At 48.1% G+C, this 562,540-nt stretch overlaps 1 protein-coding gene and 1 long non-coding RNA gene across 26 annotated transcripts; one reads left to right on the top strand and one right to left on the bottom strand.

Moving 5' to 3' along the window:
• Window positions 1-82,605: 82,605 nt before the first annotated feature.
• LOC140385182 (uncharacterized) lies at window positions 82,606-197,745 on the bottom strand. Of its 3 annotated transcripts, none has more exons than XR_011933305.1 (3): window positions 197,625-197,745; window positions 168,417-168,534; window positions 82,606-83,029 (listed from the first exon to the last, which is right to left on the bottom strand). It is a non-coding gene; the product is annotated as an uncharacterized lncRNA (long non-coding RNA). The 3 variants fall into 3 exon arrangements; XR_011933304.1 differs by having other exon boundaries at window positions 82,606-82,967; window positions 197,625-197,741; XR_011933306.1 differs by lacking the exons at window positions 168,417-168,534; window positions 197,625-197,745 and adding an exon at window positions 167,145-167,218.
• Window positions 134,919-410,666, top strand: fam49bb (family with sequence similarity 49 member Bb). Of its 23 annotated transcripts, none has more exons than XM_072467049.1 (15): window positions 134,919-135,079; window positions 135,214-135,267; window positions 330,720-330,755; window positions 334,745-334,957; window positions 361,346-361,458; window positions 365,308-365,390; window positions 375,781-375,902; window positions 376,842-376,947; window positions 389,513-389,649; window positions 392,524-392,601; window positions 399,353-399,469; window positions 399,671-399,750; window positions 403,310-403,436; window positions 403,724-403,794; window positions 409,908-410,666. In XM_072467049.1, exons 6-15 carry the CDS (start codon window positions 365,318-365,320, stop codon window positions 409,969-409,971), a joined length of 975 nt encoding a protein of 324 aa, XP_072323150.1. In that variant the 5' UTR covers window positions 134,919-135,079; window positions 135,214-135,267; window positions 330,720-330,755; window positions 334,745-334,957; window positions 361,346-361,458; window positions 365,308-365,317; the 3' UTR covers window positions 409,972-410,666. The 23 variants fall into 23 exon arrangements, with proteins under 23 accessions (XP_072323150.1, XP_072323162.1, XP_072323163.1 ...); XM_072467061.1 differs by lacking the exon at window positions 365,308-365,390 and adding an exon at window positions 364,676-364,758; XM_072467062.1 differs by lacking the exon at window positions 334,745-334,957 and having other exon boundaries at window positions 389,516-389,649.
• Window positions 410,667-562,540: the final 151,874 nt, after the last annotated feature.

The following is a 562,540-nucleotide window of genomic DNA, read 5'->3' as shown; positions in this document are numbered from 1 at the left end:
CACATCCCCTCCTCAATCTCCTCCCCTAGCTCTTCTTCCCATTTCCCTTTTAGTTCGTCCATCATAGTCTCCCCTTCGTCTCTCATTTCCCTATATATATCCGACACCTTACCGTCCCCCACCCATTTCTTTGAGATGACTCTGTCCTGCACCTCTTGTGTCGGGAGCTGCGGGAATTCCCTCACCTGCTGCCTCGCAAAAGCCCTCAATTGCATGTACCTGAATGCATTCCCTTGGGGCAACCCATATTTCTCGGTCAGCGCTCCCAGACTTGCAAACTTCCCATCCACAAATAGATCTTTCAATTGCGTTATACCTGCTCTTTGCCACATTCCATATCCCCCATTCATTCCCCCCGGGGCAAACCTATGGTTGTTTCTTATCGGGGACCCCCCCAGTGCTCCGGTCTTTCCCCTATGTCGTCTCCACTGTCCCCAAATCTTCAGTGTAGCTACCACCACCGGACTCGTGGTATAGTTCCTTGGTGAGAACGGCAATGGGGCTGTCACCATAGCCTGCAGGCTGGTCCCCCTACAGGACGCCCTCTCTAATCTCTTCCACGCCGCTCCTTCCTCCACTCCCATCCACTTACTCACCATTGAAATATTAGCGGCCCAATAATACTCACTTAGGCTCGGTAGTGCCAGCCCCCCCTATCCCTACTACGCTGTAAGAATCCCTTCCTCACTCTCGGAGTCTTCCCGGCCCAAACAAAACCCATAATACTCTTTTCTATCCTTTTGAAAAAAGCCTTCGTGATCACCACCGGGAGACACTGAAACACAAAAAGGTCCTTCCAGGATCCTTGGGGGAACTGGACATCCCTCTTGGCCTCTACTGCACCTAGCAACCTCCCCAGATCTGCATCTCCGAATTTTGGGGCCGGTCTCCTGGGCGCCATTGTTGCGGGCTGGCTGGTGTTGATTGAGCAAGTGCTGCTGAAGTGCTGCCTGACCTTGTTATTGCCGGGGGCTGGTGATCGCGGTGCCGGCGAATCGGCTGGCGAGCCTTGATTTGCGGCGAGAAGCCCGTGGGGCCTCATTAAGTGGACCAATTAACGTTGGAAAGCATTGCCGGCCTTGCCAGGCCCAGCTCTGGGAAGCTCGCGCAGTTCCCGCTCGCTACCACGCTTAGAATGTTTTCGGGAGTATCGCGCCCCATACTTTGGAGTGTCGTGTGCAATTCTGGTCTCCTTGCCTGAAGAAAGGCTGCGGAATTCTCTGTCGGCAGGATCCTCTGCATCGCTGGCAGCGCACCCACGCCCGTGGGTTTTCCGATGGCGTTGGGGTGGCCACAATGGGAAACCCCATTGGCCGGCTGTGGGAACGGAGAATCCCGCTGCTGGCCGGGGCTGGTGAGACGGAGAATCCCACCCAGGCTGTATTCACCAGTCTGATTCCTGGGATACTACTGTTGTATGGGGAGAGATTGGGTTGACTAGGCCTGTATTCATTGGAGTTTAGTAGAATGAAAGGGGATCTCATTGAAACGTATAAAATTCTGACAGACTGGATGCAGGGATGTTTCCTCTGACTGGGGGTTCTACAACAAGCATCACAGTTTGAGGATACGAGGCAGGTCATTTAGAACTGAGATCAGGACACTTCTGGTTGCGGTGATGCGTGCTAGCCGCACGTTTCGGCGGCTCCAGCTCCGACGGACCTTCGGGCTCTTTTAAGAGCCCCAACGGGGAATCTTTTGTCGACCCAGCCCGGTGTGGGGTGTGGGAGAAGGGAGTCCCCCCCAAACGAAGGAGGAAAAAACCGGCGGCGGCGGCTGCAGCCCAAGGAATCATCGACCAAAAGGTCAGAGGGAGAGAAGTTCAAGATGGCGGCGGAGAAAGCGCAGGCGACATGGGGGCCTGAGCAGGATGAAATCGTGAGACGGTGCGTGGAGCTGCTGAAGAAGGAGGTGCTGACCCCGATGCTAAAGGCAATTGAGGGGCTCAAGGAGACATTAAAGACCCAGGAGACAGAGCTCCGCGTGGTGGAGCAGAAGGTGTCAGGTATTGAGGACGAGGTCCTGGGCCTGGCGGTTAAGACTCAGACGCACGAGGCACTTCATAAAAAGTGCACTGAAAGGATCGAGGCCCTAGAAAATGGAGCGCGAAGGAAGAACCTTCGGATACTTGGTCTCCCTGAGGGTGTGGAAGGAGTGGACTGTGGAGCGTACGCAAGTACGATGCTGAGCTCACTGATGGGTGCTGAGGCCCCTACGGGCCCCATGGAGGTGGAGTGGGCAAATCGGATTCTGTCGAGAAGACCAAAAGCGGGAGAACCACCGAGGGCGATAATCGTGCGATTTTACCGCCTTAAGGACAGAGAAGAGGTCCTGAGATGGGCTAAAAAGGTGCGGAGTAGCAGATGGGAGAATGCAGTGGTACGGGTATACCAGGATTGGAGTGCGGTGGTGGCGAGAAGGAGGGCGAGCTTCAACCGAGCCAAAGAGGTGTTGCATAAAAGGAAGGTGAAGTTTGGGATGCTGCAGCCGGCAAGACTATGGGTCACGTATCAGGAGAGACACCATTATTTCGAGACAGCGGAGGAAGCATGGTCCTTCATCAAAGAAGAGAAATTGGATGGGAACTGAGGGACTGATGCTGCAGGAAATGTTATTGTTATTGATTTTGTTAATGTTATGGGTGAAGTTAATCGAGAAGCAAACTGGGAAGGGGGGAGACATTGGGGAAATGTGGGCGCCGGTGATGGGGGAAAGACAGGACACAGTCGGAGAATGGGGAAGGGGAGGGGGAGGGGAAAGGGAGCTGCGCCATAAGAGGCGGGTCAGGTAAACGGATGTTCCCGCGCCAGAAAGAATAAAGCGGGAAGACAGGCGCAAGGCGGATGGGAGTTCCCCCACACGGGGGGGTCGAGGAGTGAGCAGGAGTAGCCGGGGTCAGTTGAAGTCAGCTGACTTACGGAAGTGACATGGGGGGAGCAATCAAGCTAGATAGGGATCTAGCGGGGGGGGGGGGGGTGGGGGACAACTGGGTTGCTGCTGCGGAAATCCAAAAGGAAATGGCTAAAGAGTGGGTGGGCGGGGATGGTGTGCGACGCTGGGGGAGCGAGCGGGAGCGCGGAGGCGGGATATGGGACTGGCCTAGAGAAGGTAATGGCTAGTCGACACGGGAGGGGGGCAAGTAGCCCCCTAGTGAGGCTGATCACGTGGAACGTGAGAGGCCTGAACGGACCGATAAAAAGGGCCCGAGTGCTCGCCCATTTGAAAGGACTAAGGGCTGACGTGGTTTTGCTCCAAGAGACGCACCTAAAGGTGGCGGACCAAGTTAGGCTAAGGAAAGGATGGGTGGGACAGGTGTTCCACTCAGGACTGGACGCAAAGAACAGAGGGGTGGCCATTTTGGTGGGGAAACGGGTAGCATTTGAAGCAAAGAACATCGTAGCAGATAGCGGAGGTAGATATGTAATGGTGAGTGGTAGGCTGGAGGGAATGGAGGTCGTGTTGGTTAATGTGTATGCCCCAAATTGGGACGATGCGGGATTTATGAGATGGATGCTGGGGCGTATACCAGACCTGGAGGTAGGAAACTTGATTCTAGGAGGGGACTTTAATACGGTGCTAGACCCGGGGCTAGATAGATCCAGCTCAAGGACCGGAAGGAGGCCGGCAGCAGCCAAGGTACTTAAGGGGTTTATGGACCAAATGGGGGGAGTGGATCCATGGCGATTTCTTAGACCTAGGGCTAGGGAGTTTTCCTTCTTCTCCCATGTCCATAAAGTGTACTCCCGGATAGATTTTTTTGTTTTGGGAAGGTCGTTGATCTCTAGGGTGGAAGAAGCTGAGTACTCAGCCATAGCGGTTTCGGATCATGCCCCACATTGGGTGGACCTGGAATTAGGAGAGGGCAGGGAGCAGAGAACACTCTGGCGATTAGATGTGGGACTGATGGCAGATGAGGGAGTGTGTGCAAGAGTGCGGGGGTGTATTGAGAGATACCTGGAGGTCAATGACGACGGCGAGGTCCCTGTGGGAGTGGTTTGGGAAGCACTAAAAGTGGTGGTCAGAGGAGAGCTGATCTCTATTGGGACCCACAAAAGGAAAACAGAGGCCAAGGAAAGGGAAAGATTACTGGGGGAGATTTTAAGGGTGGACAGGGAATTTGCAGAGACCCCGGAGGAGGAACTGTACAGGGAGAGGAGACGACTCCAGACGGAGTTTGACCTTCTGACCACCAGAAAGGCGGAGGTACTGTGGAGGAAGGCACAGGGGAGGAGGTATGAATATGGGGAAAAGGCTAGTCGCCTGTTGGCTCATCAATTGCGAAAGAGGGCAGCAGCGAGGGAGATAGGAGGAGTTAGAGGCGAAAGGGGAGACATGGTGCGAAGGGCAGGAAAGATAAATGAGGTGTTCAAGACCTTTTATGAGGAACTGTATAGGTCTCAACGCCCAGAGGGAGAGGAGGGGATGCGGCAGTTCCTGGACCAATTGAGGTTCCCAAAAGTGGAGGAGCAGGAGGTGGTAGGCCTGGGGGCACCGATTGAGGTGGACGAGGTCATTAAGGGACTGGGAAGCATGCAAGCAGGGAAGGCCCCGGGGCCAGACGGGTTCCCGGTGGAATATTACAGAAAATATGTGGACTTGTTGGCCCCGTTAATGGCGAGGACGTTCAATGAGGCCAGGGAAGGGGGGACTCTACCCCCGACGATGTCGGAGGCGACGATATCGCTAATTTTGAAGAGGGACAAAGATCCGTTGCAGTGCGGGTCCTATAGACCTATTTCACTATTGAACGTGGACGCCAAATTGCTGGCAAAGGTACTGGCATCGAGGATAGAGGACTGTGTCCCGGGGGTGGTGCACGAAGACCAGACATGGTTCGTAAAAGGGAGACAACTGAATGTTAACGTGTGACGACTATTAGGGGTGATAATGATGCCCCCAGTGGAGGGGGAGGCAGAGATAGTGGCGGCAATGGACGCAGAGAAGGCATTTGATAGGGTGGAGTGGGAGTATTTATGGGAAGTGTTAAGGAGGTTTGGGTTTGGGAACGGGTTTATTAGCTGGGTTAGACTTCTTTATGGGGCTCCAACGGCAAGCGTAGTTACAGGTTGACATAGATCGGAGTATTTCCGACTATATAGGGGAACAAGACAGGGATGCCCGATGTCTCCATTGTTGTTCGCGTTGGCAATTGAACCTCTGGCCATGGCGTTGAGAGACTCCAGGAAATGGAGAGGGGTGATTAGAGGGGGAGAAGAACACCGAGTCTCGTTATACGCAGATGACCTATTGTTATACGTGTCGGACCCAGCGGGGAGGATGATAGAGGTTCCCGAATTTTGAGGGGGTTCGGGGAATTCTCGGGGTATAGGCTAACGGGATCAAGATTGAGCAGGTTCTTTGGAGTGGAGGACAAATGTGGGAGGTGTGGCGGAAGCCCGGCAAACCACGCACATATGTTTTGGGCGTGCCCGGCACTGGAAGGGTATTGGAAGGGAGTGATGGGAGTGATTTCGCAGGTGGTGAAGGCCCGGGTCAAACCAGGCTGGGGGTTAGCTCTATTTGGAGTTGCGGAAGAGCCGGGAGTGCAGGAGGCGAAAGAGGCCGACGTTGCGGCCTTTGCGTCCCTAGTAGCCCGGCGTAGGATCCTACTCATGTGGAAGGAGGCGAAACCCCCCGGACTGGAGGCCTGGGTAAACGATATGGCGGGGTTCATTAAACTGGAGCAGATAAAGTTTGCCCTGAGAGGATCGGCTCAAGGGTTCACCAGGCGGTGGCAGCCATTTCTCGACTACCTAGGGGAACGTTAGAGGGAAGACAGATGACCAGCAGCAGCAACCCAGGGGGAGGGGGGGGGGGGGGGGGGTTAGTTTAGTTTAGGTCAATAGATAAGGGGGTTTTGTTACTTGTGTATTGTTAAACATTTCTGTATTGTTACTGTTGCGTTTGTTTTGTAAGAGGAAAAATTGTTTGGGAAAAAAAATTTCAATAAAATATATTTAAAAAAAAAGAACTGAGATCAGGAGAAATGTCTTCACTCAGTGTGTGGTGCACCAATGGAACCCTCTACCACAGAAAGCTGTAGAGGCCAAGTGACTGAATATATTTAAGAAGGAAATAGATAGATTTCTGCGAGGCTGGCATTAAGATCGAGGATCAGCCATGATCATAATGAATGGCTGGGCAGGCTCGAACGGCTTAACAACATACTCCTGCTTCTATTCTCTGTGTCTATGTTTGTAGTGCTTGTGAGGTGCAAGTGTTTTGGATATTGTCCAGATATTGCAAAGGGCAAAAAGACCGACTGGTTGGAAGCGGGAAGTATATTCTATTGGTGCATGACTCTTGGTTTCACTTCCAAGTTTAAAAATGGCAACATCGTCCAGTAAATTAGCACCAACCAATTGACCTGCAATAATGTATTATTTCTATCCACACAAGTGGGCTTTGTTCATGGAAAAATACACTTTGCATTGAGTGAGACTCTGGGGCGGTGACTGCCAGACAAGTGGAGGAGCTGCTGCGCATCTCCAGGACACAGAGGAGATGGCAGGCAGCTCCTCCGCCATTGTTGTGAGGTGTGTCTGGACCTCTCTGCTCATCACTGATGGATGGATGATCTGGGAGACTGGGTGCTCCATCCTCTCCCGCACTAATAGTGACCTCATGAAGTCCATGCCTGTGGGAAGACTTGCAGATCCGAACACAACACCAGGAATCCCACATTCTGTCCCTGGAGGTTCCTCTCCATGAGGAGACCAGGACCATCCTGAGTCCGAGGCAGATAATGAGCCTCTGGAGTCGTCGATCAGGCAGAAAATGCTGGATGTCCATGGGATGCGCGGGGAGATTTGGTGGACATACCCAAGGGTTTGTGTGCCATGGTCTCTGTCATGGAGGAATCCTTATGGAGCATTGAGCTCCACGGCTCCCATCTCATGTTTGATGAGGGTTGCAAGATTCATCACCCCTTTAGGTAATTGCGCTTTTGAACAAATAACAGCATTGTGTGCCTCAATATTACTCTGTTTATAGTCTGTCATGAAGGAGTACTTACATAGCATGAGTTTTGGCACATAGCCTCATTCATTGTCATTGGCAGATCTCTCAGCGTTGCTATGGTTATGTATCTCCTGTAAGTAAGTGCAGAGATCATAACCATCCAGCACCATATCAATATATAAAAGCAAATTACTGCGTATGCTGGAATCTGAAACGAAAGAGAAAATGCTGGAAAATCTCAGCAGGTCAGGCAGCATCTGTAGGGAGAGAAAAGAGCTAACGTTTCGAGTCCGATGACTCTTTGTCAAAGCTAACAGACAGAGAAAGTGGGAAATATTTATACTGTGGAGTGAGAATGAAAGATGAGTCATAGCCACAGAAACCCAGGGAAACCGGGTGCTAATGGCCACAGAAACCAAGGGGAAAGAGTGGTAATGGCAGCCCCCAGAGAGGACAAAAGGCGTGAAGGGTCAAACAGCAGGGAAACTAACATCAGAGGATGAACTGTAGATGTGGGGGGAGGGCAAGGGGGAAGAGGAGAAAGATGAAGGAAAGGTGGATAAGATTGGGGAGGGAAAATTAAATATATATTAAAAAAGAAAGAAATGGTAAAAGACAGTTAAGATGAAATGGGATGAAAACAAATGGGTCGAGGTGGGGAGGAGCTGATCATCTGAAGTTGTTGAATTCGATGTTCAGGCCGGATACTCAACATCAACCACCCCCACCAACAACGTCTAATCGAGCACAAAAAGTCTTTCTATTTGGGAGTACAGCTTGTGACATGGGAATGAAAGTTCTTTCGCCCTCGGTCTCCCAAATCTCAATGGATCCAACCCCCCCCCCCCCCCCATGAGCTTCATGAACTCCCGAAGCTCCTTAGCTGTTGCCGACATCCTCCCCGACCTCTAACTCGACCAGTCCAGTCTCGGATTCAGGACTGTATTGAATTCTCCCCCCCCCGACCCCGTAATTGACCGATGGGAATCCAGGTCAGGGTTTCTCCCCAGCAGCCGCCTCATAAATTCGACATTGTCCCAGTTCAGGGCATAGGTGTTCACTAACACCACCGGCATCCGCTCCAGTTTCCTGCCACTATACTTCTCACTTCAAATGCCACCCGCTTATTGATCAAGATCGCCAGTAATGGTGTTGGACCAGGCCCCGCACTGGGTTGGCCTGTGAGTGAGCAAAGGGGGGACCCAGCTCCCAATGTGGAGGCTGGATGTGGGACTGTTGGTGGAGGAAGAGGTGTGCGAGTGAGTGAGGAAGGCCATCCGGGGATATGTGGAGATTAATGACACGGGGGAGGTTTCGGCAGGTACGGAATGGGAGGCACTGAAGGCAGTGGTCAGGGGGGAGTTTATTTCAATTTGGGCACATAGGGAGAAGGAGGAGGGGGCGGAGATAGCAAGGCTAATGGAGGAAATCCTGCAGGCGGGGCAGGAGATTATGCTGATGCCCCGGAGGCGGGGCTGCTAAAGGAGTGGCAGAAGCTGCAGATGGAGTTTGGGCTATTAGCTATGGGAAAAGTGGTGGGGCAGTTGAGAAGGATGAGAGGAGTGGTGTACGAGTATGGGGAGAAGGCGAGTAGGATGCTAGCGCACCAGCTGAGGAAGCAAGAGGCGGCAAGGGAGATTGGGAAAGTGAAGGTCACAGGTAGGAATACGGTCTTGGATCCGGTGGGGTGAATGGGGTGTTTAGGGGCTTTTATAGCAAGCTGTATGAGTCAGAACACTGAGCCGGGATGGAGGGGATGAGACGGTTTCCAGAGAGGTTGGAGTTCCCGAAGCTGGATGAGGAGTTGGTGGGTCTGCGGGCCCCAATTGGGCTGATAGAAGTAGTTGAGGGGCTGGAGGCAATGCAATCTGGCAAGGCCCTGGGTCCGGACGGTTGCCCGGTGGAATTTTACAAGAAGTTCTCCGGGGTATTGGGACTGCTGCTGTCAAGGGCTTTCAATGAGGCCCCCAACGTTGCTGCAGGCGTCGACCTCCCATATTCTAAAGCGGGATAAAGACCAGGAACACTGTGGGTTATACAGACCGATTTCCATATTAAATGTAGATGCCAAACTATTGGCTGAGATCTTGGCCTCGAGAATCAAGGATTATGTGTCAGGGAGAATAGGGGAGGACCTGATGGCGTTCGTGAAGGGGAGGCATCTGGCAGCCAACATCAGGAGGTTACTTAATGTGATCATGATGCCTCCAGAGGGACGAGAGGTTGAGGTGGTGGTTGCCATGGATGCAGAGAAGGCTTTGACCAAGTGGAGTGGGAATACCTATGGGAGGTCCTGGGGCAGTTTGGGTTTGGTTAGGGATTTGTGGACTGGACTTCCGGTGGCGACTGTGAGGGAGTAGGTCGCACATTTGGTGGCTCCCGCTCTGGCTAGACATTCGGATCTTTTCCCCCTGATTTTTTTGTGCTTTTAAGCATGGACTTAAGAAGCAGTGAACAAGTGTCTGTGGTACATATTGGTTTATGGAACAGAGAGCCCGAAGGGATCGAAAGGGAAGAAACAAAAAGACAGGCTCGAGCTGGGTGTTGGCTGCAGCAGTGGCAAGATGGCCGGTGACCAGACCCCTGGGGCTTCGGCCCAACCATCCATGGAGGAGCTGATGCAGGTCATCCGGGAAGGCTTCGCCAGACAGAAACGGGAATGTCTGGACCCGATTTAGTAAACGGTGGAGAGGATGGAGCGGAGGCTAGATGCCCAGGACCGGACGATCCAGAAACTGGAGAAGGTGATAGCAGAACAGGAGGAACATCACATGGCTGTGGGGATGCTGAGGGACCGGCAAAAAAGGCTGCTGGAGCAGGTAGAGGATTTGGAGAACAGGTCCCGTGGGCAGAACCTAAGGATTGTTGGCCTCTCGGAGGGGGCGGAGGGGGCTGATGCCTGGGAGTTTGTGGCGAGTTCCAGAAGCTGCTGGGAGATGGGGCTTTCCCCCGACCGCTGGAGGTGGATTGGGCGTACAGAGCGCTGGCGAGGAAGCCGCAGCAGGGAGACCCCCCTCGGGCAATGGTGGTCAGGTTCCACAGGTACCTGGATAAGGAGCGCGTTCTCCAGTGGGCCAAGCACACGCGGAGCTGTAAGTGGGACAACAGCATTCTGCGGGTGTACCAAGATTTAAACGTGGAGGTGGTCAAGAGGAGGGCAGGCTTTAATCAAGTCAAGTCGATCCTGTTCAAGAAGCTGGTTACGTTTGGGCTGTTGTGTCCGGCGCAACTTTGGGTTACGCATGAGGACCAACATCATTACTTTGAGTCGCCCAAGGACGCTAGGGAGTTCGCCAGGAGGAAAGGACTGGTACCTACTTGAGAACATTCTGCTACAAGTTTGAGAAACTGTTTTTCTTGTTCGTTTTAAATGCTGTTTGCACTGATTTATCCGTTCGTTCGTTTTCGTTCTTGGCTTTTTCTCTTCGATAACTGTGCTCTGTTTAAGAAGGGGAAAGTAGGGTTGTTTTTTTAAAGATTACTCTATTTCAGTGGGTTTTCTGTGTTGTGAGGGGGATGGTGGTGGGGATTTTTGACTTTGTGTTATTTGGAGTAGTATTACTTTGATCTGAATTGTGGAGAGAGTTTGGCTTTGTTTTTCTTTACACTGACTTTGGTTGGCGTCTGTTTCTTAAAGTGGGCGGTTGTCGGGGCTGGGTTGATGAGGGTGATGGTTTTGATGGGTGAGGGGAGGGCAGGTAGGCAACAATAGTTGGTAGACATGCTGGTGCCGGAGCTGTGGGCCACCAGGCTAGTTGGGTGAGCTAGTCTGCGGGAGCACAGTGGGGGGTGTGTGTACAATCAGATTAGGGATGGGGTTAGGTTACAGAGTGTTGTTGCTACGGAGGGGGAGGAGGAGTTGTTCGGCTGACGAGGGAGGGATTTGATTTTAGAAGAGGTCGGGAATGTGCGCTGCCAGGAGGCGGGGCCACAGAGGCGCAGGGCAGGGGCTGGAGGCAGCCCCAGGAAAGGGGATGGCTGACTGGCAAGGGGGTGCACGGTGCCCCCCAACTAGGCTGGTCACGTGGAACATTAGAGGGTTAAATGGGCTGGAGAAGAGGGCAAAGGTGTCCGCGCATCTTAGGGCTCTAAAGGCAGACGTGATAATGTTGCAGGAGACGCACCTGAAGGTAGTGGACCAGATTAGGTTGAGGAAGAGCTGGGTTAGTCAGGTATTCCACCCAGGGCTGGATACTAAGACCAGGGGGGTCGCGATTCTGGTGAACAAGCAGGTGCAGTTGAGGTGGGGAGTATTGTCTCGGATGGGAGAGGTCGCTACGTTATGGTTCGCGGTAAGCTAGAAGGGAGGAAGGTGGTCCTGGTCAACATATATGCACCAAACTGGGATGATGCGGATTTTATAAAGAGGGCACTGGGGAGATACCCGACCTGGATTCCCACGAGCTGGTTATGGGAGGGGATTTCAATACAGTTATTGATCCAGGCCTGGACCAGTCGTGCTCAAAAACAGGCAGAGTATCAGCAATGGGAAAAGAGCGGAGGGAGTTCATTGAGCAGATTGGGGGGGGGGGGGGGGGGATTTTATTATTCTGAGTAGGGATCTACTGACAGGGGTGGTGGACGCGCAGTATTCGGCAATCACCATCTCCAGCCATGCCCTGCGTTGGGTCGAGCTACAGGTGAGTGAAGAGAGCTTCCAGCGCCCGCAGTGGAGGCTGGATGTGGGACTGCTGGCGGACGAAGGGGTGTGCGAGAGGGTGAGGAAGTGTATACAAAACTACCTGCAGGTCAACGATACAGGGGAAGTCTCAGCAGTGGTGGTGTGGGAGGCAGTGGTGAGAGGGGAGCTGATTTCAATCCGGGCTCACAGAGACGAGACAGACAGAGCAGAAACGGACCGACTGTTAGTAGAGATCCTGCAGATTGAGGGGAGGTATGCGGGGACCCCGAGTGCAGAGCTCTTGAGGGAACGGAGCTGGCTGCAGGCGGAGTTTGGGGTGGTGTCCACGGGCAAGGCAGTGGAGCAGCTCAGAAAGGCGAGGGGTGTGGTATATGAACATGGAGAGAAAGCCAGCAGGATGCTGGCTCAGCAGCTCAGAAAGAGGGAGGCGGCTAGGACAATAGGTAAAGTGGTGGATGGAGGCGGTAACTTGGTAGGGGATGCGGCGGGTGTGAACAGGGCTTTCAAGAACTTTTATAGCAAACCCTATAGCTCGGCGCCCCCCGCGGGGCCGGAGGGGATGAGTCGCTTCTTAGACGGCCTGACATTCCCAAAAGTGGGTAGGGAGCTAGTAGAAGGGCTGGGCGCCCTGATCAGAGCTGAGGAGATATTAGAGGGCTTAAAGGTCATGCAGTCAGGTAAAGCCCCGGGGCCGGATGGGTACCCGGTAGAATTTTATAAAAAGCTCTCCGGGATATTGGGGCCGCTGCTGGTCAAGGTTTTTAATGAGGCAAGGGACAGAGGGGTGTTGCCCCAGACGATGTCGCAGGCTACCATCTCCTTGATTTTAAAACGGGACAAGAACCCGGAGTCGTGTGAATCTTATAGGCCAATCTCCTTTCTTAACGTGGATGCTAAACTGCTGGCAAAGCTTTTGGCCACTAGGATTGAGGATTGTGTGCCGAGTGTTATTAGGGAGGACCAAACAGGGTTCGTTAAAGGTAGGCAACTGGTGGCGAACATAAGAAGATTGCTCAATGTGATCATGATGCCCCCAGAGGGAAAGGAGGTGGAGGTAGTGGTGGCAATGGACGCAGAGAAGGCGTTTGACCGGGTAGAGTGGGAGTACATATGGGAGGTGCTGGGACGGTTTGGATTTCGGGTGGGTTTCATTGACTGGGTCAGGCTGCTGTATCAGGCCCCGGAGGCGAGTGTGAGGACAAACAGGACGACTTCCGACTATTTTAGACTGCACCGCGGGTCGAGACAGGGGTGCCCCCTCTCCCCACTGCTGTTTGCGCTAGCTATAGAGCCGCTGGCAATTGCTCTGAGGGCTTCAGAGGGTTGGAAGGGGCGTTGAGTTTCATTGTATGCAGATGACCTGCTCTTGTACGTTTTGGACCTGATGACGGGGATGGACGGAATCATGGCGACCCTGAGGGAATTCGGCTGGTTTTCGGGATACAAATTGAAGATGACAAAAAGTGAAATGTTTGTAGTTCAGGAGAGGGGCCACGGGGACCGGCTGAGGGAGCTGCCGTTCCGGTTAGTTGTGGACAGTTTCAGGTACCTGGGAATACAAGTGGCGCAGGATTATGTCGACTGCACAAGCTGAACCTGTCCCGGCTGGTAGATCAAATGTGAGAGGAGTTCCGGCAGGTGGGATGCGCTCCCGCTGTCGTTAGCTCGGAGAGTACAGACAGTTAAAATGACAGTCCTATTATTGGGCGGCTAACATAGCCATGATAAGGAAGTGGGGGGTGGGGAGGGGGGGGGGGGTTGACTTGGGAGCGGGTGGAGGCAGCCTCATGTACAGGGCTTTCAAGGACTTTTATAGCAGACTCTATAGCTATAGGGTACCAGTCTGGGGGTGTTGGTGACGGTCTGGTCCCCGATATGTGGCAACCATCGGTTTGCCCCGGGGAGGTTGGACGGGGGGTATCGGGTATGGCGGAGGGCGGGGATTGAGCGGATGGGAGATTTGTTTTTGGAAGGGAGCTTCCCTAGCTTGAGGGCGCTGGAGGCCAACTTTGGGTTGATGAGGGGGAATGAATTCTGGTATATTCGGGTGCGGGACTTTTTGCGCAGGCAGGTGCCGTCTTTTCCACTCTTGCCACTAAGGGGGATCCAAGATAGGGTAACGTCTAGAGGATGTGTAGGGGAGGGAAGCGTCTCGGATATTTTCAAGGAGCTCATGGGGGCGGAGGCGACTCAGACCGAGGAGCTGAAGCATAAATGGGAGGAGGAGTTGGGAGGGGAGATTGAGGAAGGCCTGTGGGTGGACGCACTGAGCAGGGTTAATGGGACTGCAACATGTGCCAGGCTTGGCCTGATTCAATTGAAGGTCGTCCACCGGACCCACATGACAGTGTCCCGGATGAGCAGATTCTTCGGCGTAGAGGACAGGTGTGTAAAGTGTCTGAGAGGACCGGCAGACCACATGTTTTTTGGCTTGTCCAGAACTTAGGAGATAGTGGCAGGGATTCGAGGACATCATGTCCAGAGTATTGAACACGAGGGTGGCAATGAGTCCAGAGGTGCCGATTGTTGGGGTTTCAGTGGCCCTGGAAGTCCAGGGGGAGAAAGAGGCCGACGTCTTGGCCTTTGCTTCCCTGGCAGCCCGGAGACGAATACTTCTAGCTTGGAGGGACTCAAAGCCCCTGAAGTCAGAAGCCTGGCTGTCAGACATGGCAAGTTTCCTGGGCTTAGAGAAAATCAAGTTCGCCTTGAGAGGGTCGTTGTTAGGGTTCGCCCGGAGGTGGCAACCATTCATTGACTTCTTTGCGGAGAATTAATCGTCAGCAGGGGGGTGGTGGGTTAGGGGAATATAGTATAGGGGGTCAATTAGGCAGACTGGGTGGGGCGGGCTACGGCAATTGCACTGTGTACTTTGTTTACTGTACAGTCCTTTTGTTTTCCCGTTCTGTAATTCTACTGTTTACAATGCCAAAAAATACCTCATTAAAATTGTTTATTAAGGGATTTGTGGACTGGGTCGGTTGTTATATCAGGCCCTGGTGGCAAGTATGCGAATGAAACGGTTGAGTTCAGATTATTTTAGGCTACACTGGGGGAAGAGGAAGGGGTGCCCACTTTCCCCACTTCTGTTTGCCCTGGCTATACAACATGTTGGCAATGGCACTGAGAACGTTGGGGGTATGGCAGGGGATCGTACAGGGGCGGGTGGAGCTTTACGCGGATGATTTACTTCTATACATTTCAGACCCGCTGGGGGGATTGGAGGGATTATGGGGATATTAGAAGAATTTGGTCATTTTTCGGGGTATAAATTAAATATGGGCAAGGATCAGGTCTTTGCAATTCAGTTGAGGGGGCAGGAGAAGAGATTGGGGGCGATGCTGTTCAAGGTGGTAGGGGGGAGCTTTCGGTATTTGGGTATCAAGGTGGCACAGGAATGGGAGCAGCTACACCAGCTGAATTTGGGCCGGCTGGTAGAACAGATGAGGGGGGATTTTCGGCGATGGGATGCACTCCCGCTGTCATTGGTGGGGCGGGTACAGACAGCGAAAATGACGGCCCTCCCAAAGTTTTTGTTCGTCTTTCAGACCCTTCCGATTTTTATCCCCAAGGCGTTCTTTAAAACAGTAAATGCGGTGATCTCGGGCTTTTTCTGGGTGGGTAAAACCCCGTGGGTGAGGAAGGTGTTGCTGGAGCGGGGGAGAAGCTGGGGGTGGGGCGCTGGCCTTTCCGCATTTTATAAATTATTATTGGGCGGCGAATATAGCGATGGCCAGGAAGTGGGTATTGGGGGAGGGGTCGGTTTGGGTGCGGGTGGAGGCGGCCCCATGTAAAGACACGAGTTTGGGGGCACTGTTAACGGCACCTCTGCCTTTCTCACCGGCCAGGTACTCTACAAGCCCGGTAGTAGTGGCAGCCCTGAGGGTGTGGAGACAGTGGCGGCAGCACATGGCACTGGAAGGGGCGTCGGTGTGGGCGCCGATATATGGTAATCACCGGTTCGCTCCGCAGGGGCTGGCTGGAGGGCTTCGGAGGTGGCAGCGGGCGGTAATTGAGAGATTTGGAGATCTTTTTATTGGTGAGGGCTTCCCGAGCTTGGAGGAGTTGGAGGAGGAGTTTGAGCTGCCAGGTGGGAATGGGTTCTGGTATCTGCAAGTGAAGGACTTTGTGCGGAGGCAGGTTTCGACCTTCCCGCACCAGGGGCTACAGGATAAGGTGGTGTCGAGAGTAGGAGAGGGGATGGTTTCAGAGATCTACAAGGAACTGATGGAGTGGGAGGGAGCCCTGATAGGGGAAGTGAAGAGAAAGTGGGAAGAAGAGCCAGGTGGGGAGTTGGAGGCTGGATTATGGGAGGAGGCCCTGATCTGGGCCAATGCATCCTCACCGTGTGCCAGGCTCAGCCTGGTACAATTTAAGGTGGTCTACAGGGCACATATGACGGTGGTCCGGATGAGCAGGTTATTTGAGAGGGTGCAGGATAGGTGCGTCCGCTGTGCGGGGGGTCCTGCGAACCATGTCCATGTGTTTTGGGCATGTCTGGGGCTGAGGGGTTTCTGGCAGGTGTTTGCTGATGTTGTGTCAGAGGTATTAAAGCGAGGGTGGTACTGAATCCAGAGGTGGCGATCTTTGGCATGTCAGAAGACCCGGGAGCCCAGGGGGTGAGAGAGGCCGATGTCCTGGTCTTTGCCTCCCGGGTGTTCCGGAGATGGATCCTGCTAGGATGGAGGGAATCGGAGCCCCCAAAGTCCGGGGTATGGGTTAGTGACATGGCAGGGTTTCTCAGACTCTAGAAAATTAAATTTGTCTTGAGGGGATTGCTGCAGGGGTTTGCCCGGAGGTAGTAGCCGTTCATCGACTCCTTCAAGAAAAATTAAGCTGTCAGTGGGGGGGAGGGGAGGCAGGGGCGGCTGAGTAAGGTCAGGAAAACCAGTGAAAAGGGAGCTGGGGAAGGAGGTCTTTTTGTGTAAGCCATGTTGTTTGGGATTTGTTACTGGGAGGTGGGTGTTGGTTATTTTGTTTTGTTCTTGATGAAACCTGTTTCAAATTGTTAAAATTATAAATGCCTTAATAAAATATTTTCTAAAAAAAATAGTAAGACATTAGGGCCATATGGAAAAACTGCAAAGCCGGAACTGCCGCATGATGTTGTAACACTTCAATGCACCTCTCCTGAGTGTAAAAAAAGAATAAAATCAATGGACACCCAACCATATACTTTGCAAAGCTCTTCCTGCTGTGTGACCACAGCAATGCTGAACAACTATGATGCAGACTATTGTGAAGTCTGTAATAGCAGTGTTAGCAGATATGCATGCCTGTTTACTGATGCTTACACAGGATAATCAACAGCCAGAAATTGCAGAATATATATCCATACCCAGATGAAGTTTTAGTGCAATACTTTTTGGTAATATAACATAATAGTACACCTTTGCAACTATGAATAGCAATTACAACCATTTAACACAAAAATAATGAGTCAATTTGAGTTAAATTAATTCAGTCCTGATTAACATATTCATTTGCAATACATTATGCTTTGGAAAAACAAATAAAAATCTCCTTCCATTTAAAAAAAAAAGAATTTTTATTAAGTTTTTCATAAAATATCAATAACAAAATGAAAAAAGAACCCAACAGGGTTAAGTACAAAACACAGCCTAGAAAAGCAACCCTCCATACCTCCCTCCCCCCCCCTGTACATAAATAATAAATTAACATTAACACCCCGACTAAACACACCAGGTATATACACCCCCTCAGACCCTTCAGTGTAAATAACAATAACAAAAATAATTATAAAGTAACCCCCCCCCCCGAGTTGCTGCTGCCATTGACCAATGTCTACCGTTCTGCCAGGAAGTCTAAGAACGGTTGCCACCGCCTAAAGAACCCTTGTACCGACCCCCTCAAGGCGAATTTCACCCTCTCCAATTTAATGAACCCCACCATATCGCTGATCCAGGATTCCACGCTTGGGGGGCCTCGCATCTTTCCACTGAAGAAGAATCCTTTGCCGGGCTACCTGGGACGCAAAGGCCAGAATACCGGCCTCTTTCGCTTCCTGAACTCCCGGCTCCTCTGCCATCCCAAATATTGCGAGCCCCCAGCCCGGTTTGACCCTGGATCCTATTACCACCCTTGACACCGTCCTCGTTACGCCCTTCCAAAATTCCTCCAGCGCTGGGCATGCCCAGAACATATGGGTGTGGTTTGCTGGGCTCCCTGAGCACCTAACACACCTGTCCTCACCCCCAAAACCTGGCTCATCCTTGTCCCGGTCATGTGTGCCCTGTGCAGCACCTTAAACTGTATGAGGCTGAGCCTCGCGCTCAATGAGGAAGAGTTCACCCTCACTAGGGTATCTGCCCACGTCCCTTCCTCAATCTCCTCTCCCAACTCCTCCTCCCACTTACCTTTCACCTCCACCACCGAGGCCTCCTCCTCCTCCTGCATCACCTGGTAGATTTCCGAGATCTTTCCCACTCCCACCCACCCCTTCCAAGAGCACCCTGTCCTGTACTGTGTGTGGCAGTAGCCGCGGGAATTCCACCACCTGCTGCCTGGCAAACGCTCTTACCTGTAGATACCTGAAGGTGTTCCCGGGGGGACCCCGTACTTCTCCTCCAGCTCACCCAGGCTCGCGAACTTCCTGCCCACAAACAGGTCCCCCAACTTTCGTATCCCTGCCCTGTGCCACCCCGAAAACCCTCCACCTGTTCTCCCTGGGGCGAACCGGTGGTTCCCCCATATTGGGGTCCACGCCAAGACCCCAACTTCCCCCCTATGCCACCTCCACTGTCCCCAAATTTGAGGGCAGCCGCCACCACCGGGCTCGTGGTATACCGCCTTGGAGGGAGCGGTGCCGTTGCCAGCGCCCCCAGACTCGTACCCACACAAGACGCCGTCTCCAGCCTCTTCCATGCAGCCCCCTCCATCACCCACTTGCGCACCATCGTCACATTGGCGGCCCAGTAGTACCCACAGAGGTTGGGCAGCGCCAGTCCCCCCCTCCCCCCATCTCTACTCCGCTCCAGGAACACCCTTCTCACCCTCGGGAGTCCCTCGCGCCCACACAAACCCCATTATACTCCTGTTAACCCACCTAAAAAAAGCCTTCGGGATAACCACGGGGAGGCATTGGAACAGGAACAAAAACCTTGGGAGCACCGTCATTTTGATTGACTGCACCCTGTAGCGCACAAAGACTCCCGAGAGACGAATAGAGGTGAAGTCGATGAGGCTTTATTAAGCGTGACTCGTTCCCCGCAGTTCAGCAACAGACTGGAGCTGCGGTGAGAATTCCTGGTTCTTATACTCCGCCTTCAGGGCGGAGCTAGAGATCAACAGCCAACCAGGACCCGGGATCTGTCAGCCAATGACATCACGGCTTCACAGTCCCACATGACCCCTAATGCATACTACCACATTCACCCCTTGTTAAAAATGAACCCGGCGGGGTGGTGCTTCGCATGGTGGTAGGGGTTTACATGGCTGGTCCTGGGAGGAAAAAAAACTTTTGCATGTCATTACCGTGCCCTACACTGGGCTATGTACAGGGTTTTTTGTTTTGAACTATTTACAGTATTCGTAAGAGGGAAAAGGAAAAAAAACATCCTCGTTAAAGTCCACAACATTCTAGTGTTACACCGATGCCACGAGTCGGGGGGGCGGTCTGGTCGTCCTTGTCGATCGCCTCAGCCCCGGTGGTGGTGGTGCTTGTTCCAGTGTTGTCGCCTCCGAGAGCTTTACGGTTTCTGCTTCAGCTTCACTTCTGGTCGGACCTGGGAGGAGGACCGATCCTCCTGGGAAGGGGGCTGTCGCGGGGTGCGCCGGTGGCAGGGAGGGGGTGATTGGTGTTGAGGGGGTGTGTGTGTTGCCGGCGGGCGCCAGATCTCGCAGGGAGATCGTGTCCTGTCGGCCGTCGGGGTACTCCACGTAGGCGTACTGCGGGTTCGCGTGGAGGAGGTGAACCCTCTCGACCAACGGGTCCGACTTGTGCGCCCGCACATGTTTCCGGAGCAAGATGGGTCCTGGGGCCGCCAGCCAGGTCGGCAGCGACGTTCCAGAGGAGGATTTCCTGGGGAAGACAAGGAGGCGCTCATGAGGCGTTTGGTTAGTGGTGGTACACAGTAGCGACCGGATGGAGTGGAGGGCGTCCGGGAGGACCTCCTGCCACCGTGAAACTGGGAGATCCCTGGACCGTAGGGCCAGTAGGACGGTCTTCCAGACCGTGCCGTTCTCCCTCTCTACTTGCCCGTTCCCCCGGGGGTTGTAGCTGGTCGTCCTGCTCGAGGCTATACCCTTGCTGAGCAGGAACTGGCGCAGCTCGTCACTCATGAAGGAGGACCCCCTGTCGCTATGGACGTATGCGGGGCAACCGAACAGTGTGAATATGGTGCTAAGGGCTTTAATAAACTTTATAAAATGGTAGAACCGAGTGACCTCTGGGTGGCAGAGGTCCTCGTGGAGGGTTTGGAGACGGTTAATTTGTGCGTTGGCACATGTGCCGCGGGATAGGGCATCGGACGGCTCGTTCAGCTTTCCGGGACGGTACAAGATCTCATAGTTGAAGGTGGAGAGCTCGATCCTCCACCTTAAGATCTTGTCATTTTTAATTTTGCCCCGCTGTGCATTATCGAACATGAAAGCTACCGACCGTTGGTCAGTGAGGAGAGTGAATCTCCTGCCGGCCAGATAATGCCTCCAATGTCGCACAGTTTCCACTATGGCTTGGGCTTCCTTTTCCACTGAGGAGTGGCGGATTTCTGAGGCGTGGAGGGTTCGGGAGAAAAAGGCCACGGGTCTGCCCGCTTGGTTAAGGGTGGCCGCTAGAGCTACATCGGAGGCGTCGCTCTCGACCTGGAAGGGGAGGGACTCGTCGATGGCGCACATCGTGGCCTTTGCGATATCCGCTTTGATGCGGTTGAAGGCCTGGCAAGCCTCTGTCGACAGAGGGAAGGTCGTGGTCTGTATTAGGGGGCGGGCCTTGTCTGCGTACTGGGGGACCCACTGGGCGTATATGAAAAGAACCCCAGGCAGCATTTTAGGGCTTTTGAGCAGTGAGGGAGGGGAAATTCCATGAGGGGGCGCATACGTTCGGGGTCGGGGCCTATTATCCCATTGCGCACTACATATCCCAAGATGGCTAGCCGGTTTGTGCTAAAAACGCACTTGTCCTCGTTGTATGTGAGGTTCAAGGCTTTAGCGGTCTGGAGGAATTTTTGGAGATTGGCGTCGTGGTCCTGCTGATCGTGGCCGCAGATGGTTACGTTGTCGAGATACGGGAACGTGGCCTGCAACCCGTGTTGATCAACCATTCGGTCCATCTCCCGTTGGAAGACCGAGACCCCGTTTGTGACGCCAAATGGGACCCTTAGGAAGTGGTATAGTCGCCCGTCTGCCTCGAAGGCTGTGTACTTGGGGTCACTTGGGCAGATGGGGAGCTGATGGTAGGCGGACTTGAGGTCCACGGTGGAGAAGACCTTATATTGGGCAATCCGATTGACCATGTCAGATATGCGGGGGAGAGGGTACGCATCTAGCTGTGTGTACCTGTTGATGGTCTGGCTATAGTCTATGACCATCCTTTGCTTCTCCCCTGTCTTTACTACTACCACCTGTGCTCTCCAGGGACTATTGCTGGCCTGGATTATGCCTTCCTTCAGTAGCCGCTGGACTTCGGACCGAATAAATGTCCGGTCCTGGGCGCTGTACCGTCTGCTCCTAGTGGCGACGGGTTTGCAATCCGGGGTGAGGTTTGCAAACAAGGATGGGGGCTCAACCTTGAGGGTTGCGAGGCCGCAGATAGTGAGTGGGGGTATTGGGCCGCCGAATTGGAAAGTTAGGCTCTGCAGATTGCACTGGAAGTCGAATCCCAGTAATGTGGGCGCGCAGAGTTGGGGAAGGACGTAGAGCCTGTAGTTTTTAAACTCCCTCCCTTGCACCGTTAGGGTCACTATGCAGAAGCCTTTGATCTGTACGGAGTGGGATCCTGCAGCTAGGGAAATCTTTTGCGCACTGGGACGGATGGTCAAAAAACAGCGTCTTACCGTGTCGGGGTGGATGAAGCTTTCTGTGCTCCCGGAGTCGACCAGGCATGGTGTCTCGTGTCCGTTGATCAGCACCGTTGTTGTCGTCGTCTGGAGCATCCGGGGCCGTGCTTGGTCCAGCGTCACTGAGGCCAGACGTGGTCGTAGTGCTTCAGCGTCTTCCTCGAACCCCGTGGATCCGTCGATGCTGGGGTCCATTGTTGCCGTCCAAGATGGCGGCGGGGGTGAACAAAATGGCCGCCCCATGCATCACACATGGCTGGGGGTCACAAGATGGTGGCGGGGTGGACAAAATGGCCACCCCCATGCGTCGCGCAGGGCTGGGGGGTCCCAAGATGGCGGCGCCCCTCCTCCCCTCGTGGTGGCCGGGACCCAAAATGGCGGCGCCTGCGGGTCGCACATGGGGCGCTGGGGGGGTTGGGGAGAGTTTGGAACGCGCAGGACTCCTTCTTCTCCGGGGACAGCGGCGACCCCCCGGGACCGGCACACAGCCGCGCAATGGCCCTTTTTCCCGCAGCTCTTGCAAATCGCTGCGCGGGCCGGGCAGCGCTGCCGGGGGTGTTTCGCCTGGCCGCAGAAATAGCAGCGGGCTCCCCCGGGACGACTTGGCGTCTGAACCGCGCAAGCCTCTGGGGGGGGGGGGGGTTGTTGCGACGGGGGTCCACGGAGCCCAAGGGGCTGCCGCGCGGTCGGGGCCATAGGCGCGGGCGTTTCGCGCGGCCACATCTAGTGAGGCTGCAAGGGCCCGTGCCTCTGAGAGTCCTAGCGACTCTTTTTCTAAAAGTCTTTGGCGGATTTGGGGAGAGTTCATACCAGCCACAAACGCATCGCGAATTAACATGTCCGTGTGTTCAATCGCGTTTACCGGCGGGCAGCTGCAGGCCCGTCCCAAAATTAGCAGCGCGGCGTAGAATTCGTCTAGCGATTCTCCGGGACTTTGCCGTCTCGTTGCGAGTTGGTAGCGTGCGTAGATCTGGTTCACTGGGCGAACATAGATGCTCTTTAGTGCTGCGAACGCCGTCTGGAAATCCTCTGCGTCTTCTATGAGAGGGTAAAGGGCTTACCCTCGAGTGCAGGACCTGTAGTTTCTGGTCTTCTGTGACCTGGCCGGGGGCCGTTCGGAGGTAGGCTTCGAAACAAGTCTGCCAGTGTTTAAAAACTGCTGCTGAGTTCACTGCGTGGGGGCTGATCCTCAGGCATTCTGGGACGATCCTGAGCTCCATAGTCCTTTAAGCACGCTTAATAAATTGTAGCGCACAAAGACTCCCGAGAGACGAATAGAGGTGAAGTCGATGAGGCTTTATTAAGCGTGACTCGTTCCCCACAGTTCAGCAACAGACTGGAGCTGCGGGGAGAATTCCTGGTTCTTATACTCCGCCTTCAGGGCAGAGCTGGAGATCAACAGCCAACCAGGACCCGGGATCTGTCAGCCAATGACATCACGGCTTCACAGTCCCACATGACCCCTAATGCATACTACCACACACCCTACCCGCCAAGGATAGTGGCAACACGTCCCACCTCTTGAACTCCTCCTCCATTTGCTCCACCAGCCTTGTAAAATTAAGCCTATACAGGCTCTTGGCCACCTGGACCCCCAGATACCTGAAGCTCCTCTCCGCCCTTTTTAGTGGGAGCTCACCAATCCTCCTCTCCTGGTCCCCTGGGTGAACCACGAACAGCTCACTCTTCCCCATGTTGAGCATGCACCCCAAAAAGTCCCCAAATTCCCTAAGAATTCTCATTACCTCCGGCATTCCCCCCACCGGGTCCGCCACATACAGCAGCAGATCGTCCGCATAGAGCGACACCCTATGCTCCTCCCCACCCCGCACCAACCTCCTCCAGTTCCTTGACTCCCTCAGTGCCATAGCCAGGGGTTCAATCGCCAGTGTGGAGAGCAGGGGGGACAGGGGACACCCCTGCCTCGTCCCTCGGTGTAACCGAAAGTATTCGGACCTCCTCCTGTCTGTGGCCACACTCACCATCGGGACCTCATACAACAGCCTAACCCACCTGACAAACCCCTCCCCAAACCCGAACCTCTTCAGCACCTCCCACAAGTACCCACACTCTACCCTATCGAAGGCCTTCTCAGCGCCCATCACCACCACTATCTCCGCCTCCCCCTCCCTCGCCGGCATCATGATAACGTTCAAAAGCCTCCACACATTCGCGTTCAACTGCCTCCCCTTCACAAACCCCGTCTGGTCTTCATGGATGATCTGCGGCACACAATCCTCAATCCTCATGGCTAAGACCTTCGCCAGCACCTTGGCATCTACATTCAGCAAGGAAATCGGTCTGTAAGACCCACACTGCTGGGGATCCTTGTCCCGCTTCAGGATCAAGGAGATCAGTGCCCGGGACATCGTCGGGGGCAAAGCCCCCCTCTCCTTTGCCTCATTGAAGGTCCTGACTAGCAAAGGGCCCAACAGGTCCATATATTTTTTATAGAATTCGACCGGGAAACCATCCGGCCCCGGTGCCTTCCCCGCCTGCATGCTTCCTGTCCCTTTGGTCAGCTCCTCCAGCCCAATTGGGGCCCCCAATCCCGCCACCAGTCCTTCTTCCACCTCTGGAAACCTCAATTTGTCCAGGAAGCGGCCCATCCCCCCCTCCTCCCGTGGGGGCTCGGATCGGTATAATTCCTCGTAAAAGTCCCTGAAGACCCCATTGATGCCAACCCCACTCCGCACCACACTCCCTCTCGTGTCCTTAACTCCCCTGATCTCCCTAGCTGCGTCCCGCTTCCGAAGCTGATGCGCCAGCATCCGGTTTGCCTTTTCCCCATACTTGTAAATCGCCCCCTGGGCCTTCCTCCACTGCACCTCCGCCTTCCTGGTGGTCACCAGGTTGAATTCGGCCTGGAGGCTGCGCCTCTTTCTCAACAATCCTTCCTCGGGCACCTCCGCATACCTCCTGTCTACCCTCATCATCTCCCCCACCAGCCTCTCCCGCTCCCTCCACTCCTTGTGGGCCCTAATGGAGATCAGCTCTCCCCTCACCACCGCCTTCAGCGCCTCCCATACCATCCCCACTCGGACCTCCCCGTTGTCGTTGGTCTCCAAGTACCTCTCTATACTTCCTCGGACACGCTCGCTCACCTCCTCGTCCGCCAACAGCCCCACCTCCAAGCGCCACAGCGGGCGCTGGTCCCTCTCCTCCCCCATCTCCAAGTCCACCCAATGCAGGGCGTGGTCCGAAATGGCTATTGCCGAATACTCAGTATCCTCTACTCTCGCTATCAGCGCCCTACTCAAAATGAAAAAGTTGATTCGGGAATAAGCCTTATGGACATGTGAGAAGAATGAAAATTCCCTAGCCCCCGGCCTTGCAAATCTCCAAGGGTCCACCCCTCCCATCTGGTCCATAAACCCCCTCAGCACTCTAACCGCCGCCGGCTTCCTACCTGTCCTAGACCTGGAGCGATCCAGTGCCGGATCCAGCACCGTGTTAAAGTCTCCCCCCATTATCAGGCCCCCCACTTCCAAGTCTGGGATCCGACCCAACATACGCCGCATAAAACCCGCATCGTCCCATTTTGGGACATACACATTGACCAGTACCACCCTCTCTCCCTGCAACTTACCACTTACCATTACGTACCTACCGCCATTATCTGCCACAATGCTCGACGCCTCGAATAACACCTTCTTTACCACCAAGATCGCCACCCCTCGATTTTTGGAACCCAGCCCCGAATGAAACACCTGATCTACCCACCCTTTCCTCAATCTTACCTGGTCTGCCACCTTCAGGTGTGTCTCCTGGAGCATAACCACATCCGCCTTGAGCCCCTTCAGGTGCGCAAACACCCGGGCCCGCTTAACCGGTCCATTCAGTCCCCTTACATTCCAGGTTATCAGCCGGATCAGGGGGCTACCCGCCCCCCTCCCCCGCCGACTAGCCATGACCCCTCCTCAGCTAGCCACGCGCCCGCACCCCACACCCGGCCCGTTCCCCACAGCGGCCTACCCCCGTCTCGACCCCCACTCGCTCCAGCTTCCCCTTGACCATAGCAGCAGCAACTCGATCCTACCCCCCCCCCCCCGCCCCCCCCCCCGCCCCGGGCTAGGACCCATCCTCGCTGATTTACTCCCCCCATTGCACTTCCGCAAGTCAGCTGACTCCTGCTGACCCCGGCCACTCCCGCCTCATCCTTCGACTCCTCCCATTATGTGACACACCCTCCTCTCCCGTTCCCATCCATAGGTTCTCCCCCTTCCATTCTAAGCGCAGGAAACAACCCTCGCTTCCCCGCCCCGGCCCCTCCAGTCTTCAGCGCGGGAAAAAGCCCGCGCTTTTCACCTACTCGGCCCCGCCACCTCTGACGCAGCTCATTTTACAGGCCCAGTCCCCTCACCCCCGACTCGGGCCTCCCCCTCCCCCGCGGGGCCCCATCTCACCGCCGTCCACCACCCCTGTTCTGTTTACCTACCCCCCTCCAAGATCCCCTCCTGACCAACCCAACTAAAACAGTGCCCAACCCACCCCAGCCACCCTCACCGACCCGAAAGAGAAAACACCGAGAAAAAGAAGAAACCCGGAGCAATACAAGGCCCCCCCCCCCCCCCTTCCGAAGAAAAATAAAAATAACATATCAACCGCAGTCCCCAATCGCCCATCCCGACCCTAAATCTGTGTCCAACTTCTCGGCCTGAACAAAGGCCCACACCTCCTCTGGAGACTCAAAATAATGGTGCCGGTCCTTGTAGGTGACCCACAGTCGCGCCGGCTGCAACATGCCAAACCCCACCCCCTTCCTGTGCAGCACCGCCTTCGCTCGATTGTACCCGGCCCTCCTCTTCGCCACCTCCGCACTCCAGTCCTGATATATCCGCATTCTCCCACCTGCTGCTCCTCTCCTTCTTGGGTCACCTGAGCACACACTCCCGATCAGCGAACCGATGGAACCTCGCCAGCACCGCCCGCGGAGGCTCGTTAGCCTTGGGCCTCTTCGCCAGCACTCTATGGGCCCCTTCCAGCTCCAGGGGCCCTTGGAAGGACCCCACGTCCGGCCCCTCCAGCTCCTCCGGGAGGCCCAGAATCCGCAGATTCTTCCGCCTCGACCGATTCTCCATCTCCTCAAACCGCTCCTGCCATTTCTTGTGGAGCGCCTCGTGCGCCTCCACCTTTATCGCCAGGCCTAAGATCTCGTCCTCATTGTCGGCGATCTTTTGTCGAGCCTCGCCTGGGCCGTCTGTGTCTCCAGCAGCTTATCAATAGAAGCCTTCATCGGCTCCAGCAGGTCCGCTTTAATCTCTCTGGAGCAGCGCTGGATACCCTCCTGCTGCTCCTCCGCCCACTACATCCACGCTGCCTGGTCTCCGCCCGCCGCCATTTTGTTCTTCTTCCCTCGCACCTTCTTTGGGTCCACCACCACCTTTTTAGTCGCCCCGCTCCTAGTAGAAGCCATATACTATCGGGGAGCTGTTATAATCTCCTTCCCACACCAGGAAACGTTGAAAAAGTGCCGTTGGGGGCCCTGAAAAGAGCCCAAAAGTCAGTTTTTGCGGGAGCCGCCAAATGTGCAACTTAGCTCCGCATAGCCGCAACCAGAAGTCAAAAATCTTCCATTAATGAATCCAGACGTCCAGCTCAAAAACGTAAATAGAACCAGCCTTTTCAAAAACAAGCAGTTACAAGAATTATCATTAATTCTTTATTTCTTTCTGTCTGGCAATTTTGTTTTGGAAACATTTTTGTATAACGCGCTGAGTCCTAATGTCATAATTGAGTGGAACAATTTTGGTGAAGTTACCAAGCCAGAGAGTATGAAGCTATTGTATTGTATTGCCTGCATGTTCTCCCCATGTCTGCATGGGTTACCTCCGGGTGCTCCGGTTTCCTCCCACAGTCCACGGTGTCCGGGTTAGGTGGATTGGCCATGCTAAAAAAAGGTTAAGTGGGGTTCCTGGGTTACGGGGATAGGGTGGAAGGATTGGGCTTGGGTAGGGTGCTCTTTCCAAGGACCGGTGCAGACTCGATGGGCCGAATGGCCTCCTTCTGCACTGTACATTCTATGATTCTATTCTAATACTATAGAGAAATTTACACAGGTTAAATTTGCCTTGCACCTGTTTTGTGCTATTCAGACTCTGTATCCAATAAACAGCATTTTACAGAATTTAGTTTGTGAATGGACAATGGTACACTTACAGTTGTTTTACGATGTTCACACAAACTGGACATATGAGTGAATTTTGCACATACCAATGAAATGAAAATTGCCAATGTCCCAGAGGACCATAGGCTGCTTTTGAAAGAGTGGGGGAGAGCTGACTGTTGGTGATTTAATCTGAGTGTCACCATTCCTCAGGCAAGTTTGAGAAGGCAGTGTCTCCATTAATAACCTCAGCCAGTACAGGAATTGAACCCGCGCAGTTGATGCTCTGCATCATGAGCCAGCCGTCCAACCAATTGGACCCCTCAAATCCTGTGACTGCTTGGGTTTCCTCCAGGTACTCCAGTTTCCTTCAACAGTCCAAAGATGTGCAGATTAGGTGGGTTGACCATGCTAAATTGCCCCTTAGTGTCCAAAATGGTTAGGTGGGTTACTAAGTTATAGGTGGAGGTGTGGACCTAGGTAGGGTGCTCTTTCCAAGGGCCGGTGCAGACTCGATGGGTCGAATGGCTTCCTTCTGCACTGTAGAATGCTATGATTCTATGAAATACCAATTCTGTCGCAGTAGCTTCACATGTAACCACTAAATATTGTCAAAAATATTCTATCATTTTTGATCAGTGGACAGAGCTTCTTTCTAATATCTACAAAATTCTAGGCAAATATGTCATACACTAAAACCATAAAGAATATTACCTGAAATATTCCAATCAGGCGAAATATATTTGTTAAACGCCTGATACTCTGTGCATTCATTTCAGAAATGAAGACCAACTGGATAAAATTTTAACTCATTTTCTGACTGGGGTGTATGGCACAAAGGACTTGAATCATTTACTGAGAGATCTTAGCAGCTCTTGCATTCTGTATGTCAGCCTATGTTGCTGACACATCACTTCCTGTGTACACGTCATCTCGAAGTACACGTAACCACTCAGTCTACATCTTCCCCGTTTCAGTTGGGGCAACTGGTACTACAGGCATATAACAACGTTAGATGATGGTAATGGATCATTCACTATTTACAATGTACAGAGCACAAACTTGGGCTACAGAACATTAATCATTTACAATATACAGAGCACAGACCTGGCCTGCTGCACCTGGTGCAATATCCATCACATCCCTTTTTTTTTAAAAGGCCTGTGCGTAGACTAAGTCCTTGAGTTTGGTCTGCTTAGGTATCCCAAGCATATAATTGTGCCAGTTGACTGTGTGTGAGGTACACTTGAATTATTATCCACGAGGCGGATGGCCTCGGGCATTTCTGGGGTGTGCACAGTGGGTGTTGTGTTGGTATATGAAGGAGCCTCCATTTCAGATTGCAGATTGGTGTGTTGAACTCTGTGGCAGTTAGTGGTGCTGGTTCTGGTACCTGCAATAAGTGACTCCAGTTGCTGATGTAGAGACCACCATCTGAGGCAACCACATAGCTTTTTGGTTGGGGGCATGTCTGTGGACCACTGCCAGTTTGCCATGGCCATGATCTGAATTCTGACTGTTTTGCTCGGTTCTAGGGTGCAGAGTCTGCGGGTGTTGTGGACATAGCAACAAAGAGGGAAAAGGTACTGTTTCATGAGATCTCCACCCACATTTGTTTTCACTTTGGGTTGCATAAGGGCCTTGGTGACAAGGATCATGGTTCTGGCATTGCTGGAGAACATTCTCTGCTGACGAGGGCAGGCATTATCTCGGCATATTTCGCAGATTTAAGTATTGCGGCATAGAAATTTGTGTTGTCACAAAAGCATTTTTTGAGGAGTTGCTTTGCTGAGTATACTGCCCACTCTGCCAAACCATTTGACTGTGGGTAGATGGGCTACTGTGAAACTTCAAAGTCCCAGGTGTGCACAAAGTTCTTAAACTCCCTGAAGACAAATTGCCAGGTGTTGTCCGCCATTATCTTCTGGAGAATGCCATGTGTAGCAAAGTGTCCGTCATTGTCCTCTGGGGAATGCCATGTGTAGCAAAGTGTCTCTATAGCTTTCCAATGGCTGTTGCTTTTCATGTCCAGCGGATAGTCGACTTCACACCAGCCTGAATATGAGACAACAAGGACCAGATGCTATCTATTCTATTAAAATATATCTGCCTCTGTGAGTTACCAGAGAAAGTCTAGGACCTCTCTGAGGTGCAGTGGTTATTAGATTTGAGGCTTGAGCGTGTTGCATGGCACACATCTGAACACTTCCCTCTATGTCCACGTACATTTGAAGGCCAGTGCATGATTTCCTTTGCCCTACACTTTGTTGCTTCCACACCTGGATGTCCTTGGTGGAGTTGCTCGGTGTAATACCTTTGCAGAGAAGTGGGGATGACTAATCTCTGGCCATGCAGTATCACTCTGTCTTGCACCGTTAACTCTTCTCTCATGGCATTGATGGTACCGAGCTCATGGGGGAAGCTCTTTTGACGATACTGGCCAGCCTTTCATGATGATGTCATGGAGCTGCCTGCATGTGTGACCCGCTTGTAGTGCAGCTTTGCGTTTGTTAACTCCAGGGACGATAAACTTTAATTATCATGATATCAGTGTCCTCTACATGACCTGCCTGTCGGTGGTGGGTAGATAAGCCCTGGAGAGGGCATCAGCGAGGTATAGCTCTTTATCGTATTTGTAGAGGATACTGAGGTTGCAGGGTTGTAGCTTGAGCATCATCTACTGCAGGCATGGCGATGCGGTATGAAGAAACTTGTTTAGAATAAATATGAGCAGCTGGTGATCAGTTTCATTGCTGGCAGGGAGTGAAATTTCTGACATGCAAAGACTAAGGCAAGGAGTTCCTTCTTGATCTGATCATTACCGGTTTTGATGTCAATGAGACCCCTTGACGCGGAGGCTACAGTCCTGCCATTCTGGATGCAGACTGCACCGAGTCCATGCTGAGAGGCATCTGCTGGTGAGGTGCTCAAATGTCAAAGTATTGTCGCATCTGTGGGGCTGAGAGCTGATGCTTTAGTTTGTTGGACGCAAAGGCACTAAACGTACTTTTCAGCTCCCTGTGGGTTTGCCTCGACGACTTCCCATTTTTTAAATACCTATTGCAGGAATTCATTACCTGGGGGGAACATATAGGAGGGAAGGCCTTTAAGTCCATGTTCATTTATTTGAATGCATTTCAATGAGGTCCATGCCTTTTCTGCGTCAGAACCTCATTACATCACCATCAAGAGGCAGGGAAAATCAGAAAATGAGATCTCACTGCCAAGATTCTCGTTCCTGTTGTCTCACAGGATTGTTCACTGGCATCATCATTTTAATCCGCCTCCCAAAATGTGATGCAAAGTGTGATATAAAGGATTAATGTTAAATATGTAAATATATAATCTACATCATCAGTGACATAAGATCACATGACAACATAGTACCCTGCAAGATAGTTCTATGTAGCGGCAGCATCACCAGCAATTTCCCCTCAAGTCACACACCTTCCTGACTTGGAACTATATCGGCAACCCTTTACTGTCATTGGATCAAAATCCTGGAACTCCCTTCTTAACAGCATTGTTGGGGGGGGGGGGGGGGGGATTTTCTCCCACTCTGCGGCATGTTCTGCAGTGGCGGAAGCGCGGCTCTCCAGTGACTGATGGTGGGATCTTTTGGCCATGCTGTTGTCAATGGGGTTTCCCGTTGAACATACTCCAGCGGTGGGGGTGTACCATTGGCTAGCCCATAAGATCACGCCAGCGTGAATGGGCCACAAAACCCTGCCCATTGACTGCAGTAGTTCAAGAAGGCAGTTCACCACCACCTTCTCAAGTGGAAATAGGGATGGGCAATGAATGCTGGCCTAGCCTGTGACACCCACAGCCCATGAATGCATTTTCTTAAAATGAGCAATTAGTAATGAGTAATAACCCTTCCCTTCACCCGTAGTTATTATTTCTGGTGCTTCAGCTTCAACAACAAATGTTATTTCAATTCCATCATATTTTCTGCATGAGTTACTGTGAAGACTATTTTCTCAATGATGTCTGTAACATTTTGTTTGAACCAACAATATTGAAATAAATCAGCCAAAGAATAATAATGAACTAATTCTTATAAGTGTATTTTAATGATTTAACAGAGTGGACTGATGATATCAGTTCAGTTCCATCATTCGCTTTCCGTGGATGTTAAATTTACAATAGAAAACTGGCACCTTATTTGTCACCTAAAGCAATACCACAGACCTGAATAGAATGGAAATAGTGAGTTATTGTGGGTGGGATGGCATTGACCGAACTGAATGTTATTTTAAGCAGAACTGTTAAATAAATGCATTTCAAACTGATACACGTTTATGGCTTGGTACTCTCTCACTTGGTGCGTATATTTAAAGTGCTTGCATACTGAAGAAATTCCATCTTGTAAATCCTGCTACTTTAGTCAAGATTTTCAGTTCAACTATTTTCCCTATTATTGTTAATACAATTAAATAATTAACAATTTTAATCAATGTCATGTTTTGTCTTCTGAAAAGAGAGATTTTGTCAGTATGAAGTATTAAAAACAATTAATAAACCCATTCTTTACACAAATTTCCTTCTTCCCGCTTAGGCTGTCAGTTGGTGTATCACTAAACTTGGTTTTAGTAATAACTTTGTATGAACTAGTGGATCCTTGGCCAACTTTGCCAATAAATGTCGATAATTGTTGGAACCATCAGATATCAATGGATTTTTGGTTCAAAATTCTTCCACATTTTTCTCTCAAAGTTGTTGAAATCCTGTAAAGTGCTGTGATTTTAAGACCGATATTGGATTCTCAGGGAGCAATCTCACTCTCCTCTATCTGTCTCTCCTATTTCTCTGACTTCACAGGCAGAATTTTAATGGAATACAACGGCACACATTCAGGGCCTGGCAGGGTGTCAGAAACTGAGCATTTCAGCAGTTAAGTGCAACCATGGCATTAGCACCCTGCCTCCAGGTTTCCCGACCAATCACACAGCACGACCGTAGAAAAATTAGAATTAATTGAATCCCTACAGTGCAGAAGGACGTCACTGGGCCCAAAGAGTCTGCACCAACCCTCTGAATCAGCACTTTTCCCAAGTCTTGCTCTGCCGCCCTATCCTTGTAACCCAGCACATGGCTATCCACCTAACCTGCACATCTTTTTCGACTATGGGAAGAAACCAGATCATCCGGAGGAAACCCACATAGATATGGGGAGAAGGTGCAGACAGTCCCAAGGCTGCAATCGAGCCTGGGTCCCTGGCGCTGTGAGGCAGCAGTGCTAATCTCTGTCATGGTAACGCCTTGCATCTTTTAATGGAAGGACTTCTATTATGGGATTGTGGCAGGGTCAGAATGTTCATCCTGCATTGGTTCTGTATGGTTCTGGAAGGGAAACAATGGAAGTGAGATGCAGCTCTCTGACTCTTCACTGGAGGTGATGATGGGGGCAGTCAGGGCCTGCCATTTCACAAAGATGGCAGGAAAGATTCAACCTCCTGAGGCAAACATGTGTGGCTGGAAGTTGTAGAAGCAGTTACAACAGAAATGTGCTTCCTAAAACTGGGATACAGTGCTGCAAGGGATTTGTTGTCTTCATAAGAGCAGGGAGATTGAGTGATTCGGGTGCCAAGCTCACAATCTGACTTGCCCAGCATTTCTCTGCATAGCAGTCCTCCAGCTAACATACCTGCAGCTATATTCATTCTTCTTTCTCTCTCTCTCTCTCTCTCTCTCTCTCTCGGCAGTTCCTCACATCCCAGTCTGAACAGCCAATATTCACACTCATTTTTAGACCCTGCCAAAGACAAAATTGTCTTCAACAGGGAAGAGGGTGGCCCCAAGGGAAAGGAGGGAAAAGCCTTGTGTGAAAAATAGCGAATCAGAAAATACGTGAAAAGTTACAATTTCTCCAACTCTTTAAAAATATCAAATCTCCCCTCCGCAAACTGGTCTCCAGACAGACCCTTCCCTTCCCATGACTTAAATGTCAAGTCCAAACACACTGGCAGAAAAAGGTGGTTGTTGTAAATGGGGGCCAGGGAAGACTGGGAACAGAGCTTGAAATGCTGCCTGAACTGCTTCCAAATTCTCAGGGGACCACCACTGGTTTCAGGGAAAATCTCACCAGAGAGAAGGGCAACAGTGCAGTAACTATTGCACAAAGGTTAGAAACCATGCAGGTGCTCGCTTCCATTTGTCCTCCTATGGAACCAGGATCACTGAACCACAACAATATCTTCTGAATATTGGCTGCCCAATAGAAAACCAATAAATGAACAATCTACTCTGATCAACCAGGGTAAGTGCTCCTTGTCATCTCTCTGGCCAGAATGTCACCTCGATCCCACATGCCGCCACCTCACAGGGTCCCAGGACCCGACCTCCCACTCCCATTCTCAACACCTGCCACTGTTTCCCCCCACCCCCCAGAACTACTCATCAGAACCCCTCTCTGCTTAAGCACAGTGCCCACATGTGCCAGGTGTCATCAACCTCTGACCCGCCAGGCATCCAGCTTACATTATCCCCAAGGTTCTTGCAGGAGAAACTAACCCACAACCGCTCGGATCGAGATAAAACGGGCGGTGGAATGCTCGAGCTGAGGATCCTGACTCCTTATGAGAAGAGTGCCATGGAGTTCGCCGGGGAGGAGCAGGAGCAGGTCTACACTGAGAGCGAGAGAGAAGTAAGGAGCCACTGCACCTTCATCCAAATGACCAGTCTCAAGTGAGTTCTGCACAGTCAAAACCTTTGGTCAGAACATGTACTAAAACCATGTCCCTTCCCCTGCAGGAACACAACCGAAGAGCCTGGCCTCATCTACTAGCAGTGTCCCACTTCCCACCCTCGGACACAATCTCGGAGTCCGACACGGATGAAGCGTCACAGCTATCACCCACACCGTCCACCATCACCCACCTCGGTAGGCACCCTTAGCAGGCAGGCTTCTGGGTCATTATCTGGTGAGCACCACACAGCTTCTGATGTGCATCAGGTGGAGGCAGGAGCCACCCAGGAATCAGATAGTCGGAGGTCTGCTGGATCCCAAGGCTCAGTTGTGCCCCAGCCAGGTACTATGCCTCTCGACATGTTCGTCCCTCAGCTGCTGGAGGTGCAAAGGCAGAGTGGGGTTATCAACCACACTCCTGTGACTACAAGGCCAACTGGAGGAGTCCCAAAGCCTTCTGTTGCAGCGATGTTTCCAGCGATTTGTGGCACCCAGGCCAACACGGCAAGGGTGCCATCCATAGTGGAAAGTAACAATAACAATGACATCAACATGGTAAAATAAATGTTTCCCCCCCAGCCCAATCTTCACACACCCCAACCATACAACAACAATCCACCCCCCCCCCCCCCCCCCCCCTGGAATTCTGCATCTGCTGACATTTTAATTTTCCCCAAGGAAGTCGACGAACAGCTGCCACCTCCGGGTGAACCCGACCATTGACCCTCTTAAGGCAAACTTTATTTTCTCGAGACTGATGTCTCAACCATGTCATTAACCCAGGTCTCTACACTCGGGGGCTTCGAATCCCTCCACATTAATAAGATCCGTCTCCGGGCTACCAGGGAGGCAAAGGCCAGAACGTCGGCCTCTTTCGCTCCCTGAACGCCCTGATCTTCCGACACTCCAAAGATCGCTACTTCCAAACTCGGCACCACCCGTGTTTTTAGCACCGTGGACATTGCCTTAGCAAAACCCTGCCAAAACCCTCTGAGCTTCAGGCATGCCCAAAACATGTGGACATGATTTGCTGGGCTTCCTGCGCACCTCACACATCTATCCTCTACCCCGAAAAACTTGCTCATCCTAGCCGCTGTCATGTGTGCCCGGTGGACTACCTTAAACTGTATCAGGCTAAGCCTGGCGCACGATGAGGAGGTATTAACCCTGCTTAGGGCATCCGCCCATAGACCCGCCTCTATCTCTCCTCCTAGCTCGTCCTCCCACTTGCCCTTAAGCTCCTTCACCGGAGTTTCCTGCGCCTCCGAAAGCTCCTGGTAAATATCTGATACCTTCCCCTCTCCCACCCAGGTACTGGAAACTACTCTATCCTGTATCCCCCGTGGCAGCAGCAGTGGAAAGGCCGCCACCTGTTTTCTCAGAAAGTCGCGCATGTGCAAATACCTAAAACCATTCCCTGCTGGCAATTTGAATTTATCCTCCAAAGCTTTCATGCTGGGAAAACTCCCATCTATAAATAGATCCCCCATCCTTCTAATTCCTGCCCTCCGCCAACTCCGAAACCCGCCATCTAGCCCACCCGGTACAAACCTGTGGTTGTTATAAATCAGGGTCCAAATCGATGCTCCATTCACTCTCTTATATCTCCTCCACTGCTCCCAGATCCTCAAAGCCGCCACTACCACTGGACTTGTGGAGTATCGGGCCGGCAAGAACAGCAGAGGTGCCGTTACCAATGCTCCCAGACTGGTATCTTTACGGACCAGTCTGCTGCCTCCATCTGCTCCCATGCCGACCCCTCCTCCACTACCCACTTCCTAATCATGGCTATATTAGCCGTCCAGTAGTAATTGAAGATGTTCGGCAGCGCCAACCTTCCCCGACTGCGCTCCAGCAACACTTTCTTCACTCGCGGGGTTTTACTCGCCCACACAAAGCCCAAGATAATCTTATTCACCTGCTTGAAAAAGGCCTTAGGGATGCAGATGGGGAGGCACTGAAATCTGGGGAAGACCGTCATTTTCACGGTCTGTACCCTCCCTGCTAGTGATAGCGGGAGCAGGTCCCATCTCTTAAAATCCCCTTCCATTTGTTCTACCAACCGGGATAGGTTTAACTTGTGCGGTATCTCCCATTTCCAGGCCACCTGGATTTCCCGATATCGAAAGCTCTTCCCTACCATTCTAAGCGGCAGCTCTCCCAGTCTCTTCTCCTGCCCTCTTGCCTGGATTGCAAACTTCTCGCTTTTCCCCATGTTCAATTGATACCCCGAAAAATTGCCAAATTCCCCCAAGATTCGCATTACTTCCCCCATCCCCTCTAATGGGTCAGAAATGTACAAGAGCAGGTCATCTGCGTAGAGCGGGACCCGGTGCCCCCCCCCCCCCGAACAAGCCCTTTGCAGTTCCTAGAGGCTCTTAACGCTATGGCTAATGGCTCTATAGCCAGAGCAAACAGTAACGGGGAGAGGGGGCACCCTTGCATCGTCCCTCGGTGTAGTTCAAAATACCCCGACCTCTGCCGGTTCGTATGCACACTCGCTACTGGTGCCTGATAGAGCAACCGCACCCAGTCAATAAAGCCCTCACCAAACCCAAACCTTCCCAGCGCCTCCCACAGGTAATTCCACTCCACCCGATCAAAAGCCTTCTCCGCATCCATCGCTACCACCACCACCGCCTTCTCTCCTTCTGAGGGCATCATAATAACATTTAGAAGCCTTTGAACATTGGTCTTGAGTTGCCTGCCCTTTACAAATCCCGTCTGGTCTTCCCCTATCACCCCCGGGACACAGTCCTCTATCCTTGTGGCCAGTATCTTAGCCAGCAGTTTGGTGTCCACATTCAGTAGAGAAATTCAGTAGAGAAATCGGCCTGTATGACCCGCATTGCTCCTTCTCCCGTTTCAAGATCAATGAAATCAACATTGTTGGGAGAAGGACTCCCTTCTCTCTTGCTTCGTTAAATGTCCTCACCAGCAGTGGGCTCAATATCTCTGAAAACTTCTTATAGGATTCCACCGGGTTTCCGTCAGGCCCGGAGCCTTGCCCGACTGCATGCCCTCCAGACCCTTGATTAATAATCTCAATTGGGGCTCCCAGCCCTTCCACCAGATCTTCATCTACCCTCGGGAACCTCAACTGATCCAGAAATTCCCTCATCCCCTCCACCCCAGCCGGGGGTTCCGACTCATATAATTTACTATAAAAGTCCTTAAACACCTCGTTTACCCCCGCTGGGCCCAGGACGGTATTACCGTCTCTACTCTTTACTTTACCTATCGCCATGGTCGCCTCTCTTTTCCTGAGCTGGTGCGCCAACATTATGCTTGCCTTTTCCCCAGACTCGTAGATCCCCCCCTTGCCTTCCTCAACTGTTCCACCGCTTTCCCTGTGGTCAACAGCCCAAACTCCACCTGTAACCTCCGCCGCTCCCAGTAGCCCCTCATCCGGGGCCTCCGAGTATCTCCTGTCCACCTGGAGTATCTCCTCCACGAATCTATCCCTCTCAGCCCATTCCTCCTTTTCTCTGTGGGCCCGTATCGAGATTAATTCCCCTCTGACTACTGCCTTCAAAGCTTCCCAGACCATCGCTGCAGGGACCTCCCCCGTATCATTTGTTTCCAGGTAGTTCTGCATGGACTTGTTAACCCGCCCGCAGACTGCCTCGTCCACTAGCAACCCCACATCCAGTCTCCACAGCGGGCGTTGCCCTCTCTCCACACTAACCCGTAGATCCACCCAGTGCAGGGCATGATCCAACACTGCGATTGCCGAGTACTCAGTATCCACCACCTTCGGTATTAGCGCCCTGCTCAGAACAAAAATGTCAATGCGAGGGTATACCTTGTGGACATGTGAAAAAAAAGGAAAACTCCTTCGTCCTCGGCCGTGCAAACCTCCATGGGTCTACTCCCCCCCTCTCACGTTCCATGTAATCAGCCTGGATGGGGGGGCTTCCAACCCCCCCCCCCCCCCCCCCCCCCCCCTGCCGACTAGCCATCACCCTTTTTAGGCCAGCCTCGAGCTCATGCCCTCCGCTTCCTCGCGTCCCCACACGGGCTGTCGCCGTTCCCGACCTCCCATTTGTCCCCTCATAACAGTTCCTCCCCTGTTAGCAAAGCAGCTCCCCCCCGCTCCCCCCTAGCAACAACACTAAAAACCCAATCCCCCAAGTCAAGCTCCAGCTTAACACCTGTCCACCCCCCACTGCGCTTCCGAGAGTCAGCTGCCCATGCTGACTCGATAGCTCCCGCCCCTGGCACCAAGCAGTCTGTCTCCCTATTGTACTCTCCTCTCTTTCCCCCCCTCCACATGAATAAACAGTTTAAAAGCATCACATTCCCCAGTAAAACAGAAAAAAAAACAATGAAGAAACAATCACTTTAGAAAAATAGTCTCCCAAAAAGCAGAACTAAATTCAAAGCCCATCCCCCCCTCTAACAAGGTCCCCACAAGACAGAGCAACCTTTAACCATCCACACAGCCCACTATTTCACATAAAGCTACTTAAATCTTTACAACCAGCACCACAAATCGCTGCCACAGTACTTCTCCAAGGCTGAAGTGTCTTTTTAATTCGCCTCCAGCTTCATTTCATTAATAAAGGTCCATACTTCGTCTGGTGTTTCAAAGTAGAAGTCCCGTTCCTCATGTGTGACCCATAGACGGGCTGGGTACAGCATCCCAAACTTCACCCCCTTCTTAAAGAGGGTCGTTTTTGCCCGATTGAACCCAGCTCGCCTCTTGACCAAATCCTCTCCCAGGCCCTGATAAATGCGCAACTCACAGTTCTCCCACTTGCTGCTCCGTTCTTTCTTGGCCCACCACAAAACGTGTTCCTTATCCATGAAATGGTGAAAACGTACCACTATGGCACTCGGCGGTTCGTTCACATCGGCTCTCGCATCCGATTCCTTACTGCCTTCAGGGTGCCAACAATTCCGAGATTCTGCTTCCTGGACCTATTCTCCAGGTCCTCCAGCTTCTCCTGCATTCTTTTCTCGTGGTCGTTCATCATCCCCACCTTGCTTTCCAGCACGGTTATATACTCCTCGTGCTCGGACAACTTTTGTTCGACCTCCTGGATCGCTCTCCCGTGGGTTTCCTGATTCTGAACCACTTGATCAATCGAAGCCTTAATCGGGTCCAGCGTGTCCTTCTTCAGCTTGGCGAAGCAATCCTCGAAAAACTTCACCAGCTGCTCGATCGACCACTGTGCCGTCTCCCCGCGGCCCTTGCCCTCCGCCATGCTGTCCCATGTTACCAGCTCTGCTTGTGTCTCCCTTATAGGACTTTGTCGTCTCACACGGCCACTTCTGGTCCAATTTTCCATCCACCGGAGGGGGATTTCTCCTTACTGTCTCACTCTTCACTGCTTTATCCCATAAAATCTGAAAGAAAAACGGGGGAAAAAGTTCCAAAAGTCCGTTACAGGTGGAAGCTGTCAAATGTGCGACCTACCCCTCCATGGCTGCCATCGGAAGTCTTGACTGAGGGGTTTAACTGCATGATGAAGACAATGGCGGGTCTCCAGGATTGGTAGCACCAGATGGCGTTGAGGCTTCTGGAGCTTACTCCAGCTGCCCCTCTGCCCCATGGAGTAATTCACGAGCACCTGGAGAAAAAAGGATCTGCTGGAGCACATCCTGGAGCCTTCCACTCAGGGGACACTCAGTGATCAGCCAACCTGAATCCCCCTGTGAGACTTAGTGGCCAATAGGGGATTTGCGACTGCGGCTGGTATGGCCGCTAAATCCCGCTTTACCTATTTTTCCCCTTGTAATATTAAAATACCTTATTTTAAATTAAATTTTCTAAATAACAGCGTGATATGTACAGTAATTCATTTCTTAGAGTTCAGTTGCCCATTTTCTCAAAGTAAAGTCGCAATAGTCTGAGATGATTGTAGTCTGGTTTCCCCTTTGAGGGGGCGAGCTGACTGGTGGTGATTTAACCTGAGGATCACCACACCTTAGGTGAGAGGCAAGGTTAGGAAGGTGGACCTTCATGAATAACCTTCAGCCAGAATGGGAATTGAACCTCACTCTGCATCATGAACCAACTGTCCAGCCAACTGAACTAAACCACCCCCCTGTCTCCAAGTACAGAAATAGTCTTTAAAGTATGAAGATCGCTGATGGTGACGCTAAGATCTATGGACCTGAGGTTATGGTTCTAAGTAATCAGCCTGATAAAGTAAATCGTAGGCATTCTTTTGGAAAAGAAGTGTATCCTCATAATTGCTGTCCTCAAAATATACTGATCTGCTCACCATTTAGCATCTTGCATTTCATTCTGTGTTGCCATCCAACAGATAAGCATTGGTATCAAACAACAGCTGGATCTGCTTTGCTCCTAATAGAGAAATTATGATTGCAAGTTTGTGGTCGCAATTTGGTCGTTTAATGCAAATCCAACCTCCAGCTTCAAATTGTGATTTTCTTACTTTTTGTTTGCTTGCCAAAGTATGTTTTTGCTTTACATTGTCACTTTGCGATTTCTTCTGCTTTCACTCTGACATTCTCGTTAGATAGCGGTGACGGCTTAGGAATGGTCAGCAGCATCGAAAAGTTATGGCCCACCTTAAGTTTGGCTGGTGTCTTTCTGGTCAGAGAGCACTGGACGGATTGACATACACAACGTAAGGTATTAAAGGATTGTTCAAACGTTTTCACCTCTGACATGCTAGCTCTCAGACTGTCTTTGATCATCCTGTTGAATTGTTCAATGCTGGCACATTCGATTACAGGTTGTATCAATGATGTCAGATGATGATGAATTCCATAGCTTGCTAGGAACTCTGAACTGACTGGCAAAAAACTGTAGTCCATTGTTTGCAGTCTTCAGCAAACTCCAGTTTGTAAACAACCTGTCCAGAATGTCAATGACTGAAGTGGTGGTTACGGAATGTGTTGTAGTGAGTTCTGGATACTTGCTATGTGGATGATGAACAAGAAGCAAAAAACATTGGGCTGCGTGCACTTCTCCAAAAATATCTACTTTGAGTTGTTGCCATGGTTTTGTTGGCCATGGGGTCCGTTGTAGAGATGTGAAACATGGTTTAGCAGATTTTTTATTGAGTATACAAGTTACACAGTCTCGAATGAACACTTCTATGCAGAGACCTATTGCTGGCCAACTGACTGCTTTGTGGGATTGTTGTTTCATCTTAGTATTGCCTGGATGTCCTTTATGGGTATGATGCAATACACGTTGCTAAAGCGTTATAACTGTTTGAGTTCCGCGTGTGATACAGTTGTCATCAAACATGCAATTCATTGCGTACTCTAATGCGGGACCAGTTCTTCCTCTATTTCACAAGGCCACTCGGTTTTTAGGTACTATCTTACCTCCTTCTGTCGCCGATTCTGCCTTCATAACACGATTTATGGCTGCGTGTGAAATCATTGTGATCACATAGTCTTCAATGTTGCAAGTCACTTCATTATCGCTATGCACTCTATGATCGCGGTGTGGCTAAGCATGTCTGCTATTCAGGTACATGAACTCACTCTCAAAATTGTGCTGATAAAAACAATCTGAGATTGTTTGTACAATTTGTAGATGCATAGAGGTCAATGACCAGATCCTGACATGGCTAAAAGTATAGTTAGAGCTTGGTGAATGGTATGGAGTGTAGGTGATTTTACCTCTTAAGATCAGAGACCAAGAATTGCAATGGGTTCAATCTCACACTAAATCCAACACCTTTATTGAGGATTATAACCAAAATGGTTTTAATTAAATTATAGAGATACCCCTCAGGTGGTCGATCTGAGATGACTGTAGGATGTTTAGAAGTAATCTTAGACCAAGACCTTCCTGTATAGTTCACTGGAACTCTTTTTTAAAAAAATATATATTTTTATTAAGAATTTTTCAATAACAATATTTTCCACCTTACAAACAAACCCACCCCCCCGTAACAAAGAAAAGAAAAAGAACTCGCGTGGCAAGACATGAACATGGCAAGTCAATAAAATACAGAACTTTGTACATTGGATTCTTCCCGTGCATGTCAGTTTCCGGATCATTCATGTGCTTTCTTGCTCACATGCCCCCCCCCCCCCACCCCCCAGGGTTGCTGCTGCTGCTGTCCGACCGTCATCTAACGCTCCGTGAGAGGTCTAGGAACGGTTGCCACCGCCTGTAGAACTCCTGCGCAGACCCTCTCAAGGCAAACTTTATCCTTTCCAACTTGATAAACCCGGCCATATCATTTATCCAGGCCTCCACGCTGGGGGGCTTCGCCTCCTTCCACATTAGCAAGATCCTTCGCCAGGCTTCTAGGGACGTAAAGGCCAGAATGCCGGCCTCTTTCGCCTCCTGCACTCCCGGCTCGTCCACTACTCCAAATAGTGCTAGCCCCCAGCTTGGCTTGACCCGGACTTTCACCACCTTAGATACTGTTCCCGCAACTCCCCTCCAGAACCCCTCCAGTGCCAGGCATGACCAAAACATATAGACATGGTTCGCCGGACTTCCTGAGCACCTCCCACATCTGTCCTCCACCCCAAAGAACCTACTCGGCCTTGCCCCCATCATATGCGCTCTATGAACCACCTTAAATTGTATCAGGCTAAGCCTGGCACACGAGGAAGATGAGTTAACCCTACTTAGGGCATCAGCCCATAGCCCTCCTCAATCCCCTTCCCAATTCCTCCTCCCATTTACCCTTCAGCTCCTCTACCAAAGCCTCCCCCTCTTCTTTCATCTCTTGGTATATCGCCGACACCTTGCCCGCCCCAACCCATACGCCCGAGATCACCCTACCTTGAATCCCCTGTGCCGGGGGTAGCGGGAATTCCCTCACCTGCCGCCTCACAAACGCCCTCACTTGCATGTACCTGAAAGCGTTTCCCGGGAGTAGCCCAAACTTCTCCTCCAGCGCCCCTAAGCTCGCAAACGTCCCGTCAATGAACAAGTCCCCCATTCTTCTAATCCCTACCCGATGCCAGCTCTGAAATCCCCCGTCCATCCTTCCTGGGACAAACCGATGGTTGTCTCTGATTGGGGACCACACCGAGGCTCCCGTTGCACCCCTGTGCCGTCTCCACTGCCCCCAGATCTTTAGCGTTGCTGCCACCACCGGGCTCATGGTATACCTTGTCGGCGAGAGCGGCAGCGGTGCCGTCACCAGCGCCCCCAGGCTCGTTCCTTTGCAGGACGCCATCTCCAACCTCTTCCACGCTGCCCCCTCTCCCTCCATCACCCACTTACGGATCATTGCCACGTTGGCTGCCCAATAATAACCACCCAGATTCGGCAATGCCAACCCTCCTCTATCTCTGCTACGCTCCAAGAACCCCCTCCTTACCTGCGGGGTCTTGCTCGCCCACACAAATCCCGTAATGCTCCTGCTTACCCTCTTAAAAAAGGCCTTAGTGATCACAATTGGGAGGCATTGGAATACAAAAAGAAATCTCGGGAGGACCACCATTTTAACCGACTGTACCCTACCCGCCAGCGAGAGTGGCAACATGTCCCACCTTTTAAAATCCTCCTCCATCTGTTCCACCAACCGCGTCAAATTAAGTTTGTGCAGTGCCCCCCAGCTCCTAGCTACCTGAATCCCCAAGTATCGAAAGCTCCTTTCCGCCCTCCTCAACGGTAGGTCGTCTATCCCTCTTCCCTGGTCCCCCGGATGGATCACAAAGAGCTCACTCTTTCCCACATTGAGCTTATAGCCCGAAAAGTCTCCAAACTCCCGTAGGATCTGCATTACCTCAACCATCCCCTCCACTGGATCCGTCACATACAGCAACAGGTCGTCTGCGTACAGCGACACTCGATGTTCCTCTCCCCCTCGAACCACCCCCTTCCATCTCCCCGACTCCCTTAACCCCATGGCCAAAGGTTCAATTGCTAATGCAAACAGCAGAGGGGACGGGGGCACCCCTACCTTGTCCCTCGGTGCTCCGACCTCCGACGGTTCGTGACCACACTCGCCACCGGGGCTTTATACAGGAGCTTAACCCAACTGATAAACCCTCCCCCGAACCCAAACCTCCTCATCATAGCAGTGGGTCCTTATCCCGCTTGAAGATCAAAGAGATCGTCGCCTCCAACATTGTCGGGGGCAGGATCCCCCTCTCCCTTGATTCATTGAAGGTCCTTACCAGCAACGGGGCTAACAGGTCTACATACTTCATGGAGAACTTCACCAGGAACCCATCCGGCCCCGGGGCCTTCCCTGCTGCATGCTCCCCAGTCTTTTAACCAGCTCCTCCACCCCAATTGGCGCCCCCAGACCAGCCACCTCCTGCACCTCCACCCTTGGGAACCTCAACTGATCCAAGAATCGCCGCATCCCCTCTTTTCCCCCTGGGGGCTGGGACCTATACAGTTCCTCGTAAAAGGCCTTAAAAGCCTCATTCACTTTCCCTGCACTCCGCACAGTAGTTCCCCTGCCATCTTTGACTCCACCTATTTCCCTCGCTGCCATCCTCTTACGGAGCTGGTGTTCCAGCATCCGGCTCGCCTTCTCCCCATATTCATATATCGCCCCCTGTGCCTTCCTCCACTGTGCCTCTGCCTTCCCTGTGGTCAACAGGTCGAACTCCGTCTGGAGACTTTGTCTCTCCCTGAGTAGTCCCTCAGCCGGAGCCTCTGCATAGCTCCTGTCCACCCTTAAAATCTCCCCCACTAACCTCTCCCTTTCCGTGCCCTCTCTCTTCACCCTGTGAGCCCTGATGGAGATTAACTCTCCCCTGACCAGCGCCTTCAGCGCCTCCCATACTACTCGCACCTGCACTTCCTCGTTGTCGTTAGCCTCCAGATACCTTTCAATACACCCCCGCACCCTCCCTCACACTTCCTCGTCTGCCAGCAGTCCCACATCCAACCTCCACAACGGACGTTGGTCCCTCTCCTCCCCCAGCTCCAGCTCCACCCAGTGCGGGGCATGGTCTGAAATGGCTATGGCCGAATACCCCATTCCCTCCACTTTCGGGATCAATGCCCTGCCCAAAACAAAAAAATCTATCTGGGAGTAGGCCTTATGTACGTGGGAGAAAAAAGAAAATTCTCTGGCCAAAGGCCTGGCAAATCTCCACGGATCTGCTCCCTCCCCATCTGATCCATAAACCCCCTAAGCACCTTGGCCGCAGCCGGCCTCCTCCCCGTCCTAGATCTGGAACGATCTAATGCTGGGTCCAGCACCGTGTTAAAATCCCCACCCATTATCAAACTCCCTACCTCCAGGTCCGGAATACGCCCCAACATCCGTTTCATGAATCCAGCATCGTCCCAGTTTGGGGCATATACATTCACCAGTACCACCTCCGTCCCCTGCAACCTACCACTCACCATCACGTATCGGCCTCTCTTGTCCGCTACTATGTTCTTGGCCTCAAACGACATCCGCTTTCCCACCAGTATTGCCACCCCTCTATTCTTCGCATCCAGCCCCGAATGGATCACCTGTCCCACCCATCCCTTCCTAGTTCACTGGAACTCTATGTAGCTTCTGTCTTCCTTCTTGTGGGCTCCCCATGTGAGACTTTTCAGGGTGTACATATAGAACATGCTGTGAAAGGGTTCTGAATGCGGATTGGTTAGCTGCATGCATGATTGGATGTTGGTTGATTAACGGGGTCCCAAATACAAGCAAATATTGCAGATGTTGGAATCTGAAACAAAAACAAAAAATGCTGGAAAAACTCAGCAGGGCCGCCAGCATCTGTGGAGAGAGAAAATAGGGTTAATGTTTCAAGTCCAAATGACTTCTTCAGAGCTGAAGACTCAAAACGTGATGGATTCCAAGTTGTCTTCCTTTGCCTTATCTAGCTTTGATCAGTTTGCTGTCATTAACTATTCTATTTCAATTCAAAATGTTCTATTCAATTCAGCAGTATCACGGCAATTAACGAATACCAATATAATTCACAGGTAATGCACTCATCAGTCTTCCACAAAACAAACATTGCTCTGAACTCATAGCCAGTCCGTTAACCCTTTTCTTACAGGGGGAGTGAACTTTCTCTCATAGATTAGCAGCAAAGGGAATGTATGTGTTCGGTCAGCATTTATAAAAGTACGATGCACCCATGGAGGGAGAAGTGAGAAGTTAATTTTTACCATGAATGTCATGATGTCTCAGCCATTCGTCCTGATGTCCACCTCCATGGAAAGAGTGACCTAACTCCATGGAGAACCAGATATGACAGCTCACCATGTCCAGGTTTACCCTGATCAATGGCTTGCATACACTGCCGCTTTTTAAATACAATGGCCTTCTGAAAATTGAGATAAATTACAGCTATTGCAGTACCGTTGTCTACCCTCTGTTACTGCTCAAAAAATTCAATAAGTCAGCCAAGATTTTCCCTTTTGAAATCCATGTTGACTATTCATTATTACATTTTATCCTTCCTATATGTTCTTCTATTCTCTCCTTGGTAGGTATTCCAAGCGCAGCATGGTGGCGCAGTGGTTAGCACTGCTGTCTCACGGCGCCGAGGTCCCAGGTTCGATCCCGGCTCTGCATCACTCTCCTTGTGGAGTTTACTCATTCTCCCTGTGTTTGGGTGGGTTTCACCCAAAAATGTGCAGGATAGGTGGATTGGCCACGCTAAATTGCTCCTTATTTGGAAAAAATTAATTGGGTACTCTAAATTAAAAAAAAAAAAGAAATAGTAGGTATTCCATATTTTTCCTATAATGGTAATTTCCATTGGCGTTAAGCTGACTGATCTATAATTTCCTGGACATGTTCTTTCATCCTTCTTAAATATAAGAATTACATTAGCTAACTGCCAGTCCTCTGACATTAATTCAGCCACTGTAGCAAAGGCAAGAACCCTGAATTTCCCACATTCATTCCTCAAAAAGATGGGCATAGCTAGAATTCACATGGGTTCACATTGGCAATATCATGGAATTGATTTTTTAAATTATGGACTGGAATTCACCGGCCATTGTGGTTCTCTTTTCCCGCTGGCAGCACATCCCGATAGCATGGGGTGGCTTCAATGGGAAATCCGATTGACAAGTGGTGGGAGGATGAATCCTGTCACCAGCGAACAACGTGGGGCCGAGAAACATGCGGACGGGGGAACCAGTGAACCCTGCCCATGATTGATTATTTAGAGGAAGTAAGTGGAGTCAAAGGAGAAGTTGTTCAAGGTGAGAATAGGTTCAAGTAGGCAGAGGAGGGTGCTGGCAAATTTGTAAGTTTTTTAAAAAAGCTGCCTCAGTAAAAGTGACCTTGAAACCATTGTCGATTGTCGTAAAAATACACTCCGGTTCACTAATGTCCTTTAGGGAAGGAAATCTGCAGTCCTGACCTGGTCTGACCTACTTGTTACTTCAGACCCACAGCAATGTGGTTGATTCTTGAATGCCCTCTGAAATGGCCGAGCAAACCATGCACTCAGGGAGAGCTGGCATGGATTTCTAAAGGGAAAATCGTGTTTAGTTAACTTCTTCGAGTTCTTTGAAGAGATAAAAGAGATGGTTGATGAGGGTAATGCTGTTGATGTGGTACAAATGGACTTCCAAAAAGCATTTGAGACCGCACAACTGATTTGTGGGAAAAGTTATAGCTCATGATGTAGCCATCTGGAATGGCCACTTCCTGATTACAAAATGGACACTTTGCAAAGATTGCAGGGAAAATGGACAATACTGAGAAAACAAGCAGGTTCAGGGTTTGTCTGTTGATTGGAGCCGTAGCTCCCAGACAAGACCAAAACTGTAGGCCCATTAGCATACTAATGGCCCATCTCCGGGAACAAAAGAGTAACATTTTAGTAACCGATACTAAGGCAGACACCCCGGCTCCAGAGGAGACCAGAAACAAGCAGGCCAACGGCCACCTAGGACACGCCCAGCCATCAGGGCACCCACCCCTTTATTGGATGAAATCGATAGGAACGATCGAGAAATGGCCCAATTGATTGGGGCCAAGTTCAAGGCCCGCCCAAAAGCGCGCGAAGCCCCTTTGGGTATAGGAAGGAACACCCAAGAGAGAATCGTTCTCTTGGCTCCGGCTCTCACCGAGGAGAGACCTGTCCAACAGCTGCACCAGAACAAGTAAGTCCAATGTCAACGCACGCTACCAGACAGACGACCTTAGCTGTTCCCCTTCACCACTTTGACCCCAGCAGCCTCAGACCCGAACAATGGCCATTGTTCCTCTGACTGAGTGGGTGCCCGAAGCTAACTATAGGCTTTAGCGGTAGTGATAGTTTAGTCTGTAGTATTTGTGCATGAGTATATTTAACTTTTGTGTGTAAATAAATGAGCATTTGACTTTGAACTAACTAACTGGTGTATCGAGTCTTTGATCAGTATTCGGTTTGAACCTTGTGGTGGTATCGAAAGATACCTGGCGACTCTAGAGCAAACGTAATTAGAATTAAGGAAGGCGACCACATTGACCGCCATATTCAGAGCCAAATAAAGAGAGAAACATTCAGCAACATTTACTGGTGACTCTGCCGGGACTCGACCAAGAAGTGGCCTAGTCACTCCGAGAGAACCCAAATTTGAATTGGAATCCAATTGGAAACAGAAAAATCACAATGGTGAGAACGATACCGATCAAACCTCCGAGATTCGGAAGTGTGTTAATGCATGCGTACTAACAGGGATATAAGGTAAACCTGAGAGATTTTGTTGTGTAAAACTGTTAGGAGCTTTGTAGGCCGGAAAATAGCGTAAGCCGTACCCATGTTTACATCACCACTTTATCACCCCCTGTTCCAAATTCAGTAGAGAACCCAGAGATAGAGAAAATGGCAATGAAGGCAATGGAACGCCTTATGAACCCCCATGAATTCGAGGTCGCAGCGACCAGTAGAGTGGGACAGTGTCCCGTATAGGAAGAAGAGATCAGAAAATATCTCAAAGAGAAAGGAAGGCCCCTTTGGAGTGAATTCTGTGCCAATGACGAAACAGGTCCCGGGAGTATAGGACATACTTGGTGGGAGAACCTGACAGAGATCCACAAGAAGAGCTTAGGGAAAACTCGCAAGCCGATGGCAATCGTGTCCTGCTTGGCACAATTGCGAGGCACAGAGGAGGTCGTTAGGACGCTCCGTAGAGAGATTGAGGAGAGAGACAGAAATAGTGAGGGAGATGTGAGCGAATTTGAGAAGGAGAATAAGGAGTTAAGAGAACAGTTAGCAGCGAGGGACAGAGAGGTGGATGATGCCAAGAGGGCACACCAGTCTTGTCTCGCTCATTTGAGTAGTTTTCAGACCCAGTACGATAAGGCCTACCAGGACACGCAATGCGCGGTCTTGGTAAGACAAGAAACTGAGCAACAGGTAGAGCAATTGCAGAAACAGTGCAATGATTTAAAAGCAGCCCTACGAGCGCTCCACACTTCCACGACGGAACAAAGGCAGAGCTCCGTAGATCACGCAAAATGCAATCTCTGCTTTCTGTCCAGAATGGGTTTCAAAGTACTTTTGGACCTCAGTTAGACCAGGAAAACGGTCCCGATTGGCAGGAGTTAAATGGAACTGCCCACAGATACATGCATGGTACATGCACGCAAGAAAAACCACAAAAAAGAAAAGCACTCCAACTCCCGACTGAACAGGCAGAGCACACCCCCATGAACCCTGTAACCACACACCGCAGGGCCGCAGCAGAAGGAAATACAGATTTCCTATATACAACCCGTTAACCGTGACCCAATTATGGGACGCAAATGGAAAAATTACACCGTTCCTTCCCACATCAGACCCCCACCAGATTTTCGCTAGAGTTAAACAGCAGGCTACTATGTACGGCCTGGACGAAAAGGAGCAAGTGAAGCTCACAGTTTTAAGCCTCGACCCTTCAGTCGTGGCAGCCCTTCCCGACCCACAGAATGTAGGAGGAGGCACACTCCAACAAATGCACACAGCGATCCTGGATGCGATCGGCTATAACAGAGGAGACCCTGTAGAAGGCCTAAACAAGTGTAGGCAAAAAAAAAACAGAGCACCCCACAGCGTTTGCTGGATGCTTGTGGATACATTTCACAGCAGTATTCGGAGAGTTAGTCCGCGCCCATTTGTCCTGACTCGAATCCTGGTCTCTCATGCGACAGAGGCAGGACAGAGAGCTTGCGCTAATTACGACAACTCAGACGAGGCCCACAACGAGAAATGGGTTTTGAAAAGATTGTCCCGTACTTGTGAACAATCCGTCCAAGGCAAGACCGCATTTGCAAAACCAGAGGAAGAGCAGGCAGACATGAATCCAGTTAGGACGCACCAGAACCCCGCATGGGTAAATGAGGGCAGGAACAGCCCACCGCAACCCAAAGTCCAGGAATGCTACAACTGTGGACAATTAGTCACTATGCACGAGAGTGCAACGCGCCCCAAAAGCAGCAGAAAAACCAAGAGACGGGCACCCTAAATAAGAATAGGGCAAAGCCAATCCATAGCGTTAGCGCCCGTTCAGAGAACGCAGACATTGACAGCACCAACTGATGGTGTTCGGGCTCCCTAACTTGAGTCTGTGACACCCTTTGGGACAAGTCCGGTAGACCAGTCGTAGCAGGCAAAGTCCGGGGACACCCCGTAGAATTTCTTTGGGACACAGGAGGGTCCCGCACCACGCTCAATACCTCCACGATGTTCCAATGAGACACTTGGCCCACAGCAGACACCATCACCCTCAGCGGCTTTACAGGTCATTTACAACAAGGACACATCACAGCCCCTGTAGCGATACAAATAGGGTACATTACGACTAAACACCCAGTAGTTTTGGTCGATCTACCCCAGACAGCTGAACACATCCTAGGAATCAATTTTATGAGCTCCCACAACCTCTCTTTTGATCCAGTTAATAAATGTGTATGGAGAATGGCAAAGGCAGCATGAGCCCCCGCCACGCTCACAGTTCGAGACTATGAAAACAGAATTAGCTCAGTAGGAGACTTCTGGTTTGACCCTCGAGCCATTAGTTAGGACAAACAGGTTAGGGAAGTCCTGCAGCAACACAAAGCAGCATTTGCACAGCACAAGCACGACTGTGGCGAAATAGCTGGCTTGGTGAACATTACAGGTCCCGACCCCAGACCCCAAAAGCAATACGGTTTTCCCCAAGAAGCAGAGGCAGAAATCTCGAAAGTAATAGAGTTTGCTTGATCAAGGCGTACTCAGATCAGTAGCCTCCACGAATAACGTATTGTTATGGGTGAGGCGTTTTCAGAACCCCAAAATGTATCATGGAGTTCAACCAACCTCTCCCTTTAATGGATTTGTTGCTTTTCCTAGCACACGGCTTTTTCCCCTCGGTGTGATATTACAATTATGGACACATGGGTTTTTAAACACAAAACACTGTTTATTCCATGAACTCAACTTAACATCTTAAATAAACATTGCCTTACTTCAAAGATAACTCAGAAAATATTGCAACAGTAAATAATTCCTTAAAATGTTCCTTCAAACTTCCAAGAGACTTAACACCTTTAAACAAAATCACATCAGGTTAAAGGCTTCACTATTATAAGTTTAAATCACCCAAATGATCCAGAGATAGTCTTTCATAGCAGATATCCAGTTCACTGCAAAACACAGACACACACCCAGCTCTTTTCAAAACTGAAACTAAAAACCTGCAAAACTAAACTGCAAAATGGCTGACCTGACCTCAGCCCCACCCATTCTCTGACATCACTGTTTTCTTAAAGGTACATTGCTTAAATATCCATGTCTTAAAAGTACTCTCACATGACACCTCCCCCCAAGAAAAAAAAATAAACCATCAACTGCAAGATAATTTAGTCCATTTTGCTTTGTTCTTCTTCTTCCAACCGAAATCCTTCTCGATTGACAGTCTCTTTGAACAAAGTCTCTGCACGATCTATCCATTCCTCTACTCCTCGACATTTCTCTTTAGAATCAGATACTTTAGTTCAATCTGACCACAGAGTCCCTTGCAATTCTCCAATACAGGAACATTGGTGATCACAGCTTTCAGGCAGTCAAATGCCTGTTGAAAGTCCGCTGTCCATTGAATTTTTCTACGTTTCTTCAGCAATTCCATCAGTGGAGTAAACACGCCACAAAACATTTGCACAACTGTCCGATCAAATCCACTCATGCTAAGAAATCGCATTATTTCCCTTCGTCTTGAGGATAACGGAAATTCCGCAAGGAAAGTGAGTCGGGAGTCTCGAAATTCACAACCCGCCTCCTGAAGTCAATCGAAGAACTCCATATGATGTTTTAGATGTTCTTTCCATGTCTGGAAGTTGGAAATAAAAGCAGATTGTCCCACTTTCTCAATGCAATCCTTCAATGGTAGGACAGGATAAGAGTCCGTTCTTGTAACTGCATTCACCTTTCTATAGTCCACACACAACCGTTGGGTACCGTCTGGTTTAGGTACCATCACTACGAGGAAATACTTGTTAGGAAGGAAGATGTGTTGGGCATTTTGAAAAACTTGAGGATAGACAAGTCCCCCGGGCCTGACGGGATATATCCAAGGATTCTATGGGAAGCAAGAGATGAAATTGCAGAGCCGTTGGCAATGATCTTTTCGTCCTCACTGTCAACAGGGGTGGTACCAGGGGATTGGAGAGTGGCGAATGTCGTGCCCCTGTTCAAAAAAGGGACTAGGGATAACCCTGGGAATTACAGGCCAGTTAGTCTTACTTCGGTGGTAGGCAAAGTAATGGAAAGGGTACTGAAGGATAGGATTTCTGAGCATCTGGAAAGACACTGCTTGATTAGGGATAGTCAGCACGGATTTGTGAGGGGTAGGTCTTGCCTTACAAATCTTATTGAATTCTTTGAGGAGGTAACCAAGCATGTGGATGAAGGTAAAGCAGTGGATGTAGTGTACATGGATTTTAGTAAGGCATTTGATAAAGTTCCCCATGGTAGGCTTATGCAGAAAGTAAGGAGGCATGGGATAGTGGGAAATTTGGCCAGTTGGATAACGAACTGGCTAACCGATAGAAGTCAGAGAGTGGTGGTGGATGGCAAATATTCAACCTGGATCCCAGTTACCAGTGGCGTACCGCAGGGATCAGTTCTGGGTCCTCTGCTGTTTGTGATTTTCATTAATGACTTGGATGAGGGAGTTGAAGGGTGGGTCAGTAAATTTGCAGACGATACGAAGATTGGTGGAGTTGTGGATAGTAAGGAGGGCTGTTGTCGGCTGCAAAGAGACATAGATAGGATGCAGAGCTGGGCTGAGAAGTGGCAGATGGAGTTTAACCCTGAAAAGTGTGAGGTTGTCCATTTTGGAAGGACAAATATGAATGCGGAATACAGGGTTAACGGTAGAGTTCTTGGCAATGTGGAGGAGCAGAGAGATCTTGGGGTCTATGTTCATACATCTTTGAAAGTTGCCACTCAAGTGGATAGAGCTGTGAAGAAGGCCTATGGTGTGCTCGCGTTCATTAACAGAGGGATTGAATTTAAGAGCCGTGAGGTGATGATGCAGCTGTACAAAACTTTGGTAAGGCCACATTTGGAGTACTGTGTACAGTTCTGGTCGCCTCATTTTAGGAAGGATGTGGAAGCTTTGGAAAAGGTGCAAAGAAGATTTACCAGGATGTTGCCTGGAATGGAGAGTAGGTCTTACGAGGAAAGGTTGAGGGTGCTAGGCCTTTTCTCATTAGAACGGAGAAGGATGAGGGGCGACTTGATAGAGGTTTATAAGATGATCAGGGGAATAGATAGAGTAGACAGTCAGAGACTTTTTCCCCGGGTGGAACAAACCATTACAAGGGGACATAAATTTAAGGTGAAAGGTGGAAGATATAGGAGGGATATCAGAGGTAGGTTCTTTACCCAGAGAGTAGTGGGGGCATGGAATGCACTGCCTGTGGAAGTAGTTGAGTCGGAAACATTAGGGACCTTCAAGCAGCTATTGGATAGGTACATGGATTACGGTTAAATGATATAGTGTAGATTTATTTGTTCTCAAGGGCAGCACGGTAGCATTGTGGATAGCACAATTGCTTCACAGCTCCAGGGTCCCAGGTTCGATTCCGGCTTGGGTCACTGACTGTGCGGAGTCTGCACGTCCTCCCCGTGTCTGCGTGGGTTTCCTCCGGGTGCTCCGGTTTCCTCCCACAATCCAAAGATGTGCAGGTTAGGTGAATTGGCCAATGATAAATTGCCCTTAATGTCCAAATTGCCCTTGGTGTTGGGTGAAGGTGTTGAGTTTGGGTAGGGTGCTCTTTCCAAGAGCCGGTGCAGACTCAAAGGGCCGAATGGCCTCTTTCTGCACTGTAAATTCAATGATAATCTATGATTAATCTAGGACAAAGGTTCGGCACAACATCGTGGGCCGAAGGGCCTGTTCTGTGCTGTATTTTCTATGTCTATGACTACGGGTGAGTGCCATTGGCTGCAACCCACTTCAATTATGCCATTCTTCAGCATACTCTCAATCTCTTTGTTAACCTGTGCCAATTTTAAAGGGTTAAGTCTATATGGATGTTGTTTGATCGGAACAGCATTTCCCACATCTACATCATGTGTAGCCATTTTAGTACTTCCCAATTTATCTCCACAAACTTGCCCATGTGATATCAATAACTCTTTCAGGTCAGTTTGTTTTTCCTTTGGAAGATAACTTAACAATTCATCCCAATTTTTAAGAACATCCTCATTTTCCAATTTAATTTGAGGTATGTCAAATTCACAGTCATCTGGATTTGGTTTGTCACTTTCAGTTAGAATCATTAAAACCTCTTTTTTCTCTCCTTCCCTTTCAAAGTACCTTTTAAGCATATTCACATGACACACTCGGTGAGTCTTCCTTCTATCTGGTGTTTTTACTACATAATTCACCTCACTTAATTTCCTTTCAATCTGATACGGTCCACAAAACCTAGCTTTTAAAGGCTCACCTACCACTGGTAACAACACTAAAACTTTATCCCCACTGGCAAAACTACGAACTTTGGATTTCTTGTCCGCTACCCGTTTCATCACATTTTGTGCAACTTTCAAATGTTGTCTCGCCAATTCACCTGCTCTATTTAATTGTTCCCTAAAATTTGACACGTAATCCAATAGTGTAATTTCCGATTTCTCACCCACAAATTTTTCCTTAATCAATTTAAGTGGTCCTTTTACCTCATAACCAAAAATTAGTTCAAAAGGACTACATTTGGGAGACTCATTAGGTGCATCCCTAATTGCAAACAATACGAATGGGATGCCTTTATCCCAATCCTCTGGATAATCTTGACAATACACCCTCAACATTGTCTTTAATGTCTGATGCCACCTTTCTAACGCTCCCTGCGATTCTGGATGGTACGCAGTTGATTTAAATTGTTTTATTTCTAAGCTATCCATGACTTCTTTGAATAACTTTGAAGTAAAATTAGTTCCTTTTTCTTTAACAAACAATTTTATTGAGGTATTTTTTGGCATTGTAAACAGTTACAGATAACAGAAATGTGCAAACATCAATATAAAACCAATACTTCACCTCTCCCCTGGACACTACCCGCCTATTTATCACTCCTACTCTACTCTAATCTCCCTCTTCCTCCTTCCCGCTCCCCCCCCCCCCCGCCCCCTGCTGACGTTCACTCTCCCGCGAAGAAGTTCATGAATGGTTGCCACCTTCGGGCGAATCCCAGTACAGATCCCCTCAAGGCGAACTTAATTTTTTCCATACCCAGAAAACTTGACATGTCCGAAAGCCATAGTTCGGCCTTCGGGGTTTTGAGTCCCTCCATGCCAGCAGTATCTGCCGCCGGGCTATTAGGGAAGCAAAGGCCAGAACATCTGCGTCTTTCTCCCCCTGGACTCCCAGGTCTTCCGAAACCCCGAAAATTGCCACCCCTGGACTTATCACCACCCTTGTTTTCAGCACCCGGGACATGACATCTGCAAATCCCTCCCAGTACCCCCTAAGCTTAGAACATGCCCAAAACATGTGAACATGGTTCGCTGGTCCTCCCGCGCATCTAGCGCACTTGTCCTCTACCCCAAAGAATTTGCTCATCCGAGCTACCGTCATGTGGGCCCGGTGAACGACCTTAAATTGAATCAGGCCGAGCCTGGTACATGTTGCGGTTGAATTTACCCTACTCAGAGCTTCCGCCCACAGCCCGTCCTCCACCTCCCCGCCGAGCTCCTCCTCCCATTTGAGTTTCAGTTCCTCCGTCTGGGACTCTTCCCCTTCATGAGCACCTTGTAGATAACCGAGACTCTACCCTCTCCTCCTTCTGCTCTAGTGACTATTCTGTCCTGGATCCCTATTGGCGGGAGGCGTGGGAAGGATGGGACCTGTCTGCGTACAAGGTCCCACATCTGTAAGTACCTAAAGTCATTTCCCCTTACCAGCCCAAATTTCTCCTCCAAGCCCCTCAAACTCGCAAAGCTCCCCTCCAGGAACATATCGCCCACCCCCGCCCACCGCCATGTTCGAAACCCTCCATCCATGTTCCCGGGACGAATCGATGGTTATCACGTATTGGAGCCCAGACAGACGCACCCCCCCCCACATGCCTCTTCCACTGGCCCCATATCCGCAGGGCCGCCCCCACTACCGGGCTGGTGGAGTACCTGGCTGGCGAAAGCGGTAGGAGAGCCATGACCAGGGCTGCCAAACTGGTGCCCCTGCACGAAGCCACCTCCACTCGCTCCCAGATAGACCCCGTACCCACCATCCACTTCCTTATCATGGCTATGTTAGCCGCCCAGTAGTAGTTGATCAGATTCGGCAATACCAGTCCCCCCTCGCTGTGGCTCCTTTCAAACATCGCCTTCTTCACCTGCGGGGATTTTCCCGCCCAGACAAAGCTCATGATGATTTTGCTGGACCTTTTGAAGAAGGACCGTGGGATAAAGATCGGGAGGCACTGGAAGATGAACAGAAATCTACGGAGGATTGTCATCTTTACAGTCTGCACCCTCCCCGCCAGTGACAGCGGGAGTGCATCCCATCTCCGAAACTCCCTCTTCATTTGTTCCACCACCCTAATCAAATTTAACTTATACAACCTGCCCCAGTCTCATGCCACCTGTATCCCCAAGTACTGGAAACTTTCCTCCACCAGCCTAAATGGCAGTTCCTTCAGTCTATTCTCCTGGCCCCTTGCCTGCACCACAAACATCTCACTCTTGGCCATATTTAATTTGTACCCTGAAAACCAGTCAAACTTCCTCAATGTTTCCAGTATATTTTCCATCCCGGCCAGTGGGTCCGACACATACAGGAGCAGGTCGTCCGCATAGAGAGAGACCCTATGTTCCACCCGCGCCCCCCCCCCCCTAGTCATTCCCTTCCACCCCTTCACAGCTCTCAACACCATTGCTAACGGCTCTGTGGCCAGCGCGAACAGCAACGGGGAGAGTGGGCACCCATGTCTGGTCCCACGGTGTAGTCTGAAATAATCTGACATTATCCTGTTCGTCCTAACGCTAGCTTTTGGGGCCTTGTACAATAGTCTGACCCAATTAACCAGTCCCTCCCCGAACCCAAACCGTCCAAGCACCTCCCACGTGGTTGGTGTATCAGATCGTTGTCTTCAGGCAGTGTGGAGCCGTCCACGCTGGGGTCCTTGCCTGTCAGCCAAGATGGTGGCGTCCATGGATCGCACACTGTCGGGGGTGGACAAAATGGCCGCTCCCATGAGTCGCACGCGGCCGGGGGTGGACAAAATGGCAGCTCCCATGGATCGCAAGCGGCCCATGGGTAGGAAGATGGCGGCGCCCGTCCCCCCCTCGTGGTGTCCCGTGTCCAAAATGGCGGCGCCTGTTGGCCGCCAGTGGGTCGCTGGGGGGGGTTGAGCCCGTGGTCCCATTTGTTCCCCGGAGATAGCGGCGACCCCACGGGACTGGCACACCGCTGCGTTGTGCCCTTTTACCGCAGCTATTGCAGGTGGCCGAGCGGGCCGGGCAGCGCTGGCCGGGGTGTTTTGGCTGCCCGCAAAAATAGCAGCGGGGCCCCCCCGGGTGGTCTGGGATTCTGGCTGCGCACGCTTGCGGAGGGGTGGGGGTGGCCGGTCGCGGCGGGGGTCCACGGAGCCCAAGGGGCTGCAGCGCGGTCGGGGGCTTGGGCGCGGGCGTTTTGGGAGGCCACGTCGAGGGAGGCTGCAAGGGCCCGTAAATCTGTGAGTCCGAGAGAGTCTTTCTCTAAAAGTCTCTGGCGAATTTGCGATGATGCCAAACCTGCTACGTAAGCGTCTCTGATCAGGAGGTCCGTATGTTTGTTCGCCGTAACCGCTGGGCAGTTGCAGTTTCGTCCCAGGATCGTTAGGGCATTGAAGAAATCGTCTAGCGATTCCCCGGGGATTTGTCGTCTCGTCGCGAGCTGGTAGCCTGCATAGACCTGGTTGACGGGCTTAATGTAGTTCTCCTTCAGCAAGTTGAGCGCCGCTGGGAATTCTTCCGCGTCCTCGATGAGTGAGTAGATTTCGGGACCCACCCTGGTATGCAGGACCTGCATCTTCTGGTCTTCTGTTGGTCTGCCGGGGGCCGTTCGGAGGTATCCCTCAAAGCACGCCAGCCAGTGCTTAAACGCCAATGTTGCATTAGCTGCTTGGGGGCCGAATCCTTCATGTTATCTCTTGCTCATCCACCCTCCCAGGCAGTCCCCCCCCCCCAGGACGTCACCCCCCCCCCCCCCCCCCCCCCCCCACCCCCCCCAAGGTTGCTGCTGCTGCTGACCGGCCTTCCTCTAACGCTCTGCGAGATAGTCTAGGAATGGTTGCCACCGCCTGTAGAACCCCTGCGCAGACCCTCTCAAGGCGAACTTAATCCTCTCCAACTTTATGAACCCAGCCATATCATTTATCCAGGCCTCCAGGCTGGGGGGCTTCGCCTCCTTCCACATTAGCAAGATCCTTCGCCGGGCTACTAGGGGCGCAAAGGCCAGAATGCCGACCTCTTTCGCCTCCTGCACTCCCGGTTCGTCCACTACTCCAAATATTGCTCGCCCCCAGCTTGGCTTGACCCGGACTTTCACCACCTGAGATATTGCTCCCGCCACTCCTCTCCAGAACCCCTCCAGTGCCGGGCATGACCAAAACATATGGACATGGTTCGCCGGGCTCCCTGAGCACCTTCCACATCTGTCCTCTACCCCAAAGAACCTACTCAACCTCACCCCCATCAAGTGCGCACTGTGGACCACCTTAAATTGTATCAGGCTGAGCCTGGCACACGAGGAGGAGGAATTAACCCTACCTAGGGCATCAGCCCACAGACCTTCCTCGATCTCCTCCCCCAGCTCCTCCTCCCATTTACCCTTCAACTCTTCTACCAGCGCTTCCCCCTCTTCTTTCAAATCCTGGTGTATTTCCGACACCTTGCCCTCCCCGACCCATACACCCGAGATCACCCTATCTTGAACTTCTTGTGCCGGGAGCAACGGGAATTCCCTCACCTGTTGCCTCACAAAAGCCCTCACCTGCATATATCTAAAGGCATTTCCCGGGGGTAACTCGAACTTCTCCTCCAGTGCCCCGAGGCTCGCAAACGTCCCGTCGATGAACAGGTCCCCCATTCTTCCAATCCCCGCCCGATGCCAGCTCTGGAACCCCCCGTCCATCTTCCCCGGGACAAACCGGTGGTTACCCCTGATCGGGGACCACACCGATGCTCCCATTGCACCCCGGTGCCGTCTCCACTGGCCCCAGATCCTTAGCGTTGCCGCCACCACCGGGCTCGTGGTATACTTTGTCGGCGAGAGCGGCAGCGGTGCCGTCACCAACGCCCCCAGGCTCGTTCCTTTACAGGACACCATCTCCATCCTCTTCCATGCCGCCCCCTCTCCCTCCACAACCCACTTGCGGATCATCGCCACATTTGCTGCCCAGTAGCAGCTCCCCAGGTTTGGCAGCGCCAACCCTCCTCGGTCCCTACTGCGTTCCAGGAACCCTCTCCTTACTCTCGGGGTCTTATTCGCCCACACAAACCCCATAATACTCCTGCCTACTCTCTTAAAAAAGGCCTTAGTGATCACGATGGGAAGGCACTGAAACACAAACAGAAACCTCGGAAGGACCACCATTTTGACCGACTGCACTCTACCTGCCAGCGAGAGCGGTAACATGTCCCATCTTTTGAAATCCTCCTCCATTTGCTCCACCAACTTCGTCAGATTCAGTTTATGTAGGGTCCCCCAACTCCTAGCTATCTGGATCCCCAGATACCGAAAGCTCCCCTCCGCCCTCCTCAGCGGTAGGTCCTCTATCCCTCTTTCTTGGTCCCCCTCCTGTAATACAAAGAGCTCACTCTTCCCTACATTGAGCTTATAGCCCGAAAACTCCCCAAACTCCCTTAGAGTCTGCATGACCTCCACCATCCCCTCCATTGGATCCGCCACGTACAGCAACAGGTCATCCGCATATAGCGACACCCGATGCTCTTCTCCCCCTCGGACCACCCCCCTCCATTTATTAGACTCCCTCAATGACATGGCCAATGGTTCGATCGCCAATGCGAACAACAGGGGGGGGGTTCCACATGAGTTCTCACCATCAGGAATTGAATTTTTAAACTCCTCCAAAAGTATAATTTCTCTGAGAACTTCATACTTTTGGTCTATTTTCAAAGCCCTTATCCACCTATCAAAATTACTCTGTTTGAGCCTTTAAAACTCCATTGGGCTGGCTTAGCACACAGGGCTAAATCGCTGGCTTTTAAAGCAGACCAAGGCAGGTTCAATTCCTGTACCAGCTTCCCTGAACAGGTGCTGGAATGTGGTGATTTGGGGCTTTTCACAGTAACTTCATTTGAAGCCTACTTGTGACAATAAGTGATTTTCATTTCATGTATGTTTGACCAAATTCTTTCCTTAAATTTCTAAACCTTTGTCTGTAAGCTTCAGGCACTAGCTCATGTGCACTTAAAATGGATTTCTTCACCTCCTCATACGTTCCAGATACCTCCTCCGGTAGTGATGCAAACACTTCACTAGCTCTACCTACCAGCTTTGTTTAAATCAGTAACACACACATGTCCTGTGGCCATTTCATTTGTTTAGCTACCTTCTCAAATGAAATGAAAAAGGCTTCCACTTCCTTCTCATCAAACCTTGGCAATGCTTGGACATATTAAAATAGATCCCCACCAAGCCTTCGACTATGATGCTCTTTCTCACTATCCTCATCACTATCATCCAACTGTACGTTTCCCTTTACGTCTGCCAATTTTAACTGATTGTCATGTTTGATGGCCATTTTCTGAAGTTCAGACACTCTCTCTTTATCTTTTTCCCTGATCTGTATCTCCCTTTCTTTTTCTTTTTGTTCTGCTAGTGCTATTCTTTCTTTTCTCCTTTCTTCCCTCTCCTTTTCTTTTTCCTCTCTCTCTCTTTCTCTTTTTCCTCTCTCTCCCTCTTTCTCTTTCTTTTTCCTCTCTCTCTCTTTCTCTTTCCTCTCTCTCACTCTCGTATGCAAGATGTAATGACCATCTCTAAGAGAGAATCCAACCGTCTCCCTTTCACATTCAATGGCATTACCGTTGCTGAATTCCCTACTATCAACATTCTGGGGTTTACCATTGACCAGAAACTGAACTGGACCAGCCATATAAAAACTATGGCTGCAACAGCAGGTCAGAAGCTGAGGAGAGTAACTCCCTTCCTGATTTCCCCAAAGCCTATCTATCTTCTACAAGGCAAAAGTCAGGAGTGTGATGGAATACCCTCCACTTGCCTAGATGAGTGCAGCTTCCACAACAGTCGAGAAGCTCGACACAATCCATGACAAAACAGCATGCTTGATTAATACCCCATCCACCACCTCCAACATCCAGTCCCTCCAATATGCAATGGCATCAATATGCAGTGGCAGCGTGGGTGGTGTCTGGCGGCAGTGCTAATCGAGGAACTTAAAGATCTATTCAGGCCTATTGTGGGAGGCTGACTTGGACTTTGCAGTCTCTACAGGTCACTACAGGCAGCAGGAGATAGACAAGAAGCACTCTTTACTCATTTGGGTTCAGTTGAAGCCAATGCTACATATATGTCCTTGTCATTGCAAAATAAAAACATTTGGAGAAAGGGTGCCTCTATCTCCCTCACTTACCAGCCATAGCATCCTACTGTTTCTGTCGAGCTGGAAAGTTTTTTATTGGCCCTCTAGTTTTGAGAACTTGTAAAGGATTGTGAACCCATCTCTGTTCAGTAATAAGCCAATTGGAGAATATCACGGTTGAGTGACTGTTCCCCAAACAGTGTGGGCTTCTGACAGCCATTTGAGTCTGATGGCAGGTCCTGAAGCCTATAGGGAAAATGTTGCCCTTACTTTTCATCTTGCATGTAAAAGAATATACAGAGCGGAGATCCAAAAAGAATTAATTTGACAGGCAATATTGACCAAAAAAATGTCAACATGTTTGCTACTTTCATCTTGTCTGTACCATTCTGTGGAGCTTTGGTTAAAGGCACCACAATGCCGAGAAGCTGTATGGGGCTCCTGTAAATAGGATATTTTAACAACAGTGGTATTTAAGCAACATTGAAATTTCTTTAAACTGGTCAGCTGCTACATTCTGGGAAGCATGAATGGTAACAACTGTGAGATGAAGGGAATGTCTGGAAATCTGAGAGTTCAGTGACCACGATACTCAGTGAGTAAACCTTCTGGAACATTTGTGCTCAAATGGTTGGCATATTTGTTGTCGGATATTACCCATCTGGATGAAGGCTGTCTGGATCGCATTCTGTGTTTCTTTTTGGAGTAACCCAATACAATATATTCTGTTGTCATGGCTTATCATAGACAGGTGTTTCGCTTTAGAAGGAAGTTGGTGGTCAGACTTGGAGACTAACCTGATCCACATCCTGATCCAAACCACACAATAGTCTCAAAACCTTCCTTGCAAATCATTTAAGCTGCCTTTTCTCTTTCAAACGGTCTTCAATTTTTATCTCAGACTTGCACCAATTTCATTTTTTTAAATTTTGGTTCCCCATTCTGGTTGTTCCTGTAAGTCTTTTTGTGGTCATGATACTCAAGAGATCAGTTACCATCTGTATGGATTTCAAAAGACAACTATGGAATGAGTTCATAAGCACAGCATATACCTGTTATATTTTGTTGTTGCCGCAAAGTGTGTGGTAAACACCACTGGTCATACACCACGTATCTTACGGTACTGCTATTGTACTACAGTCATTACAGTAAATCCCGGCATGCTGGCTCCACCCAGCAGGCTCTGTATAAAAGTATGCACTCTCCTGCGCTGCCTCCATTCTGGTTCCAGCTGCAGGAGGCTTAACATCTGGCACAATAAAGCCTCAATAGTTCACCATTTCGTCTCGTAGTCATTGATGGTACATCAATTTATTGTGCTAGAATTTAAAAGATGTACATCTTAATCAAGCCGGATCGCCTGGAGCTGAACCCTCATGCAGCCGACGCCACAGCCACTTTCGAGCACTGGCTAGCCTGCTTTGAAGGATATCTTGGAGCATCCACAGAAGCCCTCTCAGACCCACAGAAGCTCCAAATACTCTACGCACGGGTGAGCCCACAAGTTTTCCTCCTCATTCGGGACACACCCACTTACACGGAGGCGATGGCACTACTGAAAGGACAGTACATCAAGACTGTTAATCAGGTGTTCGCCAGGCACATCCTGGCCATGAGACGGTAACTCCCAAGGGAGTCCCAGGATGATTTCCTGCGTGCTTTGCGGGTACTTGGTAGAAACTCAAATTGCCATGCGGTGTCGGCAGTCCAACACATGGAACTGCTGATCAGAGACGCCTATGTCACGGGCATTAAGTCCAATTACGTCCGCCAGCGATTATTAGAAGGGGGTACACTCGACCCTACAGAGACTGTACAGCTCGCTAACTCCCTAGAAGTGGCCTCCCGCAATCTAGAGTCCTACACCTCCGACCGTGCCGCACCCCCGTGGATGTCATGGGCCCCACCATCATCCGACCTGGGTACACCGCAAGCCTGCGCCGCACGGCAGCCAGCTAACTCCAGAGGCCCCAAATGCTATTTTTGCGGCCAGAACAATGCTGCCCAGCACGGAGCGTGACCAGCAATGGGTGTGGCATGAAGGGCCACTTTGTCTCAGTTTGCCAGGCCCGATCGGTCACTGCCATTTCCAGGCCCAGCATCGCTACACCCCCCACGTGCGATCCAGGGGCGCCGCCATCTTCGCCGCCGCCCACCATGTGCGGCCCGTGGCGCCGCCATCTTGGATGTCATCCGCCATGTGCACTCCGTGGGCGCCGCCACCTTCGCCGCCATCTTGGACCGCACCCCAGGACTTCTGCTCGCCTGGCCGTTCATGGGCCACCGATGCCACCGCCGATCAGCCCTCCCACGAATTTCCGCAGCTCGCCTCCATCACCCTCGATCAGTCTCGGCCCCGCAACCTCGCGACCGCTACAACGACCATACGGATCAATGGGCACGAGACAACCTGTCTCTACGACTCCGGGAGCATGGAGAGTTTCATCCATCCTGCTACGGAAAGGCGCTGCTCCCTCCCGGTCCTCCCCGTCACCCAGAAAATCTCCCTGGCCTCCGGATCCCATTCCGTACAGATCCGGGAGTACTGCGTCGCGACCCTCTCCGTACACGGCGTAGAGAACAGTAACTTCAGACTCTACGTCCTCCCCCATCTCTGTGCTGCCCTGTTACTGGGTCTCGATTTTCAGTGTCACCTCCAGAGCCTTACTCTGAAGTTTGGCGGACCCCTGCTCCCCCTCACCGTCTGAGGCCTCAGGACCCTTAAGGTTGATCCGCCCTCACTCTTCATGAATCTCACCCCGGACTGTAAGCACGTCGCCACGAGGAGCAGGTGGTACAGTGCACAGGACAGGACCTTTATCAGGTCAGAAGTCCAACGGCTTCTGCGGGATGGGGTCATTGAGGCCAGTAACAGCCCCTGGAGAGCTCAAGTGGTGGTAGTTAAGACTAGGGAGAAACACCGGATGGTCATCGATTACAGTCAGGCGATTAATCGGTATACGCAGCTCGGCTCTTACCCCCTACCACGCATATCTGGCATGGTCAACCAGATTGCGCAGTATCGAGTCTTCTCCACAGTTGACTTGAAGTCCGCATACCACTAGCTCCCCATCCGCCCGGAGGACCGCCAATACGCTGCATTCGAAGCAGATGGCCGCCTCTACCATTTCCTTCGGGTTCCCTTCGGCGTCACCAATGGGGTCTCGGTCTTCCAGCGAGAGATGGACCGAATGGTTGACCAGTACGGATTGCGGGCCACGTTCCCGTATCTGGATAATGTCACCATCTGCGGCCACGGCCAGCAGGACCACGACGCGAATCTCCAGAAATTCCTCCACACCGCTAATCCCCTTAACCTAACCTATAATAAGGAGAAATGTGTTTTCTGCACTACCCGCTTACCCATCTTGGCTACGTTGTGGAAAATGGAGTCCTAGGGCCCGACCCCGACTGCATGCGCCCCTTCCTGGAACTCCCCCTCCCCCACTGCCCCAAGTCCTGAAACAATGCCTGGGATTCTTCTCATATTACGCCCAGTGGGTCCCTAATTATGCGGACAAGGCCCGCCCACTCATCAAGTCCACCATTTTCCCCCTGACGGGCCGAGGCCCGCCGGGCCTTCAACCACATCAAGGCGGACATCGCCAAAGCCACGATGCACGCGGTCGATGAGTCCCTCCCCTTTCAGGTGGAGAGTGACGCATTGGACATGGCTCTGGCCGCCACCCTCAACCAGGCGGGCAGACCCGTGGCTTTCTTCTCCCGCACCCTCCATGCCTCCGAATTCGGCACTCCTCTGTCGAAAAGGAGGCCCAATGTGGAAGCTGTGCGACATTGGCGGCATTACCTGGCCGGCAGGAGATTCACTCTCCTCACTGACCAACAGTCGGTTGCCTTCATGTTTAGTAATACACAGCGGGGCAAGATTAAGAACGACAAGATCTTGAGGTGGAGGATCAAACTCTCTACTTCTAACTACGAGATCTTGTATCGCCCTGGGAAGCTCAATGAGCCCCCAGATGCCCTATCCCGCGGTACATGTGTCAGCGCACAAATAGACCGACTTCGGGCTCTCCACAATGACCTCTGTCACCCGGGGGTCACCTGGTTCGTCCACTTTATCAAGGCCCGCAACCTGCCCTACTCTATCGAGGAGGTCAGGACTGTGACCAGGGACTGCCAAGTCTGCGTGGAGTGCAAACTGCACTTCTACCGGCCGGACAGGGTGCACTGGTGATGGCCTCCCGCCCCTTTGAGCGCCTCAGCATCGACTTCAAAGGGCCCCTCCCCTCCACTAACCGCAATGCGTACTTTCTCAATAACATTGATGACTACTCCCGTTTCCCTTTCGCCATCCCATGCCTGACATGACTTCTGCCACTGTCATCAAGGCCCTACACAGTATCTTCACCTTGTTTGGTTTTCCCACCTACATCCATAGCGATCGGGGATCCTCCTTCATGAACGATGAGCTGCGTCAGTTCCTGCTCAGCAAAGGCATTGCCTCGAGCAGGACGACCAGCTACAACCCCCGGGGGAACGGGCAGGTGGAGAGGGAGAACGCGACGGTCTGGAAGGCCGTCCTGCTGGCCCTTTGGTCTAGGAGTCTCCCGGTCTCCCGCTGGCAGGAGGTCCTCCCCGATGCACTCCACTCCATCCAGTCGCTCCTGTGCACTGCTACCAATGAGACCCCTCACAAACGTGTGTTTGCCTTCCCCAGGAAGTCAACCTCCGGGGTCTCGCTCCCAACCTGGCTGACAGATCCTGGGCCCGTCCTCCTCCAGAAGCATGCGAGGAGCCACAAATCAGATCCCCTCTTCGAAAAAGTCCTCCTCCTCCATGCGAACCCACAATACGCCTACGTGGCACACCATGACGGGCGACAGGACACAGTCTCCCTCCGGGACCTGGCACCCGCTGGTTCCCCATCCACACTCACCACCACCCCCGACCTGGTACCGTCCCCTCCCCCTCTGGTTGCCACCCCCGCCCCTGCGCCGTTCACTCCCCCACCAGAGACTATCACCGCAACCCCCACCCCAGCAGCACCCATCTCCCCACCGGATCCACTACTGGGTGAAGAAGGAGAGGACAACACGCTCCCGGAGTCGCAGGTACCCACATCGGCGCCCACACCACAACCGGCACTGAGGCGATCGCGGCGTAGGGTCAAAGCCTCCGACAGACTCGACCTGTAACGTTGCTTCACCCCCGCTAGACTCTTTTTTTAAACAGGGGGTGAATGTGGTAAACACCACTGGTCATACACTACGTGTATTACGGTACTGCCATTGTACTACAGTCATTACAGTAAATCCCGGCCTGCTGGCTCCACCCAGCAGGCTCTGTATAAAAGTGTATGCTCTCCTGCGCTGCCTCCATTCTGGTTCCAGCTGCAGGAGGCTTAACATCTAGCACCATAAAGCCTCAATAGTTCACCATTTCAACTCGTAGTCATTGATGGTATATCAAAGTGAAAAGGTATAGAGATACCTACACTCTGGATTCTTGTAAAACACAATGAGAGGTTTATTAAGAGATGTTGCTCATTGTCACAAAGCATGCTGATGTTATCTGCAAGGGTATCCTAACATGGAACACCAGTTTGTGGGGTGAATAGTTTTGTTTTGTTTTGTTGTGAGGAATCAACTGAAACCCCAGTGGGAACAAACAGTCCAGTCGTCATGAAACAATTATTAAAGACTATTTATTAAAGTAAACAAAAGACAAATACACATAAACAGGACTACTCTACTCTCAGACAATTATGGTATATGAATTACTCATCACACATACAGTTTAAGCAGAACGTACCCCTTGTTCCAAAATATATCTATGATACCTGAACTCTGTAAAACTTCCCCTATTCCCCAAACAACATCCAAATTAAATAACCAGCTATAGTCACCATACAATACAGGGATGATAGTCAAGTCTGGGCGATGTCTTTTCCTGGTCCAGTGAAGATATGTAAAACTGCCATTACAAAGGTTTTCTGCACTGCCTTGGCTCTGAGACTTAGAGGCTTGTTTGATGTAAACTAATTTCTAGGCTGTTAGCTGGAAAACTAACATGTCCACTTCCGGAGCCTTCTAGATGTTAACTGCCTGCCTGGCTTCTGATCGATTGGCTAATTATACCTTAGTTCCTCTTTGATTATGCCTTCTGTGTATTTGGCTGCCAGCCCCTATCAACTTCCTTGACTATACGTTAACATATACATACACCTCATTGATCTTCCCAAATGTCCATAAGTTGTTTCTTTTCATAAGCCATTCAAATTTGATTCTTATCTAAACTGCCTTCTAAACTCATTACGGGGGAGACACATCTCAATGAGGCCCTTTGAATACTGGCTGCTGCTGTCTGTAGGCTGATTTTTACCCGTTGCTGGACATCTTGCATCCTATTATGTTTTGTTAAATTGCCTAGTTGTTGATAGGCAGATACAGGACACCCATACAATCAAAGATGGAAAACTGCTAAAAGCCCGCGCAAACACCCTGCTGACGTCATTACTACACATCATGTGAGGCATAATCAACAGGAATGTATTTCTTGATACATAACACCCCTCCCCTTTACTTCATTAGTGCAATGACAATAAATAACATTTATACAACAGACCCACTTATGCATTATTCCATACATATATACAATTCAATAAGACAGCCTCTGTGGTGCACGTCTATTTCTTATTGGTACGATGTGACATTCTGGAACTTGACTATTTGAGACCTTGGAAATGTCCCGCTCCCTTCCTGTAGATGGTATTTATTGGGTAGTTACTCCAGTAGGTATTGGCAAGTCTTCAGAAACAGAGTCTGAACTTGTCACTGTGTCGGGTCTTCATCCCGAAGTATGTCTTTCTAGATTGTCCAAGGGAAGAACCTCTTGAGAAGTTTTTGAGAACTTACTTTGTGAAGCAAGTAGCTGATCAGCATGACATCACCAAACTCTTTCATCATCCGTCTGTACAATATATGATATTGGACCTCTCTTTGCTAGGATGACAGCAGGTACCCATTTCTCATTGGTGGTGTAGCTCCTAGCTAACATTCTCTCTCTCTGGTTAAATACTTGACTTTTAGTTTTTCTCCCTCCTAGAAATTTATGCTTGTTGTTGTTGTTTGACAATCTCTGAAGTAACAGGTGGAATTAACAAATCAAACTGTGTTTGTAGTTTCCTTTTGAACATCTGCATTGCCGGTGAACATTGCGTGGAAGCATATATAGTGTTTCGATAAGACATTGGCAAGAAGAGTAAATAAATTGCTAATGTCCCTGGTCCTTCATTTTGATGCTTTAATGATTGCACAAAACATTCAACCAATCCATTTGTTGCTGGATGATATGGAGCTGACTTGATATGGTGTATACCATTTCCCTTCAAGTTGGCCTCAAACTCCTTTGAAGTAAACTGCGCACCATGGTCACAATCTGCTCTGGTGTTTCAAGTCTTGTGAATATTTTGTCTGGTTTTTCAATGATCTCAGTAATTGTTGACTTCATTATCGTGACTTTTGGCCATTTTGAATGTGCATCCACAATCACTAAAAACATGTGCTCCTCCAATGGACCAGTACAATTGATGTGTAGTCTCTGTCATGGCTGTGTTGGCCATTCCCAAGGATGTAATGGTTGTAATGGTGGAGTGTTCCTTAGTTTTTCACAGGATTGACATTGCCCTACGTTCTCTTCAATTTGAGCATCTAAACCTGACCACCAAAAATAACTCTGTGCCAATTCCTTCATCCTAACCCCACCAGGATGTCTGCCATTGAGTTAGTCAAGGACTGTACTGCGCAAGCATGGAGGAATAATTACACGGATTCCCCATAATAGAACTCCGTTCTGCACTGTCAACTCAAGTCTTCGCATGATGTATGGCTTGCAGTCTGGATTTTTGCTATGAACGCCTGACCATATTCCTTTTGGACCAAGTCCATCACTTGCCCCATCACTGGATCGGTTTTTGTATATGTTTGAACTTGAGATGAAGTCACAAGTACATTATGCATGAGCAGGAAATACAGGATGTTGACTAAATGTTCTTCTGGTTCATGCTTGACTGAGAATGGCAATTGTGACAAAGCATTAGCATTTGCATGTTGCTCTGACTTACGATATTGGATATCGTAAGTGAGTACCGAGAATATCAATGACCACCTTGGCAATCTACTATCTGCCAGAGAAGGTATACCTTTGGACGGGCCAAAGATGGTGGTCAAGGGTCGATAATCCAGCAAAAAGTGAGATGACACCCATAAAGGTATTGGTGAAACCTTTTTACTGCAAAAATAATCTCAAAGCCTCTTTTTCAAGTTGAGCATAATTCGTTTCTGCGCTAGTAAGATTTTGTGAAGCAAATGCTATTGGTTGTTCCTCTCCTGAAGGCACAATGTGCGAGACAATTGCAACATCCCTGTAGGGTGAGGCATTGCAAACAAGTTGCAACTTCAGCTACGGGTTATAATGAACCAACAGCTCTGCTTTCTGCAAAGCTCCTTTCATTTAATTGTATGCGTTTTCACATTCTTCTGACCAAGGCCATGTCTGTTTGCCACATAGCAAAATGTGTAAAGGGTTAAATCATGTTGCTAAATTCAGCACAGATTTATCGTAATAATTGATCAATCCTGAAAACCATCTTAATTGTGTTACAATTTGAGGATATGGTGCTTCGAAGATCGTTTTAAATTGTCTTAACTCCTTGTTGCCAACTATGCTCTGCCAAATAGAACAGAAAAGTTTCCACGCACAACGCGAAGAAACAGCTTCGCTATCCACTTGCTTCCACTTTCACCATAGTACATATTTTTAACGGTATGATCTCATCAGTGAATGTCCTCAGGATCATATTTGACAGTTTTAAAGGCAGGTGTTTCAGCTTTTGATGATAAATTGTCTCGGATATTAACAATACTGCTGCACCTATTTCCACTACCATTTTAACTTCATGGCCGTTGAGTTTGGATATGTCCAAAAATGTTGTTGATTGCCCTCCCCCTGCTGCCCCCACCTCCCGTTGACAAAACACCTATCTTCATTTCCTGCAGTGGCTCATTGCATTGTCTTTGAGTGATCTTGAGCTTCATCCACTAATTGATAGATATGATTATTCTGTTTAGCTGTGTTTTTTTTCTTGCACAGTCTTGGTGCAGGAGACATTTTCTGAGCCTAACATGCCTTGCAATGTGACCCTTCTTGCCACAGTTCTTGCATGTATTCATTCTACTCCAGCATTTCCCTGCTGAGTGTCCAGCATTGAGTGTACAATGGTGAAATGGTTGTGCCTTTGCAGCCTTGTTCCTTGTGGTGTCCATTTTGTGGATCTTCATTCTAGCCCCTACCTGTGAAGCTTCCCTTGTTGCTAGTTCCATAGGTGTGGAAACCTCCACAGCAGTTTTTAGAGTTAAATCATTTACAGTAAGCAGCTTCCTCTGAATAAATTCACTTAGGCGTCCAGATCCAGCCCATCGCAAAGAGTATCAAGTGTTGCACCAAATTCGCAATATTTTGTTAACCTTAAAGTCACTACGAACTGTAAAATGCTTTCAATTTTTTCCTGACTCCGGTGGTAGAACCAAAATATTTCTGCAATCAATAATGGTTCAGGAGAAAAATATCCGGATTCTCATTAATTCAATGTAGGACTTATCCCCTAGTTTTGTTGGGTGAACAAAATTCTGTAGCAGCACACGTTTTATGCCCTACTGAGCTGAAAAATGTTGTGACTTTTAGGTCCTCTGGTGTCTGATTTGCTATGAGACATGGTTGGAATCTTTCCTCTTTATGAGCTCCAGGTCTCCCTGAACAGGCGCCGGAATGTGACGACTAGGGGCTTTTCACAGTAACTTCATTGAAGCCTACTTGTGACAATAAGCGACTATTATTATTAAGTCTCACAGTCTTCATCAAATGGTGCCTGTTTTTCGTGCCATTTTTGGTTCCTGGTTTCTAGGGCTCACACTTCAACCATTTTCTCCCTTTTGATTTTTATGGAAAGTATGGCACAAATGATCCCCTTTTTTATAATCAACTAGACCTTTTTTTCTGCTTTGCCTGATTGTAATTCCACTTTTCCCCGAGTACTGGACCAAGCAGAGTCAGCAGGCTTCAAAATCCTCATTCCCCGCAGCCCGTTGAAATTTGCCAGGTGCGTGGTTCCTGCAGCCCACTCATCTTCAATGCAAGCAAGATTTCCCCAACTGTTGGTCTTCTTATGTAAAGTTGCAGTCAAAATGTTTTTTAAATCTTCAACATCGGTGGCAATGCTTCATCTGACATCTGTATGTGTGTGAGTCCACTCCCGAGAATCTTCTGTTTCTCTTGATGCCATCGCCGCTGTTTAGTCAATGCTTTTTCTGCTTCCATCCTTGTTGCTAGTTTTCTCTTCTGTTATATTTATTTGTTGCCACAAAGGGAAAAGGTGTGGAGGTGCCCATGCTCTGGATTCTTGTAAAACACAATGAGAGGTTTAATAAGAGATGCTGCTCAAACAATCAAAGTTGGAGAACTGCCTGCGTAAACTCTCTGCTGACGACACTGCACATCACGTGACGTATATTCCATGATCCAGAAACGTAGGACTGGATTCTTCTGCCCCGCCCGCCAACTAATCGCCACTGGTGGGACGCAGACTGTCTAAAGGTCCGGTGACCTCGGGCGGGAATTTCCGGTTGCCGGCGGGCGCAGCAGGAGAAACCAGCCCTTAACCTATGCCTCTTACACTCTCACAATGAGTTTGCATGACCCAGGTCCAACAATTATCCTTGATTATGATCAGTTGTTTATTGAAAAACATGTGGTGCACTCACATCTCTTGTTTGTTCAGAATATGGCTCATATGAATGAGTTTGTAAATGAAATCTAGAAATAAAATGATTTATGAAAATAAATAAGATATGAATGGAACAACAAACAACATACAATTTATACGCATGGAAGAGGATGGAGATGGCGTCCTGTAAAGGAACGAGCCTGGGGGCGTTGGTGACGGCACCGCTGCCGCTCTCGCCGACAAAGTATACCACGAGCCCGGTGGTGGCTGCAACGCTAAGGATCTGGGGCCAGTGGAGACGGCACCGGGGTGCAATGGGAGCATCGGTGTGGTCCCCGATCAGGGGTAACCACCGGTTTGTCCCGGGGAAGATGGACGGGGGGTTCCAGAGCTGGCATCGGGCGGGGATTGGAAAAATGGGGGACCTGTTCATCGACGGGACGTTTGCGAGCCTAGGGGCACTGGAGGAGAAGTTCGAGTTACCCCCGGGAAATGCCTTTAGGTATATGCAGGTGAGGGCTTTTGTGAGGCGACAGGTGAGGGAATTCCCGTTGCTCCCGGCACAAGAAGTTCAAGATAGGGTGATCTCGGGTGTATGGGTCGGGGAGGGCAAGGTGTTGGAAATACACCAGGAGTTGAAAGAAGATGGGGAAGTGCTGGTAGAAGAGTTGAAGGGTAAATGGGAGGAGGAGCTGGGGGAGGAGATCGAGGAAGGTCTGTGGGCTGATGCCCTAGGTAGGGTTAATTCCTCCTCCTCGTGTGCTAGGCTCAACCTGATACAATTTAAGGTGGTCCACAGAGCGCACTTGACGGGGGCGAGGTTGAGTAGGTTCTTTGGGGTAGAGGACAGATGTGGAAGGTGCTCAGGGAGCCCGGCGAACCATGTCCATATGTTTTGGTCATGCCCGGCACTGGAGGGGTTCTGGAGAAGAGTGGCGGGAGCAATATCTCAGGTGGTGAAAGTCCAGGTCAAGCCAAGCTGGGGGCTAGCAATATTTGGAGTAATGGACGAACCAGGAGTGCAGGAGGCAAAAGAGGCCGGCATTCTGGCCTTTGCGTACCTAGTAGCCCGGCGAAGGATCTTGCTAATATGGAAGGAGGCGAAGCCCCCCAGCCTGGAAGCCTGGATAAATGATATGGCTGGGTTCATAAAGTTGGAGAGGATTAAGTTCGCCTTGAGAGGGTCTGCGCAGGGGTTTTACAGGCGGTGGCAACCGTTCCTAGACTATCTCGCGGAGCGTTAGAAGACGGTCGGTCAGCAGCAGCAGCAACCTTGGGGGGGTGGGGGGGGACGTCCTGGGAAGGGGGGGGGGGGAGAGGGGGGACTGCCTGGGAGGGTGGATGAGCAAGAGATAACATGAAGGGTTGGGGAAACTGGCACGTACGGGTGAGGGACAGTGTAGAAAGCTGTGTAAATATATCATTTTGCCATGTATATATCTTGCTCTGCGCAATTTCTCGTTTTTTTTTGTTCCGGGGTGGGGGGGGGTTATTGTTTGTAAGGGAGAAAAATTTTGTTAAAAAACTTTAATAAATATATATTTTTTTAAAAACATACAATTTATACAATAAGGATTATCCCCTTTTAGAAAGCTGCATTTTACAGTTTCTTGGAATGGAACAATTTCTTTGGATCATTTAACCGAGCCTTCTCATATTCCCTGTTACATTGTTCATGGGACGATGTTTTGGGCCCCATCATGATCAGAAATGAAGTTGGACAGGACCCAAAAATACTGATGCCAGCTGGTGTGCCTGGTTCCGGACCCCATTCCCAGCACCAGCCAATTTTGCTAAGGTGCATTTGGGGCCCAGTAGGACTACTCATCCCACAATAAGGCTCATTAAGAGCCTTGGTAAGGGATTTTCCAGTCATCCTCCAGTTTTCCAGTAGAATGGAGAAGAGTTTAATTGCCTGGAAGCAACCAAAGGCTGCCCCATAGCTAGATTCCCCCCGTCATTGCCAATGATGGCCTAGCTGTTTTTTTAAAATTTATTTGTCAAAAATGTTGGTGAGGGCTCATTCATGTATATGCTCTCTCTTGGTTACTTGGCTTTTGGTTAAATCACCAGCTTTGAGAGCTTACCTGTACCCTTAAATGGTCAGGGAACCTATATCCATGCCAATTAAAGGGAAGCCTCCATGAACATTCCAGGTCAGTAACTGTTTGCAAAAATTCAGCCCCATGTCTCAAGGTATGTCTTTCAGAATGAGATGTTACATGTAGAATATGTAAATTTTAAGCATTCACAGAACTTGGTGCTTGCTCAACTGAGATTAAAATTAATAACCTGATCCTGAATATTTATCTTGTCGGACAATCTTTTTAGAGGGTCAGTCAAACCAAGATGTTAACAGTCTTCACACCTTGCCAGACAACTGAGTAAAGGCCTGTAGCAGTTATGTTTTCTTTCAGCATTTCCCACCAGACTATTTTTACACACAGCCAAAACCAGAAATCGCTTAGCTGTCTGATAAAAGCTGCAATCATTAACATGTTCCTCCTGTTGTCAAAGTGAATCTTCTCACTAATTTGTGAACAGTAATCCTGCCTGATTCATGAAAATTAATTTTGTCTGATCCACAATTTTGAACTTGGCAAAATGAACAATCACACGTGTTTCGATAAAATAAAACCTAAATAACCTAGTCTATTTTTAATCTCACTAGCCAAAGCGTACAAATCCCACAGGCTTCATAGAATTTACAGTGCAGAAGGAGGCCATTCAGCCCATCGAGTCTGCACCGGCTCTTGGAAAGAGTACCCTACCCAAGGTCAACACCTCCACACAATCCCCATAACCCAGTAACCCCACACAACACTAAGGGAAATTTTGGACACTAAGGGCAATTTATCATGGCCAATCCACCTAACCTGCACATCTTTGGACTGTGGGAGGAAACCGGAGCACCCGGAGGAAACCCACGCACACACGGGGAGGATGTGCAGACTCCGCACAGACAGTGACCCAAGCCGGAATCGAACGTGGGACCCTGGAGCTGTGAAGCAATTGTGCTATCCACACTGCCACCGTGCTGCTCCATTACTGATTCGGAAAAATATTTGGCCAATTTATTTTTCGCACAGCAGATGGTTTTGTCCTAGGCATAATTTTTGAGCAATTGAAAAGTAAAGCTACATGGAACCAGATGTAATTTTGAATCTTGCATAACGTCCACTTATCAAAATATTTAAGTGCAATTTTTTCCAAGAGTGGTATTGAGTGTGACTATACTTCTTTCTGCAGATTAATCTGGACCATATGACAAGATTTCAAGTTTTAAGACTTTTAATGTTATAAGCAAACTAAAATCGACATTGGCTAAAAATACTCAGTAGAAAACAAATATACTAAACTATAAATAGATGGGGCAGGTTTCCTGACACTTGCACAAAATGAAAAATTGTACTCCATGTGGTTTTATGACCATTAATTTAAAGAGTTTGGAAAATCAAGTGCAGCATGTCCTAATAGGAGATTCCAATAGTAACTCTGACAGATAAATCTTCTCCAGAAGAGAAAATTGTCTAAATTGATTTTTCAATGGTACAAAATGCTTTTGAAGTACAGAAAATGTTGAAAATACTCAGCAGAGTAAGAAGATCTGTGGAGAGATAAACAAATCACTGATCTTTCATAAGAGTAGAAAGATGTTTTAGTGATGAACAGTTCTTGGACAAGTACAGAGCCAGGGAAAGGTGGCGGTGAAAGACCAGAGGGAAGACATCTGTGATGGGGTGGAGTGAAAAGTGATTAAATGACAAAAATGAGGATGGTGAATGGCAAACAAAGGTAATGATGACACAAGTATGGAAAGAAAAAAGGCATCCAGAGGAGGTGTAAATAGTTAAAGCAAACAGGGAGGGAAGCTTGGAAAATCTAGCAAAGAGGAAAATTCTCCCATGTCCAAGAAATGCAGAACGGTGGAAGAAAGGTAGATGGTCTCCAGGGATGTAGACCACCACTATCAATTGTGTACAAATAGAAGATCCCCATCAAAAGAATAAGCCCACACCACCTCCACTCCCAATGGCTCTAGTTCAGTTATCTGTCATTACCAGTGCTGCTGTCCAATAGAAAATGGAAGTAATGGTTACGGTTAAAGTTGTTAATCTCAATGATAGATATGCACAGTGTCAAGTAGAAAGACGAGGTGCTATTCCTTAAGCTCGCATTGAGCATCATGGAACCGTGCAGGAAGCCAAGGACATAAATGTCAGAGCGGGAGAAATAAAATAGAAAATAACCAGAAGCTAAGGGTCATGCTTGCAAACTCAATGAAGGTGTTCAGCAAAGCCATCACACAGTCTCCATTTGATCTCCCCAATGTAGAGGACACTGCATCATGAGCAGCAAATACAGCATACTAAATTGGAAGTTGGAGAGAATATGAGAGTTAACATAAAAGATAATCTAAACATCTTCTACAAGCATGTAACTAGTAAGTGGGTTGTGTAAGGGACCTTCCTGTTGATTCCCTTATTTCCCATTTCTTTTACTTTGTGATTATCATTTTGATCTATGGATATTTAATGGCCATATATCTTTTAAGTTGAGCAGAGGAAGTGAGGAACACAAAAGTTGCAAAATAGTATACTGTGCTATTAAAGATACAGCTTTTGAACAGCAGAACTCAGACTTTTGAGGGATCAGAGGGATCGGTTCGATTGGCCTGCTGGTGGCCAATGAATTGGCCAAAGGCCATATTCTGCCCGGTAACAGGCTGAGATTTAGTCCTACATGGGTGTCCAGGGTTTCCAGAGGACACAGGAAGTGACAGTAAGATCCTGGACACTCAGAGAAGAAGCTGTGAGTGTCTGTCCCTCTCTCGCTCACTCTTTCCTCAAAATGCTGCCTACTGCTGATTTCTGAACCTGCAAAGAGTCTATAGTGAAAACCATTACAGACTGAAAGCAAAAACCTCGAACCTTATGCCTAGACTGAAGAAATGTGTACTGGAAGACAATCATCTGAAACAAAGACTCGAATCCTTTTACTTTCATCATTATTTTTACACCCCTCTCTTCCCCTCTATCTTTGTTTGTCTGTCTTGTGTGCATGTATAGAAGGTGGGGGTGCATTAAAGAGGGGGGGGGGGTTAGGAATTAGATAATAGTTAACCAGTTGTATCTCCTGCATATTTAATTATATTTTTTGTTATTAATAAAAATTAATTGTATTTAAATTTACAAACCTGGTGACTGTAGTTATTGGGCAGCCATGAACCAAAGACTTGGATATTTTCTAAGAATTATTTGTTAATTTCAATTGTGTTGTAACTCCAGGTCAAGTGGGGCTGGAATTGACTGCACACTAGCCCAGGATGTCGTAACAGTTGTAAGAGGCAGTTGGGGTCTATTGGGGACAACAATGGTGATATATGCTTAGATGTATATAGCAAGGGGAGAATACTTAATCAATGCTTTATATTAGCGCTTACTGAGGAAGAATATGCTGACAAAATATTGGCAGAAGCAGAGATGTTAATGGTAATGAATGGGGTGAAAATCGATGCTTAGAGTGGATATGTTTCCTGGTCTGGATGGCTTGCATCCCAGGTTGCTAAGGGCAGTGGAGATAGTGGAAGCGTTTGCTATAACCTTTCATTGTTCCAGAGATAGGATGAGAGTGCCAGAGGATTGGCAAGTGGCAAATGTGGTACCCTTGTTCAAGAAATTGTCTAACAACATTCCTAGTAACTTCAGTAGGGGGTTGGTAAGGCTTTGGAAACAATAATCAGGGTGGGGGTTGGGGGGAAACATTAACAAACTATTGAAAAGGTCTGTGTTAATTAAGGAGAGCCAGCATGGATTTGTAAAAGGTAAACCATGTTTGAATAGTCAAATTGAACTTTTTGATGATGTAACAAAGCAGGCTGATAAAGGGAATGCAGTGGGATGTTGCCTTTTTGGATTTTAAGAAAACATTTGACTGGTTAACAAAATTGAGATTCATGGAGTATGAGGTTAGTCAGTTTGGTTGAAGAATGGGCTCAAGGATAGAAAACAATGCATTGTGGTAAAAGTTGTTTTACAAACAGGAGGATGGTATACAGCAGTGTTCCCCAAGGATCAGTGTTAGGATCACAACTTTATTTTATAGATATAAATTATGTGGATTTTGGACCACGGAGTAAAATTTTAAAATTTGCAAATGGTGATCAAACTTGAAGGTATGATGAACATTGAGAATGATACCAACTGCAACAGGACATAGATAGGCTCACAGAATAGGCAGAGACAAGTGGCAGATGGAAATTAATACAGAGGGGTGAAAGGTGATGGATTTTGTCAGAAGGAATGGGGAGAGGCAATGTATACTTAAGGGCACAGTTCTAAAGAATGTGCATGTGAGGGGGATCTGGGAGGTTTATGTGCATAAATCTTTGAATGTGGCAGGACATGTGGAGAGGCTATTTACAAAGAATTTGGAATCTTGAGCTTCATAAGAGGCATTGAGTAGAAAAGCAGGGATGTTATCCTGAACCTGTACAAGCTCTGTTTCGGCTAAAAGCGGAATATTACACCCAGTCCTGGTCAACACCCTTTGAGGAAGATGGTGAATGTCCTTGAGAGCCTGTGGAGGCGATTTACCAGAATAGTTGCAGATAAAATAAAGTAATGGTCCTAACACTGACCCTTGGGGGACACTGCTGTATAGTTCCAGGGGTGAGGAAATGCAACTACGAGGTTAGGTTGAGAAGCTGGGCTTCTCCTTGGAGCGAGGGAAATTGAGGGGAGATCTGCTGCAGGTGCACAAGATTATTACAGGGAGGTTTAGATAAAGGAAAAGTTGTTCCTATTAGCTGATGGTTCAAGGACTGAAGGACACTGTCAAAAACTTGCCTCTGAATCACAGTTTTCTGGGTTCCAGTCCCACTCCAGGCTTGAGCACAAAAATCAAGGTTGATGCTCTAGGGCAGTACTGAGGGAATGTTACGTTGTTTGAGATGCTGTCTTTCAGATGAAATATTTAAACTGAGGTCCCATCTGCCTGCTTGGTTGGATGTAAAGGATCCCATTGCATTATTTCAAAGAAAAGCAGGGGATTTATCCATTCTGCACAGGTCAATTGTTATCCTTCAATTAATATCACAAGGAAACAGATTATCTGGTCATTACACATTGCTGTTTGTTTGTGCTACCTTTCCTACATTACAGCAGTGATTGTGCCTCAAAAAGTACTTCATGGCCAGCAAAGCACTTTGTAATGTTGGGTGGTCATGAAAAGCACTATATAAATGCAAGCCTTTCTTTTACACGGATTTAAGGTTTTGGGTAACAGACACAGAGGGAATGTGAGGAAGATTTGTTTTGTGCAGCAAGTGGTAATGACCAAGAACAGAAGGTAGCAGGGAAGGAAAAAGGAATGCTGGCTTTTATTTCAAAGGGACTGGAGTATGAAAGTAAAGAGGTGTTGCTGCAACTATACAAGGTACTAGTACGCGCAGATCGAAAAGGAGGGCCTGGCAGTGGTCTTTGCGGTGAAACGTTTCCACCAGTACGTGTATGGCCGCCACTTCGTGACTGATCATAAGCCTCTGCTGGGACTTTTCAGAGAGGGTAAGCCAATACCGCCCATTGCTTCCGCACGGATCCAGCGCTGGGCTTTGTTGCTCGCTGCATACGAGTATTCTCTGGAGCACAAACCAGGAACGCAGATAGCGAATGCCGACACACTGAGCCGATTGCCTTTATCGCCCGGCCCCATGTCGACCCCCACGACCGGTGAGGTGGTTGCAACCCCAAATTTTATGGACACCTTGCCTGTCACGGCATCACAGATCCGTGAGTGGACCCAGACGGAGCCAGTCCTGTCAAGGGTTTGGCACATAGTCCTGTATGGTGGGCAGCATAGACAACTCCCAGGCGAGTTGCAGGCATTTTCCTCCAAGCTGTCAGAATTCAGCGTGGAAGACGACATCTTCTTGTGGGGGACGCGTGTGATTGTCCCGGAAAAAGGACAGGATCTGATATTACGAGACTTGCACAATGGGCATCCAGGTGTGACCAAAATGAAAATGTTGGCCCGGAGTTATGTCTGGTGGCCAGGCCTCGACACCGACATTGTGAAGGTGCCCATTGCTCCATTTGCTAGGAGCATCAGAAGCTTCCGCCGGCCATGCCCCTACATGACTGGGCGCGCTTGCATGCAGATTTCGGCGGCCCTTTTCAAGGATCCTTCTATTAATCGACGCCCAGTCTAAATGGCTAGAGGTGCATAAGATGCTCCGCACATTGTCAATTGAGAAGATGCGTTTGTCTTTCAGTATGCATAGCCTCCCCGAGGTGCTGGTCACGGATAACTGCACTCCATTCACAAGTGAGGAGTTTGCGAGGTTCATGAAGATGAACGGCATTCGCCATATCCACACTGCCCCTTACCACCGGGCTTCAAATAGGTTGGCGGAGCGCACAGTGCAGACATTCAAACGAGGCCTAAAGAAGCAGTCTTCCGGGTCAATAGACACGAGACTGGCTCGCTTTTTGTTTTCGTATAGGACCACCCCCTACGCGGTGACTGGGGTAGCTCCTGCAAAACTCCGAATGGGCCGGAGACTTCGCACCCGCCTTAGCATGGTTTTCCCGGACATTGGCACAAAAGTACGCAGCACACAAGAACGGCAGGGACATGGTTTTTCTCGGCATTGGCTGATTCGGCAGTTTCCGCCCGGTGACCCAGCGTTTGTTCGGAATTTTGCTGGTGGTGCCCAGTGGGTCCCTGGTGTAATCTTTCGCCAAACGGACCCTATATCTTACCAGGTGCAAACCCAGGGTCGTCTCTAGCGCAAACATGTAGGCCACGTTCAGTCCAGAAGACTATCTTTTCCAAAGATTCCCCGCCCCCGGAGCTAATTTCTACAGCCACAGAGACCAGAGACAATGGAAAGTAGTCCTCACAATCTTCCTCTGGTGCCTCACTCAAAGCCTGCGCAGGTCGTTACAGAACCGTGCAGAGATAGAGACGCCGAGATGACGGAGGCAGCAGACTCTGACTCTGAGGTGGAGGCACAGGACGCATCAGAGGGGGAATCCTCGGGCCCACGGGCCATGGATGTGCAACCGTTACGCCGTTCATCACGGAAGCACCGGTCTCCGTCTCGTTACACGCCGCCCGATCCAGCGCCTCGTGCAAATGGTGTCCAGCCTGCGGCAAAACGAGTCCGATGCCCTCCTTCGCCAGGGTCTTCGGTGGATTCCTTGGACTTTGGGGGGGGGGGGGGGGGGGGGGGGGGAGGGATGTTATAACCTGCCTGCTTACCATTGACTGGGGACTAATGACAATCCCACAATCCTGTGGGAGTATGAGCTTCCCCAATGAGGGGGGCAGAGAAATCATTAGCAGACTCCCTGTATAAATAAAGCTGGCCAGTTTGGAACCAGCCAGGAAGGAGTGTGCAGCAAGCGAAGTTGCTGCTGCTGTTGTATATATATGTTATTGTAAATAAATGTTATTTATTTGTATCCTTAAAACACGTGCTGGATTCTTCGTGGCCCTCACAAAACATTCAATATCCCTTATAATACCTTAACTGAAATTGTCTAATTTGTCCATTGCTGCATTGGCATATAACTAAGATTTTATTTCTATTACTTGCAGAATTGTCACAAAAACATTTTAAGGGGTTGGCTTGAGAATTTCCTCATTTTTACACTTACCCCTGTGAGGTAAGTGTTAATTCTATTGAGATCTCGATTTTTGTCCTGAAGAATCCACAGTCAAGAGTTAATTCAAACAGATCTAGTCCCAATTAGTTAAAAGCTATTTTACTGCTTCCTCACCATCCTCATCATTTGAAATGTGTTTCCTAAAAAGCTCATCTTCACTTGAAAATGTTTCTGAGTTGTCCACAAAATGGGTTTGTTCACAGCTTCTCCAATTGGTCATTTACGCCACATATCTTGCTGTTCCTCGTCGATGATCCTGTAATTACAGGTAAAACGTCATTAACCTTGCTCCAAGGTCAATCTAGCGGTGATATTTTCCTGTAAGAAAACAAATTGTATTATTAGAACCAATATGTATGATCATGATTGTTCTCTCACCCCTGCATTAAGATGTAAAACTGCTTGATGTACAGAACAAGACCTGTTTGTGGAGTTTTCATCTTTCCAGTTTGGTGCCAACCTTCTCTGTGGCACCACTGGGTTTTATTGGTTATTAAATCCATAAAAATGGACTGAAGCGTGTAATTTGCATATGTGAGAGAAGGTCTCTTAATTTGCTTTTAGCTACTGCCTAGAAAGCTAAACCTAACTTACAAAACACTGGTGTGCAAAAGTACCAAGGCCCTGGAATCATTTTATGCAACAGCGCATGAGTCAGCTCAAAATAAAAAGTGAACCAGCACAATGCTTAATTTGTGTGTAAATCTAATGCAATGTATAATTTCTACTTGTGCATTTAATAACCTGGAACACAAAGGAGCATGAACTATGCAATTTTTAAAAATTGCACAATATCTGAAATTAAAATGAATACACTACTAGGGTACAGTCGTGCAGTGATTATGTTACAGGTTTAATAGACCAGAGGCCTCAGATAATAATTCTGAGAACATGAGTTGAAATTCCATGATTTTATTGAAAATGTAATTTGTTTAAAATATCTGTAAATAACCTGATATCAGTAAAATTGACCAGGGAACTATTGGATTGTCATCAAATCCTAATTGGCTGACTAATGTCCTTTTCAGACAGCTATCCTTCCCCGGCCTTGCCTATATATGATCCCAATCTCACACCAATGTAATTGATTCATTATTGCCCTATGAAATTGCCTATAGCAGTCGCTTAGCCACCTTGTCAGGGCAACTAGGATCGGAAATAATTACCTATTTTGTCACACCCTGGGACTGAATTTAAAAAAAAATCTCCTGACAAAGCTACGGGCCAAGAGGTGGAAAATGGGATTATGTCAGGTTGTTCTTTTTAACCATAGAAATATGATAGCCCCCTTCTGTGCCATAATTTCCATGGCTTTCTGATTCTTTTGATGGCAATTTTCATGACCATTACCATTCTGAAAGTGAACAATGTGAAAAACCATGTAGGACAGATTAATTTGTTGTTTTCTTATTATGTCTGTGGTGAACCACTGTAATAGGAGATGTCAGGTAGGACCTGCACTACAGGTTCGCCGGTAGCTCCTGCCGGCTGGCTCCGCCCACGGAGAACTGTATAAATATGTATGACCTCCAGTGCTCTGCCATTTCGCCAGCTGCAGCAGGAGGCCACACATCTGACTGTAATAAAGCCACAGTTGTACCCAACTTTAGTCTTTGTGCAATTGATCGTGCATCAATATCTGAGCTTACATGGGGCGCGATTCTCTAGAAAGATTTCTAAGTGTTGTAGTGAGCGGGAAATGCCGCAAGCTTCCTGCAACTTGGCCCAGCAAGGCCGGCAACGCTATTAATCCTTAATTGCTCCACTTAACGAGGCCCCACCCGCGTCTCGCCGCAAATGAAGGCTCTCCAGCCGATTCATCGGCACCGGACTTGTTCAGCCAACCCCAGCCAGCTCGCAACAATGGCACCAAGAAGACCAGCCCCAAGGTTCGGGATCGCTGACCTAGGCAGGCTCCTAGATGCCGTGGAGGCCAGGAGGTATGTCCTGTTCCCTTGAGGGTCCTGGAGGGTTAGCCATAGGGCAGCCAGTGCTGCCTGGGATGTGGTGGCAGCAGCTGTGAGCGCTGGGAATGTGAACAGGAACACCGAATAAAGATCAATGACCTAAACCGGGCAGTATGAGTGAATAGACACCACAGCCCCCTGCCGATTTCCCCCCCCCCCCCACACCCAAGACCTGTGGACCCCCAAAGGAGCATCCACCCCAACTCTCCATGCGACCCCCAACCTTCCCTTCACACCTCTACCCACCACTATGAACCGCGCATGTGGCTAACGATGTCCCCTCTGTGTCTCCTCAGGAAAAGGTCTCCCATAATCGTCGAGAGAGGGCCCAGACAGAGGTGAGGAACCACCGGGCTCCACCCGGATGACCTGTCAAATGTGAGTTGTGATTGCCTTACTGACTGACCCATCCCTCCCACTGACCACATATCCATTCTCCCGCAGGTCCTCCAGCAGCGTCTCCTGCCTCCCAGGAGACCACCTCAGAGCACAGCTCCTAGGATCCCACCGTAATAGTCACGACACAGCTGTCAACCCCACCCTCCACCACCTCGGTGGGAAATGTTAGTAGTCAGGCTTCGGGGCACAATCTGATGAGCACCACACTGCTGCTGATGTACATCAAGCAGAGGCAGGAACCCCCAGACGAGACAGCAGTTGGAGAGCTTCTGGATCCCAGGACCCAGCTCGGTCCCAGCCTGATGCTGAGCCTCTGGAACAGGGTTACCTGGAGCTGATGAAAACATTAGGGAGTGGCCGGGACATTCAGAGTGAGGTGTCAACGCCACTCCAGCAGATCCGTAGCTGCTTGGAGGAGTCCCAGAGGCTACGAGCACAGGAGATGTCGCTGACCACGCGTGGCACCAAGGCCAACACTGCTATGTGACCGCAATGGAGAGCCTGGTGCACGACGTTGGCACTCTCAAATGGGATGGCTGAGGCGCTGCAGAGCTTGTTCCAGTCACAGGGGGGCATTGCTGAGGTGCTGCAGAGCATGTCCCAGTCACTGAGGAGCATCGCTGAGGGCTTGATACAATGGTGCAGACCATGGGGAACTGCCAGGGCTGGCAGAGCCAGATGATGCAGGGGCAGCCAGAGCTCGAACCATGGTGAACGCCAGAGCCCTCTGGGAAGTGACTGGGAAGGTCGAATTGGCTGGGTGCCAATCCGACCCGTCCCATGGAGTGAGGATGGTGGCCACAGCTCCCCGAGTTCCACCCCTCTGATGAGGCCACATCTCACAGTCAGCAGACAGGACAGGACGGGACGGCACGGCTGTGCATGTGCCGCCGAGAAGTGAACCGGGCCCATCAGCCTCAGAGCCCCCAGAGGACACCCACCAGAGGCATTGAAGGCCACAGGAAGAGGAAAGCAGCTGGCTGCCTCCACCTCTGATGTACATCCTAGGGAAACACCTAGACGTAGTGGTAGAGTTAGGATATCCAAGCACATTGAGGATCAATGAGGGCATCAGGGGAGGGGGAGTGGTTGGGAGGATGGGGGGTGGGCACCATTGGGAGAGTGGGGAATTGTATTACACATTAAACACCCTTGTGCACAACTATTATGATGCCTTTGTCACTTTCTTCCATAATGTCGAGCTAACCTTTGAACTCTTGGCTCATCTCTCCAGGCATCTCCTCCTCCCCGTGGCACCCACCCACCATCCGGCCATGGACATGTTCCTGGAGCTATGTCACATGCCTGGGCATTTGAATCTTGGCTTCTGCGTGTGCCACCGACAATTGAGCCGGGGCCCACCGGCCTCAGAGCCCCCAAAGGACGCCCGCCAGAGGCATTGAAGACACCCGGACGAGGTGGTGTTGCCTCCCACAGTGTTCAGGCACAGTGGCAAGGCATCAAGGTGTGATTGGGATGCTAGGCAATGACTCCACATGCTACATGGCCCGCCTTCCCACAGGAATCCACTTGGGCTGTATGAATTGCTCACTTAACCACGATTGCCAATTCCCTATTAGCAATAGCCTTCAGCCACACGGAACGAGGCCTCGGCTTTCGGCGAGGGTTATGGGAGGTCATTGAAGCAGATGAGCAGAGACGAGGGTTGCACCAGAATGGGTACACACGATTCAGGGGTTGGCATGATGATGCCACGAGCGGTTACCCCCGGCTGTCCCCCCAGGGCCTCCTTCCCACCCTCCCATGGCAGCCTACCCCTAAGGAGGGTCCCCCACCCCAGCCGGGGTCCCCTACCACCCGCCATGCACTGGGGCAGCAAGCCCAGCACCCCCAGTCTCTTCCCTTGTGAGCAAAGATGGCTACTCACCTCCTCGGCTCCCCCCAGAAGCCCTTCCGCCAGGTTCACACTTTTAAAAAGGAGTTCTAATCAGCGCCAGCATGACCATTTGCTGGGGAGGCCGATGAATGACAGAAGATCGTTGGGTATGGGTGGCTCTCGTTTATTGTGTGGAAATAGGGCTTAAGTGGTGATAATTGGTTTCTGCCATGCTACAGTGAGATCCCGATTTTGCCTATGGGAGCAGGCCAGTTGATCGCAAACTGTTAGGCACCTGGCGTGGTTCCCGTTTTTGGTCTCTCCTGCTATTCACCGGCCTTGTTTCGCTTGAGCGAGAGCATAACGAGGCTGGAGAATCGCACGCACAGTCTTTTTCAAACAGTAGCTCAGTAGTATATTGCTGAAAATAAATACTTTGTCGAAGATTTTCATCATGCACTCACCAGGACAAATGCAGGAATTCCAAATTTCAAATAGTCAGAAATATTTATAGGACCGGAGAAAAGGGGTGCTAGCTGATTGTCAAGATGACCCTGATTGACTGAGGCATTGCTATGGAGAAAGAAAAAATAAACTATAGGCTCCTACAGTTTCCAGCTAATTCAAAAAAAGGTGGAAAGCTTGAAAGTCTAGGAACACGAGATATATGACCGAAATAACCAGTTGGAGAAACTGTGAAGAAGCTCATTTTTGTGGACAAAAAAATTGTACAAATTTAATGCATGAATTTGCTTGCACAAAACGGGTCCCTGCATTGAATGCATGTCGCTTCTAGCAAGCATAAATGAGCCATGTCATGAGCTTGACTGATTATCTTAAATTAGTTGCTAGTGAGACTATTAGCGCACGAGTGCCAGTGCGATGCCAATTATGTTGGCTGTACAACTCAACAATTAGTTGGTCAAATTAAACACCATGTTCCTCTGGCTGTTCATAATAGGCACAGTACAGACTATACTCAGCCTGCTGCACTTGTAAAGCCCAAAACAAATATCTACTGTTTAAAATAATCAATCAAGCTCCACTAGCTCATTTAAGCTTGCAAGAAGCGACATACATTCATAAACAGGGACCCATTGTCTGCAAACAAAAGGAACATGTTCTGCCGGCGAGGGAGGGGGAGGCGGAGATAGTGGCGGCGATGGACGCTGAGAAGGCCTTTGATAGGGTAGAGTGGGGGTACTTGTGGGAGGTACTGAAGAGGTTCGGGTTTGGGGAGGGGTTCGTCAGGTGGGTTAGGCTGTTGTACGAGGTCCCGATGGCGAGTGTGGCCATGAACAAGAGGAGGTCTGATGCTTTCGGTTGTATCGAGGGACGAGGCAGGGGTGTCCCTTGTCCCCCCTGCTCTTCGCGCTGGCGATTGAACCCCTGGCTATGGCACTGAGGGAGTCTAGGAACTGGAGGGGGCTGGTGCAGGGTGGGGAGGAGCATAGGGTGTCGCTCTATGCGGACGACTTGCTGCTGTATGTGGCGGACCCGGTGGGGGGGAATGCCGGAGGTAATGAGGATCCTCAGGGAGTTCGGGGATTTCTCAGGGTACAAGCTCAACATGGGGAAGAGTGAGATGTTTGTGGGTCACCCAGAGGACCAGGAGAGGGGGATTGGTAAGCTCCCACTAAAAAGGGCGGAGAGGAGCTTCATGTATTTGGGGGTCCAGGTGGCCAGGAGCTGGGGGGCCCTGCATAGACTTAATTTCACGAGGCTGGTGGAACAAATGGAGGAGGAGTTTAAGAGGTGGGACGTGTTGCTGCTGTCCCTAGCTGATAGGGTGCAGTCAGTCAAGATGACAGTGCTCCCAAGGTTTTTGTTCCTGTTCCAGTGCCTCCCCATTCTTATCCCGAAGGCCTTCTTTAGGTGGGTCAACAGGAGCACAACGGGTTTGTGTGGGCGCGAGGGACTCCGAGGGTGAGAGAGGTGTTCCTGGAGCAGGGTAGGGATGGGGGGGGCTGGTGCTGCCCAACCTCTGTGGGTACTACAGGGCTGCCAATGTGGCGATGGTGCGCAAGTGGGTGATGCAGGGGGATGGGGCAGCATTGAAGAGGTTGGAGACGGCGTCTTGTGAGGGTACGAGTCCGGAGGCGCTGGCAACGGCGCTGCTGCCGCTCCCTCCAAGGAGGTATACCACGAGCCCGGTGGTGGCGGCTGCCCTCAAAATTTGGGGGCAATGGAAGCGGCACAGGGGGGAAGTGGGGGCCTCGGTGTGGACCCCGATACGGGGGAACCACCGGTTTGTCCCAGGGAGAATAGATGGAGGGTTTTCAGGGTGGCACAGGGCAGGGATAAGAAGGTTGGGGGACCTGTTTGTGGATGGGAAGTTCGCAAGCCTGGGTGAGCTGGAGGAGAAGTACGGGCTCCCCTCCCGGGAAACGCCTTTAGGTATCTACAGGTAAGGGAATTTGCCAGGTGGCAAGTGGGAGAATTCTCGCTGCTGCCGCCACGCACAGTACAGGACAGGGTGCTCTCGGGGGTGTGGGATGGAGAGGGGAAGATCTCGGCAACATACCAAGTGATGCAGGAGGAGGCCTCGGTGGAGGTGCTGAAAGGTAAGTGGGAGGAGGAGTTGTTGGGGGAGGAGATCGAGGAGGGGACGTGGGCAGATGCCCTAGAGAGGGTGTGTTAGATGTTTTAGTTGCTGTGATGTGAAGAGTCTAAAGTTCTGTTCCTTTTTCTTTTAGTATACCATGCCTCCTTGCTGAAAAACAACATCTGATGGCTGTACGTTATGTCTTAAAGCTCTGTGAATTCTTTCATAGACTTCTGCTTCCAAACAAGCTTTTCTACTGCTATGTAATGCACTTAAATGTTCAGCAAAACCAGAGGTCATTGTAGTCCCCTCCCAAGTTGGAGGCTGGTCATCCAAAATGGACGGAATTTTAGGATTTCTACCAAACACTAATTGATAAGGACTATAGCCCCCAACCATCTGCAATGAATTCTTTGCATGTACTGCCCATGCTAAAGCTGAATTTAGCATGCAATTTGGTTGATCTGCCAAAATTTTCCGAAGCATGTCATTGATGACAGCATGATTTCTTTCACAGACACCATTACTAAATGGGCTTTCTGCAGCCGTATTCATAACTCTGATATTCATGTTTTCACACATATCCCTAAACTCATCATTAGCAAATTCTCCCCCATTGTCCATCAGGAATTTTGCCGGTGGACCCATTCCTGTCCCTATCCATTTTTCCACGATTTGATCCAGAATTACTTTCCTTTCTTTACTTCGTACAATCGTTGATTGACTAAATCTGGTTGCTAAATCTACAAAATGCAAAATAAATATATTATTTGCTTTATCCCAGATCTTAAGGTCCATGGCCACAATGTCGTTAAAATCCCTGGCCAAAGGTAGGGTTACTATTGGTCGTGCTGGTGTCCTTCTGTACTTCCTACAAACTTCACAGCGGTCACTAACCTGTTCTATCAGTTTAGTATAGTCGTCATCCCTTACCCCTGCATCCTTTAATAAATTTTAAAGCCTCCGAGGAGACGGATGTGCAAATTGCCTATGCAGTTTTAATACCACAAGCTTTTTATCAGCTGAAGTCCCATTTTCAACTGCCATTAACACATCTTTAACGACTCTACTTGAAATATTATTTGTCAGTAATGGAATACAATAGAGTCCCGACTGTAAATTGTAAGTCCACCGTCTTTCCAAAAACTGTTGCCTTATCCTGTTCCATATCCAGTTTCATGTGTGCTTTCTTCATCGACGGTCTGCTCAGAAGCAAAGGTATCTCACTTGATACAACATCCGTGCTAATAAAATGATTCACTCCGGCAATATTGCAAGGGTTCACCACTCTTTTCAGCGACTTCAGAGTATTATCATCCCCAAACCGGAAACTTGTGGAACTTTCAAATTCCTTAACTTGTTACGATTTTCAGCATTCAAAGAGTCCAGGTAACATTTTAACCAGTCAATTCCACACACAGTAGATGTGCAGCCACTGTCCAATACTGCACAGTTAGGATTCTGCAACCAACACCCTCATTACCGGCGTAAAACTGCTTGTCAATTGGACAATACCTTCTTTCTGGTCACTATCTTTTTCCTCTTCTGACTCTTTCGTGTCATGTGTCGCTTCAAACACTCTATCATAACGAGTTGGACAGTTGAAAGCATAATGGTATTGAGAGTCACATCGAAAACATCGATTTATCATGCCCCATGCATTTCTGGGGTTCATCTTCCTATTGTAGGTTCTAACTGGGTTTCTGTCTTCATAATTTCCTTGTCTCGGTCTCCTTCTATCATTTTGAGCCCTGTTCGTAGCCATACGATTTCGCCATCCTGTTAGTAGTGTATCTTCCATATTCTGCCTTATTGCAGGCTGACCTATTTGGGTCATCAGAGCCATCGGAATCGAATGTTTCCCCAGAAACTTTTGTAAAGCTTTTGTCATCTGTTCGAATAAGGTATCCTCATCCGTAAACTGAACTCCTGTCAAAACCAGGAGCCTATCCATGTTGCTCACTCTAGCGCAGTCAAGTAATTTAAAGGCCTACACAGACTGTGGAAATTCCAGATTGTGATTCTGCAGCCTTTTATATAGTCTGCCAAATTCCATTATATGGTCTTCCATGGAGATATCCTCCATTTTCCAGAACTTATCAAAATCCGACCATGCTTCATACGCACTTAACAAGTCATCTTTCTTATAAATCTTATCCATATAATGTAATAAAGTCTCCAGACCTTCTTCTGAGTCTAACTCTTCTAATTCCAGCTCAGAAAGCACTTTGTTTCGGATTTTACTGCCATATGGCAGAGAAAGAGCCAATGCCATACCTTGTTTTCTGTTTCCCAAAAGCAGTTACCTTAGTTCACATAACTACTGCACTTCTCCAGTGGTCGTACGATTCCCTTTCAGAAAATAAGGGAGGATAGTCATATCCAGCCATCTTTACCCTCGGTTCAGCCATATATCCCTTTTTTTTTTCTTTTCTCACTCACTCCTTGGTTTGATCTGGAAAAGTTGTATCTTTCAACCCTTCACATTTACACAGCAACCATCCTCTGCTGCCAATTGTTAGACGTTTTAGCTGCTGTGATATGAAGAGTCTAAAGTTCTGTTCCTTTTTCACCAACACATTTATTTCCTTCCAACAGCCTTTGCACAAAACTCTCACTACACATCACCCGCCAGAGGCCACCTGAAGTCCCTTTACATATCAGTGTCAATTAATGGATTCATAGATTATCATAGAATTTACAGTGCAGAAGGAGGCCATTCGGCCCATCGAGTCTGCACCGGCTCTTGGAAAGAGCACCCAACCCAAGGTCAAGAACTCCACCCTATCCCCACAACCCAGCAACCCCACATAACACTAAGGGCAATTTTGGACACTAAGGGCAATTTATCACGACTAATCCACCTAACCTGCACATCTTTGGACTGTGGGAGGAAACCGGAGCACCCGGAGGAAACCCACGCACACACTGGGAGGACGTGCAGACTCCGCACAGACAGTGACCCAAGCCGGAATCGAACCTGGGACCCTGGAGCTGTGAAGCAATTGTGCTATCCACAATGCTACCGTGCTGCATAACATAAATGAGACAACTAATTGCAATGTCTCTTAACCCATTACTTAACAGGGTGAACTCTTCCTCTTCGTGCGCAAGGCTCAGCCTCATACAGTTTAAGGTGCTGCACAGGGCAAACATGACTTGGACAAGAATGAGCCGGTTTTTTGGGGGTGAGGACAGGTGTGTTAGGGGCTCAGGGAGCCCAGCAAACCACACCCATATGTTCTGGGCATGCCCAGCGCTGGAGGAATTTTGGAAGGGCGTAGCGAGGACGGTGTCAAGGGTGGTAGGATCCAGGGTCAAACCGGGCTGGGGACTCGCAATATTTGGGGTGGTAGAGGAGCCGTGAGTGCAGGAGGCGAAAGAGGCCGGTATTCTGGCCTTTGCGTCCCTGGTAGCCCGGCGAAGGATTCTTCTTCAGTGGAAGGATGCGAGGCCCCCAAGCGTGGAATCCTGGATCAACAATATGGCGGGGTTTATTAAATTGGAGAGGGTGAAATTTGCCTTAAGTGGATCGGTGCAAGGGTTCTTCAGGCGGTGGCCACCGTTCTTGGACTTCCTGGCAGAACGGTAGACGATGGTCAGCAGCAGCAGAAACCGGCGGGGGGGGGTTCTATTCTATTTTTGTTTGCCTATACTGGGGGATTGGAGGGGGTGTATATATTTGCTATGTGTTTCGGCGGATGTTAATTTATTATTTATGTATAGGGGGAAGGAGGCACTGGGTTGTTTTGTTTTGTATTTAATTCTATTGGGTTCCTTTTACATTTTGTTGTTGATATTTTGTGAAAATTTTAATAACATTTTTTTTAAAAAAGGAACATGTTCAAACTTTGCACCTTTTAAAATATTACCCAGAAGCAATGGCAGTGAAGGAACGGTGATATATTTCCAAGTCAGGGTGGTGTTTGACTTGGAGGGAAACCTCCAGGTGGTGGTGTTCCCAGGTATCTGCTGGATTGTATAAGCCATGGGTTTGGAAGGTGCTGCCTAAGGAGCCTCGGTGAGTTTCTGCAGTACATCTTGTAGATGGTACACATGGCTGCCACTGTTTGTCAGTGGTGGAGGGAATGAATGTGTTTGTGGAAGGGACACCAATCAAGCCAGCTGCTCTGTCCTGCATGGTGTCGCGTTTCTTGACTGTTGTTGAAGCTGTGCTCATCCAGGCAAGTGGACAGTGGGCAGGATTCTCTGATTTTGAGGCTATTTCTGGAGGAAGTCAGCGTCGCCCCCGCACTGTTGCTCCGCCCGGTGGGGGGCTAGCAGCTGGGCCATGTAAAGCACTCTACCTGCAGATACGGATGGAGAATTGACGGGTCCGTGGCCGCACATGCGCACAGTGGCGACATGCGGCGGCCGCGCCATACATGGTGGACCCAGCCTGCCAGATAGTGCCCCCACGTAACCCCCCCTCACCACCCCCAGACCACTCCCACCAGTCCCAGCTGAAGTCTCCCCGGCTAGCGGAACACCCCCCCCCCCCCCCCCCCCCACCGACTGTGGCAGCGCTGGACACAGTCTGCAGCCGCCACGCGAGGTCCCCATAAAACTGTGAGGACACGCGACTGATGCCGTTGGGAAGTCGGCCCACTGGGGCGGAGCATCAGGGGAGGGCCTCAGATGCTGTCCTGAGGCCGTTCCAACGGCGTGCGGCGTACTCAGCGATTACGCTGTTTTTGAGGGAGCTGAGCATCTGAAAAACAGCGCCGCCCCAATTTTGGCGTAAAAATGGATTCTCCGGCCAATGGCTGGATGCGATTTCGGCGTCGATAATCGGAGAATCCCACCCTATGTTCTCCCATCAGAGATGAATCGCACTCGATTTGTGCTCATATCAGGAAGTAAATCCCAATCTTTTGCCATGCAAATTTATGCATGGTGAGGATTATGAGGGATTCCCTAGGGAACCCCACTATTGGGCTGCCATTTTGAACGGGCAGCCCAATAGTGAGGTTCGGTGGCTGGACCACCACCCCGCAACATAATTTAGCCCCTCCCCCCGGGTTTTTTCTGGGTCCCCCCACAGTATGAGGGTGATACGACCCCCCCACCCCCCACCAGAGACCTTCCAATTAGGGAGAGCCCATCAGAGGTCCCCCATCAGAGAGACCCCCCATATGAGAGACCCCTGCCTGGAAGCTAGAGAGCAGTTCGGACAGAGGCAGTGAAAAATATCACTCCTTTAAAAACTCACCTGTGCAATACACCTGCTGGGTTAGGCAGAGTAAACAGCACCTGTCAAGAGAAAACAAGTCAGCTGGGTTTAAACCCCCTCAGATCTTTGGTCTCCAAGCCTTTTATTCATCCCCCTGTGAAATTACCTTCACTAGGCTGTGGATTGACAGCTTCCACACACACACACACACAGCTTTCTATATTGTTTCACTCATCTCTCTTCAGGCTTGAGTGGCTTTGAAGTACCCAGCTGTGAAACTAACAACTGTTTATAAATATTTAGCTCGGATTGACAACTCCTGGCTCACATCAAATATAGTTACATGATTTCTGTTAGTTTCACAGCTGGCCAGGTCTTGGGGGGAGGGGGGTGGTTACCCTCTAATAGCCTTTGGGGGCAACTCCCTTAAAGAGTTACTCCCTTGGCCCACCGTGATGTCCACCACATCAGGGCTACGTTTGACAACACCTGCACCAATTCTCACCCACGTGATTCCTGGCCCAGAGAATCATGTGGGCACGGAGAATATGGGCCACACACACAATAGCACAGATAGTAGTAAAAGGGGACATGCTTAAGGATATTTTACATATCATGATGAAGATAAAACAAAGGAGTATATGGTCAGCTGTCCTTTGGTTGGTCTCAATGCAGCGATTCCACATTACAGCCATTTTCGTTCAGTTGTCTTCCTGTGCGCCACCATGTGCACCAAATTATAGACCAGTAAGTCTTATGTCGGTAGTGGAGAAAATTCTACAATCCATTATCAAAGATTTTATAGCAGAGCACTTAGAAAATAGTGGCAGGATCGGACAAAGTCAGCATGGATTTATGAAGGAGAAATCATGCTTGACAAATCTATTGGAATTCTTTGAGGATGGAACTAGTAGAGTTGATGAGGGAGAGCCAGTGGATCTGATATATTTGGACTTTAGGAAGGCTTTTGACAAAGTCCTGCATAAGAAATTAGTGTGTAAAATCAAAGAGCATGGGATTAAGGGTAGTGTATTTGAGATGGATAGAAAACTGATTGGCAGACAATAAACAAAGAGTAGGAATTAACGGGTCTTTTTAAAATTGGCAGTCAGTGACTAGTGGGGTACCCCAGGAATCGGTGCCAGGACCCCAGCTATTCACAATATATATTAATGATTTAGATGAGGGAACAAAATCGAATATCTCCAAATTTGGAGATGACACCAAATTGGTTGGGTGGGTGAGCTGTGAGGAGGATGCAGAGATCATTCAGTGCGATTTGGACAAGTTGAGTCAGTAGGCAAATGAATGACAGATGCAGTATAATTTGGATAAATGCGAGGTAATCCACTTTGATCGCAAAGCCGAGAAGGCAGACTATTATCTGAACGGCCATAAATTAATACTCTCCTCAACCAATACCACCACCCCATCTATTTTCTTTCCTTTCCTTTATTTTCTGAACACCTTGTACCCAGGAATATGTAACACCCAGTCCTGCCCTTCCTCGAACCAGTCTTTGTTATCAGCACAGCATCATATTCCCACATCGCAATTTGCACCTTCCCAATTTTATTTGCTATACTCCATGCAATCACATACTTGCACAATAACCCTGATTTAGATGTCATTACTATCTCTCTTACTCTGACTTCCCCTATTAATTTACTATTCTTTATACTAGTGGTATCTATTTCTCCCAGTATTTTGTGCACCCTGGTATTCTTTTCTAATATTTGTTCTTGGTTCCCACGCCCCTGCCGAGTTAGTTTAAAGCACTATTAAAATGTTCTGCAAGGAACTCAGTCTCAGCTCTGCTCAGGTGCAACCCATCCAACTTCCCCAGAGTCAGTCCTAGTGTCCCAGGAATCTAAAGCCCTCCCTCCTACACCATCTTTCCAGCCACACATTCTTCTCCCTTCTCTTATCTCTATACTCACTTGCACACGTCATTGGAGTAATGTGGAGATTCCTACATTTGAGGTCCTGTTCGCTAATTTTCTACCCGTTTAATAAACGTTTTATTGAGGTATGTTTTGGTATTATAACAATAAACAATGTACATGAAACTATAAACATATTGCAAAAGCCGTCTCCCTCCCTTACAGGTCCCACTTTTATTACCCCTTACTCTAACCTAAACTAACCGCCCCCCCCTTCTGCTGACGATTAATTTTCCGTGAAGAAGTCGACAAATGGTTGCCACCTCCAGGCGAACCCTAACAGTGACTTTCTCAAGGCGAACTTGATTTTCTCCAAACAGAGAAAGCTAGCTATGTCCGATAGCCAGGTCACTGACTTCGGAGGCTTTGAATCCCTCCAAGCTAATAGTATCCGTCTCCGGGCTACCAGGGAAGCAAAGGCCAGAACGTCTGCCTCTTTCTCCTCCTGCATTCCAGGGTCTTCTGACACCCTGAAAATCGCCACCTCTGGACTCAGCACCACCCTTGTTTTTAACACCGTGGACATGACATCTGCAAACCCCTGCCAAAATCCCCTAAGCTTCGGACATGCCCAGAACATGTGGACATGGTTCGCTGGTCTTCCCGCACATTTTGCACACCTGTCTTCCACCCCAAAGAATCTGCTCATCTGGGCCACTATCATGTGAGCCCGGTGAACGACCTTAAATTGTATCAGGCTGAGCCTGGCACATGTTGCGGACGCGTTGACTCTACTCAACGCGTCCGCCCATAGACCATCCTCTATCTCTCCTCCCAGCTCCTCCTCCCACTTGCGCTTCAGCTCCTCGGTCTGCGTCTCCTCTGACCCCATAAGTTCCATGTAAATGTCAGAGACGCTCCCTTCTCCTACGGACCCTCTGGAGACTACTCGGTCTTGAATCCCCCTTAGCGGTAGGAGCGGGAAGGTTGACACCTGTTTACGCAGGAAGTCCCGCACCTGCAGATACCTGAATTTGTTTCCCCTTGCTAACCCAAACTTCTCCTCCAGCGTCCTCATACTCGGAAAGCTCCCCTCTATAAACATATCCCCATCCTCTCAATCCCTGCTCTCCGCCATATCCGGAACGCCCCATCCATACTTCCCGGGGCAAACCGGTGATTATTACAGATTGGGGACCAGACCGATGCTCCCTCTGATCCCACATGTCTCCTCCATTGCCGCCAGATTCTCAGGGCCGCCACCACCATGGGGCTGGTGGAGTACCGTGCCGGCGGGAACGGCAGAGGCGCAATTACCAACGCCCCCAAACTGGTGCCCTTACAAGAAGCCGCCTCCATACGCTCCCATGCTGACCCCTCTCCCACCACCCACTTCCTGATCATGGCTATATTCGCCGCCCAGTAATAGTTACTAAGATTTGGCAGCGCCAGCCCACCCTCTCCCCGACTCCGCTCAAGCATTACCTTCCTTACTCGCGGGTCTTGCCCGCCCAAACAAAGCCAGAGATCATTTTGTTGACCCGTTTAAAAAAGGACAGCGGAATAAAGATGGGGAGACATCGAAACACGAACAGGAATTTCGGGAGAACCATCATCTTCACTGTCTGCACCCTCCCAGCTAATGAAAACGGAGCGCATCCCATCTCCGAAAATCGTCCTTCATTTGGTCTACTAGCCGGGCATGATTTAATTTATGCAGCGGTCCCATTCCCGCGCCACTTGAATGCCTAGATACCTAAAGCTTCCCCCTACTAATCTAAACGGCAGCTCCCCCAATCGCCTCTCCTGTCCCCTCGCCTGGAGCGCAAACATCTCACTTTTCCCCATATTTAGCTTCTTCCCCGAAAACCGCCAAATTCTGCTAGAATCCGCATGATTTCTTCCATCCCCTCTAATGGGTCCGATACATAAAGAAGCAGGTCGTCTGCATAGAGTGAGACTCCGTGCTCCACACCCCCCCGGATCAGCCCCTTGAGGCTCTCACAGCAATTGCTAACGGCTCTATAGCAAGTGCGAACAGCAGTGGGGAGAGGGGGCATCCCTGTCTCATCCCCCGGTGCAGTCTAAAATAGTCCGATGTTGTCCGACTCGTCCGTACACTTGCCACAGGAGCCTGATACAGCAACCTGACCCAGTCAATAAAGCCTTGCCCAAATCCGAACCGTCCCAGTACCTCCCACAGATAATCCCATTCTACCCGATCAAAAGCCTTTTCTGCATCCATTGCGATCACTACCTCCACCTCCCTACCTTCCAGGGGTATCATGATCACATTTAACAACCTTCTTACATTGGCCACCAACTACCTACCCTTAACAAACCCCGTCTGGTCCTCCCCAATAATGTCCGGAACACAATCCTCAATCCTGGAGGACAGAATTTCGGCCAGCATTTTGGCGTCCACATTCGACAGGGATATCGGCCTGTAGGACCCACACAGCTCTGGGTTCTTTTCCCGCTTCAGAATCAGAAAATCGTGATCTGTGACATCGTCGGGGGCAGCACCCCTCTTTCCCTTGCCTCATTGAACATCCTCATCAACACCGGCCCCAATATCCCAGAGAACATTTTATAAAACTCCACTGGGTACCCGCCCGGACTCGGGGCTTTACCCGCCTGCATGGCCTTCAGACCCTCCACTATCTCTTCCAACCCGATCGGGCCCCCAGCGCTTCTACCAGCTCCCCGTCCACCTTTGGGAAATTCAGCCCCCCCAAGTAGTGTCTCATCCCCTCCGGCCCCGTAGGGGGTTCCGACCTATACAGCCTACTGTAGAAATCCCTAAACACCTTATTCACCCCTGCTGAATCTTCAACCCGGTTCCCATCTCTGTCATTTACTTTCCCTATCTCCCTGGCTGCCTCCCTCTTTCTAAGCTGCTGTGCAAGCATTCTGCTGGCCTTCTCTCCATACTCATAGATCGCCCTCCTCGCCTTTCTCAGCTGCTCCACCGCCCTCCCTGTGGAGCCGAACTCCGTCTGTAGCCTCCGCCGTTCCCTTAAAAGCCCTGCCTCTGGGGTCTCCGCATACCTCCTATCGATCTGTAGGATCTCCTTTACCAGTTGGTCCATCTCTGCCCTGTCCACCTTCTCCCAATGGGCCCGTATCGAGATCAGCTCCCCCCTGACCACCGCCTTCAGTGCTTCCCAGACCATCGCTGCTGAAATTTCCCCCGTGTCGTTGACCTGCAGGTAGTTCTGAATACATTTCCTCAGCCGCTCGCACACCCCTTCGTCAGCCAAAGGTCCCACATCTAACCTCCAGTGCGGGCGCTGGTTACTGTCTTTACTTAGCTGCAGGTCAACCCAGTGCGGAGCATGGTCTGAGATACTGATCGCCGAGTACCCCGTGTCCACCACCCCTGCCAGTAAGGCCCTGCTCAAAATGAAGAAATCGATCCGGGAGACTGCTCCATGAACCCTTTTAGTTCCTTTGCCATTGCTGGCACCCTGCCTGTTTTTGAGCTTGACCGGTCCAAGCCAGGGTGAATAATTGTGTTGAAGTCCCCTCCCATGACCAACCTGTGCGAGTCCAGGGCCGGTATCTTTCCCAGCATCCACTTTATAAACTCCACATCATCCCAATTTGGTGCATACACATTTATTAATACCACCTGCACACCCTCCAGTTTCCCACTGACCATAATGTACCGACCTCCCACATCCTAAACTATTCTACCCGCCTCAAACACCACCTCAAATGTCAGGATCGCGATCCCTCTTGACTTTGAATCCAGTCCTGAGTGAAAGACCTGACTGACCCAGCCTTTCCTCAATCTAATCTGGTCAGTTAATCTAAGGTGCGTCTCCTGCAACATTACCATGTTCGCCTTCAGTCCCCTAAGATGCGCGAACACACGTGCCCTCTTGACCGGCCCATTTAACCCTCGAACATTCCAGCTGATCAGCCTAGTTGGGGGCTCATTGCCTCCCCCCTTCGCCGATCAGCCATCCCCTTTTTTGGGCCCGCCTCCAGCCCATGCTCCGCGCCACCACCGGCCCGCCCAAGGCAGCCTCCGCCCCCAACCTCCTCTCTGTCCCTTGGCCCAAGTCTCTCCCTCGTCAGCAGAACATTTTATCCCCCCCCCCCCCAGTAACAACACTCTTTAACCCAACCCCATTTGATAAACCGAACATATGCACACCCTCCACTGCGCTTCAGTGAGCTAGCCCACCCAGCTAGCTTGGTGGCCCCCATCCCTGGCGCTGGATAATCTTCCACCTATTGTTCCTTCCCCACCCACCCCCCGGTTCGTACAAACATACTCCAACATAAAACAATCCCCATACAATTGCCCAACAGAAAAGCACAAAATCTAAACAAGCACACCTCCATCCCCCAATAGAGCAAATTAAAGCCTTAACTCACTCAGCTCTGTCACTGGCCCCAAATCAATACAGAAGGCATTACAAACAGCTTCCATGAAACGAAAAACGAGAAACTTTTTTTTAAAACAGAGAAACAAAAAGAAAGAAAAAAAACATGAACGTTGCAGCAAAGTTCAAAAGTTCTTAGTCCACCACCAGTCCTTTTCTTTTCACGAAGTCCAGCGCGTCCTCAGGCGACTCAAAATAAAAGTGCTGTTCCTCGTACTTGACCCAGAGACGGGCCGGATACAACAGTCCGAACTTTTTCTTAAAAAGGATAGACCTAATCTGGTTGAGGCCTGCTCTTCTCCTGGCCACCTCCACACTCAGGTCTTGGTAGACCCGCAGGATACATGTCCCACTTACAGCTCCGTGTCTGCTTGGCCCACTGTAGAATGCGCTCTTTATCCAAGTACCTGTGGAATCTCACCACCATTGCCCTCGGGGAGTCCCCCGTTCGTGGCTTCCTCGCGAGTGCTCTGTGAGCCCTGCCCACCTCCAAGGGTCGGGAGAATTCCCCATCCCCAGCAGCTTCTCAAACATATCTGCGATGTATGCCCCAGCGTCTGCTCCTTCAGACCTCTCCAGGAGCCCAACGATTCTCAAGTTCTGCCGGCGGGACCTATTCTCTAGGTCCTCCACCTTCTCCAGGAGCTTCTTCTGCTGGTCTCTCAGCATCCCCACCTCCAACTCCACCGCAGTTTGATGTTCCTCCTGCTCAGCCAGCGCCTTCTCCACCTCCATCTGGATCGCCCTGTCTTGGGCGTCCAATCTAAGTTCCAGCCGCTCAATCAACTCTTTTATCGGGTCCAAGCAGTCCCGTTTCTGCTTAGCTTCCTGAATAACTTGCATCAGCTGCTCCGTTGACCGCTGGGTCGACAAACCAGAGGTCCGGTCCTCCGCCATGCTGTCTCCTGCTGCAGCTTCAGCCCAAGCCGTCTCTGTCTTTCTGTTTCTGCCTTTACGAGCACTTCTAGTCCTTCTCTCCATGCACCGATGTGGGAGTTCAGTACACAATTGCCTTTGTCTTCAGTTCTACAGTTCAAGTCAGGTAGAAAATCGGGGGAAAAAGTCCAAAAGTCCGACCCGAGCGCGAGCCACCAAATGTGCGACACACTCCTTCATAGCTGCCACCGGAAGTCCCTACATTTTTATTACAGGACCACATCTCCCTTCCTACCCAAGTCATTGGTACAAATGTGGACCACAACCTCTGGCTGTTCATCCTCCCTTAGAAAAATGTCCTGCAGCCGACCTGATATCCTTGACCCTGGCAAACCATCCTGGAGGTATGTCTACAACCACGTAAACGTCTCTCTGTTCACCTAATATGACTCGAAGTTAGGGTTGGAGACTTTTGTGAGGGCCACGAAGAATCCAGCACGGGTTTTAAGGATACAAAGTAATAACATTTATTTACAATAACATATATATATATATATATATATATAACAGCAGCAGCAACTTCCCTTGCTGCACACTCCTTCCTGCTGGTTCCTAACCTGGCCAGCTTTATTTCTACAAGGTGAATGGTTTCTCCGCCCCCCCTCATTGGGGAAGCTCATACTCCCACAGGATTGTGGGATTGCTATTAGTCCCCAGCCAATGGTAAGTAGGCAGGTTATAACATCCCTCCCCCCCAAAGTCCAAGGAATCCACCGAAGACCCTGGCGAAGGAGGGCGTCGGACTCGTTTTGCTGCAGGCTGGACACCATTTGCACGCAGCGCTGGATCAGGCGGCGTGTAACGAGCTGGAGACCGGCGCTTCCGTGATGAACGGCGCGGTTGTACATCCACGACCCGTGGACCCGAGGATTCCCCCTCTGATGGATCCTGTGTCTCCATCTTGGAGTCAGAGTCTGCTGCCTCCGTCATGTCAGCGTCTCTATCTCCATTCGGTTCTGTAACGACCTGCGCAGGCTTCGAGTGAGGCACAAGTGGAAGATTGTGAGGACTACCTTCCCTTGTCTCTGGTCTCTGCGGCTGTAGAAATGAGCTCCGGGGGCGGGGAATCTTTTGAGGGGATAGTCTTCTGGACCGAATGTGGTCTACATGTTTGCGCTGGAGACGACCCTGGGCTTGCACCTGGTAAGATATAGGGCCCGTTTGGCGAAAGATTACACCAGGAACCCACTGGGCACCACCAGCAAAATTCCGAACGAACACTGGGTCACCGGGCGCAAACTGCCGAATTGGCCGATGCCGAGAAAATCCCTGTCCCTGCCGTTCTTGTGTGCGGTGTACTTTTGCGCCAATGTCCGGGAAAACCATACTAAGGCGGGTGCGAAGTCTCCGGCCCATTAGGAGTTCTGCGGGAGCTACCCCAGTCACCGCATGGGGGGTGGTCCTATACGTAAACAAAAAGCGAGCCAGTCTCGTGTTCATTGATCCGGAAGACTGCTTCTTTAGGCCTCTTTTGAATGTCTGCACTGCGCGCTCTGCCAACCCATTTGAAGCCGGGTGGTAAGGGGCAGTGCGGATATGGCGTATGCCGTTCATCTTCGTGAACCTCGCAAACTCCTCACTCGTGGAATGGAGTGCTGTTATCCGTGACCAGCACCTCGGGGAGGCCATGCGTACTAAACGACAAACGCATCTTTTCAATTGTTGCGCAGGACGTTGTCCCCTGCATCTTATGCACCTCTAGCCATTTAGACTGGGTGTCAATTAATAGAAGGAACATGGATCCTTGAAAAGGGCCTGCGAAATCTGCATGCAAGCGTGCCCAAGGCCACCCTGGCAATTCCCAGTGATGTAGGGGCGCGGCCGGCGGAAGCTTCTGATGCTCCTGGCAAATGGAGCAGTTTTGGGCCACCTTCTCAATGTCGGTGTCGAGGCCTGGCCATCAGACATAACTCCGGGCCAACATTTTCATTTTGGTCACACCTGAATGCCCATTGTGCAAGTCTGTTAGTATCAGCTCCTGGCCTTTTTCCGGGACAGTCACACGCGTCCCCCACAAGAGGATGCCGTCTTCCACGCTGAATTCTGACAGCTTGGAGGAAAATGCCCGCAACTCGCCTGGGAGCTGTCTATGCTGCCCACCATACAGGACGGTGTGCCGAACCTTTGACAGGACTGGCTCCGTCTGGGTCCACTCACAGATCTGTGATGCCGTGACAGGCAAGGTATCCATAAAATTTAGGGTTGCAACCACCTCACCGGTCGTGGGGGTCGACATGGGGCCGGTCGATAAAGGCAATCGGCTCAGTGCGTCGGTATTTGCTATCTGCGTACCTGGTTTGTGCTCCAGAGAATACTCGTATGCAGCAAGCAACAAAGCCCAGCGCTGGATCCGTGCGGAAGCAATGGGCGGTATTGGCTTATCCTCTCTGAAAAGTCCCAGCAGAGGCTTATGATCAGTCACGATAGTGAAATGGCGGCCATACACTTACTGGTGGAAGCGTTTCACCGCAAAAACCACTGCCAGGCCCTCCTTCTCGATCTGCGCGTACTTTCTCTCCGCTGCAGTCAATGTGCGGGAGGCGAAAGCTATCGGTCGCTCGGCCCCGTTCTCCATCTTGTGGGACAGGACGGCCCCAATACCATACGGAGATGTATCACATGTGACGAGCAAAGGCTTTCCAGGATCATAGTGGGTTAGTAACCCAGACAACGACAATTGTTGCTTTACCCGGTTTCTTGCGGCTGACCCCAAACTCAGGTGTGATTTTTTTTTTTAGCAGAAGGTGCAAAGGGGCCAGCGTAGTTGCCAGATTGGGGAGGAACTTCCCGTAATAGTTTACGAGACCGAGAAAAGAACGAAGATGCGAAGTGTCAGTCGGGGCGGGGGCCTGTTGAATTGCACGCACCTTCTCTGCGACGGGGTGCAAACCTTCGCGATCCACCCAATAACCTAGATAGACTACTTCCTTTGCCTGAAATACGCACTTTGTGCGACGTAAACGGACTCCAGCCTCCGAAAGGCGTCAAAGGAAAGCCTCCAGATTTTCCAAATGTTCCTGCTCCGACGTCCCTGTAATCAAAACGTCATCTAAGTAGACAGCAACACGTGGTAAACCTCTCAAAATGCCCTCCATAACACGTTGAAAAATTGTGCAGGCAAAGGATACTCCAAAGGGCAACCGTGTATATTCATACAGGCCCCGGTGTGTATTAATCATTACATATGGTCAGGAGGCAGGGTCCAGCTCCAACTGCAGGTAGGCGTGACTCATATCTAATTTTGTGAACGAGAGTCCACCTGCAAGCTTCGTGTAGAGATCCTCTGTGCGAGGCATTGGATAGCGGTCGAGTCGGGAAGCCGTATTCACTGTAAGTTTATAGTCGCCACACAAGCGAACTGTGGCATCTGGCTTCATTACAGGTACAATTGGTGCTGCCCAGTCAGCAAAACGGACGGGCCTGATAATACCCAAACTCTCCAAACGAGTGAGCTCCCCTTCTACCTTCTCGAGCAAGGCGTAAGGCACCGGGCACGCCCGGAAATAGCGCGGCGTGGCTCCTGGTTCGACTTGGATACGGGCTACGGCTCCTTTTATTTTCCCCAAACCAGGCTGGAATACATCTGGGTATCATCCTAGCACCTCAGTCAACCCTTCAGAAACTGTTTGGAGGATGTGCTGCCATTGCAACTGCAAATGGCGCAACCAGTCCCGACCCAACAGGCTGGGCCCATGGCCGCACACCACGATAAGTGGGAAACGCCCCTCCTGGCGTCCATAAACAACAGGGGTCATTGTAGTTCCTGCAATGTCCAGTGGTTCCCCCGTATCGGTGGCCAACCTGGCCTGTGAGTCGGTCAATGTAAGAGTCTGTATACCCTGCTTGATGCGGTCGAATGTCCTCTGGGCGATCACGGAGACCGCTATGCCAGTGTCCAACTCCATTTCAAGCGGGTGGCCATTGACCCGTACTGTCACCTTAATGGGGGCCACACGGGGAGCTGCCAAACAATGCAGCTGCAGGCAGTCGTCCTCCGTCTCCACGTCCTCAGGAGTAGTCGCCGCAGGTTCATCCACATGGAAGGTACGGCCCCTGGGCTGGTCCCAGTTACGGCCCCAGGGCTGGTCCCAGTTTCGGTCGGAACGGCGGCGCCTCTGGCGCCCCCAGGACCGCCGTCCGCGACGGGGTCGGCACCTACAAGTCTGACACAGACATGGCTCCTCGTCCATTGGTTCTGGAGAAGGCTCCCTTCGGGGAGGAATGTCCGACAGCCACTGGCGTCGGTCTGGACGTTGCCTTGCCCAAGGTACCGCAGGAGTGTGGGGGGACGTTTTCGGATGGAAGGGGTTGCGCCCCAAGGCATGCACTTCCATTCCCTGTAGCTCCTGCACTCCTCGTTCTGCGCTCTCCCAGGACAATACTATTTGAATGGCCTGTTGAAAAGTCAATGTTGGCTCAGCTAACAACTTTCTCTGGGTGGCCGCATTGTTAATACCGCAAACCAAACGGTCGCGTAACATTTCTGACAAGGTCTCACCATAGTCACAGTACTCCGCAATCCTGCGTAGCCTGGATAGAAAATCGGCAAGGGATTCTCTAGGGGTCCTCTCAGCGGTATTAAACCGGTAACGCTGGACTATCGTGGACGGGGTTGGGTTAAAATGTTGCCCCACTATATTCACGAGTTCATCAAACGTTTTGGTGTCCGGCGCAGCTGGGTACGTAAGGCTTCTAATCACCCCAAATGTATGCGGGCCGCAGGCGGTGAGCAATATGACCACCTGGCGCTCGTTTTCGGTGATATTGTTTGCCCGGAAATAGTAACACATCCGTTGTGTGTACTGGTTCCAGCTTTCCAGCGCAGCATCAAAAACATCCAAACGTCCGTGCAGAGGCATGGTATAATAGTGTATCCAACAAAAATCCAGGGAGGTGGCTTCAGCAGTGTAGACAGCTATTCACTTTAACCTTCGTCGCCAGTTTTGTGAGGGCCACGAAGAATCCAGCACGAGTTTTAGGGATACAAAGTAATAACATTTATTTACAATAACATATATATATAACAGCAGCAACTTCCCTTGCTCCACACTCCTTCCTGCTGGTTCCTAAACTGGCCAGCTTTATTTATACTAGGAGTTTACTAATGGTTTCTCGCCCCCCTCATTGGGGAAGCTCATGCTCCCACAGGATTGTGGGATTGTCATTAGTCCCCTGCCAATGTTAAGTAGGCAGGTTATAACAGAGACATTCACAGAACTTCCTGGGGAATTATCCATCTGAGGTTGAAATTTCCTGACCTTGTCCTATGTAGGTCCGCATATCAGGACTTCCACAGGGTCCTGACGCCCAACTTAAGTCCCACTGAAGCCACCACAGGCGGCCGAGAAACCTGTGGGCAGGGGGTGAGCTACCGGAAAGGACAGTGATTCGCAACGGCCGGAGAATTCTGACCAATATATAAATATTAAAAAAGACAACTGCAAGTCTCTGAATTCCCTGGCTAAATGAAGACCTAAAAGACACGTTAAAGTGAAAGGTGTATGGGGTCTACAGTTTAGATCAAAATAAGAGCGAATACCAGAAACTATGGAAATATTTTGAGGAGAGTGAAAATGAAAATCAGGAAAGAATATAAGGAATTTCAAAATTAATTTAAAGGAACAGTGAAGTGTTCCACAAATCGATCAATAAAAATAATATTGGTGAATATGAAGCGGGACCTCTGACAGAAGAGGATAGATCATTGAGGATAAGTGAAAATTGGCAGGGATACTTAAGTATTTAATTGCATTGTTACAAAAGAAATTTTGGGGAGCAGGTAAGTCTTGAATTGTTTAAATGTTATAATAAAATAAGTGGTGGAGAAGTTAGTAAAGTTAAAGGAGGACAAAATACCAGGATCTAATTGGAGACACCCAAGGACCGTAAGGGACATGGGGCAACAATTATCCAGAGCCCTAGAAATTACAGTCGAGCATTATGCTAGTGATAGGATGTAGCCATTTGTGACAGCCATTTTCAAAAGGGGAGACAGTGCTAATTTTGTAATTACAGGCCAGTTAGTTCAACACCAGCGGAAGGAAACATTTGAGGATATTTAATTAAAGATTAAGTTATTAAATGCCTAGATGAAGAAAAATAATTAGAAGCAGCCAACATGGATTGCAAAAGGCAAGAATTTGCTTGACAAATCTGATAAACTTTTAGAAGGCCACAGTTAACTTTATTTCAGTGGCGAGCTTGCAGAGACATCTCCCAAACTGACGGTGAAAATGATCCTACTACTATCATCTCTTCCCTTTGAAGCAGATAACATGAAAATGGTGTGTCATGGCACATCTTAAGTGCTCTTTTCTCAACGGGCAATAATATTGCTGGTCCTTAATGCCCACTTTAAATGGATTTGAATGTGAAACATGAAAAAAATTGAGCTGCATTACTGCACCCTTATTAACACGAAATATGAATGTCAAATGAGATTCACTCTCATTCTGTGCAACACTCAACACTGCTAGTTCAAAACCAGAAGTGGAACACTAAAATAAATGAGTATCCTGTCCTAATCGAGCAGCGATCAAGCCATCGACCTGAAAGGTTAACTCTGTTTCTTTCCACATATAATGACACATTATATGTGGAAATGATAGGAAGTGGGATAGCTTAATCTTGGTTTCGGACAATGCCCGGCACAACATCGAGGGCCGAAGGGCCTGTTCTGTGCTGTACTGTTCTATGTTCTATAATCCAGTACAATCTGGTTAGAGTCCAGTAAGTTCCCCTTTTACAGTGCCTGTGCGCATGAGTTACCACAGCATTTTAGCAAAATGGATTACCTCCAATTGTTGAAAGCACCGTATTTATTTTGTATTGAATCTCTTATACAGTTCTGTAACTTAGATAGTAGTACAAGCTAGAAGATGAAGTTAAATGGGCAAGCCTAGATCTGTACGTTGATTAGTGACTGTAGGAATCCACATCTTTGTTCATACTGCTTAAGAAACTGGGTACTGTTACAACTATTCCACTAATATACTAACCCTTTGAGACTTTTGCATTTCTCCTCTTGTGTACCCCTGATTTTAATTGATTTCCTACTGGTGATTGTGCCTTCAGATATCCAGCCCAAAGCTTTGGAATACCTTTCCCAAATTTTTCCACGCATGTCCCACTCCATCTTTAAAACATTCCTTAAAATCTACTTTTTTGACCAAGTTTTTGGTCATCTGACCTTATATGGCTTGGTTTTATAAAATAAGTGGGATTATATTCGTTGGAGTTTAGGAGGTTGAGGGGAGATGTAATAGAAACTTACAAGATAATGAATGGCTTAGATAGGGTGGACGTAGGGAAGTTGTTTCCATTAGCAGGGGAGACTAGGACCCGGGGGCACAGCCTTAGAATAAAAGGGAGTCACTTTAGAACAGAGATGAGGAGAAATTTCTTCAGCCAGAGTGGTGCGTCTGTGGAATTCATTGCCACAGAGGGCGGTGGAGGCCGGGACGTTGAGTGTCTTTAAGACAGAAGTTGATAAATTCTTGATTTCTCGAGGAATTAAGGGCTATGGAGAGAGCGTGGGTAAATGGAGTTGAAATCAGCCATGATTGAATGGTGGAGTGGACTTGATGGGCCGAATGGCCTTACTTCCGCTCCTATGTCTTATGGTTTTGTTGCTACTATTATGAAATTTGCTATTTATGCTTGTAGTAGGGGGCCCCTTGAAGGGGCAAGGTTTGGAAGGATCATGTGACCCTATCGGCCAGTTGGGCTGCAGCGTGTGAATTCGGGAGGCTGAGCGTGGGCTTTTCTGGCAGAATCGATCCTGGAGTGTAGAAGTCGGGAGCACATACTTGCACTCTGCATATAGTTATAGTTATTCTAATAAATAGTTTATTGTTGTTCAAACCTGCTGGTCGCCAATCACTCAGATATTATAACACCAAACTGTGTTCAAGTACCTAACATAAGGAACTTCCGGTGCCAGTGATGTGCTGAGCGGACGCTCATCCGGTGGCTCTCCTCCCAACCAGAACCAAAAAAGACACTCTTAGACAAATTTTTCCCGAAAGACCAATAACAAAACAACCCCAAAGGAGGAAAAGGAACAACAAAGAAAAAATGCCAGCGAACGGGATATCAAAAGGCCGGAGGGATGGCAGAAGTGGCGGAAAGGGCCACGAACAACGAGCAGATGAGCCGGCGGACCCACGAGGCGAGGAGGCCCTGGTCTCCCAAGAAAGGGGGAGACCGTCGACCCGAGCATCAGTCTCCCCCTCGCCACCAGGTGATGGATGGATGGAGGACAAGAAGGAGCTGGCCACCATGAAGGAGGCGATTAGAATCGAGATCCAGGTGGCAATGAAGTTGATAGTGACGGAGGCGATGGTCTCCCTACAAAGGACGATCGATGGACTGGAAAAGAAAGTGGAGAGGATGATCCAAGACCTTGAGAGAGCCTCGACTGACCAGAGTGACAGGATTGTCGCTCTGGAAGTGGTGGTGAAAAGGTTGGTGGCGGTCCAGGGGAGCTTGAAGGAGAAGGTCGAGGACCAGGAAAATAGGTCCCAATAGCAGAAGTTGGGGATCGTGGGCCTGCCGGAAGGCATCCAGGGCAGAGACCCGACAGGCTACATCGCCCAAAAGCTGGGCAACTTAGTCGGGAGGGACAGCTTCCCGAACCCCCCAGAACTCGACAGGCACACAGGTCACTCAGACCGAACCCAAGGCAGGAGAGCAGCCGAGAGCAATCATCGCGAAGCCGCATCGATACCAGGACCGTGAGAGGATCCTGCGGTGGGCTTGACAGACGAAGTGAGCACATGGCAAGGACATAGTATCCGGATCTATCAGGACATTAGGGCAGACCTGGCAAACAAAAGGGCCAGAGCAAGGACTACTATTTCAGGAAGACAGGCACTAACGGGGGGCCGCAGCGCACCTCTTGGCAGAGACGGAGCGTCTGCCGGGGGAGGGGGGGGGGGCACGGAAGGGGAGCATGGGGGGGGGGGGGGGAACAGCAAGCGGGAGATGCTGGGAGAAGGGCAGGAGGGGAACAAAGAATACGTACGAAATAGGACGGGAAAAAGAGTTGGCACTCGGATTGGCCTGGGCAGGCAGGGAGCAGGCCAAGGAAACAAGACAATGCTGCAAACAGCCACTTTGGAGGGTCCTTAAACAAAGGGAGAACCCGGATGGCAGGGGTGCACCCATGTGGCATACGCACAGTTGGCGGCCATGTTGGGTGTCCCTTGGACAAAAGGAAACCCCAGAGCGCAGGGGCCCAGCCTCATGGTGAGAACGGTGACCGTCGCCATTTTGGATGGCCTCCTAAGAAAGGGAAACCCCAGAGTGCAGGGGCGTGTCCATCAGGTAAGTATGGTTGCTCCCGCAGGAACGGGGAGACAGAAACCCCCCCATCAGGGTCATTACCTGGAATGTCAGGGGACTTAAAGGCCTGGTGAAAAGATCCGGAGTCTCCACCCAGTTAAGAAGTCTGAAAGACGACATAATCTTCCTGCAGGAGACATACCTGAGGGAGAAGGACCAACTGGGGGTAAGAAAGGGCTGGGTGGGACAGATGGCTAGGTGAGTAGCCAGACTGATTAGCAAGAGGACGAAGTTCACGGAGACAAGGATGGTTTCGGACCAAGGGGGACTGTACGTCATGGTCAGCGGTGTCCTGGACTGGGCACCGGTAGTTCTGGTAAATGTGCACGCGCCCAACTGGGACAACACAGACTTTATAAAGAAGACCATGGCGGAAATCCCCGACGTTGACACACACCAACTGATTATGGGGGGTGTCTTTAACTGCATACAGGACCGCTGACCGACCGCTCAAACCGCAGAACGGGGGAAAAAGACAGGCATGGCTAGGGAGCTGGGTTCATTCATGGAACAGACGGGGGCGGTGGACCCATGGCGGTTCCTATACCCCAGCGAGAGGGAATTCTCATTCTTATCACCGGTCCACAAGGTATACACCCGGATCGACTTCTTTGCACTGGGGAAATCGGTGCTTCCAAGAATAGTAAGAGCGGAATACTCCGCGATAGTCATCTCCGCCCACACTCCACACTACATGGATGTGAGGTTGGAGATGGGCATGCCCAACGGCCAAATGGAGGCTGGACATGGACCTCTTGGCCGATAATATGTTCTGCCAGAAAACATCACAGGCCATAGGCGAGTATGTTACTAATAACCAGAATGGAGAAGTCTCACCTTCCAAGTTTTGGGAGGCACTGAAGGCTGTGATCAGGGGAGAAATTATAGCCTTCAAGGCTCGCAGAGACAGAGAAGAGAAGTCAGCCATGCATCAATTGATCGACTCCATCCTGGAGGTCAACAGAAAGTACTCCTGGGCCCCGAACGTAGAGTTTCTGGCAGAGGGGTAAAAGCTACAAATGGACTTGAACCTACTATCCACCAGGAAAGCAGCACATCAACTCCGCCAGACACGGGGGATCTTCTACGAGCACAGAGACAAGGCTGGTGGCCTACTGGCTCAACAGCTGAGAAAGCAGACAGCCACGAGGGAGATAGCGCAGATAAAAAAATCAGCAGAAGCACACTGGTAACTGAGCCAATGGAAATCAGCCAAGCATTTGAGACCTTCTACTGAGGGCTGTACACCTCCGAACCCCCAAACAAGGGACTGGGGATGAAACTGTTCCTCGATGGTCTGGACTGCCAGTTGTGGTGGTTGGGGGGGGGGGGGGGGGGGGGACGTCAGGCAGGGGGAAACTGGAAGCACCAATAGATCTGGAAGAAATCATGGAGAGCATCAGCTCCATGCAGGCGGGGAATAAAAAATTTGTACCGGCCCTGGCCCCACACCTAAGATATGTCCGCAGACTCGCTAGCGAATGGCCCCTTGCCCTCTACGCTAACACAGGCCACGATATTACTGATACCCAAAAAAGACAAAGACCCGACGGAATGCGGATCGTGCAGACCCATTTTGCTGCTTGACATGGATGTGAAGATACGAAAGTCCTGGCCAAGAGACTGGATAACTGCGTGCCAGAGGTGGTCGCAGAGGACCAGACGGGCTTCGTCAAGAGTAGGCGGCTAACTGCAAGCATCAGGCGGCTACTGAATGTAACAATGACCAGAGGTGATCATCTCCCTGGATGGAGAAAAGGCCTTCGACGGAGTCGAATGGAAGTATCTCTTTGAAGTACTGGAGCGGTTTGGGCTAGGAGCAAGGTTCAACCCCTGGGTGAGAATCCTGTACAATGCCCCCAAGGTGAGCGTTCAGACCAACACCACCAGCGCTGAATACTTTCAGCTGTACAGAGGCACACGGCAGGGATGCCCACTGTCCCCACTCCAGCAATAGAACCCCTGCTGATCACACTGTAAGACGCAAAAAAGCTGGAATGGCACCCAAAGAGGAGGCAGAGAGCACAGCAGGATGACCTGCTGCTCTACGCCTCGGAACCACAGAAAGGCCTGAGAGCAATCATGCAACTTCTGAAAGAGTTCAGAACTTTCTTGGGCTACAAACTCAATTTGGGCAAGAGCTACAAACTCAACCTGGGCAAGAGCTACAAACTCAACCTGGACAAGAGCGAGGCATTCTCGGTGAACCCAGATGAGGGAGGGCCAGAGCTGGAGGGACTCCCATTCAAACTAGCCCAAAACAAATTCCGCTACCTGGGGATTCAGATAGCCCATGATTGGACCTGGTCCACAAGTTGAATCTGACCAGCCAGGCAGAGGAAGTTAAAAAGGACCTACAGAGATGGGACACGCTCCTGCTCTCCCTGGCGGGGAAGGTGCAGGTGATCAAAATGAACATACTGCCAAGGTTTCTCTTCCTGTTCAGATCTATACCGATCTTCATCCCCAAGGCCTTCTTCTACAGCATGGATAAAATGATCATGGTGTTTGTGTGGGGGTGGGTAAGAATCCAAGAATCCCCAAATCAACACTGCAAAGGAGGAAAGCTATGGGCAGTATGGCATTGCCGAATCTACAGTACTACCATTGGGCAGCTACAGCGGAGAGAGTGAGTTGATGCATACGTGAACCCACCACGGAATGGGTGAGAATGGAGGAGTCTTCCTGCAGGGGAACGACCATCCGGGCCCTTGCCATGACAGCACTTCTATCCCACCCGGCGAAATATACACCCTGCCCAGTGGTGATAGCCACACTAAAGACATAGAACCAGATGAGGCAACATTTTCGGTCTAACGGAGATATCCCCCATGGCCCCCATCTGTGGAAACCACAAATTCCCACCAGCCATGCTCGACACCACTTTCAAAAAATGGAGGGGATGCTAACAGTTCGCGACTTTTACATGGGAGACAAACAGCGACACTGAGCGAGCTGACTGAAGACCTGGAACTATCAACAGGACAGGAACTTAGGCACATTCAGGTAAAGCATTTTCTCTGTAAGGAGATGGTCGGATACCCCAGGACCCCAAGAACCACACTATTAGAGGACCTGATAAACACGGACCGTATTGAAGAGGGGAGCAAACTGAGAACGGAAGTGGGTTGAAGACTATGGAGCGAAGCACTGAGCAGGGCCAACTCCACCTCCTACTGCGCAAGGCTCAGCCTCATGCAGTTTAAAGTGGTGCACAGAACTTAACCTGAACCTGAATGAACAGGTTCTTCCCGGAGGTGGAAGATAAATGTGAATGGTGCCAGGGAGGACAGGCCAACCACGCCCACATATTCTGGGCTTGCCCCAGACTTGTAGGGATCTGGACAGCCTTCTTCAAGGCAATGTCCAAGGTTGTGGGGCTGAGCTGGAGTCGTGCCCGAGAGTGGCATTCTTTGAGGTTTCGGAACAGCCACAGCTACACATGGGGAAGGGACCGACACCTTTGCGTTCACTTCTGTAATCGCACGCTGGAGAATCCTGCTCGGCTGCCGGTCAGCAGCACCACCCACAGCTGCGAACCGACTGGCAGACCTGGTGGAATTTCTCCATCTGGAGAAGATCAAGTACACCACCCACGGATCGGAAGAAGGCTTCCACAAAGCGTGCGGGGAATTTGTCGACCAATTCCAAGAACTGTTCGAGGCCAACAGCAACTAGGAAAAGAGGGAGAGACGGGGGAGAGTAGACAAAAATACATAGGAGGTACAGAAGAGGAAGGGGAGGAAATTAGGAAGAAACTCAAGGGAACCTCAGGGAGGAGGAGGGGAGGGGAGAGGAGGCGGGAAACCGTGCTCCCCCCCCCCCCCCCCCCCCCAACCCACAAGACCAGCAACGAAAACCACAGAAGGAGAAAAAATAAAGGGGAGAACAGGAGCTTAGCGATAGAACACCCAGGGTAGAAGAGGGGGATACCAAGGAGGGGACAGGGAGGGGGACGGAAGATGGGGGGGGGGAGATATATCAAGAAAGACGTATGTACATAGGAAACTGTGTAAGTTGTAAATATTTGACACAAAATGTTTCACAATGTAAAATTGAAAATGCCAATAAAACCATTTTTTTTAAAGTACCTAACATAAGGTGGAACAAACGTTTTCAAGGACCAGGGATCAATTGAAAAATTGGACCAGGAATGGCAAATAGATATGACAAATGACTATGATTCAAGAAACAAAATATATACAATGGATGAGTTCCATTTTGTGATGGGCCCATTAATTAAATTAATCTGGAATTGCATGTCATGTGGTTCATTAATGTCCTTTAAGAATGGAATGTCACACCTCATTATGCCCAAGGAGCACCCAACAGATGCTTGGGACTGGTCAGACCAATTTCAAAGGGAGCTACGATGTGGAGATGCCGGCATTGGACTGGGGTGAGCACAGTAAGAAGTCTTACAACACCAGGTTAAAGTCCAACAGGTTTGTTTCGATGTCACTAGTTTTCAGAGTGCAGCTCCTTCATCAGGTGAGTCAACCCATTTGTTGTTCAGAGGATCCACAGCACACTGCAGTTATGGTCCAACACATGCCCACCCCCTTCGCCCAACCCCGCCCACCCCCCTGCCCCAACACATGCCACCAGGCATGGTGCCAGTCGGTGACACCCTGCTGGAGAGGTAGCATGTGGCCTACCCAAGGAGGGCACCCACAGTAGACCCCACAGGAGGGCATGGGCCAGGAGCTGCAGAGCGTAACTCTGGCAGAGACAGGTGGTGGGGCAAGAGGCTCCCTGGTGACGGAAGAGGGGGAGAAGGGGGGGGGGGGAGATATAGCAAGAAAGACGTATGTACATAGGAAACTGTGTAACTTGTAAATATTGGACACAAAATGTTTGATAATGTAAAATTGAAAATGCCAATAAAAACATTTTTTAAAAAAGTATCTAACATAAGGTGGAACAAATGTTTTCAAGGACCAGAGATAAATTGAAAAATTGGACCAGGAATTGCAAATAGATATGACAAATGACCAGCGGGGCTAGTTGCGTGGTGTAGAGGGAAACGTGTAGGGGGGAATGAGGGGGGGGGGCTATGACCGGGAGTGGGGAGGAGGACATGCGGGGGTAGAGGCTGCAGTGCAAGCCAGGGCCATCATGTAGCCCAGCGGACCTGGTTGGGCACAGGAGTATTGACCATGCTAACAAGTCTGCCCTTTACCCCTGCAGAAAATGGAGTTTGGAGTACAGTCAGGTGTGGTTGGCATCTGCCTGGCCGCAGCAGTCCTGGAGAACGCACTGAGGCTGCATGAGCAGGTGCTGCTCGGGGGAGACTCTGCAGAACAGAAGCCTGCCCCAGAGGAGCAGGAGCCAGCCGGTGACGATGGAGAGCCAGTCGCCCAACAGGCCCTGTGTGGTGGTATGTATTAAGGGTAATACGGTACACCATGAATGCCGAGGAGCCTTTGGAGGACAGATGCTGGATCCCGATTGGATCCGCCGCCTACTGGGCTCCACCCAGATAGGCGGGGTATAAGAACCTGGGTTAATCCCCGAAGCTGCATTCTGTGACTGAGCTGCTGGGGAACGAGTCTGAACAAGTCAGCTCAATAAAGCCTCGATTGAAGTTCTTTACGTCTCGCCTCGTGTATGATCGATGGTGCTACAATATATTGAGCAGACTTAAAAAGGAATATGGAGCTCCGGATCGCCCCGGAGTGCTGCGAATCGGCCCCAAGCAGCTAACGCAACATCGGCGTTTAAGCACTGGCTGGCGTGCTTTGAGGGATACCTCCGAACGGCCCCCGGCAGACCAACAGAAGATGCAGGTCCTGCATTCCAGGGTGAGTCCCGAAATCTACTTACTCATCGAGGACGCGGAAGAATTCCCAGCGGCGCTCAACTTGCTGAAGGAGATCTACATTAAGCCCGTCAACCAGGTCTACGCACGTTACCAGCTTGCGACGAGACGACAAATCCTCACGGAATCGCTATACGATTTCTTCAATGCTCTAACGATCCTGGGACAAAACTGCAACTGCTCAGCGGTTACGGCGAACGAACATACGGACCTCCTGATCAGAGACGCTTACGTAGCAGGTTTGGCATCATCGCAAATTCGCCAGAGACTTTTAGAGAAAGACTCTCTCGGACTCACAGAGGTACGGGCCCTTGCAGCCTCCCTCGACGTGGCCCCACAAAACGCCCGCGCCTATGCCCCCGACCGCGCTGCAGCCCCTTGGGCTCCGTGGACCCCCACCGCGACCGACCCCCCGGCAACCCCCACCCTCCGCAAGCGTGCGCAGCCAGAATCCCAGACCACCCGGGGGGGGCCCCGCTGCTATTTTTGCGGGCAGCCAAAACACCCCCGCCAGTGCTGCCTGGCCCGCTCGGCCACCTGCAAAAGCTGCGGTAAAAAGGGGCACTACGCAGCGGTGTGCCAGTCCCGTGGGGTCGCCGCTATCTCCGGGGAACAAATGGGACCACGGGCTCAACCCCCCCAGCGACCCACAGGCGGCCAACGGGCGCCGCCATTTTGGACCCCGGACACCACGAGGGGGGGACGGGTGCCGCCATATTCCTACCCACGGGCCGCGTGCGATCCATGGGAGCGGCCATTTTGTCCACCCCCGGCCGCATGCGACTCATGGGAGCGGCCATTTTGTCCACCCCCGACCGCGTGCGATCCATGGACGCCGCCATCTTGGCTGACAGGCAAGGACCCCAGCGTGGACGACTCCGATTGTTGAAGACAACGATCTGATACACCAACCACGTTTGGCATCGGTGACCCTCGACCAGTCGCGGCCCCGGACGCTCCAGACGACAACGACAAAGGTGCTGGTGAACGGGCACGAGACGCCGTGTTTGATCGACTCGGGGAGCACGGAGAGTTTTATTCACCCGGACACGGTAAGACGCTGTTCCCTTGTCATTCGGCCAAGCACCCAAAAAATTTTCCTGGCGGCGGGGTCCCACTCCGTTGAAATCAAAGGGTTCTGCATCGCAAACCTAAAGGTGCAGGGGAGAGAGTTCAAAAATTACCGGCTGTATGTCCTGCCCCACCTCTGCGCTCCCACCCTCCTGGGGTTGGACTTCCAATGCAAACTCCAGAGCTTAACATTCAAATTTGGTGGCCCTATACCCCCACTGACTATCTGCGGCCTCGCGACACTCAAGGTCGAACCGCCCTCCCTGTTTGCGAACCTCACCCTGGATTGCAAACCCGTCGCCACTAGGAGCAGACGGTACAGCACCCAGGACCGGACATTTATCAGGTCCGAAGTCCAGCGGCTGCTGAAGGAAGGCATAATCCAGGCCAGCAATAGTCCCTGGAGAGCCCAGGTGGTAGTAGTGAAGACAGGGGAGAAGCAAAGAATGGTCGTAGACTACAGTCAGACCATCAACAGGTACACGCAGCTAGATGCGTACCCTCTTCCCCGCATATCCGACATGGTCAATCGGATTGCACAGTACAAGGTCTTCTCCACCGTGGACCTTACGTCCGCCTACCACCAGCTCCCCATTCGCCCCGGTGACCGCAAGTACACTGCCTTCGAAGCAGACGGGCGGCTATACCACTTCTTAAGGGTTCCATTCGGCGTCACGAACGGAGTCTCGGTCTTCCAACGGGAGATGGTCCGAATGGTCGACCAGCACGGTTTACGGGCCACGTTCCTGTACCTCGACAACGTCACCATCTGCGGCCACGACCAGCAGGACCACGACGCCAACCTCCAAAAATTCCTCCAGACCGCTAACGCCCTCAACCTCACCTACAACGAGGAAAAATGCGTGTTTAGCACCGACCGTCTAGCCATCCTTGGCTACGTAGTGCGTCATGGAGTGATAGGCCCCGACCCCGAACGCATGCGCCCCCTCATGGAGTTCCCTCTTCCCCACTGTACCAAAGCCCTGAAACGCTGCCTGGGCTTCTTTTCTTATTACGCCCAGTGGGTCCCCCAGTACGCAGACAAGGCCCGCCCACTAATCCAGTCCACTGCTTTTCCCCTGTCGACAGAGGCCCACCAGGCCTTCAGCCGCATTAAAGCGGATATCGCAAAGGCCACGATGCGCGCCATCGACGAGTCCTTCCCCTTCCAAGTCGAGAGTGACGCGTCCGACGTAGCTCTGGCGGCCTCGCTCAACCAAGCGGGCAGACCCGTGGCCTTTTTCTCCCTGACCCTACACGCTTCAGAAATTCGCCACTCCTCAGTAGAAAAGGAGGCCCAAGCCATAGTGGAAGCTGTGCGACATTGGAGGCATTACCTGGCCGGTAGGAGATTCACTCTCCTCACTGACCAACGGTCGGTAGCCTTCATGTTCGATAGTGCACAGTGGGGCAAGATAAAAAACGACAAGATCCTGCGGTGGAGGATCGAACTCTCCACCTACAATTATGAGATCTTGTACCGTCCCGGAAAGCTGAACGAGCCGTCCGATGCCCTATCTCGCGGCACTTTTGCCAACGCACAAGTGGACCGTCTCCAAGCCCTCCACGAGGACCTCTGCCACCCGGGGGTCACTCATTTCTACCACTTCATAAAGGCCCGCAACCTCCCGTACTCCGTCGAGGACGTCCGAACAGTCACCAGGAACTGCCAAATCTGCGCCGAATGCAAACCGCATTTTTTCAGGTCAGATAGAGCGCACCTGATAAAGGCTTCCCGTCCCTTTGAACGCCTCAGTTTGGACTTCAAAGGCCTTCCCTCCACCGATCGCAACACGTACTTTCTTAACGTCGTTGACGAATACTCCCGCTTCCCCTTCGCCAGCCCCTGCCCCGACATGACCGCGGCCACGGTCATTAAAGCCCTCGGCACCATCTTTACCCTGTTCGGTTTCCCCGCCTACATCCATAGCGACAGGGGGTCCTCCTTCATGAGTGACGAGCTGCGGCAATTCCTGCTCAGTAAGGGCATAGCCTCGAGCAGGGCGACCAGCTACAACCCCCGGGGGAACGGGCAGGTAGAGGGGGAGAACGGAACGGTCTTGAAGACCGTCCTACTGGCCCTACGGTCTAGGAGTCTCCCAACTTCCCGCTGGCAGGAAGTCCTCCCGGATGCCCTTCATTCTATCCGGTCCCTGCTGTGTACCACCACTAACCAAACGCCTCACGAGCGCCTCCTTGTCTTCTCTAGGAGGTCCACTTCTGGAACGTCACTTCCGACCTGGCTGGCAGCCCCGGGACCCATCCTGCTCCAGAAACATGTGCGGGCGCACAAATCAGACCCACTGGTGGAGAAGGTACACCTACACCACGCAAACCCGCAGTACGCCTACGTGGCGTACCCAGACGGCCGACAGGACACGGTCTCTCTGCGGGACCTGGCGCCCGCCGGAGCTCCCCCCCACCCCCCCCAACACAAATCACCTCCGCCTCACTCCCGCCGGTGCACCCCACAACCACCCCCTTCCCGCGGGGATCAGTTCTCCTCCCACGCCCATCCAGGGGTGAGGAAACAGAGGGGGACAGCGCGATGCTCCCAGAGTCGACCGGACCCAAGCCAGCACCACCACCACCACCCGGGCTGAGACGATCGGAAAGGGCGGCCAGAGCACCATCTCGACTCATCAAATTGACTTAAGATGTATATAATTCAGTGGCCCAGTAAAGCGGCATTGTTGTTAATAGTTAACGCTGCAAATCGGGTAAAATGTGAATAATTCAGTGGCCCAGTAAAAGCGGCATGATTGTATATAGTTCAATGGTTAAGGCACCGACCCTGTAAACCCCTACCACCATACCACCCACCACCCCGCCGGGTTCTTTTTTAACAAGGGGAGAATGTGGTGGTATGTATTAAGGGTAATACGGTACACCATGAATGCCGAGGAGCCATTGGAGGACAGACGCTGGATCCCGATTGGATCCGCCGCCTACTGGGCTCCACCCAGATAGGCGGGGTATAAGGACTTGGGTTAATCCCCGCAGCTGCATTCTGTGACTGAACTGCTGGGGAACGAGTCTGAACAAGTCTGCTCAATAAAGCCTCGATTGAAGTTCTTTACGTCTCGCCTCGTGTGTGATCGATGGTGCTACACCCTGGAAGAGGTGGGAAGGAGGAGGTGGGAAGGAGGAGACCCCAGCTGTCAAATCAGAAGCTGAGGCGACCTGTTGCATACCCTGCCCTAAGACCTGTGTCTACTTTGGCGGCTCTTCTCTGGAGCAAAAGGGCCCAGATGGGCCCAGCAGTCGTCCGGGAGTCACAATTGTCATGGTGTCACCTCACTCTGCCCATCGGATGTGCCAGGGACAGGTGGGAGAGATTCAGAAGTGCTGCAGTGTTCCGACACCTCTCCTGCAGGTGTGACCGGCATGGGCCCCATCAACTCCTCTTCCCTCGGCCTACTCCTTGGGACAGGGGTCCGGCGGAGCGAGCTCCGGGGACTCCACCATCACCTGCTGTTGCCAGTCATGGAGGCCCACTCCCGTCTCGACTAGGGTCTCCATGGTCATGGCCATGGAACACAGGGACTGTGCCATGTCCGCCTGGGACTGAGCCATGTCACTCAGGGACTGGGTCACATCACTCAGGTACTGAACCAGTTCCCTCTGGGACTGGCTCAGATTAGCCAGCGCCAGATCAATGTTCTCAATTCCCGCATGTGGCCCTGGTACATGGCTGCCAGTGACATAGCTGGCCTGTCTTGTGCCTCAACCACTGCCCGCACACTCTGCCCCAGGCCTTAGACATCCTGGGCCATGGCCGAAACCTTCACACCCAAGGCCTCCTCCACGGATGCAACCCATGCGGTGTTGGTCTGGGACATGCATAGCTGGCACCGCCTCCTGCTCCTGAGGCAATTGGATTGCTCCAACTGAACCTGCAGGTGCTGGATGGTTGCTGACACCCCCTCATGTAGTCCCCGGCTCTGCGCCTGCATCTCCAATATCGATCGGACAGCCCTTTCCAGAAGCACAAGACCTGTCTGGTCCGCAGCTAGTCCCTGGGGTCGTGCCGACCTCCGACCATCCACCCGCTCGGGGGTTCTTACCTCCACATGATGCACCGCTGCATGTGTGTGGTGCACACCAGGTAGTGTCACAGGAGCCTCTTTGCTAACATGGCCAACCGAGGTGAGGTGAGTGTCTCTGGCATAACAGCAGTGATGAGAAGTCCGTATCGTCCCCAGACATGTAGTACGGGTTGTCGCAGGGCTGCGACTGGGGGCGGGGGACACCAGCCGGTTCCTCATTGTTTTGCGGTGACCCTGCAAGAAACAAGACAGGATACGTGGACAGATCGTGGGTGGGGGTGATTGGGGTGGGGGGGGGGAAATTATGTGCCATAGGGACATTGAAATGCATTGCGGGGTCACTTTTATGTCTCATGCCGACTTCTGCCTCTGCGACTGCCGGCTTTGTTCCCCCCCAACCCCACCGACCAGGTCTAACGCCCTCTGCTCTGCGACGGTGAGGGGTCTCCTGTTCCCTGCGGTTGTGGGCCAACTTCTCCTGGGAGGACAAATAACGCATAGTTTGAGACACTCGGACGCGGGCCGCACAGCAGGTCCGTGGCTCGTGGCCTGTGTGTGCGGGGCACAAGATCATGGTGGGCGTTATGGGTGTTGGCATGTGGTGCAGGGTGGGGTGTGACGAGGCTACCAGCAAGTGGGGTGCAGTTGCCCTCTTGAGTGGCCGGGGGGGGGGGGGGGCGGTACCAGAGGCACAGAGCTGGTGACTCACCGTGTCTGACCTGGTGGGTTGCCGACCCTAACGCAACATTGACCACCGTGCCACCTGGTGGAGGCCGCATGGTGGAGGGGAGAGAACGTTGTGGGGTGGGGAGGGTGACTCACCCTGGCCGCCTGAGGAGGTTATGCAGCTTATTTCTGCATTGCTGCCCGGTCCTTGTGGTGGTGCCACGGCCTCTGCCACCTGCAGCCAAGCTCGGTTGCCATCAGCGGGTAGCAGCCGCCTTCACATCCTGGGGAACAGGGTATCCCCCCTCTCCTCCACAGCATCTAGCAACATCTTGAGCTCTGCATCTGCGAATCTCAGGGCCTCTCTCCGGGGTGGCATGTTCTTGGCTGGAATGAGTGCGGGTAGTAGAGTGCTTATATGCAGCTCCAGCTTGTCAGGCTTTCCAGTACCAATCTCGACCGCAGCGATTCAGACGCTGGCATGAGTTGGAATTGCACTAGTTGGGATACTGAACCAGAAGCATCATGAAGGAACCAATCATTGACTGTTTTTAGGCAGAACACTGTCCCTTGTCATGTGAGAGTGCCTTTAAGAAATGGATATTTACGCAATGTACCTTTAAGAAAATGCAGTGATGTCAGAGTGTGGGTGGAGCTGGGCTTTAGATCAGACATTTTGAAGTTTCAGTTTGAAAAAACAGCTTGTGTGTGTCTGTGTGTTTCCAGAGAGCTGCAGTTTGGAGAAAAAGAGCTTGTGTGTGTCTGTGTGTTTCCAGAGAGCTGCAGTTTGAAAAGAGCTTGGGAGTGTCTGTGTTTTGCAGTGAGCTGGATCTCTGTCATGAAAGACTATCTCTGGATCATTTGGGTGATTTAAACTCATAATAGTAAAGCCTTTAACCTGATGTGATTCTGTTTAAAGGTGTTAAGTCTCTTGGGCGTTTGAAGGAACATTTTGAGGAATGATTCATTTTGAGGAATTATTTACTGTTGCAATATTTTCGTAGTTATCTTTGAAGTAAGGGGTGTTAAGAGATCCAATGTTTATATAAGATGTTAAGTTGAGTTCATGGAATAAACATTGTCTTGTGTTTAACAACTCACGTGTCCATAACTGTAATCCCACTCCTAGGGAACAAGCCGTGTGCTAGGAAAAGCAACAAATACATTAAAGGGGGAGCTTGGTTGAACTCCATGATACATTTTGGGGTTCTGAAAACGCCTCGCCCATAACACCCTGGCTTACTGGTTGTCAGTTAGTTAATCAAATCGCCTTCCTCCAAAACTTATTCCTGAGATTCACGCGGCATTGACAAGTCTGTTTTCTCCTCGCCAAAATACAAAACCTAGGAACACAATGTCTTGACAAGCAGGCTGCTTCAGCTTGCGTCTTCTCTTTAAAGGCACATCCTGATTATGGATCCAGGGACCAAAAATAATAAAATAAAAAAAATGGGAACAAAGAAAATAACAGGAAGTGTTCGTACAAGAAGCTGGATTGTTTTCCTGAGAGAAGGAAAAGACTGAGATGAGATTAAATAGTTGTTCAAAGCAATAAGAACAAAGAACAAAGAACAATACAGCACAGGAACAGGCCCTTCGGCTCTCTAAGCCTGCGCCGATCACGTGTCCTATCTAGACCAACCGCCTGTATCCTTCTATACCCCGTCTGTTCATGTGCCTAACCAGATAAGTCTTGAAGGTCGCCAACGTATACGCCGCAACCACCTCACTTGGCATTGCATTCCAGGCCACCACCACCCTCTGTGTAAAAAAACTTCCCCCGCACATCTCCACTGAACCTGTCCCCCCTCACCTTGAACTTGTGCCTCCTTGTAATTGCCATTTCCGCCCTGGGAAAAAGCCTCCAACTATTCATCCGATCTATACCCCTAATAATTTTATAAACTTGTATCAGGTCATCCCTCAGCCTCCGTCTCTCTAGAGAGAACAATCCCAGTTTATTCAGTCTCTCCTCATAGCTAATACCCTCCTTACCAGGTAACATCCTGGTCAACCTTTTCTGTACTCTCTCCGAAGCCTCCACGTCCTTGTTAGTGCGGTGACCAGAATTGGACACAGTATTCCAAATGTGGCCTAACCAACGCTCTATATAATTGTAACATATTTTCGAGCTTTTATACTCGATACCCTGTCCTATGAAGGCAAGAATGCCATATGCTTTATTTCCCACCATTTCCACCTGTGATGCCATCCTTTTAAGGATCTGTGGATCTGCACGCCAAGATCTTTCTGAGTCTCTATGCTCCTGATGGTTCTGCCATTTATTTTATAGCTTCCACCTGAATTGGATGTACCAAAATGCATCACCTCGCATTTGTCCGGGTTAAATTCCATCTGCCAATTCTCTGCCCAATTTTGCAGCCTATACCCTGTTGTGTTCTCTGACAACCTTCATTATTATCCTCAACTCCTGCAATCTTAGTATCATCCGCAAACTTGCTGATCAGACTGCTATGTTTTTCTTCCAAGTCATTTATATATATTACAAAGAGCAGAGGTCCCAGTATTGATCCCTGTGGAACACTACTAGTTACAGACATCCACTCAAAAAACACCCTTCCACTGCTACCCTCTGTCTTCTTTGGCCAAGCCAGTTCTGAATCCATTCAACTAGTTCACCCCTGACCCCATGTGATCTAATCTTTTGCACCAGCCTGCCACCTTATCAAATGCTTTACTAAATTCCATGTAGACAACGTCCACAGCCCTTCCCTCGCATTTTTGTCACCTCCTCAAAACATTCAATCAAATTAGTGAGACATGACCTCCCTCGTACAAAACCTTGCCGTCTGTCGCGAATAAGACCATTCACTTCCAAATGTGCATAGATCGTATCCCTAAGAATCTTTTCCAACAATTTCCCTATCATTGACGTCTAACTCACTAGCCTATAATTACCAGGATTATCCTTGCAACCCTTCTTAAATAACGGTACAACATTGGCTATCCTCCAATCCTCTGGGATCTCACCTTTTTAAAAAAAAAAAAATTTTTATTCAAGGGTTTTCATAAAATATCAATAACAAAATGAAAAAGAAACCCAACAGGGTTAAGTACAAAACACAGGCCAGAAAAACAGCCCTCCATACCCCCCTCCTCCCCGCCCCCCCCCGTACATAAATAATAAATTAACATTAACGCCCCGACTTAATACAAGTATATACAACCCCTCAGACCCTCCAGTATAAATAACAAAAAAGTACATTGACGCCCCCCCTCGAGTTGCTGCTGCCATTGACCAATGTCTATCGCTCTGCCAGGAAGTCTAAGAGCGGTTGCCACCGCCTAAAGAACCCTTGTACCGACCCTCTCAAGGCGAATTTCACCCTCTCCAAATTAATAAACCCCGCCATATCGTTGATCCAGGATTCCACGCTTGGGGGCCTCGCATCTTTCCACTGAAGAAGAATCCTTCGCCGGGCTACCAGGGACGCAAAGGCCAGGATTCCGGCCTCTTTTGCCTCCTGCACTCCCGGCTCCTCTGCCACCCCAAATATTGTGAGCCCCCAGCCCGGCTTGACCCTGAATCCTACCACCCTCGACACCGTCCTCGCTACGCCCTTCCAAAATTCCTCCAGCACTGGGCATGCCCAGAACATATGCGTGTGGTTTGCTGGGCTCCCTGAGCACCTAACACACCTGTCCTCACCCCCCAAAAAAATGACCCATCCTTGTCCCGGTCATGTGTGCCCTGTGCAGCACCTTAAACTGTATGAGGCTGAGCCTCGCGCACGATGAGGAAGAGTTCACCCTCCCCAGGGCGTCTGCCCACGTCCCTTCCTCAATTTCCTCACCCAACTCCTCCTCCCACTTACCTTTTACCTCCACCACCGAGGCCTCCTCCTCCTCCTGCATCACCTGGTAAGTTTCCGAGATCTTCCCCACTCCCACCCACCCGCCCCGAGAGAACCCTGTCCTGTGCTGTGTGTGGCCATAGCCACGGGAATTCCGCCACCTGCCGCCTGGCAAACGCCGTGACCTGTAAGTACCTGAAGGTGTTCCCTGGGAAGAACCCGTACTTCTCCTCCAGCTCAACCATGCTCGCGAACGTCCTGTCCACAAACAGGTCCCCCAACTTTCGTATCCCTGCCCTGTGCCACCCCGCAAACCCTCCACCTGTTCTTCCTGGGGCGAACCGGTGGTTCCCCCGTAGTGGGGTCCCCGCCGAGGCCCCCACTTCCCCCCTGTGCTGCCTCCACTGCCCCCAGAGTTTGTGGGCAGCCACCACCACCGGGCTCGTGGTATACCTCCTTGGAGGGAGCGGCAGCGGCGCCATTGCCAGCACCCCCAGACTCGTACCCACACAAGATGCCGTCTCCAGCCTCTTCCATGCGGACCCCTCCCCCTCCATCACCCACTTGCGCACCATCGTCGCATTGGCGGCCCAGTAGTACCCACGGAGGCTGGGCAGCGCCAGTCCCCCCCCTATCTCTACTCTGCTCCAGGAACACCCTTCTCACCCCATTATACTCCTGTTAACCCGCCTGAAAAAAGCCTTCGGGATAAACACGGGGAGGCACTGGAAAAGGAACAAAAACCTTGGGAGCACCGTCATTTTGATTGACTGCACCCTACCCGCCAAGGACAGCGGCAACGCATCCCACCTCTTGAACTCCTCCTCCATTTGCTCCACCAGCCTTGTAAAATTAAGCCTATGCAGGGCCCCCCAGCTCCTGGCCACCTGGACTCCCAGATACCTGAAGCTCCTCTCCGCCTTTTTTAGTGGGAGCTCGCCAATCCCCCTCTCCTGGTCCCCTGGATGAACTACGAACAGCTCGCTCTTCCCCATGTTGAGCTTGTACCCCGAAAAGTCCCCGAATTCCCTCAGAATCCTCATTACCTCCGGCATTCCTCCCACCGGGTCCGCCACATACAGGAGCAGGTCGTCCGCATAAAGTGACCACCCTATGCTCCTCCCCACCAAGCACCAACCCCCTCCAGTTCCTTGACTCCCTTAGTGCCATAGTCAGGGGTTCAATCGCCAGTGCGAAGAGCAGGGGGGATAAGGGACACCCCTGTCTCATCCCTTGGTGCAACCGAAAGTACTCGGACCTCCTCCTGTTTGTGGCCACACGCGCCATCGGGACCTCGTACAACAGCCTAATCCACCTGACAAACCCCTCCCCAAACCTCTTCAGCACCTCCCACAAGTACCCCCACTCTACCCTGTCGAAGGCTTACTCAGCGTCTATCGCCACCACTATTTCCGCCTCCCCCTCCCTCGCCGGCATCATGATAACGTTCAAAAGCCTCCGCACATTTGCGTTCAACTGCCTCCCCTTCACAAACCCCGTCTGGTCTTCATGGATGATCGGCGGCACACAATCCTCAATCCTCGTGGCTAAGACCTTCGCCAGCATCTTGGCATCTACATTTAGCAAGGAAATCGGTCTGTAAGACCCACACTGCATGGGATCCTTGTCCCGCTTCAAGATCAAGGAGATCAGTGCCCGGGACATCGTCGGGGGCAAGGCCCCCCCCCCCCCCCCCCTCCCATGCTTCATTGAAGGTCCTAACTAACAGCGGGCCCAACAGGTCCATATATTTTTTATAAAATTCGACCGGGAAACCGTCCGGCCCCAGTGCCTTCCCCGCCTGCATGCTTCCTATCCCTTTGATCAGCTCCTCCAGCCCAATCGGGGCCCCCAATCCCGCCACCAGTCCCTCTTCCATCTTTGGAAACCTCAATTGGTCCAGGAAGCGACCCATCCCTCCCTCCTCCAGTGGGGGCTCGGATCGGTACAATTCCACGTAGAAGTCCCTGAAGACCCCATTGATGCCAGCTCCACTCTGCACCACACTCCCTCCCCTGTCCTTAACTCCCCCGATCTCCCTAGCTGCGTCCCGCTTCCGAAGCTGATGCGCCAGCATCCGGCTTGCCTTTTCCCCATACTCGTAAATCGCCCCCTGGGCCTTCCTCCACTGCACCTCCGCCTTCCTGGTGGGCACCAGGTTGAATTCGGCCTGGAGGCTACGCCTCTTCCTCAACAATCCTTCCTCGGGCTCTTCCGCATACCTCCTGTCTACCCTCACCATCTCCCCCATCAGCCTCTCCCTCTCCCCCCGCTCCTTGTGGGCCCTAATGGAGATCAGTTCTCCCCTCACCACCGCCTTCAGTGCCTCCCATACCATCCCCACTCGGACCTCCCCGTTGTCGTTGGTCTCCAGGTACCTCTCTATACTTCCTCGGACCCGCTCGCTCACCTCCTCGTCCGCCAACAGCCCCACCTCCAAGCGCCACCGGGCGCTGGTCCCTCTCCTCCCCCATCTCCAAGTCCACCCAATGCGGGGCGTGGACCGAAATGGCTATTACCGAATACTCAGTATCCTCTACTCTCGCCATCAGCGCCCTACTCAAAATGAAAAAGTCGATTCGGGAATAAGCCTTATGGACATGTGAGAAGAATGACAATTCCCTAGCCCCCGGCCTTGCAAATCTCCAAGGGTCCACCCCTCCCATCTGGTCCATAAACCCCCTCAGCACTCTAGCCGCCGCCGGCTTCCTACCCGTCCTAGACCTGGAGCGATCCAGTGCCGGGTCCAGAACCGTGTTAAAGTCTCTTCCCATTATCAGGCCCCCACTTCCAAGTCTGGGATCCGACCCAACATACGCCGCATAAAACCCGCATCGTCCCAATTTACACATTGACCAGTACCACCCTCTCTCCCTGCAACTTACCACTTACCATTATGTACCTGCCGCCATTATCTGCCACAATGCTTGACGCCTCAAACGACACCTTCTTTCCCTCCAAGATCGCCACCCCTCGATTTTTTGCATCCAGCCCCGAGTGTAACACCTGACCTACCCACCCTTTCCTCAATTTTACCTGGTCTGCCACCTTCAGGTGTGCCTCCTGAACATAAGAACTAGGAGCAGGAGTAGGCCATCTAGCCCCTCGAGCCTGCTCCACCATTCAATGAGATCATGGCTGATCTTTTGTGGACTCAGCTCCACTTTCTGGCCTGAACACCAGAACCCTTAATCCCTTTATTCTTCAAAAACTATCTATCTTTATCTTAAAAACATTTAATGAAGGAGCCTCTACTGCTTCACTGGGCAAGGAATTCCATAGATTCCCAACCCTTTGGGTGAAGAAGTTCCTCCTAAACTCAGTCCTAAATCTACTTCCCCTTATTTTGAGGCTATGCCCACTAGTTCTGCTTTCACCTGCCAGTGGAAACAACCTGCCCGCATCTATCCTATCTATTCCCTTCATAATCTTATATGTTTCTATAAGATCCCCCCTCATCCTTCTAAATTCCAACGAGTACAGTCCCAGTCTACTCAACCTCTCCTCGTAATCCAACCCCTTCAGCTCTGGGATTAACCTAGTGAATCTCCTCTGCACACCCTCCAGTGCCAGTACGTCCTTTCTCAAGTAAGGAGACCAAAACTGAACACAATACTCCAGGTGTGGCCTCACTAACACCTTATACAATTGCAGCAGAACCTCCCTAGTCTTAAACTCCATCCCTCTAGCCAACTTTTTGCGACTCATGCACTAGCACACCCAGGTCTCTCTGCACAGCAGCATGTTTTAATATTTTATCATTTAAATAATAATCCCTTTTGCTGTTATTCCTACCAAAATGGATAACCTCACATTTGTCAACATTGTATTCCATCTGCCAGACCCTAGCCCATTCACTTAGCCTATCCAAATCCCTCTACAGACTTCCAGCATCCTCTGCACTTTTTGCTTTACCACTTATCTTAGCGTCGTCTGCAAACTTGGACACATTGCCCTTGGTCCCCAACTCCAAATCATCTATGCAAATTGGGAACAGTTGTGGGCCCAACACTGATCCCTGAGGGACACCACTAGGTACTGATTGCCAACCAGAGAAACACCCATTAATCCCCACTCTTTGCTTTCTATTAATTAACCAATCCTCTATCCGTGCTACTACTTTCCCCTTAATGCCATGCATCTTTATCTTATGCAACAACCTATTGTGTGGCACCTTGTCAAAGGCTTTCTGGAAATCCAGATATACCACATCCATTGGCTCCCCGTTATCTACCGCACTGTTAATGTCCTCAAAAAATTCCACTAAATTAGTTAGGCACGACCTGCCCTTTATGAACCCATGCTGCGTCTGCCCAATGGGACAATTTCCATCCAGATGCCTCGCTATTTCTTCCTTGATGATAGATTCCAGCATCTTCCCTACTACCGAAGTTAAGCTCTCTGGCCTATGATTACCCACTTTCTGCCTACCTCCTTTTTTAAACAGTGCTGTCACGTCATAACCACATCCGCCTTGAGTCCCTTCAGGTGTGCGAACACGCGGGCCCGCTTAACCGGCCCATTCATTCCCCTTACATTCCAGGTTATCAGCCGGATCAGGGGGCTACCCGCCCCCCTTCTCCGCCGACTAGCCATGACCCCTCCTCGGCCAGCCACGCGCCAGCACCCCACAGCGGCATACCCCCGTCTCAACCCCCCCCACTCGCTCCAGCTCCTCCTTGACCATAGCACCAGCAACTCGACCCCCCCCCCCCCCACCCAACACCCCCACCCAACACCCCCCCCGGCTAGCTCTGGGATCTCACCTGTGGCCAATGAGGACACAAAGGTTTCTGTCAGAGGCCCAGCGATTTCATCTCTTCCCTCTCTCAGTAATGCCATCTGGCCCTGGGGATTTGTCTACCTCAATGCTTTTTAATACACCCAACACTTTTTCCCTCATAATAACGACCTGTTCTAAAGTGCTTACACATCCTTCTGAGATACCACCAATCAGCGTGTCCCTCTCTTTTGTGAATACCAATGCAAAATACTCATTAAGGACCTCACCTACTTCCTCTGGTTCAACGCATATTTTCCTTCCTTTGTCTTTGAGTGGACTAACTCTTTCTCTAGCTACCCTCTTGTTCCTAATATACGTATAAAATGTCTTGGGATTCTCCTTGATACTGTCTGCCAAGGACATTTCATGACCCCTTTTTGCCTTCCTAACTCCCTGTTTGAGCTCTTTTCTACTTTCCTTGTATTCTTCAAGTGCTTTATATGTTTTTAAATGCCTGTAACTCACATATAAATCTTTTTTCTTTTTGACAAGATTCTCAATTTCCCTGATCATCCATGGTTCCCAAATTCTGCCTTTCCTGCCCTTCCTTTTTACTGGCACATGCCTGTCCTGCACTCAACTGCTCCTTAAAAGACTCCCACATGCCAAATGTGTATTTACCCACAAACAGCCTCTCACAAACAACAGCCTCCAAATCGTGTTTAATCTGGTTGTAGTTAGCCTTCCCCCAATTTAGCACCTTAACCCTAGGGATCGGGTCTCAGTAGATAGAGAGAAACTATCCCCATTGCAGAAAGGGTCAAGAATCAGAGGAAACTAATTTAAGGTGAATGGCAAAAGAACCAATGGTGCCATGAGGAGTATCTTTGTGAACTCAGATACATAGGATCTGGAATGTAATGCCTGAGAGTGTAGGTGGAGCCAGATTCAAGTGTGGCTTTCAAGAAAAATTATATAATTATTTGGAGAGAAAAAACCTGCAGGTCTACAAGGAAAAGACAGTGGGGTTAGGCGAGTTGCTCTTGCAGAGAGCTGGCATGGACATGATGAGCCAAATGGCCTCCTTCTATACTATCACCATTTTATGATTCTAGAACTGAAAATCTCATTCATCCAAATTCTGCAATATTGACAGGTCTGTACTAATATGCCTTCCAGTTCTGAACTCGCCATACCTAGTTGTATCCTAGGGAACGATTCAATGGCCTCACCAGGCTCGAGTGAGAGCATGATGAGGCCGATGAATAGTGGGAGATGCTAAAAATGAGAACTGCGCCGGGCGGCAAACCATTGCGATGCAACCGGCCTGCTCCAGAGGCGAAATTGGGATTCCACCGTAGCATGGCAAGAAATCAATAATCACCACTTAAGGCCTATTTCCATGCAATTAGTGGGAGCCACCCCATATCCAACTATGTCCCAGCAAGTGGTCATACTGGCACCGATTGGTACTCCTTTTAAAAAACGTGAACCTGGTGGAAGGGCTGCTGCAGGGACCTTTGACGTGGGATGGGGCCCTGGGGTTCACCTCAAATAGAAGAGCAGCTGGATTGAGCCCCAGCTGTCCCTGCGTCATCTGACTCTGCCAGTCTTGGCAGCTCCCCAATGTTTACACCATGGTGTTGACGCACTTGGCGATGCTCCTCTGTGACTGGGACACATTCTGCAGTGCCTCAGCAATGCCCACCTGCGACTGGGACAAGCTCTGCAGCACCTTGGCCATTCCCATCTGAGAGCAGGTTGTGTCCTGCAGCAGTACTCCATGAAGGTCACCTCCCCCAGCGAGTTGGACAGCCTACCGAGGCCTTCCGCTATGGCCGTCACCAACTGTGCCGTGCCTTGGGACACTTGCACTAATGCTGCTGACATTATGCACCAAGCTCTCCACTGCGATTGCCACCCTAGCAATGTTGGCCTCGGTGCCACGCAGTGCCGGTGCTATCTCTTGCTACCGTCGCCTCTGGGGCTCCTCCAATGGGCCGTGGACCTGCTGGGGTTCGCCGGCATCTCCCTCGGAATGTCATAGCTGCACCCTAACATCTGCATTAGCTCCGGGTAAACCAGCTGGGTCCTGGGATCCAGCAGACCTCCGACTGCTGTCTCATCTGGATGTTACTGCCTTCACCTGTTGTGCTTCAGCAACTTTGAGGTGCTCATCACAATGTCCTCAAAGACCTGACCACTAATGTTGCCCACCGAGGTGCGTGTCTCTGCGCTGCTGGAGGGTGGGGATGAAAGCTCTGACGCATCGATGGTTGCATCCTCGGAGCTCTCCTCAGAGGTGGTCTTCTGGGAAGTGGGGAGGGAACAACCCCGGATGGGCCAGTGCCGTCCGTTGGAGGTCCTGCAGGAGAATGAACATGTGATCAGTGGGAGGGATGTGTCAGTCTGTAGAGCATTAGCAATTCACGTTTCACAGGTCCTCCAGGTGGGGCCCAGTGGTTCCTCACCTCTGTGGCATGCGCCGACCTCTGTGTTGGTGACCGCTCTGTCCTTGGCCACCCTGGTAACCTCCAGGCCCGTTCCTCAAAGGTGGTGAGGATTCTGATACCAGCACCCCGCCACCAGTCTGGACCCTCTCCCGATGGTTGTGGGACAGCTTCTCCTGTGGAGACACAGAGAGGGCATCGTTATCCCACGTGTGGTTCACAGTGATGGGGTCAGTTTAAAGGAAGGGTTGGGGAGGTTGAAGGGCGGGTTGGGGAAGTGTGAGAGAAGGGTTGGAGGGTTCAAAGGAGGGCTGGAGGGTGATTTGTGTGGGGGTGGGAAGGTTTTGGGGGGTGCCAACTCACACGTGCGGCCTGGTATAGGTTGTTACCCTTCTTGCGGAACTATCTAGTCACGCTGTCTGAGCTGATGGCCGCTGCCACTTCATCCCAGGTGGCACTGGCTGCCCTGTGGCTCACCCTCCGGGACCCTCATGGGAACAGGACATCCCTCCTGGCCTTGACCTCATCTAAGATCCTCCCCAGGTTCGCATCTCCAAATCTTGGGATTGGTCATCTCGACACCATTGCGGCAAGCTGAGTGGGGTTGGTTGTGTAAGAGCTGTTTAAGTGCTGCTCGACCTTGTTAGCAGGGGGCTGGCAAGCACGGTCCCGGCAAATCGGCTGGTGAGTCTTCATTTGCAGCGTGGAGCCCATGGGGCCTCCTTAAGTGGACCAATTAATGTTGTATTGCGCTGCCACTCTCGCTGGGCAGAGAGCCGGGAAGCTCGCCGCAGATCCCGCTCGCTCCCATGCTTAGAAACCTTTCTGGAGAATTTGTATTCAGAGTAATAGCCAATGATGTGACACGATTCTGGAACTCTATCATGTCTGCTGGAGAGAAACATCGTTCATTAAAAGTGTAATTGCATGTTATAAAAACGAAGAGGAATAACATTACAAAATGCTGTGCTGCAGCAGAAATACCATTTGCCCAGTGTCTTCACACTTGTCATGGCGCAATTATTTTCTGAGCTTTCAGATGCTGTTACAGGGACTAAGACTGCTGCTCTCCCCCCCCCCCCCCCCCACACACACACAAAAAAAAAATTCCAATGCACTGACAACGCCCCTTGAAAAGATAGGTCTGCTGAAACTGCCCACTCTCGTCTTCGGGATAAACAGGGTCCCTATACATCAGTCTCCAGTCGTGCTCGGAACTTCCCTTTTTAAAAAAAAACATATACGTACATTGATTTTCGAATGAGTGGCAACCGATCTGATGTCTGGCAATGTAAGCTCGTTATTTCGCTAATTCATGCTTCCTTTTCTCACTCACAGGAAGAGCTGCGAGATTGTGAAAGCTTGTCTAGATTAGCTCTATGTTGGTTGGACAAGGTTTTTTAAAATCCACCTTTTCCTCCACAGAACAGTGAACACTTCGTTTATCGTGTATGCCATGATTTTATACATGTATGAACGGTAAGTATGAGAAGCAAAACCCTTCTGTAAACTGATTCCATTTTTAGTCATTTTGTGACCTAGATGGTGTTACAAACCTGAACCAAATGACGTACAATTGACCAACCCGGAAGTAACAGTTCTTGCACTTTCAGCTTGAAACTGCCTTTTATTGAAGATTACTTCCCGTTTTAACAAACTGTACGCTTTTTTCTCTCCTCCTCTCGGTAAGGTACAGTGCGATCGTTTTATCTTCCATTATTGAAACAGGAATATCGTACAAATGTATTTTTTTTGTGATTATGCTTTTTAGAAGGTGATGCTTAGCGTTAGTTGGATTCGATAAAATGAAAATCCTCGCACCTGGAGAATAAATTAAATTAGAATTGTGCAAAGGATCGTGAAGGAGACAGATTTTGCAACGTTTTATGTCGTTTTCTAAAGAATACAATAATTGACTTATTTTGAATTGTGGCAATCTTTGATGTAGATATATTTCTGTATCGTCCTGATTTTTCAAATATATTTCTTTCCGGAGGATACGAATTCGGATCTCAGTGAATGAGAAGCATTCATAGCCTAAAGGTTGGAGGAGGATAGTGCAGCTGTAGAGGGTGACATTTCCTCTGGGTCCAAAAGCCCGCTTTTTAAAGCAATTCCTCCTATTTTTGTCTGCATGTTACTGTTCCTGTAATGTGTGTAGGCCTGCTTTGCAAGATTTTGAAAAAAATATTCAATATACATGTACAAACTGGTAGTGCAATAACATTGTACAGTGGAAATAGGCTTTGGTGATAATTTCCAGTTTGTGTACATTAACCTTAATGTTTTTATAAATGCTATTCTGTATTTTAATTTTGGCAACTATAAAGGCAGCATTTTGAATCAAATTTCAGGGTCGGAGTATAGTTAAATTTGATACCATATAAGTATATAATACTCTTTATAGACTTTTTAAACATATATTCACTGATCACAAACAACATACGTGATCAGTGGCAAAACTACATGCAATTTTGAGTTTTTCCTATTGTCTGCTAGACAAAACATTACTAATTTGACTTAATTTATTCCTTTAAATCTGTCAGTGTCAAAACTGAGTGGTACAAATCAGAAATATGCTTTTAATTGGGTGCAACAGTGAACCATATAGTGATGACCTTGCCTGGTTTATCAAGGATGCAACAAAGTGGCATTTTCTTGCATAAAGGATGGAAGGAAAGTGGGACAAGTTAATTGATGAGCCTCCTTAAGAGGCGCTATTTGGACTTTGCACGGTCAGTTTTAAAGTAAATTTGGTGGAGACGCCAGAATACATTACGAGTCTGGTCTTGTGTATATTAGGATATCAATTAAAATATTATATACTAATAGATCTTCTGTGACATTGCTCACGGTAAGTCATGGGATGCAGTCAAACATGATGTCTGAAATGTGATGGCTAAAGTGTGGACATTACAGGAAATATACAATATTTTCAATATGTTACCAGCGGCATTCACATAGCAAGTTAGAGTATATGGTCACACTTTTAAGTTTTTGAGTTGCTGATACTCACGCTTGCCTACCGTAGTCTCTTTTCTCTTCTCTCTCTCAAACTTGTTACTTCTCTCTATCTCTCTATTTGTTTGACTGGGAGGTAGAGGTTGGTTTGCCATTTGGAGTGAGTTTTCAGGAAAATATGGCCCTCAACAATTCCCAGCCCCAAATCATATATACTTCACCTATTCGAGTCCATCGCATTGCTTAACTCTTCATCTTCCTGCTGCTCATTCACCTTGGCACCATTCCCTGACATCTTCCTCTTTAAATAAATGACCTAGCTGTTCAACTCTTATTTCCTCCTTTCTCTTCTCCACATGTATCTTACTCTTAAAGCTGCTTTAAGAGACAGAAACATTATATCTTTCAATGCACAAGGTCATACTGTTGAAAGGAAGTTGCATGTAAATTTACCTGCTGCTTTATGGGTTCGTAAATACGTGCTGCGATCAATTACAGGATCATTTTTCTATAGACATGTTAGTCTCCAGCTATTCACCAATACCAATAAAGTTAATTTCTCTGTGGCAACTTATTATCTTTTCAATATTTACAATTCAAAGCCCTTTCTCCAAGTCCCTGAGCTGTACATTTCACGTAAATAAATATTTATCTTCCTTTTAGATAATTTCAATTTGATTCCTTATCTAGCCTTTTGGGACAGGGGATCTTATGTTCCCATCCTTTTGAATAAAGATCATTTTCTGTGGATTAAATTTTAACTGGCTTCTCATACCGGAGAGTAATGTCTCTTCCTAACTGCCCCAGCAGTTTAGTTCATTATTTTTGAACACCTTAATCAGATAACCTCCTGATATAAACTAGGAAATATAATCCAAGCTTGTCTGATGTAACCAAATCCCTTCAGTGCAAATCTTATCCTGGTAAATCGTCAGAGGACTTTTTCCAAGACTAGCATATCGTCTCTAAAGTGAGCACCCAAAGTGAAATGTTTGTTCCAAGTGAGGTCTTAATAGTTCATTAGTACTTTCGTGCTTTTATGTTCTATATTTCTATAGTTCTAGTAGTGCATTTGCTTTTTATGTCTGTGAATCGCTTTCAAATGGTTTTGTTCACTGAACCCACAAAACTTCAAATTAGCTAGTATTCTAAACTGTTTATCTTGCATTACAAGTGTACTGCCTTTAATTTATTACCATAAATTTGTGCTTGCACAGTGCCTTTAAGATTAAAATCTCTTCCAAAGCATTCACAATTACATACCAAAAATACATGGATACTGAGCCACAGAAAGTCTTATTCAGAAAAATGACAAAAGTTTTGGTCATAGCAGGTTTTAAAGAGTGCCTCAAAGAAACAGAGATGGGAGGATTTGTTTGAAGGAAATTCATCTGGAGCCAAGTTGAGTGAAGGTATGGCCACAAATGAGGGTGTGAAGAGAGGTGGAGTTGCACAAGTCCTCTGAATCATCAGAGGTGTGGAGTCAGAAGCTCAGCTCAGGGCCAAATTAAATGCTTAATGGTTTTAAAGTCTGGTTCAGCCTGTGATAGTGGTGGGGGAGGAGGAGATGGAGTCAATGATGAGGGTTCAGAGTTTGTGGCATTGGTCTTTCCAATGTTTTGTTACATTAACCTGCATTGGATTATTGCCTAATGTATCTATTGATTTGTTTGTAATTTTCTGCTCTTTTTCAAAGTTGATTTTTGCCTCCTAACATGTATCATCTTCAAATTTATCATACGCGGTCTTTAGTGGACATCATTAATTAACTGCTTGTGAATTTGAAAATATCCCAGTTACCCAACTTTTTTCTTCCTACCTTCCAACTAATCTCCTATATGGTCATCAATCCCGTGTGTCTCAATTTTTAGCATGCAATCTATTGTACAAAACCTTATTGAATGCCTTCCAAAGGTTCACCTGACTGGCTGTCAGGAACTTTTAAGGTTAGAAACAGGAGTAGGCCATTCAGCACGTCGAGCCTGCTCCATTATTCAATATGATCATATCTGATTAGCCACTGCCTCCCTCCACACACACACACATACATATTGCATTGATATTTAGAAATCTGTCAATCTCTACTTTAAACATAATTGAGCTTCCGCAGCCCTCTGGGGTAAAGAATTCAAAAGATTCACCACTCTCTGAGTGAAAACATTTCTCCTCGTCTTGGTCCTAAGTGGATTCCTCCTTATTGTGAAATTGTGTTCCCTGGTTCTAGACTCCCCAATCATGGAAAACACCTAACCTGCATTTACTCTGTGCATCTACTCTGTGTAACCTTTAATTAATTTGTCAACTTCAGTGAGATCACTTCTCATTCTTTGAATCCCTTGAGAACACAGACCCCAGTTTCTCTTCAAAAGCCAGTCCCGCTGTACCAGTAACAAGTCTGGTGAACCTTCATTGTACTTGCTCTATGACAATAATATCCTTCCAAGGAAAGGGGATTAAAGCTGCAGATGCTACTCCAGGTGCAGTCTAACCGAGGTTTGCTACTCCTGTACTTAGATCCTCATGCAATAAAGGCTAACATACCATTTGCCTTTCTAACTGCTTGCTGCACTGTCATGTTAGCTTTAGTGACTTATTGACGAGGACACCCAGGTCCCTTTGTACATCTACATTTCTAATATCTTACCATTTAAGAAATACTCTGCATATCAGTTCCTCCTATCAAACTGGATAATCTGACATGTTTCCACATTATATTCTATCTGCTATGTTCTTGCTTACTCATTAAGTCTACAAATCCACTGAAGCCTCTTTGTATCTTCCTCACAACACATATTCTCACCTAGCTTTATGTCATCTGCTAACTTGGAAATATTAAATTGGGTCCCGCATCCAAATCATTGATACAGATTGTGTGGTGGCGTGAGGCAATACCAGGTAGACTGCAGTATGAAGGAAAGCAGGTTTTATTGGCAACTAACAAGGGTAACTTATATACAGGCACAGAATCTCTACAGGTCTTCACATTCTGACTCCAGGGTTAACTCTGACCAGGGCCAAGGCAGCACGGCGGAGCACTGGTGAGCACTGCTGCCTCACAGCGCAGAGGTACCAGGTCCAATCCCGGCTCTGGGTCATTGTCCGTGTGGAGTTAGCACATTCTTCCTGTTTGCGTGGGTTTCGCCCCCACAACCCAAAGATATGCAGGGTAGGTGGATTGGCCATGCTAAATTGCCCCTTAATTGGAAAAAATGAATTGGGTACTCTACCATTTATTTTTAAAAACTTTGACCAGGGCCTCGTTCCCCCCCCCCCTTATTGATCAGAGCTCACGTGCTCCCGCACGATAGGCCTGAATCTGTCACATGACCCCCTTAAAGGGGCCATGATATGAACAACATATTTATGAATAAGCTATGTACAGTTCCTATATACAATATAAGAGCTGAGGAACACAAAGGAAGAGACTCCATAACAGTCCATCACAATGTTAACCTGTCAGGGGATTTTCTGGGTCTCGTAGACCGCCTTAGTCTCCTAACTGGCTCCTCCAACTTGGAGGTATCAACATTAGCATCCTTGACAGAATGTCTCTGAAAGTCAACCAACTCCGCAGGGTTATTACCTTCTGTAGTTTCTTCCTCGGTCATCAAAGGGCCTCTTCAAGACTTGTGGATTCCCTCTGTTCTGGCTCCACCACAGGAGCACTGGTGCTGCCTGCCAGCTCCAACTGTTCCGAGTTTAGGGTTGTAGTTCCCCGGCTTCTCATGTGGTCAACGTGTTTCTGCACTGTCCTCCTTTTCAAATCCGCCACAATTCGATCTGGTAGCCATAATGGGCCTGAGGCAAAGTTTCTGACTAGGACCAGGTCGCCCACTTGGAATGATCTGCACCTTTTTTGTGAAGCGTTCTGTTTCCTCTGGGACGTCTGCCGTGCCTCCACCCACCCCGCAAAATTTGGGAAAACCCAAGTCCAAGTGGGTCTGGAGACGATGGCCTATTAGTACTTCTGCGGGTACAATGCACTTGTTGGTATGGGGCGGTTTGTATTTTAAGAGAAAAGAAAGTTGGCCAATCTAAGATGTAGTGCTCTGCTAGACTGCTTCTTCATACCAGCCTTGAATGTTTGCACAGCTCTCTCCGCTAACCCATTTGAGGCAGGGTGATAAGGGGCTGTACTGTTAAGGTGAATGTCATTTGTTTGGATGAAGTGCTGAAAGTCCTCTCCAGTGAAAGGATGTTTGTGAGGCATTATTACTTCGGGAAGGCCATGGGTAGCAAACGTTCGCCGTAGGGCCGCTACTGTGACCGCCGAGGTTGTTACTCCCGTCTCTTGAACCTCCAACCATTTTGGGCGTTGACCAAAACGAGGAACATTTTGCCCAAGAAAGGACCAACAAGGTTCACATGTACCTTTGTCCATGGGTGACTAGGCCACTCCCATGGTGGAGGTTGGCTGTAGGTGGCAGCATCCGCTCTGTCTGGCAGAGGCCCCACTGGCACCATGTTCAGAATCCTTATCTATGCCAAGCCACCAAATGTAGCTACGAGTGAGTATTTTCAGTTTTGCCAGGCTTGGCTGGGCACAATGCAATTCTTGCAACAACAGCTCCTGGGCTGGCGGTGGTACGACCACTCGAGAGCCCCAGAAGATGGCTCCATCCTTGCAACTGAGTTCACCCTTAAGATTAAGGTAAGGCCTTAATTGGTCCGGTTTATCATGGTGCCACCTGGTTAAGATCATGTGTTTCACTTCGGACAGGACTGGGTCACATTTTGTCTAATTCTTTGTGACCAGACAAAACTTGCAGTGTGTTCAAAAAGTACATGCCAGGATGATTTCTTGAGATACTGACAGGGTGCCAGGTTCTTTGGAAGTGGGAGCCGACTCAGTGCATCAGCGTTTGAAATTTTTGTGCCTGGCCTATACTGAATGGTATATTTGTAGGGCATCAACATTAAAGCCCACCGTTATACTCTGGGAAAGACAATTGGAGGTATTGGCTCATGAAGGAGGCCAACTTGTGGTCCATTATTGTTGTGAAATGTCGTCCATAAATATACTGATGAAATTTCTTGACACCATAGATTACGGTGAGGCTTTCTCAATCTGTGCGTATTTATGCTCGGCATTAGGCCTCTCTCAGCCATCCTCCATTTTACAGGATGGGACTGCCCTATCCCATATGGCGATGCAGGTCAGAATGATGGGTTTTCTCGGATGTCATGGGTCTGCCCAGCAACAGGTAGAAATCTGCCTATCGACAGCAATAACCAGCATTCAAAAGGCATTATTGTGGTGTTGGGTGTTCTGACACACAGATGAGCCAACACAGTTGCATATGGTACAACACTTCTTTATTTAAACTCACTATTTACAACTTGGTCTTTGCACTCTGCACGTGGGGGGCTCCCTGCTTGTGGTGTTTCATCAGCTCTTTCTGTTCCCTTCTCCCCAGACCTACTGACCTCCAGGTGTCGTGCTCGTGCTTTTTATATGGTTGGTGTTCTTGTCTGTGATTGGTTGTGGTGTTGTGTACTCTGATTTGCCTGTTAGTGTGTCCATCATGATGTGTGTGTTTGAATATCATGACATCCCCCCTTTTTACAAAGATATGTGCCTACGTGGTAATAAATATGATCGTGACGTGAGTGCATCTAAGAGTGTGTGTGTGTCGTGTGCAGCATGTGTCTATGACGGAACTATGTACATGGGGCGATGTCGAGTGCGTCACATGAATCCAGTTGTACCATAACATAACAGAAATGCGAACGAGAGAAGAAGAAAAAAAAAATTTGATCAGTTGTCCAGTCAGACGACATCTGGAACGATAAACAACAACAGGTTATCATGTAAAATTGTCCAACTTATTAAACATATGAACTGTATTATAAGTCCATTCTAATGGGTTTGCGACGAATTCGGGTTGACCGCCTTAAGGGTGGATCAAGAACCACCGGCTGCTGTGCAGGCATGGCCATGGGTGGCGATGGAAAGGGCGTGATGTGCGGCAGCTCCACAAAGTCATCCTCGGAAGCCTGTTGAGGATCTGGCGTGTTGTGTGGCTGTGAGCGTGGAAGTCGGCGAAGGGCGCGCCGATTGCGGCGACGCACGGAACCATCCGGCATGCGAACCAGGAACGAGTGGGGAGCCACTTGTCGGAGGACTTCGGCCGGTGCTGACCAGCCACCATACGGTTGATGGACGCGTACTTTGTCTCCGGAGGACAGGGGGGGCAGGTCCGTCGCTTGTGTGTCGTACCGACCTTTCTGGCGATCACGCTGCAGTTGCATGTTCCGAAGAACCGCCTCATGGTCTGTTGTCGGTGCCAGGACGGAAGGTACCGTCGTCCTGAGGGAGCGACCCATTAGTAGCTGCGCTGGCGAGAGGCCCGTGGATAACGGGGCCGATCGATAGGCCAGCAAGGCAAGGTTAAAGTCCGATCCGGCATCAGCCGCCTTGCACAGGAGCCGCTTTGCGATGTGGACACCCTTTTCAGCCTTCCCGTTCGATTGTGGATGCAGAGGGCTGGATGTCACATGAGTGAAACCATATGCTGCGGCAAAGGACGACCATTCACGGCTGGCAAAACAAGGTCCATTGTCTGACATGACAGTCCTTGGAATGCCATGGCGAGCAAACGTTTCCTTGCAAGCCCCAATGACTGCGGACGACGTCAGATCATGGAGAGGCATGACTTCCGGGTAGTTTGAGAAGTAGTCTATAATAACAATGTAATCTCTGCCGAGCGCGTGAAATAGGTCAACACCCACCTTCGCCCAGGGGGACGTCACCATCTCGTGTGGTAGAAGTGTTTCCGGAGGTTGCGCTGGCTGAAACCTCTGACAGGTTGTGCAGTTGAGCACCATGTTGGCTATGTCTTCATTAATACCCGGCCAATATACCGCCTCCCGGGCCCTTCGTCTGCATTTTTCGACGCCCAAGTGGCCTTCGTGTAGTTGACGAAGAATCATCTGGCGCACACTGTGTGGAATGACGATCCTATGCGATTTCATAAGGACCCCGTCTATATTGGTGAGATCATCTCGCACATTATAAAACTGGGGGCACTGCCCTTTTAGCCACCCTTCCGTCATGTGGCGCATCACTCGCTGCAGCAGAGGGTCAGTCGCCGTCTCTGCGCGTATGTGGGCCAGACTAGGATCATCAGCTGGCATATTTGCTGCTGTCAGAGTCACGTGTGCCTCAATTTGATGCACGAACCCCTCTGCATCTGGTGGTGTGCTCACTGCTCGGGAAAGAGTGTCCGCCACGATGAGTTCCTTCCCCGGAGTGTAGATCAGTTCAAAATCGTACCTCCTGAGTTTGAGTAAGATGCGCTGGAGGCGAGGAGTCATGTCGTTCAGGTCTTTGTTAATGATGTTGACCAGGGGGCGGTGGTCAGTTTCGACCGTGAATCGTGGCAGGCCATACACATAGTCGTGGAACTTGTCCAGTCCAGTTAACAAGCCCAGGCATTCTTTTTCGATTTGCGCGTAGCGCTGTTCGGTAGGGGTCATGGCTCGTGAGGCATACGCAACCGGGGCCCATGATGACGTGCTGTCTTTTTGGAGGAGTACCGCTCCAATACCAGATTGGCTGGCGTCTGTTGAGATCTTTGTAGGGCGAGTCGTGTCAAAGAAGGCCAGCACTGGTGCCGTGACCAGTTTGTGCTTGAGCTCCTCCCATTCCCGCTGATGCGACTGGTGCCAGTTGAATTCCGTCGATTTTTTTACGAGATGGCGCATGTTTGTTGTATGAGAAGCCAGGTTGGGAATGAACTTCCCAAGGAAGTTGACCATGCCGAGGAATCTTAAGACAGCCTTCTTGTCAGCCGGTCGTGGCATGGCTGTGATGGCGCTAACCTTGTCTGCATCGGGACGGACCCCGGACCTTGAGATGTGGTCCCCGAGGAATTTCAGCTCCGTCTGGCCGAAAGCACACTTCGCACGGTTGAGACGCAGGCCATTTTGCCGTATGCGGGTGAAGACACGTCGGAGACGATGCATGTGTTCCTGCGGAGTGGTGGACCAAATGATGATATCGTCCACATATACACGTACCCCTTCGATGCCTTCCATCATCTGCTCCATAATGCGGTGGAATACTTCAGATGCCGAAATGATGCCGAATGGCATCCGGTTGTAGCAGAATCTGCCAAAAGGGGTGTTGAATGTGCATAGTCTTCGGCTGGCCGGGTCCAGTTTGAGGATGACCGTGTCATATTTGGCCTGGTTTTCGCCTTCTTCGAACACCAGTGAATTAAAGACATCGTTTGGGTGGGGGCCTGCGTAGAAGAGGAGCATTGCAATCTTCGAATCATCCGAGGCATTCTGTTTTTCGGTGGCACGGATGTACAGGTCAAATCGCTGCCTGTAGAGCTTCCAGTTGGTGCCTAGGTTCCCCGTGACTTGCATCGGCTGCGGTTTGCCGGTGTGGTCCATGTCCAGAATGGCAGGTTAGTAGGCAGGTATCGATCCACTCCTGTACCATGTGGTGTTGGGTGTTCTGACACACAGATGAGCCAACACAGTTGCATATGGTACAACACTTCTTTATTTAAACTCACTATTTACAACTTGGTCTTTGCACTCTGCACGTGGGGGGCTCCCTGCTTGTGGTGTTTCATCAGCTCTTTCTGTTCCCTTCTCCCCAGACCTACTGACCTCCAGGTGTCGTGCTCGTGCTTTTTATATGGTTGGTGTTCTTGTCTGTGATTGGTTGTGGTGTTGTGTACTCTGATTTGCCTGTTAGTGTGTCCATCATGATGTGTGTGTTTGAATATCATGACAATTATGAGATGCAATTTTAAAAGTAACGAAATGCAGGTGTCTAGACAAATGATACATAGTTGTCAGAAGTGGAGAGCTAGTTTACATCTAACAGCCAGGAAGAGCAGTTTACATCTAACCGCCTGTGAGGCCGGTCTCCAATCTAACAGCCAGGAGCAAAGGCTAGAATCTAAGTCTTAGAGCCAAAGACGTGCCGATACGTTTATAAAGACGGTTTAAATATCTTTGCTAGACCAGGAAAAAATGTTTCCAAGTCTTGACTATCAATCCTATAATGTGTTGTAACTATAAGCTGAATTTGACTTCCAGATTTACTTAATTTGGACATTGTTTGGAGATGACTTAAGGGGTTCAGGCATCATAGATATAGTTTGGAACAAGGGGTGCATTCTACATAAACTGTGTGTGTTTAGTGATTCATATATTTAATTTCCTAAAGTATTGCAGTCCTGTTTGTGTATATTTGTCTTTTCTTTCATTAATAAATATGACTTGGCTGGTTATTCTTACTGGGGCTTCAATAACACCATTCTGAAAACAAAACTATGCACCCCCACGAAGCGGCATTCCAAGTTGGGATATCCTCGCAGATGACATCAGCGTGGTTTGTGTCACAGGTCAAAGTGAACCAATAGATTTGATAATTGTAGGACCTACTTAGCGTGTTGGAAGACTTGCTCCTATGGTTTCTTAGGAACAATGGAAATGTTGGTGTTTTCTTAACAGCAAGTATAACTGTCGCTGCTAGGTAGGGAGTAAAATGCCAATAATAGTTTACCATCCTTAAGAAGGACTTTAATTCTACCAATTTCGTAAGTGCCGGGACTTTTCTTATGGCTCTCACCTCATCTTCAAATGAGTGCAGGCCTTTTTAATCCACTCTGAACCATAGGTAAGTGACCTTACTAGTCTGAAAAGTGCACTTCTCGTATTTCAGTTGGATTCCCGCAGCGCTGAATCTTAGCACTTCTTCTGAGCTTGTCAGGTGCTCCTCATGTGATATCCCTGTTACCAGGACATCACCCATGTGGATGACCACCTTCGGGATGCCCTGAGTAGATTTTCCATTGTGCGCTGGAATATCGCACAGGCCGAAGAGATGCCGTAGGGTAATCTGGCATATTGAAGCAGGCCTTTATACGTGTTAATTGTTGCAAACTTTTGGGAATCTTTATCTAGTTCTAGCTACAAGTAGGCATGACTGAGGTAGAGTTTGGTGTACATGTGCCCCCCCCCCCCCCCCCCCCCCCCCCGGCCAACTTCGCATAAAGGTCTCAATTCGCATGGAACTGCGTATTTATCTACTCTGGCTGCCTGGTTGATTGTAAGCTAGTCATCCCTGCATACCCTAACTCAGCAGTCCGGTTTTAATTAGGGGTGATGGAGGCTGCCCATTCTGAAAACTGCACGGGTCTGATAATTCCCATTCTTCAAGGTGTTTTAAGTTTGACTTCCGCTTTTTGTTGCAAAGAGTACGGGACCGGGCTCGTTCTGTAACACCTTGGTGTTAAGTTTGGATTGAAATAAATCTTGGTCCTTACTCCCTTTATTCAACCCAACTCATTCTGCAACATGTCTTTATATTTGCATAAGGCTTCCTGGAAGACACTGTCCAGAATTTTGAAAATTTCCAACCAGTTCAACTTGATTTGGCGCAACTAATCTCACCTCATAAGACCTGGTCCATAACCCTTGACAATTATCATAGGTAGCTGGACATGACACTGGAGTCACAGTTGTTCCTAAGACCTTCAGGGTCTCCCCCGTATATGTCGCCAACTTGGCTGTTGTGTCACTCAAGTTCAAAGACTGCATGCCTTCTTGAAGGTATTTAAACAATTTTTCACCCACAACCGTGGCCAATAGTGTCAACCTGCATCTTTAGTTGTTGCATTTACTGTGAGGACTATTGCTGTTTGGCTTACTTTCACCAAGTTTAATTTGTACATTTTCAGTTCTTCATCTGAATTCCTCTCCACTTGATTTGCTAGAGCCATGACTTGCTGCTTTAAAAAAAAAAATTCCGCTCTCTGCCTGGGGTGGCAATGTGCCTGGATGTGGCTCTTCTTATTGCACCAAAAACAAATAAACTCTCTGCACTAGCACAATTCTCCCCACATCGATAGCAACTGTCTTGACTTCTGGGCTGACAGCTCTATTTCTTCGCTGACCACCGACTACAATCCTGTTCCTGGGATCGTGGTTGAACTTTCTCAATGCTTGTCTTGCCTTACAGCCATGCCACCCCACAACTGGTTCACCTCGCCCTCTTGCACGCTCTGACATGCCCCTCTCTCTGCACTCAGTTGCCTGTAAAATCTCAATTACCTGGTCTAGGGTAATCTTTGTTTCAGCCAGAAGCGTCTTTTGCACACTTGAGTTGTTATTATTGCATACTAAACTATCACGTCGTTGAGCCCGTGTGCTCCCCATAATCACAATCTATTCAAAGTTGTGGGTAAGGTGAACTCCATGATACACTTTGAGGTTCCCTAAACCCTGGCCCATAACACCTGAATTCAATGTCTGTGGGCCTGCGAAACATCCGGTGTATACTTGTTACCAATGTGGTGACTTGAGGCAATACCAGGTAGACTTCAGTATGAAGGAAAGAAGGTTTTATTGACAACTAACAAGGGTAACTTATATACAGGCACAGAGTCTCTATACAGGTCTTCACACTCTGGCTCCAGGGTTCACTTTGATCAGGACCCCACTCCCCGGGCCCCTCGCCTTTTCCCCTTGGTTGGGGTTCACAAACTCCTTCACGATGGGCTCAGAGCCAGTCACATGGACCCGCCCCTTATAGGGACCACACTACACACAAATTGTGAACAGTTGGGGCTCAAGGACTGATCTTTGTGGTACCCACTAGTCACAGCCTGCCAATGCAAGAATGACCCATTTATTCCTACTTTCTGTTTTATACTTGTTAGCTTTCCAGTATATTACATTCTACCCCATGTGCTTTTAATTTGATAACCAACCTCCTCTAGGAAACTTTGTCAAATTCCTTCTGAAAATCCAAGTATCCCACATCCACCAATTTCACCCTTTACCATTGTTATTAGTAACATCCTCAAAAAATTCAACAGGTTCGTCAAACATGATTCCCCATTCATAAATCTATGTTGACTATGCCTAACCAAATTATTATCCAAATGTCCATTTATCACATATATTCTAGCATTTTCCCTATTACTGATGTAAGACGAACAGGTCTGGAGTTCCCTGTTTTCTCTCTCCCTCCCTTCTGAAATAGTGAGGTGACATGTGCCACCTTCCAATTTGCAGGGACCGTTCAAGAATATGTGGAATTTTGGAGGATAATCACCAAAGCATCCACTATCTCCATAGCTACCTCTTTTAACACTGGGATGTGGAATATTGGGTCCAGGGGACGTATCAAACTTCAATCCCATTAATTTATCCAATACAATCTTCTTACTAACAGTAATTTCCGGATTTCCTTTTCTGGGAGAATTCTTGTATCTTACTCAGTGAAGATAAACACAAGGTAATCATTTAACTTCTCTTCCCTATTATAAGTTCTCCTGACTCTTGTCTGTAATGGACCCACATTTGTCTTGGCGAAACCTTGCCTTATTATGTACCTATAGAAGCTTATACAGACCGTATATCTTTGCTAGTTTACATTCATATTGTATTCTCCCTTTCTTTATCAGTTTCTTGGTCCTTCTTTGTTGTATTCTAAAATGCTCCCAATCCTCAGATTTACTACTATTTCAGGCAATTTCATAGGCCTTTTCTTTAAAATTTATATAATCCTTCCTTTGTTCGCCCTCGTTGACTGACTTTTCTTTTGTGATTTTGTGCTTTGAAGGAATGTATAGTTACTAAAAACTGTAATAACTGTTCAAAGACAATCTATCGCCTATGTACCGTCAAACATTCTCCGCGGGGAGAATGGGATCAAAGGCTATGGGGAGAAAGCAGGATTAGGCTATTGAGTTGGATGATCAGCCATGATCATGATGAATGGCGGAGCAGGCTCGAAGGGCCAAAAGGCCTCCTCCTGCTCCAATCTTCTATGTATCTATCTAAACCTTTTAATTTATTTTCCAATCCACATCATGCAATTTGCCCCTCATACCTTCATATTGTTTTTGTTCAAATTTAATACCCTGGCTTCAGATAGAACTACAGCTCTTTCAAACATAAAGTAAAATTTTATCATATTATGGTTACACATCGCGGAAGATTATTTTACAGCAAGATTATTAATTAGCCCTTTTGTGTTACATGATACTAGATATAAAATAGCCTGTTCTCTAGTCGTGCCTCAACATACTGCTCTAGAAAGCCATTCCTAACACACTCTAGAAAGTCATCCTCCACAGAATTAGTGCTCATTAGATTTTCCCAGTCTATATGCAGATTGAAATCACCCACGATTACTGTATTACCTATGCTACATGCTTCTTTAATCTTCTGATTAATACCATGCCTCAGTCGAACACTACTGTTTGAGTACTATGAATAATTCCTACCAATGTTTGCACCCTTTGCTATTTCTTTGCTCGAGACAAACAGAATCTGCATTTTGTTCTTCCGATCCAAGATCCTCCCTTCCTAATGCACTGATTCCATCTCTTATTATCAGTGCAGCACCATCTCTTTTTCCTGTCCTTCCTAAATGTCAAATATCCTTTATTATTCAGTTCCCGGTTTTGGTCACTCTGTAGCTACGTTTTTGTAATGGCAATTATATCATAATCCTTTACCTCTATTTGTGCCTTTAAATCATCTACCTTGGTACAAATGCTGTGTGCATTTAGGTAGAGTGCCCTTAATTTTGTCTTTTCAACATTATCCTGAATTCTAAGCTTAATTGATGTTCATCTTTGTTTTGCCTGCCATCCCATTCACTTACTACTTTTCTACATGAACAGCACTAAATTGAAGGGGTGTAGGTTAGGTTGATCTTGGATAAGGATAAATGGTTGGCACAACATTGTGGGCCGAAGGGCCTGTACTGTGCTGAAGTGTTCTATGTTCTATGATACCAGCTTTACTTTCTTCCAATCTGAGCCACCCTCAACTCCCATCCACCTTACAAGCTAGTTTGAATCTTCACCAACTGCACTAGCAAATCTCCCTATGAGGATATTAGTCCCGGTCCTGATAAGGTGTAACCCATCCAGTTTGTACAGCTCCCAGCCACCCCAGAGCTGGTCTCGATGTCTCAGAAATCTAATGCCCTCCCTCCAACACCAATTCTCCAGCCACGTGTTCAATCGTTCGATTCTTCCTATGCCCATGAGCATGTGATACTGAGAATAATCCTGAGTCCTGTCTGATCCCCTGACTATTGAATCCCCTATCACTATTTCTCTTCCTTTTTTTTCCTTCTCTCCTGCGCAACTGAGTCACCCATGGTGCCATGGACTCGGCTGCACTCCACTAAGGAACCATCATCCTCATCAGTATCCAGAATGGAAACCGCTGAACTAGCAAGATAGAATCGGGGACGCTTGCACCACCTGCCTGTACTATCCTCATAGTTCTCTTCCTCAAGGATGCACAACAGTGCTCTGAAACTCAAAGCTCAACCTTCTGCAGCCGGTGACACTTCTTGCAGATGTGCTGTTATAGGATAACGTGGTGCGTCCATGACTCACATACCGCAGGATGTACATTCCACCTAGCCGAACTGACCTGCTATACTGTAACTTTAAAAACTGTTCATGTTAGTTGAATACAGGAAGTCCCCACTCAACGCATCTCACAAAATGTAATTTGCATTAAGGTAGCTCTCCAATTATAAGCCAGCATTTGTCTTGCTGCTTTATTGGCACAATGTCGTCATACGTCTAGACATCCCTTTGTGACTTCCATGTTGAGCCTGCGAGAGATGGGTCTCGGGGCTTGGATAAGGTGATGAGGAAGAAATGTTGGGAGGGGGATTTGAGCTTCCGACACCATGTATGTATTGCGTCATGTTTTTTTTGCTTAACATCGTTTATCAGTTTCTGGAAAATGAAGTGACAACTTCCACGATGTTCCTCTTTTCACAAAAAAGTTCTGACTCTGACAATCAGCTTCAGGGCTTGACTTTTGCTACCAAGGAGAGTAGGTTGAATAGGGAAACTCCTAACTCAGCAGATCTGGCACAGTGGAAAGTTCCCTAGATCACCCTATTTTCGTGCTGGGGGTGGGAGGGCAGGGCTTGCAATGGAGTTGGGCCTGCAACCGCAGAGCAGATTGGAGATGGATAAGTGCTGCCTGTCTTGGTTCTGTGGTGCTTAGACCCAAGTATTTAGTTTAATTTTGGTCCTTTAGCCTTCACTCATCACATCCCACCCACTCGCCATGCCTCCATACCAACCTAATGCCAAGCCATGGCTCACACCCACCCTTATGGTCCCTGAAAACCCCGGTGCCAACTCATCTCTGTGTTGCCCCTCTTCTGAAATGCCTTCTAATGATCCACCACAATGGCTTGAATTTCCCTGAATTTATCATATTTCTCTCTTCTATTATAAGGACCAAAGCTAAATATTCAAGTGGCTGTGTCCTTATGTCATCCTCTATTACTGCAAGATCTAACTTTATCAACGACCTAGAGGAGGGCGCAGAAGGGTGGGTGAGTAAATTTGCAGACGACACTAAAGTCGGTGGTGTTGTCGACAGTGCGGAAGGATGTAGCAGGTTACAGAGGGACATAGATAAGCTGCAGAGCTGGGATGAGAGGTGGCAAATGGAGTTTAATGTAGAGAAGTGTGAGGTGATTCACTTTGGAAGGAATAACAGGAATGCTGAATATTTGGCTAATGGTAAAGTTCTTGGAAGTGTGGATGAGCAGAGGGATCTAGGTGTCCATGTACATAGATCCCTGAAAGTTGCCACCCAGGTTGATAGGGTTGTGAAGAAGGCCTATGGCGTGTTGGCCTTTATTGGTAGAGGGATTGAGTTCCGGAGTCATGAGGTCATGTTGCAGCTGTACAAAACTCTGGTACGGCCACATTTGGAGTATTGCGTACAGTTCTGGTCACCGCATTATAGGAAGGACGTGGAAGCTTTGGAGCGGGTGCAGAGGAGATTTACCAGGATGTTGCCTGGTATGGAGGGAAAATCTTATGAGGAAAGGCTGATGGACTTGAGGTTGTTTTCGTTAGAGAGAAGAAGGTTAAGAGGAGACTTAATAGAGGCATACAAAATGATCAGGGGGTTAGATAGGGTGGACAGTGAGAGCCTTCTCCCGCTGATGGAAATGGCTAGCACGAGGGGACATAGCTTTAAACTGAGGGGTAATAGATATAGGACAGAGGTCAGAGGTAGGTTCTTTACGCAAAGAGTGGTGAGGCCGTGGAATGCCCTACCGGCAACAGTAGTGAACTCGCCAACATTGAGGGCATTTAAAAGTTTATTGGATAAACATATGGATGATAATGGCATAGTGTAGGTTAGATGGCTTTTGTTTCGGTGCAACATCGTGGGCCGAAGGGCCTGTACTGCGCTGTATCATTCCATGTTATATGTTCTGCTTTACCATATTCTTTATTTTCAAGGACTAAAAATAAATATTTGCATCTTTATATTCTCCTTCTTTACTCTCCATATTATTTCCGTGAGCATTTTCTGTTGCTTTCTACAACTTTCCAACCTACTCTTTCAATGGGTATTCTACTTTTGTTTAAATTTTGTAAATTAATCTGCACTGTCTCTGAATTAGCTCTTCCCCTTTTCAGGATTTATAAACTCTGCATTATAAATTGTTTTATAATGCACTTAAAATAATTTGAAATTCATAAGTATTTTTAGAGCTTAATTATTTTTGGGTGATGTAAATACAGTCCATTAAATTGGTTAGAAGAGGTGTGAAACAAAAGAGAAATCGAATGCAAATGTCTTTTATTTTTCTCCTTTCTCATAATCTGGTGACATTTTAAAGCCTGCCATTTCAAATAAAAGAGACATTGTAGAAGCAAGATTAGTGAAACATTCACGGTAGTAGTCAAAAACACGAATAATTTCATTGTTAAATTTAAGTATGTTATTGTAAAATAAGTTTAAAAAATATATATATTTCTGACATGCCTGTGACCTTTTATTTGTAGTTAAAATAGAAAATGCTGAAAATACTCAGCAGGCCAGGTAGCATTAGTGACGAGTGAAAGAAAATTAATGCTTTAGGTCAGTGACCTTTCAGGACTTTTAAAAACCTATATTATCAAACTAAGAAAAAGTCAGATTAAAAAAATAAAATTTAAGTGTTTTGAATTATTTGATTAGTTCGCCTTCTCTTTCTCCTTTCATTGATTAACAGAAAAAGGACAGCCAATTAGATCGCTCCCACAGATATGAGTTATATTCTAATATAACAAATGGCCTAGTTCCAATTTCCAGCCTCTGGTTTTATAATCAAACTAAATAATTAAAATGTAACATAGAAAGGAAAGAGAGGAAGGTCATGTATTCTGAAACAAGGCTTCGAGCCGTGGCATCATCTCTTCAAGCCCTTTCCTTGCGTCACTCCATTGACCGTTCCAAAATCATTTGTGCTATGCTAACAGATAATTCTTGTATATTTCTGTTGTGTTGAACTTGCGGTACAGTGAGGTTCCTCCCAAAAATAAAGTTGGTTGGACATTTTAAATCAAAACTGACTCAGCTTAGAATTTATTTGACTTTTGAAAGCATTTTTGTGGTTAAAGAATATCCTTTGTTAGTAGGTTTTGGATTGAGTTATTATGGTGGTGAAATAATTTGTTTACATTGTGCATTTCAATCTCTCAATGTGCTTTGTTTTAACTAATCACATTTGCAACGTAACTTTTCAGCCAAATTGTGCACAGCAAGATCATACAAACCACAATTAGATAAATGGTTAGTCAACATCATGGCCACTGATGGGAGGCCAGAAATACCAGATGCACCCCCATGCATGTGCAGACATACAAAATGGCTATGGGGCAAGTTAGGGCCTGGCTAGCCTGCTGATATAATTAAAATGAGCACAGAGCTGCAATTGCATTAATTACTTTACTGATTAAGTTTTGATAATAATTACCAATATTAACTGTACTAACTAATATATATATAGTAGAATAGCTCCTAGGAAAATGACCAATAATAATGCCAACAAGAGTAGCAGATGCACGAAAATACCATCACATGCAAGTTGCCCTCCAAGCCACACGCTATCCTGACTTGGAACTACATCACCATTCCTTCACTGTTGCTGGGTCAAAATTCTGGAACACCCTTCCAAAAATCATTGTGGAAGTACCTACATTATGGACTGCAGTGACCACTACTTTCTCAAGGGCAATTAGGGATTGGTCATAAATGCTGGTCAACCAGCAATGCCCACACCCCATGAAAGAATTTAAAAAAAAGATCAGCCTCTATGGGGATCTTAACAATGGGAAAACATGTTTTGTGTGAGCATTACTGCACAATATGGGGAATATATAGAAGCTGATTCTTTTCATGTTTGTGAATTTTCTTTCCCTGAGCTTTGGTGAAAAGTTTCAGGTACTTTTCCTCACTAGTCTGGCAATGCTTCAACTCCGAGGAGGCTATAACACTTTCCACAATGCCAAATTCTTCGTACAGTGCATCTATGTCAGTCCTTTTAAGATTGCATTTGAACACCATCACAAGATTCTTCAAAGGACATAGCATTAGCAAGGGTTAATTTGGAAGTTCTGTTGTGAAAGCTAGTTTTCAGACAAGTCGTATCTGTCTCTCAAGTACCTCTTGACTCTTCTGTAGAAAGTAATAAAGTCTCTCTTATGTTTCCTGTAGAAAGTTATAAAGTCTCTCTCATGTTTTTCTGTCAGTCTGTCATTCACTGCAAAGCCAAAGATAGTTCCCAAATCCTTCTCTTATCAGCTTGTACACCGAGAGGACCCTGACTAAATTTTCAATATTTCAGAACTTTGCTGAGAAAGGGAAGGTAAAGCTCAGACAATTTATTTGCAACCATCGTTCACGATGCATCTTCAGAGTATTTTGGGGCAATCTTCCTCATCTAAATTCTGAAAGTAGATTGTCACAGGTTTCCAGTATTTCTGTAATCTGACAATAGTCAGCAGCAGAGGAAGCCACCTGGTCACATTGTGCTTCAATAGATTGCACTCCATTTAACAAAGTCACAGAACTCCCTCAATTGATGTGTTCTGCTTACTAAAATGGTCAAGTGAACATATACCTTGAGGATGATGTTTTCCACATTAAACATCAAAGTTTCCAACAGACTATTTTGCGCAATGCAGCAAGGTATTGAGCCAGTTAGCTGTAATTTAGCCTTTTGAGTACTTTCAGTTTTTGGTAAACACTTATGATTTCCGGAATTAATACTTGCTTTGTCAGCTAAATACATGGAAAGTCTTCCTAGACTGAGGTCGAAGGGACTGTGTTTGGATAATATTTCTGCTGCAATTTCTTCTGAGGTTTCTTGGTTATTACCATAGAAATCCAACAGTAAATACCCCTTCTCAAAATTGAAATATCTCAAATTTAAGAGGAAGCACTTTGCTGCACCCTTGTTTGAGACATCGGTTGCCAAAGAGAATAAAATATATTTGCTTTAATGAGGAAGTGCTTCTGTACCGAATGCGGCACTAGAATGTTCCTGGTGTTTTCAGCTTTGTTTTACCACATGTCAGGACTCTCGCCATGGAGGAGACACTCTAGATTTCTTTATCAAATTTTAGGCTGCAGTAAATAGCCTTGTAAGTTTGGCAGTGCCTCAGCAGCAGTCACTGTATCATTTTTTATTATTGCAGGCAATATAAAAAAGGATTTCGATGATTTAAAAAACATTTTTTTTATTGAGGCAGTTATAATTTTAAGCATTGAATTTCAACAAAAACAAAAACACAACAATATAACCAACAACCCCCCCCACACCGAGCACAAACCCCAGCCAACATGGCTTACACAAACAGTGCTACCTTCCCCAGCCACTCCTCCGTTGGTTCTCCTGCCCTTACTCGTCTCTCCCATGCCTCCCCATTCTCCCCCTCCCCCCTGCTGACAGCTGAAGTTGATGAACGGCTGCCACCTCCGAGCAAACCCCTGCAACAAACCCCTCAAGGCGAATTTAATTTTATCAAGTCTGAGAAACCCTGCCATGTCGCTAACCCACACCCCCGACTTCGGGGGTTCTGACTCCCTCCACCCTAGTAAGACCTGTCTCCGGGCCACCCGGGAGGCAAAGGCCAGCACGTTGGCCTCTCTCACACCCTGGGCTCCCGGGTCTTCCGACACACCAAAAATCTTCACCTCTAGACTCGGCGCCACCCTCACTTGTAAGACCTCTGGCATGACGTCAGCAAATCCCGGCTAGAAACCCCTCAGCCTCGGACATGCCCAAAACATATGTGCATGGTTCGCAGGAACCCCCGCACAATGCCCACACCTATCCTACACTTCCCCAAAGAACCTGCTAATCTGGGCCACAGTATGCCCTAAACTGTATTAGGCTGAGCCTGGTGCACGACGAGGACGTATTAACTCTCCTCAGGGCCTCTAAAGGATATCAATGATGATGTATCAGCACTTTGTGTGTTAAATTTGTGCTTTTCTGCCATAATATGCTGATTTACATCTTTCCTTGGTGGCTGACATTGAAATCACATCAGTACAAAGTACAGGTTGCTTTTTGCTATTCTTTTGACCTTTGACATTTTGAGTTGGTATATGGGGGTATGTGACAGGATATGTGTGTGATGAGAACAATGGTAGGATCTTTTTTCCCAGGCACTCGTTGACCTTGAAATGAATTTCAATGATTGATAAAGGTATTGGAATAACTTCATGAAATGGCTCCACCAGTTAATTTATAAGAAATGGCATTTTATTCCAACAATAAACAACTATTTACAGAGTGCTTTAAATGGTCTTTCTGCACTCTGCTCTAGGGTTCAACTGTTGGGACAAGTCTCAGTACGTCTCAGTGAATTCCCAGCTCCCTTCCCTGATTGTACTAGCTTGTCACATAACCCCTCCCTCAGAGAATGTCCCTTCTAGCTACTACATCGCTTCACCCTTTTTACACATGGGAACAGTTAAATTATACATGGGAATAGTTAAATTGTAATTGTATGTGGGGTGATCCTATATGATAGCAGAAACCTAGTAAACTTGTCTTTAAGGATGCAGGTGGTTGTTTTTCCAGCCAGCCTGCCCCGTGGCCAGTCCATTAGATGAAGGATGGTACAGTGCCATTCTGCTGTGTTTATTCAGTTAAAAGTCATAATCTTCTGAAATTCAAGCACCGTTAAAAGCCATTTTGTTGTCTGAAACAAGGACCTCTGCTATCCCATGGATTGCAAAACACTGGCACAGATTCTCAACTGTGGTGTAAGCAGTTGTGGATCTCCTCTTCAATGCCTCCATCCACTTTGAATTGACATCCATTAGTAACAAAAACATTGTGCCGATAAATGGCCTCACATAGTCAACGTGAACCCTAACTCATGGTCAGCCTGGCTATTCCCACGGCAGCAGGTAACATTTGCTGAAATTGGCATTGATTGCAGTGGTTTACCATTCTTTCAATTGTTGCGTCGATGCCAGGTCACCACACATAGCTTCTAGCTAGCATCTTCATTTTAGACAGGCCGGGATGGGCACAATGTAACTCTTCCAGCAGTAATTCTCTTCCTGGCCTGGGGACGACCACTCCCGATCCCCAGAGGATGATCACATCCTCACACCTGAGCTCGTCTTTACGGATCTGGTAAGGCTTAATTTCCTTTGAAGCTCACTTGTTCCGCCACCTATACAATTTCACCTGTTTTACCTTCGACAACACTGGGTCTCTGTTGGTCCAGTACTTGTTAAGCTGACTCTGGCAAAGTATCTAGAAAATTCATGGCTATTCTTGTCTCTTCTGCTGCTGCATCCATCTCTGGCAAAGGAATATGACTCGGGGCATCTGCATTGGATATTTGCGTCCCTAGACGATCTTTAATGGTGTACTCGTAAGCCGACAAGAACAACACCAACAGGGCAGCACGGTGGCGCAGTGGCTAGCACTGCTGCCTAACGGTTCGATCCCGGCCCTGGGTCACTGTCCGTGTGGAGTTTGCACATTCTCCCCGTGTTTGCGTGTGTTTCACCCCCACAACCCAAAGATGGGCAGGGTAGCTGGATTGGCAACGCTAAATTGACCCTTAATTGGAAAAGATTAACTCATACTCTAAATTTATTTAAAAAAAGAAGAAAAAGAACAACACCCAACGGTGTATCCAGACCAAAGCTATTGATGGAATCATCTTATCTTCTTTGAATGAAACAAACTGTGGCTTGTGGTCTGTCACCAAGTGAAATGTCTCCTGTACAGATATTGGTGGAACGTTTTGATGCCACAGATGACAACCAGACCCTTTCTCTCGTATTATGAATAGTTCTTCTCGGTGCATATCCCACATGTTTCTCTGACCCATCATTCATTCTGTGTGATAAAGCTGCTCGAGTGTCATATGGGGATGTTAGTATTATCACATGTTATTATAATCACATGTTAGTATTATCTTCTTGGTGGAGTCGAAGTGCATTAATAAACACAACGACTGCAAGAACTGCTTGACTTGGCTAAGTGCCTCTTTCTGCACTGCCTTCCAGACCCATCTCTGGCATTTCTTTAATAATGCATGTAGTAACGAAGGGGAGACTATGGTAGATGAACTAAAAGGGAAATGGGAAGAAGAGCTGGGGGAGGAGATCGAGGAGGGGCTGTGGGCAGATGCCCTAAGCAGGGTAAACTCGTCGTCCTCGTGTGCCAGGCTAAGCCTGATTCAGTTTAAGGTATTACACAGGGCACATATGACTGGAGCACGGCTCAGTAAATTTTTTGGGGTGGAGGATAGGTGTGCGAGGTGCTCGAGAAGCCCAGCGAATCATACCCATATGTTTTGGTCATGCCCGGCACTACAGGGGTTTTGGATGGGGGTGGCAAAGGTGCTTTCAAAAGTAGTAGGAGTCCGGGTCGAACCAAGCTGGGGGTTGGCTATATTTGGGGTTGCACAAGAGCCGGGAGTGCAGGAGGCGAGAGAGGCCGATGTTTTGGCCTTTGCGTCCCTAGTAGCCCGGCGCAGGATATTGCTAATGTGGAAAGAAGCCAAGCCCCCGGGGGTGGAGACCTGGATAAATGACATGGCGGGGTTTATAAAGCTAGAGCGGATTAAGTTCGTCCGAAGGGGGTCGGCTCAAGGGTGCACCAGGCGGTGGCAACCGTTCGTCGAATACCTCGCAGAAAGATAGACGGAATGGGAAAAAGAAGGCAGCAGCAGCAGCCCAGGATCGGGGGGGGGAGGGGGGGGGAGGAGGAACCAGAAGGACTCTCAGGGTTGTTAATATATACTGTATAGTATGTATAGGTCGTTGCTACAGATAATTATATATTGGACTGTTAAATTATATTTTTGGAGAGTGTTACTTGTGACAAGGCAGTTGCCAATTAGGGCTAGTTTTCATTTTTGTTATTTATTATTTATTCATTTTTTGTTTATAAAATAGGTCATTGTTATTTGTGTTGTTATAATATTGTGTAAAGGATGCACAATGTACTGTGTTGGTTGACCAAAAATTTTCAATAAAATATTTAATTAAAAAAAAAATAATGCATGTAGTAGAGCTAATATCGTTGACAGGCTTGGGAGGAACCATTATGAAGTGCTTCGAGAAGTTGGCCACGAGGCACATCAACTCCATACTCCCAGAATGCCTTTATCCACTGTATTCACATACTGCCACAACCAGTCCACAGCAGACACCATCGCCCAGGCCCTACACTCATTCCTGGAGCATCTCGACAATAAGAACTCCTAAGTCAGACCCTATTCATTGACTATAGCTCCGCCTTCAACACCATACTCCCAGCCAAGCTCATGTCAAAGCTCCAAAACCTAGGACTTGGCTCCTCCCTCTGCAACTGGATCCTCGACTTCCTGACTCATGGACCGCAATCAGCACGGATAAACAACAACATATCCTCCACAACAGTCCTTAATACCGTGGCCCCGCAAGGCTGTGTACTTAGCCCCCTACTATACTCCCTACACATAGAAGACTGTGGCAAAATTGGCGCCAACTTCTTCTGCAGCTTTGCTGATGACACAGCCGTAGTGGATTGGATCTCTAACAATGATCAGTCAGAATACAGGAGGGACATAGAGAGCCTAGTGGAGTGGTGTAATGACAATTACACCAGCATGGCAATGACAAAGGGCAACGCGGTAGCATTGCGGTTAGCACAATTGTTTCACAGCTCCAGGGTCCCAGGTTCGATTCCCGGCTTGGGTCACTGTCTGTGCGGAGTCTGCACGTTCTCTTCGTGTGTGCGTGGGTTTCCTCCAGGTGCTCCAGTTTCCTCCCACAGTCCAAAGATGTGCAGGTTAGGTGCATTGGCCATGCTAAATTGTCCTTAGTGTCCAAAATTGCCCTTGGTGTTTGGTGGGGTTACTGGGTTATGGGGATAGGGTGGAGGTGTGGGCTTGGGTAGGGTGCTCTTTCCAAGAGCCAGTGCAGACTCGATGGGCCGAATGGCCTCCTTCTGCACTGTAAATTCTATGATTCTATGAATCTCTCCCTCAATGTCAGCAAAACTAAAGAGCTGGTTATTTGCTTCAGGAAGCAAATGACCATACACACCCTTGTCTGCATCAATGGTGCCAAGGTGGAGATGGTTGACAGCTTCAAATTCCTAGGTGTGCACATCACCAACAATCTGTCCTGGTCCACCCATATCAATGTTACGACCAAGAAAGCACAACAGTGCCTATACTTCCTCAGGAAACTAAGGAAATTCGAAATGTCCCCATTGACTCTTACCAATTTTTACAGATGCACCATAGAAAGCATCCTATCTGGCTCCATCTCAGCCCGGTATGGCAACTGCTCGGCCAAAGACCGTAAGAAACTACAGAGAGTCGTGACCATAGCCCAGTCCATCACGCGAACCCGCCTCCCATCCATTGACTCTGTCCACACCTCCCGCTGCCTTGCGAAAGTGGGCAACATAATCAAAGACCCCACCCACACGGGTTATTCACTCTTTCAACTTCTTCCATCGGGCAGGAGATACAAAAGTCTGAAAACACTAACAGGTTCACAAACAGCTCCTTCCCCGCTGTTACCAGACTCCTGAGGACTCTCTCTTATGGACTGAACTGATCTCTTCACACATCTTCTCTACTGCGTGGGACTGCATTCCGCATGCTCACCTGTTGCCTGTGCTGATGTATTTACATTGTATAGGGCGGCATGGTGGCACAGTGATTAGAACTGCTGCCTCACGGCGCTGAGGACCTGGATTCGATCTCAGCCCCGGGTCACTGCCTGTGTGGAGTTTGCACATTCTCCCTGTGTCTGCGTGGGTTTCACCCCCACAACCCAAATATGTGCAGGTTAGGTGGATTGGCCATGCTAAATTGTCCCTGAATTGGAAAAAATATAATTGGGTACTCTAAATTCATTTTCAAAAAGTATTTACATTGTATATCTATGTATGTCCTATGTTGTTTTTTCATGTATGGAATAATCTGTCAGGACTGTACGCAGAACAATACTTTTCACTGAACCTCCGTATATGTGACAATAAACAAATCCAAATCCAACCATCCATAATAGTTGACCATCCCCAGAAAGGATTTGAGTTCTGAGGTATTCCTTGGGAGCTGGTACCTCCTTGATTGTTTCACCTTTTCCTCTGCAGCTCCTGTACATCCAACCCAGGTAAGCCACTTCATTAGCCTGGAAGGTGCACTTTTCTCTATCTCGAGACGGAAACCAGCTTCCTGGAACCTCCTTAATACTACTTCTAAATACGCCAAATGTTCTTCTTTTGTAGGCTCTGGTACTAATACGTCATCCAAGTACATAACGATACCGGAAAGCTTTGCAATAAACTCGTCATGTTTCATTGGGAATATACCACATGCTGATGAAACTCCAAATGGCAAGCGTGTGTACCCCCTTATGGGTGTTTATGGTCACATATTTCTTCGCGGCGTTGCCCAGCTCCAGCTGCTGGTAGTCATGACACGTGGCTGCAGGGATGGTGTAGGAGGGAGGGTTTCAGTTACGTGGATAATTGGAGCACATCCTGTGGAAGGTGGGACCTGTACAAACAGGACGGTTTGCACCTGAACCAGAGGGGCACCAATTTCCTGGGAGGAAAATTTGCTACGGCTCTTCGGGGGGGTTTAAACTAATTTGTCAGGGGGATGGGAAAATGAGCTGTAGTCCAGAAGCCAGTGTTGAGAGTAGTGAGGTACTGAGGAGGAAATCAAGGTCGCTGGAGTGTACTGGCAGGCAGGAAGGTGGGTTGAAGTGGGCAGCACAGTAGCATTGTGGATAGCACAATTGCTTCACAGCTCCAGGGTCCCAGGTTCGATTCCGGTTTGGGTCATTGTCTGTGCGGAGTCTGCACATCCTCCCCGTGTGTGCGTGGGTTTCCTCCGGGTGCTCCGGTTTCCTCCCACAGTCCAAAGATGTGCAGGTTAGGTGGATTGGCCATGATAAATTGCCCTTAGCGTCCAAAATTGCCCTTAGTGTTGGGTGGGGTTACTGGGTTATGGGGATAGGATGGACGTGTTGACCTTGGATAGGGTGCTCTTTCCAAGAGCCGGTGCAGACTCGATGGGCCGAATGGCCTCCTTCTGCACTGTAAATTCTATGAAATAAGTGTGTCTACTTTAATGCAAGGAGCTTCCGGAATAAGGTAGGTGAACTTGGAGCGTGGATTGGTACTTGGGACTACGATGTTGTGGCCATTATGGAGACATGGTTAGAACAGGGACAGGAATGGTTGTTGGAAGTTCCGGGGTATAGATGTTTCAGTAAGAGTAGGGAAGGTGGTGAAAGAGGTGGAGGAGTAGCATTGCTAATCAAGGATAGTTAACGGCTGCAGAAAGGCAGTTCGAGGGGGATCTGCCTACTGAGGTAAAATGGGCTGAAGTTAGAAATAGGAAAGGAGCGGTCATGTTGTTAGGAGTTTTCTATAGGCCCCCAAATAGTAATAGAGATGTGGAGGAAGAAATTGCAAAGCAGATTATGGATAGGTGTGGAGGTCTCAGAGTAGTTGTCATGGGTGACTTTAACTTTCCAAATATTGATTGGAACCTCTATAGGTCGAACAGTTCGGACAGGGCAGTTTTTGTACAGTGTGCAGGAGGGTTTCCTGACACAATATGTGGATAGGCCGACAAGAGATGGGGCCACATTGGATTTGGTACTGGGTAATGAACCGGGCCAAGTGTTAAATTTGTTAGTGGGAGAGCACTTTGGAGATAGTGACCACAATTCGGTGTCTTTCACTATTGCAATGGAGAGGGATAGGGCCATACGGCAGGGCAAGGTTTATAATTGGGGGAGGGGTAATTATGATGTGATTAGGCAAGAATTAGGGAGCATAAGATGGGAACAGAAACTGTCAGGGAAAGGCACAAATGAAAAGTGGAGCTTGTTCAGGGAACAAATACTGCGTGTCCTTGATAGGTATGTCACTGTCAGGCAGGGCGGAAATGGCCATGTGAGGGAACCATGGTTTACAAAAGAGGTTGAATGTCAAGAGGCAAAAGGAAGCGTATGTAAGGATGAGAAAACAAGGTTCAGTTGGATCGCTTGAGGGTTACAAGGTAGCAAGGAATGAGCTAAAAAAGGGCTTAGGAGAGCTAGGAGGGGGCATGAGAAGTCCTTGGTGGGTCGGATCAAGGAAAACCCCAAGGCTTTTTACTCTTATGTGAGAAATAAAAGAATGACCAGGGTGAGGTTAGGGCCAGTCAAGGACAGTAGTGAGAACTTGTGCATGGAGTCAGAAGAGATAGGAGAGGCATTGAATGAATACTTTTCTTCAGTGTTCACCGAGGAGAGGGGCTATATTTTTGAGGTTGAGAGTGTGATAGGGTAGGCTGGAGGAGGTAGATGTTCTGAGGGAAGATGTATTAGCAATTTTGAAAAACCTGAGGGTCGACAAGTCCCCTGGGCCAGATGGGATATATCCTAGGATTCTTTGGAACGCAAGGGATGAGATTGCAGAGCCTTTGGCTTTGATCTTTGGGTCCTCACTGTCCACGGGGATAGTGCCAGAGGACTGGAGAGTGGCGAATGTTGTTCCTCTGTTCAAGAAAGGGAATAGGAATGACCCTAGTAATTATAGGCCGGTTAGTCTTACTTCGGTGGTCGGCAAGTTAATGGAAAAGGTCCTGAGGGATAGGATTAATGACCATTTGGAAAGATGCAGCTTAATCCGGGATAGTCAACACGGATTTGTGAAGGGTAAATCTTGCCTCACAAATTTGATTGAATTCTTTGAGGAGGTAACTGAGTGTGTAGATGATGGTAGAGCAGTTGATGTCATATATATGGATTTCAGTAAGGCGTTTGATAAGGTTCCCCATGGTCGGCTCATGAAGAAAGTAAGGAGGTGTGGGATAGAGGGAAATTTGGCCAATTGGATAAGTAACTGGCTATCACATAGAAGACAGGATGGAAAATTTTCAGACTGGAGACCAGTTACCAGCGGTGTACCACGGGGATCAGTGCTGGGTCCTCTGCTATTTGTGATTTTTATAAATGACTTGGAGGAGGGGGCTGAAGGATGGGTCAGTAAATTTGCTGATGACACCAAGATTGGTGGAGTAGTAGATGAGGTGGAGGGCTGTTGTAGGCTGCAAAGAGATATTGATAGGATGCAGAGCTGGGCCGAAAAATGGCAGATGGAGTTTAACCCTGATAAGTGCGAGGTGATTCATTTTGGTCGGACAAATTTGAATGCGGATTACAGGGTCAACGGCAGGGTTCTGAGGAATGTGGAGGAACAGAGAGATCTTGGGGTTCATGTCCACAGATCTCTGAAGGTTGCCACTCAAGTGGATAGAGCCGTGAAGAAGGCCTATAGTCTGTTAGTGTCTATTAACAGGGGGCTTGAGTTTAAGAGCCGTGGGGTTATGCTGCAACTGTACAGGACCCTGGTGAGACCACATTTGGAGTATTGTTTGCAGTTTGGGTCACCTCATTATAGGAAGAATGTGGAAACATTGGAAAGGGTGCAAAGGAGATTTACCAGGATGCTGCCTGGATTGGAGGGTAGGTCTTATGAGGAAAGGTTGAGGGAGCTAGGGCTTTTCTCATTGGAGCGAAGGAGGATGAGAGGCGACTTAGTAGAGGTTTATAAGATGATGAGGGGGATAGAGTGGACGTTCAGAGACTATTTCCTTGGGTGGATGTAGCTGTTACAAGGGGGCATAATGATAAGGTTCGGGGTGGGAGATATAGGAGGGATGTCCGAGGTGGGTTCTTTACTCAGAGAGTGGTTAGGGTGTGGAATGGACTGCGTGCTGTGATAGTGGAGTCGGACACTTTAGGAACTTTCAAGCGGTTATTGGATTGGCACATGGAGCACACCAGAATGACAGGGAGTGGGATAGCTTGATCTTGGTTTTGGACAAAGCTCAGCACAACATCGAGGGCTGAAGGACCTGTTCTGTGCTGTACTGTTCTATGACACATGAACATTTGACCTCTAACCAGTTTCTCATATAGATCTTTAATTTTGGGCATGGGATACTTGTCCAGCTTTGTGACCTGGTTTACCGTCAGCTTGAAATCCACGCAGGTGTGAATGGTTTTATCTGTTTTCACGACTGGAAAAATGGGTGCTGCCCACTCTGCAAATTGTACCGATTGAATGACGCCTAGACCTTCCAGCTTTTTTAACTCTGTTTCAGTCTTCTCTAATAACACATAGGGCACAGGTCTAGCCCTGAAAAATCTTTTTCCGGGTTCACATGCATTCTCACCTTGACTCCTTTTATTTTCGAAAGAGAAAATGCTGGAAAATCTCAGCAAGTCTGGCAGCATCTGTAGGGAGAGAAAAGAGCTAACGTTTTGAGTCCAATGACTCTTTGTCAAAGCTTTGTCAAAAGCCTTTCATTTTCCCCTGTTCTTCCAGAATCTTGGTACTTGCTGATGATCTTGAGTGTGTCCGCTTCTTGGATTTCCTGGAGCCTATCACGCCCCATTAAGCTCAGTCTCTGACCAGCCACCACGGCTAAAGCTGGCAGATTGCTGTCGATAGCTCACTGGGGTCATCCTTGTGCCGATTTTTTTGATGGCCTCCCCGTATATCTCGTCAGACTGGTCCCAGTGTTCTTCAACCTCGAGGTGAATCCCTTCATTTAAAAAAAATAAATTTAGAGTACCCAATTAATTTTTTCCATTTAAGAGTCAATTTAGCACAGCCAATCCACCTAGCGTGCACATCTCTGGGTTGTGGGGGCGAAACCCACGGAAACATGGGGAGAATGTGCAAACTCCACACGCTCAGTAACCCAGAGCCGAGATCGAACCTATGACCTCGTCGCCGTGAGGCGGCAGTGCTAACCACTGCGCCACCGTGCTGCCCTCTCCATGTGAAGATGGCAAACAATGGTAAGGCAGCTCCTAGCCTAGCAAAGGGAAATAGTTGGAGGCAAGGCCACTGTACCTTTCAGATCCATTTTATAAGAGGCTAGATTTTGATCACTGCAACTTGCAATTAATCTTTCGGTCAGACAATAATGTGCACTGCAGAATACATAAAGCAGGAAAGCATAATGTAAGTTATATACTAATATAAAGATTGGAAATTTCAATCATAACATGCATAAACTGTGAAATACAACCTGGAAGTCCTCATGGCTAGAAGATTGCATGCAGTAAGCTGGGCAGCACAGACCATTAGATTGTAAAGGCTCCTCAAGTTCTTGATCCTGCCTAAACCATGAGAGCTGCATAAGGGCTAATGCACAGTAAGACTATTAGCACATTCCATCCCAACATAATCTGGATTATTGTTAGCAGTTGATGTTTGTTTACTTGCATTGCAAACCAATCAATGGTGTCACTGTCATAATGTGGTGCACGTGAAGATTATTCAGAACCGTGTTTTATGTGGATGGCAGGATTAGCTTTCTATTCACAGAGGTGAGAACTAGGACAGGTGTGTTTGAAATCCAGAGATGTTTGAAGAAGTGGAGACAATGTGAGTGCTGGGGCACATTGCAAGCTGAGTGCTGGTTAGCTACATGGTGGACTTGTCAATGTATTTTTTTTAATCTCCTGAAGATTTTTAATTTAGAATATTGAAATTCTAAATTTAAAACGGTCATGCGATCTGAAAATATGGAGTAAGGATTGGCACCCACTGCAGCTATCCTGCATTACATTGTTGACACTGCAGTTGGGTGTGGTTTTGGGGGCTGGGAGGGAGGAGTGCGGTCATGGAGAAATTAAGGTTATGGTTTGGCATCGGAGCTTTGGAGATATGGGAATTGTTGGTGCTGAGAATTTTTAGATCTGAGAAGTCACCTCTACTGTCTGCAGAAACTGCTTTTGACAACTATTGTTGTTACTAATTTCATCGTCAACCTCTTAAAATATAATCCTATGAACGCATTCAGCATTTGTGCATTGATATCGTCAATAGTAATTTGTAATTTATGGTGTTTGTACAATACTGTTTCCATGTTTTTCTTGTATATACTGGTATACTGAAGAATGATTGCAAAAAATAACCAGTTTAAAAAAGAGATACTGACATCTCCTGACATTTCAGATTTGAATATTGGTGGTGCGAGTGTTCCATAACAAATTTGCATTTCTGAAAAAATGAAACATAAAGCATTCATGTGATAACCATATTTGTTGCATAGCAACTTGCAGATGCTGAACCAACAATAAGGGATTCAAATATGGATGGTGAATTTATTTTTAATTTTGTGAGGCAATGGCAGCACTAACATTTTGAAGTTGAGCAGTATATGCCGAATATATGCCTATTTACCGCCATTCAGAATTTAGGAATTAGCTTGCATGGTTTTTGTAAACAGGTGCATTTCATGGTTTCAATTTTTAACACAATTAAATATTGATCTTATACACAGGCAGGGACTAACCTGGTTGTTATTTTATCCCTTTCCTTTGAAGCTTCCTTACAGCATGGGCCTTTCATGGCTTTTAGATGGCCTATAGAGCAGATGGAGGTCTGCTCTGATATCTTCATTTAAAAATTATCTGGTAAAAGAAAAAACTTGAATTTATATAGTGCCTTTCATGCCTCATAGCTTTACAGCCAATATGTTTGAAGTGTAATCATTGCTGTAACCTAGGGAAACATGCAGCCAAGCTCAGCAGATGATGCTGAATTCTGTTTTGGCTAGCCAAACTCTACAAGGCCACTGCTCAGGTTGTTCCTATGGAGAATTGTCTAAATTGATACATTCCTGGTTCAGTGGTAGCACTGTAGCCTCTAAATCAGACGGTTGTGGTTTCAAGTCGCTTTCCAGAATTAAGTACATAGGCAAAGTTTGAAGTACATATTCCAAGTACTTCAAGGTAGTACTGATGGAGTACTACGCTGTCGGAAGTGCTGTCTTTCAACCGGAGCATTAATCTGAGGCCTGTCTGTCCTTTGAGGTGAATGTAAAAGATTCCCTGGCACTATTCAGAGAAGGTCATGTTGGGTGTTCAGATGTACAAACGATCCAACACGGCTGGAGATGGTATAACTCAATTTTATTAACTAATCAACTGTAACAGCACACTGCTAACTTGGGTACGTGCATTACCAGCTAATCTGCGGACCCTGTCCTATCACTATCTGGGTGAGGCACTCAGCACATGGTGAATGCCTGAGTGGCAGGCTCTGAGCTCGGTGCTCTGAGCTGGCTGCTGCTGGAATGAGCGGGAACTGTAGTGTCCCCTGTTCTTATAATGCGTGTGCTCTCACTGGTGATTGGCTGTGATGTTGTGTGTGTGTTGGTTGGTCCTACTGCATGTCCATCAGTGTGTGTGTGTGATTGCACCATGATATGCTGATCTAAATATCATGACATCCCCCCTTTTCGCAAAGAATATGTGCCTACATGATAATCAATAAAGAAGTGTAGTGAGTGCATCTAATCATGGGTGTGCAATATTTACAACAATATGTACATGTGGCTATACTATTATACACAGGAAGGTGCCCAGTGCAGAAACTATGTTACACCAAGAACGAAACCAATGTTATTAACAAACAATAACAAAATCTTAAACAGTATGGCAAAAAGTCTGAAACAGTATGTCAGAACAAGTCAGTGAGCCCAATATGAAAAGGTTCATAAATTAAGTCTCTCAGGTGGGCGACGAATTCGGGTTGATCGCCTCAAGGGTGGGTCAGGATCCACCGGCTGAGGAACGGGCCAGGCCACGGTCGAGTGAGGAGGATGCAGGAAGGTCCGGAAGGTCAACAAAGTCCATTGCAGGGACAACAGGAGGGCATGGCACCGGTGCAGGATCACGTAGCGAGCGCGGAACCAGATGAAGGGCACGCCGATTGCGGCGGTGAATAGAGCCATCAGGCAGACGAACCAGGAACGAGCAGGGAGCTATCAGTCGGAGAACCTCAGCGGTTACCGACCAGCCGCCCTCCGGAAGGTGTATGCGGACATTATCTCCAGGCGCCAGGGCAGGAAGATCAGTCACCCGAGCATTATGTGTCGCCTTTTGTTGCTCACGCTGTTGCTGCATCCGCCGAAATACCGGAGCATGGTCGAGGTCTGGCACGTGGTCCTGAGGGTGTGATCCATAAGCAGCTGGGCCGGCGATAGGCCCGTGGACAGTGGGGCCGAGCAATAGGTCAGCAAATATTATGACAGATAGGACAGAACTTCTGGTGTCCTGGCCAATATTTATCCATAGAATCATAGAAACGATACAGCACAGAAGGCAGCCTTTTGCCCCATCATGTCTGTTGCTGGCTCTCCTCAGGAGAAATTCAAATAACTGCCACTCCCTAATTCTCTCCCCACACCCCTGCACATTCCTCCTTTTCAGATATTTAGAAAATGTGGAAATATTTACTACCCTTTCAGGCAACTAATGAAGGAAGATTATGTGCTCATTTTTGGATCAGGTGCTGGGTGTTTGCACTGCTGTGCTGGGGTTGGGTAGTTTGGGACACTGAAGTGAAGGGAGGGAATAGAGGTGGTGATAATTCTTTGGGGTGAAGTTAGTGGGAGGTGAGGATATGGGAGGTGAGCTGTGACAGAGGACTAGTTGCGGGCTTGTTCTATAAGCAGGAAATGGAAGCAGAGAGACTGTAAGACCTTGTAGGGAACCTCGCAAAGCGGAGTGGTTGTTGGGGCTGCAGGGAAGACTGGTTAGGTTGTGGAAGGAGAGCAAAGAGAATGGAGATTTTAGTGTTGAAGGTTAGAGAGAGGCTGAATTATATGGGGGTAGTCAATTTAAAATGAAATGAACTGAACCTTTGTAATGAATGGAGGATAGGTCAACTTCACCCCAAAAACCTCGGGCTGACATGCAGTGAACAAAGTCAAGATTTCAGAATAGAATTAAGAAGGCTAAAGTAGCAAGTCGATAAAAAATAATCTTCTATAAATAAACTTAAATAACATTTTTAAAGAAGAGATACATTGGCCTGGGAAATTGTAAGACTTGTTGCAACAGTTTAGGCAAACTGTATAAGAGAAAATATGCCCAAATTAAAAGTAAAGTTATCTGAAAGACATAAAATCGAATTAAGGTTTAGGGTGTTGTTCAGAACTGGAAGTGGTGTGTATGATTTGGATTTGGGCATAGAGAGAACAAATATATAATTAAGTTAGCTGTGAACGTAAAATTAGGGGGTTTGGCAAGCACCGAGATGGACTATAAAAATAACTTCAGGAAGACATGGATAGATCGGAGGCAGCTGCAATTTAATGCTCAGTGTGAGTTAATACATTCTGGCGGATAAACAAGGAACATACACCTAATAGACACTGAACGCTATGAGTGAACACAGACCTATGTTCATAAACATAATTCCTTGAAATTACAGATGGATAAAATCACAGAGACTAATGCCAATTTATGGCTTTATAAATACAGGCATAGAATACAAAAGGAAAGAGATAAGAACACGTGTACAAGGAAATGGTTAGGCCATAGAGTATTGGTACAGTTTGGGTTATTCCATTACAGAAGGACATTAAAACTATTCACTAAGATGAAACTGTGGTTATAAGGAGATTTCATATATTGGGATAATTTTCACTGGAACAGAGGAGATTTAATCAAGGTAGTTACAATTATAAAGGGCTGTGATAGAACGAATAAGGAAATATTATTTTCTTTGATTAGAGAGTAATTTATGAGAGGTTATCACTTTACAATTATTTCTGAGAGTGAGGATGTAGGAGGATTTCTGTATGGAGAGAATTATTGGAACATGGAATTCTTTGACACATGGTGGAGTTGAGGCAGACAATAATTCTTCTTTTTAAGGAGAAAGTGGGTAAATATTTAAAGCAGAGTAAAATATGGTTGAGATCAGGGCAGGAAATGGATATGGCAAAGATCTGGCACATTTGACAAGACATGCTTAATCAAATGGTCATCTATTCAGTAAATATCTATGTTTTTAATTGACTGGAAGCTGGGATGTGGAATTGGGTGCATAGCGCACTACTTCAGTGAAAAACCTACTTCAGTGAAAAACCTTTCAAAGAAATTAGCAAGACTTCACTAGTATTAATGAGCCAATTTTTAAAATTAGTTCTTTGGAAACTAAATAGTATTTCCTCTGTTATACTATAATAGATAATAAAAAAAACTGCTGCTTAATTAAATATTTCTGTAGAAAAGCTCATTTTAAATTCTTAGTATAAACAAAACACAGGTATTTTAATTGGCACTTGTGAATCTATCTCAAGAAAAAAAGCACAAATTTTATGTTCTTTGGGAAGATATTATTCAAAAAGGTTTTTAAAAATTAATCTTCTGGTCTGTTCTCAGGTCATTTGAAAAAACAAGCAAACATATATGCTGTTAGAAGGACACTTGTATTGAGGAAAGCTAACTAATTCTTTTGTAAAAAATTATGATATTCAACTTTTTGGTTTAAATAAAGATGCTACAATTACACAAAATATTCTTTCATCTGAGCAAGGATCTCTCAAGTGAAAATCAATTAATAGCATTAAATTCTGAAATCCTGTTTTGCATATGCAGGTTACAATATTGAAAATTGCAAGCCTGTGTCTACTTGTTAATGCCCTTCAGCTAGCAGATAATTCTGAAAAACATATCAATGCAAATTATGTTTTTAAAAAAATGTTTTTATTTTCAATTTTCACATTTTCCTTCAAAATTTACACCCCACCCACAAACAGTAAACGCTAACAAATACAAAATCAATCCCCTTAACAATACCAACGATCCCATCCTCCCACCACCCCAAACGGCCCACCTGTCAATATATGCATCCAATAAAACAAACCCTCCCATGGTGGAAACAAAAAACAAAAGAGAAAAAGAACAAGGAGTCCAGGACCACCCATGGTCACTATTGACCTAAAGAGTCCACTCCCCCCCCCCCCCCCCCCCCACATTCAACGCCATCCAACCTCTGAAAGAGTACCGTACATGATACCCAAGAGTTGTCCCCCCCCCCCAACTCCTCCCATCCACTGCCTCTTGAAAAACTCCTCCCTCCAACCTCGGTTCCTTCCCCCCCAACTTTCCACCCCAGCTAGACCACTCGGACCCTGTTCTGCCAGGCTCCGATGGCCGCAGCCCCTCCCCCCCACCTCACTCCCATTCACTGGCCGGCTTAAACTGGCCAGCGTGGAGGCCCCCGCCCGGGTCCCTTTCCCCCTTGCCCGGCCCTAGGAAAGCCCAGAAATCCCCTTTTAGCACACAAACCCCGCATATCCACCTACACACCAAAGCGCCCTCATTTCGAGTGAAAGTCACATCACTTCCCTTGTCCAAATATATACAACATTGGCTCCTTTAGCCCATACACCCGCACGCAGTGAAACAAAAAAAAAGAAGAAAATACAGTCAGTCATGAGGTCACATCGGCACATGGCCATTTCTCAATTTTTCAGTTCTGCCACAGTCCTTCTGCCTTCGCAAATTCCTCCGCTGCTTCCGCCGTTCCAAAATAAAAGTCCCTGAGCTTGTAAGTCACCCTCAGCTTCACTGGATATACAATGCCGCACTGCACCTTGCTAATGTACAGTGCCCTCTTCACCCGGTTGAAGGCAGCCTGCCTCCTCGCCAGCTCCACCGTAAAGTCCTGGTATACACGTATACCAGCTCCAGCCCACTGCACCACCCGCTTCTGCTTGGCCCAGCTCAGGACCTTCTCCTTCACACTGTACCTACAGAAGCACAGAGTCATTACCCTTGGCGGCTCACTCGCCATTGGTACAAGCCTCCACGACCGATGAGCCCGATCCAGTTCATATCGGGAGGGATCCTCCCCCTCCCCCAATAGTTTTGCCAGCATCGTGGCAAAATACTCAATCGGCCTTGGTACTTCAACTCCTTCGGGCAGCCCCACAATCCTCAAATTCTGTCGCCTGGATCTGTTTTCCAGGTCTTCCATTTTTCCTCGCAGATCCTTGTTAATGTCCATCACCTTCCGCATCTCCTTCCCATCGAGGCAAGTTGATCACCGTGCTGCAATAACGTCTCCTCCACTTACTTCAGCGCCTACCCTTGCTCTCGCACCTCCGCCACTGCGCTCGCCACCGCCGTCATCACCGGGGAAACCGCCTCCTCCACCAGCGCACTCAAAACCTCTCTCATCTCCTCCCTCATTGTCTCCGTGTATCTTGTAAACTGCCTTTTGAATTCCGCAGCCATCACCTTAGTTATTTCTTCAGCCGTAAGCAATGCGGCCTCACCTGGTGCTACAGCCTCCATTTTCCTTGGGTGACCCCGTGGTGACCTTTCCACTCCCCGATGGACCTTCAGCTGTTTTCTTTACGGACGATGTTTTGCTCACCCTTGACATTTTTCTTCACTGTGCCTTCACTGATTCTTCCTACTTTTGCCACCTCCGTGGACCCTGGGACCGGGCTGAAAGCCCTGAAAATGGCATTCCTGAACGGGAGCCATCCATTGTGCGGCCACATCCCGCCCGCCGTGACCGGAAGTTGCAAATTAGGTTTGATCCTCTTTGCTAAAGTATTATGGTACTCGGGGCGGCACAGTGGTTAGCACTGCTACCTCACAGCGCTGAGACTCGGGTTCGATCCCGGCCCTGGGTCACTGTCCATCTGGAATTTGCACATTCTCCCTATGTTTGCGTGCGTCTTACCCCCTCAACCCAAAAGATATGCAGGGTAGGTGAATTGGCCACGCTAAATTGCTCCTGAAAAAAAGAATTGGGTACTCTTAAATTTTATTATAAGAAGTAAAAATATATATATATCCTCGGATTCTTTGGGAGGAAAGGGATGAGATTGCAGAGCCTTTAGCTTTGATCTTTGGGTCCTCACTGTCCACGGGGATAGTGCCAGAGGACTGGAGAGTGGTGAATGTTGTTCCTCTGTTCAAGAAAGGGAATAGGAATGACCCTGGTAATTATAGGCCGGTTAGTCTTACTTCAGCGGTCGGTAAGTTAATGGAAAGGGTCCTGAGGGATAGGATTAATTTTTAACAAACCCCGCCCCCCCCCCCCCCCCCCCCCCAACAAAAAGAAAGAAACAAGAACACAACAATCAAAAAGTATACATTGGATTTCCCCCATATACAATAACCCCCCATATGGCATTTAAAACACCAATTGGGAACCCCCCCCCCCCCCGGCCCTGGGCTGCTGCTGCTGCTGACCTCCTCCTAACGCTCCGCGAGATAGTCTAGGAACGGTTGCCACCGCCTGAGGAACCCCTGCACAGACGCTCGCAAGGCAAACTTTATCCTCTCCAGCTTGATGAACCCTGCCATGTCATTGATCCAAGCTTCCACACTAGGGGGCTTTGCATCTTTCCATAGTAGCAAAATCCTCCGCCGGGCTACCAGGGACGCAAAGGCCAGAATACCGGCCTCTTTCGCCTCCTGCACTCCCGGCTCGTCCGTTACCCCAAATAATGCCAACCCCCAGCTCGGCTTGACCCGGGCTTTCACCACCTTGGACATAGTCCTCGCAAAACCCCTCCAAAACCCATCCAGTGCCGGGCACGACCAGAACATATGGACGTGATTTGCCGGGCTTCCCGAACACCTCCCACATCTGTCCTCCACCCCAAAGAACCTACACAACCTCGCCCCTGTCATATGCGCTCTGTGAGTAACTTTGAACTGTATTAGGCTGAGCTTGGCGCAAGAGGAGAAAGAATTAACCCTACTCAGGGCATCAGCCCACAGACCCTCATCTATCTCCTCCCCCAGCTCCTCCTCCCACTTGCCCTTTAACTCCTCCACCGAAGCCTCCTCCTCTTCCTTCAGCTCCTGGTAAATCGCCAAAACTTTGCCTTCTCCAACCCATACACCCAAAATCACCCTGTCCTGAATCCCCTGTGCTGGGAGCAGCGGGAATTCCCTCACCTGCCGCCTCACAAACGCCCTCACTTGCATGTACCTGAAAGTGTTTCTCGGGGGTAGCCCAAACTTCTCCTCCAGCGCCCCTAAGCTCGCAAACGTCCCATCGATGAACAGGTCCCCCATTCTTCTAATCCCTGCCCGATGCCAGCTCCGAAACCCCCCATCCATCCTTCCCGGGACGAACCGATGATTCTCCCGAATCGGTGACCAAACCGAGGCTCCCACCTCGCCCCTGTGTCGCCTCCACTGCCCCCAGATCTTCAGTGTCGCCGCCACCACCGGACTCGTGGTGTACCTTGTCGGCGAGAGCGACAGCGGTGCCGTCACCAGCGCCCTCAGGCTCGTGCCCACACAGGACACCATCTCTAACCTCTTCCACGCCCCCCCTCTCCCTCCATTACCCACTTACGGATCATCGTCACATTGGCTGCCCAATAATAGCCGCACAAATTCGGCAGCGCCAGCCCCAACACACTCTTCACCCTCGGGGTCTTATTCGCCCACACAAAACCCATGATGTTCCTACTTACCCGTTTGAAAAAGGCCTTGGGGATCATAATGGGAAGGCACTGGAACATAAAGAGAAACCTCGGGAGGACCGTCATTTTGACTGACTGCAACCTACCCGCTAGTGAGAGTGGCAGCATATCCCATCTTTTAAAATCCTCCTCCATCTGCTCCACCAACCGCGTCAAATTGAGCCTGTGCACAGCCCCCCAACTCCTAGCTACTTGGATCCCTAGATACCTAAAGCTCATTTCCGCTCTCTTCAGCGGTAGCTCGTCTATCCCCCTTCCCTGGTCTCCTGAATGCACCACAAAGAGCTCACTCTTCCCTACGTTGAGTTTATACCCCAAAAAGTCCCCAAACTCCCTTAGGATCCGCATGACCTCCGCCATCCCCTCCACTGGATCTGCCACATACAGCAACAGGTCGTCAGCATACAACGACACCCCGTGTTCCTCTTCCCCCCCCCCCCGGACCAGTCCCTTCCATTTCCTGGACTCCCTCAGTGCCATGGCCAGAGGCTCAATTGCCAGTGCAAACAACAAGGGGGATAGGGGGCACCCCTGCCTCGTCCCCCGGTCCAGCCGAAAGTACTCCGACCTCCGCCGATTCGTAGTCACACTCGCCACCGGGGCTCTATATAGCAGCCTGACCCAACTGATGAACCCTTCCCCGAACCCAAACCTCCGCAACACTTCCCAAAGATACTCCCACTCCATCCGGTCAAAGGCCTTCTCCGCGTCCATAGCTGCCACTACCTCTGCTTCCCCCTCCAACGGGGGCATCATAATCACATTGAGGAGCCTCCGCACATTTGTATTTAATTGCCTACCCTTCACAAATCCTGTCTGGTCCTCATGAATCACCCCCGGGACATAGTCCTCAATTCTCGTAGCCAGCAGCTTCGCCAGCAACTTAGCATCAACATTGAGGAGCGAGATCGGTCTATACAACCCACATTGCAGTGGATCCTTGTCCCGCTTCAGGATCAAAGAAATCAGCGCCCTAGACATTGTCGGGGTCAAGGTCCCCCCCTCCCTCGCCTTATTGAAAGTCCTCACTAGCAACGGGCCCAGCAGGTCCACGTATTTCCTGTAGAATTCAACCGGGAACCCATCCGGCCCCAGGGCCTTCCCCGCCTGCATGCTCCCCAATCCTTTAACCAGCTCCTCCAGCCCAATCGGCGCCCCCAAGCCAGCCACCTCCTCCTCCTCCACCCTCGGGAACCTCAGCTGATCCAGGAATCGTCGCATCCCCTCCTCCCCCGCTGGGGGCTCAGACCTGTACAGATCCCCATAGAAGTCCCTAAATATCTTGTTTATTCTCAACGCACTCCGCACCGTATTCCCCCTCTATCCTTAACTCCACCAATCTCCCTCGCTGCCTCCCTCTTACGAAGCTGATGTGCCAGCATCCGACTCGCCTTCTCCCCATACTCATACGTTGCCCCCTGCGCTTTCCTCCACTGTGCCTCTGCTTTCCCAGTGGTCAACAGGTCGAACTCCATCTGGAGGTTCCGTCGCTCCCTGAGTAGACCCTCCTCGAGGGCCTCTGCAAACCTCCTGTCCACCCTTAAAATCTCCCCCACCAACCTCTCCCTCTCCCTCCCCTCCCTCTTCTCCCTGTGGGCCCTAATGGAGATTAGCTCTCCCCTGACCACCGCCTTCAGCGCCTCCCAGACCACCCCCACCTGCACCTCCCCGTTGTCGTTGGCCTCCAAATATCTTTCAATGCACCCCCGCACCCCCCCTCATCTGCCAATAGTCCTACATCAAGGTGCCACAGCGGGCGCTGGTCCCTCGCCTCCCCCAACTCCAGCTCCACCCAATGCGGGGCATGGTCCGAAATGGCTATGGCCGAATATTCCGTTCCCTCCACTTTCGGGATTAGCGCCCTACTCAAAATGAAAAAATCTATCCGGGAGTAGGCTCTATGGTCGTGGGAAAAGAAGGAAAATTCCCTGGCCAGCAGCCTGATAAACCTCCATGGATCCACTACCCCCATCTGGTCCATAAACCCCCTGAGCACCTTGGCCGCAGCCGGCCTCTTACCCGTCCTGGACCTAGAACGGTCCAGTGCTGGATCCAGCACCGTGTTGAAGTCCCCCCCCCCCCCCCCCCCCCCCATTATCAAGCTTCCTACCTCCAGATCAGGAATCCGACCCAGCATGCGTTTCATAAATCCGGCATCATCCCAATTCGGGGCATATAAGTTCATCAGTACCACCCGCACCCCCTGCAACCTACCGCTCACCATCACATATCGACCTCCATTATCCACTACAATATTCAGTGCCTCAAACGACACCCGCTTCCCCACCAGTATTGCAACCCTTCTGTTCTTCGCATCCAGCCCTGAATGAAAGACATGCCCTACCCATCCCTTTCTCAGCCTAACCTGATCTGTCACCTTCAGATGTGTCTCCTGGAGCATAACCACGTCTGCCTTCAGTCCCTTTAAGTGCACGAACACCCAGGCCCTCTTGACCGGCCCGTTCAGGCCCCTCACATTCCAAGTTATCAGCCGGATTGGGGGGCTACTCGCCCCCCCCCCCCCACCCCCCCTGACGATTAGCCATCTCCTTTTCTAGGCCAGCCACGTGCCCGCGCCTCACGCACCCTCCAGTCCCCCAGGCGGCGGGCCCCCGCCCCGACTACCTCTCCTACTTCCAGCTCCCCTTTGGCCAATGCAGCAGCATCCCTGTTTCCCCCCCCCCCCCTCCCCCCGCTAGATCCACATCTAGCCATTTTGCTCCCCCCATGACACTCCCGTAAGTGACCCGGCCTCTCCCGCCATTCCATCGACTCCCCAGTGTGAGAATCCCCCCTCCCCTTGGCAGTCAGTGTGCGCTCCTCTCCAGCTCCGCCCTCTTCCCCCCCCCCCACCCCCATCCTTCCCTAACACGGGAAAAAGCCCACGCTTTCTTGAGCCGGCCCCGCCCCCTCTGGCGCAGCTCCTTTTTGTGACCTTACCCCAACTCCCCATCCCTGGGCCTCCATTCCCCTTCTTCCTCCGTGGGGGCCTGCCCCTCCAACACCGACGCCCACACTCTCCCACAGCCCCCACATCAAATCCATTCACCCATCCCCACCCAGCACTCAAACCAAGAGAATATTCCCCAAACGTAATAAACACAGTGAACACAGCAAACATCTATCCACTACAAACCCTCAATTTGAGTCCAACTTTTCAGTCTGTTTAAAGTTCCATGCCTTATCAGGCGTTTCAAAATAGTGGTGCCGATCTTGGAACGTGACCCACAATCGCGCTGGCTGCAGCATTCCGAACTTCACCCCCTTCCGATGGAGCATCGCCTTAGCCCGATTGAAACCAGCTCTCTTCTTAGCTACCTCCGCACTCCAGTCCTGGTAAATTCGGATCTCTGTGTTCTCCCACCTGCTGCTCCGCTCTTTTTTGGCCCAACTCAGGACACACTCTCTGTCCATAAAGCGGTGGAACCTCACCACTACAGCCCTTGGCAGCTCGTTGGCTTTGGGTCTCCTTGCCAGGACCCGATGAGCCCCATCCAGCTCCATGGGCTTCGGCAAAGCTCCCACGCCCATCAGCGAATTGAGCATCGTGCTCATGTATGCCCCGGCATCGGGCTCCTCCACTCCTTCAGGGAGACCCAGAATCCGAAGATTCTTCCTCCTCGACCTATTCTCCAGGTCCTCGAATTTTTCCGCCCACCTCTTGTGCAGCGCCTCGTGCACCTCCACCTTCACCGCCAGGCCCAAGATCTCATCCTTGTTCTCCGAGGTTTTTTCCGCACCTCCCGGATCGCCGCCCCTTGGGCCTTCTGGGTCTCCACAAGCTTCTCAATCGCCGCCTTCATTGGCGCCAGCATTTCTGTCTTCAGCTCCTCAAAGCAGCGTTTAAGAAACTCCTGCTGCTCCTGCGACCAGGCTGCTTGGTCTCCACCCGCCGCCATCTTGCTTTTCCTCCCTCGCACTTTTCGCTGCCCCAGGATCACTTTTTTTAACCGCTCCACTCTTGGTCCAATCCATATAATGTTGGGGGGACCTTGCTGTCACCTTCCAATGCTGGAAGCTGTCGAACAATTGCCGTTGGGGCCCCTCTGGAGAGCCCCAAAGTCCGTTCCCGGCGGGAGCTGCCGAACGTGCGACCTACCTAGGCATAGCCGCAACCGGAAGCCAGGGATAGGATTAATGACCATTTGGAAAGATGCAGCTTAATCCGGGATAGTCAACACGGATTTGTGAAGTCTTGCCTCACAAATTTGATTGAATTCTTTGAGGAGGTAACTAAGTGTGTAGATGAAGCTAGAGCAGTTGATGTCGTATACATGGATTTCAGTAAGGCGTTTGATAAGGTGCCCCATGGTCGGCTCATGAAGAAAGTAAGGAGTTGTGGGATAGAGGGAAATTTGGCCAATTGGATAAGTAACTGGCTATCACGTAGAAGACAGAGGGTGGTGGTGGATGGACAATTTTCAGACTGGAGACCAGTTACCAGCGGTGTACCACAGGGATCAGTGCTGGGTCCTCTGCTATTTGTGATTTTTATAAATGACTTGGAGGAGGGGGCTGAAGGGTGGGTCAGTAAATTTGCTGATGACACCAAGATTGGTGGAGTAGTGGATGAGGTGGAGGGTTGTTGTAGGCTGCAAAAAGACATTGATAGGATGCAGAGCTGGGCCGCAAAATGGCAGATGGAGTTTAACCCTGATAAGTGCAAGGTGATTCATTTTGATAGGACAAATTTGAATGCAGATTACAGGGTCAACGGCAGGGTTCTGAGGAATGTGAAGGAACAGAGAGATCTTGGGGTTCATGTCCACAGATCTCTGAAGGTTTCACTCAAGTGGATAGAGCCGTGAAGAAGGCCGATAGTGTGTTAGCGTTTATTAACAGGGGGCTTGAGTTTAAGAGCCGTGGGGTTATGCTGCAATTGTACAGGACCCTGGTGAGACCACATTTGGAATATTGTGTGCAGTTCTGGTCACCTCATTATGGGAAGGATGTGGAAGCATTGGAAAGGGTGCAAAGGAGATTTATCAGGATGCTGCCTGGTTTGGAGGGTAGGTCTTATGAGGAGAGGTTGAGGGAGCTCGGGCTTTTCTCATTGGAGCGAAGGAGGATGAGAGGCGACTTAATAGAGGTTTATAAGATGATGAGGGGGATAGATAGAGTGGATGTTCAGAGACTATTTCCTTGGGTGGATGTAGCTGTTATTTATACTTGTACATCTATAATGCATGATTCGAATATATTCTAGATATATCTTTTATGGTATTTCTAATGGACAATCTAAAGTATTGTTGTTCTGGTATTTTACATCCAATGTACAGCACAAAAACAGGTTATTTGGCCCAACTGGTCTCCACAAGCTTCCTCCCATCCTACTTCGACTCGCTATCAACGTTTTTCTATTCCTTTCTCCATCATGTACATATCTAGCTTTCCTTTAAATATATCTATGTTATTTGCCTAAACATCTCCATATGGCAGCAAATTCCATATCTAACCATTCTTTGGGTAAAGAAGATTCTCTTGAATTCTTGTTGGATTTATTAGTGACTTGCTCATATTTATGATCCTTAGTTTTAGACTCCTCCACTGGTAGAACCATCTTCTGTATGTCGACCCTATTAATATTTCCATGTTCCTAAACCTTCCAGAATTTTAAAGCACTCTATCTAGTTAGTCTTCTGACTTCTCTTTTCTGGGGTAGAGAGGTCCAGTACACACCAGATGGTTGTAACTTCTGTTACAATCCCAGCTGATGTTACTACTGGACAGGAAGGTCCCAGAATGGAGAATTGGCTCAATAGACCGTGGGCGGGATTCTTCGTCCTGCCAGCCCCATTTTCCGGTGCATCCCTGCCGGCAGCGGGATCCTCTGTTCTGGCAGCCGGCCAATGGGGTTTTCCATTGTGGCCAGCCCACGGCGTCGGGGAACCCGCGATATGGGTGTGCTGCCGGCGCAGCGGAGGATCCAGTCAACGGAGAATCCCACTGAGAAACTTTTACTTTTTTTTTCAGAAATGAGGATGAACAGTCACAGGACTGCCAGTTCATAGAATTTACAGTGCAGAAGGAGGCCATTTGGCTCATTGAGTCTGAACCAGTCCTTGCAAAGAACACCCTACTTAAGCCCACGCCTCCACCCTATCCCCGTAAATCCAGTTACCCAACCCGTTGGACACTAAGGGGCAATTTCGCATGGCCAATCCACCTAACCTGCACATCTTTGGACTGTGGGAAGAAACCGGAGCACCCGGAGTAAACCTACGCAGACACGGGGAGAATGTGCAGACTCCGCACAGACAGTCACCCGAGGCCAGAATTGAACCCGGGTCCCTGGAGTTGTGAGTCAGCAGTGCTAACCACTGTGTCACCATGCTGCCCCGTTCTGCCAGCTGCCAGTTAGCTTATTGCAAAATAATAAAATATTTATTAAACATGAAAAAATTGGAACTATAACACTATACTCTTTCACCCCACCTATGTCTTCACAAACGTACACAGGTTTTTTTTAATGATTAACACAAGTTACAAAATTTATTGCATACTACATTGTTCTCAGTCCCCGTAAACCAACAGGCGAACTGTGGTCAGGCACACTCCAGTCTCAAATCAAATGACATACGCCACCCAATACAACTTCTGTGGATTGTTCAACAAATCCCCCAGATGATTATCACTTCATGAGCCAACTGGTCTCCCAGGAACTCTGGCTTCCACACGAGTGATTCCAAATTACACTCTTGAAAAGACATATCTTAGAATCTTCTCCCAAACAATGCTTTCTCTCAGAGGTACTCTTCACCATAGCTCCACTACCAGACTTTCAGTCTTTCCTTTCAGTACTTCTCTGTTTTGAATTGCCATGTGCTTTTAAGCTTCCACACAATTTCTCGGGTACACAGCCACACCTACAGAACAGCACTGCTTCACAGGCTATTTTAAAGTATCACCAACCTTGGGATTGCTTCAAGTATTTGGCTTCTCATGAGGTAACTTCACCAGGTCTGCACCTTTCAGCTCTGTTTTTAACTGTGAGCCTCTCTCTGCCCCTTCCTTTAACTTTGGTGAAGAGTACCTTGTTCAATTTCCAGTTTGTTTTGTCCCTTTGGCTTCAGTCTCCAGTTTTCCATGAGAGATGCTTCCTCTCCAGCTACCTAGTTCCAACTGCCTTGGATCCAATTTAAAACTAAACTCAAAAGGTTAAATTTAAAGTGGCACCTGGTTGCTAAGCAACAACCAGGGTGCGATTTAACAGGACAGGAAAAGGGTCCTGTTTCAGTTGCGTTTAGCAGGATATTTCTTGGTACTTACGGCACCAAGAGCGACACGGTTATTTAATGGCCACTTTATCTTTTCTTTGGCCTCCGCGAGGAATGCTTCACCGAGGCTGCATTACATCATTTCCTACATTGACAAGCTCAGCTCGCCAGTGCAGGAAGAGTATTTGCAGAACGGGTGCCGTTTTTAAATGCTGCCCCCATCTTTCAAATCCCCAATCACGGACTCTGGACCTCCCTACTGGACCCAAATTACCACTTACGGAGTCCTTAAACATCCCCTCACCCCACCTCTGAATGACAAGTCACCCTGAGCCTGGCATGGGCTGCACTATCCCTTGTTTTTTTCATTGGCATAATGTCCATTTTTTTTTTTGAGTTTATCTTTGCTTATTCCATTCTCATCCCCTTAAAAATTAGCTATTATCCAATCATATTTTTGTTCTTTGAGAAAGACATACATAATACAATCACCATCTTAAAGTTCATTATGTTATGATTGCCAATACATGGGTTTTTCCCTCTTCTTATTTCTCTTAACTGTGTCACAAACTAAGCTGGTGGAATCTGCGAAGGTATCTCAACCTGGAACACTGGTTCGAGGGGTGTAATTTTTTTTTTTTGTAATGGTGTGAGAGAGGAGTTAAGTGAAGTCCTAGTGAGAATAACGAGCCCAATCGTCAAGTAACAATTATTAAGGACTATTTATTAAATCAAAGCCAAATGCACATGAAAAGGAAGGCAATGCTACAAGACCATTAAGTATATAAATCACTAAACACACACAGTTTAGGAAGAATGAACCCCTTGCTCCAAAATATATGTACTGCCCTGAACACCTCAAGACTTACGCTTTCCCAAACAACTTCCAAATTAAATAAATCTATGGGCGTGATTCAGCATACTTTAAAGTCCACTTTAGGGTGCATTTGACAGGTGATTCTCAGTGGCTGCAGTGCTGAGAATCACCCCACTATTAATTTCTTTGGCCTCGAGGAGTTTCTCCCCTCCAAGGCCGCATTTGGAGAGAGTTCCTGCTGGCAGGATCTGCTTGTCACAGCTGTTCGCAGATCGGCAGCCCCACCCATTTCACCTCCCGCCCCCCCCCCCCCCCCCCCCACCACCACCACCATCCCCCCCCCCCCCCCCCACACACACTTTCAGGCCACCCCCGAACCTGTCTGAGGCCCCTGGGAACTTCCCCCTCACATGGACAAGGCCACCCTGGGCCTGACCCCTGGCAATGCTGACCTGGCACCAGGGCACCCTGGCAGTGCCCAGGCTTTCAAGGGAAATGCCAGGGTACCACACAGCCCTGCCCCCAACCAATGGCCCGTCAGGACCCCCCCCCCCCCCCTCCCCGTGGCATTGTTACATGCCTGGTCCACGGTTGTGTGGGCTAGTACTAAACCGTGCCGTGGCGAGCTCTCACTGGTGCGGCCCATGAGTCCTGGGCGCTAGGTGAATCCATGTCCAGGTATTTAAATGAACCATCAGGCTTATTTAAATATGCAGATCTTGCTGGGCGGAGAAAGTCAGGTGACTCATGATCGGCCCGGCGCCAAGCCCGATTTTGTATTCTCGTGCCATTCACCCATTGCTCCCAGTTCCATGCTGGGCACAATGGGGTTGCTGAATCATACCCCATAAGTTACCAGACATTACAGTGACCGCGCAATACCGTGTGGATAGTCAAGATATTTAAACTGCCTTTAAGACCTAGATGCTAGCCTAGGCTCCTCCTGGCTGTTAGATTGGAAATGGGCCTCCCTGGCTGTTAGGTGTAAACTGCCTCTCTGCTTCTGAGGATACTGGCAGCTATATATCATTTGTCTAGACACTTGCATCTTATTACTTTTAAAATCACAGCTTTTGAATGCTGGCTACTACTATCACTGGACAGGTTTATATCTGTTGCTGGGCGGACCCATGACACTTGTTTCTGGGCAGATCATAGAATTTACAGTGCAGAAGGAGGCCATTTGGCCCTTGGAAAGTGCACCCCACCCAAGCCTACACTTCCACCCTCCACATCGGACCCCACCATGGTTGCTGCATTAATTTTACTGTTGTTACTAGGCACATTTCCACCTGTTGCTGGTGTGATTAATGTCGGAATTTCAGATATATTGGGCTGGATTCTCCGTACCCCGCGCTGAAATTGCGGCCGGCGCCGGGGTGGAGAATCTATTTTGATGCACAAAATCGTGACCGGCACTGGTTCCCCGATTCTCCGGGCCCCGAAAAGTGGTACACCGCACCGCAAAGCACCTACCTGACGCCATTGGGGGAGGCCCGCCCCGCCATTCTCGGCCCCCGATCGGCTGAAGTCCCGACGGTGTGGATGTCATGGTCCTGCCGGCTGGGATACTAGCGTGGCGGGTGCGGTCGCTGCCCTGGTCGGGGCGGGCCGTTCGGAGGGCAGGGGGGGCCTTCTACTCTGCTGGACACTAAAAATAGACCCCCTGATCAGCCGTGCGTCCGATCCCAACCGCCCGCCTGGTGGAGGCCGCCGCCGTGCGCATGCAGGCCTCCGACCCAGAAGTGCGGGGGCCCGTAACTGCAGCAAAAGCTGCTAGATTTATGCCGGGTCCCTGCTAGCCCCCTGCAGGGCTAGGAATATGTGGCCTTATCACGCCAGTTTTTCTGGCGTGAAAGTCCAGTTCTGACGACGGCATGGGGACATAGTCCCAATAACAGAATTTAGCCCAATGTTTTATAGGTATTTGGTGCAGTAAGGGTTAAAAGCTTGGGTTAGCGTGTGCTTGACTGCTGAAACCATATTTTAAAAGATTCTTAGGTTAAAAAGCAATAAAGCTTTTGGGAGCCAGGGGTACAATTAACCATTGTAAAAAGCTTGGGCTAATGCAATTTTGTTTTGATTAATGAGATTCCCTGGGAAGGTATTTCGTTTTCAGCTTGATGAGATTATGCCATGGCTGGGTAGAGCTAAGGCATCAGGCATTTTCAGTTCAATTCTGGCTGAAACTGTGTGCAGTGAAACAGTTCTGCTCTCACTGTTAGATAGTTGAAAGAGATTTACAGTGCAGACTTGAAGGTCAGAGGGAAGCTGAAAAAAGCCAGTTGAAACAGTTTTTGAGTTTCTGAATAGGTCTGACTGGAGTCAGATCTGTTCCGTAAAGTAGTGTCAAGAGATCACTTTCTCAAAGAATAACTCTGTAAGGCAAGTATTCCTCTGTGCCATTGGTATTTGAGGTGGATTGAGAGCTGAATTGATTGTTCTCTTGTTGTTTAAGTGGGAATAAAGATACCAATGAAGAGTACTATATTCACTGTATTGAGTAGTATTGTGCACGATTCTGCCAAAACATTTCTAAGTTCAATTTGTGGTGGTTTTTTCAGGGGTTCCCCACCATTATTTAATGACATTTAGTCACTTTTTTGGACCCTGGGGAGTTTCTCACCGGTTTAGCCCACACTTCTGGTGCGATTCTCTTGCCGTGTTGCGCTCACGTGAGAGCACAATGTGACCAGAGAATCTCAGGAGAGCCCTCCAGCAGACTTCACGAGAACCTCCATGCCTCGTGGGATTCATCAAAGTCATGTTATTTGGCTCCCTTTAAGATACCACCATTATGCTAACTCTAATTAGTATAGCTACCTTCATTATCCTTTCCTATGCTTTAGCCTACAATATTTAACTAGTCCTCCTCTTTACTTAGGCATTATTCGGTTACCAACATCAGATTTCTCACTATGAATTATTGTCTCTGGTTTCCCCACTTTGTTTTGAATGTTGTACGTATTTCTGTTCTAATTTGTCTTTATTTTTTAAAGAGAGATTTTATACTTATGTTCTACAACTTTATCTATTCTCTGACTATTGTTACCCTTATCCCATACCTTGGTCTGACTTATACTCTCATCTCCTTAATCTTTTAGCTTCAGCCCTATCTTATTCAGCCATGATCTCATTGAATGGCGGGACAGGCTTGAGGGGTTGAATGGCCTACCTCTGTTCCTATGTATATCAAACACAGCTAGTCTTTTTAGTTCAAGTTTTATCCATAGTTGTGTTCATCCTTTCTATCAAGACTCTGATCCAGGAGGAGTCCATCCCAGTCGCACAGTCCCTTTCTGTTCCATTACTGGTGTTGTGTCCCATGTGATAGAACTTTTCCTTTCTATCTCATTCTTTGAGTAATGCAGTCACCTCCTGATTTGCTTTCCCCTGTGCCAATTAGCGGGTTTTAGTAATCCCACGTTTACCATTAGTGGGGCTTTGTTTTGTTGATTTAGTTCCTAGGTTCCGATACTCCCTTGTATCATTGATCTTGACAGATACTAGTGACAGCTGGATCTACCACCTCCCCTTTCAAGTTCCTCTATAGTTGTTCCGTCATATCCTTTACCCTTGCACCAGATGGGTGACACACCTTCTGAACCTCTGTTGTGTTAGCAGAGTATGCAATCTCTTCTCCCTGATTATTGAATACTCTGTAACTATAATCTTCCTGCTATGCCCTCCCATATTTAGCCCTAACTTTGGACTGCCAACTCCTCAATGGTGCCATGGTTAGCATTCTAACGTCACAAGTACATTATATCTGTTCGATAGGATCAGTGTCTGCCTTTTTCTCTACCTCCTTTCGATTCCTCCTAGCCTGCTAACAGTGGCACTACCTCTTTGTGCATCTGTGCTTTTCTGAGGTGAGATACTGTCCAGATATCTCTGCCCCTCCCTTACCTGTCAGAATATATCAAACTCTCACTCCAGTCCAACAACTTGCTTGAGGATGCAAATTATTTTAATATTGATTTCTCATGTTTAGTTTATTTTTCTCCTTTGATACATTTAGGCTATTTAGACTCTTAGGCTATTTAGATTCTTCAGCCTATTTCTTTACCTGAAGGATATTATTCTCTGAATACTTCAGAGAAATGATAATTAAACGCTTCCCTCTAATTCCTTGAATTCTGCCGGTCCCTACCCTATGCTGGCCATGTCCTCTTTGATTTTTTAAAAGATTCTACGATGGGCAGCACAGTGGTTAGTACTGCTGCCTCACAATGTTAGGGACCCGGGTTCAATTCCAACCTTGGCTGACTGTGTCAAGTTTGCACATTGTCTCTGTGTCTGTGTGGGTTTCCTCCGGGTGCTCCCGTTTCCTCCCACAATCCAAAGTTGTGCTGATTAGGTGGATTGGCTATGCTAAATTGCCCCTTAGTGTCCAAAGGTTGCCTTTGGTGGTGTTTGGTGTAGACCCGATGAGTCGAATGGCCTCCTTTTGCACTGTAGAGATTCTATGATTCTAGTGGTACTGAGATTCCCTTGCGTTTTAAGGTTGCTGATATTTGCTGCCGCTGCTTTTAAATTGATGCTTTAGGGTCTATTGTGCAATGCATTATTAATCTGTCACCATGAGCAGGTCGCTGTAGATTGTGGCAGCACTGGATGGGGGAAGAGATCCTGCGGTCTAAGAACATGGGGAGCAACTTGCCAACTGGGAGTTGGCACAAATTCCAGGACCACTGGAGATTCTGTATCTCTATAAAATAAATTTAGTGTACCCAATTCTTTTTCCAATTAAGGGGCAATTTAGCATGACCAATCCTGCACATCTTTAGGTTGTGGGGGTGAGACACACGCAGACATGGGGAGAATGTGCAAGCTTCACATGGAGTGACCCGGGGACGGGATCAAACCCGGGTCCTCGGCGCCATGGGACAGCAATAATAACCACTGCTCTACCGTGCCTCCTTAGGGGATTGTGTATCTGACAATAGGGAGCAGGGGAAAGGGTCTGTGAGCAACATACATTTACCAGAATGGATGACTGTGGGTAAAGGTAAATGTTTTTTGTCTCAGTATAAAATGAGACACAAGGACAGTTAATTAAGTGTAAAAATCTCTGATATCCCAAACCCAGGAGATGAGCTGTTTCACACAGCAGGCTGGTAGTTTGGACTTTAATAATCTGAACACCAGGGGTTCAAATATGAGAAGCAATTACACAAATGGGTTGTCTCCCTGGAATTTAGAAGACTAAGGGAAGATTTGATAAAAGTTTTCAAAATATTAGGGGCAGCACGGTGGTGCAGTGGTTCGCACTGCTGCCTCATGGCGCCGAGGTCCCAGGTTCGATCCCAGCTCTGGGTCATTGTCCCTGTGGAGTTTGCACATTCTCTCAGTGTTTGTGTGAGTTTTGCCCCCACAACCGAAAGATGTGCAGGCTAAGTGGATTGGCCACAATAAATTGCCCCTTATTTAGAAAAAAATTAATTGGGTACTTTTTGTGAGGGCCACGAAGAATCCAGCACGAGTTTCAAGGATACAAAGAAATAACATTTATTTACAATAACACATATATATATATTACACAACAGCAGCAGCAACTTCCCTTGCTGCTCCTCCTTCCTGCTGGTTCCAAACTGGCCAGCTTTATTTATACAAGGAGTCTGCTAATGATTTCTCCGCCCCCCCTCATTGGGGAAGCTCGTACTCCCACAGGATTGTGGGATTGTCATTAGTCCCCAGCCAATGGTGAGCAGGCAGGTTATAACACCCCCCCCCCCCCCAAAGTCCAAGGAATCCACCTAAGACCCTGGCAAAGGAGGGCGTCGGACTTGTTTTGCCGCAGGCCGGACACCATTTGCACGAGGCGCTGGATCGGGCGGCGTGTAACGAGACGGAGACCGGCGCTTCCGTGATGAACGGCGTAACGGTTGTACATCCACGGCCCGTGGGCCCGAGGATTCCCCCTCTGATGGGTCCTGTGTCTCCATCTCGGAGTCAGAGTCTGCTGCCTCTGTCATCTCGGCTTCTCTATCTCCATGGGGTTTTGTAACGACCTGCGCAGGCTTTGAGTGAGGCACCAGAGGAAGATTGTGAGGACTACTTTCCATTGTCTCTGGTCTCTGCGGCTGTAGAAATGAGCTCCGGGGGCGGGGAATCTTTGGAAGGGATAGTCTTCTAGACCGAACGTGGTCTACATGTTTGCGCTGGAGATGACCCTGGGCTTGCACCTGGTAAGATATAGGGCCCGTTCGGTGAAAGATTACACCAGGGTCCCACTGGGCACCACCAGCAAAATTCCGAACGAACACTGGGTCACCGGGCACAAACTGCTGAATCGTCCGATGCCGAGAAAATCCCTGTCCCTGCCGTTTTGTGTGCGCCGTACTTTTGCGCCAATGTCTGGGAAAACCATACTAAGGCGGGTGCGAAGTCTCCGGCCCATTAGGAGTTCTGCGGGAGCTACCCCAGTCACCGCATGGGGGGTGGTCCTATACGAAAACAAAAAGTGAGCCAGTCTCGTGTCCATTGACCCGGAAGACTGCTTCTTTAGACCTCGTTTGAATGTCTGCACTGGACCCTCCGCCAACCCATTTGTAGCCGGGTGGTAAGGGGCAGTGTGGATATGGCGTATGCCGTTCATCTTAATGAACCTCGCAAACTCCTCACTGGTGAATGGAGTGCCGTTATCCGTGACCAGCACCTCGGGAGGCCATGCGTACTACAAGACAAACGCATCTTCTCAATTGTTGCGCAGGACGTTGTGCCTAGCATCTTATGCACCTCTAGCCATTTAGACTGGGCGTCGATTAATAAAAAGGATCGTGGATCCTTGAAAAGGGCCGGCAAAATCCGCATGCAAGCGCGCCTGGCCATTCCCAGTGATGTAGAGGCGCGGCCGGCGGAAGCTTCTGATGCTCCTGGCAAATGGAGCAGTTTTGGGCCACCTTCTCAATGTAGGCGCGAGTCCTGGCTACCAGACATAACTCCGGGCCAACATTTTCATTTTGGTCACACCTGGATTCTAATTGTGCAAGTCTCTTAGTTTCAGCTCCTGTCCTTTTTCCGGGACAATCACACGCGTCCCCCACAAGAGGATGCCGTCATCTACACTGAATTCTGACAGCTTGGAGGAAAATGCCCGCAACTAGACTGGGAGCTGTCTATGCTGCCCACCATACAGGACTATGTGTCGAACCTTTGACAGGACTGGTTCCGTCTGGGTCCACTCACGGATCTGTGATGCCGTGACAGGCAAGGTGTCCATAAACTTTAGGGTTGCAACCACCTCACCGGTCGTGGGGGTCGACATGGTGCCGGTCGATAAAGGCAATCAGCTCAGTGCGCGGCATTCGCTATCTGCCTTCCTGGTTTGTGCTCCAGAGAATACTAGTACGCTGGATCCGTGCGGAAGCAATGGGCGGTATTGGCTTATCCTCTCTGAAAAGTCCCAGCAGAGGCTTATGATCAGTCACGATAGTGAAGTGGCGGCCATACACATACTGGTGGAAACGTTTCACCGCAAAGACCACTGCTAGGCCCTCCTTCTCGATCTGCACGTACGTTTTTTCTGCTGCAGTCAATGTGGGGGAGGCGAAAGCTATCGGCTGCTCGGCCCCGTTCTCCATCTTGTGGGACAGGACAGCCCCAATACCATACGGGGATGCATCACATGTGGTGAGCAAAGGTTTTCCAGGATCATAGTGGGTTAGTAACCCAGACGACGACAATTGTTGTTTTACCCGCCAGAAAGCGGTTTCTTGCACCTGACCCCAAACCCAGGTGTGATTTTTCTTTAGCAGATGGGCAGCACGGTAGCCTTGTGGATAGCACAATTGCTTCACAGCTCCAGGGTCCCAGGTTCGATTCTGGCTTGGGTCACTGTCTGTGCGGAGTCTGCACATCCTCCCAGTGTGTGCGTGGGTTTCCTCCGGGTGCTCCGGTTTCCTCCCACAGTCCAAAGATGTGCGGGTTAGGTGGATTGGCCATGATAAATTGCCCTTAGTGTCCAAAATTGCCCTTAGTGTTGGGTTGGGTTACTGGGTTGTGGGGATAGGGTGGCGGTGTTGACCTTGGGTAGGGGGCTCTTTCCAAGAGCCGGTGCAGACTCGATGGGCTGAATGGCCTCCTTCTGCACTGTAAATTCTATGATAACTAAGGTGCAACGGGGCCAGCGTAGTTGCCAGATTGGGGAGGAACTTCCCGTAATAGTTTAAGAGGCCGAGAAAAGAACGAAGATGCGAAGTGTCAGTCGGGGCGGGGGCCTGTTGAATCGCGCGCACCTTCTCTGCGACGGGGTGCAAACCTTCGCGGTCCACCCGATAACCCAGGTAGACTACTTCCTTCACCTGAAAGACGCACTTTGTGCGACGTAAATGGACTCCAGCCTCTGAAAAGCGTCTAAAGACGGCCTCCAGATTTTCCAAATGTTCCTGCTCCGACGTCCCTGTGATCAAAACGTCATCTAAGTAGACAGCGACACGCGGCAAACCTCTCAAAATACCCTCCATAACACGTTGAAAAATAGTGCAGGCAGAGGATACTCCAAAGGGCAAACGTGTATATTCATACAGGCCCCGGTGTGTATTAATCGTTACATATGGTCAGGAGGCAGGGTCCAGCTCCAACTGTAGGTAGGCGTGACTCATATCTAATTTTGTGAATGAGAGTCCGCCTGGAAGCTTCGCGTAGAGATCCTCTATGCGAGGCACTGGATATCGGTCGAGTCGGGAAGCCGTATTCACTAAGTTTGTAGTCGCCGCACAAGCGAACTGTGGCATCTGGCTTCATTGCAGGTACAATTGGTGCTGCCCAGTCAGCAAAACGGACAGGCCTGATAATACCCAAAGTTTCCAAACGAGTGAGCTCCCCTTCTACCTTCTCGAGCAAGGCGTAAGGCACCGGGCGCGCCCGGAAATAGCGCGGCGTGGCTCCTGGTTCGACTTGGATACGGGCTACGGCCTCTTTTATTTTTCCCAAACCGGGCTGGAATACATCTGGGTATCGTCCTAGCACCTCAGTCAACCCTCCAGAAACTGTTTGGAGGATGTGTGCCACTGCAACCGCAAATGGCGCAACAAGTCCCGACCCAACAGGCTGGGCCCATGGCCGCACACCACGATAAGTGGGAAACGCCCCTCCTGGCGTCCATAAACAACAGGGGTCATCGTCGTTCCTGCAATGTCCAATGGTTCCCCCGTATAGGTGGCCAACCTGGCCTGTGTGTCGGTTAATGTAAGAGTCTGTATACCCTGCTTGATGCGGTCGAATGTCCTCTGGGCGATCACGGAGACCGCTGCGCCAATGTCCAACTCCATCTCAAGCGGGTGACCATTGACCTGTACTGTCACCTTAATAGCCACACGGGGAGCTGCCAGACAATGCAGCTGCAGGCAGTCATCCTCTGTCTCCACATCCTCAGGAGTAGTCGCCGCAGGTTCATGCACATGGAAGGTACGGCCCCTGGGCCGGTCCCAGTTTTGGTCGGAACGACGGCGCCCGGCGTCCGCGACGGGGTCGGCGCCTACAAGTCTGACACGGACATGGCTCCTCATCCATTGGTTTTGAAGAAGGCTCCCTTCGGGGAGGAATGTCCGACGGCCACTGGCGTCGATCCGGACGTCGCCTCGCCCAAGGTACCGCAGGAGTGCGGGGGGGGGGGGGGGGAACGTTTTCAGACGGAAGAGGTTGCGCCCCAAGGCATGCACCTCCATTCCCTGTAGCTCCTGCACTCCTCATTCCGCGCTCTCTCGGGACAATACTATTTGAATGGCCTGTTGAAAAGTCAATGTTGGCTCAGCTAACAACTTTCTCTGGGTAGCCGCATTGTTAACACCGCAAACCAAATGGTTCCGTAACATTTCTGACAAGGTCTCACCATAGTCACAGTACTCCGCAATCCTGCGTAGCCAGGATAGACAGTCAGCAAGGGATTCTCCTGGGGTCCTCTCAGTGGTATTAAACCGGTAACGTTGGACTATCGTGGACGGGGTTGGGTTAAGATGTTACCCCACTAAATTCACAAGTTCATCAAACGTTTTGGTGTCCGGCGCAGCTGGATACGTAAGGCTCCTAATCACCCCAAACATATGCTGGCCGCAGGCGGTGAGCAATATGACCACCTGGCGCTCGATTTCGGTGATATTGTTTGCCTGGAAATAGTAAAGCATCTGTTGTGCGTACTGGTTCCAGCTTTCCAGCGCAGCATCAAAAACATCCAAACGTCTGTACAGAGGCATGGTGTAATAGAAAACAACTTCCAACCAACAAAAATCCAGGGAGGTGACTTCAGCAGTGTAGACAGCTAGTCACTTCAACCCACGTCGCCAGTTAATATATATATATATATATATATATATATATGCAGCAGCAACTTAACTTGCTGCTTACTCCTTCCTGCTGGTTCCAAACTGGCCAGATTTATTCATACTGCTGGTTCCAAACTGACCAGATTTATTCATACAGGGAGTCTGCTAATGATTTCTCCACCCCCCTCATTGGGGAAGCTCATACTCCCACAGGATTGTGAGATTATCATTAGTCCCCAGCCAATGGTAAGCAGGCAGGTTCTAACAGTACTCTAAATTTATTTTTTTAAAGTTTTCAAAATATTAAGGGGAAGTTAAGGTAGGTAGGAAATATTGCTGCTGATTGGAGAATTTAGGACTAAGGGATACAGCCTGAAATATAGTCAGTCCTTTTTAGGAGTGACATTAGGAAACACTACATGCAAAGGCTGGTAAAAGTTTGGAATTCTCTTCTACAAATGGCAGTTTTAATAGGTCAATTATTAATTTTAAATGAGATTTAGATTTTAGTTAACCAAAGGTATTAAGGGATATGGGGCAACGGTTATGTCTAAAATCAGCTATGATCTAATTTCATGGCAGAACAGGCTCCAGGGGTTAAATAGTCTACTTTCTTATGTGGAAGAAGGTCAAGGGGGCAATCTAACTGAAAAGCTTCTAAGTGTCATTTGTGGCAGGTTTTGCTGGAAGTTTCAGTTCCTCACCACTATCAAACGATACTTAAGTCACTTTTTTGGGCCTTGGGGAGTTTCTCAACGGCTTGGCCCCACACTTAGAATTTTTTTAATCACTGGGGAGCTAAACTCAGAGATCGGGCTGCTATTTTGAAAGGGTGCCCCGATCTCTAAGTGAGCTTGTGGGTCTCCCACCCCTCACACTCATGGGCATTACCCCACACCCTCCACGTGAGGACACCCCACTACGGTACCCCCTGGGGGCCCCCCTCTTCAGGGCCCCCATCCGTCATGGCTTCAACCTCCCAGAGGCCCCTTCTTACCTGTCTTGCACTTTCATGGGCATGGCCTCCCTCTCGCCCTGACCCTTGGCAATGCCACTCTGGCACCAGGCAACCTTGCAGTGCTCCTGCCAGCTTGGCAGTGCAAAGGTGCCCACTTCCCAGAGGGAGGGCCAGGCGGGCACCCTGAACTATCCCTGATACACGGGGGCCACCATTGGCCTGGGAGACCCCTGGTTGCTGTTCTGCCTGGTTCATCTTTGTGTGGACCAGTACTGAACGGCGCCCAGCCAGTGAGGCCGGTAGATCCCAGGAGACACCAGGTAAACTCGCCTAAGTAGGTTTAATCCCTACTTGGGCGCGCACTGTCTGGTCACGCCCATTTTGGGTATGATTCTGATTCCAACGACCCAAGATCTGGGCACATCTCGAGGCATGAAGGCTGCCGGGAAGCCCGCAGAACGCCTCTCCCGGCATCCACTGGCCGTGCCGTCGCTCGAGCACAATGCAGCCGGTAGACCACGCGCCAAGAGTTCCAGGAAAAATTGTGAGTCAGAATAGTCCTACAATCTGTCAGAATTTAACAAGATGAGAATATACCCCGGTTCAGTCCCCACTGTCGATCACCAGCTCCACACATTGATGACCATAAGGTATTCTCCACACTCTTGTGGCTGGTTGGCTCTTTGAACTATTACTGCTCAGAGTTGACTTTATGCAGAGAGCTGGACTGACAAATGAAGAATGTCAAAAGTTGTCTGGGAACAAATTGGGGTAAGATGGTTTGGAACTGCTCTGATATCAACAGGTTATAGCTGAGCAGTGAGGCTCTAGCACGCAGGTTGGCAGGCACTGGATGACAGGATTCCAGGCAGATGAGAACAAGGTTCTTTTTAAAACACCTCCGATCGTGTTGATCAGGGCTGCGCAAGGAACCCAAAACACCAGGCTCAGCCAAAACTGAGCGCTATCCTCAAGGCCTCAGGTTGCAGGAAGGTGGCTTGCGATATGTTGAATAATATGGTATTATTGCCACAAAATAACCACGAGTTACTTCACCCAGCGTGGTTAAAATGTGGAACTCAGAAAGTTGAGGCGACTAGTGTAGGTGCATTTAAAGGGAAATTAGATAAGTACAAGAGGGAGACAGGAATAGAAAGACCTGTTAATAAAAGCAAAATACTGTGGATGCTGGAAATCTGAAATAAAAATAAAGTGCTGTAAAAATATCAGCAGGTCTGGCAGCATCTGTGGAGAGAGAAACAGAGTTTGGATTGTCTGATTCTGTGGGCAGCGCACCACAGCTGGTGGAGTAGGGTGGCTTCAATGAGAAATCCCATCGACAAGCGTCGAGAATAGAGAATCCCGCCGCTAGTGAACGGCGAGCTACACGCGGCTGGCGGGGGGAACTGGAGAATTCTGCCCAACGTTTCGGGTTGAATATGACTTTTTTTCAGTGCAGAAAGATGCGTTGATCGGGTTGGATGAGGGTGTCTGGGAGAAGGCCCCTGCGAAGCATTCACAACATATTAGCGCTGTAAATACCGCGTGGCCGACAAATGCCCCCCTTCTACAAGGAGGACCCCGCTCAAACAAATGGTCGAAGACAAACTTAAAGAATACGTGCTTAAAACCTGACTGTTTTGCTGATCACTATGCCAATAATCTAGCAACCCATTATCCACCGGTGGTGAAGTGGGTGAAGCGAACCAGTGGGCATGACATGACCCCGCTCGCTGCAAGGTAGGTGGGCGAAGTGCTAGTGAGTTAAAGGGACAAAGGAGGGGAAGAGCAAGGAAGGGATGGACCTGGCGCTAGGACAGTGTGGAGTAGGCATAGGGCAAGGTGGGCACGTCTTGGCTATCCGTGTGTGATCGGCGCAAGCGGGGCCTGCAATATGTGGAGCAGTTGAGTGCGCGGCGGCAGGCAAGTAGTGGTGGCATGGCGGTGTTTGACGGTCACTAGGGGCGGCGCGGTGGCATGTCGTACCTGAAGGGCGCGGCCGTGCCCTGGAGCCGGTTGGGTGCGGAGCGGCGCGCGAGCCCCGGCGGCTTTCAAAGCGAGGAGCTCGAGCCGAGGACGGTTGGTGCGCCCGCAGGGCAGAGGCTCGCGGCGGGGGCGTCAGGCCGCAGGTGAGAGGCGCGTGGCTGCACGCGAGCGGGGGGGGAGGAGAGGAGAGAGCGCGGCCTGGCCTCGGCTCGCCGGGGCGAAGGAGGCAGCCAGCAAACAACATCAACCGCCGCTGGGTTCGGATGCGGCTCAGCGTTGCCTCCCGCACGGCCTCCATCATCAGCCGGGAGCTCGGGCACAAGGTGACACCAATCGGCTGCATCGATGAACACTTCCTGCTCAAATCAGCCCCCTTACCCCAGTGGCAGCGGCTCAGCTCTTTCCAAGCACTGTTGCCGGTTGCAGGGGGAGGATGCTGCTGCCCCGGCGAAGGGCGGGGGGGGGGGGGGGGGCGGTGAGGGTTGGATCCGATCTTGGGCGCAGCATTGGGGAGAGAAACACCCTTCCATGGGTGGGGGGTGGAAGAGGGTCAAGGATGCTCAGGCCCAAGGGTGCTGAAAGGGATCCCACCAACATATGTTTGGGGGGGGGAGTTGGGTGGAGGAATGGGGAGATGAGGGGTTGGGTGGAGGAATGGGGAGATGAGGGGTTGGGTGGAGGAATGGGGAGATGAGGGCCACACGGTTGCACAGCGGTTAGCACTGTTGCTTCACAGCGCCAGGGTCCCGGGTTCGATTCCCGGCTTGGGTCACTGTCTGTGAGGAGTCTACACGTTCTCCCCGTGTCTGCGTGGGTTTCCTCCCACAGTCCTGAAAGACATGCTTGTTGGGTGAATTGGACATTCTGAATTCCCCCTCTGTGTACCCGAACAGGCGCCGGAATGTGGCAACTAGGGGCTTTTCACAGTAACTTCATTACAGTGTTAATGTAAGCCTACTTGTGACACTAATAAAGATGATCATACTGCTGCCTATGGGGTAAAGCGTGTACCCTGCTGGGATGGGGGAGATCCTGGTCTCTGCTGGGATGGGGGAGATCCTGGTCTCTGCTGGGATGGGGGAGATCCTGTATGAGATGCTGTGCGAGGAACCCTTGCTCAGTGTAGGTATGGGTGGTGGTGGGGGGAAGGGTGGCATGGATAAGCGTGGGAACCTGCCTATTGTGATGGGGAACAAGGGAACCTTTCAAGGAGTGGGGGGAATCCTGCCTGTTGTGGGAGGAAGAGAGCGAGAGAAAAACTGGGACCATACCAATTAGGAAAGAGAGCGATTTTCCTCTGATAGGGTGAAGAAAAGATTGCCAAAGGGTAGAATTATGCAGAGCAGAGAGAGAGAGAGAGAGGGATGCTGTACATCCCTTCGATCTGTTTTAGGAAGAGGAATGCTCTCCAGGGAAAAATCTGTTTGTCTTATGCCCGCAAAATGGTAATTTCAAATTCCCAAAGAACCTTTCCCATTTAACACAATAATTCTGCAGCTTCAGATCTGCTCAACCACAGCCTCACTTCGACCTCTGAACTTTTCCTGAGCAAAAACCCTTCCACTCTCCCTGCTTGTTTCAACTGTACAGCTCACATCTTCACTCTCTTAAATACAGGGGATCCAGCGTTTATGGGCTGTAACTGTTTTAGTTATACATTGCAAGATCTGGCTGGATCAAAAGTAATATCGCATCTTGCTGTTCTCTCCCCAAACTGTTCACTATTCCAGGATCATCCTGGCGTGTAAAGATAACCTCTGGCTTCTCTTCCCCTTGACAAACTTCCATGGTCATCTACCATCACCTCCAAGCTTTTGATGCATTTGTCACCAAGATTGGGACTGTCAGTTCAGCTATGGCTGCTGCTTCCCCATGCTTATCAAGCCAAATTTCCCCCAATATTCTGCCCAGCCCAGCACTGAAATTATATTTTTCTAATTTCTCTCCAAACTCCCCTTCTGGCCTTTGTTAGCTGTTACTGTAAATGGTTTCCTCTCGAGTACTGTTTCTGTCCACATCAAATCTACCATCATTGTGCACATTCTCTTTTAAAAAACAGTAATGCTTGACCAGGTGAACTGTCTCCAATCTTCCTTTCCTCTCCAATTCTTGAATGTGTTGTCACTTTAGAAATCCGTGCTCATCTTTCCCAAAATTTGATGTTTGAATTCTTCCAATCATATTTTCACCCCTGTAAGTGACCTGACATTCTACATGAATGTGACTGTGGTGAACTATCATTCCTTATCCTTCTTTACCTGTCTGCAACCTTTAACATAGTTGATCACACCCTCCTCCTGCAACCACTCTGTTATAAATCTGGGTGGGACTACACTCACCTGGTCTCATTCCTATGTTCCATCCATAGCCAACTCCTGCACTGGCTTCTCTTTGTTCTCCAAAGCTATTACCCCCTTGCCCCCCCCCCCCTTCTATATTTTATCTGCTTGTTTTCCCTTGGCGGCAACATCAAAAAACACAACGTTAGGCTCCACGTGTATGCCGATAATAACTAGCTCGACTTCAATACCTCTCTCGTCTTAGTGCTGCTCAGCCAATATGTAGCATTGGATGAGCAGGCACTTCCAATAAATATTGGGAAGATTATTTTCGGTACTTGCCACAAACTCCATTCAGCTGCCAGCGATGCTGTTCCTTTTTGGCTGTTGTCTGAGGCTAAACCAGCCTGCTTGCAATCTTGGTGTCCTATGTGATTCTGAGCTCAAGTTCCTACATCCTCTCCATCACCGATATTGTTTCTGTCCATCTCAAACATTATTCATCTCTGCTCCTACCTCAGCTCATCTGCTGAAACTCTTCTCCGTGCCTTTGTTGCCTATTGTTTGACTATTCCGATGCTGTCCTGTCCAGCTCCTTACCCCATATAAACTTGAGCTTTTCCAAAACCTTGTTGCCTGTATTCTAACTAACCCAGTTCATTCTTTATCCCGGCCCTTGCTACGTTGGTTCTTGTATGGTAACATCCTGATTGTAAAATTCTCATCCTTGTTTTCAAGTCCCTCCATTGATTTGCCCCTCCCTATCTCAGTAATCTACTCAGCCTTGCAACCCTCTTGAGAGCTCTGCTCTCCTCGAAATATGGTCTCTTGCACCACTGATTTTCTTTGCTCTATTGGTGCATCTAACCAATTGTTGAGGCCATAAATGCAAACCACTGATAACAAGCTTGTGTGGGTGGGTCACTAGTAAGTGTAACTATCTGTTTCAACAGGAAGGTTAAACCTATTTACTTTGGGGCAGATGTTGCCTATGGGATCGCCTGAGGAAAAGTTAAGATTGTGTGGCTTCAGGGCACCTCATTATTAGCTTTTATCAGGCAAAACTCTTTTTCTCAAGCTCTTATGTCTAGTTACTGGACAAAAATCAATGAGCATTTGGCTGAAGTACTAAGACTGAAACTGTTGCATTTAGCAGTGTGAAGGGCTGAGCTAATTTAATTAACATCTGTTCACAAATGCTATTCAGATTGAACTTTCTGCCAAATTTGTTCTTGGAACAAGCATCTTGGATCGCAGTATTTATTTTTATTTATAGAATGCATCTCAACCTGAGTTTTCAAGTTGCTCATAATGTGTTCTAAGCCATTGACTTTTCTGAAGGTTTCTTCAATGTTGGAATGTGGTAAGGTAGCAAGAAATGCTGATTTTTTTTTTGGATATCTATTTGGCTCCAATCGTTTGATAAGGTATATTTCACATGAGGCATGTTACAAATGTTCTAGTGTATGGATGAAGAGGCAAGCAACCCAACAACATACATGAAAAAACAAAATATGACACATGCTGGAAATGCTCAGCAGGTCAGGCAGAATCTGTGAAGAGGGAAGCAGGGTTAACATTTCAGATCGATGACCTCTTCAGAAACGGAGGCCAGTATACCATTAAGTAATGGAGGGCAAAAAAGGATGTAGGTGGGAAGAAACTGGGCAAGGGGAGAAACAGTAGAGTTGAGATAGGAATAAATCAGTTCGCCGAGAGAGGAACAGGCTTAAACGCTAGGTCCAAAGAATCCATTGAATTTGGCCCATCAAGTCTGCATCGACCCTACGAAAGAGCATTCTACCTAGCTCACTTTCCCCGTCACCCTGTAACCCCAGCTAACCGTTGGACACTAAGGGGCAATTTAGCATGGCAAATCCACTTAACCTGTGTATCTTTGGACTATGGGAGGAAACCGGAGCTCCCGGAAGACACCCACGCAGACACTGGGAGAACGTGCAAACTCCACACAGACAGTTGCCAAAGCCGGAATCAAGCCCAGGTCCCTGCCACTGTGAGGCAGCAGTGCTAACCCCCGTGCCACTATGCTGCCCATGTCTACCAGGGCAGTTCTGTTTGTGGATCTTAGTAGGAGCGGACTGTTTAGGTTTGGTGAATTATGAGGTTGAAGACAGTAGAGAGAAGGATCTCCAGAGGAGTTGATGTCAATGATGTTTTGGAGATGATTGCTTGATGATTGGTGGTGGCATCATGATCCAGGAGGTGGAGGTAGGTCAGAGAGTAGGCATTCGGCCTCTACTTGGTAAAGATCGGTTCAGCAACATTCTAGTCAGCAGGTTTAATGACGCTGTTAGGGTTGGACCTGATAGAACAGGAAATTCAGATGGAGACAGGTATAGAGCGAGTGAATAGAGTAGAGGAATGGAGAGGGCTGATGTCCCCCCCCCCCCCCAAGCAGTTCTTTAAAGAGGATAAAGAGGCAGAGGTCCAGCTGGAGGGAGAACATACAAATATACAAAATAGGAGTAGAGGTATGCTATTTGGTCCCTTGAGCCTGCTCCACCATTCAATAAGGTCAGGACTGATCTGTATTTGGAATTCCACATTCCTACTACCCCTATTGATTTCCTTACCTAACAAGAATCTATCTACTTCTGCCTTAAAAATATTCAAAGACCTCCGCCTTCACTGCTTTCTGAGGCAGAGAGTTCCAAAGATGCACAACCCTCAGAGAAAAAAATTCTCCCCACCTCTGTCCCAAAAGTAAGAAGCCTTACAACATCAGGTTAAAGTCCCAACAGCTTTGTTTCAAATCACTAGCTTTCGGAGCACTACTCCTTCCTCAGGTGAATGCATGAATCATAAAAAGGAGCAGTGCTCCGAAAGCTAGTGATTTGAAACAAACCTGTTGGACTTTAACCTGGTGTTGTAAGACTTCTTACTGTGCTCACCCCAGTCCAACACCGGCATCTCCACATCATGGCTGTCCTAAAAGGACAACCCCCAATTTTAAAACAGTGTCCCCTAGTCCTGGACTCACCCAAAAGAGAAAACAATCGTTCCACATCCACCTTGTCAGTACCATTCAGGACCTTGTATACTTCATCAAGTCACCCCATACTCTTCTAAACTCCAGAGGGAACAAACTCAGTCTGTCTAACCTTTGATAAGACAACCTGCTTGTTCCATGTGTCAATCTAGTAAACCTCCTCTGAACCATGTCCATTGTATTTACATTCTTTCTTAAATAAGGAAACCAAAACTTCATACAATATTTGAGATGTGGTCTCACCAATGCCTTTTGTAACTGAAACATAACATCCTTACTTTTATGTTCAATTCCTCTTGTTATTAAAGGATAGTATTCCATTAACCTGCTTGATTACATGCTGCACCTGGATACTAACTTTTTCTGACTCCTGCATTATAACATCTAGATCCCTCTGCATCTCGGAATTCTGCAGCCATTCTCCGTTTAAGTAATACTCTGCTTTTTTATTCTTGTCATTTTCCCACATTATACTCTCATCTGCCCTATTTTTACCCACTCATCAACCTATCTATATCCGTCTGCAACCTCCCTATGTCTGCTTCACAGCATACCTTCCTACCTTTCTTTGTGTTATCTGCATATTTAGCTACCATGTCTTCACTCCCTTCATCTAAGTCATTGATGTAAATTCTAAAAAGTTGAGGCCCCAGTACAGACTCCTGCAGACTCCACTCATCACATTCTACCATTCAGAAAAGACTCATTTAAGCCAAGTACAGCACGTCCACATGCTCCCCTTTATCCACAGCACATGTGACTCCTTCAAGGAACTACCAACATATGAGACCTTGTTAGATCTCGCGAGGCATTCTGAGTGTCGCAAATCTTGCGAGAGGTCTCTTGTGAGATTTAACGGCCTTGTGTCACCGGGTTAGGCGTGACAAGTCCATTCGATCACGCCCTATGACTTGGCAAGTCATTAAAAACCCAGTTACACGGGCGGCACTGTGGCACGGTGTTTAGCACTGCTGCCTCACGGCGTTGAGGACCCGGGTTCGATCGCAGCCACAGGTCACTGTCCGTGTGAAGTTTACACATTCTCCCTGTGTCTGCGGAGGTCTCACCCCCACAACCCAAAGATGTGCAGGGTAGGTGGGTTGGCCATATCTTTTTATTAAAACAGTAAAAAAATATATGCAAGGCCAAACGGTACAAACACTAATTTTGTGTTGGAGAAACAGGGTACCCTCTCCTCAGTACCAGCGCACGGGGAGGGGGGTAGGATACTCTGACTATTAAAACAGTTCACAACACAGTTGTACAAAAAAAACAAAAGGTACATGCACTAAACTTTGCACTGGAGAGACCAGATCCCTCACCTCTATACCAACAGGAGGGAAAGGAAGGTTGGTGGTGGGGAGAGATGGGAAAGGAGGGTGGTGGGGAAGAAGGGAGTCGGGGTGTTGGTGGAGGGGAGGGGCTCAATAGGACACCGCCTGAAGATGGATTGGCCAAGCTAAATTGCCCCTTGGGGGAAAAATAAAAATCCAGTTACACTTCATCCAACAATGCAAACTTTTTCAAGGGTTTTAACAACAAAATGATAGCATAACAAGTGGAAATTCACATTAGTTCAGTGGTTTTATTTTGTTTAATTGATTCCAGTTGCAAAGACGACTTCTCCCGCTATGAAGGATTGCAGAATCAGTGATAGCAATTTCTCGATTTCTGCATTTAATTGGGTATGGTTGGATGTCCGATGTTGCTGTCAGTTTCACAGAATAATTATAGCAAACACTAACTGTTATGCTATCATTATAACTGTGAAATCCAGACCAGTATATTTAGAAATGAATAATGGAAAAATACATCGATTTTTGCCTCGCGACGCTGAGATCCCAGGTTTGATTACGGCTCTGGGTCACTGTCCATGTGGAGTTTACACATTCTCCCCTTGTTTGCGTGGGTTTTGCCCCCACAACCCAAAGATGTGCAGGGTAGGTGGATTGGCCATGCTAAATTGCCACTTAAATGGAAAAAATTAATTGTGTACTAAAAATTTTGATTTTTTTTTTTAAGACTTATCGATTAAATGATGAGTAATGAGCTAGAATAGGGGAAAATCTTGCAAAGAGAAAGTCCCAAACCAAGTTTTTAAAGTAAACAAAATCTTGAAAGGGATGAGGTATAACTAGGCTGACTTATTTTTTTATTTAAAAAAAAAATTTTAGAGTACCCAATTAATTTTTTCCAATTAAGGGGCAATTTAGCGTGGCCAATCCACCTAACCTGCACATCTTTGGGTTGTGGGGGCGAAACCCACGCAAACACAAGGAGAATGGCTAGGCTGACTTATTATTGAGAACATTTACAAATGGTGAGAAGTATTCAAGCAAGTACGTGGTGTGATACAAAACCAGTACATATCCCTAAAAGCTAAATGTGTGTAGTTAAGCTCCATTTGTGTAGTTAAGCAACCAGAGTGAACAAATTATACCATTAACTTATTAAAGTAAAAGCTTAAACACAAAGGAACTCATTAAAGTAAAAGCTTAAACACAAAGGAAAGAATGGAACTCCATCGGGCTGGAAGAGTTGTGCAAAAACAACAAATAAATAGAGGTAAAAAGGGATTTGGATCCTTGAAAGACAATTAGCACAGTTGCTTCACAGCTCCAGGATCCCAGGTTCGATTCCCAGCTTGGGTCACTGTCTGTGTGCAGTCTGCACGTTCTCCCCGTGTCTGCGTAGGTTTCCTCCGGGTGTTCCGGTTTCCTCCCACAGTCCAAAGATGTGCAGGTTAGGTGGATTGGCCATTCTAAATTGCCCTTCGTGTCCAAAAAGGTTAGGTGGTGTTATTGGGTTACGGGGATAAAGGGGATATGGCGGAGGCGTGGGGCTTAAATAGGGTGCTCTTTCCAAGGGCCAGTGCAGACACGATGGGCTGAATGGCCTCCTTCTGCACTGTAAATTGTATGTCTATGTCTAATGCATGTAAGACTGTAAATGGGCAAAATAAATAAATGTTAGCCTCGTTGACGATGTATTTTGGACCTGATTCACACTACAGAAAGTGGACAAAATGCCACTGGTACCAGTAAACCTCGAAATGAGTCAATGGGAGGAACTTGAAGTAATCAATATAAGTTTTTTTTTAAAGTAATGGAGAAAATAATAGGACTTAAGATAGACAAGTCCCCAGTAGATGGTTTCCATCACAGGGAACTAAAATAAAATTGCAGAATGCATTAGCCATACATTTCCAGAGTGCTCAAAATGTGGGAATTGAGCTTTTAGAATTAGAAAATTGAAAATGTCACCTTGTAATCGAAGAGACAGAAGGAAAAAATCAGTTAATTTGCAGACCTTTAAGTTTAACTTCAGTTGTGGGGAATTACTGAAATCTATTATCAGGGATGGAGCGACTGAGCACTGGAATAAGTATGAGCTCATCAATGAGAGTCAGCATGGATCTGTGAAAGGAATCTTACTAATCTGGTTAAATTTTTGAGGCAGTCACAAACAGGATCATTTGAGAAGCATTATTGGATGTTGTCTTTCTGGGTTTCCAGAATATGTGAAGATTATTAGTAAAAATTATAATACACCAAATTGATGGTAACCATATAACATGTGTTGGCAATTGGTCATGGAGTAGGGAAGAGAGAGAATAGGATAAAGTAAATAATATTGAATTGACAGGATGTGGGACACGGTTCCCAAGGATTGATACTGAGGCTTCAACTTTGTTCTTAGTAATGACTTAGAACTGAGAGTTGTCAAGCCGTGTTTGCAGATGGCACTAAGTTAGGATGAACAGCAGGTTGTGTAGAATGGAAGATTGATTGGGCAAACTGGTAGATGGAGTTCAATGTAAGAAGGTGTGAGGTCATGCACTTTGGATTAAAGAGAGAGACAAATGTGCATACTTTCTTAAGGGTGAAAGCAAAGGGGTTTAGAGTTCTTACATTATGCCCTTGTCACAAAAAGCTAATGAATAGATATAAAAAGCAATCAAAAATGCTAATTGCCTTTATCTTGGATGTGTTAGAACTCACAAAAAAGGATGTTATTCTGCAGTTCTACAGAGCCTTGGTCAGACGTAATCTAAAGCACTCTGTGTTCAGATTTGGGTACCACAATTGGGAAAATATTTACCCTTGAGGGCCCTGAAACCTGGACTAGATAAAGTTGGATCGGAGGCAGCTTATATAGAGCAACACACTGAATGGGTCATTTGGGTCAAATGGCTTTATTCTGTGCTATAAATTCTATGTAAGTGTTTACATTCTCTTAATTCCATTTTGCATTTGGTTTTGGTTTGATACTTTTTAATGAATAAATTTAACTTAAAATTTAAAAAATCCAAAATGTTTCTACAATGGCTACTTAGTCATTCTCTCACCCAAGCGCGTTCATGTTTTTTCATGCCTCTGGGTTACATATAAAGTTGGAAAAGTGTTTCAGTTAACTTGCACATATTTCAAACTCCAAATACAATCAATCGGGTTTGGGATTAACAGTGTACTGAAGATTTTCTGCTTTTAAAAATTTGACTTGTCCAATATTTTGAATTAAGCAACATAAATAAATGGCAAAGTAGGCAATTGATTGCAAAATTATATTGTTGCAAATCACAGAATGATACTGAACAAGTAAAAGTTAAAGCATCTGATGGCTCAAACCAGTGAACAAATGTTAATTTCTTTATCCATCTGCCCTATAGTCTTTCAATGCCTAACCACAGACCATTTGGCTTATTCGGAGTGGCTACCAGATCTTGCTCCCATTGACAACCTCTCTGAGTATTCTCCAGACTCTCTTACCCCTTGCCATTGCAGTCCCATCTCAAGCTTGACTTCTAATCACTCAGGCCCATTTTCTACCTGACGGATGACAATATCGACATTATCATGCAAATTTAGCCTGCCTCAAAAACCCAGGCTTCACTGGGAAAATTTCCAAACACACCTGTGCAGTCTGACCCAGATACAGCACACAATCTGTGCATCAGAATGTGCTAAAATAGAAAGATGGCCTCTCTTGCCCAGTATTTGCAACTTTATTTGCTTTTCCCTAAAGATTTGGAAGCAAACAAATGATCAAATTCTCAAAACTTTGCTTTAGACTGTCTGACATTTATTTCAATCTTCTGAGACACTCCTTACAGTTGGAAGAAATGGCATATCGTTTAGCTGCCTTTGTTATAACAGGGTGAGAAATATTGCAGCTGCTGCTATGGAGAAAGTAAGAACAGGTATTAATGTTACCTTTGATTTCAATGGACTGAGATGTTAGCCAACTCATGGTTTCCTAAAATTTAAGAAAAGTTTCAAGGCATTTGACAGATGGGTGTATGGAAATTAATATTAAACCAAGGAAAGATAGATTTGAAGGAGTAACTAAAAATTGAGCTAAAAAGATGGCTTTGATGTTTTTGATAGAATGAGAGCCTCTAGGAGGAATTACAGATTGTAGTTGCCATAGTGAAAATTCAGCTGCAATTGGTGAGGTGCAGGAGGTTGGAGTCAAAGTAATGGAGACTTTGGGCAAAGGATAGACATCTGATGGATGTTGTGTAGGTAGATAGAGCAAGGTCATGGAGTGGGGATTTTACATTTGGGGCATTGTGGAGTAAGGAGCCAATGTAGGTCAACAAAAAGGGGATTTAGGGACAGATGGGACTTAGCACCCGCTGCTCAAGTGAATCAAGGTGGATCATCAGCCCCTGAGCAACATTTAAAAAGGTGCCAAAAATAAGTTAGCTCTGAGTTTTATTTTAACAGCTTAATATGTATACAATGAAAAGTCTCCATTTTTTCACCACCTTTGCTTAACTAACAGTTGGTAAATTTTATGCTTGGTTTGTCACACTGGATATTAAAGGAGAAAAGTGGAGGCTATCCATAATGGATCTCTCTCCGTTTCTTCGCACGAGCTAAAGGTTTCTGTCTGGTTCTCATGTGATGTGAGCTGTTGCAATGCACCATATCGTAGTTCTGCAGGAGGAGGGTAAAAATTGTAAGTAGGATAATTCATTTCTTTCCTCCATGCCCAAAATGACAAGCAGTAGCTGAAAAATATCAATCAGTATCTGAACCAGGTGAAATTTGCAACATCAGTCTCTGGTCACATCTTCTGTAGGGAGCCTGAAGAGCAAATAACTACATTTTCAGGTATATTTTAATGATCTTTCTGAATTGTATATCTATAATATAAATGTTATCTCTTATGTAGACTCAGTCAACTGTTCAGTAGAATGATTTGTGTGTCACAGGGCATGAATAACAGATTAGTGCTGTTGCAAATACATTTAGAATGTTAGGATAAAATGCTTGGATGAATTTAACCAGCACAGGATACTATATTTCTTCCGTACATTGCCTTGGTTTGATCTTACCTGAAGTACTGTATCAATTTCTGCTTCCTTCACCAACTGGGTAATATAAAGATACCGGAAAAGGTTCAGGGGAAGGTCATTAATCATAGAATCAATGGTTACTGTTAGCCATTTTAGTTACTGTGATATGAAGAGTCTAAAGTTCTTGTTCCTTTTCACCAAACACCATTTATTTCACTTCCACAGCCTCTGCACAAAACTCTTAACAACATACCACCTGACAGAGGCCACCTGAAGCCCCTTTACATATCAGTGTCAATTAATCCTTAACATAAATGAGACAACTAATTGCAATGTCTCTTAACCCATTACTTAACAGTCTCTCCTTCCTTGGAGAAAAAAAATAATTAGGTGAAAACAAAATTTCAAGAAACTCAAAAACACACACATGATTTCCCCCCCTTTTTTTTTGTTTGGAAGAGAAATAAAAACAAACAATCACAGAAACAAGCGCACTTCATTAACAATATCCAAAAGTTTCTGTGAACTCGCCCCTCTTTTCGTAAAACAGTCTGACAGTTGATAGCTCCTGTCGACCCATTTAATTTTTGTTATTTCCCCTCTGTCCAACATCTGCTTCAACCTTGCGATGTCTATCCGTAACCTCTTTTCATTGACACTTTTTGTAGAGTCAATATATATTACCCAAATCCCCAATCCCAAAATTTCTGTCAATATCATACTTATATAAAAGGCCATATCCCCTGCCTCTACAAGGCTTAACGTCTCAGCAGCCAAAGTGCTTTTTACCACTCTCCTTATTTTCTTTGTTTCCCACACAAGCGGGCAACATTTACCATTGTTTCCCAAAAGGAAAATTATAAAACCTGCAGCGCTTGAAACCCCATCACATAAATTTGGGTAGGACGCATCACTATAAACTATGAGTTTCAAGTGCTTAAGGTTACCTAAAACCGGGAACTTCAAAACACACTCCTGCATTTTTAGTTTGGCCAACGCTTTATTTGCTCTTATTATGTCTTCCACTTTGGGATCATTCATTTTTGTACTCAACTCTAAGACATCAAAACTCACATCCGGTCTAGTCTGTCTACCTAACCAGTTCAGTTGCCCAATTAAACTTCGCAGTTGCTCTTTTTCTATCTTTGAAACCATTGCATCTTTTTGTGAAACTCGGCCATGACTAATTGCTATTGGGGTGATGCTTTCCAAATAAGATTGCTGACATAAAGTTGCCCCTAACTTAGTCTGTCCAATTTCCAGTCCAATATATTTAAATGCACCGGAAGCCTGACTTCCAACCCTGAATTCTTTCCTCAAACCAGAGATTACAATAGCTTCAAAATCACTAGTCCCACCGCACAAAAAGTCATTGACATGCATCATAAAAATGCCAGAAAGATTTCCTTTACAGTGCCAGTAAAACATTGCAGGATCTGCTTTCAACTGGCAACAGCCTAACTTTCACAAAACTGACCTTACCGAAAAATACCAGACTGTAGATGCATCATTTAATCCATATACACATTTGTTCAACTTCCAGAGTACCCTTTCTGCGTTAGCAGCTTCTTTAGGAGGACGGAGAAAAATGTCTCTCTGGAACTGATGCCCCTGCAAAAAGGCAGCTTTTATATCTATAGATTTGCATTCCCATGCCTTTGTGGCTAATAGAGCCAAGAAGATCTTTAAAATAACCTTTCTTGCTGTAGGTGAATCTACCCTTAAATCCTGATCTTCTAAGTTTTCTTCAAATACCCTTGCCACAAGCCTGGCCTTTGCCTTATAAGTTCCATCCGGAAGAACCTTTTCCGTGCAAATCCATCTGTGGGATACAGCTCTTTGTCCCCTATCTGGTACTTCAGTGTATACCCCAAATTCACTCCAACTATGCAATTCTTGCTGTTTAGCTTCTTTAATAACTTTTTCATCTAATTTATTTGAAGCCACCAAAATCTCACGTGCATGTGGGCTTCTACTCCTATTAGTATTCGTAGTCTTACTCATGTTCCGAGATCTTGACAAACTACGTCCCCTCTCCCGCCTGGTATCTCGTTCTGTACTGCTACTGCTTGATCTTTCCCTTCTGCTGTGGGATGTCCTTTCAATAGTTTTCCTGTGGACCTGTTCACTATCCAATGTACTATCTGAACTGGCACTGCGTTTCTGTGCCCTCCATTTTTGAACTTCGTTTTCCCAATCCATTGTCTTGACTCCTTCCCCTGAATGCTGTACATTCAACCAATGTTTATACTTTCCAGTGGCCTTCCCTGCTCTACTAATAACAGTTGCATCCTTCCATTGACTAGACCCTTCAGGCAAGTATGTCACTTTTGTACCAACTTTTGGCAGTTGCCCTTTCAGAAAAATAGCCTGTTCTAATTCACCAGAAGTGTTATGTTCCTCCACAGAAACCCTATCTATATCAGTTAATTGGTCCTCATAGTCCTGTAACACATGCGTACCAGATGACTGTGGTTCCTCGTCATGTCTGTCTGCTCTGTCTAAATTTGAAAATTTGTAATCTGTACCCATTATCCTTGATGAATGTACCCTAACAGTTTGATTACCATGTTGCAAAATAATTGTTTTGCCATCTATGCCCATGATCTTCCCTGGGCCTTTCAATTCACTAGAATTGTCTCTCTTATAGTATACCATGCCTCCTTGCTGAAAAACGGCATCTGATGGCCGTACGTTATGTCTTAAAGCTCTGCGAATTCTTTCAGAGACTTCTGCTTCCAAAAAAGCTTTTCTACTGCTATGAAATGCATTTAAATGTTCAGCAAAACCAGAGCTAATTGTAGTCCCCATCCCAAGCTGGAGGCTGGTCATCCAAAATGGACGGAATTTTAGGATTTCTGCCAAACACTAATTGATAAGGACTATAGCCCCCAACCATCTGCAATGAATTCTTTGCATGTACTGCCCATGCTAAAGCTGAATTTAGCCTGCAATTTGGTCGATCTGCCAAAATTTTCCGAAGCATGTCATCGATGACAGCATGATTTCCTTCACAGACACCATTACTAAATGGGCTTTCTGCAGCCGTATTCATAACTCTGATATTCATGGTTTCACACATATCCCTAAACACATCATGAGCAAATTCTCCCCCATTGTCCGGAAGGAATTTTGCCGGTGGACCCATTCCTGTCCCTATCCATTCTTCCACGATTTGATCCAGAATTACTCTCTTTTCTTTACTTCGTACAATCGTTGATTGACTAACTCTGGTTGCTAAATCTACAAAATGCAAAATAAATATATTATTTGCCTTATCCCAGATCTTAAGGTCCATGGCCACAATGTCGTTAAAATCCCTGGCCAAAGGTAGGGTTACTATCGGTCGTGCTGGTGTCCTTCTGTACTTCCTACAAACTTCACAGCGGTCACTAACCCGTTCTATCAGTTTAGTATTGTCGTCATTCCTTACCCCTGCATCCTTTAATAAATGTTTCAGCCTCCAAGGAGACGGATGTGCAAATTGCCTATGCAGTTTTTATACCACAAGCTTTTTATCAGCAAAAGTTCTTTTTCAACTGCCATTAACACATCCTTCACCACTCTACTTGAAAAATTATTTGTCAGTAATGGAATGCAATAGTGTCCCGACTGTAAATTGTAAGTCCACCGTCTTTCCAAAAACCGTTGCCTTATCCTGTTCCATATCCAGTTTCATGTGTGCTTTCTTCATTGACGGTCTGCTCAGAAGCAAAGGTATCTCACTTGATACAACATCCGTGCTACTAAAATGATTCACTCCGGCAATATTGCAAGGGATCAACACTCTTTTCAGCGACTTCAGAGTATTATCATCCCCAAACCTGAAACTTGTGGAACTTTCAAATTCCTTAACCTTGTTTCGATTTTCAGCATTCAAAGAGTCCAGGTAATATTTTAACCAGTCAATTCCACACACAGTAGATGTACAGCCACTGTTCAATACAGCACAGTTGAAGGATTCTGCAACCGACACCCTCATTACCGGCGTAAAACTGCTTGTCAATAGGACAATGCCTTCTTTCTGGTCACTATCTTTTTCCTCTTCTGACTCTTCCGTGTCATGTGTCGCTTCAAACACTCTATCATAACAAGTTGGACAGTTGAAAGCATAATGGTATTGAGAGTCACATCGAAAACATCGATTTGTCATGCCCCGTGCAATTCTGGGGTTCATCTTCCTATTGTAGGTTCTAACTGGGTTTCTGTCTTCATAATTTCCTTGTCTCGGTCTCCTTCTATAGTCTTGAGCCCTGTTCGTAGCCATACGATTTCACCATCCATCTTACATATTCTGCCTTATTGCAGGCTGACCTATTTGGGTCACCAGAGCCAACGGAATCGAATATTTCCCCAGAAACTTTTGTAAAGCTTTTGTCATCTGTTCGAATAAGGTATCCTTATCAGTAAACTGAACTGTCAAAACCAGGAGGATAGTCATATCCAGCCATCGTTATCCTCGGTTCAGCCATAAATCCCTTTTTTTTTTTTTTTTCTTTTCTCACTCACTCCTTGGTTTGATCTGGCAAAGTTGTATCTTTCAACCCTTCACATTTACACAGCAACCATCCTCTGCTCCCAATTGTTAGCCGTTTTAGTTACTGTGATATGAAGAGTCTAAAGTTCTAGTTCCTTTTCACCAAACACCATTTATTTCACTTCCACAGCCTCTGCACAAAACTCTTAACAACACACCACCTGACAGAGGGCACCTGAAGCCCCTTTACATATCAGTGTCATTTAATGGATACTTAACATAAATGAGCCAACTAATTGCAATGTCTCTTAACCCATTACTTAACAGTTACATCACAGAAGGAGGCCATTCGGCTTATTATCCCAGTTCCGATTCTGCAAGAACAATTTAGTTAGGGCCGTTCCCTGGCCCTTTGTAGCCCTGCATTCCCTGCCCCCTTTAGGGTTAGGTGCCCCCTTTGGAAATCTGTGATTGAATCTGCTTCCACCACCCACTTGCTTCATAAAAAATGTTTTCTTCCTGTTGCCTTTGCCTCTTTATCCAGATTGTTATCTAGTTTAAAGGCCCTCAACTACTATTTTGAACTTGAGAACTTTTTTAAACTGCAAAAAAAAGTAGACTTGAAATTTCGTAGATAAGACCTAATCCTTTCATTATTTAAAATATACGTGGATTGGATATTTGAGTTAGTCGGGGGGGGGGGGGGGGGGGGGGGAGAGAGGGAGGGTATATGATTTGTAGGCATAGAACTAGATTAGATGTTGTGTACATCTTGTCATGGAGAGTTGTTGCCAACTAGAACAAATTAAATGTGCAGTGCATGCAGATTTGTTGCAGACATTCGGGAGGAAACCGGGCGAGCTCCTTAGAGTGACCAATATCATTACAAATAGAAGATAGGTGGATATTGGGGTTGTATTTTTCAGATGCTAGATACTGATTTCCTGGAAGTTGTTCACATTTTGGAGAGAGAAAGAGAAATCTTTCCTCAAATGGTTAAAATTTTTCTCAGCTGTGTTTTTCAGGCACTGTGGCCTCCTGAAACGTGTTTGTTCACCTTTTAATGTGTGTTGGGTGCAGACAAAGTGCTAAAGAAACCTCTCTTCAACTGGCCTCTTAGAGATTGCTTGGCTGGCAGTTTTGGGGAAAAGAATTAGGGGATTGACTTCATTTCTGTTAGTTACTCATTCCACATTTGTACCGTTTCATTTTATTCAAGCTTCGTCAAACATGTATTTTATTGATTAATGCAATTATGTGTTACCAGGCACCAATAATTAAGGTCAATAGTCATTAAAGTCAGTATCCTCTTTAATGTCTATTTGTTGAAAGGTACATTATACTGAAAATGACCATAAAATAATTAAACTAAAATAATAAAATCAATATTTCCTCGCACTGTAGATCAAAGCAATTTTTTGGCACCAAATAAATCATGCGTTTGCATATACTTGGCACATACGTTGAGCCCTTTTTTTCAGCTATAAAATGCTACACATGCATTAGTAGTCAGCCTCAGTTTTGCACCCCAGAAATGCATGTTTTACTTACCTTGTTCTGTAAGGCTGTGAGTGAGATCAAGCAGGTGATGCAAGCAAGATGCATGGAAGTTCAAGGCACACCCACATAACGAAGACCATGTATGGCATGGTAAGTGACCAAGAAAAATGGGTCCTTCAGAAAAACGTGTGAAGTACAAATCTGATTTCAAGCATAAAGTTGTAATATTTGCTAACTCGTCAAACAATTGTGCTGCACAGGGGTTGTTTGGTGTTAGTGGGAAAACTAGTGCAAGAATAGGGAATCTGCTCTGAAGACGATGCCCAAGATAAATGCACCATCAGAATAGAGATCAAGCCATTGACAGAATTTTGAGAAACGTGTATTGGAATGAACCCTTGAAAATTGCCACAATGGTTGCATCGTCACCAGAAATACAATGTGTATATATGTACATAGGTGGGCTAAACTTAACCTTGAGTCTAGGATAGATTTCAGACTAACAGCAGGTGTAGCCGCTTTATTCGAACAAACGGTCTACTTATGTTGGAGATGACCAAGATTGCTGAGAGACTACCAAAAGACCTTGATACCAAAATTACCAGTTTCCAGTGATTCATCATCAGACAGCATAAAAACACGAGTACCCATTAAGTCACAGTCGCAATATGGATGAAACACCACTATATTCCCAGCAGCCAAATTGTGGAATGGTTATGTTTGAAAACATTTCTCGTGAAAAAAACAGGACATGGGATGACAAGATTCAAGGTGTATTGGCATGCGCGGCCAGTGGAACTAAATTAAAACCTATGGTAATTTTCAAACATAAAACCATGCTGAACATCAAGTTTACTTCAGGAGTTTTTGACCACATTCCTGATAATGGCTGGATGAATAAAGTTGGGGTGGAGTTACGGACCAATAATGTGTGGAATAGACATCCCAGTGGCCTACATAAAGAATGCAGCTTATTAGTGTGGGATATGCTCATATCCCTTATAACCTCCGAGATCAGATGCCTACGAAGAACTGACACCACATTGCAGTTATTCCGGGATCAAATGTACATGTTCAACCTTTTGGAAGCATGTCTCAATAACCATTCAACGATTATGATCATGCCAAATGAAACAGGTAGATGGTTAACTGAGAACAAAGCCCTCATCAAGTGGAAATATGCTTGCTGCACCAATTTAATTCAATTCAACTGAACGGATCGAGAGGAAGATGATTTTTGTATGGAGGGTTGACTCTGAAAGTGAAAACACACCATCTGATCCAGAGTGAGATCGTTAAAATGATGCCATAGCCAAAGTGGTTCTGAATGAATTTGATGACCTCTGCATAAGATGCTGAAGACAATGGGTGGAATTTTCTCATTTTTTGACTAATTGTCAACTTGGGAAAAGCAAGGTGTAGCCCGGAAGCTCCACTGCCGGCTTTTCCTGTCATATGGTTTTTTTCCCAATTAAGGGGCAATTTAGCATGGCCAATCCACCTACCCTGCACATCTTTTGGGTTGTGGGGATGAAACCCAAGCAAACACAGGGAGAATGTGCAAACTCCACACGGATGGTGACCCAGAGCCGGATTGAACCTGGGACCTCGATGCCGTGAGGCAGCAGTGCTAACGACTGCACCACCGTGTTGCCTTCTGCCATATGTTTTGACAGTTAGACAAAAACCCCAATACGCTTGATGGTTTTAAGCTGCTTTGTTGTGGCTTTGTACAATTAATTAATTCAATAAACTGTGCCACATTAATTTAATATGAATTACTGGGTTATGTGTTTTTTTTCTCACATTTCAAAATGGCGATCACCCACAATGGAGGTTCACATTTTATACTTGACATATTATAATTGACCCTCATTTTTGGAGGCTTCAAAGCTCAATTTATATGCTGGAGTCTTTGGCAATTTAGTCAGCAATGGTGGAGTTGTGTTTTTAACTTGGGCCAGGACAAACATGAAAAAGTTGCATAAAGAAATGCAAACAAAATAAGTCTACATAAGGTAAAATAGTTGGTACACGATGAGACTGGGATTTATTCAGTAGCACGAATTAGAAAATGGTGTAACTGCAATGGTGGCAAATAGCTAGCTGATATTTTATAGTATTTAGTAATAGTGGATTTATAAAACGGAAACATGGCGAATGTTGACATAGAGGTATGTTCACGTAGTTCAGAATTTTTACTCTTGAGAATCACATATTCGGTGGAAACTTTAATGTACTGATACCCAAGAGAGAACCAGTCGGTGAACAAGGATGTTAAAGTCCTGTATATTGTGCAGGTTTTATATATTTCCTGAAAAATCAAGTGGAATCACAAACTAGTGCATCTTTGCTATCAGTTGATGTGATGAGATTTCTTCCCTGATTCAGTAGGCTGATTGAATTAAGATTTAAAATTGTATTGTAAAGCACAGTGCCTAGCTTTTAAAAAAAAAAAAAAAAGTTGTATTTTAAAATGATTATATTATAGAGTGCTGCAAAAATTATTGTTTTTGTATTACATACTGATACGACAATACGAAGATTCTGCTTGAGCTTGTGAATACTCAGAATCAATGTTATTTGTCATTTTCATGCATATTTACAGTATTATATGGTGACCATCAAAAACAAAATGGTTTTGGCTTGTTGCCCTTGTTTTTAGCAAATGACTTGAAAGTCGTTAATATTTAGTTTTCCTTAAAACTGTTTTTTGACACTATTTACATCCAAGACATCATGGTAAGTACATTATTTTCTGGATGCATCTTGCTTCCTTGGAGCCTCTTGGTCATCTGACCCCTATATAATGCTGACATCATTGTTAACATCATTGTATAATTAACAGAATCAATATCCCTTTACCCTCCATCTCTTGTCTCTTTCTCATGTCTCGAGGAAATGTGTTTAAGACTTCTATCACTGCTACTGCAGTATGGTATCTGCTGCTTTCCAACCAGCAAGAATAGTCAATGAGTATGAGATAGATTGCTTCTCTGAAGTCAAACAAATCCATTTCTAGCCTTTGCCAAGGTCTGGATAGAAATGTTTTTTTAACATTTAGAGTACCCAATTATTTCTTTCCAATTAAGGGAAAATTTAGAGTGGCCAGTCCACCTACCCTGCACATCTTTAGGTTGTGGAAGTGAGACCCATGCAGACACTGGGAGAATGTGCAAACTACACGGGGAGAATGTGCAAACTCCACACGGACCATGACCTGGGCCGGGATCGGACCCGGGTCCTTGGCGCCGTGAGGCAGCAGTGCTAACCACTGCATCACCGTGCCACTTTGTCTGGACGGAAATGTTGATGGTAATAATGTTCCTGTTGAGTTTGACTGGTTGATGGAAATTATTTAATTGCCGTGACTTTTTGTGTTGGGGAAGGTGGGGGTTGGTGGTAGTGGTCTACTGTTATCCCTTTTTTGCTGTATAATATAGCCTAAAAATCTGATGATAGTCATTTCCCAAAACTCGTACTTTTCTTTCAGAGTGACTCTTGCTTGTGCAAGTACTTTTAAAACCTCTCTGATGCTAATTGTGCTCTTCTTTGGTCGCACCATGGATGAGCAGCCTGTCCATGCGGCAAATTATGCCTTCTCTGTCTTTGAGAATGTACAATATAATGTGTTGAAAGATTTCTGGCACAGAGGAGATGCAAACAGAGGAGATGCCAAAGGGAAGTTGATTGAAACAAAAGTGACCAAAGGGAGTGCTAAACATTGTTAACAACCTTGATGTTGGCCAAATGGAATCTGCTAAAACACATTGTTGGTGTTCAGCTTTGTAAAATAATACTTCTGGACAATTTCGCCAGACTCTCATCAACGGAAGACATCAGGTGTATCTCTTTAAATGGCTTTATTTATCTGTGTCAGGTCAACACAGAGCCTGATTTTGTCATGAGGTTTAGGGACTGTTACTAGACTTGAACATTCTGTTGGCACTATCAGGAGAAATCATCCTTGGTGCAGCATCTTTTCAATCTGTTCTTTGCTTTCTCGATTAGCAGGTGTGACTTCCTGGAGGAAGTAAGGAAATGGCTTTGGCATCTAGGTAGAGTGATTTGACACTCGCTTTTCAACTTTCCCAGTCCTTCGAGCAACTTGGGAAATTCATTCCTAAATATGGCTTCGCTGTCATCCTGTCTTACTTATCAGCACTTTGTAGAAGATGAAGTCCTGAACACTTTGCGTCCTGAACATGTTGTCCTGCTGAGCAGAGAAAGCTGCAGCATCTGTTGGATACAAACGGATTAATTAATTAATCTTTATATCTAAGGGTTATAGTGGTCTGACCCTTCACTTTGAGTCTGTATCTCCTGCTCCTGTAGCTTTATATTTGATGGCTGAATCTTAAGCCAATCCAATTTGCTACACCAAGAATAAACTCTCTCAACATCAGCGGACATCTTTCTGGCATGGCAAATGCCTTTCGGACGGTTTACCGGCTGGGTGGTATCTCAGCGTATTTTAAGGGGGTTCAGACCAGAGTTATGTCTCAGATGCCATCTACAGCTATTTCCTGGTCTGTGTATGAATTCTTCAAATACTTCATTAGCAAACTGTTATAACCTGCCTGCTTACCATTGGCTGGGGACTAATGACAATCCCACAATCCTGTGGGAGTATGAGCTTCCCCAATGAGGGGGCGGAGAAACCATTAGTAAACTCCTAGTATAAATAAAGCTGGCCAGTTTGGAACCAGCAGGAAGGAGTGTGCAGCAAGGGAAGTTGCTGCTGCTGTTATATATATATATATATATATATATATATATACATATATGTTATTGTAAATAAATGTTATTACTTTGTATCCTTAAAACTCGTGCTGGATTCTTCGTGGCCCTCACAAAACTGGCGACGAAGGTTAAAGTGAATAGCTGTCTACACTGCTGAAGCCACCTCCCTGGATTTTTGTTGGATACAGGTTGGAAGTTGTTTTCTATTATACCATGCCTCTACGGACGTTTGGATGTTTTTGATGCTGCGCTGGAAAGCTGGAACCAGTACGCACAACGGATGCGTTACTATTTCCGGGCAAACAATATCACCGAAAACGAGCGCCAGGTGGTCATATTGCTCACTGCCTGCGGCCTGCATACGTTTGGGGTGATTAGGAGCCTTACATACCCAGCTGCACCGGACACCAAAACGTTTGATGAATTTGTGAATTTAGTGGGGCAACATTTTAACCCAACCCCGTCCACGATAGTCCAGCGTTAATACTGCTGAGAGGACCCCAGGAGAATCCCTTGCCGACTTTCTATTCAGGCTACGCAGGATTGCGGAGTACTGTGACTATGGTGAGACCTTGTCAGAAATGTTACGCGACCGTTTGGTTTGCGGTATTAACAATGCGGCCACCCAGAGAAAGTTGTTAGCTGAGCCAACATTGACTTTTCAACAGGCCATTCAAATAGTATTGTCCCGAGAGAGCGCAGAACGAGGAGTGCAGGAGCTACAGGGAATGGAGGTGCATGCCTTGGGGCGCAACCCCTTCCGTCCGAAAACGTCCCCCCGCACTCCTGCGGTACCTTGGGCGATGCAACGTCCGGACCGACGCCATTGGCGGTATGACATTCCTCCCCGAAGGGAGCCTTCTCCAGAACCAATGGATGAGGAGCCATATCCGTGTCAGACTTGTAGGCGCCGACCCCGTCGGGGACGCCGGTCCTGGGGGCGCGCCGTCGTTCCGACCGAAACTGGGACCAGCCCAGGAGCCGTACCTTCCATGTGGATGAACCGGCGGACGTGGAGACGGAGGACGACTGCCTGCAGCTGCATTGTGTGGCAGCTCCCCGTGTGGCCCCCATTAAGGTGACAGTACGGATCAACGGTCACCCGCTTGAGATGGAGTTGGACACTGGCGCAGCTGTCTCCGTGATCGCCCAGAGGACATTCGACCGCATCAAGCAGGGTATACAGACCCTTACATTAACCGACTCACAGGCCAGGTTGGCCACCTACACTGGGGAACCACTGGACATAGCAGGAACTACAATGACCCCTGTTGTTTATGGACGCCAGGAGGAGCGTTTCCCACTTATCGTAGTGCGCGGCCATGGGCGCAGCCTGTTGGGTCGGGACTGGTTGCGCCATTTGCGGTTGCAATGGCAGCACATCCTCCAAACAGTTTCTGGAGGGTTGACTGAGGTGCTAGGACGATACCCAGATGTATTCCAGCCTGGTTTGGGGAAAATAAAAGGGGCCGTAGCCCGTATCCAAGTCGAACCAGGAGCCACGCCGTGCTATTTCCGGGCGCGCCCGGTGCCTTACGCCTTGCTAGAGAAGGTAGAAGGGGAGCTCACTCGTTTGGAGAGTTTGGGTATTATCAGGCCCGTCTGTTTCGCTGATTGGGCAGCACCACTTGTACCTGTAATGAAGCCAGATGCCACAGTTCGCTTGTGTGGCAACTATAAATTTACAGTGAATACGGCTTCCCGACTCGACCGATATCCAATGCCTCGCATAGAGGATCTCTACGCGAAGCTTGCAGGTGGACTCTCGTTCACAAAATTAGATATGAGTCACGCCTACCTACAGTTGGAGCTGGACCCTGCCTCCCGACCATATGTAACGATTAATACACACCGGGGCCTGTATGAATATACACGGTTGCCCTTTGGAGTATCCTCTGCCTGCGCTATTTTTCAACGTGTTATGGAGGGCATTTTGAGAGGTTTACCACGTGTCGCTGTCTACTTAGATGACGTTTTGATTACAGGGACGTCGGAGCAGGAACAATTGGAAAATCTGGAGGCTGTCCTCAGACGCTTTTCGGAGGCTGGAGTCCGTTTACGTCGCACTAAGTGCGTATTTCAGGCAAAGGAAATAGTCAACCTAGGTTATCGGGTGGACTGCGAAGGTTTGCACCCCGTCGCAGAGAAGGTGCACGCGATTCAACAGGCCCCCGCCCCGATTGACACTTCGCATCTTTGTTCTTTTCCCGGTCTAGTAAACTATTACGTGAAGTTCCTCCCCAATCTGGCAACTACACTGGCCCCGTTGCACCTTCTGCGAAAGAAAAATCACACCTGGGTTTGGGGTCAGCCGCAAGAAACCGCTTTCTGGCGGATAAAGCAACAATTGTCCTCGTTTGGGTTACTAACCCACTATGATCCTGGAAAGCCTTTGCTTGTCACATGTGATGCATCCCCGTATGGTATTGGGGCTGTCCTGTCCCACAAGATGGAGAACGGGGCCGAGCGGCCGATAGCTTTCGCCTCCCGCACATTGACTGCAGCGGAGGAAAAGTATGCGCAGATCGAGAAGGAGGGCCTGGCAGTGGTTTTTGCGGTGAAACACTTCCACCAGTACGTATATGGCCGCCATTTCACACTCGTGACTGATCATAAGCCTCTGCTGGGACTTTTCAGAGAGGATAAGCCAATATCGCCCATTGCTTCAGCACGGATCCAGCGCTGGGCTTTGTTGCTTGCTGCATACGAGAATTCTCTGGAGCACAAACCAGGAATGCAGAAAGCGAATGCCGACGCACTGAGCCGACTGCCTTTATCGACCGGCCCCATGTCAACCCCCACGACCGGTGAGGTGGTTGCAACCCTAAATTTTATGGGCACCTTGCCTGTCACGGCACCACAGATCCGTGAGTCGACCCAGACGGAGCCAGTCCTGTCAAAGGTTCGGCACATAGTCCTGTATGGTGGGCAGCAAAGACAGCTCCCAGGCGAGTTGCGGGCATTTTCCTCCAAGCTTTCAAAATTCAGCGTGGAAGACGGCATCCTCTTGTGGGGGACGCGTGTGATTATCCCGGAAAAAGGACAGGAGCTGATACTAAGAGACTTGCACAATGGGCATCCAGGTGTGACCAAAATGAAAATGTTGGCCCGGAGTTACATCTGGTGGCCAGGCCTCGACACCGACATTGAGAAGGTGGCCCAAAACTGCTCCATTTGCCAGGAGCATCAGAAGCTTCTGCCGGTCGCGCCCCTACAACACTTGGAATGACCAGGGCGGCCTTGGGCACGCTTGCATGCGGATTTCGCAGGCCCTTTTCAAGGATCCATGTTCCTTCTATTAATCGACGTCCAGTCTAAATGGCTAGAGGTGCATAAGATGCTGGGCACAATGTCCTGCGCAACAATTGAGAAGATGCGTTTGTCTTTTAGTACGCATGGCCTCCCCGAGGTGCTGGTCACGGATAACGGCACTCCATTCACGAGTGAGGAGTTTGCGAGGTTCATGAAGATGAACGGCATATGCCATATCCGCACTGCCCCTTACCACCCGGCTTCAAATGGGTTGGCAGAGCGCGCAGTGCAGACATTCAAACGAGGCCTAAGGAAGCAGTCTTACGGATCAATGGACACGAGACTGGCTCGCTTTTTGTTTTCGTATAGGACCACCCCCTGTGCGGTGACTGGGGTAGCTCCCGCAGAACTCCTAATGGGCCGGAGACTTCGCACCCGCCTTAGTATGGTTTCCTGGACATTGGCGCAAAAGTACGCCGCATACAAGAACGGCAGGGACAGGGTTTTTCTCGGCATCGACTGATTCAGCAGTTTGTGCCCAGTGACCCAGTGTTCGTTCGGAATTTTGCTGGTGGTGCCCAGTGGGTTCCTGGCGTAATCTTTCGCCAAACGGGCCCTATATCTTAACAGGTGCAAGCTCAGGGTCGTCTCCAGCGCAAACATGTAGACCACGTTCGGTCCAGAAGACTATCCCTTCCAAAGATTCCCCGCCCCCCGGAGCTCATTGCTTCAGCCACAGAGACCAGAGACAATGGAAGGTAGTCCTCACAATCTTCCTCTGGTGCCTCACTCAAAGCCTGCGCAGATCGTTCTAGAACCACGCGGAGATAGAGACGCCGAGATGACAGAGGCAGCAGACTCTGACTTCGAGATGGAGACACAGGACGCATCAGAGGGGGAATCCTCGGGCCCACGGGCCGTGGATGTACAACCGTTGCGCCGTTCATCACGGAAGCGTCGGTCTTGTCCCGTTACACGCCGCCTGATCCAGAGCCGCGTGAAAATGGTGCCGGGCTGCGGCAAAACGAGTCCGATGCCCTCCTTCGCCAGGGTCTTCGGTGGATTCCTTGGACTTGGGGGCGGCGGGGGGGGGGGGGGGGGAAGGAAGAGAGGGATGTTATAATCTGCCTGCTTACCATTGGCTGGGGACTAATGACAATCCCACAATCCTGTGGGAGTATGAGCTTCCCCAATGAGGGGGGCGGAGAAACCATTAGTAAACTCCATGTATAAATAACGCTGGCCGGTTTGGAACCAGCAGGAAGGAGTGTGCAGCAAGGGAAGTTGCTGCTGCTGTTATATATATATATAATATATATATATGTTATTGTAAATAAATGTTATTACTTTGTATCCTTAAAACTCGTGCTGGATTCTTCGTGGCCCTCACAAAACAAACATCACCATGAAAGAAGGTCAACTTACTGAAGTTCAGTGAGCCAGCACTGATGCCATAGAAACTTATTTGGACTTCATTGCTCCTATCTTTCCATTGTTGCACCCTTTTTAATGAGGGAATCTGGCAGTAGAGCTGATCCAAGCTGCACTTGTCAATTGAGTAAAATTATCACCATGTCTCCTGATCGCAATGTCAAACCAAAGTTTGTGTATTTGCTGTAACATCTAAAATGACAGGTCGACTCGGTTGTTGTCGACAAGGAAAACGCACATGTATGATGCTGGCACAAGTGTCAGGCATATTTGAAGGCCAAATTATTGTTTTAAGACTTGTGACCCCAGCCCCAGTGTCCAGTGTAAATTCTGTTTGTATATTTTGACTTCCAGCTCTACAGATCAGAACTGCTTATTGGAATCTTTTATTTCTCCCAGGAAATCTTCATCCTCAATGCCTTTATTTCCAATTTACTGTACTTCAGAATAATTGATGGCTTAATCCACATCTCTTCCCCTAAATTGCACTTTAGATCTGCAGAATTGTTTAAAGTGTCCAGTCTTGCCACAGAGAAAACATTCGGCTCCTCCTGCTGGCATTGTTTGCAGTGATGGTGCTTTTGCTGTTGCCTCTGCAGCATTTTTAAATAGTTGGAAGGGTTCATCCAGCTTTTTTGGCCTGCTTTTTCATTGGCTTTTCGGTCGGTGGGACTCTTTACATTGGTTGTACATATACTGGATTGACCCCTTTTGCGTCTCGATATTTATCCAAAGTACACCCCGATTCTGCTTTTGCAGCTGCATCTGCCTTGCAAACTGCTTGGTCTTCTCTTGTGTGAAATCCTCATAGGATTCTTCAACTCCTTGCTTTGCCAAGACATTAGCTAAGACCCCAATCATAAAAGGGTGACCTGGTGTTTTTGTGCCTTCTCTTGTAAGCCTGAAGCTGTTCACTAGCTTTCAAACTTGTCTCCAGAGCTCTCATCCTTGTCCTTGTTCTAGGTCATCAATATGTTTTGGAGGGTTCTGGAAGGGATAGTGTTTGTTCAATAGCTGTAGACATTGCGAGTTGTTCATTCACTGGTCCCTACCAAAGTACGTCTTACTTTTGTTTGTAAGCTGAGTTGAGCTGTTTGTAAGTCTTCACCTATGTTCTCAGTTTTCTTAAACTGCGACCTCCCCCTTGGCTTGACTTTGTTATCCTTGGCTTTTATTGTATTCTGGCTCGATGACGTTTCTCTTACACAATCAGTGACTTGGAGAGTGTCAGTTCAGTGTTTTGTTTTTCTATGTTTATTATGTGTATTGTGTTTATTAGTTTATTGTGTTTATTTATGCTATTTACATCTAAGTTCTCATTGTTAAATAGACCAAAGATGTGCAGGTTAGGTAGATTGGCCATGCAAAATTGGCCCTTGGGTGGGCGAGTTTGCATGGGTAAGGTGCTCTTTCAGAGGGTCGGTGCAGACTCAATGGGCCAAATTGCCTCCTGTACTGTAGGGATTTTATGGTTCTAATACAACCCCCCCCTTCCGACCACCCTCCCCCCCCCCCCCCCCCCCTGGAAATTATCCAGGAAGTGCAAACTTCTGATGGGAACCATCCATAGAACCATAGACAAGTTACCGCACAGAAGGATGCCATTCAGCCCATCTTGTCCATGCCAGCCCGAGGGCACCCATGTGTCCTTTCTAATCCCACCTTCCTGCACCCGGTCAGTACCTCAGTAGCTTACACTCCCAAAGGTGCAGATCCAGGTACTTTTAAAAATAGTTTAGGGTCTCTGCCTCCACCACCAACTTGGGCAGCGAATTCCAGACTCCTACTACCCTCTGCGTAAAAATGTTCTTGCTCATGTCCCCCTCTACACCTTCTGCGACTTATCTTGAATCTATGTCCCCCGGTTCTAGAATAAGGGAAACAATTTTATCCTGTCCATTCCATCACTTCCCCATATCATTTTGTATATCTTAATTAAGTCACCCCTCAGCCATCTTTGTTCCAAGGAAAATAACCCCAACCTATCCAATCTCTCCTCGTAGCTATATTTTTCTAGCTCTGGCAACATTCTTGTAAACCTTGCAAAATGTGATTTTTAAATCACAAACTTCAGATGGTTCCAACTGTATTACATCAGTAGTTACCCAGAAAAAGCTAGAATTAAGACCACTTCTAGCTTCTGGATAACTATACAGACCCACCCATTGCTGTCATTCAAAATTATTGGCATGTGTGTAGCTCAGCAGCACTACCTAGTGGCAAATGCAAAGTGCATTGCACTGACTGGTCTTCGGACTGTAACCTTTTAATGGCATTCTAAATGCAATGATAAAATTGCCCTTTCTTATTGTGCATAGGTATTCATTTGATGATGCTTTTACTTTTGATGTTGCAGCCTGTCTAGCAGCAGTGCTTAATTCATTAGCTTATACATTCCAAACTCAAAATGGCACCATAATCAGCTTGGTAGGGATGGAATTTTTAGGTGAAGAATATTTAGATGATTATTTTTGTCATTATGTTGGTTTTCAATTTATTTTAAGAGAGACTTCAAATTGCATATTTTGTTACTTTGAGGCGTTCCAAAGAGCTTTACAGCCAATTAAGCCTTTTTGAAATTCACTGATGTTACGGGCTGCTACAATTGGCATCCCAAAGAGGAATAATTGGATAATGACCCTGCGCTTTATTTCATTTTGTGAACACTGCTGGATATGCATGTTAAGGGTGTTGAGTGAGGGCAGAGAACTGAGTTTGGCTTTGCTGCACTCTCTCTCTCTCTCTCTCTCTCCCTCTCGCTCCCACTGCTCCCCTCCCCTTCCCCAAGCCAAATAAAAACTTGTATAATGTGTTTCTGTTTTTTGCAACTTGTACACAAATAATGGTAACTTATCCAAATTATTTAAAGATGCCTCCTATCCAAGAAAAGGGAAAGTGGCATATTGGGAAAATTTTATTTTTCCCTGTTAAAGTTTGAGCATTTTTCTAATGCTGGTCCCAGTTTGAAGGCTGTTGCCATTAGAAATCAATGTATTTTTTTAGAGTACCTAATTATTTTTTTTCCAACTAAAGGGAAATTTAGCGTGGCCAATCCATCTACCCTGCCCATCTTTGGGTTGTGGGGGTGAGACCCAAGCAGACATAGGGGGAATGTACAAACTTCATACGTTCAGTGGCCCAGGGTCAGGATCAAACCCGGGTCCTTAGTGCCTTGAGGCAGTAGTGCGAACCACTACGCCACTGTGATGCCCTGCAATCAATGTATTCTGTGACACAAGTATTTTGTTGTGTGGGTCAGCATACTCAGGAATAATATTTATCCATTAATTGTGCTACATGGCCCACCATCTTCTTCCTTCTCTAAAAACTCAAAACAATGGGGGCAATTCTCCAAAATGGAGCCCAAGTGTTCGCGCCGCCATGAACGCCGTCGTGTTTCACGACAGCATGAAACGGGCACGGGGACGACCGATTCTGGCCCCCATAGGGGGAAAGCAGGGCGCTGGAGTGATTCACGCCGCTCCAGACTCCTTTCCCAGCGCCAAATGGGCGCCGCGCCAACCCGCGCATGTGCAGTTGGGCCGCGCCAACCTGCGCATGCGTGGGGGACTTCTTCAGCGCGCCGGCCCCGACTCAACATGGTGTCGGTGTTCAGGGGCCGGCCGCGCAAGTAGGCCCGGGGGGAGGGGGAGAGGCCCGCCTGCCGATCGGTGGGCCCCGATCGCGGACCAGACCCCATCGGAGGCCCCCGGGTGAAGGATTGCTTTTCCCCGCCCACAGGCCGCCCCCCGACCCTTCGCGCAGAGTTCCCGCCAGCAGCGACCAGGGGTGAATGGCGCCGGCGGGACTCTGTCATATCCGCGCGGCCGCTCGGCCCATCTGGGCCGGAGAATTGCGGCCCCGCCGATTCCAGCGGCTCCCGGCCGGCGCTGCGTCAAACGCGCCGGCGCAAATGGCGCTGATTCTCCGCACCTCGGAGAATCGCGCGCCGGCGTCGTGGCGCGGTTGCGGCGATTCTCCGGCCTGGTGCGGGGCTTGGAGAATTGCCCCCAATATGTTTGTCCAAATTAATTGTAGGTTGATGTACAGGTTCAGTAAAGTATAGTGGCCCTGTGAGAAATCAAGGTACAGAGTAAGTATAATGTTTGAAATTAAAAATAGCTATTTGGATATCATTATGTTTATCTTACAAAGTCACCAGGATTTTTATGAAACACATTAGTCTCTTAATATATATATATATGTTGATATGATGACATATATACATGTCACTAGATTTAATTTCAAATAAGGAGCTTCTACAATGACTGAAGTTGAGCATAAAGGGCTGTAATTTAGAATATGGAACACCTTTGTTACAGCCATAACTTGATATAAACAAAATTTAGCTTACCTCAAGATTTTGTGAGATAACGATGATTTCTGAATCCTTGTGATGGCAAAATTATGTCTTAATCCCACAGGATTTACAAAGTGGCAATGATTAAACACCCCATAAGCCTCGCTGTAGACGGGCTCCCCTGTTAAAGGGGGCGGGGAATCCTAAACCATGTATAGCTAAACCTCTGTATAAAGTCGGCCAGTTTAGGCACCGACAGTGAGGAAATGAAAAATGAAAAATCGCTGATTGTCACAAGTAGGCTTCAAATGAAGTTACTGTGAAAAGCCCCTCGTCGACACATTCCGGCGCCTGTTCGGGGAGGCTGTTACGGGAATCGAACCGTGCTGCTGGCCTGCCTTGGTCTGCTTTCAAAGCCAGCGATTTAGCCCTGTGCTAAACAGCCCCTGTTTAGAAAACTATATGGTGAAACTGTTGGTTGTGATTGCACATGTGGAATTGACCCAGCTGGGATCTTTCAAGCTGTGTAAATAATAGTTATTGCAATAAAATGCTATTTCTCTCAACAACTCGGTGTGGACTCTTTCGAGGCAACGAGGATGGAATCATACGGCCCGCACGCTTTGCAGATTGGGCAGCCCCGGTTGTTCCGGTATTGAAGCTGGACAAATTATAAGGTAACAATGAAAATTATAAGCTGACTCTACCCGATGCCCTGCATTGAAGATCTTTATTCTAAATTAGCAGGTAGACTTTCATTTACTAAAATTGATATGAGTCATGCATATTTGCAACTGGAATTGAACTCTGCCTCCTGCTGTTACGTCACGATCAACGCACACCGTGGCCTATGCTTTATCCCAACGGGTAGGGAGAACATCCTGCGTGGGTTACCACATATAGTGGTATATTTAGATGACGTGCTGGTGACTAGAGCGAATGAGCAGGAGCATCTGGACAACCTTGTGGAAGTTCTCCGGCATTTTTCGGAATCTGGTATCTACCTGTGGAGAGCCAAGTGTTTTTCACGTGGAAGAGGTGGTGTACTTGGGCTATCAGGTGGACCGTGAGGGCTTACACCCGGTTGGATAAAAGGTGTGTGCCAATCAGCAGACCCCTGCCCCTATGAATGCCACGGAGCTTCGATCATTTTTAGGGTTGGTGAACTATTATGGCAAGTTCATGCTGAATCTTGCGACGATGCTTTTGAAGAGAAACCAGGAGTGGGCATGGCGCGGGCGGCAGCAAACTGTTTTCAAACAGGTGAAGAAACGGCTTTTGTCTTCCGGGTTGTTGACTCACTATGATCTTGCCAAGCCCCTCATTGTCACTTGCGATGCATTGCCATACGACATTAGGGCCATTCCTTCCCACAGAATGGCAGGGATCAACCGATTACTTCGCCTCTCGGACACTGGCTGTGAGTGAACGCAAATCTGCACATATAGAAAAGGAGTGCCTGGTGGTGATATTCGCAGTAAAGAAAGTTCACCAATACCTGTACGGCCGCTATTTTTCCATCATCACTGACCACAAATCGTTGCTCGGTTTATTCAAGGAGGACAGGGCAATCCCGCCTATCGCTTTGGCGAGAATCCCTTTATGTTGGTCGCCTGCGAGTACTAGTTCGAACAAAGGCCGGGCACTCAGATTGCGCATGCCGATGCTTTGAGCCGACTATCCTTACTGACTGACCCCTCGTCTCTCTCCCCAGGACAGATACAGTTGTCGACACCCTTAACTTTATGGACTCGGCGGAATGGTGGCACAGTGGTTAGCACTGCTGCCTCACGGCGCCGAAGACCCGGGTTCAATCGCAGTTCTGGGTCATTATCCATGTGGAGTTTGCACATTCTCCCTGTGTCTGCATGGCTCTCACCCCCACACACCCAAAGATGTGCTGGGTAGGTGGATTTGCCATGCTAAATTGCCCCTTAATTGTAAAATTAAAAAAAGCGTTATGGACTCGTTGACCATCAGTGCGTCTAGGATCCGTTAGTGGACCCAAATGGACCAGGTTCCTTCCAAAGTTCAACATCCCGGGTTGTATGGTGGACAGCATCGACAGCTCCCAGGTGATTTACGGGCTTACTCATCCAAGATGACCGAATAGACTGTGGAAGATGGTGTCCAGCTTTAGGGTATGCGTGTCGCGTCCTGGAAAAGGGCCACAGTGTGATTTTGTATGGTCCCCACAACCGACACAGGGTGTCAAAAATGAAAATGTTAGCATGCAACTATGTTTGTTGGCCAGGCCAGAATGCTGACATTGAATGATTGGCTCAACAATGTATGTCTGTCAGGAGCACCAGAAGCTCCCGCAACCTGCCCCTCTACCCTTGGGAATGGCCAGGGCGGCCATGGGCGCGGTTGCACGCCGATAATGCTGGGCCGTTTCAGGGATTGATGTTCCTCCTCCTAATTGATGTTCATTCCAAATGGCTGGAGGTCCATAAGATGGGGGCAACCACCTTCAAGGCAACGACTTGAGAAGCTGCTTTTGTCTTTTTGCACCCATGACATACCATGTTAGTCACGGATAATGGCACACCTTTTACAAGCCCCCGTACCACCCGGCTTCGAATGGGCTAGCGGAAAGGGAGGTCCAGACATTCATATGTGGGTTACGAAAACAGTGTTTGTGGTCAGCAAACACTAGGCTAGCCCGGTTCCTGTTTTGCTACAGAATCACCCCGCACGCTGTGACTGAGATGCTATTGGGACGCAGACTTCGGACCCACCTTAGCATGTTGTTCTCAGACATCGGCGAGAAGGTACACCACAACGAGGATCTGTAAGGGCATTGCCCCGTTGACGCGACCGCCCAGACCTTTTGCACCAGGTGCAGACGGCACCCACTGGCTCTCCGGGCCTGTAAACCACCAGACAGGCTTAGTTTCCTACAAGTACATGTCCAGGGTCGAGTCATGCGAAAGCACTTGGATCACAGTAGGTGCAGGCGACTAATTCTTCGTAAAATTCCTTGTGAACGAAAAGTTCTTTGTCCAGCTGAGTCTGATGCCTGAGAGGGCCAGATCTGAACTCCAAGGGGGTCAAGACACTGACATGAGAGAGGTCGATGATACAGATTCCGAGATGGAGACCCAACCATCGATGATCTCCGACGGGGAGTCCACCATGCAGCAGCCTCTAGCCACCATGCAGCAGCCTCTAGCAGAGTTCCAGTTCGGCTTTGCAGTTGAAACCGATGTTTGCCTTCCTGGTACACATCGTCCGAACACGACACACAACCAGAGACCAAGGGAGTCCGGCGACCTCCATTGCCACAGTCATCGGAGGATTCTTTGGACTTTGGGGGGGGGGGGGCCATATCCCACATGGGACTTGCAAAATGGTAATGATTGAACTCCCCATGAGCCTTACCGAATACGAGCTTCCCCCGTTAAGGGGGCGGGGAACCCTAAACCATTCTCCCTCAATCTCTCCCTCAATGCCAGCAAAACTAAAGAGCTGGTCATTGACTTCAGGAAGCAAAGTACTGTACACACCCCTGTCAGCATCAACGGGGCCGAGGTGGAGATGGTTAGCAGTTTCAAATTCTTAGGGGTGCACATCTCCAAAAATCTGTCTTGGTCCACCCACGTCGACGCTACCACCAAGAAAGCACAACAGCGCCTATACTTCCTCAGGAAACTAAGGAAATTCGGCATGTCCACGTTAACCCTTACCAACTTTTACAGATGCACCATAGGATGCTTTCTATCGGGCTATATCACAGCCTGGTATGGCAACTGCTCGGCCCAGGACCGCAAGAAACTTCAGAGAGTCGTGAACACCGCCATCACACGAACCTGCCTCCCATCCATTGACTCCATCTACACCTCCCGCTGCCTGGGGAAAGCGGGCAGCATAATCAAAGATCCCTCCCACCCGGCTTATTCACTCTTCCAACTTCTTCCATCTGGCAGGAGATACAGAAGTCTGAGAACACGCACGAACAGACTCAAAAACAGTTTCTTCCCCACTGTCACCAGACTCCTAAATGACCCTCTTATGGACTGACCTCATTAACACTACACCCTGTATGCTTCATCCGATGCCAGTGCTTATGTAGTTACATCGTATATGTTGTGTTGCCCTATTATGTATTTTCTTTTATTCCCTTTTCTTCCCATGTATTTAATGATCTGTTGAGCTGCTCGCAGAAAAATACTTTTCACTGTACCTCGGTACACGTGACAATAAACAAATCCAATCCAATCCATTCTGTATAAAGTCAGCCAGTTTGGGTACTGACAGGGGAGAGACCCGGCTGGATGCTGTGTGAAGAATAGCTATTGTAATAAAACTTTATTTCTCTCTACACCTCGGTGTGGACTCTTTCGACATTTACAAAAGATTTGAAAAAGAAATAAGAGAATTTTTAATTTTAATTGTTACTGGACCAAGAGCCAGAGTAGGTTGATGAGCACAGTGGTGATGGGTGAATGGGACTCAATGTGGTTCATGAAATGGGGACAACTTAATAAAGTGCAAATGTTAATTCTTGAAAAAAGTTCAATGAAGAAATGTGAAAATTTTATCTTGAAAGTTGCAGTTCATAGATTTTTTTATTTTGTAAGTTTATAATGTATTTACTTCCAATTTTACTTTTATTAGTAATATTTTGTGCTCATAATAGATGCTCTTAGTTGTATTTGGAACCAATATAATAGTCATGACGGTAATTAGGCAAGTCAATTGAATAAATGCCCCAAAACTTAGTTGACAAAACCGCATTAATCCACAAGAGATTGTCTGCTCTGGTATCTTTGTCCTTTTAACATTTAAATCTGATTGGCTGGTGCAGTTCAGGCCGGTAATGTAAGAAATACATTGATATTCAAAGTAATACATATTTTAATTAACCTGTTTTATTTTTCTACTTTTTACTGAATGTTTAGCTTTTAATAAATATGTCGTATTTATGTTGCCCAGACATTGAGAGGTCTTCATTAACTCAAAAGTGACCTGTGACTTGCCCTTGATTTGGATTCTCTTTGCCTGTGAGAAGTTTGAAGTGCTGTTAATTCATTTTGTTGTCTGTAATGTAAGTATTTCAAATGGTATATTTAGCTTTGGCTTTTTGAAATAACTTGTATAAGTTGGTCTGCTACTTTTCTAGCTAGTTACTGTCAAAGGGCAATCTAGTTAATGCAACCTGAAATAGAGAAGTTGCAAATGCTAGTTAAATGAGGCTGCAGACTCCTGATACTGCAGAGTCCTTCCTGTTCCTCTCTTTCAGCTATGACTATTTCTCTGTTTTTAAGAAAATGTTTCCTTTTTTTATGCAGTATAGTTCCTTTTTCTTCATTAAATGTTGTATATGCTGAGAATGCTATGCCATCATCATGAAAATAACTAAATATCTTTTAGATGGTCATGGCAATTCTATGTGTAAATAGGCTGTACTATATTGAGTAATTTTGCTAGCCTGATTTGAAGTTTGAGGGCCAAAATCTAAGCCTTGGGTTTGCTGTTTATTTTTTAAATTCAATGTACCCAATTCATTTTTTTCCCCAATTAAGGGGCAATTTAGCGTGGCCAATCCACCTATGCTGCACAACTTTGGGTGTGGGGGGGGTGAGACCCGCGCAGACATGGGGAGAATGTGCAAACTCCACACGGGTCCTTGGCGCCATGAGGCAGCTGTGCTAACCACTGCACCATCGTGGTTTGCTGTTTTTTTTTTAAGCTAACTTTTAAATTGCAGAATTAATCTCCACTTGGAAAGGCAAGGGCTTTGACAAGGGGAGATCGTGTCTAACGAATTTGATTGAATATTTTGTGGAGGTGACTCAGTGTGTAGATGAAGGCAGTGCAGTTGATATAGTCTACAAGGACATCATAAAGGCTTTTGGCAAGGTCCCACATGAGAGACTGATCAAGAAGGTACGAGCCCATGGGATCCAGGGAAATTTGGCAAATTGGATCCAAAATTGGCTTAGTGGCAGGAGGCAGAGAGTGTTGGTGCAAGGTTGCTTATTTTGACTGGAAGCCCGAGTCCAGAGGTGTACTGCAGGGATCAATGCTGGGCAATGGGCAGGGGATTTGAGGAAAAACCTTTTCACCCAAAGCGTGTTGGGAATCTGGAACTCTCTGCCTGAAAGAGGGGTAAAGGTGGGAACCCTCACAACATTTAAGAAGCATTTAGGTGAGCACTTTAAAAGCCGTAGCATTCAAGGCTACGGACCAAGTGCTGAAAAATGGGATTCGAATAGATAGGTACTTGATGGCCGGCACAGACACGATGGACTGAAGGGCCTCTTTCTGTACTATTAAACTCTGACTCTGAATTATTAGCACTGTATTTGCGTTTCAGCATCTGTGATCCAGCTGTTAGACGTCTTCAAATCTGAATTGACTGCTCTCCCTTGGCTCCATTATTATTTATCTTATCTTGGGCAATCACCTGTGAAGGCTTCTATTCCCGATCCTGCAACTATCCTTGGCCTCTCCTAATTGTCATCCACATGCTGCCCTTGGGTGATCGCATCTGAAAACATTGCACAAGTTTCCACATGCATGCTGATGTCACTCAACTCTACCTCACCACCATTTATCTTGATTCCTCCATTGTTTCTAAATTGTCAGCGTGCTTATCTGACATATCCCCCCCCCCCCAAACCCTCCATCAACTCCATTCATTGACTCCTGACTTAATCCCTCTCTCTGGCAACGTCTGAGGCTGAACCACATTGCGTGCAATCTTGGTGTCATGTTTGATTCTGAAATGAGCTTTCAAACATGTATCTGTGCCATTACTAACACTATCTAATTCCGCCTCTGTGATATCATCCATTTCTGCCTCTGTCTCATTCATCTTCTGCTAAACTGTTATCTTGCCATGGTTACCTCTAGACTTGACTATTCCAATGCACTCCTGATCGGCCTCCACATTCTACCCTTCATAAACGTGAAGTCAATCAAAACTCTACTGCCTGTTTCCTTCCTCGTATTAAGTCCCTTCAATCCATCATTCCTGAGCTAGCTGCCCTACTTTGGAGCCTGGTTAGGCAAAGCAGTGATTTAAAAGGTGCTCATACTTGTTTTCAGTTCCCCCCCATGGCTTTGTCGCTCCCAATCTCTGTAATCTCCACCAGCTCCATAACCCTCAGATATCTGTACTCCTCCAATTCTAGCCTCCTAAACATCCCCAATTTTAATTGCCCCACCATTGCTTTCAGTTGACACGACTTGAAGCTGTGCAATGCCCTCTCTACATCTTTCCTCTCTATAGCATGCTTTCCTCCGAAAACACCGTAAACCTATCTCTTTGACCAAGCTTTCGGTCATCTGTCCTAATATCTCCTTATGTGGCTCATTGTCACGTTGTGCTTTATAATGCTCCTGGGAAGCAGCATGAGATATTTAATTATGTTAAAGATTATAAATACACATTGTTATCATTTGAAATTCTACTTATTTTCACAAACTTCAATAGTTGCATAGGCTATTTGGGAACATTATGAATATCAGAAAAAAATGGCTGAAGTCATCAATTCAGTGTTAGAATATGTGAATGATATTGAGTGTACGTGATCAGGGAGCATAAATCCACAGTGTCCTTGAATTATTCAACCAGATATATGCCTTTTTTTGTTGCTGATTTTACTTTTCCTGTGCAAATTCTAGGATACTAAACCACAATACAGAATGAGGTTAATAATTCTTTGGTTAATAAATACATGATTTTTAGCTCAACCTTTCAATCTCTTTTGACTGCTCACTTCTCTGTTTATTCTGGTTGTAAATAGTTGCAAATGACCTGGTTTCTTTTGTAACTGACCTGGAGCTATTCCAATTTTATGGTGTAAATTTCTCTACTTTTGGGCTTCGCAGATCCTCAACAGTGGTTTGTAATCATAATGTATCCTTAATGTACTTAAAATGGAGGCTTAATCAATACTGTACAAAGATGAGCATTGCTACACATGGTGGGTGATAAAATTCAACTTTAGTGCAGACTCAATGATATCAGATTGGAGACCCTTATATATCCCCAGCCGAATTAAAGCCGATGGAAAGGACAATTAGGCTGACTGTATAAATGGGTGGCCAATCTATTTTTTCCTGTGTCCCTGGTGAAGTTGCATTTTACTTTCACATTTATTGGTTTTTATCCTTGCATAATATTTGCTCATAATGCATGGCATACGGGAAGTAGAAGGGTAAACCCCGAGAATGAGTAAGAAATTGGGTGAAATGCAGGACCCAGGAACATTCAGTTGAGGAGTTATGATAGGATTCGGGGCAATACAGCATGCGGTGCTTGATATTATCACTATATTTAGAACATAATTGTTTCTAACTTTAAAAATATTCCTTAGATTCAGATATTTGGTGCAAATTGGCAAACTTATGGTTGATACGAAACTAGATGGAACAGCTCAGATATTATGGCATGAGTTACTACAATGGGTAAGTGGCAGATGAAAGTGAAGGTGGACAATTGTGAGTTATTGCACGTAGAAGTGAAGGAAAATAAATAGTACATATGTGTTGAAGTAGCTAAAGTTGAAGCCAAGAGAGAGTAGGTAGTCTCAATAGACTTGGGATGGGATTCTCCGGTTGCCTTCGCCCGGCGACTGGAGAATCCCGAGGTCAATGAATTTTTCCATTCTACGCGGCTCGCCCGTGGCGTTCTTGTGGCGGGCAGGACAGGAGAATCCATCCCTCGGACAGGAGAATCCATCCCTCGGTGTTTGACATATGCTATGAAAGCAGAACAGCAATGGTACATAGTGGTACATAGAGCCCACTATAGCAGATGCCAATAGAATGCTGAACTGTACAGGCAAAACAGTTGACTAGAGGTTGGGGAAAGTAATTACCAAACTGCATTGGGCTCTGGTGTCTGAGTTACTTGAGTAACATGTCTAATTCTGGAACAAGGGAGATATTTGGACTGTATATTCATGGATTGATTCCTATTATCGGGAATCTTGAATTATGAGAAAAGACTGAAATAGAGGCTTTTCATCCAGGAAAGTCAGTGATCTTCAAAGTGTTCAAGACAATTAAAGGGATAGAAAAGTTTGCGATTTCTTTAAGCTAAATTGTAATAGTTGGACAAGAGGACAAGGATTTAAATTTGTGAAAAAATAAGTTAGGAAACTTCTTTACAGAGTATTGAACACATGGACTAGACTTCCCTGAAGAATAGAAGCAAAAACCTTGGAATCTTTTTAGAAGAATTTGGATGCTGAAATGGATGGATGACCTAAGAAAGGCAAAAAAATCTTCTTCATTTATAACAATTTTGTGCTCTTTTATTGAATCTTTTAATGCCTTGTGCTATGATAGCATGATGGAACGTTTACTACCCTGGAGAAGTCTGTAGATTATTCATATATTCTATCTTTGGAGGTTGTTCGCTATTTCTCTTCCCATACCTAGTGGTCTGTTTCCATTGCTAGCCTGTTGTCCGAGGCTTATAGCTTGAGGGGCACCAGTACACATCAAGCATGGCTGACCAAGAATCTCCTCTGTTCTTATCACCTGCCTTCAGCATGTGTTGGAAGCATTTTGAGGGTTGTTTGGCCCCGTTATGAATGCACCTTCCCCAGCTGCAATATTGAATTCCCCAACAACGTACATCATGTAAATGAGAAAAGGTAAGTGTGTATCACCATTCTTGAGATTCCAGTCCTAGCTCAAACTCAGGCAGCCTCCCCCAACCATCACCATCTCCCTGAAGTTCCCGACTCACATACATGAGGCACTTAGAGATCGGAGGCTAGAGCAGTGCCAGCTTCATGATGATCCTTAGACCTCACCAAGGCCCAGGCGTATGCTCTTAATATCATATTTTCTTCTTGGACTCTTCACTGACTGCGGCTAAAAGGTAGCCATAAACTCCAACAATTGATAGGTGGTGCACTCGAAACAAGACTTTGTTCTTACAACATAGACAACATAGAGCAGTGCAGAAGGAGGCCATTCGGCCCATCGAGTCTGCACCGACCCACTTAAGCCCTCACTTCCACCCTATCCCCGTAATCCAATAACCCCATCTAGCCTTTTTGGTCACTAAGGGCAATTTATCATGGCCAATCCACCTAACCTGCACATCTTTGGACTGTGGGAGGAAACCGGAGCACCCGGAGGAAACCCACGCAGACACAGGGAGAACGTGCAGACTTCGCACAGGCAGTGATCCAGCAGGGAATCGAACCTGGGACCCTGGCGCAATGAAGCCACAGTGCTATCCACTTGTGCTACCGTGTTGCCTCTACCCTCTCCCTTGGAGAAATGTAGCATGGACCTGTTCACCAATGCACATGACAACTTTTTAAAAAATAAATGTTTTTTATTGGGTTTTTGAACAAAGTATATTTACCGTTATGTACACAAAATAAGAGTAGGGAACACGCACAAAAAACAAAACAAACAACAAAAAAAAAAAGTTAGAATAAAATAACTGGTCGGGTATTATGTGCTAGCTCAACAACAGCAGCTCTGTACAATTGGCAATATTGTTTTTAGCACATAAGTAGGCATCTGCTTGTGGGGGGCGGGGAAACTGGGGGGGGGGGTACATATACATTTGGGTGCCGGGGAAACAATTACAGAACAATTACAGAGGGCAATACGCGAATGGATCTGGTGTTGGTGCTGTCGCTTGCTTCTCCCGGACGGTTTTCACTGCCGTTGTCGTCTCGCGATCACCTCCGCTTCAGCCGTTCATCCCGTCTTTCGCCCGGATTTTCCTTGTTCTCTGCTCTTGTAGATGCCAAGTTTGTTATTGTTTCCCGTGCCCTCCTTCCGGCTGTCATTCCTTTGCTTCTCCCCCCCCCACACCCCACTGGTTCCCCTCTATTGTTCCCTGTCTCCTCCCTCTTACTCCCCTTCACCTGTGGTTCGCCTTTCTTTTCTCTTTAGTTTAGCTGCTACCCCCCTGCCCCGGGTCTATCCCTCCCTCCCCCGCCTTGGCTACTTTTCCTTGATTCTTGGCTACCTGGCTATTCTGCTTGTTCGTTGGTCACAAACAGGTCCCGGAACAATTGGGTGAATGGCTCACACGTTCTGTGGAATCCGTCGGCTGACCCTCGGATGGTGAATTTGATTTTCTCCATTTGGAGAGATTCTGAGAGGTCGGACAGCCAGTCTGCAGCTTTGGGTGGTGCTGCTGACCGCCAGCCGAACAGGATTCTGCGGCGGGCGATCAGGTAGGCAAAGGCAAGGGCGTCCGCCTTCCTCCCCAGAAATTGATCTGGCTGGTCTGATACCCAGAAGACTTACACTTTCGGGCATGGCTCCACCCTCATCCCCGCCACTTTGGACATTGCCTCGAAGAAGATTGGCCGGGCCTCCTTGGCATCATTCACATCTATCTTCCACCTCCGGGAAGAACCTACTCATACGAGTTCTTGTTAAGTGGGCTCTATGTACCACTTTTAGTTGCGTCAGGCTGAGCCTTGCGCACGTGGAGGGTGGAGTTGACCCTATGCAGTGCTTTACTCCAGAATCCCCACCCTATTTCAATCCCCAGGTCTTCCTCACATTTCTTTCTCCTTGCGTCCAGTATGATGTCAGCCCTTTCTACCAGTCGGTCATACATGTCGCTACAGTTCCCTTTGGGATGCTTGCATCCAGTAACACTTCCAGTAATGTCTGTCGTGGCGGTTGTGGACAGATTCCTCCTTTCGTAGGAAGTTTTTGAGTTGCAGGTACCTTAGCTCGTTCCCCCTGGATAGCTGGAATTTCTCTGTCAGTTCGTCCATTGTTGCGATCCTGCCGTCCGTGTATAGGTCCCTGACTGTCAGTGTCCCTCCGTCCTGTCCCCACTTTTTAAAGGTGGCGTCAGTCAGCGCTGGTGTGAACCTATGGTTGTTGCAGATGGGAGCTTTGTCCAACATTTTGGTCAGGCCAAGTTGCTGCCGTAGTTGGTTCCAGGACTGGAGGGTGGCTATCACCACCGGGCTGCTGGAGTGTTTTTTGGGTGGGGATGGGAGTGCCGCCGTGGTGAGGGCAGAAGGGAGGTCCCCTTGCAGGAGGCCTCTTCCGCGCCCACCCACTCGGCCTCTGGCTCCTTGATCCATCCCTCTGTTCGCTCGACCGTCGCCGCCCAGTGGTAGAATTGTAGGTTTGGGAGGGCTAGCCCCCCCGCCCCCCCCCAGATTTTTTTTTTGTTGGACCTTCTTTGGGATCCTAGCATTCGTTCAAGCACTTAGTTTGTCTAGTGCTTTGAAAAATGCCTTGGGGATGTAGATCGGAATGGATCTAAGTAGGAAGAGGTACCTGGGCAGCACGTTCATTTTGATCATCTGGACTCTCCCTGCGAGGGAGCAAAGGTGTGTGTTCCATCTTTGTAGGTCCTTTTTTACTTCCTCTTTCAGACTGGTGAGGGTCCATTTGTGAATCTCTTTCCAGTCATGGGCTATTTGGATCCCCAGGTAACGGAATTTGAGTCGGGCTTGTTTAAACGGCAGTCCCGTTAGTGCTGCCCCCCCCCCCCCCCCCCCCCCTCCTCCTTGTGGGTGTACCGGGAAGATCTCGCTTTTGCTCATGTTGAGTTTGTAGCCTGAGAAGGCTTTCAGGAGCGCGATGATTCTGTCCATGCTGCTTTGTGGGTCCGAAATGTAGAGGAGCAGGTCATCTGCATAGAGTGAGACTCTGTGCTCTCTGCCGCCCCTTTGGATCCCCCTCCAGCATTTTGCTGCTCTGAGAGCAATTTCTGATGGTTCGATCACTAGAGCGAACAGCAGCGGGGACAGTGGGCATCCTTGCCTGGTGCCCCTGTGCAGCTGGAAGTATCGGGAGTTGGTGTTGGTCCGTACGCTCGCCATGGGAGTGTTGTATAGGAGTTTTACCCAGGAGGTGAACCCTGTTCCAAGCCCAAACCGCTCCAGTACCTCAATGAGGTATTTCCATTCAACCCTGTTGAAGGCCTTTTCTGCGTCTAGGGAGACGATCACCTCTGGTTTTCTCTCCCCGGATGGGGTCAGTATCACGTTTAGCAGGCGCCTGATGTTCGAGGTTAGCTGCCTCCCTTTGACAAAACCCGTCTGGTCCTCTGCGACCATCTGGTACGCAGTCCTCTAGCCTTTTGGCTAGGATTTTTGCCAGTATTTTGGCATCTGCGTTCAGCAGTGAGATGGGTCTGTATGACCCACATTCCGTTGGGTCTTTATCTTTCTTAGGTATCAGCGAGATTGAGGCTTGTGCTCAACAAGTCCGCTGGGAACCCGGCTGGTCCCGGCGCCTTCCCCGCCTGCATGGAGCTAATGCCACACATGACAACTTTGACCTTACTAACAGCATTAAGAAAACAGAAATAATGTACCAGCCTGCTTCAGGAAAGTCCGAGCTTGAGCCCAAGGTTTCAATCCATAACCAGAACCTGCAGTGAATAAGCTCACTGATCTTCACAACATACTATCTCAAGGAGCCGAGCAAGAATTGCTAAAGCAAATGTAGCTTCAGTAGACTTTGAATATCAGTCTGAGAATGAAGAGGAGTAAGTCTGATTACCAAGCTAAAAGTCTATAGAGTAATGGCTGGCCTTTACTCAATATTCCCACTCAGGATATTGCTCAGGTTGGTGGCTTTTATATGTGGACGATTGAACCATTATTTCGCCAATGCCTTGACAACCTGCATTGCAATATATCCTGTCATGCTACTGACTCATTCAAATTGTTATTCTGGAATTTAAATTCCAATAAGTTGATTAAGCTGTGGTTTCCCTGAAATGTGTCAACTACCAGCCCTCAGATGGCTGATTGTTGATTGGTTACAATAGCTTTCCTCAGTTTTTACTATAACTCAACAGTGTACAACATTTATTCTGGTTACACATACAGTAACAAAATACAGAATCACAGAATTGTTAGGTGCAGAAGGAGGTCATTTGGCTCATGTGTCTGCGCTGGCTCTCCGAATGTGCAACTCCCCTGGTATCATTTCCCCAGCTTCTCTCTGTAACCCTGCACATTCTTCCTTTTCAGTATTTGTTGTACTCTGTACCTCCTATCTAATTTGGCATTGTTGGAAGCTATAGATATTTTTCATTGGCGAGTGTGACACACAATTTGAACATGAAGACATGTCAGTTCAAATACCTAATTGAAAGGAAAATTTCCCTTAACAAAGGCAAGCTGTGGGTTTAACCAGTTTTTTTTTAAGCACTACATGCGCTAAAATAGAAGTGCTGCATTTTCTATTGGGCTTTTCTTGCTTCCTCTTCTGACACTGTAAGCTTCCTTTTTTTGTGTGAGACCTGCTTGTAGTGAGGTCACTTTTACAGAAATTAGGAAGTTGAAGACAGTTGCAAAGCAACATCCAGCTCACATTAGTAGCAGAAAGTTAACAGAGTTGTGTCTTTATGATTTGTGTCAAAAGAACTGATAATTTAAAAGTTTTTGTCAGTACTGAATATCTACTTGCAGCTTCAGAAGGTCAGTATTATGAAACTTAGACTGTTTTATCTAGATTGAAAATTGTAATTTTGCTATTACCAACATTATATTTATTTAAAATCATTTAGTTAGTTCTGGTTATTTAGAGTTTGCCGATGTCTTGGTCCTTCTGGTTAATGTTTCTTTAATTATATGTAACACTTTGGGGATGGTTAATGACATTTGTATCAAAAATATCACAAAATATGGTCAGATGTTATCAATCAAAACTGATCTATTGTGCTATTTTAAGATTCTGCTGCTCTTTGACTGCATTTGACTTGTTATATGTTTCACTAAAAGGCATTTACCGCTGTCTTGTGTGTGCCACCATGTATCTGAATAAACCAGTTCTCTCAATATAGAAATATTTCTTCAAATGTTTAGCAAACTTTGTAATCTAAATGACTTCCTCTTAGTGGACTGTAGGTTACTTGCAGAAAATGACTTGATGAGAATCATCTTTTTCTCTCCCTGTAAATAATAATGTGAGAAATATAATTGGTGATGTAATTAAAAGTCTGACCAAACTTGCCTTGTGGTAAGATATCGCTGATAGAAAGATATATCAAATATAGGTACATGCAAATGTCGGGAATTACTGAAGTCCATAACATGGGTTTGTTCAAAATTGAATGTTAATCCATCTACACACTGATGTAAAAATTGAGTGCAATTACGTTTGATTGATTGATTGATTTATGCTGATTGATTGATTTATGCTAAGTGCACAAGAAATAAATTTGGAGGGATGGTAAGTTTGGGCAAAGAGTTAGATTTTAAGAAGGCAGTTAAAAGATGTCAGGGAGGTGAAAGCGTGGAGAAATTTAGGAAGTGGTGGAGAGACTTAGGATGTGAATTCTAGAGCATTGGACCAAGTTTAAGGCATGGCTTTCAGTCATGGCCTACACTAAGGGCAATTAGGAATGGGCAACAAATGCCCACCTGGCACATCGCATAAACATTTTAAAAGTGGAACAAAGAGAGGATGAATGCCAAAGAAAGTGGGCCAATATATTTAAAGATTGGGTGCATTATATAACTGGAGGAGATTAAAGAGATTGGGAGGGGCAAAGACTGGGAGGAATTTAAACTTAAGGTAGATTTTAAATTTTAGACTTTGGGACTTCAACCTGTGAGCCAATGTAGGTTAGAGAAGATGGGTGATGGGTTGGCAGGACTTAGTACTGAATAGGATTGGGGTTGGCAGGACTTGGTACTGGATAGGATTGGCACAAAAGAGTTTTGGATGAGCTGAAATTTATGGAGTGATGGAAGCTGCCTGGAAAGTATTAGAATAGTCAATTCTAGAAGTGACACAGGCCTACTGTGGATTTTGACAGGAGACGGGCTAAGGCAGAAGTGGGAGGAGGGAGTGTTGTGGACATTCAGCTCGATGTCAAATAGGATGCTGAAGTTGCCATGTTTAGTTGAGCCTGAGCAAGATTGAAGAGGGGGATGGAACAGATAACAAACAATAATGGAAATATCCCCATGTATTGTGAGAGATACAATGAACAGCAAAGTAGTAAGAGCTGCAAGAAGGGAATACAACGAGGGATATGAAGGTTAACATGAAAGGGGAGAAATTTGATAACGTAGCAATGCTCATGTAGCCCAGGGCTTTGCCTACCCGGGGAATTGAGGCAAATCTGTATAGCAAAGCTTGAAGCGGCACCAGGTAAATGAATGTCACCCCTAAGTGCTTTTACAATGATATCACAAGAAAGATATTTACATGGACCAAATATACTCAGCACAAATCAGTTGTTACTGTCTCAGTACGGTGTGAATGCTTGGCATGCCAGCTCGGGTGAGCACCTCAGTGTCTGGTATTTTGTTCTGCCATCTGATCTTCAGAAGCTTGTAAAAGCAGTTCAAGTGAATGTGGTTCAGCATCTTGGAACAGTGTAACAGCATCATACCACGTCTAGTATGCATAGAGCAGAGTGGGCAGTACTGTTACTCTATAGACTTTTAGTTTGGTAGTCAGATTTACTCCTCTTCATTCTCAAACTGATATTCAAAGTCTACTGAAGCTACGTCTATTTGGCAATTCTTGCTCGACTGCTCGAGAGAGTGTGTTGTCAAGATCAGTGAGCTTATCCATTGCATGCTCTGGTTATGGATCGAAACCTTGGGCTCAAGCTCGGACTTTCCTGAAGCAGCTGGTACATTATTTCTGTTTTCTTCATGCTGTTTGTAAGGTCAAAGTTGTCATGTGCATTGGTGAACAGGTCCGTGCTACATTGCATGCCCAGCTCTGAACCGACAAACAGAAAATCGTTAACCGTGTCTTTTGAGACCTTGCCCTTTACCTGGAGTCGTCTCGGATTTTTAAAATTGTTATTATTTATTTGCTAGACAGAACATGAACAGTGGTAGGAAGACTATGGTGAGACAATATAAAATAAGGGGTAAGGGCAGGCACAGAGAGATCCAGGTGTATATGTGTATTGAAGGTAGCAGGACAGATGGATAGAACTGTTAATAAGGTTATCATATTCTGAAATTTATTAAAAGGGACATAGAGTGCAAGAGGAAGGAAGTTATGCCGAACGTATACAAGACGTCAGCTGGAATATTGTGTACACTTCTGTGCGCCACTTATGGGAAGGGTGTGAACACATTGGACAGAGTGCAGAAGAGGTTACAAGAATGGTTCCAGGGATGAGAAACTTCAATTATTAGGATAGATTGGAGAGGTTTGATAAAGATGCTCAAAATCATGAAGAGGTTGGACAGAGTAGATGGGGAGAAACTTCCCGCTCGTAAAAGGGTCAACAACGAGAGGGCACAGATTTAAAATTATTTGTTAAAGAAGCAAATGTGATGTGAGAAAATACTTTTTCGCACAATGAGTGGCTTGGGCCTGGAATGCACTGCCTGGAAATGTGGTAGGGGCAGGTTCAATTGAAGCATTCAAGAGAATATTCTATGATTGTTTCCATTCAAGTAATGTGTGGGGAAAAAGGCAGGGGAATGATTGAACCATGATGCGTGTTTGGTGAGCTGGTACAGACATAATGGGCCAAATGCCCTTTGTCTGTGCTGTAACAATTCTGTGCTTTTGTGATTTACAGAAAGTAGGCATCACTGGTTAGGACAGCATTTATTGCCCATGAGAAAGTAGTGGTGAACTATCTTCTTGAACCGCTTATGCTCCTGTGGTAAAGGTACATCCATAGTGCTGTTAAGGAGGGGGTTTGAGGACTTTGACCTAGCGACAATGAAAGAACGGCAACTAATTCCAAGTCAGGATGAGAGTGACTTGGAGGGGAATGACCAGGGGCGGAATTCTCCGACCCCCCGCCGGGTCGGAGAATCGCCGGGGGGCGGTGTGAATCCCGCCCCCGCCGGCTGCTGAATTCTCTGGTGCTGGGGATTTGGCGGGGGCGGGAATCGTGCCGCGCCAGTCGGGGGCGTTGGCAGCCCCCCCCCCACCCCCGGCGAATCTCTGGCCCGCGATGGGCCGAGTGGACTCCCGTTTTCAGCTGGTCCCACTGGCGTAAATTACAGCAGGTACTTACCGGCGGGACCTGGCTCTGCGGGCGGCCTTTGATGGGCCCCGGGGGGTGTCCCCATGGTGGCCTGGCCTGCCATCGGAGCCCACCAATCCGCGGGCGGGCCTGTGCCGTGGGGGTACTCTATTCCTCCTCGTCGGCCGCTGTAACAGTCTGCGATGGCCGATGTGGAGATGAACCCCCCTGCGCATGCGCTGGGATGACGCATGCGCCGGTTGGGAGAATCGCCTGGGCCGCCAAAATTTCCCGCGACGCCGGTCCAACACCCTCCCGCGATTCTCCCAAGAGGCGGGAACGGCCCCGTCGAGTTGCGCGGGCCGCAGGCCGGAGAATCGCCTGAGACACCCAAAGTGGCGATTCTCCGGCACCCCTGCTATTCTCAGGCCTGGTTGGGCCGAGCGGCCAGCCCAAAACGGCGGGTTCCCCCCCGGCGCTGTCCACACCTGGTCACTGCCGTCAGGAACAGCGCGGGAACGCTGGGGGGAGTGGGGCGGGTGGGGGGATCCTGCACCAGGGGGTACCTCCAATGTGGGGTGGCCTGCGATTGGTGCCCACCGATCGTCGGGCCGTTCCCTCTGGAGGACCTCCTTCCTTCCGCAGCCCCGCAAGATCCGTCTGCCATCTTCTTGCGGGGCGGACTCGGAGAGGACAGCAACCACGCATGCGCGGGTTACGCCAGTTATGCGGCGCCGGCCACGTCATGTATGCGGCGCCGCCTTTACGCGGCGACAAGGCCTGGCGCGTACAGATGACGCGGCCCCGCTCCTAGCCCATTATCAGGCCCTGAATCGGTCGGGATAGGGGCCGTTTCGCGCCGTCGTGAACCTCGACGGCGTTCACGACGGGGTGGGCATTTTGGCGCGGGAGTGGAGAATCCCGCCCATGGTATTGTATTGACCTTTGATTGGGTGCAGTACAGATTCACCAGAATTATATCTGCATCAATTATAAAATTTGTAGTTTGGGGGAATCGTGCTCTCTGCAAATAGATTGTCATGCTTGCAACTGTGACCATGCTGCAAAAGGAATTAATTGGATATGAAGGTTGCTCAGCGCCCTATGTTACAATAAAATTGTTATGTTTTGATACTGTGTTTTTAAAGATACAACTGAGGGGGTCATGTGACTTGTTCTGAAGTCTGCTTGACAACAAGCCTGGGCTAGTTGAAGATAAAATGGATACCCAAATTGTGTCACCGGAGTGATGATGTATGGTGTTCATGGTTGGAGACGATGGCAACAGTCTGAGTTCATAATGGGTAGACTCTGAACCTCCCAAACATCCAGAAAGGTGCTGTAAGTACTGAGTTTTGAACAGTTGTGCTGTAAACTGTCCAAGGAGTTTGGGTCAAGAATAGTTAATCAGCATTTTTATCCCAATCCAAGGCTTTACATTTCACTTACCATGGAATAGAGTGCAGAGGAAGCCATCTTTGAGATCGGGTTACAATCTTCCTGACAAATCCATGAATACCAAAGGCGAACAGCAGTTTTTTGTGTTCAACAGAGAGCTTTGCGAGCCACCACAGTTAGATGTGCAATGAATAGGGTCTCTAGGTGACTAGGTGCATCCCACAACCTTCTAAGGTATTCCAGGAGATTCATCGTAGCACAGCCTGGGGGAGGAAGAATCATTGGAACAGGCTTTTACTGTTGGGATTTAGGAAACTGAGGAAGTACTTGGAGAAGGTCACTGAAAGTTACTACTTGCAAAACTGCGATGCAAGAACCCATTGGAAGCTGTGAGCAACTATGGACTATTTGCTAAAAGGAATGTAATTCCATGGAGAATGCAATGTGCTACAAATATAAAAGTGCAAAGTTCCTCACCAGTTAGAAGCTGCCTACAAAAGGAAAATAGTAGTCAATAATACTTTTAATCATTGGTTACAGTAAAAGTTTTAAATGTGAAATCTGAAGTGCCATTCTTTCAGTTCGTAACTGGAAGTTCGAATCCTTGCAAGTTATAGGTCTCCATGGTGATAATAGCATCTGTTTCTGCATTGAACATAATGGTGAACTAAGTTGATGAGACTCATTGCAAGAAAAATAATAGTTTTATCAGTTTCAATTTTAAAAAGCAGGCCATTATGTTAGACAGATACATTGGAAATTATGAAATTATTGCAGTGGAATATCATGAATCTGGGTACGCTATAATTGCAAGAATAGTGTTCAAAATTTATCCAAGATCCTGATAAACATAGACAGATCTTGATGTGGGTAAATCACGATTTGAGTATTAAATCATGTCCTTAATTCAACGCCATCTGAATAGAATTCCAGGAGTCTTGATGAGCGGAGCCTGTCCCTTGTTGTTCTGCTTGGCTTTGTTGTTTGTTGTGTCTATCTTTATTACACCTGTGCTTTAATATACCTTTACAAGTGCTAACATTAGGTGATATACGTGAGGTACAAAAGATTGAATTATCTACAATGTAATTCAGTCAACTGATTTAGACTTTTGAGATGATTATTTGTAAAAGGTATGCCCATGACACATGAAAAGTTTTTGCTTTAGCATAAATTACAGGATTTTTCATAGTTACAAATTATAGGTTGGAATTTTGTGCCTGGGATACATTAACTGCCTCAGTTTCATGTAGTTTTGTTAAACTTTTAAAAGTGATTGAAATGTTTTCCCATCTTTTTTATTTCTCCTTCACCCCAACCTCCCTTAAACATTTTGATCTAAAATTAGAACCTGTAATGTGTAGTGAGGTAAATTGGGATAGGATGTGTAGCAATGAGCAAAAAGTCCAGATTTGATTGAGGCTTACCAGAAATTCCTGCTGTGTAGGAGATGATTCATAACGGTCATGGAACGCTAAAGAATTTGCAAATTTATTTTTTGTTCTGTACTCGTGAGAAAGGGGAAGAAGACCCTGCTTTCAAGTGGCACTTATAATATGGTAGCTTTTTTCTGAAGAACGCTTTACATTTTTACTCTATGTTGTTACTGGGTCATTTGTACAAATCGTAAAATGACAAATTTTGGCGTTCTGCATAACAGAATGTGCTGATGCACTGCGTTAGAATAAAACTCAACTGCAGACCACCATTTATTGAACGACTGTAACTTTATTTATACCTCCTCAACAGAGAGGGCAATATAACAAAATGCCCAGCTATTACAATATATTACACTCCCTCCCACTTAAAAGAAGTATCTGTAAATACTAAAATGTAAAATGGTACATGTACAGAATTTCCCAGATACAATATAATTAAACCAATATCAACAACACCTAAAATTTCACATGCTGGGTTGCAGATTTGTTGTTATTGTAATCACAACCAAAACATATGACCAGTATGGTTTTAACGAAAATATAATTTGACATGAAGTAATGAAAAGAACATCTTATTTCTTCCTTCCTAAGTATTTTCAATTAACCTATCTGACCCCTTTCCCTTTTTGTCTGGGTATCTCCTTCCATTTCCATCAGCTTGAATCTGCTCTCAAACCTGAACTTTAAAAAAAATATATATATATTTATTAAAGTTTTTTAACAACACAATTTTTTCCCCTTACAAACAATAACCCGCCCCCACGTAACAAAATAGCACAAAATCGCACTGAGCAAGATATATACATGGCAAAATGGTATATTTACATAGCTTTAAACACTGGCTCTCGCCCGCACGTGCCAGTTTCCCCCACCCTCCATGTTATCTCCTGCTCATCCATCCCCTCAAACAATCTCTCGTCCCCCCCCCGCCCCCCCCCCAGGGTTGCTGCTGCTGCTGACCGACCTTCCTCTAACGCTCCGCGAGGTAGTCTAGGAACGGTTGCCACCGCCTGTAGAACCCCTGCGCAGACCCTCTCAAGGCAAACTTAATCCTCTCCAGCTTTATGAACCCAGCCATGTCGTTTATCCAGACCTCCAGGCTAGGGGGCTTCGCCTCCTTCCACATTAGCAAGATCCTTCGCCGGGCTACTAGGGACGCAAAGGCCAGAATTCCGGCCTCTTTCGCCTCCTGCACTCCCGGCTCATCCACTACTCCGAATATTGCTAGCCCCCAGCTTGGCTTGACCCGGACTTTCACCACCTGAGATATTGCTCCCGCCACTCCTCTCCAGAACCCCTCCAGTGCCGGGCATGACCAAAACATGTGGACATGGTTTGCCGGACTCCCTGAACACCTTCCACATCTGTCCTCTACCCCAAAGAACCTACTCAACCTCGCCCCCGTAAAATGCGCTCTGTGAACCACCTTAAATTGTATCAGGCTGAGCCTGGCACATGAGGAGGAGGAATTAACCCTACCCAGGGCATCAGCCCACAAACCTTCCTCGATCTCCTCCCCAGCTCCTCCTCCCATTTACCCTTCAACTCTTCTGCTAGGGCTTCCCCCTCTTCTTTCATCTCTTGGTGTATTGCCGAAACCTTGCCCATCCCAACCCATACACCCGAGATCACCCTGTCTTGAATTTCTTGTGCCGGGAGGGGACTTCAATACAGTGCTGGATCCAGCACTAGACCGCTCCAGATCAAGGACGGGAAAGAGGCCGGCGGCGGCCAAGGTGCTCAGGGGGTTTATGGATCAGATGGGGGGAGTGGACCCATGGAGGTTTGCAAGACCGCAGGCCAGGGAATTTTCTTTCTTTTCCCACGTGCACAAGGCCTACTCCCGGATAGATTTCTTTGTTCTGGGCAGGGCGCTCATCCCGAGGGTGAGGGGACGGAGTATTCGGCCATAGCCGTTTCGGACCATGCCCCGCACTGGGTGGAAATGGGGTTGGGAGAGGAGAGGGACCAACGCCCGCTGTGGCGGCTGGACGTGGGACTGCTTGCAGATGAGGTGGTGTGTGGGAAGGTGAGGGGGTGTATCGAAAGGTACTCGGAGGCCAACAACAACCGGGAGGTGCGAGTGGGGGTGGTATGGGAGGCGTTGAAGGCGGTGATCAGGGGAGAGCTAATCTCCATCAAGGCTCATAGGGAGAAGACAGGGCATGGAAAGGGAGAGGTTAGTGGGGGAGATTTTGCGAGTGGACAGGAGATACGCAAAGGCCCCGGAGGAAAGATTACTTGGGGAAAGGCGACGGCTCCAGACGGAGTTTGACCTGTTGACCACGGGGAAGGCGGAGGCACAGTGGAGGAAGGCGCAGGGGACGACCTACGAGTATGGGGAAAAGGCCAGTCGGATGCTGGCACACCAGCTCCGTAAGAGGACGGCAGCGAGGGAAATAGGGGGAATCAAAGATAGAGGGGGCGCCACGGTTCAGAGTGCAACAAAAATAAACAAGGTATTCAAGGCCTTCTATGAAGAGCTGTACAGATCCCAGCCCCCAGGGGGGGGAAGAGGGGATGAGACGATTCCTAGACCAACTGCGGTTCCCGAGGGTGGCTGAGCAAGAGGCGGCTGGTTTGGGGGCACCAATCGGGTTGGAGGAGCTGAGTAAGGGTTTGGGGAGCATGCAGGCGGGGAAGGCCCCGGGGCCGGACGGGTTCCGGGTGGAGTTCTCCAGAAAGTATGTGGACCTGTTGGCCCCGCTACTAGTGAGGACCTTTAACGAGGCAAGAGAGGAGGGGACCCTGCCCCCGACAATGTCGGAGGCGACAATTTCCTTGATTCTGAAGCGAGACAAGGACCCACTGCAATGTGGATCGTACAGGCCGATTTCGCTCCTTAATGTGGACGCTAAGTTATTGGCAAAAGTGCTGGCCACTAGGATTGAGGACTGTATCCCGGGGGTGATTCATGAGGACCAGACGGGATTCGTAAAGGGCAGGCAATTAAATACTAATGTGCGGCGGCTCTTAAACGTGATAATGATGACATCGGAAGAGGGAGAGGCGGAGATAGTGGCAGCTAATGACACGGAAAAGGCCTTTGACCGAGTAGAGTAGGAGTACCTCTGGGAGGTGTTGCGTAGGTTTGGGTTCGGGGGAGGGTTTATTAGCTGGGTTAAGCTCCTTTACAACGCCCCGGTGGCGAGTGTGGTGACGAACCGGCGGAGGTCGGAGTACTTTCGGCTGTACCGAGGAACGAGGCAGGGGTGCCCCCTGTCCCTCCTGTTGTTTGCATTGGCGATCGAACCCTTGGCCATATCACTGAGGGAGTCTAATAAATGGAGGGGGGTGGTCCGCGGGGGAGAAGAGCATCGGGTGTCGCTATACGCGGATGACTTGCTGCTGTACGTGGCAGACCCAATGGAGGGGATGGTGGAGGTCATGCAGACTCTGAGGGAGTTTGGGGAGTTCTCGGGCTATAAGCTCAATGTAGGGAAGAGTGAGCTTTTTGTATTACAGGCAGAGGACCAAGAAAGAGGGATAGGGGACCTACCGCTGAGGAGGGCGGTGGGGAGTTTTCGGTATCTGGGGATCCAGATAGCCAGGAGTTGGGGATAGCCCTACACAAATTGAATCTGACGAGGTTGGTGGACCAAATGGAGGTGGACTTCAAAAGATGGGACATGTTGCCGCTCTCGTTGGCGGGTAGAGTGCAGTCGGTCAAAATGGTGGTCCTTCCGAGGTTTTTGTTTGTGTTTCAGTGCCTTCCCATCGTGATCACCAAGGGCTTTTTCAAGAGAGTAGGTAGGAGTATTATGGGGTTTGTGTGGGCGAATAAGACCCCGAGGGTAAGGAGAGGGTTCCTGGAACGCAGTAGGGACCGAGGAGGGCTGGCGCTGCCAAACCTAGGGAGCTACTACTGGGCAGCAAATGTGGCGATGATCCGCAAGTGGGTTATGGAGGGAGAGGGGGCGGCATGGAAGAGGATGGAGATGGCGTCCTGTAAAGGAACGAGCTTGGGGGCGATGGTGACGGCACCGCTGCCGCTCTCGCCATCAAAGTATACCACAAGCCAGGTGGTGGCGGCAACGTTAAGGATCTGGGGCCAGTGGAGACGGCACAGGGGTGTAGTGGGAGCCTCGGTGTGGTCCCCGATCAGGGGTAACCACCGGTTTGTCCCGGGGAAGATGGACGGGGGGTTCCAAGGCTGGCATCGGGCGGGGATTAGAAGAATGGGGGACCTGTTCATTGACGGGACATTTGCGAGCCTCGGGGCACTGGAGGAGAAGTTTGAGTTACACCCGGGAAATGCATTTAGATATATGCAGGTGAGGGCTTTTGTGAGGCGACAGGTCAGGGCCCCCCCCCGGCCTACTAGCCATCTCCTTTTCTGGGCCAATCCCGTGTCCGCGTCTCCCTCACCCTCCAGTCCCCCAGCTGGGGGACCTCCGTCCCGACCACCTCTTCTGTGTCCCATTCCCTTTCGGCCAGTGCAGCAGCAACCCCCCCCCCCCCCCCCAAACTAGATCCTTGTCTAGCTTTTTTGCTCCCCCCATATCACTCCCGTAAGTCAGCTGCCACCTGCTGACCCCGGCTTCCCCCGCCATCCCTTTGACCCCCCCCCATCAATATACGTCCCTTCGTTCCCCTTCCCACCTTTCTTCCCGCGCGCGGGAAACCCCCCCCCCCCCCCCCCCGGTGCTTTCCAAAGCCTGCCCCGCCCCCTCTGGCACAGCTCCTGTCGCGGCCTTGTCTCTCTCCCCCAGCCCATATAACATTCCCTGCGCGAGATTGCCCCCCTATATACAACAACCATCATACTTCAACCCTCAAACACCCCCCACCCTCACAAACCCTCAATTAGAGTCCAACTTTTCAGTTAGTATAGAGGTCCACGCCTCTTCAGGCGTTTCGAAGTAGTGGTGTTGGCCATTATGTGTAACCCACAGTCGCGCTGGCTGCAACATTCCAAATTTCACTCCTTTCCGATGCAGCACCGCTTTGGCCCGGTTGAAACCCGCTCTCCGCTTAGCGACCTCCGTGCTCCAGTCCGGGTATATTCTGATCTCAGCATTGTCCCACTTGCTGCTCCGCTCCTTCTTGGCCCATTTCAGGACCCTCTCTCTGTCCGTAAACCGGTGCAATCTCACCACCATCGCCCTTGGCGGCTCATTTGCCTTGGGCTTCCTCGCCAGCACCCGGTGCGCCCCTTCCAGCTCCAGCAACCCCGGGGGGGCCTCCGCGCCCATCAGTGCCCCGCTCATTGTGCCCGCATATGCCGCGGCGTCGGCCCCCTCCACTCCTTCTGGGAGACCCAGGATCCTCAGATTATTTCTCCTCGACCTGTTCTCCAGGTCTTCGAGTCTTCCCGCCCACGTCTTGTGTAGCGCCTCGTGCCGCTCCACTTTCACCGCCAGGCCCAAGAGCTCGTCCTCATTCTCACTCACTTTTTCCTGGATCTTCACCTCGTGGGCTTTCTGGGTCGCCCCAAGTCCTTCAATTATTGCCAACATAGGTGCCACCATCTCCTTACGCAGCTCCTCGAAGCAGCGCTTGATGAATTCCTGCATCTCCTCTTCTTCCCCGGCAGCCGCCATTTTGCTTGTTTTCCCCCTCTTCTCCCGCTGCTCCAATGCCACTTTTTTGGCCGTTTCGCTGCGGGTCCGGTCCATACAAGTTAGTAGGGGACCTCTGTCCTCTCTTCCCCACGGGTTGGCTGTAAAAAAAAAAGTTCCGTTGGGGCTCTTCTATTGAGCCCGAAAGTCTGTGTTCGCGGGAGCTGCCGGATCGTGCGGCTTAGCTCCGCATAGCCGCAACCGGAAGTCTCAAACCTGAACTTTGACTACCAACTCCATTCAATAGTTGGGACTATGACATTGATTCATTGGTCTTAATCAAAGACTGTCTAATACTTGCAAACTTTCGGTTTTTGACTTTCACTTTGGGCTGGAAATTTGGATTGTGGGAGGTTTCCCATGTTCTTCCTTTCTTGGAATTCTTCTTTGAAGCAAATGAAATACATGACACCTCTCTCCAATCTTTACTAGATATATGAATGTACCTAGTCTTTTTACAACATCCCCTTTCACGTGCTTCTCCTAGTCACCTCAACTGTTTTTCCACATGAGCTCCTGATCAACACTGAACTCTATAGGTTTCATGCATTCATGCATGGTGTATCTTTACTCATCTTCACTTTGTCTTGCTTTTCTTTTACTTTGCTATTGACATCAGTCTTAAGCAAACTAAACCCTATCCAAGGTGCATGTTTAAACTCTAACTCTTAAGGTGAGCACACTGATGTAGACTGTGAGCTATTCTGTAAGACCTCAGAAAATTGTATAGCCTCAATCGAAGAGAAGAGAAACATGAATATTACTTTCTAGTTTACCAGCCAGCAAATACTTCTTCAAAGGCTTCATCACAATCTGCACACTTCTTTCTGCAGCATCATTTGATTCTGGGTGATATGATGGTACAAGAGTGTGTTTGACTCCATTCTTGCTCAGAAATATTTTAAATGCTTGTGATGTAAACTGTGGACCATTATCTGACACCAATACCTCTCAACCCATAAATTGCAAACCAATTTCTCAAAATTTTGAGTTTTTGCACTTTTGGTATTGACATTGACTAAACAATGATCTACTTGCTATAGCTATCGATCAAACAAGGTAAGCGGCAAGGTGTTCTTGTGCTTGACCATGGAATGAAAACAGCCTCGGTTGGATCATTTCTCATTCTGAGCCAAACTTCACAACTTTGACCAACTCTTCAATATCTCTATCCACCTTTGCGTACCAAAAATAGCTCCTTGCTATTGCATTCAAATGCACTATATGTGTGCGCTCTTGATGAATTTCTTTGAAAAATCTCTAAACCGTGGTGGAATAATGGCTTTTAAACTCTATAGGAGATAACCTTAATTTATACTCATTACATTTCTACATGTGAAATACTCCTGCATTTCTCATTGTCACAAACTTTACGCCAGCCATTAATTTTTAAAATACAATTCCAATTAAGGGGCAATTTAGCATAGCCAACCTACCCTGCACACCTTTGGGGTGTGGGGGTGAGACACACGCAGACACGTGGGAAAATGTGCAAACTCCGCAAGGACAGTGACCTGGGGCCGGGAAGCAGCAGTGCTCGCCAATGTGCCACCGTGCCGTCCAGGCCAGTCATTTATTGACCATTTGGTTGGACACCATCCTTGCAAATTTCGTCATTAATTTCTCTTGTAGACATTGGATGTAACTTGTGTATAATGTAATTTACAGGTAACTCTGGCTAGAAATGAATCCGTACTCGAGAGGAATTTTGAAAGAATGTCCACATTTCCATGATCTGCTGACTTCTGATGTTTGGTATTGAACTGATGGTATTATTTGGTCCTCCTTGCTCAAAGACCACTTTGTGCTTCCTTACCACTTCCTCAATGTCAGACTTGCACTCATTGATTCCTACTGTCGGCCCAGTTTAATAATATTTTCTTGAGTCTATTCCTTCCCGTCAGGGAAATCTGGTTCCTTCTTACTACCTATTATCAATGGCAATTCATAGGAGTGTTAACTGCGCCACCCTGCCCACACTACATTTCTGATTCTGACACTTGACTGCCTTGGTCTGAGTCTCACTATAATCTAGTTGACTGCCCCTGCCAGCTAATAATAATAATAATAATTGTTATTATTATTGTCACAGTAGGCTTATATTACCACTGCAATGATTTAATGTGAAAATCCCCTAGTCGCCACACTCCCGGCGCCTGTTCGGGCACTGAGGGAGAATTCAAAATGTTCAATTCACCTAACGAGCACGTCTTTCGGGACTTATGGGAGGAAATTACAAGTTATACAAAAGAGGAGGTTAACTTTTAGCCAAAGAGAAAAGGCAAAAACAAAAGAGTCCAGTGTTTGAGTTCTTTGCTGGTCTTCATGGATGAGACAGTTTTATTTTCAGTGGTCTTGAAATTCCAGTGGGGTTGAAGCTGATGTAGACTGTAATTTCTGAACATCATTTATTTTAAACACTAATCCGTCTTTCCCAAAAGTCGATGAATTGCACTTGACGTTTGTTCTGATTGAAATTCTCTATCTCTTTGATAGATTTCATTTTGTAACAAAGATAGGGCTCTGTACATTACAGCAGGGAGAGAATTGGCGTTACTTGTCTATTTGTAGACTTTTTCAGACTGGTCAAAATCAACCAGGGTGTTGTAATAAAGGACGTTTTAAAAATAGTGATTCGGGAACAGATGACCTCTCCCTTAAAGACGAGTATTCCACAGAAGGTAACTGATTAGCTCAGGTCTGGATAGACCTTGACTATTGTGTTATAGCCCAGGTGATTAATATATTTCACTTTGCAGGCATCACTTCTGAATGGACCATTCTTCCATGTGAAGAACATCTCAATAACTTCTTTAGAGCCATTGTATCAGTAGACCTTTGCTCTCTGTCTGACAGGTAGTTTTGAAGAAATGCAAGTGGTGAGAGCCAGTTACAAGACTTTGAAGTAATCCTTGCCCTAACAGGTGTGTATTGCCACGGGCTCAGTAAGAAGTCGAAGATTATTTTAATTAAACACATTTCATAAGCTCCTCTGAGTATTCAACAGGTTTGTACATTTAGCCAAACCAGGAAAATAGTTGAACTTGGTCAGAGCAGTGGTAACGGGTGCTATTATTTTGGATCAAGCTAGTCTTGAACTTGAAAGGGAAAAGTGAGCCAAGATACCACTCACCACCTGCTTCTCTGTTTCCAGTAGATTTGGACAGAATCAGTTTAGGCTGTGATGTGAATGAATAGCTTGTTGATATTTGTTTTTCCACTTTATGCATTATCAGAAAATGAAAAGGGGAAATCTTATTTAAATTGAGTGTATTGTGATGAATATAGGCCATTTTAATATAGATTGCATTATATAATGTTATTAAAAGCCTGGGTTAAGGTGTGTGTATATGTCTGATGCAGTAACATTAAAAAAAATCCTGGTTTAACATAGAGGCAGACTGTGTCTGTAAAAGGTGCAATTAAGATGTCGCAAAAGTGAGATCATCATTCATTCCAACCATGTAATTGTTTACCTATACAAGTCTAATGGAATGTTGTTATGATTGCTGGAGATTCCCTGGAGAGTAAATATTTTGAAAAATTGTGTTTAGACTTAGGTAAGCAAATCAGATGATCTGAGTGGGATAAAGATGGTGTCATTAATCGGAGGGATGCCAGGTCTGTAGCAGGCAATTTTCATAGTTTTGCTCGTGAGTTTTAAGCTGAGCAGTAGCTTTTCCCAAAGACTGTCAGGTTAAACAGTAGTCTGACACAGACAAAAGCATCTGCAGGCTGTTTCCTGAATGGCTCTCTCTCTCACTTCAAGTAGTTGTTCCAAGAAATTGATACAGCAACCCTGTGGATGCTAACTTTATTTATAAGTGTTTTTTGACCTGTGAGTCGCTTTGCTTAATTGGAGATAGACCAAGTATATATTAGTAGTAAAAAGGGTCTCCTTTTATTTTGAGAATTGCATAACTGTTAATTGAAAAGCTATTTTCTGTGATAAAGTTTAATCCTGTGTTAAGAGTAATGTTTGGTTTAATATAAAAGATACCTATTGGTCAGTGGAATCACTCCTGGAACACAGTATGCTTTCCTCATAGTTTATGCTTTCCTCATAGCTTAAAAATTAAAACAAGTGTTTGGGGTTCTTGTCCAGTATCCCAGCAAATATTGGGCTCTGGTCTTGGATCTTAACAGTAATTACAATGTAAGATTTCTCCTTTATTTTAGTTTCCGTACTCTTCTCCCCAATTCTTCTTCATTTTGAGTGAAATCCATTATCCATTGACTGCATGAAGTTAGACCAGGCCAAGTACAGCTAGGTTTACATGCTGTCTCAACAATGCAAATCTTCATGTTTATTTTTTTTTAAATTGCATGTCAGTGGAAGTTTTTAATTTTTGTTTACCGTTTTCACCAGTTTTGGCTCACTCCTGAAGACACCTGCAGTGCTGAAAATTCTCTATCATTCCATGATCTTGTATAATTTTTACATTTGCCTCGTCAAATAGTGTGCATTTTTCATTCACAATTTATGATCAAACTTAATGTTTTCATTGCTGTTTTCATGTAAATCTCAACAGTATGAGGATTTTCAGCTGTTCCCTTTTTTTGGATAAAATGGTAAAATACATGGAATCATTGAAAGAGCTGCACTAATGCTACACACCGACTTAATGAAGGAGACCTATGGGAAGGATCCTCTTTCTTCATCCTGATGGCAGCTGGGTTTAGGTTTGGCTCCTCAGCCTGTAAGCGTCAGTGAGCTCCAACTGAAAGCTCTTTTATATTCTGCTGGGCAATGTATCCAGTTTTAGCAAAGCAACATTTGTGCGTAATTCCTTTTAACATTCACACAGGGGATCTGGTCTTGCTGTGTGTACTTCACTCTGCTTCTCTTCAAAGGCTCGCTACAACACTGTAAAACTAATGTTGGTTCTCCTTCCGCCTTTTTCATTCCTTGGTTCAAATTTCACTCTGCAATGCCAATGTCGAGTTGATCAGACTCCCTGAATTGATAAAGTAATACTGTGCCTTCCATGTTCTCTGCAGTCTCTTAAATCTTCTTAATGGAACCCCTGAGGGGACAAATATACAGGAGTGACTCATTTGCTTTACATTATCAAGGCAGGCTCTTTCACTGTGCTCATTGTATAGAGGCAGACAGTGTGTAGATCTGGATTGTAGAATTCATTTTTGTCCTTTCTTATGATGCAAGCTAATCAAGGTGTTTTACTTGGGGTGCATTTAAATGGCAGCTAAATACACTGTTGGCTGTAGTTTGAGTTTAATCAAGCAAGACCTTGTTCACATTGCTCAGTTCCTTCCTGCCTGGAACTTGAACTGTCTTGTTTAGTGGAGAACTCTCGACATGCCTGATTGAATACGTGTGTGTGCAGAGCTGCCTCTGAAAAGTTTGAAATTGGAAGTGGGTGGGGAAAAATCTCGGCTCTAAATATTTGTATTAAAGTTGGGTAAGTTCACAAGAGTGTTCAGTGGTCTACTAAAAAGTCCGCTGTCAAATCTGTGAGTAGGTGCTGATGGCTTCAGCACTAGTATTGTTCTATTAATCAGCCAGCAGAAGCTAGTTTCCATGGAACAAGCTCAATGTAATTTCAGCTTCCTGTCTGAGCAGCAGCTGTTTTGTAATCTAGCCCAAACTGTTGAAGTCTTTTACACATACCGGTTGTCACATCAAAAAGTTACTGTGTTTTCCCTTTATATATGTGCTTATTTTCTCGAAATGTGGTTTCAAGATATATGTTGATATTTTAGCTGCTTTTCTGATTTTCGTTAAGGGAATTTGTAGCTTTGTTTTGTGTCCATTTTTGGATGTAAGGAATGAAAATGGTTCAAGCAATGACGGTCTCTTGAACTTGTGTTCGAGAATATAATTGAAATCGTCCATTTGGTTAAAAGCAAAATACTGCGGATGCTGGAAATCTAAAATTTAAACAGAAATGCTGGTTAAAATCAGCAGGTGTGGCAGCATCTGTGGAGAGAGAAAAGTTTTGAGTCTAATGTGACTCTTCTTCAGAACTGGGGAGAGAGAGGTACAAATGTAATGGGTTTTATGCTGTTGTAAAAAACGAGGGTCAGATGGAGCAAAATAGAAGGTCAGGATCGGTTGGAGATCAGGAAAGATTAAATGACAAAGGTGTCATGGAACAGAAACATTGGGAGTGGTAATGATGGCATTGAAGAATAAAGCAGGTGAAATTGGGGGAATAAAGGCCAGCACAGTCTGAAGGCAAGATAGCAGAAAAAGGGTCAATACTGTCTGAAAGACAAAAATGAGAATGTGATGCAGACTGGCACATGGGAGGGATGGGGTAGGAGGTAGGGAATGAAAATATTGGTCAGAGTTCATGGTCTGAAGTTGTTAACTCAAAAGTAGTCCAGATTGCTCTAAAGTGCCGAATTGGAAGATGAGTTTTGGGCGGGATTCTCCGCTCCTGGGACTAAGTGCCCGCGCCGTCGTGAACGCTGTCGCATTTCAAGATGGCGCATAAGGGCCCGGGCACGACCTATTCTGGCTCCCACAGGGGGCCAGCACGGCACTGGAGCGGTTCACACCGCTCATTGGGCGCCGCGCCAACCTGCGCATGCGCAGTTGGGGCAGCTCATTCCTGCGCATGCGCAGTTGGGGCAGCTCATTCCTGCGCATGCGCAGTTGGGACAGCTCATTCCTGCACCTGCGCAGTTGGGCCGAGCCATCCTGCGCATGCGCGGGGAACTTCCTACGCGCGCCGGCCCCTCACCAACATGGCGCCAGGGTTCTGGGACCGGCCGCGGAAGGAGGTAGGCCCGGGCGGGAGGGGGGGACTGGCCGCCCCGCTGATCGGTGGGCCCCGATCGCGGGCCAGTCCCCACCGGAGGCCCCCCCCCCCGGTGAAGGAACCCACCCCTCACAGACCGCCCCCCCCCCCCCCCAGGGTTCCCGCACAGTTCCCACCGGCAGCGACGAGGGGTGAACGGCACCGGTGGGACTGTCATTTTTTTCGCCGGCTGCTCGGCCCATCTGGGTCGGAGAATCGGCACTCGCCGTTTGCGGAGATTCTCCAAGCGGCCCGGCACAATTCTCGCGGCGCTGATTTTGGGGGGGGGGGGAGGGGGGAGAGAATCGCGTGTGGGTGTCGGGACGGTGTGGCATGACTCGCACAGCGCCCCGGCGATTCTCCACCCGGCGTGGGGGGGGGGGGGAGAATACCATCCACTGTGTCTTCAGCTTGTGCTGGGCTTCACTGTAACATTGTAGCAGGCCAAGGATAGAAATGTGAGCATGAGAACAAGATGGAAAATTGAAATAGCAAGTGACAGTAAGGTTGGAGGTCATGCTTGTGGACCGAATGAAGGTGTTCTGCAAAATGTTCTCACAGTCTGCGTTTAGTCTCCCAGTTGTGAAGAGACTGCACTGTGAGCAGCAAATACAGTAGCTTAAATTGAAAGAAGTACAAGTAAATTGCTGCTTTATTTGAAATGAGAGTTTGGGGCCTTGGTAATTGAGGAGGTAAAAGGGTAGGTGTTACACCTCCTGTGATTACAAGGAAAGGTGCCATGGGAAGGGGATAAGGTATTGGGGGTGATAGAGGAGTGGAGTATGGTGTCATGGAGGGAATGATCCTTTCGGAATACTGATGGGAAGTGAGGAGAACATGTGTTGGGTGATCGTGCTGGAGTTGGAGGAAATGGCAGAGGATGGTCTTTTCGATATGGAACCCGGTGAGGTGGAAAGTGAGGACTAGGGGGAATCCATTTGTGGTTCTGGGAGAGAGGGGAAGGGGTAAGGGCAGAAGTGCAGGAAATGGGTCGGACACACCTGAGGATCCTGTTAACTACAATGAGGGAGAAACCTTGGTTAAGGAAAAAAAAGACCTGTCAGAAGTGCCATTGTGAAAGGTAGCATCAAAACATGTGCGACAGAGATGGAAAAACTGGGAGAATGGAAGAAGGGTGTGAGGAGGTGCAGTCGAGGTAGCTGTGGATGCAAACCCACAGATGCTGCCAGACCTGCTGTGTTTTTCCCAACATTTTCGGTTTTTATTTCAGTTAGTTATCTTGAAGGAATTATATACCCTTAATTTGGCAATTGTTAGAATCAATTAGTGTTGTAATTCTTCCATGAACAATCTACCAAGTAGGATGTAAAATATGCAGCACTAAAATGAAATTGCTTACCTGTCTCCCCATCAGAGCTGATATTTTACAAGTGGGTGGGGTGAGTAGAATGCACATTTCTGTACAATTTTTGCTCTTAGCAGCCCCGTCAATGTAGGCTTATGAGTAAGTTGGAACATAATAAATGTTTAGAAGTGAGGGAATGTGGTGGTGTTAATAAAGATAGTAATGTAAGCAGATCAATCACATTGTTAGGACGGTTAAGCACTTCTGTTCTAATGCAATGAATGAGCTGAGACGTTTAATTGGGATTACAGGGTTTGTTTTGCACTCATTGTTGGGGGATATTAAGCATCTAAGATTAGGGGACGTTACCCCCTCTCCAAGCCAGTTTTCTCCTTTAAAGGACCATTGCAAGTGTCGAAGTGAGTTCCTGTGGTACATTGGGGAAAAATAATTTATCAATCTTTCCAAACAACCGAGTTTAGATTAGAGTAGGGGGTCAATAATGGAGGGACCTGTATGAGAGGTAAATGGCTTTTGCACTATGTTTATAGTTTCATGTATATTGTTTATTTTGTTGTTGTTACTGTCATAATATACATCTATATATATATATATATATATATATATATAATGGAGTGCAGACAGGCAGTGATTGACTCACAGGATGACCAGTAAGCACACAGCACAGTGCAGCCAATCACTAGACAGAACACGACCACTATAAAGCCAGAGGGCACCAGTTTCCCACTCTCTCTCGGAACCCAGCCTCTGAGACAGTCAGAGTTAGTGAGCTGGCCAGTGCAAACACCATGTGGTAGCTAGTATGTCTGGTTAGGCTAGTATTAGGTCTCCAGTCAAGTCAGCATAGTGTCAACCCACAGTTGAACATGTACAATAGTTTAGATGTTAAATAAAATTGTATTGCATCTTATCAAGCGTTGGAGGTCTGACTCTCGCTACACTGCATCAAGTGCAGTCCACATCGACCCAGCCTACCCAACACATCATGGTAACAGTGAGTGATGCTGAAAATTGATGGACCTACCTTGAGTGAATCAGCGTTGACCAGCAAACAGACGGACCTATCTTGAGTGAATCAGTGTTGACCAGCAAACAGCCAGCAGAGGCTTCAGGGTAAGGATGAACCTTTTCAATCCTTTCTGACCCATCAGCCATCCGGTGACATGGAAAATGTCCGCCCTCCTCCGCAGCTCCGCATTGCCGGTAACCTCGGTGCAAATTGGAAGATCTTCAAAACAAAATTTCCAACTCTATCGAGAAGCCACCGACCTCGAGGCCGCATCGGACGCCAGGAAGATCGCACTATTCCTCTCCATAGCCGGGGACCATGCCATCCACATCTACAACTCCCTTACATTCGCTAAAGGCGAAGACAAGACGAAATTTAAAACAGTCCTACTGAAGTTCGACAGCCACTGCAACATTGAGGTGAATGAGAGCTGAATGGTACGTTTTCCAGCAGAGGCTTCAGGGTAAGGATGAACCTTTTCAATCCTTTCTGACCCATCTCCACATCCTCGTGCAGTCATGTAACTATGACTCGATCACTGATTCCATGATCCGAGATCAGATCGTTTTCGGGGTCCACTCCGATTCCCTTCGCCAGCAGCTCCTGAAAGTCAAGCAGCTCACCCTCGCCATCGAAACGTGCATTCTCCACGAACATGCTAACAATCGGTACTCCCACATCAGGGCGGCAGAAACGGCAAAGCTAACCTCCCACGAGGTGGAACGGCTGTAGGCCATCGCACAAATGCCGACGAGAGTGGCGATTCCGCGCTCTTTTCCCGGGCCCCTGCGCATGCACGCCACGACCGAGGGGACGGCGAGACCGACGACCAGACTGCGCAGGTGCGTACGTCGTTCGACCGCACTGCGCATGCGCGATGGCGCACGGAACGCGCTGACGTTGGCGTCATGACGTGTCTGAATTGTGGCTCCACACATTTAAAGCGGCAATGTCCGGCAAAATCACGACGGTGTCTACAGTGTCGCAAGCTTGGCCACTACGCAGTCCTTTGCAGATCTGCTCCACTGCCCAGCATCCAGCGATCCCAGCCGCGGCGCGGAAGCATCCGTTCAATACAGCACGCCATGCCAGACTCCGATCCCGACGGCCCAACAGATCCTGATGCTGCATGGCTCAAATCTCCATACCGGGTGGGCATCATTACGAAGCATGTGCTGCCTTTCTCCAAGACAGCGAAGCACCTCCCGATCCTCAGCGTGGATTCCGACGACAAGTGGTGTGCTGTCCTCATAGTCAACAAGGCTCGCATCCGGTTCAAACTGGGCACCGGCGCATTGGCAAACCTCATCTCCAAATCCGATCTCGACACCATCCGCGTCAGACCAAGCATTCTTCCACCGGCCTGCCAGCTCCTTTACTGCAATGCCATAGCTGCCAGTGGCTCATGCCAACTCGGAGTTTCCAATAAGTCATTTAAAGCAACACTCCGATTTGCGATCGTGGGACCTGACAGAGCATCCCTGCTCGGTGCTCGGGCCTGCAAACTCCTGATCTTGGTTCAGCGAGTCCACACCATGTCATCCTCACAGGCGACGGCCTCACCTGATGAGAACTTCCAGGCTGAAATTGATGACATCGTCATGCAGTACCACAGCGTGTTCGACGGAATGGGCACAGTCCCTTACCGATACAAAACCCTGCTCAAACCAAACGCCACCCCTGTGATCCACGCACCACGTTGGGTGCCAGCTCCACACAAGGACCGCCTCAAGCAGCAGTTACAGGACCTCCAGGACCAGGGCATCATATGAAAATGAAATGAAAAATGAAAATCGCTTATTGTCACAAGTAGGCTTCAATGAAGTTACTGTGACAAGCCCCTAGTCGCCACATTCCGGCGCCTGTTCGGGGAGGCTGGTACGGGAATTGAACCGTGCTGCTGGCCTGCCTTGGTCTGCTTTAAAAGCCAGCTATTTAGCCCAGTGTGCTAAACCAGCCCACAAAGATCACAGAACCCACGGACTGGGTCTGCGTCAAGAAGCCGTCAGGGGAGCTTCGAATCTGCATCGACCCCAAGGATTTAAACCGCAACATCATGAGGGAACATTACCCGATACCAAAACGAGAAGAGTTGACCAGCGAGATGGCTCATGCCAAACTCTTTACGAAGCTGGACGCCTCCAAGGGGTTCTGGCAAATACAGCTGGATGCATCCAGTCGCAAGCTGTGCACATTCTGCTACAACCGGATGCCTTTTGGCATCATCTCTGCCTCAGAGGTATTTCACCGCATCATGGAACAGATGATGGAGGGTATCAAGGGGGTGCGCGTGTATGTTGACGATGTCATAATCTGGTCCACAACTCCTCAAGAACACATTGATCGCCTCAAGCAGGTATTCCACAGAATCCATGAGCATGGCCTCCGACTCAACAGAGCCAAGTGCTCATTCAGTCAATCAGAAATTAAATTCCTTGGTGACCACATCTCGCAGAAAGGCGTGAGGTCAGATGCTGACAAGGTCTCGGCGCTCAACGCCATGAAGACCCCAGAGGACAAGAAGGCGGTCCTCCGCTTTCTAGGGATGGTCAACTTCCTCGGGAAGTTCATTCCCAACATGGCGGCACACACCACAGCCCTCCACCATGTCGACAAAAAGTCGACGGAATTCCAGTGGCTGCCCGCTCATGAGAACGAATGGCGTGAGCTGAGGGCAAAACTCACCACAGCCCTGGTTCTGGCATTCCTCGACCTGACCAAAGAGACCAAAATATACACTGGCACGAGCCAGGATGGTATTGGGGCGGTGCTCCTCCCATGGGATGACTCCTCCTCATGGGCCCCAGTTGCGTATGCCTCCAGAGCCATGACGCCCACTGACCAACGGTACGCTCAGATTGAGAAGGAATGCCTGGGCCTCCTAACGGAAATCAACAAATTTCACAACTGTGTGTGTGGCCTCCCAAAATTCATGGTTGAGACGGACCACAGGCCATTAGTCCACATAATCCAGAAGGATTTGAATGACATGACGCCTCGGTTACAACGACTCCTTCTCAAGCTACGCCGCTATGACTTGAACTTGTCTACACACCAGGTAAAGAACTCAGTGTTGCAGATGCCCTTTCCAGGTCTATCACCACACCGTGTGAACAAACTGACTTTGTCTGCCAAATCGATGTGCAGGTGCAATTGTGTGCCTCCAACCTTCCGGCCACTGATGAGAGGGTCATCTAAATTTGTGAGGAAACGGCCAAGGATCCTCTGTTACAGCGTGTGATGCAGCACCTCACGAATGGCTGGCAGAAGGGACAGTGTCCCCAGTTTTACAACGTCAAGGACGACCTGACGGTGGTGGACGGCATCCTCATGAAGCTCGATAGGGTTGTGATTCCGCAGCGCATACGAGCTATGGTGCTCGGCCAACTCCATGAGGGTCACCTGGGGGTCGAGAAATGTCGACGCAGAGCTCGAGAGGCAGTCTATTGGCCGGGCATCAGCCATGACATTGCCAACACGGTCCTCAACTGCCCCACATGTCAGAAATTTCAGCCAGCTCAACCCAAAGAAACTCTGCAGCAACATGAGATAGTGACCTCCCCATGGTCCAAAGTCGGTGTCGACCTTTTCCACGCCAAGGGGCGTGACTATGTCCTCCTGGTCAACTACTACTTCAATTACCCAGAAGTGGTGAAACTGTCCGACCTCACGTGATTAAAGCACGCAAAGAAACGTTTGCCAGGTATGTGATACGGTTCACGGTGATGAGTGACAACGGTCCCTGTTTTTACAGCCAGGAATGGTCTGATTTTGCCCACCTATACAACTTTTGTCACGTAACCTCCAGCCCCCACTAACCACAGTCAAACGGGAAGGCCGAAAAAGGGGTCCATATCGTCAAGAGATTACTATGCAAGGCTGCAGACTCAGGCTCCGACTTCAACCTGGCGCTGCTGGCATACAGAGCATCCCCGCTGTCCACTGGGTTGTCCCCCGCGCAGATGCTCATGAACCGCACTCTGCGAACCACGGTTCCAGCCATCCATGTTCCAGACCTTGACCACCTCACGGTCATGCAAAAGATGCAGCAGTCTCGGGCCCAACAGAAATCAGCATACGACACTCATGCCAGGGATCTTCCCGAGCTGGTCCCAACTGATCGTGTTCATGTGCAGTTGCCTGACGGCGGCTGGTCCACTACAGCTGTGGTGGTCAAGCAAGTGGCCCCGAGATCGTTCCTCGTCCGCATGGCTGATGGCTCCTTCCTACGACGCAACAGACGGGTGCTGCACAGAGTTCCACGCCCGCCACCTAACCATGATGTCCCGTCTCACACAATGCTTCCTCCGGACGTGCCCTACCACGAGGCCACCGATCTACCAGCAATCCTGCCGACCTCTGCGACAACGGCATTGGCGGCGGTCCCGCCTATCCAAGTGCAGGCGGCCCCTGATCCACCCTTGATGCGGTCAACCAGAATTCGTCACCCGCCACCAAGACTAAACGTATAGACTGAACTTTTGCACAACTGTGTTACCTTATCATTTTGACCTCTGTAAATATCATTTTTTGCCGTTTCATCTGCCCTGTATCTGCACTAGCGACACCTTCCTGTGTACATAAGGTCACATTTTAGCACATTCTATATGTAGTCACGCACATAGACACATCCACACGCACATGCATCTTAATATTTATTATTTCAACATACACAATACAAAACAAAAAAAAAAGGAGGGGAGATGTCACAATATACACCTGTGTATATAATGGGGTGCAGACAGGCAGCGATTGACACACAGGATGACCAGTAAGCACACAGAACAGAGCAGCCAATCACCAGACAGGACACGACCACTATAAAGCCAGAGGGCACAAGTTTTCCCACTCTCTCTCAGGACCCAGCCTCTGAGACAGTCAGAGTTAGTGAGCTGGCCAGTGCAAACACCATGTGGTAGCTAGTAAGTCTGGTTAGGCTAGTATCAGGTCTCCAGTCAACCCACAGTTAAACATGTATAATAGTTTAGATGTTAAATAAAATCGTGTTGTATCTTATCAAGTAGAGGGAGGTCTGTCTCTCGCTACACATCAAGTGCAGTTCACATCGACCCAGCCTACCCAATACATCAGTTACTATACCAAATATACCTCAATAAAATGTTTATTAAAAAAAAAAATCTTTCCGAACAACCTAACTTACAACATGCTATAGTACTTGGATAGTTCATGACACTAGGAATTCAATTTTTTGAAAACGTACCTTTCCTTTGGAGTAAGCCTATTAAAGCATTAAAGGTGTTTGTTGTGCAATTATGAGCAAAAAATGATTAATATAACAGACCCGCGCAAAAAAACATTGGATAATTTAGAATAGATTAATCAGCTCAGTACAATTCAACAAATCAGGCTTCTGGGGGGGTGGTGAGAGAAGCACTTAATCAGTAATTTATTGGCATAGAAATAAATAAGGAAAGTTGTCTGTGAACAAACCTTATTTATATAACTGTTCAGTGGGATAATCCATATATAACATTTACAGCAGGGGTTCTCATGGTTTTTGGTTTTGAGGCTCCCCCTTATAAAACTTCCATGGACCGGTATAACACAGTACAAGTATTTTTTCTGTATTTAAAAAAAGTTATACAATTACACATTAAGGAAAACAAAAACAATAAATGTAAAATTTGTGGCTGAATTCTGTTAGAATATGAAGTATCTTCGAGCATAGCATCGGCAATGTTCATCCTGACTCCGTACTTAGATTTTATTGATGTTATTGCAGAAAATCTGCATAAATAATTTGTACTAAATAGGTCAATCCTTTTAGGGATGAGAGGTCAGAGGGGTCACATGACTGGTAACTGTGCTAACTCTGGTTGCTTATCAGCAGTTAGCAAGATCAGGGAGTTCAATTGATGCTGTTGGGAGAAGCACCCAGGCGGTCGTGGCCCCTTTGAAACTTTTTTGTGGATGTCTGGTTGAGAAACCACTGTTTTAGAGCATCTCTCCACTCATGGTCTCTCAATATATTTATTCACGTTAGTTTTTTAAATCGCTCCTTAAATCTCCTGGTCCCCACTATCCTACCCCCAACCCTTCATCTCCTGTGCTACCTATAACCTAAAAAAAACCTGATTTGTCAAACACTATTTGTGTTTCATAAATCCATGTTGACTCTGCTCATGCGTATTATGATTTTCTAAGTGCTTTGTTATCACAACCCTGATAATAGATTTTAGCATTTTCTCCCCTCCCAATGTTAGTCTCTCCCCCACGCCCCCTTTTTTGTTAAAATTTCAGGGTTATGCTTTCTCTTTTCTATACAAATAGACCATTCCAGGACCTAGGGAATTCTGAAAGCCTGTAACCAACTCTATAAAACCCTGTGATGTAGACCATTAGGTCTAGGGGAGTTGTTTGCTTTTCAGTCCCATTAATTTCTCCAGTGCTATTATATGCTGATGTTAATTTTGTTAAGTTCCTTATTTTTAATTAGTCCTTTGATTCTCCACTAAATCAACTCCAATCATTCACAACACCCTCCATCGCAAATTTGTTTACCCGCGTGAATGTAGTTGTACACTTAATCATAGTTCAAGGCCCTAAAACGTCACTCCTCTGCAATTTAGAATGTTGAACTCTTACCTTTCCCACATCGTTCCCATGTAAAAAGTGATACAGTCGCTCTGCAGATGTGCAAGTTCGCCATTTGTGATTTCACATTTTGTGAGAATTCGCAGGAACAGAACTCCTGCAAAAGGTGGGAGTTGACTGTATTTCTGAAATGTTTTTGTGTCCTCTATCGTGAAAACAGATTAAGAAGTATATGTTTAATGTTTCTGCCATTTCCTCATTCTCCATTATAATTTCTCATGTTTGTACCTCTAAGGGAACCACATTTACTCTTGCTACTCTCTTTTTACATAACCATAGAAGCTTTTACAATTTGTTTTTATGTCTCCAGCTAGTTACTCGCATATCCTAATTTTTTTGTGATCTTTGCTGAATTTTAAAACCCTGGCAACTCTTGCAACACTTTTTAGCAGCATTTTTAAGCCTTTTCCTTTAACCTAGTACTACCTTTGATTTTCTTCTTATCCATATTTGAAATACCTTTCCTGTGTTTTTTAAAATAATTTAAGGAAATGTATAATCATTACAAATTGTGATTTATTTTTTAAATATTTGCCATGCCCAAGCTAATATCCTTTCTCACTATTGTCTTTATTCCATCCTTTAATATTGGGGCAATCCCCATTCTTTTCCATTTTGACTATCCTTTCTAAGGTCAAGTGCAATCCAGAAGCTCGTTGGGGAGAATATTTAATTCCTAATCCTGATAACTCCACAACCACATCTCTAAAAGCTATTTGATCAAGCACATCAAGTTTTCTTTGGGTTATTAATTTTTTTTTTGTTATTAATATTTCTTGAATTTAAATATCGTACGTTTAGCTTTAATTATTTTGGGATTTTTTTTCTCTGAGGCCATCCTAACCACTAATTCCATAATATCTTTAAAGTTCTTTATTCCTTCTTGACACACTTTGCCGATTTTTTTACCAAATTGCAAAACTGCACTACAGCATTGACATTTCTCTTGTTGCTTTTATATTTAATATTTCCTGAATCCTCCCAGGCCGATTTCCACCAACCTTTTGTTAGTTTAAAGCATTGTCGAACATTGCTTTCTGGCCTCAAGGAAAGCCAGATTGTGGTTGAGTACTTTAGTTGATGATTGTACCTGTAACGCCAAAGCAGAAATCAACCCTTGGAGGACGAGAGAATTTGAAATGATAATGTTTTTGGAAAACAGATCCTGAGTCATCAGAAATCTGATCAGTCATACAAGCTCAGCTATAATTTTCCCATATCATATTGAATCAGAATTGTTGTTGTAAAGTGTTATTGAAATTAAGATAATTTAATGAGAAATTCCCTATGCAAACATTCTCTTCCTGCACATTTGAAAGCATTGTCACCTCTCCACCTCACCCCCAATCAGTTCATTTCGTCCATGTTGGCGATGACCACTGCAGTCTTCCAGTATAAGATCTACTGAAGGAACTGTTGAATTAAAATTTTACTTCTTAGGGCGGCACGGTGGCGCAGTGGTTGGCATTGCTGCCTCACGGCGCCAAGGACTCGGGTTCAATCCCAGCCCCGGGTCACTGTCGGTGTGGAGTTTGTACATTCTCCCCATGTCTGCGTGGATCTCATCCCCACAACCCAAAGATGTGCAGGCTAGGTGGATTGGCCACACTAAATTGCCCCTTAATTAGAAAACAAAGAATTGGGTTCTCTTTAAGTTTAAAAAAAAAATGTTGCTTCTCAAAAGAAAGGAGGAATCACTTCATTACCATTTGAAGTGACAGGTGGACGCAAATAGAGTCATAGAAGCCTATACAGACAAAAAAGACTCTGACCCATCGCGTCTGCATCAGTCAAAAACAACTCACTAACTATTCTAATATTTTCCATTTTCCAGCACTTGGCCCATAGCCTTGTTTGTATACATTGGCACTGCAAGTGCAAATCTAAATACTTCTTAAAAGTTATAAGGGTCTCTGCTTCCACCACCCGTTCAGGCAGTGAGTGCCAGACTTCCACTACCCTCACTTGAAAATGTTTTCCTCACAACCCCTCTAAACCTCCTGCCCACGACCGTAAAGTTATGCCCCCATGTCATTGATCCCTCCACCAAGGGGAAAAGTTTCTTCCTGTCTACTCTATCAGTGTCTCTCAAAATGTTATGTATCTCAATCATGTTCCCCCTCATAGTCTACAGTTGTGTTTATGTGTGTGTGTGTGAGGTCTATGTGGATACAACTAAGCAATTATAAAGGTGCAAAGGCTCTAATGGAAGTTACGTACAGGTCCCCTAGCAGTAGTCAGGATGTGGGGCAGAACATAAATCAGGAGATACAAAAGGCATACAAGAAAGGCAATATGACAATAATCATGGGGACCTTAACGTGCAGGTGGGCTGGGAAAAGAAGGTTCGTAGTGGGAAAAGGAATTTGTGGAATGTCTTTAAGATGGTTTATTGGACAAGGTGACTTACAGGAGGCTGCTAAATAAGATAAGAACCAATAGGGGCAAGGCACTGGCATGGATAGAGGATTGGCTGACTGGCAGAAGGCAGAGTGTGAGATAAAGGGGTCTTTTTCAAGATTGCAGCCGGTGACTAGTGGTGTTCCAAAGGGGTCAGTGTTGGGACCACAACTGTTCATGATATACATTAACTATCTGGGAGAAGGAACTGTTGCTAAGCTTGCAGATGATACAAAGACATATAGAGGGACAAGTAGTGTTGAGGACGCAGGGAGGCTGCAGAAGGACTTGGACAGGCTAGGAGTGGGCAAAAAATTAACAAATGTAATGTAATGTGGGTAAGTATGTGGTTATGCACTTTGGCAGGAAGAGTAGAAGCATAGATTATTTTCTAAATGGGGAAAGGCTTTGGAAACCTGAAGCACAAAGGGATTTAGGAGTCCTCGTTCAGGATTCTCTTAATTTTAACATACAGGTTCAGTTGGCAGTTAGAATGGCAAATGCAATCTTAGCATTTATTTTGAGAGGGTTAGAACACAAGAGTGGGGATGTACTGCTGAGGCTGTATAAGACTTTGGTCAGATGCCATTTGGAATATTGTGAGCAGTTTTGAGCCCGAAGGAAGGATGTGCTGGCCTTGGAGGGGGACCAGAGGAGGTTCATAAGAATGATCTCGGGAATGGAGAGCAGTTGAGGACTCTTGAGTCTATATTCAATGGAGTTTAGAAGGGGGGGGGGCTCATTAAAACTTGCAGAATACTGAGAGGCCTAAATAGAGCGGACGTGAAGAAGATGTTTCCATTAGAAGAAGAGACTAGAATCTGAGGACCTCAGACTGAAGGGACGATCCTTTAAAACTGAGTTGAGGAGGAATTTCTTAAGCTAGAGGGTGGTGAATCTGTGGAACTCTTTGCCACAGAAGGCTGTGGAGACCAAGTCGCTGAGTGTCTTTAAGACCGAGATAGATAGGTTCTTGATTAATAAGGGGATCAGGTTTATGGGGAGAAGGCAGGAAAATGGGGATGAGAAACATATCAGCCATGATCGAATCACTACGCAGACTCGACGGGCCAAATTCTTTTCCTATTTCTTATGTACTTATCTAGTGTACATTTATATATTCAGTGAGAAATTCTGAAAACCAAATGTGTGATCTGCTGGAGCTATTTCACTGTAAGTCTTTTAATCCCAGTGAAGTGCCAGGGTATTATAGACCTCATTCCACTTGGTGGAGCGTAAAGAGCTGGCCAGATGCCTGGAACACAACCAGTTGATGACTTTGCTGACACTGATAATGTCAATATTCTGATCATTTGCTTTTTTGGTGTCCCTAACTCTTAAAACATTTGGAGAAAGACCATTTATAAAATAGTATCAGCTTATGTTAAATTCTCTGCAATGCTGTCTTTCAGAGCTAAATTCTGCTATGTGAGAGGGACATGTTATGATCCTTGCCTACTGACAGGTTGTGTCTGAAGGTGAGTGTATGAAGGCAACTTGTGGAAGAAAGATCCCAGTTTGTTCCAACTGGAGCCACCAAAACCCACCTTCATAAGGTTTTTATCTGGTGCTACCAAACTAAGCATTGATAGTAGTAGCAAAACTAAATACCTGTGTGCACTTTTTTCCTGTGATTTGGCCAACACAGACCTCCAGTCCTGTTAGTACCTTTGAGTTAATTGCACATTCAAAGATGGTTTGAAAATGTTTTGCAATTTCTAAGCAACTGCGCATGTCCAAATGTTGCTGCTAAATATCTGATGGTGAGGAGCAGCAAATGGGTGTTTAGAACACTGATTCTAAAGACAAGCTAAAGTTGTGTAGGCATCATAAAAACAGAATGTCTAATTGCATGCCTTAATCACTAAAGCATAGAGATCATGGTGTTAGCAATGTTGAAATCTGATTTAGTGTGCTGAGCAATCAAGTACAGTACTTCTAGCTTGTTCAGTGATATGGTGAGCAGTTGATCCTTTAAAAAAATAAGTAGTTAAATCCAATAAATTTAAGCATGTTAGGAGACCATTTTAGATTCCTGTGCCAGTGCTAAGTTTGCACCAGAGCTATCTACTGTAGTTCTGATTTTCTGCTCTTTTCTTATAGCCACCTATTTTTCTTCAAGTGTTTATCTACCTAAATATTTTTAACAAAAGTGGGTTGCAATGACTTCAATGGTAATGTATTTACTAATTCTTTATATGGAAGCCTCACACATTTTCTTGGTGCTGCTGCTAAGACTATTACGTTTATTTTTCCTCTAAACGGATTCACTGACTAACGGAAAGAAATGTTGGGGGCGATTCTCCAATATTGGGCCCAAGAGTTTGCGCCGTCGTGAACGCCGTCGCGTTTCATGACGGCACGAACCGGGCCCGGTTACGTACGATTCTGGCCCCCTTGGGGGCCCGCACGGCGCTGGAGAAGTTCACGTCGCTCCGTCCTCCTTACGCTGCGCCAAATGGGTGCTGTGCCAACCCGCGCATGCGCTGTTTGGCCGCACCAACCTGCGCATGCGTGGGAGATGTCTTTTGCGCGGCGGCCCCGACCAACATGGGGTCAGTGTTCAGGGGCCGGCTACACCAGGAAGTAGGCCCGGGGGTGGGAGAGGCCGGCCCGCCGATCGGTGGGCCCCGATTGCGGGCCAGACCCCATCGGAGGCCCCCCCCATCTCCAGTGAAGGAGCCCTCCTCCTCCTCCCCGACAGGCCGACCCCCGACTGTTCCCACAGAGTTCCTGCTGGCAGCGACCAGGGGTGAACGGCGCCGGCGAGATTCTGTCGTATCGGAGCGGCCGCTCGGCCTATCCGGGCCGGAGAATCAGTGGCCCCGCCAATTCCAGCGGCCCGCGGATGGCGCGGTTGCAGCGAATTTCCGGCCTGGCTGGGAGAATCGCCCCCGTTTTACTGCATGTCAAAGATGTTCATAATTTTATCTTTTTTTTGTAGCTCCTCACTATTCCAAAAAATAAATCCCAAATTTTCAAGTTTCTTTTCTTTTTTAAACGCATTTTATTCAAACTTGTATCAAAGTAGGTTACAGGAAATAAACACCCCGGGAAACATTCTTCCCAACAATCAACTATACAGTTTGTCCAGAGTTTTCTCCTCTTTCATCCCCCCCATCTCCCCCCCCCCCCCCCCCCCCCCCCCCCCACCCCTCTGCGACGAACAGCTCCTCAAACACGGTAACAAACATCCCCCACCTTTTCTCAAACTCCCCTGCTGAGCCCCTTAACTCATACTTTACCTTCTCTAACCGCAGGAAGTCATACAGGTCACCCAACCATGCTGCGACCCCCGGTGGCGATGTCGACTGCCACGCCAGCAAAATTTGTCGGCATGCAATCAGAGAGGCGAAGGCCAAGACATCGGCCGTCCTCCTCTCCATGAGCTCCGGATTCTCTGAAAGCCCAAATATCGCCACCAAAGGGTCCGACTCCACTCCCTCCTCCACTATCCTGGCTAAGACCGCGAACACTCCCGCCTAGAATCTTTCCAATTTTTCACAACCCCAAAACATGTGCGCCTGATTCGCTGGCCCCCGCCCACACCTCTCACACTCATCTGCTACCCCCTTAAAGAACCCACTCATTCTCGCCCGAGTCATATGTACCCTGTGCACCACCTTAAACTATATCAGGCTCAGCCTTGCACAAAAGGAGGTCCCGTTTACCCTTCGCAGTGCCTCACTCCATACACCCCAATTGATCTCTATTCCCAACTCCACTTCCCATTTCTCCTTGATCTTCACCACCCGCTCGCCTCCCTGCTCTCCCAGCCACTTATATATATCCCCAATTCTTCCCTCCCCTTCCACATCCAGAAGCAGCAGTCGCTCCAGCAGGGTGTATCCTGGCAATCTAGGGAACCCATTCCAGACCTTTCGTGCAAAGTCCCTAACCTGTAGATACCTGAACTCACTGCCTCGGTAGCTCTACCCTCTCCCTTAGCTCCTCCAGACGGGCGAACCTTCCTCCAAATACAAATCCCTCACCTTGACCAGCCCCACTTCCCTCCACCTCCTGTATACACTATCTCCCCGGCTCAAACCCATGATTCTCGCACAGCGGCGTTAGCACCGACATCCCTTCCACCCTAAAATGCCTCCTCAGCTGATTCCATATCTTCACCGTGGACTGCACCACTTGTCTCCCTGAATACCTACCCGGAGCCATTGGCAATGCTGCCGTCACCATAGCCCTCAAACTAGACCCCTTACAAGATTCCTCCTCCATCCTAACCCACTCTACCCCTTCTCCTTCCCACCACCGCCACACTCGTCGCCCAATAATGCTGAAGCACGTTTGGCAACACCAACTTGCTGCCTCTGCCTCTGTAGCAGGGTCCTCCCCATCCTCAGCACCTTCCCCGCCCATACAAAGTCAGAGATGATTGTGTCCACTTTCCGAAAAAAGGTCTTTGGTATAAAGTTCGGGAGAGCCTGAAAGATAAACAAGAACCTCGGCAGAATATTCATTTTCACCACTTGGACCCTCCCCGCCAACGTTAAGTGCAGTGTATCCGACCTCTTAAGATCCTCCCTGGCCTCCTCCACCAGCTTCGTTAAGTTCCACTTATGGAGCCCCGTCCATTCCCTCACTACCTGAATCCCGAAGTACCTAAACCTATCCCTCGCTACCGTAAATGGCAACCCCCCTAAATTAGCCCGCTGTGCCAGCTCATTCAACGGGAATACCTCGCTTTACTCGACATTCAGCTTGTACCCTGAGAACCCTCCAAACCTCCCCAACAGGCCCATAATCCTTCCCATACTCTCCAACGGATCCGAAACATACAGCAAGAGGTCGTCGGCATAGAGCGACACCCGATGCTCCCTTTGTCCCCTCATTATCCCGTGTCACTCTGCCGACCCCCTGAGAGCCATCGTTAATGGCTCTCTGGCCAGTGCAAACTGTATCGGTGACAGCGGGCACCCCTGCCTCGTACCCCTGTGTAAGTCAAAGCTTTGTGAGCTCATATCATTCGTCCTCACCCTTGCTCTTGGCGCCACATACAGCAACCGCACCCATGCCACAAATCTCGGCCCAAACCCAAACCTTCCCAAAACTTCAAACAAGTACCGCCACTCCACCCGATCAAATGCTTTCTCCGCGTCCATGGACACCACCACCTCCGGTACCGGAGCTCTCGACGGATTCTTCACCACATTCAACAGCCGTCTTATATTACTCGCGAGCTGCCTGCCCTTCAGGAAGCCTGTTTGATCGTCTGCAACCACCCCCGGGACACAATCCTCCACCCTCCCCGGCAACAACTTTGCCAACACTTCCACATCCGTGTTCAATAGTGATATGGGTCTCTGACCCATATTCCAACAGATCCTTCCCTTTTTTGGGGATTAGTGTGATTACTGTCTGCTTCGTCGTCTGCGGCAACTCCCCCTTCTCCAATTCATTAAACGCCCCCAACAGATGTGCTGCCAGGTCTGCTGCAAATTCCTTATAAAATTCTGGCGGGTACCCATCCGGCCCAGAGGCCTTCCCCGACTTCATACCCTTGATACTATCCAGTACCTCCCTCAGCCCCAGGGGCTCCTCCAATGCCTGCCTCTTTGCTTCCTCCACCTGGGGAAATTCCAGCTCGTCCAGAAACCACCCCATGTCCCCCTCCTCTCCTCCTGGGTCTTGCTCATAAAGTCCCTGGTAATTCCCTCTAAATGCCTCATTTATCTTCTCTGGCTCTGACACCACATCCCCAGCCCCAGTCCGGATCTTCAATATTTCCCTGGGTGCAGCCTGCCTCCGCAGCTGGTGGGCTAGCATGCGGCTCGCCTTCTCCCCATACTCGTATTGCACCCCTCTTGCCCTACGCAGTTGCCCTACCGCCCTCCCTGTTGTCAGCCTGTCAAATTGCCCCAGCAACTTTTTCCTCCTCGCCAATCCCTCCACGGTGGGCACCCTCGAATATTCCCTGTCCACCTCCACTATCTCGCTCACTAGAGGGTCATATTCGCTCGAACCGTAAATTAGATAATTTCTCCCCGGACCACTGCCTTCAGTGCTCCCCAAAAAATGCCCGCCGACACCTCCCCATTCTGATTGAACCCCACATAATCCCTAATCGCCAACCGCACCTTATCACAAAAACCTCCATCCGCCAACAACCCCGAGTCAAACCTCCACCCCGGACTCTGCTTTCGCCCCGTACCGAACTGAATATCCAGCCAGTGGGGTGCATGGTCCGAGATAACTATCCCTGCATACTCTGCCCCCTCCACCCCAATCAAAATCTCCCGACTCACTACAAAGTAATCAATCCTCAAATACACCTTATAGACGTGTGACAAGAAGGAATACTCCCCCCTGGGTTCTTAAAGCGCCATGGATCCACCATACCCATCCTATCCATAAACCCCCCCAGCTCCCTTGCCATTCGTACCCCACCCATCGACCTGGGGCTCGATCTATCCACCCTCGGCTCCAGGGCACAGTTAAAATCTCCTCCCATGATCAACTGATACGTGGCCAAATCCGGGATTACATAAGAACATAAGAACTAGGAGCAGGAGTAGGCCATCTGGCCCATCGAGCCTGCTCCACCATTCAATGAGATCATGGCTGATCTTTTGTGGACTCAGCTCCACTTTCCGGCCCGAACACCATACCCCTTAATCCCTTTATTCTTCAAAAAACTATCTATCTTTATCTTAAAAACATTTAATGAAGGAGCCTCTACTGCTTCACTGGGCAAGGAATTCCATAGATTCACAATCCTTTGGGTGAAGAAGTTCCTCCTAAACTCAGTCCTAAATCTACTTCCCCTTATTTTGAGGCTATGCCCCCTAGTTCTGCTTTCACCCACCAGTGGAAACAACCTGCCCGCATCTATCCTATCTATTCCCTTCATAATCTTATATGTTTCTATAAGATCCCCCCTCATCCTTCTAAATTCCAACGAGTACAGTCCCAGTCCACTCAACCTCTCCTCGTAATCCAACATCTTCAGCTCTGGGATTAACCTAGTGAATCTCCTCTGCACACCCTCCAGTGCCAGTACGTCCTTTCTCAAGTAAGGAGACCAAAACTGAACACAATACTCCAGGTGTGGCCTCACTAAAACCTTATACAATTGCAGCATAACCTCCCTAGTCTTAAACTCCATCCCTCTAGCAATGAAGGACACAATTCCATTTGCCTTCTTAATCACCTGTTGCACCTGAAAACCAACTTTTTGCGACTCATGCACTAGCACACCCAGGTCTCTCTGCACAGCAGCATGTTTTAATATTTTATCATTTAAATAATAATCCCTTTTGCTGTTATTCCTACCAAAATGGATAACCTCACATTTGTCAACATTGTATTCCATCTGCCAGACCCTAGCCCATTCACTTAGCCTATCCAAATCCCTCTGCAGACTTCCAGTATCCTCTGCACTTTTTGCTTTACCACTTATCTTAGTGTCGCCTGCAAACTTGGACACATTGCCCTTGGTCCCCAACTCCAAATCATCTATGTAAATTGTGAACAGTTGTGGGCCCAACACTGATCCCTGAGGGACACCACTAGCTACTGATTGCCAACCAGAGAAACACCCATTAATCCCCACTCTTTGCTTTTTATTAATTAACCAATCCTCTATCCATGCTACTACTTTCCCCTTAATGCCATGCATCTTTATCTTATGCAACAACCTTTTGTGTGGCACCTTGTCAAAGGCTTTCTGGAAATCCAGATATACCACATCCATTGGCTCCCCGTTATCTACCGCACTGTTAATGTCCTCAAACAATTCCACTAAATTAGTTCGGAACGACCTGCCCTTTATGAACCCATGCTGCGTCTGCCCAATGGGACAATTTCCATCCAGATGCCTCGCTATTTCTTCCTTGATGATAGATTCCAGCATTTTCCCTACTACCGAAGTTAAGCTCACTGGCCTATAATTACCCGCTTTCTGCCTACCTCCTTTTTTAAACAGTGGTGTCACGTTTGCTAATTTCCAATCCGCCGGGCCCACCCTAGAGTCTAGTGAATTTTGGTAAATTATCACTAGTGCATTTGCAATTTCCCTAGCCATCTCTTTTAGCACTCTGGGATGCATTCCATCAGGTCCAGGAGACTTGTCTACCTTTAGCCCCATTAGCTTGCCCATCACTACCTCCTTGGTGATAACAATCCTCTCAAGGTCCTCACCTGTCATAGCCTCATTTCCATCAGTCACTGGCATGTTATTTGTGTCTTCCACTGACCGACCCAAAAAACCTGTTCAGTTCCTCAGCCATTTTCTCATCTCCCATTATTAAATCTCCCTTCTCATCCTCTAAAGGACCAATATTTACCTTAGCCACTTTTTTGTTTTATGTATTTGTAGACACTTTTACTATCTGTTTTTATATTCTGAGCAAGTTTACTCTCATAATCTATCTTACTCTTCTGTATAGCTTTTTTAGTAGCTTTCTGGTGCCCCCTAAAGATTTCCCAGTCCTCTAGTCTCCCACTGATCTTTGCTACTTTGTATGTTTTTTTCCTTCAATTTGATACTCTCCCTTATTTCCTTAGATATCCACGGTCGATTTTCCCTCTTTTTACCGTCCTTCCTTTTTGTTGGTATAAACCCTTGCTGAGCACTGTGAAAAATCACTTGGAAGGTTCTCCACTGTTCCTCAACTGTTTCACTATAAAGTCTTTGCTCCCAGTCTACCTTAGCTAGTTCCTCTCTCATCCCATTGCAATCTCCTTTGTTTAAGCACAAAACACTAGTGCTTGATTTTACCTTCTCACCCTCCATCTGTATTTTAAATTCCACCATATTGTGATTGCTCCTTCCGAGCGAATCCCTAACTATGAGATCCTGAATCAATCCTGTCTCATTACACAGGACCAGATCTAGGACCGCTTGTTCCCTCGTACGTTCCATTACATACTGTTCTAGGAAACTATCGCGGACACATTCTATAAACTCCTCCTCAAGGCTGCCTTGACCGACCTGGTTAAACCAATCAACATGTAGATTAAAATCTCCCATGACTCACCAGGACCTTTTTTAATAAAATAGATAGGAGCATCACGAGCTTTGTGTGGGCAGGGAAAGTTCCGAGAGTAAGGAGGGGGTTCCTTCAGCGTAGTAGGGATAGAGGAGGACTGGCGAACTTGGGAGATTATTATTGGGCCGCCAATGTGGCAATGATATGTAGATGGATGATGGAGGGTGAGGGAGCGGCGTGGAAAAGACTGGAGAGAAAGTCCTGTAAAGGGACGAGTTTAGAGGCGCTGGTGACGGCACCGCTACCGCTCTCACCTAAAAAGTTTACCACGAACCCGGTGGTGGCGGCAACATTGAATATCTGGGGACAGTGGAGGCGACAGAGAGGGGTGCGGGGAGCCCTGGTGGGGTCCCCTATCAGGAACAACCATAGGTTCGCCCCAGGAAGAATGGATGGAGGATTTCAGAGCTGGTACCAGTTGGGAATTAGGAAGGTGGGAAATTTATTTACAGATGGGACTTTTGCGAGCTTGGGAGCATTGGAGGAAAAGTATAAGTTACCCCGGGGAAATTTCTTGAGATATATGCAGGTGAGGGCATTTACTAGACAACAGGTGAGGGAATTTCCATTGCTCCCGACACAGGGGATACAGGACAGGGTGCTTTCAGGGGTGTGGGTCGGAGAGGGCAAGGTGTCAGAGATTTACAGAGAGATGAGGGAAGAGGGGGAGGAGTCGGTGGGAGAACTAAAGGGAAAGTGGGAAGAAGAATTAGGGGAGGAGTTAGAAGAGGGTATGTGGGCTGATGCCCTAAGCAGGGTAAACTCCTCTTCCTCATGCGCCAGGCTTAGCCTGATTCAATTTAAGGTGCTACATAGAGCACACATAACGGGGGCAAGATTGAGCAGGTTCTTTGGAGTTTAGTTTAATATAGGTCAATAGATAATGGGGTTTTGTTACTTGTGTATTGTTAAAAATTTCTATTTTGTTATCGTTCCGTTTGTTTTGTAAGAGGGAAAAATGTTGTTTAGAAAAAACTTTCAATAAAATATATTTAAAAAAAAAAAAAAAAAAATCCCCCATGATAACTGCCGTACCATTTCTACATGCATCTGTTATTTCTTTGTTTATTGCCTGCCCCACCATAATGTTACTATTTGGTGGCCTATAGATTACTCCTATCAGTGACTTTTTCACCTTACTGTTCCTGATTTCCACCCAAATGGATTCAACCTTATCCTCCATAGCACCGATGTCATCCCTTACTGTTGCCCGGATGTCATCCTTAAATAACAGAGCTACACCACCTCCCTTACCATCCACTCTGTCCTTCCGAAAAGTTTGATACCCTCGGATATTTAACTCCCAGTCGTGACCATCCTTTAACCATGTTTCAGTAATGGCCACTAAATCATAGTCATTCACGATGATTTGCGCCATCAACTCATTTACATTATACCGAATACTACAAGCATTCAGGTAAAGTACACTTATGTTGGCTTTTTTAACCTCTGTTCTGAATCTTAACACCTCGATCAGTAACCTCTCCTAAGTTATATTTCCTCTTAATCTTTCTCCTAATTTTCCTTGTCGTCGAACCCATATCTTCATGTAACAACCTGCCGTGTCGCTTACCATTAATGTTTTCACTTCCCGTTTTATTTCTTTTAGTATTCCTGGTCCTATTCACTGAGCTCCCCTCAGTCACTGTACCTTGTACTGTCGCCCTTTTTGATTTTTGACTATGGCTTCTCTGCCTTACACTTTCCCCCTTACTGCCTTTTATTTCTGTCCCTGTTTTACTACCTTCCAACTTCCTGCATCGGTTCCCATCCCCCTGCCACATTAGTTTAAACTCTCCCCAACAGCTCTAGCAAACACACCCCCTAGGACATCGGTTCCAGTCCTGCCCAGGTGCAGACCGTCCGGTTTGTACTGGTCCCACCTCCCCCAGAACCGGTTCCAATGTCCCAGGAATTTGAATCCCTCCCTCTTTCACCATCTCTCGAGCCACGTATTCAACCTCTCTATCCTGACATTCCTACTCTGACTAGCTCGTGGCACTGGTAGCAATCCTGAGATTACTACCTTTGAGGTCCTACTTTTTAGTTTAACTCCTAGCTCCCTAAATTCAGCTTGTACGACCTCGTCCCATTTTTTACCTATATCGTTGGTGCCTATGTGCACCACGACAGCTGGCTGTTCACCTTCCCCCCCCCCCCCCCCCCAGAATGTCCTGCAGCCACTCCGAGACATCCTTGACCCTTGCACCAGGGAGGCAACATACCATCCTGGAATCTCGATTGCGTCCGCAGACCCGCCTGTCTATTCCCCTTACAATTGAGTCCCCTATCACTATAGCCCTGCCATTCTTCTTCCTGCCCAGCTGCGCAGCAGAGCCAGCCATGGTGCCATGAACCTGGCTGCTGCTGCCTTCCCCTGGTGAGCCATCTCCCTCAACAGTATCCAAAGCGGTATATCTGTTTTGCAGGGAGATGACCGCAGAGGACACCTGCACTGCCTTCCTACTCTTGCTCTGTCTTTTGGTCACCCATTTACTATCTCCCTCAGTACCTTTCACCTGCGGTGTGACCAACTCGCTAAACGTGCTATCCACGACGTCCTCAGCATCGCGGATGCTCCAAAGTGAGTCCATCCGCAGCTCCAGAGCCATCAAGCGGTCTAACAGGAGCTGCAACTGGACACACTTCTTGCACGTGAAGGAGCCAGGGACAGTGGATGTGTCCCTGAGCTCCCACATCGCACACGAGGAGCATGACACGGGTCTGAGATCTCCTGCCATGTCTTAAACCTTCGGTTAACTTCAACAACTACAATTTCAACAAAAACAAAGAAAAAATAAATAAATATACCAATGAAAAGAAACAGAAAAACAGAAACACTACTTACCAGTCACTTACCAGGGATAAAAAGCACTTCCTCCCCACCCAGCTTCGAATTCCCACCTAGATTCAAATTCCCAAACTCGCTCTTAGCTGTGTCTCACTCCTGGCTCTGTCTTCTCTGGCTCACTCGGAGAACTCACTTGGAGTGAGTTTACAAGTTGCTATTTTTAAACTGTCCTGAATTGACTCCCCTCCCCCACCTGCTTTTAGATCAAGGTAGATTTAAGTGACTGACACTTAACTGCCAACCAGTTATGTGAGTGGGTGGGGCCAGCAACCCCCTCATAAAACCCACATCATCCCAATTTGGGGCATACACATTTACCAACACTACTGGTGCCCCTTCCAATACCCCACTCACAATCACATATCTCCCACCTGGATCCCTCACCTCCTTCGCACTCACGAATCCCATTTTTATGCTCATTAAAATCGCCACATCCCTCTATTTCAAATCAAACCCCGAGTGAAAAACCTGCCTGACCCACCTCTTCCTTAACCTAACCTGGTCCTTCACACAGAGGTGTGTCTCCTGCAAAAAGACAACCTCCGCTTTCAAGCTCCTGAGGCGCGCGAACACCCGCGCGACCTTTTAACCGACCCATTCTGTCCCCGGACGTTCCACGTTACCAACCTTACCGGAGGCTTGCGCCTCCAATCCCCTCTACCGTCCATCATCTTCCCCACTTAACTCCTGCCCCTTTAATTCCACCCTGTACCTAGCCCATCCCAGATGGAAATTTTCAAATTTCTCTTCATTAATCTTTTTTCTTCTTCCCTGGGACCTGGATGCATATTTGCATAAATCAATGAAGGTGGCAGGACAGGTTTAAAGAGTAGTTGATAAAGCATATAATATCATGGGCTTTATTAATAGGGACATAGAATATAAGAGCAAGGGGGTGATGTTGAATTTGTATAAATCATTAGTTTGGTCTTAGCTGGAGTTTTGCGTCCACTTTTGGAAATTGCACTTTGGGAAGAATGTGAAAGCATTAAAATGTAAATGTCGCCACAGTTCCAGAGGACCATAGGCTGCTCTCTCTTTTTTTAAGAGTGAGAGCTTACTGCCGATGATGTAACCCGAGGGTCACCACACTTCAAGCAAGGAGCAAGGTTAGATGGCAGGACCTTCATTAATAACATCAGCCAGTGTGGGAATTGTGTCCGTGCTGTTGGTGTCGCTCCGCATCACAAACCAGCCGCCCAGCCAACTGAGCTAACTAACATTAGGGAAGGTGCAGAAAGGATTCACGAGAATAGTTCCAGTGATGAGGAACTTAGGTTATGAAGATAAATTGGAGAAGTTAGGACTACTTTCCTTGGAGAAAAGAAGGCTGAGAGGAGGTTTGAGATAGAGGTATTCAGAATCATGAGGTATCTAAACAGAATAGATCGGGAGAAACTATGCCTACTCATGAGAGGCTTGCGATCACGAATGAGAGGACACAGTTGGAAAGTAACAAGTAAAAGAAGCCAAAGTGATATGAGGAGGAGCTTATTTACGCAGCGATTGGTTAGGATTTGGAATGCATTACCTGAGAGTCTGGAAGCAACCGGTTCTATTGAAGAATTCAAAAGGGAATTAGACTGATAGCTGAAAAAACTGAATGTACAGGGTTACACAAAGAAGGTGGGGGAATGGTATTTGGTGAGTTGCTCTTTTGGAGAGCAGGTGCAGTCACAATGGGCCAAATAGGGGACTACTGCGCCGTAACAATTCCTGTAGTCCAAGTGAGTCTATGGTGAACGTTCCGCTGCTTCTGTCTTTTCTATTGACTGCCCAAATCTACATACAGTGCTCCAAATGCAAATATAAATGTTGCACACCATTTTAGCTTGACTTCTTATGCACTTGCAATTTCAGAATTCCAAAAGCTCTCAAAGTAACACAATCACAATGGCATCCAATTAATGTCAGATAATTCATTCCTTTCTTAAATGACACTAGTATCAATTAATTTTGTTTTTTCGTGTGGGTGCCTAAAATCAAACATTTTAAAAGTTTTGACATGGCACTTTCAGTCTTGTTGCAGTACTTCCTTATTTCTATTAGTTGGTTTCTGCATCACATCAGCCACTTCATCTTGCTTCCGGTGTCTGAAGGGCTCAGAAGACTGAGATCGGCATACACTATTTTTATTTGTGGTTTTTTTGATTCTAGCATCCACAATGCACCTATTCCTTTGACTCCTTTTTATCACATTCTTATTGGCCATCCTTGTGGCTGTTTTGAGAATTTACGAGCCCTTACTTCCTATTTCAACCAACCCAGTTATTTTTCTCTTTGCTTTGTTTGGTTTTTCAGTTTTCTTAATACTTTTACGATGTCAGCTTGTCACCGGTTACCAGTATTTTTCAAAGGAGTTTCATTACTTTATGACCACGTTTGCAGTCAACTTTCATTCAAAGGCAGTTTTTGTACTGAAAAATAATTTGAAACAAGTAGTTAGAAAAAATCAACTGGCAACTTTTTGTGCAATTCAAATGACTAAATAATTCAAATTAAGTAGATTTGAATGAACATGAGCAGATTGTAGCTCCATGCATTAGTTTTGCTTTTTGCACTGATATTTTATGGTCTCATGCTAGTATGATATACAAAGTTATTGTTCTTTCAACCTATGCAAATCACTGAAGCCCCTTCTCACTGGAGTTTGGATTTATTAAATGAAAACAGAAAATGCTGGATAAGGTCTAGATCTGGCAGCATCTGTGGAGAGAGAAACAGGGTGAATGTTTCGAGTCTATGTGACCTTTCTACAAAACATGGGGCGGGATTCTCTGCTCCTGAGACTAAGTGTTGACGCTGCCGTAAACACCGTTGCGTTTCATGACGGCGTCAACAGGCCCTCAGGAACAGCGATTCTGAGCCCCTCAGTAGGCCAGCATGGCACTGGAGCTACCCACGCCGCTCCAGCTGCCGATGTTGGCGTCAAATGGGCGCCGCGGGTCTGCACATGCACGCTGCGACCGGCGCCAATGCGCGCACGCGCAGTGCGACCGCCGCGGTTGCGCGCATGTACGGTGGCTCCCTTCTCTGCGCTGGCCCAGACGCAACATGGCGTAGGGCTACAAGGGCCTGCGCTGAGTAAAAGAGGCCCCAGCCCGAGAGGCCGGCCTGCCGACCGGTAGGCTCTGATCGTGGGCCAGGCCACAGCGGAGATCCCCCCCCCCCTCAAACAATCAGGCCGCCCCTGGATGGATGCACGCTGAGGTCCCGCTGGGCGGCGCCGGCGGGACTCGGATTCTTTTTACGGCCGCTCGCCCCATCCCGGGCGGAGAATCGTCGGGGGGGCCGCGTAGAGTCGCGCCAACGCCAATGGTGCCGATTCTCCGCTCTCTGGAGAATCGGCGGACCGGCGTCAGGGCGGCATTGTGTGATTTGCGCCTGGCCCGGCATGGGCTGAGAGAATCCCGCCCATGTTGTTTTCTGTGATGACACTGAAAACATTTGTAAATCCATTAACTTCTCCGAATCTTTCTGCAGTGAAACATGTCTCTATGAAAACTTGACGGTGACAAAAAAAACATTTATTGAGCAACCCGAAGAACTTGGATAGTAAAATATAAAGAGGCACTCGACAAATGTTGGCTTTGCCAGTGACGCCCTAATCCGATAGAAAATAAGGATACTATGAATAATTTTTATTTTAAATAATCTTTATTGTCACAAGAAGGCTTACATTAACACTGCAATGAAGTTACTGTGAAAAGCCCCAAAGAATATGTGCTTTGGGGAGTGAAGGTGGATGGCTCCCCCAGATACATCTGTCTCTTTGCTCTATGGTGTGTCAGGCAGGCCTGAGAGTCCCATTTGTCAGTCAGTGTGGTAAGTGTGTGGTTGAGGTGGGGTGAGGTGTTTATCATGAGATTAATGTCTATGTTATGATACTTCAACCATCATGCTGTGTAGGGCAACCTTGATGGACCTGCTGGTCGTTTCTTAATTGTCCATTTTGGTTGTTCTTAGAAACCTCTAGGATGGTGAAAGTGCTTAACTTGGACGAACAGAGGCCATGCAGAGTTTAGAGTACCAGTAGCTATTAGGAAAACTGATTTGGGTCAACATTAGATTTGCATGGGGATCATTTGATCGTTGCTCTGTTACCTCTTTATTGGGTGGGTTATGTGAAAGTTTATGAGAACATTTCAGAGGAAGAATAATGGGACAAAATTAAGGAATGTGTTGGAAGAAGAATTGGACTTCATAGGCACCATAATACTAACATTGGGGAAAATGCATTGTCAGAGAATTTTGAAGTTAATTTTTCTTTCCCTCTAACCCAAATATGAAGAAAATAAATGAAAATGTTTGTAGAATATACAAGAGAGGTTTCTAATATGTGTGACAGCTATTGTATATTTAGATATTCTAGATACACAACAATATTTGGTTAATCAGTCAGGTTTTGAACCAGATTTCAAAGGTCTTCCATCAGACTAGTTAATGTGCAACTGCACAGTGTGTTGAAATATATTGTAAAGTCATTATATAAAAAAAGTCTGTGGCATCATGATAATATTATTAATGTCACAAGTAGGCTTACATTAACACTGCATTGAAGTTACTGTGAAAGTCCCCAAGTCGACACACTCCGGCACCTATTTGGGTACACTGAAGGAGAATTCAGAATGTCCAATTCACCTTACAAGCACATCTTTCGTGACTTGTGGGAGGAAACAGGAGCACATGGAAGAAATCCACACAGACACGGGGATAACGTGCAGACTCCGCTCAGACAGTGAGCCAAGCCAGGAATCGAACCTGGGACGCTGGGGATGTGAAGCAACTGTGCTACCGTGCCACCCACCATTGTGACATATTCTGTTGTGACAATGTTTTATTATTTAATGCTTGGAACATAATGTCAGCTGATGAAGAAATAACTTGATTTCTGTTTTATTAATCTATGTTCTAACTACTAGTTTTCTAATAGGTGCGCTGAGTATATGCCCTCATGTGCGATCTTCAGATTCTTCATATGGGGTTCCAAAGTTAGGAGGCTGAGCATTTCTCAGATCTGTTGCTTGCGTTTTTTCTTCATTCCTCACCCCATTTTGTTTTGTCCGCTCATATAGATCCAAAATGAAATCAGAAATTCAGTTGGCTGATTTGTGTATCCATTTGCGGTCTGAAGCTTCCTCTGAAAGTTAACGGTCAGCTAGCTGGTTTCTGTATGCATTGGATTTCTCGTTTCATGACTGTTCCTTGTTAGAGAAGCATTTGGGAGTATGTTGGAACTGCTCCAAACATGATAGTTTAGGTGCATGTTGTACTATTTCTGGAGTTGGTGGTGTTGGGGATGAGCGAGTAAAGAGTTGTTCACTGATTGTGAATAATATTGGCTTTATTAAGAATCCACCGCCCACTGTGGAACTGGGGATGTGTATAGGCCAGACCTAGGATGGAAGCTTCCTTTCCCTGAAGGACATTGGTGAAGCAATTGGCTTTTTATAGCAAGCTTTTATAGTCTAGATTTCATGAGTTCAGTTTTACAACTTGCCATGTTAGGAACTCTCAATCTCCGGGTTACTGTTCCCATATCTGATATCATAACTGTGATTTGAAAAAAAAAAATCTAAATTCTGATAAATTTTATTTTGGGGAGTTATAAAGTATTGGTTGAGAATTTTGCTGATTGTGATCAGATACAGTTTTTGGTTGGATATTATGAGAAAATTGAAACTAGTGAGTAAGATTTTCATGTTTGAGGAATATTTAAAGTTTAAAGTGTGTAGAAGGAAATTGCGAAGGAAGAAAATCAGATTTAGTAATTGGGTAAAATTTGATGGCTCATTAGTTAAAATATTGTTCACATATTGTAAACTCCTGCCAGATTTGGATTGTGGAAATTTTGTGGTTAAAAGCACTTACATTTTTTTAATGGCTCACAAAAAAACTTAGTTTCACATCTAAATGCAATGCTTTCAAGATAAATAATCTTCGCAGTGCTAATGTATAGATGCTCACCATTAGAATATTAATAAGTGGCTATTTAAAATCAGTTTCCATTCAAATTTGACAATGAGACTGACACAGAGCATGAACAAGCCATCCGGAAGTATCACCCACATGCAGGCGTGGTGGTGCAATGACGCGGCACTTTGGGAGGAAGTGTGGCGCGATTCTTTGTTGGGCACGTAAGCTTTGTTAATAAACCTGCCCAAATAAGGACATAGATGGGAGCTGCAGTGTGCAAATTTAGTTGCGTTTCATTTGAAAGTTAGTTTTGGCCATTTAATATTGATGGATACAGCAGTTGTGAGTATTTGAAAAGCGTAATGCTCCACTTTGCATGCGATTTAGGTAAAAGGTAAGAAATTAATTGTCTGGATAGAATGTTTCATTCTGACATTAATAACCAAAGTTATGCATTATGGTAGATCACGATTGTGAGGAATACCCTTTCATTCTGACAAAATTAGCTTTTTATCAGTACAATGCATGCATCGTTGCCTTTAAATAGATTCTACTCTGCACAACCTCTTTCTCTTAGAGAATAAGATTTCAACATGATTTCTACTGCCTTACAAGTGTCTAAGTTTGCAAGTGGTGTTTCGATTCTTACATTTAAACAGTGGAGTGTAAAGTATTTGCATATGATAGCATTCCTCTGTTTAAAGATGCGTACTAGCTTATCAGTTGCATATTTTGCTTTGCAGTGTTTACTGTGTTTAGTGACAAAAATATTTGAAGTCTATTGCGATTTTTTTGTTGTTGTATCATTTCACTTGTTCTAGTTGCATTTTCCATCAGAGCCCTAGTGGGAAGTAGTAGCTTTGAAATGAACTAGAAATTGTATTCAAGAATACCCTTTTGAAAATACTATTTTAACTACTTTAGAACATAGAACATACAGTGCAGACGGAGGCCATTCAGCCCATCGAGTCTGCACTGACCCTCCGAAAGTGCACCCTACCTAGGCCCACTTAAGCCCTCACTTCCACCGTATCCCCGTAATCCAATAACCCCATCTAACATTTTTTTTGGTTACTAAGGGCAATTTATCATGGCCAATCCACCTAATCTGCCATCTTTGGACTGTGGGAGGACACCGGAGCACCCGGAGGAAACTCACGCAGACACGGGGAGAACGTGCAGACTCCGCACAGACAGTGACCCAGCGGGGAATCGAACCTGGGACCCTGGCCCTGTGAAGCCACAGTGCTATCCACTTGTGCTACCGTGCTGCCCCTAATACTTTAGGTATTAAATATTTTGAGGCGATGTGTTGCATGGCACAACGGCAATTTTGTTTACCTGGGGAAGTGTATTTCTCATTCATGTTATATTGGGTAAAAATCAATTTTGTGCGATTGAAAAGGGCAGTAAGAGGCCAGCTGCTTCATTCAGCCCATTCCACTTCATGATGCAACCTTTACACACCATCATCAGTCTCTTTCTTTTCCATCTACTGTTATGAATCTTCAATGAAGGCCTACATAGTATACATGTGCATTGAGTTGCCTTATTGAAGATCATCATGTTGTATGGGCGTGGTCTAACGGAAAGGTTTTGAAGTGTCATTTGTGGTGGGTTTTGCTGGGAGTTTCTCTCCAGCTCTGCCGGCGAGCTCTACCCTATCTAACCACACTTAGTCACTTTTGGGCCCTGGGGAGTTTTTCCCTGGTCAAGCCCACACTTCAGAATTATTTTCATCACTGGGGAGTTGAACTCGCTGGCCACACCAGCTCCTCAGACATCGGGCCACTATTTTGAAAGCCTGCACCGATCTTTAACTGGGCTTGTAAGTCCACACCCACCCATGAGCAATGTCAGCCCCCACACACACGTCATCACAAGTGATGGCACCCCGCTATGGGGTTGCTGAGGGGTCCCCCCTTTTCAGGCCTTTCAGGCCCCTTTTGGGCCACCTGCCTGCCAAGTTGCCGACTTCACCATCCAACCTTGCAGAGGCCCCTTTATATCAGCCCCGCAACCTCCACCCTTCATACCTCCTTCCACCCTCCTTTCTTGGGCATGGTCCCCCTCAAGCCCTCATCCTTGAAATGCCACCCTGGCACCTGGACACCCCAAAGTGCCAGGCTGGCAGTGCCAAGATGCCCAAATTTCAGAGGGAGGGCCAGGAGGTCACTCTGTCCTGTTCCAGATCACCCAAGGGTGTCCGAAGGCCCGGGAGAGCACCCGAGTGCCGTTATGTGGACGAGAATTGAATGGCGCCTGGCTGGGGTCTTCCTGTGAGGCCAGTAGATGCCGAGAGCCCGATAGATCCTGAGTCAACATACCATTGTGGGCGGGATCCTTATCGCGATGCCTCGCAAGATCTGGATTGATCTTGTGAGGCATAGTAGCTGTCGGGTAGCCTCTCTCGGCATTTACCGGCCACATCCCGCTCCCTTCGGGCGCAACGCGGCAGGTAGATCATGCCCCATAACTTTCTAGACAGCTGCAGAAGGTATGTTCCTCTGTACTTTCATCCCATGGTGTTTATGGCAGCACATAACTCTGAAAATTTACAGGTGGTTTTTCCTCTATTATCTAGTTTCTGATCAAGATCATGATGGACAATGACCCTAACACTGATTCATGTGGATTCACTTGTGATTGATCGCCAAACCAATATTATCTGCTTCCTAAATATACAGGAGTTTCTTATCCAATCCAAAATCTGACCAATAATCCTGAAAGATTCAATCTTTATTGATAACCTTTAGTGTGGCACTTCAGTCTCGCACTTTTACAAATCTGTTTTTAAAGCCTTGAATACATGATGATGACCTTTCTAACAGTTATCAAAATTGTAACTTGCTTAAAAGGAAACAAGTTGGTGAGACAGGGCCCCGTCACTGAAACTGATGCAACCCATTAGCAGGATGCAGATGAGGTTTATGCTGGCCTCTGATGTGTTTACCATTCCGCCATGGGGGGTACCAGTGGAAGATCCTGCTAGAAATTCATGGTGGCATGTAAACGATTTCTGGGCCTCCTGCCGTATTCTCTCCCACGCTCCCCAGTGAACGCGTTGGTGGAGGCTAGGTAGAATTCCACCCTAACAATCTAATCAAAGTATGAGCAAGTGACTCACCAAGCACAACCTCCAATTCCACGGGTGCATGAATGTTACATTTCTTTTAAAACACTGCTTCTGGCAAGGACTATGGGCTGGATTCTCCGATTTGGAGGCTATGTCCAGAGGATCTGTGGCGTTTTACGTTGGAAAAATCGGCAGCGCCCCAGCACCGGTCCTCCGACCGATGAGGGGCTAGCATCCACAGCACGTAAAACACCCGGCCTCCACGACAAAAACAGCTGGAGAATTGCTGGGTCTATGGCCGCGTATACGCACGGCGACGACTTGCAGCGGTCGCACCGTTCAACATGGCGACGGACGTGCGCAAACCCGACCTGCCAGATAGAGCCCCCTGGCCATCCCCCACAAGTCCCCCCAGACCTCGCCGTAGCCCCCCCCGGCCAGCAGCACGGCTCCCACCCGACTGTGGCTGCGCTGGACACAGTCCGCAGCATCTACGAGAAGTTCCCGACTGCTGAGACCATGAGTCAACCGCGCAGTCGGAAACTCGGCTCATCGGGGACGGAGCATTGGGGATGACCTTCAACTGATGTCCTGAGGCCGTCCCAACGGCGTGAGGCACGCTCCTCAATGATGTCGTTTTGGAGTGGCAGGAGCATGCAATTCCATCATAAAAAGGGAGTCTATGCCCAATCGCCGATTCCAAAATCGCCGTTGGAGAACGAAGAATCCCGCCCTATATTTATATCTACTTAAACACATTTCAATTTTAGCATTTAGTTATTATTGGTAACCCAATATCATTTTCAATAGTGAAGAATAATAGCAAATGCCAATCAAAATATTTTTGTGCGGGAATTGTATGGAGATCTCCTCTCCAGGTCCTGCAATGTCCCTCTCACTCCTACAAGGCCATCTTAACTACCGATAAGCCTATACATGCTCATCATGTCATATACCTATATTTATCCCTAAGTTTGTGCCTTAAATGCTGAAACAGAATTGCATATTTAATTTGACATGTACATCCCAGTGTTTCACAGTAGAACTGTGTCATTTGCACTATAGTGTTCCAGATGTTCAGTAACATCGATTTGTATTCATATGGAAACTTTAACATTTTAAGGATTTAAAGGAGGAGAGCTTTAGGGCCTAGACTACTATAAGCACAGCCTCTAATGGTGAAGTAATTGAAATCAGGAATGGAATTGGAGGACTGCGGAGGTCTTGGAGGGTTGTAGCACTGCTGGAATTAAAATCACTTTAAGGTTGGGTGACTTAGTATGTCAACATATAGATTTTCCTTTTGAGAACATAATTTCAAACTGGTGGGATGAAAGCTCATGGCTGTGGCTATATGGTTCTTTTGTTAATTGAGCTTGAGAAGTCTTGATCCAACTGTAATGAACTCAATGTAGAACTAAGCTATTAAGCTTATCGAGGAGTGATGAGAATGGCTGTTGTATGATATGGAAATATCACACTGGAGAATTTGGTTGAACCAAGGTATGAAAGCTTTAAGCTGCATCGGCTTGCACTATACTGTCGTGGTTAATGATGGATGCTGGGTTCCTGAAATAGAAAAATGTTCCATTCGGCAGTACTAACAACCCAGATCATTTTCAATATGAACATTCACTTTTAAACAAAAAACAGAAAATGTTATGCTCTAATGGCTGCTGCATTGTGTTGTCTATACCACAGAGGATTTTAAACTATGGAAAGAACTGCATTTTTAAAAACCAGGCAGTGTAATATTTTGTTGAAATAGGGGTGAAGAAAATGTTTGGCACCAGATTGGTGTAATGCTAGTAATGAATAACCTATTTCCACTGCACTTTGCCTATTGTACAAACATTTTCCTGTTAGTTTTGAAGATGTTGGACATGATTTAACAGTCCCAGCGCTAATAGCGGAGTGTCTCTTGATGCCTGCAGTGCCAAAAACGGTCCTGCTATCAAACGGGACTTTTTTTTGGCCTCAACGAGGAACGCCCGCCAAGGCTGGCACAACTCCCATTTCCCCATCAGCTCGTCTGCGCAAGAAGAGATCAGGGCGTCATTTTTAAATGCCATCCTGATCCCTCACCCCCCCACCATGGCCTCTGCACCCCCACAATGCCCCAACTTACTTGTGAGGGGATCCTTGAGACCCCCCTCCCCACCCCACCTGATCAGGGCTGGGCACCCCTGGCATGGGCAATACCTTGGCACTGTCAGTCGGGCACCCTGGAAGTGCACCTGCCAGTCTGGCAGTACCAAGGTGTCTTCCTGGCAGTGCCCAGGTGTCAGCGGGAGTGCCAGGGTACCACCTTACACAGAGCCCGACCACCCGGGGCCTCCCCCAGGTGCCATTATGCCTGGCCCACATTTGCGTGGACCAGTGCTAAACGGTGCCATGGTGAGGTCTGCCAGGTGTGGCCATTAGTCCCCGGGCCTTGGGAGAATCCGGCGCAGACATATTCAAGTGAGCCTGACTGTTCACTTAAATTTGTGAATCTGGATCCCGCCCGGTGAGGGCGGGTTCCAGATCGTGACGTCTCGCGAGATCTTGTGAAATATTGGCGTTCCGAGTGTCACAAATCTCGTGAGTGGTCTCTCATAAGATTTTAATGGCCTTGCCGTGTCACCGGTCAGGTGCAACAAGGTCGTTTGATCGCGCCCATTATTTGTTAATATTAACTTGCTTTTGAAATAATAGATTTTTAATTTCTAATTGTAAATGAAGGAAAATAGTAAAAGCAGGAAGAATACATTGTATCACAGAACTTACAGTGCAGAAGGAGGCCATTCGGCCCATCGAGTCTGCACCGGCCCTTGGAAAGAGCACCCTATCCCCACACTTCCACCCTATCCCCTTAACCCCACCGTACCTTTTTAGGACATTAAGGGCAATTTAGCATGGCCAATCCACCTACCCCTGCACATCTTTGGACTGTGGGAGGAAACCGGAGCACCCGGAGGAAACCCCACGCAGACACGGGGAGAACGTGCAGACTCCACACAGACAGTGACCCAAGCCGGGAATCGAACCTGGGACCCTAGCGCTGTGAAGCCATTGTGCAACCACTGTGCTACCGTGCCTTCATAGAACAGAATGCTCCAGTTTTTATATTCCACTGTTCATGGCCCCGATTTTTGAATCAACTATGTACAGAGTAGCTCCTCAAATGTAAATCACCCTATTCCATGTTTTTCTTATTTTAATCATAAACTTACAGTATTGTGAAAGTAAGAATGGTGGACAGCATTTTCAGTGCCTAAAGCATTACTCCATTACAGGTGTGTTTACACGATAGTGTACAAACTTGAATGAAATACAGGAGGTTCTTAAACATCCACGAACAGCAAATGAAGTATTCAATTATTTAATTGAAATACAGCTTTTAGAATGAAATGAAACAAATTGTTTTTTTCATTTTAACAGCTTGCCACATCCTGCCTGTGAGTTCCTGCTTCAAATTTAAACTTTTGTGGCAACTTCAGAAGTTCAAAGGACACTGGTTGTCAAGAGTAATAAGCTAATGCAATATGAATTACGGATTAGTTTTGCATTAATGTCTTAATGTTAAATTAATTTTAAATCATTCAAATCTGTAATTTACTGTGTTTTTCCAAGATAGATTACAACATTAATGTAGCAGTTGTAACAACATCCCCTGTTCTTTGACTTGTGTTTACTAAACAGTTATATTGATCCAATTTGAATCCAAGCAAGATGTCACTCTGAATCATTGAATGTTTAGCTAAAGTGCTGTGAAATTGCAACGGTGAATTGCCTTTACTAGCTGACACTGCTCCTCAGGATTTTATATGAACTAATTCAAAGAATGGCTTCATTTTCTTTTCAGAGTTTTTGCTGGGATCTTTTAAGTCTGTTTCTGAGAGACTTGAGACACCAGGCCTCCTGACTCTAGCTTACAAAAGGCCAATATGAAAGATCCTGAAATCTGAGTTGAAGGCAGAGAAGTTACATTGGTGTTGCATGTCATTGTGTAGTGAGTCCCTGTCTTAAGACATTTTTATTACAGCTTGTAAGCCCCTTATTCTGTCACATGACATGATACAGTAACTACCCCCCAACAATATAGCCACTGCTTGTCCTGTAAAGAGAAGTAAGATTGTGGTTAAGCAAGTTTTTCTTATTCAAATATTATAGCTGACACACTGTCATCCTAAGAATCTGAACTGGATTCAAACTTTTGGGGAGGTTTAAGGAAAGTTAAGTTAGTTAATTTGCAATCCATCTCAACCATGTGAACTGAGAAACAATTTGGGAGCTCTGAATGCACTTTGTGAGGGGAAGGGGAGGAAGGATTATTTGCATTTGGCTTTTTTGACTGCCATCAAGGTTTCTATCTCTCTCCCCCCGCCCCCAACCTCTACCTCAGGGCAGAGTAGGCAAGAAGCATGAGCCCATTTACTGCAAGATACTTGCTTTGAAATTATATTCTCAGTTGATTGAACATTATTTCTGGATCATTTGAGTGTGTAACTATTTATGTTGCTTCTGCAAAAAAATCTTCAGTTTGCTGTGCAATTGGTCTTTGGTTATTTTCCTGCTTCCTGTAGGTATTTTTGCCCACTAATTGTAATGAACCAAATTTGCATAACTGATCTGAGCGTCAGAAACTGATGGTGCAAGCCACTGCGTTTTCCAGATTTTACACTGGCTTTAATAGTTGTTTGATAAAATACAAAGAAATGCATAGTGGGTTCCTTGCCCCACATGTACACTACAGTACTAGAGGATGTATGTGCTAATAAATTGCCCACAATTCCATTTGCCGTCTTGGCAGTTTTATTTATTATTAGTATTTTACATTTAGAAATGTGTGTTGGTTGCTCCAACCGCAAGTGCTCCATCACTGTCAGCGAGACCTTTTATTTAATGTCTCTAACATAGTAAGATCTAAAGGCATGTCAAAGGAGTGTTATCAAATAAAACTTGACACCATGACACATAAAGGAGGCGTGAAGACAGGTGAAAGGTGAAATTACAGACCTCTAACCACTTCTACATCTGCCTCCGCCTACCTGCTGCTGAAGCCTTCATCAATGTAATCTCTAGACTTGCCCATTCCAAGGTTCTCCTGGCTGACCTCCCATCTTAACCCTTCAAAAGCACTCCACCATTGGCGGCTGTCTCATCAACTGTTTTGGGCTCTTAAACTTTTTTGCTTCTTTATCAAGTTGAGATTCAAGAATTACATTGTGTTGAACTTATTTATTTCAGTGAGGCACTTGACTGTTAGGTGAATGCCTTTCCTGAATCTGAATGGGTAGCTTGGTATGTTGGATCTCTAAATGCTGATGTATCAATTATGTTTATCTATTTTAACATTACGGGTGACATTCTCCGGTCCCTCAACCACATGTCTCTCGGCGATTAGCCGTTCGCTGGTGGCGGGATTCTCTCTTCCCGCCGCTTGTCAGTGGGGTTTTGCATTGAAGCCACCCCATGCCACTGGAAAACACGGGCGGGGGTGTGCAGCCAGTGGGAAAAGAGAATCCCAATGGCCGGACTGGAGGATTCCGGCGTACACCTGTAGCATAGATCATTTTGGAAAGCAGAACTGTTGCTGCAAAAAGCATTTTGTCAAAGCTTTTCACCTAGCACTCATTAGGACAATCACAGGAATACCTACCAATGTTAGGGGAAACAACAATTTTATACTGCATGAGAAGAGGATGCTGATTGGTCGGCAAGTGGACTTCTGTAGAGGTGTTGCGATGGAGAATGCACTAGTTAATGGTGACTGACAGTTAACTGCATTGTGTGAAAATTTAAAGCTGACAGTTTGGCCGGGATTCTCAGCCTCCATGCCGAAATCGCGCTCGGCGCGGGGGTGGAGAATGGGGTCTCAGATCCACGCGCGCGCAGTTGATGCGGCGCCGGTCGGGGGCCATTGAAAGAGGCACCCGCGGCGATTCTCTGCGATCGACCGGCCGAGTTCCCGCCGAGTTTTGCCAAGTCCCGCTGGCTTGGTTCCGGTATGGTTTCACCCGGCGGGAGCTCGGCGTCGCGGCTGCAGGCGCCGTCCTGGTTGGGGGGCGGGGCGATCAGATTCCGGGGGGCCTCCACGATGGCCGGGCCCGCGATCAGGGGCAACCGATCGGCGGGTCCGCGCATTCCGGGTGGGGGGGCGGGGCTATCTTCTTCCGCACTGGCCTGCTGTAGGGCTCCGCCATGTTGCGCGGGGGCTGGCGCTAAAACGGCCGCCGCGCGGTCCGCGGCCTGAAGTGCAGGGCCCCGTATCGGCAGCAGCAGCTCTGGGGAGCACTCCGGGGCCCTGCTATCCCCCTGATCTCCGGAGAATCATTCTGGACTTTTCAAAAAAGCCTGGAGTGATTCATGCCCGTTTTCCGGCAGGCGTGGGAACATAGCCCCATTTTCGGAGATTCCCGGCCTTTGACTCTGGTCAAGTTATTGCCCTGAGGAATGAACCAATGAATGGCTTTCACTTACTTTGTTTAGCTGAACAGGTGCAGTGTTTGTACATGTTCTTTCCGTCTGCGAAAATATTAACATATGTAGCTTCCAGTACACTCATAGAATCATAGAATCCCTACAGTGCAGAAGGAGACCATTCGGCCCATCAAATCTGCACAAACCCTTCGAAAGACCACCCTACCTAGGCCCAATCCCCCACCCTATACCTGCAACCCCACCCTCGGGGCAATTGATCATGGCCAATCCACCTAACCTGCACATCTTTGCGCTACACTGCAAGCCCAACTGGCAATCTTAAAGTTTTACGACACTGAGGTTTATTTAGTAATGTTGTCCAATCGTGAAATCATGCCTACTGTTAGAAACTAATTTTTGAGTTTGTAAGCATGCATAAGTTTGTCATATCTAAATCTGTAGCAGCTAAGAATAATTTCCTTGCATGCCTTAATGGGCTCCAAATGGTGCTCAAATTCAGCTTTAAAATGGAGCAGCAAAATTAACTCCGTGTCTTTGATGTACCAGTTGCAAAATCTGCCAAGGAGTTCTCTACTATATTGTCCAAAGCAAGCCTACCTTACTCGTTAACATGTGCACTGGGATTCCTACAGTTCCACACGCTATACGATTGGCATTATTGGCAACTTTGTCAATAATTCCCAAGTCATTTTCTCATCATGCAAGCTTGACGCTGAAATGGGGCATAACAAAGACATCATGCGGGTTAATGGCTTACATGATCAGATCATTTTGCAATGTATATCACCAAACTCATGAACAGGCCTGAGGCTGTCACTTTTGGTCCTGAAAAGTGTCCAGTCTACCACAGGTTAGCCTGGACTGGCAAAGTATCACACAAATGTGGGGCTGGTTTAGCACACTGGGCTAAATCGCTGGCTTTTAAAGCAGACCAAGGCAGGCCAGCAACACGGTTCAATTCCCGTACCAGCCTCCCAGAACAGGCGCCGGAATGTGGCGACTAGGGGCTTTTCACAGTAACTTCATTGAAGCCTACTTGTGACAATAAACGATTTTCATTTCATTTCAATTTGTGAAGCTAGATGTTTCAGCCTCTCAGCATAGTAGCAACATGAGTGGTAACAGGATGCTTCCATCAAGCAAAAACAATGTTCTGCCTATCACACAAATTAGTAAGATGGTATATAAATTTCAGTGCCGGTGTGATGCAAAATATAGAATCATAGAATTTACAGTGCAGGAGGACATACGGCTCGTCGAGACTGATTCATGGTAAGAGCACCCTTCTTTAAGCCCATGCCTTCACCCTATCCCCATAACCCAGTAACCCCACCTAACCTTTTGGAATCTAAAGGGCAATTTATTATGGCCAATCCACCTTACCTGCATGTCTTTGGACTGTGGGAGGAAACCGGAGCACCCGGAGGAAATCCACGCAGACACGGGGAGAAAGTGCAAACTCCACCCAAGGCCGGAATTGAACTGAACAGTTCCCTGGAGCTGTGAGGCAGCAGTGTCAACCACTGTGCCACCGTGCCGCCCTGTAGCGGTACATCCCAAAGACTGGCGGATTGTATCAAACAGCTTGTTCCTTAGGCTATTTGCAACGGGCAAGGTACAGATTGTACCCAACCAGCCTGTGCTTGAAAAACTCAAAACTCCGTGTCCAACATTTACTAAAATCCTTGTGTGTTATAAACTTCACTAAATACCAGTTGAAAATTGCCAGTTGGGCTCCTTGTGGCACCTTTGTGAGTACTAGAAGCTGCATATGAGAGCCCTGTTATTTGCAGACAGAAAGAACGTGTACTCACGTTGCATCTATTTCAGCTAAACAAAATAGTGACAGCCATTTGCTGGTCCATTGGTCAAGGCATTGCTCTGAGGAATCAAAGTCAAGCTGCCTGGTTTAAATTTTCAAACAAAACTTGGCAGTTAACTATCAATCGCTATTGATTGGTGCATTCTCCACAGCAACTCCTCTACCAATTGGAGTCCACTTGCCAACCAATCAGCACTCTCTTCTCATGTAGTATAAAATTGTTGTTTTCCCTGACATTGGTATCTCTTCAATTGTCCTGATGAGTGCAAGCCGAAAAACTTCAAAAACATGTTTTTTTCTCTGCAATACACCTGTATCAGTTATGTAAACTAGAAGGGGGGCTTTTATATAGATGAATTTAGTGTCTTAAGCTGGTGATTTCCTTGCAGTGCTGTTGGGTGTATCAGCAATTGGCCTGAGCTGCCAAACGTTACCCATACTAGGCAGCGGCATTCAATCTGGAGAGGCTGGTGTTTAGTTGACCACAATACACATTGTAACAGTGATCTATGGCCTTACAGAAATTTATTTTAAACTCTTCAGTCTTGTACTTTATCTCTTGATAAATCTCAAAATGTTAATTGCTGCTTTTTCTATGGCTTTGCTTCACAGCAATTACACATGAAATAATATTGCATTTACAGCCTGAGGTTCTATGTTTCATCATTCATGCCAGAAGATTTCTAAAAATTATCTACAAAAATGATGAATTTTTAAGCTTTGCTTTCTGTTCTTCATTTTTGTTTTGCCTCTTTTTAAATAGTTCTGTAACTAGCAGTAGTTACCATTTTGAAGCCTTTTTTGAAGAATAGCATATGCACGCTCTGGTGGTGCATGTTATTCAGGGCTGTGAAACATTAAGCCTTCTGTCTTTCCACGTAGCAAACTCTTAATTACCACCTTCTAGCTGTGGTGTCTACATGGGTGGGACTGCCCTCCCTTGACTTCTTTTTCTCTTCAGTTGTGAGCAGAAGGCCTAATGCACTGCCTTCTTTTTGCACTCTCACAGCATTATCTCTGAAGCCCCAAGAGTCTTTTCTTGAACACTTCCTATTTAATATCTACATGCTTCCCCTTGACGACATCATTCAAAAACACGATGGGTGGGATTTACTGGCTGTTCACACTGCCGGGAAATTCCGGTCCCACGCTGGCGCATGGGTTTTGTGGGGATGAGGGGTGCAGTCAATGGGAAATCCCATTGCCAATGGCAGGACCGGTAGATCCCACTTGGCAGGCCACCTCCCCTGTCGAAAAACACGCGGTGAGGTGGTCGGTAAATCTCGGCCAATGTCAATTCCACATGTGCAATCACAACCAACAGTTTTACCACATAGTCTTCTAAACAGGGGCTGTTTAGCAAAGGGCTAAATCGCTGGCTTTGAAAGCAGACCAAGGCAGGCCAGCAGCATGGGTCGATTCCCGTAACAGCCTCCCCGAACAGGCGACTAGTGGCTTTTCACAGTAACTTCATTTGAAGCCTACTTGTGACAATAAGCAATTTTCATTTTTCATTTTCTCCTATTTATGTTGTATCTCTTATCCATTATTGGATTAGATGAACATAAATTTTCTCCAATAAATATTCGGATGATCAATATTTGGGTGATGGGGGGGAACGGTAGCACAGTGGTTAGCACTGTTGCTTCGCAGTGTATCCTCTCTATCACTAACATTGCCAAATTTCACCTCTGACATCTGTCTAAATCCATCTCTGTCTCAGTCCATAGGCTAAGAAACACTCCTCCATGCTTTAGTTGCCTTCAGCCGTGGCTATTTATATGCTTTTCTAGCTAGTATCATGCTTCCCACCCACCTTAAATTTCAGCTCAACCAAACTCCTGCTTCCGTTAATCCAATTTGTACCAAGTCTAATTCAGCCATCGCCTCTCTGCTCATTGGTCTATGTTGGCACCCACTCCTGCAATGTCTTTTTTTAAAGTTCTCATCCTGGTTTTTCAAATCTCTCCTCAACATTACCCGTCCCTATTTCTGTAACCTCTTCCAGCCCTCTATGAACTCTTTGCTCCTGTAACTCTTTCCTGGCTGTAAATCCAGAACAAGAGTGAATATTCTCAAAATTGGAATGAGGTAACTTTGGGGTGAAATCAGGAAGCGCTTTTTCACGCAATTTATACTGGAAATCTAGAACTCTGTTTTCCTCCAATAAATGATGATTGTGATTGACAAGAATTAAAACACAAGTTTTTTTTGATAAGAGTTTAAATGGATATGGACCAAAGGCAAAGCTGAGGTATGTCGTGTTAAACACACTGAGATAACACGTTCTGCAACTGGATGCAGCTATAACTGAAATATACTCCAGACCTTGAAGTTAGTTCAATTTGATTTATTGAACCTGTCGCTCAGTTCTCTGTGAGTTCGACTCTCTGCTAACCCAAGTGTGATTACTCTGTCTGACTGAACCAGACTAGCTCTGAGGTGCTGTAGGTGTTATCTGATATATACACCTGACTCACTCTGTAGATGTTGTTGCTAACTTTTGGTTGGCTCTTAATTTGGCTCTATTTAATCACGTTTGCTCAAGAGTCGCCAGGTATCGTTCGACACTGCCACAAGGCTCAGAACCTTGGGTGATACCTCTTATACTGCAAAGGGCTTCACGCTCTTTTGGGCGGGCTTTGAACTTGGCCTCAACTAATTGGGTCTTTCCCAATCATCAGTATCGATTTTCCTCCAATAGAGGGGTGGTTCCCTGATTGCTGGGCGTGTCCTGGTGACTGTCAGTCTGCTTTGCCTTAGCTTCTTCTGGCGCCGGGGAGCCTGTCCTAACATTGTGTATCTAAATGTTTCCCTTTTGTCCCCGAGATGGCTCATTAGTATGTAAATCGTTTGGTAGTTTCTGTCCTGTCTGAGCGTTTAAGGTTCTAATCAACAGACAGAGCTTGCACCTGCTTGTTTCTTAGCATTGGCCAATTTTCCCTGCAGTCTTTGCAAGTGTCCATTTTCTAATCGGGACGTGGCCATCCCAGATGGCTACAATGTCCCCAGTGGAAAGAGGCGGAGTGTGAGTGCCTCGTGCGTTTTATAGTGGGAAACCACCCCCAAGTGTTCTGCCTGCTGATTGGTTATGTCCTGTTCTCTTGTGTTCATTAGCTGCCTGTCTGTTTCTCATTATGTGCATGTCTGCATATCATGACAAGGTATAGATTAGTTGTGATCCAATTGAATGCTTAAATGGTTTTGAGGGGCTAATGGCCTACTGTATGTTGTAGAGTAGCTCTCATTAACCTGGAGTATGGAGCAGAATGAATGGAGGCTTGCGAGCAGCTCTGCAACTTTACATAGAGACAGAATCAATATAACTGTGCCTTAAAAATATTCAAACACTCTGCTTCCACCTCCTTTTGAGGAGGAAAGTTCGAAAGACTCAATCCTCGGAGAAAAAAAAAACATTCCCCTGTCTTAAATAGGTAGCCCCTATTTTTAAAACCGTTACCTCTAGTTCTAGACTCTCACACAATAAGTGGGTGACAGTAAGTCACTCTACAGCTCTTCTTTGCATGGATATTTATCATATCTCCCTGCTGGCCCTCGTTAAACCTATTCAAAGTTTTCATTTGAAAGCCTGGAAATGTAGTGTGTATAAAAATGCTAGTGCTGGAACCATTCCAGTAAAAATAGGCTTGGTGTAGGAGATAACGAATGTCAGGCATTGGTTTTCCCAAAAGCAAATTTTATCAGCATTTACACAGTGGCAGAGAAGAGCTTTGTGCTAAATCAGAACAATATCTTGAAAAGTTATTTGGGGTTGATAGTTTGTTGTAAACTCTCAGTATCCTTCTAATTTTGAATTATTGTTCCGTAAAATATTTTTTAGATTGGATGTATTTTAATATGGTCTGGTAAGTTATTGTTTAAAATGATGGGCACAGTAGTTGTGTTACATGGGGTGTATTTACAGTTTGTCCTTTCTAAAAAGTTCAGATTCTGACCTCAATAATGCATTTTCCAACTGAAATTGTAAGAAGATCTCATCTGCTGGTAAATATCTACTCCGTTCACACTGCCCTCTAGAAACACTATATAGTTGAGCAATTCAGCCTTCAAAGTAATTTGAAAGTATGTTTTGAACTCTTAAACTTTCACCTCACATCAGTTAGACCTTTTACATAGAATTTACAGTGCAGAAGGAGGCCATTCGGCCCATTGAGTCTGCATCGGCCCTTGAAAAGAGCACCCTACTTTAAGCCCACACTTCCACCCTATCCCCGTAACCCAGTAATCCCTCCGAACTATTTTGGACATTAAGGGCAATTTAGAATGGTCAATCCACCTAACCTACACACCTTTGGACGGTGGGAGAAAACTGGAGCACCCGGAGGAAACCCACACAGACACGGGGAGAACATGCAGACTCCGCATAGACAGTGACCTAAGCCGGGAATCGAACCTGGGACCCTGGCGCTGTGTAGCAACAGCGCTAACCACTGTGCCACTGTGCCGCTCTTTTATTCATATATTAACGAACAAAAAAAAAATCTATATTTTCTTCGTCAGCATTGTTGCATATTGCTGAAACATCTAAACCTGGTTTCATTTTAAATTATTATTGAAGAGGTTTATGTTCTAGTTCCATTAATTATCTGAATGAGCTAATTGTCATTCAACAAAAGTCATTAGTCCCCGTCTCCAGTGGTTGAAAATCAAAAAGATGAGAATCCTGTTGCTGTATTGCAGAAACATGTTGTATTTTTTTTTAGATTCCCCCCCCATCCCCATCCCTGCCGCCCCCAAAACCACACACACACATACACACACACATGTGTAATATCTAATCTCCAGCTTCAGAGGAAGGTTGATGGAGACATGCTAAGTCTTGGCTACTGTATAATTTATTAAATGACTGAAGGTAACCCTTTTGTTTTACTACTTGTCCATGTGGAAGTGTTTGGCTTCTGCTTGGTGCCTCCCCATGATAGAGATGGCAGCACCCAGACAGAGGAACTTGGCTGCGAACTTACATTTCTTATCGTGGCACAGAATTTTTGACAAGCACTGCCAAATTTGATTCCTTTCACTTGAATATTCTGCATATACCTCATGAAGCTTTAATGATATTTGTCTACTATTCTACACAACTTTTGCAAAATATTTACGGATGAGAAAGACCATTTAGTCCATTTTCTTTCATCCATCCAAAAAGCTTTAGGCTCCCTTCATCATAGTATCAGATTTGTGAGTGTGAGCTGATATTGAAAATTTGAAGTTGTAGGAACAGTACTAATGTACATGTGATTAATGTACATGATGTGAAAGAGAGATATATGATGTATTTTTAACCGTTATTTCAATTATAGAAATTCTGTTGGTTTGTATGAGATCCAGTGAACTTTACTTCTAATATTATAAAAGGAACTCTACAAGCCATCCTTGTTTTGAGATCAGGAGGTCATCGTGGTATTGCGTTGCGAGGCAGTGAGCAAACAACACTAAAATGCTGCAATAAATACTTAATTCCACATTGTAAAAGGATCCTTTTTTGAAAGAAGTTATTATCTAATAAATAATTAAACTTGTTAACGTAGCTGAGTACCTGTAGTTTGTAACTGAGAACACCATGGGCGAAATTCTCCGGTATCGGCGCGATGTCCGCCAACTGGTGCCCAAAACAGCGCAAATCAGTCGGGCATCGCGCCGCCCCAAAGGTGCGGAATGCTCCGCATCTTGGGGGGGCCGAGCCCCAACCTTAAGGGGCTAGGCCCGCGCCGGACTAATTTCCGCCCTGCCAACTGGCGGAAAAGTCCTTTGGTGCCTCGCCAGCTGGCGCGGAAATGACATCCCCGGGCGGCGCATGCGGGGGAGCGTTAGCGGCCGCTGACGGCATTCCCGCGCATGCGCAGTGGAGGGAGTCTCTTCCGCCTCCGCCATGGTGGAGACCGTGGCGAAGGCGGAAGGAAAAGAGTGCCCCCACAGCACAGGCCCGCCCACGGATCGGTGGGACCCGATCACGGGCCAGGCCACCGTGGGGGCACCCCCCGGGGCCAGATCACCCCGTGCCCCCCCCAGGACCCTGGAGCCCGCCCGCGTCGCCTTGTCCCGCTAGTAAAGTAGGTGGTTTAATCTACGCCGGCGGGATAGGCATTTTAGCAGCGTGACTTCAGCCCATCCGGGTCGGAGATTCGCAGGTGGGGGCACGCCAACCGGCGCGGCGCGATTCCCGCCCCCGCCGAATCTCCGGTGCTGGAGAATTCGGCAACCGGCGGGGGCGGGATTCACGCCAGCCCCCGGGTCGGAGAATCTCGCCCCATATGTGCAATGACTTTAAATTTCTCACCTCGTCTCTAGGATATTTCACAGGGATTTCTAAGAAGTGGTTAAGACTTTTTAAAAAATATATTTTTTTTTATTAAGTTTTTTAACAAAACAATTTTTCCCCTTCCCAACAGTAACCCCACCCCCGGTAACAAAATAACGCAAAATCTCCCTGAGCAAGATATATACATGGCAAGATGGTATATTTACATAGCTTTATACACTGGCTCTTGGCCGCACGTACCGTTTCCCCCCCACCCTCCATGCTATCTCTCGCTCGTCCATCCCCTCAAACAGTCTCTCGTGCCCCCGCCCCCCCCCAGGGTTGCTGCTGCTGCTGATCGACCTTCTTCTAACGCTCCGCGAGATATTCTAGGAACGGTTGCCACCGCCTGTAAAACCCCTGTGCAGACCCTCTCAAAGCAAACTTAATTCTCTCCAATTTTATGAACCCCGCCATGTCGTTAATCCAGGCTCCAGGCTAGGGGGCTTCACCTCCTTCCACAATAGCAAGACCCTTCGCCGGGCTACGAGGGACGCAAAGGCCAGAATTCCGGCCTCTTTCGCCTCCTGCACTCCCGGCTCATCCACTACTCCAAATATTGCTAGTCCCCAGCTTGGCTTGACCCGGACTTTCACAACCTGGGATATTACTCCCGCCACACCTCTCCAGAACCCCTCCAATGCCGGGCATGACCAAAACATATGGGCATGGTTCGCCGGGCTCCCTGAACATCTTTCACATCTATCCTCTACCCCAAAGAACCTACTCAGCCTCGCCCTCGTCAAATGCGCTCTGTGAACCACCTTAAATTGTATCAGACTGAGCCTGGCACACGAGGAGGAGGTATTAACCCTACCCAGGGCATCCGCCCATAGCCCTTCCTCAATCTCCTCCCCCAGCTCCTCCTCCCATTTACCTTTCAATTCTTCTACTAGCGCTTCCCCCTCTTCTTTCATCTCTTGGTATATTTCCGACACCTCGCCCTCCCCGACCCATGCGCCCGAGATCACCCTGTCTTGAATTTCTTGTGCCGGGAGCAACGGAAATTCCCTCACCTGTCGCCTCACAAAAGCCCTCACCTGCATATATCTAAATGCATTTCCCGGGGCTAACTCAAATTTCTCCTTCAGTGCCCCTAGGCTTGCAAATGTCCCGTCAATGAACAGGTCCCCCATTCTTCTTATCCCCGCCCGATGCCAGCCTTGGAACCCCCGGTCCATCTTCCCCGGGACAAACCGGTGGTTACCCCTGATCGGGGACCACACCGATGCTCCCATTGCACCCCTGTGTCTTCTCCACTGGCCCCAGATCCTTAGTGTTGCCGCCACCACCGGGCTTGTGGTGTATTTTGTCGGCGAGAGCGGCAGCGGTGCCGTTACCAACGCCCCCAGGTTCGTTCCTTTACAGGACGCCATCTCCATCCTCTTCCATGCCGCCCCCTCTCCCTCCATGACCCACTTGCGGATCATCGCCACGTTTGCTGCCCAGTAGTAATTCTCTAGGTTTGGCAAAGCCAACCCTCCTCGGTCCCTGTTGCATTCCAAGAACCCTCTCCTAACCCTCGGGGTCTTATCTGCCCACACATACCCCATAATACTCCTACCTACTCTCTTGAAAAAGCCCTTGGTGATCACGATGGGAAGGCACCACCATTTTGACCGACTGCACCCTACCCGCCAACGAGAGCATGTCCCATCTTTTAAAATCCTCCTCCATTTGCTCCACCACCCTCGTCAAATTCAGTTTATGTAGAGCCCCCCAACTTCTGGCTACCTCGATCCCCAGATACCGAAAACTCCTCTCCGCCCTCCTCAGCGGTAGGTCCCCTATCCCTCTTTCTTGGTCCCCTGACTGTAATACAAAAAGCTCACTCTTCTCTACATTAAGCTTGTAGCCCGAGAACTCTCCAAACTCCTTCAGAGTCTGCAGGACCTCCACCATCCCCTCCATTGGGTCCACCACGTATAGCAGCAGGTCATCCGCATATAGCGATACCCGATGCTCCTCTCCCCCGCGGACTATCCCCCTCCATTTCTGAGACTCCCTCAGTGATATGGCCAAGGGTTCGATTGCCAATGCAAACAACAGGGGGGACAGAGGGCACCCCTGTCTCGTCCCTCGGTACAGCCGAAAGTACTCCGGTCCTCGTGAATCACCCCCGGGACACAGTCCTCATTGCAGTGGATCCTTGTCTCGCTTTAGAATCAAGGAGATTGTCGCCTCCGACATTGTCTGGGGCAGGGTTCCCTCCTCTCTTGCCTCGTTGAAGGTCCTCACTAGTAGCGGGGCCAGCAGGTCCACATATTTTCATTAGAATTCCACCGGGAACCCGTCCGGCCCCGGGGCCTTCCCCGCCTGCATGCTCCCCAAACCCTTACTCAACTCCTCCAACCCAATTGGTGCCCCCAAACCAACCACCTCCTGCACCTCCACCCTCGGGAACCCCAGCTGGTCCAGGAATCGCCTCATCCCCCCTTCCCCCCCTGGGGGCTGGGATCTGTACAGCTCTCCATAGAAGTCCTTGAATACCTTATTTATTTTTGTTGCAACCGTGGCTCCCCTTCCATCTTTGATTCCCCCTATTTCCCTCGCTGCCGCCCTCTTACGGAGCTGGTACGCCAGCATCCGACTAGCCCCGTACTCGTAAGCCGCCCCTTGCGCCTTCCTCCACTGTGCCTCCGCCTTGACGTGGTCAGCAGGTCAAACTCCGTCTGGAGCCGTCGCCTTTCCCCAAGTAATCTTTCCTCCGGGGCCTCTGCGTATCTCCTGTCCACTCGCAAGATCTCCCCCACTAACCTCTCCCTTTCCATTCCCTCTATCTTCTCCCTATGAGCCCTGATGGAGATCAGCTCTCCCCTGATCACCGCCTTCAACGCCTCCCATACCACCCCCACTCTCACCTCCCCGTTGTCGTTGGCCTCCAAGTACCTTTCAATACAACCCCTCACCTTCCCACACACCACCTCATCGGCCAGCAGTCCCACATCCAGCCGCCACAGCGGGCGTTGGTCCCTCTCCTCTCCCAGCTCCAGTTCCACCCAGTGCAGGGCATGGTCCGAAATGGCTATGGCCGAATACTCCGTCCCCTCCACTCTCGGGATGAGCGCCCTGCCCAGAACAAAGAAATCTATCCGGGAGTAAGCCTTATACACGTGGGAGAAAAAAGAAAATTCCCTGGCCTGCGGTCTTGCAAACCTCCATGGGTCCACTCCCCCCCTTCTGATCCATAAACCCCCTAAGTACCTTGGCTGCCGCTGGCCTCCTTCCCGTCCTTGATCTGGAGCGGTCCAGTGCTGGGTCCAGCACCGTATTGAAGTCCCCTCCCATTATCGGTCCTCCTACCTCCAGGTCCGGAATGCGCTTCATAAATCCCGCATCATCCCAGTTCGGGGTGTATACATTTACCAATACCACCCACGTCCCTTGCAACCTACCACTCACCATCACATATCTCCCTCCATTATCCGCTACGATAGTCTTGGCCTCAAATGACACATGCTTTCCCACCAGAATTGCCACCCCTCTATTTTTTGCGTCCAATCCCGAGTGAAATACCTGTCCTACCCATCCCTTTCTTAACCGGACCTAGTCCGCCACCTTCAGGTGTGTCTCTTGGAGCATTGCCACGTCTGCCTTCAGTCCCTTCAAGTGTACGAACACTCGAGCCCGCTTCACCGGCCCATTCAGGCCCCTCACGTTCCACGTTATCAGCCGGATTGGAGGGACTCTCACCCCCCCCCCCCCCCCCCCCCCCCTCCCCCTCCCCGCCGACTAGCCATCTCCTTTTCTGGGCCAGTCCCTTGTCCGCGTCTCCCTCACTCTCCAGTCCCCCAGCCGTGGGACCCCTGTCCCAGCCACCTCTTCTGTGTCCCGTTCTCTTTCGGCCAGTGCAGCAGCAACCCTTTTCCTTCCCCCCTTCCCCCCCCCCCCCCCCCCCCCCCCGCCCCGCTCGATCCCCGTGTAGCTTTTTTGCTCCCCCCATATCCCTCCCGTAAGTCAGCTGACACCTGCTGACCCCGGCTTCCCCCGCCATCCCTTTAACCCCCCCGTGTGGGAATCTCCCAATCAATGTACATTCCTTTGTTCCCCTTCCCGCCTTTTTTGCCGCGCGTGGGAAAGACAACCCCGCGCTTTCCAAAGCCTGCCCCGCCCCCCATGGCGCAGATCCTGTCGTGGCCTTGTCCCTCTCCCCCAGCCCATATAGCATTTCCTGCGTGTGGTTGACCCCCTATGTACAACAACCATCATACTTCAACCCTCAAACACCCCCCTCCCACACAAACCCTCAATTAGAGTCCAATTTTTCAGCTAGTATAAAGGTCCACGCCTCTTCGGGCGTTTCGAAGTAGTGGTGTTGGCCATTATGTGTAACCCACAGTCGCGCTGGCTGCAACATTCCAAATTTCACTCCTTTCCGATGCAGCACCGCTTTGGCCCGGTTGAAACCCGCTCTCCGCTTAGCGACCTCCGCGCCCCAGTCTGGGTATATTCTGATCTCCGCATTGTCCCACTTGCTGCTCCGCTCCTTCTTGGCCCTTTTCAGGACCCTCTCTCTGTCCGTAAACCGGTGAAATCTTACCACCATCGCCCTTTGCGGCTCTTTTGCCTTGGGCTTCCGCGCTAGCACTCGGTGCGCCCCATCCAGCTCCAGCAATCCCTGGGGGGCCTCCGCACCCATCAGCGTCCCTATCATTGTGCCCGCATATGCCGCGGCATCGGCCCCCTCCACTCCTTCTGGGAGACCCAGTATCCTCAAGTTGTTTCTCCTTGATCTGTTCTCCAGGTCTTCGAGTCTTCCCGCCCACGTCTTGTGCAGCGCCTCATGCCGCTCCACTCTCTCCACCAGGCCCATGAGCTCGTCGTCGTTCTCACTCACTTTTTCCTGGATCTCCTGGATCTTCACCTCTTGGGCTTTCTGGGTTGCTCCAAGTCTTTCAACCATTGCCAGTATAGGCGCCACCATCTCCTTGCGCAGCTCCTCGAAGCAGCACTTGATGAACTCTTTCATCTCCTCTCCGTGGGCGCCGCCATTTTGTTTTTTTCCTCTTTTTCTTCTTTCTTCTCCCGCTGCTCCAGGACCGCTTTTTTCGCCGTTTCGCTGCGGGTCCGATCCATGCAGGTCTGTAGGGGACTTTCTCCTTCCTTCCCCACGGGTTGGTTTTAAAGTGCCGTTGGGGCTCCGTTAGCGGGCCCAAAAGTCTGTTTTCGCGGGAGCTGCCGAATCGCGCGGCTTAGCTCCGCATCGCCGTAACCCGGAAGTCCAAGCGGTTAATACTTTAGTGCAAACACACTCTACATAGATTTGAAGGTTATGGGGTGGGATTCTCCACTTCTGAGACTAAGTGTTGACTCCAACGCAGAATTTGTGGACTTTCAGGACAGCAAAACTGGCGCCACGCTGGTGCTGCGTGGAACACAATCGATTCCAATGAAAAACGGTGTGGAATTCACTGAATCCGTGATTGACACTCTGGAAATTGACAAGCTGCAGCCGCACATACACATTACAATCCCCACACACACTCATCCCAGCCAACAAAATGGCACTGGTTGTGCTGGGACACTGCCATACAGCTAATGGGTCGGCTGGGGCCAGAGGACCCCCCCCCCCCCGGCCTGGGGGATCACCTATATGACCCATGTTCACAGTGGATTGTTAGCGGCACGTGCAGCTGCATGGCTGCCTTGCTGGCTGCGGCAATGGTGTTCCGTGGCCATCCACCCCGACCCCACAGCCAACCACCTGGCCACCCCCTGCTATTCTCCGCAGCCCTGGCAGAACCCCTCAGCCAGCAGCACAACGTTCAGCAAACTATGGAGATGTTGGACACTTTCCATACCCCCTCTCTCTCCCTCAGCAGCCAAGACGCGGGTTTCACGATTTATAAAAGCTCAAGTGAACTGCGCCCTCGGGAATTCGGCCCATCAGAGGCTCAGAATCACGGAGGCCCCGGAGAATACCGGGTCGGCCCCCCTAATGACATACAAACGGTGTTTACTGTACGTGCGTTCCGGAACGCATTGGCGAGGTGATGGAGAATTGCAATTTCTTTGCGTCAAATCGGCACCTGCCGCGATTTTGCCGTCGGAACGTTTTCGCCGCCCAATCACCTTTCCAGATTTCGGCCAACAGAGAACCCTGCCCATGAACTTTCATTAGAATATAGAAGTATAATATGAAAAAAATCAAGAACAAAATCTCTTACAACTTGTTGCCAATATTGAACTTTACTCAGCCGTCTGAGGAAAGTGAATTATCATCGGCAAAACTTCCAAGATGGTAATCCATGCAACAACCACTTGATCTAATCCATTGTTTCCTGACTGCAAACTTTCCATCATGATGTATTTCCTTTGATACAGCTAAATCTTTGACTAGCCTTCTATGAGACAGATTATCAAATGCCTTGTGAAAATACGTATACACTACTTCTACATTTATCTCCCCAATTGACCATCAAAAGAATCACATCCGTCTTGCTGTAACAATTCCTTCCTGGTTTTCCTTAATTATAATAATATAGTAATATAATAATCTTTATTGTCACAAGTAGGCTTACATTGCAATGAAGTTACCGTGAAAAGCCCCTAGTTGCCACATTCCGGCACCTGTTTGGGTACACACAGGGAGAATTCAGAATGTCCAAATTACCTAACAGCACGTCTTTTGGGACTAGTGGGAGGAAACTGGAGCATCCGGAGGAAACCCACGCAGAAACAGGGAGAACGTGCAGACTCTGCACAGACAGTAACCCAGCCGGGAATCGAACCTGGGACCCTTGCGCTTGAAACTGCAGTACTAACCACTACTATCGTGCTGCCCTCTATCCCAGACTCTAAATTATTAATAATTTGATCGAATTATGTTCTCACAAATGACATTTGATTAAGTTTGTAGTTACTGGATATATTCTCCTTTCCCTCTTTTTGAATAGAGGTATTACATTGGCTACCCTCTCCCTGTGACCAATGTTCCCTTTAACTTTTACTGGGGAGGCGAGGTGGTGGAATAGTCACATTGTCGCTGGACTAGTAAACCAGAATTCCAGGGTGATGCTTTGGGGACCCGGGTTCGAATTCCGCCACTGCAGATGGAGAAATTTGAATTCAATAAAAATCTGGAATTAAAAACATTGCCGATTGTCGTAAAAAAACATCTGGTTCACTAATGTCCTTTAGGGAAGGAAATCTGACATCCTTACCTGGTCTAGCCTACATGTGACTCCAGACCCACAGCAATGGGGTTGACTCTTAACTGCCTCTTCAAGGGTAATTAGGGATGGGCAATAAATGCTGGCCCAGTCTGCGACACCCACGTCCCATGAATGAATAAAAAAAGAAACTTGCAACAAGCCAACTTGCAAAGCATTGCACGGTCCCTTTAAAATTGATGCACGATCACAAAAATGCAAATGTTAACGGGAACATTGCTTTTTGCGTGCTCTGTTTATTCATTGCACGATACGTTCCTGATTACTGTGTGACTGTGCACCCTCACTGTTTCGAGAGAATGTTGTGAGTAGTTGCATTTTTAAGAATGATAATTTTTGATCAGGCCTATGGCATCTGCTTGTTGACTTTCTTCATCAGCCTAGGATGTTATCTCACAGAGGTCTAGTGGCCCACCCACTTTTGAAGAACCAATTTGGTTTTTTTTACAGTTAACTGTTTTACAGATAATTGTTTTACATCCTACTCTAATATACCTACATTTTTACTTCCACCATCACCATATGAAAATAGATGTAAAATATTTATTTCCTGTTCCTAGTTCACAATTGGATTCCGTCTTCATCCTTGAAAATTCTAATTGTGTCAATATTTTCTTCACTTAATTGGTTCATAAATATTCTTGTAAGCCTTGAAAAGTGGGGAGGAGGGAGATGGTTGGGTTTGGAGGGGGGTAGTTCGATTACAGGCTGGGGGGGGATGTTTGAGGGGGTCGGTTATGGAGTTACTCACGTATTCAAATAGTCTAACATTTCCTAGGTAACTACCAAGTTGTGCGGATCTGTCCCCAGTTTCCAACTCTAGCTCAGAGTAACCTGGTAATAAGGAAATTACCCAATGGAAATTACCTCAAGTTTGGCAATTTCCATGTAGGTCCATGCGCCTGGACTTCCACAGGATCCTAATATGCATTTTCTATCATACATCCATCCTTTGAAGGTCTGGTGAACAGAGGATTGGCCCATTGCTTTTATTCTTGTACTTGTGTACTTCATTCAACCATCTATGAATTGCTTCCTCTCTCTCACCTTCACTGTTTGATAGCCTGAGATGAATTATACCATCCTTCCTATTCTTTAATTCTGTCCATATGGATTTTGTCTTGGTGCAAACCCTTAGAACTTGCTTAAATTCTAGTTATAAGTTATAGTATCTTGTTATTACTTTCATCCCACCCCTCCCGACATGATATACCAGTATACCCTCCCTAAATGATATACCAGTAATATTAAGTCTCCAGTACTGTCCAAATCCAAACCATATTTCCATTATAGCTCCAGATCATATTCTTCTCAAACTAATAGTGCTCATACTTTTTTCATTTTGATATCTCTTGTTCTTTCTGCAAAGTTTCTTATTTGTTTTTCACTATTTCAAAACTTCTTTCTCTTCCTCCTCTGGTAAATTTTCTTTCAAATCAGTGTTCTATTATTTTAACAATGTTTTTATCCTTCTCTCAATTTTTATTACCAAGTGTAGACTTCCCCCAGCTCCCACGTGAGTTGAGGGCACATCCAGGAAACTTTGATCTACTTATTCAAAAAAGTAATTTAAGTTTTTGTTTTGTAAATTACTGACTTACACAGTCACTTGGAGCAAATGAAATAGGAGTGGATTTCTACCGAGCAATGGAATTATAAATGATGCTACGGCATTGGAGTTGACAATTGGAGATAATGTGAAAGAATTTATTATAGAAAATCAAAGTTCAAACCTTTGTCCTTTGGCAGGAATTTATATTAGTGGCTTTGGCTCAGCAACTTGCATGTTCATTTTGGTGAACGGTTGATCATGGTTGATACTTACTGCAAAATATAACTGTGGACTGATAGCTCAAACCTCTTCATTTTTATAAAAGGATTTGATTTACCTGATATAAAATTAATGTGGCGCTGCATAGGAAACAAAATTGCATTTATATGGAACTTTACCACATCTTCAGAAAGTTCCAAACAATTTAAAGCCAATTAATTAGTAATTGTTATGTTGGCCAATTTGCATACAGGGTGGTCTCACAGACAACAAACAAACAGATGAATGGGTAATGTGTTTTTGGACTTTAAACTAGCAGATGGCAGGGCAAAGGGAAGGCCTCAACGGAACTCAATACAGTTCCAAAAACAAGTAACAGGGCAGAGAGTAAAGAAATAGTCAGAAATCTAACTTTAGGTTAAAGTTAGCTAATGGTAAAACTACAAGAAGTATAATGGAATGTTAGTTTTGTGAAGAAAGTAGAAAAGCTGGGATTGTTCTCGTCGAGCACAAAAGACTAAGGCGAGATTTAATTAAATTTGCACAACTAAGTTTAATGAGAACCAAAGCAGCAGGTCAGCGTGTGAGGAGAAGGTAGAGGTTAATAGGATGAACAGGCAGGGTCAGTCTAACGACTACGGAAGGGAAAGGAAACGTAAAAAAATCAAAATGTAAGATGACTGTGAGTGAAAGTTGGGGATGAGGCTGAGTGTTATCAGAGGTTAAAAAAGGAGGTCACAATGTGTGAAAAGCATAGTGCACAAGGAAATCCTGTAAGGGAAAGACAAATCAGTAGTACATATTTAAAAACATGTACCTAAATGCACGCAGTATTCGGAATAAGGTCAATGAGCTGACGGCACAAATAGAGACAAATGGGTATGGTTTGGTGGGAATTTTGGAAACATGGTTGCAGGAGGATTGGGACTGGGAGTTGAACGTCTAAGGGTACTCAGTATTGAGAAAGCATAGGCAGGTCGGAACAGGTGGTGGAGTAGCTTTATTGTTAAAGATGACATCAAGGCTTTATTAAGAAATTATATTGGCATTGGGGTCCAAAATGTTGAATCGATCTAGGTGGAAATAAAAAACAAGGAAAGAGCTCCTTGGAAGGAGTAATTTGCAGGCCCCCGAGCAGTACTTCCAAAGTGGGGCATAGTGTAAACCAAGAAATGAGGGTTGTGAGAAGGACACAATGGTAATCATGGGTGATTTTAACATGCATATTGACTGGATTAATCAAATTGGCAAGGGTAGCCTCAAGGGAGATTTAATAGAGTGTCTGAGGGATTGTTTCTTAGAGAAATATGTTATGGAGAAAACCAGGGAGCAGGCTATTTTAGATTTAGTATTATGTAACAAAGAAAGGTTGATAAATTGTCTTGTCTTTAAGGATCCTCTTGAAAGGACTTATCACATCATGCTAGAATTTCAAATTCAGATTGAATGAGAGAAGACAGAGTGCCATACTAGAGTTTTGCGTTGGCAGAAGTAATTACTCAGGCTTGAGGAAAGAGTTGGCCCAAGTAGACTGGGCACAAATAATTGAGGGTAGGACAGTTGAGGAACAGTGGTGGATGTTCAGGGAGATATTAAATACCCCTCGATTAAAGTATATTCGTGGGAGGAAGAGGAATTGTAAAAGGAAGAAAAATGTTCCATGGCTAAAACAGGAAATCAAGGAGGACATAAAGGCAAAAAACTAGGACATACCATACTGCAAAAGCTATTTGTAAGCTGGAGGATTGGGAGAACTTTAAGGTTCAGCAAAAGGCTACTAAAAATAAAATCAAAAAAGCTAAGATGAACTAAGAAAGGAAACTAGCAGAAAACATAAACACTGATACCAAAAGCTCTATAAGTATATAAAGACGGAGAGAACAACTAAAGTAAATGTTGGCCCTTTAGAGGATGATGCAGGTGAGTTAATAATGGGAACATCGAGATGGCGGAGGCACTGAACCAATATTTTGCTCTGCCTTCACGGTAGAGGATAACAATTTTGCAAAAACTGCAGTTCATGCAGAGGAATTTGGTGCATCACTGGGGAGACGGTATTGAATAAACTAATGGGATTTAAGGCAGATAAGTCTCTGGGACCTGATGACCTTCACCCTAGAGTATTAAAGGAGTGGCAGTAGAGATAGTGTATGCATTGGTTATGATATTTCAAAATTCCCTGGATTTTGGAAAGGTCCTGGTGGATTGGAAACATTATAATGTGATGCCCATATTCAAAAAGGGAGAGGGGTAAAAAGTAGGAAACTATAGACCGATTAGCTTTACCTCTGTGGTGGGGAAGTTGCTGGAATTTATCATTAAGGAGGAGATAACTGAACATTTGAATAGGCTTCAAATGAAATTACTGTGAAAAGCCCCTAGTCGCCACATTCCGGCGCCTGTTCGGGGAGGCTGGTACGGGAATTGAACCGTGCTGCTGGCAATCCACCATTGTCAGCATTGTTTTATGAAGGGAAAGTCATGCTTGACAACCTTGCTCGAGTTCTTTGAGGACGTAGCCAGTAAGGTAGATAATGTGGAACCTGTGGATGTGGTATATCTAGACTTCCAGAATGGATGGGACCAAGCCGCACTCTTGTAAGTAGGTCTGAAACCTACTTGAGGCCTACTCACCCAAATAGGGTGTCTCCACCTCCAGGGACCCCAGAGTGGGGTGTCTTGCCCCCAGGGACCCCAGAGTGGGGTGTCTCAGCCCCCCCCCCCCACCCCAGGGCCCCCAGAATAGGGTGTCTCCCCCCAGGGACCCCAGAGTGGGATATCTCCCCCCAGGGACCCCAGAGTGGGATGTCTCCCCCCAGGGACCCCAGAGTGGGATGTCTCCCCCCAGGGACCCCAGAGTGGGATGTCTCCCCCCAGGGACCCCAGAGTGGGATGTCTCCCCCCAGGGACCCTAGAGTGGGATGTCTCCCCCCAGGGACCCCAGAGTGGGATGTCCCCCCCCCCCCAGGGACCCCAGAGTGGGATGTCTCCCCCAGAGTGGGATGTCTCCCCCCACGGATCCCAGAATAGGGCGTCTCCCCCCAGGGACCCCAGAGTGGGGTGTCTCCCCCAAGGACCCCAGAGTGGGATGTCTCCCCCAAGGACCCCAAATAGGGTGTCTCCCCCCCCCCCCCCCCCAGGGACCCCAGAGTGGGATGTCTCCCCCCAGGGACCCCAGAGTGGGATGTCTCCCCCCAGGGACCCCAGAGTGGGATGTCTCCCCCCAGGGACCCCAGAGTGGGATGGCTCCCCCCAGGGACCCCAGAGTGGGATGTCTCCCCCCAGGGACCCCAGAGAGGGAAGTCTCCCCCCAGGCACCCCAGAGTGGGATGTCTCCCCCCAGGGACCCCAGAGTGGGATGTCTCCATCCATGGACCCCAGAGTGGGATGTCTCCCCCCGGAGACCCCAGAGTGGGATGTCTCTCTCTTTCCCCCCCCCCCCACCCCCCAGGGACCCCAGAGAGGGATGTCTACCCCCAGGGACCCCAGAGTCTGATGTCTCCCCCCAGGGACCCCAGAGTCTGATGTCTCCCCCCAGGGACCCCAGAGTCTGATGTCTCCCCCCTGGGACCCCAGAGTGGGATGTCTCCCCCCCCCCCCCCAGGGACCCCAGAGTGGGATGGCTCCCCCCAGGGACCCCAGAGTGGGATGGCTCCCCCCAGGGACCCCAGAGTGGGATGGCTCCCCCCAGGGACCCCAGAGTGGGATGGCTCCCCCCAGGGACCCCAGAGTGGGATGGCTCCCCCCAGGGACCCCAGAGTGGGATGGCTCCCCCCAGGGACCCCAGAGTGGGATGGCTCCCCCCAGGGACCCCAGAGTGGGATGGCTCCCCCCAGGGACCCCAGAGTGGGATGGCTCCCCCCAGGGACCCCAGAGTGGGATGGCTCCCCCCAGGGACCCCAGAGTGGGATGGCTCCCCCCAGGGACCCCAGAGTGGGATGGCTCCCCCCAGGGACCCCAGAGTGGGATGGCTCCCCCCAGGGACCCCAGAGTGGGATGGCTCCCCCCAGGGACCCCAGAGTGGGATGGCTCCCCCCAGGGACCCCAGAGTGGGATGGCTCCCCCCAGGGACCCCAGAGTGGGATGGCTCCCCCCAGGGACCCCAGAGTGGGATGGCTCCCCCCAGGGACCCCAGAGTGGGATGGCTCCCCCCAGGGACCCCAGAGTGGGATGGCTCCCCCCAGGGACCCCAGAGTGGGATGGCTCCCCCCAGGGACCCCAGAGTGGGATGGCTCCCCCCAGGGACCCCAGAGTGGGATGGCTCCCCCCAGGGACCCCAGAGTGGGATGGCTCCCCCCAGGGACCCCAGAGTGGGATGGCTCCCCCCAGGGACCCCAGAGTGGGATGGCTCCCCCCAGGGACCCCAGAGTGGGATGGCTCCCCCCAGGGACCCCAGAGTGGGATGGCTCCCCCCAGGGACCCCAGAGTGGGATGGCTCCCCCCAGGGACCCCAGAGTGGGATGGCTCCCCCCAGGGACCCCAGAGTGGGATGGCTCCCCCCAGGGACCCCAGAGTGGGATGGCTCCCCCCAGGGACCCCAGAGTGGGATGGCTCCCCCCAGGGACCCCAGAGTGGGATGGCTCCCCCCAGGGACCCCAGAGTGGGATGGCTCCCCCCAGGGACCCCAGAGTGGGATGGCTCCCCCCAGGGACCCCAGAGTGGGATGGCTCCCCCCAGGGACCCCAGAGTGGGATGGCTCCCCCCAGGGACCCCAGAGTGGGATGGCTCCCCCCAGGGACCCCAGAGTGGGATGGCTCCCCCCAGGGACCCCAGAGTGGGATGGCTCCCCCCAGGGACCCCAGAGTGGGATGGCTCCCCCCAGGGACCCCAGAGTGGGATGGCTCCCCCCAGGGACCCCAGAGTGGGATGGCTCCCCCCAGGGACCCCAGAGTGGGATGGCTCCCCCCAGGGACCCCAGAGTGGGATGGCTCCCCCCAGGGACCCCAGAGTGGGATGGCTCCCCCCAGGGACCCCAGAGTGGGATGGCTCCCCCCAGGGACCCCAGAGTGGGATGGCTCCCCCCAGGGACCCCAGAGTGGGATGGCTCCCCCCAGGGACCCCAGAGTGGGATGGCTCCCCCCAGGGACCCCAGAGTGGGATGGCTCCCCCCAGGGACCCCAGAGTGGGATGGCTCCCCCCAGGGACCCCAGAGTGGGATGGCTCCCCCCAGGGACCCCAGAGTGGGATGGCTCCCCCCAGGGACCCCAGAGTGGGATGGCTCCCCCCAGGGACCCCAGAGTGGGATGGCTCCCCCCAGGGACCCCAGAGTGGGATGGCTCCCCCCAGGGACCCCAGAGTGGGATGGCTCCCCCCAGGGACCCCAGAGTGGGATGGCTCCCCCCAGGGACCCCAGAGTGGGATGGCTCCCCCCAGGGACCCCAGAGTGGGATGGCTCCCCCCAGGGACCCCAGAGTGGGATGGCTCCCCCCAGGGACCCCAGAGTGGGATGGCTCCCCCCAGGGACCCCAGAGTGGGATGGCTCCCCCCAGGGACCCCAGAGTGGGATGGCTCCCCCCAGGGACCCCAGAGTGGGATGGCTCCCCCCAGGGACCCCAGAGTGGGATGGCTCCCCCCAGGGACCCCAGAGTGGGATGGCTCCCCCCAGGGACCCCAGAGTGGGATGGCTCCCCCCAGGGACCCCAGAGTGGGATGGCTCCCCCCAGGGACCCCAGAGTGGGATGGCTCCCCCCAGGGACCCCAGAGTGGGATGGCTCCCCCCAGGGACCCCAGAGTGGGATGGCTCCCCCCAGGGACCCCAGAGTGGGATGGCTCCCCCCAGGGACCCCAGAGTGGGATGGCTCCCCCCAGGGACTCCAGAGTGGGATGGCTCCCCCCAGGGACCCCAGAGTGGGATGGCTCCCCCCAGGGACCCCAGAGTGGGATGGCTCCCCCCAGGGACCCCAGAGTGGGATGGCTCCCCCCAGGGACCCCAGAGTGGGATGGCTCCCCCCAGGGACCCCAGAGTGGGGTGTCTTGCCCCCAGGGACCCCCAAATAGGGTGTCTCCACCTCCAGGGACCCCAGAGTGGGGTGTCGTGCCCCCAGGGACCCCAGAGTGGGGTGTCTCTGCCCCCCCCCCACCCCAGGGACTCCAGAGTGGGGTGTCTCCTCCCCCAGGGCCCCCAGAATAGGGTGTCTCCCCCCAGGGACCCCAGAGTGGGATGTCTCCCCCCAGGGACCCCAGAGTGGGATGTCTCCCCCCAGCGACCCGAAGAGTGGGATGTCTCCCCCCAGGGACCCCAGAGTGGGATGTCTCCCCCCAGGGACCCCAGAGTGGGATGTCTCCCCCCAGGGACTCCAGAGTGGGATGTCTCGCCCCAGGGACCCTAGAATGGGATGTCTCCCCCCAGGGACCCAGAGTGGGATGTCCCCCCCCAGGGACCCCAGAGTGGGATGTCTCCCCCCAGAGTGGGATGTCTCCCCCCAGGGACCCCAGAGTGGGGTGTCTCCCCCCAGGGACCCCAGAGTGGGGTGTCTCCCCCCAGGACCCCAGAGTGGGATGTCTCCCCCAAGGACCCCCAAATAGGGTGTCTGCCCCCCCCCCCCCAGGGACCCCAGAGTGGGATGTCTCCCCCAGGGACCCCAGAGTGGGATGTCTCCCCCCAGGGACCCCAGAGTGGGATGTCTTCCCCCCCCCCCCCCCCCCCGGGGACCCCAGAGTGGGATGTCTCCCCCCAGAGTGGGAAGTCTCCCCCCAGGCACCCCAGAGTGGGATGTCTCCCCCCAGGGACACCAGAGTGGGATGTCTCCATCCATGGACCCCAGAGTGGGATGTCTCCCCCCAGAGACCCCAGAGTGGGATGTCTCTCTCTTTTCCCCCCCCCAGGGACTCCAGAGAGGGATGTCTACTCCCAGGGAGCCCAGAGTCTGATGTCTCCCCCCAGGGACCCCAGAGTCTGATGTCTCCCCCCTGGGACCCCAGAGTGGGATGTCTCTCTCCCCCCCCCCCCCCCCCAGGGACCCCAGAGTGGGATGTCTCCCCCCAGGGACCCCAGAGTGGGATGGCTCCCCCCAGAGTGGGATGGCTCCCCCCAGGGACCCCAGAGTGGGATGGCTCCCCCCAGGGACCCCAGAGTGGGATGGCTCCTCCCCCAGGGACCCCAGACTGGGGTGTCTCCTCCCCCAGGATCCCCAGACTGGGGTGTCTCCTCCCCCAGGGACCCCAGACTGGGGTGTCTCCTCCCCCAGGGACCCCAGACTGGGGTGTCTCCTCCCCCAGGGACCCCAGACTGGGGTGTCTCCTCCCCCAGGGACCCCAGACTGGGGTGTCTCCTCCCCCAGGGACCCCAGACTGGGGTGTCTCCTCCCCCAGGGACCCCAGACTGGGGTGTCTCCTCCCCCAGGGACCCCAGACTGGGGTGTCTCCTCCCCCAGGGACCCCAGACTGGGGTGTCTCCTCCCCCAGGGACCCCAGACTGGGGTGTCTCCTCCCCCAGGGACCCCAGACTGGGGTGTCTCCTCCCCCAGGGACCCCAGACTGGGGTGTCATCTCCCCCAGGGACCCCAGACTGGGGTGTCTCCTCCCCCCCTCCCCCTCAGGGACCCCAGAGTGGGGTGTCTCCTCCCCCCCTCCCCCTCAGGGACCCCAGAGTGGGGTGTCCCCATGCTCCCTAACTATAGTTTTGGCTAATTTGTGTCATGGGAAACATTCGATGAATGTGGAAGCAACTAGACCAACCTACTTTCGCACATGCCAATCTGCTACCTAGACTAGTTACCTCTGCCACTGAAGATGGGTTATGGTAATGTTTTTGCGCCTTTCAGAGAAACCTGGTACAGATGGTATGGCCCAAAGAAGAATTAATTAATTTTTGGTGAAGGTGTGGATCCAGATCCTCAAATTTTTTTTTAAGGATCTGTTAACATTTAGAGAAAGAGAAAAATGATTTGTTTTTACAATGTTGTGGGTTGTTTTATTTAGAATGCTGCTGGTTGTTTTAGAATGTTGTAAATTTGTGTCAGCCTCTGTGGTGGAAATTGTTACAGCTGTCAAAATATGAGCAGAACTTTCATAGCAGGTTGTTGGATGTGGATTGGCATGAAGCCGCTTCAGTGAGATGGAATCTCTTAATAAAAAGATTTATCGTTTTCAGCTTTGGAGGTGCAGAGCATCAACCAGGCAGGAAAAAGCAGGGAAAAGTAAACACAAAGAGCTGTTTAATTGCAATTACATTGAGTTAACATAGTGTGGCGGAGTACCCTCTTCACTTGTGTTCTTGAGATGGTACCTGAGCATGATTGCATGGTGGTTAGCACAGTTGCTTCACAGATCCAGGGTGCCAGGTTCGATTCCCGGCTTGGGTCACTGTCTGTGCGGAGTCTGCACGTTCGCCCCGTGTTTGCGTGGGTTTCATCCGGGTGCTCCGGTTTCCTCCCACAGTCCAAAGATGTGCAGGTTAGGTGGATTGGCTATGCTAAATTGTCCTTAGTCTCCAAAAAAAGGTTAGGTGGGGTTACGGAGATAGGATGAAGGTGTGGGCTTGGGTAGGGTGCTCTTTCCAAGGGCTGGTGCAGACGCGATGGGCCGAATGGCCTCCTTCTGACTGTATATTTTATGAAATTGCTCAGATCATGATTTTACTTTGTGAGAAATAGTGTGTATTTAATTTGCAATTCTCTGCACTTGCAGCGCAGACACTTTGAGCACTAATGTGCTGTACTGCCCTCAAGTGTTTATATTTCCCTGCAGAAAATTAAGGTTCTGTGAAAAGGAAAGTTGATTTATGCAATATGTGTCTTGTTTCACTCTGAAATCTTAAACTCATTTAATATCGCTCAAAATGAAATTGCAAGTTAACAGAACTGGGGAGGATCACCTTTCATTTTGTCTCTGCCGTTTGTTTCCCCTAATTCATTTAAACCTTCATGTTCAAACATAGTTTTATGTAACAATATCTTCTAGGCCTTGGGGTATATGTAGCCTGCATTTGAACCCTAAAACTTAATATGCAAAAAAAATATCAGTGTTCCTGCATACATTATACATTGATAGTGAAGTTGTTGAGTAACCATAACAAGCAATCTCTGTTAATTAGTCTGGAACAGACCCAAAACATGAGTGGCGACAGGTCCAAAATCACCTATTTCTCTCAAATTATCTGCACTTATGGTGCGTCATAGTCTCAAATTGCTCATATACTGTATTGCAAATTTTATTTTCTAAAACAGTTATCCAATTTGTATTTGACCGAATTGATGCTAACTACTGAGCCTGTTCCATGGGTTGACGACTGGCTCACTGAATGTTTCTTCCACGAATTTGATTTTGATTTTAATGCAGGCTGTACCCTCTAATTCTTTGCAATGTGTGGATCCTTGACACGGGGTGGAATTTTCCCAAAATGGCACAGAGTGCTGGTGTAGGCGAGAAAAGCGGTGTGAAATCCACCAGCTATACAGATACTTTTCTCACCTGATTAAATGGCACTCTGCAATTTCAGAATGCTGTCGAAGATCACACAGTCGTCTACTGGGGTGGGGCCTAAACAGGCAAGCAATTCCTGGATTCTGAGATAGGAGCACCATTTTTAAAGGGTGTCCTGATCACAAAGTTAAATGGAAGCCGCCCCCCCCCCCCCCCCCGCCCCAGCCAAATGGACATTGGGATTGCCCTGCGCCTCCCCCCGCACCCATCCATCAGTGCAACTCCTCCTCCCCGTCAGAGTGTTGGCAGCCAGGACACTGCCCGGCCATGTCTCGCCCCGCCCGGCGGTTCTACACCTAACTGTGCGCCCCGGGGCAGTCAGCATGACTGGTTAGCGTTTTTGAAAACCAGTAGTAATTTTGCGCCGGTGTGGCATTGCACCGGGTGAATGGGAGAATAAGATGTGGGCGGACATTATGGCGCCAAGGCCGGTAAGTATATGTTAATGTATTAATCATTGCAGAAGTCAGGTTCGTGCTCTTTTTGGGCGTCAATTTGACTACGTCATTGGCGTGGGGTGAGGGCGTTCTCCGATTGAGATTTCGTCAGTGCAAATTCTGTTTCTGACCATTCATGAGATTTAGTGGCCATTATGGGATTTGCATCCACAATTAACAGGGCTGCTAGATCATGGCCATAGTCTACATTCCCTTTAAAAATGCTGAGGAATAGCAATAATATTGCCGTTCAATCTTCTCTGTTCCAGTAAGGATATGTCCAAATGGCATAATTGCTACTCATTCTGAATCCCTCCCTCCCAATACTCATTCTGGTTGACCTCTTCTGTTGCTTTGAATAGCTGCAATATCGCTTTTGTCCTGCAGTAGTCTACGTTGCACATTATATTTTAGATGTATAGTAATCAGATCAGTGGTTTTATGATTACCTCACTATTGTGGCTCGATATTGAAATTTTAAAACATTCCAGTGTCTCGTTTGCTTTACTCACCGTGCGTTGTTGCAAAAGCTTCAGTTTAATGAAAGAAAGAACTTGCATAAAAATATCATCTTTCTCATCCTCCACTTGTCCCAAAGTACTTCACAGCCAATTACATACTTTTTGAAGTACAGTCTTTTAATGTGGGAAACATGGCAGTCAAGTTGTGCACAGTTAGACTCGTAACAAATGTGATAAGGACAACCAATCTGTTTTTGAGATGTTGGTTGAGGGACAAATATTGTCCTGCTCTTCAAATAATGCCATGGATCTTGTACATCCACTTAAGAGGGCAGGTGGAGTCATTATTTAACAACTTATCAAAAAAAATCAACATCCCTGACAGCTTAACACTTCCTCAGTACTGTACTCGGGTGTCAACTTAGACAATGTGCTCAAGTCTCTGGAGTAGACGTTTGTTAATAACCTTCTGACTCAAGAGGTGTGTGTGCCACTAACTGAGCATTTTCTGACACCTGTAGCATTTTCCATGTAATTATGTCTTGCCATTTAAATAGCAGTCCCTTTCTGGATTTTGTTTGCCCTCACATGAAGCAGTTTGCATTCCTCTGTATGGAATTTAATCTGCCACCTTTCTACTCAATTCTCAAGAATACTGAAATCCAACTTGCAATTCACAGAATTTTATTTGCAACTGCCATTCGGCCCATCGATCCTGCACCGGCCCTTGGAAAGAGCACCCTACCCAAGCCCACACCTCCACCCTCCCAGTAACCCCCTTAACCTCTTTGAACACTAAGGGCAATTTAGCATGGCCAATCCATCTAACCTGCACATCTTTGGACTGTGGGAGGAAACCGGAGCACCGGAGGAAACCCACGCAGACACGAGGAGAAAGTGCAGACTCCGCGCAGACAGTGACCCAAGCCGGGAATCGAATCTGGGACCCTGGAGCTGTGAAGCAGCTGTGCTAACCACTAGGCTACCGTGTTGCCCCTTGGAGTTTACCACATTCATGATTAAAATTTTACTCATATTGTTCACTATAATTCTTGGTATACCTTGCAGTTTTCTTATTCAAAACCCTTTATTGATGGCTCATTGAAGGCTGTTTAATGGCGGGGCTGTAGAATGGGGCCCAGTGTACCCCTCCTTTCACTCTGAACCATTCATACCCAGAATCATGAAGAGTAGCAAAAGATCTGCAGCTGTACACAAGCTGAGACTGGAGTCAGATTGGTAGACTAATAATATTGACTAAAATTGTACAATATTGCTAGTTTATGTCACACATTTCCCACCTTTTCATTCGATGTGCAACCCTTTGCTCCATTACTCCGTTTTATATAAAACTTCAAAAGTGCAAGGGGGGTTGGGGGAGGTGATGGTGTGAATGTGGAGGGAGTAGGACTAAGAATAATGAGGCAGGAGGGCAGGGTGGTGGGGAATATTCAGATTAATCCAGAGATCTCGGTTTGTTGCCGTGAGAACAGAGCAATCTCATTCACAGGAATGACGAGGATATTCCTTCTTTGCAACTGCATTCAATAATATGCTGCCATTGACAGTGACTACAGGCAGTTAATGATTGGAAGCAGAGGAAAATATCTGACAGCACAGCAACTGGGTTTAAAATGGACTATTTATTTTGACTTAATGGGGCTTTCTACTGTTGCTGAGGTATTTCTGTAGAAATTGACTAAAATTTTAAATTGCCAGATATCTGAAATTAAATTAATGCAATGTGCATGTATGACAGGCAAAAGGTTTAACAAAATGTATAACTTGTCATTGAATGTAATACAAAAATATAGAGGCTGTTGACCAATAGTCTAAAAATAACAAAACATGAAATGTATATGAGAAGTTTGTAATAAGGATAAAGTGTAGTGAATAAGATATATTCAATTGATCTACAACAACAATCACTTATTTAACATAGTAACAAATATCCAAATATACTTCACAAGGACATAAGGAAAAATAAACACTAAACTGGTGGATGACCAAAAAAAAGCGATGCTTTTTGAAGTGGGTCTTAAAAAACAAAGGCGGACAAGTTTATGGAGGGAGTGCAGAGCCTGGGGTTTAGGTGGCTGAAGGCATGCATGCCTGTCTGTCAGTGGTGAGACACAGTGAAGGCAGGAGTTGCACAAAGTAACTGGTTAGCTGTCTCTTGGTCAGAGATGGATCGTGTGAAGGTAACACAAAAAAAGGTGAAGGGGGAACAATAATGTGCAAACACTTAAATTGTATGCTACAGTAACCTAAATTAAAGATCATTGAGATTTTTAGTACTGAACCTTGGGCGGCACGGTAGCAGTGGAGGCAGGGTTACACAGTGGTTAGCACTGATGCTTCACAGCTCCAAGGTCCCAGGTGCGATTCCCGGCGTGGGTCACTGTGCGGAGTCTGCATGTTCTCCCCATGGCTGCGTGGGTTTCCTCTGGGTCCTCCGGTTTCCTCCCAAAGTCCCGAAAGACATGCTTGTTAGGTGAATTGGACACTCTGAATTCTCTCTCTGTGCACGCGAACGGGCGCCGTGTGGCAACTAGGGGATTTTCACAGTAACTTAATTGGGGTGTGAATGTAAGCCTACTTGTGACAATAATAAAGAATATTATTATTAAATATTTATAAATTGTGAACGGCTTATGTTATTTGACTTGCAAAATTGCAGAGTTGAACATGCAGACTAAAACGTTTTTTTTTGATTATTGCAGACTGGGAGGCAACCGATAAAGCAGCACAAGTTGTAGGTAAGTGCTGGTCCTTTATTTTTAAAAAAGTTGTACATGATCCTTGTAAATTAACGACTGATACTGCTTCTTTGAATAGAACACCTGAAGAATGTGGGAGCTACGTTTGTATTTATTATAAACAGTTCTTAAGATGTGATGACAGGTTTTACTGGAGAAATTGAGAAGACTTTTTCCCAACAGACAAGAGTACTTGTGACCGGACTGTACAAGTCGTCACCTTATCTTTGCTTAAAAATAATCAATGCTATGTAATTTGAAAGTGTAAAATTACAGAATTACTATGCATATTTTCACATTTGAATTTCCTCCACTGTTTCTGGGCCAGCAGTACTTTAAGAGCTTGAGCGAATGCGTTATTTGACCCACTTCTTTGTCCACCTCTTCCCTATTTTCCAATTAAACAAAAACGTACATTTGGCAATTGATCTTCAATAACCAATTGCGCAGATAACAGTGTAGGTGATTTGAGTTGGGTACACTGGGAAGAAAAAATGGAACCTCCCTTGCCAGCAGTACATTCAACTTAACAATATATTGTGCAGTGAACTAAATTTCATGATTTATTTACTAAGAAAACTATTTATAATTAGCAAAAACTAAAATAAACAAGATGAGTAATTTTGTTTTTGTCTTTTTAAGAAAAAAAGATCTGGGAAACTCAAAATTAATTTTTTAAATAAGAAAATTAAGATTTAAAAACTAAACCTATGCTGTTAGTGCTTTAGAAACGTGTGATCAGTGTCACCCAGCAAAATTAAAAGTAATCATCACAGGAGGAGCATTATCATTCCCAAATTCCCCTCTTGAGCGAGACACATCCCGACTTTAGACAACAACAATGTTCAGTCATAAGCACTGACTCAAAATCATGGAACTCCCTACATGACGATTGTGGGAGCACCATCATTATAAGATCTGTAGGGATTGGGGGAGGGAGGGATTGGGGGATGAGGTGGTGACCTGACAGACAAAAGCTACGTCCTATGGGAATGGGACAAGGATGAGGCCCTTCCTGGCTCTCCGGGCATGCCAGACCTTTGCCACCGCCTGTCTTCCCTCCTCCATCACTTCCTGCGGCTGCTCGCTGGGCTCGTCCTCTAGCCCCTCCTGGTCTGGCTCTGCCTCCTCCTCAGTCGAGGCTGCATTTTCCTCCTCCTCCTCCAGCATGCCGCCCCAAAGCTGTGCCAGGTGTTGGCCTCCAAAGCAGACCACCACAAAGCGGGAGACCCCCTGGGGGCTGTACTGCAGTGCATCACGAGAGCGGTCCAGGCACCGTTCAATGACTGAGTGGGTGGTAACACGGGCTGCGTTATAACGGGTCTCTCCCTCAGTTTCCGGCCTCCGCAGTGGCATCATCAGCCAGGACCACAGAGGTCCTGGCTGATGATGGCTCCTTTATCCCCAAGGAGCCAACCCGTCATCCTGGGTTGGTCCTCAAAGATGTCGGGGTTCTTCGAGAATCCCAGAATGTAACTGTCATGCATGTTCCCTGGGAAGCATGCACACCCATGCATGATCCGGAGGTGGTGGTTGCACACAAATTGAATATTCAGGGAGTGGAACTCCTTCCTGTTGATGAAAGGCATTCCCTTGCTCCCCGTGTGCACAAGGTGACATGTGTGCCATCTATTGTCCCCTGGACCTGGGCACCCCGGTGATGGCAGAGATACCGGCACCTTAGTGGGCCTGGTATACTCAAAGTTGACATAGTCTGATACCCAGGCATACAGGGCATCCGTGACCTTGAGGATGCACTTCTGTGCTGTAGCTTGGGAAATGCCACACATGTCCCCGCTGAAGCCCTGGAATGAACCGTTTGCATAGAGATTCAGAGCTACAGTAGCCTACATGGCCACCAGCTGCAGGACAGACGTAACCAACATATTTTGTATATCTGTAAGGAATTGGAGAAGGGGACAGACCAACAATCAGTTAGGCTTCAATCCTGCGATCCTCACATCCCCCAAACTTCCCCCACCCTTGCGTGTCTGGCCTTCTCTGACTGCCATTCATCAACCAGTTGTGCTGGAAAACCTCACTCTGCACACTCACTCCGACCACAGCAGTAGCCCCTTGACCCCAGGCCCCTGCCGGGAACATTAGGGAGACCCTGCTCAGGTTCCCACCACTGATCCATACGCTTACTTATCCTGTGGTCACGAGGATACCCCCAGTACTGAAGCACGCTCTTGAGCTGCCTCTATGGTGCTGACACTTCTAGAGTTCTGGCAAACTGTTCAGGCTTCAAAGTTTGATTGAAATGCAATGTAATAATCATCGTCTGAGATATGACAAGTGTACCCATGAGAAGCCACTTGAGAATTTTTTACGGTCAACAGTGGCACTGTTGGGGTCCCTGGGTGGCAATGCCAGGCTGGCGGGCACTGTCAGGGTGGTAGGCTGGCAGTGCCAAGATGCCCGGTTGCCCATACCAGGGATCAGGCCTAGGGGCGCCTTGCCCTTAAGATATGGTGTGAGGGGAGGCTCACACCATAGAGGTAGATTAGGTGCAGTGGGGGTGGCCTTCGGCTGTGGTAGGGATGCTGATAGAGTTGAAAGATCGGTGCGGCATTTGAAATGGCACCCTGATCCACAAATACTTTTCCTGCATGGGTGAACTCAGCTGATGTAAATTATCAAAGAATCATCATATTTACAGTGCAGAAGGAGGCCTTCGGCCCATCGAGTCTGCACCAGCCCTTGGAAAGAGCACGGCCAGGATTCTCCAATCCTGCGCCCAAGTTCTAACGTCAGCGTGAAAAGCGGCGCGAGCCACTCTGGCGCCAATGGGCCTCAAGTAGCAGGTATCCACCCCTTCCTAGGGGGTTAGTATGGCGCCAGAGTGGTGTCCGCAGCTCCGGCGCCCGAAAGCCGGCGCGCCACGGGCGGCGTGAGTTCGTGCATGCGCTCCACGGCCGGCGCAAGTCCGCGCATGTGCGTGGGTTCCCGTCTGCGCGCCGGCCCCCGGGCAATATGGCGGAGTCCTACAGGGGCCGGCGCGGAGGAACATAGGCCCCCATGGAAATAGCCCGCCCCCCGATTGGTAGGCCCTGATCGCGGGCCAGGCCACCGCGGAGGCCCCTCGCGGCGCCGTTCTGACGTCGGTATCAACAGCTGGAGCAGCGTGAGGCTCTCCAGTGCCGTGCTGGCCCCCTTTGCGGCGCAGAATCACTGCTCCTAGGAGCTTGTTGACACCGGCGTAAAATGCTCCGGCGTTTATGATGGTGTCAACACTTAGCCCCAGGATCAGAGAATCCCACCTATGGTATATTAAAGCAAACTTTAGAACTAACACAGTAAAATATCTTTAGCATCACACCAGAAAATAGCTTACAATTACCCCTTAAACAATGCTAATCAATGCAGTGAAAACATTAACCCTTAACTGCTATCTTTATTCCCACTCAAACAATAAAAAAACACCCATGTCATCTCTCTATCCACTGTTAAACAGATTTAGCACTCAGGAATGCCTGTTTTACAGAGATGTCTGGATACTCTACTGTGAGAAGGAGAGATCTTTTAACACTGCCTTAAATAAAATACCTGACCCCTGTCAGAACCATCCAGAATATATCTGAAATTACTACATTCATCACAGTGCTTATGATAGGGAAGAAAACCCCACCGAGAAAAAAGACAATTGGACATCTTAAAAATATCCTCTTGATTGCATGTAGTGTTTCTTCCAACAACAGAAGCACTTGATCATGCTTCATGAAGTGCAGTAGACGCATCTTGATTGGATGTTTTGGTCATCTTATATTTGGTATTCTACTACTTTGTGACCTGACTTGTGTTTTACTTAGAACACATAAATTTCATGACTCCTGAAATGTTGTTTTCATAGATTGCACCGAATATCACATACCAGCCAATTTTCCGTTCTCTTTCCCTGAAGGCATTGAATTCTTGTTGGTTATTGCTTTGCAGTTGTAAGGTATCTTTAGGTAATGTGTTAAAATGATCTTTATTTATATTTCTAGACAGTGGACATTAGTGACACTGTCACTGCCGATCCTTGTCCTCGCCTGACATCCATAGGGAGACTACTGATCAGGAGTGGAAGCTTATTTACCTTTCCCTAAAATCAGCTATTACAGCAAAGCCAGACCATTTCTTCGTCTGTATGGCTTAGCTGTTCATTCCATTTTCAGTTACATTCATTAAAGCAGCAGTTGTAAATCATATTATGAAAGGTAAGATTATGTTCCCGTTAAGATGCATTTGTTGCAATGGGCTAATGCAGTGTAGATGTTTCCACTTAAATATTTGTTTCAAATTTGATGATCGATAAAAATAAATATATTGGTGCATCTGCAGTTGAATCGTGTTGCCCAAGTAAAATACTGAAAAATAGAATCTCAATTTTTTTTAAATGGAGAGGAGTCCTGAATTTTCAAACTTTGATGTATCAAATAGCTTTGAAGTCTCAGCCTTGAGGGAGTAAATTTATGGAAATTAACTGACTTATTGATGTATCAAAGCCTTTGTGTCAGGCAGAAGCACAAGTGCAAAGCAGCATTTGGGAGAATGGGACTCTAAAGTTAGAAGTAGAGCAGATGTATTAAAATCAGCTCCCTGGAGTAACTAAAGGGCGGCTCCCCAGAGTCTGGGAATTTTATAAATGTATTTCAACCTCCCTGCACAGCTGCTCGTAACTCCTCTTGCAAAGTAGTTTTCTTTTTATTGGCAGCAATGTGTTTTTTTTTCCTCCCCGAGTAGGATTCTCCTGTCTGCAACAGGCTAACCCGTAAATCAACTGTTCAAAATTTCGCTATTGTTGAAGTTAGATGCAATAAAAACAGTTGATTTTTTAATTTCCACTGTTGTAGGGAGCTGCAGTACTGCTCACTTTAGCTTCCAACTTGGAAATTATACTCTACCAGCTTTAATGCAGAGTTCTGCTCTGGAAGAGCGACTCAGAAATTCCATACAGCTGATTTTAATGTGAACAAACTCTTTATGTTCACCTGTTTCTCGTGTCTCTTTTGGGACTGTCCCTTGAGCAACCTGCACTCCAGTCGACCTCAGCTGGGAGTCCTCCCATTTCTGCTTTCTCACCAGTCCAAAATCTGAGTCCGACTCCAGTGGAGAATCCTATCTTTAGCTCTTTGGCAAATTAAAGGTAAGAAATCGGGTCAATACTACAATGATTTTAGTACATATTAAAATTGGTTTGGCTTATACAGACAAGTCATTCTATTGTACATCAAATATCACCAGGTTCTGCATTTTACAGAAATAGGGACATTTTCAGAGCACCCCACAAAATGTAAACCATCGGGTTTTGTTATATTTTTGGCCAGTCCATTCAACATTGAAATCTGAAGACTCCACTATCCTCTGGATCCCATGGTTTTGTGATCCCAAATTTTACTTTGTTCAGGTTTTCACAATAAATACTTCTAGGAACATATGATAAAGTGGAAATGCTTTGGGCTAGACATAGAGTTACAAAATAGGGACAGTAAACATTAGTGCTGCTTAGCACAGTAGCATAGTGGTTAGAGGGCAGCACGGTGGCGCAGAGGGTTAGCCCTGCAGTCTCACGGCACCGAGGTCCCAGGTTCGATCCCGGCTCTGGGTCACTGTCTGTGTGGAGTTTGTACATTCTCCCCGTGTTTGCGTGGGTTTTGCCCCCACATCCCAAAGATGTGCAGGCTAGGTGGATTGGCCACACTAAATTGCCCCTTAATTGGAAAAAAATGAATTGGGTACTCTAAACTTGTAATAAAAAAGAAGAAAAAAAGCATAGTGGTTAGCACAGTTTCTTCACAGCTCCAGGGTCCCAGGTTCGATTCCCGGCTTGGGTCACTGTCTGTGCGGAGTCTGCATGTTCTCCTCCTATCTGTGTGGGTTTCCTCCGGGTGCTCCGGTTTCCTCCCACAGACCAAAGATGTGCAGGTCAGGTGAATTGGTCATGATAAATTGCCCTTAGCTGAGGTGGGGTTACTGGTTTACTGGGATAGGGTGGAGGTGTGGGCTTAAGTGGGGTGCTCTTTCCAAGAGCCGGTGCAGACCCGAATGGTCTCCTTCCGCACTGTAAATTCTATGATCCTATGATCAGAAACTCAGAGGTGCCACCAACAGCCAACATACAGGACAGCTGTTTTGAACAAGCAAATTTAAACTTAGGGAATGTAATTATGATTTTCTTATTTTTTTAATCTGAAACTTCCCATAGCGATAAGTACTATGAGCAATTCTGGGCATCACATCTTAGAAAAGATATAGTGGCGTTTGGAGGGAAAGCAGCATAGATTAATGGGAATGATACGTAGGCTTCACACCTTAAATTATCAGGAAAGATTACACGAACTAGGCTCCTATTACCTGGAATTTAGAACAATGATTGACGTTTTCAAAGTATTTAGGGGAACAGAAAGAGTATGCAGAGAGAAACTAATTCTACTGCTTAAAGATACCAGGATAATGGGCATAATCTAAAATTTAGAACCAAATCTTTCAGAAATGGAATTTTGAAACACTTCCACACACAAAGGGTCACAGAGGCTTGTAACTCTCCTGCAAATGGCAGTTGATGCTGCATCAGTTTATCCAAAACTCAAGATTGGTAGGTTTTGTTAACCACATGTATTGAAGGATATGAAGCAAGTATAGAGTTGGGTCGCAATTCAGTATGATCTCGTTGAAAGGCTGGATGGGCTAAATGGTCTTATTCCTGTTCTTTCGGCTGGGATTTTCCAGTTCTGCCCATGGCAGGAATTCTCGTGGGCGGGATGGAAAATTTGATGGACCAGAAAAAGGTCTGTTGACTTCAGGTGAGAAGTTAAAATCGTAGCCAACATTTTTGGCTAAATCTTGGTGCTTTGCTTGCATTTCATTGAATGATTACAGGACAGAAGAAGGCCATTGGGCCCCTTCATGTCTTTTTTGGCTCTCTGCAAGAGCAGCTCAGCTGGTCCCCATTCCTAACAGCTCTACAAATTTTCTCTCTTCAGGTGCTCATCCAATTCCCTTTTTGAAAGCCAAAATAGAATCTGTCTCAGGCATTGCCTTACAGATCCTAACCACTCGCTGTGCAATTGTTCATATCGCCTCTGCCAATCACTTAAATCGATGTCCTCTGTTTCTTGACCTTTTTGCCAATGGGAACAATTTCTCTCGATCTACTTTGTCAAGACCCCTTATGATTTTGAACATCAATATCAAATTTCCTATGCATCGCTCGACTGCAGATCGGGTGGCACTGGGAGCATCATTACACCTGGCCTTCACTGCAGTCTCTGCCCTCTGCACTGGTATCATCAGCCATGATCTGAGGAGTACACATCCCACAATGAGCCACCCCTGCAGCCTGTGGTGTCCCTTGAAAATGCCAGGTATCTGCGAATGGGCAAGGAAGTAACTATCATGCATGCTCACTGGAGAATGGGCACACACATGCATGAAGTGCATCTGGTGGTCACACACCAGCTGCATATTGAGGGAGCGGAATCCCTTCTGGTTTGCGAAGACTCTCTGTGCCACGGAGTGTGACGAGCGACATGGGTGCAGTCGGTCGCCCCTGCACCTGTAGCAGACCAGCTATTTTTCCAAAGCTGTGCCCTGTTGTCCTGTCAAGCCTGCTCCAGGTCAAAATGTATGAAGTCCAGTGTCTTCACATAAAGTGCATCTTTAACCTCATGATATTCCACACAGGTCACTTGTGGAGCCTGGAAAGATTTAGTTGCTTAGAAGTTTAGGGCTCCCATGAACCTCACAGCCACAGGGAGCGGGTGTCCTCCACTGCCAAGTTTGCAAGGACATGGCAAATGTACCACACAGCCTCCCTCGTGAGGCAAAGTCTTCGATGGCGCATGTTGTCTGACAGCTCCATGAAGGACACACAAGTCCTGTAGACACTTGGTCTCCTGTGCCTTCATGCTCCCTGCATGGCTGGTGCAGTGTCCGGCCCCCGAGCCTGCCCTGTGGCCCACTGGTCTCCTTCCTCAGGGTCTTCCCTTGGTGCCATCCCACATTGCTGCTGGAGTCTGTACCCAGCGCAGTAATAAGTAGAATGGCCAGCTTCACTGGCTCCATACCGATACCTATTCCTGGATTCCTGTGAGGGATGAGAAAGAGAGAGAGTCAGGTTGGTATTGCAGCTGCTGACCATCATTACCTCCCCTGACCCATCAGCTTTCCGGACCTGGAAGCAGTCAGTCCCAGACCTTAACCGAGGGTGACCACTTACTCACACATCAGGCATCCTCATATCTCCATAACGGGACTGGTCCCGGCCTAAGCCTTTGCCCACGTATACTCACCTTTGGCTTCCCATCTGGTTCTCCTTTCCTTCATGCTTTGTAACACGGGGGGTTCTGACGGAGGGTTATATGCTCACTCATCCCTATTGGCCAGGATCATCTGGGCGGTGATGTCTGCTTTGGAAGCTGATTGGTCCTGAGTGGTAGGTGTTGGGGTCTGCAAGAGAAGCGAGTCCAATGCCTCTATATCCTGTTCAGCCAAGCATTGAGCCCTGAATCCTGAGTACTTATCCATTCCTTGACTTTGAGACTGTGGGCAGCTAGCAGAGGGTTAACTCTGCTGGCCAAATAGTTTGATGAGCATGAGTCTCAGGAATGTTGGAGGGCGCAATTGCTTAATGCTTCAGGGATAGACAAAGCTAAAAGGCACGCTTCTCACTCAGGCTGCATCATTCCAAGATCTCATTGCTATCATGCCATGCTACAACACTTGAGCCTCCTGAATAGCTACTCCAGATGCTGTGCTGCCCCCCCTGACCCGCCTCCGTGACTTTCATCACACCCCAACCCATATGCCACCAGCTGCCCATGTCCCGCACTCCCATGCCACAGACAGCAAACCTACACAGCCCTAAAAGCTCATTTAAACAACAGCAGATGACAGACTTCAGGCCCACCCTTGAGCCCTACTCCATCCTGCTAGTACAGCCTTATGCCCCTGACTGCTGCCCTCCTTTCTCTCACATCCCTGACCCCCACTCCACCCCTCTCTGCAGCTGGCCAGTGTGCTCTATCCCCTTGGACTGCCTGCTGCTCAGTGATGACATTAATGCCGACCTCCTTCCTCCCTCTTAGAAGTCATGGTGCTGGGCCTCCAATTTTATAAAGTAGTGGTGATGTCACACCTGGTGGGTTGGAAGATTCAATGAGGGCTGAAGATGCAATGTTAATCATGCTATGTATGTGTTAATGGGTTCAAATTCATGCAAATCCGATTTACGCGGTTCTAGGGCGTGAACCTGATGGCGTCATCGGGAAGGGCCTGTGTGGATAGTGATCAGAAAAATCGCCGCAGCAAATCCCATTTTTGACATCTTTGGATATTTAACGGCCATGACGGGATTTGTGCCCACAGCTAACACGGCTGCTAAATCCCACCCATCAATTTTTTTCCCCAATATAACTGTGGTATACTGTGAAATAAGCTTGTGACAGTGGACTGGCTTGTGTGCATGTTTTTGTTTGTGTGTAACTACGTTAATTAAACTGAAGACAGTTAGATTGTAAGGTTTAAATCATCAAAGGGTCAAGTGGGTAAAAGCAGACATTTTGAAGTGGAGATGAGCAAATCTAGGATGGGATAAGTCAACAACATGAATGGAGATTTGCATGAAAAGATAAAGTGTGTTCATTTGGTGAATTTCTAAAGAGAAATTAAAGGAAAGTTAAGACTGGCAAAGATCCTAAATGAATAAAGCAATGTTATTAAGTTTCTTTTATCCAAAAGAATGGCCATAATGGTGATGGAGGAAGTCTGCCTTGTGGGACATTTTAATGCTATAGGATGCCAGGACCTGGGAAGAGGTGGCAGTCTAGGTCAGCGGCCATGACATGTTTCGGAGTGCACATGGTTCTAATGTTACTGACAGCAAGATTGTGGGAGAGCACCCCCAAAATGCAGCTGTTAACACTATATAATGTTAAGTTCATTGTCTGTAGGTGGCAGGGGATATAACGTTTGCTTTTGTGTTAATGGCCTGAGTATGCGTCACTTGTTTTATAGGTGCAGGGTATGTCAGGGTCTCACGTTGGATGTGAGGCGCTGTAAACTTTATGGTGACCTTGGCATGAGATGAAAACAGTGGGCATGTTGAATCAAGATCTCTCTGGTGTCTCTATCTTCTTGGAGGTTCCGGAATTTTGCTTTCATGCCCTCACTATGTTCTTACCAGGCTGCTCTTCTGACTCTCCGCTGGAATAATCATCTGTAGCCTGTGGAGCTGCCTTGATATCCTCATGCTCTCGTGGGACCCCGTTGCCTGAGCCAGATTGTGCAGAGCGCAGCGTGCAACAACTATGAGAGACACATGCTGTGGAGGATATTGCAGTGCTCCCCCTGAACAGTCCAGGCATCTGAGTCTCATCCTCAGCAGACCAATGGGAACTCTCTATCACTGCCTTTGTGGAGGCGTGTCTCCAATTGTACCTCTCTGCTTCTGCCCTTGGGTGCTGGGGAGGCATCATAAGCCATCTTTACATAGATAGCCCTGGTCACCCAGCAGCCATCCATTCAGCCAAGCTGGAGCGACAAACAGCCTTGGCATCTATGTATACGTCATGGAGGCTGCCAGTGTACCCTGCACAGACTTTCAGATCTGCATCTTGTGGTCATAAGCTATCTGCACGGTCATTGAGTGGAGCATTTCCTAGTCACACAGACACCAGATTCATCTGCTGGTGCCTTGATGGCCACATGAGTGCAATTGATGGCACCCTGGATGCGGGCGAACCCTACAATCACATGAAATGAAAAATGAAATGAAATGAAAATCGCTTATTGTCACAAGTAGGCTTCAAATTAAGTTACTGTGAAAAGCCCCTAGTCGCCACATTCCTGCGCCTGTTCGGGGAGGCTGTTACGGGAATCGAACCGTGCTGTTGGCCTGCCTTGGTCTGCTTTCAAAGCCAGCGATTTAGCCCTGTGCTAGAAGCCTCTGGCTCGCTCAGCCTGGCTGGCATTGTCCATCTGGTGATGAATAAATGCCATGACTGGCCTGAGCAGCGTGACAGTGACTAGCCTGACGCAACTGTGGGCAGCAGATTGGGACACTCCACATAGCTCTCCCACTAAATCCTGGAAAGAGCTGCAGGCATAGACATTGAGGGCTAATGTGACATTTAGAGCCACTGGTATGGGGTTGCCATCCACATTGTGCAGGAGATTGCCTCCATCATCTGACATATGGAGCTCACTGCCTGCCTGGAGAGATGGAGCCTCCTTCAGCACTCCAGAGGCCCGGGAACTACGGCCTCACCTGGGAGACCTCGCCATTTAACACTGGCCCTCACTAACTTGGACCAGGTGTAACGGCACCTGGGTGGGTATCCAAAGCCATTAGAAACCCCTAGATGGCCAGGCTGTGGGCAGGGTGGTATCCTGGCACTCCTGGAATCCAGGTACATTGGCACTGCCAACCTGGCACCTTGGCATTGCTGTTTGGGTACCTTGGCACTGACAGGATGCCTGTGTGGCACTGATAGCCTAGCAAGGGCACTGCCAGGGTGCCCACATGGCACTGCTAGCCTGGCAGGGGCATTGCCAGGGTGTCCATGTGACACTGCCAGCCTGGAAAGGGCAGTGCCAGGCTGGCAGTGCCAAGGTGCCTGGGTACCAGGTTTCTATGCCGGGGTCGCACCCGAGGATATCCTGCCTTTAAGTGGTAGCGTACAGGGGGACCCGAAGACCCCCTAAGTGGTATGTTGGGGCAGTAGGTGGGTCTGGAAGCCACAGTGGAGGAGCAGAGGGGGTTTGAAGGATCAGGGCAGCATTTAAAAATGGTGTCCCGATCCATGAGTCATCGAAACATGAGGCAAGTGCGGCCTCAGCGGGATGATCCTGGCAAAGGTAAAAGAAAACCCAGCAGAGTCCCATTAGATAGCGGGGTTGTTCTCGGCGCTGCAGGCCCTGAGAAATACCACACTATACGCGCCTAAAACAGGACTCTATCTTTTGCACTTTAAATCGCACCCTATATATACTTTCTTATAATTTGGCAGCTGGAACTGTACAAAGTACTCCAGGCCTAACCAACCAATTCACCTGAGGAAGGAGCAGCGCTCCGAAAGTTAGTGACATCGAAACAAACCGATTGGACTTTAACCTGGTGTTGTAAGACTTCGTACTGTGCTCACCCCAGTCCAACGCCGGCATCTCCACACCAAGGTTTGATCCAAGGTTATCATTTCTCAACTTTTCAGTTCTTTCACTCTTGGTTTGGTTTGTTTTTGTTCTGACTTTCTTAATCTGTGCCAATAAGGCAGTAATAATTGAAAATGACTTTTACAAAAGATGAACAAAAACATTTGATAGTTATATTTGTATTAGTTTCTCAGTGAATTTGGAACAGAATATTGAGTTATTGGGTGGTGGTGGGGGCTGAAAGATCACAATTGTGGCTGGGGGAGCACTCCTGATCCACCTTGCCCACAAGTGGATCTGATAACTTGCTTTAGACAATCCCACCTCCGACCTCTGCTGAGCATCCCTTAACATGCAATTAAGCTTACTTTTGAATGTTGGTTCGGCCTCTGTCTTCACGCAAGTGTCTTGCCGACGGCCTGATGGAGATTTTTAAAAGTTGAATCGATCAAAATTGTTCTTGCAGAGAACTGACAGAGGCAAAATATTGTGGATGCTGGAAATCTGAAATGAAAGCAGAAAATGCTGAAAATACTCACCAGATCAGGCAACATTTGTGAAGAGGGAAACAGAGATTCAGGAAAATTACCTATTGTTTCTGATGAAGGGTCATTAACATGAAGCTATAACTTTGTTTTTTTCTCTCCACTGATGCTGCCTGATCTGTTGTGTATTTCTAGCATTTACTGTCAGTATTTCCATGCGGTTGTATGTTTGTAAGATTATTGTCACCTTCAGAAATTTGAAAATTGACCTAAAACATGATAAACAAGAGTGTTTATACAATACAGCACTTAGATGCACAATTCTCTTGGGTTGACCTCGCGTTAGTCTATTCAATCTGAAAAATTTATACCTTTTATGCTATCTCCAATCGATGTGAATTAAATCAGCTTTAAAAAGACCAAATACAACACTAACTACACCATTAACATCCAAAGTGTGTCTGTTATTTGGCACTGTACTTAGAATGATAAATGTAGACCAGATTATAAATGCTTATTTCCAAAACTAGTGATGGTGAATTCTGCATTTATGAATTGTACAGTATTTCTAGTCCATACTTTAGACACTTCCACAAACAAATGCTAATATTTAGACATCCCTTCCATCATAAGGTCAGAAGTGGGGATGTTTGCGGATGACTGCACAATGTTCAGCACCATTCGTGACTCCTCAGATAATGAAGCAGTCCATGTCCAAATGCACTATCCAGGCTTGGGCTGACAAGTGGTAAGTTACATTCACGCCACACAAGTGCCAGGCAATGACCATCTCCTCCAAGAGAATATCATGGGGCGGTGGTTAGATCCTCTCTTGGAGGAGATGGTCATTGCCTGGCACTTGTGTGGCGTGAATGTAACTTGTCACTTGTCAGCCCAAGCCTGGATGCTCCATAATCAACATCCTGAGGGTTACCTTCAATCAGAAACTGAACTGGACTAGCCATATTAATACTGTGGCTACCAAGGCAGGTCAAAGGCTAGGAATCCTACGGCAAGTAACTCACCTCCTGACCTCCCAAAACCTGTCCACCATCTACAAGGCACAAGTCAGGAGTGTAATGGAATACTCTCCACTTGGGGCAGCACGGTAGCCTTGTGGATAGCACAATTGCTTCACAGCTCCAGGGTCCCAGGTTCGATTCTGGCTTGGGTCACTGTCTGTGCGGAGTCTGCACATCCTCCCCGTGTGTGCATGGGTTTCCTCCGGGTGCTCCGGTTTCCTCCCACAGTCCAAAGATGTGCGGGTTAGGTGGATTGGCCATGATAAATTGCCCTTAGTGTCCAAAATTGCCCTTAGTGTTGGGTGGGGTTGCTGGGTTGTGGGGATAGGGTGGCGGTGTTGACCTTGGGTAGGGTGCTCTTTCCAAGAGCCTGTGCAGACTCGATGGGCTGAATGGCCTCCTTCTGCTCTGTAAATTCTATGACTCTATGCCTGGATGAGTGTAGCTTCAACAACATTCAAGAAGCTCAACACCACCCGGGACAAAGCAGCCCGCTTGATTGCTCCTCCTTCTGCAAACATTCAAACCCTCCACCACCGACGAACAGTGGCAGCTGTGTGTGTACCATCTACAAGATGCATTGCAGCAGGTCACCAAGGTTCATTAGACAGCACGTTCCAAACCCACAACCACTACCATCTAGAAGGGCAAGTGCAACAGATACCTGGGAACCCCACCACCTGGAGGTTCCCTTCCAAGTCACTAACCACCCTGACTTGGAAATATATCGCCGTTCCTTCTCTTTCGCTGGGGCAACGTCCTGGAACTCCCTCCCTAACAGCACAGTGGGTGTACCTACACCTCAAGGACCGCAGTGGTTGAAGAAGGCAGCTCACCACCACCTTCTGAAGGGGAACTAGGGATGGGCAATAATTGCTGGCCTAACCAGCGACGCCCACATCCCGTAAATGAATTTAAAAAAAAGATTTTGTCAGATAACCTTTAGGAGCTTCTGCTATATTTTTAGTTTACCATTTTTATTATGGAAATGGAGCAATTCAAGCTGAATTATCTCAAAGCAAGTGGAGTGCAATTTTTACACATCAATGCATGCTCTACGTGTGATTATTCATGTATGCAATTATCCAGTCCCACCTCTTCACTCACATTTTAGGACGTCATCAGATCTGTACAACCTACTTCTGTTATATTCAGCATTAGGTTTTGCACTAGCTGAACTTATTGTGGGGGAAATACTGGGTTTCTGGCCCTGCAATTACAGCTGCTTTGATCTATTGATCTAAATATCCATGGAACACATTGCATTCAAATAAAATATTAGTGTTTTGAGTGTTTTGCGAGAATGCTACTTCTAAAGTCTGAAATCTTGATATGATTTCGTTTTCCTGCAGATTGCATTGCTAATGCGTGTTAAGTGGAGTGCTGAAGATGGGTGTGCATAGCAATGGTACAACTTGGCTGAATCCTGCCAAGTGAATACAAACCTACTTTATGATTAGGACAAATGTTCCGTGTTCATGGTTATTTTGTATGTGGTCACATGGTGGCGCCAAATCCCAGTTTACGGATTTGCTATTGTTCAGTGTGCAGTCTGATTGTTTTTATGCTCAGACTAAAATATTTATTCCATTCGGGCATGATTTTATTGTATGTTGATTAAAAACTGTTTAAGTTATATTTAAAACTATTTTCAAAAGAATTACCATATTTAGCAAAATTGACCAGATTTCAGGTTGTTGGCTGATATATTGAAACAATCTGAGAGGTACTTGGTCGATTACAATTTTATTCCATATTCAACAAGGGCTTTCCTTTGGCTGGATTGTTCAGTTCTGAACAGTGCTAATGCATTATATGGGTGAAGAGCGTAGGTCCAAGTGGCCAGTCAAGATCTACAATAACGACCAAAAGCAAATGACATTATTATTCATAAGGAAAAATTGCCTAATTGCAGAAACTATTTTTACTGAGAAACTATCAATAGTGAAAGACGCAAAAAGATTGAAAAGAGTGAAATAATAGGAAATTCGATAGATGATATCCAGCTTGTTTTAAAAACATGTATACTATAGGAGGAACCAAAATCCTGAGAAAGCAACAACAACCTGTATGTATGTGATCCCAAGATATTTGACAAGAGAATTATAAAGTCAAATTTGACAGCGGGCGTATTTGAGCTGATGGTCAAAAGCTTGGTAAAATAAGTAGGTTTTAAGGAGTGTCTTAAAGGAGGTAGAGAGGTGGAAAGATTAAGGGAGGGAAAGCTAGAGATTGCGGCTGAGGCAGCTGAAGGCACAACCAGTGATGGGGTATTAAATTGGGGATGCTTGAGGCCCATACTAGAGGAGTTGTGGAACTGGGAGAGATTACAGAGATGGGGAGGACTGCGGCCATGGAGCGATTTGAAAACATGAATGAGAATTTTAAAATCATAGTGTTACTTTACCACAAGCCAATGTAGGTAAGCGAGCACAAGGGTGATAGCTGAAGGAGACTTGGTATGAGTAAGGATGTAGCAGTAGTGTTCTGGATGACCAAGTTTATGGAGGGCAGAATGTGGGAGGCTGACCGAATGTGCACTGGAATAGTCAAGTCGAGAGATAGCAAAGTTATGGGTGGGGGTTTCCACAGCAGATGAGTGGTGGCAGAGGTGGAATTGGGCAAAGTTATGGAGATAGAATTAGGTAGTCTGAGTGATGGAACGGGTATGTGACTTGGGATCAGATTGAACAGTGTGGTTCAACCTCACACACGCGCCGGGAAGAGAGTTTGAGTTTGGTTAGGGAATGGAGATTGTAGTCAGAACAGAAGAGCATAATTAAATCCCTCCACTACCGATGAACCTGTGTATGTGTGTGTGTGTGTGTGTGTGTGTGTGCGCGCGTGTGTGCGCGAGATGCTCCACTTATTGTTGGAGTTGAGGGTGGAGGAGATAGGCTTGGAATTATTCACCCAAAGATGTTTTTATAAATACATAAAGAACAAAACTAAAGGAAGGGTAGGATCAATGTAAGACCAAAAGGTAACTTTGTCTGGAGGCAAAAGACATGGACATGATCCTTAATTAGTTCTTTGCAAGAGGGACAAACCGACTTTGTAGTTAAGGAGGAGTGTGAAATATTTGATGCGATGGGCATTCATCACCATCCTTAAAGGTGGATAAGTCACTAGTCCTGGATTAAATGAATCCTGGGCTGCTTAGGGGTGAATAGCAGAAATTCAGCCCATCATTTTCAATCCTCTCTGAAACGAGCCTGATGCTGGAGGACTGCTAATGTTTAACTGTTGTTCAACATGAAGGAAGGGATAGCTCGAGCAAATATGGGTTGGTCAGCTTAATCTTGGTAGTGGGCAACTTACTGGAAATAAAATCTGAGGCAATATCAATGATCATTTAGATAGGCATGACTTCATCAAGAACAGTCGGCATGGATTTGTTAAGAGAAGGAGATTGGTAGGAATTGAGAACTAACTGCCCAAAAGGATGGTAGAGGCAGAAATCCTCACTGCATTTCAAAACACTTGGATATGTTCTTGAGGTGCTCCCCTACAGGACTTTCTCTTCTCTCCTCTCTGGAGCAGTCCCTCATCGCAAGGATGACTTGCTTCCGATCTGGAGAGGTGGGTATCTGCAGTGGCTGAATAATCCAATCCTGGATCCGCAGACACTGCCATAGGTTTGACAAGTGGTGTTTGATGAGGTGGGTGGGTGGGACACTCTGCATTCTGCGCTCTCCTTCCGCTGTTTACGCTTGGCCTCCTTGTGCTCCACCCTGTGACGCCTGATGTGATTGGCACCATCATGGATACTTTTTCTCTAGTGTGTGCATTCTAAGGCAAGCGATTCCCACGTGTCGATGGAGATGTTGCATTTATTTAGGGAGGCTTTCAGAGGCCCTTGGAGCCTTTCCTCTGCCCTCCTAGTGATCGCTTGCCGTTGCGGAGTTCGAAGTAGAGCACTTGTTTCAGGAGTCGGGGTTCGGGCTTGCAGGCAATTGTGCCGACCATCACAGCTGGTTGAGTGTGACCAGTGCCTAATATTGGTCTGGGAAATAATATAAAATAATATAATAATAATAATCGCTTATTGTCACAAGTAGGCTTCAATGAAGTTACTGTGAAAAGCCCCTAGTCGCTACATTCCGGCGCTTGTTCGGGGAGGCTGGAACGGGAATTGAACCCGCGCTGCTGGTCTTGTTCTGCATTACAAGCCAGCTATCTTAGCCCACTGTGCTAAACCAGCCCCAAAAGGACACTCATGTTGGTATGCCTATCTTGCCAGTGGATTTGCAGGATTTTGTGGAGGTAGCGTTGGTGATATCTCTCCAGGGATTTGAGGTGTCTGCAGTACATTGTCCATGTTTCTAATGCATACAGGAGGGTGGGGACCATGGCTGCTCTGTTGACCATGATCTTGTTCTTGAGATGCTCCCCTGCAGGGCTAAGGTAATACTAATAATACTCTTTATTGTCACATGTAGGCTTACATTAACACTGCAAAGTGGTTACCGTGAAAAGCCCCTAGTCGCCACATTCCGGCACCTGTTCAGGTACACGGAGGAAGAATTCAGAATGTCCAAATTACTTAACAGCAATTTTTTCGGGACTTGTGGGAGGAAACTAGAGCACCCGGAGGAAACCCACACAGACACGGGAAGAAGGTGCAGACTCCGCACAGTCAGTGACCCAAGCCGTGAATCGAATCTGGGACCCTGGTGCTATGAAGCAACAGTGCTAACCACTGTGCTACCGTGCCGCCATAAGACAGAGGGGAAGGTACAATTAGGTGGGATAACTTTTTTTTAGCTGGCCCAAACACATCAGGCCAAATAGCCACCTTCTATAACATAATCTTTGTATGATTCTGTCCATCACTCCATCATTTTCTGGGTATATTCTTTTGTCCATCTTGTGTTCTAACAGGTTATTATTGTTAACTTAAGGCTTTCTTATATCTGGCCTTTTCCTTCAACTTGATTTATTTTTTACCCTGAAATGTAATTTCATGTAGTTGTCATCTTTCTTTCCCAATTCTGGTGGTTTGAATCTTTCAGCCTGGGATGTCAAGCCTCATGCAAAAGATTTCTTGTATCTTTTGCTTCCTCCTTATTTTCATTTGTTTCACTGCTTTCTTTCCATCCTCATTGCTTTCAATAGAACTTCTCACTATTGAAACTGAGCAGCCTGTATAGATTAGATCATAGTGTTAGATTAAACTACAATCCTCTTTGTATTTCAAATGTGTATTGGTGTGTATTTCAAATGTATAAAAAACACACCAGATCATAAAGTTGCTTTTGACTGTTGTAGTTAAAATAGCACGGCAAATCTATTGAAACTATGTTGGCACTCAGGTGAAACTCAATTATTTACTATAGTTGAAAGGCAATGCTGAATTGAATTATATATTTTTACTTTTAAAGGACTGTTCCAGACTGTACTTACAGTGGAAATAAAATTGTTACAAAAACACTTTAAACAATGATGTACCCCACTCCAAAAATGGTGTTTTAATCTTTCTCCACAAAATTATGACCACTGTTTGGGGTCTAGGACTCGACTGTTGCTGCAGAAGATCCATGTCAAAGCGTTTTGTCTTACACTCATCAGGGCGCTTCGCAAGAATACCAATATAAGGAGGAAACAACAATTTATATTTTAAGAAGAGAATTTTAAGAAGAAGTTGATTGATTGGCAAGTGGACTTTTATTGTTCGAGGCATTGCCATGGAGAATGCATCCTTTTTTTTTTTTATAAATTTAGAGTATCCAATTTCCCCCCCCAATTTTGGGTCGTGGGGGTGAGACCCACACAGACACGGGGAGAACGTGCAAACTCCACACGGACAGTGACTCAGGGCCGGGACCGAACCTGGGACCTTGGCGCCGTGAGGCAGCAGTGCTAGCCACTGCGCCACCCTGCTGCCCAGTTGGAGGATGCATCCTGACCAATAACTGCTCAGCATTGTTTGAAATTTAAACCAGGCAACATGACCCTGGTTGGTTAAGGCATTGCCTGGGGAATGATTCAGCAAATGTCTGTCACTTATTTTGTTCAGCTGAAACAGGCACAATGTGTGTACATGTTCATTCTTTCTATCCACAAAGAATAGGTCCTTGTGTACTAATATATATAGCTTCCAGTACTGCGAACCTGACTGGTGCATTAAAACTGATGTTTTCCCCTTATACTTGTGAGGTATCCTGATGAGCGCAAGATGAATTCCAGAAAAATTATGATCCTTTCCTAGTTTATTTTGGTTCAGTGCTGTCTCTCATTCACAAAAGTGGTCTGAACGTATTTTCATGAGAGTTGACTCATGCCGTGTTGTTTCTACCTGTTGAATACAGTAATCCCAGGGTGTAGCTACAGCATCCTCCTGTGATCCGGATCAGACACTCATATTGGTTGCACATGTAGATCTTCAATTTCTCTTAAAGTGCACCAAGTTAACACTAAGTGAGGTTAGACTTGGTTTCAATCATGAACAAAATTAAAGAAAGAACTTTGATTCTTATAGCTTCTTTCACTGCCAGAGGATATTCTGAAGTGACTCTGAATCAATGAAGTATCTTCGATATGTAGCTTCTGCGTTAAAACAAAGAAATGTGTAAGCCGATTTGTACACAACAAGGTTCCATAAATAATAATGAATTAAATAGCTTGCTTTAGGGACAAATATTAGCCAGGAGAGTTCTCTTGGTGCCATTTAATAATGCCATGGGATCTTTGCCAAATTGAGGGGGTCAGGCAGGGTCTTGGTTCTAAATCTCATCCAAAACACTTCTGGTAAAGTTTTAGACTGTTTTATTCCACAATAAAATAAATTTACAGACCAATAGTTACGATTAGGTTCACTTGCTTCAATGGTACAACTCCACTTGGTGTAGTTCTACAAAATAACGGGATTTCCTGTGTTGATGCCGGAGCGGAATTCGTGGACTTTCACAACAGAAAAACTGGCACCGAACCTGGATCGATTCAGCAACTGGAGGGGCCAGCACCATTGCCACGTGGAACACAATCGATTCCAATGAAATTGATGGGGCAGTCGCTGGATCCATGATTGACACTCCTGAGTGGCTGACAAGCTGCAGCCGCATATATACATTACAATCCCCACACATATTCATCCCAGCCAACAAGGTGGCACTGATTGTACTGAAGCATGCCCATACAGCAGATGGGTCGGCTGGGGCCAGAGGGTACCTACAGGGTGGCCTGGGGGGGACACCTATACGACCTGTAGCCCTAAGTTCACAGTGGGCTGTTAGCAGTGTGTGCAGCTGCATAGCTGCCTTGCCGGCTGCGGCAATGGTGTTCCGTGCCTGTCAACCCCGACTCTACAGCCCACCTCTTGGCCACCTCCCGCTATTACTCCCTGCCCTAGCAGAAGTCCCCCCGTCCCCGTCCCCCCGACCAGTGGCAAAGTATGGCGATGTTGGACGCTTTTCTTACCCCCTCACTCTCCCTCAGCAACCACAACGCTGGTTTCATGATTTTATAAAGCACAAGTGAACGGCATTGTCGGGAACTCAGCCCATCGGTGGCGGAACATCGTGGAGGCCCTGGAGAATACCGGGTCAGGCTCGCTAATGGTGTAGACTGTACATGCGTTCCGGTACGCATTGTTGCCGCTGTCAAGGTGTCGGAGAATTGTGATTTGGTGTCAAATCGGCACCTGCTGCGATTTTATCGTCGGAACCTATTCTTCGCCCAATCGCATTTCGCGATTTTGGCACTGATGCATGATCAATCACTACTGAAGCGAGATTGTAGTCCAATTGAAGGCTTTAATGAACAAGTAGTTGCCCCAGCAGCTTCGGTACAGAATGACTGCTGTGGGTGAAACACAGACTCTTTTGCTCCACCTGCTGGGTGGAACCAGTAGGCAGGTTCTAGCACTCATACTACAGTATAAGGTACATCCTACCTAGGTACCACGATACCCCTAATATAGCCTACCACATTCACCCCCTGTTTAAAAAAGAGTCCGGTGGGGGTGGTGGCCTTGCTTTTACAGTGGTAGAGATTATAGCGGTACCCTGTGGTGCCTTTCCATGCGATACACATATTTACAGACAATTATTTACAATGAAACTATCAGCTGGTCAGGAGCCCTGGTTGTCCTTTGCGACCGTCACAGTCCCAGCAGTGATGCTGGCGTCGGCTCGGCCATCCGTGGCTCTGGGAGCGTGTTGTCTTCAGCTTCATCGCATCCGGATGGGGCCAGTGGGAGGACGGATCCTCCTGGGAAGGGGTCTGCGGTGGTGTGCGCCGGTGAAAAACAATGGTTGGTTGGGGGGAGGGGGAGGGGCAGGGTGAGGGGCGGGATCCAGTGGGCCAGATCCCGGAGGGAGACCATGTCTTGTCGGCCGTCGGGGTGCGCCACATACGGCGTACTGGGGGTTAGCATGGAGGAGATGTACCCCTCCCCCCAACCAACCATTTTTTTCACCGGCGCACACCACCGCAGACCCCTTCCCAGGAGGATCCGTCCTCCCACTGGTCCCATCCGGATGCGATGAAGCTGAAGACAACACGCTCCCAGAGCCACGGATGGCCGAGCCAACGCCAGCATCACTGCTGGGACTGTGACGATCGCAAAGGACAACCAGGGCTCCTGACCAGTGGGTCCGACTTGTGGGCCCCTCCGTGTTTGTGGAGTAGGACAGGTCCGGGGGCTGCCAGCCATGTTGGGCGCGAGGTCCCCGACGAGGACTTCCTAGGGAAGGCAAGGAGACGTTCATGAGGTGTTTCATTGGTAGTAGTGCACAGTAGTGATCGGATGGAGTGAAGTGCATCGGGGAGGACCTCCTGCCATCGGGACACTGGGAGATTCTTTGACCATAGGGCCAGTAGGACGGCCTTTCAGACCGTCCCGTTCTCCCTCTCTACCTGCCAGTTTCCCCAGATGTTGTAACTGGTCATCCTGCTGGGGGCAATGCCCTTTCTGAGCAGGAATTGACGCAGCTCGTTACTCATGAAGGAGGATCCCCTGTCGATATGGATGTAGGCGGGGAAACCGAACAGGGTAAAGATGCTGTGGAGAGCTTTAATGACGGTGGCAGCCGTCATGTCGGGACAGGGGACGGCGAAAGGGAACCTGGAGTACTCATCAATTACGTTTAAGAAATACGTGATGCGGTCGGTGGAGGGAGGGGGCCCTTTGAAAACCACGCTGAGGCGTTCAAAGGGGCGGGAAGCCTTCACCAGGTGCGCTTTCTCTGGCCTGTAGGAGTGCGGCTTGCACTCCGCGCAGATTTGGCAGTTTCTGGTTACGGCCCTGACCTCCTCGATGGAGTAGGGCAGTTTTAACAAAGTGGAAGAACCGGGTGACCCCCGGGTGGCAGAGGTTGTCGTGGTGGCTCCGGAGTCGGTCTACTTGTACACCGGCACAAGTGCCGCGGGACAGGGCATCAGGAGGCTCGTTGAGCTTCCCGGGATGATACAAGATCTCGTAATTATAGGTGGAGAGCTCGATCCTCCACTGTAAGATCTTATAATTCTTAATTTTGCCCCGCTGTGCATTGTCAAACATGAAGGCTACCGACCGTTGGTCAGTGAGGAGAGTGAATCTCCTGCCGGCCAGGCAATGCCTCCAATGCTGCACAGCTTCGACGATGGCTTGGGCCTCCTTCTCAACGGAGGAATGGCGGATTTCTGAGGCGTGGAGGGTGCGTGAAAAGAAGGCCATGGGTCTGCCCGCCTGATTGAGGGTGGCAGCCAGAGCTACGTCTGATGCGTCGCTCTCGACCTAGAAGGGGAGGGACTCATCGATTGCGTGCATCGTCGCCCTGGTGATGTCTGCTTTGATGCGACTGAAAGCCTGGCGGGCCTCTGCCGAGAGGGGAAAAACCGTGGACTGGATTAGTGGGCGGGCCTTGTCCGCATAATTGGGGACCCACTGGGCGTAATAAGAAAAGAAGCCCAGGCAACATTTCTGGGCCTTGGGGCAGTGGGGGAGGGGAAACACCATGAGGGGGCGCATGCGTTCGGGATCTGGGCCTATGACTCCATCATGCACTACATAGCCGAGGATGGCTAGGCGATCGGTGCTAAACACGCATTTGTCCTTGTTATAGGTTAAGTTAAGGATTTTTGCGGAATGGACGAATTTGCGGAGGTTGGTGTCTTGGTCCTGCTGGTCGTGGCCGCAGATGGTGACATTGTTGAGGTACGGGAACGTGGCCCGCAGACCGTACTGGTCAACCATTCGGTCCATCTCCCGTTGGAAGACTGAGACCCCATTTGTGACACCAAAGGGAACCCTTAGAAAGTGGTAGAGCCGCCCATCTGCTTCGAATGCAGTGTACTTGCGGTCGTCCGGGCGAATGGGGAGCTGGTGGTAGGCTGATTTAAGGTCTACTGTGGAGAAAACCTTGTATTGCGCTATCTGGTTGACCATTTCAGATATGCGGGGGAGAGGGTACGCGTCGAGCTGCGTATACCTGTTGATGGTCTGACTGTAGTCTATGACCATCCTATGTTTCTCGCTGGTCTTTACAACCACCACTTGAGCTCTCCAGGGGCTGTTGCTGGCCTAGATGATGCCTTCCTTTAGTAATCGTTGGACTTCCGACCTAATGAAGGTCTGGTCCTGGGCACTGTACTGTCTGCTCCTGGTGGCGACGGGTTTGCAATCAGCGGTAACGTTTGCAAACAGGGAAGGCGGGTTGACCTTGAGGGTCATGAGGCCGCAGACAGTGAGGGGGGGGGGGGGGTATGGGGCCGCCGAATTTGAACGTTAAACTTTGCAGGTTACACTGGAAGTCCAGTCCCAGGAGTGTGGCAGCGCAGAGATGGGGGAGGACGTAGAGTCGGAAGTTATTGAACTCCATGCCCTGGACCATGAGGTTGGCTATGCAGTACCCCCGGATCTCCACAGAGTGGGACCCAGAGGCCAGGGAGATCTTTTGTTTAATCGGGTGTACAGCGAGGGAGCAGTGTCTTATAGTATTGGGATGGATGAAGCTCTCCGTGCAACCAGAGTTGATGTCTTGTGCCCGTTTATGAGTACTGACATCGTAGCGGTTGAAAGCGTTCGGGGCCGAGACTGGTCCAGTGTCACTGAGGCAAGTTGTGGCAGAAGCTGAGAGATCTTGTCGGGCGATACATGGCCACCCGAGTCGGGGTCCTGAGATGTCATCCAAGATGGCTGCCCCCATGAATCGCACATGGCCGGCTGGGAGATCGCATCAGGCGATACATGGCCAGCCAAGCCGGGGTCCTGAGACGTCATCCAAGATGGCTGCCCCCATGAATCGCATATGGCCTGTGAGGAGAGGAATGGCAGCGGTCCCGGTTCGCCTGTGGAGACAGTGGCGGGCGACCGGGCCTGGCATACTGCCACGAGGTGCCCCTTCTTCCCGCAGCCCTTGCAGATTGCGGATCGGGCTGGGCAGCGTTGCCGGGGTGTTTGTTTTGCCCACAAAAATAGCATCCCCCACCCCGGGGTTTCCTGGTTGCCGCACTGCACAAGCTTGTGGCGAATTTAGGGGTGCTTTGGAATTGGCCGCGGGTGAGGTCCACCCTGTCCATGTGGGTACCGCGCGGTCGGGAACGCAGGCCTGGACGTTGCGGGTAGCTACATCAAGGGAGTGCGCAAGTTTCCGTGCCTCTTTAAGCCCTAGCGTGTCGTTTTCCAGCAGTCGCTGGCGGACTTTAGAGGACAGCATGCCCGCAACAAAAGCATCCCGTATTAAGAGTTTGGTGTGGTCATTGGCTGAGATTTATGGACAGTTACAGTTTCTACCTAACACTAACAATGCGCGGTAAAAATCGTCCAGTGATTCCCCTGGGATCTGCCGTCTGGTAGCTAAAAGACTGACCACAGTGCGGACGTAGTGCTCTTTTAACAAAGTCATTGCGTCCTCGAAACCGTCCTCGTCTTTGATAAGCGTGTAGATTTCTGGGCTCACCCTTTAGTGGAGGACTTGCATTTTCTGGTCCTCCGTGGGGGTAATCGGGGCCGTCCTGATGTACCCGTTGAAACATGCCAGCCAATGTTTAAAAGTTGCTGCTGCATTTGCCGCGTGGGGGTTGATTTGTAGACACTCTGGCTTGATGCGGAGAGCAGCCATTCTTCAATTCTTGTTCATTAAATTGATGCACGATCAATCACTACTGAAGCGAGATTGTAATCCAATTGAAGTCTTTAATGAACAAGTAGTTACCCCAGCAGCTCCGGCACAGAATGACTGCTGTGGGTGAAACACAGACTCTTATGCTCCCTGGGCGGTACCAGCAGGCTGGTTCTACCACTCATACTACAATTTAAGATACATCCCACCTAGGTACTGCGATACCCCTAATATAGCCTACCACAAGCATCAGCCAACAGAGAATCCCGCCCAACATTTTTTCTCAGTGCAGGCCATCAGTTTATCCTTAATGAACCACATTGTCTCCACCCAAAGACCTGACTCTGAAGTAGCTGCCACGGAGCTCTTGGTGTTTTATTCATCTGCATTTTGGGTCACTTTTAAAACTCTTATCTCTGCATCGTATGTCATTCCCATGAATACATTTTAGTTTAGGTAAGTTTTACTGTTGCTTTTCATACATTTGAAGATTTAATAAAAAGGTCAATTTAATCATGTTGTTTGGCTTATTGATTGGTAGTTTATTGGCTCTGTTGGTTCAAGTCCAAGCCTCTTTAAGAATACATTATGCAAAATTGTTCGAACTGTTGTATATCAATCAGCCATATTTCTTGGACAAATTTCAATTCCATAAAATTCCACCATTCGCAACAGCACCTTTTATAAATTCTCTTATCTGCACAAAAGTCTTTGTACTCTAGGTCAGCCATTGCAGGCCCAAATGTTTGCTGATCCGCGGTTTCAAACATAGAAAATATAACCCAATTTAAGAAAATGCCAAAAAATAAGGACAAACGGCCTAACTGAAGTTTAAAGAAACAGACGGTGCCCATTATGTATTTCCTCCAGCAGGAAGTGCATCGCGCATGCATCACCTACCATTGTTTGTACATGGGTGTTACTTGTAGCTGCGATTTAATTCCTGATCACAGTCCACGCCCACTCTCCAATAAAGTACTTCAAGTGTGAATTTTATACTGTTCTTGTTTTATTAAAACAATTTCACCAGTATCGTTCTCTTTAAATTTATTAGGTACATAGTTTTTATTGCCTTTGATCCTTCATACATGTCAAATTTTAGGATGGCTGGAACCTATATAATTCACTCCCATTGTAAAGTATGATTGTCCTTTGTGATTTTGTTGAATGCAAGGTTTCATGGGAACGCAGCTCTCTCCCCCCCCCCCCCCCCCAAAAAAAAAAATCCGGCAGAACCTTTACTGTAGTTAGAATTAAGCTATGTTCCTTTCATTATACGGATAATTGCAGGATACGGATTTGATGTATACCCTTCAAAATGCAGTGTGCAAAAGCTACAAAATACTCACGTTCAGCACTCAGCAAGACATGATAGCTATTTGAACTCTGACATCTGACTTTAATTTGGCAAGGGCATTGTGGGTCAGGGCCAAAATTACATTGAAGGCATGTTTGAAGATGGTCGTTGATTGGCTGCAGTCATTGGCGGTTGTGATAGATGAGAGAAATTTTGGAAAATTCAAGTTTACAAAAGAACAGCTATGCTATGGTAATAATATTAGTGAGAAGCATTGAGTTATGAATGAAATATCTTTAACAAGGTTGTGAATACCTGGTTGAAATATTTCAGTATGATCTGGTTCATTCCAATTTTTTCAAAAAATCTGAGTATGCACAATTAATTTAATAACCTTCCATAATCATGAAAAAGATTTGAAAGACAATTCAAAGATAGGTTTGATATGCAAAGAGCATAACATTTAAGGAATAGGAAATAGTTTTGCACCTGGTAAACTTTTACTTTTGGATAGCTTTCAAATCTGACCTACCCACCTTCTTAACATGTTCCTCAATGATTTCTGTTGCACATCTAGTTGCTCTTTGAATCCATTTATATGATTGTTTCAATTGGCTTGCCAAGAATTCCACATGTCAATTTGTCTTGATGCTAGTTCAAGAGTTCTGCCCGAGTTTCTTTCTTATTCCTAAATTCTGGATTTCTCAACAAGCATCGATAATCTATCTCTGCACTGAAATGATTAGTAAGACATCTATCAGAATTACCAGGAATTTCTGTAGGTGGATAGAGTATAAAAACACCTGAGATATGTAGATGACACACTAATTATGGCAGACATAGAGAAAAATGAGAATCTGAGACATCAGGTGAGGGTTGGTTGGGCAATACACGAAGTAAGTTTTGAGGAAAGCAAGCACATTAGAACTTTTACAAATTATTACCAAGAGACAACAGGCGGGATTCTCCGGTCGCCGACGCCAAAATCGCGTTCGACGATCGTGCGGATAATCCCTGTTCACAACCGAATCGGGGGCGGTGCCGCTTTTGTGATGCTCCGCCCCCGACCGGCCGGGTTCCTGACAGCGTCGGACGAATGTGATCTCATCCGTCGGGAACTCGGCATAGCGGCTGTAGACTCAGTCCAGCGCCGCCACAGTCGGGTGAGGACCGATCCGCAGGCAGGAGTGACTTTGCCAGGGGCTGGGGGCATTGTTGGGGGGTGGTCTGCGGCGTGCGAGCTGGCCAAAGGAGGGGCACTATTTTGCAGGCCGGGCCCACATGTGGCCGGCACCATGTTGCATTGCGCAGCCGCTGCAACCGCCGCCGTGCCTATGCGCCAATTCTCCGGGCCGTATCGGCAGCTAACGTCCAGGTGCTCTACGCCTCCTTGATGCTAGCCTCCAGCCAAACAGAGGATCGGTGGCTGTTTTACGCATTTTGTCTGTCGGAAAACGCCACCGTTCTCACGCCAGCGTGGGGACATATACTCAAAATCGGAGAATCCAGCCCAACTTCTTTGAGCATGTAATGGGAGAATACAACAAAGTTTCAAGAAAAATTATGTTTTGACAGTCTTCATTCTTTTTCCAGATTACTCCATTACCATTTTATATCGTATTTGAAAAATTAACTGAATTTATACTGTTTCATTATGATAATCAGTCCACTGTAGCTTAATAACATGAATATTAGACTGGCTTTTGATACTTTTGAGAAATGCTGGAAAAAAGTTTGATGATTTACAACTTTGTAGTTTAAATATTAAACGATATATATCGTGAATTTGCAACAGTAATAAATGAGAATTATAATTCTCATTCATCGGTGGCGCAGTGATTAGCACTGCTGGCTCACGGCGCAAAGGTCCCAGGTTCGATCTCGTCTTTGGCTCACTGTCTGTGTGGCATTAGCACATTCCCCCCGTGTCTGCGTGGGTCTCACCCCCACAACCCAAAGATGTGCAGGGTAGGTGGATTGGCCATGCTAAATTGCCCCTTCATTGGAAAAAAAATAATTTGGAGTCTAAATTTATATTAAAAAAATAATTCTCATTCATTATTACTATTGTAAATCCATGCTAAATACAGTTTAATGAATTATATATATAAGTTATTAAAAGTTTATTAGATATAGTGTTGTACTAACTCCATCCTCATTGTGCTGTACAAGATGGTCTTTTTTGGTGAAGGAAGTAGTTGGGCAGAATAATAGGTTCTCTGGTGTTAGACTTCTGGCTCTTTCCATATGAGCATAGCTCTATCCCAATAGTCCCTTTGGTGAGTTTTTCATAGAAGATGACTAAAAATATAGGGCGCCATTTCCCGGCCACGCAGCACCCGAAATTTAGCTCACCGCGGCGCAGCCTGGCCGATAGAAGCCGGGATACCCCGCTCTCGGGATGTACCCGGCTCACAATGCCTCGTGAGATCTAACGCGATCTCATGAGATGTTTGATGTAAATCCTGGCCATTGTGGGCAGGATCACTTTTTTTTTAGCAAATCTGCATATTAAAGCAAGACAGCTAGTCTTGGATTAATGTGAAGATTCCCAACGTACCCAGGTGTGGGATCTATCTTTTTAGCCTCGTTGACCCCTGGCGAGCGCTGTTCAGTACTGGTCTCCACAAACGGGGACCAGATGGAATGGCACTTGTGGGGATTTCCCAGACGATCGGAGACCCCCAGGTGCATGCCCTTTGGGCAGGGTGGTGTCCTGGCATTGCTGGTGCCACATGGGCTCACCAGGTACTGTACTCACCCTGGGGTTGCCCTTTGTGCGGGTGGGGAGTGTGCTGGGGGATCTCCCATAGTGCGTTGGGGCTTGTGGGGGGGGGGGGGGGGTCGCTTGGGGGGCTCCTGCGGTCAGGGTGCTATTTAAAAATTGCGTCCTGATCTTTTGTTACACTGAGGAGTTCCAGTGAGCAGAGCTCCTCGATGCACAAAATGGAGCTATGTGCAGTCTCGGCTGCGCGTTCCCTACTGAGGCCCCCTATCTAACGTGAGTGCCGTTTTATTGCATTGTGTTTCTTGCCACTGCGAGTGCAGTGAAACACACGGCTAAATGTGCTCGCTATGGGACATTTAGTTAAATCCCGCCCATAAAGTGAACTTTCCTATTAAATCTAATGAACCTAGTATGGGTGTACTGAGTCAAATTGGCCAACAAGGTTCCAGTTTCAATCCTCGTTCTGTGCAGGGTTGACTTCACTGGTCTCAACTGAGGAGGGGAGAAAAAAAAAAATCACCCATCTTTTCACTTCTAAAGGTTTGTGTGACTGCAGGTCTGGATGTTTGCTGTAAAGGAAACGGGACTGTGATTCTCTCTGTAAAAATGTCTTACAATACGTTACTACTAAGACTAGTAAAATGGAAACTTGAGCAAGCTTTCCTGGTGATGGAGGCCCATTGGTAACATATCTCAACATGATTCACTGCCTTCAGAATAGGAGTTGGAAAGATGAATGAAAGGAAGCTGTTAGCTATTTACCCAAAACAACGTGGCTGAATGAATGTGAGGTCATATCTTAATTATTCAAATTATGTATGAAGAATATTTTTTTCTTCTCCCAATTTTTTATAATATTTTTCTTCATCATTACCTTAGATGGCAATTCATGCTTGGGGCAGCCCTCTCGTACCTTGCTGAAGTGGGCAAATTGTGACTGGATGCAGTTGAAATTATTTGCAACCCACACATAACTGTACTCTTCCCTCTTGGTAAGAAAATTACAAAATATTGCACTACTGGTATATAATCTATCGTTTGTACTATTGAAGCCTTTTAGAGATACTGTTAGGAATTTTAACTGCTGAAGTTCTTGTATCACTTTGAATTATTTGCAATTATATTACAACTATCAAATCCAAGAGTCTTGAGATTATTTCCTTGAAAGCATCTTGAGCTGTTTCCCTAAATTTGATCACCAACTTTACACCAAATAGCACTGCAGTTCAAAAAGCTATATAACCTCAAAATTTCCACTGCATGGATGCAAGGTATGATTTATTGCTGTCCTCCTGTACACGCTTTTGTACTCTCTCTCACTCTTGCATGCCCCCGACATGCTTTCTCCCTCACATTACATGAACCTTTTTATTCGCCAGGAGCGTTTGGATAAGCAGTTTTGTGCAATTAATCATGTACTGGCATTACATTTTAATATCAACTGTCCTGTGTAATTTTTTCCACCAAAGCTATTATAAGTTTAGATAAAATGGGTTATGGGAATGTGCACTTGTTTATCAAGGGGTCAGTCTCCATCTTGATGCTGCTGAAGCTCTGTATGTTCAATCAGTGGAATAGCTATTCATTGTACAAATGTTGTAGTCAGGAGGAAGCTGGCAATGCAGTTACATTTTAATGGTAATCTATGCTCTTCCTGGAGTTCCTAGTATCTGGTGTCAATAGTTCGAGATAACCAATAATGAACATTAGACTTATGATAATCTAGAACTGAGAGTAAGATTGTCAAAGAATGGAAAATGTACAAGTGTAAATTGCACTGTTTTAGCTTGCTAAAAACAGAATATTCAAGCCCATATTTGGGATTTTTAAACGTTGGCCCTTGCCAGTCTGCACCTAATACATAGTCAGCCAACATATTGCTCATGGGCATCCGGTGCAAATATTCGTTCTTTCTGATAAGTAGTTGATGTTGTCCAATCTTTGTACAGTGATAGTTAATGTTCAGCATGACAGTACTGTTTGATTGAAATGGGAAATCCAGTTGCTTTATCAGCTTGTGCGTTTTGTCATTTGTTGGGTTAAAAAACAAGTGACGCAAACTGGCATCCACTGACCAATTTCAGGAAAGGTCTTGTGTCTTGACTGCAGCAAAGTTTCAAGAAAAATTATGGTAGTGAATAATTTAAATCTACCTTTTCATTTTTCAGAGACCCCTTCCAGTTATATATTTTCTATTACTAGCAATGCGAACAAGACAGTTATTATGGTCACTGATTTAAATTATTTTTGTCTATTAATGGTGATTGAATCTCTCAAAAATATAATAATTTGATAGCACCTGGGGGATGATGGTATAACTTTTTTTCTTGGTTATGTAATTTTGGAATTGATCAGAAATATATTTGAGAGTTCAGTCGACTGCATTATTTTAAGCTGGAATATTTGAATTACCCAAAGGGGTTATTTGGAAATGATTTGAAAGAGCTCATTTATAACTTTGGAGAATTGTGTTTGTATCAGTTCTCTTGAAACCTCATTACGTACATTTATTGAACACAGTTCTGTTTTTCTGTACACCTTCTTGCAATAGGTTAACTTTGTACCACTACAGTTTTAACAATACATGCCAAGACAATTTTAAGAGCAGGTTTTTGCTCTTTATGCAACCAGAGCCTGTGCAAACATAGGGTACTATCGAAAGCAGATAGCCACTATATTTAAATTCTTCGGCTTTGAACTATATTTGATTTATATGCACTTATTTTTTCCCGGTTGTGGGATATGGGGAAACCGATTAAAATTAAATTGAATGTATTTTTTTAAGTCCTAAAATGCAAACTCACAGTGGTATCATACCACATAGGTGAGTGATCCTACATGCAGTCCCTGATCAGTAGTAGCAGCCTGGCAGTAATGGGAAGCCACAGTTGGCCTCCGTGTCCCTGGGCTTGTGAGGGATGAAAATCAAAAATCACTATTCTAGCCGAAATGTGAATGAGAGTTGCTCATGCCTGGTGTGTATGGAATTGTATACTAGAATGAATCACTCTCTTCAGGAGAGGAGAGAAAGGAAACAAAAAGAAAATCCCTGGTTGGTTTTGTAATGTTTCCATTTTAAAGCTATTTATTTGTTTTATACTGCCAATATTTGCAAAGTGTATGGGTTGTTTATTTCAAATGTTTAAAAGCACCAGCAGGTATAAATTTAATTTAAAAAAAGACTTCTGAGCAGAGCGTTGTGTGGTATGTGGGAAACCATTTAAGGTCCTGGTGATCATGTTCCTTCAAAGGCAGAGGGTTTGCATACTGATCGAATTATAAATTAGCTTTGGGAAGTTATTCTTTGTGGGTATATGTTCATTTTGGGTTTTTTGTTTGTTTAATAGTTGTCTTTCTATTTCCAACACTATCTGCATTAAAACATAGAAGAAAGTAACTTTCACGTTTTAAATGTAGAAATTGTACAGAATAATTTTATTCATATATACTTGGTCCACTTTTTTAAGCATGGTATGCTAGGGAGAAAACATTATTGCTAAATTGAGATGGCCTTTTCTAAAGCTGCTTTTTTGTTTAAAGAATATCAAAGGTTTTGGAAATATCGTTAAATGTTTTCAGATTTGTGTATTTTTTCTTCTCTTTGTGGGTGAGCTGAAGCACTGCCTTGAAGGCATGGCTGGCATTGAGAAGTTGCCAAGAAGCAAATAGCAAAAAACCCTGCATGCTAACTCTCTGGAACATTGCGTCGGAAGATCAACTGCGCAATGTCACACTTTTTGTGTGTTTAAAAACTGAATTGTATTAAAATGCTGCCAACGTGTTTCAAGCTCATGTTCGGTTAATTAAATGTAAAAAGAAAAAAATCCTGAATTTGGTTGGAGAGAATTCCTTTTAGCTGCTGTAACAGCAAAAATTGCATTGTCTCAATTGCTGCTTTTTATTTAAACTGTCTAACCCCTTTTACTGGGATCTGGTTAGTGAACCTGTGCAGTTGTGTATTAGCTAAAGTCGACTCCTGTATTAGCAATTTGTATGAATAAACTTCTGAGAAAGATGCTTTTCATCTCTCCAGTGTGGCTCAACAGCAACATTTTAAGAAGAACAGTGATCATACTGAGACTTTGTTTCAAGGAACTGTGCCTCAGCATCAGCAAATCTCTGTGAAACCACAAACAATGGGTGGAACCCCAGAACCCAGGGCCCTATTGAGAATTGTTGGAACTAAATGATTTACCATTTTATTTTTAGGTTTGCTGACATGGGTAATCTGATTAAGGTGCTAACCAGGGACATAGACCACAATGCTTCACATTTTTTCTTGGATTTTGAAAGTAAGTTTGATCCTTCACAGCTGGTGTATACAAAATATGTTCTGTCCCACCAGAGTGAAGGCCAGCACAGGTATTAGAAACGCACGCAACTGCAGGATACTGTCACCTAACAATGGTTGCATGACCTCTCCATCGTGGCTGCAAACTTCATCCCATGATTTAATTGTCTTTTTTTAATTTAAAAAGCTTTTTAATTTCCATTCACCAATTCTCAGGTCCTTTTTGTCAGGGTGGCTGTTACGCCTGCAAGCAGCTTTAACTACTTCAGCGTCTCTGTCTCCGGGAAAGGGGATAAACGTTAGTGACATCTGGCACATGTTGCAGCTTACAGTGTAACCAAGAAAACCACGCAGCATTTCTAGTTTAAGCAGTTGGCACAGCTGGTAAAATGCTTTACCTGTAGATATTATAAGCCATGTGAGCTGATCGTGAATTTCTATCACATACCTTGTAGTCTTTTAAAGACATTTTTTTTGCAGTGGTCCTCACTTTGGGCTGTTCTACATTTAAGGGGAAAAAAACGTTTTTTCTTCCTTCTTGTCTTGGCAGGTACCTTAACATGGGGAACCTTCTTAAAGTTTTGACATGCACAGATCTTGAGCAGGGGCCAAATTTTTTCCTTGACTTTGAAAGTGAGAATGCTCTTCATTTTATATTCTTTTTCTGCCTGCAATAGACTGCATCTCTTTTACACTGCACCTGTATTTGATGCATGTTTAAATTGCTTTGCATGCTAAAGCTGGAAGGGTCAGCAATGTTTCTCATTTTTCATTTCCAGCCTGACCTAATCACTAAATTGTTGCAATTGTACGATGGGGGCTGAAGTACGCTGCATAAGAGATGTGAATTCAGATATGGCTGACTGGTGAATATAGAGGAGTAAAATCATTTTTTAATTTAATAAAAAGCCCGTTCTGTGTTTACACATCAAAAGTAATGTCTTTATATAGTTCAGTTTGCAACAACCTGAAAGCCTTTCATTCTTGAAGATTTCGGTTTGAATAAATAAATCTTTGTTTATTTAACTGATAATTTGTCACTTCAATTTGTAATCAGTTTCAATTTTTATTTGCTGCACCATATTGGATATTGTTGACCAATTTAAATAATTGGGTACTTTGTTCAGAAGTGACTGCTAGACCTAAGCTTGGGGAAGAAGTTGTGCAAATGTTTTGTGCACTCTTTATGTTTATGGATGGTTCAGTGTCTAGGTAAGAACTTGGAATTTTTTTGAGGGGGGGACTTAAGTTGGTCTTCAACATATTGCCCAGTCAGTCTTATCTGCTCATCTCAAGTTGAATTAGTTTGGCTGCCATCTTTATTGCTCCAGTTGCTTGACTTGCAGAAATGTACAAAGCATGTTGTACAAGAATCTGAAATAAGACAGTATTACATAGTAGCTTTGGAGCTCCATGCGTCCTTTTCCTGCTACATGCTGATGTTCCTGGATATGAAATGTTTCTGAACATGGTGTGTATGTACATTGACGGCTGTGTCTGCATGCTCGTTGCAGCTATGTTAGAATATCATTATTAAATCTATCACAGAGTGTCACTTCAGTGCAGGCACCATGTAGTAGGCATCTGAAAGTTAATTTTAAATACACTTTGACTACATTCAGCCATTCTGCCATATCCCTAATCTGTCATGAGCCTACTTTTGTTAAGTGAGGAAATTAAGCAAAATACTTTTCCACTATTCAGTGTCAACACAACTTTATTTAGTTGCTGAGAATTGTACTCGCTGGCAAGATCAATTTTGTTTTTGACTACTGCCATAGGTGTGCTGCAATACCTTAACACCTTGGTGCTAATTTTCTAAAACTCATCGCAGTTGTAGCTGGTATGTAACCCTGTGCTTGCAGTTTCCATGTATGGGCATATAAAAATACTATGGAGAGGGCTGCTCTGAGGTTATTTGGCTGACAGTATTTAATGGCCTGAAGCACTGAAGTAACATATTTTTGTGAGGTATCCGCCCCCAATATATGTGCAGGCAAAATCCATTTCTAAGCATGAAAGCATTACTTAAATTCGACACTGTTTTGTCAGAGCATGTTGCCCTGTAATTATTAATGAAAAAAAATAGTTTGCTAGAGGCCAACAGGGTACCCTATCCCAAGCCTGAACTGCATTGTGCTTGTATTTCACTCTAGTACCTCTGTGAGTCTCTAAAAATTATACAATAATATTGTGAACTGGGGCTAACATATTGCATGCTGTCTGCATTTGTGTGTATCATCTTTGTTGCTTGTTTAGGATTGGGATGAAGCAAAATTATAGTTATCTGTGCTGAAAAATATATGAAAATAGTTGTGTGCTAAATGACATCACACTGAGCTGTATTTTCTACTTTTGTGATTACTGTTTTCTTCCCCCTAAAGCTAATAAAGTCATGTTATTTGTCCCTACTGACAGCAAATTTAAAAGTAGCTTGCTAGAGACCAATTATTTGTCAGCGGAATATAAAGTGTTTTACCAGCTATTTAGTGCATTGTGAAGAAAGCCATAAGAAATGGTGGCTTTTCATTCTTTCTTCCCTGCCCCCTTTCCTGAGGATCCTTTTCACACTTAATTCCCATTTAAGATACACAGCTAATGTTACCTCACTAAAGAACAATCTCGAGTTGAATATGTCACATGGCACCCCCCCCCCCCCCCCCACCCCATATTATAAAATACTACAGCAGTGATAAACCTCCTCAAGTTTATCTCTTCCCTGTAATCAGTATCTCTGAATTGGCTCCTTCCCTAATCTCCTTAATTATAAGTAAAATCATATGTCATATTTATATTGCAGGATTACTTCAGATAGAAGCATTGCTTGCCAGCATTGTGAAATCTAACCCATTAACATTGCAGGTCAGATGCTATAGCCATGATGGCAACAATATGTGGATCAGAAACACAGTTTGACTAATTTCTCTATAGTTCAGTCCTCCTTTGATGGCAGGGGATGTTCCATGCTGCTAGGGACAGCATTTAAATTGCTTCTCTGGGTCTGTTGACATTGAAGATGTAGAAAAATGCTACCTCTGCAGGCAGTAGTTTCCCCTCACTTGCCTTAAAGCACTGTCCCTACCAGACAGGCATGCCTGCTGATAAAGGTTTTTATGGATACTGGCAGGTTAACCAGCAATTAAATCCCCTGATTAAATCAATGACACCATCAGTTTGAGATTTACAGGGATTGAGTAACTTTTAAAATGTTGATTTTATGTACGCAAAAGATTAAATACTGCTCTGGGAGACAGAATTGTCACTTCTATATTTCACTGGTTTGTAAGACAATTATTTGTTATCCCCATTTGATGAAATTCATTTAAAATACAGGCTTTATCAAAAGCACTTTTTGTCAAAAGTGACATTGTGTTTGCTTTAAGATTAGGCCTTCTTTGAAATTGGAGTTTAGAGATTCATCTCATCCCTAAGATCTATTTTACATTTTATATATATAATGTATGTTTATGTATGCATATAATATATATATATATCTATATATTTGTGAACAAATGTTTTACAGTCATTGTTTTGTCATGCTGTGCTATTTGCTGCACTTCAGTAGATGGGGCTGGCTCATTAATCTACTAAATTTGCATTGTTTGATTAAGATTATTTCAGTGAATAAGGAAGACTAGGCGATACCTATAAATCTGACCTTTTTGCCCTTGTTCAGTGGAGATAAGTTCTGATTAATAGCTTTGTGCTTATAGCAGATTGAAGCTTCACTTATTGTGGTCATAATTGCTTACATTCTTTCTGCATGCTAAATGTATACTTTAGGTGCTTTATGCAATGATTGTTCTTGCTTGCAGTAATCTGAAACCATTCATATTTACATTTTATGCAAAAAATGCAAACAGTGTACATGTTTTTGCAGTAAAGTAACTTTAATGGGTCAATATTTGCTGTTAGTCAGTGTTCTGTGTGCATCTATTCTACAGTCTTCTGCAGTGTTTCTGATCAGGCATTTTCAGGTGAAAATGCCAAAGACTGTTGATTATGCTTGTGTACTTTAGTAGTGTTCACAAAGCTAAAACATTTTGGTACAACTTTTCATAACACTGAAAAACATGAAGCCCAGTGTTCCAATGAAGCTAACGTTTTCCCCACGCTGCTAAATATAAACCAGTTTTGTTACTAACCTTCGTGAACAGCCATGTTTTTATCCATGTTTTTGTCATTTATGTTACTTGTGTCCATTTTGTCTGCAACTTTTTAAATTACAGGTGAATGTTGGTGCATACCTCATTAACTGTGGGTTATAACTGATTCTTAATCCATGTTGCTTTCTACATTTGTTCAAAATAGTTGCAATAATTACAATGATATGTCAATAGGTTATCCATGTGATAGTTACAATAATGCAGCATTGACCTCTGATAAATGTTTGATTTTGAAGACTTATTTACAGATGAAACGATGTTTAAGTAACTGGAAAACGACAAGAATATTTGTTTTTACAGACTGGTGTAGGTTCTCTATGAAGAAGAAGACAAAAATTTGTTTTAATACAATTGGTGTTGTAAGTTGGCAGTAACTACCAATGGTCCAGTAGAATTCTTCAGAAAGAAAGCAAATTTACTAAATTGTGACCGGAATTTACCGCTGGCTGCAGGCTTCCCGACTGTGTGGAGTGGTTTCGATGGGAAGCCCCATTGACAAGCGGCGGGAGTAAAGAATCCCGCTGCGAGTGAACGGGGTGCCGCTAAGAAACAGGCAACTATAACCTTAGATGTAGTGAATATTTTAATTCAAGTAGTTGGTAGGTGCATGGAAACTTGAAAGATATAGGGTGGGATTCTCCGGTCCCCAGCAGTGTTTCTCGGCCACATGCTGTTTGCTGGCAGCAGGATTCCATCTTTCCACCACTTGTCAATGGGAATTCCCCTTGTAACCAACCCATGGACGGGGTTGGGCTGCTGGTGGGAAATGTCAATCACAACAACCGGAGAATTCCAGCTATAGTCTCATATCTTTTACTTCCAAAGGGCTGAATTCTGGCTCCCAAAATAGGTTGGAGTTGAGTCAGAGGTAAAATGCAAAAAATCTGAAACAAGAACCCAAGATGCCTTGAAACCTCCCACTTCAGTTCAGTGGATGCAAGGCAACCAGTCGAAGAGGGTTGATCATTTGAATATTATAATCAGGCTGTCAGCCTCCATTATAATGGCCATTCTATTATAAATTCTTGCAGCTGGGTTCCCAGGCCATGGGAGACCAGGCAATTACGAGATTTGAGAACAGCCTAAACCATGAGATAATTACCTTTCGCAGAACCGCTTGCAGGTCAAGAGAAGCAGTCATGCTTCATCCAGACTCAACAGGCCACCTCGGAAACCCACCCTTCCCCACAGTTAGGACCCTCCAACCGTCATCAGATCCGCATCAACCGTTCTTTCAGGCTTCCCAACCTCACAACAGCTTTGTTGAATGGAACTTGTCCCCAGGCTAAAATTTAGACCTAATATACTTAACAGTAAGAACCAAATGTGTGGAAAGTCAATCTTTAAAGCAGGAGGCCCAAAATCTGTTGCATCAGTCTTATAATGTATGGATAAGAGATGAAGAAAAAACAAACCTGTTTTAAGATTGATTTTGAGTAACATTTGTTCCAATGATATTAAAGTTTTTCAGCAATTAGATTTGGTTTTGGCGTAGACTAGAAATTCTGCTGAAAGTGTTCTGGATCCCCCCCAAAGATCAGTGAGGTAGACTGATCATTGTTGCCTCCTCAAGCATCTTCCACACACACTGTAGAACTGAAGCCAGCTTAACTAATTCAGAAAAAAACTCATGGTAGCAGGTACAGAACATTGTCATATTCTTGTAGATGGGCAGTGCTAAACTGGTCTGTTCACCTTTTAAAGGTATTATTCAATGTATCCATAGCAGTTGCCAACCATCTGGAACAAATACGTACACAAAAGTATTGTATCAATGCTCTTAGCAACTCCAGCTACAAGCAGAGCTTTTTAATGATTTGTGTGATTGCTGATTGTTGCTAGTCACCTGCAGTGAAAAATTATGTAAAAGTAAACAAAACAAATGAGTACAAACAAGAGCCATAATTTAAATTCTTATCTTTGAATAAAATTACTTCACCCAGGTGGGATATTATCATTCTGTTTAACTGCCTGATCCATGCAATGCACTGTTTGCAAGTAAATAAATTAAATGCCTCTACAGTTAGGACAATGCATCAGTGCCAAATTCTGTCAAAAGCTTTACAAACTCCAAAATGAAATGGCCTGCTCACAAGTGTTGATTGGTATATTTGATACATGAAAGGCTTCTCACCAAAGCCCAATATTGGTGTTCGTCTCATTTGCCTTGCATTCGGAAAGTGCAGTTCCAAAGAACAGCTGCACTGTATGTCCATCAATACTAAATGCAAACTTGCTAAATGGGGGAAAATCCCCAAGTTAGATGTTTGCTCTGGTTCAAAAGTGCTGATTCCAATGCATCGAGTCATTCCAAGTTGAAGCAGTGATCGAGCAGCAGATAATTAGAAGTCCAGGCCACAGGCTAAATATTATTACAACCATTTTGTTCATGTTTCCCGACTATCATTAAATCATATTCAAATTGATTAGGATTTGTAGGATGCCTCATGGAATAATTATCACAACTTTACCTGACTGTATTGTCAGTTGGACAAGTACATGTGATGCTTTTGGCAGATAAATCCTGTCTACTGTTCATAGAATCATAGAATTTACAGTGCAGAAGGAGGACATTCGGCCCATCGAGTCTGCACCGGCCCTTACAAAGAGCACCCTACTCCAGCCCATGTATCTACCCTATTCCCACAACCCAGTAACCCCCACTTAACCTTTTTTGGACACTGAGGGCAATTTAGCATGACCAATCCACCTAACCCGCACATCTTTGGACTGTGAGGAAACCGGAGCACCCGGAGGAGACCCACGCAGACACGGGGAGATGGTGCATACTCCGCACAGACAGTGACCCAGCCAGGAATCGAACTTGAGACCCTGGAGCTGTGAAGCAATTGTGCTAACCACTATCCTACCGTGCTTCCCAAAGTAGTGTTGAGGCAGTTCCTCCTCTCGTGATCTCCCTGTTTATGAGCTGAGATTGTGATAATATTCATCTGGTATGAGATGATTATTTAAAGGTAGATTACTCACTTTATAATGATATGCAATATCCTTATAGCACGCTTCAACGTTACCATTTTCTTCGGCCGACTGGATGTAGTCTTTTGAGGGTTAGAATTTTGCTAGTCAGGTAGAAAATGAACTGCTGCTTATGGCACAGGTCCTTGACATTTACAGTACAGAAGTGGAAGATGAATAAATATTTTGCTTGTCTGTAATGTTATGGTGACATTTTAATGTGCATGCTGCGAGCAAATAGGTTTCCCAAAGCTAATCAGAGTAGGTGGAAGATGTGAAGATCCTACAAAGTTGCACCCATTTTTTTTGCAAACCCCTGAAGAATAACTTGAATAAGTTTGCTATCATTCCGTAGCCTAGCAAACAGGGTAAAACAAATGCTATTTCTCAAAACTTGTACTATTCTGATTTCTAAATGGGCAACATTCCATCGGCAACTCTGCTGAAATTCTAGTGGCAGAACATTAGCACTATTCATCCATTGTTTTTTTTAGTACCTTCAAATGAGGCTTTGCATGCCTGAATTACCCCCTTCTATCTCCCCAAAAAGAAAGGTTGCTCAGAGCAATGGAATTTTGCACTTTGGCAGCTGCAGTGTTTCTACTGGACCATCTGGTGCTACAGAAAATGAAAAATTAGGATCAAATGTTGGGAGGAATTAGCAAAAAAAACTTCAAATGTGGATTGCATTTCTTCGAACTTATACTTATAAAGACAAATGTTATCATCTTTTTTACTGAAGATAGAGGAAGATATAATCAGTCTGTAAAACCTGTTAAGTACTAGCTACTTATCAAACTTTTATGACCTGGTAAGATCATTTTAAAGTCACATAAAAATTATTGCAAATTGTTAGATGTTTTATAATTGCATATATACCAGTCTTTTGAGCATTAAAGACTAATCATAATTAAATTATTTGGAAATGTATTTGCATTATACACACTCACTGACTGTGGTCTATTGTCCCCTTTATTGAACCTGATTTTTTAAATCACTTCTTTAAGCTAATTAAATACTGAACATTGTACTTTTGATTATCTGCTTAAAAGACGATACAATAAATTGAAAAATGTGTTGCTTTTAAAGTAAATGCTTTACTGCCTGAAGTTGATGCTTTATTTTCCACCCCAAGCTGCTTGGAATTCACCAATTGTGTTGGAGCTATAGGGTGTCAATGTGCACGATTCTCCCAAAATGTTTCTAAGTTAATTTGTGGTGGGTTTTTCAGGGAGTTTGCCGCCGGCTCTGGCGGTGAGTTCCCCACCGTTATTCAATGACACTTAGTCACTTTTTTGTGCCTTGGGGAGTTTCTCACCGATTTAGCCCACCCATGGGCAATATTACTCCACACACACATGGACACCCCCCCTCCCCCCCTCCCAAAGTGAGGACACCCTGCTTGGGGGTTCCCCCTCTTCAGGCCCACCCAAGCTCCCTTATAGCACCCCCTCCCTTCTAGGACCTCCATCCATCACCCCCAACCTCCCAGATGACCCTACTTACCTGCCCATGACTCTTCAAACTCTACCCACGTTTCATGGGCATGGCCCCCCCCCCTTTGCCCCCTGACTCTTGGCAGTATCATTGCAAGTTACTGCCCTGTATCCAAACTTAATTTACCCTGCAAAGTGGTTGAATATGCTGTTGCCTCCCAAATCTGTGCCCATCTTTCCTAGAGCTCAGTTTGAATCCCATCAATTACCTTTCTGCCTCTGCCACAGTACTATCACATTCATTAATGACATTCCATGTGACCATGATCATGTTGAACTATCCATCCTCATAAGAACATAAGAACTAGGAGCAGGAGTAGGCCATCTGACCCCTCGAGCCTGCTCCGCCATTCAATGAGATCATGGCTGATCTTTTGTGGACTCAGCTCCACTTTCCGGCCCGAACACCATAACCCTTAATCCCTTTATTCGTCAAAAAACTATCTATCTTTATCTTAAAAACATTTAATTCTTATACTCATACGACTTGACCTGTCCATATGACCACAAGATATAGGTGCAGAATTAGGCCATTCGACCCATTGAGTCTGCTCTGCCATTCAATCATGGCTGATATGTTACTCATCCCCATTTTCCTGCCTTCTCCCGATAACCCCTGATCCCCTTATTAATCAAGAAATCCCCTTATTAATCAAGAACACCAGATTTGTGCTTGAGGTGCTGTTACCTACAGGGCTGCAGACCAAGAGCTGGAAGAACAAATAGTTCTTTCTTAGATTAGAACATAAGAACGTAAGAACTGGGAGCAAGAGTAGGCAATTTAGCCTCTCGGGCCTGCTACACAGTTCAATGCGATCATGGCGGAACTCACCATGGACTCAACTCCACCAACCTGCCTGTTCTCCGTAACCCTTCAACCCATTGATTAAAATTCTGCCTAACTCCTCCTTAAATTTACTCACTGCCCCAGCATCCACCGCACTCTGGGGTAGTGAATTCCACAGATTCTTTACCCTTTGGGAGAAGTAGCTTTTCCTCACCTGGCTGTAACCTTTGACACAGTTGATCACACCGTCCTCCAGCGTTCGTCCATTGACATCCAGCTGCTTGGAGCTGCATTCAGCTGGTTCCATTTTTATCTATTTAGCTGTAGCCAGAGAATCACCTGAAATAGCATCTCTTTTCACTCCCGCACTGTTACATCTGGTGACCCCAAGGATCTATCCTTGGTTCCCTCCTACTTTTCCCCACAGTGGCATCACTTATCTGTGCCATCACTAAGACCGCCTAATTCCACTTGCATAACATCACCTGACTCTGACTCAGTCTAAACTCATCTGCTAACGTTCTCACCCATGCCTTTGTTATCTTTAGAAATAATTACTCCACTGCTTACCTGACTGGTCTCACATCTTCCATAAATTGGGTGTCATTGAGAACTATGCTACCTGTACCTTAACTCACACCAAGTCCTATACACCCATTACGCCTGTTCTCATTGATCTACATTGGCCCCTGGTTAAGCAACACTTCAATTTTAAAATTCTCATCCTTGTTTTCAAATTCCCCCATAGCTTGCCCCTCCCTATCTCTGTAACCTCCTCCAACCCTACAATCCTCGAGTCGTGTGCTCCTCCAATTCTGGCCTACTTACCATCCTTGATTCCAATCATTCCGCCACTGGCAGCCACGCTTTCAGCCAGATGCCGAGGCCCTAAGTTCCGGAATTCCTTCCCATAAACTTTCTACCCCTCTACTTCGCTTTCCTCCTTTAAGACTCTCCTTAAAAGCTACATCTTTAACCAGGCTTTTGGTCATCAGCCTTAATATCTCTTCCTGTGGCTCAGTGTCAAATCTAGTTGTATTTTGTTCAAACTTTTATTATGTTTTGCTATGTTAAAGGTGCTATATAAATGCAAATTATTATTACTATAAATAAAAGTATATTTCCAAATCCAAATGGTGTAATACCTCTGTCAGTACTAGCCTTAGTACCTTGACCTTTTCCACTGACAAGTTCCATATAACATACAAACACCATCATCTCTTATAAGTGTAGTTTTTCTTATTTGGAGTTGAGCTTGTGAAATGGAGAACAATGTAGGATAATCTCTTGGTTAGATTAACTAGAATTATAATTTTAAATACTATAAAATCTGATGTCTAAAACACACTTCTAGACATTTGTAATCTGTATAACAATTTTGACATCAGATATTGGCAGCGATTTTATAAAAAAAAAAGCAGCTGTTTGAAATTTGACATTTACAGCTGAAAAAAGCATCAAAAACTCAAATGCAGAATGCATAGATTTTTATGTGACTTTAACGTAGTATTAATGTGACTACTTAAAGTTCTCTTTAATCAGCTTTTAGATTGAATTACTATTTTGTTTGTACTGAATACTTGTGCACTACTGTTCAGACGCACAGCCTACAGACCATGAAAGAGAAGTATTTAATCAGGTGAATGTAGTGTTAAAGGATGCAGAGGGAATCCTGGATGATCTACAATCGTACAGAGGGGCAGGACATGAAATAAGAGAGGTATTGTTTTTGATTTTTAACCATGTTTTGTTTTGAGCAGTAAATTAATTACAGAATGGAGCCAGTTACTTATATGATGATGCATGAAGATCTGTTCCCTGGTTCATTCCCCTTGGCAATGCCTTGACTAATTTTTGTTGACCTGCCTGGTTTGAGTTTAAACAAAAGCTTGGCAGTTATCTGTCCCCTAGTGCATTCTCCATGATAAGACCTCTACCAATTAGAGTCCACTTGCCAAATAATCAGCACTCTCTTCTCAAGCAGTATAAATTATTGTTCCCTTTACAATTAGTATTGTGAATTCTGACCTGATGAGTACACGATTATAAACTTCCAATAGCATGTCTGTTTTTTTTTCATCAACACTCAAATTGTAATGCCGTTAGTTTTCCTTGCAGTGCAGCATGCCAGCACAGTAGTCACCAAAACACTCTCCTTAGTATTAAATAGTCAATTTTGATTGCCAAGCATACATAGCTTTCCTGGAAAAATCCCAGAGGCACCCTTCAAATGTGAATCTGATGCCAAATGCATCAGTTTTATGGCTTTGGCGGCAAGTTGGTCCAGGTAGAAATTAATATCAATGAGTCTGTTAAATTGAGGAGCTTTGTGACATTTGCAAAAATTGTAAATACAAATTACCACATTAATAAAGCACATTAGCAAATAAGCTAAAACTTTCAAACATTATTGAAAGAGTTGTTGTCATCTGGCACAAGAACTAGGAGATCAAATTTTCAGTCTGGAAACTCTTAGAGCACAATGCATTCATAAAATTCCATTGAAACAAATCTGTCCTCAGAAATGCAGAGATCCAGGATTAAACCCTTTTAAAGTGACCCAGGATCTCATTTCAACTCCTATTAACCAGCTCGTCAAAGTAGTTTTGTTCTGTTTTGAGAAATGTGATGATTAAAATTAATAACTTTTAATTTAAAGGCAATACAGCATCCAAGTGATGAAAATTTGCAAGAAAAAGCATGGAGTGCAGTGTGTCCGCTAGTGGGAAAACTAAAGAAGTTTTATGAATTCTCCCAGAGATTAGGTACATATTTTTCCTTTTGTTCATAAATAGAACATATATACCATGACTTCTTGTTAGTTTTCCTTTAATCTTTTTATTTTCTTATGGATTGGGACGTGATTGTCACAATTCATTAAAGGTAATAGTTAGACCTGAGTATTATGAGTCAAAATATAATGTTGGAGATTAATATGGTTGATGTGTGGACAAAATAATTGGTAAATATTTTACCATAAAACAGTCTTTATTTTAAGACATTATGGGAGCTGGCAACTTTTTTCTGACATTGGTAACATGGCAGCATCCAAAGTTAGAAGAGTTTGCATTGAACTGATTAATAATCCTTTTTGACCTTAAAGGTTAACTGTATTAGATTTAGTATTAATTCTTAAAAATGTAGAAATCTGAAATTGTCATTTTAAGGCCCTACTGATGTAGTGAGAAAAAATAGATCTAAAATATAATCAGCTAGGTAGGTTCGTAATTAGGGAAACTTCATTTTCATATCATGCTTAAGACACTGAAACTTTATTCCTGACTGAATAAATGAAGGAATTTAATTTTTGAAATAATTTACAATTTGTGCATCATAATATACCAATAGTTCCACATTTATAATTTGTCAATTGCTATAACCAAATAAAATTGGTGGTCGTTCAGGATTTCATATGAAGTGATGTCTGTCTGTAGGAAGATAATATTTTAAATTAGCAAACAAAACCGCTTTCAGTAAATGATCGTCAAACTAAAATAAATGATTTAGGCCATCACTATGTTTATATGAATGAAACAACTCTTAATTGAGCAATTCTTAAGCTTTCAATGATTTAATTAGTTGTGTCTATCTGGTGCTTTATAAATCTATGTCAACATGTTGTAAGGTTGCTCTGACTCATCCTTTTATGTTGTTTTGTATTCACCGTGCTAATCGTACTGCACTACTTGAATGCAGGAGTACTTTGTAATATTTCTATCCGAACTACTGACAAATTTTATGGCTTTTGGGGAGGGGTAGGGGTAGTGTTCTTGGGTGGCTGAGAACTTAATAACCTCACTGTTTTTAAGCATATGCACACTTAGCTGATTCTGGAAACCGGCTCCCATTAGCCAATGCCTTCGGCCAAATTGAACTCCCATATCTGAGTGGCAAACTATATGATTCTGCTATCAGGGTAAAGAAGCCAGATTTGGCAGTCTAAATGCAGGAGTTGGTGCTTTTCTGTGGTCCCTACAGTCTGAACTAAAGAAGCACCAGTGTAAAAACAGCTTGAAATAAATGAATAACTTTATGCCTTATAGATCTATTTTAATTACAGGTTTGCAGTGGCATCCTTGGGTGTTACATTATGCCATGATTAAGTACAGAATCTGTCCACTGATTTCTGCCAAAAGTCAACGTGATCACAGAATTTTTAAGTTTCAAGCTTAGCATCCAATATTGGCTTTGAGACCAAGTGGGCGAGGAGGTGGGAAATGAGAATGTGGAAAGTGTCAGGGAACAAGAAAGGGGAGCAGAAGCAGGGGATGATCTTGGGCGGTGGAGCAAAGAAGGGCACTAAGTAATCTTAATGGGAGGAGAATAAGGACATTGATAAAAATTGATCTTGTCTGGGAGAGGGTCTATTTCTGTGTGTGAAAATTTGCACCCACACCTCTCCATTAAATTAATTCCAGGTGAGACGGGAAGGCTGAACAGCCAGGGCTTGTGGTTCACATTGGTACCAATGACATAGGTAGAAAGAGGGTGAGGTCCTGAAAGATGTTGATATATCCATGCCTTCTCTGTGAAGTTGAGACCAATTACAATATTCTGATCAAGAAGGTGTAGAAAGTGAGGAATAAGTAAACCAAGTGGATGAGGAGTGGGAGTCGATCAAGTGGTGATGGGTTGAGGATGTAGAAAGTGTCACAATACAGTAAAAGGGAGCAGGTGCAGGGGATCTTCTTAAATGGAAGGGGAGCATGAAGGAGAGTACGTAGTCTTAATGGGGAGGAGAATAAGGAGCATTGTACCCCAGACTCTTAAAAGAAGCCAAGGTGGAAATAGCGGAAGGTTTGGCCATCATTTCCCAATCCTCACTAGATACTGATGAGGTACCAGAGCTTTGGAGGTCTGCCAATGGTGTACCTTTGTTTAAAAAGATAGGGAGGGATAGACTGAATAATCACAGGCCAGTCAGTCTGACCTCGGTTATGGGCAAATCAACTCTAAGGGCCAGGATAAACTGTTACTTAGAAATGCATGGATTAATCAAGGACACAACAAAAAATATATCCCAGTGAGAAAGAAGATTCTAGGAAGGAGATAAATTAACCATGGTTAACCAAGGAAACGAAGGATCGTATTAAGCTAAAAGAGTATGTTCGGTACAATTTCTAAAAACAATGGCCGGGGTTCTCTGATCCCGCGCCAGGTCGGAGAATCCCCGGGGTGACGCGAGAATCGCGCTCCGACGCTGGCTCCCGATTCTCCAACGCCGATTCTCAGGCGGCTGCGGGATTCCCACCGCGCAGGTTGGGGGCCGTTGAAAGCCCTCCCCCCCCCCCCCCCCCCATTGGCGATTCTCCGGGCCTCGATGGACCGAGTGGCCGACGAGTTTGGCCGAGTCCCGCCGGCGTGGGTTACTCAGGTCCCACACGGCGGGACCTAGAAGGTGAGTCTGCGGGTGCTGTCCCGTAAGGGGGGGAGATCCGACCCCGGGAGTGGGGGAATATCGGCAGGCAGGCTTGTTCCGTGGGGGCCTATGTTGGTCCGCGCCGGGCCCCTGCAGGGCTCCGCCATATTGCCCGAGGCTGGCGCGGAGAAGGGAACTCCCGCGCATGCGTGGAAATAGGATGGCCGTAGCGTACATGCGCAAACTCGCGCCGGCTGGAGCTGAGGGGACCACTCCGACGCTGACTTAGCCCTCTAGGAAGGGGAGCATTCCCCATTATCGGAGACCATTGATGCCAGAGTGATTGGCGCAGCTTTTCACGCTGGCGTGGGGACATAGCCCCATTATTGGAGAATCCCGCCCATTTAATATGTTGTGGATCCAACCAGGGATCAGGCTATTTTGCATTTGGTAATGTGTAATGAGGCCAGTTTAATAAACAGTCTCAGCGTAAAAGGTCCCCTAGAAAGCAGTGACCATAACATGGTAGAATTTAGCATTTAGTTGAGAGTGAGAAACTTGGGTCAGAAACTGTGCTACACTTAAATAAGGATAATTATAAAGGAATGAGAGCAGCCGGAGTGGATTGGGAGAGGAGTTTAGCTGGAAAGAAGGTTGATCATCAATGGCTGAAAGTTCATGGGCGGCGTGAATCCCGCCCCGCCGCTCCGACGCCGGCTGCCGTATTCTCCGGCACCGGTTTTCGGGCGGGGTTTACGCCACACTGGTCGGGGGCCGTTGGCACGGCCTCCCCGGCAATTCTCCGAGCCCCGATGGGCCGAGCGGCCGACAGTTCCTGGCCAGTCCCGCCGGCGTGAAATGGACATGTCTCGTTCACCAACCTTGACATCTCTGCTCGCTCCTCCCTCTCCCTGTGAGCCCGAATTGATATCAGTGCCTTCAATAGCGTGTCGGCCGAGACCTCACCAGTGTCATTTACTTCCACGTACCCCCTGATGGCGGCCTTCACTTATTCACGCACCTCCTCCTCAGCTAGCAGCCCCACATCCAACCTCCACTGCGGGCGCTGAGCCCCCCCCCCCCCCCCCCCCCCCAACCCGGTCCACTCACAAGTCCACCCAATGTAGCGCGTGGTCTAAGACCATGATCGCCGAATATCCCGAGTCCACTACCTCTGCCAGCAACGACTTACCTACCACAAAAAAAATCAATCCGCGAGTTCAACTTATGCTCCTGTTAACTAGCACGCCCAGCTAGACCGGCAGCACCCACTCAAGGAGTCACAGCCTCCTACCCCCCATTGATCTCCCACCCCTCGCTCACTGAGCAGCCAACAGTGCAACAATTAAAAAAACAGAAGAAGATCAACAAAAATAAAAAACAGTCTAAAAGGTGCACTCACCCCCTCATCACCTTGAAAAATCTCGGAGGAGAAGAGTTCCCCAACCACCAACTGAACAAAAAACAAATTACCCAAGAACCAGAGAAAAAAAATTAGTGAAAACCACATTCATCTCCACACTCCTCCTCCACAATTCAATGTCCTCCTTCACCTGCCGTTCCATATTGTCTTAAAAATTCCTCCTTTGGTGCTCCAAAATAGTGCTCTTTGTTGATAAAGGTCACCCAGAGGCGAGCCGGGTACAACAGCCCAAACTTCACCCCCTTTTTAAAGAGGGCTGACTTCGCCCGATTAAACCCGGCCCTCCTCTTCGCCAGATCCAGGCCCAGGTCCTGATACACTCGCAGCTCACTCTCCTCCAAGGTGCATCTCCTCGTCTGCCTCGCCCATCTCAGAATCTTTTCCTTATCTAGGAACCGGTGAAGACGCACCACAATTGCCCTTGGCCGCTCGTTCGCCTCCTCATTAGAGCCTTGTGCGCACGGTCGACCTCCAGGGACTGGCCAAAGGCCTCCTCTCCCATCAGCTTTTCCAGCAGTTCAGCCACATACATGGCAGCGTCCGCTCCCTCGATGCCTTTCAGGCATCCCTACAATTCTCAAGTTCTGCCTCTGGGAGAAGTCCCAAGGTCCTCTACCTTTTCCAGCAGCCGCTTCTGGGTGACTCGCTTTACTCCCATCTCAGCTGCCAACAAAGCCAACTGCTCCTTGTGCTCCCCCACCACCTCCTCCACTTTCTGGATGGCCTGGCCCTGGGACTCCAGCCTCTGCTCCACTCTGTCGATTCCCGATTTCAGCAGGTCTACAGCTTTGGCTAGATCCTCATGGGCCTCTCTCCTCTACTGACTGAACTTCTCATTTAAGAAGCCCACCAGTTGGTCCAGTTTGGGCAGCACGGTAGCATTGTGGATAGCACAATTGCTTCACAGCTCCAGGGTCCCAGGTTCAATTCCCCGCTGGGTCACTGTCTGTGCGGAGTCTGCACATCCTCCCCGTGTGTGCGTGGGTTTCCTCCGGGTGCTCCGGTTTCCTCCCACAGTCCAAAGATGTGCAGGTTAGGTGGATTGGCCATGATAAATTGCCCTTAGTGTCCAAAATTGCCCTTAGTGTTGGGTTACTGGGTTATGGGGATAGGGTGGAGGTGTTGACCTTGGGTAGGGTGCTCTTTCCAAGAGCCGGTGCAGACTCGATGGGCCGAATGGCCTCCTTCTGCACTGTAAATTCTATGATAATCTATGATAAACAATTAGGTGGCAGCGCAGGCCCTGTACCTCCACTATCTTAAGCTGTGGCGCATGAAGATTCCCCTGCTCCAGCTGCGCCCTTCTTTTTGACTCACCTCTGGACGTGGATCCATCCACCAGTCCCATCAGTGGAGTCACACTTCTCTCTTGCCAGCCCATACCTTTTTCAGCCACACATCCACCCTTCAAACGGGGAAAAGGTCCAAAAAACCCAACCTCGAGCGGCAGCTGCCAAATGTGCGACCGCTCACACCATGGCCGCCACCGGAAGTCACGTTATTTCAAAGTTAACCGGTTATGTTTGCAGTTTTATTTGATCTTACTGACAGTCGGTCTTTAGAAGTCGATTAATGTTTATTTTAATAATGGTTTGAGTATCAATTGTTTTCTGATATGCTCAAACAGATAGGTTACTTGAAAAGTGATTCTATTTTGTTATCCCTGATGGGCCTCTTTCTTTCGGCTGCATTTGCTTAATTCAAAGGGATTTATGTTTGTCTTTATAATTTATGCTCTTCTTATTAGTTTGCTGTCTAAGGCAATTAAATTAATCTTAAGATTGAGGGGAAGGGGTAGGGGGCATGCTGACGGAAGTGTTATTGCTGTGGCGTTATATGGGATAAGAACGTAAGAACTAGAAGCAGGAGTAGGCCATCTGGTCCCTCGAGCCTGCTCCGCCATTCAATTAGATCATGGCTGATCTTTTGCGGACTCAGCTCCACTTTCCGGCCCGAACACCATAACCCTTAATCCCTTTATTCTTCAAAAAACTATCTATCTTTATCTTAAAAACATTTACTGAAGGAGCCTCTACTGCTTCACTGGGCAAGGAATTCCATAAATTCACAACCCTTTGGGTGAAGAAGTTCCTCCTAAACTCAGTCCTAAATCTACTTCCCCTTATTTTGAGGCTATGCCCCCTAGTTCTGCTTTCACCCGCCAGTGGAAACAACCTGCCCGCATCTATCCTATCTATTCCCTTCATAACTTTATATGTTTCTATAAAATCCCCCCCTCATCCTTCTAAATTCCAACGAGTACAGTCCCAGTCTACTCAACCTCTCCTCGTAATCCAACCCCTTCAGCTCTGTGATTAACCTAGTGAATCTCCTCTGCACACCCTCCAGTGCCAGTACGTCCTTTCTCAAGTAAGGAGACCAAAACTGAATACAATACTCCAGGTGTGGCCTCACTAACACCTTATACAATTGCAGCATAACCTCCCTAGTCTTAAACTCCATCCCTCTAGCAATGAAGGACAAAATTCCATTCGCCTTCTTAATCACCTGTTGCACTTGAAAACTAACTTTTTGCGACTCGTGCACTAGCACACCCATGACTCTCTGCACAGCAGCATGTTTCAATATTTTATCATTTAAATAATAATCCCTTTTGCTGTTATTCTTTCCAAAATGGATAACCTCACATTTGTCAACATTGTATTCCATCTGCCAGACCCTAGCCCATTCACTTAGCCTTTCCAAATCCCTCTGCAGACTTCCAGTATCCTTTGCACTTTTTGCTTTACCACTTATCTCCGTGTCGTCTGCAAACTTGGACACATTGCCCTTGGTCCCCAACTCCAAATCATCTATGTAAATTGTGAACAGTTGTGGGCCCTGAGGGACACCACTAGCTAATGATTGCCAACCAGAGAAACACCCATTAATCCCCACTCTTTGCTTTCTATTAATTAACCAATCCTCTATCCATGCTACTACTTTCCCCTTAATGCCATGCATCTTTATCTTATGCAGCAACCTTTTGTGTGGCACCTTGTCAAAGGCTTTCTGGAAATCCAGATATACCACATCCATTGACTCCCCGTTATCTACCGCACTAGTAATGTCCTCAAAAAATTCCACTAAATTAGTTAGGCACGACCTGCCCTTTATGAACCCATGCTGCATCTGCCCAATGGGACAATTTCCATCCAGATGCCTCGCTATTTCTTCCTTGATGATAGATTCCAGCATTTTCCCTGCTACCGAAGTTAAGCTCACTGGCCTATAATTACCTACTTTCTGCCTACCTCCTTTTTTAAACAGTGGTGTCACGTTTGCTAATTTCCAATCCGCCGGGACCACCCCAGAGTCTAGTGAATTTTGGTTAATTATCACTAGTGCATTTGCAATTTCCCTAGCCATCTCTTTTAGCACTCTGGGATGCATTCCATCAGGGCCAGGAGACTTGTCTACCTTTAGCCCCATTAGCTTGCCCATCACTACCTCCTTGGTGATAACAATCCTCTCAAGGTCCTCACCTGTCATAACCTCATTTCCATCAGTCACTGGCATGTTATTTGTGTCTTCCACTGTGAAGACCAACCCAAAAAACCTGTTCAGTTCCTCAGCCATTTCCTCATCTCCCATTATTAAATCTCCCTTCTCATCCTCTAAAGGACCAATATTTACCTTAGCCACTCTTTTTTGTTTTGTGGTCAATGTGTATTCTGGATTCTGAAAGATACTATTATATTGATTTTTTATTCTATTGATTTTACTTTACTTGTGTTACACACGCTGTGCGCCAATTTTGACTTCTGTTTCTTGCAAAAGCTTTTTATTTAATCTGACTCTGGCCAGTGTGATATTCGTCAAACTGGATAGAGTAGATGGGAACAGCCTGCTTACTTTAGCAGAGAGGTCAGTGACTAGGGGACATAGTTTTAAAGTGATTGGTTGAAGGATTACAGGGGAGACAAATTGTTTCACCCAGGAGATTGTGGGGGTCTAGAACTCACTGTCTCAAACAGTCGTAGAATCAGAAACCTTCAACTCATTTAAAAGGTGTCTAGGAATGTAGCTCGAATGCCGTAATGTGCAAGGCTACGGACAAGATGCTGGAAAGTGGGATTAGGCTGTATGGCTCATTACTTGGCCAAGTTACCTTGTCCTGTGCCATAAAGCTTCTACGATTCTATGAGAGTCCTGAGGAAAATACCAATGCACAACGATCAAAAAGGTTCTTCCTGGGAGCCCAGGAAAACAGCACTAGCTGAGAACCTAACTGCAAATGCATAACTATTTGGGAACAAGCACTAAAACTAAATGCAATATACGTAATAATTATAATTCTGAACCTAGTTTGGCCTCCTATCTCCCACATTCTACCCTTTATAAACCTGAAGTCATACAAAGCTCTGCTGCCCATGTTTTAACTCACTCCAAGTTCTGTTTCCCTATCACCCCTGTGCTGGCGACCTACATTGGCTCTCAGTCCAACAACGTCTTGATTTTAAAATTTTCATTTGTTTTTAAATCCTTCCAAGGTCACGTTCCTCCCTATCTCTGTAATCTGCACCAACCCCACAACCCTCTGAGATATGTGCACACTGCTCTATTTCTGCCCTCTTGTTCATCCCTAATTTTAATCGCTTCACCATTGGTGGTTGGGCTTTCGATTGCTTGGGTCCCAAGCTCTGGCATCCGCTTCTTACATCACTCCACCTCTCTATATTGCCTTCATCATCTGAACTAACAATTCCTTAGGTGGATGAGTGTCACGCTTAGTTTTATAATGGCCCGGTGAAGTGCCTTGGAACATTTTATTGTGTTAAAGGTTCTGTATAACTTTAACAATACATTTTAAGTTGTTTTTGTTCTAAAATTAAAAACACCTTGCCTTAGAGCCACCTGGTGGTCAACAGTGTGAAATGGCTTGCAGATTGAAATCAGCAGAATTCAATTTCTGTTCGTATCATACCTAACGTTACATACCTGACGTTGAATATTGAAAATATCGATTTAAATATTACTTACAGGCTTCATAAGTATTACATGGACTTTATTGACTTGCCTATTGATTTTAATATTGAATGGGTTTTATATTTTGAGCACAGAATGTGTCTATATTAATATCATGGAATATATATTAGTACTTGCCATTATCTTAAAATAGTCTGCAATTTAAAGCATTCATAAATATAATATGATTGTTTTGAACTTTGTAGAATTAATGATACATATTTTAGTCAAATCCCTTGCCTCTGCAGTGAAAACGGAAGACAATCTTCACAGTTAATAAGCAAAAGTATAATAAAATATTTATAAATAATGCGCAGTGATTACTCTGTTTTTCTATATACAATATATATATATTATAACAGACTACTAGGTCTTAGAGAAACACTTGTGAAATTCCAGACACCCGTTTTGAAGTCAAAGTGTAAAAATAGGAAGTTAAACTAGTTATTAAGATAACTTCCTACCTCTGTAAAATAGAGTTGAAATTAATAACAGGCATGAGCTGCAATGTGCTACATATAGACTAAAAGGATGAAATGTACCTAGTTTAAAGTTGATTTTCTTCTATTACATACAGAATTGGCAAAGTCGTGATTACACAGATAAACCTCAATATACCACAGGATCCCATACACATTTCTCATCCTTTATCAGTTCATTGACAAGTGCTTATATTTGTACTTTTGTTCCTTGAATCCCAAGTGTCAAGTTGTCTAATGGCATTAATGAGATGATGATCAGAACAATAAGTAAATAATAGCTATGCATAAGAAGTGATCAGGCTGGAGGACAAACACTCGCAGAACGTTTGCACGTTTTGATGAGCTGCTGTGCAACTTTTAATGCAGAGAGAGATTTTGTTTATAAATGATGCGACTTGCTTAATATAGCATTTTTCAAGCTTTTTTTTCCTGCGACCCACTTTTGCCAACTGGCCGACTTTGGGGCCCAGGCTGGTTGACCTTCAGGACCCATGCCATGTTCGCTTATCCAGTCTACCCTGAGTCAAGGCAGCGTTTGGGACACTAAAGTTTTCTTGCCCCAGGCAAGGGAAGGAAAGAAAGTAATCTAGTTTTCCTGTATCACTATCTAGTATCCCCTGGTACATTGAATTTATGTAAGCATTGAGTGAGGACAGGATCAGACATGCCTGTGATGTGGTTCAATATGTAAAGGTTCATTGTCTAGGATCACACATTAAGAATAGTTCCTCATGAGAGATACTGGAGGGCTGCCAACAAGTGTGAACCTGCATTCATTGTGAGACACTACCTCAAGGAAAATAAAAGTGGTGGAAGAAGACTGAGGAGAGGAGAACAGATATCACTTGGAGAGAGCCATATGCGGTTCCTGTAAATAAAACAACCATAAATCTGAAGACTAATATTAAAATCTTGATTTATAATTATCTTAAATTCAATTCAATTACTTGATGCAAGTTTATTTAACTTCAAAGTACATTATTAGAAACAAGTTCATCAGTATTATGAATGCTGGCAACACTAAAACTGCCCCACAGACAACTGACAAATTAATTGTTCTTGTCATTAATCAGCCAGAATGGACATTGAACAAAGTTTTCTCAGTTCAAAGATATGCAGGTCAGGTGGATTGGCCATGCTAAATTGCCACTAGGTGGGGCTACGGGTATAGAGTGGGGGATTGGGCCTAAGTAGGGTGCTCGGGCAAACTTGATGGGCCTGATGGCCATTTTCTGTACTGTAGGGATTATATGAAATTAATTATTTCCCCAACATCTTACTATTTCATACTGTTGAGTATACTTACTGTACATTCCACCTGGAGGGTTTCTATATTGCCCAATTCTTTCCCCATAGCACACCGCCTAATAATTGAAAGAGAGCCCCTGTCTTATTGACCGGAAGATGGATTAATTCATTCACCTTATAATTTACATTTCTAGTCAAATTTCTTGGGTGAAATTTCCGCCACTGTCACATCACTTTCTATGGAAACCAGTGAACAAACACATGGCAAGGCCCTGCTTTTGGCCCTCTCCTAACTCCACTCCCCCACTGCAGGGTCGACCAACGGTGCAGGCGCACCTCGGGGCCAACTGCCGCACAAATCCTAGAAACCAGTGTGTCATGAGCTGCAAACATTACCAGGTGACCTGGTGATAGTATCTGCCTGTGCTATCGGTAGCTTTCCATATTTACTCGCTTAATGCCCTTTATTTTTATTGATGTTCCGATTTGTTGTACACCAAGAATTACTATTTTCGCCCATGATGACTACTCTTTGGATAACTCCGTTGACTTTTAAAATTTGTTAGTATTTAAAAGGGGCCTCACATGTGTTACATATGAAAACTGTTACTCCATGACCCTTCTGACCCACCTGCGACCCACCCATGAGTTGCGGCCCGCGCTAGAAGTTGCAGAATTTCATTTAGTCTGCTATCTCCTTGTTTGTACTGCTGAGCTACAACAGGAATTCTGTCTTCCGAGCTGCTGGTCTAAAATAATCTAGTGATTCCGATAACTACATCAGAGAGCTTCTATATTAATGAACTTTGAGATGCAATGAGTTAAATGCATAAATAAGCATTGCTTTCCATTGTGGTTATGATTTTGATGATTCTCCACATTCTGAAAATTGGAATGTCCTTGTAACCAAGCTTCACTACGCAGTGAGCATAAAGTGAAATATCCCTCGTTTTTCTATAACAAAACTCAACATGATTTTCACTTGTAAGTTATACCAATTTTGATTTGAAACATAACACAGATATTTAATATACAAACACCATATTGAAATTTGGCAATTCTAAGTTTGCACACAATAAACTATAAACCCGTTGATCTAAGAATGAGTTCCGGATTGAGTTCCGGAGTCATGAGGTCATGTTGCAGCTGTACAAAACTCTGGTACGGCCGCATTTGGAGTATTGCGTACAGTTCTGGTCACCGCATTATAGGAAGGACGTGGAAGCTTTGGAGCAGGTGCACAGGAGATTTACCAGGATGTTGCCTGGTATGGAGGGAAAATCTTATGAGGAAAGGCTGATGGACTTGAGGTTGTTTTCGTTAGAGAGAAGAAGGTTAAGAGGAGACTTAATAGAGGCATACAAAATGATCAGGGGGTTAGATAGGGTGGACAGTGAGAGCCTTCTCCCGCGGATGGAAATGGCTAGCACGAGGGGACATAGCTTTAAACTGAGGGGTAATAGATATAGGACAGAGGTCAGAGGTAGGTTCTTTACGCAAAGAATGGTGAGGCCGTGGAATGCCCTACCTGCAACAGTAGTGAACTCGCCAACATTGAGGGGCATTTAAAAGTTTATTGGATAAGCATATGGATGATAATGGCATCGTGAAGGTTAGATGGCTTTTGTTTCGGTGCAACATCGTGGGCCGAAGGGCCTGTACTGCGCTGTATCGTTCTATAATGAGATCTTAACTCCAGAGTTTTGATTAGTTTAAAAATTGCACCTTTCATAATTCGGCGATTGACAAGCATGTGTATTAAGGCCTGCTCATTCAACATGTCATTTAATGTATTTAATTTAAATAATCCATGTGTTAGCATAAAATAAACCAAACTTTCTTGATGATAGAAGCAGCGTTGCATGGCTTGTTGGGAGCGCTGACGAGCACACCGTATAGTCCCACACAACACCTTGAGCGAGAGCAGGCTCTTGCCAAGCAGTTTGCTGAGATCCTTCATTTCACTCTACGATTTGATGAACTTAAGGTAAGCAGAAGTCGTTTTGTGATTTTGCAATGGTGTGCTGTCTTTGAACACTGAAGCAATAGTGTGCCATGGAGTGGATGAGCTTGTGCTTTGATTCCTTTTACTACTCTCCTCTCTCTGGTTCCACCTCATGCCACTTGATTTTTGAGCGATGTTATGCTGAGCACTGTAACTGCAGAAGCTGCATGGCCGCCCTGCAAAGCAGGTGGAGAAATTAGCAAGTTTCTTTCACCTCTAAATGGTCTCTAAGGAAGCCCAAAAGCAGCAACTTTTGGCTTATGTTGCAGATACTTGGAATATAGTAGAAGCAAAAATGGAGGTTTTGTGACGCAGTGGGGCGCTTCCCTGCCTCTGAGTCAGATGCTTTGAGTTTGAGTCCCACTCCAGGGTTTGATGGGCAAGGAGGGTGTGTTCATAAACCTGTTGATCATCAACCTGCAAATTCTTCCAACACATGCCAATGCTAGGCAGCATGAACAGGAGAAAGATGGAAAAGAAGTTGGAGCCTCTTCCATCACAATCTATAGCTCTAGACCACTGCATGTATGCAGAAGTGCATGTTATGATATCCTGCATGGTCTGTAACACCACTACCAGAAGCTCAAATACGATGGGGAAGGAATAGATAGTATCTGTCCTTAATTGGAGAGTAAATATTCTCAACATTATAGCTGCATAAATTAACATTGTACTAACTTTCAGCGGCTACTTGGGTTCAGGTTGTCTTGTTTGAAAATTAGCTTTTTGAACAGTAATTCTAAAGGTTCAGATAAACAATTTGCTTTGAATAATCCAAATTTTGTGCAACTCAACATTGTTGCTACTATTTTTAAATGTTTTGTGGTGGGTTGCAACAATGTATTATCTTAAGTATACCCAGGGTAGCTGCTGTGTTCCATTTGCCGTTGTGTGAAACACCGAGATCAGATACAAACCAGAAAGGGTTGAATTCAGCCTTCTTGTCATCCTCTCAGTGGATTTGTGTGAATCAACAAATCTGGAGAAATGTCAACTTGTGAAGGGATAGACAAAGGAGGGAGAAGTCCTTTAAATGCGATTCAGTTAATGGAATTTCATAGTACAATGCAGGTACTATGAAATACACTTATTTTCCATAATTCTAATAGTATTTTGCAAAGCATTCGTGATAGGGTAACACCCCTGCTTAAGAAGGGGGGAGGCAGAAGGCAGGACATTCTCGGCCGGTTAGCCTGACTTCGGTTGTTGGTAAGATTTTAGAGTCTATTATTAAGAATGAAATTACAGAGTACTTAGAGGTGCATGGTAAAATAGGACTGAGTCAGCACGGATTCGTCAAGGGGAGGTCATGCCTGAGTAATCTGTTAGAATTCTTGAGGAGGTAATGAGGAAATTGGACAAAGGAGAACCAGTGGGTGTGATCTATTGGATTTCCAGAAGGCCTTTGACAAGGTGCTGTACAGGAGGCTGCTAAATAAGTGCCCAGGTGTTAGGGCAAGGTACTGGCATGGATACAACTCTCATCACTCCGTGCCTGTCCCTTGTCCCAGCCGTTGGTTCTGCTGAACTAATTTGCTTCCTCTGGGGGAGTTAAAAGTAATGCTCCTTCTTTTGGTATGTGACCCAGAGCGTGGCCGGGATCAGCATACCGAAACGTACCCCGTTGTTGTGCAGGTCAATTTTGGCTGATTAAACTCGGCCCTGCATTTTGCTAGCTCTGCCCCAATGTCCTGGTAAATTCTGTCTGATTCCATGTCCTTCCCAGGTGCTTGCTTTTGTCTGCCGTGCCCACCGTAGGATACTCTTACCGTCCTGGTATCGATGGAGCTTTGTGATAATGGCCCTCGGCTGCTCCCTGGCCTTGGGTTTCGGTGTAAGCGACCTGTTCGCTCTGTCAAGCTCTGGGGGTTTGGGGAAGCTGTCTCTCCCGACAAAGTTGCCCAGCATTTGGGCGACAAAGTCCATTGGGTCTTTGCCCTCAGTGCCTTCCAGAGGTCTACGATCCTGATATTTTGTCATCGGGACCTGTTCTCCTGGTCCTCGACTTTCCCCCTTAGGTTCCCCTGGGCCACCACCAGCCTTTTTATCTCCGCCTCCAGGGCGGCGATTCTGTCGCTCTGGTCAGTCAAGGCTTTTTCCAGGTCGAAGATTATCCTCTCCTGGGTTGCCACTTTTCTTCCCAGCCCGTTGATTGCCTTTTGCATGGTGGCCATCGCCTCCTCTACCACCACCTTGACCAATACCTGGATCTCTACCCTGATCGCCTACTTCATGGCGGTCAGCTTCTTCATCAGGAAGGTCTTCCACCTGTCTCCAGGTGGTGGTGGGAGGCTGATGCTTGGGTTGTTGGCCGCCCTCTCTCCTGGGCGGTCGGGGCCCCATCGCCTCGCAAGTCCACTGTCTCGTCCGCCTGCTGGTTGTGGCGTTTTCCGCCGCTTCTGCCATCTATTCGGCCCCTCGAGCTCCCGTTGTTGCCATCTTTTCTTGGTTACCTTCCTTTAGTTGTTGAGGGATTTATTTCTTTGAAATTTGGACAAAGTTCAACTGAAAGTGCCTTTTTTCGTCCTGGTTCAGAGGAGAGCCACCTGATGTCCGTCCGCTCAGTAAATCACCATCACCGGAAGTGGCTTTCTAATGATTTTTAAAACAAAAGTGTAATACTGCAGATGCTGTAAATCTGAAATACAAACAAAAAATGCTGGAAATACTCCGGTATGGCAGCATCAGTGGAATGAGAAACAGCATTAATGTTTCAGGTCGATAACCTTTAGTCACAACATTCATGGACATTTTCACATTTGATTAGAGAAAATCAATAATGTCTCTTATATTATTTCTGCACCTTACGCTCTATTAAATTTAAATATTGCACAGCTAATTGTATTTATTCTCCAGATGACAAATCCTGCTATACAGAATGACTTCAGCTACTACAGGAGAACTTTAAGTCGTATGAGGATCAATAATGTTCCAGTAAGTCAATTATTCGTTCCCTTTGGAGTTCACTCTTATTTTTTGGTAATTGTTTTTAATTATTTATATGTCCTTTTGAAGAATAGAAATTGCTCAGAAGAGGCTTGAAAATGAACTCAGTATTTTGTGATCAGCATATAATTTACTGAACAACATAATTGGCAAGTTGATGCCAAGGCAGAGTGTTATTTTTTGGCAGATGTATGCATTCATTGACAGTTTGAGAAATGGTGGCATTACTTTCACTGGTGTCCAATTAAACTTGGTCACTTTGTTTAAAAGGTCTGGTCAAAAACTGTGTTGACATTGCAACTTGAAATGTAAATTATGCTTCTCTATTGATAGTCGTTCTTTGAACTGGCTGAATCCCAAATTCTGGAATTCCCTCCCTGTTGTTCCTATAAACCTCTCCACCTCTTCCTCCTCTTTTAGGATGCCATTTAAAATCTACTGTTTTGGCCAAATACTACTATCTCCATATATTGTTCATGAAGAGTTTTTTTTCTAATTCTTCTAAGACTTTTTAAGCCCATTAAAGGTGTGTATAAATATAGGTTGTTGTAAATAAAATGTAAAAAGTCTCTTGCAATTGTGTTGTACGATAGCGCAGCATCGTTTCATGTTCAATATGCATGATTATTTAATCAAGCTGTTGTGCCCTTATAACAGGGTGACAACTCTGGGTGAAAGAAATAAGGAACATGAGGTCATGGGAGTGTTGGTGAAATAGTTGGGGCGGGCAGGGGGTCACCCACTGGTCAGCCCCAAACCCAAACCACCAACCTGCCACAGCTGACATGCGTAGAAACAAAACTTGCAGAGATGAAAAAATCCAGCGGAAGGTCTGACCCATGACGCAGGATGAAAAGCTGAATTACGCAATGGTTCTGTAAAATCTGAGGTTGTTGGTCACCCTGCCTTTTAAATTGTTTGTTAATACCGTTCTTCTAATGCTTTCTAGAGACATGTTAAATGATGCAATTCTCTGTGGCCAAACTACATCAATAAGCACACCGCTATCGTCCAGTTTGTTATTATGACCTGATTGGTGATCTTTCCCAGATAAATCTGCTCTTGACCCTGTTACATCTGAACTGGTTTACATCATTCACAGCAACATGCCCAATTGTACCCATCATTCTGACAGTTCTAGGACAAGCGCATCAAGCTCACTTTCACTTGGGTTGTCACAAACAGTGCTTATGCGCCCTACCACTCAAACTATACATTTTTGGAATCTAATTGGAAATGTTATCATAGTTCATAGATTTACAGTGCAGAAGGAGGCCTTTTGGCCCAACGAGTCTGCATCAGCTCTTAGGAAAGAGCACCCCACTTAAGTCCACCCTCCACCTGTAACCCCACCTAACCTTTTTTGACACTAAGGGCAATTTATCATCACCAATCCACCCAACCTGCACATCTTTGGACTGTGGGAGGAAACCGGAGCACCCGGAGGAAACCCACGCACATACGGGGAGAACGTGCAGACTCCGCACAGACAGTGACCCAAGCCGGGAATCGAACCTGGGACCCTGGAGCTGTGAAGCAACTGTTTTACGTGCAATTTATTAGTTTAGTGTTCATTTTTATTCAGCCTGCTTTCTCCTCCCTCTTCCCACCACTTTGCACACCTCATTTGTTAGTTAAATTATAGTTTTCTCTGATAATCATTGTTTGCCTCGATAGTTTCCGCAGCATGATTTCGCTTCTTGAAGATAATTACAATTGCCACATTTATGAAGTCAGGTGGGAATTCATTTTCCTCCCAAATCCATAGGATGCTTGCATGGATTTTTGATGTGAACAAAAGCCCACCAGCTTGTAAAACCTCAACTGGAATACCATCGGGGGCCACACGCTTGTTGCAGCTCTCCCATCAATAATGGCTTACTCTCTATGCCACTGTGGATTCACAGTTGAGCAGGTGTTGAAAATGTTTACAGCATTGACACATGGCACGGTCATCCTGAAGAAGAGAAACGCCACCCTGTGAGCTAAGGGAAATTTAGCCATTTGACCTTGGTATATCGATGGCTCTGGTGGCTTCAGAAAAGCTTTGCACGTCATGATGGTTGGATCTCTTGGGCTTTCTCTTCCCTCTTGGATTTCCCTGTTGTCCAGAGCAGGAAAAATCCTGACAAGCTTTCTTCTCAATTGCCTACGTTACGTGGCTGAGGAAATCCTCCCAGAGACACAGTGTGGCTTTAAATTTAGCAGAGGAACCTTTGGCACGGTCTTTGTTGTGATACAAATCCAAGAAAAATGTCAAGAACAATACCAGAAACTTTTCATTGCATTCATTGACCTGACCAATGTATTTGATTCAACAAATTGTGAGACTCTGCATTATGCTGCAAAGATTGGGATGTCCAAGAAACTTCATCAAAATCCTGCAATTGCTTCATGATGATATGGCTGCACCTGTCTTGAGTGGGAGGGCTGAAACAGTCGCCTTCAAAATCCAGACCAGTGTCAAGCATGACTGTGTGATAGTCCTCTTGCTATTTACATTCTATCTGACGGTCACTGTTTACCTTATCAAAGATTAACTGACAACTGGGGCGAGTTTCTCTGACCCCCCCGCCGGGTCGGAGAATCGCCGGGGGCTGGCGTGAATCCCGCCCCCACCGGTTGCCGAATTCTCCGGCACCAGATATTCGGCGGGGGCGGGAATCGCGCCGCGCCGCTTGGCGGCCCCCCCCCCCCCGCCATTCTCCGGCCCGGATGGGCCGAAGTCCCGATGCTAAAATGCCTGTCCCGCCGAGATTAAACCACCTACCTTACCGGCAGGACAAGGCGGCGCGGGCGGGCTCCGGGGTCCTGGGGGGGGGCGCGGGGCGATCGGGCCCCGGGGGGTGCCCCCACGGTGGCTTGGCCCGCGATCGGGGTCCACTGATCCGCGGGTTGGCCTGTGCCGTGGGGGCACTCTTTCCCTTCCGCCTTCGCCACGGCCTCCACCATGGCGGAGGCGGAAGAGACACCCTCCACTGCGCATGCGCGGGAATGCCGTCAGCGGCCGCTAATGCTCCCGCGCATGCGCCGCCCGGAGATGTAATTTCCGCTCCAGCTGGCGGGGCACCAAAGGCCTTTTCCGCCAGCTGGCGGGGCGGAAATTCGTCCGGTGCGGGCCTAGCCCCTTAAGGTTGGGACTCGGCCCCCAAAGATGCGGAGCATTCCGCACTTTTGGGGCGGCGCGATGCCCGACTGATTTGCGCCGTTTTGGGCGCCAGTCGGCGGACATCGCGCTGATACCGGAGAATTTTGCCCCTGGTGTGAGTATTAAATACTGCCTAGAGTGAAAACCTTTCAACCTCTGTTGCCTCCATGCCAAAACTAAATTGACCTCCATAGATGTCCATGACCTGCAGTTTGCAGATGCCACAGTATTGTTGCCCACTCTGCCCCAGATTTGTCAAGCACTCTTGATCTCTTCAATTCTGCATTCAGAGATTCTGTCCTTGAATGTTGCCGAAACAAAACTTGTATGTCAACTCACACCTGAGAAACTAAATATTCCACCTCCTGTACATGTTTAAGGAGAGACTCTGGAATTTGTTGAGCAGTGTTGGATGTCATCAGTGGCTGTCTTTTGAGAGAGGCGACTGTTGAGATATGGGAACTGGATCAGTTGCACCAGCTTAGCTTTTCGCAAACCTTGGGCGGGATTCTCAGCCTCCCCCCCCCCCCCCCCCCCCCCTGGGGTCGGGTCGGAGAATCGCCGTGGGGCGGCGTGAATCCCGCTCCAACGCTAGCTGCCGAATTCTCCGGCACCATTTTTTTGGCGGGGGCAGGGATCACGTCGTGCCGGTCGGGGGCCGTTGGTAGCGCCCCCCCGGCGATTCTCCGGGCCCCGATGGGCCAAGTGGCTGCCCGTTTTCGGCTGGTCCCGCCGGCGTGGATTAGACAAGGTCCATAACGGTGGGACCTGGCTTTGAAGGCGGCTTGCAGAGTCCTCAGGGGGGCGCAGGGGGATCCAACCCTGGCCGGGGGGGGGGGGGGGTTTCCCACCGTGGCCTGGCCCGCCGATCTGCGGCCGGGCCTGTGCCGTGGGGGCACTCTTTCCCTCCGCGCCGGCTTCTGTAAAGCTCCGCCATGGCCGGCACGGAGAAGAAACCTCCTGCGCATGCGCAGGGATCACGCCAGTGGTTCTGCGCATGCGCCACAACACGCTGCCACGCATGCGCCAACGTGCGCCGGCCGGCGGAGGCCCTTCGGCGTCGGTTGGCGCGGCGCCAACCATTCCGGCGCCAGCCTAGCCCCCGGAAGTGCGGAGGATTCCGCAACTTCCAGGCATCCCGATGCCGGAGTGGTTCACGCCACTCTTTGCCGCCGGCAAGGCCCGCCCGCCGGTTGGGGGAGAATCCCGGCCCTTGTGTTTGACAACAAAGACCTCTGCAAGTCTACAAAAGTTCTATTGTGAAATCTGTTGTCGCCACCACATACCTGTACTGTAGGGAGACCTGGACTGTGCATCAGCGATACAAGAGCACTAAAAAAATTCCATCAACAATGCTTCTGCCAGGGCAGCATGGCGCAGCATGGTGGCGCAGTGGTTAGCATTGCTGCCTCACGGCGCTGAGGTTCCAGGTTCGATCCTGGCTCTGGGTCACTGTCTGTGTGGTGTTTGCACATTCTCCCCGTGTTTACGTGGGTTTCGCCCCCACAACCCAAAGATGTGCAGGCTAGGTGGATTGGCCACACTTAAATTGCCCCTTAATTGGAAAAAATTAACTGGGCACTCTAAATTTTTTTTAAAAAGCAATACTTCTGCCTCATTTTCCGGATTCAATTGGAGGATCGTGGAACAAATGCTGGTGTCCCTCCTGAAGCCATCTTCACAAGCATCCAGGAAAAACTAATGCAAAAACAACTACGATGGACTGGATACTGTTTCCCGATGACCAAAAGGGTCTCCTCCCACCAGTTCCTGATTTCTCAACTTTCAATAGGCCAGTGTTCCAGGGAAGGATGAAGCAAAAGCTTCAAAGGCACTCTGAAGCTCTCCTTAAAGTCCAGGAGCATTGACATTAACAACTGAAGGGAGCTCGCTACCAATTGTTCAAAATGGTGGCCAGCTTTCCATCAAGCTGCATCATGCCTCGAGTCCAAATGCCTTAATGATGAACAGCAGCAGAGCAGGAAAGAAAAGGAAGCAAATTGGGTTCAATTCTGACCTTGGTTAACTGTGTGTGGAGTTTGCACGTTCTCCCGGTGTCTGCATGGGTTTCCTCCCGGGTGTTCTGGTTTCCTCCCAAAGTCCAAAGATGTGCAGGTTAGGTGGATTAGCCATGCTAAATTGTTCCTTGATGGTCAAAGGTTAGGTGGGGTCACGGGTTTGCGGTGGAGTGGGCCTAGGTTGGGTGCTCTTTCAGAGGGTTGGTGCAGACTTAATGGGCCAAATGGCCTCCTTGGTCTTGGTCTTCTGCACTGTAGGGATTCTATGATTCTACGAAATCCTGCACTCTGGATCCCACGACCTCATTGGACATCCTGCTCCATATGCCTGTGGGTCGAAAATTGGCCTGTTCAGTCACATGAAGACCCATGGCAGAAACTCACCACCCTCCGTAGACATCGTCCTCGAATCAAGGGATAACCACTGATAAATCATTACATGACACCAAATGTGCAAGACTATCATGGACCCTTTCAGTATCGATTTAGCAAGCTTGATGAATATTTACAGTAGCATTTGTGGTTATGACCAATGCAGGTCAAATACCAACTTTCATTTTTTTGTGAAGCATGATTGCATTGCTGTTTGTATCCTTCAAAACTGCGCATCAAACCATAAGCCCCATTTCTATTGTAAACAACTAACTGGAAATGTGTTGATACTTTTCAGACAGATGATTAATATTTAAGTTTTAGATAACCAAAGCAGCAGTTACTTGGAGAGAAATATTGTACTTTCTTCATGGTTGATTGATACTCTGCCTTATTTGTAATACTGTTGGTCTTGGTAACATTTTAGAACACTTCAGATATGGAAAATGGCTATATATATTTTACATCTTTATTTTGAATTGATTATTCCTAGTGCTTTAAGGAGAAATGCCACTTACCAAAAGTACATTTCAGAATTTATTTTTAGATTATTCAAATAACCTCAAGGAGCACTGCCTTAAAGATGGATCTATTGGATAGGTACATGGATTACGGGAAAATGATATAGTGTAGATTTATTTGTTCTTAAGGGCAGCACGGTAGCATTGTGGATAGCACAATTGCTTCACAGATCCATGGTCCCAGGTTCGATTCCAGCTTGGGTCATTGTCTGTGCGGAGTCTGCACGTCCTCCCCGTGTCTGCGTGGGTTTCCTCCGGGTGCTCCGGTTTCCTCCCACAGTCCAAAGATGTGCGGGTTAGGTGAATTGGCCAATGATAAATTGCCCTTAATGTCCAAATTGCCCTTGGTGGTGGGTGGAGGTGTTGAGTTTGGGTAGGGTGCTCTTTCCAAGAGCTGGTGCAGACTCAAGGGGCCGAATGGCCTCCTTCTGCACTGTAAATTCAATGATAATCTATGATTAATCTAGGACAAAGGTTCGGCACAACATCGTGGGCCGAAGGGCCTGTTCTGTGCTGTATTTTCTATGTTCTATGTTCTATTTAGTTTGGAACAGATTTGTATGAATTCAATAAATGGAGGCGGTTTAGACGATAATAATGTTCCCTAACAGTGAGTTTTGCGATTCTTGTGTTTTAGAACAAAACTTTGCAAATGATTGATTTCTGTTCTTTATATATAGGCAGAAGGAGAAAATGAAGTAAATAATGAATTGGCCAATAGAATGTCCCTGTTTTATGCTGAAGCAACTCCAATGCTGAAAACCTTGAGTGATGCCACAACAAAATTTGTTTCGGATGTAAGTATGCTGTGCCCTGATTTTCCCACAGTTCAAGTAGAGAATAAGTCTTTCTGTTCTATATTCTATTCATTGACTGAAAGGCTCCTATTCATTAATTGCATTCTGTACTTTAGAGGATTCACAAATGGTAGACCTAGTTCATTATAAAATTGTATTGATTCAAATGGCCAATAATGCTGTTCCCTTTATCTCTTGTAGAACAAGTCTCTACCCATAGAAAACACCACTGACTGCTTAAGCACTATGGCAAGTGTGTGCAGAGTTATGCTGGAGACACCGTGAGTAGGACATAATGCTTCTTATTCTCATTGTTTCAGTGGGGTAAAGTGTTAAAGATATGTAGCCAAATCTGACTGAAATAGATATTTTCCTGCACTCTTCAACTTCAATGTACAGTGTATTTGCTGTATAACTTGCTGGAAGTGCAGACTGCTAACTGTGCAGCAAGGCAATGGGGCATCTGGATAGTGGGACCAATGGTGCACCTCTTTACCAAATGATATTTAAGGATTGAGGAAGAATGAGGGGAACGATGAGGGAGGAGGGTGAATTAGCAGAATCAGGAAAGCACAGAGATGGAAACTGGAAGAAAATTGAAATTGGAATTTTTTTTAAACCTGTTGATTTGCAACATGCGCGATTGAGGTTCAACAGTTTAAATTGCTCCCTTTCTGAGCTGCAGAAATTGATGCAGTCGTCAGAAATTATGATTTTATTAAAAGGATACATACAATGTTTTTTTTATATAAATATTTTTATTCTCCTTTTTCACATTTTCTCCCACATTTACACCCATCAACAATAAACAATAATCAGCAAGATATGTCAATCCCCAAATAACAACGATCCCATCCGCCCACCAACCCCCAAACATCAGCCCGCATGTTTACATAAACAAATGACAAAAAGGAATCGGGGATTACCCATAGTCACCCTTAATCTACACAGCCCCCCAACTAATGTTCGATGTTATCCAGTTCTTGAAAGTGCATAATAAATAGTGCCCATGACTTGTAGAACCCCTCCGAGCTTCCCCTCAGTTCGAACTTAACCTTCTCAAGGGTCAAGTATTCCAACAGGTCCCCCCGCCACACCAGGGCACTGGGTGGAGAGGCTGCTCTCCATCCCAGCAGGATCCGCCTTCGGGCGATCAACGAGGCGAAGGCTATGATATCTGCCTCCGCTCCCATTTCCAACCCTGGCTGGTCCGACACCCCGAATATGGCCTCCTGAGGACCCGGGTCCAGTTTCACACGCACCACCTTGGAAATTACTCTAAACACCTCCTTCCAGTACTCCCCTAGCTCTGGACAGGACCAAAACATATGAACGCTCACACACATCCTCTACTCCTTCAAAAAATCGGCTCATCCTCGCCCTCGTGAGGTGCGCTCTATATACCACCTTCAGCTGCATCAGCCCCAACCTCGCACATGAGGTGGAGGCATTCACTCTCCGGAGCACCTCACACCAGACCCCCTCCTCTATAACCTCTCCCAGCTCTTCCTCCCACTTTGCTTTGATCCCTTCCAGTGGTGCCTTACCCTGTTCCAAAATAGCTCCATACACCGCTGACACTGCCCCCTTCTCCTGTCTCCTTGTCGTCAACACCTTCTCCAGCAATGTGGAGGCCGGTTCCTCTGGCAAGCTCTGTATCTCCTTCCTGGCAAAATCCCGAACCTGCATGTACCTAAACACGTCTCCCTGCTCTAGCCCATACTTCGCTTCCAGCTCCCTCAATCGTGCAAACCGACCCCGAAGAAACAAATCTTTTATGAAATGAAAATGAAAACCGCTTATTGTCACGAGTAGGCTACAATGAAGTTACTGTGAAAAGCCCCTAGTCGCCACATTCCGGCGCCTGTTCGGGGAGGCTGGTACAGGAATCGAACCGTGCTGCTGACCTGCCTTGGTCTGCTTTAAAAGCCAGCGACTTAGCCCAGTGTGCTAAACCAGCTCCTGAAATTGCTTATTGTCACAAGTAGGTTTCAAATGAAGTTACTGTGAAAAGCCCCTAGTCGTCACATTCCGGCCCCTGTTCGGGGAGGCTGGTACGGGAATTGAACCGTGCTGCTGGCCGGCCTTGGTTTGCTTTCAAAGCCTGCGATTTAGCCCTGTGCTAAACAGCCCCTGAATTTAGCGTCTTAATCCCCTTCTCTTCCCATTTCCGAAAACTTCCATCCCACCTCCCTGGCTCAAATCTGTGGTTCCCCCGATTCGGCATTTCCCTTGACCCTAAACCCAACCCGAAGTGTTGGCAAAACTGCCTCCAAATTTTCAATGAAGCTATTATTACCGGACTCCCTGAATATTTCCCCGGAGCTATCAGGAGCGGCGCTGTTGCAAGTGCCTTCAGCCCCGACCCCCTGCACAAACTCTCCTCCATTCTGACCCACTGAGAATCAACCCCTCTGACCCAGCTCCGCACTTTCTCCACATTCGCCGCCCAGTAGTAGTACAACAGGTTCGGGAGACCCAAACCCCCTGCCTGCTGGATACATACAATGTTAATAAGGAGTCTCAACTTTCTGTGCAGAGCATAATGGGCAGTTGATGTGCCAGCAAATTCTTAATAGTAATGGAGCGAGTAAAGGCAAGATGTCATTTGTACGGGGGAAATGGTGAAGCAGCAGAAATCAACCAGCAAATCTTCGAGATTCTCAATTCATGGCACATCTTTTATCTCCCTGCATTAGCTGGCTGATTTGCACATTAATAAGTTGTGTGTCATTAACACAGCTATTGTTTATCAAGGAAGATTTGATCTATTATTGGTGTTTGAGAGGTTCTGTATGGGAATGTTGCAAATTGGCTGTTGAAGTTCCTACATTACAACAGTGACTACACTTCAGAAATACTTCATTAGCTGAAAAACGTTTTGGGTGCCCTGCGGTTCTGAAATACTCTATGTAAAGGCACTATTTACAAGTCATGTAGATGTTTGAAGACCGATAAAATTCCAAACTTAAAAATAAAACATGGACAGCGTGACATCAGAAAGTACGACATCACTGTATGCAGGGCAGGACTCCATGAAGAAACTTTTTCATAAATAATTCACTGGTGGACTGTTTGTCTCAAAGCTATCTACGCAGAATATTCCTCATTTCAGATAAAAAGATACAGCAGAAAAATAAATGTTTAAATTATAGCCGGAGCAGCGAGGATCTCTGATCGAAGCTCATTTGTCAGTGATGAATCCTACTAGCCTGCCAGAAAATTGATTCCATTATACATTTTAGCTTCTCGCATTGACCCACAAATTATAAGTTTCAGGTTAGCAAATTATACTGTTCAAAGCAAAGTGTTTATTGTTTCAATCATTGTACCATTGAAAGCTACTTTTAGTATGCTCAGTACATTTAGTGAATAAATCGAAGCAAATTCTTGATGCAGTCAAACATTACTCTGTGTTTGCATGATGAAAATTATAATATTTTAGCAATTCTTGCACATCTCCTGGGCGTCATTCTCTGCCGGCGGGAGTCTCCGTTTTGCAGGCGCCCGGGGGTTTCCCGACGGCGTGGGGCTGCCCCACAATGGGAAACCGCATTGACCGGCCGGTGTTACGGAGACTCCCGCCGGCCGGTCGGGGTAGAAATGTGGCGGGGCGGGTAGGAGAATTTCGCCCCAGATGTTTGATTTGGTACCTCAGCCAGCCTGATCCTGTCCAGGTAAACTCAAAACTTCTGAGATCAGATAATTGGACCAGCAAGACAATTAACTGAAATCATTTCCATAATTACTGATAAGTGGATATCTGGTAGCTTGCCAACTTTTTTTAAAAAGTTTTTTTTTTAAAGTGAAATTAATGTCTGGCTTATTTTATATGTGCAGGGAATACCGAAGCAGATTTGCAAGTGAAGAAACAGTATCATTTTGTCTGAGGGTGATGGTGGGTGTCATCATTCTTTATGACCATGTGCATCCAGTTGGGGCATTTGCTAAAACGTCCAAAATTGATGTGAGTTTATTCTGCATTGCATCTGACTATGCTGCTATCATATTTTGAAATTGTTATTTTCAAGGCGTAATCGGGCATTTGTATTGGTAATGCTTTCTAAAGCGTGAGTGCCACCTTGACAGGCAAATTATTCCTTCTTAGCTATACTTTGCACAACATAAAGATATATTTCAAATAAGTTTCTAGAATGAAACTAGGCGTAAATATTTGTGTAAATATTCCAAACTGCTTGAAATAGTTGTGGATCTGTGGAAATTAATATTACACCTATTCAATTTTTCCTATAGATGAAAGGGTGCATAAAAGTCCTAAAGGATCAGCCTCCAAATAGTGTAGAAGGCCTTCTGAATGCTCTCAGGTAATTGAAAATATTTGTGAAACGTGTTGGAGCTTACGTATTCATAAGTCATATGTGATCTGCAGACTGACTCACTTGTAAAGGGTTTGAATATCTACTGATGAAAGTGGCATTCTGGCTACCAAGTTCAATTTATTCATGTTAAAAGACTTAATATTGAAAATATGTTGTATTGGGCATAAAAATGTGTACATAATACATATAACTGCAAAATAATATTGATTATTTACAATTTGGTACATTTCTATAAATCAATGCATGTAAAATGTTGCATATTCATGGTCGCCCTCTTGATCTTACCATCTTGTGGCCACATAATTCCATCATTTGAATCACAGATAAGGCCATCTCTGGTCACTTCCTTGTGTCACTCTTCACTCGTGAACCCTACGTCCTTCTAATTCTGTCCCTCGAAAGATTTCTCTCCAAATTCACTCCCTGCCAGAAACTCGATCCCTAGTCACCAGCTCCATTCCTCTCCTGCCAACGTACCTGTTCCCCATGACATAACATGTTGATTTTTTCCCAGCAAGCGGTCGGTCCCCTCTGAAACCAGACTGGCTAGTTCTCCTATATGGTTTCATTGCCACTCTCTGCCTTTGCGCTCTTGTATATTTTTACATGGTATTTCTGCTGCATTCTGCCTTCACGCTCTTGTGTATTGGTATACAGTATCTCTGCTGCTCTCTTCCTTCGCGCTCTTGTATATTTGTATAAGGTACCTCTGCCACTCTCTCCCTCCACACTCTTGTATATTGGTGTACGGTATCTCTGCTGCTCTCTGCTTTCACACACTTGTATATTTGTATATGGTATCTCTGCCACTCTCCCTTTGTAGTCTTGTATATTTGTATATAGTGTCCCTGCTGCCCTCTACCTTCATGCTCTTGTATATTTGTAACACCAGGTTAAAGTCCAACAGGTTTGTTTCGATGTCACTAGCTTTCGGAGCGCTGCTCCTTCCTCACGTGAATGAAGAGGTATGTTCCAGAAACATATATATAGACAGATTCAAAGATGCCAGACAATGCTTGGAATGCGAGCATTAGCAGGTGATTAAATCTTTACAGATCCAGAGATGGGGTAACCCCAGGTTAAAGAGGTGTGAATTGTGTCAAGCCAGGACAGTTGGTAGGATTTCGCAGGCCAGATGGTGGGGGATGAATGTAATGCGACATGAATCCCAGGTCCCGGTTGAGGCCGCACTCATGTGTGCGGAACTTGGCTATAAGCTTCTGCTCGGCGATTCTGCGTTGTCGCGCGTCCTGAAGGCCGCCTTGGAGAACGCTTACCCGGAGATCAGAGGCTGAATGCCCTTGACTGCTGAAGTGTTCCCCGACTGGAAGGGAACATTCCTGCCTGGTGATTGTCGCACGATGTCCGTTCATTCGTTGTCGCGGCGTCTGCATGGTCTCGCCAATGTACCACGCTTCGGGACATCCTTTCCTGCAGTGTATGAGGTAGACAACGTTGGCCGAGTCGCACGAGTATGTACCGTGTACCTGGTGGGTGGTGTTCTCGCGTGTAATGGTGGTATCCATGTCGATGATTTGGCACGTCTTGCAGAGATTGCCATGGCAGGGTTGTGTGGTGTCGTGGTCACTGGTCTGAAGGCTGGGTAGTTTGCTGCAAACAATGGTTTGTTTGAGGTTGTGCGGTTGTTTGAAGGCAAGTAGTGGGGGGGTGGGGTGACCTTGGCAAGATGTTCATCTTCATCGATGACGTGTTGAAGGCTGTGAAGAAGATTTTGTAGTTTCTCCGCTCCGGGAAAGTACTGGACGACGAAGGGTATTCTGTCGGTTGTGTCCCATGTTTGTCTTCTCAGGAGGTCGGTGCGGTTTTTTGCTGTGGCACGTTGGAACTGTCGATCGATGAGTCGAGTGCCATATCCCGTTCGTACGAGGGCATCTTTCAACGTCTGTAGATGTCTGTTACGCTCCTCGTCTGAGCAGATCCTGTGTATACGGAGAGCTTGTCCATAGGGGATGGCTTCTTTAATGTGTTTAGGGTGGAAGCTGGAGAAGTGGAGCATCGTGAGGTTATCTGTGGGTTGACGGTAAAGCGAAGTGCTGAGGTGGCCGCCCTTGATGGAGACGGCTTGTGACTTTTGCCCAGCACCTGGCCTTGCTGTTTCTGGCTGGCCTGCCCTCCTCAGCCCTGCGGGTTGAGTCACCTCTCCCCAGCTTCCCTCGCTTCTTGACTGCTGCTGACTCCGACCTGCTGGCTCACCACCACCTGGCTTTCCCTTGGAGCCTTGCCTCGATGTTGGTGACTGGCCTGCCCTCCTCAGCCCTGGCTAGGCTGAGCCGCCCTCTCACCTGCTCCCCTCACTGCTCGGCGACTGCTGACTGGCTGGCTCACCTTGGCTCATGGCTTTCGCCCAGTGCTTCGCCTCGCTGTTGCTGGCTGGCCTGCCCTCAGCACTGGGTCAAGAAATGTGCTGGCTGCGCCTTCTTTTGCAAACGTAAAATACAGGGGGCGGGATTCTCCATTGGCTGACGTCGAAATCAGGATACACCATTGAGCAGGTAATAGGTTCTGACGCCAAAATTGGGGTGGGCACCGATTTGACGCCAAATCGCAATTCTTTGTCACCTCGACAGTGGCGTCAATGCGTTTTGAAACACGTACAGTAAACACCTTTTTGTATATCATTAGTGGGCCCGACCCAGTATTCTCCGCGGCCACCATGATTCTCCGCATCCGATGGGTCGAGTTCCCGACAGCGCGGTTCACTTGTGCTTTTAAAAATCGCGAAACCAGCGTTGTGGCTGCTGAGGGAGGGAGAGAGGGTAAGGCAAGTGTCCAACATCACCATAATTTCCTCACAGTTGTGCTGCTGGCCCAGGGGACTTCTGCCAGGGCCGGGGGGGGTGGGGGAGGAATTGGGGGGGTGGCTAGGAAGTGGGCTGTGGGGTCGGGGTAGATGGGCATGGAACACCATTGCCTCAGCCTGCAAGGCAGTCATGCAGCTGCGCACACCGCTGACAGCAGCTGTGAACTTAGGGCCACTGATCGTATAGGTGTGTGTGTGTGTGCCTAGGTGCCTCTGGTCTCAGCCGACCCATCAGCAGGATGGGCGCGCTCCAGCATAACCAGTGCCATCTTGTTGGCTGGGATGAGTGTGTGTGGGGATTGTAATGTGCATATGCGGCTGCAGCTTGTCAGCCTCCCGAATGTCAATCACGGACCCGGCTAGTCCCGCATCGTTTTTCATTGGAATCGATTGTATTCCTCATGGTGCCGGTGCTCCACAGTTGCTGAATACCCGGTCCAGGTTCAGTGCCAGTTTTGTTGTCATGAAGTCCACGAATACTGTCCCGGCGTCAACACTTAGTCTCAGGAATGGAGAATCCAGCCCAGTATCTTCTGCCTCTGCATATCTACTTCCTCGCCTAGTCACCTCTCATTCCTCATGTGTGCACGCCTCAATGTTTGGACCAGTCTGTTTTCCCACTCCAAGCAGACTCGACCAATTGGAGTCTGATGTAGGTCTGCATTGCCTGCTGATAGCCTCCCGAGCCTATCACCAAATACAGAGCTATCAGGCTCTGATTGGTGCTGACAGACACTGGCCACCCCAATTGGTTGGGGCCTTGTGCCTAGGTACAGTGTGTTTCATTGTAAATCCCGCTCTGCCTTCACACTCTCTTGCATATAGTGTCTCCACCATTCCCTGCCTGTGTGATCTTTTAATGGTGTCTCTGCTGTGCTCTCTCTTCACGTTCATTTGTATGGTGTCTCCGCTGCTTTCTTCCTTTGTGCTCTTTTATGCGGTGTCTCCTTTAATGCTATATTTCCTGCTCTCTCTCTCTCTCTCTGTGCTATTTTACGCTGTTTCCTTGCTTTCTTTCTCTGCACTTTAATGTTGTGCCACTGTTTTTCTTGTCACGCCTTTGTTACACCGCATCTCTGCTCTCTTTTCACACTCTTCTACAATTTATCTCCTTTCTCTCTTAACACTCTCTTCACACTGTGTTCCCACTTTCTCTCTCTGCTCTCTTTTAATGCTGCATCCCTGTGCTCTTCTCATTTTTTTTTACATTTGTGTGCAGGGTGGAATTGGGTGATGTTATGGAGATGGAAGTACAAAGGTGACCTTGTGATTGAGAGAATACAGCATTAGAAGCTCAACGTGTAGTAGAGTAGCAAATCTGCATATTAAAGTGAGGCAGCTACTTGAGGTACCCGAGACGTGGGATCTATCTCCTTCGACATGGAGACCTCGGGCAAGCAGCGTTGAGTACTCGTCTCCACAAACGATTGCGGTCTCCCAGGGGGACTGGAGGCACGCAGGTGCATGTCCTTTTGGCAGGGTGGTACCTGGCACTGCTGGTGTCAAACGGGCACCCTGCCACTTCCACCTGGGTTCTAGCCTGGCACTGCCATGATGCCCAGGTGGCACTGGCAGGATATTGCCAAAGTAACAGGTTGGCACTGCCAAGGTGTCAAGCTGGCATTTTATGCATGGTGGCGATCAGGCCGGTGTTGGAGGGGGGTGCGGCGACCCCCCCCCATAGTGACTTGGGCTGGGTGGGTCGGGAATTGCTTCAGGAACTCCTGAGAGTGAGCCACCATTTAAAAATGGCGTCCTGATTTCTCGTTACACTGAGGATTTCTGGCAAGCAGAGCTCCTCCATGCACAAAACGTGGCTCTGAGCGGCCTTCCCCGCTGAGGCCCCCCTATCTAATGTGAGTGCAGTTTTATAGCATTGTGTTTCTTGGCGCCGCAAGTGCCTGGAAACACGCGGCTAAACGCGCTCGCTATGGGACTTTGTTCCCATTTAGTTAAATCATGCCCAAAGACCTGAATGTTTTGTCCGTTGGGTGCGCGCACTTGGTGATCCCGGATGCGGTTGCAAAATGCGCTTTGGCCGTAGTCAACCACAGAACGTGATTTCTCGCTGGCTAGCCAATTACCAGAGTGAAATGTGCACTAGGAAACGCTCTGTTCTGCTGGGGAAGATGGGAAGAGGGTAGACACTGAGAAAAAGGAGGGTGCAGGTTAGTGCTTCTAATGTGCTCCCTCAGTGGGACAGCCGCTGTGGCGCTGTCTCAAGGAGCTGCTGACCTGTTTTTTAAAAAGATGCAATGGCAAAGCTATGCAAAGCTTGTCTAGGCAGCTCATTCAAACAAAAATCTCAGTCCCAGGCACCTTTTTAATATTTTATTTCAGCCCTAATATTTCATTGCACCTTTGATTGAGATTGTAACTAAAACATAAAGGCTGCCAGGCAAATCGATTTGCCTGTCAACCATAAAAACAGACAGGCCACATAAAGTTACATCCAATTAACCCTTAATGGACTAAATTGCTTGCTTGATTGTTGGTGGGCACGCCTCTGACTCACGTACACACCCACCATCCAAAATATTGCATGAGTGCAAAGAGTTTGAGGAGGACAAGGTGGGAAAATACATTGTTTCACAGTCACAGAGGCAGGCGCAGAATCATGATTAGAGAGGTTTAAATATGCTGGTAGGCCTAGATATGACAGGACGTTTGCGAGTAAAGGGAAGATGAAGGGTAGGATTTATTTTAAGGAAGTGCATGATGACAACGTTTTGACCAAGCCTTGAATGTGTTTCTCCTAGTGATGCAATTTGATGAAGTGAATGCATAGAATTTACAGCACAGAGATTGATATGCCCAAATGGTCTGTGATGGTGTTTATGCTCTATACATGCCCATCCTATTTTATCTGACCCTATCTGTGTATCTTTCTATTCCTTTCTCTCGCATGTATTTACCAAGCTTCCCCTTAAAGGCAACTATGCTATTCACCTCAACTATCTCTTCTGGTAACAAGTTCCACATTCTAACAAGTCTCTTGGTAAATACGTTCCCCCTAAATTCTTTATTGGATGTATTTTATAACACTAAATATTGGCCTTCTGCCACGTGGAAGCATTTTCTTTGTATCTACCCTATCAAACCTGCATATAATTTTAACGGTCACCTCACTTTTCTGAATAGAATTTTATTAAACCATGGTTATTTCTCCCATGTAGGATTGTATAATACCTCCATACAAAATAATATGTCCTTATTTCTGAGATAAATTCATTTCATACGAAGTACTGTTTGAGAGATGTAGTGTTCTGCTTTCCAGGTACACCACCAAACATTTGAATGATGAGACTACCTCCAAGCAAATTAAGACAATGTTGCAGTAAAGCATAGCAACGGAGCTGGCTACAGAGAACAGTATTCTGAAATGTTTGAGATGCACAAATATGTTTTTAATGTTTAAAGAATGCAACTGCTTTTTTCTTTGTTTTTTAAAATGTGTTCCTGCTCTTTAAAAATCGCTAAACTTATTTTCTGTGCCAAATTCTCTTTTTAAAAAAAAAAGACAAACAGTGCAAAACGTGTTTACTTTGCTTTGCGTTTGAATGAATGGATGTTCATGGAGCACATTGGCAGCTAAGTTGGGTGTCTTTGTATGTGTAAGGAAATTCAGTAACTTGGACTAAAAGACAAAGAAAATCTCTGTTCTGTTTCTATTGATTAATATTTAATACAGCTTCTGCATGACAAAGTCTTTTCATGCTATGTAAAACTTTAAAAAATGTCATTTTCTATCGCCGCTTCATCGTGTGCAGCCATTAAAAAAATTGAACAGATGTTAAATTAACTATATATGTTTTATTGTACAAAAAGGTACCTAGCACAACAGACTACAAATTATCGTACAAGTCTGTTTTGTTAATACTTCAGTTTGCATTGACTCATTTTGTACGAGTGTATGTAAGTTTAACATTCATTAAACTAACGTTAAACTGTGATGTGTGCGTAACAGATGCGTATGCATGTACATGTAAAATGGACAGCTGTTAGTCAAATAAAATGAGCTTTTGTTTTTCTAAAACCTGACTGTTGATTTAGAATATTTATATTTTTTCTGACCATCACGACACACTTTATCCACTTGATGACTACAAGTCTACACTTTTGAATTCTAAATTTGTCACAAATCTGACTATCTACCATATCCATCACGTTATCCTTCATAAATAATAATAATCTTTATTGTCACAAGTAGGCTTACATTAACATTGCAATGAAGTTACTGTGAAAAGCCTGTGGTCGCCACATTCCGGCGCCTGTTCGGGTACACAGAGGGTGAATTCAGAATGCCCAATTCACCTAACAACATGTCTTTCGGGACTTGTGGGAGGAAACCGGAGGAAAACCACGCAGACACAGGGAGAGTGTGTAAACTCCGCACAGATAGTGATCCAAGTCGGGAATCGAACATGGGACCCTGGCGCTGTGAAGCAAAAGTGCCAATCACTGTGCTACTGTGCCGCTCAATAGTACGCAATTCAGCAAGAATTAACATCAATTCATTTAAACTTAATTATTTCCTCCATTGAAGAATAGATTTAAAATTTGAAGACAAGTAAATGGCAAGCTCACTTGGAACGAGAATCATGTAAAAATGTATTTGAACTAATCAGCAAAACTCACTCAACAATAGGATTATGGAAATTTGTTTACTTGACTGGTCTACTTCAAGCAAACTAGCAATACAACAGGTATCATACTTTGCTGCTTATTGTAAAAGCAGTTTATACAAAGTTCCAGCAGAACAAATGTAGTTGATAACTTGGTAATGTCCTATTGTTGTACATGTTGATCTAATACTCTCGCCTGGCGATTGTATGATCAGTAAATAATTTGAGGATATAAAATACGGAACAAGGGAAATTCAATTAAGCCTATTCCTCCCATGATCCATATTGAATTTGTGTTAAGTACTCTATTCATTCAGCCTACTTGGGAGACACCAATTTTGACTAGTAATTGGTAACTTGTTAAAGATCGATGAAATTTCTCTGAACTAATAAGGTCATCAAGTGAATGCCATCATGCACCAATGCTATGATGTGGAGAATATGGCTGAGTAGGTTAGATATTAACCGTACAACACTCAATTTCATTCCTAGCTACTTAATCTAGAAGTTGATGTTTTAATTATTCTGATGCATTATTTGTTATCCACAGGAAGCTTATTAGGACAGAGGTTACCCGGTGCAGCAAAGAACAAAGAAAAGTACAGCACAGGAACAGGCCCTTCGGCCCTCCAAGCCTGTGCCGACCATGCTGCCCGTCTAAACTAAAATCTTCTGCACTTCCGGGGTCCATATCCCTCTATTCCCATCCTATTCATGTATTTGTCAAGATGCCCCTTAAACGTTACTATCGTCCCTGCTTCCACCACCACCTCCTGCAGCGAGTTCCAGGCACCCACTACCCTCTGTAAAACAAATCTTGGCTCGTACATCTCTAAACCTTGCCCCTCGCACCTTAAACCTATGCCCCCCCCCCCCGTAACTGACCCCTCTACCCTGGGAAAAAGCCTCTGACTACCCACTCTGCCTATGCCCCTCTGATCTTTGTAGACCTGTATCAGGTCGCCCCTCAACCTCCATTGTTCCAGTGAGAACAAACTTAGTTTATTCAACCTCTCCTCATAGCTAATGCCCCCCATACCAGGCAACATCCTGGTAAATCTCTTCTGCACCCTCTCTAAAGCCTCCACATCCTTCTGGTAGTGTGGCGACCAGAATTGAACACTATACTCCCAAGTGTGGCCTACCTAAGGTTCTATACAGCTGCAACATGACTTGCCAATTTTTATACTCAATGCCCCGGTCAATGAAGGCAAACATGCCGTATGCCTTCTTGACTACCTTCTCCACCTGTGTTGCCCCTTTCAGTGACCTGTGGATCTGTACACCTAGATCTCTCTGACTGTCAATACTCTTGAGGGTTCTACCATTCACTGTATATTCCCAACCTGCATTAGACCTTCCAAAATGCATTACCTCACATTTGTCTGGATTAAACTCCATCTGCCATCTCTCCTCCCAAGTCTCCAAATTATCTAAATCCTACTGAATCCTCTGACAGTCCTCATCGCTATCCGCAATTCCACCAACCTTTGTGCCGTCTGCAAACTTACTAATCAGACCAGTTACATTTTCCTCCAAATCATTTATATATACTACGAACAGCAACGGTCCTATCACTGATCCCTGCGGAACACCACTAATCACAGCCCTCCAATCAGAAAAGCACCCTTCCATTGCTACTCTCTGCCTTCTATGACCTAGCCCGTTCTGTATCCATCTTGCCAGCTCACACCTGATCCCGTGTGACTTCTCCTTTTGTACCAGTCTGCCATGAGGGATCTTGTTAAAGGCCTTACTGAAGTCCATATAGACAACATGCACTGCCCTACCTGCATCAATCATCTTCGTGACCTTGAAAAACTCTATCAAGTTAGTGAGACTCGACCTCCCCTTCACAAAACCGTACTGCCTCTCACTAATACGTATGGATTTCAAGGGTTGATGCAGATATATAATGGAACCGCCAAATTCAACAGGCAAACTGTAAGCTTTGTGGTTTGTTTGTAGTACGTAGACTCTGCAGTGCTAGCAAAGCAAATGTGCCAGTTTTTACAATGCCACAATAGAACTGCAAATGCACAAAATGGAGAAAAGGATTCTCTCCTTTAGCATTCTGATGAATCACATCCACAGATGCAGGGATTTTGGGTGTGATTAATAAAGTTGCAGCAAGACTGTCAAATTAAAACAAAGTGGAAAGAACTATTAAGCATGATTTAGTAAACTAGGCTGTAATTAGCACAGTTTAACAGATTATACGCCTCATTCCGGCTATGCATAGCGGAGTGTACAAAGACTCAGACTGGATTTGTCTTGTAGACTTCTCAAACTCTGACTTTTCCTTAAACTTGTCTCTTTGGTCTTCCGTACCCTGTTCGGGCTTCTGGTACTTTTTAGATCCTGAGTAGAGGCAGGTCATCCTTTTGGGATCTGTTTTCTCTCTACACCAATGAACATGCTTTCGACCTCCTTTGTAATACCCTAAACAGTTAATTAGTCCCCTCCATTACAGACCATTTGAACCAATTGGCCAGTTAGCAGGACTCACGATTAATTTTCGATTCCTCCGTGGCATCTGACATCTATTTAGCTTCTAATCTAACAAATTCCTAAAGAGGATCCAGACACCTTATAAATTTGTACTTGTTCTGAATAGGCTAGTACAGTTCCATGCAGTTATAAGCAAGCATATAAGTAAAGATTACAATGGTTCACCTGGTGTCTAAATTATAAGGCACGATTCAGTAGATTTGAGTCTGGTGAATCGTGCGTTTAGTGGGGCGTTTCTCAGCGCCACCACTATTCAACTGTTCCTTGCATTCGTTTTTTTGGCCTCCGGGTGATTCACTCTGCTGAGACCGCACTTTGAGGCTCGCCAGTAGGAAAGGTTCCTTGCAGACCGGGGTGCCATTTTAACTGGCTGACCTGATCTCTTTCCACACCCCCCCCCCACTTTCAGGCCCACCAGTTTTGTAACCCCCCTCCCTAAAGCTTGGGGAGGCCTCTGGGTCTCACCCCTGGCTGTGCCAACCTGGCACCCTAGGTCCCAGGTGAATCTGGTGAACATATATTTAAATGAGCCATTAAATATGCAGATCTGGATCTCGCCCAGCGAGAGTGATATCCAGATCAGGCCAAATCTCGCGTGACGTTTCTAGCTTCGCAAATCCCGGTAAGGCCTCGCGCCTGATTCAATGGCTATGTCCCGACGCCAAGTTGGGCGCGACGAGGCAGCTTAATCACACCTATAGTGTTTAAATTTATACAAATGGGTTCAAGCTGCAGAGTTTGAAATTATGGTTTCATTATTTTACCAAGTGTAACTAGGGGGGAGGGGGGAGGGGAGGGAGGGGGAGGGGAGGGGAGGGAGGGGAGAGGGGGGAGGGGAGGGGAGGGGGGAGGGGGGAGGGGGGAGGGGAGGGGAGGGGGAGGGGAAGGGGAGGGGGAAGGGGAGGGGGAGGGAGGGGGAGGGAGGGGAGGGGGAGAAGGGGGGAGGGGAGGGGGGGAGGGGGGAGAAGGGGGGAGGGGGGAGAAGGGGGGAGGGGAGAAGGGGGGAGGGGAAGGGGGGGAGGAGGGGGGGCAGCCCCCCAATCCGGCTGATCACGTGGAATGTGAGAGGCCTAAATGGGCCTATTTAGAGGGCCCGAGTGTTCGCGCACTTAAAAGGACTGAAGACAGACGTGGTCATGCTTCAGGAGACGCATCTGAAGGTGGCGGATCAGGTTAGGTTAAGGAAAGGATGGGTGGGACAGGTGTTCCACTCAGGGTTGGACACGAAAAATAGAGGGGTGGCTATATTGGTGGGGAAACGGGTGTCGTTCGAGGCTAGGAATCTAGTAGTGGACAACGGTGGCCGATATGTGATGGTGAGTGGTAGATTGCAGGGAATGGAGGTCGTGCTGGTAAATGTATATGCCCCGAACTGGGATGATGCGGGATTTATGGAGCGGATGCTGGGACGTATCCCGGACCTGGAGGTAGGAAACCTGGTAATGGGGGGGGATTTCAATACTGTGCTGGATCCAGGGTTAGATCGGTCTAGATCCAGGACCGGAAGAAGGCCGGCAGCGGCCAAGGTGCTCAGGGGGTTTATGGAGCAAATGGGGGGAGTGGATCCGTGGAGATTTGCTAGGCCGTTGGCCAAAGAGTTTTCCTTTTTCTCCCATGTTCATGGTGAGGTCCAGGTGGGGATAGTATGGGAAGCGCTGAAGGCGGTGGTTAGGGGAGAGTTGATCTCCATTAGGGCTTACAAGGAGAAAAAAGAGGGCAAAGAAAGGGAGAGATTAGTGGGGGAGATTTTGAGTGTGGATAAAAGATATGCGGAGGTCCCGGACGAAGGGCTATATAGGGAGAGGCGAAGACTTCAGACGGAGTTTGACCTGCTGACCACGGGGAAGGCAGAGGCACAGTGGAGGAAGGCACGGGATGAGATACGAATATGGGGAAAAGGCGAGTCGGCTGTTGGCCCACCAGCTTCGTAAGAGGATAGCGGCGAGGGAAATAGGGGGAGTTAGGGATGGAACGGGAACTACGGTGCGGAGTGCAGGGAAGGTAAATGAGGTGTTTAAGACCTTTTGAGAGGTTATATAGGTCCCAACCCCCGGAGGGAAAAGAGGGGATGCAACAGTTTTTGGACCAACTCAGGTTCCCGAAGGTGGAGGAGCAGGAGGTGGCAGGTCTGGGGGCGCCAATCGGGGTGGACGAGGTGACTAAAGGGCTGGGGAACATGCAGGCAGGGAAGGCCCCGGGACCAGACGGGTTCCCAGTGGAATTTAATAGGAAGTACGTGGACTTGTTGGCCCCGCTGCTGGCGAGAACCTTTAACGAGGCCAGAGAAGGACTTCCGGTGACGGCGGGCAGGAGGCGGCCGCACAATGGAGGGCTCCCGTTCGGGAACGGCATTTTCGGGGCTTTAAGCCCGGTCCCAGGGTCCACGGAGGCGGCAGAAGCAGGGAGAAGGCACGGAGGAGGCACAGTGGAGACACAGGAGGGGGAAAAAAAACCCCAAAGAAAAATGTTGAGGGTGAGCAAGAAAACAGCCGAAAAAAAAACAGCTGAAGGTCCGTCGGGGAGTGGAAAGGTCACTGCGGGGTCACCAAGGAAAATGGAGGCTGGAGCACCAGGGAAGGCCGCACTGCTTACGGCTGAAGAAATAACTAAGGTGATGGCTGCGGAATTTGAAAAGCAGTTGGCGCAGATTGCGAAATGCATGGAGACGGTGAGGAAGGAGATGAGGGAGGTTTTGAGTGTGCTGGTGGAGGAGGAGGTTTCCCCGGTGAGGACGGAGGTGGCGAGCGCAGTGGTGGAGGGGCGAGAGCAAGGGGAGGCGCTGAAGGAAGTGGAGGAGACATTCCAGCACGGTGATCAACTTGCCTCGATGGGGAAAGAGATGCGGAAGGTGATGGACACTAACAAGGATCTGCGAGGAAAAATGGATGACCTGGAAAAAAAAATCCAGGCGACAGAATTTGAGGATTGTGGGGCTGCTCAAAGGAGTTGAAGGACCGAAGCCGACTGAGTATTTTGCCGCGATGTTGGCAAAACTATTGGGGGAGGATCCCTCCCGATATGAACTGGATCGGGCTCATCGGTCGTGGAGGCCTATACCAAAGGCGAGTGAGCCACCAAGGGCAGTGACTCTGTGTTTCCGTAGGTACAGTGTGAAGGAGAAGGTCCTGAGCTGGGCCAAGCAGAAGCGGGTGGTGCAGTGGGCTGGAGCTGGTATACGTGTATATCAGGACTTTACAGTGGAGCTGGCGAGGAGGCGGGCGGCCTTCAACCGGGTGAAGAAGGCACTGTACATTAGCAAGGTGCGGTGCGGCATTGTATATCCAGCGAAGCTGAGGGTGACTTACAAGCTCAGGGACTTTTATTTCGGAATGGCGGAACCAGCGGAGGAGTTTGCGAAAGCAGAAGGACTGTGGCAGAACTGAGAAATTGAGGAATGGCCATGTGCCGATGTAACCTCATGACTGTATTTTCTTCTTTTTTGTATCACTGTGCGCGGGTGTAGAGACTAAAGGAGCCAATGTGGTATATATTTGGACAAGGGAAGGGACGGGACTTTCACTCGAAATGAGGGTTCTTTGGAGTGTAGGTGGATATGCGGGGTTTGTGTGCTAAAAGGGGGATCTTTGGGCTTTCCTAGGGCAGGGCAAGTGGGAAAGGGACCCGGGCGGGGGCCTCCACGCTGGCCGGTTTACGCCGGCCAGTGAACGGGAGTGAGGTGGGGGGAGGGGCTGCGGCCATCGGAGCCTGGCAGAACAGGGTCCGAGTGGTCTAGCCGGGGTGGAAAGTTGGGGGGAAGGAACCGAGGTTGGGAGGAGGAGTTTTACAAGAGGCAGTGGACGGGAGGAGCAGGAGACCTGGGGTGGGTGGGTTGGGGGGGGGGGGGGGGGGAGCTGTGTGAGATTGAGGGTGACTACGGGTAATCCCTGATTCCTTTTTGTCATTTGTTTATGTAAACATGCGGGTTGAGGTTTGGGGGTTGGTGGGTAGATGGGATCGTTGTTGTTATTATGGGGACTGACATATCTTGCTGATTAGTGTTTATTATTGTTGGATGTAAATGTGGGAGAAAATGTGAAAAAGGAGGAGAATAAAAAAACATTTTTTTTAAAAAAACGAGGCCAGAGAAAGGGGGACTCTACCCCCGACAATGTCGGAGGCGACGATATCACTAATCCTGAAGCGAGATAAAGATCCGCTGCAATGCGGGTCTTATAGGCCTATCTCGTTCCTGAATGTAGACGCCAAGTTGCTGGCAAAAGTGCTGGCGATGAGGATCGAGGATTGTGTCCCAGGGATGGTGCATGAAGACCAGACAGGGAAGAAAACTGAATGTTAACGTGCGACGGCTGTTGGGGGTGATAATGATGCCCCCAGCGGAGGGGGAGGCAGAGATAGTGGCAGCGATGGATGCAGAGAAGGCATTTGATGGGGTAGAGTGGGAGTATTTATGGGAGGTGCTGAGGAGGTTTGGGTTCGGGGAGGGGTTTGTCAGTTGGGTTAAACTCCTCTATGGGGCCCCAGTGGCAAGTGTAGTCACAAATCGGCAGAGATCGGAGTATTTTCGGTTACACAGGGGAACGAGGCAGGGGTACCCTCTGTCCCCATTACTGTTCGCGCTGGCAATTGAACCACTGGCCATAGCGTTGAGAGACTCTAGGAAATGGAGGGGGGTGGTTAGAGGGGGAGAGGAACACCGAGTGTCACTCTACGCAGATGACCTACTGCTGTATGTGGCGGATCCTGTGGAGGTGATGACAGAGGTTATGCAGATATTGAGGGAGTTTGGAGATTTTTCGGGATACAGGCTTAATATGGGGAAGAGTGAGCTTTTCGTAGTACACCCCGGGGATCAGGGAAGAGGGATAGACGGCCTGCCGATGAGGAGAGCGGAAAGGAGCTTCCGCTATTTGGGGATTCAGGTAGCCAGGAGCTGGGGAACTTTACACAAACTCAATCTGACGCGGCTGGTGGAGCAGATGGAGGAGGATTTCAAGAGGTGGGATATGCTGCCGCTCTCACTGGCGGGCAGAGTGCAGGCGGTCAAGATGATGGTGCTCCCAAGGTTTCTTTTTGTGTTTCAATGTCTCCCCATTTTGATCACTAAGGCTTTTTTTAAGAAAATAGATAGGAGTGTTATGAGTTTCGTGTGGGCAGGGAAGACCCCGAGGGTAAGGAGGGGGTTCCTGCAGCGCAGCAGGGACAGAGGGGGACTCGCGTTGCTGAATCTGGACGATTATTACTGGGCCGCCAATGTGGCGATGGTCCGCAAGTGGATGAGGGAGGGAGAGGGGGCGGCATGGAAGAGGCTGGAGATGGCGTCCTGTAAAGGAACGAGCCTAAAGGCGCTGGTGACGGCGCCGCTACAGCTCTCCCTGAAAAGGTATACCACGAACGCAGTGGTGGTGGCAACCTTAAGAATCTGGGGGCAATGCAGGCGACATAGGGGTGTGACGGGTGCCTCGGTGTGGTCCCCGATCAGGAACAACCATAGGTTTGTCCCAGGAAGGATGGACGGAGGGTTCCAGAGCTGGCATCGGGCAGGAATTAGGAGATTGGGAGATTTGTTTATTGACGGGACGTTTGCGAGCCTGGGAGCGCTGGAGGAAAAGTATGAGTTGCCCCCGGGGAATATCTTTAGATACATGCAAGTGAGGGCGTTTACGAGGCAACAGGTGAGGGAATTTCCGCTGCTCCCGACACAGGGGATCCAGGATAGAGTGATTTCGGGGGTATGGGTCGGGGAGGGCAAAGTGTCCGAAATATATCAGGAGATGAGAGAGGAGGGGGAGGCGCTGGTTGAGGAGCTGAGGGGGAAATGGGAAGAAGAGCTGGGGGAGGAGATTGAGGAGGGTCTGTGGGCTGGTGCCCTAAGTAGGGTAAACTCCTCTTCCTCGTGTGCCAGGCTTAGCCTGATACAATTCAAGGTTCTACACAGAACACACATGACGGGAGTGAGGCTGAGCAGGTTCTTCGGGGTGGAGGACAGGTGCGGGAGGTGCTTGGGAAGCCCGGCGAACCACACACACATGTTTTGGTCGTGTCCGGCACTGGATGAGTACTGGAGGGGAGTGGCAAGAGTGATTTCAAAGGTGGTGAAGGTCCGGGTCAAGCCAAGCTGGGGGTTAGCTATATTTGGGGTAACGGATGAGCCGGGAGTGCAGGAGGCGAAAGAGGCTGTTATTCTGGCCTTTGCGTCCCTGGTAGCCCGGCGAAGGATCTTACTCATGTGGAAGGAAGCGAAACCCCCCGGCGTGGAGGCCTGAATAAACGACATGGTAGGGTTCATAAAACTGGAAGGGATGAAGTTTGCGTTGAGAGGATCGGTTCAGGGGTTCTCCAGGCGGTGGCAACCGTTCCTTGACTATCTCGCGGAACGTTAAGGGAAAATAGATCGTCAGCAGCAGCAGCCCAGAGGGGGGGTGAGGGGGGCAACCTGTTTTGTTCTGGTTGGGGTGGAGGGGGGGGGGGGAGCACTATTTTTTGTTACTTTGTTAGATCACTATTTTATTTAAATTATGTTAGCTATTAATTATTGTGTTATCTTTTTTGTTGATTTGTAAGGTGGAAAAATTGTATTTGAAAACTTTAATAAAATATATATTTTTTAAAAAGGTAAGAGTCCAAATAAAAGTTAAAAGAATTTACAATCAAGTTCTTTGCTTTTCTTTGAGGCGTAGATTGTTAAATGTTGCAGCCGTTTGAAGTTAGCTGGTCCCCTTTAAAATCCTGGGGTTGAATTGAAGTCCAGGTAACTGTACTTTGCTGGAAATAATCTCCTTCCTTTTAATTCCCAAATCCGTCCCCCAGAAACCGATGGAACCGAAGTCAACCTTTGTAGAGTTGCCATTTATTAGCCTACCCTGTGGGAATGAGACTCCACATTTGCAAAATTAGATTTTCAGGGCCATGGAGCTTGTTCAGTAGTTCGTATGGCTTAGTGAACCATTTAAAAACTCCGTTCCTCCTAATTGAACAATGCTTAATTTTAATATCGCTCCTCACAGTGAGAATAGCGTGCAATTGGTTGAATTTCACAATACATCAGCGATTTCTAAAGTATTCAATTTGCAAAGACTGCAATAATGCACCCAGTGGAGCAACAGAGTATTACTGACAGCAACTTCTGGATTTCGATGTTTAATGGGGCATATGTGGACACCAGGGTGTTGCAGTTTTACACAGAAATAGCACCAAGTGCTGACAGCCGTGCCTTTATTATTTCTGCAAATTTCCTTTCTTGTCTTCCAGCCAACTTTTAAGAAAAAAAATTGCTATGTAAATTATTAGCAATTTATGGAGTCTTTTGAATGTGTCCAAAGCAAGATCTGGTGTTGACTTGTAGATATGTCTATTATCCTGCAGTCATGCAGCAAGGATCATTGATACTGCAGTTCAACACTTTAAAGCTAATACCTACAGAACAGCCCTCGGTGGAAGTATTACGGAGCATAATAAGAGCTTGTCTTGAATTCTAAGTCCAATCTGTAAAGGTTCTGTTTTCTGACTTTGACGAGTCGGTCGGTCAGAAGAGGTCAGAGGCTGTTATCTCAAGGGAACACACATAGCTGATCGGTTTTGCAACCAGTCGCAAAGGCAAATTGATTAAGTAGAACAGGCAGCAACTGCAGCAGGTGAAGTAGGTAAAACCCACCTAGCAGGGCTTTTTCATAATCCAATGCAAGGACATAGGGGGCCTCCTCAATCCGAAGGGGCTTCCGTGAGCAGGTAATGTCTTTTTTTTCCATTGGGGAATTACCTAGTGTTACTTTCAGGAAGAGATTTAATTTAAACAAATTTCTCCTCTCACTACCGTCCAAAGGTATTTTGATTTGGTTCCTTCTTTATAAACAGTGACATACTTCCCAACCCCTCAGTTTTGGCGTGATCCAGTTTTCTATTAATAACTCCAGATCAAACTTGAGATCGAAAGAACTCAAAGGGTTAGTTTATTTACACTCAAAATGCAAAAAGGACTGTCACAATGTCACTCGACATTGATACAGTAAAAAGAGCGATAGGGAAAAAAACGGTTTTACAGTCCAGAGACCACAGTGAGTAAATACTGTTTTATGTGGGATCCAGACTCTAGATTCAAAGTCCAATGAGGTATTCCTTCATGGAGGTCAATGGGCTGAAAACCAATGCTTTCCCGGTGGTGTTGCTGAGACAGACATGCAGAGATGTATAAGTCTTGGAGGCGATGGTACAGAATTTCCAGCAGAAGCAATGTAGATATGACCAGATCTCCTTGTCTGTGAGGCTGATGAACAAATGATAAAGAGCAGATTGAGCTATTCAACTCAGCAAGGCAGTGTTAGCTTGGTCATCAAGCCACGGGCCTATGTCATATGACCCCCACCTCTCCACCTGGATTCAAACAAAGGTTTGAATGGGAGCCTGTGACTCAGCTAAGTATGGCGTATCCCTTAGTCTCTGCTGCTAGCCGTTTTCCATTCTGCTTAAACACTTAAATTGTTTGCTTCATTTTTGGACCCCATTTTTGAACCCATATTTCAAATATCTCCCCATTGCGACACTGGACATCCTCGCCAGTGGAGTGGGTTTGGAAGATTGCGAAATGCCTCAATCATTATGAAATGAAAGAAAGGTTTCATTCCTTATTTTTTCTTAGCAGACTATCAGTCTCCTGGCAAGCTTGGGTTATTAAATGCAGACGACTTCTGTAAAGCTTTCTTTGAAGTTGTGCATTATTGACCACAGGTGGTTGTTAGTGTCTCCTCAGAGATAACGAGGTGTGAGTTTCCTGAAATTGCAACGTGGTTTCCTTGTTCAGGAGTCACAAACGCGTTGTTTCGGCCATTTTGAGGGTCTTGTTCCGTTTTGAAATTTATATGAAATATCAATGAGGATACCTATGTATATTTTATAAAAATATGCAATGTGAGGTTTTAGTCCAACACACTAGAAGAACTAGGTTAGGTTCGAAAGGCACGGTTGGGCAGCACGGTAGCATAGTGGTTCGTACAATTGCTTCACAGCTCCAGGGTCCCAGGTTCGGTCCCCGGCTTGGGTTACTGTCTGTGCGGAGTCTGCACGTTCTCCCCGTGTCTGCGTGGGTTTCCTCCGGGTGCTCCGGTTTCCTCCCACAGTCCAAAGATGTGCAGGTTAGGTGGATTGGCCGTGATAAATTGCCCTTCGTGTCCAAAATTGCCCTTAGTGTTGGGTGGGGTTAAAGGGTTATGGGGATGGGGTGGAGGTGTGGCCTTGGGTGGGGTGCTCTTTCCAAGAGCCGGTGCAGACTCGATGGGCCGAATGGCCTCCTGCACCGTAAATTCTATGAAAAGGCACTCATCAAAGTGAAATGACATGAGCATGATTGACTGAACATTCACTAATCATTTTAGAGAAATAAATTGAATGCATTTAATTTCAACTTGTCTATCGGTGCGGAATAAGGAAGAATCAACAGCATGGGAAGTTTTCTGTTAGTTTGGTTACTGGAGAGGATAATAAGATGTCACAATGGGGAGATATTAGAAATATGCGTTCAAAAATGGGATCCAAAAATGAAGTAGACAATTTAAAGGTTTAAGCAGAATGGAAAACTGCTGGCAGAAGAGGCTAAGGGATACGCCCATACTTAGCTGAGTCAAGGGCTCCCAAGCAAACCTAACCTCGCTAGGAAATTAATAATGTGATTAAGCAAAGACCCATTGTTCTTCAGGACATTCCGGCTGGACCAGATATCGTCCCATTAACAGTGTCTGAGGACCTAATGGTCTAGTAATGGAAACTTGCAAGCGTATGAATGGCATAGCTCCGGTCTTTTGTGTAGAAGGGAATGGGCTTACGGCCAAATAATGGGAATAGATTCAGGCTTGACCACCTCAAGGGAGAAGCTTTGTTTGAAGGACCGGGCAGAGCTTAGAGTGAGAGAGATCCTTTTGGAACAAGGACGAAAGCAGCCAGTGGAAGAGGTCATGGCAAAGACCCACAGAAGGAAGTCACGAACATGCGGTCGTAAGACAGTTACAACGGGCAGCCAATCTGGTTCGAAAACCTGCAGGCAAAAATATATAGGCTGCCATGGAACAGATCATGGGAAAAGCCACAGAGAGAGAAAGTTTTGACAAGGGATTCTGAAAGAGATGTCCCTAACAGAAGGAAGATTGCTTCCCAAATCAAAGTGCTGCCTTTGCCTGGATGAGTAAGTGGAACAAGAGCTGAGGTTAAGGCCAAGTGTTGTTCAAGTGGAATTTGTGTTAAAGTTAAACTGTATATAATCTGTTAGTGTTCGTCTGAAAGTTAAGTAATGTTTTCTTTCGTTTTGATAAAGTTTTGTTTATGAAATAACAAAGTCCAATTTTTCTTATATTATCACTCCCGCAACGGATGTGTCCTTTTGACACATTTGTTCAGTATCTTTTTAAAATAAATTTAGAGTACCCAATTACTTTTTACAATTAAGCGGCAATTTAGCGTGGAAAATCCACCTACCCTGCACATCTTTGGATTGTGGGGTTGAGACCCATGCAGACATGGGGAGAATGTGCAAACTCCACACGGACAGTGACCCAGGGCCGGGATTCAAATCCGGGTCCTCTGCGCCGTAGCTTGTTGAGTATCTTAACCTTTATTGAGGTCCACCCACCTGTCTTATCCCAAAACCCTTGATTCTCTCAATGATTAAAATTGTCCATCTCAACCATGAACATGCTTAACGACCCAGCCTCCACAGCTCTCTGCTGTTAAGAATTCCACAGATTAACTACCTTCATCGCTGTCTTAAATGGACGACCCCTTACTCTGAGATTATGCCCTCTGGTCCTAGACTCTTCTACAAGAGGAAACACCCTCTCCGCATTCACATCAAGCCCCTGAGAATTCTACATGTCTCAATAAGATCGCCTCTCATTCTTCTAAACTCCAATAAGCACAAACCCAGTCTACTCAGTGGGGGCGATTCTCCGAAATGGAGAAAGTGTTCGTGCCGCCGTGAACACCGTCGCTTTTCACGACGGCGCGAAACGGGCACGGGGACGACCGATTCTGGCCCCCATGGGGGGCCAACACGGCGCTGGAGTGGTTCACGCCGCTCCAGCCTCCTTTCCCGGCGCCAAATGGGCACCGCGCCAACCTGCGCATGCGCGGGGGACTTCTTCAGCGCGCCGGCCCCGACTCAACATGGCGTCGGTGTTCAGGGGCCGGCCGTGCAAGAAAGTAGGCCCAGGGGGGAGGCCTGCCCGCCGATGGGTGGGCCCCGATCGTGGGCCAGACCCCATCGGAGCCCCCCCACCCCCACCCCCCGGTGAAGGATTGCTTTTCCCCGCCCCACAGGCCGCCCCCGACCCTTGCGCAGAATTCCCGCTGGCGGCGACCAGGGGTGAACGGCGCCAGCGGGACTCTATCGTATCCGCGCGGCCGCTCGGCCCATCCGGGATTGGGGCGCCGGCGTCGTGGCACGGTCTCCGGCCTGGCGCGGGCCTCGGAGAATCGCCCCCAGTGTCTCCTCATAAGAAAACCACTCTATACGCAGGATCACCTAGTTAACCTTCTCTGAACTGTCTCTAATGCCAGTACGTCGATAAGGGAACCAAAACTGTTCACAGTATTCCAGGTATCATCTAACTAGTATCTTGTATAGTTTTAAAAAGACTTCCCTATTTTATACTCCATTCCCTTTGAAATAAAGGCCAATATTCCATTCGCCCTCCCATTTACCTGCTGAACTTGAGTGCTAGTGTTTTGTGAAATATGCACGAGGACCCCTCAATATTCAGCTCCTTTACTTTTTCTACCAAAGTCCATAACTTCACATTTTCCCGCATTATATTCCATCTGCCAACTTTTTGCCCACTTGCCTAACCTGCCTATATCCCTGTGTAGAATCTGTGGGCACGATTTAATGGAAAGGTTTCTAAGTTTGGTAGCGAGCGGGAACTACTGCAAGCTTCCCAATGATCGACCTGACAATGCCGTCTTCAGTATTGAACGTTGATTGGTCGACTTAATGAGGCCCCGCAAGCTTCACGCCGCAAATGGTGGTCCCGCTGGCTGATGCACTGGGAGTGCGTCCACCAGCTGCCCAACAGGGGGGAGCAGAGGCTACCGGTGAAGGAGATGGCGCTGGCAATGCGTGGCACTGAGGCCAACACTGTTAGGGTGGTGACCGCAGTGGAGAGCCTGGTGCACAATGACAGCATGAGTGGTGGTGCCAGGGTATACCTCAGTCAGCGACAGCCATGGCTGAGGGTCTCGGTAGCATGTCCAACTCCCTGGGGACATGACCCAGTCCCACGTGGACCTTTCTGAGGCACTGCGGAGCATGTCCCAGTCTCAGGTGGGCCTTGCCTGACACTCCAGAGCATGTCGCAGTCACTGACGAACATCGCTGTGGGCATCGACACCATGGTGCAGACAATAGGGAACCACCAGGGCTGGCAAAGACAGATGACGCAGGTGCAGTCGATGCTCGAACCAGCTGCCCGTCCATCCTGGGGTGACCCCCAGGGCCCTATGGGCACTGATCGGGAGGAGGGGGTGCTGGGTGCCAGCCCGGCGACAGTGGGCACCAGCCGAGTTTCCCCCCCTGCCCGCTGACAATGGCGGATCTCACAGTTAGTCCCAGGAACAGGGTGACACGGTGGGGGCCTCCAGCCCCAGGGCCCCCAGAGGATACCCATCAAGGGCATCATATGGCATAGGGCGCAGTAAGCAGCTGGCTGCCTCCACCTCTGATGTGCATCCTGGGGACACACCTAGACGCAGCGGTAGAGCTTGGAAGGCTGAGCAGGTTGAGGATCACTGAGAGGGCACTGGGGGGCGGGGGTGAGGGCAGGAAAGTGTTTGGGTGAGTGGGGGGGGGTGGGTAGTGGCACCATCGGGGGATTGGGGCAGTTGAGGACACATATGCACAGCAGTAAAAAATGTTCAAGTTAAAATATTAGGCCTCTGGCACTTTCTTCCACAATGTGGGCTGACCTCCGATCCCTTGCCTCAGCCCCTCGGGTGATGGGTGTGAGCACTCAGCAGACGGGCAGGAGTCAGTCCATGGCATAGATTGCGGAGCACCAGCGCTCAGCTTACAACGGGTTATCAACACCCCCCTCCCCGCCTTTGACAGTGACCCACTGACACAGTCTCGTCACGCTGGGGTGATGTAACAGACCTTGGGAGGGTGGTTGGGGAAAGGGGGCATGGATGGGGGGGGGGGGGGGGTAGAGATGTCAGGTGAAGCCACGTCCTATGTGAAGCTGGCGAGGATGAGGGCCTCCCTGACCCTCCGGGCTTGCCGCACCCTCGCCGCTGCCGCCTGTCCTCCATCCTCTGGCTGGTCGCGCGGGTGCTCCCTGGGTTCACCCTTCAGCCCCTCCTGGTCTGTCGCCTCCTCATCCTCCACTTCGAAGGTGGCCACATGTACCTCCAGCTCGTCACCCTGTACAGCTGACCACAGCGAAGCGGGCAACACTCTGATTGTCACATGTACTGAAGTACAATGAAAAGTATTTTTGTGCGGCCAAGGGAACATACACAGTATGTACATGGTAGAAAAAAAGAATAATCGACAGAGTACATTGACAAATGGTACATCAACAAATAGTGATACGTTTCAGTGCAGGACAATGGGTCAAACAAAGCAAATACATGAGCAAGAGCGGCATAGGGCGGCGTGAATAGTGTTCTTACAGGGAACAGATCAGTCCGAGGGGGAGTCGTTGAGGAGTCCTGTAGCTGTGGAGAAGAAGCTGTTCCTATGTCTGATGTGCGGGTCTTCAGACTTCTGTATCTTCTGCCTGATGGAAGGATCTAGAATAAGGCAAAGCCTGGGTGGGAGGGGTCTCTGAGGCAGTGGGAGGTGTAGACAGAATCAATGGGAGGGTGGTAAGCTTGTGTGATGCGTTGGGCTGAGTTCACCATGTTCTGCAGTTTCTTGCGATCTTGGACCGAGCAGTTGCCATACCAGGCTGTGATGCAGCCGGATAGGATGCTCTCTATGACACATCTGTAGAAGTTTGTGAGAGTCGATACAGACATGCTGAATTTCTTTAGCTTCCATGGGAAGTAGAGACGTTGTTGGGCTTTCTTGACTGTTGCATCAACGTGAGTGGACCAGGACAGACTGTTGGTGATGGTGACCCCCAGGAACTTAAAGCTATCGACCATCTCCACTTCGGAGCCATTGATGTAGACCGGGGGAGGGGGAGGGGAGGTGGTCGTGCTACGCTTCCTGACATCGATGATCAGTTCCTTGGTCTTTCCAACATTTAGAGAGAGGTTGTTTTCGGTACACCATGCAATCAAGTGATCTATCTCCCTTCTGTAGTCTGATTCGTCGTTGTTTGAGATACGACCCATCACAGTCGTATCACCTGCAAACTTATAGATCGAATTGGAGTTAAATCTTGCCACACAGTCGTGTGTGTATAGGGAGTATAGTAGAGGACTGAGCACACATCCTTGCGGGGCCCCGGTGTTGAGGACTGTTGTGGAGGAGGTGTTGTGACCTATCCTGACAGATTGCGGTCTGTTGGTCAGGATGTCAAGGATCCAGCTGCACAGGGAGGGGGTCGAGTCCAAGGTTGCAGAGTTTGGTTATTAGTCTTGTCGGGATAATGGTGTTGAAGGCGGAGCTGTAGTCGATGAACAGCAGTCTTACATGGGTGTCCTTGTTGTCGAGCTGTTCGAGTGTTGATTGTGGGGCCAGGGTAAAAGCATCTGCTGTGGACCGGTTGCTGTGATATGCAAACTGCAGTGGATCGAGACTGTCTGGGAGGCTGGCGTGATCCAGCTCATGACTAGCCGCTCGAAGCATTTCATGATAACAGACATGAGGGCCACCGGTCGGTAGTCATTGAGGCAGGGTACCTTGTTCTTCTTTGGTACTGGTATTATGGTGGTCTTCTTGAAGGAGGTGGGGACCTCAGAGCGGAGAACCACCAGAGGGGACAAGGCATCGGAACCACATTTTAAGGAGTCCAATGCATCGTTCAATGACAGTCCGGGTGGTGCATGGGCCTCATTGCTTCGGGTCTCCGCATCGGTCTCCAGCCTCCGTACTGGCATTATTAGCCAGGTCCTCAGTGAGTACGCTTTATCTGTCAGGGGTACACATCCCCCAACAGCCAACCAGTCATCCTGGGGTGTCCCTCGAAATAGCCAGGGCTGACTGACTGCTCCAGGATGTAGCTGTCGTGCACACTCCCTGGGAAGCGTGCACACACGTGCATGATCTTCATGTGGTGGTCTCACATGAGCTGAACATTCAGGTAGTGGACTCCCTCCTGTTGATGTAGGGCATCATTGATGGCCCGGTTTGCAAGGCGACATGCGTGCCATCTATTACCTGCTGGACAGGGGCATCCCAGCGATGGTGGAGAATCCTGCTGCCCGGGCATCTTGCTGGGCTTGGTCCATGTTAAAGTTTATATAGTTAGCTTCCTGGGCATTCATGATCTCACGGATGTGGGCTATCGCTTGTGGGATGCCACACAAGTCCCCGCTCCAACCCTGGAATGATCCTGAGACGTAGAGGTTTAGGGGCTGCAGAGATCTTGACGGCCATTGGGTGCATATATCCTCCTCCTCCACCTGTTGTCCATGCACAGGCACAGTGTCCAGACCTCACGGTTCAACTGGGATGCTCGGCAATAACTCCCACCTGCAGCATGGCATGCCTAACTACGGGAATCCCTTGGGAGCTGTGAAGTGCTCACTTAACTACAATTGCCAATTCCCTATTAGCAATAGCCTTCAGCCTTGTGGCCAGAGGCCTCCACGGTCAGTGGATTTGTGGGTGGTCGGTGGGACAGGCAGGCAGGAGCTGTGTTTGCCCCCATTATGGGTACACATGATCCAGGGCAAGGCACGGCAGACCCGAGGGCTCTTGGCACCCACCACTCCCCCAGCACAGGGGTGGCTCGCCCCCACACTCCACAAAGTTTATCCTCTCCCTCTTTATTATTCTTTTGGTTATTTTTTGTCTTTTTAAACTTTCCCAATACTCTGGCTTGCCACTTAGCTGTACCACATTATATGTTTTTTCTTTAACACTCTCCTTCTTCACTTCCCTGGCTAACCATTGTTGATTTATTCCCTTCCTAGAATCCCCCTTCCTCACTGGGATATATCTTTGTTGTGAGTTATGGACTATTATCAGAAACTTTTGCCATCTTTCCTGCTAAACTCCTCTCCCAATCCACTCCAGCCAATTCTGCCCTCATTCCTGTATAATTACCCTTATTTAAGTGTAGCACAGTTGTTTCTGACCCACGTTTCTCACTCTCAAGATAAAAGCAAATTATTGCAGATGTTGGAATCAAAGTGTACTGTGTCCACAGCAGCCAGTCAGTCTGCTGGAGTGGGTCAGTCAGTCTGCTGCAGTGGGTCAGTCAGTCTGCTGGAGTGGGTCAGTCAGTCTGCTGTAGTGGGTTAGTCAGTCTGATGGAGTGGGTCAGTCAGTCAGTCTGCTGGAATGGGTCAGTTAGTCTGCTGGAATGGGTCAGTCAGTCTGCTGGAGTGGGTCAGTCAGTCTGCTGGAATGGGTCAGTCAGTCTGCTGGAATGGGTCAGTCAGTCTGCTGGAGTGGGTCAGTCAGTCTGCTGGAGTGGGTCAGTCAGTCTGCTGGAGTGGGTCAGTCAGTCTGCTGGAGTGGGTCAGTCAGTCTGCTGGAGTGGGTCAGTCAGTCTGCTGGAATGGATCAGCCAGTCTGCTGGAGTGGGTCAGTCAGTCTGCTGGAATGGGTCAGTCAGTCTGCTGGAGTGGGTCAGTCAGTCTGCTGGAGTGGGTCAGTCAGTCTGCTGGAGTGGGTCAGTCAGTCTGCTGGAGTGGGTCAGTCAGTCTGCTGGAATGGGTCAGTCGGTCTGCTGGAGTGGGTCAGTCAGTCAGTCTGCTGGAGTGGGTCAGTCAGTCTGCTGGAGTGGGTCAGTCAGTCTGCTGGAGTGGGTCAGTCAGTCAGTCTGCTGGAATGGGTCAGTCAGTCTGCTGGAATGGGTCAGTCAGTCTGCTGGAGTGGGTCAGTCAGTCTGCTGGAGTGGTCAGTCAGTCTGCTGGAGTGGGTCAGTCAGTCTGCTGGAGTGGGTCAGTCAGTCTGCTGGAGTGGGTCAGTCAGTCTGCTGGAGTGGGTCAGTCAGTCAGTCTGCTGGAGTGGGTCAGTCAGTCTGCTGGAGTGGGTCAGTCAGTCTGCTGGAGTGGGTCAGTCAGTCTGCTGGAATGGGTCAGTCAGTCTGCTGGAGTGTGTCAGTCAGTCTGCTGGAGTGGGTCAGTCAGTCAGTCTGCTGGAATGGGTCAGTCAGTCTGCTGGAATGGATCAGTCAGTCTGCTGGAGTGGGTCAGTCAGTCTGCTTGAATGGGTCAGTCAGTCTGCTGGAGTGGGTCAGTCAGTCTGCTGGAGTGGGTCAGTCAGTCTGCTGGAGTGGGTCAGTCAGTCTGCTGGAATGGGTCAGTCAGTCTGCTGGAGTGGGTTAGTCAGTCAGTCTGCTGGAATGGGTCAGTCAGTCTGCTGGAGTGGGTCAGTCAGTCTGCTGGAGTGGGTCAGTCAGTCAGTCTGCTGGAATGGGTCAGTCAGTCTGCTGGAATGGGTCAGTCAGTCTGCTGGAGTGGGTCAGTCAGTCTGCTGGAGTGGGTCAGTCAGTCTGCTGGAGTGGGTCAGTCAGTCTGCTGGAGTGGGTCAGTCAGTCAGTCTGCTGGAGTGGGTCAGTCAGTCTGCTGGAGTGGGTCAGTCAGTCTGCTGGAGTGGGTCAGTCAGTCAGTCTGCTGGAATGGGTCAGTCAGTCTGCTGGAGTGGGTCAGTCAGTCTGCTGGAGTGGGTCAGTCAGTCAGTTTGCTGGAATGGGTCAGTCAGTCTGCTGGAATGGGTCAGTCAGTCTGCTGGAGTAGGTCAGTCAGTCTGCTGGAGTGGGTTAGTCAGTCTGATGGAGTGGGTCAGTCAGTCAGTCTGCTGGAGTGGGTCAGTCAGTCAGTCTGCTGGAATGGGTCAGTCAGTCTGCTGGAGTGGGTCAGTCAGACTGCTGGAGTGGGTCAGTCAGTCTGCTGGAATGGGTCAGTTGGTCAGACTGCTGGAGTGGGTCAGTCAGTCTGCTGGAGTGGGTCAGTCAGTCAGTCTGTTGGAGTGGGTCAGTCAGTCTGCTCGAGTGGGTCAGTCAGTCTGCTGGAGTGGGTCAGTCAGTCAGTCTGCTGGAATGGGTCAGTCAGTCTGCTGGAGTGGGTCAGTCAGTCTGCTGGAGTGGGTCAGTCAGTCAGTCTGCTGGAATGGGTCAGTCAGTCTGCTGGAATGGGTCAGTCAGTCTGCTGGAGTAGGTCAGTCAGTCTGCTGGAGTGGGTTAGTCAGTCTGATGGAGTGGGTCAGTCAGTCAGTCTGCTGGAGTGGGTCAGTCAGTCAGTCTGCTGGAGTGGGTCAGTCAGTCTGCTGGAGTGGGTCAGTCAGTCAGTCTGCTGGGGTGGGTCAGTCAGTCAGTCTGCTGGAATGGGTCAGTCAGTCTGCTGGAGTGGGTCAGTCAGACTGCTGGAGTGGGTCAGTCAGTCTGCTGGAATGGGTCAGTTGGTCAGACTGCTGGAGTGGGTCAGTCAGTCTGCTGGAGTGGGTCAGTCAGTCTGCTGGATAGATTGGTAGTTACCAGTCCTCGCCCCCCCCCCCCCCCCACCCCCAAGCCCCACTCATTCCAACCCAACCATGAAAAGTGAAAGCTGGTCAGAAATGGGGCGAGGCTGGCAGACTGATACTTTGAACAGTAATGAGAAATGGCCAGCGCTCCCGCTTCCGTACCTGTCTCTCTGCCTTGGAATGGAAATACAACCCAGCTAGTCCTACTTCCCTGCCCTTCCAGGGCAGCCCCCCCACCCCCAGGGCAGCCACCCCCCCCCCCCCAATCCGAAATCAGAACTGAGTTTTACAACGTTGGATATAGCAATCAATCTTTACGTTGATCACCTTTACGAAATGTGGAGCAGAATGTGAGTGGCCTTTGAGCGATAGACCGGATATGTGCACAGTGGAATTCACAGGTAGAAGCTGAGACAAAGGTTCCTCACACTGCATTTGGCAACGCAAATCCCTGCATAGCCCGTGCTGCCGGGAGAATACACCACTGCCCCGCGCCCAAGAAGAGGCTGGCAAAATGTGGTAACACCATTTCTTAGCATGTCTCCCGCCCCTATTGGTGCCAGTGCAAACCACCTCTCAGTCCACATTGGTGTTAGTCACTCTGATAAATGAACAGTCATGAGTATGAAACACTAAGCTTATCTGTGCTCATGCTAAAGGGATAGAAGTATTTGGACCAGGTATCATTTTGGCCGGGGTGAGCAGTCAGTAAGATGCTTGGTCGATTTGAGCAACGTGACCTAGGTTTGGATGACAAAGTGGGTGAGGCAGACCATTAAGGTGGCATTGTGAGACATCACTGCATATTATCACCAGAGATGTGGATAAATACACTTAAGGTTGGTTGACACAGTGGTTAGCACTGCTGCTTCACAGCGCCAGGGACCCGGGTTCAATTCCCGGCTTGGGCCACTGTCTGTGCGGAGTCTGCACGTTCTCCCCGTGTCTGCGTGGGTTTCCTCCGGGTGTTCCGGTTTCCTCCCACAAGTCCCGAAAAATGTGCTTGTCAGGTGAATTGGCCATTCTGAATTCACCCTCAGTGTACACGAGCAGATGCCGGAATGTGGCGACTAGGAGATTTTCGCAGTGACTTTGTTGCAGTGCTAATATAAGCCTACTTGTGACACTAATAAAGATTATTATTATTATTGATCATTTTGTCCAATGTTAATCTTTGTTGCACAGATATGTAAATCCAGCAGGTGGCGATCTTCTACCGTGAACCGACCCAGTTGTGTTAATCTGGGAATGGACAGCCTTTAGTTCAAAGGCAGAACTGGTTGTCAGCGACATTGCAGAGGGTAATTGCATTTGAAACTCTCAGCAGAATGTGAATTTTTATCCAATCTCTCATAGCTAATATCTTCAGGGCTGCATGGAAAGCAATACAAATAAAAGACACACAAAGTCAAGTACAAGTGATGTGATTTTGCAGATCAATTATCTGTTCGGCCTTCTATTTAAACTCAATTCTAGCTAATGATGAACATGCATTGGCCATCTGCAAATGAGGCCATTTAAGACCAAAACAAATAGGAACAGGAGTGGGGCCATTCGGCCCCTCGAGCCCACTCCACCATACAATAGGGCCATGGCTGATCCTCACGTCCACCTTCCTGTCCTTTCCCCATAACCCTTGATTCCTTACTGATCAAGGCTCTACCCATCTCTGCCTTCATCGATAAATGCCGTTCTAGAGGTATGAAAAATTTTGTAGCTATTGATGCGTTTACACTCCCCCAGACACAATAAATTTAAAATACAGGTAGTTATCCTTTCCTCTGTTTTAGGCAGCAGGATTTTTGTGCGTTCTTGAGTCTCCCTCGATCAGCGGGGGAAACCTACGGCCCGGGAGGGCCACAGGAGGCCATCAGGGTTCTGAATGCGGCCCACGAGGTATTTATTTTGTGGGCCGTTGCCCATGCGCAGGGCTGCCACATTCCGCTGGTTACCGCCCGCGTCATTTTTTTTTCCTACCGGTATGACTGAAGCGATACGCAGGTGCGCCCAATCTAGGCATAAATATTCCTTTTGTTTTTACCACTTGAACTTGACAACAGTTTTATTAATATATAAATGATTAGGCATTTCCTGTAACTCATTATGAAATATTTGGCGCGTACTAAATGCATTTAATTTTATTCGTGGGGTCATGTTTAGTGAACAAGTCTGATTTCAATCTTGCGGCTCTCTTAGGGAAAGGAGGGTCAGTCACTTGCCCAGGTTGCCCATCACGTTACATTGTTCTTACCCGGCAGGGTATCTTTTTAAGCCTTGTATGCTTCCCCCTCTCCTCTCCAAATTCTTTCCTAATCAGTGAACACAGCCTATTTACTGTATTTTGTTTATGTCTCGCTGTTTTTAAAGATGTCAGCTATTCACCGAGATAACATGAGTTTGATCTGTAAACACAGTTGGTGAAAGTTAGTGTGTCCCTCCGCTCATAGCAATAGCTTTTTCTGATGGTGACATCTGCTGCGGACCCCAACATGCAGAACCTGTTGTAACCCAACAACATATTTCCGAGAATTTAATGTGGGCTCCCGGGATCAATAACTCTGGACCCACAGAGACACATGCCAGGGACAAGAGAGTCACTTTGCTGTGAAGTCTCCCTTCATCAAAGTATAAATCAGATTTTTTTTTTTAATTGTTGCGTGTGTGTGGCTTATCTTAATGCCTGGAGCCCAAATCAATTCCTTCAAAAAGTGTTTCCGCTATTGTCATTCTAGCGCCAGTACAATGATTGTAATATGCAGGACGAGATATGTTCGAGAAATGTTTCTATCCTCCAACACTGGCATCCGGGCAGGCTTTAATATCCACCGGTCCCATTTTGATTCTCATGGCTGTATATTGCTTCCTGGTTGATTTTTCTGCATCTCTTCACTTTCCCACTCGCCACCACCCCCCCCGCCTCATATCCTGCGATTACCTCAGTGAAAGGCTTTCTTTCTCAGCCTGAGAACAATTAATTCCTTTTCTCTCCCCCGCCCCCCCCCCCCGCCCCCATTGTAGCCCTTCTCATTTCCTCACTGCTGCTCTGTCTGTCTGTGCTGACTAACAGAAACAGCTGGCAGGGAGATGGATGACAGTCTTTTGATCTGTCTAATCCCTCTCCCCCAGTGTTTACACTGGGGGAGATGGAATGTTGGCCCGCTGCCCAGTGCTGGCTGAGATCAGCTGGTGATGCCGTCAAGAGGAATTGCACATTCTCTCAGAGCTCTGAACAGTTGCCCCTTTTTCTGGCTGTGCTCGACCCTCTAATGCTTCCCACACTCCACCCCCCCCCCCCCCCACCACCACCGTGCCAGTCCCCCAGGCGGCACTGCTGCCGAAACACAGACCTACTGAGATTTGTTTTTACCTGATATTTAAAATATGGTGCCAAATGAACAAGAATTGGGTGGAAAAACTGGTTGTTTTTGACAAACTAGTTTCCTTTTAATCCATCTTTAACGTTAGTCGCCGACGTTATTGACCCCAGCTAACACAGAAGATATCGAAATGGGCGGGTTTCTCCGGTCGCCCAGCCGCGTGCTCCATGGCGGCGGGCCGTGCGCTGGTGGCGGGATTCCCCGCTTGTCAGTGCGGTTCACCGGGAAACCCACGGATGGGGGTGAGCTGCCAGCGGTATAACAGAATCCCAACAACCAGAGAATTCCGGCCTCTAAAATTGCTTAAAAGAGGACTGGTTTCTTGGACAAAAACAGAAAATATTGGACAATCTCAGCAGGCCTGACGGCATCCGTCCGTGGAGAGAGGTATTTGGTGAGATACTGTGGAGTGCGGACCTTGGGTAGGGTGCTCTTTCCAGGAGCCGGTGGAGACACGATGGGCTGAATGGCCTCCTTCTGCACTGTAAATTCTATGATAAATAAAAAAGAAGGGAGCTAACGTTTCGAGTCTGGATGACTCTTTGTCCAAGCAAACACGGGGAGAATGTGTAAACTCCACACGGACAGTGACCCGGGTTGGGATCGAACCTGGGACCTCGGCGCCATGAGGCAGCAGTGCTAACCACTGCACCATGCAGCCCCATACTCTGGTACTTTTACTCCAATGTGCTAGTGGAAAGGGTGACTTGGATATTATCCTGCACAAATTCTGCTCCCTCCCACCGCAGCCCCCCCCCCCCCCCCCACAGCACCAACCCTCCTCCATTCTTTTTGCCTCCTCTCCTGAAGGCGTGACGCGCAGCTCGATCAGGTGACAGGCATCACAGTGCCATCCTCTCCATCCCCTGCCTCACCCGCTCATCCCCTGCCATAAATGTCCAGCAGGAGTCGCTGGACACTGTTTGGGAGCAAGAAGGCTGGCTGTCTCCCCCCCACCCCCTCCCCTCTCTCAGCCCCCCCCCCCCCCAAACCTCCCCCAACCCCCACATCTACCCCCACTTCCTCCTGACTCCCTTTCTAATCTGGCAGCTAACACCATAGTCCACACATCTCGGATTGACTCAGTGTCACACGGAACAGAAATGTGCCCTTAAGCCACTGAGCCTTCGAGGGAGTTCCAGAGTTTCAAAGACTTTAAATGACTCTCCATTCTGAAAAGAGCATATTTCGTTGCATGTATAGTTTGTCACAGCAGTTAGAGTGTGTGTGGGGGAGTGGGCGGGGGGTCATAATATACACCAGTATATCATGGTGCAGAGACACACTGATGGACACATAGTGGGACCAATCAGCATACACAACACCGCAGCCAATCACCAGTGAGAGTTCCCGCTGATTCGAGTAGCAGCTAGCTAGGAGCACAGAGCTCACAGCCTGCAACACAGACATTCACCATGTGCTGAGTGCATCAACTGGTTAGGACAAGGCAAAGGTCTTTAGTTAAAGCTGGTATGGTATTTACCCACAGTTCAAGTATGTTTAAATAGTTAACCTTTTAATAAAATAGTGTTGCACTACTTCAAGTGTTGGTGACCTGTGTGTGATCCAGAACACCCAACACATCAGGGGGGGACAGCACAGGTGAGCGGGGAAGAGAATTATCTCTGGATTTTCACATGGTAAACAATTGGTGTTCCTGTGCATTGCATCCCCCCACCCCCACCCCTCCACGCCAAGTATCATTCTGTGCAGCAAAAGATATTGGAGTTTCTGGCGAAAATTCAGCTGCCAACAAGATTGCAGAAGGGAGACAGATACTGAGGCCTGGTCCTCTTTTATGCTACACATGATACAATTTGCAAGTCGTTACCACAGAATCGGCTGCTTGAGCCGGCTCACTGAGAACCGTTTTTGTGTCCGGCTGCCAATTCACCGCCCCAGAGTGAGCTGCTGGTTTGATAAGTCAGGGGGTCGGTCGCACTCCGCCCCCCGCCCCCCCCCCCCCCGGCCCTTGACCCCTGACCCCCCCACTATTGCTCCAATGAACTCCAGCAGGAAAATCCACAGCGCCTGGCAGCCCTGCATTCTGGATTCCTGAAAAGCAAGGAACGGTGTCCGGAACAAGAAATCCAAAAGGTTCAGAAAGATGGAAGAGAATCATCTCGGTCAAGCCCCCTTCCCACGGTTTCTCCTTGGTTGGCTGTTTAGGGATTGCATTTAAGGCGGAGATGAGGAGAATTTTCTTTCTCTCTGAGGGTGGCGAGTGTCGGGAACTCTCTTCCTCAGAAGGCAGCGGGAGCACAGTCTTTGAATAATTTGACAAGAGGGGGCAGGGTGAGAGGTTATCGGGGATAGGTAGCAATGCGGGCTCGAGGTGAAAATGAGATCAGCCAGGATCTTACTGCATGCCGGGGTAGGTTTGAGGGGCCGGGTGGCTTACTCCTGCTCCTAATTCGTATACTCATACAACTTCAGGTATGGTTTTGTTCAGGCTGGCTGACACCCCACGTATTCTGCTGTTAAAACTGGTATTTTGGTGTCATAATATACACCAGTATATCATGGTGCAGACACACACTGATGGACACACAGTGGGACCAACATACACAACACCGAAGCCAATCACCAGTGAGAGCACACGCACTATAAAGACAGGGGGCATCAGAGTTCCCGCTCATTCAAGTAGCAGCTAGCTAGGAGCACAGAGCTCACAGCCTGCAACACAGACATTCACCATGTGCTGAGTGCATCAACTGGTTAGGACAAGGCAAAGGTCTTTATTTAAAGCTGGTATCGTATTTACCCACAGTTCAAGTATGTTTAAATAGTTAACCTTTTAATAAAATAGTGTTGCACTACTTCAAGTGTTGGTGACCTGTATGTGATCCAGAACACCCAACACATCATTTGGTACTTCACTTGAACTTACTGTACCTGGCAGTACATGTCATAAACACTGAGGAACTAAAACAATGGTTACCCAAGATGAACAACCATTAACCCACACTCATAAATAAAATGAGTGCAGATTTGGTATTGTAAAAATACTTTTGCAACCAGTCATTATAATAGGGGGAATTTACACTTTGTAACACTAAGTGGCAGTAGAACACTTCCAGATTAATAATGCCGAACATTTCATTCTGAACTCAGAGAGCGTTGCACACTGGCTAGACATTTGCACAAAGATAACACTGATTTCTATTATTTTGCGAAAGAATAATGTATGAATTCAAACGCTCGGTCTGAGAAACTAGTGTTCTTGTAGTTTGCATTCAAAGATATTTTTCTCCTTCAATCATGCTCACCCACCTCAGTTGGGGACATTGTGAGTAGCACATGTTGCTCTTTCTAGCTTTAGTCTATTTGCTCTGTTTAGGTCACCTTTGCTCATGAGTCGCCAGGTATCTTTATGATAACGCCACGTGGTTCAAGTTCAGGTTATGATTAATAACACAGCACACCGCTTAGTAAGGATTAAATTATATACAACAAGCAATATTAATACCCCAATACTACTTTCTACATAATAAACCTATCACTACTGGCCAATACTTAACTTAGGAAGAGCCCAACAGGTCAGGGAAACAAATGGCTTGTCCAATCAAATCTGACCCGTGGGATTCAAAAGGGCTGCTACAGGTCGGTGGCTAGGTGTCTCTACCGGATAGCGATCGTTGGATTCAAACTTATACTTGCCGGTGGCTGGTCTTGTGAAGGTCTCGAGCAGGCGAAGATGAGAGAGAGCGAGATCTGAACTTGGACCTTTACTTTTATAGGGCCCAGGGGCTTCCCGCCTCCCGGGGCGGCCCTTGACCCTGAGTCCCAAGTGATTAGATTCTGTCCCCAGTCTCTGGGGTCGATGTGTCCAATGGTGAGGCGATTCCTCGATCGGGGGGTGGTCGCTCACCTGTCTTTGTTTCAGCCACTGCAGGCGCCGACAGGTCTGGCCCGGTATTCAATTGCTAATATGTTGCAATTGTTCCCGGCGATAGCCGATTTAACTGTGGATGTCTGAGTTGATTAGGTGTAAACAGTCCTGAATGAAACTGCGGATACCTGGGTTGATGGGCTGTTGAGAGCCCTGAGTATCGTTCCCAGAGCTGAAGCTGCAAACCTGTCTGCAGCTGCCTGCTTGTGTCCTTTTGGCTGCTTTTCCCAGCAGTCTTTCGGTTTAGCCATTTTAAACTGGGTTTTGGCCAGATTAATCGGAACGCAGCCATTTTACATGGCTACATTCCCACCTTGTGATCCTAACGCGAAGCGTGAAGGATCACATAAATTTTGTCCTCTTTGTTTCCCGACTGGGTGGGGGGATGCGGGGGGGGGGGGGGGGGGGCACCTCCCACATGGCCACTACTCTGACCCTAGCTATGCACAAACATTTACCTAAACAATTCTTGAGGGCACTTTGTCAGGCAGGGGCATGTATCTATAAAAAAATAAACTGGGAACCTCTAATTTTACCTCAACAATTCTTCAAGTATTTTACAATCTTATCTCTCTAAACATACACTAACAATTACAACATTTAATATATTCTTTCCTGGCTTGGCAGTCAAGCTCAGGATCATACATTTCCATACATTCTCTTTTTATTTACAGGAAAAACAAACAAACCGCCAGTGCATGTTTTATTATTCATATGTCGCTGGGGTCTGGGGTCTGGTTGTAGCCGAATATCGGGGATTGGATCCGATAGACCGGGGTTCGAGCGCGGTACGCTCTCCTTTTCCACTTGTGGAGGCGCATGGTCTGTACTGCACAACTGAGTATAGCCAATGCCAACAGTGCCTCAATGATGTATGATGGGGAGTACCAAGTTATGAGCTTGGCACACCAGGATAATGCAGCGTGGTTGGTGACTGGGCCCTCGGTGCTACGGGGCAGTGAAGCGTTAACGGCAGGGGGGTTTGGAGTGATGGGGTCCGCGTTCCCGTGCAACAAAAAGTCCATCATAAGCATGTTGAGCACGAAGAAAGGAATCCTCATGGCTGTCTTCTTTCTTTTCCTTTCCTGTTTTTGCTGGTTTTCTCCGGACTTGGAGCTTCTGGAGTTCTGTAAGACAAGCGTAGTGTGTGTCAATACTTCGGTTTAATATCTGGTGTGTTAGTGTGTCTGTCCTTCTTGGGGGCCAATTAAACCCTTATAATTGGTCACAGTATGTGACTCTCCCCCCATTTTTTTTCAAAACAAATGTTTGGACACGGCACACTTCCCAATGGTGGACCAGTGCTAACTTTATCATCCAAATGCTCTAGGATGTAAATAGCATGTGGCAGCAACCCAAAGGTTGCCTAAATAAAATAAAACGGTTTTTGAAAGTAAAGTTCGAATGAGGTGCGTGTGGGCCGCGACGGGTACGATTTGGGTGGAGTCCCCGGGTAGGACGGCTACCAATACCGTATCTTCCCTACCCGAGCGTTTTTGACCAACGGGGGGTCCCCAGGCAGGGCGGGTCTCACGCCGTTTCTCCACTGCCTGAGCGACCAAAGAACGGACAAAAATGTAGTCATCATGGTGGGGTTACTGTTCTGATTCTACCATCAAATCAGAAGAGTAGCTACGATCGGGTGTTTGAGGCAAGTCCTCAGAGGTATCGGCCGAATGGGCGTGTGGCCGCGGTGGGTGTCAGTGGGAAAAGTTAAAAGTTCAGGTGAATGGGTGTGGGGCGGTGAGAAAATTCACCTGTAGGACGAACAACATTTAACAAACAGACAGACCACATAAAACATTTAACAAACAGACAGACCACATAAAACATTCTGCAGGTTCCATCAGAAAGGACAATACTTTTCACCAAGTGTCTCCTTTAAATCATCATGTGGACACCTCAGTTCTCGGTTGCGAACAGGGTCGCTAAAGGGTTGGCGGAGTCAGGCCCGAGGTCATCACCGTCTCCCGGGTGCCAAACTCTGGAGTGGATCAGGGCGGAAAGGGCTGCGTGGTGTGAGTTAGCATCGTCCTCGTCGTTGCGGACGAGTCTGCAGGAGTTGTCGCGGTGCCAATGAGTGGTGTCCAGTTGGGTGGGGACAAAGTCGGGGTCGTCCGTGTAGTTTGGTGGTCGATGGTGGGGTTTATTTAAGTAGGTGATGAGGAAGGGGTCACTGGAGTCGAGGTTGGAGTTGCTGGGTGTGGGACCAGGATGGTAGGGAGGCGTGCTGTGGCTGTCGTCAGAGTCACAGTCGCTGTCTGTGCTGCTGCAGTCTGTGGGCGTTCCGGGGTGGAGCGTAAAGTTTGTGGGTGGAGTCGGGGGCGAGTCCGTGTCTGGGCTGGACGTGGAAGGGGTGGGTGCGGTGACGTTGGATGTGGGCGGGCTAGGTCGGCTGCGTCAAGCATGACGTGGTGGGAGTGGTTTGACTGTGCTCCATAAACCTTGAGCTGGTTTATGTGAAACCATGCAGTCTTACCATTTTGGTATTTAATTTTATATACCGACGGGCTTATTTTGTCCGTAATTGAATAGGGACCCGAGTATTTTGGAGACAGAAACGTGCTGGGGTTGTACACGGACAACATTACTTGCTGTCCTATGTTGTATTCCGTGGCATGTACTGCCTTAGCAAAACAGGCCTTGCTCTGTTTTCTTTTAGTGCCCAGTTTAACAGCGGCTGCTAGCTGAGCCGTTTCTATATTTGCAAGTAGTTGTTCCACGGCCTTCTCGTGGGTGAGGGCCGTGACTTCGGGGCTGGTTAGGTCTAAACCTAACAAGTATTCAGTCCCTTTCATGGGGCGTCCGGTCATGAGGGTGTGTGGGGTGTAACCTGTGGAGGTGGAAACAGTGTTACGCAAAAACATCAGCGCAAAGGGGAGGACCGAATCCCAAGTGGTGTTGTTTTGCTGGACCATTTTTCTAAGGGTGGTTTTTAGGGTCCGATTCATGCGCTCCACTATACCACTCGACTGAGGGTGGTACGTAATGTCAAATTTTTGGGTTATGCCAAATATCGTGAGGACGTTCTGCATGACCCGTCCCGTAAAGTGAGAACCTTGGTCCGATTCAATACTGCGGGGGAGTCCCCATCTTGTAAAGATGTGGTGGGTTAGGATTTTGCCGGTGGTTTTCGCGGTGTTGGTGCGGGCTGGAAATGCTTCCACCCACTTTGTAAAAGTGTCAATGACCACCAGAACATATTTATAGCCATTCCTGCAAGGGGACAATGGACCTATAAAATCGACCTGGAGGTTAGTCTAACGGGTCGGGTGTGGCTGAAATGTGTCTTTTTGGCATACCTATCTGGGTTGTTTTGCGCGCAGATGAGGCAATTTTCAATGTAATGGGATACATCCTCTTTAAGATTTGGTCACCAACAAAGCTGCTTGAGGTGGGCTGCGGTGGGTTCTATTCCCTGGTGTCCATGGCCGTCATGGAATAGACAGATCATCTGATTCCTATGTTGTACAGGAACCACGTAAAGGCTGTCTTTTAGCACCACACCATCATGTGTGGTTATGGTATTCCGGAACCTCTCGTGTGAGGCTGGAAACTTCCCTTTCACGATCTCAGTGAGAGCGCTATCCTGCTTCTGGGCCGCTACGAGATCCTCGATCCTAGTCTGCGCGACCTGAACTGCACTCACTGGCGCACTCACTGGGGCGCTCCCGGGGGGCTTCCAAAAGTACCCATGCCTGGATCCTGCCTTAGCCAGCGCGTCGGCTTTTACATTTCCGGGGGGGAAGAACGATGGTGGCTGCGGACATTTATAATGCCAAAAGTCCTGTTCTTGGCCTTTTCCAGAATATGGCGGAGTAATGGGGCTGAGGGGAGGGGTTTTCCATCCGCTGAAACAAATCCTCTTGTTTCCCAGAGGGGCAGAAATTCGGTGAGGCTGTTGCAGACGTACAGACTGTCTGAATATATGTCTGCTGGGCTGGGGAAGGAATCTGGGTGGTCTACAATGTAAGCGATGGCCGCAAGCTCTGCTGCCTGCGCGCCTAAGTGCCCGGGCAATTTTAATGCGATCTCTTTGAGGGCGCGTCCCTGCGCGTCCTCCATATCAATCCCACAACCTGTTATGCGTTGCCCATCCAGGATTGTGGAAGATCCATCCACATAAATCCTGATGGTGTCACACGTGTCCGGGTGAGGGGGGTTCTGAGATGGGGTGGCTAGTTTTCTGGGGGGTGTTCTGGCTATAAAGGGGCCTGTATTATGGTGGGGCGAGATGATTTCACACTCATGGGGGGTTCCGGGGTACTGTAGGTTGTCCGCTAAGTATGTGTGAGTCTTTGTCCGTTTTACTGTGATGTCCCGTCCTTGTAAGAGAAGGGTCCACCTAGCAGCGCGGATTTGGCTGACGGTACCGTCTTTAAGTCGTCCGTCCAGTAAAAGTTGTGTGGGGGTGTGTTCGGTCAAAATGGTGATGGGGTTCAGTCCGGTAATGTATGAGAAGTACTGGACTGCCCAGAAAACTGCGAGCAGGTGCCTCTCACAGGCTGAGAATCCCTGCTCCATAGCATCTAAAATTCAGGAGGCATAAGCCACGGGTCTTAGCTGGTCGTGCCGTTCCTGCAGGAGCATGGCTGAAAGGGTGCGGTCTGTGGTCGCTACCTCTATGGCAAAAGGGGAAAGAGGGTCGGGAACTTGTAGTGCGGGGGCGGCTATGAGTGCCTGTTTTAGTGATTCCACAGCCTCCATATGCTGCGGAAGCCACTCCCAGGGGGCTCCTTTCTTTAGGAGGTCTGAGAGGGGCGCTGCCTTGCTGGCGAAATCGTCAATGTGGTTTCGGCAGTAGCCAACCAGTCCTAAAAATGACCGGAGGGCTGACACGTGTTGGGGAAGGGGCAATTTAGCGATCGAGTCAATTCTTTTGTGCTCAATCTCGCGTTTGCCGTGTGTGTTGATAGTACCCAAATATATCACCTTTTCTTCCAATATTTGGGCCTTCTTGGGGTTTACTTTGCAGCCAATGGATTGTAGTAACTCCAGGAGTTCGGACAGAAGCTCAATGTGCTCTTCCTTTGTGTCTGTCTGCAGTAGTAGATCGTCTACGTACTGGACCAGACATTCAGGGCGAGAAAATTTTGCTAGTCCATTTGCCAGCTGTCGGTGGAAAATGGAGGGGGAGTTGTGGAAGCCTTGTGGCAGGCATGTCCACGTGTACTGCTGAGCTCGGAAAGTGAAGGCAAATTTGTACTGGCACGCCTTTGCCAATGGAATGGACCAGAACCCATTACTGATGTCCAAAACCGTGAAATATCGGGCATGGAGTCCCTGTTTGAGCATGGTCTCGGGACTTGTTGCAAGGGTGGGGGCTGCTGCGGGGGTGACTTTATTGAGTTCCCGATAATCTATGGTCAAGCGCCATGATCCATCGGGCTTCCTCACTGGCCAAATCGGGGCATTATTAGTTGAGGCTACCGATCTTAGGACGCCCTGCTCTAATAAGCTTTCTATGACCTTTAGGATTTCTCCCTCTGCTTCTAGGGGAAATCCGTACTGTTTTTGGGGTCTAGGGTCAGGTCCGGTTATCTGTACGGAACCGGTCATCCGTCCACAGTCGTGTTTGTGGGTTGCAAATGCTGCCCTGTTCTTTTGCAGGACTGCCCTAACCTGTCGGTCCGTGCTGAGTATGGTAGGGTTGAACCAAAACTCGCATACGGCGCTGATTTTGTTCATGTAGTCCCCTATATTGAGTGTTGCGGGGGCTCTAGCGGATTTTGCCATCTTCCAGACACACTGGTTGACTGGATCGAAAGAGAGGTGGTGAGAGTTCATGAAGTCGATCCCCAAAATGTGCTCTGCTGTTGGGGGCAGGTTGACTAACACTACGGGGTGTTTTGTATTAATGGTGCCGATTTGGATGGGTACAGGGGTTGTGATATGCCCCTGTTGTTGGTGGCCTGTGAAGCCGCTGAGGGTGATAGTGGATGTGGTGGGCCACGTGTCCTTACCAAGGGTGGAGGAATTTAAGGTTGTGCGGGACCCTCCTGTGTCCATGAGAAACTCGATCGGCTGTCCCCTAACCTTTGCTGCGACTATGGGTCGTCCTGACCTATCCCAAAGGGTATCGCAGACCCAGCTGGGGGAGCCTATACACCGTCATGCCGTTCCGGTCGCGTCTGTCTGATCGGGCTGGGCGCTAACGCTATGTATGGGCTCTGCCTTTTTCTTATTGGGAGTGCCTGTTTGTTGGTCTCTCTGTGGTTTCTTAGGGCCATTGCATTCCTTAGCAAAATGTCCCAAGTGTCCGCAATTGTAGCACTCTTGCAGTTTGGGATTGTGGAGAGTGGTTCTTACTGCCTGCAAGTCTGCGGCAGCTTGGTTTTCCTCGGGTGTCCTAGTGGCTGATTTACCGTGAGCCGCTTGTTCCCAAACGCGGGACAATCTCTTGACCACCCATTTCTCATTATGAGCCTCCTCCGAGGGGTCATAATTGCTACAGGCATTCTGTCCTGCTTCCGTGGCATGGGAGATAAGGGTGCGGGTCCACTTGGCATATTGTCTGGGGACAAATGGGCACGATCTACGTTGCCGAAAACGGCTTCAAAGTGAATCCACAAGCGTCCTGCGAACGCTGTGGGGTGTTCAGACTTTTTCTGTCTGCATTTATTCAGACCGTCTACGGGGTCGCCCCGGTTGTACCCGATCGCATCTAGGATCGCGGTATGCATTTCTGCAAGGGTGCCTCCCCCTACATTCTGTGGGTCGGGAAGGGCTGCTGCGACCGATGGGTCTAAGCTGAGGACCGTGAGCTTTACCTGCTCTTTCTCATCCAGGCCGTACATGGTCGCCTGGTGTTTGACGGTGGCAAAGAAATGGTGTGTGTCTGAAGCGGGGAGGAACGGTGTGATTTTGGCACACGCGTCCCGTAATTGGGTCACTGTGAGGGGGGTGGAATATAAGACCTCCGCCTCGTCTGCTGTGGTGGTGCGGTGGGTTGTTACAGGGTTCATGGGAGCCTGTATTATCTGTTGTGTGGGGGGTGGGGGTGCTTTCCTCCTTTGGGGTTTTCCCTGCGCACATGCTCCCTGGACACATCTCTGCACTGTCTCTTGCAATTCTTCCCAAACAGGGCCGTCTTCCTGTTGTAAACTTTCCCCAAAGGTTTCTTGAAATCCCTTTTGGACAGAAAGCAGTGCTTTCAAGTCTGCAATCTGCTTTCGGCACTTAGCATGGTCTAAAGTACTCTGCCTTTGTTCCGTGGTTGTGGCGTGGAGCGCTCTCAAGGCTGCCTTGAGATCACTGCATTGTTTCTGGAGCTTCTCTAACTGGTTTTCTGTTTCTTTCTTTACCAGGACTGCACGCTGCAGGTCCTGATAAGCCTTCTCATACTGTGACTGGAAACTACTCAAGTGCGCCAGACAAGACTGGTGACCCCTTTTGGCGTCAGCCACCTCTTGGTCCTTTGCTGCTAATTTCCCTTTCAATTCCTGGTTCTCTTTCTCAATTTCACATATATCGGTTTTACTTATCCGATGTATGCCTTCTATTCCCTTGCAGAGCGTCCTGACGACCTCCTCTGTGCCTCGCAATTGTGCCAGACAGGACACAATTGCCATCGGCTTGCGCGCTTTTGCTAAACTCTTTCTGTGAATCTCACTCAGGTTCTCCCACCAAGTATGCCCGATACTTCCAGGACCTGAGTCGTCGTCATTGCAGAAATCCTTCCACATGGGCCATCCTTTGCCCTGCAGAAATATGCGGATTTCCACTTCCCAAACGGGACACTGTCCCGCTCCTACGCTGCTGATTGGTGCGACAGCAAAATCTTCGGGGTTCATGAGGCGCTGCATCGCTTGCATTGCCTGCATGGCTCTCTCTTATCTGCTCGGTACGTTCAAATTGGAACAGGGGCTAAGGTGGGGTACGGCTTGCGCTAATTTCCGAAATACCGACTGCCGATAGTTTTGACGCAACAAAAAGTCTATCAGTTTTGCCTTATAACCCTGTTAGTTACGCATGCATATACACACTTCCGAATTGTGAATTATTAACCAGAACCGCTTGAACACTTGTGGGTTTTTTTTGTTTCCGATTGGATTCTAATTCAAAACGTTGAGGTGCTCCGAGAGTGGTTTTCCACTTCTAAGTCGGGTCCCGTCAGGATGGCGCCAATTATGTTGCTCTTTCTAGCTTTAGTCTATTTGCTCTGTTTAGGTAACCTTTGCTCATGAGTCGCCAGGTATCTTTATGATACCGCCACGTGGTTCAAGTTCAGGTTATGATTAATAACACAGCACACCGCTTAGGAAGGATTAAAACAACGGTCAATTATTGTATACAACAAGCAATATTAATACCTTAATACTACTTTCCATATAATAAACCTATCACTACTGGCCAATACTTAACTTAGGAAGAGCCCACCAGGTCAGGGAAACAAATGGCTTGTCCAATCAAATCTGGCCCGCGGGATTCAAAAGGGCTGCTACAGGTCGGTGGCTAGGTGTCTCTACCGGATAGCGATCGTTGGATTCAAACTTATACTTGCCGGTGGCTGGTCTTGTGAAGGTCTCGAGCAGGCGAAGATGAGAGAGAGCGAGATCTGAACTTTACCTTTACTTTCATAGGGCCCAGGGGCTTCCAGCCTCCCGGGGCGGCCCTTGACCCTGAGTCCCAAGCGATTGGATTCTGTCCCCAGTCTCTGGGGTCGATGTGTCCAATGGTGAGGCGATTCCTCGATCGGGGGGTGGTCGCTCACCTGTCTTTGTTTCGGCCATTGCAGGCGCCGACAGGTCTGGCCCGGTATTCAATTGCTAATATGTTGCAATTGTTCCCGGGGATAGCCGACTTAACTGTGGATGTCTGAGTTGATTAGGTGTAAACAGTCCTGAATGAAACTGCGGATACCTGGGTTGATGGGCTGTTGATAGCCCTGAGTATCGATCTGGGCCACGTTCCCAGAGCTGAAGCTGCAAACCTGTCTGCAGCTGCCTGCTTGTGTCTTTTTGGCTGCTTTTCCAAGCAGTCTTTCGGTTTAGCCATTTTAAACTGGGTTTTGGCCAGATTAATCTGTCTGATGGAGTGGGTCAGTCTGATGGAGTGGGTCAGTCAGTCTGATGGAGTGGGTCAGTCAGTCTGATGGAGTGGGTCAGTCTGATGGAGTGGGTCAGTCTGTCTGATGGAGTGGGTCAGTCTGATGGAGTGGGTCAGTCAGTCTGATGGAGTGGGTCAGTCAGTCTGATGGAGTGGGTCAGTAAGCTTGATGGAGTGGGTCAGTCAGTCTGATGGAGTGGGTCAGTCAGTCTGATGGAGTGGGTCAGTCTGATGGAGTGGGTCAGTCAGTCTGATGGAGTGGGTCAGTCTGATGGAGTGGGTCAGTCTGATGGAGTGGGTCAGTCAGTCTGATGGAGTGGGTCAGTATGTCTGATGGAGTGGGTCAGTCAGTCTGATGGAGTGGGTCAGTCTGATGGAGTGGGTCAGTCAGTCTGATGGAGTGGGTCAGTCTGATGGAGTGGGTCAGTCTGATGGAGTGGGTCAGTCAGTCTGATGGAGTGGGTCAGTCTGATGGAGTGGGTCAGTCTGTCTGATGGAGTGGGTCAGTCTGATGGAGTGGGTCAGTCTGATGGAGTGGGTCAGTCTGATGGAGTGGGTCAGTCTGATGGAGTGGGTCAGTCAGTCTGATGGAGTGGGTCAGTCTGATGGAGTGGGTCAGTCAGTCTGATGGAGTGGGTCAGTCAGTCTGATGGAGTGGGTCAGTCAGTCTGCTGGAGTGGGTAGTCAGTCTGATGGAGTGGGTCAGTCTGATGGAGTGGGTCAGTCTGATGGAGTGGGTCAGTCAGTCTGATGGAGTGGGTCAGTCTGATGGAGTGGGTCAGTCTGATGGAGTGGGTCAGTCTGATGGAGTGGGTCAGTCTGATGGAGTGGGTCAGTCAGTCTGATGGAGTGGGTCAGTCTGATGGAGTGGGTCAGTCAGTCTGATGGAGTGGGTCAGTCTGATGGAGTGGGTCAGTCAGTCTGATGGAGTGGGTCAGTCTGATGGAGTGGGTCAGTCTGATGGAGTGGGTCAGTCAGTCTGATGGAGTGGGTCAGTCTGATGGAGTGGGTCAGTCTGTCTGATGGAGTGGGTCAGTCTGATGGAGTGGGTCAGTCTGATGGAGTGGGTCAGTCTGATGGAGTGGGTCAGTCAGTCTGATGGAGTGGGTCAGTCTGATGGAGTGGGTCAGTCTGATGGAGTGGGTCAGTCAGTCTGATGGAGTGGGTCAGTCTGTCTGATGGAGTGGGTCAGTCTGATGGAGTGGGTCAGTCAGTCTGATGGAGTGGGTCAGTCAGAATGATGGATTGGGTCAGTCAGTCTGATGGAGTGGGTCAGTCTGATGGAGTGGGTCAGTCAGTCTGATGGACTGGGTCAGTCTGATGGAGTGGGTCAGTCAGTCTGATGGACTGGGTCAGTCTGATGGAGTGGGTCAGTCAGTCTGATGGAGTGGGTCAGTCAGTCTGATGGACTGGGTCAGTCTGATGGAGTGGGTCAGTCAGTCTGATGGAGTGGGTCAGTCTGTCTGATGGAGTGGGTCAGTCTGATGGAGTGGGTCAGTCAGTCTGATGGAGTGGGTCAGTCAGTCTGATGGAGTGGGTCAGTCAGTCTGATGGAGTGGGTCAGTCAGTCTGATGGAGTGGGTCAGTCAGTCTGATGGAGTGGGTCAGTCAGTCTGATGGAGTGGGTCAGTTTGATGGAGTGGGTCAGTCTGATGGAGTGGGTCAGTCTGATGGAGTGGGTCAGTCTGTCTGATGGAGTGGGTCAGTCTGATGGAGTGGGTCAGTCTGATGGAGTGGGTCAGTCTGATGGAGTGGGTCAGTCAGTCTGATGGAGTGGGTCAGTCAGTCTGCTGGAGTGGGTCAGTCAGTCTGATGGAGTGGGTCAGTCTGATGGAGCGGGTCAGTCAGTCTGATGGAGTGGGTCAGTCTGATGGAGTGGGTCAGCCTGATGGAGTGGGTCAGTCAGTCTGATGGAGTGGGTCAGTCTGATGGAGTGGGTCAGTCAGTCTGATGGAGTGGGTCAGTCAGTCTGATGGAGTGGGTCAGTCTGATGGAGTGGGTCAGTCAGTCTGATGGAGTGGGTCAGTCAGTCTGATGGAGTGGGTCAGTCTGATGGAGTGGGTCGGTCTGATGGAGTGGGTCAGTCAGTCTGATGGAGTGGGTCAGTCTGATGGAGTGGGTCAGTCAGTCTGATGGTGTGGGTCAGTCAGTCTGATGGAGTGGGTCAGTCTGATGGAGTGGGTCAGTCTGTCTGATGAAGTGGGTCAGTCAGTCTGATGGAGTGGGTCAGTCAGTCTGATGGGGTGGGTCAGTCTGATGGAGTGGGTCAGTCAGTCTGATGGAGTGGGTCAGTCAGTCTGATGGAGTGGGTCAGTCTGATGGAGTGGGTCAGTCTGTCTGATGGACTGGGTCAGTCTGATGGAGTGGGTCAGTCAGTCTGATGGAGTGGGTCAGTCAGTCTGATGGAGTGGGTCAGTCTGATGGAGCGGGTCAGTCTGTCTGATGGAGTGGGTCAGTCTGATGGAGTGGGTCAGTCTGATGGAATGGGTCAGTCAGTCTGATGGAGTGGGTCAGTCTGATGGAGTGGGTCAGTCTGATGGAGTGGGTCAGTCAGTCTGATGGAGTGGGTCAGTCAGTCTGATGGAGTGGGTCAGTCAGTCTGATGGAGTGGGTCAGTCAGTCTGATGGAGTGGGTCAGTATGTCTGATGGAGTGGGTCAGTCTGATGGAGTGGGTCAGTCTGAAGGAGTGGGTCGGTCTGATGGAGTGGGTCAGTCTGATGGAGTGGGTCAGTCAGTCTGATGGAGTGGGTTAGTCTGATGGAGTGGGTCAGTCAGTCTGATGGAGTGGGTCAGTCTGTCTGATGGAGTGGGTCAGTCAGTCTGATGGACTGGGTCAGTCTGATGGAGTGGGTCAGTCTGATGGAGTGGGTCAGTCTGATGGAGTGGGTCAGTCTGATGGAGTGGGTCAGTCTGTCTGATGGACTGGGTCAGTCTGATGGAGTGGGTCAGTCTGTCTGATGGAGTGGGTCAGTCTGATGGAGTGGGTCAGTCTGATGGAATGGGTCAGTCAGTCTGATGGAGTGGGTCAGTCAGTCTGATGGAGTGGGTCAGTCTGATGGAGTGGGTCAGTCTGATGGAGTGGGTCAGTCTGTCTGATGGAGTGGGTCAGTCTGATGGAGTGGGTCAGTCTGTCTGATGGACTGGGTCAGTCTGATGGAGTGGGTCAGTCTGATGGAATGGGTCAGTCAGTCTGATGGAGTGGGTCAGTCAGTCTGATGGAGTGGGTCAGTCTGATGGAGTGGGTCAGTCAGTCTGATGGAGTGGGTCGGTCTGATGGAGTGGGTCAGTCTGATGGAGTGGGTCAGTCTGATGGAGTGGGTCAGTCTGTCTGATGGAGTGGGTCAGTCTGTCTGATGGAGTGGGTCAGTCTGTCTGATGGAGTGGGTCAGTCTGTCTGATGGAGTGGGTCAGTCTGATGGAGTGGGTCGGTCTGATGGAGTGGGTCAGTCAGTCTGATGGAGTGGGTCAGTCAGTCTGATGGAGTGGGTCAGTCTGTCTGATGGAGTGGGTCAGTCAGTCTGATGGAGTGGGTCAGTCTGATGGAGTGGGTCAGTCAGACTGATGGACTGGGTGAGTCTGATGGAGTGGGTCAGTCTGATGGAGTGGGTCAGTCTGATGGACTGGGTGAGTCTGATGGAGTGGGTCAGTCTGTCTGATGAAGTGGGTCAGTCAGTCTGATGGAGTGGGTCAGTCTGATGGAGTGGGTCAGTCTGTCTGATGGAGTGGGTCAGTCAGTCTGATGGGGTGGGTCAGTCTGATGGAGTGGGTCAGTCAGTCTGATGGAGTGGGTCAGTCAGTCTGATGGAGTGGGTCAGTCAGTCTGATGGAGTGGGTCAGTCAGTCTGATGGAGTAGGTCAGTCAGTCTGCTGGAGTGGGTCAGTCAGTCTGATGGAGTGGGTCAGTCTGATGGAGTGGGTCAGTCAGTCTGATGGAGTGGGTCAGTCAGTCTGATGGAGTGGGTCAGTCAGTCTGATGGAGTGGGTCAGTCAGTCTGATGGAGTGGGTCAGTCAGTCTGATGGAGTGGGTCAGTTTGATGGAGTGGGTCAGTCTGTCTGATGGAGTGGGTCAGTCTGATGGAGTGGGTCAGTCTGATGGAGTGGGTCAGTCAGTCTGATGGAGTGGGTCAGTCAGTCTGATGGAGTGGGTCAGTCAGTCTGATGGAGTGGGTCAGTCAGTCTGATGGAGTGGGTCAGTCAGTCTGATGGAGTGGGTCAGTCAGAATGATGGAGTGGGTCAGTCAGTCTGATGCACTGGGTCAGTCAGTCTGATGGAGTGGGTCAGTTTGATGGAGTGGGTCAGTCTGATGGAGTGGGTCAGTCTGATGGAGTGGGTCAGTCTGATAGAGTGGGTCAGTCAGTCTGATGGAGTGGGTCAGTCTGATGGAGTGGGTCAGTCAGTCTGATGGTGTGGGTCAGTCTGATGGAGCGGGTCAGTCCGTCTGATGGAGTGGGTCAGTCAGTCTAATGGAGTGGGTCAGTCTGTCTGATGGAGTGGGTCAGTCTGATGGAGTGGGTCGGTCTGATGGAGTGGGTCAGTCTGATGGAGTGGGTCAGTCAGTCTGATGGAGTGGGTCAGTCTGATGGAGTGGGTCAGTCAGTCTGATGGACTGGGTCAGTCTGATGGAGTGGGTCAGTCTGATGGAGTGGGTCAGTCAGTCTGATGGAGTGGGTCAGTCTGATGGAGTGGGTCAGTCTGTCTGATGGAGAGGGTCAGTCTGATGGAGTGGGTCAGTCAGTCTGATGGACTGGGTCAATCTGATGGAGTGGGTCAGTCTGATGGAGTGGATCAGTCTGTCTGATGAAGTGGGTCAGTCAGTCTGATGGAGTGAGTCAGTCAGTCTGATGGAGTGGGTCAGTCTGATGGAGTGGGTCAGTCTGATGGCGTGGGTCAGTCAGTCTGATGGAGTGGGTCAGTCTGATGGAGTGGGTCAGTCTGATGGAGTGGGTCACTCTGTCTGATGGAGTGGGTCAGTCAGTCTGATGGGGTGGGTCAGTCTGATGGAGTGGGTCAGTCAGTCTGCTGGAGTGGGTCAGTCAGTCTGATGGAGTGGGTCAGTCTGATGGAGTGGGTCAGTCTGATGGAGAGGGTCAGTCAGTCTGATGGAGTGGGTCAGTTTGATGGAGTGGGTCAGTCTGTCTGATGGAGTGGGTCAGTCTGATGGAGTGGGTCAGTCTGATGGAGTGGGTCAGTCAGTCTGATGGAGTGGGCCAGTCAGTCTGATGGAGAGGGTCAGTCAGTCTGATGGAGTGGGTCAGTCAGTCTGATGGAGTGGGTCAGTCAGTCTGATGGAGTGGGTCAGTCAGTCTGATGGAGTGGGTCAGTCAGTCTGATGGAGTGGGTCAGTCAGTCTGATGGAGTGGGTCAGTCAGAATGATGGAGTGGGTCAGTCAGTCTGATGCAGTGGGTCAGTCAGTCTGATGGAGTGGGTCAGTCAGTCTGATGGAGTGGGTCAGTCTGATGGAGTGGGTCAGTCTGATGGAGTGGGTCAGTCAGTCTGATGGAGTGGGTCAGTCTGATGCAGTGGGTCAGTCAGTCTGATGGAGTGGGTCAGTCTGATGGAGCGGGTCAGTCAGTCTGATGGAGTGGGTCTGTCTGATGGAGCGGGTCAGTCAGTCTGATGGAGTGGGTCAGTCAGTCTGATGGAGTGGTCAGTCTGATGGAGTGGGTCAGTCAGTCTGATGGAGTGGGTCAGTCTGATGGAGCGGGTCAGTCAGTCTGATGGAGTGGGTCAGTCTGATGGAGCGGGTCAGTCAGTCTGATGGAGTGGGTCAGTCTGATGGAGTGGGTCAGTCTGATGGAGTGGGTCTGTCTGATGGAGTGGCTCAGTCTGATGGAGTGGGTCAGTCTGATGGAGTGGGTCAGTCAGTCTGATGGAGTGGGTCAGTCTGTCTGATGGAGTGGGTCAGTCTGATGGAGTGGGTCAGTCTGATGGAGTGGGTCAGTCTGATGGAGTGGGTCAGTCAGTCTGATGGAGTGGGTCAGTCTGATGGAGTGGGTCAGTCTGATGGAGTGGGTCAGTCAGTCTGATGGAGTGGGTCAGTCAGTCTGATGGAGTGGGTCAGTCTGATGGAGTGGGTCAGTCTGTCTGATGGAGTGGGTCAGTCTGTCTGATGGAGTGGGTCAGTCTGATGGAGTGGGTCAGTCAGTCTGATGGAGTGGGTCAGTAAGTCTGATGGAGTGGGTCAGTCAGTCTGATGGAGTGGGTCAGTCAGTCTGATGGAGTGGGTCTGTCTGATGGAGTGGGTCAGTTTGATGGAGTGGGTCAGTCAGTCTGATGGAGTGGGTCAGTCAGTCTGATGGAGTGGGTCAGTCTGTCTGATGGAGTGGGTCAGTCTGTCTGATGGAGTGGGTCAGTCTGATGGAGTGGGTCAGTCAGTCTGATGGAGTGGGTCAGTCAGTCTGATGGAGTGGGTCAGTCAGTCTGATGGAGTGGGTCAGTCAGTCTGATGGAGTGGGTCTGTCTGATGGAGTGGGTCAGTTTGATGGAGTGGGTCAGTCAGTCTGATGGAGTGGGTCAGTCAGTCTGATGGAGTGGGTCAGTCAGTCTGATGGAGTGGGTCAGTCAGTTTGATGGAGTGGGTCAGTCTGATGGAGTGGGTCAGTCTGATGGAGTGGGTCAGTCTGTCTGATGGAGTGGGTCAGTCAGTCTGCTGGAGTGGGTCAGTCAGTCTGATGGAGTGGGTCAGTCTTATGGAGTGGGTCAGTCAGTCTGATGGAGTGGGTCAGTCAGTCTGATGGAGTGGGTCAGTCAGTCTGCTGGAGTGGGTCAGTCAGTCTGATGGAGTGGGTCAGTCTTATGGAGTGGGTCAGTCTGATGGAGTGGGTCGGTCAGTCTGATGGAGTGGGTCAGTTTGATGGAGTGGGTCAGTCTGATGGAGTGGGTCAGTCAGTCTGATGGAGTGGGTCAGTCAGTCTGATGGAGTGGGTCAGTCAGTCTGATGGAGTGGGTCAGTCTGATGGAGTGGGTCAGTCTGATGGAGTGGGTCAGTTTGATGGAGTGGGTCAGTCTGATGGAGTGGGTCAGTCAGTCTGATGGAGTGGGTCAGTCTGTCTGATGGAGTGGGTCAGTCTGATGGAGTGGGTCAGTCTGATGGAGTGGGTCAGTCAGTCTGATGGAGTGGGTCAGTCAGTCTGATGGAGTGGGTCAGTCTGATGGAGTGGATCAGTCTGTCTGATGGAGTGGGTCAGTCTGATGGAGTGGGTCAGTATGTCTGATGGAGTGGGTCAGTCTGATGGAGTGGGTCAGTCTGATGGAGTGGGTCAGTCAGTCTGATGGAGTGGGTCAGTCAGAATGATGGAGTGGGTCAGTCAGTCTGATGGAGTGGGTCAGTCAGTCTGATGGAGTGGGTCAGTCAGTCTGATGGAGTGGGTCAGTCTGATGGAGTGGGTCAGTCTGATGGAGTGGGTCAGTCTGTCTGATGGAGTGGGTCAGTCTGATGGAGTGGGTCAGTCTGATGGAGTGGGTCAGTCAGTCTGATGGAGTGGGTCAGTCTGATGGAGCGGGTCAGTCAGTCTGATGGAGTGGGTCAGTCTGATGGAGTGGGTCAGTCTGATGGAGTGGGTCAGTCAGTCTGATGGAGTGGGTCAGTCTGATGGAGTGGGTCAGTCTGATGGAGTGGGTCAGTCAGTCTGATGGAGTGGGTCAGTCCGATGTAGCGGGTCAGTCAGTCTGATGGAGCGGGTCAGTCTGATGGAGTGGGTCAGTCTGATGGAGTGGGTCTGTCAGTCTGATGGAGTGGGTCAGTCTGATGGAGTGGGTCAGTCCGATGTAGCGGGTCAGTCAGTCTGATGGAGCGGGTCAGTCTGATGGAGTGGGTCAGTCTGATGGAGTGGGTCAGTCTGATGGAGTGGGTCAGTCAGTCTGATGGAGTGGGTCAGTCTGTCTGATGGAGTGGGTCAGTCTGATGGAGTGGGTCAGTCTGATGGAGTGGGTCAGTCAGTCTGATGGAGTGGGTCAGTCTGATGGAGTGGGTCAGTCTGTCTGATGGAGTGGGTCAGTCTGATGGAGTGGGTCAGTTTGATGGAGTGGGTCAGACTGATGGAGTGGGTCAGTCTGATGGAGTGTGTCAGTCAGTCTGATGGAGTGGGTCAGTCAGTCTGATGGAGTGGGTCAGTCAGTCTGATGGAGTGGGTCAGTCTGATGGAGTGGGTCAGTCTGATGGAGTGGGTCAGTCTGTCTGATGGAGTGGGTCAGTCTAATGGAGTGGGTCAGTCTGATGGAGTGGATCAGTCTAATGGAGTGGGTCAGTCTAATGGAGTGGGTCAGTCTGATGGAGTGGGTCAGTCAGTCTGATGGAGTGGGTCAGTCAGTCTGATGGAGTGGGTCAGTCTGATGGAGTGGGTCAGTCTGATGGAATGGGTCAGTCAGTCTGATGGAGTGGGTCAGTCTGATGGAATGGGTCAGTCAGTCTGATGGAGTGGGTCAGTCTGATGGAGTGGGTCAGTCTGATGGAGTGGGTCAGTCTGTCTGATGGAGTGAGTCAGTCAGTCTAATGGAGTGGGTCAGTCTGATGGAATGGGTCAGTCAGTCTGATGGAGTGGGTCAGTCAGTCTGATGGAGTGGGTCAGTCTGATGGAGTGGGTCAGTCTGATGGAGTGGGTCAGTCTGATGGAGTGGGTCAGTCTGTCTGATGAAGTGGGTCAGTCTGATGGAGTGGGTCAGTCAGTCTGATGGAGTGGGTCAGTCTGTCTGATGGAGTGGGTCAGTCAGTCTGATGGAGTGGGTCGGTCTGATGGAGTGGGTCAGTCAGTCTGATGGAGTGGGTCAGTCAGTCTGATGGAGTGGGTCAGTCAGTCTGATGGAGTGGGTCAGTCAGAATGATGGAGTGGGTCAGTCAGTCTGATGGAGTGGGTCAGTCAGTCTGATGGAGTGGGTCAGTCAGTCTGATGGAGTGGGTCAGTCTGATGGAGTGGGTCAGTCAGTCGGATGGAGTGGGTCAGTCTGCTGGAGTGGGTCAGTCAGTCTGATGGACTGGGTCAGTCTGATGGAGTGGGTCAGTCTGATGGAGTGGGTCAGTCTGTCTGATGAAGTGGGTCAGTCAGTCTGAGGGAGTGAGTCAGTCAGTCTGATGGAGTGGGTCAGTCTGATGGAGTGGGTCAGTCTGTCTGATGGAGTGGGTCAGTCAGTCTGATGGGGTGGGTCAGTCTGATGGAGTGGGTCAGTCAGTCTGATGGAGTGGGTCAGTCAGTCTGATGGAGTGGGTCAGTCTGATGGAGTGGGTCAGTCAGTCTGATGGAGTGGGTCAGTTTGATGGAGTGGGTCAGTCTGTCTGATGGAGTGGGTCAGTCTGATGGAGTGGGTCATTCTGATGGAGTGGGTCAGTCTGATGGAGTGGGTCAGTCAGTCTGATGGAGTGGGTCAGTCAGTCTGATGGAGTGGGTCAGTCAGTCTGATGGAGTGGGTCAGTCAGAATGATGGAGTGGGTCAGTCAGTCTGATGGAGTGGGTCAGTCAGTCTGATGGAGTGGGTCAGTCTGATGGAGTGGGTCAGCCTGATGGAGTGGGTCAGTCAGTCTGATGGAGTGGGTCAGTCTGATGGAGAGGGTCAGTCAGTCTGATGGAGTGGGTCAGTCTGATGGAGCGGGTCAGTCTGATGGAGTGGGTCAGTCTGATGGAGTGGGTCAGTCTGATGGAGTGGGTCAGTCAGTCTGATGGAGTGGGTCAGTCTGATGGAGTGGGTCAGTCAGTCTGATGGTGTGGGTCAGTCTGATGGAGCGGGTCAGACCGTCTGATCGAGTGGGTCAGTCTGATGGAGTGGGTCAGTCTGATGGAGTGGGTCTGTCTGATGGAGTGGGTCAGTCTGATGGAGTGCGTCAGTCAGTCTAATGGAGTGGGTCAGTTTGTCTGATGGAGTGGGTCAGTCTGATGGAGTGGGTCGGTCTGATGGAGTGGGTCAGTCTGATGGAGTGGGTCAGTCAGTCTGATGGAGTGGGTCAGTCTGATGGAGTGGGTCAGTCAGTCTGATGGACTGGGTCAGTCTGATGGAGTGGGTCAGTCTGATGGAGTGGGTCAGTCAGTCTGATGGAGTGGGTCAGTCTGATGGAGTGGGTCAGTCTGTCTCATGGAGTGGGTCAGTCTGATGGAGTGGGTCAGTCAGTCTGATGGACTGGGTCAGTCTGATGGAGTGGGTCAGTCTGATGGAGTGGATCAGTCTGTCTGATGAAGTGGGTCAGTCAGTCTGATGGAGTGAGTCAGTCAGTCTGATGGAGTGGGTCAGTCTGATGGAGTGGGTCAGTCTGATGGAGTGGGTCAGTCAGTCTGATGGAGTGGGTCAGTCTGATGGAGTGGGTCAGTCTGATGGAGTGGGTCACTCTGTCTGATGGAGTGGGTCAGTCAGTCTGATGGGGTGGGTCAGTCTGATGGAGTGGGTCAGTCAGTCTGATGGAGTGGGTCAGTCAGTCTGATGGAGTGGGTCAGTCAGTCTGCTGGAGTGGGTCAGTCAGTCTGATGGAGTGGGTCAGTCTGATGGAGTGGGTCGGTCTGATTGAGTGGGTCAGTCAGTCTGATGGAGTGGGTCAGTTTGATGGAGTGGGTCAGTCTGTCTGATGGAGTGGGTCAGTCTGATGGAGTGGGTCAGTCTGATGGAGTGGGTCAGTCTGATGGAGTGGGTCAGTCAGTCTGATGGAGAGGGTCAGTCAGTCTGATGGAGTGGGTCAGTCAGTCTGATGGAGTGGGTCAGTCAGTCTGATGGAGTGGGTCAGTCAGTCTGATGGAGTGGGTCAGTCAGTCTGATGGAGTGGGTCAGTCAGTCTGATGGAGTGGCTCAGTCAGAATGATGGAGTGGGTCAGTCAGTCTGATGGAGTGGGTCAGTCAGTCTGATGGAGTGGGTCAGTCTGATGGAGTGGGTCAGTCTGATGGAGTGGGTCAGTCAGTCTGATGGAGTGGGTCAGTCTGATGGAGTGGGTCAGTCAGTCTGATGGAGTGGGTCAGTCTGATGGAGCGGGTCAGTCAGTCTGATGGAGTGGGTCAGTCTGATGGAGCGGGTCAGTCAGTCTGATGGAGTGGGTCAGTCTGATGGAGTGGGTCAGTCTGATGGAGTGGGTCTGTCTGATGGAGTGGCTCAGTCTGATGGAGTGGGTCAGTCTGATGGAGTGGGTCAGTCAGTCTGATGGAGTGGGTCAGTCTGCCTGATGGAGTGGGTCAGTCTGATGGAGTGGGTCAGTCTGATGGAGTGGGTCAGTCTGATGGACTGGGTCAGTCAGTCTGATGGAGTGGGTCAGTCTGATGGAGTGGGTCAGTCTGATGGAGTGGGTCAGTCAGTCTGATGGAGTGGGTCAGTCAGTCTGATGGAGTGGGTCAGTCTGATGGACTGGGTCAGTCTGATGGAGTGGGTCAGTCTGTCTGATGGACTGGGTCAGTCTGATGGAATGGGTCAGTCAGTCTGATGGAGTGGGTCAGTAAGTCTGATGGAGTGGGTCAGTATGTCTGATGGAGTGGGTCAGTCTGTCTGATGGAGTGGGTCAGTCTGATGGAATGGGTCCGTCAGTCTGATGGAGTGGGTCAGTCAGTCTGATGGAGTGGGTCAGTCAGTCTGATGGAGTGGGTCAGTCAGTCTGATGGAGTGGGTCAGTCTGCTGGAGTGGGTCAGTCAGTCTGATGGACTGGGTCAGTCTGATGGAGTGGGTCAGTCTGATGGAGTGGGTCAGTCAGTCTGCTGGAGTGGGTCAGTCAGTCTGATGGAGTGGGTCTGTCTGATGGAGTGGGTCTGTCTGATGGAGCGGGTCAGTCAGTCTGATGGAGTGGGTCTGTCTGATGGAGTGGGTCAGTCTGATGGAGTGGGTCAGTCAGTCGGATGGAGTGGGTCAGTCTGCTGGAGTGGGTCAGTCAGTCTGATGGACTAGGTCAGTCTGATGGAGTGGGTCAGTCTGATGGAGTGGGTCAGTCTGTCTGATGAAGTGGGTCAGTCAGTCTGAGGGAGTGAGTCAGTCAGTCTGATGGAGTGGGTCAGTCTGATGGAGTGGGTCAGTCAGTCTGATGAAGTGGGTCAGTCAGTCTGATGGAGTGAGTCAGTCAGTCTGATGGGGTGGGTCAGTCTGATGGAGTGGGTCAGTCTGATGGAGTGGATCAGTCAGTCTGATGGAGTGGGTCAGTCAGTCTGATGGAGTGGGTCAGTCAGTCTGATGGGGTGGGTCAGTCTGATGGAGTGGGTCAGTCAGTCTGATGGAGTGGGTCAGTCAGTCTGATGGAGTGGGTCAGTCAGTCTGCTGGAGTGGGTCAGTCAGTCTGATGGAGTCGGTCAGTCTGATGGAGTGGGTCAGTCTGATGGAGTGGGTCAGTCAGTCTGATGGAGTGGGTCAGTTTGATGGAGTGGGTCAGTCTGTCTGATGGAGTGGGTCAGTCTGATGGAGTGGGTCATTCTGATGGAGTGGGTCAGTCTGATGGAGTGGGTCAGTCAGTCTGATGGAGTGGGTCAGTCAGTCTGATGGAGTGGGTCAGTCTGTCTGATGGAGTGGGTCAGTCAGTCTGATGGAGTGGGTCAGTCAGTCTGATGGAGTGGGTCAGTCAGAATGATGGAGTGGGTCAGTCAGTCTGATGGAGTGGGTCAGTCAGTCTGATGGAGTGGGTCAGTCTGATGGAGTGGGTCAGCCTGATGGAGTGGGTCAGTCAGTCTGATGGAGTGGGTCAGTCTGATGGAGAGGGTCAGTCAGTCTGATGGAGTGGGTCAGTCTGATGGAGCGGGTCAGTCAGTCTGATGGAGTGGGTCAGTCTGATGGAGTGGGTCAGTCTGATGGAGTGGGTCAGTCAGTCTGATGGAGTGGGTCAGTCTGATGGAGTGGGTCAGTCAGTCTGATGGTGTGGGTCAGTCTGATGGAGCGGGTCAGACCGTCTGATCGAGTGGGTCAGTCTGATGGAGTGGGTCAGTCTGATGGAGTGGGTCTGTCTGATGGAGTGGGTCAGTCTGATGGAGTGGGTCAGTCTGATGGAGTGCGTCAGTCAGTCTAATGGAGTGGGTCAGTCTGTCTGATGGAGTGGGTCAGTCTGATGGAGTGGGTCGGTCTGATGGAGTGGGTCAGTCTGATGGAGTGGGTCAGTCAGTCTGATGGAGTGGGTCAGTCTGATGGAGTGGGTCAGTCAGTCTGATGGACTGGGTCAGTCTGATGGAGTGGGTCAGTCTGATGGAGTGGGTCAGTCAGTCTGATGGAGTGGGTCAGTCTGATGGAGTGGGTCAGTCTGTCTGATGGAGTGGGTCAGTCTGATGGAGTGGGTCAGTCAGTCTGATGGACTGGGTCAGTCTGATGGAGTGGGTCAGTCTGATGGAGTGGATCAGTCTGTCTGATGAAGTGGGTCAGTCTGATGGAGTGGGTCAGTCTGATGGAGTGGGTCAGTCTGATGGAGTGGGTCACTCTGTCTGATGGAGTGGGTCAGTCAGTCTGATGGGGTGGGTCAGTCTGATGGAGTGGGTCAGTCAGTCTGATGGAGTGGGTCAGTCAGTCTGATGGAGTGGGTCAGTCAGTCTGCTGGAGTGGGTCAGTCAGTCTGATGGAGTGGGTCAGTCTGATGGAGTGGGTCAGTCAGTCTGATGGAGTGGGTCAGTTTGATGGAGTGGGTCAGTCTGTCTGATGGAGTGGGTCAGTCTGATGGAGTGGGTCAGTCTGATGGAGTGGGTCAGTCTGATGGAGTGGGTCAGTCAGTCTGATGGAGAGGGTCAGTCAGTCTGATGGAGTGGGTCAGTCAGTCTGATGGAGTGGTTCAGTCAGTCTGATGGAGTGGGTCAGTCAGTCTGATGGAGTGGGTCAGTCAGTCTGATGGAGTGGGTCAGTCAGTCTGATGGAGTGGGTCAGTCAGAATGATGGAGTGGGTCAGTCAGTCTGATGGAGTGGGTCAGTCAGTCTGATGGAGTGGGTCAGTCTGATGGAGTGGGTCAGTCTGATGGAGTGGGTCAGTCAGTCTGATGGAGTGGGTCAGTCTGATGGAGTGGGTCAGTCAGTCTGATGGAGTGGGTCAGTCTGATGGAGCGGGTCAGTCAGTCTGATGGAGTGGGTCAGTCTGATGGAGCGGGTCAGTCAGTCTGATGGAGTGGGTCAGTCTGATGGAGTGGGTCAGTCTGATGGAGTGGGTCTGTCTGATGGAGTGGCTCAGTCTGATGGAGTGGGTCAGTCTGTCTGATGGAGTGGGTCAGTCTGATGGAGTGGGTCAGTCAGTCTGATGGAGTGGGTCAGTCTGCCTGATGGAGTGGGTCAGTCTGATGGAGTGGCTCAGTCTGATGGAGTGGATCAGTCAGTCTGATGGAGTGGGTCAGTCTGATGGAGTGGGTCTGTCTGATGGAGTGGCTCAGTCTGATGGAGTGGGTCAGTCAGTCTGATGGAGTGGGTCAGTCTGATGGAGTGGGTCAGTCAGTCTGATGGAGTGGGTCAGTCTGCCTGATGGAGTGGGTCAGTCTGATGGAGTGGGTCAGTCTGATGGAGTGGGTCAGTCTGATGGACTGGGTCAGTCAGTCTGATGGAGTGGGTCAGTCTGATGGAGTGGGTCAGTCTGATGGAGTGGGTCAGTCAGTCTGATGGAGTGGGTCAGTCAGTCTGATGGAGTGGGTCAGTCTGATGGAGTGGGTCAGTCTGATGGAGTGGGTCAGTCTGTCTGATGGACTGGGTCAGTCTGATGGAGTGGGTCAGTCTGTCTGATGGACTGGGTCAGTCTGATGGAGTGGGTCAGTCTGTCTGATGGAGTGGGTCAGTCTGTCTGATGGAGTGGGTCAGTCTGATGGAGTGGGTCAGTCTGATGGAATGGGTCAGTCAGTCTGATGGAGTGGGTCAGTCAGTCTGATGGAGTGGGTCAGTCAGTCTGATGGAGTGGGTCAGTCAGTCTGATGGAGTGGGTCAGTCTGATGGAGTGGGTCAGTCAGTCTGATGGAGTGGGTCAGTCTGATGGAGTGGGTCAGTCAGTCTGATGGAGTGGGTCAGTCTGATGGAGTGGGTCAGTCAGTCTGATGGAGTGGGTCAGTCAGTCTGATGGAATGGGTCAGTCAGTCTGATGGAGTGGGTCAGTCTGATGGAGTGGGTCAGTCAGTCTGATGGAGTGGGTCAGTCAGTCTGATGGAGTGGGTCAGTCAGTCAGATGGAGTGGGTCAGTAATTCTCATGGAGTGGGTCAGTCTGATGGAGTGGGTCAGTCAGTCTGATGGAGTGGGTCAGTCAGTCTGATGGAGTGGGTCAGTCTGATGGAGTGGGTCAGTCAGTCTGATGGAGTGGGTCAGTCTGATGGAGTGGGTCAGTCAGTCTGATGGAGTGGGTCAGTCAGTCTGATGGAGTGGGTCAGTCTGATGGAGTGGGTCAGTCTGATGGAGTGGGTCAGTCTGATGGAGTGGGTCAGTCAGTCTGATGGAGTTGGTCAGTCTGATGGAGTGGGTCTATCTGATGGAGTGGGTCAGTCTGATGGAGTGGGTCAGTCAGTCTGATGGAGTGGGTCAGTCAGTCTGATGGAGTGGGTCAGTCAGTCAGATGGAGTGGGTCAGTAATTCTGATGGAGTGGGTCAGTCTGATGGAGTGGGTCAGTCAGTCTGATGGAGTGGGTCAGTCAGTCTGATGGAGTGGGTCAGTCTGATGGAGTGGGTCAGTCAGTCTGATGGAGTGGGTCAGTCAGTCTGATGGAGTGGGTCAGTCTGATGGAGTGGGTCAGTCTGATGGAGTGGGTCAGTCTGATGGAATGGGTCAGTCTGATGGAGTGGGTCAGTCAGTGTGATGGAGTGAGTCAGTCAGTCTGATGGAGTGGGTCAGTCTGATGGAGTGGGTCAGTCTGTCTGATGGAGTGTGTCAGTCAGTCTGATGGAGTGGGTCAGTCTGATGGAGTGGGTCAGTCTGATGGACTGGGTCAGTTTGATGGAGTGGGTCAGTCTGTCTGATGGAGTGGGTCAGTCTGATGGAGTGGGTCAGTCAGTCTGATGGAGTGGGTCAGTCTGATGAGTGGGTCAGTCAGTCTGATGGAGTGGGTCAGTCAGTCTGAGGGAGTGGGTCAGTCTGATGGAGTGGGTCAGTCAGTCTGATGGAGTGGGTCAGTCAGTCTGATGGAATGGGTCAGTCTGATGGAGTGGGTCAGTCTGATGGAGTGGGTCAGTCAGTCTGATGGAATGGGTCAGTCTGATGGAGTGGGTCACTCAGTCTGATGGAATGGGTCAGGCTGATGGAGTGAGTCAGTCAGTCTGATGGAGTGGGTCAGTCTGATGGAGTGGGTCAGTCTGATGGAATGGGTCAGTCTGATGGAGTGGGTCAGTCTGATGGAGTGGGTCAGTCAGTCTGATGGAGTGGGTCAGTCTGATGGAGTGGGTCAGTCTGATGGAGTGGGTCAGTCAGTCTGATGGAGTGGGTCAGTCTGATGGAGTGGGTCAGTCAGTCTGATGGAGTGGGTCAGTCTGATGGAGTGGGTCAGTCAGTCTGATGGAGTGGGTCAGTCAGTCTGATGGAATGGGTCAGTCAGTCTGATGGAGTGGGTCAGTCAGTCTGATGGAGTGGGTCAGTCTGATGGAGTGGGTCAGTCAGTCTGATGGAGTGGGTCAGTCAGTCTGATGGAGTGGGTCAGTCAGTCAGATGGAGTGGGTCAGTAATTCTGATGGAGTGGGTCAGTCTGATGGAGTGGGTCAGTCAGTCTGATGGAGTGGGTCAGTCAGTCTGATGGATTGGGTCAGTCTGATGGAGTGGGTCAGTCAGTCTGATGGAGTGGGTCAGTCAGAATGATGGAGTGGGTCAGTCAGTCTGATGGAGTGGGTCAGTCAGTCTGATGGAGTGGGTCAGTCTGATGGAGTGGGTCAGCCTGATGGAGTGGGTCAGTCAGTCTGATGGAGTGGGTCAGTCTGATGGAGAGGGTCAGTCAGTCTGATGGAGTGGGTCAGTCTGATGGAGCGGGTCAGTCAGTCTGATGGAGTGGGTCAGTCTGATGGAGTGGGTCAGTCTGATGGAGTGGGTCAGTCAGTCTGATGGAGTGGGTCAGTCTGATGGAGTGGGTCAGTCAGTCTGATGGTGTGGGTCAGTCTGATGGAGCGGGTCAGACCGTCTGATCGAGTGGGTCAGTCTGATGGAGTGGGTCAGTCTGATGGAGTGGGTCTGTCTGATGGAGTGGGTCAGTCTGATGGAGTGGGTCAGTCTGATGGAGTGCGTCAGTCAGTCTAATGGAGTGGGTCAGTCTGTCTGATGGAGTGGGTCAGTCTGATGGAGTGGGTCGGTCTGATGGAGTGGGTCAGTCTGATGGAGTGGGTCAGTCAGTTTGATGGAGTGGGTCAGTCTGATGGAGTGGGTCAGTCAGTCTGATGGACTGGGTCAGTCTGATGGAGTGGGTCAGTCTGATGGAGTGGGTCAGTCAGTCTGATGGAGTGGGTCAGTCTGATGGAGTGGGTCAGTCTGTCTGATGGAGTGGGTCAGTCTGATGGAGTGGGTCAGTCAGTCTGATGGACTGGGTCAGTCTGATGGAGTGGGTCAGTCTGATGGAGTGGATCAGTCTGTCTGATGAAGTGGGTCAGTCAGTCTGATGGAGTGAGTCAGTCAGTCTGATGGAGTGGGTCAGTCTGATGGAGTGGGTCAGTCTGATGGAGTGGGTCAGTCAGTCTGATGGAGTGGGTCAGTCTGATGGAGTGGGTCAGTCAGTCTGATGGAGTGGGTCAGTCTGATGGAGTGGGTCAGTCTGATGGAGTGGGTCACTCTGTCTGATGGAGTGGGTCAGTCAGTCTGATGGGGTGGGTCAGTCTGATGGAGTGGGTCAGTCAGTCTGATGGAGTGGGTCAGTCAGTCTGATGGAGTGGGTCAGTCAGTCTGCTGGAGTGGGTCAGTCAGTCTGATGGAGTGGGTCAGTCTGATGGAGTGGGTCGGTCTGATTGAGTGGGTCAGTCAGTCTGATGGAGTGGGTCAGTTTGATGGAGTGGGTCAGTCTGTCTGATGGAGTGGGTCAGTCTGATGGAGTGGGTCAGTCTGATGGAGTGGGTCAGTCTGATGGAGTGGGTCAGTCAGTCTGATGGAGAGGGTCAGTCAGTCTGATGGAGTGGGTCAGTCAGTCTGATGGAGTGGTTCAGTCAGTCTGATGGAGTGGGTCAGTCAGTCTGATGGAGTGGGTCAGTCAGTCTGATGGAGTGGGTCAGTCAGTCTGATGGAGTGGGTCAGTCTGATGGAGTGGGTCAGTCAGTCTGATGGAGTGGGTCAGTCTGATGGAGTGGGTCAGTCAGTCTGATGGAGTGGGTCAGTCTGATGGAGTGGGTCAGTCAGTCTGATGGAGTGGGTCAGTCAGTCTGATGGAATGGGTCAGTCAGTCTGATGGAGTGGGTCAGTCTGATGGAGTGGGTCAGTCAGTCTGATGGAGTGGGTCAGTCAGTCAGATGGAGTGGGTCAGTAATTCTGATGGAGTGGGTCAGTCTGATGGAGTGGGTCAGTCAGTCTGATGGAGTGGGTCAGTCTGATGGAGTGGGTCAGTCTGATGGAGTGGGTCAGTCAGTCTGATGGAGTGGGTCAGTCAGAATGATGGAGTGGGTCAGTCAGTCTGATGGAGTGGGTCAGTCTGATGGAGTGGGTCAGTCTGATGGAGTGGGTCAGTCAGTCTGATGGAGTGGGTCAGTCTGATGGAGTGGGTCAGTCAGTCTGATGGAGTGGGTCAGTCTGATGGAGCGGGTCAGTCAGTCTGATGGAGTGGGTCAGTCTGATGGAGCGGGTCAGTCAATCTGATGGAGTGGGTCAGTCTGATGGAGTGGGTCAGTCTGATGGAGTGGGTCTGTCTGATGGAGTGGCTCAGTCTGATGGAGTGGGTCAGTCTGATGGAGTGGGTCAGTCAGTCTGATGGAGTGGGTCAGTCTGCCTGATGGAGTGGGTCAGTCTGATGGAGTGGGTCAGTCTGATGGAGTGGGTCAGTCTGATGGACTGGGTCAGTCAGTCTGATGGAGTGGGTCAGTCTGATGGAGTGGGTCAGTCTGATGGAGTGGGTCAGTCAGTCTGATGGAGTGGGTCAGTCAGTCTGATGGAGTGGGTCAGTCTGATGGAGTGGGTCAGTCTGATGGAGTGGGTCAGTCTGTCTGATGGACTGGGTCAGTCTGATGGAGTGGGTCAGTCTGTCTGATGGACTGGGTCAGTCTGATGGAGTGGGTCAGTCTGTCTGATGGAGTGGGTCAATCTGTCTGATGGAGTGGGTCAGTCTGTCTGATGGAGTGGGTCAATCTGTCTGATGGAGTGGGTCAGTCTGATGGAGTGGGTCAGTCTGATGGAATGGGTCAGTCAGTCTGATGGAGTGGGTCAGTCAGTCTGATGGAGTGGGTCAGTCAGTCTGATGGAGTGGGTCAGTCAGTCTGATGGAGTGGGTCAGTCTGATGGAGTGGGTCAGTCTGATGGAGTGGGTCAGTCAGTCTGATGGAGTGGGTCAGTCTGATGGAGTGGGTCAGTCAGTCTGATGGAGTGGGTCAGTCTGATGGAGTGGGTCAGTCAGTCTGATGGAGTGGGTCAGTCAGTCTGATGGAATGGGTCAGTCAGTCTGATGGAGTGGGTCAGTCTGATGGAGTGGGTCAGTCAGTCTGATGGAGTGGGTCAGTCAGTCAGATGGAGTGGGTCAGTAATTCTGATGGAGTGGGTCAGTCTGATGGAGTGGGTCAGTCAGTCTGATGGAGTGGGTCAGTCTGATGGAGTGGGTCAGTCTGATGGAGTGGGTCAGTCAGTCTGATGGAGTGGGTCAGTCTGATGGAGTGGGTCAGTCAGTCTGATGGAGTGGGTCAGTCAGTCTGATGGAGTGGGTCAGTCTGATGGAGTGGGTCAGTCTGATGGAGTGGGTCAGTCTGATGGAGTGGGTCAGTCAGTCTGATGGAGTTGGTCAGTCTGCTGGAGTGGGTCAGTCAGTCTGATGGAGTGGGTCTATCTGATGGAGTGGGTCAGTCTGATGGAGTGGGTCAGTCAGTCTGATGGAGTGGGTCAGTCAGTCTGATGGAGTGGGTCAGTCAGTCAGATGGAGTGGGTCAGTAATTCTGATGGAGTGGGTCAGTCTGATGGAGTGGGTCAGTCAGTCTGATGGAGTGGGTCAGTCAGTCTGATGGAGTGGGTCAGTCTGATGGAGTGGGTCAGTCAGTCTGATGGAGTGGGTCAGTCAGTCTGATGGAGTGGGTCAGTCTGATGGAGTGGGTCAGTCTGATGGAGTGGGTCAGTCTGATGGAATGGGTCAGTCTGATGGAGTGGGTCAGTCTGATGGAGTGGGTCAGTCTGATGGAGTGGGTCAGTCTGATGGAGTGGGCCAGTCAGTCTGATGGAGTGAGTCAGTCAGTCTGATGGAGTGGGTCAGTCTGATGGAGTGGGTCAGTCAGTCTGATGGAGTGGGTCAGTCTGATGGAGTGGGTCAGTCTGATGGACTGGGTCAGTTTGATGGAGTGGGTCAGTCTGTCTGATGGAGTGGGTCAGTCTGATGGAGTGGGTCAGTCAGTCTGATGGAGTGGGTCAGTCTGATGGAGTGGGTCAGTCTGTCTGATGGACTGGGTCAGTCTGATGGAGTGGGTCAGTCTGTCTGATGGAGTGGGTTAGTCTGTCTGATGGAGTGGGTCAGTCTGATGGAGTGGGTCAGTCTGATGGAATGGGTCAGTCAGTCTGATGGAGTGGGTCAGTCAGTCTGATGGAGTGGGTCAATCAGTCTGATGGAGTGGGTCAGTCAGTCTGATGGAGTGGGTCAGTCTGATGGAGTGGGTCAGTCTGATGGAGTGGGTCAGTCAGTCTGATGGAGTGGGTCAGTCTGATGGAGTGGGTCAGTCAGTCTGATGGAGTGGGTCAGTCTGATGGAGTGGGTCAGTCAGTCTGATGGAGTGGGTCAGTCAGTCTGATGGAATGGGTCAGTCAGTCTGATGGAGTGGGTCAGTCTGATGGAGTGGGTCAGTCAGTCTGATGGAGTGGGTCAGTCAGTCTGATGGAGTGGGTCAGTCAGTCAGATGGAGTGGGTCAGTAATTCTGATGGAGTGGGTCAGTCTGATGGAGTGGGTCAGTCAGTCTGATGGAGTGGGTCAGTCAGTCTGATGGAGTGGGTCAGTCTGATGGAGTGGGTCAGTCAGTCTGATGGAGTGGGTCAGTCTGATGGAGTGGGTCAGTCAGTCTGATGGAGTGGGTCAGTCAGTCTGATGGAGTGGGTCAGTCTGATGGAGTGGGTCAGTCTGATGGAGTGGGTCAGTCTGATGGAGTGGGTCAGTCAGTCTGATGGAGTTGGTCAGTCTGATGGAGTGGGTCTATCTGATGGAGTGGGTCAGTCTGATGGAGTGGGTCAGTCAGTCTGATGGAGTGGGTCAGTCAGTCTGATGGAGTGGGTCAGTCAGTCAGATGGAGTGGGTCAGTAATTCTGATGGAGTGGGTCAGTCTGATGGAGTGGGTCAGTCAGTCTGATGGAGTGGGTCAGTCAGTCTGATGGAGTGGGTCAGTCTGATGGAGTGGGTCAGTCAGTCTGATGGAGTGGGTCAGTCTGATGGAGTGGGTCAGTCAGTCTGATGGAGTGGGTCAGTCAGTCTGATGGAGTGGGTCAGTCTGATGGAGTGGGTCAGTCTGATGGAGTGGGTCAGTCTGATGGAATGGGTCAGTCTGATGGAGTGGGTCAGTCAGTGTGATGGAGTGAGTCAGTCAGTCTGATGGAGTGGGTCAGTCAGTCTGATGGAGTGGGTCAGTCTGATGAGTGGGTCAGTCAGTCTGATGGAGTGGGTCAGTCAGTCTGAGGGAGTGGGTCAGTCTGATGGAGTGGGTCAGTCAGTCTGATGGAGTGGGTCAGTCAGTCTGATGGAATGGGTCAGTCTGATGGAGTGGGTCAGTCTGATGGAGTGGGTCAGTCAGTCTGATGGAATGGGTCAGTCTGATGGAGTGGGTCACTCAGTCTGATGGAATGGGTCAGGCTGATGGAGTGAGTCAGTCAGTCTGATGGAGTGGGTCAGTCTGATGGAGTGGGTCAGTCTGATGGAATGGGTCAGTCTGATGGAGTGGGTCAGTCTGATGGAGTGGGTCAGTCAGTCTGATGGAGTGGGTCAGTCTGATGGAGTGGGTCAGTCTGATGGAGTGGGTCAGTCAGTCTGATGGAGTGGGTCAGTCTGATGGAGTGGGTCAGTCAGTCTGATGGAGTGGGTCAGTCTGATGGAGTGGGTCAGTCAGTCTGATGGAGTGGGTCAGTCAGTCTGATGGAGTGGGTCAGTCTGATGGAGTGGGTCAGTCAGTCTGATGGAGTGGGTCAGTCAGTCTGATGGAGTGGGTCAGTCTGATGGAGTGGGTCAGTCAGTCTGATGGAGTGGGTCAGTCAGTCTGATGGAGTGGGTCAGTCAGTCAGATGGAGTGGGTCAGTAATTCTGATGGAGTGGGTCAGTCTGATGGAGTGGGTCAGTCAGTCTGATGGAGTGGGTCAGTCAGTCTGATGGATTGGGTCAGTCTGATGGAGTGGGTCAGTCAGTCTGATGGAGTGGGTCAGTCAGTCTGATGGAGTGGGTCAGTCAGTCTGATGGAGTGGGTCAGTCTGATGGAGTGGGTCAGTCTGATGGAGTGGGTCAGTCAGTCTGATGGAGTGGGTCAGTCTGATGGAGTGGGTCAGTCAGTCTGATGGTGTGGGTCAGTCTGATGGAGTGGGTCTGTCTGATGGAGTGGGTCAGTCTGATGGAGTGGGTCAGTCTGATGGAGTGCGTCAGTCAGTCTAATGGAGTGGGTCAGTCTGTCTGATGGAGTGGGTCAGTCTGATGGAGTGGGTCGGTCTGATGGAGTGGGTCAGTCTGATGGAGTGGGTCAGTCAGTCTGATGGAGTGGGTCAGTCTGATGGAGTGGGTCAGTCAGTCTGATGGACTGGGTCAGTCTGATGGAGTGGGTCAGTCTGATGGAGTGGGTCAGTCAGTCTGATGGAGTGGGTCAGTCTGATGGAGTGGGTCAGTCTGTCTGATGGAGTGGGTCAGTCTGATGGAGTGGGTCAGTCTGATGGAGTGGGTCAGTCAGTCTGATGGACTGGGTCAGTCTGATGGAGTGGGTCAGTCAGTCTGATGGACTGGGTCAGTCTGATGGAGTGGGTCAGTCTGATGGAGTGGGTCAGTCAGTCTGATGGAGTGGGTCAGTCTGATGGAGTGGGTCAGTCTGATGGAGTGGGTCACTCTGTCTGATGGAGTGGGTCAGTCAGTCTGATGGGGTGGGTCAGTCTGATGGAGTGGGTCAGTCAGTCTGATGGAGTGGGTCAGTCAGTCTGATGGAGTGGGTCAGTCAGTCTGCTGGAGTGGGTCAGTCAGTCTGATGGAGTGGGTCAGTCTGATGGAGTGGGTCGGTCTGATTGAGTGGGTCAGTCAGTCTGATGGAGTGGGTCAGTTTGATGGAGTGGGTCAGTCTGTCTGATGGAGTGGGTCAGTCTGATGGAGTGGGTCAGTCTGATGGAGTGGGTCAGTCTGATGGAGTGGGTCAGTCAGTCTGATGGAGAGGGTCAGTCAGTCTGATGGAGTGGGTCAGTCAGTCTGATGGAGTGGTTCAGTCAGTCTGATGGAGTGGGTCAGTCAGTCTGATGGAGTGGGTCAGTCAGTCTGATGGAGTGGGTCAGTCAGTCTGATGGAGTGGGTCAGTCAGAATGATGGAGTGGGTCAGTCAGTCTGATGGAGTGGGTCAGTCAGTCTGATGGAGTGGGTCAGTCTGATGGAGTGGGTCAGTCTGATGGAGTGGGTCAGTCAGTCTGATGGAGTGGGTCAGTCTGATGGAGTGGGTCAGTCAGTCTGATGGAGTGGGTCAGTCTGATGGAGCGGGTCAGTCAGTCTGATGGAGTGGGTCAGTCTGATGGAGCGGGTCAGTCAATCTGATGGAGTGGGTCAGTCTGATGGAGTGGGTCAGTCTGATGGAGTGGGTCTGTCTGATGGAGTGGCTCAGTCTGATGGAGTGGGTCAGTCTGATGGAGTGGGTCAGTCAGTCTGATGGAGTGGGTCAGTCTGCCTGATGGAGTGGGTCAGTCTGATGGAGTGGGTCAGTCTGATGGAGTGGGTCAGTCTGATGGACTGGGTCAGTCAGTCTGATGGAGTGGGTCAGTCTGATGGAGTGGGTCAGTCTGATGGAGTGGGTCAGTCAGTCTGATGGAGTGGGTCAGTCAGTCTGATGGAGTGGGTCAGTCTGATGGAGTGGGTCAGTCTGATGGAGTGGGTCAGTCTGTCTGATGGACTGGGTCAGTCTGATGGAGTGGGTCAGTCTGTCTGATGGACTGGGTCAGTCTGATGGAGTGGGTCAGTCTGTCTGATGGAGTGGGTCAGTCTGTCTGATGGAGTGGGTCAGTCTGATGGAGTGGGTCAGTCTGATGGAATGGGTCAGTCAGTCTGATGGAGTGGGTCAGTCAGTCTGATGGAGTGGGTCAGTCAGTCTGATGGAGTGGGTCAGTCAGTCTGATGGAGTGGGTCAGTCTGATGGAGTGGGTCAGTCTGATGGAGTGGGTCAGTCAGTCTGATGGAGTGGGTCAGTCTGATGGAGTGGGTCAGTCAGTCTGATGGAGTGGGTCAGTCTGATGGAGTGGGTCAGTCAGTCTGATGGAGTGGGTCAGTCAGTCTGATGGAATGGGTCAGTCAGTCTGATGGAGTGGGTCAGTCTGATGGAGTGGGTCAGTCTGATGGAGTGGGTCAGTCAGTCTGATGGAGTGGGTCAGTCAGTCTGATGGAGTGGGTCAGTCAGTCAGATGGAGTGGGTCAGTAATTCTGATGGAGTGGGTCAGTCTGATGGAGTGGGTCAGTCAGTCTGATGGAGTGGGTCAGTCAGTCTGATGGAGTGGGTCAGTCTGATGGAGTGGGTCAGTCAGTCTGATGGAGTGGGTCAGTCTGATGGAGTGGGTCAGTCAGTCTGATGGAGTGGGTCAGTCAGTCTGATGGAGTGGGTCAGTCTGATGGAGTGGGTCAGTCTGATGGAGTGGGTCAGTCTGATGGAGTGGGTCAGTCAGTCTGATGGAGTTGGTCAGTCTGATGGAGTGGGTCTATCTGATGGAGTGGGTCAGTCTGATGGAGTGGGTCAGTCAGTCTGATGGAGTGGGTCAGTCAGTCTGATGGAGTGGGTCAGTCAGTCAGATGGAGTGGGTCAGTAATTCTGATGGAGTGGGTCAGTCTGATGGAGTGGGTCAGTCAGTCTGATGGAGTGGGTCAGTCAGTCTGATGGAGTGGGTCAGTCTGATGGAGTGGGTCAGTCAGTCTGATGGAGTGGGTCAGTCTGATGGAGTGGGTCAGTCAGTCTGATGGAGTGGGTCAGTCAGTCTGATGGAGTGGGTCAGTCTGATGGAGTGGGTCAGTCTGATGGAGTGGGTCAGTCTGATGGAATGGGTCAGTCTGATGGAGTGGGTCAGTCAGTGTGATGGAGTGAGTCAGTCAGTCTGATGGAGTGGGTCAGTCTGATGGAGTGGGTCAGTCTGTCTGATGGAGTGTGTCAGTCAGTCTGATGGAGTGGGTCAGTCTGATGGAGTGGGTCAGTCTGATGGACTGGGTCAGTTTGATGGAGTGGGTCAGTCTGTCTGATGGAGTGGGTCAGTCTGATGGAGTGGGTCAGTCAGTCTGATGGAGTGGGTCAGTCTGATGAGTGGGTCAGTCAGTCTGATGGAGTGGGTCAGTCAGTCTGAGGGAGTGGGTCAGTCTGATGGAGTGGGTCAGTCAGTCTGATGGAGTGGGTCAGTCAGTCTGATGGAATGGGTCAGTCTGATGGAGTGGGTCAGTCTGATGGAGTGGGTCAGTCAGTCTGATGGAATGGGTCAGTCTGATGGAGTGGGTCACTCAGTCTGATGGAATGGGTCAGGCTGATGGAGTGAGTCAGTCAGTCTGATGGAGTGGGTCAGTCTGATGGAGTGGGTCAGTCTGATGGAATGGGTCAGTCTGATGGAGTGGGTCAGTCTGATGGAGTGGGTCAGTCAGTCTGATGGAGTGGGTCAGTCTGATGGAGTGGGTCAGTCTGATGGAGTGGGTCAGTCAGTCTGATGGAGTGGGTCAGTCTGATGGAGTGGGTCAGTCAGTCTGATGGAGTGGGTCAGTCTGATGGAGTGGGTCAGTCAGTCTGATGGAGTGGGTCAGTCAGTCTGATGGAATGGGTCAGTCAGTCTGATGGAGTGGGTCAGTCTGATGGAGTGGGTCAGTCAGTCTGATGGAGTGGGTCAGTCAGTCTGATGGAGTGGGTCAGTCAGTCAGATGGAGTGGGTCAGTAATTCTGATGGAGTGGGTCAGTCTGATGGAGTGGGTCAGTCAGTCTGATGGAGTGGGTCAGTCAGTCTGATGGATTGGGTCAGTCTGATGGAGTGGGTCAGTCAGTCTGATGGAGTGGGTCAGTCTGATGGAGTGGGTCAGTCAGTCTGATGGAGTGGGTCAGTCAGTCTGATGGAGTGGGTCAGTCTGATGGAGTGGGTCAGTCTGATGGAGTGGGTCAGTCAGTCTGATGGAGTGGGTCAGTCAGTCTGATGGAGTGGGTCAGTCAGTCAGATGGAGTGGGTCAGTAATTCTGATGGAGTGGGTCAGTCTGATGGAGTGGGTCAGTCAGTCTGATGGAGTGGGTCAGTCAGTCTGATGGAGTGGGTCAGTCTGATGGAGTGGGTCAGTCAGTCTGATGGAGTGGGTCAGTCTGATGGAGTGGGTCAGTCAGTCTGATGGAGTGGGTCAGTCAGTCTGATGGAGTGGGTCAGTCTGATGGAGTGGGTCAGTCTGATGGAGTGGGTCAGTCTGATGGAGTGGGTCAGTCAGTCGGATGGAGTTGGTCAGTCTGATGGAGTGGGTCTATCTGATGGAGTGGGTCAGTCTGATGGAGTGGGTCAGTCTGTCTGATGGAGTGGGTCAGTCAGTCTGATGGAGGGGCCAGTCAGTCTGATGGAGTGGGTCAGTCTGATGGTGTGGGTCAGTCAGTCTAATGGAGTGCATCAGTCTGATGGAATTACTTTCTAGATGAATTGTATTGCAGACCTGTTGCATGGAATTTGACACTTGGGGGCATCAAAGTCCATTTCTAATTGGAACTCTGTCCGAAGGAAGTCATGAAGCATGCAAAGTGATGGATTTTGGTCAGTTGTAGTTCCACCAAGTTAAAAATTGCTTCTCGGCTAGAAATTCATCAGACATTCAAAACTCCTGTGGACAAAACAGTCTGACCTTTGTTGATTTCTATCTTGAAATACGTCAAAAGTTTCGAAGATGAAAAGATTTTAAAAAAGGATTACTTGGTCTGAAACGATGACTGCAAGACATGATAATCAAACTCCTACTGGGAATATACAGACAGGAGGTTTAAAAACTAGTTCTGCCAAGCAAAATCAGGAAATAGTAGGAGAAAGAAACATGACAGTCATCTGAAAACACTGCAGGAAGGGAGCACTCGCTTCCTCTCTCTCTGTCTTCTTCTCCCTCTGTTTGAATGTTAAAGAGCACCCTCGCCAAAGTGCAGATCTGAAACAAGTCAATCCTGGAATTCTACATGAAACCAACTACCTTCAAATGGCTATAATGTTCAACAATCGATGCCTCAAAGACAATCAAAGAATATAATTGTATATTCTTTTAATTTCTTATCGGACGCTGACTTTTGTATTTGTAATATTTGTATCTGTTTATGTTGTCGGCGTTTTTATTTTTTTCCCTGAGCTTAGTAGCTATTAAATATATTCTTCCTTTGACTCAAGAAAATTTGATTTGATTGGCTCCCTATTAACAGATAAATACATTTGTATTGGAAAAGACATTTATGGGGAAAATACATTTTTTAAACCCCTTGTTGCAAGCAACCAAGGGAGCTGAATAGAAGGAGAGTCAGGCTCTTCCTCTTTACCCTGTCATAACACACCTCTAACTGAGGCTCAGTAATTGCACTACAGGCAAGGCTCTCTCTCCTCTCCTGTGCCTCCTGCTATCATTGGGCAAGAGGTTGATGTTGGGACCGTCTATGAAGGTGTGAATTGTTATTTCTATTCCAGTCTCCTAATAATCCCTCCGTAAAAAACCTAACAATGCTACCATCTTATTCCTTAACTTTATAATCAACTAAAAATTTGATCCTATTACATTTTTTCTACCTATGTGCATCTTTTCAAGTCTTCATCCAAAGCATTCCAAAGATTCACCCCATGAACTGAAATACACATAGTGACTGTGAGCCTGTGTTACCTGTCAGTGATAATGACGGCGCGGGATCAAAATCCAAAGATAATCAGAAAATGCGATTCCCTCCAGCAATATCATGATTTCTGGCCCCCCCACCCCCTGTTGCTGGTGGAGGGTGTAAGTGTCAGATGTGATGCTTATTCAATGGTGATGTCCGTGTATTCCCCCCCGAGGCTGCTCAGGTCTTAGTTTCTAAGGGGTACGATGATGGTCTGGGCTGTTTGTCTGATTGCCCTGCAACGGAAGGGAAATGTCATTAGTACATCATGGGGGATAAATGATTTGACATGTTTTGCATGAGGCTTGAGGAATGACTGTGTGTCACTTTTGCCCGCTGCCCCTGATTCGCTATCCGCACAGGTGCAGTCTTGCTCCTCCCTGGCCAGCTCAAGGGCTCTTTCCTCAAATGGGGGGAGGCATTGGAACCCGTCCATCACTCCCGGTGGCTGAGCCTGTTCATGCTGGTTATTGCTCGAGTTTGTCCTGCGGAGAGACAGCTGGGGAGAGTGCAGGCGGGAATTCGGCCAGTTCAGATGGTTATGAGGAGTGGCATGCGGGGAACTGGAGTGGGTGCGGGGTTGTGAGGAGCAGAATAGATACTGGGGGCCACTATGGGGATTGGGGAGGGTGGGGAAAGAGCGCCTTGTGAGAGGTGTTGGCAACCCGTGAGGTGACTGGCTATGAGATCACCTTGGAGGCGTGAGGGATGGGCGAGGGGAAGCAGAGAGAGACTGGAGGTGGCAGACTTATCCTGGCCATGGGAGGAAGGACATTCACCTTCTAGTGGCACTGCTGCCTGGTCTTCTTCTGCAGGAAGCTGGCACTGACTAACGTTGCCATTGTCTCCCAGACGGGGATGGTCACTTGGCTGAATGGGTGCCAGCGGGAACGTGGGTACAGGAGGTCCCACCTCTGCTGCATTCCACCCAGGAGTCTGGTCAGGGCTCCCTCTGAGAAACACGATGCAGGCTTCCTGGCTGCCATCCCCTTGATTTGATCTGGAACAATTGCTGGAGAGTGTCGGAGAGGCGGTTTCATGGGAGATCCCAACAGATTGACTAAGTTTCCCGGGACAAAGTCAATCACTGGGAAGCTGCCACAATACACGATTAATGCGTGATTCATGTGAAGAAAAAAGCTTTTGTTTGAGAGGCTCAATATCCCATGAGATTTCCCACCATCGGTGCCAGCGGGATCGGCACAGTTTTTCTCTCCAGAACTGACACTTTGTCATTTTTTGATCAGATTCTGCCCATTGACTTTAAAGTAGTATGTCCGCTCTCCAAGTCACGCGTTTCTCGGTGCTGGGCCGCTCGCTGGTGGTGGGATTCTCTACTCCCGCTGCCTGTCAATCTGGTATTCCATTCAATGTCTCATGTTGCCAGGAAACCCATGCCAGCAGGAAAGGTGACCCCTGACATCCTCAAAGGGTTTTTGGCAGATTCAATTGGATCAGTCCAGCAGGAAGCTGTGCACTGTCAACACTCCATTTGGCAGATACTGCCACAATAGGATGCCATTCGGCATCATCTCGGCCTCCGAGGTGTTCCATCGCATCATGGAACAGATAATGGAGGGCATCGAAGGAGTACGCGTCTATGTAGACAACGTTATCATCTGGTCCACCACACCACAGGAGCTCAAGGTCAAGCTCACCACCGCCCCGGTACTGGCGTTTTTCGATACCACACGGGAAACAAAGATCTCAACTGACGCCAGCCAGTCTGGCATTGGGGCGGTACTCCTACAACGGGACGACACCTCATCATGGGCCCCGGTCGCCTATGCGTCGCGGGTCATGACCCCCACAGAACAGCGCTATGCGCAGATTGAGAAGAAGTGCCTAGGCCTGTTGACTGGCATCGACAAATTTCACGATTATGTATATTGTCTTCCGCAGTTCACTGTGGAGACCGACCATCGCCCCCTGGTCGGCATCATTCAGAAGGACCTCAACGATATGACCCCTCGAGCGCATTCTACTCAAGCTCCGAAGGTACAACTTCCAACTTGTCTACACCCCGGGGAAGGATCTCATCATCGCAGATGCTCTGTCCAGGGCGGTTAACACACCGCCCGACTCGGAGGGGTTCGTTTGTCAGGTCGACGCACAGGTAGCCTTCACATCGGCCAATCTGCCGGCCACTAATGCACATCTGGCCCACATTCGCCATGAGACTGCGGCTGACCCCCTTCTACAGCGTGTAATGCGCCACATGATGGAAGGGTGGCTCAAGGGGCAGTGCCCACAATTTTACAATGTCCGGGACGACTTGGCCATCATTGATGGTGTCCTCTTGAAGTTGGACCGGATCGTGATCCCACACAGCATGCACCGGCTTGTCCTCGAACAACTGCACGAAGGCCATCTCGGAGTTGAAAAGTGCAGGCGGAGGGCCCGAGAGACTGTGTACTGGCCGGGCATCAGCGACGACATCGCCAACATGGTGCTCAACTGCCCCACCTGCCAGAGGTTTCAGCCGGCACAACCCCCTGAGACACTTTAGCTCCATGAGTTGGTCACGTCCCCCTGGGCGAAGGTGGGTGTGGACCTCTTTCATGCGCTCGGCAGGGACTATATTATTCTGATTGACTACTTCACAAGTTATCCGGAGGTCATACGCCTGCACGACATGACATCATTGTTGTGTTGGGTGTTCCGCTATACAGATGAACCAACACAGTTGCAGATGGTACAATTCTGTTTTATTACTATCAATAACATCATCTGTAAACTTATGACTGTGGTTCGTTCTTTACCCTTTAACTTGTGGACCCAGCCCTTACACTATCTTAGAGAGGCACTCAGCACATGGTGTATGTCTGAGTGGCTTGCTGTGAGCTCTGTGCCCTGAGCTGTCTCCTGCTGGAATGAGCGGGAACTGTGGTGTTCCCCGTTTTATAGTGCGTGTTCTCTTGCTTGTGATTGGCTGTGATGTTGCGTTTGTGTTGACTGGTGCGTTGATCTGTCCATCAGTGTGTATGTGTGTTTGCACCATGATGTTTATCTGAATATCATGACATCCCCCCTTTTTTTACAAGAATATGTGCCTATGTGGTAATAAATATAGATGTGTACTGAGTGCAGCTGAATGTGTGTGTGCAATATCTACAACATGTACATGAGGCTAAACTATATACATAGGAAGGTGTCAGGTGCAACATAGCAACGAGGTTGCACCATAAACAAAACAAGTGTAATCATCAAACATCAAAACCGAACTCCTGTAACGACAAAAAGATAAATATATTAACGTTGTGGCATAACACTTTAGTGAGTCCAATGTTCAAACAGGCTCATAGGTCCAGCCTAGTAGGTGGGCGACGAATTCGGGTTGACCGTTAGGGTGGCACGCCATTCATTGCCCGGATTAACACTGTTCACTGGCATCGGTCCTGCTTGGGGACATCCGGTTCCTGTCAATGACCGCGACGCGGAAGGCTTCCCGGTAGTCGGTATCACCGGTCTGTGCATCGTCAGGGTATGACTGAATGGAGGCTGAATGGCCCGCACGTCCCTGCGAGGCTGGCAGAATTGGGAGCGTTGGCAGGTTGAGCTGCTCGACAGCAGGCAGCGTAGTGGCCCATCTTGCCACAGCGGAGGCATTGTCGATTCTTTGCTGGACATTGCCACTTTAAATGCGCGGATCCACAGTGACCACACGTCGTGACGTCATGGCGTTCGTTGCGCCATCGCGCATGCGTAGTTCGGTCCTGCATAGAGCGCGTCGCGTCCCTCTGCGTCGACGTCTCTTTTGACGCGTACAAGCGCGGAAGGCCGCGGAAAGCGCGCAAAATGGCCGCCCTCGTCCGGGCCGTGGGCCGGGAGGAACTCAATCGACTGGACCCGCTTGGCCTCGTAGGACCCCTGCTGTGCCGATTCGGCCGCCTGGAATTGGGAGTACCGGCTGGTCGCGTTTTCATGGAGGACGCAGGCTTCGATGGCGGTGGCTAAGGTGAGACTCTTAATTTTGAGGAGCTACTGGCGTAGGGTGCCCGAGGTGACCCCAAAAACTATCTGGTCCAGAATCATGGAATCGGAGGTGGCCTCATAAACGCAGGACTGCGCGAGGATACGGAGGTGTGTCAGGAAAGATTGAAAAGGCTCATCCTTACCCTGCAGGCGCTGCTGGAAGATGTACCTCTCGAAGCTTTCGTTCACCTCGACGCTGAAGTGCTGCTCGAGTTTAAGAAGGACCGTCTTGTACTTCGTCTTGTCCTCACCGTCCGCGAACACCAGGGAGTTGTAGACGTGGATGGCGTGTTGCCCTGCCATGGAGAGGAGGAGGGCGATTTTTCTGGTGTCCGAAGCAATCTCCCTTTCTGTGGCTTCTAGGAAGAGCTGGAAGCGCTGTTTAAACAGCCTCCAGTTGACGCCGAGGTTTCCAGCGATTTGGAGCGGCTGCGGCGGGCTGATGGTGTCCATGGCGCAGGATGGCGGATTCCTGAAGATGTGTAGGTAGGTCTCACAGTTGCTGGGTTCCAGTCCTGGTACTATGTTGTGTTGGGTGTTCTGCTATACAGACGAACCAACACGGTTGCAGATGGTAGAACTCTGTTTTATTACTATCAAAATAACATCATCTGTAAACTTATGACTGTGGTTCGTTCTTTACTCTTTAACCTGTGGACCCAGCCCTAACACTATCTTAGAGTGGCACTCAGCACATGGTGTATGTCTGAGTGGCTTGCTGTGAGCTCTGTGCCCTGAGCTGTCTCCTGCTGGAATGAGCAGGAACTGTGGTGTTCCCCGTTTTATAGTGCGTGTGCTCTTGCTTGTGATTGGCTGTGATGTTGCGTGTGTGTTGATTGGTCCGTTGATCTGTCCATCAGTGTGTATGAGTGTTTGCACCATGATGTTTATCTGAATATCATGACAATCATCAGCTGTCATCCGGGCATGCAAAGAAACCTTTGCTCGCCATGGAATTCCCCTCACTGCCATGTCTGACAACGGGCCTTGCTTTGCGAGTCAAGAATGGTCTTCCTTTGCCACTTCATACAACTTCACACACGTGACGTCCAGTCCCTTGCATCCTCAGTCGAATGGCAAGGCGGAAAAGGGCGTCCACATTGTGAAGCGGCTCCTCTGCAAGGCTGCTGATGCCGGATCTGACTTCTGTTTAGCCCTGCTGGCCTACCGCTCGGCCCAGCTGTTGATGGGTCGCACCCTCAGGACCACTGTGCCGTCCATTCATGTTCCTGACCCCGACCATGCTCCAGTATTGCGAAGGATGCAACAACAGCGTGCTCAGCAGAAGGTGGCACATGACGCTCGGGCGACTGATCTTCCTGCCCTGGCGCCTGGAGAAACGTACGCATACACCTACTGGAGGGTGGCTGGTCGGCAACCGCCGAGGTTCTCCGCCACGCGGCTCCCCGCTCGTTCCTGGTTCGTATGCCTGATGGCTCCATTCGCCGCCGTAATCGGCGGGCCCTTCGGCTGCTTCCGCGCTCGCTACGAGATCATGCACCGGTGCCACACCCTCCTATTGACCCTGATGTCGACTTCGTTGAGCTTCCTGCCACTCTGCCTCTTCCTCTCTCGCCCATGGCCAGGCCCATTCCTCAGCCGGTGGATCCTGACCCACCCTTGAGGCGGTCAACCCGAATTCGTCGCCCACCTGAGAGACTTGACTTATGAGCCCGTTAGCACATTGGACTCACTGAATTGTTTTACAGTACTGTTAACGAGTTTCTTTTCTTGTTCATTGTTCCAGAAGCTTTCTCTCGTCGTTTGATGATTGCATTTTTTCTGTTATTGGTACAACCTCGTTGCTCTGTTGCACCTGACACCTTCCTCAGTATATAGTTTAGCCTCATGTACATGTTGTAAATATTGTACACACATACTCAAATGCACTCACTACACATTTCTATTTATGAGCATGTAGGCACATATCCTTCTGAAAGGGGGGGGGGTGTCATGATATCCACATCAGCATATCATGGTGCAATCACACACACTGATGGACAGGTAGTTGGACCAACCAGCACACACACAACATCGCAGCCAATCACCAGTGAGAGCACACGCACTATAAAACAGGGAACACCACAGTTCCCGCTCATTCTACCAGGAGATAGCTCAGAGCACAGAGCTCACAGCGTGCCACTCAGACATAGACCATGTGCTGAGTGCCTCACTAAGATAGTGATAGGGCTGGGTCCACAGGTTAGCTGGTGAAGCACGTACCCAAGCCAGCAGTTAGTAGTTGTCGTTGTTAAGACAATAAAACAGAGTTGTACCATCTACAGCCGTGTTGGATCATTTGTGTATTGGAACACCCAACACGACAACATTATGCTTCCTTGTTCCTGATTCCCTAACTGGAGGAAAAAGACGTCCGATTTCATTACTTTAAACACCTTGGTCAGGTCATGTCTTAATCAGGTAATCTCCTAACCTGAACACCTCGAGGGACTATAACCTCCTCCATCATGTTGTTGTGACAGCTTGTTTCCGAATGAGTATCAAGAATATAATTGGACTTTTTCCGGAGACGGTGGGCTGGATCCTCCGGTCGCCGACGCCGAAATCGCTTTCGGAGAATCACAGTACCCGACCGAATCGGTGGTGGTGCCACTTTTGCGATGCTCTGCCCCCTCCAAAGCGGCATACTCACAGAGTACGCTGCGCCACATATCTACGGCCTCAGGACATTGCCTGAGGCCCACCCCCCCGATGCTCCGTCCCCGACCGGCCGAGTTCCCGATGGCGCAGGGCGCGTGTGGTCTCATCCGTCGGGAACTCGGCGTGGCGGATGTGGACTCAGTCCAGCGCCGCCACAGTCGGGGGAGGGCCGATCCGCGGGCGGGGAGGGGGGGGGACATTATGCGGGCCTGGGGGCACTGTGGTGGGGTGGTCCGGGGTGAGCGGGTCGGCCAGAGGCGGGACTATTTCGTGGGCTGGGTCCGTGAGCTGCATCTGCCATGAAGCACGGTGGCGGCCTGCAGCTGCAGGTGCGGCTACGGACCCGGCAGTTCTCTGGGCGTATCGGCAGCTAGAGCCGGGTGCTACGCTGCTGTCCTGCTCGCCCCCAGCAAAACGGGGAATCGGCGGCCGTTTTGTGCCAGTTTTCCTGGCGTAAAACGCTACCGTTCCCACGCTGGCGTGGGACATTGTCTCCAAATCGGAGAATCCAGCCCAGTACATCCTTTCAAAGGTGGGGCACCCAAAATTAAACACTATGGGTGGGATTTTTCAGTCCTTCCCAATGACGGGATCTTCTGCTTCTGCCAAAGGCGGCCTCCCGTAGCGGGTCTCTGGCAGCCAGTAAGCAACGCAAATGCCAATTGACTGCCGGTGAGATGCAGAAACTTGCCTCCTCTGTTGCTAGGAAACATGACATGGATGGGGCAGGAAATCCCACCTTATATTCCGAATGGAGTCTGACCAGCAGTCTCAGTGAGCGCAATAGCACCTCCTTGATTTTATGTTCTAAACTCTAATGATGAAGCCATACATCCCATCTCCCTTTTTAAAAAATAAATTTTAAGAGTACCCAATTCATTTTCTCTAATTAAGGGGCAATTTAGCGTGGCCAATCCACCTAGCCTGCACACCTTTGGATTGTGGGGGCGAAACCCACGCAAACACGGGGAGAATGTGCAAACTCCACACGGACAGTGACCCAGAGCCGGGATCAAACCTGGGACCTCGGCACAGTGAGGCAGCAGTGCTAACCGCTGCGCCACCGTGCAGCGGTGATTGCTTTTCGTACCTGTAGTTTTGAACGAGTTGGACTCCTAAATCCCAATATTCCTCTGTGACATTATTGCAGTAAACATGCAGAGCCACACGCTTTGTCCTGTTTAGCTGTATCTGCGAATGTTCAACACATCAATCTTTGCAATTTTCTGCTTTTTTCTTCATCATTGATGACACTTCCGGGATTAGCATCACCTGTAAACTTGGGTTTACTTCCTTTTCTATTTCCAGATAGAGCTTGGCAGACAGATTCTGGGGCACATGAGGGAAAGCGTTTTTACGCAGAGGCTGGTGGGTGTCTGGAATTCGCTGCCTGAGTTGGTGGTGGAGGCAGAGAGTCTCTTTTAAGAAGTATCTGGATCTGCAGCTTAAGCTGCAGGGCTACGAGCTGTGTGTAGGAAGCAATAGAAAGGGCATATGGGTGTCTTTGGGTCAGCATGGACAAGATGGGCAGAATGGCCCCCCACTACTATAAACTTTCCACTATTATAAACATCCTCTCCCTCTGCCACTGCTGCACTGTAGCTACAGTGTGTCTTATCAATATAACGTATCACTGCAACTCTTCATGGCTTCTCTGGCAACACCTCCCAATATGTGACTTTCACCATCTGAGATAAGGTTGCAGATGCATGAAAACACCACCATCTCCACGTTGTCCTCACTGAGACAAGTTTCTGCATCTCCCTAGCTAAAAGCGTTATGGGCGTATCTTTACTGCCGCACACATTCTAAGGAGTCCAAGAAGGAAGCTAACCAACACCTTCTCAAAGGTGACTGACCTTGCCAATGTGGCGACTGCAATCTGAGAATTATTTTAAAGCACTCAAGGTGACTTACAATAAAATGGAACTCTGGCCGTGCACCGATTGCTGGAGGTTGTCACTTTTTTCAGCCCTTCCACCGACGGAATCATAAAACCAAAGAATTTACATTGCAAAAGGAGGCCATTCAGCCCATCGGGTCTGCACCGGTCCTTGGAAAGAGCACTCTACCTAAGTCCATGTGATAGTCACCACTGTTGTATTGTATATACCGCATACGAGGAGTATTACGGTAAGGCCCCTGTACTACAGGTACGGGGTTAGATCCCTGCCTGCTGGCTCCGCCCAGTAGGCGGAGTATAAATGTGTGGGCTCTCCGAGCTGCAGCCATTTCGGCAGCAGCTGCGGGAGGCTACACATCTCTGAGTAATAAAGCCTCGATTGCTCTCTACTCTCGTCTCATCGCAATTGATAGTGCATCAGTCCATACCTCCACCCTATCCCCGTAACCCCACCTAACCTCCCAATCCCAATTGAATACACCGTTGACATTGGTCACGGGGTGGGGGAAATACTACCTTCCCAAAACTTTGATATACATTCCATGAGTTATCTCAAGTTCGAAGTAGCTCAGTTTTATCAAGAAATCTGGGTGGAAACCTACCAAATGTATTTTGAAAACTCAACAAATGGTACTGGAAATAAGCCATCCAACATTGAAAAGCCATTAAAAAAAACTTAAAACATTTGCGAGAAATTGTAAAATTCATCTGTACGGGAATATTTTTTTATGTTTGGCACCGCCTTGAGCAATATTTTGCGTTGGAGAGCTGCTGCTCCGAGGAGCCAAGCTTCACGGCACATTACAGCTGTGTACAGAGAATCAGTACGTTAACAAACTTCCAGAAACTTCTGTGCTTACAGCTCACCAAATTTGTTTTATGACTGACATGTCTAGTTTTTCCACATAGAATACCAAATCTTTGTGCGACTGTCCCCTCCATCCAGTGATGGAAAGTACTGGCCACAGGATCCAGGAATACATTACTGTGGCTTTCAAGGAAAATATAAACTTATTATAACCTGCCCAGATTCTACTGTCTGGGGACAATTGGTTACCTCATGTTACTCTGGCAATATGAGCACCCCCAATGGGGAGGGGAGGGAAGTGAGGGATGGGGGGGTGGGACAACCATTAGCAGCACAGCTGTATAAATAGAGCTGGCCCGTGTGGTACCGGCTGGAGAGGGAACCAGTGGTGAACGAATGGCCCTTTGTACACACGCTTGTAAATAAAGTTACTCGCTGCTTGACTCTACGAACTCGTGCTGGATTCTTCTTGACCCTCACAAAAAAAAGCTGCGATGTGTTGAAGTATTAAAGATACACAAAACATGATGAATTGAAGTTTTACTGAAGTAGCTTTTGACAGGAAGAATTATAAAAATAATAAGATGTAAAGAGTTCTTTATTTGTGTAATACGTGCTGATTGAAGGAGACTTCAATTGTTTACTGTGTCGCTGACAGATTCCTCCCACTTCCCCAATCACTCTTGTCATCATCTCTCAGGAATGCTATCCGGGTGTTTGGTTTTTATTTCCATTGGCCAGGCCTAGATCGTAGAATCATAGAATCCCCACTGTGCAGAAGGAGGCCATTTGGCCCATCAAGTCTGCGCTGACCCTCTGAAAGAGCACCCTGCCTAGGCCCACTCTTCCTGCCTAGCCTCACAACCTCACCTACACAAATTTGGACCCAAAGGGTCAATTTAGCGTAGCCAATCCAAACAACCTGCACATCTTTGGGCTGTGGGAGGAAATCCACGCAGACGACGGGAGAATGTGCAAACCAGACACAGACAGTCACCCAAGGCCGAAATCAAACCCGGGTCCCTGGCGCTGTGAGGCAGCAGTGCTAACCACTGTGCTCTCCGCCAGGTGGTGTCCAGGTGCCTCTGACCCACTGGAAGCTTATTAAACTCTACTCAACCACTGAATAAATGTAGCCTTGCCGTATCCCCTGAACCCACTCTGCAGCCACATGGCTTTGAGCTACTGTTGTATGCTTAGATATTTTTTCATTTTGTAACTCTAGTGATTGAGGATAATGAGTTTTTACAGTTTACTTGTCTGAAATGGGTGAGGAAACCACTAATTATTTAACGTACATCAAGCGGTCAAAAGCAACTGTTTCTCAGGACATCTCTGGCTGACTTTTGTTCCAAATTTCATTAATGGAATTGAACGCACCTCCGCTAGCGTTACCTCTTACACCAGTGCCACAAGTGACTCACGAGGTATGACTATTTCCTTGCACCTTACTTTGACTGTGTGGTAGTATGTATTAGGGGTCATGTGGGACTGGAAGCCCTAATGTCATTGGCTGACAGATCCCGGGTCCTGGTTGGCCGTTGACCTCTAGCTCCGCCCTGAAGGCGGAGTATAAGAAGCCGGAGTCCTCCCCCGCAGGCCATTCTACTATCGAGCTGCGGGGGAACAGACACGCTTAATAAAGCCTCATCGACTTCACTCTATTCGTCTCACGGAGTCTTTTTGCGCTACAATTTATTAAGCGTGCCTAAAAAGGACTATGGAGCTCAGGATCATCCCGGAATGCCTGAGGATCAGCCCCCACGCAGTGAACGCGGCAGCAGCTTTCAAGCACTGGCAGACTTGTTTTGAGGCCTACCTCAGAACGGCCACCGGCTGGGTCACAGAAGACCAAAAACTGCAGGTCCTGCACTCGAGGTTAAGCACGGAGATTTTCTCCCTCATCGAAGACGCGGAGAATTTCCAGACGGCGTTCGCAGCACTGAAAAGTCTCTATGTCCGCCCAGTTAACCAAATCTACGCTCGCTACCAGCTCGCGACGAGACGGCAAGGTCCCGGAGAATCGATGGACGAATTCTACGCCGCGCTGCTGATTTTGGGACGAGCCTGCAGCTGCCCTTCGGTGAACGCAAATGAACACACGGACATGTTAATGCGCGATGCTTTTGTGGCAGGTATTAATTCCTCCCAAATCCGCCAAAGACTTCTAGAAAAAGAGTCGCTCGGACTCTCAGAGGCACGGGCCCTAGCAGCCTCTCTAGACGTGGCCGCGCATAATACCCGCGCCTACGGCCCCGACCGCGTGGCAGCCCATTGGGCTCCGTACGTACCCGTCGCGACAAACCCACCCCCCCCCCCCGGACACCCCACAGGCTTGCGCGGTCCAAACGCCAAGTCGCACCGGGGGCGCCCGCTGCTATTTCTGCAGCCAGGCGAAACACCCCCGGCAGCGCTGCCCGGCCCGCGCAGCAATCTGCAAGAGCTGCGGGAGAAAGGGCCATTTCGCGGTTGTGTGCCGGTCCCGCGAGGTCGCTGCTGTCCCGGGAGAACAGGGAGCCCTGCACGCCGCTTACGCTCCCCAACCCCCCCAGCGCCCCATGTACGACCCGCAGGCGCAGCCACTCTGGGTTCCGACCACCGCGGTCCGGGAGAACTGGGAGCCCTGCACGCCGCTTACGCTCCCCAACCCCCCACCGCCCCCCCTGTCCCCACGTATGACCCGCCGGCGCTACCAATTTGGGTCCCGACCACCGCTGTCCCCAGAGATGAGGGAGCCCCGCGCGGTCCTAACGCTCCCCAACCCCCCCAGCGCCCCATGTGCGACCCGTAGACGCCGCCATTTTGGGTCCCGGCCACCACGAGGGGAGGAAGGGCGCTGCCATCTTGAACCACCCCAGACCTGTACGACGCGTGGGGGCGGCCATTTTGTCCACCCCCGCCGCCATCTTGTGACCTCCCAGCCATGTGCGATGTATGGGGGCAGCCATTTTGTTCATCCCCGACGCCATCTTGGACGGCAACAACGGATCCCAGTGTCGACGGCTCCACGGGGTTCGATTAAGACGCTCCACTACTACAACCACGTCTCGCTTCAATTACGCTCGATCAAGCTCGGCCCCGGACACTCCAGACGACGACGACAACGGTGCTAATAAACGGGCACGAGACACCATGCCTAGTCGACTCCGGGAGCACGGAGAGCTTTATCCACCCCGACACGGTAAGACGCTGTTCCTTGACCACCTATCCCAGCGCACAAAAGATTTCCCTAGCTGCAGGATCCCACTCCGTACAGATCAAAGGTTTCTGCATAGTTACCCTAACGGTGCAGGGGAGGGAGTTCAAAAACTACAAACTACACGTCCTTCCCCAACTCTGCGCCCCCACATTACTGGGATTAGATTTCCAGTGCAATCTACAGAGCCTTACGTTCAAATTCGGCGGCCCAATACCCCCACTCACTATCTGCGGCCTCGCAACCCTCAAGGTGCAACCCCCGTCCTTGTTTGCAAACCTCACCCCGGATTGCAAACCCGTCGCCACTAGGAGCAGACGGTACAGCGCCCAGGACCGGACCTTCATTCGGTCCGAAGTCCAGCGGCTACTAAAGGAAGGCATAATCCAGGCCAGCAATAGTCCCTGGAGAGCACAGGTGGTAGTAGTGAAGACAGGGGAGAAACAAAGGATGGTCATAGACTATAGCCAGACCATCAACAGGTACACACAACTAGACGCGTACCCTCTCCCCCGCATATCCGACATGGTCAATCGGATTGCCCAATATAAAGTCTTCTCCACCGTGGACCTCAAGTCCGCCTACCATCAGCTCCCCATCCGCCCAAGTGACCGCAAGTACACAGCCTTCGAGGCAGACGGGCGATTATACCATTTCCTAAGGGTCCCATTTGGCGTCACAAACGGGGTCTCGGTCTTCCAACGGGAGATGGACCGAATGGTTGATCAACATGGGTTGCGGGCCACGTTCCCGTATCTCGACAATGTAACCATCTGCGGCCACGACCAGCAGGACCACGACGCCAACCTCCAAAAATTCCTCCAGACCGCCAAAGCCTTGAACCTCACGTACAACAAGGACAAGTGCGTTTTTAGCACCAACTGGCGAGCCATTCTGGGCTACGTAGTGCGCAATGGGATAATAGGCCCCGACCCCGAACGTATGCGCGCCCTCATGGAATTTCCCCTCCCGCACTGCTCAAAAGCCCTGAAACGCTGCCTGGGGTTTTTTTCATACTACGCCCAGTGGGTCCCCCAGTACGCAGACAAGGCCCGCCCCCTAATACAGACCACGACCTTCCCTCTGTCGACAGAGGCTTGCCAGGCCTTCAGCCGCATCAAAGCGGATATCGCAAAGGCCACGATGCGCGCCATCGACGAGTCCCTCCCCTTCCAGGTCGAGAGCGACGCCTCCGACGTAGCTCTAGCGGCCACCCTTAACCAAGCGGGCAGACCCGTGGCCTTTTTCTCCCGAACCCTCCACGCTTCAGAAATCCGCCACTCCTCAGTGAAAAAGGAAGCCCAAGCCATAGTGGAAGCTGTGCGACATTGGAGGCATTACCTGGCCGGCAGGAGATTCACTCTCCTCACTGACCAACGGTCGGTAGCCTTCATGTTCGATAATGCACTGCGGGGCAAAATCAAAAACGACAAGATCTTAAGGTGGAGGATCGAGCTCTCCACCTTCAACTACGAGATCTTGTATCGTCCCGGAAAGCTGAACGAGCCGTCCGATGCCCTATCCCGCGGCACATGTGCCAACGCACAAATTAACTGCCTCCAAACCCTCCACGAGGACCTCTGCCACCCGGGGGTCACTCGGTTTTTCCACTTTATCAAGTCCCGCAACCTCCCATACTCTTTAGAGGAGGTCCGTACAGTCACAAGGGACTGCCACATCTGCGCGGAATGCAAACCGCATTTTTTCAGGCCGGATGGTGCGCACCTGATTAAGGCTTCCCGCCCCTTTGAACGCCTTAGTCTGGATTTCAAAGGACCCCTCCCCTCCACCGACCGCAACACATACTTCCTTAATGTGGTGGACGAATACTCCCGCTTCCCATTCGCCATTCCCTGCTCTGACATGACCGCGGCCACAGTCATTAAAGGCCGGAACACCATCTTCACACTGTTCGGTTGCCCCGCATACGTCCACAGCGACAGGGGGTCCTCTTTCATGAGTGACGAGCTGCGCCAGTTCCTGCTCAGCAAGGGCATAGCCTCGAGCAGGACGACCAGCTACAACCCCCGGGGGAACGGGCAAGTAGAGAGGGAGAACGGCACGGTCTGGAAGACCGTACTACTGGCCCTACGGTCCAGGGACCTCCCAGTTTCACGGTGGCAGGAGGTCCTCCCAGACGCTCTCCACTCCATCCGGTCGCTATTATGTACGAGCACTAATCAAACGCCTCATGAGCGTCTCCTTGTCTTCCCTAGGAGGTCCTCCTCTGGAACGTCGCTGCCGACCTGGCTGGCGGCCCCAGGACCCATCTTGCTCCGAAAGCATGTGTGGGCACACAAGGCGGACCCGTTGGTCGAAAGGGTTCACCTCCTCCACGCGAACCCGCAGTACGCTTACGTGGAGTACCCCGACGGCCGACAGGACACGGTCTCCCTGCGGGATCTGGCGCCCGCCGGCAACACACACACCCCCCCGACACCATTCACCCAACCCCCCCCCCCTTCCTGCCACCGCCGCACCCCGCGACCGCCCCCTTCCCAGGAGGATCGGTTCCCCTCCCCTCAGGCCCGACCAAGAATAAAGCCCAAGCTGAAACCGTAAGGCTCCCGGAGACGACAACACCGATACAAGCACCACCACCACCACCGGGGCCGAGGCGATCGACACGGACGACCAGACCGCCCGACCGACTTGTGGCGTCGATCTAAATCGAGATATGGACTTTTCACAAGAACATTTTGCTTTTCTCCCGATACCTTCTGTAAATAGTTGAAACAGGACAAAATTGTACATACTGTATTGCCATATGAATGTTTTCCTCCCAGGACCAGCCCTGTAAACCCTTACCACCATGCGAAGCATCACCCCGCCGGGTTCATTTTTGACAAGGGGTGAATGTGGTAGTATGTATTAGGGGTCATGTGGGACTGGAAGCCCTAATGTCATTGGCTGACAGATCCCGGGTCCTGGTTGGCCGTTGACCTCTAGCTCCGCCCTGAAGGCGGAGTATAAGAAGCCGGAGTCCTCCCCCGCAGGCCATTCTACTATCGAGCTGCGGGGGAACAGACACGCTTAATAAAGCCTCATCGACTTCACTCTATTCGTCTCACGGAGTCTTTGTGCGCTACAGACTGGAATATTGTAATGCCATGACTGGCTTCTGCAGTACTGTCCCCACTGCTTAGAGCGGAGGTGTTCATGTGTAGGCAATCTCCCTGCTCCAGCTGATAAATGACGAAGTAAAGAGCCTCCCCCATACTAAAATTAAATTTAACAGCGTCTGACAAAAAGTGAACTGATGCAGCAGGCATTAACATCTAAATATGTTCCCATATTCAGGTCATTTTTCAAACAGCGATTAATATTTAATTTCCAAACAGTGTTGAGCTCAGCAAGGTGGCCAGAAAGTTCAGAGCAATGGCAGGAGTCCCAGAGTTAAAAAAAAAAAGTAATTTCTTCTTGTCAAACTTGAAGAAACATGGGGCTGGATTCTCTGCAGCCCAGCGACGAAATTGCGTTTGGCGCGGGGGCAAAGAATCAGCTTTCACGCCGAAATCGGGCCCTGTGGCGGTCTGGCGATTCTCCAGGACCCGAGAGTCGGCGTGATCGTGGGGTACTCCGCACGGCTGGGGGGCCATTCCCAGATGCCCGCCCAGCGATCCTCCGCTCCCAACTGGCTGAGTCCCCGATGGCGTGGTTCTAACCACCTATCGCCGTTCGGGAAGCTCGTGTGGCGGCTGCGGACTCAGTCCGCGGCTGTCTTGGTGGGGGGCGGGGGGCTTTATGGGCTGCTGGGGGACAGAACGGGCCGGCCAATCGGGGGGGGGGGGGGGCTACATTTTCCAGCTGCCTCTGAGGTCAGAGTCCGCCCTGGCGCTCGGCGCGGCCGCTGGAGGCCCCCGCCATGCGCAATGCGCGGACTCAAAACCAAAAATGTGGGGGCCCGTATCCACAGCTAAAGCTGCGTGAATCACTCTGGCTCCCTGCTAGCCCCCTGAAGGTGAGTGAAATGGCTTCTCTTTTTTTGAGGAAACTCCGGTTCGGTAGGCTTATGGGGATAGGACGGGGGAGTGGGCCTAAGTAAATGTGCTCCTTCAGAGGGTCGGTGCAGACTCAATGAGCCGAATGGCCTCCTTCAGCACTGTAGGAATTCTATGGTCCTGGTGATGGCTACTGCAAAGCCCTTATGTAGAAGTGGGGATACAACCAAGCAAACTCTGCTGACACTTACTGCAAAGTGGCATATCAAATGATTGTAAAACATCCTAGAATGACTTCTACTAACCAGAACTACACAGCCCTGAAGATTGGAAGGTCTTCGACTCTCGACCCATAGCCTGTGTGATACATGGCAAGGGCAGATGCAGTAATAATAATAATCTTTATTATCACAAGTATTATTATACACAGAGGGAGAATTCAGAATGTCCAAATTACCTAACAAGTTTTTCGGGACTTGTGGGAGGAAACCGGAGCACTCGGAGGAAACCCACGCAGACACGGGGAGAACATGCAGACTCCGCACAGACAGTGACCCAAGCCGGGAATCGAACCTGGGACCCTGGAGCTGTGAAGCAACAGTGCTACCCACTGTGCTACCGTGTTGCCTAGTGAAATGATAAAAAGACGAATCAATCCTAACCAGTTGAGATATTTCAAAATCCACTGAACATCTTGTCCTTCAGCTGTACATCTATTTTCCCAATAAACTCATGATCAAATAGGATCACTAAAACTCTGCCGTACTGATACCCTGTTGGACATAAAGCAATGCAAACTTGTGGGAAATGGCTAATTGGAGTTGAGTGTCCATATTAACATCTGCCAATATTTACATCTGTTTAATACTGCGGATGCTGGAAATCTGAAATAAAACAGAAAATTCCAAATAAAATCAATAGGCTTGGTAGCATCTGTGGAGAGGGAGATGGAGCTAATGTATTGAGTCCATATGGCCTTCTTCAGAACTGAAAAGGAAATTCTGCTATCCTACCGTTGCCACTACTAACATAGAATCATAGAACTTACAGTGCAGAAGGAGGCCATCTGGCCCATTGAGCCTGCACTGGTCCTTACAAAGAGTAACCTACTGAAGCCCACATAGCTACCCTATCCACGTAACCCAGCAATCCCCACTAAACATTTTTTGGACACTAAGGGCAATTTAGCATGGCCAATCCACCTAACCTGCACATCTTTGGTCTGTGGGAGGAAACCGGAGCACCCGGAGGAAACCCACGCAGACACGGGGAGAACGTGCAGACTAAGCACAGGCAGTGACCCAAGCCGGGAATTGAACCTGGAACCCTGGAGCTGTGAAGCAGCGGTGCTAACCACTATGCTACCGTGCTGCCCACAACACTTAACACTCCTTAGTCCCTAATGGCACCACTAACAGCCGCATTGCCTCCTGTCCATGACACCTTTGTCACTCTCTCCTTAGCTCCGACCTATCACTGACTTTCCATTCTGTCCTACCCACCCTCTCCCAGTATAGAATTCATCACGTTTCTATCCCTTTTCGGTTCTGTAAAACGGTCAATGAACCTGAAACGTTAACTGCACTTGTCTCTCCATAAATGTTGCCAGACCTGCTGAGTTGATGCAGCATTTTCTGTTTCTATTTCCATCTGTTTATGTGGCTACTCCTCAAACCGTGACGTAGTCATAAGGCATAACTGGTGACAGTGACAAACATTCCAATCGTGCCAGCCCACTCAGTGTGCGTCGTTGGGAGCTTTTTCCAGCTTGGATTAGAAGGGCTAAATGTTGTGCTGCTCAATCGATGATTTGTCCCTTATATATAACACTACGAGTGGGTGTGTGTGATGGACTGGGCGTGTGACATTCTGCACACTGCAGTGCACTTCCCACACATGCCATCAGCACCGGTTTGAGACACCCCCTGGTGCTCCGAGAGACGATATTTGCCAGAGCAGTTTTAAAATAGAATTAGTTAGAATGTCCCTAACTTTCAGGCTCCTCAACCTGATACACAAAATCGTTGCAAAAGTGACCCTGACTAAAGATCTTGGCACTTCCTTGAAGCGAATGAATACCACAATGTGTCTCTGTTCCACGCATACTCCAAAATGAATCCACGTCTTTATTTTACTTCTGGCTAAATTAAGAATTAGGAATTCCACATATAGAGGCACATTTAAATCAGACTATTACAAAAATGTGTATTTGCTAATTCGAAATGTGTTGCAATTTCATCACACAACATTCCATTGCCAAAATTAGCCTTGTATCTCAAAACTACTGTCATATGTAATAATTATCCAATTTGCTGATTTCACTTGGGTGAAGAGAACCTAAAATGTAATGAATAGCTTTACTGTTTACAACTGGGAGTCTTAAGAGAATAAATTAATAGCAGACTAGTAGCCCCAGGCTAGCGAAACGTTATTCATAACACAAGAAAGGGAATGATTACAGCTGATTTGGACTATTTCTGGTCCCCAGTCAGCTTCAAATGTTCAAACACTAAACAAAAACACTGGGTGCTCAGTGTGTCAACTTACTCCAATGGTCTTGGAGGAAAAACAACTTAGAAAATAAAATGTTTGCAAGGGAGTAGGGCTAAATTGTATAGCGCTTGACAAAGAAACGACACAGGAACAATGGGCTGAATGGCCTCCCTTTTGCTGTCTGGTTCTGAATGCACATTTTAACTTTCAGATTATCTTCAAATGAAGGAGAGTTATTGGGAGACTTAACTCACGGATTTTGACGGGGCCATATTACCACCATATGGATGGGTTTTGAGCGACATCTAGACCTTAACAAGCAAGGGTGATTTTTAGGAAAACGGTGTTGCAAATTTATTCCCTTTGCCAATAACTTCGCACCTAAACAATGGTTTATTCCCCAAGACACATGCGGTCACTTTTGTTTTCGGTTAGTTGGGCGCCTGACCTGTTGGAAAACACATCGTCAGATTTTTAAATTGTCAGTGTTTCTTCTGGCCTGCTGTGGAACACACATGCCCTCCTTCTAAGACTGCACCATACTTACCTAAATTATGAGATTTAGGCTTAGGTTGCAAGAGGGATCCCAGTTATGTGAAATGTGATGTTTAATCAATTACAACTTCAGAAACTGGTAAGCATCCCACTGATTATCTAGACAATGCTGGCCTTCTGGTTGGTAGCATAGCGGTTAGCACTGTTGCTTCACAGCAGCAGGGTCACAAGTTCGATTCCCGGCTTAGGCCACTGTCTGTACGGAGTCTGCACACTCTCCCTGTGTCTGCGTGGGTTACCTCCGGGTGCTCCGGTTTCCTCCCACAAGTCCCGAAAGATGTGCTCTTAGGTAATTTGGACATTCTGAATTCCCCCTCAATGTAGCCGAACAGGCACCAGATTGTGGCAACCAGCGGCTTTTCACAGTAACTTCATTGCAGTGTGAATGAAAGCCTACTTGTGACAATTATAAAGATTATTATTATTGTATTTTTTTGCAGGATTATTACTGTAATATTCCTTTAAGGGTGGACATTACTGAACCAGATAAGCAAGACATAAAAATCTGCCTCACAATTGGGAATTAAGATTTGGACGCACGCTGGAACAGTGGTTAGCACTGCTGCCTCACAGCACTATGGACCCAGGTTCAATTCCAGTCTTGGATGACTCTCCGTGTGGAGTCTGCACACTCTCCCCGTGTCTGCGTGTGTTTCCTCCGGGTGCTCAGGTCTCCTCCCACAGTCCAAAGCTGTGCAGGTTAGTTGGATTGGCCATGCTAAATTGCTCCTCAGTGTCCAGGGATGAGCAGGTTAGTTGGATTGGCCATGATAAATTGCCCCTCAGTGTCCAGGGATGTGCAGGTTAGGTGGGGTTACAGTGTTACCGGGGATAGGGTTCTATTTCAGAGGGTCGGTGCAGACTCAATGAGCTGAATGGCCTCCTTCTGCACTGTAGGGACTCAATGGTTCTAAGATCTACACAGGCTGAACACATCAGGATTAACAGCAGAAGAGTTTAAGATCTCCAAAAGATAAACTACAACCAGTTCAGAATCAGTTAAATTTCCATATTCATCGACCAGAATTCATTTCGACAACAGCCTGCAGAATCCACAGACCATTTCTTCAGCAGATACAGAGAAAAGGGTATGCACCGTGATTTATCAGACACAGAACTAACTAGCAAACAAAATTGTTGAGTTGGCATTGCACCACTCCCATGGAAGCATTCCAGAAAGATTTGCGAGACAAAAACAAAATGTATGGCATCGGAGAACTACTCAAGGATGGAGGTAAGTACGAAGTGACCCTTGCAGGCCACTACAAAGAACCTTTGATTGCACATGAGGTTCTTACCCACCTTTGGTCCAAAATAGCATCCCAACTCATTCTTGTCCATTGCATTTAACATTTAATTCATCATTGCTGTCGGCCACTTTATCAAGTTCCTCATTATTCGGCAATTGAACAGTATGTCAAGAACAACTGTCACGCAAACTCTCTGCTATTTTCAGTGTATTTAGTTTGCCAAGAGAGATGATCACAGATAACAGTCTACAATTTATTGGTAAACCATCGCAGGAAATGTGTGAAGCGTGGGATATTGATCACATGACTTTTCCAGCCTGGCTGAATGAATGATTTGCTTTTCACAGTGAAATCCCTCATCCTCACATGGGGACAGACCAAGCAGACGCATTGCAATGTTACACCTGAGAGCGACACCTACAAGTGCAACTATTCCATCACCAGCAGAGCTCATGTTTGGCAGACCAGTGCATACCAGTTTACCCATTCTACCCTCTCAGAAGCTAAAGAACAATCTTTGACACTGCAAGATGAAGGTGACCAAGATGCACAATAAAGATACAGGTACAGAATTGCCAAATTTACATTTGGGATCATAAGTCTCCCTCCAAGATCCCACAGACGTATGCAGCAACCAGCTGAAGTGATAAGGATTTGTTCGGAACCAAGGTATTGTGAAGTCATTAGACTCAAAAGCGCAATGGTGAGGGGCAACTGAGGAAAAATTGGATATAATCCAGATCCTCAGCCACAATTTGGTTCTATTGCATTTAGGACTAGATCCCAAATGCAACCAAGAATAACATCCAAGAATGACAGTGCCACAGATCACTGCGAGCAGTTAAAGATACCTCCAGATGAAGTTACCATTACAAAACCGGGGCGTACCAGCAGATTACCTTCATGCTTTAGAGCCTGATAGAAATTGACTTTTCTAGTCAGCTATAACCATGAGAGTAAGGGGAGATGATAGAGGTAAAAGGTTTAATTGAGAACTCATTAAGAATTATTCACTATAATCATATTAAGCATTACTTCAGTGCAACAATAGTTGGGAATCCACTAAGGGTTAATCCAGATAATAATCTAATTCAATTTCTTAGGTTTCACATTTTGCAAGTGCAAGGTCAGTGACGTCAACTCGCTAAAAGGCCCCATTATATGGTAAAAACTGGGCGGCTGTCCAGTACGAGTAGTCCCGTTTCTATAGCAACAGCCAGTCTAGGGCTGATAATTTCTTAACGAAAACTGTGTTTTTCTAAGTAAATTGGCAAGCGATGGAATGGGAAATTGGCACCAATAAATTTAAATACATATATCTCTTAAATTGATGGACAGATAGTTTGGCCGAATTGAGTGAATTATAAATTAGTTAAAGCCAATCAGAAGTAATAAGAAGGCCAGACCTAAAAATAGTAATCTCCTTAAGAATCACTTACCGGGTTGGAAAAACCCATTCCGGAATCCCCCTATCTATATTTCTGAAACCTATTTCTTTGCTGCTTGCTTTTGCTAATCACCATCTTTCTTTTGTCTAAATCACTTAGTTATTTTATCCTGTGTATTATGATTTGAAGAAGTACCACGATCTGTAATTGAATGAAAACTCAACTACTGTATTCGCTAAAGACAATCAATCTGACTAGCTTGCTGAAGGGCGAGTTGGAAACTTCCTAAATGTTGTACTGAAAATAAGTTTACCAATGGCACAGCTGACAAATAGAGTACAAGTGGACTTTGCCAAAAAGCACAGACTTGATCTCTGTTCTTTGGGAACTGAGAAGGGATAACGGATATCCAGGGTTCCAAATAGACACAGAGATCCATCAGAGCTTCATAGATTCATCAGTTGTAAATATTTCTGAAATGGTAACTAAACATGAACGTGTATTGTAAATAGTTATACTCCTTTGGAAGGGGGTGGGTAACTGGAAAAAGGGGATGTTCTAATATGCCTTTAAGAGATAACAGCATGACATCACGAGAAGGGTAGTGTGTCATGTGATCCAGCCTTAATTTCACTTTGGCCAGTGAGCAGAACACACACAGATCTACTGTTGGTGTTTTCCAGCTTTCTACCTTTTGTATAAACATCCTTTTATGCCCAGTCTACATAAGTGAACCATTGGTACCTACATATCATGATAAAAGCACAACAGTTATCTAGAGATTTAGAGAATTCTAACCTCTCAATCGCAGGTCTCCCTGTTCAGATTCCAATGCTGAGGTGGATTGGTTGGTCAGTCATCAACAGTAACCTGGTGTAACTTTTGTTAACCTGCTTGCATCAGGTATCAGTACTGAACTTCAATCAGAAGCTATGCTGCCAGAGCTGGACATACGGTATGAACCTAAAAAGCTAGCAAAGAAAGTCAAAGAGAGAGCTTCACACTTTGCCTTGAAGGACGCTCTCTCTCCCACATACTAGTCATCCCCAAGCTTTTCCCTTTATTTAAGAGCAGTTCATTGTCAGGTTTGGAAAAATGCCTTTAGACTGTGAAAAATAGGGCTGGTTTAGCTCAGCGGGCTTGACAGCTGGTTTGTGATGCAGAACAAGGCCAGCAGCGCGGGTTCAATTCCCGTACCAGCTTACCCGAACAGGCGTCGGAATGTGGTGACAAGGGGCTTTTCACAGTAACTTCATACTTGTGACAATAAAAGGTTATTATTATTATATTTTGCTTGCCAAGCAGATTACAGTGCAATTTCTCCAGAATGTTCGGTGTTACGATGGTGTCAGATATTCAAGGTAATTCAGCAGTAGATATTAAAACTCCACAGCAGGAAAACAATTAATCAATTCTACCCAAATATCTATAGCAGCAACATCATTTCCAACGTGCTTTTCTGACTGACTTCCTTCCAGTAGGATATTATTTCAAGCAATCAGTCGAGCATAATGGAATTGCATTGCTAACCCTGTTATTGTGAGCTCTTCGCATCATACAAGATCACAATTATAGTTTATGAACACAATTCAGTGCAGCAAATAGAGCAGTGTGTTTTCAGGATAGCTCAACCGAAGCTAAGGGAGACCTTTACTTGAGGTTCACAGTCAAAACCAGAGATATATACCTGAATAAAAACAGAGATTGCTGGACAAACGCAGCAGGTCTGGCAGCATCAGTAGAGAGAGAAACAGAAATCTGTGACTCTTCTTCAGAGTCACACTGATTGGTAATGGGTGGAATTGTGCCCCGCCGGTGGGTTTGATGACGGGTGGGAGAATATGGTGGTAGGGCCAGCGTGAATTCACAGCGGGATCTTCCGCTGATGCCCCCCATGGCGGGTTGGAAAGCCAGCTAGAGTCCGGTGTGAACCTCATTTGCACCACATGAATGGGACGCCGATGCAGGCCCGCCCCCACCCCCATTCCCGATTCTCCGGTGCCGGCGGGAAAACACGTTCGGAACAATGCGACATGCAGATTCCGGGACTCATCTGAACCATGCCTCTGGAGTTCAGGATGGAGGCCGCTCACAAGCCTGGAACACCGGAGCAGTGTGTCGGGGCTGGATCTGCACGTGGCCCTCACAAATTTGGTGTCCGGGGTGGGGAGGGGTCCCTCTTCCAGCCTCAGAATGTTTCCGGAGATCCATCGTCATTTTCAGGTGGTCCACCTTCTTTCTTCAATAGTGGGTCAGTGATGTTGGGCACCTTTTCAATATGGCGCCCGGACACGATGATGCACTACGCGCCACCCTGACCTGTCCCGCCATGGAATACGGAGTAATTCTGGTGCAGAATTCAAGAGGTCAGGGCTGGAAGATTTGGTACGTTTTCCTGCCGCAGTGGAAATCACTCTACTTTCCTACATCCGTCATGTGAGAATTACACCCATTCTTTCTCCACAGATGCTGCCAGACCTGCTGGGTTTTTCCAGCATTTTATTTTTATTTCATATTTCCAGCCTCCACCGTATTTTGCTTTTTTATATACCCGAAGCATTGCCTCATGCCAAAAATAAAATGAATACGATTAGAAATAATTACAGGCCGTCTCCTGGGAATGTATTATTGATGTTTTCCCTTCTGTTAGACATTGAATTATTGACCAGAAACATTGATGCTTTTTAATCATCATTAGAGTTACCAAATCACAGCTTCTGATAATTGCAGCAAGAAACACTTCTGACCAATTATTGTTTGGAAATCACTCAGCAAAGGGAAAGACAAATATTCCTCTGGTCTTTCCCCATACCCCAGATATCCAACAGGCATGGCATATGGGAGGTGCACTGTGCTTTAGGGATATGGATGCCCTGGAGTTTCTGGGCCGAGCTTGCATGTTGAAGCTCACCCAAAACTCTGCTGAAAGAATCCTAACTCGGACCAAGTTCCATCCACCCATTGCCCCCTTGCTCGTTGGTTTGTATTGGCTCAGAGGCTGAATGCACCCTTTTCAAATGCTTCCCTGGCCTTACTCCTCGATATCGCCCTGCAACCCCCTCCACTCCCACAACCCTTTGAGATCTCTGTGCTCTTTCAATTCCAGATTCTTGCACTACCTCCACTGGTGGCCGTGGTTCAGACATCTTGGCACTCAGCTCTGAGGTTGGCCATAGAATCCCTACAGTGCAGAAGGAGGTCATTCGGCCTATCGAGTCTGCACCGACCCTCTGAAAGAGCACCCTATCTAGGCCCAATTCCCTGCCCTATCCCTGCAACCCCACATCTTTGGGCACTAAGGGGCAATTTAGTGTGGCCAATCCACCTAACCTGCACCATCTTTGGACTGTGGGAGGAAACTGGACCACCCGGAGGAAACTCACGCAGACATGGTGAGAAAGTGCAAACTCCACACAGACAGTCACCCAAGGTCGGAATCAAACCCAGGTCCCTGGTGCTGTGAGGCAGCAGTGCTAACCACTGTGCCACAATGCCACCCATTACTTCCCTGAACCTCTCCATCTGGCTATCCCTCCTTTGACTCGACCTGCATACCATCTCCACATTTGACTCTGTGTAAACTTTGTTTGATAATGCTGTTTTGTCACGGGATGGGGTTATCTTGTTAAAAAGGCTACATTAATTCAAGTTGCTGCTACTGTTACTGAAGAGGACACTGCATGCTAAAGAAATCTCTGATGCTCTGGCATATTCCCATTAGTGTGGGTTAGCTGATATATGTAGCCTTTGTCTTGGACTCAAATGGTCAATGGAAGCAGGGTCTGTTTCCTCTGTGTAATCTTTTATATGTAGTAATTCCAACTGCAAAGGGCAGTTTGAGTAATTTCTTTTTAGTTCTCGGACTCTTTAAATGTCACTCTAACCTCTTGCATTCAAAGGATCTGCAATGCATATTAAAACACATTGGCCTAATATCAGGAAAACAAAGGTAGTTTGAAGGGATTTATATTTGTATTGGTAAACATTAGAAATAAGATATAGGTTATGTGTTGTTTAACTTAATGTTTCTGTGCCTGGAAGGGTAAAACCTGTAGATAAATTCATGCTGGACAAAGATGTTTTGTGCATGTGGGGGTTGATTTCAATTCTAACTGTGATTCTATTGTGCTTAGAGAGGGCTGTGGCGTGAAGATTGAATAGACCAGCAGTGGTTGCTTAGGAACTGGGGTCTTGTAAGATAGAGAAGCTTTTAAGTTTAGTTTAGCTAATCTGATTGCAGTTGGAGATAAGTAGTGAAAGAGAAGGCAGCTCCCACATCTCTGCTCAAAGTAGTTGGATTTAGAAGGCTAAAGAGGGAACATCGTTCTCAGCCTTGCTAAAAGAAAAACCATGCTATGGAGTTTCTGTGACTCAACGAGCAAGGTTAAGAGAACTGATGCCGAAAATCTAAAGTCTAGCTAGTTAAGGAAACTAGAGGAATGAAGAGAGGTTTCCAGGAAGCCTGGAGTTAAAGGAACAGAGGAAACAGGAAACCAGAACAGATTACTGTTCAGTAAAGTGACAAGAGTTGAAAAGGTATTGGATCATGAGAGGCCAGAAAGATAACTACAGTAATGCTAAGGTTTTGTGAGAAATTACTACAGTCTGGGAGACATTATCTGAAATAATTGTGTAAAAACCTTTAGCAGAAAGGAAACCTGAAGGAAGAACTGTAAAACCTGAAAGTGAAACCTTGACTGAAGCACCAGAAGGAAAGCATAGTTTTAAGATTTGAAAGTGTGATTTTTGAAAGCGGAATTTGAAATCACCCGTGTGGAAGCGGGCGTTCAGTGAGACAAGGTGGCTCACGGTGTAAGAATCATCTCGGGAATTTTGAAGAGAAATGCACAGACATTCACTTGGGTTCAGGGGCGAGTGCGTCTTACCACAATCATCTTGTGTGATTAAAAGGCACTTTTTGTGTGTTAAGGAGACTATTGCATCTTAAAAATGTACTTCGTATTCTGTGTTTTAAAAAAAATATATTTATTAAAGTTTTTTAACACAATTTTTCTCCCTTACAAACAATAACCCCCCCCCCCCCCCCCCCCCCCCGCCCCCGTAAAAAAAAAAAAACGAGTAATCGCGCAGAGCATGATATATACATGGCAAAATGATATATTTACACAGCTTTGTACACTGGCCCTCACCCGTACGTGCCAGTTTTCCCAACCCTTCATGTTATCTCTTGCAAATCCACCCTCCCAGGCAGTCCCCCCTTTCCCCCCCCCCCCCTCCCAGGACGTCCCCTCCACCCGCCCCCCCCCCCTCCCAGGACGTCCCCTCCACCCGCCCCCCCCCCCCAAGGTTGCTGCTGCTGCTGACCGACCTTCCTCTAACGCTCCGCGAGATAGTCTAGGAACGGTTGCCACCGCCTGTAGAACCCCTGCGCAGACCCTCTCAAGGCAAACTTAATCCTCTCCAACTTTATGAACCCAGCCATATCATTTATCCAGGCCTCCTGGCTGGGGGGCTTCGCCTCCTTCCACATTAGCAAGATCCTTCGTCGGGCTACTAGGGACGCAAAGGCCAGAATGCCGGCCTCTTTCGCCCCCTGCACTCCCGGTTCGTCCACTACTCCAAATATTGCTAGCCCCCAGCTTGGCTTGACCCGGACTTTCACCACCTGAGATATTGCTCCCGCCACTCCTCTCCAGAACCCCTCCAGTGCCGGGCATGACCAAAACATATGGACGTGGTTCGCCAGGCTCCCTGAGCACCTTCCACATCTGTCCTCTACCCCAAAGAACCTACTCAACCTCGCCCCCGTCAAGTGCGCTCTGTGGGCCACCTTAAATTGTATCAGGCTGAGCCTGGCACACGAGGAGGAGGAATTAACCCTACCTAGGGCATCAGCCCACAGACCTTCCTCGATCTCCTCCCCCAGCTCCTCCTCCCATTTACCCTTCAACTCTTCTGCTAGGGCTTCCCCCTCTTCTTTCAACTCCTGGTGTATTTCCGACACCTTGCCCTCCCCGACCCATACACCCGAGATCACCCTATCTTGAACTTCTTGTGCCGGGAGCAACGGGAATTCCCTCACCTGTCGCCTCACAAAAGCCCTCACCTGCATATATCTAAAGGCATTTCCCGGGGGTCGTATTCTGTGTTAATCCTAAAACTTGTGTGTAATTGCTAATGGGGGAGTAAAGGAGTATTGTATTATAATCCAATTTTTCCAGGTTTAATAAATATTTTTTCTTGTTGTTAAAACTAATTAGCGCTCCTCTGACTCTGTTCCTCCAAGTTTATAAAACTTCCAGTCTTCTGGAATCTTCTTGTCCAGTTATAACATCAACTAGGATTATAACACTAAAAATGTTTTCATTACTGCATCCGATTCATTGAAGACAGATACATTCATGTCAGTAAGGTTCCCAACCATTTCCTGAGAGAAAAACAAATAATGCTAAAAGAAATCAAGAGACGTGATTACAGCTCCTAACACTTGAATCAAAAAGCTCCTTGTTGTCCACAAACATTACCTGGGGCGGGGGGGGGGGGGGGGGGGGTCAATAGTTGATGAATGTCAACACACACAATCTTTCAGCAGCAACCTATTTGACCTCAACTAATGTTGAGTTTCTGTAATTATGCACAGTTTATCTTTTGTAGTTAAAAATAATCAGAAAAGGCAGAACAACAGAGATGTTTTAAGGCTAGAAAGCGCGGACTTGATAGTCAAGAATGAGCAGCTCGAAGCTTTTATTTCTGGTATTGGGTGGTGCAGAGTGATGGGCACAGGGACTTTTATCAATGGGATCAATATTCAAATGCACTGCGGAACGAAAACATGAAAACCTCTTCCATTACGTGTATGAGCCCGGTCATGATATTCAGGTAAACATCATAGCACAAACATACATACATATTGATGGACAGATCAACGGACGAATCAACACACCACACAACACCACAGCCAATCATAGGCAAGAGCATACACAGTACAAAACAGGGAACACGACACTTCCTGGGCATTCCAGCAGGAGACAGCTCAGGGCACAGAGCTCACAGCAAGCCACTCAGACATCCACCATGTGCTGAGTGCCACTACAAGATAGTATTAGGAATAGGTCCACAGATTCTAGGGTTATGATCGAACCTCAGTAACCAGTTTACCACTGTAAATAAATGTGAGAAATTAAACTGAGTTGTACCATTCGCAACCGTGTTGGTTCGTCTGTGTAGCAGAGTACCCAATGCATCAAGCCCTTGGGAGAAATCAGCTTGGGCACTCTCAGATCAATTTCCAATGGGGAGATGGGTCAGCGGTGGTGGGGTGTAGGAAGGCAGCAGGAAAATGGACCCCAGGGGTGAGAGTCCCTAAGGAATGCTGCTGCGGTCCTTGGGACTGAGTGACAGCCAAAGTTGGAGGGACTAGCAAGCAACAACAACTTGCATTTACACAGCACCTTTAATGCCGCAACATTTCTAAAGTTGCTTTCTCGGATCATTAGGAAACCAAATGTAGCAGATGAGAAGACACGAGGGGAAGCGAGTTTGGTTTTAAAGAGCATCTTAAATGAGGAGAGAGGTAGAGGAACTGGGAGCATTGGGGATGGAACGCCAGCGATGGGCACTGTTAGTCATGGTATTGTCGGACATTTCGGTGTCCTGATCAGGATTAATATTGATAACAACCAAACACAAATTAAGCGACAACACAATTGCGAGGATTATTGGTCATCGGTATTCAAATAATCCGCAACAATAGGACTTGTTTACTGACGCATTGCTAAAGATCCTGCAAGAGCTAATTCACTGCACAGGATCCAGGGCTATAATCCAGCAGTCAAACTTGTGAGGCCAACAGAACTGGCTGTGAACATTCATTAATCTTTCGCAACTCAGCATTGACCATATTGCAAGGAACAGTGGAAGAGCTCAGTTCATGGGATTGCAAATGTCCACAGATGTAGAAAACAACATATGGTGTTCATCCAACTTTTCCCAGTATGGAACAAAAGGCTCTACTTTACGCATCTGGAACCTAACTAATTTCCGGAACACACAGCTTAATGGGAAAGCTGATGGACAGCAGATTTTTTTGTTTTGCCAAATGCTACACTGTGTTGCTCTCTGTAAGATAATCATAGGCTGATAGTGAAAGTAGCTGGCAAACAGCAGCATTAGGGAGAAGTGCATTCAAAAGCACTCTAAGGGTGTAGCTGTTGAGCGTGTGATAGTGTTCAAAGGTTAGGATGTTTTATGGAAGCAACAGAGAATAAAAGCACATCAAACCCCTGGATATTCAGTAAAGAAACTACATGAGCTGCAGCCCCTCCCAGTGTGTTCACATCAACATCTGAGGTTACAATTGATTAGAAACTGAACTGGACTAATACTGTGGCTACAAGAGCAGGAATCTGCTCGGAATCTGTGGCGCGTAATTTACCTGCTGACTCCCCAAATCCTGTCCACAATCTTCAAGGCACCAGTCAGGAAAGTACCCAATTCTTTTTTTCTAATTTAGCGTAGTCCATCCACCTATCCTGCACATCATTGGGTTGTGGGGGTAAGACCCATGCAAACATGGGGAGTATGTGTAAATTCTGCAAGGATACTGACCCAGGCCGGGATCGAACCCGTGTCCTCTGCGCAGTGAGACCACCGTCCTGCCCCAGGTCAGGAATGTGATGGCTTATTCCCCACTTTCCTGGATGAGTGCAGCTCCAATAACACTCAAAACGTTCAACACCATCCGGGACAAAGAACCCCTTGATTGACACCCCTTCACAAACATTCACTCCCTCCATCACCGCCAAACTGTGGCAGCTGTGTGTATCATCTATACGATGCCCTGCAGTAACCCACCAAGCCACCTTTGGCAGAACCCTCCAAAATCCATGATCACTACCACCTAGAAGGACAAGGGCAGAAGATGCATGGGGACACCATGGGCGGGATTCACCGTCCCCCCCCGCCGGGTCGGAGAACCCCTGGGGGGGGGGGGCGGCGTGAATCCCGCCCCGCCGCTCCGACGCCGGTTGCCGTATTCTCCGCCGCCGGTTTTCGAGCGGGGGCGGGATCACGCCCCGCCGGTCGGGGGCGTTGGCAGCGGCCCCTCCCGGCAATGCTCCAGGCCCTGATGGGCCGAGCGACCGCCGGTTACTGCCCAGTCCCGCCGGCGTGAATTGGACACGGCGGGACTTGGCTGGTAGGCCGGCTGGTGCAGTCCTCGGGAGGGCGCGGGGGGGATCCGGCCCCGGGGGAGGCCCCCACGGTGCCCTGGCCCGCGATCAGGGCCCACCGATCTGCGGGTGGGCCTGTGCTGTGGGGGCACGCCTTCCTTCCGTGCCGGCCTCTGTCGGGCTCCGCCATGGCCGGCGCGGAGAAGACGCCCCCCTGCGTGGGACCACGCCGCCGGTTCTGCGCATGCGCGGGACCACGCCGCCGGTTCTGTGCATGCGCGGGACCACGCCGGCTCTTCGGCATCGGTTGCCGCAGCGTCAACCCCTCTGGATTCCGCAACGTCCGGTCGGCCAGACACCGGAGTGGTTCGCGCCGCTTTTTACTTTGGCGTCGGGCCATTGCGGTGATTCGGGAGAATCCCGTTTCATAACTTGGAAGTTCCCCTCCAAGCCACACAACATCCTGACTTGGAAATTTATTGCCATTCCTTCACTGTCATTTTTTTGGGCCTTGGGGATTTTCTGCCTGGTCTAAGCCGCACTTAAATTTTGCAACACTGGCGAGTTGAACTCACCGGCGAGACCGGCCTCGCAAGAGATCGGGCGCCATTTTGAAAGGGTACCTCGATCTCTAAGTGAGAGTCCAGGTCCCCCACACTCCCCACTCACAGACAATATCACACCCCGCAGATATGGACATTACTCCGCCCCTCCCCCCCCCACCCCTCAAGTGAGAACATGCTGCTGTGGGGTCGCTGAGGACCGCCTCCTTTCAGGCCCCCCTATCCAAGTCTCCCCCCTTTCAGGCCCCCATCACCCCCCCCTCCAATCTTTATGATACTCCTTCATACCCTCCTCCACTGTCCCACCCTTCATATCCCCCCTTCATGGGCATGGCCCCCCTCAGGCACTGACCCTTGGCAGTGCCAACCTGACACTGCCAGGGTTCCTGGCTGTCAGGGGAGTGCCAGTGTACTGACCTGTCCTGTCCCTAACCATCCAGGTGGAGCTCCAAAGGCCTCGAAGACCCATGGACTGGCTAGCACGGCTGGTGTCCACTTGTGGAGACCAGTACTAATTGATACCCGGGTGATGCCTCGCCTGTGCAGTTGGTGACTCCCGGGTGCCGGGAGAATGTGGCCTCAAAAGAGGACACACGGACATCTGGATCACCACCAGGTTTTGTGTCCTGCACAAAACCTGATTTAGGCCTCTTCCGGGATGCTGCCAGTGCACCAAAATCAGCGCAGGGCGCAAAAGGGTGGCAAAATCGCACCCCTCATTAATGAGTAATAAATAAAGAGCCTTGCACCTCTTGAAGGAACGTCAGCTAACACTTCTCAATTGAGGTAGCTTTCGTCCGCGTAAAAGGTACCTTCGAATAACACGGACCTGCCTAATCAATGGTCTGGATTCGATCATCGTTTCCTTATTCATTCCTACCACAGGCCAGGAAAGCAATTTCACAGTAAAACAAGTAATACCAATAGAAAAATGAAAGCAGGAAGTTCTGGAAACACTCAGCAGGTCAGGCAGCATCTGTGGCAAGAGAGAGTTATAAATACTTCAACTTTGATGACCTTTCACCAGGTCATTAATGCAAATATTAGTCTGGAAATAATAGAATCCACACTTGAAATAGTGAGGCTGCATTTTCAACATATATGCAAGAAAATAAATCAAAGTCAATTTGGACACAATTTGCCATTGAATTTCTTGAATGGCAGGAGATAGCTTCCTTAAAGGCTCACTTTCTAAATTGTTTTTTATTTGTTCATGGGACGTGGGCTGTGCCAACATTTATTGCACATCCCTAATTGCCCTTGAGGGGGCAGTTAAGAGTCACACATATTGCTGTGGGTCTGGAGTCACATTTAGGCCAAACAAGGCAAGGACAGCAGATTTATAACTTGGAAGTTCCCCTCCAAGCCACACAACATCCTGAAGGTGGAGGACCTAGAAATGAGTGAACCAGAAGGGTTTTTACCGATAATCGACAATGGTTTCATGGTCATCATTAGACTGTTTTAATTCCGGATTTTTACTGAAGTCAAATTTCACCATCTGCAGTGGCGGGATTTGAACCCAGGTCCCCAGACCATTACTTGGGGGTCTCTGGTTTACTGGTTCAGAGACAATACCACTTACATCACTGCCTGCCCATACACTGCGAATGTTGAACTGAGCTACACATTCCAGAAAGGTTTAAGATTTGACCCTTAGTTAGATGACTTTACCAATGCAGTGGGCATGTACTGTGTTTGATTTGATATCCCTCAGCCAAGAAGTCAGCCAGGATGAGATGGGATTTCATGACTCCTCTGATTGAATGTCTATATACGCGATGGAAAATGGCCATTTACGTGTGCTACCGAAAAGAAGCCGTGGAAACAATGCATACACGTGACGAGGCACGAAAAGTGAAGGACGCTGAACCACAAACAACAGGAAAACAGTGATAAGTCAATGGACATTGCTTGCTTTTTGCTGCGATTGGACAGAGTGCTTGAAAAAAAAAGGGAAGGAAAATAGACTTCTGATTTCCAGTTGCGGCTATGAAGGAGCAGGTCGCACATTTGGTGGCTCCCGCTCGGGTCGGACCTTTGATCCTTTTCCCCCGATTTTTTGTCGGACTTGATTCGGTAAAGTAATAGTGGAGGCAATTGTGGAGTGGATTCCTACAATCGGTGCATGGAGAGGTGGACTAGAAGAAATAGACGAATAGAGAAGGTTTGGGCTGAAGCTGCAGCGGGAGAAAGCATGGCGGATGACCGGAGTCCTGGTTTGTCGACCCAGCGGTCGACGGAGCAGCTGATGCAGTTTATTCAGGAGGGCTTCGCCAAGCAGAAGCAGGATTGCTTGGACCCGATTAAAGAATCGATTGCGCGGCTGGAACTTAGACTGGACGTCGAAAGACCGTGCGATCCAGAAAGCAGAGATGTCGCTGGCTGAGCAGGAGGAACATCAAACTGCGGTGGAGTTGGAGGTGGGGACGCTGAGAGATCAGCAGAAAAGGCTCCTGGAGAAGGTAGAAGACCTAGAGAATAGGTCCCACCGGCGGAACTTGAGAATCGCCGGTCTCCCAGAGAGGTCCGTAGGAGCGGACGCTGGGGCATACATAGCGGGCATGTTCGAGAAGTTGCTGGGGGATGGGACGTTCTTCCGAACCTTGGAGGTGGACAGGGCTCACAGACCGCTTGTGAGGAAGCCGCGAATGGGGGATTCTCTCTCTCCCCCCCCCCCCCCCCCCCCCCACCACCGAGGGCAATGTTGGTGAGATTCCACAGGTACTTGGACAAGGAGCGTATTTTACGGTGGGCCAGGCAGACACGGAGTTGTAAATGGGAGAACAGTATCCTGCGGATCTATCAGGATCTGAGTTTGGATGTAGCCAGGAGAAGAGCGGGGTTCGATCAGTTAAAGTCGGCTCTTTTTAAGAAAAAGGTGAAGTTTGGACTTCTGCATCCGGCCCGTCTTTGGGTCACGTATGAGGAGCAGCATTTTCATTTTGAGTCGCCCGAGGAAGCGATGGACTTCACTCAAAGGAAAGGACTGGTGGTGGACTGAGGTCTTTGAACTTTGCTGCAGTGCTCATGTTAAAAATGTTCCTTGTTTTTTGGACGTTATCTGTAATACCTTCTGTATTGATTTGGGGCCTGTTGCAGAGCTGAGTGGTTAAGGTTTACATTTGAACTGATGGGGAATGGAGGTGTGTTTGTTCGATGTTGGATCTTCCGATTGATCTTTTCTTTGTTTTTCGCGTTTTATTTTCAGGGCAGTTGTGTTGGGATTGCTCTTCTTTTGAATATGTGTGTCCGAGCGGAGGGCAGGGGATGGAGTGAACAATAGGTGGGAGAATGTCTGGCACCATGGGTGGGGTCACCAAGCTAGCTGGGCGGGCTAGCTCACAGAAGCGCAGTGGGGGGTGAGCAGATGTTATGCTTGTTGAAGGGGTTGGTTTACATAGTGCTGTTACTGGGGGGGGGGGGGGAGAGAATGTTCTGCTGACGGAGGAGGGACGTTTTCTATGGGACAGAAAGGAGGTCGGGGGCTGTGGCTGCCTGAGGGCGGGCCGGCGGATGCGTGTGGAGACTGGACCAAGTAATGTGATGGCTGATCGGTGAAGGGAGGACGGGGGGGATAATAAGCCCCCCAACTAGGCTGATCACATGGAATGTGAGAGGGCTAAATGGGCCGGTTAAGAGGGCACGCGTGTTCGCGCATTTGAGGGGACTGAAGGCGGACATGGTAATGTTACAGGAGATGCACCTTAGAGTAATTGATCAGATTAGATTAAGGAAGGGATGGGTCGGACAGGTTTTCACTTGGGGCTGGTCTCGAAGACTAGAGGGGTCGCGATCCTGATTAATAAGTGAGTGTTATTTGAGGTGGGAAGAATTGTTGCGGATGTGGGAGGACGGTACATTATGGTCAGTGGGAAGCTGGAGGGGTTGCAGGTGGTACTAGTGAATGTGTACGCGCCAAATTGGGATGATGTAGAGTTTATAAAGAGGATGCTGGGGAAGATCCCAGACCTGGATTCGCATAAGTTGGTCATGGGAGGGGACTTTAACACAGTTATCGACCCTGGGTTAGACCGGTCGAGCTCAAGGATAGGCAGGTGCCAGCAATGGCAAAGGAGCAAAAGGGGTTCATGGAGCAAATGGGGGGGGGGGGGGGGGGGGGCGGACCCCTGGAGATTTGAGCAGCCGAGAGTGAAGGAAAGGAATTCTCCTTCTATTCACACGTGCATTAAGTGTATCCCGGATTGATTTTTTTATTTTGAAGAGGGTTCTACTGACGGGGTGGTGGACACGGGGTATTCGGCGATCACAATCTCAGGTCATGCCCCACACTGGGTTGACCTACGGGTTAGCAAGGAGAGTAGCCAGCGCCCACACTGGAGGCTGGATGGGGACTTTTAGCTGATGAAGAGGTGTGCGGGTGGCTGAGGAAATGTATTCAGAACTACCTGGAGGTCAATGACACGGGTGAAGTTTCGACGGCAGTGGTCTGGGAGGCATGGAAGGCGGTGGTTAGAGGGGAGCTGATCTTGATACGGGCCCACAGGGAGAAGGTAGACAGAGCAGAGACGGACCGACTGATAAAGGAGATATTGCAGGTCGACAGGAGGTATGCGGACACCCCAGATGCAGGGGTTCTAAGGGAGCGAAGGAGGCTACAGGCGGAGTTCGGCTTGTTAATAACAGGGCGGGCGGTGGAGCAGCTGAGGAAGGCGAGGGGCCGATCTATGAACATGGGGAGAAGGCCAGCAGAATGCTTGCACAGCAGCTTAGAAAGAGGGAGGCAGCCAAGGAGATAGGGAAAGTAAAGGACGGGGACGGGAACCTGGTCGGAGACTCAGCAGGGGTTAATAAGGTTTCAAGGAGTTTTACAGTAGGTTGTATGAGTCGGAACCCCCAGCTGGGCCGAAGAGGATGAGGCATTTTTTAGGGGGGCCGAATTTCCAAAAGGTGGACGGGGGGTTGGTAGAAGTGCCTGTCATAATATACACCAGTATATCATGGTGCAGACACACACACTGGTGTTTAGTTTAATCTAACATCATGTTAACCCACAGTGAAAGTATGTTCAACAGTTTCTAGCTTAATACAATAGTGTTGTTCTATTTTAAGTGTTGGTAGCCTGAATGTGTTCCACGGATCCAAAGCACCCAACATATCATGGTACCAGTAGTTGAGGGAAGCTGTCTCAGACACCAGGAAGATCGCTCTCTTCCTATCCACGGCTGGGGAACATGCCATCCACATTTTCAATTCTCTCACCTTTGCTGATGGTGAAGATAAATCAAAATTCAAGACGGTCCTCCTTAAGTTAGACAGTCACTGCGACATCGAGGTGAATGAAAGTTTCGAGCGCTATGTATTCCAACAGCGTTTGCAGTGTAAGGATGAACCTTTCCAGTCCTTTCTCACCCACCTCCGCATCCTTGAGCAGTCCTGTAATTACGGGCCCACCTCCGACTCCATGATACGCGACCAGATCGTTTTCGGTGTTCAGTCGGACCCCCTACGCCAGCAGCTCCTCAAGGTAAAGCAGCTCACCCTAGCGACCGCCATCGAGATCTGCGTGCTACATGAACACGCCACTAGTTGGTGTTCCCACATCCAAGCAGCTGAAACGGTGGACCAAGGTCCCCACGAGGCAGAACGGGTCCAAGCATTCGAACAACTCCAGGGCCTCAGCCTGGATGAGGGCGTCCATTTCGTGCAAGGGGATGGCGACATCGACGAATGTACTGCGCAGGCGCGCACCACGTACGACTGCATCGCACGTACGGACGCGACAACGTGTGGCAACTGTGGTTCCGCCCATTTAAAGCGGCAATGTCCTGCCAAATCCCGACGATGCCTGCAATGTGGCAAACTTGACCACTATGCTGGTTTATGCAGATCAGCTCAGCCTGCCAACTCTCGTCGCTCCAGCCAGCCTCGCAGGAATGTCCGGGCCATTCAACCCACGGTCACTGAGTCCCATTCGGACCTGCTACCCGATACTGACACGAAGGCACCTTTTCGAGTTGGTATCATTACAAAAAACTGGGTGTTCCCGAAGCAAAGAATCCAGCCTCTATCGGTATCCAGCATCGATCCAGACGATGAGTGGTGTGCCACCCTGATGGTCAACCGGTCCCAAATACGATTCCACCTGGACACTGGTGCCTCCGCCAATCTCATTGCGCGGTCTGACCTCCAAAGTCTTTGTGTCAAACCAGCCATCCTGCCATCAGCCTGCCAGCTATTAGATTATAATGGCAATGCCATTGCTGCCAGCGGCTCATGCCAACTCGAAGTGACGCCCAGGTCACGCAAAGCCATCCTTCCCTTTGAAATGTTGGTCTCCTCGAAAGCGCCCTGCTTGGCGCGCAGGCATGCAAGCTGTTGAACCTAGTTCAGAGAGTTCACTCTCTCTCTCTCCTGCTGACGCGTCTGCCTTTTAGGACACTGACTTCAGGGCGCAGCTCAACGCCATTATCAACCCGTACCACAACGTCTTCGAGGGCATGGGCACGCTCCCGTACACCTACAGGATTTTATTAAAACCGAATGCCACGCCTGTGGTGCACGCACCTCGCAGGGTCCCAGCACCCCTTAAGGACAGCCTCAAGCAGCAGCTGCAGGACCTCCAGAACCAAGAAGTGATTTCCAAAGTCACGGAACCGACCGACTGGGTCAGTTCCATGTATGTGTAAAAAAGCCTTCCGGCGAATTGAGACTTTGCATTGATCCCAAGGATCTAAATCGCAATATCATGAGGGAGCATTATCCAATTCCCAAGCGCGAAGAGCTCACATGTGAGATGGTTCGTGCCAAGCTCTTCACCAAACTCGACACCTCAAGAGGATCTGGCAAATCCAGCTCGATAAATCCAGCAGGAAACTCTGCACGTTTAACACCCCCTTTGGAAGATATTGTTACAACAGGATGCCGTTTGGGATCATCTCTGCATCAGAAGTGTTCCATAGGATTATGGAACAAATGATGGAAGGCATTGAAGGTGTTCACGTCTATGTCGATGACATAATCATTTGGTCCATGTTAGTCGCCTCCAGCGTGTATTCAGACGTATACATGAGCATGGCCTCCGCCTCAACAGGGCCAAATGCTCTTTTAGTCAGACAGAAGTTCCTCGGGGACCACATCTCCCAATTGGGTGTGCAGCCGGATGCGGACAAGGTAGCTGCCATCACAGCTATGACAACACCAGAGGACAAGAAGGCAGTCCTCCGATTTCTGGGCATGGTCAATTTTTTAGGGAAATTCATCCCTAACCTCACCTCTCATACCACGGCTCTCAGGAACCTGGTCAGGAAGACGACAGACTTCCAATGGCTCCCTGCCCACGAGCGCAAATGAAGGGAACTCAAGGCAAAACTGACCACGGCCCCGGTCTTAGCTTTCTTTGATCCAGCAAAGGAGACCAAAATTTCGACCAATGCCAGTCAATCCGGTTTTGGGGCAGTGCTCCTTCAACGTGATGAGGCCTCATCATGGGCCCCCGTTGCATATGCGTCATGTGCGATGACCCCCACGGAGCAGTGCTACGCGCAAATAGAAAAGGAGTGCCTGGGCCTTTTGACCGGTGTTGTTAAGTTTCATGATTATGTCTATGGACTTCCTCAATTCACCGTCGAGACCCACCATCGCCCGCTGGTCAATATAATACAGAAAGACTTGAACGACATGACGTCTCGCCTCCAGCGTATTCTTCTCAAGCTCCGACTTCCCAGCTGGTATACACCCCAAGCAAGGACCTCATCATTGCTGACGCTCTCTCCAGGGCAGTCAACACTCCATGTGACCCAGCGGGATTTGTCTGCCAGGTTGATGCCCATGTGGCATTCGCGGCCTCCAATCTACCTGCCTCGGATGGCTCTGTTCTGCGCCGCAATCGACGCGCCCTTCGTCTCGTTCCACGCTTGCCACGTGATCCTCCACTGTCACCTCGCCCTCCTGCTGACCCTGCCACGGACTATGCAGAGCTCCCTGCCACTTTGCCTCCCCCTGACTTTTACGCAGTCCAGCCCGCTCTTGAACCGGCGGCTCTCGACCCACCCTTGAGGTGGTCAACCAGAATTCGTCGCTCACCTCAGAGACTAAATTTATGAACTTTTCGAATTTATGGACTCTCTGAATTGTTTCGTTGCTTTGTTTGATCGTTTCCTTGGTTTGTATATAGTGTTGGTCTCGTTTGTCTTGTTGCATACTGCTTCTCTGCACCAGGCACCTTCCCTGTAAATAGCTTAGTTCTCATGTACATAGTCCTGTAAATATGTCTTCGCACCCCACACGTAGTTCGGAACATTATCACCACACATTATTTATTGCCACACACATACATTTTTTTATAAAAGGGGGGATGTCATAATATACACCAGTATATCATGGTGCAGACACACACTGATGGACACACAGCAAGACCAATCAACACACACAACACCGCAGCCAATCACCAGTTAGAGCACACTCACTATAAGGACAGAGGGCATCAGTTTTCTCGCTCATTCGGGATGCAGCCTCTCAGAAGGACAGAGCTTACGGCTTACAGCACAGATCTTCACCATGTGCTGAGTGCATAGACTGGTTAGGACAGGCATAGGTCTTTAGTTTAATCGACTGAAGGCCATGCAGTCGGGTAAAGCCCCCGGGCCGGACGGGTACCCAGTGGAGTTCTATAAAAGTTCTCCGGGCTATTGGGGCCGCTGTTGATGAGGACATTCAATGAGGCAAAGGAACGTTGGGTGCTTCCCCCGACAATGTCACGGGCCACGATCTCATTGATTCTGAAGCGGGGCAAGGACCTGGAGCTATGCGGGTTCTACAGGCCGATATCCCTACTAAATGTGGACGCCAAACTGCTGGCCAAAATCTTGTCCTCTAGGATTGAAGACTGTGTTCCGGACGTGATTGGGGAGGACCAGACGGGATTTGTTAAGGATAGGCAGTTGGCGGCCAACGTAAGAAGGTTGTTAATTGTGACTATGATGCCCCCAGAAGGTAAGGATGTGGAGGTAGTGGTCGCAATGGACGCAGAGAAGGCATTTGATCGGGTGGAATGGGAATATCTGAGGGAGATACTGGGACGGTTTGGATTTGGGCGGGGCTTTATTGACTGGGTCAGGTTGTTGTATCAGGCTCCTGTTGTGAGTGTATGGACGAACAGGTTGACATCGGACTATTTCAGGCTGCATCGGGGGACGAGACAGGGGTGCCCCCTCTCCCCACTGCTGTTTGCGTTAATCATAGAGCTGCTGGCAATTGCGCTGAGAGCCTCAAGGAGCTGGAAGGGGCTCATCCGAGGGGGGGGGGAAGGGCGGGGGGGAGGGGGGGGGCAGTGGAACACAGAGTCTCGCTTTACGCAGATGACCTGCTCCTATATGTTTCGGACCCACAAGAGGGGATGGAATAAATTATGAGGATTCTGGGGGAATTTGGCCGGTTTTCGGGTTATAAAATAAATATGGGGAAAAGTGAGATGTTTGCGATCCAGGCAAGAGGGCAGGAGAGGAGATTGCAGGAGCTGCCGTTTAGAGTGGTAGGGGGCAGCTTTCGATACCTAGGCATCCAGGTGGCGCAGGAATGGGAACAGCTACACAAGTTAAACTTGGCCCGATTAGTAGACCAAATGAAGGACGGTTTTCGAAGGTGGGACGCACTTCCGGTGTCACTAGCTGGGAGGGTGCAGACAGTGAAAATGACGGTCCTCCCAAGATTTCTGTTTGTGTTTTAGTGTCTCCCCCATCTTTATTCCACGGTCCTTCTTTAAACGGGTCATTAAGGTGATCACTGGCTTTGTATGGGCGGGAATGACCCCGCGAGTAAAAAAGGGGATGCTTGAGCGGAGCTGGGGGGAGGGCGGGCTGGCGCTGCTGAACTTTAGTAATTGTTTTTGGGCGGCGAATATAGCCATGATCAGGAAGTGGGTGGCGGCGGGAGGGACGGTATGGGAGAGTGTGGAGGCGGGATCATGCAGGGACATCAGTTTGGGGGTGTTGGTAACGGCGCCTTTGCCGTTCCCGCCGGCACAGTACTCCACCAACCCCGTGGTGGTGGCAGCCCTGAGGGTCTGGGGGCAATGGAGCAGTCATGTGGGAGCATCGGTGTGGTCTCCAATCTGTAATAATCACCTGTTTGTCCCGGGAAGGATGGATGGAGGGTTTCGGAGATGGCAGAGAGCAGGGATTGAGAGGATGGGGGATATGTTTATGGAGGGGAGCTTTTCTAGCCTGAGGGAGCTGGAGGAGTAATTTGATTGGCGAGGGGAAATGCGTTTAGGTACCTGCAGGTGCGGGACTTCCTACGCAGGCAGGTCTCAACCTTCCCGCTCCTACCACCAAGGGGGATACAGGACAGGGTAATTTCCAGAATTTGGGTGGGAGAATGGAGGGTTTCTGACATTTACAAGGAACTTATGGGGTCTGAGGAGATGCAGACCGAGGAGCTGAAACGCAAGTAAGAAGAGGAGTTAGGAGGAGAGATAGAGGTTGGTCTCTGGGCGGACGCGTTGAGTAGAGTCAACGCGTCCACAACATGTGCCAGGCTCAGCCTGATCCAATTTAAGGTCATTCACCGGGCCCACATGGCAGTGGTCCAGATGAGCAGGTTCTTTGGGGTAGAAGATAGGTGCACAAGGTGTGCGGGAGGGCCAGCGAACCATGTCCATATGTTCTGGGCATGTCCGAAGCTTAGGGGATTCTGGCAGGGGTTTGCGGATGTCATGTCCAAAGTGTTGAAGGCAAGGGTGGCGTTGAGTCCAGAGGTGGCGATTTTCGGGGTGTCGGAAGACCCGGGAATCCAGGAGGAGAAAGAGGCAGACGTTCTGGCCTTTGCTTCCCTGGTAGCCCAGAGACGGATATTATTAGCTTGGAGGGACTCAAAGCCCCCGAAGTTGGAGACGTAGCTATCGGACATGGCTAGCTTTCTCTGTTTGGAGAAAATCAAGTTCGCCTTGAGAGGGTCACTGTTAGGGTTCACCCGGAGGTGGCAACCGTTCGTCGACTTCTTTGGGGCAAATTAACCGTCAGCAGAAGAGGGGTTAGCTTAGTTTAGAGTAGGGGGTTAGTAAAGGTGGGACCTGTAAGGGAGGAAGACGGTTTTTGCACTATGTTTATATTTTCATGTACATTATTTATTTTGTTGTTGTTGTAAAAGCATAAATACCTCACTAAAATGTTTATTAAAAAGATAAGAAAAATAGACTTCTGTGAACACTGGGGTGGTATTTTCAACTGATGTTCCGTGACAGAATGATGGAACCCGCTGGTATTTCCAGTCAGTTCTGTTGTGCCTCTTCTCTGAGCCACGGCATTAGCATCCTGCTTTCAGATTCCCTGACCTATCAGGAGGGCGGGCGGGACGGTGTGCTGGATCGGTTTAAGGAAGGATTTCTAATGAAAGGAATTCCAGTGGCTCCAATGGAGTTTTGAGGCTGCACCAGCCTCAGGGATGAAGTGGGGCCTAAAGACTGTTCCCTCGGTCTCTCCCTCTCATCGCTGATCAGGATCGGAGGGGAGGGGGCCTTTTGTAAGGAAGAGAGCAACTTCTCCAACCACACAGGCATGCATGCAAGTGGCCAATAAAGCTAGCAGTAGAAAATGTGGTCCCTCCTGTAACAGGGTATTCCGGTGCTCAAGGCTCTCAGGAATGTGGGAAAGGTGAGTGGCAGAACATTTTCAGATGACAAATGCTACATTCTCACTCGCCCAGTATTCTCCTGCACATCAGTCGGCAGACAAATACACCTTGCCCCTTCACTTGTTCCTCTCTCTCCAGGTTCCCCCTCACATCCGTCATCTGAGCAACGAACACTTACAATCACCGTCAGCCTCTCTCGACCCATGCTTAACAAATACCCTTCACAAATATTCTCCTTCCCTCCTGTCCACGCAAGCCATTACAAACACCCGTACCTCTCCACTTCCTCGCCTTGCAGGAGAAGAGAGCATGCAAACGCAGGAGAGGTGGAAATCCAGGAGAGGGGGCTGTGGGGTACCTTGATGGTCACTGGCAATGCTTGTCCATCTGGTACACTCGGAAAGAGTCCTTCTTCCAAGAGGCTGCAGATGTCAGCAATGACCCAGGTCTGAGCCTCTTGAGGTACTGATGCTCAAGACATGTCGAGAGAGCTTATCCTCTGCCTAGAGACACTGTGTTGGGGATCTCTCCTCCTTGGAGTGAGGGTCTCTCACCGTACATCCTCTCTGCTGTGTGGCCAAGGAGAAGGTACAACAAGGTGGACATGCTTAAACTGCGCACATGATGCAGTGAAGGCTGGCAACAAAGAAAGGCAGCTGAAGGTGAGTAAAGACAGGTGAAGTGAATTCCAAGACAGTCACCCGTCAGCAGAGAAAGCACTCGCTGAAGAGGAATGTCTTGAGCAGCAGCCTCTCACCTGGCCATGGCTGGAGCTCTTCAGTTTCACTGATCGAAGCCCTCTCAGCCTGTCAGTTTTGCTGAGGAAGCTCTTCCTGCTCTGCACTCGCCGCAGTGACTTGCTCTTTTATCCAACCACTTCCCTCCCTTGCTGGCAATCTCCTACTGTGACCTCGCTCCTGCCGTCACTTACCTGTCGTCAGGGATCCACACAATTGGTGAAGGCCCAAGTGTTTCACTGACAGCAACCGGTGTTCCTGAGGCACTGCCTAGCATGGAGAGCTTCTGGTTTCTGATTGGCCAGCCAACTCTCTGGGCCCCACTGGAGACGTCCTGCAATTGAATATTCCCAGCGGAGCCTGAAGCCGCAGCGATAAAATTCCTGCTGCAAATTAGGGACTCCCAGATATCAAGTCCGAAGGTGTTGGCACACATTTTGGTGGCAGATGTCGGGCCCTCTGCTCCCTCAGTAAATCCACCTTGGGTTTTGAATCAGCAAGAATTTACCTTCACATGTGAAAAAGCAATACTTGCATTTATGTAGCGCCTTCATGGTGTCCTGAAACACTTAGCAGCGAATGAAGAACTTTCAGAAGTGCAACCCCTGCCACATTAAAGAAAACGTGGCAGCCAATTTAGCACAGCAAGCTCCCACAAACAACAGTATGACAACAATCAGGTAATCTGTTTTCATAATATTGAATCAAGGGATACATAATGTCAAGGACATTTTGGATAAACCTTCTGATCTTCCTCAATGCAGGAATATTCTACGACGACGTGAGAGAACAGCCAATGCCCCAACAACATCTCATCTGGATGCCAGCACCTCTGCCTGTCACCCGCAGTCCATGAATGAACATAGAACATACAGTGCAGAAGGAGGCCATTCGGTCCATTGAGTCTGCACCGACCCACTTAAGCCCTCACTTCCACCCTATCCCCGTAACCCAATAACCCCATCTAACCTTTTTGGTCACTAAGGGCAATTTTTCATGGCCAATCCGCCTAACCTGCACATCTTTGGACTGTGGGAGGAAACCGGAGCACCCGGAGGAAACCCACGCAGACACGGGGAGAACGTGCAGACTCTGCACAGACAGTGACCCAGCGGGGAATCGAACCTGGGACCCTGGCGCTGTGAAGCCACAGTGCTATCTGTTTTGTCACCTGCGAGGCAGGTAATCTGTGCTACTCAACTCAGTTACAGTAGAGGCTTTGGAAGAAGGCTTGGAGTCATCCAGAAGTTTTACAGAATGTTTATTTAGCAACACAACTTAAATAACTGCGTGAGTTCTTACTTTAAGAACTGTACTAGTAGAAAGGTTACAACTTTTCTATTCACTACAACTAGGCCTGACCACACTAGCAGCCCTGAGCTAAATCTCTGCCTCTGGTCTCCTCACAGTCTAATACACCCAACAGGCCAGAGCGATGCTTGCTTCCACTTTTATACACGCCAGTGCTGCCCCCTAGTGGTCTTTCCATTGCCCATCAGCCCCTTGTGTACATACCCATGTAAAGAGCACTACATCCCCCCTTTTCACTTTTTTTTTCATAGTTGCAGAGCTGTAACTAAAAAAATCAAACACAGTTAGTTTCATGCACAAATACAGAACAGAGAGCATTGATTGTATCAGTTCATGTTCACAAGTTCAGACGGTTGGGTGCACGTCTGATTCGGGTAGACCTCCTGAGTGGGCATGGAAACCCAGAGGTTTCTATGTCCATTTGGGCACCAACTGCTGGTGTCCTGGGATGTTGCATGATAGCGCCCTGCAGATCTAACGTCGGAAATACAGATTGATGAAGTGGAACCTTCAGCAGGTCTCGCCGATTGCATCAAAACAGTATTCCATCATCAGACTTCATAACATACGATCGTGGCGATACTTGGCAGAACACCATTGCTATGTTAGACCAACCTCCACCAGGGTGTCGCAATCTAACCATGTCGTTGATCGCTAACGGATGCAGCACTTTTGCATGCCGGTCATAGTGCTGCTTTTGTCCGTGACGTTGGTGACGCATCTTGTCCAGGACTGGCGAGTGATCTGGATTGGCGAAATGTAACGCCGGTAGCGTTGTCCTCACATCTCGATTGAAGAGCATTTGAGCCGGTGACAGCCCAGAGCTCAAAGGCGATGAACGATATGACAATAGAGCCAAGTGTATGTTGGAACTCGAGTCAGTGGCCTTGCTGATCAGTTGCTTAACAATGGGGACACCTTTCTCCACCCTGCCATTCGATTGAGGAAAGTGTGGACTCGACGTCACGTGCTTGAAGTGTATTTTTTGAGAATTCCAACCACTCCCAGCTTGCAAAGCAAGGACCATTGTCGGACATGACCGTCTGTGGGATGCCATGCCTAGAGAAGGTTTCCTTGCAGGCTTTGATTACTGACGCCAATGTGAGATCCGGGAGTTTCATTACCTCCGGAAAGTTGGAGTAATAATCTATGAGAAGAACATAGTGTCGACCCATGGAATAAAACAAGTTGATGCCAACTTTGTCCCACGGTGACGTAGCCATCTCATGCTGCTGGAGTGGCTCCTTGCATTGTGCCGGTTGAAGTTTTTGGCATGTGTCACATGTGAGCACCATGTTTGTTATGTCCTCGTTTATCCCAGGCCAGTACACAGATTGCCGCGCTCTTCTTTTGCACTTCTCGACACCAAGGTGCCCCTCATGAATCCTGCGGAGCATGTCCGCCCGGAGCGCCAGAGGAATGACGATTCTGTCATTTCGCAGCATGATGCCATCCACCACGGACAGTTCAGTTTGGACATTTTGCAACTGTGGCACCGCCCTCTTGGCCAGCCATGCTGAAGATTGTGCATGACCTGGAGCAGGGTCGCATCTTCTCGTGTCGCCTGACAAATTTGCTGTAGCCTCTCGTCCGTTGCCGGGAGTGTCTCCCTGCACCACTGTGCATGAGCTTCTACATCATTAATGGAAGCCGGAGGTGGACTGTCAGCATTAATGGCTCGGGATAAGGTGTCAGCTATTATTAGGTCCTTCCCAGGAGTGTAGACCAGCGTGAAGTCGTACCTCCGCAACTTCATCATCATGCGTTGTAGGCGCGGCGTCATGTCATTGAGATCTTTGTTGATAATGTTGACCAGTGGCCTATGATCAGTCTCCACTAGAAATATGGGAAGACTATACACATAGTGGTGGAATTTTGTTGCACCCGTGATCAATCCCAGGCACTCCTCTATCTGTGGATACCTGCACTCCGTGACGGTCATCGCTCGAGAAGTGTAAGCCACTGGGACCCAGTCCGACTGGTCATTCTGTTGAAGTACACCGCACTAATTCCATGTTGACTGGCATCAGTGGAGATCTTTGTGGGTTTTGCCGGGTCAAAGAATGCCAACGTTGGAGCTGCCATCAATTGGTGCTTCAGATCCGCCCACTCGTCTTCGTGGCGTGGAGTCCAGTCAAACTCCGTGTCCTTCCTCATCACATTTCGTAACGCCGTCATCTGTGCTGCTAGGTTCGATATGAACTTGCCTAGGAAGTTGATGAATCCAAGAAACCTGAGCACCACTTTGTCACGTGGCTGCTGCATGTTCTGAATTGCCGCGATCTTCTCAGTGTCCGGCGTCACCCCGTGCACTGATATAGTGTCACCCAGAAAGGTCAGAGATGAATGTGCGAAGGTGCACTTGGCTTGGTTGAGCTTCAGCCCAAATTGGTGGATTCTTTGGAAGACTTGTTTTAACCGGGCAATGTGGTCTTCCTCTGTCGTTGACCATATTATGATGTCATCAACATATACTCTGACGCCGTCAATGCCCTCCATCATCTGCTCCATAATTCTGTGAAAAATTTTGGATGCAGAGATAATCCCGAAAGGCATACGATTATAACAGTATCGTCCAAACGGTGTGTTGAAGGTACACAGCAGTCGGCTGGAATCATCGAGCTGCATCTGCCAGAAGTCTTGTGAGGCATCACGTTTGGTGAATATGCGAGCCTTCGCCATTTCGCTCGTTATCTCCTCTCGCTTGGGGATAGGGTAGTGCTCCCTGCGAATGTTTTTGTTCAAGTCTTTGGGATCTAAACAGATTCTGAATTCACCGGACGGCGTCTTGACACACACCAACGAGCTGACCCAGTCAGTCGGCTGTGTGACCTGTGATATGATGCCTTGAGATTGGAGGCGTTGGAGTTCTGCTTTTAGCTTGTCCCGCAACGGAGCTGGTACCCTCCTTGGTGCATGAATGACCGGTGTTGCATCGTCTTTGAGCAGGATTTTGTACTTGTAGGGTAGCGTACCCACGCCACAAAAGACGTCAGGATACTCACTGAGAAGCAGCTGGATGGCATCGGCCAGTTGTGATTGAGTTAACCGTGTTCATGAAAATCCTTTGTATCAGCCGCAGCTCCTTGCAGGCTTGAGCACCTAACAGTGACGTTCTTTTGTCGTCCATGATCTCAAAACGTAGTCCTTTTGTGACTTTCTTAATAACTACTTGTAGGTGACATGATCCCCTCGAGGTGATCTGGTTGCCATTGTAGTCTGTTAACTTGCATGCAGCAGGTATCATCTCGTGTGTCCCTGGGATGGATGCGAGATCTTTGCTTGTCATCAAGTTCATGGATGCTCCCGTGTCAAGCTTGAACGTAATTGGGGAGTTGTTCACTTGCACAGTGACACTCCATTCGCTTGTGGATTTAATGGTATGCACGTATTGAGGCTGTGTGGTCAGCTCGTGCGGTTGCTCTGTGGCATTTCTGATTCCAACGCGGTATGTGGAACTCTTCGTGGTCGGAAAAGTTTTCTTCGGGTGTCTGAATGTCCATTGCATCTACTGTGCGAACCTTGAACAAAGAACAAAGAAAAGTACGGCACAGGAACAGGACCTTTGGCCCTCCAAGCCCTTGCCGACCATGCTGCCTGACTAAACTACAATCTTCTACACTTCCTGGGTCCGTATCCCTCTATTCCCATCCTATTCATATTTGTTAAGATGCCTCTTAAATGTCACTATTGTCCCTGCTTCCACCACCTCCTCCAGCAGCGAGTTCCAGGCACCCACTACCCTCTGTGAAAAAACTTGCCTCGTACATCTACTCTAAACCTTGCCCCTCGCAACTTAAACCTATGCCCTCTAGTAATTGACCCCTCTACCCTGGGGAAAAGCCTCTGACTATCCACTCTGTCTATGCCCCTCATAATTTTGTCGACCTCTATCAGGTCGCCCCTCAACCTCCGTCATTCCAGTGAGAACAAACCGAGTTTATTCAACTGCTCCTCATAGCTAATGCCCTCCATACCAGGCAACATCCTGGTAAATCTCTTCTGCACCGTCTCTAAAGCCTCCACATCCTTCTGGTAGTGTGGCGACCAGAATTGAACACTATACTCCACCAGGTTAAAGTCCAACAGGTTTGTTTCGGTATCACTAGCTTTCGGAACATCGAAACAAACCTGGTGGACTTTAACCTGGTGCTGTAAGACTTCTTACTGTGCTCACCCCAGTCCAACACCGGCATCTCCACATCATGACTATACTCCAAGTGTGGCCTAACTAAGGTTCTATACAGCTGCAACATGACTTGCCAATTCTTGTACTCAATGCCCCGGCCAATGAAGGCAAGCATGCCGTATGCCTTCTTGACTACCTTCTCCACCTGTGTTGCCCTTTTCCGTGACCTGTGGACCTGTACACCTAGATCTCTCTGACTGTCAATACTCCTGAGGGTTCTACCATTCATTGTATATTCCCTACCTGCATTAGACCTTCCAAAATGCATTATCTCACATTTGTCCAGATTAAACTCCATCTGCCGTCTCTCCGCCCAAGTCTCCAAATCCTGCTGTATCCTCTGACAGTCCTCATCGCTATCCGCAATTCCACCAACCTTTGTGTCGTCTGCAAACTTAAGTTTCCATGTCTTTGCATTGGAGAGTAATATTTGGCTGTTGACTGACACTGGGAGGCAAAATGATTCATCTTGGAGCACTTTAACCATCTTTTCCCTAGTGCAGGACATTTCCCTTTTAAATGGGCGGTGCCACGCAAGATCCCGGTATGTAAAGTACCGACCCCAGCCAGAAGAGCGAGTTGCGCATGTTTTTTTTTCTCAAGAAGTTCCGGGTACTGCTGTTTTTTCTGTTCTTGCTGTAAGCATTTTGCTATGGTAGTTTTTAAAGTTAAATCATTTTGCTGCATTAATGATTCCCTTAAATTTTCATCTGAGAGACCATAGATTAATTGATCCCTGGTGATGGAGTCTGTTACATCAGCATAGTTACAACCTTGTGCTAGCAATCGGAGATCTGTGACAAAATTAAAGATAGTCTCTCCGTTTTTTTGGAATCTGTTACGCAGGTTAAAGCGTTCCATGATTTCATTTGATTGTGATTTACAGTGTTCATCAAATTTTGCCATTATCACTTGAAAGCTCGTTTTATCTTCATTGTCACCATACGTAAAAGAGTTTTAAATGTCTACAGCTTGCCGGCCTACCGTTGACAGTAATATCCCAATCTTTCTCTCGTCGGGGAATGCATTTAAGGCAGTAGCTGCCATGAATATCTGAAGCTGCTGGTTATACATTTTCCAGTTACTATTTAAATTACCGGTAGTTTTCAGCAAGTGGCGTGTGGTCCATCGCTTCGGTAGGTTGTTTGGAATCAAAATGCTGCGAAGTCTTCCACAGTCGAGCTGCCGGCCCATTACTTTTGCTGCTTGTTTTGGTTCTTTCTGGTCTCTAACCTAATCTATCTAGTACTGTCCGATTAAAGCCAATCTGGTACCATGTTTTGTTACCTGTAAGGCAGGTAATCTGTGCTACTCAACTCAGTTACAGTAGAGGTTTTGGAAGAAGGCTTGGAGTCATCCAAAAGTTTTACAGAAGGTTTATTGAGCAACACAACTTAAATAACTGCGTGAGTTCTTACTTTAAGAACTGTACTAGTAGAAAGGTTACAACTTTTCTATTCACTACAACTAGGCCTGACCACACTAGCAGCCCTGAGCTAAATCTCTGCCTCTGGTCTCCTCACAGTCTAATACACCCAACAGGCCAGAGTGCTGCTTGCTTCCACTTTTATACACGCCAGTGCTGCCCCCTAGGTGGTATTTCCATTACCCATCAGCCCTTTCTGTACATACCCATGTAAAGATCACTACACTATCCACTTGTGCTACCGTGCTGCCCATAAATGACTCCAAACACGTGCAGTTTGTTGAGTTAACAGTGGTTCTATCTTCCCAGCAGGGTGATACACATGAAGGGAGCACAGACTGGTGACATCTCGCCCTAACTTCAACCTGACAGCATCACATCACCCTTAATATGAATGATACTGTCAATTGACCACATGGTTGGAGTAACCAACATTCTTCTGTGCAGCCCAAGCCATGTGACAACCACCAAGTGATATCCAAGCAGCAGCGTGAAGCATGTGCAAAGGTCGACGGTGTAGTGATCACAATACCAGACTAGGAATCCTGAAGGCTTGAGTTAATAATCCAGAGGATTCGCTCTCCCATCCCACCATGGATTGTTTGTTTCGGCAAGGTCATGTGACTTATCCAGAAGAATACTCATTTAAAAAAGAAATGAGATAAAGCAACATCAGCTGTTGCTGATCTGGATAATGAGGTCCTATAATTATGCAATAAGCCTAATTGATGGTTTAATTAATTGCAGCAATTAATTGATGTGCTTTAAGTTACATAGCTGCCACCAGTTGTAGCAATTAGCAGTAATGCTGGTTTTTCTGCAAGGGGCTTGTCATAAGCAGACAAAAATGAGAATGGAAAACTGATGTTGTTTAAAATGATTCTGCTTGCATTAACAAAACTGCAATTCAGACAAAGTTTCTTCTGGAAGTGAAGTAAAATGGAAACAAAGGGACAAGATTAACATTCTTAGCACAAAAGCAATGGTACTTTTGGAGCTGATTGTTAAACATATGGAAAATCAGGAGAGATCTTCAGCAGCATTCGAGGTGGGTGATCAATGAAAACCCCATAACAGTCTGGGCTGAATCTTACCAGCCCCCCCCACCACCTCCCCGATCCCCCGCTCCCCCTGCAACAACACCCTGACCTCTCCCCTACTGCTGTAGTACACCTGCAGAAATTCCTCTTGTTTATTGTTAATTAAACTCCAGCTTATTAATCCTCCGTTTTTCAAGTAGGTGTGTGAGCTGGTTAAAAAGGCCGAGGTCCTCTCTCGGGTCTCCCGGGAGTGAGGGGCTGGGCATCACAGTGCGCAGCAGTGACATGAAGACCCAGATGGAGCACGTCTCCTCCTCCTCCTGTATTCAAGTCAGTGGTAAATGTATCTTTTGGGTAACAGCCGCCTGCTGTCCCTTTAGTGTTTGGCTGCTAGGTGTCTAAGATAAAACCACAGGTTTTGCTGTGGTCGGATTTACCAAATAGATCTGGAGCAGGCATTAGCCACACTCCCTGTTTCGCCTAATGTTTGTTTTTGGTTGATACCCATGAGATTGTAACCAATATGGCGCACGCACACTCCCAATGCAGACTGTGCACGCCACTGCCACATACAACAACTGCCGTGCACGTGAATTTCTCGGCTCAAAGGTCCATTCCTAATGCAAACTTAGCAATACGAACAAGTCTTTCCAACTTTTCAATGACAATGAACTTGGAACAAGTACCTGTAGAGTTAGGACAGGACCCAGCCCTGAGGCCTATAGTGCGATACCTGGAAGGGGGATATTCTCATACCATTTCACGTTTGATTTTGCAGGGCGTGTAACTCTGAAGTTGCGTTAAACGTGGTTTAAAACCTAAGCACTTCTTCCGTCCATTTAGTGTTCATTTGAATATTTGGAATGGGAGGTGATCCAGCCAGCCTTATGCTCCAAACAGTTGTGACCGTACCTGTGGTCACAAATCACGCAGGCGCAAAGTCTTCTAAGAGTCCTGCAGCTGGAGCATGAAGACTGGAAGAAATATTGAAGTTGGGTTTCAAAACTAAAACCAGAACTAAGGGGTGTGGGTGGTGGTCGAGTGTCGGGGTGGTGTGATGCTATCCTGATCTCCTTCCATCTTGCTAGCAATGGTTGGGCTGGTTTAGCACAGTGGGCTAAATATCTGACTTGCAATGCAGAGCAATGCCAGCAGCGCGAGTTCAATTCCCGTACCAGCCTCCCCGTACAGGCGCCGGAATGTGGCGACTAGGGGCTTTTCACAGTAATTTCATTGAAGCCTACTCGTGACAATAATCTATTATTATTATTATTAAAAGCCAAAACCCCCTGAACAACCTGAGACCTAAAAGTGTCACAAAAACTGATTCCCGGGCTAAATTGACTTTGGCAGTAATATCAGCAGCAAACGATCATTGCTAGAACATCCAGTTGGAAGAAATTCAATTAAATCTATTGGTCTGCGGAATAATAAACATGGTTAGGGCAGAGCACTGGACCGGATGCATAAGCTAGAGTGGATGTTTTCCATTAAATTGGTATGATACACACTTTTCCAGTTGGCTCTCACAATTTCCTGCCATCTGACACATGCACCAATCTAGATGCTGTGTTAGCTGCAGGAGGCACAGCAGTAAAACTTGGCCAGGCAATCTATTGAAGATTTCTTGATTCCCAATAACCAAGTGCAGAGGTGGCCCAATGCTTAATGGAAGTTTCCACCTATTTTGATGTTAGTTTGGTACATTGGATGGTATTTATTTGTGTCTATATGGTCCTAGGTAGAGTCCATCTATCCATTGTGTTCTGTCCCAAGGGCAGGTCCTAACTCCAGTTGCATTTGTGAGATTCCTGGAATGCCGCAAAGATTGGTACTTAGATCTCACCTATTTATAATCTATCGCAATGCCTTAGCTGAGGAGATTGAGTGTAATTATATTCGAGTTTGCTGATGATACAAAGCTCGGTGGGAAAGTAAGCTGTGAGGAGGACACCGAGAGGCAGCAAAGGGATCTAGACTGTGGGTAGCCCTTGGGTATGAAGAGGGCAAATTGGAACATAATGGCCGGAATTCTCTGGACGCCGGGATTCACTTTTCTCCCATGGCAGCGCATCCCCACCAACAGGTTTCCCGGTGGCGTAGGGTGGTTACAACGGGAAATCCTACTGACAAGCAGTGAGAAGATAGAATCCCGCCACCAGTGAGCAACACGCGGCCGTGAAACACATGGCGGGGGGACCGGAGAATCCAGCCCGATACATGGAATTATTCACTTTGTTAGGAAGAATGGAAAAGCAGAATATTTTTCCAAGGTGTGAAACTAATAAATGTCGATATTTAGGGTTCTTGTACATGAATCATGGAAAATTAATATACAGGTACGTCGCACAATTAGGAAGGCGAATGGTATGTTCGTCATTATTACAAAGACGTTGGAGTGTAGAAGAGACAAAGTCTTGCTACAATATATATGCCTTTGGCAAGACCACGCTTGGAGTACTGTGTGCAATTTTGCCACTTTGTCTAAAGAACAATGTACTTGCTGTCGAAGGAGTACAATGAAGGTGCGTGATGAATTCCCGGAATGAGGGGATTATCCTATGAGGCGAGATTGAGTAGACCAGGCCTATAATCTCTGGGGTTGAGAAGAATGAGGGGCTAACTCACTGAAACATATACATTTCTTTGAGGGCTTCACTGTATTCCCCTGGCAAGGAGAATAACAGAATTAGATTAATTTTGATGAAAAAAAATTGCAATCTAACACAGTCATACCTTTTTTTTTTTGTTTACTCTGTTTTCCTTGGCTACAGAATATAGAACTAAAGATCATAGTCTGACGATAAAGGATTAATCTTTAGGACTGAGCTAAGGAAAAACGTCTTCATTCAGGGGATTGTGAATCTTTGGAATTCAATGTCTGACTTGCTTTGGATGCTCAGTCATTGAGTATATTAACAACTAAGCTCGATAGATTTTTGCACACAAAGGGACTGGTGGAATATGGGGATAGGGTGAGAGTGTGGATTGGATGCAGAAGTGCAGCCATTATCTTATTGAATGCAGAAGTAGGCTTGAGGGGCCAATGGCCTAAACTGACTTCTTGAGTTCTTATGGTCTTATGAGGGAAGATTAGCTGAAAGGTTTTTCCAATGCTTCCCGACCTGACTTTCTCCCCGGTGGATGGACCCGAGGCTAATGAGCCTCGCATATCCTTGGCGAAATGAGGAGGAGGCCATCCCATTTCATCAAACACAAGTACCGCCATTGCATGTCAATCAGAACTGGCGCTACAGTTTCTGTTCATCGGGGGTAGCTGGCATGGAGCCCGAGTCCAACATTTCTGACTCAATGGTCAGGGCCCCGGGTGGTTAGACATCTCTGTTTATGATGAGCACAAAAACACAAGAAAGAGGAGCAGGAATAGGCCAAATGGCCTATCCAGCCTGCTCCACCATTCAAAACAATCATGGCTGATTTTGGGCTTCAGCTTCACTTCCCTGCCCGCTCCCAGTATCCCTTGATTCCCTCAGAGACCAGGGAATCTCAGCCTTAAGTGTATTCAACGATGGAGCATCCACAATCCTCTGGAGTAGAGAATTTCAAACATTCACAACATCATTGAGTCAAGTAATTCTTCCTCGTCAGTTCTAAATGATCGACCCCCTTATCCCGAGACTGTGTCCCCGTGTTTTAGATTCCCCGAGCAGCAGAAACAATTTCTGTGTCGGCCCTATCAAACCCCTTCAAAATCTTGTCTGCACCAATGAGATCGCCTCTCGTTTTTCTAAACTGCCGAGTAAATATGCTCAATTCATTCAGCCTCTCATCACAGGACAAGCCCCTCATTGCTGGGACAGATTTAACGAATGTTCGCTGTACCACCTCCAATGTTTTCTTAAATGTTATAAACGTCCATCCCTGTTCATTTCCCTTATTTCCTCTCTTTGTTATTTTGCCATTCTTATTTTCATCCATGGATGATTAATGGACATGCCTCTTTAAGGCAAGTAGCCTGCGGCTTTAATTCCAGCAGAAAAATGCCGAAGTTTAAGGAGCGATCACTTGCTAGTTTAAACTGGAGCTGTAGACTTTTCGGCACTAGTAAGAGAAATGGGCTGGGACTTGGTATGATTGATTGGCTGGGGACCTATGAATTGGCCCAAAAGGCTGTACTTTGCCCGGTAATGGGTAGTGATCAGATCTTATACCAGTGGGATGGTTCAGAGGCCTGAGGAGGTTTCAGTTTTGACTGCTGGTGGCTTAGAGAGAAGGTCTTACACTTTTTCATCCCTGTTTCTCTCCAGAAAACCTGTTGTATCTCTGAACCAACAGAGTGCCTGAATGAATCTATCCACAGGAAAACCTGTACAGGCTGGAAACAGAGACTTTAGGCTGGAAATAACTGCTGGCGGAATTCTACGTTGCGCCGGCAGCGCCCGGGGATTTCCCAACAGCGTGGGAAATCCCATTGGCTGGCTGGCGGGATGGAGAATCCCGCTGCCGGCAGGGGCGTGCCACACCAGAAAACTGATGCGGCGGGACAGAGAATCCTGCCCCTTAACCTTGCTACTCTCTCTCTGGAAAGGCTGTGACTGTTGTACTTCAGGAGTTACAGAGAACCTGGATGAATTATTCTACAGAGAAGACCATACCAGGCTGTAAACTAAGGTTTTAATCTACAAGTTTGCTGTGGCGAAAGGTGTGCTAGAAACCACAACCTGAAACAAATACTTTTTCCCTTTTGTTTATTATTTTTCAACTCCTTTCTACCCCTCTGCTTGTCTGTCCTGTATGTGTGTATAGAGGGTGGGTAAAGTTAAAATGGGGAGCTAGGAATTAGTTAATAGTTGTATTTGCTGCATAGTTCATTGAAGTTCTTATTATAAATGAACAGTAATTGTATTTAAACTTACAAACCTGGTGACTGTAATTATTGGACAGCCAAGGGCCAAAGACCTTGGCCATTTTTATAAGAATTATTGGTTAAATCACTTGTGTTGTGACTCCAAGACAAGTGGGGCTGGAGTTGATCGCACCCTCGGCCAGGTGTCATACCAATGCGGAGACCAAAACTGCACGCAGCGCTCCAGATGCAGTCTCACCAATAAATTGTGAAAGATCTTAAAAGATAAACTAAACAAGCAATATGAGCAAGATATTCACAACCAATCACTTAGCCAGCTCCCTGGGATGTCACACTTCAACTTGCTCTGAAAGCGGTCGGTCGACAGGCTTTTCCACCATCGGTCTCTGAGTCCGCTCTCAGTCTCACGCCTTCTTGCATCCTTTCGAAGCTTCCGGGTCCACTCTCCGGAATCAATATCCACAATGCCTATAGTGATCGAGGTACAAACATGAGGCATTGTAATCCAAATCCTAACCTCAGATCATGTAGTTTTCAAAAACACTTCATAGTGATAACCCTGAAGTGGACACAAGGCTGCAAAACAAGAATAATAATAATCTTCATTGTCACAAGTAGGCTTTACATTAAGACTGCAATGAAGTTACTGTGAAAAACCTGTAGTCGCCACACTCTGGCGCCTGTTCGGGTACTGTGGTAGTCACCACTGTTTTGTATATACTGCATACGAGGGTATTACGGTAAGGCCCCTCTACTACAGGTACGGGGGGTAGATCCCTGCCTGCTGGCTCCGCCCAGTAGGCGGAGTATAAATGTGTGGGCTCTCCGAGCTGAAGCCATTTCGGCAGCAGCTGTAGGAGGCCGCACATCTCTGTGTAATAAAGCCTCGATTACTCTCTACTCTCGTCTCGTCGTAATTGATGGTGCATCAATTTATTACGCAGAGATTTTACAACAATGGATCTCCGCATCAAGCCTGATCGCCTGCAGCTGCACCCTCAAGCAGACAACGGCAAGTCGGTCTTCGCACATTGGCTAGCTTGCTTTGAAGCATACATCGGATCTGCGACAGACCCACCCTCAGAGGCACAGAAGCTCCAGATCCTTTACACGTGGCTGAGCTCCGATATCTTTCCCCTCTTTCATCCGGGACGCGCCGACCTACGCTGAGGCCATGACGCCACTGAAGGAGAACTACACTCAGCAGACTAACAACATCTACGCCAGGCACCTCCTGTCCACGCGGCATCAACTCCCCGGTCAGTCTGTGGAAGATTTCTGGCGTGCGCTGTACGTCCTGGTGAGAGACTGTGATTGCCAGGCCGTTTCGGCCGCTGAACATTCTGACCTGCTACTTAGAGACGCGTTCGTTACGGGCATAGGGTCGGCCTACATCCGCCAGCGCCTCTTAAAAGGGGCTACCTTCGACCTCGCGACGACCAAGGAACGAGCGCTCTCGCTCACAGTCGCCTCACGCAATATACAGGCGTATGCTCCCGACCGCATGGCCCACCCCTCCTGGGCATCGTGGACCCTGCCAGCGAGCACCCCACCATGGATCCCATCAGCGACCTCCCCCAGCCAACACCAGGCCTGCGCCGCGCGGCAGCCAACCAACCCCTGGGGACCCAAGTGCTACTTCTGCGGACACTCAAAACACCCCCGACAGCCCTGCCCGGCGTGGAGCGCGCTCTGCAAGGACTGCAGGAAGAAAAGACATTTCACTGCTGTGTGCCAGGCCTGCTCGGTCGCCGCTATTGTCCCGCCACCCCCCATGTGCGACCCACGGGCACCGCCATCTTCCTCGCCTCAGACCACACGCAGCCCGTGGGCACCGCCATTTTGCTCCCCTCACAACACGTGCGGCCTGTGGGTGCCGCCATCTTGCTCGCCATCTTGCTCGCCTCACAACACGTGCGGCCTGAGGGCACTGCCATCTTGCCTGCCTCAGGACACGTGCGGCCAGTGGGTGCCGCCATCTTCCCCGCCCCAGGACCCCTGCTCGTCGGGCACCTCATCGGGAAGCTCATCGCCTGCAACTGCCGCCGACCAGCCATGTCTGGCCTCCATCACGATCGACCAGTCCCAACCGCACAACCTCGTGACCCCGTCGACGACACTGAAGGTCGACGGGCACAAGATATCCTGCCTTCTGGACTCCGGGAGCACTGAGAGCTTCATCCACCCCTATACGGTAAGGCGCTGCTCCTTCACGGTACACCCCATTAACCAGAAAATCTCCCTGGCCTCCGGATCCCACTCCGTGGCGATCCGGGGGTATTGCACCGCCACCCTCACCATCCAGGGCGTAGAGTTCAGCGGCTTCCAGCTCTACCTCCTCCCCAACCTCTGCGCTGCCTTGCTACTTGGCCTGGACTTCCAGTGCAACCTCCAGAGCCTAACCCTGAAATTTGGCGGGCCCCTACCACCCCTTACTGTGTGCGGCCTCACGATCCTTAAGGTCGACCCACCTTCCCTGTTTGCGAATCTCACCCCGGATTGCAAACCCGTCGCCACCAGGACCAGATGGTACAGTGCCCAGCTCAGGACCTTCCATCAGGTCTGACGTCCAGCGGCTGCTGCGGGAAGGTATAATCGAGGCCAGCACCAGCCCCTGGAGAGCCCAAGTGGTAGTGGTGAAAACTGGGGAGAAAAACAGGATGGTCGTTGACTACAGTCAGGCCATCAATAGGTACACGCAGCTCGACGCGCACCTCCTCCCACGCATATCTGATATGGTCAATCAGATTACACAGTACCGGGTCTTCTCGACAATGGACCTGAAATCTGCCTACCACCAGCTCCCCATTCGCAAGGCGGACCGCTAGTACACCGCGTTTGAAGTGGACAGCTGCCTTTACCACTTCCCTAGGGTTCCCTTCAGCGTCACTAATGGGGTCTCGGTCTTCCAACGGGAGATGGACCGAATGGTTGACCGGTACGGACTGCGGGCCACTTTCCTGTACCTGGAATACGTCACCATCTGCGGCCACGACCAGCAGGACCATGACGCTAACCTTTCCAAATTCCTCCACACCGCCAAACTCCTCAACCTAACCTACAACAAGGAGAAGTCCGTGTTCAGCACAAATTGATTAGCCATCCTCGGCTATGTGGTTCAGAACGAGTTCTAGGGCCCGATCCCGATCGCATGTGCCCCCTCATGGAACTCCCTCTTGCCCACTGCACCAAGGCCCTCAAATGATGCCTGGGGTTCTTCTCGTACTACACCCAGTGGGTCCCTAACTATGCAGACAAGGCCCGCCCACTCATCCACTCCACAGTTTTTCCCCTGACGGCCGAGGCTCACCAGGCCTTCAACTGTATCAAACCCGGGTTATGCTCCTCTTGCTCAATGTGGGAGTTCAGGGACGCGCCCGATGCCCCTGACTCCTTCATGTGCGGGAAGTGTGTCCAGCTGCAGCTCCTGTTAGACCACATGACGGCTCAGGAGCAGCGGATGGACTCACTTTGGAGCATCCGGGATGCTGAGGAGGTCGTGGATAGCACGTTCAGTGAGTTGGTCACACCGCAGATTGGGATTGGTAAGGGAGACAGGGAATGGGTGACCAAAAGGCAGAGAAAGAGCAGGAAGGCAGTGCAGGTGTCCGCAGCGGTCATCTCCCTCCAAAACAGGTATACCGTTTTGGATACTGTTGGGGGAGATGATTCACCAGTGGAAGGCAGTAGTAGCCAGGCTCATGGCACCGTGGCTTGCTCTGCTGCACAGAAGCGCGGGAAAAAGACTGGCAGGGCTATAGTCATAGGGGATTCAATCGTAAGGGGAGTACACAGGCGTTTCTGTGGTCGAAAACGAGACTCCCGAATGGTATTATGTTGCCTCCCGGGTGCACGGGTGAGGGATGTCTCAGATCGGCTGCAGGACATACTGAAGGGGGAGGGTGAACAGCCAGTTGTCGTGGTGCATATAGGCACCAATGATATAGGTACAAAACGGGCTGAGGTCCTACAATCAGAATTTAGGGAGTTAGGAGATAAGTTTTAAAAAGTAGGACCTCAAAGGTAGTAATCTCAGGATTGCTACCAGTGCCACGAGACAGTCAGAGTAGAAATTCAAGAATAGTCAGAATGAATACATGGCTTGAGAGATGGTGCAGGAGGGAGGGGATCAGATTTTTGGGACATTGGAACCGGTTCTGGGGGCGGACGGACCATTACAAATCGGATGGTCTACACCTGGGCAGGACTGGAACCAATGTCCTTGGGGGTGCTTTTGCTAACACTGTTGGGGAGGTTTTAAACTAATGTGGCAGGGGGATGGGAACCAGATTAGGAAGTTAGAGGTCAGTAAAGAGGCAGCAACTAAAGCCAGTAAGGTACTAGATAATAAACTCAATGTGACTTAAGGGGAAGAGTAGACAGGGAAGAGATGATGAATGCAAAGTGTCTGAGGTGTAGACAGATTATCGAAAAATGTAGGAGCAATAGGGTGGTCGTCATGGGAGATTTTAACTTCCCCAACATTGAATGGAACTCATGTAGTGTTGGAGGCGTAGATGGAGCAGAATTTGTAAGGAGCATCCAGGAGAGTTTTTTTAGAGCAGTATGTAAATAGTCCAACTCGGGAAGGGGCCATACTGGACCTGGTATTGGGGAATGATCCCGGCCAGGTGGTTGAAGTTTCAGTCGGTGATTACTTTGGGAATAGCGATCACAATTCCGTAAGTTTTAGAATACTCATGGACAAAGACGAGAGTGGTCCTAAAGGAAGAGTGCTAAATTGGGGAAAGGCCAAGTATAACAAAATTCGGCAGGAGCTAGGGAATGTGGATTGGGAGCAGCTGTTTAAGGGTAAATCCACATTTGAAATGTGGGAGTCTTTTAAGGAAAGGTTGATTAGAGTTCAGGACAGACATGTCCCTGTGAAAATGAGGGATAGAAATGGCAAGATTAGGGAACCATGGATGACAGGTGGAATTGTGAGACTAGCTAAGATGAAAAAGGAAGCATACATAAGATCTAGGCGACTTAAAACTGATGAAGCTTTGGAGGAATATCGGGAAAGTAGGACAAATCTCAAACGCGCAATAAAGAGGGCTAAAAGGGGTCATGAAATATCTTTGGCGAACAAGGTTAAGGAAAATCCCAAAGCCTTTTACTCGTATATAAGGAATAAGAGGATAACTAGAGAAAGGATTGGCCCACTCAAAGATAAAAGAGGGAATTTATGCGTGGACTCCGAGGAAATGGTTGAGATTCTTAATGAGTCCTTTGCATCGGTATTCACCAAGGAGAGGGACATGACGGATGTTGAGGCTAGGGATGGATGTTTAAATACTCTAGGTCTAGTTGGCATAAGGAAAGGGGAAGTTTTGGGTATTCTAAAAGGCATTAAGGTGGACAAATCCCCAGGTCCGGATGGGATCTATCCCAGGTTACTGAGGGAAGCGAGGGACAAAATAGCTGGGGCCTTAACAGATATCTTTGCAGCATCCTTGAGCACGGGTGAGGTCCCGGAGGACTGGAGAATTGCTAATGTTGTCCCTTTGTTTAAGAAGGGTAGCATGGATAATCCAGGGAATTATAGACCTGTGAGCTTTATGTCAGTGGTAGGCAAACTGTTGGAGAAGATACTGAGGGATAGGATCTATTCACATTTGGAAGAAAATAGACTTATCAGTGATAGGCAGCATGGTTTTGTGAAGGGAAGGTCATGTCTTACAAACCTAATAGAATTATTTGAGGAAGTGACAAAGTTAATTGATGAGGGAAGGGCTTTAGATGTCATATACATGGACTTCAGTAAGGCGTTTGATAAAGTTTCCCATGGCAGGTTGATGGAAGAATTGAAGTCGTATGGGGTTCAGGGTGTACTAGCTAGATGGATAAAGAACTGACTGGGCAACAGGAGACAGAGAGTAGTGGTGGAAGGGAATGTCTCAAAATGGAGAAAGGTGACTAGTGGTGTTCCACAGGGATCCGTGCTCGGACCACTGATGTTTGTGATATACATAAATGATCTGGACGAAGGTATAGGTAGTCTGATTAGCAAGTTTGGAGATGATACTAAAGTTGGTGGAGTTGCAGATAGTGAGGAGGACTGTCAGAGAACACAGCAAAATATAAATAGATTGGCGAGTTGGGCAGAGAAATGGCAGATGGAGTTCAACCCAGGCAAATGCGAGGTGATGCATTTTGGAAGATCTAATTCAAGAGCGGACTATATGGTCAATGGAAGAGTCCTGGGGAAAATTGATGTACAGAGAGATCTGGGAGTTCAGGTCCATCGTACCCTGAAGGTGGCAACGCAGGTCGATAGAATGGTCAAGAAGGCATACAGCATGCTTGCCTTCATCGGACGGGGTATTGAGTACAAGAGTCGGCAGGTCATGTTACAGTTGTATAGGATTTTGGTTAGGCCACATTTGGAATACTGCGTGCAGTTCTGGTCGCCACATTACCAGAAGGATGTGGATACTTTAGAGAGGGTGCAGAGGAGGTTCACCAGGATGTTGCCTGGTATGGAGGGTGCTAGCTATGAAGAAAGGTTGAGTAGATTAGGATTGTTTTCGTTGGAAAGACGGAGGTTGAGGGGGGACCTGATTGAGGTCTACAAAATTATGAGAGGTATGGCCAGGGTGGATAGCAACAAGCTTTTTCCAAGAATGGGGGTGTCAATTACAAGGGGTCACGATTTCAAGGTGAGAGGGGGAAAGTTTAAGGGAGTGTTTTTTACGCAGAGGGTGGTGGGTGCCTGGAACGCTTTGCCAGCGGAGGTGGTAGAGGCGGGCACGATAGTATCATTTAAGATGCATCTAGACAGATATATAAACGGGCAGGGAACAGAGGGAAGTAGATCCTTGGAAAATAGAAGACAGGTTTAGATAAAGGATTTGGATCGGCGCAGGCTGGGAGGGCCGAAGGGCCTGTTCCTGTGCTGTAATTTTCTTTGTTCTTTCCTTGTCCTTCGTTGACATCTCCAAGGCCGCGATGCACGTGGTTGATGAGACGCTCCCCTTCCAAGTCGAGAGCGATGCATCAGACGTCGCTCTGGCCGCCACCCTCAACCAGGCAGGCAGGCCCATGGCATTCTTTTCCCGCACCATCCATGCCTCCGAAATTCGGCACTCCTCTGTCGAAAAGGAGGCCCAAGCTATCGTTGAAGCTGTGCGGCACTGGAGGCATTACCTGGCCGGCAGGAGATTCACTCTCCTCACTGACCAACGGTCGGTTGCCTTCATGTTCAGTAACACAAAGCGGGGTAAGATCAAAAATGATAAGATCTTGAGGTGGAGAATCAAGCTCTCCACCTACAATTTCGAGATTTTGTATCGCCCCGGTAAGGTCAACGAGCCCCCCGATGCCCTATCCCGAGGTACATGTGCTAGCGCACAAGTGGACCGACTCCGGACCCTGCACGACGATCTCTGTCACCCAGAGGTCACCTGCTTTTATCACTTCATAAAGGCCTGCCATCTGCCCTACTCCATCGAGGAAGTCAGGGCTATCACCAGAGACTGCCAGGTCTGCGCGGAGTGTAAACCGCACTTTTACCGGCCAGACTGTGCGCCCCTGGTGAAGGCCTCCCGCCCCTTTGAACGCCTCAGCGTGGACTTCAAAGGGCCCCTCCCCTTCACTGACTGCAACACGTACTTTCTAAATGTGGTCGATGAATATTCCAGATTCCCCTTCGCCATCCCATGCCCCGACATGACGTCTGCCACCGTCATCAAAGCCCTCAACACCACCTTCGCTCTGTTCGTTTTCCCCGCCTATGTCCATAGCGACCAGGGATCCTCATTTATCAGCGATGAGCTGCGGCAGTACCTGCTCAACAGGGGCATTGCCTTGGGCAGGGCGACCAGCTACAACCCCGGGGAAACGGGCAGGCGGAGCGGGAGAATAGGACGGTCTGGAAGGCCGTCCAGCTGGCCCTACGGTCCAGAAATCTCCCAGCCTCCCACTGGCAGGAGGTCCTCCCCGATGCCCTTCACTCCATTTGGTCGCTCCTGTGCACTGCGACGAACGATACTCCCCATGAACGTCTCTTTGCCTTCCCCAGGATGTCCACCTCCGGGGTTTCGCTCCCAACATGGCTGGCAGCTCCACGACCCGTTCTCCTCCGCAAGCACGTGCTGCTACACAAGGCGGACCCGTTGGTTGAGAGGGTACAGCTACTCCACGCAAACCTGCAATACGCCTACGTAGCGAACCCCGACGGCCGCCAAAACACAGTCTCCTTCAGGGACCTGGCGCCAGCTGGGTCCCCCCCCCCCCTCTGCCCTGGTGGCATCCTTCCTCCCCACAGCGCACCCCACCACAGCCCCCGCTCCAGGACAATCCAACCTCCCCTTGGTCCCACCTGGGGATGAAGATGAGGTCGACACGCACCCGGAGTCACCGACGACCGAACCGACGCCTGAATCGCCACCAGAACTGCGGCGCTCGCAACGACGGATCAAGGCGCCCGATCGGCTAAATCTGTAAACTCTGTTTTAAATTTTAAACAACCTGTATGGAAATAGTTTTCCACCATCCCCGCTGGACTCTTTTTTTTTTAACAGGGGGTGAATGTGGTAGTCACCACTGTTGTATTGTATATACTGCATACAAGGGTATTACGGTAAGGTCCCTGTACTACAGGTACGGGGGTAGATCCCTGCCTGCTGGCTCCGCCCAGTCGGCGGAGTATAAATATGTGGGCTCTCCGAGCTGCAGCCATTTCGGCAGCAGCTGCGGGAGGCTCCATATCTCTGCGTAATAAAGCCTCGATTACTCTCTACTCTCGTCTCGTCATAATTGATAGTGCATCAGGTACATTGAGGGAGAATTTGGAATGTCCAATTCACCTAACAAGCACGTCTTTCGGGTCTTGTGGGAGGAAACCGGTGCACCCGGAGGAAACCCACGCAGACATGTGGAGAACGTGCCGACTCCGCACAGACAGTGACCCAAGCCGGGAATCAAACCCGGATCCCTGGCGATGTGAAGAAACTGTGCTAACCACTGTGCTACCATACAAATAACCACCTGCTTGTCAATTTAGGTAAACTTGATCAATTCAAAATCAACTATTCATGGCACATTCAGCTTGATTTGCTCGACTTTTCATTTGAAAATTTAAACTTTCCTCTGTAGTTTTGGTAAAAAGGCAGTCACAGCAGTTTTATGTTAACAATGCTGCCAATATATTTTTCCTGTTCTCTCTGTAAAGAGTTTCCAATCTTTTTGCCAGTATTTTTAATTCAAATTTTAAATTCGTCATATCCCGCTGGATAACTTGCCATGATCAAGTTTATTAGCTGCGGGATCTGTTACTCGGCACATTTCCCTTCAAACTGCAGAACAGTTCGCCAGCCCAAAGGTGTCGGAAGGAGGCATGGGAGATTGCGGGAAAGTCTTCCCACTTACTGCCATATTGCAACACTCACTTCCAGTTACAACCACATTGCCATCACTCCCACAAAAAAGGCAACCTCACCCACAGGAATGATAGTTGTGTTTGTTTGTTGTGGCAGGAGATGCGGATGGTGCATTGAGAACCCTCCAGCTGATCACATGCAGTGCTCACCCAGAATGATGGAAACTGTAGCCTGTGTATCCATGAGTATGCTACGATGAGCCGAACACAGGAAGTGACGTGTGGGTAGCAGGGGAGTTCTTCTGGCATGGCCACACACTCAGTATGTAAGGGCTGCTAAAGAACCGTTGGTGTTGTTGGTCCTTTGTCATCATTCCTACACAACCCAGCAAAGCAACCATACATGGGCCGGGATTCTCTGGTCTGGAGACTGAATGCTCCTGCCAGCGGGGAATCAGGACTGTCTCTGCTGGTACTGGGAGCAGCGCCCAGTTGCGAGCCTCTCTCCTTAACCATGCAGAAATATGCATGGGGAACAACCATTGGATTCCTGGTATCGGGCCGCCATTTTGAGCAGGCGGCCCAACCCCGAGGTCTGGCGGCGCGCCCCCTTCCCCCTACAACGTGAATCCTGCTCCCCCTCCCACTGACAATGAGGGGCATCCTCTCTCCCCCCCCCGCAACACGGGAATAACAAGTCACTTCCCCACGCCGAGGGTGACCTGACTTCCCCCCACTGAACCACCCAATGATCCCCCCCCCACCAGAGACCCTCCCCATCAGACCCTCCATCAGATCCCCATCAGGGACCCTATCAGTCACCTGCAGCAGATCCCTCGTATGAGACCCCTATCAGAACCCACCCCCCCCCCCCCCCCATCGGTCTCCCCTATCAGAGACTCCCATCAGACCCCCCGATCACAAACTCCCATCAGAGCGCCACATCAGAGACCCCCATCAGGCATCTCTGCCTGAAAGCTGAAGAGAAGTTCAGGCAGCGGAGTGAAAGATCACTGCATTTTAACTTACCTTTCCCTAACATCTGCTGCCTCAGACAGAAGTGTTTAAAGCAGCAGTTGTCACAAGTACCAGAAGCTTCCTCCAAATCGAAGTACACTTGAAAAGGTTTCAAACATTGTCAGCAGCAGCATCCTGCGGGGGGTTGGGGGGCTCAGGTGGGGGGGGGGGAAACTGTTGATATAATGTAAGTTTTGTATGAAGACAACACCCACCATGTTCTGTTTAATAATTCTTGTTTATTTTTATTTTTATTTGTATTATTATTTGTACTTCTATCTTTGTTACGTAAAAACGTTGGTTGAAAAAAAAAGAATAGATTTCAAATTCCCTGACAGCCTTTGAAATGCAAAACACCCATTCAATTTCACACACCAATACGTTGCACTAGCCAATGATTGACAGTCTTCGTACACTCTAGGCAGATGCTTGGTGGATTGTTTATCTTTCCCTTCACGCTTCAATGCATCTCCATTACCCTGCTTTGATGCTGACCACAATGTTTAGAAACACTCTTGCTAGGATTGACATCTCCTCACCACATCAAATGTTGCTAAGTGGTTTCACCCCCATCCCCTTATTCACAGCAGTAAGCAGTTAGCTAGTGCTGAGGTCTTCCAATGGTCCATGGACCAGCTGTTTGCAGGACAGCCCTGTGAAATCTTCCCAAATCGCAGTTCACGCTGACGTAAACGGGCACCCACCACCAGTGGTGAGGCATGTTTCCTGGCGTTCAACATCGGGAACATCATTTGAATATACTATCATCTCATTATCAGGCCTCTAGACCTGAATCACCCCCTGTCTGGTCAGGAAAATCATCCACGTCGGCGTAAGGGGTGAATGGTGCCAAATCCCGACTGGTCTCCCAAGGCGCGCACCACGGGAAGCTCAGGTGAGTGCATTGCTTAGTGGGAGAGGGAATTCCTGGGTACTACCAGGGCACTGCCTGGGTACTTCCCCAGGCAGTATCAGGGGATGTTCTGGGGCAGTGCCTGGACATGCCTGTGGCAGTGCCAGGGGGCAATGCCAGGGCCAGTGCCAGGGCAGTGTCAGGGGTAGGTTAGGGGCAGGGTCAGGGCTTAGTGCTCGGGCAGTGCCCGGATTTGCAGAAGGGGGGTGAGGTTCCAAGTGAACCCCTTTTCACTAGGATGACACCCCAATCTTCAAGGGACTGAATGCCAGTATAACATTGTGGGACCCACCACCTTCACGTTTCTTGCACAAGTCCAGGATGATACGACAGAGAAAGAGGCCGTCGCTGTCGGCAGCTTCAGTGCTGCTTTTCCCACCTGCTATCTGCATTTGCCGAATTCTGGGAATATTCAGCCTGGTATCATTCTATGGGTGTGATTCTCTGGCCTTGTTGCACGCCGAGTGCGGCGAGGTTGGTGCATAGCGGGAGAAGCCAAAAACGAGAACCGGGTCGGGCACCAGTGTGCGATGCACCTGACCTGTTCCCGGAGGCGAAATTGGGATCCCGCCATAGCGTGGCAAGAAAACCAATAATCACCACTTAAGCCCTCTATCCATACAATTAAAGGGAGTCACCCCATATCCAAAGGGCTCCTGTCATTCATTGGCCTCCCCAGCAAGTGCTCACGCTGGCACCAATTGGTACTCTTTTTGAAAAATGTGAAGCTGGCGGAGGAGCTTCTGTGGGACGTCAAGGAGCCATCTTTACTCACAGGCAAAGAGCCCAGGGTGGCTGGGCTTGCCCCCCAGTGCTTGACGGGTGGTTGGGAGCACCCTTGGGTGCAGGGGCGCCCTCTGCTTGGGCAGGACGCCATGGGAGAGGGGGACAACCACCCGCGGCTCCACTATGCCAACCCCTGGATCGTGCATACCTGTTCCGGGGGCATCCCTTGTCCCTGCCCGTCTGCCCCACCGACCACCCGTGACCCCCATAGGCTGTTGAGGCCTCTGGCCGTGCATCTGAAGGCGCTTGCTGAATTGGCAATCATGGTTAAGTGAGCACTTCCCTCATCCTGAGTGGATTCCTGTGGTTGGGTGTGCCATGTCGCATGTGGGGAGGTCTTGCCAAGCATCCCAATTAGACTGCGATGCCTGGATACTGTTCCTGAACCCTGGGAGGCCACACCACGGACGCAGTAGCCAACATCCGAACACTCAGGGAATGGGACACAGCTCCGGGGACATGTCCACGGTCGGAGCTTGTGTGAGTGCCATGGGGAGGGGACCAGTGCCCGGTCCAGGTAACGTTATGTGCGGGTGTCAGGGGTACAAGGTCTGGGGTCCGTTGAGGGGGGGCTGATATGGCCGGGAATTCATAGGCAGGGTGTTCGGGGTGGGGGGGGGGGGGGGTGGAGATCAATGGAGGGTCCCTGGATGGGAGCCACCTCTGATGTCAGTCTAACACCCTCTCCAATTCCATACAGTCAACAGTATGGACGGTATTTTGGACCCCACAGAACAGGCCCTAGTGGCAACAGCAGCATCTGCAGGGGCTCGAGGGGACGGCCCAAGTGCCAGACCCCCCCCCCACAACCTGAGGACCCGGCCGCCCATCAGGCCAGGGTGAGACGCAGAGGGGAAGGCTTGCAACGACCCAAGGTGTAGAGGCATCACTGGTTGTTCGTACAGAAAACGGACAGCGCGTGAAGCAGGAGGCTCTGCCTCAACAAGGAGATGTTGCGACGCCTGTCCTCCCTGACTTGGCACCGCATGAAGGAGGAGGGCACCCGCTCTCTGTAGCTGTCAAGGTCACCGCAGCTCTGAACCTTTACACCTCGGGATCATTCCAGGGTTTGAGCAGGGATCTGTGTGGCAGCTCGCAGGCCACAGCCCACAGGTGCATTCGGCAGGTCACCGATGCCCTGTTTGCCCGGGCGGAAAACTATATAATTTGACATAAACCCAGGCAGCAGGATTCTCTGCCATCGCTGGGATGTCCCAGGTTCAGGGGCTGATAGACCGCACGCATGCCACCCTACACTCACCAGGCCAGCTGGGAGTGCCCTATGTTAACAGGAAGGGGTTCCACTCCCTGAACATACAGCTCGTGTGTGATCATCATGTGTGCTGTCATTGAGCGGTGCATCAGACTACTCAAAATGCGGGTGGCTCTGGTGGTGCCCTGCAGTGTTCCGCCTGGAGGGTTGTCCGCTTTGTGGTGATCTGCTGTGCCCTCCACAAACTGGCACAGCTGAGGGGCGACGTGCTGGAGGTGGGGGATGAGTAACATGTGGCCATCTCCGAGGAGGAGGAGGAGGATGATGATGAGGAGGTGCCGCTGGAGAACAATCCGGGGATGTAACCGGGGACCATCCAGAGGCTGCAGGGCAGGCGTCAGCGGTGAGGGTCCAGCAAACCCGGAGAGCCAGGGAGGCCCTCATACTCGCCCCTTTCACTTAGGACGTGGCATGGTCTGTCAATGCCCCACTCTCCCGATGGTGCCACCCCACTCTCCTCAGCACCCCTTCGCCCTCCCCCAACCCCTACATACCCCCCCTCCCTCATCACCCCTATGCCCTCAGTAATCCTCGATATGCTTGGCCTTCCTTGCCTAGTTATGTCGAGGTGTATCCCCAGGCTGCACATCAGAGGGGGAGGTAGCCAGCTGCTTACCTCATCCTGTGGCCTCTGGGGGCTCTGGGGCTGGAGGGCCCCGGTGCATGTATCGGCAGCACATGCACTGCCAGGCCGCCCTGCTGGCTGCGGGACACAGCCTCATCAGAAGGGTGGAACTCAGGGGAGCTGGTGGCCACCATCCCCGCCCCATGGGACGGTTGGCACCCAGAGCCCACTCCTCCTGGTCGATGCTCACAGGGCCTAGTTTCACCTCGGGACAGAGGGCAGCTGGTTTGAGCTCCGGCTGCCACTGCATCATCTGGCTCTGACAACCTTGGCGGCTCCCCATGGTCTGCACCATTGTGTCGACGTTCTCGCCGATACTCCTCAGTGACTGGGAAACGCTCTACAGCGTCTCGGCAATGACCACCTGCGACTGGGGCAAGTTCCCCAGCGCCTCGGCCATTCCCATCTGAGAGTGGGACATGTGCCCTAGAACCTCATCAAGGTCAGCCTGGTGCTGGTTCCTGTCTCCCAGTGAGTCAGCCATTCTGCCGAGGACCTCAACCATGGCCATCACCGACTGCGCCACGTCTTGGACACCTCCACTGATGGTACTGACATCATGCCCCAGGTTCTTGACTGCGGTCACCACCCTTGGAATTTTGGCCTTGGTGCCACGTATTGTCGACGACATCTCCTGCGCCTGTAGCCTCTGGGACTCCTCCGTTCGGCTATGGACCTGCTGGAGTGTCGCTGATACCTCCCTCGTGATGTCTCGGCCACTCCCTAACGTCTCCACCAACTCTGGGATAGCCTGGTCCACAGGCTCAGCATCAAGCTGGATCCCAGCTGGGTCCTGGGATCCAGCATCTCTGTCTGCTGTCTTCGCCTGGGGGTTCCTGCCTCCATCTGATGTACATCAGCAACTGAGTGATGCTCATCAGATTGTGCCCCAGAAACCTGACCATTATTGTTGCCCATCGAGTTATGTGTCTCTGCGCTGGTGGAGGGTGGGGATGACAGCTGTGACACATTTATTGTGGCATCCTCGGAGCTCTCCTCCAAGGTGGTCTAATGGGACGCAGGGGATGGGGCCACCCCGGATGGGTCAGCTCCGTCGGCTGGAGGACCTTTGGGAAAATGGACATGTGGTCAGTGGGAGGGATGGGCCAGTCTGTATGGCAATAATAACTCGCGTCTGACTGGTCTTCGGGTGGGGCCTGGTGAATCCTCACCTTTGCCGCAGTGCGCCGACCTCCGCATTGGTGACCGCTCTGTCCTCGGCCACCCCCATTACCTCCAGGGCCCGCTCCTCGAAGGTCGTGAGGATTCTTATGTCCGGCATCCCTCCGCCAGTCTTGGCCCTATCCCAGCGGGGCAGGGAGGGAAGTGTACAATTCTGGCCAATATCTTTACACAGGTGTTTTCAATGAGAAATTCACTCCTGTACAATGTCGTTGAAACAGAATTTACATACAGAGAGGCATGTAGATAACTGCTTGAAAAAGAAGATTAAACCTAATGGGGTTTGAGCAGGAGGCAGCTTATGTGTAGAAAAATTCCAGCATAGACTGTAGAGGGATACAGTGGGGGTTTGAAACATGCATAGCGTGTTGGAGCCAGGACTTAAATATTGGGATCAAGGCCAACCAGACTATGTCCCCATGAGTTTAAAATTTAACAAAGACAAGCCTGGTGATTGACAAGGTTGAGAGATGGACAGACTGAAGAAGGGAACTCCAGAGATTCGGACCCATAGACAGCGGAAGGCACAGCCACCAATAAAGGAGCAATTAAATTTGGGGATGCTCACGAGGTGAGGATTGGATGAGTAGTGATATTTAGGAGGGTTGTGGGGCTGGAGGAGATCATAGAGACAGGGGAGGGTGAGGGATTTGGAAGCACGGATGGGATTTTTAGAATTAAGGCCTTTCTTGTCTGGGTGCTAGGGTGGAGTGAATAGGGTGTGAGTACAGACTCAGGCACGGAGATTTGGGTGACTTCAAGTTTTCTGGGGAGCTCGCTGAAGGGGTTAGGGTTGGGGACTGAAATGGGGGATGTGGGTGGAAAGTTTTTGGAGTTTAAGGATCAATATGAGGACAGTGAATGGCTGTTCCATTTTTGTTTTGGAAAATGGGGTCAGAGATCAAGGAAACAAATATTACTGAATTGGACATTAGGCCATCAATTTGCATGTGCATATTTTAAGTGCTAACAGTGGCCATTGATGCTTCAACCTTTATCACCTCATCATAGGATGTTTGTGTGCAGACTGCCCATCATATTGGGTGCTGAGGCACCTGTCTTAAGTGTCGTGTTGGGTGTTCCGATACGCAAACAAACCAACACGGTTGTAGATGGTACAAGTCTGTTTTATTATTCTGTACAATAATAACTATTAACTTCTGGCTGTGGTTTGTACTTCACCAGCTAACCTGTGGACCCAGCCCTAGCACTATCTTAGTGAGGCACTCAGCACATGGTGTATGTCTGAGTGGCACGCTGTGAGCTCTGAGCTATCTCCTGGTAGAATGAGCGGGAACTGTGGTGTTCCCTGTTTTATAGTGCGTGTGCTCTCACTGGTGATTGGCTGCGATGTTGTGTGTGTGTTGATTGGTCCGTCTACCTGTCCATCAGTGTGTGTGTGTGATTGCACCATGATATGTTAATATGGATATCATGACATTAAGCTCACAGAATGGGTGGCTGCAGCTTCAACAAATTTCCAGGCCACTGCATCTGGATTCAATTGGCATTAACACATTGAAACCATCTTTAGCTTCGGTGGAGCCATACATAGACTCACTGTATACGTATATATAATATCCCATTGATTCTCAGTCAGCCATTCTGTCTGGATTCCTACACTAAATATGTTTTGAAGTGGCGGGCCATTTTCTGTTTGAACTTAGTTTATTAACCCCTCATGCACTGTTACGAGAAATAAGAAACTCAACTCGATAATTGAATACAGGCAAGGATACATTTTGTCACATTCATGTTGGAAATACAGCTGCATTGGTTTCAGAATCTCATTATAGTTAAAAGGACAAATGCTGTTGCAATGGGTTGAAGTTCCATCATGTGTCATATCATAAGATTGCCTGCATTGTTAAACTAGATCTATCTATTTTAAATGTACGTCTACGCTCTAACTTTGCCTCAGAGACTGAAAAAAAGGGAATACACCATAATGTCTGGAGAATAATTGTTAGCTGTGGGTGGAGGCAGGGCTATGCTTCTTTATGTCGTTGCCTCTATAAACAGAACCTTACCCGATCAAAGTTGTTTGGTTTGTAGCTCTCGTCACTATTTGAGCATCTTCACCGCAATGAGAAGAAATAGAGCCTCCTTGTGAAAGTCCACACGCCATTAAGGGATCGTCATGCTTGGTGGAAATTCTTGTAGGCCTGGTATCAAAACCTGACCTGGCCCCCAATGCTTCAGATGGAGGAACTATCCCTGAGGTGTAAGCTCTGCTGTTCTCTCCACAGCTGCTGACTGGCCTGCTGAGTGCTTTAAGCATTTTCTTATTTTTTTCTTCTTTCAGAATGTCAGCATCTGTAGCTTTTTGCTTCTGGGCAACTATTAATGTAAGCCTCCCCTCGGAGCCATCTGAGGTTTGTCAGTTAAATTGCATTTTTCGGATGGCTCACAGCAGAGGGCAATTTCCCCGAGGAGGATACACTTCTGGGCTATCGGCATGCAAATGCCTACCCTTTGAAGTTCCGAGAGGGATTCCCCAGCGCATCTTTGAGGTACCTTCCCCTCCGCCAATCCGACGAGTCCTGGGGCACGGAATTTGCACTCTGGCTCCAGTATTACATCCCACTAACCCTGACCCTCTCTTCCTTAGACAATTCAGGCACCCACATTCGATAACCTCACCCCCAAGTCTAGAGCTGAGATTGAGATTCAGTTTAGGGCCTTCGCTGTTATTCCAGAGCTTCAGAACTGTAGCTACTGAGAGTTCTAACCGATAGATGACTTAAAGCCGCTGTGTACATACACAGCTCGTCTCCGCCATATCATTCTCTTCTTTTAATACAGCACTCAAAAGATGAGGGAAAAAATGACGATAAGAAAATTGCATTTATTTATTTTCAACTTTAGCCTTTGGCTTTTCATGACATTAAAATAATTGTGCGTTAAAATCCAAGCTAAAATTCATTTTGTTGTCTTCAGAGGAGTAAATTGTTCCTTTCGAATCTGGGCCAAAGAAATCAGTGCAATCAACTTGGTTCGTTTCTGGAAGAATAGAATAGAAAAGCGGAGAAGTTACATTAAACCTGTCTATGCCATTGATTAGACCATGCTTAGAGTACTCTGCGCAGTCCAAGTCTCCATTTTATCTAAAGAGTTTGGAGGCATTGGAGGAGGCGCAGAAATGGGATTTTGCAGTGAATTTATAGCTCAGATAAGGCTCTTTTCTACAGAAGAGACAAAGTTGAAGGGTGACCTCATCAAGACGTTGGAATTATTAATAATGTTTTTGGGCAATGAAGTTTCCACTTGAGGGGGAGTCGAAAAACCAGGGGTTAAAAACATAAGGTCGCTATTAATAAATCAATAGAGAATTCAGGAGAAATTGTTTTAACCAGAGAATGTTTAGAAAGTTGAACTTGGCATCATATGGAATAGTCGGCTGGGAATTTGCACTCCTGTTTGCTGCGGCGGGGGGGGGGCACGAAATATCACGGGAGACGAACAAAAGGGGATTTACGACAGCCAGATTTCCTGCAGCGAATGTGCCCAGTTGTTGTTGGCCCGTGATGGTTCCCACCCAGAAAGGTGGGGGGGAAACTCAATTGAATTCACTGAGATATCATTAGTGGGCAGGCCTTCCCTGTAAACTTCCCTTACGTTCGATGATCTGTCCCCGGCGCAATAATTTGCCCCCTGAGTCATCCTGTCGGGTTTGAGAAAATGTTAACCTGAGGGTGGCACGGTGGCGCAGTGGTTAGCACTGCTGCCTCGATGCCGAGGACCCGGTTTCGATCCCGGCCCCGGGTCACCGTCCGTGGGGAGTTTGCACATTCTCTCCGTGTCTGCGTGAGTCTCACCCCCAACAACCCAATAACAATTGTTGACCTGTTGTGGACCATTGTTTATCCAAATTTATTTCACATGTTCAGCTTAGAGTAACATTTGAATTCTTGTGCACATCATGCTGGCTGCCCAATCAACGAGGCATTGGTTTGAGTGCCTGGGTAGTCCATCACTCAAAACTACCTAGAATAGTTGAATTTGATCAATTCCAGCAGGGCTCACTTAGACAAGTGGCTCTTACTGTGGGATGTACCACCTCAGAAAAGGGGTTATGTGTGTGTAGAAAATCTGACGATTATAAATGGGCCTCATACAAGCGAACAATGGAGTGACATCCAGGGATAATGATGCAGCCCTGAAATGCAAAGAAAAATGTTATTAGGGTGAAAAAATATAGACTGCAGTGTACTTTTAGAAAAGTAAGAAATCTGTCTGATCTCTCTCTCTCTTTCTATTTTTCAGTTTGATAAATCGAGTGATGATAATATTATGACGTAACACTACAATCTAATCTGATTTTTACCCTGATTCATTTTTTTTTTGCTTGAAGCATAAAATGTATTGAATAAATCCAGGTAACATCTGAGCTTGCAAAACATGCCTTTCCTATATTTTAACTCTGCTGCTATTTTAACTGGTCAAAACCAGCCAGAATAGCAGTTGCTTTTGAGAATGTCATGCATTGTAACATCAAGAGGTAGTTTTTTTTCTGAATTGAGAGCGCATGATGTAATGCGATAAGATCACAACGAACAAATCACATCACAATTATGCAAATTGGGTCATCATGTCTCGTGTGTGTGAGCCCGATGGGGGGGAAAGGTCCCATTTAACATGGCCGCATGCCAGTATTACTGCATAGCATATTGCTGAGGAACTCAGTTCAGAATCAGTATTCCGCAGGCTTGGAAACTCCTTAGTCCAGTCCCAGTACTCAGCTGCACCCACAGGTGTCCTCTGGTGCTGAACACACCAGAGTCTGCAAGATTAGAAGACGTTACCTAATTTGAGTCCACCCTGAAGATTAGGCACCATCTGGCTTGACGCCCTCGTCTTCAAGAGCCTGGAAAGTGGATCGTCCTATGGTGGCCTTGGCTTCTCCAGTAGTTCCCCAGTATTAGTCGTTGAATTCTTGTGAAACTTTTCAGGAAAGCCATGATGTGGAGATGCCGGCGTTGGACTGGGGTGGGCACAGTAAGAGGTCTTACAACACCAGGTTAAAGTCCAACAGGTTTGTTTGGAATCACTAGCTTTCGGAGCGCTGCTCCTTCCTCAGGTGAGTAACCTGATTCATGGATGGCTTTTCTCCCTGGTTGTTTGCACTATCGTCCTGTGGGCTAATCTTCAATTCCCGCGGAGCCCAGGATGCTTCTGGAGGGTTGCTGCTCTAGATTCAGTCGTCCTGTAAGGAAACAAAGTCTGTCCTTCTCTCGAGCGAAATTATACACATGACCTCAACAAAGCCTCAGATTGTGCCATGCGTGCATGCAAAGCAGCCTCCCATTCCTTTCAGTTAGAGTGGAGTGTGAATCTTTGACCCCAGGTCAATAGGAGCACCTTTGCTTTCTTTCAGTTTTCAATATTGAAAATTATTTTAGCAGAAATAACTCTGCCCGTGTTAACCTGTCAGAAATCAACCGCTGAACCAGCAGGGGCAACGACAGATCCTGCTGGAGGAGGTTTAAGAGCAGATAACCGCCACAATTCAACAGCAAGGGAAAGGTGTGTAGCTTGGTGAAATGTGAAAGGATGGAGAAGGAAAAATGTCCTCACAAAGAACTGTCTCTTAATGAAGAATTGTCTTGTGCTTATACCGAGAGCTGGTGTTTTGTTAGTGTCTTGCTTTACTTGGGGACCCATCGCCCTATCTCATCAGTTCAGTGTGGAAATGTTTCCAACACCCTTCAAAATGCTTCTGGGTCTCCTTCTTTAGCACCATGTTAGACATTCTTAATGTCGATCTGGAGCCAAGTCCACCGGTGCCATTTTCGGAGTATCGCAGGTTCAGCAGGCAGGGGTGAAGGCGGATGCCCTCGCCTTTGCCTCATTAGTAGCCCAGAGGCAAATTCTGCTTGGGTAGAGATCACCTGTTCCACCCAGTGCCTCGACTTGGCTGGGTGACCTCATGTCGTCGTTCTTACATTTGGAGAACGTCAAGCTCACCATCAAGGGGTCAGTAGAAGGATTCAACTTAAGATGGCAGCCATTCATTTTCTTTTTTTTAAAGAGTTAGCCACCATCAGTTGTTAAGGGGTTTAGTTTAATTTTTGGGAGAAGGTTAAGTTAATTGGGGTTGTTGATTGTTTATTGGGGCTGGTTTAGCACAGTGGGCTAAACAGCTGGCTTGTAATGCAGAACAATGCCAGCAGCGCAGGTTCAATTCCCGTACCGGCCTCCCCGAACAGGCGCCAGAATGTGGCAACTAGGGGCTTTTCACAGTAACTTCATTAAAGCCTACTCGTGACAATAAGCGATTATTATTGTTGTGTTCTTTTTGCATTGTAACTTGAATTAACTGTTGTATATTATTTTATTTGTAATGAAAACCTTTCAGGGCGGCACGGTGACGCAGTGGTTAGCCTAACGGCGCTGAGGACCCGGGTTCAATCCCGGCCCTGGGTCACTGTCCGCGTGGAGGTTGCACGTTCTCCCCATGTCTGCGAGGGTCTCACCCCCACAACCCAAAGGTGTACAGGGTAGGTGCATTGGCCACACAAAATTGCCCCTTAATTGGGAAAAAAATAATTGGTTACTCTTAAATTTACACAAACACCTTTGTGGTTTCCATTGGCCATTGACCAAGGTTCCCGGTGACTTCAAATGCTATTCACTTTATGGAAATTTTGTAAACCCCAAAGCTTTAGAAAGTATGCCAAATTAAGGAGAACAAAGCAACCCCAGATTGAATTGTCGGGTCACTTCAGCCTAGCTGACGCCAGATGAAATCTTGGATCTGGATCTGACCAAAGTGTGGTGCAGTAAAACTGAAAATATGGTTGAACATCAGCTTTTCTTCAAGTGTATCTACCCGGCATAGTTTATAATAATAGATATTCTAGATTAAACTAATATTTGTGTTGTAAAAATGTTCTTAGAAAATTCTGTATCACGCTGAAACCTACAGTTGCTCATCAACATAAGAGCCTAATAATAATAATAATCTTGATTGTCACAAGTAGGCTTACATTAACACTGCAATGAAGTTATTGTGAAAAGCCCCTAGACGCCACATTCCGGCGCCTGTTTGGGTACACCGAGGGAGAATTCAGAATGTCCAAATTACCTAACAGCATGTCTTTCGGGACTTGTGGGGTGAAACTGGAGCACCCGGAGGAAACCCACGCAGGCATAGGGAGAACATGCAGACTCCGCGCAGACAGTGACCCAAGCCGGGAATCGAACCTGGGACCCTGGAGCTATGAAAAACAGTGCTAACCACTGTGCTACTGTGCCGCCCTGTGCACTTTGCATCAAGAATATGGCTTCAGTAAGTGACACAGTTTGGTTCATGGTTTTACCTCAATAAAAGTTCGGTGGGAGAAAAGAAGATGGATTAATAAAGACATTTAACATTTTCTATTCAAATATTCCATTTTGAAGAATCCTGCTTCAGAAACCATGAAGCACGCTTTATAGTATTAGCATCATTAGCAGAAACTGCATGGTGGGCTCAATGGTCTGGAGCCGCAACGGAGACCGGGCGCTAGGCCCGAGCTCCCCGAGAAGCGACGGGCTTGCTGGCTGGTGAGAGCTGCTGAGAAGGTCGGGGCCAGTTCGGCGGCGGCGGGGCTGTGGGCCACGGGCCGCAGCCCCGATGGTACATTACAGGGAGAGGCCAGTGGAAGCTGTGTGGATTGGGGAGTGGAGTGAGGCCTGCGAGATGTGGCAGTGGGCCAGCCTGACCGGGCCTGAGCTGGGCAGCAGGAGTGAAGAGATCGGAGAGCCGACTGAGCTTTTCTCCAAACACCAGTACTGAGCCAAGAAGGCCAACTACAAGGGAATCGGACCAGCTCTTTCTCTTCGAGACTGACATTGGGCACAAAAAAAAACAACAGGCTGCAGCTGGATTTTAATTTTTAAAAAAATAATTCCAAGATGGTGCCAGAGCATGGTGACTCTCTGCGAGCTCTTCCCTACGGATTCTCTTCCTCCATCTTTTTATAACCATTATTCTGATATAACCATTATTATAACCATTGTTCTTTAATTATTATTTATCATAGTATGTTCTATGTATTCATATGCGGAACGATCTACCAGCACTGTAAGCAGAAAAATACTTTTCACTGTACCTTGGGAAACGTGACAATAAATAAATAAAATTTGCTCTGTAAATGTGCAAAAACAAACAGTGCAATGTGGATAAATGTGAGGTTATCCACTTCAGTAGCAAAAATAGGAAGGCAGAGTATTATTTGAATGGGTGTAAACTGAGAGAGGTGGATACTCAGCGAGACGTTGGTGTCCTTGTGCATCAGTTGCTGAAAGTAAGCGCGCAGGTACAGCAGGCAGTAAAGAAGGCAAATTGTGTGTTGGCCTTCATAGCGAGAGGATTTGAGTATAAGAATATAGCTGTTTTATTTCAACTGTATAGGGCATTGGTGAGGCTACACCCGGAGTGTTGTGTGCTGTTTTGGTGTCCTTATGTGAAGAAGGATGTTCTTGCGATGGAGAGAGCGTGGTGAAGGTTTACCAGCTGATTCCTGGGATGGCGGGATTGTCGTATGAGGAGAGACAATTAGGATTATATTCATTGGAGCTGAGAAGAGTGAGAGGGGATCTCTTAGAAACTTATAAAATTCTAACAGGATTAGACAGAGTAGATTCAGAAAGAATGTTTGTGATGGTGGGGGAGTCCAGAACTTGGGGCTCATAGCTTGAGGACAAGGGGTAAACCTTTTAGGACTGAGGTGAGGAGGCATTTCTTCACCCAGAGATTGGTGAATCTGTGGTATTCACTACCACAAAAAGTAGTAATGGCCAAAATGTTGTGTAATTTCAAGAAGGAATTACTTATATTATAGCTCTTGGGGCTAAAGGGCTCAAGGGGGGGGGAGGCTGGGGTCAGGGTATTGAACTTGATGATCAGCCATTATCATAATGAATATCCCGGATTTGGCCACATACCAGTTGATCATGGGAGGAGATTTTAACTGTGTCCTGGAGCCGAGGGTGGATAGATCGAGCCCCAGGTCGATGGGTAGGGTATGAATGGCAAGGGAACTGTGGGGGTTTATGGAGAGGATGGGTATGGTGGATCCATGGAGTTTTCAGAACCCAGGGGGAAGGGAGTATTCCTTCTTTTCACACGTCTATAAGGTGTATTCGAGGATTGATTACTTTGTAGTGAGTTGGGAGATTTTGGTTGGGGTGGAGGGGGCAGAGTATGCGGGGATAGTTATCTCGGACCATGCACCCACTGGCTGGATATTCGGTTCAGTACGGGCCGAGAGCAGAGGCCGGGGTGGAGGTTTGATTCGGGGTTGTTGGTGGATGGAGGTTTTTGAGATAAGGTGTGGTTGGCGATTAGGGATTATGTGGAGTTCAACCAGAATGGGGAGGTGTCGGCGGGCATTTTTTGGGCAGCACTGAAGGCAGTGGTCCAGGGAGAAATTATCTCATTTACGGTTCGTGCGAATAAGGAAAGGAGGGCAGAACATGACCGTCTAGTGAGTGTTATGGGAGAGGCGTTTTCAGAACCCCAAAATGTATCATGTAGTTCAACCAACCTCCCCCTTTAATGTATTGTTGCTTTTCCGAGCACACGGCTTGTTCTCCAGGAGTGGGATTACAATTATGGACATGTGGGTTTTTAAACACAAAACAATGTTTATTCTATGAACTCAACTTAACACTTTTAAATAAACATTGGATCACTTAACACCCCTCACTTCAAAGATAACCCCGAAAATAATACAACACTAAATAATCCTTCAGTTATTCCTTTCAACATCCAAGAGACTTAACACCTTTAAACAGAAACACATCAGGTTAAAGGCATTACTTTTATGAGTTTAATCACCCAAATGATCCAGAGATAGTCTTTCATGGCAGAGATCACAGCAGATCCAGCTCACTGCAAACACAGACACTCCCAAGCTCTTTTCAAACTTAAACTAAAAACTGCAAAATGGCTGATCTAAAACCCAGTTCCACCCACACTCTGACATCACTGCATTTCTTAAAGGTACATTGCGTAAACATCCATTTCTTAACGGCACTCTCACCTGACACCTCCCCCCAAGAAAAAAAAACCCACCAACTCCAAGATGGTTTCATTTTTGCACCATCCACTAAGAAATGTACACAGTAAATATACCTTTTCATTTCTAAAAAAAAAACAACACATGCAAACAGGTATAATAATATAGTCCATTTTTCTTTGTTGTTCTTCCTCCAACCGAAATCCTTCTCGATTGACAGTCTCTTTGAACAAAGTCTCTGCACGATCCATCCATTCCTCTTCCTCCTCGGCATTTCTCTTTAGAATCAGATACGTTAGTTCAATCTGACCACAGAGTCACTTGCAATTCTCCAATACAGGAACATTGGTGATCACAGCTTTCAGGCAGTCAAATGCCTGGTTAAAGTCCGCTGTCCATTGAATTTTTTTACGTTTCTTCAGCAATTCCATCAGTGGAGTAATCACGCCACAAAACATTTGCACAACTGTTCGATCAAATCCACTCTTGCTAAGGGATCTTGAGGATATCGGAAACTCCGCAAGGAAAGTGATTCGGGCTTCTCCAAATTCACTTTCGGCTAGGTTCATCACCAAACCCGCCGTCTGCAGTCGATCGAAGAACTCTATATGATGTTTTAAATGTTCCTTCCATGTCTGGAAGTTGTAACTAAAAGCAGATTATCCCACTTTCTCAATGCAATCCTTCAAACGTGGGATAGGATAAGAGTCCATTCTTGTAACTGCATTCACCTTTCGATAGTCCACACACAACCGTTGGGTACCATCTGGTTTAGGTACCATCACTATGGGTGAGCTCCATTGGCTGCAACCCACTTCAATTATGCTATTCTTCAGCATACTCTCAATCTCTCTGTTAACCTGTGTCAATGTTAAAGGATTAAGTCGATATGGATGTTGTTTGATAGGAACAGCATTTCCCACATCTACATCATGTATAGCCATTTTAGTACTTCCCAATTTATCTCTACAAACTTATCCATGTGATATCAATAACTCTTCCAGGTCAGTTTGTTTTTCCTCTGGAAGGTAACTTACCAATTTATCCCAATTTTTAAGAACATCCTCATTTTCCAATTTAATTTGAGGTATGTCAAATTCACAGGCATCTGGATTTGGTTTGTCACTTTGAGTTAGAATCATTAAAACCTCCTTTTTCTCTCCTTCCGTTTCAAAGTACCTTTTAATCATATTCACATGACACACTCAGTGAGTCTTCCTTCTATCTAGTGTTTTTACCACATAATTCACCTCACTTCATTTCCTTTCAATCTGATACGGTCCACAAAACTTAGCTTTTAAAGGCTCACCTACCACTGGTAACAACACTAAAACTTTATCCCCACTGGCAAAACTACGAACTTTGGATTTCTTGTCCGTTACCCGTTTCATCACATTTTGTGCAACTTTCAAATGTTGGCTAGCCAATTCACCTGCTCTATTTAATCGTTTCCTAAAATTTGACACGTAATCCAATTTACAGGGCAGCATGGTAGCACAATGGTTAGCACAATTGCTTCACAGCTCCAGGGTCCCAGGTTCGATTCCCGGCTGGGTGACTGTCTGTGCGGAGTCTGCACGTTCTCCCCGTGTCTGCGTGGGTTTCCTCCGGGTGCTCCGGTTTCCTCCCACAGTCCAAAGATGTGCAGGTTAGGTGGATTGGCCATGATAAATTGCCCTTAGTGTCCAAAATTGCCCTTAGTGTTGGTTGAGTGGGGTTACTGGGTTATGGGGATAGGGTGGTGTGGGCTTCGGTAGAGTGTTCTTTCCAAGAGCCGGTGCAGACTCAATGGGCCGAATGGCCTCCTTCTGCACTGTAAATTCTATGATTCTGTGTAAATTCTATGATTCTATGAATAGTGCAATTTCGATTTCTCACCCACCAATTTTTCCTTAATCAATTTAAGTGGTTCTCTTACCTCATGGCCAAAAATTAGTTCAAAAGGACTAAATTTGGGAGACTCATTAGGTGCATCCGTAATTGCAAACAATACGAATGGAATTCCTTTATCCCAATCCTCTGGATAATCTTGACAATACGCCCTTAACATGGTCTTTAATGTCAGATGCCACCTTTCTAACGCTCCCTGCGATTCTGGATGGTACGCAGTTGATTTAAATTGTTTTATTCCTAAGCTATCCATAACTTCTTTGAAAACTTTGAAGTAAAATTCGATCCTTGATCCGATTGAATTTCTGTGGGTAGTCCATATCTAGTAAAGAATTTAAGTAACTCCTCCACAATCCTTTTAGCTGCAATATTACGTACTGGAATAAGACCATAAGACATAGGAGCGGAAGTAAGGCCATTCGGCCCATCGAGTCCACTCCACCATTCAATCATGGCTGATTTCAACTCCATTTACCCACTCTCTCTCCATAGCCCTTAATTCCTCGAGAAATCAAGAATTTATCAACTTCTGTCCTAAAGACACTCAACGTCCCGGCCTCCACCGCCCTCTGTGGCAATGAATTCCACAGACCCACCACTCTCTGGCTGAAGAAATTTCTCCTCATCTCTGTTCTAAAATGACTCCCTTTTATTCTAAGGCTGTGCCCCCGGGTCCTAGTCTCCACTGCTAATGGAAACAACTTCCCTACGTCCACCCTATCTAAGCCATTCATTATCTTGTAAGTTTCTATTAGATCTCTCCTCAACCTCCTAAACTCCAATGAATATAATCCCAGGATCCTCAGACGTTCATCGTATGTTAGGCCTACCATTCCTGGGATCATCCGTGTGAATCTCCGCTGGACCCGCTCCAGTGCCAGTATGTCCTTCCTGAGGTGTGGAGCCCAAAATTGCTCACAGTATTCTAAATGGGGCCTAACTAATGGTTTATAAAGCTTCAGAAGTACATCCCTGCTTTTATATTCCAAGCCTCTTGAGATAAATGACAACATTGCATTTGCTTTCTTAATTGTGGACTCAACCTGCAAGTTTACCTTTAGAGAATCCTGGACTAGGACTCCCAAGTCCCTTTGCACTTCAGCATTATGAATTTTGTCACCGTTTAGAAAATAGTCCATGCCTCTATTCTTTTTTCCAAAGTGCAAGACCTCGCACTTGCCCACGTTGAATTTCATCAGCCATTTCTTGGACCACTCTCCTAAACTGTCTAAATCTTTCTGCAGCCTCCCCACCTCCTCCATACTACCTGCCCCTCCACCTATCTTTGTATCATCGGCAAACTTAGCCAGAATGCCCTCAGTCCCGTCATCTAGATCGTTAATATATAAAGAGAACAGCTGTGGCCCCAACACTGAACCCTGCGGGACACCACTCGTCACCGGTTGCCATTCCGAAAAGAACCTTTTATCCCAACTCTCTGCCTTCTGCCTGACAGCCAATCGTCAATCCATGTTAGTACCTTGCCTCGAATACCATTGGCCCTTATTTTCCTCAGCAGTCTCCCGTGAGGCACCTTATCAAAGGCCTTTTGGAAGTCAAGATAGATAACATCCATTGGCTCTCCTTGGTCTAACCTATTTGTTATCTCTTCAAAGAACTCTAACAGGTTTGTCAGGCACGACCTCCCCTTACTAAATCCATGCTGACTTGTCCTAATCCGACCCTGCACTTCCAAGAATTTAGAAATCTCATCCTTAACAATGGATTCTAGAATCTTGCCAACAACCGAGGTTAGGCTAATTGGCCTATAATTTTCCATCTTTTTCCTTGTTCCCTTCTTGAACAGGGGTTACAACAGTGATTTCCCAATCCTCTGGGACTTTCCCTGACTCCAGTGACTTTTGAAAGATCATAACTAACGCCTCCACTATTTCTTCAGCTATCTCCTTTAGAACTCTAGGATGTAG

Source organism: Scyliorhinus torazame, chromosome 11, assembly GCF_047496885.1.
Source record: "Scyliorhinus torazame isolate Kashiwa2021f chromosome 11, sScyTor2.1, whole genome shotgun sequence".
NCBI classification, from domain to species: domain Eukaryota; kingdom Metazoa; phylum Chordata; class Chondrichthyes; order Carcharhiniformes; family Scyliorhinidae; genus Scyliorhinus; species Scyliorhinus torazame.
The sequence above is the reverse complement of the archived record's forward strand: the minus strand, read 5'-3'. Positions and strand labels throughout refer to the sequence as shown.

Coding starts and splice junctions, on each gene's coding strand:
- fam49bb (XM_072467054.1), top strand. CDS start 365,318: ATGGGGAACCTTCTTAAAGTTTTGACATGCACAGATCTTGAGCAGGGG. Junction 389,650..392,523: donor TACGATTTGATGAACTTAAG/GTAAGCAGAAGT, acceptor TTTATTCTCCAG/ATGACAAATCCTGCTATACA. Junction 403,437..403,723: donor CTAAAACGTCCAAAATTGAT/GTGAGTTTATTC, acceptor TTTTTCCTATAG/ATGAAAGGGTGCATAAAAGT.